Below are 576,716 nucleotides of genomic sequence, written 5' to 3'. Positions count from 1 at the left end.
GGGAAAATACAAAAATCCTAAAAGAGCATGTTCATGGTATGCCTCAATCATGTAGGGGAAGTAAAATGAAAGGCATTTGCCAATATTTAAAAGGTACTTGCAGTTTAATTACAGCTAAATAAATATGTCAAGGAATCTATATCTGCTGGGAAAAGGCCACTGAATTGAGAAGCAGCATGTACATACTCTCTCCCTAGCATTTCTTCTCCATTTTTCTTCTTTTCTCTTTATTCTTATATCTTTCTAGTTTGTTTTAGAGCATTTTTTTTTTTTTTTTGCCACAAGTTTACAGTCTAGAATTTCATTTTGTTCTGGGGACCCAAAAATCTGCTATCAATGTATCTAAAATATAATTTTGAGGGGAATATAACCAAAGCATTTATCAGGTTGAAGCAGACAGAGTCTAAGTAAATTGATACAGAATGAATCTTGTTGAGTATGCTGATGTGAGGTTTTTGAAATTTTTTTTAAATCCAGACTGGTTTCCTTCTTACCTCTTTTATTCCACATAAATCACACTCACTGTTGTGAGCCATTAAACCACACTATCCGAAGCACATACAGAAAGCTCTCTGGTCTGGGCAAGAAGAATCTTGTAAATTGGAACAGTAGGCTTTTCTCCATAAGCTGTTGGTTCCACTGGAATTGAACAAGGGCCTACAAACTATTAGTTTTGTATTGTTTTTTTGTTTCCATTTTGAATCTAAAACTATTGTGAATGATAATCACTACATTGTTGCAACAATTGAAAATCAAACTGCTATTTGGTAGAATATTTGAATCTAGTGGGATGAAGAGAAGGGGAGACTTTTTGTTCTAATTTAAGTTGTAGGGCCCCCAGAAGGACTCCTTAACACTAAAAATTTCCAACAAATTCAGAGTTAGCAAGTTTTTTTTTCCCTCTCTCTGTAGTCTGTTTTCTTTGGCATTCAGCCACTAGAAATTAAGACCCAGTTTCCCTGGCAACAATAACTGTGGTGCACAAGTCCTCACAAGAGCTCCCTCATCCAGATTGTTAGCTATACAAATAAAGTTCCACAAAGAGTTTGCTTCAGAATAAAAGAATAAAAGAAAGACCGTTCCCATCTATTGTGACAGCCTTTAAGGTATTATTCACAGTACCTCCAATTGGACAATGTGTTTTTGTGATGAACTGAATTACCTTAGATTGGTTTTCCACATCTTTTTGTGCTCAGGATAGCAGCCCAGGCTTTTATAGTCTATTTAGTTCCCTCCTCACTTCCATTAGCATCAATCCTTTTTCTCCCTAGTTTATTTTAGAGTAAATTTACTTGTTAAGTTGCCATATTACCTTTAAGGAGGCACTCCCAACTGAAACTGAAGTATAGCTCAAAGCTTTCAAAATTAAGTTGCATTTTTTATTTTTCCTACCTTAGAAGGAAATGCAGTATTTTAACCTGTTTTTTGACTTATGAAATAAATGTATTGAGGTTGGACTGTTTCAAATTCTATTCAAAATCTGGAGGGTGGTTTTTTTTAATTTTTTTTTTTTTTTTAAGTTTTCCGCAGTGCATTTACTCATCCTTTTACACATGAGAGTAATAGAGGTGATTGGTTTTAAATTTTATTAGGGACAGATTGTTAAATACCTTTTAGACTTTTAATTAACTGTGCCCTCTATAATTTTACCTAAAAAGAAATCCAGATAAAATATCAACACACGTCTAAAATTGATAAATCTGGGGTGGATAACTGACTCTTCTCAGACGAAAGAATTAGATATTAGGTATGATGAATGATAAAATTAATAATAGCAACCATTCCTTGTGTGTTTACTCTGTACGGCTATAGTGTTAAGTGTTGTTTCGGTTTGCTAATGCTGCCGGAATGCAAAATACCAGAAATGGATTGGCTTTTATAAAGGGGGTTTATTTGGTTACAAAGTTATAGCCTAAAGGCCATGAAGTGTCCAAGGTAATGCATTGACAATCCAGTACCTTCACTGAATGATTGCCAATGGCTTCTGGAAAACCTCTGTTAGCTGAGAAGGCATGTGGCTGGCATTTGCTTGCTCCCAGGTTGTGTTTCAAAAAGGCGTTCTCCAAAATGTCTGCATCAGCTTCCAACAGCTGTCTTCAAAATGTCTGTCTCAGCTACAGGTAGCTGTGAGCTCCTTCTGTCTGAGCTTATATAGTGCTCCAGTAAACTAATCAAGGCACATGCTGAATGGGTGGGGCCACGCCTCCATGGAAGTTATCCAGTCAGAGTTATCAGCTACAGTTGGGTGGGTCACATCTCCATGGACACTGAACCAATAGGTTGCAACCCAATCCACACTAATACATCTGCCCCCACCAGATTACACAAAAGAACATGGCTTTTTCTGGGGGACATAATATATATATACAAAGCATCACAAGTGTTTTACTTAAATACCCTTATTTAATCATCGCAACATCCCTGAACATTATATACCATTGTACCCATTTTTAAGGTGAAGAAATTGAGGCTTAAATTATGTGAACCTGCCCAGAGTTCGGTATCTATTAAGTATTAAAGCTATGGTTTAATCCCAGGCAGTTTGGTTCTACAGCACAAGATTCTACCTAGTTCACTATGACTAAAAATTACATTTTGAGGTGATTTTCCAGTAAAAGGTAAGATTGTTTTAATGAACCTATCCAAATTCCTTTTAGTTTCCCTTGCAAGAGTTAAGCCGGCTAGTGATTGTAGCTTATGGATGCAGAGACTCTTAATATGAAACAACTCGCATGGAGTTTGAATCCCTAACCCCAGACTTTTAAACATGGATCTCTAATTCTCTGATCCAATAGCACAAGACCTCATTTCCCACAGACAACTGCTAAAGCTTACATGCTGGATTTCGAAGATATCTCCAGATAGACCTGCTGATAATGAATTGGTAACTGTGACTTGATCATGTAGGATTTTTTCAGTTAATCCTTTGCATTCATTCCAAAGGAATACAACTCACTCAGTTTTAGGAATACAATTTGCTTATTCAGTAAATTATTACCAATTGAATAAGTATACAAAGGCTTAGGCTAATTGGCATACCAAGATGATCCAAATATTGTCCTTGCTTTCAAAGAGTTGATTTAGAGCTTTTGAGTGGCATAGAATATAAGCAGAATAGGACTGGACTGGAAATAAGGATCTCTGGATACTAAATCTGTCTCTGCTACAATTATTTGAGTGATCTTATGTTATAATTATTGTGTTTCGTCGTTCTCATATATAAACTGAGGTTATCTGATATCTTTATCTTCCCAAACCACTAATTCTAGCTTTCTAAGATTCAGAATTTTCTGGGTTGGGTGCCTTCACAAGGTGACTGGACTCAGTGGTTGCTATCCTTGGTACTGATATACTTTGCGTCAGCTGTAGTTCCTTTTCAAGATTCCAATGTGTTCTTCCGTTATCACAGGCTCAAAGAAGTGAGCCTCTTTTAAACAAACAAACAAACAAACAAAAAAACTAGAACTTTTTTTTTTTTACTTTATTCCCAAGGATAAAATGTTTTAACTAACATTTTCTTGTAACCAGGCTGGTGAAGAGTCAGGGACTAAGGGCAAATTGTACAATTAATTTCAAAACTCTTGCCATAAATATGTAACATCAAGTTCTATAGAAGATTTCTTATCATTCAGAATTATTCACCTTGTACTATTAAGTAGAAGAGAGCTCTTTTGCCATTAATGTCCCAGACTTCATTGCTGTATTACTCATGGCATAGACCATTTTCTATCTTGCAATATATTTATCGTATAATAATCTTTTCTCCTTTACTAAATGTATACTCCATACATTAGTAAGGTACTTGCATGATACATTTTAGTAAATCTCTAAAACAATTAGTTTAAGTGATTATCAATTATGCAGTGTACAGTTAATTTTTAATAGTGATATTGAATGTACATACGCCTGTATATGTATACCGCAGTTAGACTGTACCCATATTCTGTTCATCTGTGAAGATCACATATCAGTTACTAAAACTTCCAAAACACACAGTGAACCATCTTTTTATCATGCCCACTCTCCAGCTTTCAAATTCCCTGTGTCAATGTATCTTCCACTTGTCACCCCAAAACTAGATAGCTCATTGAATGTTATTGCACTGTTAGAAGAACTGCCTTGTCCTTATTAAACTAACATTATACTTATAAATTAATTTTGATGAAGAAACATCATTATAGTTTCTAAAAATCTAGAGAGAACTTGATATTTTATTTTGTATGTATTATCTGCCTTCCAAGTAGGTTGAAATCAATCTAAATAAAATCAGCTATTCATTTAGAGAAGTAAGACATGCAATATTTTCCTATTACTCCTCCAAATTCAATCTATACTCCTGTACTCTCTGTCCTCTTTCATGCTTCATGTCTTAATTCTTGCTGTTCCCAATTCTTGTTACCATTATACTTGTCACCTTGGTCTTATTAATAAATACTTAATTGTCCTCTAAAACATGGCTTAAATATCAACTTCATATATCATGATTTTTCCAGAAATCATTTATCTTTTACTTCTATGTACCCTAAAGCCCCTTGTATATCTCTATTGCAGCTTTATTTCCTATTTTTAATAAAGGAAGGTAACTATATTTTATTGAACAATTAATACAGGTTAAACTTTTAACATGCTATTTTATTAAATTATGTTGATTACATTTCAATTACTTTTTTTTCATTCGCCCTCTTCCTAGTAGATTTTAATCTCCATAAAGAAAAGGGTAGTAAATATTTGTTGACTGAATAAATGAATATTGGGATAACAATTACCTTGAGCTAGCTATATTCATTCTGATTATTCCCTTCCTAAACTATGATTATAGGTTAATGAGACAGCTGGCCAGAGTTAAAATTTCCCTAGCGCCATTTTCTGCGTGTAATCCCAATAAATTCATACAAGGATAAATACTTGATCTCTGCCTTTTTTTTTTTTTGCTTTTCATTTTTTTAAAGCATTAAGTAGAAGACAAAGCAAAGGCTTAACTCTCAGATAGAGCTGGGACAGCTATCAGGCTGATCCACATGTGTGAACTTCAGCACATTGCTTTACCTCTCTGAGACTCAGTTTTCTCATCTGAAAAATCTGGGTAACATACTTATCTCACAGAGGTGACTATTAAATGGGAATATCTAATAGCATGCTCAGAGTGGTACTTGACATGTAAGTGCTCAATACCTGTTAGTTCTCATCCTTTGGGACTCTTATTGCCAGGAACTAATAGGCACAGATGGAGTCTATACTACTGCCTTTTTATTCCTAATAAACCTAACAGGATAAGTAATGTGGGCAATGCTAAGATGCCATTTGCTCAGAAGCTTACACTCTTGAATGAGATTCTAATGCTACTTACTCTTCCCTTTATTCTTGATGGGCTTGATGTGTCTCGCAGACCTAAGTAAGATGAAGCTGCCATGGAGTGAGTATAAAAGATCAACAGCTATTGTAAGGAGGGGAATTTTCCACTGCAGCCTCCTGACATGGAAGTGTACCAGAGCATTAAATCACTGCATCAGGTGTGACATGCTGTTTAATAGTTCTAGCACACTTGGCTGCCTGAAGACTCTTCAAAGGTAATTTTATCTGAGAAGAGAGAGTTAGCTTGCACCCCTTTCCCCTGGTCTTTTCATAAGGGAAACAACCTAATTACAACTTTAAAGAGACCTCAGAGTCTGTTCCCTTTCAAAGATGGTATTTGGTATTGAGTCAGTGGATATTGTAGCTGTGAGAGAGCTTTCAGAATCAAGTGAAAAAAAAGGGAAGCCTCTTTCAGGGAGAGCTATAAGGCCTACATCTACACCCATTTGAACAAGGTTCTGGCAGTGCCACTGGCTTTTATCACATTTGTCTCTGAGCATCAATGAACTCACACTGCTGTTATTCTCCTATCTGTGTTCCCTTTAGAAAAGTTCATATAGACTACACTTTAGGCCCTACAAATATGTCCAGAAACATGACGTGGGTCTCTGAAATGATTGCCTTTTTCTTAGAAGGAGTAGGTGTTGACTTGGTTTTAGTAGCTCTGAATTTTAGATGTTGATGGCTTGTCTGTTTTCAAGAATGACCAGGCATATGGAGTGCTTTATATCTAAAAAAAAAAAAAAAAAAAAAAAAGCACACACTTCCCCTAGAAATGAAGCATGAATGAGCTCAGAGGTTTAAATCAGCAGTTGTGCTGGGGAATTGGCACTGATCCTCCTTGCTTCTTCCTCTAAGTGGCTTGAAAAAGGTTTAGCTTAATATGGTTTTCAAATTATAATTAAGAAACACTCTGTCCTATAACTTTTGGGAGAAAATAAGCAACTATTGGGAATAAGCAGCAAGAATTATTGAAACAAATAGGTGGGATGTGGTGGCTCAGAAATCTGCAAGTAGAGGGATTCACGGATATTTTTAGAAGAAGGAGAAACTAGAGATTTTCTAACCCAACTACATGATTTACAGATGAAGAATTTGAAATACAAGGCTAAGTAACTTTCCTCAGGTCAGAATATATTCCAAAATATGAAATTTGAAATATGTAATACTGAAGAAAAGTGTTTAAAATGAAGTTTAAAAAAAATACTTGCAAGTATATTTATACTTTTAAATGCTAAGCACTGTGGCAGATGCTGGGGATGTATAATTGAACAAAACAAATATTTTTTCCTGCCTTCATAGAGGTCTGACTCCTGAGGGGAATATACCAAACAATCATAAAAATAAATGTAAAGACACGACTGTGTTACTTGCTACGCATGTGAAGTGTATGGCACTGTGAAAACATATATTAGAGGAAGTACTGAGTTGAGAAGACAGAGAAAGATGGCTAGGGGAGGTGCACTGAAAAACAACAAAGAAGGTGAAAAATTAACCAGGATGAAAAGTTAAGAAATGGATAGGTAGGATGGGGCAGGGGGAGTGCATGTAGCATTTCTGATAAAGAAACACCATGGGAAAACCCAAGAAGCAGCTCATAACCTTTTGCATGGTCAGTGAGTAGTGGCATAAGCTTCAGAAATAGGTCTAAGGTGAGGAAGGAAATATGAAGTTAAACAATATTCCTTTACCATGGGCAAGGCTCTTTCATTTGTTATTTTGTTTAATCCTTCAACAACCCTGTGATATAGCTCTTCTTATATCCAATTTGCACATAAGTAAGCCAAGGTTTCTTAATGAAAAAGGTTTAAGTAATTAAACTAAGCTAATGTTCCGAACTGCTGGATTTCAGGATACATTTGGTCTTTTGGGGGTGGGGGGCAGAGAGAGTAAAAGGGGAGGGAAGAAGAAGCAGTTTAGAGAGCAGGGAGAGGAGGGAGAGGGGTAGAAGGAGAGGCAGGGATGCCAGGAGGGAGTAAGGGAAGAAGAGAAGGGCTGAGAAGATACCTGAGGAAGACACAGATAAAACTAGTGCAATGAATTGGAAATGTGTACATCACTCTACAGCCATGTAGCTGCTATAGTAAATTTCTAGGTGAGGAGTGAGATGAAATAAGGAGTTTTCCTCCCCCTAAGACTTTTGTTTTCTTGTGGTATGCACTGGGGAGGAAATGGCAATTGAAAATTTTTCAACTTATAGTAAAAACAGCTGTCAGCCTTGAATAATTCCTGAGTTTGTGTCCAACTTGAATGAAAACAAAGCAAATTTTCCAAAGATTCTTTTAAATGTCATGTGGGGTTTCCCCACTTCATTTTCTCCTGCATTAGTAACTCCATTGAATTCTCTGGGTAGCAGTAATCACTAGTTCGTATTTTTCTTATTCATTTATTTATCTCTTTGGTTATTACTATTATTATTTATCTCCCCCGACTAGAACGTAAGCTTCATTAGAGGACCACTTTGTCTTGTTCATCATGACACTCCTGGTACAGATGGGATATCAGAGAATATTTGCTGAATAAAGAGAAGAGCTTATATTCTATGAGAGCTTCACTGGGAAGCACATTTTCTGAGTACTTCCTCCTAATCTCACTTCTCATTAACACAAGAAAAACTACCCCCTGATGTTTCAGAACACTTCTTGAGAGGGAAAACAGAAGTGGATTATTTTTGTCTTCAGCTGTTCATGCATATTCCTCCCTTCTCTGCAGACATCCATCACTGCATACCCAGAGAGTAAAGCGTGCCAATCTGATTTCCTAACTCTAATTGCAATCAGGTTGGAATGATGACTGACTCTAGATTGCCATGCTTCAGAGGATGTGCATATGGCAGGTTGATCAAAGCCTAAATGGAAACATTTTCTATTATTTAGTGAGCCCCATATTTTAATCTGTAATTCACACATTTATTTTGGGGGGAGGAAGGGAGAGGATTCTACCTTTTGTTGTCACTATACTGCATTTTGCCTTCTAATTATGAAAAATATATTCTAAAATGAAAATTGAAAAACATTTCTTTCATTTCTTTTGAATGGGATATTTTGATTAGACTGCCATTACCAAAGAAAGAAGAGGATCGAGGTTAACTAGGATGAATCAGAGGAGTGAAATTATGGTAAATTCGGGAAGAAATGTATAAGTCTTCCTGGGAAAAGGTAGAGTGAAAACTATAGAATGATTTACATTATTTGGAACATAAGGGTGGGGAAGCTAGGGTAACATGTAATAATACACACACACACACACACACACACAAACACAAACATAAAATGGTCGTTAGAGATAGTACCCTGAGTACCTGAGTATGCTTGGCATTGGGAGAAGGTCTGGGGAAGGTATTTGAATGAAATATGTGCTTCTTACCAAAAATGAGGATATAAGGGAAAGAATTTGAGTTATGCATAAAAGAGTTGATTTGATCTGCCTGCTTGAGGGTAGCTCTCAGAAATGCAGAACGATTGCTTCTCTACAGTCAAGCTAGGATAGTTAATAATGGTTACATTTGCACATCTGTCTCATCTGTCATCGTTGCTTGAGGGGAAATCCTTGGATTGGAAGAAAGCAAAAACTCACTCTTCCCTTGCAGTTTAGGCAACTTTGATCTTGGCTTGCTCTTGCTGCCCTTATTATAATCCAGGAGGGACAAAGAGGGTTATGGGACAGAGAGACAATGCTTTCCTTGCTTTTTTGCATACAATATATGCAGCATGCTCCTTGTACTCAGCAGAATTGTTTTCAGAGGAGTTTTTTTTTGTCCCCCTTTTGTGAAAGTGGGTAATGGAAAAAGGGATTAAGACTAAGTATAAGTAGTAAGGACATTTCTTTGATAAAAACCTGGAATCAAAGGAAAAGTAGTTCAAGTTAACCAAAATGAGTGCCACCTGTCAATATTCATTTTTCCCAGAGCAAGGAAAAATATCATTTTAATTTTAAGTCACCTCTCTGGGTGTACAGACGAGGTAAAAGAGCAGTTCTAAGTGCAGTATGGCAGTGGTAGCCTTGTCGTAGTCTTTATCAATGTCTACATATGTGAGTTATCTTTCACTGTAAATTACAGCAAGCCACTCCACAAATTTGTGACTTAAAACAACCATTATTTATTAGGTTCATGAGTCTTGGGTCAGCAATCTTGGTTAAGCTCAGCTGAATGATTCTTCTGCTGGGCTTAGTTGGACTTGCCCATGTATCTGAGGTCAGCTGCTGATTAGTTAGGCAGTCCTGCTTCTGGGAGTTGCTAGATGTAGGCCATGTGTGCAATGAGAGCAACTAGGCCAAGCATCTCTCAACATCCAGCAAACAACTACGAGCTTGTTCCAAAAGAGCAAATAGAAGCATGCAAAGCTTCGTGGGGCCCATGTTTGGGACTTGCAAGTCTCATTTCCATCACATTCCATTGGCCAAAGCACATCAAGGGCCAACCCAATTCAAGGGAGGGAGAAATAGACCACCTGTTGGTGGGAGAAACTGCAAAAATTGACCATTTTTGCGGTCTACCACAGTACATATAAAAAAATGCACATGCAACTTTTCATAAAGTTTCAGGATTCTTAAGTTATACTTTGATAGGTCACATACCTTCACCTTCAGGAACTTCAAATTAAAAGAAGTGTGTGCCAATAAAGCTTCCTGAGTTCAGGGCTATTATAACTTTGGAAGGTGCTAATGTACTATACATAGGCATTTTTTACCTTGAACTTGGTAGGAAATTTAGTGAGGCAAACCAAAGAGTATCTTGAATTCTCTCTGGATCCTCCAGGGTTAACACACCAACTTGTGTCCCGAGCAGAGATCCTCAGAATAATCACCCTGAAATAAGCTGCTTCTGAAGTTCTCCAGTTTCTAAAGCTTAGCTCTTTGGTAAATGCTGGGCTGCCACGCTTCAGTGGAACGATATCTGGCCACATAATTTCTCTGATGTCCCATTTTTTAAGTAACCATAGTATGTACAAGCTATTGTGAATACATGCTTGGAAAGCAAACTAGTGAACATTTTCAATGCTCATGAGTGATAAGATGGGATCAAAATTATATACCTCTTTATAGTCTGGGATGCCCGATTTATCACTGATGCTGTGGTTCTTAAGCTCCCGTCATATCTGAATTGAGCTTATTTTTAAGCTGCTCAATTAAAAAAAAAAACTCCTTTGCCTTCCCAGCTGCAATCTCTCACACTAATCCTTGTTTTGAAACTAATTAAACACATACAGCATATTTAAAATAAAATTACTGATCTGTTTGCCCTCTTTTCCCATCTGTAATATCTTGCAAATGCTCTCTTGCTTAAGGCAAGTTTGGGTTTTAAAAAATAAAGATCTCTTAAATGAATTCATATTTTGCCTCATTCCTGGCAGCTAGGGATCCCCTTCTCTAGTTCATGTTTTTCAATCAGAATGACTACTCGAATTTAAAAATATTATTGTAATTTCCACCATAGCCTTCCAAGCTACCAGCTTCCCACAATGCTGTTTTGATCTCTCATTCAAGAATGTATACTGTTAAAATTGAAAGCTATCTTTTCCCTTAATCCCACCAGAAATATTTTATAGAAAAAAATGCAACCTTTCCTAGGGCTTCTTCTAAGCTGATTTTAATTGACTGCTCCAGTCCAGGGACAGACCAGAAACAGCTGTGATTCCAGCATGGTCTCTGTGGCAGCACACTAAAGCATTCAAAATACTCAGTGGGAGGGATCAAGATAAATTGGAGGCAAAGCTGATGGGAAATTGGAAGGCAGAGGCTTAGATTTGTCATGCCAATCAGCGGTGGCATGTTCACTTGGGTTTGTATTCCTGGGGCATACTCCTAAATGTCAAAATAAATGATCCCAGGGAAAATGAGTGAGTTATCAACGTTGAGTGTTTTGACTTCCTGACTTTTCACAAACTTTTTCTCTTCCAAAACTGAATTTATCATTAGTTCAGTTCTGATTCGGGGTAATGTAACCTGCACTTGGCTTTTAGCATTGTGGGCTGATAAGGTGCCATTGCTGAGAGATTTGGCATGTACAAGAGGAATCAAAACAAACTCCTATTGAAATTGTTTAATTCTCCCAGATAAAAATATTCCCTTGTCAGTGGGCATTCTTGAATCCACTACCCAGGAGATTTAATTGAAAAGCTTAAAACACTTAGAAGCAGTGGGGAAATTTTCCAGAAATTTAAGAATGATGAAAAAGTTTAATCTTTGTCAGTGAAAAGTTGTTTTAATTTACTGTTCACACTGTGAGGTATTATGCTGTGCAGCATTTACAATAGCAAGCAGTTAGAAGTTTTTCTCTCCCCTTAGCAATAGCCTTGAATTGACCTAGTTAATCATGTTTACAGTTTGTTTTGAAGTGCTGTCTTACTTTAATGTTGTAGACTAACATTTAGTTGCTCCGTTAGTAGTAGAAGTATATAGCCTTCAGCAAATTCATGACTTATCAATCAAAAGTTGAAAACTATAGCTCTATGCTCAATATTTCTTTCTAGTATGGGCACTCTGTTCATGGCATAGTCAAGGTCTTACAATAGACAAGAATGGCCTGAGATGGGGAGAGGAAGCAGAACTGGTATTGACTGGAGAGGAATAGAGTATGTGTCAAAAACAGCATCATTTTCCTGCTTTCCTTCTTTCAAGGTATTTGTTCCATAATACCTTCTGTAACTTCTTTTTATCCTTTCTAAAAAAAGATGATGTAAATGTATTACCCCCTCCAAAACTGACCAAATGGTGTAATTGTAGAAGGCATTCATGGGAGACAGTTGCTCCCCCAGGTTTCACTTACCTTCATCCCAACTACATCTCTTCACTCATTCCTATATTGACTGATGCAATGACACTATCAAACATGTTGTCAAAATGTATTTTTAGGGTATGGAAAAAGAAAGCAAACCCAAAAACTGAACAAAATTAAAAGCAAAGCTCAAGTCCAAAGAAATCATCAATCCTAAAAAGTTGGGTATTGAAGGTTATAGAATGGAAGTTGAATCAACTCAATGGAGACACAACAGGTCTTAGTGGAGGTTGGGAGATGATGGCTGGTGATATGCCCTAAGATGAAGAGGATGGCTATAGCCTCATTTTCCATGGGGTCCTATTTCTTTACTCTATATTAGATAGGAGCCATTAATGGCCATAAATCAGCCTGGTCAGCAGTGTTGGCCAACTAGACTTGTCCTCTGCTCAGCACTATGTTAATTTTCTTTTACAGATTCAAATGTGATTACATTTTATATCAATACAAAAGAATGAGCTTTTAGTTCCTTATTCAGCATAGGTTCATTTCTCTGTGCTCAACATTGTTCAAATCTCTGTGGTAGCATTTACTACATTATACTGTGGTTTATCTGTCTGTTCACCACTTAGCTAGGAGTTAACTATTTGAAAACGGAGACCATCACATATATCTTTGTTTATCCAGCCTAGCACACAGTAAGAGCCCATAGTAAGAGGCTTTTGTTTCTGTTGACAGGGTAGTTCAGCTGGACACACTACGAGAGGGGCTCTCTTTAGGCACCTTTAATTGATTTTATCCATTCCTTCATTCATCAAATAATTTTTAAACTCCTAATGTGTTTTCTGTACAGTGCTAGATATAAGACATATAACAGTGAACACCATAGTCCCTGTCCTCAAGAGTGCATAGTCTAATAGAAAAGCAGATTTGAAACAAGTACTTCCACAAATATTTTGGATTTGTGTTAAATGCTAAAAGGAGAAATACAAAGAGCTATGAGATCAAGGGACACATGTTAGATTCTGGAGACAAGGACACATTATTTGTAGATGTGATAATGTCACACTTGAAGAATGTGTAGCAGTTGACCAAGGAAGGAAAGAAGGAAATAGCACTCCGAACAGTGGGAGAAGCATGAGGAAACAGTCTCAGACAAGAGAATAAGAGCAGCTGAAGCTTCTTAGGAGGAGAGTGGTGGAGGATGAAGTCAGAAACATGGGTTTGATAGAACAAGATCATTCCTGCATTTCATCAATATGACTCAATATCCCAAGAGCAATAGTTAGGGTTTTTACAGTGTTAAAGAAGATATGAATATGATTATATTTGCATTTTAAGATCATTCTGGTTGCTTTATGGAGAGTGGAACAAAAATATGTGTGACATGATAATTAGGAGGGCATTGTGGTAATCCAGATAAGATGTGGTGTTGGCTTGGGCCATGGTGGTGGCAGTCAAGATGGAGAGAATAGATAATATCTATATATACTGAGAGGCTAAATCAGCAAGTCTTGTTCATCAGTTATATGTAGGGAATAAAGGAGAGGATGAAGCCTACCTTTCTATTATCCCCATGGCATTTAAGCCTCTGTCATGCTAAAATAAAACAAACAATCAAAAAAGAAAGGTCAGCTAAATTAGAGAAATGTTTTTCAAAATAAAATTTTTCTGTTACCGAAATCACCTAAACAGATCTTACAGAATCTTTGGGTACTCTGAGAATTTAATCACTAATCCTGTTATTATCGGTATTGCTCTACTTAGTACGTATGGTCTTTCTATGGTTTGAGCATGATGTTTTCAATTCAAAGTCAATATAACTTGCAGTTCCTAGCACTTGTTTTTAACTTGTTAGTGCCCACCATCACTGTTGCAGCATGGAATACAATGTTTTAAAGTCAGCCTGAAGGAATAACTTCACCTGAGCTTTATGTATGTTAGCCACTCCCTCCCATCCATAATACAAATATTTTTACTATTCTCTCTCATTTCAGCACCATCCCCTTATCAAAATATTCTATATCCCAAATAAGCTAAGGGCCATATCAAGATTGGTGCAAGCTTTGGCTGTTCTTGGTGTGTCTCATCTAATATTTTTGCCTTCTTATAGTTTTTGGCATAAGGTAATTCATAACACCTACCAGTTGGTATGCTAAACATCTCCATACAGAACCAGGAATTTCTGATTCTCTTGGCCCATATGTGCCTTTGCCAGTGACTAGCATCCCTATATACAAATGCTAAAAGAAAATGGAAAACATCTGCTATACCTAGGAAAGAAGAAGGATTCCAGCTCTAAAGCTATAACTACATTGTCTGAAGAAGGGCTAAGTGCTTTGCAAAAGTATGTAATCCAATACAGAGGCATAATCCAGGATGACAAAAGTGAACAATTGCCTGACAAACCAGTAGAGAGGTTTAGGAGAAACACAGTGAGAAGAAAATGTCATATATAATAATTAAAAAAAATACATTTTAAGGAAAAATCAAGGGAAGAAGGGAAAAGAAGCATTTACCAAGGTCTGTTCATGGACATTCCTTCTTTAAACTAAGTGCTCAGCATATCTCACCCACTTCTTGTCAAATCCCCCCATTTTTAAGTCCTTATTTTCCATCATTCACCACCTGCTTGTGTTGGAAAAACAGCCTAGGTGCTAAGGTTGCTGGTAGTTCAGAAAAAAAAACAAGAACAAAAACATTTTACCTAATGCTACTTGGGTTTTAATGAGAGCAGAGAATTTCCCTGGTTGTGACCCTGCTGGGGGTTGGATGTATTCTTATGGTAATGATATTTATTTCTCTTTGATGGATTTTGTAAGTCGCAGTGAGGTGCTACCCTGTCTTTAAGGAGAAATAAAATATTTAATTTCTTTCAAAAATCTGAATGGAAAATTGAGTTTAGACATGGTGTAAATGTTAACATTTAATTGAGGAATTCTAATTAGATTGTTATTGAATTTTTTAAATGTGATGTTGTTGGTTTAGATATGTCTAATGGCCTCCTAATGACCTCTGAAATGGATTTTATGCAATTAGTGTCCACCTATGTCCTGTCTACTATCCCTGCCAAGAAGCTACCTGGAGTGCATTATGCTTCTAAACAACCTTAACTTAAAAAGGATTTCTGCTATTGCTTCCTTCTAAGAACTTCACCATTAATTTTGAAAGCCTGATAGTAGGGGAAGGAGTAAGTTACAGGGAAGTCCCACTTTTCAGCACAGATTCAACTAAATGTTATTAATGAAAAGCATGAAAATTGAGCATTAGTTCTAATTTGTAGCCTAATTAAGTGTATTAAGTTGATTGCAATGAAAAGAAATTCAATATCCACCTTCAGCACACATGGGACCCTTTGCATAACTTATCAAATGCAGAGTCATTCTCATATTGCCAGAGCAGAAATTCCTAGGCTAAACATATAAATAAAATGAAATATTTATTCTTTTTTTCTCACTTTATTGCTGCATCATGCAAAGTATGGCTTGACAGATTTCTACCAAATTTAGAGGGTATGTTCAAGATAGTCTGGCTTAAAATATAAGCTGTGACGTAACACTGAATTCACTTTGGGTGATTCTGGTTTTGAGGGGGTTGGGAAAGTACCTCACAGAGATGTAGAGGAACTACTTGTTACTTCCTGTTGCTTGATAAGAGGGGAGCAGCAGCAGGATTATATTCATCTGGGCAATAGAAACATTCTCTCAAGCATCTCATCTAGGTGGTCTTTTAATTAAGTTACTCTCTCTCCATTGGCAGTCAATTTATGCATCTCACAGCTATTTCCTTCCCCAAATAGGTCACACCCATTGTTTTAGTTTGCTAAGCTGCTCAAAGCAGATACCACGAAATGTGTTGGCTTTAACTCTGGGAATTTATTAGCTTACACACTGAGTTTTGAAGCCATGAAAATGTCCAAATCAAGGCGTCATCAAGGCTATGTTTTCTTCCTAAAGACTGGCTGCAAGTGATCCTGGACTCCTCTGTCACATGGCAAGGCACATGGTGACGTCAGCTGTTCTCTCCATTCTCTTCCGAGCTTCCCTGCTTTCAGCTTCTTGCTTTATGTGGCTTTTTTTTTTTGTCTTTGCCTGGATTTCATTCTCTTATAAAGGACTCCATTAAGAGGAGTCACTGTGAATGAGATGGGTCACACCTTAAGTAGCATCACCAAAAGATCCTGCTTACAATGGGTCCACACCCACAGGAATGGATTAACTTTAAGAACATACTTTTCTGGGATACATACAGCTTCAAACCACCACACCCTTTATACTAGATTTTCTGCCAGGTGAGGGGGGGGTGGAGGGGCGGTTCTTGGGAGATATTTCATACTGATTACACACAACACTTGCCCGTTGGCCTTTGCAAAGAGTTCCTTGTTCAAATCACACTTATTGCATGTCTTCTGTTGAGCACCAGATCGAAGACTAATTGGAGGATTCTGAATTTTGAATAAATGTAACAAGTGGCATAGTAGTTACCTTCCTCAAGCACGTGCCTTCATTGCAAACTCCTAAAAAGTGGCTCTTGCTGGATCTCCAAAGCTATGCATGGTTGTAGATGGTTGAATAAAAAATGTTTAGCTTCTGGGAAAGGCAAATAACCTTCAAGATCTTCCCAGAACACAGTTAGCAGCTCTTGCTTTCTCAAGGCTCAGTGTGCCAACAGTAATGCTTTCGGTTGAGATTGTAACAGCACTGCTCTAATGGCAAGGGATTATTTAGGCTAGCAGCATCCTACTTGTTCAGGTTAGAAGCCGGGGCTTTTAAAATGCCACTTTCCCTGAAGAAAAGGTTTGCTCGCATGTTGAAAAAATGTCATAATGTGACTGACATTAGTATTAATGGGGGAATTTTATTAAAAGTTTTTATAAAAGTGACAGTTGAAGGAAACTGATGTTTAATGAGTACCTACTGTGTGCTAATTACTGCCCTGGATACAGTTTGTGAGTTCCATCTTTCAAATCTCACAATGACCCTAAGATGTTAGTATGCTGAAAGCAAGTTTCATTGCAGTGTCATAGCCTGCTTCGCCCAAGTGCCCATCTTTGTCATTATCAGAACAAAGAAACCTTTGCTTCTTGTCAGAGATTGCCACTAATGCTCCTGGTAATGACCAGGGAGTTTTTTCAAAGAGGTCTCTGCAGCTCTGTGACAAGGAAATGAGTCCTTTCATTCTGCAGGAAAATGTGCTGTATAAATTGTTTCTTACATTCCAAGCTCTTAAGCGGCAGAGCCTTAGAACTAGTCTCAGAATTCGAGTAAACGTAGTGTCCTGTCATCATGGCACACTGCAGCTAGGGTAACTAGCAGGGAGAGAAAGAGTATGTGCTTGGCGGTTTGGCTACCTGGGTTTCAATCTTGCCTCTACCCCTTACTAACTTTGTGACCCTAGGCAAGTTACCTAGCCTCTCTTAGTATCACTTATCCCTGCAATAAAATGAAAATGGTGATAGCACTTAGCTCATAAGGTTGTGATAAGAATTAAAAGCCACAATGCATGTAAAGCATTTAGTCCAATATCTGGAAGTTGATAAGGCTCTATAAATGGTAACTATATTTATGATTCTATGCTATAGAATGTTTACTGGCCTTAAAGGATGTGATATTCCTATTATTGCTCACACAAATAAGGAAAGAAGCTGGGGTGGTAAAAACTGCCTTTCGATTTTTTAAAGTCTGGTCTTAAATGTACACCGAGGGCTTTATTTCTGAGGTTATCCCTATGTCACACACTACATGTTTGTGTCATTTTTCAGGGAACTTAGACTGGGATATGGCAGGACATCATCCAAAAGCCCCAAGGTCAGGGTGAGGGTAGGAAGAAGCCAGAACAAGATGGAATACTGATCACAATGGTGCTTATAAAAATAGAACTTGGTTTTAAAATCGTTATCCTATCAGGGCAGCTTGTGATGAAGGCTGGAATTAAAAGGGCGTAGCAGTCCCATCCAGGGTCTGAACATGCTTCCTAGGTTTCATATGTTGCCTGAAGCATCTGAACTCCAGGCAGCATCACTGTTGCCATTTATTTAGCCCTTAGGTGTAATATATATATATATATATATATCCCTCTACATCCCCAAACACAGAAACCCTATGCAAGAGGCATCATTAACCCCATTTTACAGAAAAATGGTATTCAGATTAATCTGTTACCCAAAGCTAGTAAATGACAAGGGACTTGCACTGCAAAGTCTGTTCTCTTTAATTGCTTTTCTGTGCACCCTGGCAGGGTAAACTGGCAATGCACAGGGTAGATGTCAAGACAGGTGCCTAGTATTTTGGACCAAATCATAATATTAGTTGGGGATGTTGCAACCAAAAGATTCCTTCAACTAGTGTTGAAGTGTTGTCCTTGCTAACAATTGAGGGAACATAGGAATGGAGCATTTTAAAGCTAGCAGTTGTGGATGAGCTACTCATGTCACAGGTCTGGAAGTGGGAACCTAAATTCTAGCTGCAGTGAGATGATATTTCAAATGAGATTGTCTCAGAAACTAGGTAAGGGCCCTCAGTATACTTGGCACAGAGAGGCTGGTGAAGGTGCAAGGGATAAAACTGAGATGCGTGTTGGATACTCTTGGCATGTGCCTGTGCCTAAGTGCATATTGGGATCCATTCCATGGTTATTCCAGGAAAAGATCTCCCAGAATGGATGAAGATTGAATGTGGAGTGGAAGAGTCTTACCCTAATTCATGGTTAAGCCCTCAAACTTAGGGTACCTAAAAGAAAAATAATTTTCTCATAAATGTATTCTACTTAAATTTCTGTTTAGAGATGCTATTTTTAACTTCAGTAGAAATGTTCATAAATAGTGATGATTAGAAGATACACTAGTAAAACACAGAGTTTTAGAAGTGTTTTATTTGCTTCCTATTTGAGTTATCTTTTGCCACAATAATCCTACATAACAAACCATTCCCGACTAAGTGACTTAAAACAGCAGTCAGTTATTATTGTTCATGAGCCCATAGGGCAGCAAGGCAATTCCAGTGATCTGGCCTGGGCTCAGGTGATCTCAACTTATCTCATCTGAGCTTTCTGAAGCATCTGCAGCCACCTTACTGGTGGGCTGGATGCTTCTGATCTGTGTGAAAATAAAATATTAGATAAGATATTATTTATGGGAGTTTGTACGGTTTTTGTGTGATTCATGAATCAGGCTAGTATCCAAGCCTCATGTGGAAAGGCGCTCCACTAAGAGAGTGGAAAGGGGAATCAGATCTAGGGCAAATGCAGGAGCAAGTGGGAAATTGTCTGAATGGTGGACGTTAAGTTGCCATCTTACGTAGGGGGTGGTTTACAAAGTGGGGAGCAGATATATGTTAATGCTTATCCATTCTGATAAGCTATTTCTACTAGACCAAAACTGGTTTATTATCAGGTGTTGCTTATCTGCAATTCTCTAGGGTGAATTTCATTATTTCATTTTCTTGAAGGCCCCTGCAGGTCAATTGATTTTTGGCTTCTGGAAAATCCTTTCTTGGAAAGGGGTCCCTCCCAGTACTTCCCAGTGCAGGCCACCGTTTCATTTTACTTAGCATCTGGGATGGCCTTGTCTTGAACCATTTGACTCTCCTGCAGATGTTCTATTGTTCTCTAGAAGCCTAGCCCAGATTTATTCTTGTGACAGAGGCACAAAAGAGAGTGAACAGAAACATGCAAGGCTTCATTAGACCTATGCTTGGAACTGGCATGTTGCCATTTCACTACATTCTGTTTGCCAGATCAAGTCACAAAGCCAGCCCAGATCCAGGAGTTGGGGAAATAGACTCTGTATCTTAATAGAAGGAGCTTCAAAGTCATATTGCTAGGTCCATGGATACAACGACAGGAAGAATTGGGGCCATTTATATAATCAAGCTAGCACTCTTGTTACTTAAATTTTCCCTGTAATTTCTCCTTCTGTACAATTATAGCCTTGAGGTAGAGAAATGAAAACTGAATAGTGTCTCCAGTCAAGTCTCCTAGGTATGCGGCCAAGTTGGTTCTAAGAACTCAGATATTTGGTCTCCTCTCATCCAGGGTTTGCTGCACTCTGCGTGATACCATTCTAGATATATATTTTTTCTATAAAAAATTACCACTAAGCTCAAATTGTGGCATATATAAATTCAGAGTTTTCAACTTTGAGATAAAATGTACCTGAACTAGCAATAAAGTCTCTTTCCCTTTTATTAGGTAGGAGAAATGAGACTGGGACCTCATGAAGCTCAACATACACATATAGGAATGTCCAGAAATGTATTCTTTGCTTCAAATGAGAAAAGGAAATGAAGGTGTTTGGGGAGGAAAACTGCATTTTTAAAATTAGTTTTATATTGGCTGCCTATCTTGTAAAGCCTGCATCTCAGTACTCATGGCTTTGAGTGGAGAGCAATGAAACATGGGCTTCCTCTGCTGTTTCTTGTCTATGAATTTTATCCACTTTGTTGAATCTGAACCAGCATAATCTTGTCATTCTGGGAAGTAACATAGCATTTCTCCAGAGTTTTTATTTTTTCAGCTCAGAAACATGTGCACACGTATGCACACAGATGTTTTCTTTTATTATTAAAATATATTTTCAGTTAAGATAATATATGCTTGTGATATGACAAAAGGTTGTTCAGTGAAAAGTAAGTTTCCCTCCCATTGCTATTCTGCAGCTCCTTGTCCAGATGCAGACAGGATGCATCCTTTCCGGGTTGCCCTAAGTATATATAAGCAGATATGAATATGTTTGCATAGTTTTTTGTTTCTCATATTTTAATATAAATGCAAACACACTAAACATGCACATTTTTTTACCTTACTTATTCCACCTAATAATTAATCTCAGAGATTTCCTCATATAAGTACATAGAGAGTTGTCTCTACAAATGCATTCCTTTTTGTGTCCTGCTGCATGGTAAATTACCTCCCTTACTTTGCCTTTCTTTGCCTGTTGGCCATATGCTATTCTTGGGGATTTCCGTTTCTGTGTTGGGGACTTTATGTGTCCCAAATGTATCCTGAGATCTTGATTGCTCTCACAAGGTAAGGATATGTCCATCCTTCTTTCCATGTCCTACTTCCAACAGTACTTTCCTGGATACGGTGATGTTCTGCCGCAGCTCTATCAATGAGGTCTGAGATTGACCAGCAGTGATTCCAAGAAGGCAGGAATCAAGGATCAATTGACTTGATCCATCTTGCTTCCCAATTACTGACAGAAATTTTTTGTTCCTAGATATTTTATTGTATGATATATCAGAAATACATTCCATCAGTGCTAGACAATTAATTGTATTTTGCCTACTTAGGTTAATACCAGACTGTTATAACTCTAGTGCCTCAGAGACCCTCAGGAAAAAAAAAAAACTATCTGTAGTGCAGACCCAGTAAAGATTAATGTGTCAAAGTCACATCAAGTCCATACTTGTATATCCCAAAGATTTTGAAGACATTAGGAAATGGTTCAGTTAAAAAATGCCTGTCTCTCCTTATTGCTTTCCTGGTCTGGGAATTGCAGATCAAACAAGACTTTCCAGACATAATTTATATATCTCAATTCAAAAAAATTTATGTTTGTGAGCATTTTATATTGTAGAATACAGTATTATATTTAATTGTAAAGTGCACTGTAATGTTCATGAACATGAACTTCAGGTCAGCTAGATCTGTGTAACATTGACCAAGCTATTTGACCTTTCTGAGTCTCTGAGTCCTGAACTGTAAAATGAGATTAGTAATAATTCATAGCTCAAGGGGCTGTTTTTAAGATTAAATTAGATATCGTGTATAACATGCTCACAGGGTGCCTGATATATGTTTACTCAGTCAATGGTAGCTGTACCCTTGAATCCAAGGCCAGTGTGCCAACTCCTACAAAAGATGCTCTCAGACCTTCGTTTGCCAGAGACTCTCAGCCATTCTAAGTCTCCAATGCCTGGTTTTCTCCATTTGTAGGGGAATTATTTATGAAGATTCTCTAGTCTGTAGAACTCAGCAATGCCCGGGAATACTGGATGAAGCATCTACATATGCAAGGCCACATCCTTTTTTAATTACATGACTAATTATAAGGGTTTCATTTTGTTTTGTCTTGTTGGATGCAAAAATGCTGTAGTATAAATTAAGAGTGTTTGGATTCTAGCTCTTTCATCTACTGGTGTGTAACCTTGGGCAAAATGAGCCTTAGTTTCCTCATGGGTTAAATGGTAATAAGAATACCCACCTCATAGGTTTTCAGTACGATATCATGGTTAATTTGAGGAATTAAATAAAGTAATATTAAATACCTGGAACACACTAGGCATCTATTACCTGGTAATTTCCTTCCCTTACTTAAGCATGTGTGATAGATATTTCTTTAGCTGTTTCTTTGGGGTACAGATATATCCTGTGGGTTTTATTACAAACATTTTACTTACTTTCCATCCTTCCCATTGCCATATGAGGGCTGAGCACCTGGAGGTGTTTAATAAATTCTGAGTGAATGACATTTATAAATTCTTTTAGAAAGTCAAAGAAAACAAAGCATTTAATTAGAATGACTCTGTTACCAACAAAGATTCCCTTTTAAAAATAACAACACAGCCCAAACCAAGCTATAACAAATTCTTTAAGACAGTATTCTGTGAAGGCTGCATGTATAGTCACTTTCCTCCATACCCCTGCTTTTCAGAAAGCACTATTTCTCTTTTAATTAATATTTCATCAGATTTTGCTCTAAGGTCCAGAAAGGCCTAGGAAGAGATATACAACACAGTAAAAAAGGCATCATAGTCATTATCAGTTAATTAAAAACTGGATCCTAATCTTGATGTGGCACACAATGTACTAGTACTCTTATTATATGAATTTCCCAACACATGTATCATCTTTATTGCTCTTTATTCTTTCCTCACTTTGACTTGTACTAGGTCAATTCCAGGTTTTGCTGTTACTATAATAGTTAATATATCTCAAGAAAAAGTCATCTCTATTGACTAATGAATATATCTGATGACCCTCTCACGGTTAGAAAATCATTGGATTTGGTGTGTATGTTCCTTAAGATGACGTCAGTAGCCATGGTTGAAAAAGAGAGAGGGGAAAAAGCCACCTCTTACTGATTAAATACTTACCCTATGGCAGGCAACATGCCTGGCATTTCATAGGTGGTATCTCATTTAATGTTCACAGTGGTCAACTCTAACGTAGAACGGTAACGAGAAGAAGGGGATTCTGGAAGAGTAATTCTGGCCTTCCCTCTGTGATACAAAGGAGATTTTTAGCAGGGGTGACATTTATGCCAAGTTGATAACAGACAAGGTATAACAGTCAACCTCTTAGGAGGAAGTGGCGCATTTTTCACAACCTGACCACATAGGAGAGCCTTTTCATAATTAAAAGCACCTTGTGGAAGAGTTTCTCACTATCACCCACTGCACAGCTCAGGCAGGCTCTCCAGAGTCAAAAGGGAACCAGGGCCAAGGCCAGAGATCACAGAGACCCACGGGGCTTTCCTAGAGCAAGTGCTCAGACTGCCTGCCTAAAGGAAAGAGATGTCCTTGTGCTCACCAAAGATGTGTCCCATTTGAGAATCTTGTTCACAGACATGATGTTTAGCAAAGCATGTGAGCCTCAGACTGTAATCCTAATCTTGAAGGTAGTATTCAGAAGCGCTTTCAGTTTAGTGGGGAGCAGGCAAGGAAGGAAGCAGTTACAGTATCATGGATCAGTGCTAAGACAGAGGTGAGCCCGGGTGCTAAAGTAACACAGAGGAGGAAGCACCAAAATATATCTGGAGATGGGCAATAAGTACTGTGAGCCATTAGGATGATGCCAGACTGGATCCTGAAACCTAGAAATACAAACTTTATAGAGCTATACAATTGCTGAAAAGGGTTCTTGGATTTTGCCTCTGTTTTTCTTAAAGAAAGGGTAATGAGATGGGTAGGACAATTCAGGCAAATAAACTGTAAGAGTCAGAGAAATTGAGAGTAAGAAAAAGAGTGAGAGAAGGAGGAGGAGAGTGTTTTCTGTTTTAATTGGGGTTTCTGTATTCCCCATTATGAAGGGGAGAATAGACTGTACTTTAAAGAATTTAAATAATAAAACTCAGTTAAGAGAAACTAAATAATAGAGGCTTTGAAAGCCCAATTTAAAGCTTTCAAAAGCTCTATTTTTTTCTCCATTTATCTGCTGCCATTTTCAAGATATTTCATTGCAAATCCTATCCAAATGTTATACCCATGATTTATAGCTAGCAGCCATAGTCATAGCTTTGTAAGAATGTAAAAAGTTTTGTTAAGATGTGACTCATTTCCATGCTAAGATATCTCTAGATATTTGAAGCTTAATCAGAAATCAAGTTGTTTTTGTTTTTTTAATCTGATACTTGGTAATCATAATGAAGGTTTGGTACTTAGTTTGGGTGCAGACTGGTTATCATATTTTACTGATATGCTTTAGTTGTTTTTTGTTTTTGTTTTTGTTTTTGTTTACTACTTTGAGATGAGGTGTTTTGTAGCCAATAATAGAAGCTATGATCCCTAAAGTTTCAACTACTTTAATAAGGTTTCAGAAGGTGGTTTTCTATTTTATTTGTCTTTGTTATGTCTCAAAAACCAAGATGACATAGGATCATTCCCACTTACTTCAGGCAGGAAAGCATACCTCAACAACGTAAGTTCAACAATGAAATTAATAAATCAGGAGTTGAGAGTGTGACAGTATGTGTCGAGCATAAAGATCAGATCTAATTAAGAAGGCTTCTGCGATCAAGAACTCCAATGTATAATCTGAAAGAAGTACCTTAATTGATACTTGACTCCTGTCAAATTCTATTTGCATGGAAATAATAAAAACATTCCCTTAGGGTTTTTCACTGTATATTGACTCTATCATTTTTTAAATTTTCATTATTTGCTTTTGCACAGCACTGAGAGAGAAAGCCCAATTAATGTAGCAAAAAAAAATTGCCACCATTCAAGGATGGTCTATCCTATGCTAGACATTCAGCCAGGTCATTTTCATGCATTACTTCATTTAATCTTTACAATAATTTTAAAATATAGGTATTGCATTTCCCATTGTACAGATGAGGAAACTGATGTTCATTTCTATTAAATAACACATACAGGGTCACACAGCTAATAAGTAGCAGAGCTGAGATTCAAAACAGCCCTCTTCATCTAGATACCTCCCCCTGTCAGGATTGTCACATGCCTCTCTGGGTTTTGTATTAGAAGATACCATGAATTGTAACTGAATAAAATACCCTTCTTTTTCAATGCTGAAAATTTACAATTAGGTATAAACATTCCCATTATGTACGACCATAAAAGTCAGAGCCAATTGTAAAATTCAGTCACATTTTTTCTCTTTTATTTCATTTTTGGTGGGATTTTTCAATAGTTCATCATGAAAGGTGATTTCTCCCGAATAAATTTGTATATTGGCCAAAGGGAAATAAAATATGAATGTGAAAAAAAATTCATTTGCAGTAGTGAAACTCAGCCAGGGATGACTTTGCCTTCTTCCCTTCTAGGGACATTTTGCTTTGTCAAAACTAGGAAGGTGCTACTGGTATCTAGTGGGTAAAGGCCAGGAATGCTGCTACATACTCTAAAAGGTTCAGGACAGTTCCCCAAAACAACAAAAAGTTATCCAACCCCATATATCAGCAGTGCTGAATTAGAGAAACCCTACTTTATAGTGTTGTTCTCAATTGAAGAATCCCCTAGGAAGGAAGCTTTGGACACAAAATAATGAATATACAATAACAGACAGTGTCGTCCAAACATGCTGCTTTTTCATTTCAGATATCCAAAGCTTTCTTGTTCTCTTCGTGACCTTTCATTAAAGCTGATAAGTATCTGCTATCAGTCATTTATATTTGTTGCTTTAATTATACTACATTCTCATCAAAAGTTAAGTACCTGCATTTTAAACCTTACTTGACTAATTCCAGAATCCATTCATTCAACAAATATTTATTGAGTGTCTACTATATGCTATCCTCTGTTCTAGACATTAGGGATATAGTGCAAGCAATTATAGGCAGTATCCTGTTTCCTATGTTTACACTTGTGAGGGGAAGACAGGCAATAAATAAACAAAGTAACTATCATATATTGATGCTTGTTTTGAAGATGCTCTAATAGTGACTGGAGGTGACACTAATTTAGATTGGGTGGTAGGAAGAGTCCTCATTGAGAAAGTAACATTTGAACTGAGACAAAAATGAACAGAAGAAAAAAAAGCCATTTTCAAATGAGACCATAGATTTACAAGAAAAGGGATCAGAAAAATCCATAGTCTTCAAAGCAGGAATGAGCTTGGAATGTTCAAAGAACAGAAAAAAAGCTAGTGCAGTTTGTTTTTAGTGGACAAAGAGGCTAAAGAAATTACACCAGGCCGGATAATGTAGGAGCTCATGGGTCATGGTAAAAACTTAGATATTCTTTTTACTGCAATGGAAAGCCATTAGAGGACTTTATGTAGGTACATGAGAAAAATCTAATGTTTATTTTGAAAGGATAACTTTGGCTACTATTTGGAGAATGTCCTATGAGAAGCACAGATGGAATTGGAAAATCAAATAAAAGGTTTTTGAAATGAATAGAGATGCTGTTAGCTTAGACTAGGACATCAGAGTAGAGATGAAGAGATTTTGTTATAATCGGGAGTTATTTTGGAGGTAGAGCTGACATATTTGAAAATGAGTGGGGTTGTAAGGAGAAGACATCAAGAATGATACCATTATATAAGCAACTATATAATGGAAGATGCTGTTTCCCGATATCTAGCATACTTGTAGATAATAGGCCAAAAGGAAATATCACACACTCTGTTTGGAGCAGTATTGTGTTTGATATGACATCCAAATGAAGATGTCAAAGGATGCAGGATGCAGAATATGTGAATCTGAATATCTGCAAGGCAATGAGATGGAGATATAAATTTGGGGGTATTTATTATGCAGATAATACTTAATACCTTGGAACTGAATGAGATCACATGGAGAATATGTATTTATAAAGAAAAGAAAGGGACAATGAGGAAACTTGGGGCAAACTGAAAGCCAGGAGTTGAATTTTATCCATGATAAAAAGAATGTCAGATATCAGCAAATACATGAGAGGTATTACGTGGAGCAGAAGAGGTCTGAAAGATTATTATGCTTTGCTCTAAACCAAACGAAAACTACATGTGTGTATCTATATGTTTATGAGTGTGTGTGTAGAGAGAGGGAGAGAGTGAGAGCAAGAGAGTGAGATATAAAATCATGAAGTAGTAGAAGAAATGTAAGGTGGCATTGTTAATAAATATATATAAATGGCCTACAGTGTCTTTGGAGAGGTTGGCTTGTGCCAAACGAGTCCTTTCTGGGGTCCCTTTGGTGTGTGCACTTTATCATCAGTTTTTCACATCAAATACATCTTCCTAAAGCCTGAGTATGTTTTACATGTAAGTTTTTAAATTTTACTCAATAAACCATGCTTATGTTCACATGTTAGACCTTCCAATTATCTCAATTAAATTTCATCTTTCTAGGCTGTTGAGATTTTTTCTGACACCTGATTCAAATATAAAACATTTTAGTGTTCTTTCCAGCTTCTTGTCATCTGCAAATTTAATGAATATGTCTTCACCTAAGTCTTAACAAAAATGTTAATGAGATGAAGACCAAAGACCTGAGAAGCTTCCTCATTTCACCACGGATCACCCTCCTATTAGACATCACAACTCTCTGGGTACTGTCAGTTATGCATTCACCAAACTTTCAAAGCATGATATTCACATCCTAATAAGAACCATTATAATTTGCATGAAATAATTATTGGGATTCTATTTCTGGCTATATAACTGACTAGATAGCCCACCATGTTAGACGGTTAAGTGTCCTATAAAGTAAGACTTATTTTTGAGGCCAAAACCAAAATGTGAATAAGAGTTCAGAGAAGTAAGTGCTAAAACTAATAGCTACCCCAAGGGCATCTGCCAGTCCATGATGACATAGAACATTGGTTTTACTGAACATTCATGGGCTATAGGAAGGGAAGCCCAAGATTCTCACAGTTTGGAAAGAGGAATGACATAAATTATGAAAAATTCATCTCCCAAGGGAAATTACAAGAAAACTTTCCTTTCTAGGCCTAGGGTCTGGATTAGAGGAAACTGCCTTCTGAATATTCTAAATCTCTGTGTAGTTCCAAACTCTATATAGTCCCAATTTCTATGTAGTTGAGAATTTAAAGGGGCCTAATGTTGGCTGTGACCCACAGTGCATGCCAAAAACACACAAATTTTCTATGCAGTAACCACCATTAACTCAGTCCTCAAAGGTTTCATGAATATGAACCCACAAAATAAAAAGCATAAAATCTATGAAGGTCAAGAAAACTAGATTTTGGAAGTGACCCACCTTTCTGGATTGATCCCAACTGGCTCCCTGGGGCAGGATACCTTAATGGGAAGGCAGGAAAACCTCACAGAGAGAATCCCCCCCAAAACAAACAAACAAACAAACAAAAAATGAGAGTGGGGTTGGATTTAAACTGAACTGTTGTAAGATAAGACAGGTCCCAGAACAGAAAGGTATGGAGAAGACAGGACAATGAGTGAGGGAGAGAATTTAAACAAATAATAGGAGCTAGGGAGAAAAGTCTGTACAAAAACAAACAGAACAGAGAAAGATACCCAGAGAAGGAACAGAGAAAAGGAAGCTCTCTCCAGGAGGTGAAACAATTGCATGAAACAGACAATCTTAAAAATTGCACCACATATCCAGGGAGGAATCAGATGAAGAGGAGCTGAGAAAATCTGAGGAGTTAAACACAGGCTATTCGAAAGGTCTAGAATAAGTTAGACCAAGCATCAAAGAAGAGCCTTCACATGAAGCCAATCAACAATAAAACTCTAGAAAGAAGGAGAAACAGACCTTCAGAGTTAAATCATGAAGAGAATCAGATACCTAGACATCAGGAAAAGAAAAATCACAACCAATACTAAGCAATAGGAAGATAGGCTCAGTCAAAGAAACTTCAGAGGTGACTAAGAAATAGGAACAACTAATCAGAGATGTTCAAACAAATCTAAATCAATTCAAGGGGATGAAGGAAAATATGCAAAAGGAGATAACAGATATCAAGAAGACAATTTGTGAACATAATGAAGGATTTGAAAGTATAAAAAGAAATATAACAAATTATGAGGATGAAGTGCACAATGGTAGAGATTAGAAATATACTAGAAGCGTTCAACAGCAGGCTTGAACAGGCAAAAGGAAGAATCAGTGAGCTAGGAGACAAGACAATTGGAATCATTGTCAGAAGAACAGATAGAGAAAGTCATAGAAAAAAATTGATCAGTGTCTCAGGGATTTTAGGGACAGCACAAAGCACACAAACATATATGTCATGGGCATCCCAGAAGAAGAGAAGGGAAAAGTGGCAGAAAGCATGTTTGAGGAAATAATGGCTGAAAACTTTTTGATTCTTATGAACAACATAAATATATGTCAAAGAAGTACAACATACTCCAAACAGAATAAATCCTAAAAGACTTACTATGTGACCCATAATAACCAGAATATAAATGCCAAAGACAGAGAGTTCTGAAAGCAACAAGAGGAAAGCAATTTGTCACTTGTATACAAAGGATCATCAATAAGACTCATTTCCAATTTCTCATAAAAAGCTATGGAGGCAAGAAGGCAATGGTGTGATATACTTAAGGTACTGAAAGAGAAAAACCACCAGCCTAAAATTCTTCATCCAGAAACACTGTCCTTCAAAAATGAGGGGTGTTTAAAGTATTCACAGATAAATAGAAACAGAGAGAGTTTGTCAACAAGAGACCAGACCTACAAGAATTATTAAACGGATTTCTGCAGGTTGAAAAGGACAGGAGAGAGTGGCTTGGAGTAGTGTGATAAAATGAAGATAATCAGTCAGGGTAACTAAAAGGGTAAATTCAAAACACAATAGTACTGTATTTTTAATATGTATCTCTACTCTTTAATTCATATAAGAATCAGAATACAATCAAACAAGTAAAAGGCATATTTCCTGAAACAAGCATGCAAAATCTAAAGTAGTAAAATGGGACAAAAACAACATAAAGAGAAGCAACACAGGGATATGGGAGCAGAGAGTGTATATACTATTGAAGCTAGGTTGGTATCTTTTTTACTGGTAAATTATAGTTGTAGGTTTTGTGATATAAACCCCAGGGTAATCACAAAGAAAGTATTTTAAAAATATTCAGAAACAGAAATGAGAAAGGGATCAGTCAGATACATCACAAAAGATCAGCTGTACAGAAAAGGAGTTTACAATAAAGAAAGAGTCAAAAAAAAAAAAAAAGATATGGCATATAAAAACCAAAGGACAAAATGGCTGAAGTACGAACTGCCTTTATGGTAATAACACTGAATGTCCAATAGATTAAACTCCCCAATCAAATACACAGCTTGGCAGAATCTGTTAAAAAACCACAATCCAGTTATATGTTGTTTACAAGAGACTCTCCATAGACCCAAAGACACAAACAGGTTGACATTGAAAAAAATGAAAAAAGATATTCCATGCAAATAGTAACCAAATAAAGAGCTGGGGTAGCTTATACTGTTATCAGACAAAAAAAGACTTTTAGTCGAAAGCTATTTTAAGTGACAAGGACACTATATATAAATAAAAGGGGTATTTCATCAAGAAAAAAATAATAGATATTTATGCAACTAAATGTGGTGCCCAAAATCAATTCAAACACTGACAAAACTGAAGAGAGAAATAGACACCTCTACAATAATAATTGGAGATTTAAATACACCACTTTCAACAACAGATAGAACATCTAAACAGAAGACCAATGAGGAAACAGGTTTTGCATAATATGATAAATTAATTAGACCTAACAGATATATACAGTACATTGCACACCAGAACAGCAGGAAATATACTCTTCTCAAGTGCACATGACTCATTCTCCAGGACAGACCATGTGTTGAATCACAAAACAAGTCTCAATAAATTTAGAAAGATTTAAATCATATACAAAGTATCTTCTCTGACCATAATGGAATGAAGCTGTAAATCAAAAACAGGCAGATAACTGGAAAATCCAAAAATATATGGAAGTTAAATAACATTCTCTTTAACAATCAATAGGTCAAAGAAGAAATTGTGAGGGAAATCAGTAAATATCTTCACATGAATGAAAATGAGAACACAACATATCAAAACTTTGGGGATACAGTGAAGGCAAAGCTGAGAAGAAAATTTGTAACCCTAAATGATTACATTAAGCAAAGAGCTAAAATCAAGATCATATTGCAGACTGGAGGAACTACAAAAATAAGAGCAAACCAAAGCAAGCAGAAAAAAGGGAATAATAAAGATTAGAGTTGGGATAAATGAAATAGAGAAAAAGAGAATAAACAAAACCAAAAGTTGGTTCTTTGAAATAATCAATAAAATTGACAAACCCTTAGCTAGCCTGGCAAAGAAAAAAGAGAGAAGAGGCAAATAAAATCAGAAATGAGAGAGGGGACATTCTCCTGACCCCACAGAAATAAAAAGGATCATAAGAGGTTGCTATGAACAACTAACTGTATGCCAACAAATCAGATAACCTAGATGAAATGGGCAAATTTCTAGAAACACACGAACAACCTACATTGACTCTACAAGAAATAAAATACTTCAGCAGACCAATTACAAGCAAGAGATTGAATCAGTTGTCAAAAACCTTCCAGCAAAGAAAAGCTCAGGACCAGATGGCTTCACAGGTGAATTCTACCAGTCGTTCCAAGAAGAATTAATACTAATCCTGCTCAAACACTTACAAAAAATTGAAGGGGAGGGAACACTACCTAACTTATTCTATGAGACCAACATCACCCTAATACCAAAGCCAGATAAAGATACTATGAGGAAAGAAAATTACAGACCAATTTCTATTTGAATATAGATGCAAAAATCCTCAAAAAATACTTGCACAAGTCCAACAGCACATTAAAAGATTTGTATACCAAAATCAAGCGATCAAGTGGATTTTATCCCAGACATGGAAAGGTGGTTCAATATAAGAAAACCAATTAATGTAATACATCACATAAACAAAATGAAGGGGAAAAACCATATGATCATCTCAATTGATGCAGAAAAGCATTTGACAAAATTCAGCATCCTTTCTTGATAAAAACACTTCAAAAAATAGGAAAAGAAGGAAACTTTCTCGATATGTAAAAAAGGTATATATGAAAAATCAAAAGCTAACATCATACTCAGTGGTGAAAGACTGAAAGCTTTCCCCCTAAAATTAGAACAAGAAAAGAATGTCCACTGCCTCCGCTGTTATTCAACATTCTGCTGAAAGTTCTAGCCAGAGCAATTAGGAAAGAAGAAATAAAAGGTATCCAAATTGGAAGGGAAGGAGTAAAACTTGCATTATTTGCAGATGACATGGTACTCTATATAGAAAGTCCTAAAGAATCTACAATGGAGCTAGTAGAGCTAACAAGCAAATTCAGCAAAGTGGCGGATACAAGATTGACATGCAAAAATCAGTAGAGTTTCTGTACTGTAGTAATGAGTAGGCTGAGGAGGAAATCAATAAAAAAATTCCATTTATAATACCAACTAAAAGAATCAAATATCTAGAAATAGATTTAACCAAGGATGCAAAGGACTTGGACACAGAAAACTATAAAGCATTGCTAAAAAAAATCACAGAAGATCAAATAAATTGAAGGACATTTCTTGTTCATGGATTGGAAGACTAAATACCATTAAGATGTCAATTCTCCCAAAATGATTTACAGATTCAACACAGTCCCAAACAAAATACTAATAGCCTACTTTTCAGAAATGGAAAAGCAATTATCAAATTTATTTTGAAGATAAGGGGCCCTGAATAACCAAAAACATCTTGAAAAAGAACGAAGTTGGAGGACTCACACTTTCTGACTTTAAAGCATATTACAAAGCTACAGTGGTCAATACAGCATGGTTATAACACAAGGATAGATGTATTGACCAATGGAATCAAATTGAGAGTTCAGAAACAGACCCTCACACCTATGGCCAACTGATATTTGACAGTGCTGCCAAGTCCACAGAATTGGGAAAGAATAGTCTCTTTAACAGATGGTATGGGGAGAACTGGCTATCCATATGCAAAATAGTGAAAAAGGACCCCTATATCTCATTTTATACAACAATTATCTCAAAAGGGATCAAAGACCTCAATATAAGAGACAGTATCATAGAACTCCTAGAAGAAAATGTAGGGAAGCATCTTCAGGATCTTGTGTTAGGCCATGGTTTCTTAGACTCTACACCCAAAGCACAAGCAAGAAAATAAATAGATAAATCGGACTGCCTCAAAATTAAAACCTTTTGTGTATCAACGGACTTTGTCATGCAAGTGAAGAGACCATCTACTTAATGGGAGAAAATATTTGGAAACCACATGCCCAATAAGAGTTTAATATCCAGAATATATAAAGAAATCCTACAACTCAACAACAAAAGGACAACCCAGTGTTTAAAATGGGCAAAAGATTTGAACATTTCTCCAAAGAGGATATACAGATGGCTAAAAAGTACATGAAAATATGCTCAACATCACTGTGTATTAGGGAAAAGCAAATCAAAGCCACAAAGAAATATCATTTCACACCTACTAGAATGACCATGATTTAAAAAACCAAAAACCTACAAGTTTGTAAGAGGATGTGGAGAAGTATGAAAACTCATTTATTGCTGAGGAGATAATAAAATGGTGCAGCCACTGTGGAAGACATTTTGGTAGTTCCTCAGGAAGCTAAATGTGGAATTACCATATTGCTACTAGGTATATACCCAGAAGAATTGAAAGCAGGGGCTCAAAAAGATATTTGTACACCAATGTTCACAGTGACTTATTTACAATTGCCAAAAGACGAAAGCAACCCAAGTGTCTATCAAATGATGAATAAACAAATCATGGTATACACATATGATGGAATATTATTCAGCTTTAAAAAAGAATGAAGTCCTGATGTGTATGACCACATGGATGTACATTGAGGATATTATACAGAGTGAAATAAGCCAGGCACAAAAGAACAAATACTGTATGACCTCCCTGATATGAAATAATTATAATAAGCAAACACGTTTAGAAAGAATCTAGAATATAGCTTACCAGGGGATAGATTGGGATAAAGACTGGGGAACTGATGTTTACTTGGTACAGAATTTCTGTTTAGGTTGATTGTAAAGGACTGGAAATGGATGGCGATGATGGTAGTACATTATTTTGAATGTAATTAATAGCACTAAACTATGTATGTGAATATGGTTGAAAGGGGAAGTTTTGGGTCATGTATGTTACTAGAATGAAAGTTAAAAGATAAGACATGGGGCTGTATAATACAGTGAACCCTGTTGTGGTCTATAGACTGGGATTAATAGTATAAGAATGTTCTTACATGAATTATAACAAATATATGACTTGTTATAAGGTGTTAACAATTGAGAGGTATATGGGGACAATACACCTAATATAAACTATGGACTATACTTAACAGTACTATTGCAATATTTATTCATCACTTGTAATAAAGGTACCACACTAATGCAATGTGTCCACAATAGAGGGGTATATGGAAATGTATTTTTTACATGATTCTTCTGTAAACTTACAACTTCTCTAAATAAAAAAATAATAATTTTTTCATTATGCTAAATGAAAGAAACCAGACACAAAGTACTACTTATTGTATGATTCTATGTATATAGAATGTAAATTATAAATAAGTCTATAGAGACAGAAATAGATTAGTGGTTATTTAGGGCTGGGGAAGGATAGAGAGATTGAGAGGTGACTGTTAAGGGGTAAGTTTTCTTTGCTTTTTTGAGTAATGAAAATGTTCTAAAATTGGTTGTGATGAATGCACAAATCAGTGATTATATAAATGCCACTGATTGTACACTTTGGATGGATTATGTGGTATGTGAATATATCTCAATAAAATAGCTTTAAAACATCTAAAATCATCAGATGTAATTACTGTAAATTTTTAAAATAATAATGTTTAAATAGGTTTAAGAACTAAAAGACGGTATTAAAATTATGAGGATGAATTTTTAAATGACCAAAATGATTTCATAAAGAATTAGTAAAACTTATAGAAATAGCAGTAGAATAATTGAGACTTAAAAATTAAATGGTACTTTAGGCAAATGATTAGATATGGAAGGAAATAGAATGAGTTATCTGGAAGATAGATATAAAGAAATTACCCAAAATTTACACAGGAGGCAGAGATGGAAAATATGATAATTTGAGAGAAAGGCGATGGAATGAGAAGCTATAGCATAAATCTAATCAGAGTTCTCAGGAAGATCTAATAGGAAGAATGAAGTAGAGGAACTGTCTAAAGAGATAATGGCTGAGGAACATCCAGAATTAATGGAAAGCATGAATTATCTGACTGAATAAGCACAATGAAATCTCAAAAGGCTTGACTAAAAATAAACTCACATCTGGAAATATCATATTGAAATGAAAGAATGACCAAAAAAGATCTTAAAAGACAGAAATGATGTCTCACCTACAAAGCTTCAACAATGAGTTTGACAGGTGACTTTTCAACAGCAACTGTGGAATCCAGGTGAGAGTGGAATGAGTCTTTAATTTGCTACAAAAGATAGTTGTCGAATAACAAAAAATTGAAACTAATGGAACTATTTTTTCAAGAACCAGGCTGAAATGAAATAAAAACCAGTAAATTTTTTAAAAACTGAAGTTTACCAAGAAAAGACCTTCACCTACAAAGAATATAAAAAATTGAACCAAGAAGAAAATCTGACATGACAAAAGGTAAGTGAGCAAAGAGAAAGGCATGTATGTTGGTAGATTTGAACTTTGTCTGAAAAAAAATTAAACCACAAAAAAACCATAATGCTTTCTAAATTGTAGGGCTGAAAAAGAAAATTAAAAAGCTTGAGATAAAATATTTAAACAGTATAATGTAAGCCACATGATAGTCAGAATTAAAGTGTTCTAAGATCTTTTTTGCTCTTTGGGAGAAAGCTGATGATACTAACTTTAGACTTTATTAAATGCACATGTTTACACTCCAAGGGAATCAACTAATAAATTGGAACTGGTGTATATAAATAACAAACCAGTAGACAAAAAATTGGAATGAGAAAATATCTAATTAATAAAATGCATTTCCAATTTAAATCCCAAAATAATTCTAAAATGAATACAGAAAAGCAGAAGACTGTAAAGAATCAATTCATGAAGAAGAAAATGAGAGATAGTTGTGGTACCAGATAACAAGTTTGATTAAAAAACAATAGTAATTAAGACATGACACACTGGTTCAGGAATAGACAAATAGACTAGAGAATAATACAACAGACATGATATTGCAGATCATTAGAGAAAAAATTAGCCATTCAATAGAAAGTACTAGAACAATAGTTTCTCCATATGAAAAAAAATAAATAAATCTAGATAGTTCATTCAAACTACCACACACACACATGTGTGCAAGAGAAACACAAAAAGCAGATATCAAAAAGGAAAAACGGGGAAATTTTGCTACTTTAAAATTGTCATCTGTTCACCAGAAGACATTTAAAAATGAGAAGAGCAGCTACAAAATAGAAGATATTTGCAACATATAAAACCAAATCTTTTAGTTTATTAAAGTCAACGGTGTTCATCTTTTTCACTAAAATAGGTACCTGAAAAATTCCAGAAAAATAATCAGCATACAAGACATTAGCTATTAGCACACGTCTCTGGTCTTTGTTAAGGCACTAATCTCTCCAGACCTCAGTTTCTTCATCTGTCAGTCAAGATACTCAGATCAAATGATTTCTAAGAATTTTTCCAGCAGCAAGTCTCTACTACACTGGTATATAATTTGACTGTCCTCTTTACCATTGAATAATATTTGTTACAAGCTGTGGTGTCCTTGAAAGCAGGAGCCATGTCTTCTCCATCAAATGCTGGTAATACGTCAGAGAAACCCAGTGGGTAGTCAGGAGGTGTATTGGAGCCATTGGAGATGGGCTCTGCTGTACACATTCTAGTTGGTGTCTGCTGAAGTCCCAGTTAGCTAAGTCCAGGATCATGAATCAGGAGACAGATGTGAACTAAGGGGTCAAACCAAAAATGAAGGGAGCTGAAGTAAATACCAAACCAGTCCATGATCAGCAGAGATCAGGAAACAGGTCTGGACAGAATTCAGAAGTGGGCTAGGAGGAATCCCCAGGTGGCATTTTGTGTGAGCAGTGTGCTTTAAAGCCCTGAAAGCACTGTTAGTTTCTCAAACCCTGTTGCCTTTTCTGTTCTTTTAATGGCCTATCCTCACATGTATTGTGAAACAGAGCAGGTCTTAACAGCAACCTGACCCCTCAGCAATAAAATTTGAGGGATGCGCCAGGGTATTTTGTACTGGTGAAGATACAGATGAAATTAAAAGAAGCTATTTGCTGTGTTCCTACCTCACTTCCTAGGAAAGAAAAAAAAAAGAAAGAAAGAAATCCAGAGGGAGAGTTTCTGCTTCATTTACCAAGTGCTTATTGTTTAAAAGCTCAAGTCAGAAACTGGAATATTTTGAATTCCTACTGGAAAGGCATATATGATTCTTCACTCCAAAGAAATTGCACTAAACCTTTTGGCCTGACAGGTGTAGTCTAGGTGAAGTATTACTTTGTGTTGTCAAGATTCATTTCTTTACTGAGCAGTCACTTCACTAAGTAACCTACGTGATTTGGATTTTAAGACTGGTTTCTACTGAATCTGAGAGATGGGAAATATTCTGAGGCAAACAAGTGCCAACTCTTCTTAATATTCCCCTGCATGGCCAGCTCATGGGAACACCCCTGAAGCACAGGATTAAAAGGTGGACCTTCAGCTGTTTTATCAGGGAGGATGGGTCTTAGAATGCAGAACAGAGAAGTAGTGTGTCCAGACTGTGTTCCCAGTGTGTGCAAGATATCAATTGTGCCAATAAATACAAATGTTATAATAGCCCTCCTCTCAAAAAGGGCACAAATAGGGAAATTGAGTCAGCATTACTTACTAATCATCTGGAATAAATCACAGTTTTTGTTGGGTGAATAGAAAAGATGGTATTTATAGATAAGTACTGATGTAGGAGAAGGATAAAGATGGGATTGGTATTTCTTGTCCCAACAAAATCTGTGCTTCACCTAGACCATGCTATATACATTATCTGAGGACTTTTATAGCATATACAAGGATACAAATACATTGAGAGCTGAATGGTTCAAACTTGTATAGGAATTTTATTAATAGCCTGCCTGTGACCCTCTTTTTGTATCCCTAAATATATTTTATATCTATCGATCTGTCCATCTATCTATCCTTCTGTCATTCATTCATATCTGCATTTGTATTTATTCCCTGAGTGAAGGGAATACAGAACAGAAAGAGCTCAAGCTTTATACTCAGATAGAATTGGATGAGTTTTCATCACTGACTTATTGGCTGATTTGGATCAAGGTACACAAAATCCCTGAGTCTTAATTTCCTTATCTATCAAATGGAGATGCAGATATTCATCTTATAGTATTTTTGGGTGATCAAATAAGCCTGTATATGCGTGTGAGTGTATATATATTTACGTATATATATTGGGTGTATATATATGATATATATGTGTATATGTATATATATTCTATCACGGTGTACTGGACACAAATATATATTTGAAAAAGGTTAGTTTGTATGATTATAAATGTATAAAAATGTTCAGAGAGTGATGAACACTAGAGAAATCTGTACAGAAAATGTAATGATCAGCTAGGATAGAAAAAATCAGTATAAAGAATAGCAAAAAGATTGAGAAGGTATCAAACAGTTTTAAAGTATAAAGATTGAATTGTAGCAGTTTCCATATTAAAAGGTTATAAAGAAAAATGAGAAAGAATACAGCCTACTCCATATCATGTTATATGGATGTCATAAATATGACTGGAAACATGATTGACAATAGTTGTTGAGCTTGAAATTTACAGCCCAAGGACGGTATATTCTCCTCCTTCAAACCCAAAGTGTTAATAACAGTAGGGTTTCAAAGAAGCCTGAAAAATGCACAGAGTATCTACCCTTAAAATTTCTAAATGTCTCCCATAAATACATACAATGTGGCATCAAACTTAGATGACTCCATAAGATAACTGTGTTGGCACTTAGTTTATAAATGGTGATTCTGATCCCACTGTGGCTTTATCTTTGACTCTCTTTACCTGAGTTTGGACATTTTCAGATGGATGGGCTTTTCTTGGAACCTCCTGAAAGTATCCTACTGAGAGTCAAGAACTTCTATAGCAAAAGATGCCTCAGGACATAGTAAAAGGGGGCTGGCTGGACATGGAAACCACCCCAGCTTCTTTGATCTATTTTTGAAACAGTAGTTCTGGTCCATTGTCATAGAAAACCAAGTATGTAACTTGTAAAGTTTCTCAGAATAATTTGTGATTTCTAATGGTCAAAGTACTAAAGTACAAAGTCATTTACTATTTTGTATAAATTGGAGTGGAATCAAGGCTATCTGTGTATGTCAATGTCACATCCTACCATTTGCTTATGTTTATTGAGTTAATAGGATTAGATAGCATATATTTTGGGGACTATGAATGTCACTTATTAAATGTGTGGAGGTGTGAGAAGGGTGCTCTAGAGGATTTTGAATAATCTGCCCCTAAATTTTCCCACAGAGACCAATCTGGATTGGTCCTGGGAAAGTTACACAAATTGGTCCAGCCTCCATAGAACCTTCATTGTTCGAGGAGAAGAAGGATTTCTGGGACTCATTTTTTTTATTAGAGGCACCTTTTAAGCTCTGCCTATAGTAGCATGGTAGATGGATGATTTATCTTGAGTTTTAAGACAATAGTGTAGGACAATTAAAGAAGCTTAAATGGTCACCAGGTTTTTTTCAGTTTAGTTTGTTTTTGTTTGTTGGTTTATAGGTCATGTGGCCATGTGTCAGTTTTAAATTTATATAAATTTGATAATCAAAAGAAACAAAGCCCTTTTGATTGAAGAAGCAGCCCAGCTTGCTACAACCACATTTAACAGGCTAACTCCAGCTGATGCCCGGGGAAATTTAGCTTTCCCAGTGACTCAATTTCTGGTAAAGTCATACACTGGATTTGAATAAGTGATGCATTTATGCAGCTGTGCTTACAAAATGGCCATTAGTAATAGGTCCTTAAACCTCTTAAGAGGAGTGATCCTTATTTTGTTGGTGGAGGCTGGGTACCTCCCCAGGTTCAAATGAACTAACCCAGAGCTGGTTGGAGCTCTGGGACATGTAAGAGAGCACACAGAAGAGATAAGCCTATTTATTTTGAGTGTGTATACTGCCTTGCCCAATCCATCTGCTTCTGCCACTATGCCTGAGCCAGCTTCATCAGTGTCCCTTCTCTGTTGCATATCTTTGCAGTGTACTGCCACACTCACCAGCAATTGCTAGAAGAACTTTCTCTTTCTGTCTGGCCATTTGACAGTTAAAACAATTACGCTGCCTCCACTGGTAACCACTGCTGATGGGACTCCCCCTGGGAGCCAACATATGCAGAAATGAAGATACCTTATAACTTGGATGTCTCTGGCCCTCTCCACCAGCTCTACATCAGACTCCTGTGGCACTAAGGGGTGGCTACTCTTTTGTATGCTCCTCATTGTGTAGAAAATAGATTCTCTCACCAGAAAATCTAGTGGGATTAAAGGGCCAAAAACTCTGGGTACTAAAATTCCATTTTGGAGTGATATGAAAAAGGTACCCAGAAAGAATATGAAAACGTGAGCCATGGGATGAAATACAAAACAGCCACTAGGATAAGTCCTTCTGAAATATAAGAAAGCAGAGGTATTTTTGAGACCCCTTCGATATAGGAATAGTTCTCTTTTTGGTTTTCAGGTTAAGCATTTTTCAACCTGCTCTTCCCATAATCTTTCCCGTAGACACATCTGGAGCTTTATTTCCTTGCCTTCAGGATCTCATTCATAGTATTACTGTGCTTGGAATTATCTATTGCTAATTCAGTAAATATGGAGCACTGACTATGTGCCAGGCACTGTTTCAAGCCCTGGGATGTCATTAATAACACAGGAAAAAAAAAAAAAAAAAAAAACCTTGGGGAACTGACAGTCTAGTGGTCCTTCTATTTACTTTTTTCTTGCTTTCTTACACATTCATTCTACCCATTCTACAAATTCCATCTCAAGCCCTTCTCCCTCTATGAAGATTTTTCCCGATTTGTTTCTACCAAAAACAGCTTACATATCCATTGAAAACTTGTAGCATTTTCCTGCCTCTGCTCCACAGATGGCTTTTAATCCTGTTCTTCCCTGTACTATAGATTTTGTGTACATGTCCTTCTAAATTTTATGTTTCTGGAGAGTAAAATGTCTGGAATATAAGCTTCACAAGTATAGTGATTCCATGTATTTTTGTCTTTGCTGTGTTCCCGGTAACTGTACTAGGCATATAGCAGGCTCTTTATAAATATTTTACATGGATGAATGAACAAATGATTGAATGAATGTTTTTGTATCCCTCACTGTACCTTGTTGTGTTGTATATGGAGTAATGGATTTGCCAATTTGTCAGAAGTCCTGGATTGAAGATCAAGCTTGCAAGATGACTTTCCCTTTCTGAGAATCGTCTTTCTTATATGTCAGACAGAAATTAGAATTTCTGCTTTACTTATTTTACAGAACTGTTTTGAAAATCAATTAAATTAGGTGTATATGGAAAAGAATTTCTTTGGTTCACTGCTAAAAAAGTAGAAGTTATTAGGACTAAACATATATTACTATTGAATAGATGAATGCATGCATGAATGAATGAATGAACGAGAAGGAAGGAATACGATTTCATGAAATTTGAGCAATTTGGGGATCCAATTAAGAGTTAAGCAAAGACACTCAGAGTGCAGAGGCCTCAGTTATTCCCAAGGAATTGAAGCTTGAAAGCACTGTGCTGCAACTTTACTGAGCATATGTCCTAAGAACAGCTTTACTTCTAAGTCAAGACATAATGGAAAGAATTAAACTTTGTATTAAAAGAATGAGTTCTCAGTGGGGGGCAATGGGCAAGTCACTTTAGCTTTCTGATCCTCTGTTGGCTTATCTATAAAATAAAGTTTAGAATGCCCAAAATATCTACCTCCCAGGATTGTGATGATCAGAGAAGTTCATGTGTTGATAGATGGTTTGTAAATTAGTAAAGTCCAATAAAATCTGAGATATTATCTTTAGTAGCATGCCATTAAAGACTCATGGCCTGTGCTACATCCTTTGTTTCTGAAAATTAACTTCCCCACCCAAGATTCACTTACGACCTAGAAATACCTAGCATTCTGGAATTTCTTGAGAGCATTAACTTATTTAGTCCACACAAATAGCCTGGGAGCTATGTTTTACAGGGAAGAAACTGAGGCCCACAGAAGCAAAGTGAGTTGTCCAGGGTCATACAGCTTGTCAGTGGAAGAACTGGAGTCTCAGCACATGTTTAATAACTCCATAGATGGAACTCTTTCCATTAGAGCACAATGTTCTGAGCTCACAGGTTCTCAAACAATCATTTTTATTTTCAATAAGGCCTAATTTCCCTCATTATTATGTTCAATCCAATGAAGGTAATATCTGAATATTCTGAGATTTCCTACTACTTTTAATTTTAAGTTTTGGTGAATGTGTAATATGCTTATTGAAAATATATTTTCAAGGTGAAATTAAACAATGTACACCTAAAGATCAATCTGCCAGGATATCTGAATTGTTGGTATTTAATCTTTCACCAAGATTTTTCAGTGGCCTATGTGTTACTGTAAAAATGTTTTACATTTATAAATATCAAAAAACAGGTGTATGATCTTGTATATGTTGAAACTTTGAATGCTGGCATAAATTAAGACTGAAGTTCATATTACACATCTACAGGCACTGCTTATTAGGCAAAGAACAAGATGGGTATAGAGGTCTAGATTGTATTTAAATCTCTGGAGGAAGGGTGGTGATGAGGTGTAGAATTTAAAAATAGACTTTTGAATATATCCTGCAAATAGGCACCTGGCAGAAGTTAAGGAGAAATTGCTTCATTGAACACCATTATGTTGAAGAATAGTAAAACTAGCAAACAAAGACAAGATATTGATGACCTAAGAGAAAGCTGAATAACACGTTATAGCTCAAGATTATATGGACTGCGTTGCCTGGCTCCCAGGAATTTAAAGCAAAGTTGGTATTCAGAGGCCAGATGGGTTTATTAAAGACTGCTTCTGTATTTTAAAGATCTTGTTAAGTCAGTCTTGGGGAAAGAAGAGGGTATTTCATTTTAGAGTGAACTTTATTTCTTCTCCTGTTATCATTCAATGGCAGTTCGATAAGGGAAGACAAAGCCCCATACTCTTCAAGCTACTGTGGAATGGGTCCTAGCTCAATTCTCAGGAGCTTTCCCATTCTCCTAGCTAAGGTTTCTGCCTAGAAGGCCTCAAAGGGGCTGAAGTCATGATACAATTTCAGGACGAGAAAGAGCCTAGATGAGAAGCTTTTCTGCTAAGCATGAGATCATAGCCTCTTACCGTGATCGCTCTGGTGCCACCCCTCTACATAGACGGTAAATAATCATGCTAAGCAAGCAAATAAAAGCCAGGATGGATCCCTTTGTCCAAAAGAAACATAGGCCAAACACTGATACTTTCCAAACTTTTTTCTCTCCTGATCAAAAATAAATAGGTAGTATGGTATGTGCCAGCTGATCAGATATTTGAAATCATGGAGTAAATACAGGCTGTTCCTTTTGTATCAACTCAGCAAGTTTCATTTGCTTAAAGATAAAATAATGTGATAGGGTGGGTCCTGGGTCAGACACACTGAAGATTTTTAGAACAGATCAGACTACTGTATCCTTGATAGGATACCCTCTGGTGTGCTGATTTCAACATAGTAGGCACCACAAAAAGGACCTCTTTGGTTAGATTTTATTTTTGGTATGTTGTCAAGATATGTATCTAGAATATGATTTGTATTATGTATGTGTGTTTGTGTGCACACATACTACTGAGTCAGAGTTCCTTCCTGTACCTCTGAACAATTGACTGTTTATTTTGTGAACTGCCACCAAAATTTTCTTTATCATCAGAATCAATTGTTTATCATCATCATCAATCATCATCATTATTATCATTGCTAACAATTACTGAGCCCTTTTCATAGAGGTAATGGTAGGTGGTATTAACTCCATTTTATAGGTGAGGAAACTATGGCTTAGACAGATTAAATATGTTTGTGAAATGACGTAAAAAATTGGCAAAGTCAAAGTTCCAACCCAGGGTCTATGGCTGCAGAATAGTATGTTTTACCATCACCCCATAATGCATCCAACTCATTCCCCCTCACTAACCCAACCAAAAAATATTTAAAAATCTGGGGATTAATAGAGGAGTTTTGCTTATTTAGTTACCAGCCTCTTGAATCTGCCTATCTTAGATTTTAGAAGATATATATTCAACCACAATGTATCAAATGTACATCATTGCCCTTTTACCATAAAACTCTTAAATATGGGTTTTTGGATGATTGCTGCCTTCCTTCCCCCAATTCACAGTGGCTTCTTTTCAGGTTATTTATCCATTTATTCTATCAGTATCTGGGTAGGCAGCATCTTTGTACTAGATAATGTTCCAAAGGATGGGAATCCAGCAATGAATACAGCAACCACAAACCTCATCAAAATATAAAATATAAAATCACAAATATGATTATCTCAAAACAGTGGTTTGTTTCTTTTTTATTTGGAGGCCATAAGAACCAACAGTTTCGTTATTCCCAATCCTGCTCCAAAGCAAATCACACCCCCAATTTAGCATGTGCACCTCCTATACATAGGGCTGTGTGCTAGGCTCTGAGGAGCCATCAAGATAGAAGAAAACATTTCTTGCCCTCATGTAGTAATGACAGGAATGCTGTGCTTCCAAGAATTTGAATTTTTCTAAGACTTTCTAGGACTCATTCTCCATAATATATCTATGAATATCTTAGCAAATTGTTATTTAATATGTTCATTGAACCCTGCATGTTTTCAAGGTGCTCTGTGTTGTAAGTCTTCAGGGATTAGTCATTTCCACTTGCCAGTGCCATGCCTAGGACAATATGATGCAAAAAAACTATTTCTCCAACCTACCAATTGGCAAAGGCACCAGGTTAGGTTTTGTTCAGGCAAACAGATTAGCCCTCTAAGGGTTAATTAGGAAGCGAGCCCCTTTCAGGGCCTGGAATTGTTTACTTGAATGTTTTCATGCAAACTGCCATGTTTCACTTGGGTACTAATTGTGCCTGATGGACCCATTATTTTGTAATCAGAGCAGTTCCTTGGCTAGCTCTCTGGGGGTTAATTAAATGGATGAGGTAGTGCCCCGGATATTATCAGCAGAGAGGACCACTTGAATTTCTCACCAACCTATTGGAGAAAGTCCCGTTACTATGAACAGTCGGGTTTCTCAGCACCAGTGGAGCCGTTCACAGTTGCAGTTTATTAGGTTACTGTACCAAGACAAGCCTGGCTGATTCTTCAAAGCTGTCCTGCCTGGGCTGGCCTCGCTTCTGCTCGTAGAGGACTTGTGCGGGTAGACTCTGGAAACCCGACCTGCGTGTAGGCAGCCCTATTTACTGCAGAAGATGATTCCTGCCCCGGGTTAAATGTGTACACCCTATGGAAATCTCTGTGCCTCCAACCCGAAGGCACTTAAAAGCTAGCAAAGCTGCAGTCTAGCCTGAAACACTAACCTAACACAGCAAGAGACCACAATGATTGGTAAGGTGATTAGACATTTCTCTGCTGTTATGCCACTGGTGCTGATGATGGGGGTTGACCTTGTAATCAGCCGGTTCATTTCTCAGTGTTTTTTTTTTCCCCTACTGAATTTCTTGCCCAGGATTCTTTGTGTAAAATGATTGTGCATTATTTTTTTTAATCTTTTTTTTTTTTTTTGCAACAACCCCACTGGGATTTAATAACCAGGAGAGAGTATTGTGTATTGTGGCATGAATTGGGAAAATGGTAAAATCTCGAATTCAAATATCTAAGCCTTCTCCATTTGGGACAATCAGGGAAAGCAGCAAATCAGGAAAGAGGGATTTTAAGTGAAATTTGCACTTACATCTACAATACCAAATTGTGATGCATATCTGAACTATAATAATAGGAAACTTAGGGCAATGGTCTTTGAATAGTATGAATTGTTTTAACGCAATTAGCTTTTGCATAGTCTGTATAAAAGAAGGACTGTGGTTGTTTGAAGTTAGACAGTGTAACATGATGAAAAGTGCATATAATGGAGTGAAAAGACCTGAATTTAATTCTTATTTCTTCCATGTATGAGTTGTGTGATTTTGGGGAACTCACTTTACCTCTCTGTGTCTCCTTTCCTTCTTTCAAAAATGGACATAATAATACTGTCCTACTTTCTGTCATGGGATTGTTAAAATCAAGCACATTGCCTGGCAAATATTACATGGCTATGGCGTTATTAATATTATGTGAATAAATGACTGGATTAAAAATAGTAATAATGTTCCAGAAAAATCTTGGTGAGGTATTAAGCATTTACAAGCACATGTAAGGCTTTAAAACAAACAAAAAATATCTAGTGATAGATGATATTTTGTTACATTCGTCCTTTCTGTATACACAACCATAAAGGTATAAATTGCCCTCACTGTGTTCTGCAACTTCTAGATTATCCTAGAAACTAGTCTTCTGCTGAGCTCTATACTTTCAATGTGTCCAAGCAAGAAAAATGCCAAAGGGTTATCACATCCTTCTGAAGCCAGGTAGAATTTTGCCTTGTAGGGTAAGGAATAAATGTAGTAAAGAAAATATATTAGGGATACAAAATGTCCAGAATAGGCAAATCTATGGAGACAGAAAGTAGATTCATGGTTGACTAGGGTTGAGGATGGGGAGAAATTACTGCTAATGAGTACAGGATATTTTGGAAGGATTGATGAAAATGTTCTAAAATTGATTGTGGTGTTAATTGCACAACTCGATGAATATCCTAAAATCCATTGACTTCTACACGTTAAATATGTGAATTATGTCTCTATAAAAGTTATTCCAAAAAAAAAACACATTTAGAAATCATTAGATATAGATATATAGCTATAGCTAAAGATATAGATACAGATATAGATATGAGGACATGCAGTGCTAGAACCCGATGTTTGGCTCTGAAGTGGAAAATGCTGACTCCTCAAAGAAGTGTTCTGATGGGAAGACAGGAGAGCATATACACTTCCAAGCAGAAAAGCAGTCACCAATCCTGTGGTGACATGGAGTGATGCTGATGAGGACTGCGTTACATTCCAAGGTGCTCTGGCAACGTATATCAGTTTCAGTTATGAATCCCTTTGCAGACACACTCTTCCCTTCTCCAGTCTCGGGTGCTTTTCTCCATATGTGCTGTAATGCTTAAATATCTGGGCTCTATCTAGCCTGATCCTCTGGAAGATCAGACAAAGCATTGGTCCTAAAAGTCTTCTAGCAATTAGGTAGAATACCTTCCATATCCCAGAACCAGTCAGTTTATTCCCACTGCTTCAGGAATGTGTGTGTGTGTGTGTGTGTGTTTGTAACTAGTACCTAGTTATCAGTAGTAATATTTCTAGGCACTGTGAAAAATATTTTGTATAGATCTTTTCATTTCTTTTCAATTATCATAACAAACCTTATAAAGTAAATTAGTTTATTATACCCAATTTACAGATGTGAAAACTGAGGTTTGGAGAGGTTAGGGAGAGCCAGGATTTGACTCCAAAGTTCATGCTGTTGGTCAGTTTACTATACTATTTGTTTTTTGTTTGTTTGTTTTATTATGGAATATAACATTTATATAGAAGTAGATAACTTTCCGTGTGCAATTTAACAAGTAGCTAGGGAGCAAATTTCAAAGAATGTTATGAGTTACAGTTCCATAGTTTCAGTTACTTCTTTATTGTGAAATATAACTTATGTACAAAAAGGTGATAACTTTCATACTACAAATTAACAATTAGCTATATAGCAAATTTATGTCAACACCCCTTTACAACACGAACAAGTTAGGGTGGTCACTGCCCAGACATCCCTGAAGATCAGGAAAGTGATGAAACTAGAGGAAGGGGTAGCAACAGACAAGATAGAATTTAACAAAGCATTATGAGTACTGAATCTCTGTATCATTTTCTTTTTCTTAGTTGCTAGGGTATTAGAATACAAGGAAAGAACGACATGGTGGAACTGTATTGTCATTGGTTTTATTATGTTCTTAGAAAGCTTGAGAGAAGGTTTCTCTAGAGAGGGTCTAATGGTGGAGAGATGGGATTCTAGGTTACCGGGATTAGCAGCTACAAAGGAGACTCTGTGGGAAGGGTCTACTGTTAGGTTCTCAGATCCTAGGACGTTGGACACCCTGGTCATTATTTCCATCATCCATTGGGAGCCTCACTACCAGTATGGTTGCCCTTACTCATACCAGTCAGGCCTTGGCAATCTTTTATTCATTCATTTTGAGAACCTCCTAGATGCCAGGTTCCATGTTAGGCACATGATATATAACAGATAACCAGAAAAATGAGCTTATCCTCTAGAAGGAAAGAATTGAAAAGATAACCATAACAAATAAATTTAAGTATGTTAGTTGTTCCAAGAATGATAAGGTGTTATGTAACTGTGATTCCTTTCCTAGCATGGGGAAAGGAGGGAGAAAAACCTCCCTAAGGAGGTAGCATTGAAGTTAACACCTGAAGGAAGCTGTAGATGGTGTTCTGGAGTGTTCCAGACAGAGGAACAGCATGTCTGTAAGTCCCACAGAGGAACAAGCATGGTATTTCCAAGAACAGATTAAAAGGACAGTAAGTATATTTCAGCTCAGACTGGTTTTCCCCCCAGACAGAAAACTCCATTTAGCATTTCCTTTTGGAATTACATCTTAATTTTGCCTAACCTTAACCTGACAATTTGCTATCAATATTTAATCTCCTTTCAGGTGTTGGTGTAGTTTAAGTTCTATTGAAGTTCTTCAGAACATACATACTCAAAGGCTTAACATCTCTACATATTGAGCTCAGAGAGGGAGGGGAAGGGTAGCATTTCCTAGAGGCAGGGATGCATAGAGGTAATTAGCTCAGGCTCTGGAGTCAGACTTCTTGAGTTCAAATCTCAGATCTGCAACTTCCTAGCTTTGCAAACGTGGCCTCTCACTTAATCTCTCTGTGCCCATTTTCTTCATCTGTAAAAATGGGGATAATAAAATTGTTTAGTTTATGGTAGATTAAATGTGTAAGTAACATGCAAGACACTGGGAAGAGTGCCTAGCACATAGTAAAACAAGTTTTAGCTATTACCATTTATTTTATGTGTAGTTCAATGAAGGGCTAAATAAATGTTTTCTGATGAGTAGTTAGTTGATAATAAATTTAGCCCTGATGGAATGTCACCTGACCAGGAAAGTTTGAAGATATTCTTTGTACTTGAATTTGAAATACCACTGTTTAGTTCTAATTCCTAGGAGAAGCTAATGTGATTTTGTTGCTTTTATTATTGGTAAAACATACATATAATCTTTTGTTCAAGTGGTGATAATGGAATTTTTCATTTTGACTGGTTCTTACAATATAGCATACTATATATTTTAATTTTGTAATAATAGTAATTATCATTAAATCTTCCCTGAGTGTTTTTAATTCCATTTTGTAAGTGAAGAAACCGACAGTGAAAGGGATCAGTGAATCTTCCATAGTCACAAATAGTAAGAAGCAGATCTATGATTTGAAGCCACCTCTTTTAAATACAAACCTTCCCCTTCCCATCTCACACAATCTTACATTTGTTTATAGTCAGGACATTGAAATTGGCTCTGGCCAATGCATTGCTTAGAATATTCAATCCAATCTCCTTCCATTAAAGTAATTTCTCTGTAATGGCATTGTTAGGCATATAATTTTAGTGAGCTGAATTTAAGATGAAGTCAACCTGATGGGTACAGGGCCTTTCCAATGCACTGTTCATAATTGAGTTTGTTTATACCATTGTGTTCTATAATTGCATATCCCCACAAAAGTTGTTCTCTATCAGAAAAAAAAATTTTCCCAAAAGTCTATGGTTGAGTTCCCATAAGTCTGGTAGTTCTTTCATCATCAGTTCTCTGCTCGCATTTAAGAATAATATCAACAGTTATATGACATTTCCTGGTTGTTGTAACCTTATGTCAATAGAAAGCAGAGTTCTGCCTAACTGCGTTGCCTGATTACTGGCAGACATTTCTATTAGCCAATAATATATTTGGAACCATTGAAGTCAACTCTGATGTTTTTTTTGATGTGCACTCATTAAAAAAAGGAATTGTGAGCATGCGCAACAATTTATGTATAATTATTTATTATAATTCATGTAAATGTATAATTATTGAATACATAAGAGAAAATATTAATTTTAAATATGTTAGACTAATATGGAATAAACAATGTGTTTTCAGTGTCTTCAAAATTATAATGTCTATTCCATCATCAGCTGATCCCAGCTAATTCATTTTTTACTTACAAGAGTAGATTTATGCCCATATCTCATACTTTCTTCGTAAGTAGGGGATTTTATGGCTTTCTTCTGATTAGACTGTTATGGTATTTGCCTTATCAATTGACTGAAAGTTTATACTAGGAATTGGAGGAAAGTTAGTTCTGAGATTTTCTTGCTCATTTGTGCTTATATAATTTGCAGTTTTACTTTATCTTCAAACTGTGTTGCTTGCAGGGAATTTTTTAAAAGCTATTTGTCTACTTTGCACTGTTTGCTTAGTTTGAGCCCAGTAATTAAAACTATAAATTTACTTAAGCAACTATGGTATGTTATTAAACAAGGAATGATTTAGGTCACCATTTTTATACCTATATATTATATCTCTCCTTCACATTTCTAAAAATGCCTTGGGCACCTTATGTAATATGGACAGTGTATGGGTGATAATAACAATATATCCATAAAGCTTAAAGTTTCCCTCAATCAGAAAAAAAAAAAACAGGTATAAATAGAAGTTCTAGTTTCTTATAGCATGCAGTGATTGCATTACACTGCCCCCACTTGCCAGGGAGAACATCCTGTTTTGAAGACTACTAGAATACATTGTAGTGATGGTGACATCAAATATTTTTGACCCATTGATCCTTTTACTATAAACTGTCAGTTGGAGTTATTTATCATCTATCATAAGCAGATAAGGGGGTAACATTCCACCTGGCACAACCACTTATTGAGAACTTAGTAAATGTCAGGCTCTGTGTTTGTCTCCAGAGATTAAAAATGATCAAAACTTTCTTTTTTGGCTTTAAAGGAGCTCAGATTTTAACAGGGTATACCAATAAATAAAAGGAAAGTTATGGTGCAATGTAGCATGTGCTATGATGTAAAAATGCATAGGAGCAAAGAGGACATTAGGGAAGGTGGCAATGCTTGAGCTGATTGTTGAAGAATAAGTTGGAGTTAACTATTCATAGAAGGGTAGCCAGGCATAGAGAAGATCCTGTTTGATTCTCACTGAAAACCTATGAGGTAACAAACTTAAGGAATAGTAAATAAGCTGGTATTCCCATTCGTGTGGTATTTCTCCTCCACCCTACTACTTTGTAAAATGGATAAAGAAAAGAGACCTTTACTTGAACAGTTAAGAAGGCGCTGAGAATTTCTGCAATAAAAAAAAAGAAATTCTTGAAGTTTGCTTGGCTTGGTGGTTTCCAAATGAGTTAAGCATAAAATATATTTCAGCCCTACACCCATAGATACCTCAGAAAATATTAGTGTAACCAACACTTTATCTGGGCAGATATGAACAACTCACTTGAAATTAGTTTGGGTTTTTAAAATAGGGAATTACCAGTTATCCCATCCATACTTATAATAGTTGAAACTTCGGAATTAGAATAAAAAGCATTATAACATCATTCAGATTTTTATTTTATTTCATGGTGCTCTTCAATAATTTCACATAGGGTCATAGAAAGTGCTTCTGAGATGAATATAAATCAAGGTATTTTCTTAAATCCGATATAATATTTCTGTAAAAATTGTATAGCATGTTTAACCTAAGGTCATATCACTTTCTGTCCTTTCTATAAAAATAGCCTGGGCCAAGTGAGTTTGGCCAAGGAGACCATGACACTTCATTATAAAAGAGTGCCAGCACTTCAGCTTTTCTCTGTATAGGACAGGATACTTGGCAGTTACAGGAAATAGAAATACAACTCAAATAAGCTTAAACCATAAAGGGAATTTATTGGTTGGTTATAAATTCATGGACTGTGGGATGCTGGTGTCCAAGTGATGTTAATAGGCCTCTAGCTCTCTGTCTCTTAGCCCTTAGTGTTCTGCTCCATATGCCAGCAGAATAACTGGTAGCAGCTCCAAGGTCATTCTTAGTACTTCAGATCTCAAAGGGCATTTTCCTTGAGGCTGACTGTCTTGGGCCAGTCACTGTGCTATGGCGAAGTACTCCAGTCAGGCTTAGTTGTATGCAAATTCCTGGGGCAACCCTGTGATGTGAACCACACAAACTGGACATATTTATTAAAGAATGCAGGAAGGGTAATTTCCCCATAGAAAGGATGCTGAGACAGGTCAAAAGCATAGGCTTTTCCATTGGCCATTTACCTACTTTGAAACCAATACAAGTTGGGGCCAAATAGAATAAGCAAGAGAACTTAGTCTTCTTTTAAATCAATTATATCAATAGACTTCAAACAAAGATACAGATACCTATTTAAACTTTAAAGAGAAACTGAATTTTGAGGACATATCTTTAAGAAAAGATAATTAAAAATTTTAAGTACCATAGGAGATGGTGTTGACAAAGGAGGATTTCTTTAGTTTTATTCCTTCTTGGAAACCTATCTTAAGCTCAAAAGCAAACCTACTATGTAAGTCTATGGTGGAGATTAAAAATTATGAGAAAACAGTTGAAATCCTGGCCTTCCAATGAGGCATCCAATTCAGTGTGGAAATCCCAAGGCCAGCCTACAAAAGTACTTTGCAACTTACTAAAGTTGGACCATTCTCTGCAGAAAGTAGACTTTCTGCAAATACTATTACTACAAAAGAGAGGCAATCTTAATATAACAGAAGTGGACAATGCCTAAAATGGCCTGGCCATTCAGAGTGCATGGCAGGAACTTGTTACTAGCTCATCAGAGCAGCCCTTCCCCCCACCACCTATGCCTAAGCTGTTTGAAAGCACAACAGAAGACAATAGTAACTACTGGCAAAAGGAGAAGAGTTCAGGGCCTCCACATCATTCACAGGGAAATTAGTCTGCAGGAATATAAGAAATTAAACCAATCCATGCATGAAGACAAATGTAAAGGAAAAACTCTTTCAACATTTTGCTTTGCAATGCTTTTTCTAGGTAATACATACCAAGATTCCAGAAGTTCTTGATTAAAATATAGTTTCACTCTAGGAGGCTATATAATTTATTGTAGGTTTGTGTGTTTGGTTTTGTTTTAATCAGATAGCAAATTGAATTTTGGTAAATCCCATATGAGGAAAAGTCACATTTTATGGGAAAAGAGAGGTCACTTTAAATTACAGTATATTGGTGAAAATATTGAAAATTAAAAATCCTGGAAAATATAACCTGGAATATGGTCATCTCTCTATATAACTTGGTATTCTTAGATATTATTAATATGATTTTTGTTTTGTAAACCTTACTACAATTTACAATGACTCTGGAGGGGCCCTTGTTCGCTAAAAAGAAAAACCCAACATAAGCCCAGTTCCTTGTTTTGTTTATTTTATTTGGCGAAAAAGAGAATAATACAAAACTTTCAAATTTTTTGCTTCTAAAAATACAGATCATGGAACTTCAAACTTCATTCAATAAAAATAACATCGCAGTGCTAAGGGGGAAATTTATAGCACTAAACGCATATATTAAAAAGGAAGAAAGAGCCAAAATCAAAGAACTAATGGATCAACTGAAGAAGCTAGAAACTGAACAGCAAACCAATCCTAAACCAAGTACAAGAAAAGAAATAACAAGGATTAAAGCAGAAATAAATGACATAGAGAACAAAAAAACAATAGAAAGGATAAATATCACCAAAAGTTGGTTCTTTGAGAAGATCAACAAGATTGACAAGCCCCTAGCTAGACTGACAAAATCAAAAAGAGAGAAGACCCATATAAACAAAATAATGAATGAAAAAGGTAACATAACTGCAGATCCTGAAGAAATTAAAAAAATTATAAGAGGATATTATGAACAACTGTATGGCAACAAACTGGATAATGTAGAAGAAATGGACAATTTCCTGGAAACATATGAACAACCTAGACTGACCAGAGAAGAAATAGAAGACCTCAACCAACCCATCACAAGCAAAGAGATCCAATCAGTCATCAAAAATCTTCCCACAAATAAATGCCCAGGGCCAGATGGCTTCAAAGGGGAATTCTACCAAACTTTCCAGAAAGAACTGACACCAATCTTACTCAAACTCTTTCAAAACATTGAAAAAAATGGAACACTACCTAACTCATTTTATGAAGCTAACATCAATCTAATACCAAAACCAGGCAAAGATGCTACAAAAAAGGAAAACTACCGGCCAATCTCCCTAATGAATATAGATGCAAAAATCCTCAACAAAATACTTGCAAATCGAATCCAAAGACACATTAAAAAAATCATACACCATGACCAAGTGGGGTTCATTCCAGGCATGCAAGGATGGTTCAACATAAGAAAAACAATCAATGTATTACAACACATTAAAAACTCGAAAGGGAAAAATCAATTGATCATCTCAATAGATGCTGAAAAAGCATTTGACAAAATCCAACATCCCTTTTTGATAAAAACACTTCAAAAGGTAGGAATTGAAGGAAACTTCCTCAACATGATAAAGAGCATATATGAAAAACCCACAGCCAGCATAGTACTCAATTGTGAGAGACTGAAAGCCTTCCCTCTAAGATCAGGAACAAGACAAGGATGCCCGCTGTCACCACTGTTATTCAACATTGTGCTGGAAGTGCTAGCCAGGGCAATCCGGCAAGACAAAGAAATAAAAGGCATCCAAATTGGAAAAGAAGAAGTAAAACTGTCATTGTTTGCAGATGATATGATCTTATATCTAGAAAACCCTGAGAAATCGACGATACACCTACTAGAGCTAATAAACAAATTTAGCAAAGTAGCAGGATACAAGATTAATGCACATAAGTCAGTAATGTTTCTATATGCTAGAAATGAACAAACTGAAGAGACACTCAAGAAAAAGATACCATTTTCAATAGCAACTAAAAAAATCAAGTACCTAGGAATAAACTTAACCAAAGATGTAAAAGACCTATACAAAGAAAACTACATAACTCTACTAAAAGAAATAGAAGGGGACCTTAAAAGATGGAAAAATATTCCATGTTCATGGATAGGAAGGCTAAATGTCATTAAGATGTCAATTCTACCCAAACTCATCTACAGATTCAATGCAATCCCAATCAAAATTCCAACAACCTACTTTGCAGACTTGGAAAAGCTAGTTATCAAATTTATTTGGAAAGGGAAGATGCCTCGAATTGCTAAAGACACTCTAAAAAAGAAAAACGAAGTGGGAGGACTTACACTCCCTGACTTTGAAGCTTATTATAAAGCCACAGTTGCCAAAACAGCATGGTACTGGCACAAAGATAGACATATAGATCAATGGAATCGAATTGAGAATTCAGAGATAGACCCTCAGATCTATGGCCGACTGATCTTTGATAAGGCCCCCAAAGTCACCGAACTGAGCCATAATGGTCTTTTCAACAAATGGGGCTGGGAGAGTTGGATATCCATATCCAAAAGAATGAAAGAGGACCCCTACCTCACCCCCTACACAAAAATTAACTCAAAATGGACCAAAGATCTCAATATAAAAGAAAGTACCATAAAACTCCTAGAAGATAACGTAGGAAAACATCTTCAAGACCTTGTATTAGGAGGCCACTTCCTAGACTTTACACCCAAAGCACAAGCAACAAAGGAGAAAATAGATAAATGGGAACTCCTCAAGCTTAGAAGTTTCTGCACCTCAAAGGAATTTCTCAAAAAGGTAAAGAGGCAGCCAACTCAATGGGAAAAAATTTTTGGAAACCATGTATCTGACAAAAGACTGATATCTTGCATATACAAAGAAATCCTACAACTCAATGACAATAGTACAGACAGCCCAATTATAAAATGGGCAAAAGATATGAAAAGACAGTTCTCTGAAGAGGAAATACAAATGGCCAAGAAACATATGAAAAAATGTTCAGCTTCACTAGCTATTAGAGAGATGCAAATTAAGACCACAATGAGATACCATCTAACACCGGTTAGAATGGCTGCCATTAAACAAACAGGAAACTACAAATGCTGGAGGGGATGTGGAGAAATTGGAACTCTTATTCATTGTTGGTGGGACTGTATAATGGTTCAGCCACTCTGGAAGTCAGTCTGGCAGTTCCTTAGAAAACTAGATATAGAGCTACCATTCGATCCAGCGATTGCACTTCTCGGTATATACCCGGAAGATCGGAAAGCAGTGACACGAACAGATATCTGCACGCCAATGTTCATAGCAGCATTATTCACAATTGCCAAGAGATGGAAACAACCCAAATGTCCTTCAACAGATGAGTGGATAAATAAAATGTGGTATATACACACGATGGAATACTACGCGGCAGTAAGAAGGAACGATCTGGTGAAACATATGACAACATGGATGAACCTTGAAGACATAATGCTGAGCGAAATAAGCCAGGCACAAAAAGAGAAATATTATATGCTACCACTAATGTGAACTTTGAAAAATGTAAAACAAATGGTTTATAATGTAGAATGTAGGGGAACTAGCAGTAGAGAGCAATTAAGGAAGGGGGAACAATAATCCAAGAAGAACAGATAAGCTATTTAACGTTCTGGGGATGCCCAGAAATGACTATGGTCTGTTAATTTCTGATGGATGTAGTAGGAACAAGTTCACTGAAATGTTGCTATATTATGTAACTTTCTTGGGGTAAAGTAGGAACATGTTGGAAGTTAAGCAGTTATCTTAGGTTAGTTGTCTTTTTCTTACTCCCTTGTTATGGTCTCTTTGAAATGTTCTTTTATTGTATGTTTGTTTTCTTTTTAACTTTTTTTTTCATACAGTTGATTTAAAAAAGAAGGGAAAGTTAAAAAAAAAAAAAAAAAAAAGACAAACAAGGAAAAAAAAAAAAAAAAGATGTGGTGCCCCCTTGAGGGGCCTGTGGAGAGTGCGGGGGTGTTTGCCTGCCCCACCTCCATGGTTGCTGGCATGGCCGCGGACATGGGGGACTGGTGGTTTGATGGGTTGAGCCCTCTACCATAAGTTTTACCCTTGGGAAGACGGTTGCTGCAAAGGAGAGGCTAGGCCTCCCTGTATTTGTGCCTAAGAGTCTCCTCCTGAATGCCTCTTTGTTGCTCAGATGTGGCCCTCTCTCTCTGGCTAAGCCAACTTGAAAGGTGAAATCACTGCCCTCCCCTCTACGTGGGATCAGACACCCAGGGAAGTGAATCTCCCTGGCAACGTGGAATATGACTCCCGGGGAGGAATGTAGACCCGGCATCGTGGGATGGAGAACATCTTCTTGACCAAAAGGGGGATGTGAAAGGAAATGAAATAAGCTTCAGTGGCAGAGAGATTCCAAAACGAGCCGAGAGATCACTCTGGTGGGCACTCTTACGCACACTTTAGACAACCTTTTTTAGGTTCTAAAGAATTGGGGTAGCTGGTGGTGGATACCTGAAACTATTAAACTACAACCCAGAACCCATGAATCTCGAAGACAGTTGTATAAAAATGTAGCTTATGAGGGGTGACAGTGGGATTGGGAATGCCATAAGGACCAAACTCCACTTTGTCTAGTTTATGGATGGATGTGTAGAAAAGTAGGGGAAGCAAACAAACAGACAAAGGTACCCAGTGTTCTTTTTTACTTCAATTGCTCTTTTTCACTCTAATTATTATTCTTGTTATTTTTGTGTGTGTGCTAATGAAGGTGTCAGGGATTGATTTAGGTGATGAATGTACAACTATGTAATGGTACTGTAAACAACCGAAAGTACAATTTGTTTTGTATGACTGCGTGGTATGTGAATATATCTCAATAAAATGATGATTAAAAAAAAAAAAAAAAAAATAACATCTATTTTAATTCCCTAAAATCCATAATCCATACTATATTGTTTAAGGTATAGATTGGAAGAAAGCTGTGTGTATGTATGTGTGTGTAGCAATAACATGATGTGGAGACCAAGGCAGGTTTTATCAAATACAGTATCTCATTTATCAGCTACTACTAAATCAGAATCTTATTGTGAGGCCTGGACATAATTTTAAAACTCTCCAGATGCCAGCAAGCACCTAAAAAGCATCCCCTCTGTAACCCCTAAATGAAAGCATTAAAAATGGTCAAACAAAAATGTAGTCACAAGGAAAGATTGAGGTACAACCACAGTCCCTTCTAGTTCAATAAGTGAGAGAAAGGGAAAGGATGAAAGAAGGCTATAGTTCCTCTCTGCATCTGTCTTTCTGGCACTCTTTCTTTTATTGTGTTTAACATCTCTCTCTTACTTCCCTGCTGTTCAGTTCATGAAGGGCCAAGATCTCCAATGGCCCTTTAACACTGGGTACCTTCTCCCCATTTCCCATCACAGAAACCCACCCCACCCCACAACCCCATTCCATCAACAAATCCATTTCTAGTACTTTGCTTCTTTCAGCTGGTTTCCACCTGCTTCCCTTCTGCAGTATGTGCTGAGTCAGTGGGGAAAATGGGCTAAGGCTACCCTGGTGTAAGAGGATCTGACTTACTTTCAGAAATGTCTGTATTGATTACACATTTTTGAGTAATAGACTTGGGTAGTGGCGAGGACAAATTTTTCAACAAACTAAAAGGTAGCTCAGACATTTTCCATAGCTCCTACAGGCAAGGCATCTTTGAGAGCTGTTGTCAACAGATTAGACAAATATCATGAACACTTGTAGCAGCACATATGCTGGAAAGAGTTAGCCTTTTGAATGTGATCTGCCTGGTCTTTAATCACATAACTCTGTGACCGTAGATAAGAAACTTTGCCTCTTTGAGTTTCATTTTCCTTATCTCTAAAAAGGAGACTAACTCACTCACTGAGCATATATTTATTAAGTTCCAACAATGTGACACATATTGCGTTAAGTGCTGGGAATATAAAAGTGCATATAGAGGATTCTGGGAAGATGGCGGCATAGAAAGAAGTGGAAGACTTAGTCTCTCCCAGAACAATTCATAAATGAACAAAAAACCAGTAAATAAGCTGGAATAACAGCGGGGAGACAAACGTGACTGTACACTCAACACCCACCGACATGAATTGGGAGGAATGCCCGAGATCACAGCATAAAATCTGTAAGTAAAACTGCGGACCCGCACTGAGAGCCGAGAATCTAGAGCCGAGAGCCCCTCCCTCATGGAAGCCACACCGTGCACTTTCTCAGCCCAGCTCCAAGTGAGGTTTTAATATTGACTGCTCAATACAGACAGCGAATCCTCAACAAGCAGACAGAGGCTTTTGATGACAACTGACCTTGGGAGAATCGGGGGACATATCTATCTCAGGATAGGGAGCCCAGAGGATCGGGTGCTATATCTGGCTGAGGGTGAACCTGGGAGTTTTTCTGTCCCTCACTCTCTCTCTGTGGAGAAAACCTCAGCTGTTCTCAGCCCGCAAGGCATTGCAGTAAAGACAGCCTCAGACATTCTGCATTCTGAAACAAGCTGAGAACCCCGTGGCACAGCCCAGCAGCCCAGGGCTTCCCTTGGGGAACGGCGCTCACTGGTGACATAGCACGGCATCCCCCTCGGCTGAGGGAGGATCGCGGCTGGGAGGGGGGATCTGCTTGGAGAACCAGGGGCGCTACGCCAAGTCCGGTGGTTGGTGGGACAGCGAGAGAGAAGGTCTGGGGCTGAACTGAAATGAAGGCTTAGACTCTTGTGGCTGCCTTGAATCTCCTGGAACCTGGGAGATTTGAACAGTAGAACTGCCCTTCCTCCCTGGCCACATTCAGGGTCGGCGGCTCCAACAACACACCCAAACAGAGTTCTCCAACTGAACACACAAGAATCATTTCCCCACACACCATGGGAAAAATGTTGAGAATTGACTTGAGGGATATAGGTGATTCACAGACGCCATCTGCTGGTTAGTTAGAGAAAGTGTACATCACCAAACTGTGTCTCTGAAAAATTAGATCGATATCCTTTTTTTTTTTGATACAACTTGAAAGAACCCTATCAAGGAAAACGAATGCCAAGAGGCCAAAAACAACAGAAAATCTTAATGCATATGATAAAACCAGATGATATGGAGAATCCAACTCCAAACACACAAATCAAGATTTCGGAAGAAACATTGTACCTCACACAATTAATCAAAAAACTACAATCGAAGAACGAAAACATGGCAAAGGATTTAAAGGACATCAAGAAGACCATGGCCCAGGATATAAGTGCCATAAAGAAGACCCTAGAAGAGCATAAAGAAGACGTTGCAAGAGTAAATAAAAAAATAGAAGATCTTATGGAAATAAAAGAAATTGTTGGCCAAATTAAAAAGACTCTGGATATTCACAATACAAGACTAGAGGAAGCTGAACAACATCTCAGTGTCCTAGAAATCCACAGAACAGAAGATGAAAGAACAAAAGAAAGAATGGAGAAAAAAGTTGAAAAAATCGCAATGGATCTCAGGGATACGATAGATAAAATAAAACGTCCAAACTTAAGACTCATTGGTGTTCCAGAAGGGGCAGAGAAAGGTAAAGGTCTAGTAAGAGTATTCAAAGAAATTGTTGGGGAAAACTTCCCCAACCTTCTACACAATATAGACACACAAAGCATAAATGCCCAGCGAACTCCAAATAGAATAAATCCAAATAAACCCACCCCAAGACATATTCTGATCAGACTGTCAAATACCGAAGAGAGGGAGCAAGTTCTGAAAGCAGCAAGAGAAAAGCAATTCACCACATACAAAGGAAACAACATAAGACTAAGTAGTGACTACTCAGCGGCCAGTATGGAGGCGAGAAGGCAGTGGCATGACATATTGAAAATTCTGAGAGAGAAAAATTTCCAGCCAAGAATACTTTATCCAGCAAAACTCTCCTTCAAATTTGAGGGAGAGCTTAAATTTTTCACAGACAAACAAATGCTGAGAGACTTTGCCAATAAAAGACCTGCCCTACTTCAGATTCTAAAGGAAGCCCTACCAACAAAGAAACAAAGAAAGGAGAAAGAGATATAGAGAATTTTAACAGACATATATAGTACCTTACATCCCAAATCACCAGGACACTCATTTTTCTCTAGTGATCACAGATCTTTCTCCAGAAGGGACCATAAGCTGGGACATAAAACAAGCCTCAAGAAATTAAAAAAAAGAAAAAAAATTGAATATACTCAAAGAACATTCTCCAAACACAATGGAATACAAATAGAAGTCAATAATTTTTGAACTGTAACTCCACTATTATTTACTTCCTACGTGATAAAAAATACACAAACTCTAAGGACAAATCAGTGGTTTTGAACTCAATGTAAAATATGTAATTTTAGACAACTATATAAAGATGGGAGAATGGAGGAGTATAGGAACATAGTTTATGTGCCCTATTGAAGTGAAGGTAGTATCAAAGAAAAACAAGATTGATAGGGATTTAAGAGGTTAATTTTAAGCCCCACAGTAAACACAAAGAAATTACCAGAGAATATAACCATAGAGATGAAAAGTAGAGTTTGGGTTAAGAGAAATGGGGAAAGGGGCAATGGGGAGTTAAGAAAGGAGTGTAGGGTTGCTGTTTGAGGTGATGGGAAATTTCTAGTAATGGATGGTGGGAAAGAGCATAACATCATTCTAAATGTGATTAATCCCACTATGTTTCCACAATTGAAAAAAGAAAAAAAAAGAAAAAGACAGTCTAACTAGATGACAATTGAATGCTAAGGATGAACTTGGATGGGATTGGAGGGTGGAGGACAGGTCGCTCGAAGGGACACAGTTGAGACATAAGGAAAAGGAAATATAGAATGTAAGCTTCATATAATTGTTGAATCTCTTGTACTTCTTAGCTGCGCTTAATGGAATTACATAAAAGAATGTTCTTGTTCATGGGAAGTACATATGTGAATTATAGTGTGTGTTCAAGGATGTGTGCAGCTACTTCTCATATGTTCAGAAGACAGAGCAATAGATGATGGATGATAGGGAGGGAGGGAGGGAGGGAAAGAAATAGCGATGTGACAGCATGTTAAAGTTGGTGGATTGAGCTATCGGGGGAGGGGGGTCAGGGTATGATGGAATTCTGTGTATGGGGCTAGTATTGTTTTTGCAACTATTCATGGAACTTTGAATTTATTTCAAAATTAAAAAAAATGTATGACTTAAAAAAAAGTTCATATAGTAGACCCTCTACAAATGCTAACTGATATTGAACACTGATAAGATAATACTTGGTCTTCCTTTCTCATGTATGGCTATTATCATTCAATAGTTGTTTTTGTTTTATTGAGTATGTGCTCTGTGGCTAGTTGTGGAGAAAAAAAAAAATCAGGAGTCATAGTCCCCAATTGCAAACATTTATGGTCCAGCTGAGAAGACATAATCAGCCCTCAGAATGAAGAGTAGCTTAGATTCTTTCCTACCTTTAGTACTTGCATCCCTGTTTTTAAAGACTACCAACATCCAATCTAAATAAAAACCCATTAAACTAGAATCGCACAGCGAGACCTGGACATCATTTTATTTGAAAACTCCCCAGATACCAAGAAGTACATGAAAAGATGCTCAACATCATTAGTCACCAGGTAAATACAAATCAAAACCACAATGAGATAGCACTTCACATCTACTAGGGTGGCTAAAATAAAAAAGTTAGATAGCAACAAGCATTCATGGGGATGTGGAGAAATCAAAACTGTTACATGCTGCAGGTGGGAATGTTAAATGGTTCAGCCACTTTGGAAAATAGTCTGACAATTCCTCAAAAGATTAAAAATAGAATTACCATGTGACCCAGCAATTCCACTCCTAGGTATATACCAAGAGAAATGAAACCATATGTCCACAAAAAAATGTGCAGAAATATTTATAGCAGTATTATTCATAATTAGCCAAATGGTAGAAATAATCCAATGTCTATCAACAGAAAAATGGCTAAAGAAAATGTGGTATGTCCATATAGGGAATATTATTGAGCCATAAAAAGGAATGAAGTACTGATACATGCCACAACATGGGTGAAACTTGAAAACATTATGCTTGTGTGAAAGAAACTAGTCATGAAAAACCACATACATAATTACATTCATATGACCTATCTAGAACAGGGAAATCTACAGAGACACACAGTAGTTTAGTTCATGTTTAAAGCTGGGAGTGGGTGCATAGGGAAGTAATAGCTAAATTATGTATTATATATATTTTTTTTTTTGAGGTGATAAAAATGTTCTAAAATTGACTATGGTGGCAGTTGCACAAAGCTATGAATATATTACAATCCATTGAATTTCTTGCTTTGAATGGGTGAATTGTAGGATACATGAATTATATCTCAGTAAAGCTATGCATTAGGCTGCCAGGGCAGCTGTAACAAAGTACCACAGACTGATTGGATTAAACAATAGGAATTTATTGTCTCACAGTTTTGGAGTCTAGCAGTCCAAAATCAAGGTGTCAGTAGGAATGTGCTTTCTCTGAAGTCTGTAGCATTCTGGTGGTAGCTTGCCCAGGCTCAGCTTTGTCACACGGCCATCCCTCTCCCTGTCTGTCTCCTCCTGACCCTCCAAATTTCCTTTGCTTTTAAAGACTCCAGTCATACTGGATGAAGGCCCACCCTGATTCAGCCTGGCCTCACCTTCACTTATAACATCTTCAAAGATCCTATTTATAAATGGGTTCATGTCCACAGGACTGGGTGTTAGGACTTGAACTTGACTTTGTGGGGTCCATGACAAGCTGTTTTTTTAAAAAAACAAAAAAAATCCTCCCCAGGTGATTTTAATTTTCTGGCAGAGTTGAGAACCAATGGTCTAAAAGTTTGCAATCCCTAAGACTTAAGACTAGCCACAATCCCTTGACTGGAAGTGCTACCTGAATCACAGCAAGCTATGATATTCCAGGAAAGAACTTAGCACCATCAGTTATGGCTTTAGACTTTTTAAAGTTGGAAGTAACAATTCTTTAAAAGTTTTACCAAATTCAGTTTCTATGCTATTAAATTTTGTTAAAATACAGATAAACACCATCGTGGTGTTTATCTGTATTGTAATGTATTATCATATCTTAAGATATGATAATTACATGATAATACATGTCTTAACTAAGCCTTAAGTCTCTCTCCCTTGCCCCCTAAGATCCAGTCATACTAAACTACTAGCAGTTCCTCAGTTTGCCATATTTTCTCTCCATCCCTTTGCCCATATTGTTCCTTCTGCCTGTACCACTCCCTCCACCTTTCCATCGTCTAATTTCCTCTCCATTCTCCAAGACTCAGTCTAGATGTCATTTGCTCTGCTAAATCTTTATTGATCCAAAGTCGAGTTAGGGAGCCTTCCTGTGACTTGAATTACACCTCATGTTTCCCTCTCATAAGGCTTATCACACACTCTTGCCTATTTTCAGGTCTGTATCCATCCCTAGTCTATAAGCTTCATGAGGAAAAGAAACATATCTGTTATTAGTCACCATTTTATCCCTACTCTCTGGAATAGTATAACAAGCACAGAGTAGATGCTCAATAAATATCTGTTGAATTGAACTTATTTGAACATATATTTTTATTTGTATACATATACAATAATATCAATGAGATATTATATATCAAAATAACATCAATTATATATTGCACACCAAAAAACTTTTCATGTAAAATATCTAAATAATTGATAACTTCCCTGTCGGGAAACCCTTTCATGGTAAATTTCATGCATTTGATAATTAATGGATATTCCTTCTCTCCCAATTAGTAGACTTGATTCCTTAAGAGTGTCCTTTAACCTCCTTGGGCTTCAGTTCATCCTCTATAAAATCACAAGTTCACACCTGCCAGAAAGCTTGGGTATAAAGAGTACAGGTTGTTTCCAGCTCTAAGACTTATGATTTCCTGGTCCCATACTTGAGGGCCCTTGCCACAAGTGGACATGAGAGATACATGCTATAAAAGTAGATGTTTCTGCTGCTTCCAGTGGTAAAGGACGGCCTGGACAGCATTCTGCCTCCTCTGGCAAATGATGCTGGAGCCAGCCCCTGTCATATCTCTGGGAAATAAGCGTGTTCAGTGGTGAGGGCCAGAAGTCCCAGAATTGTGCCCTTTAGCTTCTTTGAAGCCCCCAAATTCCCCACAGTGGATACTGCCTCCTATGCATGAGGTGTGAGCAATGTGCTTTGTGTTGAAGCGGAAATAAGGATGTTCAAATGATAGCCTAATAAACTAGTCATTACTTCTAATTGCTGGTATTAGCACTTTAGATTTCCATTCTCCGAGATTATTCTTGTTTTCATTATTAAGCAGCTCTCAGACTTGCTGCACTTTCTTACTTTGTCAAAGAACAAGTTGCCACAGGAATATATTTGGGTTATCTTTTCAAAATTCATAGTTTTGTTGTTGAATTCACTACAGAGAACTATATTTCTTTAATGAATTAAAATTTAAATCTGGAACACTAGCTGGGCCCAATTCACCCACTGCTGTTTCAAAGCTCCTTAGCATATCAGAGTGATAAGAACTCTGAGAGCACAGTGCAAGAGACAATAGAAACTGTATAATGAGAGATAGGATTCATGGAATTGAGGCAATGCTTATAGGGCCCAAGACAATTGTGATTTTGAATATTCTCTTCCTGTTTTTATTGTTAGGTACAAGAAACTCCAACATTTTACTCTGCAAACTCTGGGTCCCAGACTCTCTTACATATTCATGGGCAGTGTATCCTGTTTTTGTTTTTTGTTTTTTGTTTTTTATTTTGATTCTATAAAGTGTTCCTTTGTTCTTGATCAAATTCCTTTTTAACCACATCACCTCAAGAGTTCTGCAAATTCCAGTGATGCTCAGTCATTGAAAAGAGGCAGGGTGATTTAGGAGAAAGATGTGTGCTTCAGAACTTGAAAGTGTGCGATTGGAACCCAGCTATAGCTCTAAGCAAGGTTAGAAATCTCATGGAACTGCCTTTTCAGGGTTATTGTGAAGATTGAATGAGATCACAAATGACGTTTGAATGAGATCGTTAGCTTATAATAAGCTCCAAGAGGCAGGGATTTGTATCTGTTTTGTTTCCTAGAATAGTGACTAGTACATAGTATTCATTTAATAAATATTTGGGGGAATAAATGATAGTCATATATGCAAAATATAAGCCATAATATTGGCACAGAGGAGTATTCAATAAATGGAAGTTGCTAGGATTATTTCCAGAATAAATGGGGGATGGGGAAATCTACTCAGAAGACAAGATGTAAGAATATAGGATGCTTGTGGAGAGACACTGAAAATTGATAAACTTTTCAGCAGGATACTGAGGATTTGTCACATGTCTTATGAACTTGTCCCAATAATGTGTCTAAATGTATCCTTTTTCATGGATTCAGTCTTCCAATTGGAGGAAACTGTCTTTACTGGCTGATTGTGCTGTAGTTATGACATCAATGCTGTCTGTTTCTAAAATATAATGGAATGTGGCTCAGCTAAACATTGCAGCCAAACTCTTCAGAAATGGTGGTTTTCACTCATTATGTGTGGGAAAATGAGCAGATATTTTTGTAAAGGTTAGCTAAGAATAGAAATTAAATTCATCACCTTATATCCAGAATCTTTGAAATCTGGTTTGTGCAGTTCAGGAATTTCCCTCTTTGTTGAGAGTAACCTGTGACCTCTTACATAAATTAAATGAGGCTCTCAAGTTTCTTTTCCTTATCCAGGCCCTTACTTAACTTTTATGTCTAATGAAAGTGGATAGACATTACTTGAAAATAAACCTATTAGTATCATGCATCTTCATGAAGCTGGGCTCCGACGTTTGCCTCAGTATCGATTGTTGGAAGAGTTATTGGTATGATAGAAAGTTGAACCCACCTCCATCATACTATGTACCACACTGTATTTTGCCAACATAGTATTCTGAAAAAATTCAGATCTGTGTTCTCCCTGTATATCTAGAGTAGAGCCAGAATAACAACTCAAAAACATTTTCTGGGTGAGTGCATGGATGATGATGGACCACAGAGCACTTTATGCTGCCTTATTTTGTATTGCTGACTTTGAATAAGGACATTGCATACACTTATCAAATTTTTAAACACAAAGACAAAAGTGATGACAAAGTTATGGACCAGAATTGGAATTCAAAATTCTTTAATTTATGCTGGAAAGAAAATATGAAACTCTAAAATACTAATTCTTAAATAATGATTTAAAAATCAATGGTATTTCTACCTCTAATATTGCTGTTTATATCTTTTGCATTTTATATTTTATAAGATGAAGCATTTTACTTTGTTATGCTTAGGATGGAACACATCCTTTGTGCACATAAAATTTAAATGCAAAATTTATATGTTGCTATTTTCATTAATTATATCTCAAATATTTCTATTAATATTCATGATTATTATTTTATTGAGCATGTCATATTTCAGTGAGTTGATTTTATAAAATCTATTCCTCCAGTGTTAGACATTTATGCTTTTTCTGGTTCTTTGGAGTCATAGATAGCATTGCTGTAATCATTCCTGTGCATACATTTTTGTTTCCATTAGATTATTTATTAGGAGAAATTTGAGAGAATAGAATTACTGGGTCCAAGAATATGTACTTCTTTTTTATTCATGTATTGCTTTCCAAAAGTGGCATGTCAATTTAAATCACCAGAAATAAATGAAAATAACAGATTCTCTAAACTTTAACCAGCAATGGATACTATGTTTTTTAATTTATTAGCTTCTTTAATAGGTGATTAAAGGTATCTCCAGGTTCCTTGGAAGATGATCTTTTCCCTGTGTTTCTTTACTATTGGTATTCCTCTATGTAATTTTTGTGTTCATATCATTTGCTCATTCATTATTTTAGATCCTTGAGGTTTTGCATCTAAGTATGATTGAAATGTTTATATATTACAAATGTTAATTGCATCTAACACTTTTAGTACCAACATTTTTCTCAGTTAGTTCTCTTATAAAAATTTTAATCATATTATTTTCCACTTATTAGAGACTTACAATTCCATATGCTCATTTGTAATAATGTGTTCTATGAATTTCTTCAGTGGACTTTATTATGTTGTGTGAAGTGTGGCCCTAACACTTTTTTCCCCACTAAATTGCTATGTTTTATTCTAATACCACTTATAAAATAAGCCTTCCTTACCCCATTTCTTGGGAAACCTGACAACTTTTCACATATATTTTCTACTCTTTCCTGTTGATATGTGCTTTTGTTTTTGCATCAATAATACCCAATTTTAAATTCAAATACTTTATTATAATAATGTATTATATAACTTTATTATAATGATAAACTTTAAAGTTATAACTTTATTATAATCTAATATGGCTAGAATTCCTTTCCTTTTCTTGTTCTGTTCCAAATGTGTTTTAAAGTCTCACCCATTCTCACATTTTTATGCAGATTTGTTGATTTTTTAAAAATTATGTTGGCAGTGTTGTTGAAATTGTGGTATAGTTTGTTGTTATCACCATAATGCCTCAGACAAAACTGAGATTTAGGTAGGTAAAATAAGTTGTCCAGGGCCACATGACTGTTAAGCAGTAGAGCTATGATTTGCACCGAGGACTTTCTGACTTCAAAGACTATACTCTAAACAACCATCCTATACTTATTAATTAAAGTGTTGAGCTACTAGAATAATGAAATTTAGCCAGCATAAGAGCAAATTCTTGTGTTAAGGTCAATCTCTCACTTAGATAAAAAGAGGAAGGGCAATATCAGTTTAGAACATGAAAAAGACCTGCCTTGTTTGTAGAGCTTTTCTACAGTATGAACCAATAAAGTGACCTTATTGCTTTAAACAAAAGTAATAAAAATTCAGGTCTACATTAATAGATATATGGTGTCAGTTTTGGGACAGAGATAGTCCCAGTGGATCAACATCTAGGATGCTGTGTTCTCAGCTCCCCATTTCAAGAGTAGCTTTTATGGTCAAGAGTTTCTTTAGGAGATGATAACATGGTAGATAAGAGGAGTTACATGGAAAAAAACGGTTGAGGGATGAGAATTTTTAGCTTGGTTAAAAGAAGACAGCTGAAGCTGTTATGAACAGGCGGGAATAGCCTATGATGAACAGAAGTTTCAAGGAGACAGATTTTGGCTCCAGTGAAATCTTTAAGAATTAAGCTGCCCAACAGTGCAACTGGCTTCCTTGCAATTTAGTAAGCTCATCATCCTTTGAAGTGTTTGGACAGAGATCAGAGGTTACAGAGAAGGGACTGCTAAATTGCAAAGGAAGTTGACCTAGTATAGTGGTTCTTAAAGTGCAGGTCCAGGATCAGTAGCATTAGCATCACCTGGAAACTTGTTAGAAATTCAAATTTGTGGATCCCATCCCAGCCTACTAAATTGAAACTGGGTGTGTTCCAGCAATCAGTGCTTTCTCAAGTCATCCAGGTGATTGTGATGTACACTAAAATTTGAGAACTGCTGAGCTAGATAAATTCTAAGGTCCTTGCAACTCTAAAACTTAAACCTTCTTTCTATTTGCCATGCAGTATACATTTATATCAGTACAGTCATCTTTTACTGCATTTAAGGGAAATTTATTGTTGAAATAACAAAGAGACCTTGTTGTAAAATGGCTTTGTCCAATAAATGGCTTCATGATGTGAACCCTGAAATTGATGTACTGAACTTCAGGAATCCCAACAAATGATTGGTCACAAAGCTGTGTCCACTAGTGAAAGTATGGTTGACTCTCTATTCTATTATATGACTACATATTTTTCCCCCAATTATAGGTGGGTAAATGAAGGAAAACCTGAGTTATCATCCTCGTTTTACTCTCTCCTTTTTTTTCAAACTGTATGGAAATCCTCCAGAAGTGGGTTGGCATAGATGGGAAGAACTTTAAACTTAATTTCTAAGAGCTAGGACACAGATATTGTTTTTCCCTCACCCTTACTCATCTGTTTCTCCCACCATGATGTGAATTCCTTTGGCCTAGGGGCCATGTCTCATCTATCTTTGTATCTTCCACAGTGCATAAGGCAATGCCTATGAAATATTAGTGCTCAATCATTGCTTATTAAAGACAATGTATTTAATTTGGTAAAGTCTCCAGGTTTAAAAATATTTTTCATTATGAAATCAAAATATTATGATTAAATAGAACAGAGAGGAGAAGTCAGCCCCTTAGGCGCCCCAAACCAAACACAGCTGCTATTTATATTTTAGAGGAACAACTCTAGACCTTTTCTCCCATTTGATATAACTTTGTTTATACATGGTTGTAATCACAGCTTGCATAAAAGTATGAATTCTGCATTTTTCTATAATCATTGTGCATTGGAAAATAAAATCACATGGTACACTTATATGTGAAAATAGAAGATAGTTTTTCAAACTGTTAGAGCTAATCTGATGTTTATCATGAGTCTTCAACCTATTAAGTAGTGGGAAAACTTAAACAATTAAGGATATCTTAGTCTCTTCCAGTTTAAACAATCTCTCTGTTAAATATTAACCTAAACTTCAACTCTTTCAAGATTGAGTTAAATAATTCCTATGACTGAATGCCCATTACATAAATGTTCAGTGTTTTAGATGTCCGTCCCTCCCTCTGCTTTTTTTACAAGATGGAATTTGGGTGTTTTTTTTGGGGGGAAGGGGGTCTATTGGGGATGGGCAGGTGTCTTATAAGATATTGGATATATCTGCTTTTGGTTTTGTTTTTTCTGCTTGTTCACTGTCTTCAGAGTCCTTACATCCCCTCTCCTGAGCCACCATGACATTGGGGCCCCTGCATATACATGCTGGGTTTGAAGGAAGTCAGGGAACTGTTTTCTGCTCATCTATCTGGCCATCTCCATCAACTAGCTTTGCACCATCACTCCCTCCCACACTACTTTGGATATGATTCTCAGTGGAATGTGGGATTCTTCCAAAGGGAGAACAGGAAACAGCCCTGGTGTTTTCAGTTTTCTCTTCAACCTGCAAAAATAGTCTCTTCCCCCCTAAAATAGCTGATTGAGAGGAGAGATCAAGACACATGTGCTTCCCACCTACTTCCCCGAATTCTTCTTGCTTCTTGTTTGCCTTCTCTCCTGGACCAGCATGGAGAGAATGGCCCTCTTTTCTTCCTGTGTGGTTGAATTACCACACTGCATTTCCTGTGTTTTCTGTGCATTTAGAAGAAATGAAACCAGACAAAAATTAATTTCATAAGACCTAGTTCTTGATATGAACAAAGAAGAACTTTGAAATTTAGAACCCCTGGCTGTTTTTCCACAGATGGGACTTGCAGATTTGTCTCTGTATGTTCTTAAGAAAGTTAGTTTTGAGACTTAAAGTTTATCCATGATATCTGAGGCAGTGCCCACCGTCTCCTTCCCTGGGATAGTGAACCTGATTGTTCAGCTGCAATAAAACATGATTTGAGGGGGAAATAAAAGATGTCCATTTAAATTTGTAAAATATTTTACATGTTAGAATGATATGTAAAAGACCATTGCATGCTGTGGTGTTATTTGCTGAGAACTATGAAAGGAGATTTATCACACTGTGATTTATTTAATCTTTAGAGTATTGTTCCCATTTTACGAATGATAAACTGAAGCTCAAGAATAACTTTCTGTATGTTTCACAGAGAGGGACTTCTGTTGATGCCTTCGGGCATAATATTTAACCAAATGCATGTACCCACCTGTTGTTCATTTAACCATTCCTCTATATTTGGATATTTAAGCTGCCTCAGTTTGTTTCAAAGGCAGATTTACAGTTCCTAGCACAAAGGCCTGGAGCTTAGAATTCACAGGCTACATCAAACCAAATGGACAAAACTTACAGGTTAAAAGAAAACTAAAAGATATATCAACAACCAATTTCGATGTAATTACCATAGATGGATGTTGATTCAAATACAATATTTTTATAAAAGAGTCAATTGGGGAAATTTGAACTGACTGGATATTTAATGATAAAGAATTATTTTTGTAGGTATCATAGCTTTTTTAAAGATATATACAGAAATATTAGAAATGAAATCATGTCAGGATTACTTCAATCTAATACAGGGGAGGAGGTTTGGGCAGGGGGAGGGGGACATTGGATGAAACAAAATTGGCCATAATTTGATCATTGTTGAAGCTGGATGATGGGTAAATGGGAGTTCATTAACTCATTCTTTTGTATATGTTTAAAAGTTTCCTTAAAGAAAAGTTTTTAAAAATTAGGTAAAACTAAAACATCACCCCCAGTGCTTTCTGAGTTCTGAGCAAGGATGTGTTATTTTCCTAATGTTATTATATAAACATACATTTGAATGGTTTGGGTTCCAATCCCCAATCTCCTAACCCCTCACCTTTAACCGCTACATTTCCTTTATATCCTATATATTACTTGACAGATTTCTTTTGGGAGCCTTGGCAGACGATAATTCTTCTTTAATGCAGAGTAAAGATAGATTCAGTTTTCTTGAATGATGTGTGTGCTTGTGTTCAGGGCACATAGTCAGTGCAGCTAGGGAGTACAATGGTTCTCTGAAATAAGCCTTGCCAAAGCCTTGTTATCCCACTTTGTGCTGCAGTTTTATCATGCATCTGGGGAAGTGTTTCCCCTGCCAGGCAGGGAGGAAATTTGAAAATAAGTGCCAGCTTCAAATGCCCAGGAGGCACAATTGACATCTTCTACCTGTCTCATTGGTGAAGCCAGGCTGTCCCGCAGAGTGTCTCATTAACACTAGGGGTTCGGGCAGGCAGGGTGCCCCAGTTTGAGTGTGCATGCTATCTGGGCACAGTTTTTGTTCAATCTCTGAAATGTACTAAAGTCACATTGCATTAGACCCTCAAGATGTATTTGTTTTCTGTAGAAATGTTTGCATTCTTTTCTTTTCCTTCTCCATTCTACTGAACCATGCATCTGGCAAAACCAGCTCCTCAGAAATGAGAGAGGCAACATTTTATTCATTACTCTTCCCCTCTCAATGTTTTTCCAAATTTCATTCATGTAATTATTAACATGTGTTAAAGGGGAGAGAGAAGAAAAGGGGCAAAGATAATTTACATGGAGTAGAAGAAGAGGGAAAGCAAAGTGTATAAGATTATTTAATGTAGAACATGAGGGAAGCAAGTACATTATCATCTTGAGATTCCAATGGGATTCAGAAGTGGACACATTCTGTAAAGTAGATTAAAATTGTGAATGTTTCTATAAAGCACACGATAAAATATAAAAATTCCCTTCATTTTAGTGTTTGCTTTCATACCCTGTGCAAGCTAATGCCAAGACTCAGGATGAAAGATGGTGGACTTTGCTTATATCACTTTCTCTGCTACAGCTTCTCTGTAACATTAAAGAAAACAGGACAATGTCATTAAAAATATTCACATTACTGTCAAAGACATAATTCATAATTAAAATCCCAGTGTATAGTAATGACTTTTTCATAAGTTCTCCCAAAACCCTATCATTGAACATTTACAAATTTGGCAATTCAATAAGGGCAGACTGATTTATACAGGGTAGAAAGAAAGATGATAAAGGGCAGGTGGAACCGGTAGTGATGGAGAGTAAAAGGAGTTAATATGAATTTCCCACTCTGGTTCTTTCATAAATAGTCATTATCAGGAAATGCTTCAGAGTTTTGAAGTTGAAAGCAAATGAAAGAAATGAAAGTAGGGAGTTCCCAGAAACTAACTCATTGTAACCCTTTCTTCTTACAGGATTTGGATAGGAACTAACATTTGTACCAGTACTAAATTGGGTGTTTCATGCAATTTATTTAATTAAATCCTTAGAACCATGTAGAGAATTAGAGTTTATTATCCCTGTTTTGCAGATGAGGAAAGTGAAATTTTAGAGAAGTTCAGTAGCTTACCTAAAGTCATAGAGCTAGGAAGCCACAGACCTGAGCTTCAAAACCAGCTCTGACTGTGCTCAACATCTATTCTCTTTCTGCTGCATCTCACTGACGGTGTTACTGCATAGGAGACGGTGCTAAAGTGGTTCATAGGTTTTGGGAGAAAACTTTACTTGTTGCTGATGCCTTATGTCAATTCTACTTGTAGTAGGCATTAGGAAGTTGTAAAATGTTCCAAATTGCACTAATTATAGCTAGAAACTTGTATCTTGTAGGGTAAAGTGCCATGGAAAAGGAAAAAATATATAAATTATAATCTGACAGTAACTACCTGTGTGGCCCTAAGCAAATGTCTTATTCTCTAGGCCCCAGTCATCTCTGCCAAATATAAAATGATTATATTTGATCAAATCTAAATCATCTCCTTCTGTGATTCTCTTCTCATTGATAGATGGAAAATTTTGCTAGTCAGAACCGAGATTTTTTTTTAAATCTGGATCTTCCATTGCATTGGATAAAAAAGTAAATCCTCTTTTTATATTTTCCTTGTACTTTATTCAATTCCTCTCACTCCTCTCTCCTTCTTTCTCTCTCCCTCTATCTTTCTTCCTCTCACAGACCCATACACCTAGCCTTTTTAGTTTTTCTTGAGGAAGGATAATTCAGGGTAAACTTCATACACAAAGAACACAGATAAGAAGTATTTTCAGGCAAGTTCAGTTATTCAGTTTGAACATTAAGATAACAGCCCATCCATCCTTCCACTGTCTTCTGCTGCCCCTTTGCCCTTATGAACGCATGGAGGGCTCTCAGTCTGAACCAAAGTTCAGAATCTTGGCTGCTTTTTTGTGAGCCTGCACTGGCCTCCTCCACCTCTGAACTCTGAGGAAACAGAGTCAATGAGGTGCAGTAGAAAGAAGATAGACATTAGGTTCAGACAGAGCTGGCTTGGAATATATTGGGGGGAACCGTTTTTAAGCCTACCCCAGTGGTACCTATTTGTTAACCTCACTGTATATAGACTCTGAGTTTTATGGAGGAAATGCTGACAGCATTGGTGAAGTCATCCCTGTCATAGATACTGTCAGCATGTGACTGCCTTTTCTGCCAAATAGGGCAGAATCTGCAGTGTAGACATCCCAGTACCTACCTCAGTGCCTGGTGTGTTGTGGGCAGTACATCAAGAAAGTAGCAGAGTATATTTTGTAGTGAAAAAGCATGAATTTAGGAGCCAAATCCACCTCGATTCAAGGTCTAGCTCCTGTAACAAGTCTGCATGTCTTGAGAAAATTCGGTTAAAGTCTCTGGTCTTCAGTTTGCTTATCATTAAATTGGGAATAATAAAACTTCTTTGGAATGTCATTTAAGGTCCGGAGACAGTATAGGCAAAGCAGCTATTGAAGAGTAGGCATACAATGTTATAGCCAACGACAGCAGTATTTGAGGTAGGCAGCATTCAATAAATATTGAAAGAATAGAATTATCATAAGTACCTGGTTTATTTACTATGTCATAATAGGGAGAGAAACTGTCATGAACTTATCAAGAAGAAAGGAAGATTTTCCCAACTATGAGAAAAGAATTTTAATAATTAAGAATGATCTGTGCTGTGAGGTAGTGAGATACCTGTCAAAAAACAAAACAAACAAACAAAAACTTCAGACAGTCTTTGAACAATCATTTAAAGTTGGGAAGAAAGTTGCATTGGATGATTGCTTGGTACCTTCCAATTCAGCAATTTTTGAAATCTGTGTTCATTTTTGGTAGTGAAGGCTTCCCAGTCAAACCCCAAGCCACACTGTTCAAGACAAATTTTTATTTATTTGCCTTTGCTGCAATTGCATAAATTCTTTGGGGGAATTGAAGAGACAATAGCTAACTTTTAATGAGTCAATCCATTTTGCTAATATCATCATCAACAACAACAACAACAAAGAAAACCAAGAAGGCAGAATGTAGTTTGTAAGGATGGGAGTGGTAATCATTCAGCATTTGATTTATACCCTAAATGCACCAAGTAAAGCAAAATGGTTTTGAAAAATCTTCCAGGACCAAAATAAAATAGCTTAACTTATCTTGTGCTGATTAGCACTTGGGCTCGGGCTTGGCATGCATTTTAATAAAGTGCCTGCTTTTAGGGAGAAGGAGAGCAAGTTCAGCTCATTTGGACCACACGTTGCTGATGCTCTAACAGAAGGCACAGGGGGTGGTTCAGAGAAGCACTCTCCAAGAGGAAGGTCAGCAGAAGTGGATCTTCTCATGAGCTCCAACACAGATAAGTGGGGTGCTGGCATTTATGTCTATTAAGGATCTGAAGAATTTTAATTGGGTGATGATTTAAAGACTATTTGTTGTCTGGTCAAATGACATCAGGAATTGAGACTTGGCATGACTGAGTTAGCCTTTACTCAAAATGTAAACCACATAAAGCTGCAAAAATCCTCATTCCTTCCTCCTCTAAGGTCAAACTCTGGACCACCCACATGTGAAACTGTTTACTTGCACAATTATGAAGACTGAAATGAACTCAATGCGATCTTAAGAGATCCCATTTTATTGTGCCCTACTCATCATTTTACACACACATACACCCCTCCTACATTCATCCTTCAAGACAGCCTAGATGGCATTTTCTCCGATTGGTTTTATTTTATTTCCCCACCCCATCTCATCTTCAACTGTGCCTCTCTTATAAGTTAGAATGAGTGTGCAAAAATGTTTTCTTGTGTTTTGCCCAAATGAAAATCAACCACTCATATTGCATTTAATCCTTTAATGTACTCATAGGAAAAATCCAGGTAGTCTGTAAAATGACTTAGCAAAGTTTCATTGGGGTTTGATGAACTCTTGATATGGTCAGTGATAGCATGGCCACTTTACCTGATTACAGTACCACTAAGGGATTGATCTTCAACAAAATTACCACCTTCCATACATAAATGAAGGATATCTTTAGAGACAACTATAACAGGAAGAAATCTAATGTGCCATACCAAAAGTGTTGTTTCCTTCAACACATCAGGATGTGGGGTTTATATTAGGTCAAAAAGAGCCATATCATTTGCTTTCAAATTCCACCTTTTTTATAGAGATAGAAAGGGCAGGCATGGATGTAAGTGATGTGAAAATACACATAGTCTATATCAAGACATTTGTTATTTTAAAAACACATGAAAACGTACACTTTCTCTTGTTATAAAAGCCATGTGAATTGCACCTTGTTTTTGAAAGGGCATCTCCAACTGCAATAGGTTTGTTGGATAAGCCAGAAAAAGATTTCAACACTGATTTGTGACAGGGAGATAACTACAGAATTAGTTTTTATAACTTGAGTTCATTCATCCATTTATTCATTCAGCACATAGTCCTTATGCAACATGTGGCAGGCCCTCTGTTACTACAAAGATATTTAGAGGAATGAGATATTATCTCCACCCTCAAGGAACTTAAAGCTTCCAGTGGGAGAATCTTAACATGCCATGTATGATTGGCACTGTTTCAGTTGATCTACTTCTATCACCCATGCATAGATTTAGCTTTAGCCAATGACCATTCAATTGGATGTTTGGTTTAAATTTTTCTCTATTATAAGTAACACCCTGAGGAACATCTTTGTACTTAATTTGTTGTTAATATCTCTAATTATTTCCTTAAAATAAGTTCCTAAAATAGGACCTTTGGGGTAAAGAGTATGAACATTTTAGGACTCTATAAATTGCAGATTGTTTTTCAGGAAGTATGTATAAATTTGCACTTTGATAAGTAGTATTTCTCCCCATTTACCATGTTGGAAATTCTCTTATTTTAAAATCTCGAATAATAGTAAGTTAGTAAGTTAAATATAATCATATTTTTCACAAGTGATGTTGAATAATTTTTTATGGTTGTCAATCATTTGAAGTTCTTATTTTCTGGATTTTTTATTATGGGCTTTAGTTTAGGTTGTTTTATTTTTAATTTGTTCAATACAGACTATGAATAATTTTTTATATTTGTATCCTATATTTTCAGATTATTTTGGACATAACTTTTATATGTAGAAATTTAAAAACTTTTTTTAAAGTGCATAGTCAAATCTAGTGAAATTTTCCCTTGTCTAATTTCTTGAACTTGAGGACACAACATTATCCCTTTGAGAAAGACTTTGTAGAAAATTATGGTTTATGAATATCCAGTTTGAGGAGCTCCAGAGGCAGCTTACACTTGTTTTGCAATTTTGTGAGGTGAATGAACAATATTTATGTCCTCTTCCCCTTGTCTACTAAAAGGATTCTGACTTTACCCTAAATTTCTTTCCCTTCCTTGCCCTCTCAGAATGTCCTTTCATGTCAAGCTCCTTCTTTAGAATTTCATAGCACAGATTCAAGAAGAAAAGTGGCCCAGGAAAAGGAAATTCAGAAGGGTCATTGAGAAGAAATTTGGAGAGAAATGCAAGGGAGCAAGCAACTGTAGTGTCTAAAGGAAGTGACTATGGAAAACAAGTAGGATTTTAAGAAAATCATTGTGGTTTGTGAATATCCTTAATGGTGTTAGAAAATGCAAGAAAAGACTTTCATTTTAAAAAATACCTTTTTCATTGTTGGGGTATTTTTCTTTGACCTCAGTCCTGCTTTGGTCTGCTACATGTTACATGTGTTATAATGTTATAAGAAATACTTTTTAAATATATGATTATGAGCATGAGCACATCTCTATAATTTTCTATAATATACATCCCCAATACCTCAAATTCTTGGTTTCCTGCATCTTTTTTTTTTTTTTTTCCTCCCTTAGAGACACCTTCTGGTCTTATAGTGGCTTCCTTTTCCCTAGCCACTTAATGAATAGTTACTTAAATGAACCATGATAAATGTCTGTCCTGGCATGGTCCCAAATTAAATCCATTATAAATGTTGGATTGCTCAGCTAAAATGTCTCTTATTATCCCAGAAAATGAAATTACGGGTCATTTTTCAGCATTAGATAAGAGAGCCTACGCACATAAATCTCATTGCAAGATAGTATAGTCTGGTGAGTAAGAGTTCAACTCTGAAACTCACTACTGTGGTTTGAATGCTAGTTTAACTGTTTACTGACTATGTAATCTTGAGAAAGTTACCTAACCTCTCTATGCCTCAGTTTCCTAATCTAAAAGGAAATATTAATGCCAACCTCACAGGATTGCTATGAAACTGTAAATTAATTAATTCATGTAAAGGACCCACAGCAGTGCCTGGCACCTGACATAGTAACTGCACCAAAAAAGGAGGAGGTATATTAGAGGTTGCCCTACAAATATGGCATTAAAAGTTGTTAGAATTGTAGGTGACCATTGTGATGAGCATTTGAGTTTCTAGGTTCTGATTCATCCATTCACTGACTCGATGGTGATTCATTGAGCCCCTGCCATGGCAAGATCGGCTTTTGCCAGCAACTGTGGCACAAAGATGAATAAGACACAGATTTCACCCTCAAAGAGTTCACAGTTTTCAGAGGAAATAGGCATTTCCAAGCAAATAAAAATAAAGTGAGAAAAGATGGTGCAAAGGAAGGAATAATTAAGGCTATTCAGGAGCTTGGGGAAGACTTCCTAGAGGAGTTGAAAGCTAAGCTGAGTTGTTGAAGGATGAATAGAAACTAACCAGGCAAATAGAAGAAAGCAGTTCTAAGTAAAACAAATAGTGTGCATACTCATAAAGAGCAAGCAACTTAGTCTGCTGGAATATAAAGTTTAGGTAGAAGATTAGCAAGAGATGTTGCTGTAGAGGTGGGCGGGGGCCATGAGGATATTGTGGGCCCTGCTAAAAAGATAGATTTAAGTCAGAAATGGCTGTTTGTTGCAAAACTAGTGTTTTTGTAACTAGGGATCCAATTCACAGTTGCCTTCATACCCTGAGCAGACACCAGTTGTTACTAGGCTGTCATGTGGTTCCACCCACACTCATATGTCCTGTGTTAACACCATTTGCATGGAGTGCTTGAGCTTGGAATCCTGGAAACAGGAATTCATCCAGATAAGCAAAGCAGCAGCATGAACAGTGACACAAGATATATCAAGATGTTTGCATAGGTCCTTATATAATTAATTTCAATAAGCATTATACCTCTCTCATTTAAAACAAGTACTTCATTTGTAAAGATTAATAGTGTTCTATTTTCCTGGTCCAAGTTTTCTTTAGGTCTCCTTGTCCAGACTGAGCTAGTCATTATTTTCTATGTCTTGAAATATTTTGGCTTCTCACACTTCTGAATTTTCTTCAGTTAAGGTGCTAAGAAGACCTACCTGAAGAAAATTCAGCAAAGTTTGCTTACTTTTTATCTTATACAGGTCAATTTGCATTTTTCTCATTCATGACATTGAAAGAGGATCACTTGCCTCCATCCAGTTATGTCATTTGGATTTTGGATTAGTTTGGGTTGTACCAATCTTTGGGCTAAAGTCTTCTGTCTTCACTGTCATTCTTTGCAGCTTTCCCAAAGAAGCACTTTTTCTTTGGATGCCTTTCTAATGAAAACCATTTTTTTCCCAAAAGATTATTGCCCCCATTGAATACAGACTCTACCATCTGGAATGACTAATACCTTTGGCCGTATGTCTACTAGAACTAGATTGATAACTTCAATATTTCTAGTTTTCCTGGCCACCATGATTTTACTAACCAGGAGCCACTAAAAATCTCGCTATTTAGCTAAAGCTAACCCTACTCTTGATGTACACATCTCCAATCGGTTCCAGTGACCCCTGAGTTGGGGAGGAGGGGGCAGGGCTCAACCATCCTTTTACTTTAGGTAAGAAGGAATTAGCTAATTAGTTAATCGCTAATAAGATTATCTGCCTGGGAGCAGCACATCATTTCTACATGGTCTTTGTTTTCTCTTCCAAAAATTGCCCTCTTTCCCTACAAATGGTGAGGACGAGATGAAGTAGCCTTGCTTAATGTGTAATGCTTTGGCTTGTAATATAATTTTTGTCCCACCAAGAGAAACCCCTTTTGGGGCTCATTTAAAGCCTTTAACTTTTTCCTGACATTCTTTAGGGAAGTTTCCTAAGTTTTGAAGCACTTTACTAAATAAGTAAATGATTTTCCTGTCTTTGTTTTGGTATTGTTCCGACAATGACCAATTTTCAAATTTGACAGGTATTGAATAATAACATCAATTCAACTACGTGATAAGTCAGTATTAAATTATTATTGTGTGTATATGTGTGTGTTATTTAGGTTTTGTTTTTGCTTCTTATTTAATAATACAAAATTCAAAGCAAGAGGATATACAAAAGTTAATAGGGATAAGCTTTTAAATCCATATAATACCTTCCAACTAATAATTAAAAATGCATTTTCAATATACAGACCCCTACTGTGATGTCAGTTCTGTATGCTTGAAAGATGATTTCACTTCAAATCTATTGGCCTAAGAAATCATTAGAATTTTTAAAATAATATTACCCATGAAACAGACTTAGTTTTAAAGGGGAAAGTTAATAATATATTAAAATAAATGCTTCCATTATGTCTTCCTGTATAATATTTATCAATTAAATGAATCTGTAATAAGCAATAAAAAGTTTGCCTAATTTCAAGTTATGTTGCATTTAACAGAAATTCCACTATTCCAGTTCATAGTCACCCCCTAACATTCAATTGTATTGCATATGGTAGCACACCAGAAACACTATTATAATTGTCATTAGGTCGTCATATTAACTGTGAAAGGTCTTCATAAATTAGACACTGACTCTGAAATATTTATTGGATTGTTTTGAGAAAGACAATGATATCCACATTGAGAACACAGGTTCTGAATTCAGAGTAATGCCATTTAAAATATGTCTTATAAGGAAATATATGGCTTTTTCAATTTTGCCTATACAAATCCCTCTGAAGCATAAATCATGAAACAGAAAGAACACGTATCACCTGAGTGGCAGTGTGCTGACAGGAACCAGGAAAATAAAAGCAATTCCACACCATTGTACCAAAAGACCCTGAGGGTTGAATTTTCTAGAGTACGGATGCTGCAAGCTAATACATAATTTTTGCTTTATTAAGAAAGAATTTGAATATCAAAACGGACACATTGGTTAAGGAGTTGCATTGACATTGTTTACTCTGCGGTTTGCCATAGCTGCGGAACAGGGAGGCACTGCAGTGATGGGTTCGGCTGACCTACACTCATACAATTCTCGTAGCCAGCCACAGTTGCTTTATACACTGGAAATCTGCAATGAATACTTATTAGCAACTCCTAACTGATCCACCCAAGACGGTAGTTTAGTTCTGCTTCAGAAGACTGAAACCAAACAAGTGAGAGCAAATCGAGGATCCCATAGGAAGGGATAATAGCAATTGATTTAAATATAGTTTTGAACCCATAAGTGAAAAATAGCAGGACACTAGTTGTCATCTCTGAGAACTTGTTTCCCAGGATAAATCCTTGGTCTCCAAGCCAGGATGGAGTGAGGTTTCATAGTTTATTCTACAGCCAAGAGATACTATCATTGTTTTCTGCTCTGATTGCAGAGTCCTATCCTCCAAGTATCACACATAAGTGTGCTTGAGTTCTTTGAGAGTTGCTAAAATTCTGAGCTTTTGGGATACAAAGAAAAGTGAGGCTGAGCTTTCCTAGCTAGGATATTTGCAAAAGCTTTGGCTAACTAACTGCTTGGAATACGTACATTTTGGAAAATTGACAGGAAATACTCCCTAGCAAGAGAGCTAAATGGAATAGACTTCTGGGGAAACATTCTAAGTAGGAACAGAATCCCAAAGCAGAATTTCCAAAAGAAAAAAAAATGAATAATCAGCTTTCTTCTGCCTTTCACAGCTGCCCCTCTCCCTGTTCAACAACCAGCGAAGGAGCTGTGTTGTTACAACATGCGCACCGGGGAGCAGAGCAGCTGGCAGACAGGCAGCTGAACACCCCGGCAAGCCCCGGCCCCAGGAAACAAACACCTGAGAGGTTCAAGGTAGAACAAAAGGGGAAACAAGGCTGATGCACTTAGGAGGAGCCTCCTGCACTAGGGAGGAGAGCCTGAGACCTCCAGAGCAAATGAAGCTTCATTTAGGCATCTCTTAGGAGAAAGACCTACAGAAACTCATAAAAATGAACTGCCCCTGCCTACAGAAAGTGCTCTTTGGAGTTATTTTTACAAGAATAGAACCCACAAGGGCCTGGAGGAAAGCAATGAACTGGGGCTATGGTGAAATCATTATCTGCGAAACGAATGCCCTTCACGGAGACTAAGCACATGACTTGGGCCGAATTCATGCCAAGCTCTAACTAACTGAACTCAGCAAAGTCTTCTATTGTCTTCCTTATAAATTTAGCAGGTGATCCTGTTTGTTTTCTAACACTGCTTAATAGTTCATAGACAACATAAGCTCAGTAAGAACAGTATTAATCCCAGGTGGAATGGCCAATAAGGAAAAATGGAGACGCTTCAAAAATTTTAAGTAATTGTTTTTTTGTTTTTTTGTTTTCCTTTATCAAAGTAGTAGTAATCCATCATCCAAATATTAAAAATCTAGGAGAAAAAGAAATCAGTCCATGATGAAATTACCTAATGATATGTTGGTGCATTTATTTTCCAGGAGCTTTTTAAAACTAGAACATGGCAATCTATACCCCTACTGCTGTGCTTCTCCCTACAAACAACTGAAGCTGCCAGGCAAGGTCCCTCCTGTACAGGCTTCAGTGCGGGAGACCAGGGAGACAGTGCGGGTGGGCACGAACCTCTTCATGGCTGCTAATGAGAGACCTCTGCTCCTGGCTCCTAGAATTGCCACAGTGTCTCTCCCAGGGTACTGACTCTTGCCCCATCCCCAACTTTCCTTCATCACTGAAATTCTTTCAATTACAAGAATTTAATGAGCATAGTCCAGAGCGTGTACAAGGCTTTCAGTGAGAATTTGTTGAAAGCATTAGTGAAGTTCTATTCGGTATAACTGGGCCCAGCGGATGTGTGCAAAGGGAACAGATGACATATCTGTCCTCACGTAGACAGCTGACACAATTTAAACTACTAAAGAGATCATGATGTCAGCAAATGCAGAATGGCGCAGGTTTTGTATGATTAATCTCAATGTAACTATCTTCTGGCTATGCTGTCTTTTCTAGTTTACTGATGTATTCCTCGTCTCAATTGCAAGCTGTGGGAGTTTCATTTGGATAAATAATCAAAGAAAGGATGAGATCAATTAAGATGCTCTCTCCTAAAACTTTCGGGCTGAATCTCTTTCTCAGACAGGAGACGGAAGCCTGGTGGAAGACCTCATTTTAAAATTGCATCCCTTTTGCTATACACTGTTAGCCGTGTGGCAGCACTGAAGGGATCTGCTATGACTCAGCTAATCCAACAGAACTTTTGGATGGCTCAGTGTTCTCTGTTGAGCCATAGCAAGGTGGATAGTGTTTCTGGCAGGATTTGTCCATGTCAGTGTATATCCTATAGAGGGTTATGGGCTCTCATCCAGGGAGATGACTAACTAGTCATCTCACTAACTTATTTCTGTGACCTTGGGTAGATTACTTGACCACTATGTATCTCACCATTTTCATCTGCTAAAGAGACTAAGGAAATCCCTTCTGCCTGCCTCATCAAGCGGCTTTCAGGACTGAATGGGAGTGCCCAAAGGCGTTGAGATGGAAAGTATTTCTGCTACCTGGCTCTCCATAAGTTATAACTAGATACACAAAGAGTTGAATGCCTGGAACCGTGAGACATGAGCAGTTAGTTATGTGAATCATATTTAATTGTTGACAAAGGGTTGTGTAGCAAGGGAGAGAGGGCAGTGTGTGCCCTCAAATGAAGTACCAAGAAAAACAGCCTACACCTGGACCAGGGGTTTAGCTCCTTTTTTTTTTTTTTTTCCAGAATTGGATTAGGCCCTATGTGGAATTGTGAATGCCCACACACCTACAACATGACAGGACAGCAGAGCAATCTGTTTTCAAAGGCCAAAGCTGTTTTATTTTCCCCCAACTCTGCGGTTTTTCTCTCCTTTCTTCATCTTAGGCTTTTTTTTTTTCCCTCATCATTTTGAGTCAGCAGCCTGCTGGTAACAAAGGTACCCAGCTGTTCTCTGAGCCCTAATCTCCAAACAACTTTTAATAGGTACTGCCTGCCTTCCACGCAGTTGGCTGCCACAATAACATGGCAGATTGCAGGTATTTTAAAGAGGATCCGGAGGATTATGGTGAAGTGTGTTTTGCCCAACAGTTTAAGAATAGAATCGCTAATATCTCTCTGTAATGATTTGTTTTCCTTTGATGGATGAGTGTGTGTTCTGGAGAGATTGCTGCTGTTCAATAATGAAAGGGAGCTGGCAGAGTTCTCCCCAATACCCCCATCAGCCCTGGACAAACAACATTCCTCACTCACCCCACAGAGCAGGCCCTAATTATCTCAACTCATCCCTTACCCAACAACACCACCGTGTGGCAGAGACCTAACTGTCCCCACTTTACAGATGAGGAAACCCAGTTTTTGGGAGGGTAAGTAATTAAGGTCACACATAGCAAGAAAGTGGCAGAGCTCAGGTTCAAACAGAAGTGATCTGACTGCACCAAACTCCACCAGGCACCACATTGTTCTGTGAAAGTGGGCAGAAGCGTAAACAGACTGCTCAGTTTATAAAGACTGGAGCTCTATCCAGAAACAAAGAAGAACATGCTGGGATAGTTCCATTTTATTCAGTATCTCTAGAACCTAACACAAGCCCACCACTGATTAAGAATACAAGGAAATTACATACTCTATAGGGTCTCAGTTTCCAGGAATATTGCTTCTTCCATTTTAAAGACTCATTTATGACCAAGAAGAAGCTTGGGTTTGGGGAAAACTTGGCCTAATATTACGCAGCCTCATTAAACCAAATTCCGTTAGTACTATTATAGAATCAAATCTCAGAATTTAAAAGGTATGGAAGTTGTTCTCTCTCTCATCTCCCTAATCTCACTCATCTCTCTTATCTCTCTTCTCTGCCTCACATGAACAGTGCACTGTAGTCTTAGGTAGCTCAGCCAGTTTGTCAAAGGTATACAAGTAAATACAAGGTTTTGTGCTGATCAGGGCGGGAGGGTGGGCTAAAGTTTACCATTGTACCAGCTAAGAAGGTAGTGTTTGCAAAGCAAATTAGTAGGATAAACATGATTACAATGGAATATGTAAGCTCCTTAATAGAATAAAATATTTTCAAGCACCCATTCACATGCAAATGATTAATTTTCCAATTAGGAGTCATTCTTATCTCTTCATTAAATACTGCTTCCTAAGGACCTCTATTATGTACAACTTTATTAAGTTACTGTTCCTGAAAATACAGTGCAACCTCTCAATCCTATGTAAACAAATGATTTTACTCAAATCATTCAGATTAAATATTTTACCAAGAAACGTTTGTAGAGTGCATCCTACATGACAGGCGCTGTGCTAGATAGGCTTTGGCAATGCAAAGGTGGGTAAGATGTGGTCTCTGTTTAGAAAAGGCCCACAAGGTTTCATTCTATTCTGTTCTTCTCAAAAGGTCACAAGTTTTCCATTCAAGAATGTTTAAGCGAAGGCTGGAAACCACTTGGGCAGCACTGAAGTGGGGAGAGAGGATTAAAGCATCATCAGATAATATCTTATGTCCTTCTGAACAAAATGGCAGATTAATCTATACTGTGTAGAATAAGTGAGTTTGTAAACAAATTAAGAAATTGATTTTTAATTTCCATGATTAGCATTGTAATTCAATACCATGTGGAAAGACCCATTAACTCTTAAAGGGAAAGAAAGGTCCTGATTTTGAACAACAGTATATCTCTTCTGGTCAACATGTGTTTAGAAATTGAGAGAGTGACAGTTTTTATTGGTCTGAATTAATAGCCCTTTAGGAACCAAACTTTGTTTCGTGATATCCATTCTGAATGGAAATATGTTTCAATGGATAAAAAAGTCCTTCCCTGCATTGTCAAAAAGCATATACTGACTTCTATCCTTTGGGTAGCTCAGCCAAAACCATTGTCATCAAACTGCGTATCAGTTCTCCCTCAGCATATATTCCAGAATCTGACCACTTCTGGCCACCTTCACTGCCACACCTTGGTGCAAGCCACAGTCTCTTTCACCCAGATTATTCTAATAGCCTTCTGAAACTCCATTTCTTCCATTGCCTCCTGACAATCTCATGTGACTTAAAAAATGTAATACAAGCCAAACTCTCTGTCCTAGTTTGCCAGAGCTGCTATCACAAACACCACATAGTGGAAGGCTTGAACAATGGGAATTTATTGGCTCACGGTTTTAAGGCAGGAAGAAATCCCAAATCAGGATATCAGCAAAGCTTGCTTTTTCCTGAAAGACTGTAGCATTCTGGTGCTGGCTGCCGACAAACCTTGGGTTCCTTGGCTTTTATTTCTGCCTCCCATCACATGGTGATGCCCTCTCCTTTCTGGCTTCTGGAATTTCTGGTCCTCTTCAGAAAGCCTCTGGTAATCTGGCTTAAAACCCCAATCATTCAGTTGGGCCACACCTTAACTAAAATAACTTCTTCAAGAGGTCCTGTTTACAATGGGTTCACACTCACAGGAATGTGGATTAAGATTAAGAACATGTCTAAACTGGGGTATGTCATTCAACCTACCACATGCTCCAATGAGTTCCTGTCTAAGGCCAAAACAGATGGCCTGCATAGGTCAATAGGATTTGGGATCCTCCCTCTAACCTTATTTCCTGTTGCTCTCTTGCTCATGCTGCCTCTTTGCTGAGTCTCAAACATGTCAGGAAACTCCATCTTGGACTCCATCTTGGACTCCTCCATCTTGGAAACTTTGCATCTGCTGTTCCTCCTATCAGGAACATTCTTCCTCAGATATCATAGCTGCCTCCTCACGTCCTTTAGGTCTCTCTTCAGGATCTTCTTACAGTGAATCAGCATGCGTGTTAATCCTTTTACTGGAGTCCTTTGTAAGCAGAATGAAATTCAGACACAGAGAGAGAAAGTCACAGAAGGAGCAACCAGAACCTGGAAGTCAACAGGACCCAGAATAGAAGCGAGGAGAGGCTTCCCTATGTATTGCCATATGACAGAAAAGGACCCATCCTAACGACCAAGAATCCCAGGCACCAGCGCCAGATCACCAAGGTCTTCTGGGAGAAAGCATAGCCTTGATGATGCCTTGATTTTGAACTTCTCCTAGACTCAAAACTGTGAAACAATAAATTTCCAGTGTTTAAACCAACCCATTGCATGTTATTTGATTTAGCAGCTATGAAACTAAAACACTGCCCTTTTAAAATTGCAGCTTCTCCATCTGATACTCAACTTTCCTCCTTCTCTGCTTTATTTTTTTTCTCCCATGGTATTTATCACCATCTGTCAGTCTGTATTTGCTAATTTAGTTTTTCATTGTCTTCCTCCCCCCACTAGAATGTAAGCTCCATGAGCTCAGGAATTTTTGTCTTTTGTTCCCAGACTTCAGACTCCTTAAAAGTGTGTTTAATTAATCTATGAATTGAGGGCTATTATTACTAACCTTTAGCTGAGTCCCTACTAGCCAAGATACAAGAATCAGAAACTCTGAGGTTGCTCAGAAAGTATGTGTCATTTGTAAACAAGGCAATGCTATGGCCCATTGTTTTGATTTGTTTTAGCATTTATAAAAGGAAAACATAAGTTTACAACATTTCAGAAATTGTAACCTAACTGACTTTGCAGTGTCATTTTTAATCCGTGTATAACTTTGACAGTTTTTCTATTTCCTCCATCATTATTGAACTAGTATTTCTTGCTGGCCTTCTAAAACTGCATCCTAATCTTTTGCTTATAACGTATGTTAGGGTCAGAACCTGTTAGAATTGTGTCTCAAATAATATTGATTAGCTTCTGAGAACATGTCTGAGGGGTGCACCTTATGACTGAAGTGAAGGTGCATCCATCACTGCAGGATCTCTGTGGTACCAGGAGCCAGTGCAGCTACTCACTGTCTGCTATGATACTTCAGGCATGTTGACTATCAACGTTTTCTTTGCTTCCCAGCTCCAATCCATTTTGTATATTTGTTATGACCAAATAGTTATCCCATCGGTGAATGACATATCTCTAGACCCTTTTGTTTCATCTTGGTGGTGGGATAGCAAACTTTTTGTATTTCTTAGTTTTATAAGACTTTATGAGCTAGTTACTTCAATACCAGGGAGTCTAGGAGTTTAGAATGTTATAGCTTTTAGTCAGTTTATAAATATCGACTTAATTAAAATTCAACATTGTGTGATAAAGGGAAATTAAAATAAAAGTAAATATCCACTTGGTTTTATGCATTTTTATCTCAGAATTTCAGAAATTTTTTAATCCAAGGAAGGTATTTTCTCATGTCCGAGTTTGTGCTGAACATGAGCCATTTTTGCTCAAGTTCAAACCTACCACCATTTATGGATTCACCTGCAACCTCAGTGACAGCCAGTTATGGCCTGAAGTATTCAGAGGAGCTGACAGGTCAGAATATCTGTTTCTTGGGGATAATGTTTACCTTTTTCTTCTGATCTCTGGTGGCCTTGCATCATCCTCTCTGATTTCTGAGATTCCAGATTCATTTTCCTGTTCTCATCACTTGAGATTTGTTCTCTGCCTCAACCCAAACCTTACTACTTCTCTATAGACTATGGAAAATATTGTGCCTTTAACTTTGCTTAATGACCTGCAACCTTGATCCAACCACAAGGAAATACATTCATGTAGTTGCACATTAATAATAATAAATGCAATTTTTGAACCATTTTCACATGCCAGGAAATGTACTAAGAGCTTCTTTCACATTATTGTATTTAATCCTCACAGCACCTGATGAAATGTATCCTTAATCTCTAAAACAGCTAATAATTTCCATTACCCAGTGATGAAATTGATGTGAAACCTATATAAGCATGTATTTGTGTATATGTGTATGTGTGTAAAGAAAAAGCTTATTTAGACAACAGTAAAAATATATTTCTACTGATACATGTGAAATTAACCCTTCAGAGAAGGTTTAATAGGAACAAAAATCTAACAATCTTGTACCTATTTCCTAATCATTATTAGCTTTGACTATCTCAGTACATGCTCTTTAAATTTATCTCATATTATTATTATCTCCATCTTATTTTTTACTGTTCTTTGCATTATAAGTGTGGTTCCTTTCCTAGCTCTTCCTGCTGCACTTGGAGTGCTAAATTTCCCCACTTTCTTGTCAATTTCGAAGTTGCTTATAGTCTCTTCTGCCAAAGAGATCAACAAACCTTGCATCTGCTTTCTCTTTTCTGTCTTCTGAGTAGCTCTGAGCAGTACCCTGACTGGTTTTAATTTACACTTTAGTGTTCCTCAGTGTGTTGGCCACAGATCAAAGACAGCAGAACTGTTGGGATGCTTGTTAAAATTCAGATTCCTGGATCCCACCTCCAAGAAATGATGATCCAGCGGGTCTGACCTTACATTTTTACAAGAATCCCTAGTGATAGCAATATGCACTAAAGTTTGAAAATCTCAGTTCTAGATGAAAAATTGTATTATCACTTGACTTCTTAAAAAGGCCTTGTTTTTTGGACATTTTAAAACCATCAAACAAAATATGAATTCAACAGATTTCTTCTTAGGGACAAAGACAGCGTGCTGCAGCTTCTCTACATAGAGGGCCTTTTATATGCTACTCTCATGTAGGCCTGCCGGTCCTATTTTTGAAAGTTTCTGTGAACCTTTGTGGTAAGCACCTAATAAGTACTTGTCTGTGCAGTGTTTGATGGTTGCCTTGGGGCCTGCTGCATCAGGATTAAATTGGTCCCATAGGCCCAGAAGAGATAAATTTTGGATGATTACAAATGTGTGGATTTGAGTATATGTGTGTATGTGTATGCATATTTACATACATATGTGCATATATATGTATATGCAGATGTTACATTCAATGATTATCTGTACAGATATGGACTTCTGTGTGTGTTATATGTATACATTTTCTATGAGCAGATATATTATATAGAGAAGAAATATCCATACCATCCTAACAACTCTTCATGATACAACTCTATTGCTATAGCAGACAGAATAGCTTGAAAAGCTGAGAACGGATGAAGTGTAGAGTCAACAACACTAGTTGTTGAAAGGCTGTGTCAGAAGCTTGCCCACTCAAGTCTTCCAGATCTGTTCAAATGTGAGCTCTTTGGTTTGAATATTTTTATAACTTCTAAGTTTGAGTTCCTTTTTAGTTGTTACTCATTCCTTCTATATAGCTTTTTGGGCCTGCCCTGGACATAAATAGTATCTCATTTTGGATATATTGAGACAACTGTTCATAGTAGCTAAATTCCCAATCTTGGAGTATCACTATCAACTCCTCTCTCCTTCACTATATAGAAAGCTTCTCAAGGGCAGGGGCAAGATGACAGTTTCGTCTATTAAAGATGCGCTATGTGTGTTTGTCACTGTGCTAAGTGCTTGATATCCACCCTCATCACAATTAATCCTGGCAGAAATTTTATGAAAAAGATTTTCTTTTCTCCCATTTTTTAGATGAGGAACAGAGCACAGAAATGTTGAGTAACTTGCCCAAGGTTACAAAGCTAAGGAAACAATGGAACCTTGGTTCTCTGACTTCACACTGTCAATAATACTGGACAGCCTCCCTCCCATAATGCTATAGCCCAATAATGCTCGCTTCCCCAATATTAGTAATGGCTCCCTCTACATAACAGGTGCTCAACAAATTATTTGTTGTGATAATTTGCAGCACCAGTATCTGGTACAGACACAGTAGATTCTTAGTGCTCTAAGTCAGTAGGTGTCAATTGGGCCACTCTTCAGTTGGCATAGCATGGTAGGTCCAACTCCTAAGCCAAATCACTGGGTGTGAATACTTGCATTGCCACTTCTGAGACCTTGGACAAGTTACTTAACCTCTGTGTGCCTCAATTGCCTTATCTGTAGAATGGGATGCTTATAGTAAGGATTAAATAAAGCAAGATGTATAATGTATATAGTAAGCCCACTTCAAGTGTTTGCTAGGATTACTATTATTATTGTGCAGAAGGGAAAATCTAGAGTGTCCAGTGACTTTCATCCACTCAGTAATGTTATATTTTGCAACAGCAACGGGGCAAGTTTATGTTAGGCAGAAAAGACAGACATGGTGCCTGTGTCTGTGCAGCTAACAGCCCATCAGGAGCTGTTAGGTAGGTGTGATAAGCTATGAGGAGTCTCATGCTGAATTGGAGGTAGGTTGGCAGGACACATAGCAAGAGGTCCAGGCTATAAAAAGCCTTGAATCTTATTATCTCCAGCAAGATTTTAAATAAGGATATGGCATGGTCATAATGGTCTCTGAGGCACTTAAAACTGGCAATTAAGTAAAAGAGGGATTCAAGGGGGCAGAGAATGGGGACTAAGAGAATGACTAGGATGTGATTGTAGTAATCTAAATGTAAGTATAATATCCCCACCTAGAAACATGATCGAGGATAAGGAACAGAGAGATACAGAGTATCTCTCAAAAGAATAATCATCAGGAATTATTGCTGAACAGGGAAGAAAAAAAACAACAAACAAACAAACAAAAACCTTGCCTAAGGACTCCCAGCAGGTTAATTGAAAAAATGGATACACAGCAAAGCCTCCTGAATTGTAGTTCCCATGGTCTGAATGTAATAGTGGGAGGGCTTCCCTTTATTCTGTGGTCCTTGAAATGTATTGCTAGGGCCATCTAGTAACTCGTTAGAACTGTAGAGTCTCAGGCCCTACCCCACTGAATCAGAAATTCTTAGGATGGAGTCCCGCAATCTGTGGTTGAACAAGTCATCCAGGTGTCTCAGATGACCCAAGAATTTGAAAGCCAAAAGTTTGAAAGCCATTTCTCTTAATTCATTCATTCATTTAATATCCATTTTAAAGAGCTTATTATGCACTAAGAGTATACATCTGTCTGGTGGGATGATACAGTCTAATGGGAAGACCCATACATCAAAAATTGCACGAATAATATCACAGTAGCAAAAAAAAAAAAAAAAAAAAATGTTATAAGTACATTTAGCAGGGGGGCTTATCCCCAATGTAGTGGCATATAAGATGGGTCCTGAAGCATGAGCAAGTTTCCAGGAGGAATATGCTATTCTGGAGAAGCGAAGGAAGGACTTCCTTAGTGGCTGGAGCACAATGAGGAAGGATAATTGGAGGCTTCGTTAGGATGAAGTTTAAGTAGAAATTTGATCATACATCCCCCTTGGCTGTTAACTCCTTTGAAATGGACTCATTGAAGTATTTTGAGGAGAGGAGCAGCTTGATCAGATTTGCACTTTTTAAAACTACTTTGTCTCTACTTGTGTAGATTATACTTAATACCATTGTGTCTACATGGATATAAATTCAGCCATCTTCAGCCATGGCCTAATACAGAAGCTTCCAGTCTGTTAGGCCCTCTGCCCCCTGGGTCGGAAGCCCAGCTCTGAGGCCCCTCTTCAAATCTGCATGTGTCCTGACCCTATAATTCTCCTGGCTAGTTCAAAAGCAATTATTAGAGTTTGAGTTTTAAACTGGCCTCCAACTATGAAACCACCAAGAGTTTCAATTTAATTTCCCTTTCATGGCCATTCACATCTTGACTCCTTTTGAGAAAAACCAACTATTGATACTGATAAGTTCATTTTATGCTTTGGAGGGAAAAAAAATGCTCAGCTGAATTCACCATTAAATACACTCTCATGATGGAGTCTCCATTTAAGTCAGGCTCCTATTAGCTGAGAAAAGAGTGTCCACTGAGGTATGAAATGTTTATTGTAACTAGTTCCTGCAAGCACTGCCAAAACAGAGATAGTATTTTCAGTGGCCAAAAGCCGCAATGCACAGGACATGAATTATGTATGACTGTCTCTTTAAAACAAATCAGCATAAATTATCCCATAGGGCAGACTGCAGGAATTAGGGACCCTTGAAAGAAATATTTTATTTTGGTCTTCTCAGCATCAGAAACTTTGGGATGTGAAAATGATGACTGAATGAGATTCCAAATCACAGCCCTCAGTGTTTACAGGGACAAAGGGGAAAGAAAGAGAAGTGACCTGCATTTTTGAGCATCATCTGTCAAGGTACCAGTAATCAACACGTGATTATTATCCTCATCAGCCCAAAGCATGAAAGTAATTGAGTGAAAAGAATCCTCACATTCTGTGAAATGATTACTGCCTTTGAGCCATAATAAACAATGATCTCACTGTGGTGTGCGGCAGCAAAACAAATGAGCACTGCCTGCTGCTGGTGCAGTGCCAGAATCATTACCAGATTCTATAACCACCAACTCCTCCCCTCTAGGAAGGACATGATCTAATTATCAAGGCTGGAGAGATGCTTCTGATATCCCCCTTGTAGATGCACCCTTTGGCTCCACACTGGGGATGGTGGCTGCCTTGCATGAGCCTCTACTCCAGAACTCAAGTTCACATTCACCCCTTTGCTCAACAGAACTATCAGGGTGTCCATTGCAAGGCAGTGATTGTGGAACATGGGGACACACTTGTTGCTTTCAAGTGTCAGCGGTCAAAGTAGGTAGGCAGGTGGCAGAGTAAAGGCGGAACTGCCAAGGGAGGCTCTGGCCTTCCCAGAGAGTGAGGCTGGAGATGATTACAACATCTGAAAGGGTTCTCTGCTGATGAGCCAGGTCAGTCAAGGCCTCAACAGGGTGAAGGAATTCTGGGGGCATGTCTAGATGTACCTCATTAACCAGATGGGCAGAACTACTGGATAGCTTCAAAGGAGGATGTAGTTGACGAGACCAGGCTTAGGTCTCCCTTGTTCCACTTGTAAAGCAGATCCAGCTGTTGGCTGAGGTCACAAGGCAAACTGTCACCCCAAAACCTGGAAAGACAATTGCATCCAGAGAATCACAGTCAGGATCTGCTTAGCTGGAGCAGAAAGCTTCTGGAGCCATAAACTGATAGGAAAACTTAAATGGTAATTTTGATGAAATGTTGGAGGTTGTGTGTGTACTAACTGGAGAGTAAGAAACTCAGAGGGGCCACAGTCTTAGGAGAATTCCTGCACTTCTGTGGGTTTTACCTCCAGGAGACCCACCAGTTTCTCCCAGTGAAGAGCCAAGAGAGATCCTCTCATGGCTTTGGCACAGGGAAAGGAACAATAACTTTTGTGAAATATTCCCAGAACATTCTCCATAACAAAGGTCTACCCACAAGGGAAAAAGACTTTACCAGAGCTTTATCCCCTGGGGGGCAGTACATTTCTATATCTCCAACACCCTCTCACCTTCCTGTCACCCTGGGTTATATCCCAGGGACACAGGCCCCCTAAAAGACTGAGATTTAATTCTAAAATTGTAGAATACTTCCCCCTCCCCAACAGCTTATCACCACACCAGCAGGGCTCCAGTATAATTACGGTGGATTACAATCGAGACTGCTGCAAGGTGCAAACTATTTAAGGAGAAGGCAAAAATAAAGATAGTAGAGGAATTTGAAGCTTCTGGCACCTGTAGTTACAGCAAACATTAAACAGGGCCTGTCTCTTAGCCAGATTGAAATGAGGAGTCTGATTCCATTTTTTTGTGTTTGATAATGTGATAGCCTCACTCTTCCCTCTTCCCTTTGTTCCCCATATCTGGTCAAGCTGATGAGAAAGCTTGGGTGCTCCCTCATTTGGTGCTGGTGGGAGATTTAAACTATGCAAGCCCTTGTCCACATGCGGAACTCTCACCCCAGCCCCATCCCCTAACCACAATAAAAATGCAAGCCAGTTCTCCTTTCCTTGCTCTCTCCAGCCATTTCAGATCTACTTGAGAGAGGACTCCCCTCCTTTTCCCAGATACCTCAATTACTTTAGTAATAAACCCTTTCATACCTTCTGTGTGTGTGTGTATGTGTGTGTGTATGTGTATGTGTTGTCATCAGTCTCCACATCCAGGCAAAATTTTGAATGGGGATCCATCTAGATGCCTCTGCAGGTGACCATAACACAGAAAAACATAAAACCAATAGGTAAAGCCCTATTTACCTCAGTTTCTATTAACCTGATAACATCATGTGCACCTTTCACCAGAAAAACTTATAAGGCATGCTAAACGGCAAGTAAAAGGAGAGTCTGAAGAGACAAAGCAATCATCAGAACCAGCTGAGATAGAGCACAGGTTTTGGAACTATCAGAATTTAAAATCACTGCTTCATATGTTAAAGGCTTTAATGGAAAAAGTAGAAACCGTGCAAGAACAGATGGGCAGTATGAGCAGAGAGATGGAAACTCTAAGAAAGAATCAAGTGGAAATGTTAGAAATGAAAAACACTATTAAAAAATGAAGAATTCCTTTGATGGGCTTATCAGCAGACTGGACCTGACCAAGGAAAGAATCAGTAAGCTGGAAGATAGGTCAATATGAACTTCCCAAACTTAAATGCAAAGAGAAAAAGGAATTGGGGAAAAAAAGGAACTGTATATCCAAGAATTGTGGATAATTTCCAAAGATATAACAAGCACATGGTTGGAATACCAGCAGGATCAGAAAGAACAGAGCAGAAGAAATATTAGAAGAAATAATGATAGAGAATTTTCCAAAATTAATAGCAGACACCAAACCACATATACAGGAAACTCAGAGTACACAAAGCAGGATAAGTATTAGAAAATATACATGTAGACATATCATATTCAAGCTGCAGACGAACAAAGACAAAGTGGAAATCTTGAAAGAAGCCAGTGGGAAAAAATATCTTACCTATAGAGGAACAAGGATAAGCATTACTTAGAACTTCTCATCAGAAACCATGTAAGCAAGAGAGGGGAGTGAAATACTTAAAATGTTGAAAGAAAAAACATCAACCTAGAATAATATATCCAATGAAATTATCCTTCAAAAATGAAGGAGAAATAAGGACTTTCTCAGACAAACAAAAACTGAAGGAATTCATCACCAGCAGGCCTGTCCTGCAAGGAACCTGAAGAGAAGTTCTTCAGGGAAAAGGAAAGTGAGATAAGTCAAAAACATGGATCTATATCATGAAAGCAAGACCATAGGAGAAGGAATAAAGGAAGATAAAATTATTTTTCTTATTCTTAATTGATCTAAAAGTTAACTGTTTAAAGTAACAATTGTAACAATGTAATGGTAGATTATAGCACACTGGTAAGTGAAATAAATGACAGTCATGTCATAAGGGGCAGGTGGGAGGAATTGGGGATAGTCTTTTACAAATACCTGCACTACATGTGAAGCTATATACTGTTTTTTGAAGGTGGACTTAGATTCATTAAAAAACTGTATTGCAGCATATCTTTGAGACACCTGAAACTCAGAGCTAGAGCTCGGCAGGTATGAATGTCAGTATTAGTGCATATAGCCACTGTCAAAAAAAAAAAAAAAAAACCTGAAAAAGAGCCCAGACTTCAATTCGTCATATGAATGAAGCAGGTCTGGTTAAGACCAGGGCAACCCAGGCCAAAGGGTAAAGGTTGAAACTGATTGTGTTTTAAAACTTCAACTTCCATATGAGACCAAGGGAATAGATATCTATTTGGTACAGGATCTAAATTTTCTAAACGGTACAACTCTACAGTCGATTTGTTCAAACACCACAATTGCATGGAACTTTGAATAGGAAGTGAGATACGGTAGGTTAGTATAGGCTGGAGTGAAATAGTCACACATCCCAGAGTAATTTGGGCAGATAATAAAAAATATATTTACAGCCTCCCCCTCCCCAGCCCCGAGGATCTGGAGGAAGGTGCGAATGTGTTGGACATCCTCACCTGGACTGGTGTTGATGTTGTCACAAACATTGGGACTGGCGGTTTGATGTGCTGAGCCCTCGAGCATGGAACTTGCCTTATGAAGCTCATTATCACAAAGGAGAGTCTAAACTTGCATGTAATGGTGCCTAAGAGTCTCCCCCTGAGTACCTCTTTGTTGCTCAGATGTGGCCCTCTCTCGCTCTAACTGAGCCATCTCGACAGGTGAACTTGCTGCCCTCCCCCCTACATGGGACCCAACTCCCAGGAGTGTAAATCTCCCTGGCAATGCAGAGTATGACTCCCAGGGATGAATGTGGACCTGGCATCGTGGGACTGAGAGTATCTTCTTGACCAAAAGGGGGATGCAAAATGAGACGAAATAGTTTCAGTGGCTGAGAGATTTCAAATGGAGTCGAGAGGTCACTCTGGTGGACATTCTTATGCACTATATAGATAACACCTCTTAGGTTTTAATGTATTGGAATAGCTAGAAGTAAATACCTGAAACTACCAAACTCCAACCCAGCAGTCTGGACTCCTGAAGACAATTATATAATAATGTAGATTACAAGGGGTGACAGTGTGATTGTGAAGACCTTGTGGATCACACCCCCTTTATCTAGTGTATGGATGAGTGGAGGAATGGGGATAAAAGCTAAAGGACAAATGGGGTGGGATGGGGGGATGATTTGGGTATTCTTTTTTCACTTTTATTTTTTATTCTTGTTCTGGTTCTTTCTGATGTAAGGAAAATGTTCAGAGAGAGATTGTGGTGATGAACACATAACTATGTTATCATACTGTGGACAATGGATTGTATACCATGGATGATTGTATGGTGTGTGAATGTATTTCAATAAAACTGAATTTAATAAAAAAAACTGTATTGCAAACTTTAGCACAACATTAAAAATTTTTGATAAAGTTTAATTATATCTTAAGAGAGCAGATAAAAGGAATCATATAAAATGCTCAATTAAATCTAAAGAAGGCAAAAAAGGAAGGGACAAAAAAGAAACCAAAAACAAATGCAACAAATAAAAAACAGAAGCATGGTAGTTATTAGTCCAACTAAATTATTATTCACATTATATGTCAATGACCTAAATATGCCAATTGTAAGGCAGAGGTTATTAAAATGGATTAAAAAAAAAAGAGACCCAACTATATGTTGTCTACAAGAAACCCACTTTAAATAAAAAGACTGAGATAGGTTAAATGTAAAGGGATGGAGAAAGATATACCCTGCTAACTAACACTAAAGAATGTAGGTACCCTAAATTGTAAAATAGTATTTCTCAATATGAGTTTCTGCTTCTAATTGGGGGTGTCCTGTTGTCTGATAACAGTTGTGTTTTCTTTCCTATTCCTGGATGATGCATCTAAGATTTGCACTATAAAGAGAATCAGAGTAGTCTTAAGCGTTTAGAAGGACTGAAACTCATGTTGTACTGGTCCTAATGTTTGGGAGCAATGGGAACTTTATCAGAAATATTGAGGATAATGCCAGGCTTCTGCTCAGAGTCCCACCTCAGATCCTTGCCATTGTATCTATTCCAGGTATTAATGCAATTTTAGGTCCCATTTGGAACCTAAAGCATTTACCCTGAGGTTATTACTCATGTATATTAGCCAGAGTGAGGAGGAAATTGGAACCAGGAAATACAGGTCATTTGTCACAAAATTAAAATCAAAAAGCCACTTCTCCAAGGAAGAGTTCTTTGAATTTCAGAATAAATACCATCCCCAAATATATCCCTGATATATCTTTTTTTAATTCCTTTTACTTTTCCGTTACAATGGTTACAACAGTTTCTAATGAATTATGTTTTGTTATTTTGCCTCCTCTTTTATAAGTTCAGAGTTCAAGTCTCTTTCGCCCTTCACTGAATCCCAAACTTCCATCACAGTTCATGATGCGTATTTGCAATCAATATGTGTTTATTAAATGACTAAATGAATGACAATGAATACCTAAGACTTCTTACGACGTCTTCACATCTCCTCTCTCAACCCATCATTAGCCTAAGCTAAGCTGGAGCCATCACCTGAGTGAAGCTCTCTCTGGACAACACAGAAGAGACACAGAAGCTCCAGTTTTTATGATTGTTGCTATTTCCCAAAATGCATATTCTGGCTTATTCTGTTTGGCATCCCTGCCCTTTCATGGACATAATCTCAGATTCTTACTAAGACATGGGTTCTTAATATAACGAAAGCTTTGGAAATTGTCCAAATTACAAGTAACACCTAAGGATAAATTTGCCAGACAATATGACATACTTAGAATTTTAGAGATAGAAGAAAAGATTAGTGGTCCACTCCTTTTATTCAAACTTGGAACCTTAAAATTCTTTCATCAATGCTTTGCTACTTAAGGGCATGGGAGAAAAAAATTCTGATTTAATTAAAAATTTTCAACACTTTATTGCCCACTAGGTGCTTGTCCTATGCATTCTATAATTAAAATTTTTAATAATTCTCCATTGGAATGTGTAGAAGTGAATCCTTTTCTCAGTTCTATCAGAAACTCTTAATGTGAGAAATGCTTTGACTAAATCTTGGGGGAAGAATGAGAAAATGAAATAACATCACGTTCAAGTAAGAGGGACTTCTTATCCTATGTCTCATCCTAGCACTACTCACAGTGATCATTTCTATTTTGTTAAAGGGCCTTGACTAGGATAGCATGCAAGGACTCTGTTGTATATTAGGTAAAAAAAAAAAAAAAAAAACTTCCCTTACCTGTAATTTATACATAACTTTACACATTGGACATTATTACTCATTTCAGGAACTTTTTTGTTCACTGTATATATTTTTTTAACTTTTGTTTTTGAAATATTAAAGTCACCATAATGTTCTGTGCAATAATTTTAATCAAATGAATGCAACTTATGAAACTGCTGCATATCATCTGGAGGATTTGTCAAATTGTCATATTCTCATTTTTTTTAATTTATATACAGTGATATTCACTTTTGGGGGAATATAATTCCATGTGCAGTAACATAAACCTAGATTCTTATAATCACCATCAAAGACAAAATTACATTTTGTGAACTCTTTGAATTCAGACCCTCCCAGCATATAATTACCACATGATCCAAAAAGCCAATTCTAAACCTAGAGAAATGAAAACTTGTGTTCACATTAAAACCAGACCATAAATGCTCATTGAAGCACTATTCATAATCATCAGGATTAAAAATTAAAATATTACCATAAACTGTTACAGTTGTATATTTGGCTTCTTTTTTTATCCCAGGATAAAACCAGTATCTAGTATAGCACTTGGAAGCTGCTTGTCATTTCTCAGACTCTCAGCATTTGTTAAAAGGAAAATGGTTCAGAGTGCCATTGAATTGAACTACTTCAAGGCACTTAAGTACAGTTAGATAATATTCTGATATTCTTCCTTGCTCTAGTCAAGGTGTTTTCACATGTATGGAGGGTCCTAATGGATCAGTGGCAGGAATTGTCAAAACCATGAGTATCACTTATATCAAGAGACTGTTATGCAATTATAATTAAAAATCATTAGTCATTGGAATTTGCACTGCTTTTCTTCCCCTTTTGGTGAGTGTTCTTTATTTTCTTCCAGCTCAGTAGGCTAATTCTAAAGAATAATTTAATTTTCCAAATGCTCAAGCACACCAACTGTGCTCAAGCACATTTCTAAAAATGGCTTAATAGGGCCTGTAGATTAACTTGTTAAAATTTCTGGGTGATAACAACATCTTATGCAGTAGTGGTGAGAAGGTTGCACATGCTAGAAATTATGATTGACATGGACTTCACTTCAGAAATACCAGAGCAGAATACTAGAGCATGTTCCTCTTCACCTTAGCAATGTAACTAGTTTCAGTTCTTTCCAGGGATTGAAGAAAGAATTGAAAAGGAAATGAGGGCAGTGATTGTCCCATTCTTCAGCTAAAATTCTTTCACCTAACAATCAGAAGGCTAGGTATGACCCTATCATCTCCCAATTTTCTGTGCTAAGAGGACAAAGGTAATAAATGACCATGAACATATTGATTTCCAACACTAAATGGAAAGTCTGAGAAAAGCATAATCAGAAAACACTTTTTTTGTGGGATGCCTCTACTTCTTATTTGTGAGTTTGGGCCCTACCATAGAGCAATGTTCAGCCTTCAAAATGGAAAGCTAGCGTAGACATTGAGAAACTGAAGGTACGGCTACTGTCAGCCCCTTCTCATCTTCTACCATCTTCTACACATTCCTCTGGACAGGTAGACTTGACACTTCTTGAAAATGCTGATAAAAGGATGAAGCTAAATGTTTGCAGGATGTTTGAATGATTGATTGATTGATTGATCCCTGTGGGTAGGCTAGAGGAAGGAATGAGGACAGCAGATGAGCAGATTAGCTTTTCCTTGGTGCTTCTTTCTCACACCACTCCTATTTTACATTCCAGTCATCTGGTATATGGGGAGCCCTTCTCTTGACTCAGGCTTGGGGTAGGAAGAAAGAAAGAATAAAATTGAGGAGTCAGAAAGGAAGAAAGAAAGAAGAGGCAAGAAGGAAGGAAACAAGGAAGGAAAGGAAGGAAGGAAGGAGGGAGGGAGGAAGAAAGGAAAGAAGGAGGGAGGGAAGGAAGGAAGGATCAGAAATGGAAGGCGGACATAAGGAAAACTGTATGTCAACTATCTTACCTGTCACCACCACTAAAAAAATATTTGGAACTATAGACCAGGGCTCAGAAAGGAATCTGAGGTATTTTATGCTAAAATATAATTGTAAGATTTACCGATCTAAAATTTGCAAAGTAGTAATACTCAGTGTGCTCACCCCAGACCAATGACATCAGCATTACCTAGGCGTTTATTAGAAATGCAAATCCTCAGGCAGGCCCTACCTCACACTACTGGGGATGGAGCCCAGGAAGCTGGGATTTATAAAGCCTCCAGGATATTCTTCTCATTTTTTTTTTAAACAGTTTTATTCACATACCATGCAATCCATCCAAAGTGTACAATCAGTGGCTGTTGGTATAATCACAAAGTTATGCATTCACTACCACAATCAATTTGAGAGCATTATCATTGCTCCAAGAAAAAAAAATCCCATATTCCTTAGACCCCTCTATTATTGACCCTTAACTTTGGTATTGTACCTTTGTTACAATTGATGATAGACTATTACAATGTTAACTGTAGTCCTTAGATTGCATGAACTATATTTTTCGCATATACTACCCTATTACTAACACTTTGTAATAGTGACATACAATTGTTCTAGTTCATGTAGGAACTTTCTTATTGTTGTATAATTAACCATAGTCATTGTCTACAACAGGTTTCACTGTGTTATACAGTACCATGTTTTATCCTCTAGCTTACATACCTGACATACATGACCCTAGACTTCCCCTTTCACCCATACTCACACTCAGCACTGTTAACTACACTTACAGCATTGTGCTACCATCACCCCTATCCATTTCCAAGCATTTGCATCAACCTTATTAAAAATTCTGTACATCTTAAGCATCACCTGCCCATTCTTTACCCTTTTTCTATCTCCTGGTAACCTATACTCTAGATTTTAACTCCCAGAGTTTACTCATTACAATTAGCTCATATTAATGAGATCATATAATATTGTTCTTTTGTGTCTGGCTTATTTTACTCCACATAATGTCCTCAAGTTTCATCCATGTTGTTGCATGCATCAAGACTTGATTCCTACTTACAGCTGGATAATATTCCATCATATGTATATACCACAGTTTGCTAAACCACTCCTCAGTCGATAGACATTTGGGTTGTTTCCACCTTTTGAAAATTGTGGATAATGCCGCTATGAACATCAGTGTGCAAATGTCTGTTCTCATCCCTGCTTTCAGTTCTCCTGAGTATATACCTAGTCACAGGATTGCCAGATTATATGACAGTTCTGTACTTAGTTTCCTGAGGAACGCCTAACTGCCTTCCACAGCAGCTGCAGCATTCTACATTCCCACCAGTAGTGAATAAGTGTTCCTGTTTCTCCACATCCTCTCCAGCACTGGTAGTTTTCTGCATTTGTTTGTTTGTTTGTTTGATAAGGGCCATTATAGAAGGTATGAAATATCTCATTGTGGTTTGATTTGCATTTCCATAATAGCTAAAGAAGCTGAGCATCTTTTCATGTGCTTTTTAGCCATTTGTATTTCATCTTTAGAAAAAAGTCTATTTATGTATTTTGCCCATTTTTTAATTCAGTTGTCTGTTTATTGTTGAATTATAGGATTTCTTTATATAGTCTGGGATTAAACCCTTATTGAATATGTAATTTTCAAATATTTTCTCCTATTCAGTAGGCTGCCTTTTAACTTTCTTGACAAAAGCCTTTGAAGCACAAAAGTATTCAATTTTTAGTATATCCCATTTATCTATTTCTTCTGCCAAAGGCTGAGAACTGAAGGAAAGCAACAGGAACTTAGAGAAGATGGTATCTCTTTTAATGGTCAATTACAGATTGGCAGTGTTTCGATGAAGGAAAAGAAAGTAGGCTCCTTGGGAATATTATTGCATTGCCCAGGCAGGTAGAAGCTATGAGCAAAAGGTCACATTGGAAAAGATGTGAAGCCGAACTAAAATAACTCTGTTCTGGTTGTTGAGTAATGGCCTGTGGAATAAAGTGACTTGTATAAGCAGTATGGAGGTGACAGCAAGAGAGTGGGGTGACAACAAGGAGAGGCTGGTGCTTCAAAGGGTTTCTTCTGTGAACACAGGGACTGGCTGAGTAAGTCACATAAGAGTATATGACTCAGCATCTCACGCCTCTCACTGCCCTTGAATGGACTTTGGTGAAGGTAGTACACAGGGCTAGAACCTAGAAACCCCAAATTTGATTATCAAATACTCCATTTTTATTTTTTATTTTTTATTTTTTTTACTCTTTGGTGGTAAATCATAAAGAACCTATAACCCTTCTGGTCTCAGCTAAATAGCAAGGACAGCCAACTTTTCTAAAATTCTCCTTTCCCTCAGGAGCGGAAGGTCAGTCAACATGAGACCAACTCGTCCCCACCTTCATATCCTACTCATGTATGAACTAACATAAGTGTGAACTCACATAAATTGCCCTTTTCCTCCACTCCTCCCCCACTACTACCCTATAGTAGGCAAAAAAAAAAAAAAGAAGGAGGAGGAATTGTGCTTTATTTTGCACTGTAATAAGCTTATTCCAATTTCCTTTTATGAGATTCTGACACAACTCACACAAAAAAAGCGTGGTAGGGAGGGTTGTATTGACACTAAGCTGGCCTAAAAGAAAATGGTCACCAAGTTCTACTGGACCCTAGAAAAAGAAATACATTTCATAATCCTTTGATCATAAGAGTCATGATCACATGGTGTGACTATCCTTAAGAAGTTAAAGGCTTGGAGTTGCCAGATGAGACATGAGACCTGTATTGGTTGGAGTTCTCCAGAGAAAGAGAACTGATGGGAAATTTATATATATATAAATATATATATATATATTATATATATAAAAATCTTTTAATATTTACACATAGGAATTGGCTCACATGACTGTGGGGATTGGCAAGTCCTAATTCCATAGAGCAAGCCACGAGTTGGGAATTCTGATGAAAGTTTCAATGAATTCCCCAGGAGAATCTGGCTGGCTGAAGTAGAGACAGAAATTCTCTCTGACTGCTGAAATCATCAGTTCTCCCTTTAAGGCCTTCAACTGATTGGGTGAGGAGACATCTCTCATTGCTGAAGGCAATCTCCTTTTTTGATTGTAGATATAATCAGCTATAGAAACAATCAACTGACTGATTATTTAAACCCATGAAATATTCTCACAGGTCAATCAGGCTAATGCTTATTTGACCAAACAACTGGACACCATAGCCTAGCCAGGTTGACACATGAACTTAGTTATTATCAGAAGACCCAGGTTCCCCTGAACATACAGACATTGTTGGTACAGACAAGCTGCCCTGGATCTGAGTTCATGCCATGTCTATGTCTTCTTGGTAGTCTACTACAGGAGGCATCCCCCTTATCAGACCACATCTCTTGCAGAGAATGACATTAAAAATGCTTAAGTTGAGGATTCCTCACAGTTTCTGAGTACAAGTGGGTTTAAGCTCTCTAGCAAGATGACAATTCACAGATGTTAGCAAGTCCTACGGTCTTGATGTTTCTAACCACCCTATATATGAGGTAAAATTCCATCATTTCTAATGCAAAAGAATGTAAAAGTGGCCTATATAACCTCACCTATCTGCCTGACCTTCTACTGGTAAAGTACCTATGCAGCAAAATTAAATCAAGAATTGGGGAGACTGGAGAGGGGTTTGTAACACAGAAATACAAACTTCTTCCTCTTCTTAAAAGCTTTTCTGCTATTCATCCGTGTTCCTAAGTCAGGCTTTCTTACTCCTTTCTCTGCATCTATGTACTCCCAAATTCCTGATCTTCTCTCATACAGAATAGTTTATTAACTATATGATTCCTTTCCTCCAGATCCTTGTGGTTTCAGGGCTTCACTTTCCATTCCCAAAGGACCTATAAGGAGTTTTCCTAATTAAATTAATTTTCCTCCCTAAGAGGAGTTCTGGTGCCAGTAGTTGATTTTGTTTTTCATGCCACAAAAATTGTCTTTGTTCCTCATTGCCGATCTAAAATTCAATTTGACATAACTCCTTACTTTTCACTTTATTTCTTATTCTTTTGTGCCCCTCTATACTCATGCCCACTCCCCAGACAAATTGGCTCCTTTTGCATCCCTGATCTTCACCCAGCTCTTCTCTCAGAGTAGGTTGCACCTTCTTGAGCACCTGACCTCAAACAGAATCACAGTTAGGTGTTAGCTACTATAATATTAAGTTTGGCAGGAACCTTTGAGCCCATTCAGGTTGGTTTTTAAATAGTGTTCTGTGGAGCGCACAGTGTTTTGTGGTTACTTGGGGATGATGTAGGGACCAACACAGAATATGAACCTGAATAGGTGGGATCCAGAACCTCCACCCCCATTTCAGCTGGGCTTTCCTCTACTTTATACGTTGAGCTTCCATGTGAGAATTTATGTGATTTTTTTTTAAGGTTACTGGGTTACTCTTCTTGAAACCATTCACCTGGTATAATATTAGTGAAGAAACAGACCCAGAGGATTGAGGTAATGTGTCCAGGTTACAAACTCTATTAAGGCAGAGTCTTATTGACTTGGTGCTCTTATAACCCTGGCAAACTACCTCCCTAGAAAATCAGTTCTGCTTTTTAATTAGAACAATTTTATTGCCAAGGTTTTTTTTTTATTATTAGAGAAGTTGTAGATCTACAGAAAAATCATGCATAGATTTCCCATATACTACCCTATTATTAACACCTTGTATAGTACATTTGCTGCAATTGATGAAAGAACATTCCTATAATTATACTATTAACTACTGTACATGGTTCACTCTAGGGGTCACTGTGTTGTACAGTGCAATGGATTTTTAAAAATTTCATTCTAATAACATATATAATCTAAAATTTTCCCTTTTAACCATATTCACATCTATAATTTCACTGTTGTTAATTTTGATATATATATTTTTAAAGTGAACAATTCACTGATTTTTTGTATATTGACAGATGTACAATCATCACCGCAATCAATTTTAGAACATTTTTATTAACCCTAAAAGAAACCCTGTACCCTTTAGCTATCACTTCCCTGCTTCCCAACATCCCACGCTTTGGCAAACACTAATGTACTTTCTGCCTCTGTGGATTTTCCCATGCTGGATAGTTCATATAAATGGAATCATGCAATATGTGGTCTTTTGTGAATGGTTTCTTTCAGTTGGCATAATATTTTCAAGGTTCACCCATGTTGTAACCTGTATCAGTACTTCATTCCTTTTTACTGTCTCCCCAGTCTCTGCCTTCTCCATCTTTACATGTTGCTCTCCCCTGTGTGTGTCTGATTCTGTGTCCACATTTCCCTCTTCTTATATGGATACCAATCATATTAGATTGGGACCCATCCTCATCCAGGTTAGCCTTATCTTAAATGTTCATATCTTCAAAGACCCTTTTTCCAAATAAGGTCACATTCATGGAGCTGGGGGGTTAGGACTTGATGGTCTCAATTCAACCCGTAACATTCAGCAAACATGCATTGAGCATCTGCTCCATCCAGGCACTGTGAAGGATGCTGCACGAATTTTAGGAGCAGAGAAAGAGAACATCTGATGAACTTCCTGGATATTAGGTGCTTTGTGAGTGGTACCTTGATAAAAAGGAAAGAAGACCAACCCAGGAGCCAAAAAACCTGGTTTACAATCTTGATTTGTGACTTTGACCAAGTCACTTAAGTGTTTCTCATCAGTACATTAGAAGTTGATGTGGTTGCCCATCCAACTCTCAAGTGTTCTTATAAAAATAAAGTTTCATAATACTTAGGAAGCCATGGATTTCTCTATAGCGCTTAGGGTTGACCAGTTTCAGTTGTATGGGCACTTAACAGGTGTGAGTTAAATTGTTGGAAGTTAGCTGTAAAAATGATAGAAATCATTTCCTTCCCATTTTCTCAGCGTTTTGTTCCATTCGTATGACATCGAGTAACTAAGAGAGGATGCACCAGAGGCATTTCATTTTCACTTTCAATAGAACAATTTCGGCATTCCAAAAATCAAAATAGAAGGGGTTATCTTTGTGTAAAGAAAATAATTAAAAGGTTAGTTTCATAGTCAGGTTTACTGCTCATTTTTGGAGTAGTAATCTAAAGACTGTATTTGGTACTGGACAATTTTTCTGCTTTTGTCATGCATGGCTCTGTTTCACAACCCCACCCCCACCCATGCAATTATTTTCAATTCTTCTAAAAAGGAGTCTCTTAGGTTTCAGTTAGTATTGTATGTATTACCGTTTCCTGAGTTTTAGGCTTTGTTGTAAAAAAGACTGTGAAGCTCTCATTCCAGCCCAGCTCTTGAAGGGCTTGGGTAGGAACAGCCTTAAGACCAAAGAAACCTCCAGGAACAGAGTGAGACACGGGTTTGTTAGGACTGATGAACAGAAGATTCTTTTTGGTGGCGGCCAGTCAAGGAAAATGGAATTAGTGCTCCACAAAAGGTGGGGCATGCAAAGGGGAGCTTATAAGAGTTTAGGACAAAGATATTCCATAGGGTATGAGAGTGGAGTTTCATCAGTCTCATGACACAGGGGATCTGGAGGTTTGTTATCAACAGTGATCAGGGGAGAGAAGTTTCAGTGTTTTGCTTACAGTACCATCTATATATACTTTCTTCCTTGCAGAGGTCTGATGGCTTTCGACTTCTGTCCTGGCCTTGCAGGCTGCTTTGTGCTGTGGGGCCCAATTCCCAGTTAGGGAGGAGGAGCCCAGGCCCTGGGTCCCCACTGTCCAGGACAAGTTCTAGGTTTTACTTTCTTTCTTCCTAAAGTTTAGGAGTTGTGATAGATGACCTACCTCTGAGCTCCTTTCTATCTGTGTAAGCTCTTTTCTATCTAAACAAGTCCTTTACTCTACGCTTCGTAAGTGATTTTGTTTGAAAAAGTTCTTTGGCTTTAAAAAGAGTTTAAATACAAACTAGCAGACTAGTGCAATGCAAACCCACTATACTTTAAGAGGAGGGGGGTCTTCCTTTTGATTGTTACTTCACTTCATTATCCCCAGTACTTAGTCTAGGGCCTAACACGTATTAGGTATTCAAGAAGTAATTTTTGCATGAACGAATTAGTGACTGAATGAATGAGACTAGCTTAGTACATGTGGATTTGTTCAATCATAAATGTGTTGGGCATTGCTGTTCAGATTTAGAGAAAGACATTTATGAGACATGGAACCATGGAGACTGATGTATGATAAATCATTTTAATGTTCTTTTGTCTGCTAATTAGCTCCTGAGCTGGTTGATTCATTGAAATTTTCATTTCCGGTAGGATGCCCATAAAAAAGAACACATAGTAGGAAGTGTTCCCTGACACAGTTTATATCTGTCCTTGAGAAACAATTGTAGATCTATTGAGGCAAAAGATACAGTGGTTAAAATGGTTTGTTTGTAATTAATATGCATCAGCATCAACTTCATAATTAAAATTGCATCCCAAGGACAATTTGGATTTCTTAATAAAAAAATCTTGCTGTTTCCCTGGAGTTGAGCTTATGTTCTATTTTTCATGATTCTGACCTAATGCAAGCCATTTTTATACAGTTCTATAAATTTTCCAGCTTGCTCTCAATAGCTGAATACAAACTATATAAATTATCTCAATCCCAAATCATTTGTAAAAGCAATTTCTGAACTATTCCTTCCTCTCAGCCCCTGTCTATTATGATCTTTGGTTGGAAAACTTTTTTTTTTAAATCTTAGATAAGGATTTCTTCTTTTTAATCCTCAGAAGGTCCATGTTTTCTGTGACTTTTCCCTCTCATTTAAAATTGACTTTGCGATTGTTCTTCAATTTTGCATTCAGAGTTTCTTGTTTTGATTGGTAAATGTCTGAAAGAAATATAATCTCCCCTTATGCTTTTCTTTTTCTCTTCCTTTTTTCCTCCCAGAAGGAGCTTTGTATGGGTTGCAAAGCTCTCCTGATAACACTGGAAATAAATCTTAATGTCTTTGCCCTGTGATAGGCCTAGACCTTATCTCTCTTCTTTTTACCCCAGTGGTAATTGCTTATCAGTACATACAGGCCTATTCCTATGATTCTGATGCCACCAGGGTTTACATCTCTTGGAAGATAGAAAGGAAGTGCAGTCCTCTGAATTCATTCTTAATGGTTTTAATAGAAATCAGACAAAGAAGGCATACTGGGCCAGTTTGACTATCTCAAAATGATAAGGCCGTCTGTGCATTTTTGGATGCTTTCTCCTGAAGCTTTTTTCCCTCTGCTCTCAGTTGGCTGCCTTCCATAGGTGAGGATTTGAAAAATGCATTCCTGTCAAAGCTACATTCAAAATAAAAGATTAGATATTAAAAATATATCCACCTACATATGTGTGTGTGTGTATATACAAACCTATTGCCATTTTTTACTTCTCTTGGCATCTGAAAGAAATTTGAGACAGAAATCACCTAAACATAACACACTCAAAATAAACAGGCCTGCAGCTCAACTGGGAACAGCCAAATTCTTTGAACAAAAGCTTTAAAAAGTCAAAAATATTGAACTATCTACATGCAAAATAACTATAACAATTTGGGACACTGGACACCAAATGTCCTAGATTGTGTGGAGAATTATATATAAACTATAGGAAACTGGCAAGATAAAGGGGAGGGGAAGAAGGGAAAGAAGGAGACATGAAGAAAAATTTTTATTGCTATCTCATTTATTTTCACATCATCTCAGAGAAGTTGGGAAGTACAGAAAGGACAGTTCCTGTAACAGCCAAGGATAAGAAACATAGTTACCAAATTGCCCAAGGTAAAATAGCTATATATGATTGAAACTTCTAAAATGTCCCTGTTGAATACAGAACATTTTAGAATATTGGGAAATAGTTAAAATGACTACTCTATTAAGGACATACCTTTCTGGACTGCAAAATGTTTGCCCAATTTAAAATCACGTGCTACTGGGAAACCTGGGTAGATTTTTTCCTTTTTTCCAGGGTAAGGGAACAGTAGTAACCTGCCATTTTTAGAAATACTGTCTAATAATGTGCATCATGGAAATTTTTCTTCTGGCATCATGAAGGCAGCCCAGGTCTCTGAGTATCTAAAAAAGAGCTTCCCATATCTGTGACTATTCACCATATCTGTGACTATTCAGTAGTACTAGGCTTCTTTATATTATTTGAAAATCACATCAGAGAAAAACACAAGCCCATTTCTGGAAGGAACTCCTGCAGCATGCAAACTGCTACCAAGGCACGAGGACCCAGCTATGTTAAGTATAATCCCTTAGGGATTTTTGCTAGTTTCTACCTCTACCATCCTTCCATTTCATCACCCTCTTTGATGTATTTTTCTCATTCTGCTAGGTCAGATCTCTCACCTGTCTTCAAAGCCCAGCTCAGTACCTGCTTTCTCTTGGACTTCATTAATTTGTTCAGCTGCCTCTTGGTATCCACTCCAGACCAGTAACTGTGCCAAACTCTGGTGATAAAATAGTACACAAAGAGATGTGATCCCTGCTCTCATGGTCTTTACAGGCACTGAGGGAGATGCACATTAATCAGATACCCACACAAATTGATCATTACAGACTGGGGTAAGTGTTCTGAGGGAAGGAGACTTTTGAGAGGAAATAACAGGCAGAACTCACCTCATCTGGAATTCTTTCCTGATGTAGATATTATGAAACCCATGCTCTTCATACCGTAAACGAATATGCACAAACTCACATCAAATTCCAGCAAAATGATTTAATAGAAAAGCCATGTGGTCTAAATCCTCCTAAGTCAGAAACTAACAAAGTTCAATTCAATAAAATGAACTTTTATTGAGCATATACTATTTGTGCAATATTGTGCTATAAATTGTGAAGAAAACAAAAATGAATCAGACAAAACTCCCTGTGTTTATTAACAAATATGTTAAATTTAAATAATATACTTTAATTTATCCTGCCTGGGATTTTATTTTTATAAGAGAAATACAAATAGACAGTGAAAGAACACATTGTGCTAAGTGATTAATTCCTTTTAGAGAATACTTCCTTTTAAAATGACAAAGCACTGTGTCAAAAAACTAGAATAAGGAGCTAATTATTCAGATGTTCCAAGATATCATATAAGTTGCAGTTCTTATACTGAAGGCTAATTCAGAGTTTTTCCATTGATTTAAAAAGGAAACATGTTACCTTTGAGTTAAATTATCCATTCACTGTGCTCAAATCTCATTTTTACTCAGATGGCTAATTAAAAAAATACTTTGGAAACATCAATGTTTGCATTTCCTCAGTGTTTGTATGTAGTGGTGCTCAAAAGAGAGAAAAACTTGGTCCCAGTCAATATGACTAGAATTCAGGTACTTACATCTCTCCTTACACATTGTGTTTTTAAAGACCCCAGGCAAAGGAAATGTAGCGACATAGACAAAAGCTTATAATATGCAAAGCAATCAAAACAGATCACAGAATTATATGGCACATAATAATTTCAATTATTTAAAAATATGTAAGCATATAAGCACAGACTGGATGAGAACATGGACAAACAGAAATAGTTGTTTAATGATAGAAAGGTGAGGATGAATCTGATTATTTTTCCTTTTTGGAAAAAGTACCATAGTTTTCCAGGCTGCTACAACAAATATCACGTAATTGGTTCTCATGCACAACAGGAATTCATTGGCTCACGGTTTCAGAGGCCAGAAGTCCAAATCAGGGTATTAGCCAGAAAGTTTGCTTCCTCCTGGGTTGGTAGCTTTCTGACTGGCCGGCAGTCTTTGGGTTCCTTCTCTTTCCTATCACATGGCAGGGCCATCTCTTTCTTCTTAGGGGTTCGGTTGACTTCTGGTTTCCAGCTCCTCCACCTGGATTTCTCTCCTCTGGCTTCCAGGGTGTTCTCTTTCTAAGACCTCCAGTAATAGGATAATGGCACATCCTGATTCAGTTAGCCACACTTTAACACAAAATAGCATGTCCAAAAGGTCCTAGTTAAAATGGATTCACACCCGCAGGAAAGGGATTAAAAAAATAAGTTTTTCTAGAGTACATAATTTAACCTGCCACAAAAAGTTTTTTTAATATCATTATAGTGGCTTTAAACAGTAGAAATATAAAGGAGCTGCCATAATTAGAAAAGTCTGTTTCTGGTTTCCCACTTCTAGTGCTTCCTACTTTAGAACCTCTTGCTAATAGATGACATTTATAGAAATGGGTACACTGTTGTCTTATGTGTCAGTAGATATTTGAATGCAAGCTACTGTTAAAGATTAAGAAAAAATAGTGGTTTTCTATTGAGTTAATTAATATATATAAATATATGTGTATGTGTATGTATACATACATGTACATACATTAATGTATCTATACACATATGCATGTATATATATCTATAACTATACATATATACATACATATACATGTATAGATACATAAATTATACATGTACATTTATGTATGTATACATATATACATGTGCATATATGTGTATGCATATATATACATATATATACACATACATATATATATATATATATATCTATGAACAAGTTAAAGGTTGAAAGAGAAGGAAAAGGGAAAGAAGGAGTTAATTTATATCTATTGACCACTGATTATGTGAGTTCAGGATAGATAAAAGCCATTCTGGTATGAAAAATTGCCTTTACTGTGTGTTCTCAGGACTCATTTATCTGTGTTCATGGTTCATATTTGTGGTGCTCAGATTATAAGATTCAGTTTGATCGATGGGGTTTGTTGTGCCTTGACTCAGCTCTATGGCTTGTGAAGCAATAAATGTCCCCTCTCAAAGTATATGAAACTTTTGCTATCTGGCAGCTTCTATAAACTTGATTGTCAGATTATGATTTAAGCTCTAATTTTTAACCCCTTATGATTAGTAAAGAGCAAATTTTCCTCAGAGAACTGTGTAACTTCCAAATTCTTTATCAAGAATTTGATGCTTTTTTTTTCATCACTTGGAATTGGTTTCTTAGAACATCACAGAAGTGGCAAACATTCCTTTTGCACTTCACTCTCTTTTTTTCCTAACCCTAACTAAATTATAAGCCTCTTATAGTCAGTGATTCAGCGCCTACTCTTTTTGAACTTGGATGGAACCAGTAACAGTTAAATTCCACTTGTCCATTCCTTTTTTCTTCCTTTCTCCTACTTTGTCTTCTCTGCGGGATACTTTCTCTGCTTTAAATAATTCCTTCTCCACATGTTTATACCATTTCCCCTGTGCATACCTCCAAGAGTCTTGTAATAAGGTAGGAAAAAGCATTGGACTGTGACAAAGGAGCCCTTGTGTTTGGTCATGGGTCTAAGTAGCAATAAAGGGATGTAGGGGTGGGGAGGGAGATACTTGGCAACTTTTCTGTGTACCCTTTTCCTGTCTGTGAAATGAGAGGGGCAAACTAGTTGAGATCTAAGGTCTTTCCTGCTCTGATATTCTGTAATTTGTGATTGTCTGTAAGATATCTTCTGAATAGAAATTCCATGAGTCTATGATCCTGTTGGATCAGTGGCTGTTCGAGTACTCTGTGGAGCCCTGGAGTTGTGTGGAGGTGACTTGGGGGCTACTGGGGCCTGGGAAAGAAGGTCAAGGGGAGCCAAGCAAACTACTTCAATCGAAACAGCTCTTCTCTGATCTATTTTAGATATTGGTCTTCCTGGGTAAGCTTTTGTTTGAAGAAGGGATTCCTGTGGCTTAAAAAAAAATAGTTTTCTAAAACCTCCGTACTGGATTAAGAAAACTTCCTTTTAAAAATGTATACAATTTTGTTGGTGATTATGGATCCCACACAGATAAGCCTGGAAACAAGAAAGATAGAATTGGTACTTAACAATCAGTTACTCTAAAACTTTTCGTAAAAGTAATTTGGAATTGCCTTAAGAGGAATATCACCTTCAGTTATTGTTCAATATGTCATGAGAAGGAGACCTGGGAATATGTTTTTTATTAACTTTGGGTACTACACAATTCAGTGGTTCCCAACTGGGAGTCTGAATAAAGTTTATACCAGGCTAAAGAATAATTATGAGAAAAGATGGAAGTTATTTTATGAATGTTTTCTTGGCAAATATAAAATAATTGTCAACTTTATGATAGTACCACTACTTTAAAAAAAATTTTTTTTGGTACCACTACTTTCTAAAATTGGTCAAGCCTATGAAATCCAAAAATCTCAGAACTATTGCTCTACAGTACTTAGCACAGTGTTAGGCATTCAGGTGGTGCTCAATATATGCTTGTCTGAATGCATAAAGTGTCAAGAATTCAGAGGTTGTATTAGAGTAAATAAAGTTACCCATTTGCCAGGCACAGAACCACGTAAAAGCCTTGTGTTTAAAGAAAGGATCTTCCACAGCAGTTTTGTTAAAGAATTCAGTCAAGCACCATTGACTCAGATTTTTAAAATTCATATTGAAGGAGTCAGAAGGAAAAGCAACCCTCAGCCCCCTTCTTTCTTTCTTCCTCCTTTTCCACTTCCTTCTTTTAGACTTATTAATACCCCAGTTGGCTCCGTAAGTGAAATATGTTTTCTGAAGTCTGCCCTATAAAGTTATCCATCCTCTATAATGTCATTTCAGTGGGAAAACATTGGAAATTACAAAAAATAACTTATCAGTGGATTTTGGAATAGTGCCATGCTGTAAATGAGGACTGCCCCTATGTCTCATATTTTAATAGGAAGCCTTTATAGAACTTCTTCAGTTAAAATGCGGAATGCAGGTTCTCATTCATTCATATCTGGTCTTCTCATTGAGTGTATCCTGTTAAGTAGCTAAAATAAATATCATATAATTGTTTCATATCCGAAATAGAGGTTTTGGGAAACAATCAAAAACTCACTTCAAGTATCATAACAACAATTATTTGGCATCATTTATAGAGGAACTGATACTAGGTGAAAGAAGAATTCTCACTTAAAATCCATTTTCCCCTCCCACTATTTATGTACCATTTCCATTATAACTGTTAAACAACCTGAGAGTTCTCAAGTCCTAGAGATCAGCATATACCTCCCTCTCAAGGTATAATATTCCTTTGGACAGTCTGCCTTTTATTCAACTTAGAGATATACATCATCGTGTACACTGACTTCTCTGATATGAGAACCCTAGAAACCTGGGTGGCAGCTTTGCCAGGGAAATATCATCCATCATAAGTTGTTCCCTCCAGGGTAGAAAGCCATTGAGTATCCTGCATGTAAGGTCTGTCACACCCCTAAATAGGTACTCATGCCTAGACATGTGCATGCACATATACACACACACGAGCTCTCACAATTACACACTGTGGTTAAGTTGTAGGTTAAGTTGATTTGTCAGTCAGCTGGCAGGTTTCACCTGTACACAAAGCAAATTACTTTCCCTTTCCCATCTTCATCCAGATATCCTCCATTATGGTTTATATAGCTTATACTTTCAGATTATGGCCTTACTAAACAATTTTGGCTTCTCTTGTCCTTGGTTTTTGTTTTTCTTATTTGTTCTAATTTTTTGGTCAGCTGCACTAACCTGGGGACTGAGGTCCAGGGGACCTGCTGGGTCTTTCTTCTTCTAGGACATCTGAGTTTGGGCTCCATTGACATTTTGCCTCATAATTATGTGTACTTTGGTGGCACCCAAGTTCTCTACTCTGCCAGGATTTTAACCAGCACAAAAAGTGAGAGGAAATGCTGGTCTGACTCTCCAACCTGTACCTTCTAGTGGAATCTGAGGTACTTAGGCATTTGAGAAATAAAGTTCTACATACCATGACCTCCTGACCTTAGTGGATTTTTATTTCTCTAGTGTGACATAACCTACCATTCCAAAACACAGTGGCTTAAAGCACTAGTTTATTTTTATCTGTCATGGCTCCAATAGTTGTGGGGCTTAGCTGGGCTGTCCTTGGGTCTCTCATACGCTTGCAGTCAGATGGTGGCTGAAACTAGAGACATCTGAAGGCTTCTTCACTGGTGCCTGGACTGGGATGGCTGGAAGAGCTGGGGGCTGGTCATGCATCTCTCCATGAAACTTCTTCACGTGGTTCACGTCTACTTCCTGGCAGCATGGTGGTCTCAGGGCTGTTGGACTTCTGGCGAGGTAGCCAGCCTTCCCTTAAAGTGAGCATTAAAAAAGACCTAGGTGGAAGCCGAAAGGCTTTGTGCGACCTATAGCCTCACAAGTCACACAGAGTCACTTTCTTTGTATTCCATTGGTCAGAGTAGTTATAGACCAGTGCAAATTCAAGTGGGTAGAGGAATAGACCTTACTTCTCAAAGGCAGAATGGCCTGTGCATACAGAGAAGAAAGACTGGCATCTTAGAGACAAATTACCACAGTGGGTGTCTAGTGAAGTTTATTAGAGAAAGCTAACACATTATAATTTTCAACATAGCAACTGAATCATAAACTGACCTCTGCTTCAGGAAAAATGCTTGTGTAAGCTCCTTTTCTGAAACACACATGGAATATATATATCTTGGAAGTGATAAAATTAAAACTTATAATGTAATTTAGGATGCCACAGCTCTATTGAGCATTTCAAGAATCAAGCAGCATCGCATTCAGAAAGAAGAAGGGAGCTCCACCAAGGAAGTGGAAAGAGGAAGCTCAAATAGGGCAAATGCGGAAGCAAGTAAGGAGATGTTCTGATTGGTGGACATTAAGTCTCCATTTTGCATAAGGGGGTCTTACAAAGTGGGGAGCAGATATACATTGAATAGTATGGTATGACTGATCATTGTGATAAGCTATTTCTACTGGACCCACATTGGTTTTACCACCAGGTGTTGCTTATCTGCAGTTCTAGGGTATGTTTCATTTTCTCAGAAAACCCCTGCGGTTCGATTGTTTTTGTCTTCTGGGAAAGCCCTTCTCTGAAAGGGGTCTTCTCCTGGCAACACCCAACGCAGATGGCCATTTTATTTTACTTAACAGAAGCCTATATTTTGAAAGGTGTATCAGCTGCTCCATTGACCGTGATTTGGAAATGAATGCCTTGCTCAGTGACTGAAAAATGACTAAACTGAAGTAGTATCCAATTTGCTTTAGAACCATTAGATCTTAGAGAGATAACAAACTACTATCTTATCAACAGTTTTCAGAAAAGGTGAAAAGATATCTCCATTGTGGTGGAACCCAAACTGACTTAATGTCTGTTTGGTTTACAGTGCAAACTCATAAAAGCCTATGACCTGGCACATAGTAAGGGCACAATAAAAATTAGCTCCGAGTAGTCAAATAAATTATACAGCATCATAATCTGAACAGAAAAAGTATTTACTTTCATTAGTAAAACCCACCTTAAGTTCAAGACAGGAGTCTGAGGCTCAGCATGGTAAAGGGATCCACCCAAGGGTCACCAGCTTTTAGGAGCAGAGCTAGGATTGGAGCTCACCTGTACTCAAATTCTCTCCTTTAGGACAGAAAGAATCCCATCTCAAAGTTTTCAATGATTGGGAATTTTACCTCAAAAAGAATGCCATTATATTTCAGGTGGAGTTTTGCTGAATTCTGCAGAGAACAGCTTGACCATGCATTAACAAGTATATGCATATCTTAAGTTTTTCACCTCTGCCAGGTGGGTGCAAATGTGGGTAGTTAGGCTGGACCTTGGGTACATTTGGGCCAATTACAGATGTTGCAGAAAGTTATCCTGGGCTTTGATTGAATTTGGTATAAAAGCAGCAAGAACCATTACATGTCAGATGTAACTACGATTTTGTGGCGAATCTTGCTGAATGTGTGTATACAAATATTAAATTCCTCTTTGGGAGATTAAAAATTCAGTTTGGCATGTCACTGCACAAAAGGTTCTTTGAAACCCAAGTCAACTAAAACTGAAAATAATAGATATACATGTGTGCGTATGTGAAAATATAAATCACAATCTTTAAAAAACTAAGCATTTATTGAGCTCCTTATATGTTTGTGGTCCTACTCAAGATGCTAGGACTAAGTGGTAAAAGGTAAGATTACCTCCCCTTAAGGAATTTACAAGTAAGGAATGTAGTGAAGACTGGTACTCATAAATATTTAGACCCTAATAAATTATCAGTTTTCAACCTGTGCTTAAAAAAAGCAGGAGTTATGAAAAGGAGAAAATAATCTGTATTTCGGCTTTGTTGTTGCCAGGAAAGATTTTGTGGAAAAGGGACAGGTTGAGCTAGACCTCTACGGATACACAGAATTTAAATAGGTAGAAATCAGAGTTAATTAATATTTTTGTTCATAAGGAACCAAGGATAATACTAAAATTATCCACAATCCAGCCTCAAAATGCTACTGCCACCTAAAAAGAAAAGAAAAGCTATTTCTAAACCTAGGATACATGTGAAATGACAAAGGATTAAGATGTAAAGGGAAAGAAGAAAAAAATCACCCAAAATAATGTTAATAAAGCATTAAATGAGCTCTAAATTCAACTGTAATTCAAACCCTAACTGTACCTACCTATGGAAAATTGTGCAAATGTTAGCATTATCCATAAATTTAACAGATTAGTCAATAAATCTTTTGCATTAGCCATGGTCAAGTTATTAATGCACTGCATCCAGAGAAATTATTGATTCTACAGTTGGCTTCCTGTCTAAAGACAACATATTCCAGTTAATATGAGGGAAAGATAGCTCCCATAGTTCTCACATGAGACCTTTTCTGTGATGTTGAGATTGGTCCACACATCAGTTTCATGTGCATATGTAAAGGAAGCTGTCAGTTTGCTTTTCTGCTACCTCTTATTTAGTCAAGATCCATTAGGAAGTGATGCTTTACACAAGTTTCTGTTTACCTAGCTAATGTTCCCTCACCAAATTTCACTTATTACAAAAAAAAATAAAGAGAAAGGAAAACAACAAAAATCAATCACATATTGTTTCCATGGAGATGTGACTAGTAACACCTTTGGTTAGGGTGCAACCTGTTGATGGGATTGTTTCCATGGAAATGTGGCCCCACCCATTCAGTGTGGGTCTTGAATAGTTCACTGGAGTCTTATAAAAGAGCTCACAAACAGAGGGACCTCACAGCTGCAACTTAGAGGGACATTTTGAAGATGGCTGTTGAAAGCTGAAGCTCACACTTTGGAGAACGCCATTTTGAAACGCAACCTGGGAGCAAGCAGACACCAGCCACGTGCCTTCCCAGCTAACAGAGGCTTTCCGGACACCATTGGCCATCCTCCAGTGACGGTACCCGATTGTTGATGCCTTACCTTGGACATTTAATGTCCTTGAGAATGTAAATTATAACCAAATAAACCCCCTTTATAAAAGCCAAAAAGAAAAAAAAAAAAATCAATCACATATCCACCACCTTAACATATCAACTTCATTTTCCCTTTATGCCTTCTAATACTTATCCACGTGTATACACAATTCTACATAGTTGTGTTCATGGTATTAAAACAATTTTATTTATTTTTCACTTTACATTATATCATTAGACTCTTTTCTAGTAGCTACACAATCTTTTGTAATTACTAGTTTATATCTGCATTGATCACTCCCTTTATTCTCTCATAGCATACTATTCCCCTCTCTATTATAACATTCATGGCATTTTATAATTACTTTTTAATTTTTTCTTTGCTTCTTTTCCCTATCTACTAGACTATTTCTAGCAATAGCTAGTTTCCTTTGTGTCTGCTCTAACAACTTGGGCAAGGCACATAGACTCAACAAATAATTTTTTAATAAATTAGTGAAAATGCATACATTACACTGAGCCAATATACCTCAATTTAGGTAGCCATACTTTCTGTGGCTGAGATTTAAATAATTTCTTTTTTTTTCACCTATCTATAGCCCCCTTTGGACTGAGTGTTCAAATGTTAGAAAATATAAATATTTAATAGAGTACAAATGTAAGAGCATTGTCAATAATAGGTTAGGGCAGAGGACTGGATGGGTGTTTTTAGTAGAAAGTCATAAATTGTGACTTACTTGGGGCTACAGCCTACTGTGTTATTATTATCACTTTTGCCAGTAACTTGACAGAAGCCAAAACATCATAGAAAGCAATCTGAATACCCAGGGTGGGAATTTCCCATGGTCATGATGTGGGTTTCACTGGTGATAGCAGCAAAAATGAATGTTCGATCCTGGTGACAATAGAATCTTGTGGAAATTGACAGGAAGGTTGAAGAGGACTTGGGGACCAAAGACAAATATAAAAAAAATGGCACACAGGTCAGCAGGCATTGAAACACCTAATATTTTAATGTGAATGCCCTTTCCCCCACAAAATAATGTAAATACCCATTGGTACTTTCTTTGACTTAAAGAAAATACAATGTATTCCTTGATTTTTGTCTTGTAAATGCTCTGTTATCCTTAGGAGTCCTGTGAGGTGGGAGAGACACCTACTGGCAATGTCTACTAAACATGAAGTTATATGGTTCCTTTATTTGCAAAAGCAGTTTTTTAGTTCTGTTCCTATGTGTTCAAAGTTGCCTTTCACTTTGTCTGCTCCTCTCTTACTGTCTATGTCCTTTGCAGGGGCAACTAAAATGTTCTAAAAATAAAGATGCCTCAGCACCTGGCATCTCCTGGGCCTTGAGAGGACTGTTCTAATTATGGTTGTGGGGAAGAAGAGCATATGTGAAGCTCTGAAACATCATTTTTGTTGATTTATCACCTGAGCACAGATTTTGAGGGCTTTGGAGTAACCTTGGGAGGTCACCTTGTCCATTTGCTTGCTCTGAGGTACAAGAACCAAAACCACAAGTGAATCATGCTAGAGAAAAGAAAAAAAAAATTACCCTCTCTCTAAGATCTTCAGAGAAAGCTGTAGACACCCTCAAAACTCACCTTGATGTTGAGGAACTTTTTATTTTGTCAAATCAAATTCTTTATGTGGTAGTGTGAGTACCTGAATATAAGTATCTTGGGAAAGAAAAACAGAGCTTAGAATAATCAGATAGGTTTGCATTGTTTTTCCTTGGTTTTTTATGTTGTCATTTTCAGCATACCTGCCTCCTCTTTGTAGTATGAGGTGTAACTGTGATGACCTTGACTTATCTGATAGTGTTGATGAGAAGTAGGCTGAGAGAAGCTGCCTCCTGTGTGGAAAGTGGTTCTTTACACCATATGTCCTAAACCCTTTGGTGGTTCAACTCCCTGCTTTTAGACATAGTAGGGAAAATGGACTCCAGAAAGCAGAGTTAGTGTGTGATGCTCATTTCCATGACATCCTAAATGTCTTGACCCTAGAATGAGCAAAGCACTTAATGCCTTTTGGCAGAGATAATGTAGTGGTCAGAGTTGTTGAGCATGCAGACTTATTGTCATACAGATCTGGTTCTAATTCTGGCTCTTTCACCTCTTAGCCTTGTAACTTTGGTCAACTCCATCAAATGCTGAATGTCTTAATTTCATCTATGAATTGGGGATATTATTACTCCTTCTTATAGGATTGTTATAAAGACTCATTGTGATAATATATTTAAAGTGATTAGCACAGTGCCTGGCATACATAGTCAATGGTACACATTGGGAGTCTTTCTTTTTATAAATGTCTTAACTTCCAACTTTTTAAAATATATATATTTTACTGAGATTGTTCACATACCATCAACTATCCAAAGATCCAAAGTGTACAATCAATTGCCCATGGTACCATCATACAGCTGTGCATCCATCACCACAATTAATTTTTTTTCAATTTTTAGAACATTTTCATTACTCCAGAAAAAAAGACAAAAAAAGGAAGCTCAAATCCTCCCATACCCTTAACCATGCCCCCCATCCATTATTGATTCATAGTTTTGGTGTAGTACATTTGTTACTGTTGATGAAAGAATGTTAAAATACTACTAACTGTAGTATATAGTTTGCAATAGGTATATATTTTTTCCTTATATGCCTCTCTATTATTAACTTCTAGTTATAGTGGTATACTTTTGTTCTAGTTAGTGAGAGGGAGTTCTAATATTTGTATAGTTAATCACAGACATTGTTCACCACAAGATTCACTGTTTTATACATTCCCATCTTTTAACCCCCAGCTTTCCTTCTGGTGACATGTGTGACTCTGAACTTACCCTTTCCACCACCTTTACACACCTTTCAGCACTGTTAGTTATTCTCACAACATGCTACCATCACTTCTGTCCATTCCCAAACGTTTAAGTTCACCCTATTTGAACATTTTGCTCATAATAAGCAACCACTCCCCATTCTTTAGTCTCATTCTATATCCTGGTAACTTGTATTTCATGTCTATGAGTTTACATATTATAATTAGTTCACATCAGTGAGACCCTGCAATATTTGTCTTTATGTATCTGTCTTATTTCACTCAATATAGTGCCCTCGGGGTTTCTTCATCAACCCATTTCTTTTAAGATGGTTTTGTTCACACACCATAAGTAAACAATTGTTGGTTCTACAGTCACATATTTATGTATTCAGCACTGTTCTAGTTTGCTAATGCTGCCAGAATGCAAAACACCAGAAATGGACTGGCTTTTATAAAGGGATTTATTTGGTTACAAAGTTACAGTCTTAAGGACATAAAGTGTCCAAGGTAAGTCATCAACAATCAGGTACCTTCACTTGAGGATGGCCAATGGTGTCCGGAAAACCTCTGTTAGCTGGGAAGGCACATGGCTGGTGTCTGCTCCAGAGTTCTGGTTTCAAAATGGCTTTCTCCCAGGATGTTCCTCTCCAGGCTTCAGTTCTCTACAAAATGTCACTCTCAGTTGCTCTTGGGGCGTTTGTCCTCTCTTATTTCTCCAGAGCAAAAGTCTGCTTTCAAAGGCCATCTCCAAAATGTCTCTGTAAACTGCAGTTCCCCTCTCTGCTCCTGTGCATTCTTCAAAGTGTCCCTCTTGGCTGTAGCAAGCTTGCTCCTTCTGTCTGAGCTTATATTGTGCTCCAGTGAACTAATTCAGACCCACCCTGAATGGGTGGGGTCACACCTCCATGGAAACTATCCAATCAGAGTCATCACCCACAGTTGGGTGGGGTGCATCTCCATGGAAACACTCAAAGAATTACAGTCTAATCAACACTGATACATCTGCCCACACAAGATTACATCAAAGATAATGGCATTTTGGGGGACATAATACATTCAAACTGGCACAAGCACCATCACCACTATCTATATAAGGACATCTCCATTTCTTCCACAAAGAAAGAGGAAAAGTCAAAGAAGGCAAAAAGATAAAAGAAAAAGAAAAGAGAGAGAGAAACAAAGCAAGACAAAACAAAATGACAGCTAGAAAGCAACAAAAGGAAAGATAGCATTAACCTAAAGTAGAATAAAGAGTCAGATAACATCACCAATGCCAGTTGTCCCATACCCTTCCCCTATTCCCCACCCCCATCTGCATTTAGCTTTGGTATATTGACTTTGTTATATTAAAGGACACATAATACAATGTTTCCATTAATTATAGTCTCTAGTTTGCATTGACTGTATTTTCCCCCCAATCCCACCCTATTTTTAACACCTTGCAATATTGACATTCATTTGTTCTACCTCATGTAAAAATATATTGGTACCTTTTTTTTTACAATTGTTGAGCACCTTAGGTTTCCCTGAGTTACACAGTCCCGGTCTTTATCCTTCATCTTTTGTTCCAGTGTCCCACATGGTCCCAACCTTCCTCTTTCAACCATACTCACAGTCATCTTTGTTCAGTGTACTCACATTGCTGTGCTATTATCTCCCAAAACTGTGTTCCAAACCTCTCACTCCTGTCTTTTCCTTTCTGTCTTCAGTGCTTTCTTTAGTGTTTCCTGTAGAGTAGGTATCTTGTTCACAAACTCTGTCATTGTCTGTTTGAGGATATTTTAAGCTCTCCCTCATATTTGAAGGACAGTTTTGCCAGATATAGGATTCTTGGTTGGTGGTTTTTCTCTTTCAGTATCCTAAATATATCACCCCAATTCCTTCTTGCCTCCATGGTTTCTATTGAGAAATCCGCATATAATCTTATCAAGCTTCCTTTGTATGTTGATGGATTGCTTTTCTCTTTCTGCTTTCAGGATTCTCTGTCTTTGATGTTTGATAATCTGACTACTAAGTGTCTTGCCGTAGGTCTATTCAGATCTATTCTGTTTGGGGTATGCTGCGCTTCTTGGATCCGTGATTTTATGTCTTTCATAAGAGATAAGAAATTTTTATTGATTATTTCCTCTATTATTCCTTCTGCCCCTTTTCCCTTCTCTTCTCCTTCTGGGACACCCATGACACATACATTTCTGCTTTTCATTTTGTCCTTAAGTTCCCAGAGATGTTGCTCATATTTTTCCACTCTTTTCTCTATCTGTTGTATTGTGTGTAGGCTTTCAGGTGCCTTGTTCTCTAGTTCCTGAGTGTTTTCTTCTGCCTTTTGAGATCTGCTGTTGTATGTTTCCATTGTGTCTTTCATCTCTTGTGTTGTGCCTTTCATTTCCACAGATTCTGCCAGTTGGTTTTTTGAAGTTTCAATTTCAACCTATGTACACCCAGTGTTTTCATTATACGGTTCAGCTCTTTTGCCATATCTTCCCTAAACTTTTTGAATTGACTTATTATTAGTTGTTTAAATTCCTGTATCTCAGCTGAAGTGTAAGTTTGTTCCTTTGACTGGGCCACAACTTCATTTTTCTTAGTGTAGGTTGTAGTTTTCTGTTGTTTAGGCATGGTTTCCTTGGTTACCCCAATCAAGTTTTCCCAGACCAACACAGGCTCTGGTCCCAGAAGGAAGAACTATTCAGTATCTGGTTTCCCTGAGAGTGTGTCTTAGAAAATAGGTACACCCTGTGAGGCCTCAGGTCACTATGCTTTTCTGCCCAGCAGGTAGTGCCTGTCAGCCTGTAACTCCAGAATGGTGTAAGGAGATGTAGCCTGTGGCTGTTTTCCCCCAGGCTCTGGGGTCTGGTTCTGAATGGAAGGTGGATAGTAGAGCTGGGCCCCACCTCGTTCCTCTTAGGGAAGATAGATCCCCTAGAGAGGGGTCATTAGCATTTGAATACTCTTTCTCTCTGCCTGTGCTACCTCCACCCTTGTCTGGGTCAGAGCATTGGGAACTGAAAATGGCTTAGGCTTTCTCCACTGAGCCAAAACAGGGACAGAAAGCCCCCTTCAGGGCCAGTCCACAGTCACCCTCTGGCTCTCCAAGGTCAGTCTTCACCCAAAGCTTCTGTCTGCTTGTTGGAGATGCATAGCTTGTACTGAGCGGCCCACGCTTGTTAATTAAAACCCAGTTGGAGCTCAGCTGAGCTGTATTCACTTGTTTGGAGAGTGTTGCTCTCTGGCACCACAAGGCTTTGCAGCTCAGGCTATGGGGAGAGGGGTCTCCAGGGTTGAATCCACAGTTTTTACTTACAGATTTTATGCTGCAATCTTGGGCATTCCTCCCAATTCAGGTTGGTGTATGATGAGTGAATGGTCACGTTTATCCCCCTGCAGTTATTCTGGATTATTTACTAGTTGTTCCTGGTTGTTTTTTAGCTATTCCAGGTGGCTAACTAGCTTCCACTCCTCTCTATGCCTCTATCTTAGATGAGTCTGCCCTCTCACTTCCAACTTTTTAAATTAACTACTTCATATATACATTGTCAGGAAACTGCAGGAGGTGAAGTTCTCTACTGAAGGAACAGAAATTAGGGGGATTGAGGCAGCTGATGTGGTACTTTGCAGAGATGAAGTCTGGTAACATTTATAAAGTATACTTAATATGCTGAGAAACATAGGTGACTGTGCCTGTCTTTCATATATGTACATGAGGGACAATGTCATATCCATGATCATCAGTCACGAACAAATACTGATCAGTCAGGAACTAGTAGAGGCAAAGGGACATAGATGTGATTCTTGTCTTCAAGGAATTCTCATTCTATTAGGTTGAACCACGTTGAGTTACTATTTTTGTAAGTCAAAAATAATAAAATACTGGCAATTTCATCTGATTCAACGAATAGTTGGAGAAACAGAATGTATATAAATAAAGATCAATAAGAGTGGAAGAAAGCACGTGCTATTAGCTAAATGAGAAGTGCTGGCAATTGATTCAAAGAAAAGACCACTTAACACAGGCTGGAGCAATAAGGGAGGATTTGTGTAAGAGTAGGCTTGATTGAGGCCTCTAAAACTGGCACTGCTTCTCACTCATCCTCTCTTCTCTGTCGAACTTCCCTAACACTGATAACAACATATAAGGAACAAGTTTATGGAAAAAAACAGTAGACTTGAAGTCATAAAATCAAATTCAAATCCTGGCTCTACCACTTGTTGAAGGAACTTGGTCAAATGATTTATCCTTTCCAGATTTTCATAGCCTCAACTGGAATAAATAAGAAAAATATCCATCTTGTTGGGTTGACAACTAAATGAGACTATATATGAAATTGTGCAGCACAGTGTATGGTCCATAGTTGTCTGTGTTCTTGTTTACTGGTCATAGGTCTTTGGTTCCAGCTACACATGATGATGATGGCCTCCCGGAATGACCTTATGTTTTCCCACAGCATTTCATCCCCCAGTGTCTGCCAGAGTCTTCCATTCATGGTGTAGTTCCTTCTGTAGTTCCTGTTACAAAGTGCCTGCATGTACACACACCCAGTTTGTTCCTTCATTCATTCAACAAATACTTATTGGGAACTAACTGTATGCTAGGCACTGTGTATGCCTTGAGGATGAGGCAATGATTAGGATAAGGTCCATGTCTGAATGCAGCTTATACTCTTATTGGGAAACTAGGCAATCAATAAATAGGCATATAATAAAGTTAAAGGTAGTGATAGAGGTGCTGAAGAACAATAAAGCAGGATGAGAGTGGGACGTGAGGGACTGTCTCTCGATGGGAGTCCTGAACTTAGTGAGGCAGCAAGCCATGCAACGATCTGGGAAAGAACTTTCAAGGAAGAGGGAAGAGGGACTGCAAATGCTTCAAAGGGGAGAATATGTTGGCAGGTTTCAAAAATAGCAATAAAGTTGGTGTCTCTACAGAAGAGAGGACAAAGGGAGAGAACAGGAAAATGGCGAAATAAACCTTGTAAACCTGGCAAAAATTTAAGAGTTTCTTATGGGGGTGAGGAATGAGGGAAAGGTAATCATATTGTTCTGAATTCTGTATGGAAAATAGAAGAGCCAGGTTTGTGAGCCAACTGTGGAGTCAGGAAACAAATTAGGAGGCTACTGCAGGTGCTATACAAGAGGTGATTGTGGCTTGGATTAAGGTGGTAGCGGTGGAAGTGATGAGAAGTAGAGTCTCAGTATATATATTTTTAAGATAGAGCCATTGTCAGTCAGAAGAAGAGACACTTAAAGTGATGTCAACCCACTCCAATACGGGTGTCAAAGTCGCAGCAAAAGCACAACTCACACAGGCTCAGGTGGAGAGGCATTTTACTCACATGGAGAAGAGACAGAGGAAAGTCAGCTTCACTAGTGGACATGGGTTTCCCAGAGCCAGTGGGTGTAAATCTGTGGCTGACTCAGGGAGAAGCTCTGTGCACAGCACTCCTCTCTAGTGTTCCTGTGCTGCTGCAGTGGAGGAACCCCACTCTCTCCCTGCCAGGGACGTATATACCACTTGGTGTGAGCTAGATGTGGAGCCAGACTGTCTCCAGTGAATGTTTACATATGCTTGGGATGATAGGGGAAGGAATGCACTGGCAGTCTCTATATCTAATAAGGGTTGTTTTAGCACTGCCAGTCTGACACACCTGGTCCTGAGCACAGGATGTATTTGTGGGTGCTAAGGAAAGTGACAGGTGGACTAGGGCTGTCCGTACCACAGCAGTTAATCCAGTTACTGACAAACCGGATGAAGGAGCTATGAGAAACAGAGGAATGGAGGATAGCTCCTGGATTTTTGCCTGAGTGATTGAATGAAGGGTGGTGCCACTTACAGAAATAGGAAGAGTTGAGGAGAGATCGGTTGGGTTTTGTTTTGTTTTGTATTTTATTAAAAGAGTCATGAATGGATCTGAGCACCTCATTCCATTGTAAGCAGGATTTTATGGAATCCTTCTGAGGCTGTAGTCTGGGCAATAGATGATTCATTCATGTATGAAGCCAGGGAGTTGCCAGCGGATAGAACCCCACTTCTCTCATGGCTGAATGATTGGCTTTGGCAGGCATTCAAAGCAAATATCCTGTTTATTTGGTATAACAGTGATCCAGAGCTAGTAGCTCAGCTGTTTGGATCATGGTACTTACAAAGTAAGTGAAGAAGTGGTGAAGTAAGTAAGTAAGTGGTGAAGATCTAATCCATCCTTAAACCAGTTCATTTTTTGAAGAACAGAACTTTCCCCTCAACATAGACCTACTCAGCCACCTTGCAAATTTTTATTACTCTGATTCAAAACTAACGGCTACTTATGAAGAAGGTTTGTATGACAGAAATTACATTCATTTTTAAAGTCCTCTCATTTTATCCTTATGAGAGAATCTTTGGAGGTGGTTTATGACCCCCATTTTATTGAGTGGGAGACCAAAATGTAGAAAGGTTAGTAATTGTCCCAAGCACATAACTCAAGCCGATCATAAATGCTATTGAGAGAAAAAGTGGAAATTACTCCCCACTCTCACCAAAAACAGCCCAAAGAGCAGCCAGTCTTCCTGAAACTGAAATAGGGAAATGATGGCGGAGGAACGTCTCCAAAAAGCTGCCTATTTTCTACCTTTCTAACTATCTCACCCTCCTCTAGTTCCTAAAAATCATCATGATACATGGTACCTTTTAAAATGTGGATGCTTCTAAATCATTTGGAAAAAAGGTTCAAACCTCTTTTGGAGAAATGCTCAAGGAGGAAGCTTTCCTCACTGCCCCATCCACGTGTCTGCTTCCACTCCATTCTACCCTCCTGTCAAAGTCAGAGCTGGGCTTGAATTATTGAGTGGGAGACCAAAATGTAGAAAGGTTAGTAATTGTCCTTTGCATTTCTCCACTCCTAAACACTGGTTAACTTTGCCCAAATCCCCAATCTATAGACTGAACGTATTAAACTACCTCCCAGTAACAGCTGTGAGGCTCACTTACTTCCTCAGACCTCCTCATGCCTCCCCACCTGCCTCCTTGAGTGCTGGCTTCAAGATTACTCAGCCTTCCTTGTCCCACCTCATCAACCTCTTGGTGTTTTTTTTCCCTTTTCTTTATTTGAATTTTTGGAGGACATACTGAAGGTAGTGTATGTGTGTGTGTGTGTTTGGGAGGGTGTGTGCCATTAGAAGATGTCACACCAGGCCATGGGCCACCTTCTATTGTCTTCTCCCTCCATCTGCTTTGGCTGTTTCCTTGCTTCCTCACCCTCTCCCTCTCTTTTTCCAGAAGACCACTGCACTCCAAAGCTTGTACATAACAATTCTGCCCAAGCCTGCTTCCTCAGCCTCACACTATCTATCAACAAACAAAATATTTTTCCCAACCATGCAGTTTTCCCTTTCTAAGAGGGATCCTGGATCATAAAATTGTCTCTCCTCTTTTATGAAGTTTCTCTAACTAGAGAGGGAATTCTAAAAATACTCAGTTTTGTCAGTCGGAATGACTAGGGAACCTGTTAAGTTTGATTTTATCATCATCTTGTCACCAATACAATCTATGTGCGCTTGATACACTATCTACTTTTCTTCCACTCTGTTTACTGGAATATTCCAGATGGCTTGAGAGGTGCTGGGAAGCGGCAAGGATGTTTTGCATATGCAGACTACAGCTTCCTTTCAGGCAATATAATCATAACAGAAATGATAATAATAATAGCTAACACTAATAGAGAGCCATAAACATTTAAAACCTACTATATGTTTACATTGTTCTAAACTTTCTCTCACATTTTGTCAATACCATAATTTTGTTAACTAATACTCATAATACATCTGAAGTTTAGGTATTATCCTCAATTTACAAATGAAGAAATAAAGAATCAGGAAATTGATATCCTTATTTTACCTAAAGAGGCACAGCTACCTCTGGCCAGGATTCGAGTCAAGGGCTTTCTGAATCCAATTAGTGTCTTTCTGAATAGAAGTACAAGAGGGAAAAATTGGAGGGGATCTTAACTTTTTATGTTGGATGAATACTGTGAACTTCATGTCTAATGCATTGCTGTGGAGCTGCTAAATTTTGAAATAGTATTTTGGCTGACTAAAATTATCACATTTTCACATCAAAGCAGATTCAGAACCAAAAGGAAGTGGAAGAAAAAATAAATAAATACATGTTGTATATACATGACGCACATGGCTGATGTGTTATGACACTCATCTTGAGCAGTGAGAAGCTACTGGTTAGAACGCCCTCTCTCCTCATTCAGAATAGAATCATGTCATAACAATCCTGTTGTCTCATTTCCATGTATTTATATCACACCTAAGCTGTCGAACTAAAATAATCCAGAGTCAGAAGAGACATGTGTCTAGTTTAGATTTTTTAAGCAGAAGTGCTTATTCCAGTTCAACCTCTCCATCCTCTTCTCTTGCCCAACATCAATCAGGACAATTGAGGCTTAATGATTTTAGGCAAGTCAGTTAAATGTTCTAAGTCTTTACTCATCTGTAAAATTGGAGTTATAGCAATACCACCACATGGAGTTACTGTAAGGATTTAAAACAATAGATAATGAATGTAGAGCTTTTGGCACATAGTAGATTTCAGTAAATAGCAATCTCCTCCTAGAATGCAAAATTCTAAAGGTAAGAGCTAGGTGTGTCTGCTACTTCAGAGCTAGAACCTAGAAAGTCAATTAAATGTTATGCGGATTTTCTCAGAGTCTAGAGTAGAATTTCATCTCCTTAGCCCAGAAAAGAGCAATGTTCTTTCCATATTCCTTTCAAATCCTGCTCCGAAGCTCATAACACAGGCCTGTCGATTGCTAGTTTCAATCACCAACGGCTATGATAGTGGAATGATAGGCAGCAGTGTGCTTCCTTTCTAACCCAGGGCTTTGAAAGAAGTTTTGAAGTAAGTAATTGTACTTAAGTGTTGGGAAGACTTGCCTCCATTTGCTGCAGCACTTCCCCTGGAAGATTTCAGCTAGTCATGCTGCAGCTTAGTGCTCACCTGTTAAAGCTTGTTTGGTTCTCATATTCAGAAGGCATTTGGAAAGTCCATGTGCAGCCTTCCACTGCAAATAGGGTGAAGCCACCTGTTGTTGTAAGCCTTATAAACCTGTGACCCTCAGTTTCAGAGCAGTATTGTGCTTAAAAGATCATAGTCGAAGCAACCAAGAATAATTTCAAAACAACCCAAACTAGCATTACTCAGTATTAGGAAGGGGACAGGAAATCCCCCAGCAATAAATCTTAAAATCCTCTTTTGGATTTTTTCCAATCCACTGCCCTACATGCTACATCTGTCCTCAATCCCCTGAAAATTCTTGCAGCCCTTGTTTTTGCTTTCTCCTTGTTGCCCTCTATCCTGCCTGCTTTTATGTTATTCCTCTGTTGCACAGCCCAAGAACTACGCAAGACTAGACCAATCTTGGAGGGCAGGGAGGGGAAGACTCTGATGTTGACCTCTCCAGAATTCCCTAGTGGGTAATGAAGAGAAAAAGCTGAGAACATATTAAAAATCATAACTAGAATCACTTACATCTTGTCATATTGTAGCCAAACTCAAAACAAATGAAACAAACTGTGCCGCAAATGGCAGAAGTAATCATGAGATCTAGTAAGGGAGAGCACTGAATTGAAAGGCTGAAGTTTTCATTCTAATCCTTGTTGTGCCACCAATTGGCTGTGTGAGCTTTAAAAATTGATTTGACTTCTCTGATTCTCCATTTGCTCCCTTTTATTGATATGAAAGTCAGGGTTTTTCTTAGTAAGATGGAATAACTTAAGGTCACACATGGTAAGTGGACAGGTGAGCTCTAGGGAGGAAAGGACCTTGTCTTTATGTACTTTTGTATCTCTGCTGCCTACCTGGTGGATGGCTTGGACATAGAGGCATTCAATGACTTTTGATGGATGGATGACTGGCACCTGGTTTTTCTGACTCCAGAACCAATGCCCTGCGGCCTATCCCACTCTGGATCTACTTCGTCACTGTGCCTCTTTTCTGTTAAGGCCCTACCTGCTTCAAAGTCTGTGCACTTATGGTACAAAAACTAGTCTCATTGTTTTGGTGATGCTAATATCTACTATTAACTACTACTTTTTGAGTGAGCCTTAGAATTACAGAGCCTCTAAACTGCATGTTTTCCCATTACTAGATGGCAAACTTTTTGCCCATTGCTCTGAAATTATTATAGCCCCATTTTCTCTGAGACACAAAATGTTGTTTTCAAACAATTGTTAGTTTGCATCATGATTTGTAAAAATATTTCAAGGACCGCTTCCATATATTTAATCGTAAATTGTCATTTTTAAGTGTTGTGGGTTCTTACGTTTCAGTCCATTGTGTGGAGGTGAGGGGAAGGGCAGCAGGGGAGAACAAAGTGAGAAGGACTTTGTATATCGTGTGCTACATCTACAACTGATTCGTGACATTTATATAGCACTTTACTTGCATTTTCTCATCGATTCCTCTCAGCCATCAGACGAGGTTGATATTGTAATCAACTACAGTTTACAGACAGTGAGCCAGAGGTTAAGCTTCATTTAAGGGACTTGTCCAAGATCACAAAGTTGAAGCTGGGATTCATACCAGGTCCTCTGCTCTCACAACAGATCTTGAGCCAGAATAGCAGAGTGGTTGAGAGTACATCCTCTTCAATTAGATTGCTCAGGATTACTATCTCAATGTTGCTATTTATTAGCTGTATGACCTACATAAGGCAATTTAGTTAACTTCTGTGTGTCTCAGCTTCCCATTAGCAAAATGGGATAATGATAGAACTGACCACATACGACTGTTAGGGGGATTAAGTTAATGTACACAAAGTCCTTAGACAGTACCTGGTAGGTAGCAAGCACTTTTAAGTGATAGTTCTTTTGTGTGTGCAGGTGCATGCCTGTGTGTGTTTTCACTACCCTGAACTGCTTCTTACTTTTCTGGAAACCTCTCACATATTAGGTCCTGAAGTAAATTTTATTTCCTCTTTTACAAAAAAATCTGATTCCTGGCAAATGCCTGATCATGAATTATAAGTAGTGTATTTATGAGGTGACTGTGAGCCTGCCTCTGACCATCCATTTGGCAACAGGATTTCAACATGTAGAAGAGGAATAGAGACAAACCTCTGACCTCTAATGCAATCTTCATTAAAATGTTTCTCTGATAAAATCACTATGCTTCAGGAGTGGGTTGCCACATAAACCCTGCAGTCCACTGACCACAATGCCAGCTGTAATTTAAAATTTCATGCAGGAAGGGAAAGTTACAGTTTTCACAAAGGGTCTGTAGATCAAATACAAGATGAGAACTAAGTGCTGCCCAGTACATGATGAATGGAAGTAGGCAGTGTGACTTTTGAGTTCTTTCCTAGTCAATTTTATTGATTAAACCTCAAACTCTCTAACATGGTACATAGTGCTTGTATGTCTACAACCTGCCTTTGATCTAAATGTGGAGACTCAATCCAAACAGCCAGGGAGTAGAAAATTTCAAAATACTGTTGTATTCACTTTATAGCTGCTAAAAACCAGTGTACCAAGCTGTTTCTCAAAAACAGCTCACACATGCTAAATTCTATCACTTGACTTGGAGAGACCATGTTTGACTGGCTGGTGCTCCCCTAATCTTGATGGCCAGGCAGCTCTGCTCTCTGAATAAGGCAGGAGCAGCAGCCTCAGGGGCCTCCTGGGTGGAGTAAGAGTGCTTGGCAGCTAGTCCAGGTGCATGCCCTTGTCATCCTCTTCATCCATCCTTTCTCATCAGCTTCATTCAAACAAGGCCATGCTACACAACTAGTCTGATTCTGCCTCCAGGAGACAGTATGGGGCTGCAGAAGTAACATAAACTTCCAGGTCAGAGAGACCAGGTCTGTTTGATTATATACTTTGCTTTAATGACCTGTGTGATAATGGGCAATTTACTTAGCTGCTGTCTGCCTCAATTTCATTATCTGTAAATGGAGATAATAATATTGCCTTACAATTTTGTTGTGAGGATTAAATGAGATAATTATGGGAAAGTGGCCCATATCAGATGCTTAAATGTTAGTTCTTTTCTCAAAAGAGAACAGAGAAATAGAAGACAGAAGGATTAACTGGCTTTTAGACAGAGAGAGGAATTTCTGGAAAAATACAGATGGGTATCTGAGTTGTTAATGAAATTTTAATTTGACTAAGATCGATGAAAGCCCCATGTGTTCACTGCAAATACATACTCATCAGCAATCCCAAGGAAAATCTATCAGGTTATTTCCTTTCATTAAACAGTAACATAAATATTGATCAACTCTCATAATTGACCTGTTTGCTTTCATACAGTAAACTTCTGTTCCATACAGAGGACACAAATCTTCCAATTACCTTTAGTTCATAATTCATTATGTCATATTAGAAGCTAAACGTGAACATGGGCTCCTCATCAAGAAAATATACAACATAAGGAGCATTTTGATTGCCTTCATATCCCAACAGCTGCTTGAGCCTCCTCAATGATGACCTGTACAAAGGCTGAGGGAATATCTTCACTTATCCCAGACATGCCAACCTCTTATCCTGAATTCAAAACAACTGCTTGGCAGGCCCAAGAAGCAGCCCCTTCACTGAGGACCACAAAAGAACAGTACACCAACTAATGAAAAAGGCATGTTAGGCTTGACGACACAAGAAGGGCTGGAAAAATGCCAAAGCAAACATCTGTTGTTTCATAAAGATGGCTGAAGGCATGCTAATCATTTTTTCGTGGTCAAAACATTGAAGTTATTTCCTTTAAAGACAATGGCAATATATTCTGCCTCTTGTACCTGGAAGCCAAACAAAACAAATCAAAAATGTGTAATATCATATGCCCAGAATCCTGCATGGTGTGCCTCCAATTGCTATCTCTTGCTATGTTTCTCTGATAAGGCAGTTACCCTCTGAGTGCTGCATATTTAACCTGCAAAATATATGATTAATAAATGATTATCTGGCTAGTTCATTGCCAGGAGCTGAATGAATACCTAGCATAGAATGGCAAATGGCACCCTGCAAGGTTGAGGGCCTTATGACTGGAGCCGGGCCTTTCTTGACCTCTGTTTCAGATTGGCTTCATTAATAAACATTATTTTTTTCCTCCTGACTAAACAGTAACCCTTCCTTTGCACCTTTGCCTCACAATATCAAGGCAAAAGTCCCACCACCTAGTGGAATGCAAGCTAAAGCATTCTGAATGTTGAAGTATTGGAGACAGGCACTGTGCAGCTCGAGACGTGTCCACTTCATATGTCAAAATAGGGGGGCACTGGACTCTCGCCTCCCTAATAAAGTGAGAGATGGTGACTACCTATATGAGAATTGATTCCTCCTTTAAGAAACCACAGTTTTATGGACATAAAATAATTCTGGTTTTCATTGGTTCTCATTTACATTAATGGATTGATTTGCTTAAATCTGAGCAACAGTTGGTTTGAATTTTCTTCATTGTAAGCCTTTGTCCTTTAATATATGACAAAAAAGGCTTTCCGTTTCTTGAAAAAATTTTTTTGATTTATTATTACCATTTAAATCAAAGTATCAGAGTGCAACATTTGGTGGCATTGTGGAGGTGAGCTACAGGGGAAGTAAAGAGAGGATTCTGCTTTACATAAAGATCATATATTTTATTGTACCCTATTTTACTTTCCTCTTAATTTAGGTAGAATACCAGGAAGGTCTACAATACAATATAAAACAAAAATCAAAAGATATTTTTAAAATAATATACTTTATGTATAAAGAATTTTGTATTTAAATTCTTTAATCCTGAAGGCCACCCAATTTAATTCCTTCGGGTTATATGTATAAAACAGAGAGAGGAAGTGACTAGACCAAGATCAGCTAATATAACTGATCACTCTAGTGATCAAGAGTTATTACTAAGTCCTAGGTTTTTCCACTTTACTGAATTGCCTTCCCCACAAATTAAACTCCTAGGAAAACACAATAGGAGATAGAGATTAGTGAGTGAGGGACAGTTGAATGGAAGTAAGGCTACCATTTCCTGGCACGAGAGCTGCCTCTACCCCTCCACTGCTAATTGATCAGGCACAACTTCCTGGTCAGTTTATATACTCAGCCTTGGAAGCCATCTCAGCCTAGTTCTTCAGTTGGCCATTCTCACTGATTAGGGATGGTATACAAGATAAAGCATATTCCCTATCTATGCTAGCTCCCTATTAGTAATGAAGTTCACCGCGTTTAGAATCTGATAGACCTAAGTTCAAATTCCAATTCCACCAGTTATTTCCTAGCTGTATAACCTAGGAAAGGTGACTTAACTTCTCTGAGCCACAGGTTCTTCTATAAACTATAGATAGTACTATTTTCCTCTTAGAGTTGTTAGCTAAGTACTTAGCACAGTGCATGCATGGCACATAGTAAGCTCTCGTTCAGTGCTATCTATTATTAGTCTAAAAGAATCAACAACTTTTCTGTATAGTTTTCCATTTTACAACTTTGCAGAATTAGGTTTAGTGAAATGTGGTGGTGATGATGGGGGTGGTTTACAGAGCTACCTGATGGTAACTTAGTCCTTGGTGCTAGATTGTATATTGGAGATCATTGTAAATTGGTCTAGGCGAGACCACCTTTAGAAATAAGACCTAGCTGTTTAAAACCAGTTTGGTCCATTTTCAGTCACATGTTTAATGTCCCTCCAAGGAATCTCTTGCAGTGAATTGCAGTTCTGCTAAAGCTGGCTCATTTAGAGTCTAAAGATGCCTGAAAACTTTTTAGAATTCAAAATGGAATCAATATCCAAACTGAATCTGTGGAGGAAGTGCTTTTACATTCCATCCTAGGAGCAAAGAGTGCAATGGATGAACAACCCATGGAGTGTATCCAGGTCTGAGACACTCTGTTATGAGATATCCTTTCCAGGAACATCATCAAGGAAGAGTGAGCTAAAAGAAGTTAAGCAGATTTGACTAAACCAAAAATGATGTTTTCATTGAAACCTCCTGGGGCTTGTTTGCAGTGCCTGAATCTGGGGCAAACAGCTTGCTGCATCTCAATGCCTACTCTCAGCAATTATTTAATTTGAGGTCTATTTCTTTCCTATTAAAAATAAAAACAGTTGCAGTCACTCGTTGACATGAATGGTTTTCTGGAAAGCATTGTGCCAACGTGAGACTGTCAGATGGTTGTATTGGATAGTGACATATTCAGGCTCCCATGTGAAGAGAGAAGGAGTTCAGATAATTGTTTTAAATATTTCACTAACACAGTAGTAAAATATTTAAAAAGTGTATGGTGATAGTGCTGCTGTTTGTCATACATTTCTTTATTCCTAATAAAGCTTGTCTTCAGAGGATAGGCAGTCAAGAGCTCTCCCTAGAATATTATCATTTGTGATAGATGCTCCTAAATAGTTTATTTTTATTTATACTAGTAGCCAGGGAGACATGGTAACCTGGCAAAGTGCAAAAGCAAAAAATAATTTTCTGTTGAGGAGATAAGGATAAGCTGCAATATATATATTGGGGGGGGGGGGTGGCGGTGAGGGTGCCTTCCAAAGTTCTCTGTCTCTGAAAGTAATGAATTAGTCATCCAGAAGAGTATGAATATTCCCAGCAGCTGAAGCCTCCCTGCTTGTTTAGGAGGCTTAATTCTCAGAAATTTACCATTAGAAGTGACTGGAGGATGCCTCTCCCTCTCTTTGTCTCTATCGTCTGTGATTTTGAGCATCTTTTCTCCCTTCCAGTCTTCTACTTTTTGAAAGAGAAAAAAATGTAGACAACGTCCAATTTTTTAGCATAATGCCTAGAGTCTATTTCTATGAATATTGCATAATTGTTGAAAGAGATTATCTTATGAATTTTCAGGTATTTGCTTCAGATTCTTTTTTTTTTTTTTCACTCCATTTACATAAAAAGTTGATTGGAACAGGAGTCTTTGTGGCTGCCTTAGTAAAATCTTCTCACGGGATTCCACACACAGCTTTATGTGCTTGGGACCAAACTTAGATAAGAAAGATATACAGAAGGTTTTGCAAAATATTGGGGGAGTGGCCCAGCTCATAGTATATTCCTGTCACACGAATAATTTCTTTCCAGCTAGGATGACTCCTGGCCATCCACAGCCAGTCGCCTGAGAACTAACTGTATAAAGGGGGTATAATTTGTACGTCCCTGCGATTAATCATCTTCCTACAGCCTAATCCATTAAAAAAATGAGGATGATATTTTTGAATAACCCACTTTTAGAAAGATCAGGCCATATGGTGTAGTGAATAAAAGTACAGGAGCTGGAGCAAGACCTTTAACAGCATGTGACATCGAACACATTTCTTAAGGCCTCTGAGAATCAGTTTCCTCATCTGTAAAAAAAGGATAATAGTGGTATCTCCTCCACCAAGTTGTGAGGAGTAAATGTGATGATGCACAGCAAGTACCTGGCTTGCACCTAATATGCAGTCAATACATTTTAGCTGTTCTTTTATTATGAAGGGGTTTTCTTAATTCAGGCCATTTGGTCTGAAAAACTATCTTATGGAAAAGCAAACTCGGGAACTGCCTGAGGAGAAAGAAGTCATTTAAATGGCAAGGCAACAATTCTATTGCAAAGAAAAGAGGGTCTCTGCTTCAAAACTGGAGAAGTGCTTAATGTCTTGAGAGGAGTTCATTTTCCTTTCCAGTAGGCAGACTTCAAGCAGAGGTGATGAGGACAGCAGTCAGAGTGGCAAGGCCAAGCAGCTTCTCCATGAATCACTCAAACCCAGGTGCCAGCTTCATCTGCTGTAACAAAAGGACAGTGAGGCAAGCTGTGTGGGAGGAAGGAATAGCACCTTCCCTGGATTGCTAAATTCATCACTCGAACCATCATTTCACTGACTTTCCCCCTTGTATTGGGGCAGGTTCACGTGTGGCAGTTTTATAGCCTGTGGGGAGCTAATTAATAATTCAGATAAAGCGGATGCTTTTCTGGAGGGGAGGACATTGTAGATCAATTTAAGTTGATTGTGTCTAATTCTGTTGGGATAATAAACTTTTTCCCTCTGGACATGGTGGGAGTATTTACACCACAGAAATTGGCAAAAGCTAGAAAACAGGGCTGTTTGTTTGCAGAGCTGGTTGTTAAGCAATTACCAGCATACTCACTGTTCCAGTAGGTTTTAAATCCCAAACCAAATATCCACCTTCTCCTTAGTAGGGAATTTTTAAAAGAAAGGTATTTTAAAGTTCGTTACTAAGGATGGCACATTAAATGGAATGTTAATTACAGTATTGGCTTTTTAACTTTAATCACTGATTTCTTGCCAGCAATCAAAAATGTGGATTAGACATAGAATTTTTCTCTCATGTCTTTGCTGTTAAGAGCCTAAATAATTGTTCCTGCAGTGAGCATCCCTAAAGCTAAACACATTATGAGGAAAAAATGCCCCCAAGTCCTCACTCTGATAATCCTAGAATGCAAATCAGAAGTCTAGATTTTTAATTACTCCTCTGGCAACAGAATGAACAGCTTGGAGTGTGTCTGGGGCAGGTGTGATAAGTTAGTGTAATGCTTCTAAACTTTCTAGCTTTGACTTTTGTAACAAATGTTTCCTAAAACCAAACAGCATTTTGGAATTTTCTAACAAAAGAGACCTGGCATTCCACCAAACAATTAGATTGAGATTGTTTAGACATCTGTCCTATTGACCCTTACTTTAGCTAAAGTGATACGAAAGGAATTTGCCCTTTACTCACTTTAGTGATGGCTGTAGTTTATTTCAACTTTGGAGCAAATTAAATGTCTTTTATGCTGTTTCAGTTACCTACTCATTGTAAAATTCAACTATTGATGATTGAAAATCCCATTCAGTAATCAGAAAAAATACTGTTTTAACCCTTGGAACTCTTTTTTTTTTAAGCAGTTTTAAATAAGAGATAAATTCACATACCATATATTCCATCTAAAGTGTACAATCAGTGTTTTCTGGTAAATTCACTGAGTTGTGCATTAATCACCACAATCAATTCTAGAACATTTTCAGCCTGAAGAGGTTTCCCTATGTAATATAGTCCCATGTTTCATCTGGCTTTCCCTCTAGTGACATACATAACCTTAAATTTTACCTTTCAACCACAGTTGCACCCATATCATCACTACTAGTTACACTCATTGTAATGTATTCCCATCACCTCCATCCATTTCCAAACATTTCCAATCTTATTACATATTCTGCAAAAATGAAGCATCAGCTCCCCATTCTCTGCCCTCATTCTATCTTCTGGTGACCTATGTTCTAGATATTACTACCATGTGTTTACTAGTTATATTTTGTTCATATTTGTGAGGCCATAAAATATTCGTCCTGTTGTGTAGGATTTATTTCACTCAACATAATATCCTCAAGTTTCATCCATGTAGTCACATTCATCATGACTTCATTTCTTCTTACAGCTGCATAATATTCCATCGTATGTTTACATCACATTTTGTTTATCCATTCACGGGTTGATGGACACTTGGGTTGTTTCCATCTTGTCACAATTGTGAATAATGGCACTATGAAGAGTGGTGTGCAAATGTCTGCTCACATCCCTGCTTTCAGTTCTTCTGCGTATGTACCTAGTGGTGGGACTGTGGAATCATATAGCAGTTCTATACTTAGCTTCCTGAGGAACTGTCAAACTGTCTTCCATAGTGCTGCACTATTCTACATTCCCACCAACAGTGACTAAGTGTTCCTATTGCTCACATCCTCTCCAATGCTTGTCGTTTCCTGTTTGTTTAATAGTGGTCATTCTAGTAAGTGTGAAATGATATTTCATTGTGGTTTTGATTTGCATTTCCGTAATAGGTAATGATGTTGGGCATCTTTTCATGTGCTTTTTAGCTATTTGTATTTCCTCTTTGGAAAAGTCTATTTGTGTCTTTTGCCCATTTTTAAATTGGGTTGTTTGTTTTTTTATTGTTGAGTTGTAAGATCTCTTTATACATTCTGAATATTAAACCCTTATTGGATATGTGTTTTCCAAATATTTTCTCCCATTGAGTAGGCTGCCTTTTCACCCTCTTGACAAAAGCCTTTGAAGCAAAAAAAGTGTTCAATTTTAAGGAGATCCCGTTTATCTATTTTTTCTTTTGTTGCATGTGCTTTGGGTGTAAGGTCTATGAAACCATTGCCTACCAAAAGATCTTGAAGATGCTTCCCTGTATTTTCTTCTAGGAGTTTCATGGTTCTGGCTGTTATATTTAGGTCTTTGATCCATTTTGAGTTAGTTTTTGTATAACATGTAAGATAAGACTCCCCTTTCATTCTTTTGGATATGGATATCCAGTTCTCCCAGCACGATTTGTTGAAAAGACTGCTTTGCCCCAGTAGGGTGGACTTGGCAGCAATGACATACCTTTTTTATTTTTATTTTTTATTCTTTTCCTGATTTTTTTTAATTCTGATTCTTTCTGGTGTAAGGAAAATGTTCAAAAATAGATTGGGGTGATGAATGCACAGCTATGTGATGGTGCTGTGAACAGTTGATTATACACCATGGATGATGGTATGGTATGTGAATATATCGCAATAAAACTGAATTTAAAAAAAAAGTTAATTGACATAGAGGTGAGGGCTTATTTCTGAACTCTCAGTTGAATTCCATTGGTCAGTATGTCTATCTTATCCCAATACCAAGGTATTTGTATCAATGTAGCTTTGTAATATGCTTTAAAGTCAGGAAGTGAGAGTCCTCCCACTTCATTTTTCTTTTTCATGATGTTTTTGGCTATTCAGACCCCTTACCCTTCCAAATAAATTTGGTAATTAGATTTTCAAATTCTGCAAAGTAAGCTGTTGGAGTTTTGATTGGGATTGCATTGAATCTTTATATCAATTTGGGTAGAACTGACATCTTAACAATATTTAGTCTTCCAATTCAACGTCCTTCCATATATTTAGGTCTTCTTGATTTCTTTTAGCACTGCTTTGTGGTTTTCTGAATAATGGTCCTTCACATCCTTGGTTAAGTTTATTATTAGGTATTTGATTTGTTTAGTTGCTATTGTAAATGGAATTTTTTTGCCTGATTTCTTCCTCTGATTGTTCATTACCAATGTATAGAAACACTATTGATTTTTGTGTGTTAATCTTGTGTGGTGGTGTGAGGCTGTTGTGTACCCCAGAGAAGCCCATGTTCTTTTCATCCATTCCTGTGGGTGCAGACATGTTGTGGATGGGACCTTCTCTTTAAGTTATTTAAATTGAGATGTGACCCAGCACATTCAAGATTGGTCTTAATCCTTTCACCTGAGTCCTTTCTGAGTGGATAAAGGACTGGAAAAGCCAAGAGAGCTTAGAGAGAAAAGACCCAGAAAAGTTAAGAAAGGGCACACAGAACTCAAAGAGGAAGCCACTGGAACCATAAGCTGAAGGCAACAAACCTGAGAGTGAAGGACCAGCAGAGGCCAGCCACTTGCCTTCCCATGTGACAGAGGTGTCCCGGATGCTGGCAGCCTTTCTTCAGAGTCCAGGTATCATCTTGTTGATGCCTTAATTTGATATTTTCATGGCCTAAGGACTGTAAATTGTAAGTTAATAAATCCTCATTGTAAAAGCCAACCCATTTCTGGTATATTGCACACGGGCAGCTTTAGCAAACTGAAACATCTTGTATTCTTCCACTTTGCTGAACTCATTTATTAGGTCTAGTAGCTTTGTTGTAGATTTTTGGGACTTTCTAGTTATAAGATCATATCATCTGCAAATAGTGAAAGTTTTACTTCTTCCTTTCCAATTTGGATGCCGTTTGTTTCTTTTTCTTGCCTAATTGCTCTACCTAGAACTTCTAGTACAATGTTGAATAACAGTGGTGACATTGGGCATCCTTTTCTTGTTCCTGATCTCAGTGAGATAGATTTCAGCCTTTCACCATTGAGTTCAATGTTAGCTGTGGGTTTTTCATATATGTCTGTTATCATGTTGAGAAAGTTTCCTTCTATTCCTATCTTTGGAAGTGTTTTTGTCAAAAAGGGATGCTGAATTTTATCAAATGCCTTTTCCGCATCAATCAAGATGATCCTATGGTTCTTCTCTTTCAATTTTTAATGTGTTGCATTACATTGATTGATTTTTTTGTGTGCTGAACCATCCTTCCATACCTGGGATAAAACCCACTTGATCATGGTGCATTCTTTTTATGTGCAGTTGGACTCAATTTGCAAGTGTTTTGTTCAGAATTTTGCATCTATATTCATTAGAGAGATTGAGCTGTAATTTTCCTTTCCTTTAGTATCTTCAGCTGGTTTTTGTATTAGGGTGATGTTGGCTTCATAGAATGAAATAGGTAATATTCCCTCCTCTTCAGTTTTCTGGAAGAGTTTGAGCAGGATTCATATTAATTCTTTTTGGAATGATGGTAGAATTTACCTGTGAGGCCATCTGGTCTTGGGCTTTTTTGGGGGGAGTTTTTTGGTGACTGATCCATCTCTTGTGACTGGTTTTGTGCTGGTTTGAAACTGTTATGTACCCCAGGAAAGACTATGTTCTTTAATGCAGTCTTGTGGGGGCAGACTTACTCTGGGTGGGATCTTTTTTTTTTTAATTAAGATTTATTCACACACCATACAGTCTCCAAAGTATGCAATCAATTGTTCACATTACCATCGCATAGCTGTTCATTCATCACCCTGATTTATTTTTTGAACATTTTTCTTGTACTAGAAAAAGTAAAAAGAAGAATTTAAAAAAAGAGTAAAAAAAAGAACACACAAATCGTAAATCATCCCCCCCTCCTGCCCTATTTTTCCTTTAGTTTTTTGCCCCCATTTTTCTACTCATCCATCCATACACTGGATAAAAGGACTGTGATCCACAAGGCTTTCACAATCACATTGTCACCCCTTATAAGCTACATTGTTACACAGTCGTTTTCAAGACTTGAGGCTATTGGGTTGTAGTTTGATAGTTTCAGGTATTTACTGCTAGATATTCCAATTCATTAAAACTAAAAAGAGTTATCTATATGCTATGTAAGAGTGCCCACCAGAGTGTCCTCTCAACTCCATTTGGAATCTCTCAACCACTGAAACTTTATTTCATTTCCTTTCTACATCCCTCTTTTAGTCAAGATAATGTTCTCCATCCCATGATGCCAGGTCCCAATTCCTCCCCAGGAGTCATATCCTGTGTTGCCAGGGAGATTTACACCCCTGGGTGTCAGATCCCACATAGAGTGGAGGGCAGTGATTTCACCTGCCCAGTTGGCTTAGTTAGAGAGGGCCACATCTGAGCAACAGAGGGATTCAGGGGGGAGACTCTTGGGCACAATTATAAGCAGGCCTAGCCTCTCCTTTGCAGTAACAGGCTTCTTAAGGGCAAGTCCCATGATAGAGGGTTCAACACATCAAACCGCCAGTCCTCAATGTTTGTGAGAACATCAGCAACCATCCAGGTAAGGAAACCCAATACCTCTGCATTTTCCCCCAGCTCCTCAGAGGGGCTCTGCATATTTTTTTTATTGTTTTTTTTTTTAATGAACTTTATCAAAAAACTTAAAAAAACAGACAATAAAAAAACATTTCAAACAAAACCAAAACAAAGAAATAAGAAAAAACAAATAACCTAAAATAACTACATTACTTCCAACATGTTTCTACTCTACCCCAAGAAAATACACAGACTATAACCCAGCAAAGAAACAAGAAAAACAGATAACCTAAGGTAACTACATTTCTGTGAACCTGTTCCTACCATACCCACCAGAAATTAACAAACCATACTCATTCCTGAGCATTCCCAGAACGTTAAGTTTACTCACGATAACTTATCTGTTCTTATTAGGTTATCATTCCCCCTTCACTAATTGCTATCTATTGCTAGGTCTCCTATAGTCTACATTATAAACCATTTATTTTACATTTTTCGATGTTCACATTAGTGGCAACATACAATCTCTCTCTTTGTGCCTGGCTTATTTTGCTCAGCATTATGTTTTCAAGGTTCATCCATGTTGTCATATGTTTCACAACATTGTTCCTTCTTACTGCTGCATAGTATTCCATTGTGGATTATACCACATTTTATTTATCCGCTCATCTGTTGAAGGACATTTGGGTTGTTTCCATCTCTTGGCAATTGTGAACAATGCTACTATGAACATTGGCGTGCAGATATCTGTTCATGTCACTGTTTTCAGATCTTCTGGGTATATACTGAGAAGTGTGATTGCTGGATTGAAGGATAACTCTATATATAGTTTTCTAAGGAACCACGAGACTGTCATCCAGAATGGCTAAACCATATACAGTCCCACCAACAATGAATAAGAGTTCCAATTTCTCCACATCCTCTCCAGCATTTGTAATTTCCTGTTTGTTAATGGCAGCCATTCTAATTGGTATGAGATGGTATCTCATTGTGGTCTTAATTTGCATCTCTCTAATAGCTAGTGAAGCTGAACATTTTTTCACGTGTTTCTTGGCCATTCGTATTTCCTCTTCAGAGAACTGTCTTTTCATATCTTTTGCCCATTTTATAATTGGACTGTCTGTACTATTGTCATTGAGTTGTAGGATTTCTTTGTATATGCAATGTATCAGTCTTTTGTCAGATATATGGTTTCCAAATATTTTTTCCCATTGAATTGGCCGCCTCTTTACCTTTTTGACAAATTCCTTTGAGGTACAGAAAACTCTAAGTTTGAGGAGTTCCCATTTATCTATTTTTTCTTTTCTTGCTTGTGCTTTGGGTGTAAGATCTAAGAAGTGACTGCCTAATACAAGGTACACAATATCATATGGTAATGACACAAACGTGACTGCTAATATTGTAGGAACTTTGTTGCAGGTTGTTCAAGGATTTTCACACCTGAAAACCTTTGGTGACTGAATAGGAAGGTGACTATGCTCTGTTTTTTCACGCAGTCCTATTATCTTTCAAATCTACACCAACTGCCTGATATTCAAACATCGCCCCAAAGCTTTCTCTAAAGATTTGTTCTGTTTCCTAATAAAAGACTGCAGGGAAATCAAAGGTCTTCAAAAGCTGTTTTCCTAATTCCCAGAGAAGGGTGGTAAGGAAGCCAGATGGGAGCATCCTTGAGGCTGCAGCTCTTCGCAGCCTCTCTACTGACTCCTCCCCATAAAGCATATTGCCCTGATTCTTTCAATCCCAGGAAGTACAAAGTCAACTCTCTCATCACAATTCCCAACTGTTTCTTCACAAACCAGTTGTGAAGGTTGTAGTGAGTCAATTCTTACCAGTGAAAACCAGGGTGTGGAAGTCTGTGTATGACTAACCATATTAACAAGGAGAATAAATCAATGACTCTCCATATAACGGCATCATTTTTACTTACTCATGAGTCCACCTGCACTACCGAGTAGAAGTGGGAGTTAATTCAGTCTACCTTATCTGTGCCATAGGAATGAGTGTACATGTAAATGTCATTGGTCACACATATTGAGAACTGCCAATCTATCTAGCTCTGGATAAATTACCAACACTAATGAATATCCCAGGAGACTGATAATGTGAACCAGGATGTTATTTGCTCATTCGTGGTCGAACATTCCATTCCAACAACAATACTAAGATCTTTCTCCAAAGATACCCAGTGTCCCTTTCCAGTATCACAGGACTTCAGAAGTTACATCGGAAAACTTCTGGGTGTAGTGAGTAGTGACTGTCCACACCCACATTTTAAAAATTGTTTTTTTGTTTTATTAGAGAAGTTGTGGGTTTACAGAACAATCATGTATAAAATAAAGACTTCCCATATATCACACTATTATTAACACTTTGCATTGGTGTGGTACATTTGTTGCAATTGATGAAAGCACATTTTTATAATTGTAGCAGTAACTATAGTCCATGGTTTAACTAGGGTTCACTGTTTCTATATTGCAGTTCCATGGATTTTTTAAAATTTGTATTCTGTTACCATATATAAAACCAAACATTTCCCCTTTTAACTACATTCATATATTTTATTTATATATCATATATATTTATATATATATTTCAGTGCTGTTACTTACATTCACAGTGTTGTACTACTACCATTGTTACAATCTATTACCAAAACATTTCCATCAATTCAAATAGAGACTCTGTATGTGTTAAGCATTAACTACCTATTCCATATCCCCACCCCATCCCCTAATTACCTATGTTCCAGAGTTCTGAATCTATTAGTTTATTCTGATTATTTATTATCAGTGAGGTCATGAAATATCTGTCCTTTTGTATCTGGCTTATTTCACTCAACATGATGTCTCCAAGGTTCATCTATATTGGTTGCATGTATAAAATCTTCATTCCTTTTTATAGCTAAATATTATTCCATTGTATGGAAATACCACAATTTGTTATCAGTTCTTCTGTTGAAGGACACTCAATAAAGGTTAAATATCCAGAATATATCAAGCGATCCTTCAACTTAACAAAAAGACAAACAACCTATTTAAAAACAGGCAAAAGATCAGACATCTCTCCAAAGAAGATAAATATTCAAAAAGCACATGAAAGGATGCTCAATATCACTAGTCATCAGGAAAATGCAAATCAAAACCACAATGAGATACCTTTTCACACCTTCTATGATGGCTACATTTAGAAAAACAGAAAATTACAAGTATTGGAGCAAAATTACAAAATTTTGGCAATTGTGAATAATACCACTGTGAACATCAGTATGCAAGTATCTGCTCAAGTCCCTGCTTTTAATTCAGAAGTGGGATTGCCAGGTTATATGGTGATTCCATACTTAACTTTCCGAGGAACTGCCAAACTGTTTTCCACAGTGGCTGCACCATTTTACATTCTCACCAGCAACGAAAGAATTTTTTTTTCCTCATCTCTCCAATACTTGTAATTTTCTGTTTTTCTAAATGTAGCCGTCATAGAAGGTGTGAAAAGGTATCTCATTGTGGTTTTGATTTGCATTTTCCTGATGACTAGTGATGTTGAACATCCTTTCATGTGCTTTTTGAATATTTGTTTATCTTCTTTGGAGAGATTTCTATTCAGATCTTTTGCCTGTTTTTAAATAGGTTGTTTATCTTTTTGTTAAGTTGAAGGATCGCTTGATATATTCTGGATATTTAACCTTTATTGAATATGTGGTTTCCAAATATTTTTTTCCCATTGTGTAGGTTGTTGTCTTACTTTAATGATGAAGTCCTTTGAGGCACAAAAGTTTTTTATTTTGATGAGGTACCACCTATCTAGTTTTTCATTTGTTGCTTTTGCTTTGGGTGTAAAATCTAAGAAACCATTGCCTAACACAGGTCCTGATGATGCCTCCCTGCACCTTATTTCTAAGAGTTTGATAGTTCCAGCTCTTTTATTTAGGTCTTGGATACACTTGGTGTTGACTTGTGTGTAAGGCATGAGGTAGGGATCCTCCTTCATTCTTTTGCAAATAGAGATCCAGTTTTCCCAGCACAATTTTTTGAAGAGATTTTCTTTCCAAGAGGGTTGATTTCTGAACTCTCACATCAATTCCATTGGTTTATTTGTCCTTGTGCCAGTACTATGCTGTTTTGATTATTATGGTTTGTAATAAGTTTTAAGATCAGGAAGTGTGAGTCTGCCAACTTCAATCTTCTTTTTCAAGAAGATTTTGGCTATTCAGGGTCTGTTGAGTAATGCACTTGCTAAGTCTGCCTCTGTACCTTTCTTGTTGATGCACTTCCTTCCTTAAATGCTTTAGAATGACAATCTTACAACCCTACTCAAAAATCAGAAAGATAATTCTGCCTGCTCCGATGCAGTGTGAATTCCTTAGATCATCTGAAAGTGCTTATTAATAATGAAGATTCATGGGCACCTCCCTGTACCTAAGGAAGCTAAATAAATACCTTTCCCTCTGCCTTCTGCTCTCACCAAATTATTCCTTGGTGCACTAAAATTCAAGAACCCAGTGCTTTAAACCAACACGCATAATTCTGTAGGTGTGCCTTATGTAAGTGCTGATGGAAATGGGGGGATTAGCCATATGGATATACTATGAAAGCATGCCAGGTGGAAGAAAAACTGTTTTGACACCTGCCATAAGCCTGGAAGCCTCTCTGTCTGGAATACCAAGAAATTTACATTTTCATGAAAAAGACATTGAAACCTTGATTTCTTTAAATTGGTCTCACTGATAAATAGATCTAGGATTGGTGGTGGTGGTGAACAAAGTACAAATCACAAGGTTCCCATCACTGTACAGGTCAGTGTTATTCAATATGCTGCACTATGGAGCAGGGACTTGATGGATAGAAATTGTTAGAGGATTAGGAGGTGGGGACTGAAGTGGGACAGGAGGATTGGGTAAGTTAAATAAACAGAAAGTCTGGCTTTCATTTACCATAGGTATCCAAAATGTTACTGTTCTCCTTAGACAATTTTATCTAGTTAACATCTATTTTTCACTTTACACAGTAATCAGCATTCAATTACAAGAACCCAGCTGCTGATGCTAAAAAGTATTGAAAAATCAAATGCATAAAATAAATCTTCAGATGTCCTTAGCATATCTAAAACCAAGGCAAAGAAATGTAATTCTTCAACTTCTCCCTCTTTCTTTTACCTTCATATCTTTCATTCCCTTTTCATAAATGCTTTTGCTACTTTGGTTCCATTCCAGGAAACATACCGAATACCATAGGAAAAGGATCAAAGAAAATAAACCTGAACATTAACACAGAAGTTTCCACTTTATAATGATAGTCCTTAGTAAGGCCCTCAAATATTTACATATACCAATATTTTTTGTTTTAAGTAAAGCAATTAATTTTGAAGAGAGTTCTATCCAAAATTAATAGAAAGACTGTTCATTTGTCCACTTGCTACAGAGAAACTTATCCTCCAGAGGAAAAATGTTAGTCATTACACATCCTTGAAGTGTTGATTTTATAGATGTGCTCATTGAAATTCTTCCCCAAAGGCCTTATAAACAAACTTGACTTATGCTTAATTAAATGGCTAATTATTTTGGTGGTAATGATTAATTTTAAAAAGGTCAGATTTCTTATTCAGTCAAATTAGTTGTCATGTGGTCATGCCCATTATGTACATTTTGTAATAGTTTAGCCATCTTAAGTCTTTGAATAAGAGGGCAAGAAGGGAAAGGAGGGTGAGAGGAAGGGAGAGAATGAGGACCAGCAGAAGGAAGAATAAGAAAGAAAGACAAGGGAAGATGGAGTGAGGAGGGACAAAAGACAGACAGAAGGAAAATGGAGGAAGGGAATGAAAGGAGAAGAAAGAAAGATTGCGACTTACGCAACTGATGTGAAAAATACAGTTTACAGTATAGTAGAACTCAGAGTACAGTTTACAGTATAGTAGAACTCAGAGTATAACTTTTCTATTTTAAGTAAAATAGAGGAGAAAACTACCATTTGCTAAGAGCTTTCTATATGTCAGCTACAGTATTACTTTTTTAACCATCACACAAATAGTTGGAAGATAAAGGTATTACCCTGGACCTAGGAAACTGAGTTTCCATGAGTTTATGTAGCATGATTAGCATAGTTATTACTAGTTGCAAGACCAAGAATTGAATTCAGATACGGCTGTCCAAAAAGTTTCTATTACATTTTCTTTATACCATACTATCTTTGTTCATGATTACATCCTATTTCTGTGGCATAGCCATTATGTCTGTGATGTCTTGATTATTAATTACTGATTCCAAGTCTTTGATCAGGAACTCAGTCCTAATTATATCACTGATATGAAAATAGCACAGTCCGCTGTAAAGCAAGTTCTCACATTGGAATTGAGAACAAAGATTGCGAGTCAAAGGCAAAGTATTTCCTCAGGTGTTAACAGAATTCATAAGCATCACTCTTCACAGAGCAGAAGTGGAATACAAAAATCAATATTGTTTCTCAGGGTGAAAATGTAGACTCCTTAATGTTACAGTTTTCTTGCTGCAGAAATACAAAGCTCCCAAAGGCAGGAGAGTCTGCTCAATTCTAGCCCCACGTGTATTACTTTATCTTGGATAGTTTTTTCCTAAAACTAGATTAATCAATTTGGATCAAAGAAATATATTCTACCAATTTATGTTAAAAGCATTTAATTGACTTTGAGAGCAGCATCCAGGATAAGAATATTTATAACAGAACCCCTGAGCTCAAGGAAAACAGCAGCCTATGACTATCAGGAGAGAGGGTCTGTATGCCCCAGAGATGGCACCATATATCCTGGTTTGCCTGGAGTCCTTATTTTTCACCTGCTGCCCAGGATTATTATGAACAGCACCACTCCTTTACAAAGGTGGGTGAATTATATATTCTGTGATCACTCTACCTGTAGAAAACCTAGATCACCAAAGTAAATACAAATGTACTTTCTTCCCTCTTTGGGTTTTGCCATGGTGAGAACATGCAGTATTCATACAACACTATAAGACCTTGATAAAGCTACATCCAATAAGTTATGTTATAAATAATGCTTAAGTGATTTTTAAAATGTGTTGAAATCACTTCCTTATTCCTCTGCTATGACAGATCTTCATTTTGGCAAAGATGTCTAGAGAGAGCTCAGTCAGACCACGGAGTCGATGACAGACCTGGGTTGGAATCCTGGTTCTACAACTTATTAGCCGAGTGACCTTGATCGGTTGTTCAGATCTCCCTAAACCTGTTTTATGATCTGTTACAGGAATAGGAATAATACCACCTACCATCCAGGGTTGGTTTATCAGAGTAACTAGGGCTTTAGAACCAGAGAGCTCTGAGTTTTAATCCCATTTCCACCACTTCTTAACTGCATGATCTTGTACAAGTTAATTTGGAGACTTAGTTTTCTCATCTATAAAATGACAACAAGAACAGTTCCTATCTCAGGGTGGGGTACTTTGAGGACAGAGTAAGATAATGAATATAAAGTAAGCACAACAAATATTTTAACATCATTTTGAAATATAGGAAATACTTAATATGATCTATAAATAATTTGTAACAGAAATCATTAGTTAACATTGCCTTTTTTCTGGCTACACATAGTTAGGCACCAATGGACCTAGTTTAAATTCACAGTTTTCTTATCTGAAAGCCAAACTAGGACTTCAAATACTTGAGTAAGGTTTCATATAAGCATAACCTATGAGTTATACCACTGAAGTGGCTGAGTTACAGCCTTGAATGACATTGTTTTCCATCAAATGAAGTTAGAATTGCCAGGATTCATTTCTTTATGGGAACTGTTTCATACTCTCTCAAAGCTCATACTTTAAATTCATACTTTATCTGTTTTTCACCCTCAGTTTTATTCGTGAATATCTCAGTTTGCTAAGACATTTAATGGTTTTCTTTCAAGACAATTTATCCAGATGAGGATAATTAGCATGTATATTGCATGAAAGTAAACATAATAGTTAAGAAAATGTGATTTCCTCTGACTCTAGGAATGTTTACCAAAATACAAATATACTGCAAATATATGTGAGCTCCATATACAGATGTGTGTGTGTGTGTATCCAAGGAGATACATAAGTGCCAAACCAAATTTAAACATACATATATATGTATACATAAATTAAAATTTTCAGTCATATTTATATACATTTTTTAACTTTTTATTTTGAAATACTTTCAAACTTACAGGACAGTTACAAAAGTAATACAAACCCCATATAGAAAATTCCAGCTTATTCCAACCCCTCCCCCCCCAAGATACCCAGATCTACCACATTTTGCAACATTTGCTGTGTCTCTCTCTCTCTCCCCCTCCATTTTCTGAACACTTGAGTGTATACGCTCCTTGAACACTTTGTACTGCCATGTAGATTTCCTAAGAACAACAATGTGCACTTATGTAGTTACCTCAGCTGCAGTTATTCAGTTCAATAAATTTAACGCTGATATGGAACTTTACAGCCTATATTCCAATTTCTTCATATGTCTCAATAATGTCCTCCAGAGTCTTTTCTCCTCCTTTGTTAGATCTCATATTGCATGTAATTGTCAGTCTCTTTAGTTGCTCCCCCCTTTTTTTTAAATTGTGGGAACACATATAAAACCTAAACTTTCCCATCTTAACCACTCCCAAGCATACCATTCAATAGGATTAATCACACTTACAATATCTCAGTACCTTCACCAATTTCCATTCCTAAAATTTTCCATTTCCCCAAACGGAAACCCTAAACCCATTATGTATAAATTCCCCATTCCCCCGACCCCTGCCAACCTGTACTCTAACTTTTCCTTCTATGAGCTTTCCTATCCTGATATTTTCTTTGTAGTTACTGTGGGACTTACCTTTAACGTCCTAAATCTGTAACAATCTCATTTGCATTGGTATACCAATTTATGTTCTATACCCCTCTGTCCCCGCACATGTATCACAAATTACGTGTTTATACGCTTGAATCCAAAACCACTGATTTATAATTACATTCTATGTATTTACCTTTTAGATACTGTAGGAAGGAAAAGTAGAGTTACAAACCAATTATACAATAGTACTGGCATTTACATTTACCCATGTTGTTATCCTCACCGAACATCTTTATTTCTTCATGCAACTTCAATCTGTAGTCTCTTGTCCTTTCCTTTCAGCCTGCAGAACTCTCTTTAGCATCTCTTGTAGGGCCAGTCTAGTGGTGACGAACTCCTTCAGCTTTTGTTTCTCTGGGAATATCTTAATGTCGCCCTCATTTTTGAGACAGCTTTTGCTGGATATAGAATTCTTTGCTGGCTTTTGTTGTTTGTTTTTGCTTCCAGCACTTTATGTCATCCCCTTGCTCTCTTGCCTCTATGGTTTCAGTGAGAAATCAGCACTTAATTTTAGCAAGGCTCCCCTGTATGTGACACATTGCTTCTCTCTTTCAGCTTTCAGAATTCTCTCTCTAGCTTTAGCATACAACAATAGGATGTGGCATGGATCTATTTGGGTTTATCCTATTTGAAGTTCGTTGGCATCTTGGATGTATATATTCATGTCTTTCATTAAATTTCAGAAGTTTACAGTCATTATTTATTTGAATATTCTCCCTGCCACTTTCTCTCCTCCTCTTCATCTGGAATTCCTGCAATGCATATATTGGTGTGCTTGATAAAATTCCACAGATTCCTGAGGCTCTGTGCACTTTTCTTCATTCTTTCTTCTTCTCAGATTGAATGACTTAAATTATCTTATGTTAAAGTTCACTTATTCTTTCTTCTGTCAGCTCCAATCTGCTGTTGAGCCCCTCTAGAGAATTTTTAATTTCTATTACTGTGGTCTTCAGCGATTTTTGTTTCCTTTAGATCTTTTGAGCATAATTCAGACCTTTTTTTTTTTTTTTTTTTAAGTCTTCGAAGTCTTTGGTATGTCCTGGGTCTGTTCCTCCTTGTTGATGGTTTCTAATGCTTTAACCTTCTCGTCTGCCATGGTCATTGCTTCTGTTTCTTTGGATGTTTTGTAATTTTTTATTGAAATTGAAGCATTTTGATATTTTAACATGATATCACTGGAGTTTAGACTATGAGGAGTCTGTTCCTTAAGCTTGTATCCAACTAGTGTTAGGGCAGAGCTTTCCTTGAATGCTAAGAATCAAATATATATATATATATATATATATATATATATGAAGGTAAAAAGAAAACACAATTCCCAATCTTGCAAATTGACTTGTATGAGTGCTCTTTTTCAGGGCTTACCCATACAATGAGTTTAGAGAATAGCTTGAGAAAAAATTGTAGGGGCCTCCATGATCCCTTCTGTACATGCAACTTGTTGCCCTAGGAATTCCCCCATTTACATCAATGTCCCCTCTTCCATAGAAAACAGTTTCTTCATGGTCCCAGGCGCTGCACTGTATGTCTTAACAACCAGCAGTCGTAACCCCAGACGGTCATGACTTGGTTGCTCTTCCACAACATTCTGTAGGAGAGCCCTTGTGTGCTTCCCTCTACACACAGAGCAAGTTCTGGAATGTTGAGCCTGTGACAAATGTCTTGGTTCAATCCCTCTGGCTACTACCAGACCAGAGAGAATGGGCCGGACATAAATGCTCCTCATATGTGCACAGCATTGGAGGTTACTCGGCTCCCTCTGAAACTGAGATGAGGGACCTGCACTGGAAGCACAGACCAGCTCTGTGCTGAGCTAGTAAGGGGATGGGGAAGGTGCCAACTGGGACATGATACCCGACGGCCTTTTTTTTTTTTTTTTTATTATCAACAGTGTCTTTATTTATACCTACAAAAGAAAACAAGAGGGTATCAAAAGGAGAATTTATAAACTAAGAATAGTAACATATCTACAAATCTTTCAAGTCTCATCACAACATGAATATTTTCAGAGACCAACAAGGACATTAATAGAGAGCACTGATCCCAAGCAAAAGCCACACAACGAATTGTTAGGGAGTGATTGGGAAGAAACAGCCTATAACTTAAAATTGAAACCCTTTCCCTAAATGAGTTTCAACATGAATGCAATAACTAGCATCAAATGAGGGTTTTCCTCATGTTCCAAAGCAATAGAACCTGAATTGAGTGATATACACAGTGGCAGAAGAGTTCAACTCTGCTAGATTTCAGCTATGCTCAGGCCACAATTGCTTTTTTTTTTTTTTTTTTTTTTCATTTTTAGAGATTGTTCAGATACCATACAATTATCCAAAGATCCAAAGTGTACAATCACTTGCCCCTGGGTACCCTCATACAGCTGTGCATCCATCACACTTAATTTTTGTTCAATTTTTAGAAACTTTTCATTACTCCAGACAAGAAATAAAGTGAAAGATGAAAAAAGAAAAAAAGGAAACTCTAAACCTCCCCTATCCCTAACCAAACCCCCTCAATTGTTGACTCCTAGTATTGATATAGTACGTTTGTTACTGTTTATGAAAAAATGTTGAAATACTACTAACTGTAGTATATAGTTTGTAGTAGGTATATAGTTCTTCCCTATATGCCCCTTTATTATTAACTTCTAATTGTATTGTCATACATTTGTTCTGGTTCATGGAAGCGATTCCTAGTATTTGTATAGTTGATCATGGACATTGCCCACCATAGGATTCAGTTTTATACATTCCCATCTTTTGACCTCCAACTTTCCTTCTGGTGACATATATGACTCTGAGCTTCCCCTTTCCACCTCATTCACACACCATTCGGCACTGTTAGTTATTCTCACATCTTGCTACCAACACCCCTGTTCATTTCCAAACATTTAAGTTCATCCTAATTGAACATTCTGCTCATACTAAGCAAGAGCATCTACATTTCTTCCACAAGGCAGGAGGGAGAGTCAAAGAAGGTAGAGAGGCAAAAGAAAGAGGAAACAAAAAAATGACAGCTAGGAAGCAGCAAAAGGAAAAATAACCTTAAATCAAAGTAGAATAAAGAATCAGACAACACCACCAATGTCAAGTGTCTAACATGCCTCCCCTATCCCCCCCTCTTATCTGCATTCACCTTGGTATATCACCTTTGTTACATTAAAGGAAGCATAATACAATGATTCTATTAGTTACAGTCTCTAGTTTATGCTGATAGCATCCCTCCCCCAATGCCTCCCCATTTTTAACACCTTGCAAGGTTGACATTTGCTTGTTCTCCCTCATAAAAGAACATATTTGTACATTTTATCACAATTGTAGAATACTCTAGATTTCACCAAGTTACACAGTCCCAGTTGTTATCTTTCCTCCTTTCTTGTGGTGTCCCACATGCTCCCCATCTTCCTCTCTCAGCCGTATTCATAGTTACCTTTGTTCAGTGTACTTACATTGTTGTGCTACCATCTCCCAAAATTGTGTTCCAAACCACACACTCCTGTCTTCTATCACCCTGTAGTGCTCCCTTTAGTATTTCCTGTAGGGCAGGTGTCTTGTTCACAAAGTCTCTCATTGTCCATTTGTCAGAAAATATTTTGAGCTCTCCCTCATATTTGAAGGACAGCTTTGCTGGATACAGGATTCTTGGTTGGTGGTTTTTCTCTTTCAGTATCTTAAATATATCACACCACTTCCTTCTTGCCTCCATGGTTTCTGCTGAGAGATCCGCACAAAGTCTTATTAAGCTTCCTTTGTATGTAATGGATCGCTTTTCTCTTGCTGCTTTCAGGATTCTTTGTCTTTGACATTTGATAATCTGATTATTAAGTGTCTTGGCGTAGGCCTGTTCAGATCTCTTCTGTTTGGAGTACGCTGCGCTTCTTGGATCTGTAATTTTATGTCTTTCATAAGAGATGGGAAATTTTCATTAATTATTTCCTCTGTTATTGCTTCTGCCCCCTTTCTCTTCTCTTCTCCTTCTGGGACACCAATGATACGTACATTATTGTACTTTGTTTCATCCTTGATTTCCCGGAGATGTTGCTCATATTTTTTCATTCTTTTCTCCATCTGCTCCTTTGCGTGTATTTTTCATTCTTTTCTCCATCTGCTCCTTTGCGTGTAGGCTTTCAGGTATTTTGTTCTCCAGTTCCTGAGTGTTTTCTTCTGCCTCTTGAGATCTGCTGTTGTATGTTTCCATTGTGTCTTTCATCTCTTGTGTTGTGCCTTTCATTTCCATAGATTCTACTAGTAGGTTTTTTGAACTTTTGATTTCTGCCGTATACATGTCCAGTGCTTCCTTTACAGCCTCTATCTCTTTTGCAATATCTTCTCTAAACTTTTTGAATTGATTTAGCATTAGTTGTTTAAATTCCTGTATCTCTGTTGAAGTGTACGTTTGTTCCTTTGACTGGGCCATAACTTTGTTTTTCTTAGTGTAGGTTGTAATTTTCTGTTGTCTAGGCATGGTTTCCTTGGTTATCCAAATCAGGTTTTCCCAGACCAGAACAGGCTCAGGTCCCAGAGGGAAGAAATATTCAGTATCTGGTTTCCCTGTGGGTGTGTCTTAGAAAATTGCTCCACCCTTTGATGCCTCCGGTCACTGTGCTTTTCTGCCCAGCAGGTGGTGCCGGTTAGCCTATAATTCTTGACTGGTGTGAGGAGGTGTGGCCGTGTTCCCCCAGGCTCTGGGGTCTGGTTCTGAATGGAAAGGGCCCCACCCCTTTCCTCCTAGAGAAGACAGACCCCTCAGGTGGAGGTCATTAGCATTTCAATGGTCTCACTCTCTGCTTGTGGTGTCTCCACCCTTCCCAGAGTCACAGCCCTGGAAACTGAAAATGGCTGGGGCTTTCTCCACTGAGCCAAAAAAGAAACAGATAGTCCCCTTCAGACCCAGTCCAAGGCAACCCTCCGGCTCTCCCAGGTCAGTCATCACCCAAAGCCTCTGTCTGTTATTTGGGGCTGCGTACCTGTAGTGAGCAGTTCACACTGGCTACTTAAAACCCCAGTTGGAGCTCAGCTGAGCTATATTCACTTGCTGGGAGAGAGCTTCTCTGTGGCACCACGCGGCTCTGCAGCTCGGGCTATGGGGGAGGGGGTCTCCCGACCTGGTTCCGCAGGTTTTACTTACAGATTTTATGCTGTGTTCTTGGGCATTCCTCCCAATTCAGGTTGGTGTATGATGAATGGATGGTCTCATTTGTCCCCCCGCAGTTATTCTGAATTATTTACTAGTTGTTTCTAGTTTTTTGTAGTTGTTCCAGGGGGACTACTTAGCTTCCACTCCTCTCTATGCCGCCATCTTGCCCGAGTCTCTGTTAATGCCCACAATTGCTTTTTGTATTTGAAATCTATTATTTTAAGTTTTAAGATTACGTCCCTGTTGGAAAAAGGGAAGCAAGCATCAGACCAAATACTGCTTGCTTGCCCAGAGATGTTTCTCCCAGAGATCCTATGGCTTTTGAGTTGCCTTTTTCTTGGCTTGATGTTCTGCCTCTCTTGTTACTGCACTCCTTTAATTGTTTTCTGGAGTTTGAGAGAAATGTTTCTTCCAGTTCTTTCTGATTGTTCAAAGTTTCTGTAGGGGAATGGAGCTCTGAAGCTTCTCACTCCACCATCTTGATCAGGATGAGGCTCATATGTATATATTTTCTTAACTCTAAGAAATAAACCAACAAATAAATTAAGATGTGATTTATCTTAACCCTCTTTAGAAATAACACAATTGAGAAGCAGAGGAACATTCATTAATGCTCTTTCTGTAGTGATTTATGCCAAGCAATAAGATGAACAAAAGATGCAGAAAGTGCATTGAAAAGAGAAAGTGTTAGAGGAAGGAGATTGAAATGGTAGAGGGTTGAGAGTGTAGACAGAAATCTTCAGTTTAAGTCCCCATTCTAGCATTTGTTAACTATTTGACTCTAAAAAGTTATTCTTTCTGTATTATTGTTTTCACATAGTTCTGTTAATTAAACTATTAAATACCAAAAAAAGAAAGAGAAGGAAACCTTATAGAACATCTATGACCTGAACAGTTAACATTTTGGTGTATTTCCATCAAATCTTTTGTTTTTTTGTATAAGGACTTTTTTTTTTCTTTAACTATATTCATGATATACATAAGAATTTATATCCTGCTTTTTTACTTAACTTTTTTTCATATAAACCCTTTCCAAGTTATTAAATATACCCTACAGCGATCATTTTAATTCTTGTATAAATGTCAAAGAGAAAATCATAGATAATTTAATTATTTTCACTATATTAAATATTGTAACAATACACATCTTTGCTGTTTGTAGTTACAGTTGGATTCCAACTTGGGCAATTCAAATTAATATCATTGACTTGAATACTGGACAGAGCTTCCCTACTAGACTATAAGCTGTTTGAACACAAGAATTATATTCACTCAGCTCTATGTCACCAGCTCTGCCTTGCATACAGAAGGGGCCCAATAGTGTTTACTGAATTGAATTAATATATTTCCTTCTTTGATAGTTTTCCACATTTTTGGAGGAAATTTAAGTAGTTAGCTGGCAGCCATCAGTTGCTAAAATAAAGCAAATTTCCCAAGTATATGCTAACATTACATGCAAACATCCAATATGATTCTCTGGAGAAGTAAAGGATTATATGTTTTTGCTTACCTTGATTGCTGTATAGCTAATACATATTTTTATAAGGCTCTTTATATATATGTTTATATATGTATAGATATGTATATATATGTGTATGTATATATATGTATGTGTGTGTGTGTGTGTATATATATATATATATATATATGAAGTATCTATATCTCTCTATATATATATCATCCAGAAAGTGAATAGAAAAATAAGAAAATTCCTACCAATCACTCTAATAATGATTTAGTATGAATTAAGAAGCAGCATATAAATAGAAAACTGCATTAAAAAAATTCCTATCTGGCAAAGATGGTTTCATCAAAAATAAAAGCTAACCTTTTCCCAAAGTAGAACCTTATTTTTGGCAAGGTATGAGTATGTTTTAGTTATCTCTCCAATATGCTTAAAGAAAAACTGCTAAATACAAAATTGCATCAGGAATAACATAAACAAAAATAGAAACTTAAATATATACATACACATTAGATTCGTACTTAATATCAATTTATATTTTTTTTGGCAGAGAATGGCTAGCTCCTCACCAACCCCCCTTATCCTTCCTCTTGGACACGTGGCTAAGCTTCCCAGCCTCCCTTGCCATTATATGTGCCAACATGATGAATTCTGGCTAAAGAAATGTGAGCATAAATGATGGTGCTACTGTCAGGTCTGATTCATGAAAACCTCCTAAAAATGATCCTCTTTGGCTCTCTGCATTTGGAATGAAAAGTACTTCAAAGGGTAGAGCCACAAAATAGAACCCAAGTCTCTCAATGTCTTCATGGAGTAGAAATAATGAACTTCTACTGTCTTAAGCCATTGAGATTTCAGGATTTATCTGTTACAGAAGCTGGCAGAAATCTTTATTTGTTCATTTCTATAGTGTTCCAGACAGGATTTAAGGCAGTTGTCTTTTTGGCACAGATTTAAACAAGAAAAAAGCAAAAGTATCTAGGCGCCTTCATCACCAACTGATTAAAGCCAGGTAATCAGCAGAGATTCCCCTTTATATGTGAATACCCACACTTCAAAGAAAGAGGAAAGCATCCCAGTTTTTCATGGAGCAATTGATAAAATTCAGGAACCTGAAAGGGAAACCACTCAGTAGAATTTATTTTCCCAAATAAAATTTAATAACCTCATGCAGGAGGAGTACCTGTCCACTGCGGCACACATTTCATGCAGATTATCCTGGGTGTATCTTGAGGACTGAGCCATTCCATGGAAAGGCAGCCAGCACTTTCTTCACTCCAGTCAAAGGCAGGCACATATTTCATAGCTTTTCCTGAACCTGTCATCAGGGGGATTTAAGTAAACGTTAGCAGGAATTTTTGCCCTCAGTATGATTACCTCAGTTTTTTTCATCTGTAATACACGATACTTAACAGGCCTTAATACCTGCATTAAAAGACCAATCCGATGCCTCCAGACTGCCTATCTCCTGAGGTGACTACATCAAAAGGTTTTTAGTACTCCCCTCAGTTGAGAGATTTTATATGCATAACATTATTTGCAACATATCCCTACTATGGATGGAGCTCTGACTTTTTAATATGTTATCTCATTTCACTCTCATGATAATCCTGTAGCGTAATTTTTTTTTTCTATTTTGGAGGTGAGAAGACTGAGGATCAGTGCGGGTTAAGATATGAACAGAGTTCTGTTGCATATCTGTGCTCTCAGCCCTTAGCCTATAGTGTCTTACAGGTTTGGGACATTGTACACTACATTTGTGAGGCCATCAGGCATTTTAAGCCAACTACCCTTTAATTAGTAATATTAATTTCAAAGAAACCTAAAAGCTAGACAAAAATCACTTTCATCTTTAAAAGGTTTAAATGGAATAGGCACATACTATATGTCCAAGAATTTCTATGAAGGCCAAAAGGAGACTTAGAACTGTAGGAGAGGAGCAAATAATTTGCATTTCAAAGAGATCAAAATAAACATAAGAACAGAAGCTCTCCAGTTTCAAGAAAGATTAAACAGAAACTATTAATTAATGACTTAGGACAAGCTTTGCTAATTGTTCACTAGTCACTTGATTACCAAGTGAACTCATGTTTTGAGAGTGGGAAGATGATTCAGAACCATTGAAAAAGATACCAAAGCATAGCCCAGAGAGAAAATGAGGAAAAATTATGTTTTTCTCTATTTTTAAAAGGAAGAGTTCTTCATAAAACAAAACAAAACACAAAACTATTTTTAAAAGATATTTATGGTTGCTATCCATTTGAAATGAGGTGTATTCAGTGATCAGGTATGAAGAAGGATGGAGGATGTACATGGTAAAGGCTAAGAACACTGCCTTTGGAGTCAGAAAATCCTGGTGGAAATATTGGTTCCATTACTAAGCATTTACCTTAGGAAAATGATGCAGTTTAAGCAACAAAGGTGCGTCCCCTTTCTCCTGAAGTCAGAGAAGTGCTTCAACAGGATTATATGGAATCCTTAATAGTCTTCTCCTGTTGTTAGATGCACACCATGGACTTCTGACTCCTTCCTGGGAAGTCTAGAGGACCTACATTAAGGTGATAGCCTTTTTGGTGTCAGAACAAAGGAACTTGCTTCTGTATTAGGATTGGTCTGCATTTCCAGGTTTTTTTCTGGTCAAACAATGAGAGCCACAAGTGTAGAGAGCCAGCATGGGGGTTGCCTGAGGTTTTCTATAATAAAGCCACCTGGAAGGGCAACAGGGCCTCAGCAAATAGAAGCTGGAGGTGGACTTCTATATTCCTAGGGACTGTGAAAAGACTACCCAACAAACCAGAATAGAGAATCACTCAAACAGATGAGAACAACCACATGTGAGATATCCCTTCATTGTGCATCACCAAAGAGCCTTAGAAATTGATCTACAAAAGGAGTCAGTTTAAAAATCTGCCAGTCCCAGAGAACATCTGTGACAAAGCCAGTCAAACAAGAACCTTCCCCCTTAAGTCTACTGAATAAATTATAAAGGGACATGCAAGAGAAAAATAAAGGTGTCCTCTTGACTACATCCATGAGTCCTGCGTCTTCAATTTACTAGTTTTGTGCCCATTTTATACAATATACATTTTCAATACATTAGATCATATTAATAGCTACTTTTCATACTAACAGTATCTCACATTATCTTCAAACCAAATAACTGCCAAGCATCTAAAGGTCTCTAGCCAAATAAGTAGAGATCAACATACTATCTTTAGTTGATTCAGAGAGTTGATAATCTGTCTATTGAGAGGTATCTACAATGGCATGTAATGTCTACCCACCTGCCTAAACCATTAAGTAATTTTATCATTAAACTTGTAATTTTTGGTTAAAAACCAATTATTTTACAGTATAAAACATGTTGGATGCTCTCCAAGTCTGGCCTTAATATTGGAAATTTCCATCTGCCCCTTGAATGCTCTCCAAGTTCAGCCTCAGTATTGAGGTTCCAGTTCTTCCTTACCAAAAAAAAATGACTACTAAGAAAAGGGTACAAATGCAATGTTTTGGAGGATAATAAGAGAACACATAGAAGGAAAAATTTTATGTCTCTAGAAAGAGTTCAAATCCAATGTTTCCTGCCAGGTTTGGGACTCTGGGGTTAAATCTCAACTCAGGTAACCCTGGTGCGTTTCAAGACTGGCTCACACTAAAACTGATTTCTCTTAGTTTTTGAATATTTTAATCAGTTCTCACAACTCTTCAGGTATCTGATTTTGTCACAGACCAGTGTTTCTAAATCTACAGTTTTAGACAACTGGAAATTATAATTCCGGATGTATTTTGGATGCCTTTATTCATTAAATCCTTTGCTTTATTTTCTTTCCTACCTCACACCCCTCCACCACCCATTCCTCCCCATCTGGGAAATAGCTTTACTGAAAAAAATCTTATTTCTAGTGTGAAGGTTTAAAGAGATTTCTGAGCTATCCATTTATTGTTTTGTGCCCTTGTTCAGTCACCAGCCAGAGAACTATATTAATCATAGATTTCCCTAGCTAAGCAATTTATCATTACCTTATCATCCATCAAAGCATCCATTCCCTTCTAAACTTTCTTTTTAAACAACATAAAATAGCCATCACTTGTTTCCTTTCTTGTGTTTTAAAAATGATGGTTGGTTTGAAACTCTCTCGTTCTCTTCCATTTTACCAATCTCTCCAATTCTCCTTATTGTATCTCTTGAAGGACCTCCTTCTCCAGTTTTCTCTGAATCTGTATTCAGAGGAAATTCATGTCACCTTGGGGTATGCTGTCTTGTTCTCGACGATAATGTTTCAACAAACCAAACCATTACCCCATAAACATGATAGTATTGATAGCTATTATTTATGAGCTAAGCACTTTACATAAACTATCTCTAATCCTATTTAGTCTGTTTTATTGTCACAAATTAACAGAGGAGATGATGAGAATCATAGGCATTATCAGCCTACCCACATCTAACAAGTGTCAAATTCAGAATTTGAGCCAGGTATGTCTGAGCCCAAATTTTCACTATTTCTGTTCTTCCATGTTGCTTCCCTAAAAGTCTACTCCCTGATTTGTTGTTTGTGTTTCTTACATTTATAGAATGAACAGAGAATAAATATCCAGCATACAAGTGTAAGAATGAAAATACCAACTTCACACAGTAGGTTTAAAAAGGTACTAATCATGACACCTGAGAGGCCCTTTGATCAGAATTAATGGAAAGGTCTTATTCAGCTGCCTATAGATTTTAGTTTCATGCTTTATTCTTAATGAAAAGAAGTTCATCTTGTCAAACCTTGGTCACAGTTGGACATTACAGGCCAAGCTTTGATTGTAAGATTTCTGCTGACTGTGGAAGCTAAATGGAGCCAGCAGTTTGCCCTTCTGAACTAAAACTGAGAAGAAGTATTTGTGATGAGAATAATAAAGCACAACTCAGAGAATTATGGTGAGATAGATATGGCCCCAAATTATCTACTTCTGTCTAGCTGAAAGGAGAATAGGAGCGGTGGTCCGGATCTGAAGGGAGCATGCCTGTAGCCCACTTGCTGAGTGCTTGCCCGTCTTCCTTTTTGACAGTCCTTTACTTTGGAGACAAAATAACAAACTTTTAAAGAAAAAACAAAACAAAACAGAAACTAGATATCATCCACCCTTAGTTGAGCTCCTTCATGGTTTAGGTGTACTCAGGATTAAATTGGATACTGTCAGATCCATGGTTGACACACACACAGTCAGGTAAAGGGAGTCAAACAATAAAGAAGACCCTTCCCTAAATCACTATTGAAATAAATCAGAAATAGGATACCAATTATCTTCTTACTGAACTGGTGAGATATACGTTGGGCAAACTTTGTCAAAGACTACTCTCAGTGGAATTTTTAAAAAATAACTCATTCCTTCCCATCAATTCAAAATAAGCTACCAAATAAGCTAAAAATGTATAGAGCATGTAATAAAACTTTATCTTGAATATAAAGAGCCATATAATTGTAACAGAAAATCCATTTTTCATGCCTTGCTGAATAAATACTGAAATGTATTTTGAATACTGTTATTTTCAAGGAATGACACATTATTAATCTGCCCATGGAATCAACACATCTTGATCCAGTGCTGGACATACTTGAAGGGATCAGGAATTCCTCACCTGGAAACTGCTCCTAAACTCCCCATCTGAGTGAATGACAACAGGTCCCACCCAGTTGCCAAAAGCCCGAAAAGCATCTTTTTCTCCTCCACCCCTGCATTCCCCACAGTAAATCTATAGCAAAAGGATTTCTTTTTTTGCCTCAGAATTCCCCTTAAGTCTGTCCATCTACCCTGATCCAGACCACTATAATCACTGGTTTGAAACAACACACCAGCCTTATAACTGAATTTCCAGCTGCAAGTCTTTCCCCCGCTGCAGTCAGATTAATCTTTCCAAAATGTAAAGTGTTTTATGTAAAAGAGGGATATGATCAGATTTAATGGCTTACCATTGCCCCGAGGATAAAGTGAGAATAGCTTTACCCTAAGTTTACAAGTTCCTCCTCTTCTGCCTCTCTTGTCCACTTTTCTCCTCAGTTTTTGCACCAGCAGTGCTGAACTACTTTTAGTACCCCCAAAGAGTGTTCATTGTTTCCATACTTTGTAGACACACACACTTTTCGAGTGGGACTCAGTATGCAAATCCCCACCAAAGATGCAAATGAAAATATACTGTTGCAAGGCTCCTGTATTTTACCTGACATAATTCAATATTAATTCTAAATAACTGACAAGTTAAAGATGCATAATGTAATCCCTAGAGCAACAAATTAAAATAATGTAAAGGAATATAGGTGGAATGTCAACAGAGAAATTAAAATGCAATACTCAAAAATAAATTAAAAAGTATGCAATTTTTATGTTTTGCTGTAAAATATATCCATGGCTTCTTAATAGCTTTATTTTTATGTAAAAATAATAGTGGCATACTGTAGAAAAAATTTGGAACACATATTAAGTTTATAAGTAGGAAATGAAAATAACCTTTAATCCACACTTGCAAAATAAGTACTATCAACATTTTCATGTATACCCTTCCAGTTTTATCCTTGCATACGTATATTTATTTATAGATATGTATATATATTCATACATGTTAGTACAGACACAATGGCAGTATATATCATGATTTCATCTTTTCATGTTTATAAATATAGAGCTAAGTCTTAGAATTTTAATGGCTACATAGGATTTTATTATATGGCTATATCATAATTTATAAACCAAGCACCTATTAAAATAATGTAACATTTATGAACATTTATGTATTTCATTTATTTCCCTTATGATAAATTTATAGAAATAGAAAATCTGGACCAAAGGGATAAACATATTGAACATTTTTATATCAATTAGCCTCCTGAAATGATGTTCCAGTTTATATCAGTATATAGATGTTCTTTTCCTTGTGCCCTTTTTATCTTTGCATAAAAGTAAGTACTGAACTTTGTTATTCTGCCAGGAAAAATTGAAAAATCACTATTGTTTAACTTGCATTTCTTTGATTATCTTTTCATATATGTTTTGGCTATTTTTATTACATTCCATTGCCTACTTTTCTATTGTCATGTGCCTATTTTCCTTACTGATTAATAAGAGCTGTTTAATATCTTCAATCCCTTTTCTATGATGTGAGTTTAAAATATATTTTCCAGTTTAGCAATTGCCTTTCTGCATGCATGTTATTTTTTTATACCAATATTTTAAAAATGCATACAATCAAATTGGTCATTCTTTTACTTCATGGTTTCTAGCTTTATTCATAGAAAGGCTTCACAACTCTAAACTTATTTTATTGAATTTTATTCAAATACACTTTTTCTTTTTGTATTTTAATCTTTAGTTCACCTGGATTTTATTTTATTGGAAGGAATGAAATTGATATATACCTTTTTTCCCCCTAAATATCTAGCCAATCATTTATACTTTTCTCACTGAGTTCAAATGCCACCATGCACATATACTCACTTTTCAAATATATTTAGAGATAATTCTTTAGTCATTATTATTATAGTTTTGCATCTTATACTTAACAGCAATGAGAACAGACCATAAATATATTTATTTTTTAATGTTTCTGACTATTCTCATGGATAGTCTTCCAAATGAACTTTAGAACTGACTTTAGGTTCAAAAATTTTATTTCTTTAGATGTATTGAGAAATAATATCTTTGTAATATTGAATCTTTCTTAGTACATGATATATTTCTTTTCTTAGTTTTATTTTGTTTCCTCAGTGGAGTTTAATAATAGTTTTGCACATTTCTTAAGTTTTTCTAAGGCATTTGATATTTTTCAGTGATGTGACTGGAATAACTTTTACAATAACATTTTCTAGATGGTTTGTTTTTAGTATATAAGAAAATTATTTAGTTTTGTAACATACTAATTCTCCTATTCATTGTAAGAGTTTTTCAGTTAATTTTCTTTGGTTTCCATGGCAGATATCAATTTCACTAATTCTCCTATTCATTATAAGAGTTTTTCAGTTAATTTTCTTTGGTTTCCATGGCAGATATCAATTTGATCTGTAAATAATGATAGTTTTACCTTATCCTTTCCAATAGATAGGAACATTAAAATAGGAGTTATAATTAATTTGGCAAGCACCTTCTTTGTCTTTGCTTTGTTTCTACATTTTAGGGGAATATTTCTAGTGATTCAACAGTTAAGTTCGATCCTAGTCGCTGTTAATTTTTATGAATAGATTTGTTTATATATAGACATAGCTATAGACATAGGCAAACATACCTGTAAACCCTAGATTGAGAAATATTATTTCTGGTAAAATAACTAGCAAAATAAGTGTTGAAGACTATCAAAGACCTTTTATCTAAAAATATTGTTTTCATATAGTATTTGAGCATTAACTGTCCCCTGGGAACCTCAGATTGAGAAGCATAGCTCCACCACAAACCTCTTGCTATTCATTTGAGCAGTGAGTTCAGTGTCTGCTTTTCTCTCTGCATTTAGAATGCACTCATTTCCAATCTCATTTGGTGCCATTTAATTTCACTTTAACAGTTCTACTCTGTTTGAATTTGAATATGAGAATGATAGTTCACGTTTCACAAAAATTTTTTTCTTAAACTCTGTCTCTCCCACTCAATATTTAACCCCAAATCTTAAAGAAAGCATTTTCATCATAGTCATCATGGTACCTTGAGTCTCCATCATCCAGAAAACACAAAGACAAATTCTGAGGGTTTTTGTTTGCTCCAAAGTAACTTCACTGAATCCTGAAAAAGGACCTTAAAATGAAAGGTTCTACCTTTTTTTAATAGGATATTTTTTTTCCTTCACATATGAATTTTCTAACATCTCACATTGAAGGTAACTTTCTTTTGTACTTGGAAACTAAGGGCCTGGTGTTGGATGAGGCTTCGTTAGCTTCATTTTGAAGAGAGGATGATATCCCAAATATTAGAGATGCAGACACTGATTCAGAGTGACAGGTTTCCTCTCAGACGTTGACCTCTGTTTCTCTCATTTGAATCCAAATAGACTTTTGTGAAATGTGTGCTATTTTGCCTCACAGTCTGTGCCAGCCACTGTACTAGGCTCTCTATAGTTGTCACATATTGAAATTGTCATGACAGCTCTAGGAAGTTATTACTATGATCCCTGTTATTTCCATTTTTGCCAAGAAAACTGAAGTGCAGAGCGTGACGTAGCTTGTCCAAGATCATACTGCCAATAATGGTAGCCCTCGGTTTCAGGCCCAGATCTGATTCCAAATCCATCATCCTTCCTGTAAGACTTGCCTCCTTATTTTTGTCTCTTCATCTATCTTTATCCTAATGCAACTTCTCTTCCTCCCTCCTTTCGCCCTTTCTCCTGCAGGCCCGTGACCAAGGTGTAGACAAAGAGGTGGAGTCATGCTTCACGCGGCCGTATCATGCTGGCAGCCGTTCCTGGGTCTGGCTGTGGTGTTACTCTTCATGGGATCCACGATCGGCTGTCCTGCTCGCTGCGAGTGCTCCGCCCAGAACAAATCTGTTAGCTGCCACAGAAGACGGCTGATCGCCATCCCAGAGGGCATTCCCATCGAGACCAAAATCTTGGACCTCAGCAAGAACAGACTGAAAAGTGTCAACCCTGAAGAGTTTATATCATATCCTCTGCTGGAAGAGATAGACTTAAGTGACAACATCATCGCCAATGTGGAGCCAGGAGCATTTAACAGTCTCTTTAACCTGCGTTCCCTCCGCCTGAAAGGCAATCGCCTCAAGTTGGTCCCTTTGGGAGTATTCACGGGGCTGTCCAACCTCACCAAGCTCGATATTAGTGAGAATAAGATTGTCATTTTACTAGACTACATGTTCCAGGACTTGCATAATCTGAAGTCCCTAGAAGTGGGGGACAACGATTTGGTTTATATTTCACACAGGGCCTTCAGCGGGCTGCTTAGCTTGGAGCAGCTCACCCTGGAGAAATGCAACCTCACAGCAGTACCAACAGAAGCTCTCTCCCACCTCCGCAGCCTCATCAGCCTGCACCTGAAGCATCTCACTATCAACCATATGCCTGTGTATGCCTTTAAGAGACTGTTCCACCTGAAACACCTCGAGATTGACTATTGGCCTTTACTGGATATGATGCCTGCCAATAGCCTCTACGGTCTCAACCTTACATCCCTCTCCATCACAAACACCAACCTGTCCACTGTTCCCTTCCTTGCCTTTAAGCACTTGGTATACCTGACCCACCTTAACCTCTCCTACAATCCCATCAGCACTATTGAAGCAGGCATGTTCTCTGACCTGATTCGCCTTCAGGAGCTCCATATAGTAGGGGCCCAGCTCCGTACCATTGAGCCTCACTCCTTCCAAGGGCTCCACTTTCTTCGCGTGCTCAATGTGTCTCAGAACCTACTGGAAACTTTGGAAGAGAATGTCTTCTCCTCTCCTAGGGCTTTGGAGGTCCTGAGCATTAATAACAACCCACTAGCCTGTGACTGCCGTCTCCTCTGGATTCTGCAGCGGCAGCCCATCCTGCAGTTTGGCGGCCACCAACCCATGTGTGCTGGCCCAGACACTATCCGCGAGAAGTCATTCAAAGATTTCCATAGCACTGCCCTTTCTTTTTACTTTACCTGCAAAAAACCCAAAATCCGTGAAAAGAAGTTGCAGCATCTGCTAGTAGATGAAGGGCAGACAATCCAGCTAGAATGCAATGCAGATGGGGACCCACAGCCAGTGATTTCCTGGGTGACACCCCGAAGGCGTTTTATCACCACCAAATCCAATGGGAGAGCCACGGTGTTGGGTGATGGCACCTTGGAAATCCGCTTTGCCCAGGATCAAGACAGTGGGATGTATGTTTGCATTGCTAGCAACGCTGCTGGGAACGACACCTTCACAGCCTCCTTGACTGTGAAGGGTTTCGCTTCAGACCGCTTCCTTTACACGAACAGGACCCCTATGTACATGACCGACTCCAATGACACCATTTCCAATGGCACCAATGCCAACACTTTTTCCCTGGACCTTAAAACAATACTGGTGTCTACAGCCATGGGCTGTTTCACATTTCTGGGAGTGGTTTTATTTTGCTTTCTCCTCCTTTTTGTGTGGAGCCGAGGGAAAGGCAAGCACAAAAACAGCATTGACCTTGAGTATGTGCCCCGAAAAAACAATGGTGCTGTTGTGGAAGGAGAAGTGGCCGGACCCAGGAGGTTCAACATGAAAATGATTTGAGGGTCCACCACTCACACTATTGTTTCTGTGTCATTGTTGGTAACCAGTGACACAGTCTGGCACTGCAAATTACTAGGTCAAGAGGCAGCTTTGTGCAGCTGCCCCTGTGTGAAAGCAGGGTGCATGGAATCCGGAGGACCTCTTATGGAGACTCTCCACTCTCCACCTAGAGGCAGGCGGGCCTGTGTCAGAGCCCTTCACACAGTGGGATTCTAATTGTTTGCATTGCAAATACTGGCATTATGGGGATCTCAGTAATGAACCTGAACCGTTGGCTCATGCTCATGGACAGATACTCAGCATTTTCTACCACTGCAAAAACAAAAGAAAAACAACAAAAAAGAACAACCTACAGTGTAGGATTTACATATTAAAAAGATGCATTTGCCTAAAACATACTCTACAGAAAAATTTGTACCTATGATTATCATTTGTTAAAGCCTTGCATCATACCATATTGTTGGTTCAGTACCACAAAGAAATCAATATATTCTTTACTTTTTTTGAAACATATGCTGTATATGTTTTAAAGCAATATGAATGAGAGGTTGTGCTTTTAGTTACTTACCATTATAGATCCAAGTGTGATTTCACCTTTCTTTGCATACAGATAATTCTGAGATTAGATCCCTGGAGTCATGAGCGGAGATATGTATTTGTCTGAAGTAGGATGCCGAGAAATGGGACCCATGGCAAAACTGCTCAACTCTGTTAACTTCTGTTCCTATAAATAAAGGCATGTGCCTAGTTTTGATACAGAATGGAATATTTTTTATACTTGTGATATCTCACTGGACCAATTTACTGTAACAAAAGCCCTTGGTTTCTCCAGAAGGTGGTGTGCCACTAGATATAGTTGACCTGTAAAATGCAAGGTAGGTGTTAATAATGAAAACAGTCCATTTAACCACATCTTGATTTTGCTTTCATCAGCCCCGGCTACTGTGTTAATAGAAAATGCAAGCAGAGGTGATGGTTATAATCATAGGGTAATCAAGTCACCTCATAGCTAAGAATTAAGATGTCAAAAGCTCTCTGGAAAAGAAGTTCTTCTCAGATGCCAACATAAACCAGGGTGATCCATGCATAACGTGACGTTAATGCAACTAAGGATCTATTTAAAATGTGATGGTGGCCTGAAGTCTAGACTGCTGCCAAAGGAACATCCAGCTACTGCCACTCTCTGATGTCGTCTTTTCAATTACTGTACACACAGTTTACCTTGAATGGGCAACTTCAGGGCTTCTTCCTACTTCCTTACTAAGTAGATATTGGTTTTTATCATGAAAAATTGTCCTGTGTAGACAAGAAGAAACTCTTTAAAAAGCACTGATTTTTTTTCCACTGACTTTTTTTCCACTGACTTTTTTTCCACTGAGAAAAAAGCTATAGCCCCATAAATTTGTTAAACTATGCTGACACTTTTAGCCCTTTGACTCAAAGATATTTTCTCAATTCAGTTTGTATTAATGATTATTACTCAAAACGTTCCAGATTTTTTCCTAAATGGCATCGTACCATTACCACCAATGATCTTGTTCCAATGGCGGATTATTTCATTTAGCTAAATATTAATCATTTTCAAAACACATATTTGAATCATCTGAGAAAGCATTGAATTTGGAGTATATTCATGAAATGGGATATATATATATATGATCAGCATAGAACAGATAGGAAATTTCTATACTTCTCACATTTTTGAGAGGGGTCTAAAAATAAGTTCCCTTTTGGGTAGCATGCAAACCGAAATATAAATTCCCTGGTTTTGCTATTTGACATATCAGATGGGAAGTTTGACTTTCAAACTTTGAGGAACTTGAACAAAATTAAATTGAACCCAGTAATAAAGTGACAGGCCCAGAAATTGTTTTTGCCAATTGAGAGCAGCACAGTTAAACCCTTTCCTCCCTTAATAAAGGGTGGAAAATGAGATAGAAAGATTGAAGAATTGCCTGCTTCAGTCATTTGCATTTGACTTTCCTGGTTGTTATCATAGATCTTTTAGAAATGCATTTCCTACCTGTGGCAATTATCTAATTTATATCTAACAATACAAATGAAGCCCTGCTATAAATTCTATCATAATTCCAACTTACATGCAGATGGAATGGGACCTTTCAAAATTTAAAACGAACAAAGTTAAAATGGAGAGTCTTCTAAAAGTAATAGAAAATAGTTCATCTTAATTTTACAGCATATTATGGAACAAGTATTTAACCAATGTAAAAAATAATAAGTGAAACACTGAGCAATTAATAAAAGGACTTTGTGATTCCAACTGCTATTTTCTTCCAAAATAAAAGTTGACAGATGAGTGAAATGCAATTGGATTGAAGTTAAGCCATCTATGAAAAGATTTAGTTAAAAGATTTAGTTATTACTCCATCATCTGGAAGAAAAGAGAATGGACTCTCTCGGGTTTCCATACTCTGATCCATGGAACACCAATTCTAAAAGATATTAATAAGTGATCTTCCAAAATAGAGTTTCATAGACTAATACATTGGGAAAATGTTGCATTCTATAGCCACCTCTTGGCAGTTCAAAATGCATATGAACCTAATCTTCTGAAAAGTCCTGTAGATAATAATCCTATTTAACATTGTTTATCTTGGGCTCCTTTAACTTATTTGTGCATGAAGCACTTGTCTTCATGATGTAGCTATTAACATCTTGAAAAGCTAGAGTTCCAGAGAACCCAGTTTGAACTAGAGGACGCTTCTGACGTATTTTTAAACCTTGGGCTCCAAGAGATGATAAAAAATATACCACCTGCATAAATGTTCAGATCACAGAAGTGGTTTTGGCCTGATATTTCTAGGCAAATAAACTACTTCCTGCCTGAAGCATCATAGTAACAGTTTCATAAGAATTAAATGGACATTTAATTTTCTACATTCTCATTACTGGTGCAGATCTTGGGTTTCTTTTTATATCTGCAAAGTTCTGGCATTCCATTGACTGTAGCTCCAGGGTCTACCATCCAGTTTCATAAAAGAATTCACCAGGATGAATTTCCCTTATGGCTTCACATTACCTCTCTTTAGATCAAACTAGACCATGATAGAAAATAACAGACCAGACCAGTACATGGACCAACTTTCCCCCTAGTAGTCATCGCTGGGTTATTAAATGTTTAGAAGAAATAATTCCCTGACTAGAATCCTCATGGGCTGAGAGAAATTACTCATGTCCCCAAATCTCTGTGTAAAGACATCTGTTTTTAACTTCAGGGATTATGCTCAGAAGCCGTTCAACAATACAGAATATGTCTTGAGGCTTTCTTGGAAAGAAAAAAAAAGATACATCATTTTCACTTTAGAAGGTTAAGACTTGATTAAAAAAAATATATACCAAGAGTTTAAGGGGGAGGGGTGGGGAAACCACTTGTATCCATTTTAAACCTACTTCTTTTATTGCTATTTTTTATAGTTATCTTCTAACTGAAGAAGAATCAGAAATTATGCTTTTCTTTAATTCTCATCAGTATCTTTTTTATCCCTCGCTTCTCTGTCCTGTTCATGTTTACATACCTCGCATGAACTATTCCAAATAGATTTTATGGCACATAGGGAACAGACTTTTTGGGGCAATGGCATTCATTCTACTCGGTACTGAGGTAAAGATGTATTATCTTCATTACTGGGATTAAGGTCCTAGAAATATTCCCAGTTAGGCAAATATATCATGTGCCTGGTCATTTCCAGTAACTTTGAAGCTCCATTCCAATTACTTTTTTTTTTTTTTTTTCCTGCTAACCCCCTTGATATTTTCTGATTGAAATTCAGAGCTATTTAGAGCTATTTTGCCTTTGTGTGAAAAGCCTTGAAGAATGAAATGTTATTTGACTTCTTAACATTCGAGTAGCATGTTTTGGTTAGGCAACAGAAGTTGCTTCCTGGTACTTTAGCAAGCACTTGACATGAATCTCTCAGTGACTCTCCCCCTTGTCTCTTCAAAAGCCATTCACAAAAGAACATGCTCATCCTCACTCCAGCAAGATATGACCATAAAAGACAGCTTCACGACATCAGTTTACAAGGTCAAAACGATGGCTGATTTGCCATGATATTTAGCCAAGTTTGCCTAATAAAAACTGGGTCCAGGGACCAGAAGTCTAGGCTTAGAAGGCTTAGTCAAGTAAATCATGTTTTAAATCAACAATTAATGACAGGTTTTCAAATCTGAAGTTGGTTTGTCTGTTTGGGGGCCAGTGTTTGTAGCTGCACACGTTCTCAACAAACAATGGAGACTGGAGACTCCTTATCTTGTGTCCGCTTTTCAAAAGAATGCCTATGATAAAATGTTTGCCAAAAACAGATGTGATTAAGAATTTTACAAAAGGTTTATTTTTGAAAACAGGCCTGGAGCTGGGATCTTCCTCTTTCAAAATACGGGAAACTGATCAACACAAGCTTGCCTGTTCCCCAGACGGCCCTTCTCCAGTTTGCCAAGGTCTTTAATCTGCCTACCCCTCCTGTCATTCCCCGATTTCCCTGGGGAACACCCTGGACAAGGAGGAGGAAGAGAGCAAGGACCACTAACTCCCCTGGGATGGCCCACAGAGAGGAAAGCTTTGGTGATCCCCCACACTCCTGTCTCCTTTCCTGATGCCACAGTTGAAACGACCCCTCATTTTCCAGTTCTGCCTTTCCCACCAATGTCACCTCGGAGCTGCTGTCAGGCCTCATCAATGAATGCTTTCTCCAGGGACAAGTCTTCTTTCATTGGTACTCAAAAATTCCTGGGTAACTGCTAAACTGGAAATTGCTTTTTAAAAAAAAAAAAAAAAAAAAAACCTCCACATAACACTTTAAAAGTTAAAACTTACCATTCACATAATCACAAGCTGACAGCAATCTCCAGGTTGAGTGATTCTGAATTTTTTTCTCTCTTCTATGAGCAGGTGGGTTGCTATAATGCCAGCCTTAAATAGAAAGCTTTATTTATAGCCTTAGCAGAATGAGAAAAGAGCCGGCATAATCAAGAAAGTACTTCACATTTTAAGAAAGGCTGTACTTTTAATATGCAAAATAGCCACTAGAAGACAACAAAAATGCAAATTTATATTCTACTGAATTGGTTAACTATATTAATTCTAATAAAGATCAAAAGTAACTGTCCATACTGAAATAGGTCAGAATCAATGATTTTGTATCTATTCTAAAAAGACCAAAAAATGCAGAAAATTTTTTTGCCATGTTTACTTTCTTCATTTTGTTGCACACCTCCTATTCTGAATTGTTTAATATCTTGATACACTACAATATAATCACCACATAACGATTAAGTAGGAGACAAATTCAAACTTGCAAAAAAAAATTCTCCCAATCTTTACAACGTATGTCAGAACCATACTGACTCATATACATATCATCTGTGTTACAGCAAGGGATAAGAAACAAATCATGAACAAACTTTGTATAGAGGCTATCTGGAAGAAAAACATGTTCTTTTCCTCCCCAGTTATAAAATTAGGTATATCACACACATGGGGTGCTTGATTTGTAAGTCAGTTGTGTTCTCATGCTTTTTCCATATGGCTGAATGCCCCAAATCATAATTACTTTTAAAAACTATTGTTTATATATACATATATAAATATGTGGGGGGATGGTATTTGTTTATTTTTTTTAAGTGTTTAAAATGTAACTGTTTTAAAAGTTGATAAGCTTAAGCAGGAGGGGAAAAAAAGAAACAGAATGTGTGTGTCGTGTTTTCCCTTGTGTTTTATCACAACTGTACTCTGGGAACAGCCGTGATTGAAAGCTAATCAACAGCCTACAAAACATTTTTATTTTTTAATGCCTGATAGCTTGTTTTTGTTCTCAAAAAAATTAGTGCTAATGACAAAGTATCTTGATTTTGGTTTGTGTCTCATTGACTGTTGTTATTGATTTATTGTTGTGGGCATGTTGGTTTCTTATAACAGGTAAAAACAAGTTAACTTATTTTATTAACATATAAAATAAGTTAAAATAATTTTTTGTTTTGTTTTTACTGATGAAAAGGGCTTAAGCATCCGACATCTCAGTTAATTTCATTGGTGTATTATTAAGAAAGGAAATGTAATATGAGACAATTAGAGTCATGTAGAAAATATTTCCAGATTGAGAAAGGTAGGTCATATGAGCCTCACAAAGAATATGACATTGTTTAAATCATTGCACTGCATTAGATCAAATAATTTATAAAACAGTTCACTGTCAGGGAGGAAGCAGTTCCACTGGAATCTGATTCTGAAGCTGGGGTAAGCGGCGACTACTCAGATGTCAGAGGCCAGGCTATCAGGTTCTCCATATGTAAAATTATGCAGCAATCATGTTTTTTCCTGAATATCCAAATCTGTGTAATATCAACCACACTAAAGATATTCTGTTAGTGAAGATAAATCCTGTTATGACTTGCAAAATTCTCTCAAGTTCACCTGATTTGGTTACATAAGCAAGTAATGGGCAAGACCTTAGATATGAAGTATATGTGAACAAGAATCTAAGGGCTTAGTAAGCCAAACAATGTCATCTAGCTTTTTTCTCTTGAATTATCTTGCACTTGGAAAACTTTTAATGATTCGAGACATCATATAAGATAGAAAGGCACAAAAAATTAAAAAATGACAAATATCCCTTATTTTCAGGCAAATTGGTATCAAGGGCAAGAAAAGAGTTTTTTTTAGCATTAAAGAGAAAAAAAATAGAACATGAAAAATCTGCCCTTGCTCAATCTTTCTGCTGAGAGTGAAAATACTCTATCCTTACCTTTAGTAGTTAAGGAACTGGGCTTTAGGGAGATGTGCTCAAATAGCTGCCAACCTCAAAGTAGTTAAGGAACTGGGCTTTAGGGAGATGTGCTCAAATAGCTGCCAACCTCAAAGGTATCATCTTCAGCCCTGTATCTCTTTTGATGCCTTCCAGTGAAGATGGAGTAGGTAGAGGAAGAAACAGAAAGCCGAGACAGCATTGGTACCTGGAAACCATATTGTTAAATGGCAAGGAAGCCCATCATTCACTTCCAAGCAGCAACAAAAATACAAATTCTAAGGCTGCTAGTACGAAATTCAGAAAAGGATCCTTTGTTAGTCTTTAACTGCAAAGCAAAGAGCTTGCCACCAGAGAAGGATTTCCTTTTCCTTGAATATTTTCTGGTAATGCCAGAGCTGCTTGAGTAAGACCCACATTTCTGACAGTGGGTTTTCATTTCATAACACTAAACCAGTGCAGATAAAACAAACAGGTTTTCCATAGACAGTTCTGAACGTGTAGGGTATATATCACTGCCAACTAATATCACAAATTAGGTTGTCCAATAATCTCACTGATCAGGGGGAAGATGGGCCCAACCCTTCAGGCCTTGTTCTTCATAAATAGGAAGAACATATTATAATGGAGACAAATTTTTAAAGGAAAGCAGAACACAGTTTCAACTCAATGGACTGGCTTCTGGCTCTGCACTTATAAAGATATTCTGATCATGCATTAACTTCATAAATTTGGAAGATCATCAAAGTTTTGTGTTTCCATTTTTGTTTTGTTTCTTCTCTCTCTCTTTTTCTCAGACATGAGCATACTGTTCCAGCTGACTGGCGAGCTAATGTGTCTGTATCATTTGATATAGCTGAAATAAAAATTATGATTTCCCACCTACTCCCTTTAAGGCAGATAAGCTTATTGTGGAAATATTTTTCCCTAATTATCTCATTGCAAGACCACAAATACAGGCCATGGAGATTAAATGTGGAATAAAGACAAGTAAAGGAAAAAGTAGGGTTCCTGAAGGGAAATTCGTGTGGTATTTCTGCCTCTGATTGCCACTAGGGCTTGTCACTTGGTGCCTTTCATCAACTCTTATAAAGAATTTAAATTGGGAAGGAAATCCCACATTATAGCTATGCAGGCATTATTGAGTTCCATAATACTCTGAACTCAGTATATCAAAATGTTGGAATGTGTCATTAAATCTAAATATTTTAATGCTATATATATGATACCAAGAAACATCTGGAGAAAGGCAAGGAAACAGGAAAGACTCATGGGAAGTATGATTTATCTGAGAATAAATTAAGAAAACTAAGAACACAACTCTACCACTGAAGAGTCAGGGTCTGAGAGAAGAAAATTCAAGGAGAGCTTCCCCCAACCACCCACCCCCCAAAAAAACCTACTACTAGACAGGTTACCTTCTTGTTTGAAAGACCTAAATCTTGTATATGTGATTGCAAAAGTTAGATCCATAAGGAAAAAATTCAGAATTTTTATTGGCACATTGGAAGATTAATCTATTTACCAGATCCCACTCTAAAACAGAGGTAGCATTTATATGCACATTTTGTAACCACAGAATCACTAGTCATATTATTTCTAACACAAGAGAGCAAGCATGCTAGTACCGTAGCACAGATGCAATTCTATTACATTTAATTGATTCCTTTAGCCATGGGCTATTAGCTGAACATGCAAAAAACTAATAGGTTATGTCCATTATATACATTTAGGTCTCTCATAAAAGCTAAATCAACACTCCTTTAAACACACATGCGCGTGCGCACACACACACACACACCTTGGCAGCATGAGTTTAAGCCTCACAGTTTATCAATTCAGATATCCTACTGGGAATTAATTCACTGAGGACAGAACAAATGCGTAATGCAAAGAGACTACCAAGTCAACTCTACCACTCTACCACCTTGATTTATAGAAACGCCTCTATTTCAAGAACACCTGGAGAATCCAGTTGCCTTTACTTCAGTGGTATCAAGAGCCTGATACCAAGGCACTGCTCTAAGAAACTTGCAAGTATTATTACAGGACTGGGTTCAATTCAGGGCAGCTGTTTCCTGCTGTAAGTCTCCTGGTGTGCAAAGTGGGTTCACAGAAATGGGAAATAATTGAAAAATGTAGCCTGGCTGGTGAATCCAGAGAATGTAGTTCAATGTATTTTCAAAATAGCATTTGATAAGAACTGGAGAAAACAAGTTTTTCAAATGAATGGCAATGAGTGAATAGGTATATAGAGGAAATTTTCATTTTAAAGGAAAATGGACGGTGTTTAGGTATGTGGCACTGCCTTTAATGTTGATCTTCATGGTCTGGGTTCCAAACCAATAAGTAAACAAATACTGTATTAAAAAATATTTTAAATGTCTGTGTATTTATATCCTTATCAGTGCTGCCAACATTAACCCAAACACCTACCCAGAGAAAATTCAGGAATCTACTTAATTCTTTCCTTCTCATCCTTGATTTAGCCATTGGAAATCAGAGTTTTCAAGCTTTTGTCTTGAAAAGATATAGAAAATTTAATTTTCCCCTTATCCAAGCACAATCTCCTTTCATTCATTCACACATTCATTTAATCATGCAACATCTACTGAGTATTCATTATCGTAGTAACTTAATTCACCAGTAAATAAAGTAGTTATCAAATTGTGGTTCAAATTCTAATCCTGTGTTTCTTCAACATTAACTCCTTCAACATCTGTGTTGATCACAACCTGGTTTGCATTCTACCATCCAAATCACGTAGTTTAGAGATGGGCCTTAGCGTCCAACTGGCCAGACACACATCTGGCCTGAAGGACCTACCTGCTTTAATGATCCACTCTCAGGGAGTCAGAATAGTTAAGTACTAAAAGGACAAGGATCTGGATTAAGAGTCCCCTGGGCTCTGTCACTGGATTCATGTTTCTTTTTGGGCAAACTGCTTAACATCTCTGCATCCCCATCTCTCAAAAAGACCATAACACTACCTACCTCACAAGGGTGCTGTGAGGCTTACCATGAAAAGGATGAGGGAACGGTACATAGAACTGGGGACCTACCACAAAGTTACTGCAGGATTTAGAGTGGCTGGAAAGAGTTACTGATTATGAGCTCCTCTCCTCCTGCAAGCCTCAGGTCTGCCAGGACATGTCTGCTCCCTTCACAGCTAGAAACGAAAATGGCATTGGCCATCAAATGACTTGGTTCATCCTTAATATCACTGACCTCTACAAAACTCCTAACAAATCCCCCCTCTCTTTGAGAGATGCTGGCTGCAGAAAAACTATTAAATTAATTTCAGCAGAGGACAATAGAAATGATTCACTTTCAGGTGTTGGGGGGGCAGATATTTCAATGTGAAAAAGAGCGTCTAAATGGATATCTTCAAGGGGATGCATTTTATTGGAGTAATTTATTGCCTAGGGCTTTCTGTTGTTTTCAGTCTGACTCCCCAGCTTTCTGTGCCATTGTTTTAACACACATCCCCTTTTTTCTTTTATTGGAAGGGAAGCTGTAATTCTCCTCATTTCATGATGATTCATTCAGTCTGTTTTGCTCAAAGGACAAATTCTTTTCAATAACTATTGTAATTATTTCCTTAGAGGGCCATTTTAATTGCCATATTGTTTAGCTAAGCCCTATTGTCTTGGTGTCCTTCAAAACTGTCAGTTGCTTTAAAATAAGGGGTGGGAGGGGGGAGCTGATAAGCACATTGTTGTAATTGATTTGTATGTTTGAATTGTCTTATCAGAAAACAAGGTTATGAATTTCATCTGTTGACACACAAAATAAAATACTTTCCTAAAAAACTGCACTTGCTTTTTTAATGTTCTAAAACTTCATTTATTTTTCTCTTCATCTTTTTAATATTTCATTAATAGTGTTGCATTATTAATCATACATAATAATAGAAACCTAGCTGTTTCCTACATTTATTGGTGTAGCACAAGTCTTTATTATATATACTTAGGAAACAGTAAAAAGAAATTATTCAAGACTAAGAATGGAAAGAAATCTAGAAGATCCCTTTCTGAGGGGTCTGCTTTCAGGACTGACCACAGAATTACAAAATACACATGAGTGTGAAGAAATAGGCTTTCCAGGGTGTTGATACCATTACCTCTTCCCCGCCCCCCTCCTCAGTAGAAAATATCACTGCAAATGAAGGGAAAAGGCCAGGAGATATTACTTCCATCAGTCAGGAAACATTTAAGAAATGAATTGAAAATAATGGAGCTGGATTAAAAAATTTATCTGGCCCAAGATTCAGCCACAGAAATTTAGAGAAACTTAAATTTAAAAACATTATTGGTTTCTGCACATTAATCAGAGTGATACATCATCTTTATTTACTATGAGCATTAGCGACAATATATAATGTTAGGAAAGAAAGTTAGGGAAGTCAGTGTAAACAAGGAAAAATGGAATGAAAAAGATTATCTAAAACTAGTAACTATTCCTTATCTTGTTTAGCTTACCCGACTACCGCTTGCTACTTTGAGACTCTAGCCTGGTTGTCACTAATTTCTTCCGATTACATATGCCTTTTTGTTCATATCACTAATGTCCTTAAAAAACTCTTCTGATTTCTCACAACACATCCCCAGAAATATGTAATCATTTCTCAAAAATAATTACCTCTTAAATTTCTCTTTTATTCACTATCCTTTTGTCAACTTACTTCTTTCTGGAATAGCTCCTCTCAAACACTTCCTCAAGTTTCCTCTTAGCTGTCCCCACCTATCAGAGAAAGCATTCTACAGATTCCATCTCAAGGGAAAAGAGCCCTCTCAGGCTCAAAAATTTACTCAAATTCCAGGCCTGTTGTAACATTTTCAGCATATAGATTGGCTCACCCCTGTAAGCCCAGTGATTTGACCATTTCCCATAGTCATTTTGGTGTGGAAACAATAAAAATCAAAGTGTGCTTGTTTAGAGCACCACAGAATTTACTGATCCCATTTCTTTGCCTGGAAGAGTCCTCATAAATGAAATGCAGAGTCCCAAACTGTCTGTTTAAAGAAGATAACTGCCTAAATTAAACATTGTTCAGGTGCACACAAGTTCTCCTTTGGCTGTTTTCTTGGGTTTTCCAATAGTGCAGAACCTCAGTGTGATAACCCACATTTATCAAAGTTCCTTAGGCCTACTAAGGTCCCAGAGAACTTAAAATGCTACATCAGAGGCTAGGTGTTCCGGTTTGCTAAAGCTGCCATTATGCAAAATACCAGAAATGGATTGGCTTTTATAAAGAGGATTTATTAGGTTACAAATTTATAGTTCCAGGGCCATAAAAGTATCCAAAGTAAGGTATCAACAAGAGGATACCTTCACTGAAGAAAGGCCAATGGCATCCAGAACACTCTGTCACCTGGGAAGGCATGTGGCTGGTGTCTGCTAGTCCTTTGCTCCTAGGTTCTGGTTTCAAAATGGCTTTCTCCAAAATGTCTCTGGGCTTCTCTCTCTCTCCTAGCTTCTCTCCCTCTCAGCTTCTGTGCATTCTTGCTTGTTCTCCCAGGGCATTTCTCTCTAAGCATCTGGGGGTCCTCTTTTACCTTCTCTGGGGCAAACTGTGGGCTTCATCTCTTAGCTTAGCATTTCCAAATATCCTTCTGTCTGCATCATCTCAGCATCTCCAAGTATCTGGGTCTGTTCAGCTCTTAGCTTCTCCCAGGGGCAAACTCTGGATTACATATCTTAGCTTCTCTCCAAACTGTCTCTCTCAGCTTCTCTGAGCTCCTTCTCTCCATGAGCTCTCTTAAAGGACTCCAGTGATCTAATTAATACCCCCACACACCCCAGAATGGGCAGGGTCACACCTCCATGGAAATGATTAAATCAAAAGGTCTCAACCAAAGTTGGCTGGGTCACATCAACATGGAACCATTCAATCAAAAGGTTCCACCCAAAAAGATTGGATTAAAAGATCCTGGCTCTTCTGGGGTCCATAACAGTTTCAAACTGACACATTAGGCCACAAGAACTTTGTCACCCACACAGAATAAATGATCCAGAAACTGGGGAGAGGTCAGGGAGAACAGAGTCAGAGTCCTCATGTAAAATAACTTTACTTTTTCCAGGAAGATTAGGTTTGTATTTGCTAAACTAGACTCCTACCTTTGCCTTGGCTGAGGTGACTTCTAAGGCTAGAACTTAAAATTCTAAATCCCCCCCATCCTATTTATGTACAGCTGACCTTCAATTAAGTTCCTCAAATACTACTCTTTCAAAGGTACAGAACCAGACATGTGGCACTGAAGTATGTATGTGAAGTATCGCTTTTCCCTTGCTGCTTTCAGGATTCTCTCTCTGTCTTTGATGTTTGATAACCTGATTATTAAGTGTCTTGGCAAAGGTCTATTTAGATCTATTCTGTTTGGGGTATGCTGCACTTCTTGGATTTGTAATTTTATGTCTTCATAAGAGATGGAAAATTTTCATTGATTATTTCCTCTATTATTGCTTCTGCCCCTTTTCCCTTCTCTTCTCCTTCTGGAACCCCCCCCCCCATGACATATACATTCATGTACTTCATGTTGTCATTCAATTCCCTGAGAGGTTGCTCATATTTTTCCATTATTTTCCCTATCTGTTCTTTTGTGTATAGGATTTCAGGTGTCTTGTTCTCCAGTTCCTGAATGTTTTCTTCCGCCTCTTGAAATCTGCTATTGTATGTCTCCATTGTGTTCCTCATCCCTTGTGTTGTGTCTTTCATTTCCATAGTTCTGCCAGTTGTTTTTTCAAACTTTCAATTTCTTCCTTATGTTTGCCCAGTGTTTTCCTTATATCCTTCCTCTCTTTTACCATATTGTCCCTAAACCTGTTGAATTGATTTAGCATTAGTTGTTTAAATTCCTGTATCTCAGTTGAAGTGTAAGTTTGTTCCTTTGACTGGGCCCTATATTTAGTTTTTCCTAGTGTGATTTGTGGTTCTCTGTTGTCTAGGCATCTGGTTTCCTTGATTGCCCCAATCAGATTTTCCCAGACCAGAATGGGCTCAGGTCTCAAAATGGGGCTATATTCAGTTTGAGGTCTCCCTGAGGGTGTGTCTTAGATGATTGACAGACTTTCCTGTGAGGCCTCTAGCTGCTGTGCTTTTGCTAACCTGCACAGCAGGTGGCACCTGTCAGCGTGTCACACCCCACTGGTGTAAAGAGGTGTTGTCCCTTTAGTTCTCAGCTTAGGTTGTTATTCATTTATTTCCCCCAGGACCTGGGGTCTGAGTTCTCAAGGGAGGGTAGGCACTTAAGCTGGGCCCCATCTCCCTCCTCTTAGGGAAGATACATTCCCTAGGGAGTTATTTTCTGTATTTGAATTACTCTTTTGTCTCTCTGACTCTATTAACTCCACCCCTGTCTAGGTAAGGGCACTGCAAACTGAAAATGGCCGAGGCTTTCTCCACCAAGCCATTCAGATTGAGAGGGGGAAAAAGGGGAAAAAAGCCCCTTTTCAGAGCCAATCCACAGCCCCCTAGTTTCACCCATCAGCCAGAGAGAGCAACCAGTTTCTTGAGCTCCCTTTCCTGGACACAGTGCCCTCCAGTTCTCTAAGGTCAATGGTCTCCAAAAGTCTTTATTTTTTTTCCGTCAGCCCCACCTCCTCTTCACTGGGAGCAACCTCAGGGTACTTTGCTGCTTGTTACGGGTTTGTCTATGTTTGTAGCTTGTATTCAGCAATCTACTTTTGTTAATTAAAACCCTAGTTGGAGCTAGGCTGGGCTATAATTGCTTGCTCCAGGAATGCTGCATTCTCCCACAGCGAGGTCTTGCAACTCATCCTGAAATGAGGGGAAGGGGCCTCGGCACGTTTCCAGTTTTTACTTGAAGATTTTATGCTGTGATCTCAGTCATTCCATGCATTCCAGGCTAGTGTATGATGTGTGGACAGTCGTGGTTGTCCCCAGCAGTTGTTCCAGATTATTTACTAGTTGTTCCTGGTTGTTTATTAGTTGCTCTAGAGGACTAACTAAATTCCACACCTCTCTCTGTCACCATCTTGCCTCTTTTCTCAAGAATCACAGTTTTTATGGTGTAATTCTTTTCAGTCTTTTTAAAATAAGAAACTAATTTTTAATAGAGATTTAAAATGTTTAACCACTACTACCACCACCGTGACTTATTCTTCCTCCTGCTTTTTTCCCCCCTTTCCCTCCTTTTCCTCCTCCTCCTCTTATTTCAATTCCTTCTCTCCATTAAACACTCCAGGGCCTCTTATGAGGTACCAACAAAACTTCTGCTCCCAAAGCAGAAATAACCTGCCTACTCTCCTATCCAGAACCACATAAAATGTTTATCTGTAGTAATCATAATGCAAATTGTATCCTTAAAAGTTTCATATTCTTTTTTTTTAATTTATATTCTTTAAAAAATTAACTCTGACTAACAAAGTCCTTATGTGCTAACCTCTGACATAGCATTTTGTTTCCTGGGAACCTTAGTGAACATAATTAACTTTGATAAATGCAGATTATTACACTTCCTCTTTGAAGTTTACAGACCCAAGCTAGAGACAATGAGGCTACTAATTGCCCAGGTGTCTACCATGACTACTTAGTTCTTTACAGAGGCAGTTTCATTAATCTTCCTAGAAGCCCTAAAGATTGGCACTATCTTTTTCCATTTTATAGAATTTTTACCTGGAGCTGTAGAATTCCAAAATCCATCTTTTTTCCATACTGCTTCTCCACTATGAATCTTTCCTAAGTAGAACAAAACCTTAAATCATTTCAAGGAGGGCTCTGATTTTTGGTGCCATACATGTACTGCTCTGCTTCCAGAGCTCCCTTAGCTATTACTGAGATGCAATGCTTTCTTGTGCACTCCCCTGACAGCAGTCCTGGATATCTTATTCATTCCCCTGGTGTTCTTCGCAAAAACATCCATCCATGTGAACTTTCTTACTGCTAATGTGGATATAATGAGGGATGCTCTCAAAATGCAATTGCAATTTGGTATTAATTAAAAACTAAATGATGGTTTAGTTTGGTTGCCTGCTTGTAAAACCCCATTGACTGTCTTCAAGGGCAAAGGGCCACTTTTCTTCCACTGATGTTATCCATCTCATGATTGCCATCATAGCCACCACAGGAAGAAAAGTTGTCATTCCTCATCACCTTCAAGATCTCCTAGTCCTCACGTTAATAAAGCCACTTTTCATTAGCGAGCTTGGAAAATTGATTATGTAACACAAACATAACAGAGTAGCCTGTTTTTCTTCTGATATATTTTATTGACGAGAATAAGATTTTCCTGGAATGGAAGATTCCAAAAGATAAAACTGGATCATGCCACCTATGAATGGAGGAAAACCACATCTGCTTTTTCTAGAAAATCACCTATGTCCACTCTCTAGAACATCTATGTTATATAGAAGGGAATAAGTCTTGGGCTAAGTGAGATACAGAAGTGTATTTGCATAATTTGGGGACACCAGGTATTCAGGAAAAAGTCTGGAAATTTCCCTTAATTGGGAAAGGAGAGAGGTAGAGACTGCTCTCTTTCTTCTCAGAGGTTATTGATGCAGATGGACAGGGTATGGCAACTCGGGCAAGCATCACAACCACCTCCACCACCGAATAAAACTCCTCTCCCAGGAGAGCAAGATCATTAACAGTGGTTACCAGCTGTACTTGGATAAAGCAATCTGAGTACACACTGGAAACTCACCTCATTCAGGGACAGACAAGCAGAATGGCAGAGAGTGATTCCAACACAGAAAGTTTAATGTATTATTTAGGTCTTCAATTAAATGCTTGCATGTTAAGCAAAGACAAAGTCAATTGTGCGTGTTCTTGCAATCTTTACAATGCAGCATGGATTATTTATGTTCCTTCTCATGTGTGTCATTTTGTCACAGCATGTTTTCATTTGTCAGGGTTATTTATTACATCCACAGTACCCTTTCCAAATTCCTTAGGTTTTCACATGTCCCACCTTAGTTTGGAATGTGGAGAAATCCAGAGAAAGGAGCCTCCTCTCCGGTGCTTTCAGTGAGATTAGGAACAAGTGAGCTGATATCTGGCCTCCTTATACATCATTCATTCTAGTCTTTTTTGAATGCCTCCTCTGAAACAAGTATCAGGCTTGACTCGGGATTCCCACATTAAAGACACCTGGTAAAGAAGTCATCAAGCCTCTGCCTGCTCTTTAGCTGCTGCTCTGTCTGGGAGTCATCAAGCAGGCTGGCTTTTATTCCAGCTTTCTGCCAGCCTTGTAAGGTGGAAAAAAAGGTGGGCACATCAGCCCTGCCATGGAAAGCTCAGTGACACAGGGAAGAGAAGACCTCAAAAATAAACAGTTGTAGACCAAAGGTTTGGTTTTGCTACCAAGGAGCAGTTTTCCCGGGTCAAAAAATCTCTACAGAGTGGGACTGTCCAAAATGAAAAGCCTGAGATTGGGATAATACAGACACTTCCATTTTATAAATGCTTACAATAATGGTGAAGGATTGTGCAAAGTCAACATCCCTGTGGTGGAAGGATGCCTCATATAGAGCTTGACATACAGCAGGTGCTCAAAACCTGCATGTCAGATAAATAGCTATGCAACCTATAAAGGCAGGACACATCAGGAGGACGTATATTCACAGACAAGAAACAGGAACTTACCTACATGAAACTAATACATCATCCATTTTTGTGGGGTTTATTTTTGTGCATTTTCAACTCGATGAAAAATAAATGTTCATTGTGGAACCATAAGAAAAAAAGAAAATAGAAAAAAATTAAAATTTCTAGTAATTCTAACATCAAGAGATAACTACAGTTATCATTTAAGTGGTAAATCTACATAATCATAGACTATTATATATATACATATATATTATTTTTATGATGTGTATTAGGGCTCTCTAGAGGAACAGAACCAATAGGATATATAATATTATATAAAGATATTTATTATAAGGAATTGGCTCATGTGACCTCAAGGGCTGGCAAGTCCAAACTCCTTAGGGTAGGCTACAAGTTGGAAACTCTGATGCTGAAGTCCTTTATCTGAATTTCCCAGGGGAAGCTGCCTGGTTAGAAATTCTAGCAGGAGCTAATGCTCAAGTTGAGGCAGAACATCTCCTTCTGACTCCTGAAATCCTCAGTTCTAGCTGGTATGAACTCCAACTGATTGGATGAGGAGACACCCCACATTGCTGAGGGCAATCTCCTTTGCTAATTTTAGATGCAATCAACTGATAATAGGTGCAAATTCCATCTACGAAATGCCCTCATAGCAACAAACAGGCCAGTGCTTGACCAAACTAGATGCCATAACCTACCCAAGTTGACACATGAAATTAACCGTCACAATATTGTTTTGTAAACTTATTCATTCAGAATTTTATTATGAATCTTAAATGGCTGTACAGAATTCCATTTTCTGATTGTACTGTACTTTATCTAACCAATGCCCTACTGTTGGATATTTAGGTTGTTTTCAATTTTTTTTTTTTTTTTCCTTACAAATGACCATGTACTGGATATCTTTGGAGCTCAATCTTTACTCACATTCATAGTTATTTCCTTAAATTAAATTACTGGAAGTTGAATTGCTGGATCTAAATGAATGCAACATTTTGAGACTTCTGGGAAGTAATGATATATTACCCACTGGAGAGTTACCGATTTACAGATTGACCAATAGGGTATGAGAGGGCTCTTTTCCCTGAACCCCCATGAACTAATCTAGGTTTTGATGAAAACGTGTATAAAAAAATTGTCACCCTGTCTCTTAATTGAAGTATACTTAGCTCCCACCTGATCTTACATCACCGTCCTGTAAAAATACCAGATGTATTTCATCATCCTGTATAATTTCCTCTCCCAGTGCTTGCATTGAAGGGCATGTATCTAACATGTCCTTTTGAATTAGTTCAATAAATGATAAAATCCAAAAACCAGAACTCACTTGACTGTAAGCCAGAAGCTTCATTCATTCATTCATTCAATAAATACATATTGAAAACCTCCAATGCCCCAGGCACTGTTGTAGACTCTGCTATAAAACACTGAGCCAGATAGACAAAACTCCCAACCACAAGAAAATTATATTTTTTGTAGAGGAAAGAAGCAATATACAAATAAACTACATATCAGGTAGTCATAAGTGCTACCTTATATTGCAGATAGGGCAAGTCAGAAAAGCACCCTCTGAGGAGACACATGACATGGATGACATGAGTGAGCAAACCAGGTTTACATCTTGGGCAAGATATTTCCAGGAAGAAGGAAGACCATGTGCAAAAGTCTTGAGTAGAAAATGAATTTGACACATTCAAGGAATAGCAAGAATGCCAGTGTGACTGGCGCAAAGTAGGAAAGGAGCATATTGGTAAGAAATGAAGTCGAAGAAGGGGCCAAATCAAGTAAGACTGGTAGGACATTTTGAGGACTTTGGATTTCCTTCTAAGTGATAGGAAGCATTTGATGGTTTTGAGGAGGGGAGCAAAGTAATTTGATTTTTATTTTTCAGCTCCCTTGGACTAGTTGTGGTGAATAGTCTGGGGACAAGTGTGGAAGCTGAGAAACCAGTTCCAAGGCTCTTGCAATAGATGAGGCAAATCAGCATTTCAAACCCTTGCATCCTATTTTGGAAAGCAGGACATTAAATGATATGGATACTCATAATTAAAAACAGAAACCAATCATTACATTACCTGACTCAGGGCATAAAGGATTCTTGGTCATCTCTGCAGTTATCACTTCTACTGTCCATCTGGTTGGTTTCCATGTAGAGGTGTCTGCAAAGCAAGTTATAAGAATTGCTAATGCATAAGAGAACTGTCAGCACAGATGGTACATGACCCAGTATTGCTAAACCTAGACTGTTACAGAAAGCCTGAACCAATATATCCTCCTTTGGAAGGACTGAGTGGGAAATGAGCAGAATTATGAGCTGCCCTTCCCCGCATCACTAAGCCTGTCTTGCCACTGATCAGCCTGGGCTCTAGAATAAGAACTGTGCTGAAAGCAACAGCAGGTCTAACATGAGAAACTAATTATTGAGCTATTTATAATCAGATGCCTATTAGGAAATATCATGGAAGAGCTAAATTAACAGTTTGTTTCTATTTCTAGAATCCTGTTGGCTGCATATTATTTAAGACTTTTTTGGAGGGAAGGGGATGAGATTAACTTTGTCAGCTTAAGACACTGGATTTTTGAAGTACATAAAAATGGGGCAAACTATTTTTCTTCTAAAATCACACATGAAAATTAAAGGAACAACTGAATCCACAAGGAAATACACTCAGCAAAAGTCTTGGGAAAACCAGAGTCTGGGTCTCTGTATGTATGCCTTTTATTTTAAGTTTTTCCTTTTAATTCCTTCTGACATGAATGTGTAATGCTGAGAATCTATGCTAATGAAGAATGTGTCCAGAAGACGTATAATGGATGCCTTTAATTATTTCTGCTGCTGTAATTGATTAACATTTTGCTTGTGCAGTACTATCACAAAGGATCAGCAGTGAAACACTGTAGTATCTAGTCCCCATAGGGTGGGGGGAAAAAAAACACTGAACATTGCCATTGTATAACATCTGCACTGCCAAAGCGAGCCTCTGTATTCTCATTGAAAGTCTGTTGGGAGGCACTTTAAGCAGCCTGGAAAGAAACAGCAGAAATAAAAGACAAAATGAAAGGGCAAAAGGCCCAAAGGGGTGAGTATGGGGAATGTTACAAGGGGAGGGAAGGAGATCAAGACAAACATGAAGAATGTGAAAACAACCATAAGTCCATAAGGAATCTGGGCAGATGGAGCAGACGGAAGTAAAAGCAGAGAAACAGAGGATGCAAATTGTATCAACATATGTATGTGTATAGGCATATATATCCATGGATGTGTACATGTACATGCATATATATATGTGTGTGTGTAAGATAATAAGGATAATGACAGAAATTAACTACAGAAATATGAGGTTCCAGCACCAGCACAGAGAGTTTGCTGATTCAGTGACCTCACACAGGACCAAATCCACCTGATTCAGCCTTTCTAGCAATTCCTTCCTTCCTGCACTAAGTCAAAGAAAGGACCATTCACCATTCACTTCCCAGCCACTTACCGAGTATCTATTATGTCAACTGTGTACTAAAGAAGGTGCATTTCCTTGCTTCAGGTTGCTTATAGTTCAAAGGGAACATGGCAAGCAAACAGGGAGTTTCGGTGCTGTGAGCAAAGAGTAAGAAAACAGATTGATCAGATATAGATGATATAGATACAGATATAGATACATGACTCATACACAGTTTGGGTGATTCCTGGCATAGATGATTTCTATCCTTAGATAGTCAAGTGAAAAGTAGGTAGGGAGAAGGATGTTCCAGGCTAAGAGAACACCTTGTGCAAAGAACTTAAGGAAAGAAGAGATGGGGCACTGTTAAAAAAATGTAAAAGTCCAATACGACTAGTCCAGAGGAGAGTGTAGGCTGGAAGACTGGCAAGTAGAGAGGTTGGCAGGCAAAGGCCAGATCATGACAACATCTCATAAGAGAATTGGTTTAAATAAAGTTTACCAAGTTTACTTATTTTAATAATTCTCAAAGATCACAATGAAGGGCATCATGAATTTCCAAGTGAGGCAAACAGTAGGCAGAATTCCTCAGGTTTGCTTTGTTTCCCCTCCCATGCTATTCTTTTAGCAAAATATCTATTTACATCTTAAGTATTTAACAAAAGACCTGATAGATGGTGTTTTAGTTTCCTTGGCTGCTCAAGCAAATACCATGCAATGGATTGCTTAAACAATGGGAATTTAATGACTCATGATTTTGAGGCTAGGAAAAAGTCTAATCAAGGCCTCATCAAGGCAATGCTTTCTTCCAAACACTGGCGTTCTGGGGCTGGCTGCCAGGCAATCTCGGTCCTGTGCTCCTCTGTCACGTGGCAAGACACACGGCAGCCTCTCCTGGCCTCTCACTTCTCTTGCATGTTCCGTTGACCTTCAGCTTCTTGCTTCCCATGGCTTTCTCTTGCTCTAAATTTTATTCTGCTTATAATTGGCTCCACTAACTGGATTTAAGACCTATCCTGACTGAATTGGGCCACATTTTAACTGAAGCAATCTCATCAAAAGGTCCTATGTACAATGGGTTCACACCCACAGGAATGGATTAAGTTTAAGAACATGTTTTTCTGGGGGGCACAGTTCCAAATCACCACAGTTTGAGAATCTTCGGCCTACATAAATGCATTTGAACTTAGCCCTGAATCCTCCATAATCTACCCATTAGTTTATCTGTTCAACGTTTTTTTTTTATCTGTCCCTTTCATAAATGCCACATATTATTTAAATGTTCCTTATCTCTTGGGAAGAGCTTTAACTAACCAAGAAAGGAAGAAATGAATTCAAAGACCATTTTAAAAAGCAAAAGCAAATATATAAATAAAAGCCCAAAGATATTTCATTTCTTCTATTTAACTCTAGAGAGAAGACTGATTTTCCAACAGAATCTTGTACATAGTATGCTCTCAGTCAACATTCATCAAACAAAGAGTAAAATAATCTAATGAACACCATCTGTCTTCTGTGTTGCTATAACAACATAATATACTTCTCTAAAACTGACACTACTAGAACACCAATCTGACACAGAACTTCCTTGCCTCTTTATTTATGCACCCATCTGGCCAAACCTTAGCCCTAGATGAACACACCTGTCTGCACCAAACAGCTGAGGGTGACTGGAAAAAGCAGCAAACAGATTGGATAACTGCCAAAAATATTTAACATGGTCTACAAGGCCCTCTATGCTCTAGCCCCTGCCTGTATCTCCACCTTCATTGTATTTTCCTCTTCCCCTCACTCTCTGTGCTTTACTCTACTATTCACTTTTAGGTTTCTCAAATATATTATCCTCTCCCACATAAGTTATTTTCATATCCTGTTCTTTCTGCCTCAAAAACTCTTGTCCCTACTTTTCCTTCATCTAGCAAATGCTTCTCATGACAGCTAACTCTCAGCTCAATTGTAAATTCTTTAGGGACGACTTCTGTGAAAACCATCTGTCTATGCTGAACCCTGCTTAAAGCCAGAGGTATTCTCAGGTCTTATTATGTTCCTCATCATCCAAAAGTAGGCGGTATTTAAGAATATTAAAATAGACCATTGAAAATTGATCTAGCCCCAGCTTGGAGAAAATATCTTGTAGAGTTTGAGTGGGGTCTCATAGCATATGGATATGCCTTGAAACAATGGTCAACACACCTGGGAACAACACACCTGGGAACCCAACAGTGAAGGTGTTGGTGGTACCTCCCAATATTCCATTTAATGGTTCACTCTCAAAATATTTGCCTCTTGATCTCATACTCCATGCTCGGCTACTCCATACATTTTGTATGCATAGAGGAGAATGTCTACTAGGGCACAGATATTTCCTTTCAATGATAGCTGAGTTGCACTATAGACATTTGCCTTATGCCTTATGCATAGAAGGGGGTCATGAGACTGGCTGGATGATTGACCTTGACAGTAACAGGGAAATGTTATTGCTGCTAAACAATGGAGGTCATAGGTATTTGAACTCAGGGGATACCCTAGACCACCTTCTGTATTATGAATATAATACAGCCAGACTCTATCAAACTTTGCACAGATAGGACCACCACAGAGTTTGGACTCTTGGAAATAAATATTTAGGATACCATACCAGGCAAAGAACCATGACTACCTCAGGTGCTAGTTGGAGAAAAGGGGAATGAAGAAGAGTTAATAATATGGCAGAAAAGAATAAATACCAATTACGGCCTCAAGATTAACTGTAGAAACAAATTGTTGCATCTACCTGTATGTCTTGGCTTGCTTCTCTTCCTTTTTATTTTCACTCACTACATATATGAGATGTGTTGTTGGCGGTTAACTTTCTCATTTAGTCCATGTGTTGCAGAGTACTGAGATGGATTCATGACAGAAGAGGAAAGAGACATAATCTAGAGATAATGGACTCAAATAAGAGAGATTCCATGACATTACCTCTGGATGAGTTCTTGAAATGGACACTTGTAGCCCTTAGTTCATTTATTCATTGATTCAAAAACAGACACCTAAAATAAATGCAAAGCTATTTATGGCAGTTCACAAAGTGCTAAGTCAGGAGGGGTGACTTTTTAGGCTTGATTCTTGAGATCTCTCCAACAAGTCATAGCAACACTTTGTATTCTCCAGGGTTTGGGAACTTTATGTTTACTGTGGCCTTGAGTAAGTGAGGACAAGAACTTCAGTGGCATATAATTACATTTCCTGTCTCTTAAATCACTACCATCTTTATATGAGTGCCATATACTCTGTTTCAATCCTTGCATGTTTTATAGTTTGTGATTATTTCTATAAAGGAGGGCAAGCTGGAAAACCCATTATAAATTCTGGCAAAATTTTTAATAGCAGAATCCAGACTGCAGATGCAGACATGGGAAGGATGGACACGCTGCTATGATCTCCATGTGTCTAGAGACAATGGTATTTGGATAACAGGATTTTCTGCATAAAAGTTTTATCATTGCAAACCAAATGTGGGTAGTTTTGGTGCTGTTGTTGCATCTGATGTCCTGAGGTTATAAAGGAAAAAGCATATGTCCTGGCAGAGCTAGATTCCAGTGTCTCTAAATTTTCTAAGGTTGGAAATAGGAGCTGAGGAGAAAATTCCTTGTAAAGCATAAATATTATTTGTAGACCTTGTTCATAACCAAGGGAGAATGAGGGATTTTTAAGTAACTCGGCCCATAAAGGCACTCAAAAATGTTTGGGGACAAAATCAATGGCATTCATTTATTGAGCACCTGCATCAGACAGGATCTTGGGAATTTATCCTTAGAATATAAAAAAAAAACAAAAAGCCACACATTTGAAAATATTAAATCTAACATTGTAATGAGAAACAAAATAATCTTTATGCCCAACAATAAGGGAATGGGACAGTAATTATGGCCTATCAGAAAGCTATAAAATTATGCAACCACTAAAACTGATAATTTTGAAGATTATATCGATACATGGACTTATTCATAATGACATGTGTGACAGAAAAGTCAAAGAGTCCCAAGGATTGCCAGCAAGCCAACACCATGCTAGTCTTCAGGGAGAAAGCAAGCTTGCCAATATCTTGATTTTGGACTTCTCCTAAACCTCAAAACCATAAGCTAATAAATTCCCCTTGTTTAAGCAAACCCACTGTGTGGTATTTGTGATAGCAGCCAGGGAATACAGGTAACTTTTGGTGCTGGAAAATGGGATGCTATTACAAATACCTAAAAATGTGAAAACAGCTTTGGAATTGGGTACTGAGTAGATGTCAGAAGAATTATGAAGCACTTGATAGAAAATGCCTAGATTACTTTGAAAAGATTGTTGCTAGAAATTTGGGCCTCAAAAGCACTTCTGGTGAGGCCTTCGAGGAAATAATGAATGTGTTTTTAGAAACTGTTGGAAAGGCAATCCTTGTTATAAAGAGACAGAGAATTTGGTGAAAGTGTGTTCTGATGTTGGATGGAAGACAGAATTTCTATGTGATGACATGGATATACAACTGAGGAAATCTCCAAGCTATGCATGGAAGGTGCAGCCCGGTCTCTCTTTACTGCTTATATTGAAATGAGAGAGAAAAGGAATCAACAGAGGACTGGACTCAAGCACAAAAGAACCAGCAATTGATGATTTGGAATATTTTCAGCCTATCCAGATAGTGTGTTATGAGATTAGGGCCAGAAGCAGCTCTAACAGGGTTCTTCTTGAGCTCCTGGAAGTGAGCCCGCAGAGAGCATGGCTCCAAGAGAAGGTGTAACTGAACCACCACTGGCTAAGGATATGGACCTATGACTCACGGATATGGTAAGCCATCTCAGGGGAAGTCAGGATTAGAAATGCATTTGTCCAGGAATGATTTATGGAAGACCCTTTTTTCTTGATGGTTTGGGCTTCCTTGAACTACACACAAAGACAACAAGTTTTTTGCAAAATTTGTATGAAGAGAAGCACTGCCAAGCTGGACTGAAAGAGACAGAAAGGAGACAAATTGAGGAAAGAATGACTTCAAAGGAAGAACCCTGGAAGCAGAGATCTGGACCAAAGAGACCTCCTCGGGACAAGAGAGGAGCCATGCATATGGAAAGAGTGGGTCTGCCCCATGCTTGGAGAGAGTGAGCTTCCACTTCATTGGCAGTGTTCAACCACTACTCCAAACTCAGAGAAAATGGGTGTTGTGGAAGAGTTCAGGCACCACTCCAGTGCTCAGAGAGGGTAGGACCCAGATCCCAGTGTTCAGAGAGAGCATGGTCATTGTGCAAGTGCTTGGAAAGGGTATAGCTGCAACTCCAGCAGGCCCAGATGACAAACCATCAATCAAGGGATAACTTTCAGAACTTGCTATCAGTTTGCCTGCTGGTTTTTTGGATTGTTTGGGACCCATTACCCCTGTTTTCCTTCTAATTTCTCCCTCCTGGAGTGGGGATGTCCACCCTTGTATATTGGAAGCAGATAATTCGTTTTCTAGGTTTCATAGAACCACAGAGAGAGGAATTTTGCCCTAAGACAGACCAAACCCATAACTGATTTTGATAAGTATTTGTATTTAGAGTTGTTACTGAAATGACTTAAGGCCTTGGGGATACTGGAATGGGTGAATGCAGTTTTCAAGTGGGAAGAACATGTCTTTTGGGGGTCCACAGTGTGGACTGTGATAGATTCAGTTATGTACCCCAGAAAAATACATGCTCTTAATCTGCTTTCATGTGTGCTTGAACCCATTGTAAATAGGACCTCTTAGAGATGTTATTTTTAGTTATGGTGTAGCCCAGCGGAATGAGGGTGGTTGTTAATATGGATTACTGAGGCCTAACAAAGAGAAAACCACAAGATGGAGTCAGAAGCTGGAAGTCAGAAGAAATCGTAGGTGCAGGAGGAAAGGAGACAACATTGCCATGTGATGGGAAAGTCAAGGAACTTCAAGGACTGCCAACAAGCCAGCATCAGAAAGCTAGTCTTCAGGAGAAAGCAAGCCTTGCTGATATCTTGATTTTGGACTTCTCTAGTCTCAAAACCAATAAATTTCTATTATTGAAGCCAACCCACTGTATTGTATTTGTCATAGCATCCTGGCAAACTGAGACAACACACTAAGGGGGATATGTAGAGATCTGAATGGCACATGCAAATGACTGCAATGAAATTGGGAGCCAGAGAATGACAGGTAACACAGTATGTGAAAATGAAGACAGCTCTTGGCGAGAACAAATGGGTTTAGGAATTTCATTCTTCTTTTCAAATATTAATTAAATGTCATTGAGTCATCAGTTCAATTACAAAGTTATAAAAAAATATAATAAACATAGAGTAGTTTTAGAGCTATAGAGCACTGTGATTTGTTCTGAGTGTAGAAGGAAGATAAGATGCACAAGGTAAAATCCTGCCACCAAGGAGTTTTGGGCCTATAATAAATTAAAGCGAATGCACTGGAAACAATAGTAGACAATATAAAACCCTTTGTTATAAAGTTCTGAACAAAAAGAACAAGTGTGAATAATCAAGAATGGCTTCAAGGAGGAAGTCAGATATCACCTGGGCCTTGAAGAGCATGGGAGGTATGGATAGATACAGGTGGGAGAAGATGACAGTTCAGTGAACACACAGCAAAGGCAGTGATGCAGAATTATGGAAGCATTGACTTATTTTTATTTGCTCTGACAAGGCATAGGCATAGTTAATGGGAGAAGGACTGCCCTGAGCAGGAAGATGATGAAGGATTTTGAAGTGGGCTCCTTTTCTGGCTCCACCTCAAAATTGAACTAGAGTTTCTGGTGTGAGTTAACTTTCCAACCAAGATCACTGAATTCTTATCCAACAGCCCTTCAAGATCACTATCATCCAGATAGGTGCTCAATTGATGTTAGTTGTAAGAATCAACTTTTATTACAAAGATATCCCTCTTGTAAAGAACTAGTTTTCTAGAGTGTTGTAGATATGGAGGTGTATGTGCTTGCAGGGGCTAGCATGTTTGCTGAGGCCCACATCTTTGCTAATATCCACAAGTTCTTGTAAAAGGCTGGTGTGGCCTATATAAAAGCAACCATTACCCTTTGGACAAATCTGCCACAAGCTGGTTGACCTTACCAAAGCCAAAATACCATGTGAAATAAAAGGCTTAAAGCCTCTCTCTTCCAGTTGCAACAGTTAAAAACAGGGCAGAACTCTAAAAAAAGAGTACTCAATATAAGGTCACATCAATCTGCCAAAGTAAAAACATAGATGGTTCCTTTTTCACCTGAATTTCCATTCTTTTCCTATTTTTCAAGGCAATAAATAATACCCTTTATGCGGCATCCTAGTTCTCAACCAAATAAAAGATAGAAAAGAAAGACTAAGGCATACAGAGGCCAAAATGTCACTTTTATTGCTATAAAGCTGATATTGGAGAATTTGGCTTAAATCTGTCTGCAACGAGCTTCCTAATAATTCAACTCAGAAGCAGACAGCTTACCCACCTAGTAATGGAATTTTCCCACACATACACACATATGCAAAACACACACATAAAACATTAGAGCACGGAGAGGCACAGTAAAATGTCTGCTCACTGCAAGCAGGCAGCTTTCAACAGAAGAGAGAGATGAGGGACTGGGCTACACATGCCTGTTTCTCTTTCCAAGTTCACAAATCAGGTTTGTCACCTCATCTCCACTGGGAAGGAATCAATGGGGCGGGGCGGTGGGGGTGGGGGGTGTTGGCCAGAGTCTTACCAAAATACATGCCTTGGCAAACTTTTGCAAGCATATCTACAGAGTAAATTCCTAGCAAAGGGACTGCTGGCTGCTGGGTGATTTTTAATTTTCATCCATAATTGCTAAATTTCCCTTAAGAAAAACTGTACCAGTTATTCTCCCAGGACCACAGTATGAGAGTGCCCATTACCTGCCTTCTTGCCAAACATTTTTATTTTTTTCAATTTGATGGGGAGGAGGGAGAAGAGAACCTTATCTCATTGTTGCTTTGATTTGCATTTCCTTAATTAGGAACAAAGTTAAGCTTCATTTTATGTTTTTTGTTTTGTTTTATTTTTACTATTTGCATTGCTTTTTTCCTATAAACTGCCTTTTATGTGCTTTGCCCTGTTTTTCCTTTAAGTGTGTATGTCTTTTATTTTTGATTTGTATGAGCAGTTACTAAACTAAGGAATTAGTTATTGGCCTTATGAAAATCTGTTTTCCTAGTTTGTTATCTATTAACACTTTCCTGCCATACATAATTCAATTTTTTTATTAGAGAAATTGTAGGCTTACAGAAAAATCATGCAGAAAATACAGAGTTCCCATTTACCACTCTGCTATTAACTTGCATGAATGTGGTGCATTTGCTATAATTTGGGAAGGAACATTTTTATAATTGTACTATTAACTCCAGGCCATTGTTTAAGGTAATGTTCACTGTGTGTTAGGCAGTCCTATGTTTGTTTCTTAAATTTTTATTCTAGTAACATATACAACCTAAAATTTGCCATTTAACCACATTCAAATATATAATTCAGTACTGTTAATTATATTCACTATGTGCTACCATCACCACCATCCCTTTCTAGAACTTTTCCATCAGTCTAAATAGAAACTCTACAATTTAACCATTACTTTCCCATTCCCCATCCCCACTCCATCCTCTGGTAACCTGTATTCTACTTTCTGACTCTATGAATTTGCTTATTCTAATTAATTCATATAGATGAGCTCATACTATATTTGTTTTTTTGTGAATGGCTTTTTTCAATCAAAATATGTGTTTAAGGTTCATACATGTTCTTGCATGTATCAGAACTTCACTCCTTTTTTGACTGAATAATATTCCATTGTATATAAATACCATGGTTTGTTAATGCAATTCACTGGTTGATTGACACTTGGGTTGCTTCCATCTTTTGGCATTTGTCAATAATGCCACTATGAACATTGGTGTGTAGTATCTGTCCGACTCCTTGTTTTCCATTCTTTGGGGTATATACCAAGAAGTGGGACTGCCAGGTCATACGGTAATTCTAAACTTAACTTTCTGAGGAACCACCAAACTATCTTCCACAGTGCTGCACCATTTCACATTGCCAGCAAAAAAAAATGAATGATTGCTCCTATTTCTTCACATCTCCAATATTTTTAATTTTCCATTTTTTAATAGTAGTCATTCTAGTGGATATGAAATGGTATCTTGTGGTTTGGATTTGCATTTCTCTAATAGCTAATGATGCTGAGCATCTTTTCATGTATTTTTGGCCATTTGTATACATTCACAGGATAAATATATATTTGAGTCTTTTGCCCACTTTTTAATTGGGTCTTTTAATGTTGAGTTGTAGGTTTTCTTTATATATTCTGGATATTAAACCCTTATCAGATATGTAGATTCCAAATATATTTTCCCAATGCATAGGTTATCTTTTTACTTTCATGATAAAGTCACTTGATACACAAATGTTCTTAATTTTTATGAGGTCCCATTTATCAATGTTTTTTCCCTTTTGTGGCTTGTTCTTTAAATGTAAAGTTTCAGAGACCACTGCCATCACAAAGCTCTGAATATGCCTCCCTATGTTTTCTTATATAGGCATATTTATCATTTTTTGATAAATCAACTTATTTTCTATTATGTTTCTGAGGATATAAGACTTGATCATGACTCAGCTAGCTCAGTGAACACAGCAGAATATAGACGTAACTGGATTTATTTCTCAACCTTGTCAAGAAATATTATTTTCTATCTTTTTAGATTGTGTTCAAGACTGCCACAGTGGATAAAGAAGACAGCAGAGAGATCAGAGCACCTCTTACAGATGTTTACAGAGCAGGTCAAATTTTATCTAACACTGTTCTGTATAAAATTTAATTTGAAAAAAAATTAATGCTGTTAAATTAGAAAATAGATTTGTAACTCACTTCTCCGTAAAGTTATGATTTAGAAAACCAAACAATCCACTCTAAAGCAAAATTGACTTGTAAGGTTGTTTCCCCATTTGCCTTCACCTTGTTTTGCCTTTAGCCTTCCATTTCCAGGCCCACCTAATATTCACTCCCCTAAAGGCACATTAACCTAAGCCTACTCTTTACACATTCATATATATACTTTGTCTCACCTATTATTTGATGAAATTGTAGAGAACATAGGGAACAGGGCTAGAACAGTGACAGAGCCAAATGGTCATCTTTTAGCACCCACCATTGGAGAATATACACTGTCGGGAAAAAAATGGCTACAGGTACTTGTAAAAACCAGACGCCTGGACTGGAAATCTCCCATGGCAAGATGACCAGCTGCTGAGGGCACAATTCTTAACCTGTTGTTGACACTGACAGAAAAGTGCCTCCTGAATTGGCTATGTTCACAAGACTCCTAAAAGGAACTTGCAGGTTATAATTACTTGTACAATGCTTAATAGTTAACAGCATTTCCATAAGCAAATATCATAATTGTACACTGGCAGTATCACTCAACTTGCAATCAGAAGATATGCCTTCTCCTCTAATATCTGTGTGTCATTTGGGGGTAAGCAAAGGTTTTTCCAACAGACACAGGAAACAATAACTATAAAAGAAAAAATTATGTATTAGACTTCATCAAAATAGAACCTTCAGCTCATTAACATGGATGTTTTTCCTCTTCTTTACATTATGCATGACAGTTTAAAGTAAAATTCATAGTATTGTGTCATGGTGTAAACATGGGTTTCTTGTAGAACTCATATATATTTCGGTCTTGCTTTTTCTATCCTGTCTGAAAATCTCTGTCTTCTAATTGGAATGTTTGACTGTTTATATTTAATATTATTATCAATATGGCTGGGTTTAAATATACCACCTTTCTATTGGTTTTCTATTTCTGCCACCTGTTTTTTGTTCTGTTTTTCTGACTTCTTAATATTTCTTAAGAGTATACTTTTTCTCCACAATCAGTCGGCTAGCTATACCTCTTTGTTTTATGCTTTTAGGAGTTGTGCTTTACAATATGTGTCTTTAATATATGTCAATCTTCCTCAAAAAAAAAAAAAATGACATATAAAATGTAAAACTTCTACAAAATAAAATTCTATCTACTTCAAGCTATTGTTATTATTCATTTTTAATTCTACATGCTATATAATCACCATGATACATTGTTTTTTTTTTTTTTTGTTTAACCATTCTATTATCTTTTAAAGGAATTTTTCAAATGAACAAAATAATTTATATTTATGGACATAAAAATCCTCAACAAAATATTTGTAAATCAAATTCAGCAAAACATAAAAATGGTATTACATCATCACCAAGGAGGATTTATCCAAGGAATGCAAGGTAGGTTTTAATACTGAAAAGTAAATCAGTGTAAATCACCATAATAATAGAATAAGGAAGAAAATCCATATAATCTTCTAAACGGATACAGGGAAAGCAATTGACAAATTTTAATATTCATTCATAATAGGATATTATTAGTTGGTAGAAATAGAAGGGAACTTCCTGAATCTAATAAAAGGTGTCTATGAAAAACCTGGGACTCAAATCATATATTCATATATACTGGTGAAATATTTAAGGTTTTCTCATTGAAACTTGGAATAAAGTAAGGATTTCCACTCTCAACAACACTTCTATTTAACATTTTATTGGGGATCTTACCAATAAGGCAAGAAAAACAAAAGAAGAAGTACAGCTGTCTCTATTCACAGACGACACTACTGTTTGTGTGGAAAATACTGAAGAATCTACAAAACAACTACTAGAATTAATACCTAAATTTAACAAAGCTGAAGGATTTAAAGTCAATATTCGAAGCCAATTGTATTTCTATATACTAGTAGCACTAATTGGAAAATTAAATTAAAAGAAGAGTTTCATATACCAAAGCATCAAAAATATAACATACTTAATATTGAAGTTAACAAAAGATAGGCAAAATGTCTGAATTGAAAACTACAAAATACTGCTGAAGGCAATTAAAGAAAACCTTAATAAATGGAAAGATACAGCATGTTTATGGATTAGAAGACTTGATATTACTTAAAGGTAATTCTCCCCAAAATAACCTGTAGAGTTACTTTAATCCCAATAATTCCAGTAGACTATTTTTAGAAATTGACAAGCCAATTTTAAATATACTTGGAAATGAAAGTGATAGAATAGTCAAAACAATCTTGAAAAAGAAGAAGAATGTTGAAAGAAAAGCACTGCCTGATAACTTTCTATAGTTATAGCACAGTGTGGTAAAGCATAAGGATAAAAAAATTAAATCAATGGAACAAAACAGACAGCCATAAATAGACCCACAATTATATGATCATTTGACTTTTTATAACAGTACTAAAGCAATACACAAGGAAAATAAAGTATTTTAAACAAATGGCTCTAGAACATGGAATATTGATACGAAAAAACTGAACCATGACCCTTACCTCCTAACACCATACACATAATTTATCTGAGGTAGATTATAGTACTAATGTGAATGCTAACATTATACATTTCTAGAAGGAACTAGGACTACCACTTAGAGTTAGGAAAATATTTCTTCAACAAGACACAGGGAGCAATAACCATAAAAGAAAAAAAATGACATATTAGACTATGTCAAATTAGAAACTTCTGCTCATCAAAAGATACCATTAAGATGACAAATACGTCAGCCACAGACAGGAAGAAAATTTCACAACACACCTATCTTACAAGGGATTGGTATTGAGGAGATATGAGGAATTCCTATAACTTGATAACAAAAAGACAAATAACCCAAATACAAATTGGATGAAAGCCTTGAACAGAAACTTTTAAAAAAATGGCTAATAAGCATGTAAATAGTGTTAGCATAAATAGTCTTCAGGGATATATATATAAAACCACAATGAGATACACCACTACATACCCACCAGAATGGATACAAATAAAATGACTAACAACTCCAATTGTTGGAGCGGATGTGCAGCACCTGGAATTCTCATAAATTACAGGTATTTACCAAAAAGACAAGAAGACACCTGCTTACAAAAAGTCTTAAAGAAGAAAGTTCATAAAAGATTTATTCATACTAGCCCACAACTAGACACAGCCAAGGTGTCTGCCAACAGGAGAATGTATTTTTTTAAAATTGTCATATATTAATTTAATTAAATACTACTCAGTGATAAAAAAAGAATAAATTTCAAAACTACTATGCTAAATGAAAAAATTCTTTCTAAAAAGGTTACATATTATATGGTTCCATTACATGAAGTTTTACAACAAACAAAATTTATGATGAAAAAAGTCAGGACTGGCATTATCTCTGGGATATTCTCACAACTGGGGAGGGGCTAAGGGAACTTTCTGAGGAGATGGCAATATTCTATATCTTGATTGTGGTTTAGGTTGCACTGGTGGGTGTACATAATTTCTCAAAAGTTATACAGGGAGGAGCTAAGATGGCAGCATAGAGAGGAGTAGAAGAGTGTTAGTCCCCCCGGAACAATTCATAAATGACCAAAAAACTAGTAAATAACCTGGAATAACTGTGGAGAGACAAACGTGACTGTCCACTCATCATCCACCAACCTGAATTGGGAGGAATGCCCAAGATCGCAGCATAAAATCTGTAAGTAAAAACTGCGGACCCATGCTGAGAGCTGAGAGCCCCTCCCTCACGGAAGCCTTGCGGTGCTAGAAAGCAGAACTCTCCAAAGAAGCTAGTGGACCTCAGCCCAGCTCCACCTGGGGTTTTAACATTAACTGCTCAATACAGACAGCAAATCCCCAACAAGCAGACAGAGGCTTTCAGTGACAATTGACCTTGGCAGAGTCAGGGGATATATCTGTCTCAGGACGGGGAACCCAGAGGATCGGGTGCTATCTCTGGCTGACACGTGAAACTGGGAGCTTTCTGTCCCTTTCTCTCTCTGTGGAGAAAGCCTCAGCCATTTTCAGCCTGCAGCGCTTTGCAGTAAAGAAAGCCTCAACCATTTTTAAATCACAGGACTTTGACCAGCAGAGTCAGAGAAACAAAGAAGTTACTGATATGCAGATGTCCTCTCTGGAGGGGGCATAGCTTCCCAAGAGGAAAGGAAGGGGCCCAGAGCTACTGCCTGCCTTACTGGAACCAGACCCCAAAGCCTCGGGGAGGAGAACCACAGGCCACACCCTCTTACAACAGCCGGTGACAGGCTGACAGGTGCACCTGCCAGGCAGTAAAGCACAGGATGTGTCAATCCTCTAAGAAAAACCATCAGGGAAACCAGATACTGAATATTTCCTCCTTCTGTGACCTGAGCCTGTTCTTATCTGGGAAAACCTGATCGGGATGGCCTAGGAGGTCAGATGCCTAGACAACACAAAATTACAACCTGCACTGAGAAAAATGAAGTTATGGCCCAATCAAAGGAACAAATGTACACTTCAACTGAGATACAGGAATTTAAACAACTAATGCTAAATCAATTCAAAAAGTTTAGAGAAGATTTGGTAAAAGAGATAAAGGCTATAAAGAAAACACTGGGCATATACAAGGCAGAAATTGAAAGTTCAAAAAAAACAACTAGCAGAATCTATGGAAATGAAAGGTACAACACAAGAGATGAAAGACACAATGGAAACATACAACAGCAGATCTCAAGAGGCAGAAGAAAACACTCAGGAACTGGAGAACAAAATACCTGAAAGCCTACACACAAAAGAACAGATAGAGAAAAGAATGGAAAGATATGAGCAAAGTCTCCAGGAACTTAAGGACAAAACAAAATACAGGAATGTATGTATCATTGGTGTCCCAGAAGGAGAAGAGAAGGGAAAAGGCGCAGAAGCACTAATAGATGAAATAATCAATGAAAATTTCCCATCTCTTATGAAAGACATAAAATTAAAGATCCAAGGAGCTCAGTATACTCCAAACAGAATAGATCTGAATAGGCCTATGCCAAGACACTTAATAATCAGATTATCTAATGTCAAAGACAAAGAGAATCCTGAAAGCAGCAAGAGAAAAGCAATCCATCATATACAAAGGAAGCTTAATAAGACTATGTGCAGATCTCTCAGCAGAAACCCTGGAGGCAAGAAGGAAGTGGTGTGATATATTTAAGATACTGAAAGAGAAAAACCGCCAACCAAGAATCCTATATCCAGCAAAGCTGTCCTTCAAATATGAGAGAAAGCTCAAAATATTTTCCAACAAACAGACAATGAAGGACTTTGTGAACAAGACACCTGCCCTACAGGAAATACTAAAGGGAGCACTACAGAGTGATAGGAGAAGACAGGAGTGTGTGGTTTGGAACACAATTTTGGGAGATGGTAGCACAGCAATGTAAGTACACTGAACAAAGATAACTATGAATATAGTTGAGAGAGGAAGGTTGGGAGCATGTGAGACACCAGAAGAAAGGAGGAAAGATAAAGACTGGGACTGTGTAACTCAGTGAAATCTAGAATTATGATAAAATGTACAAATATGTTCTTTTACAAGGGAGAACAAGCAAATGTCGACTTTGCAAGGTGTTAAAAATGGGGAGGCATTGGGAGAGGGATGCAATCAACATAAACTAGAGACTGTCACTAAAAGAATCATTGTATTATGCTTCCTTTAATGTAACAAAGGTGATATACCAAGGTAAATGCAGATAATAGGGGGGGATAGGGGAAGCGTGTTAGACACTTGACATTGGTGGTGTTGTCTGACTCTTTACTTTGATTTAAGGTTATCTTTCCTTTTGCTGCTTCCTAGCTGTCATTTTTTTTCCTCTTTCTTTTGCCTCTCTACCTTCTTTGACTCTCCCTCCTGCCTTGTGGAAGAAATGTAAATGCCTGTATATAGATAGTGGTGAAGGTGGTGAACACATAAATACGTGACCATACAGAGAACCATCAATTGTTCACTTAGGAAGGAATGTATGACATGTGAACAAAATCATTAAAAAAAAAATGGGTTGATGAAGAAACCTCAAGGGCAATATACTGAGTGAAATAAGCCAGACACATAAGGACAATTATTGCAGGGTCTCACTGATAGGAACTAATTATAATATGAAAACTCATAGACATGAAATATAAGGTACCAAGATATAGGACGATGCTAAAGAATGGGGAGCGGTTGCTTAGTATGAGCAGAATGTTCGACTGGGATGAACTTCAATGTTTGGAAATGAACAGAGGTGTTGGTAGCAAGATGTGAGAATAACTAAGTGATGAATGGTACATTAATGAGGTAGAAAGGGGAAGCTCAGAGTCATGTATGTCACAAGAAGGAAAGTTGGAGGTCAGAAGACGGGAATGTATAAAACTGAATCCTATGGTGGGCAATGTCCATGATTAACTACAAATATTAGAAATTTCTTCCATGAACCAGAACAAATGTATGACAATACAATTAGAAGTTAATAATAGAGGGGCATATAGGGAAAAAATATATACCTATTGCAAACTATATACTACAGTTAGTAGTATTTCAACGTTGTTTCATAAACCGTAACAAATGTACTATACCAATACTACGAGTCAACAATTGAGGGGGGTTAGTTAGGGATATGGGAGTATTCGAGTTTCCTTTTCTTTTCTTTCTTTTTTTTTTTTTCTTTCTTCGTCTTTCACTTTATTTCTTATCTGGAGTAATGAAAAAGTTCTAAAAATTGAACAAAAATCAAATATGGTGATGGATGCACAGCTGCATGAGGGTACCAGGGGCAACTGATTGGATAATCTTATGGTATGTGAACAATCTCAATAAAAATTTAAAAAAGTTATAGAACAGTACACAAAATGTTTGTACATTCCACTGCATGTACATCTATCTAAAGAAAAGTACTGTAAACAAATACTGAATTCTAATGATATGTGTGCTGAGATAGGGTAATGTGTACCAATATCTGAAACTTACTTTGAAATACAACAAAAATTGATTGATGGACAAGGCCATGAGACCTGAGGCAGGGACACAAGCCAATGAACCTGAAGAACTGCTGGAAGCCAGCCCAAGAACTTTACAGATTTTGGGGAGAAAGCATCACCTTGCTGACACCTTGATTTTGTACTTCTCCTAGACTCAAAACCCATAAGCCCAAAGTCCCTTGCTCATCTCTGCTGAGTACCACTCATATCACTGCTGTATCTAACTTAAGATCATCTAGAAAACAGATGTTCAAAGACTGTCTTAAATTGTTATCAGGTCTAGAGGGAAGATGAACATTTCTCTAGACATGCCTAGAAAAGCACAGAAAAAAAATCAACAGACTCAGCAGCTAATTAAAAGTATGAGACTGCAGTGATGTCCTCAACATGGTGGTGTAAGTCATCCTCTGAAAATAAACCACCCCAATGATGCAGCAAATAAAAGAACAAATCCCACTTGCTCAGAACTCTAAGGATGGTAGAGACTGGAGAAGGACTCCACAAATGTTGACTCAAAGAAAGAGAAAAATGTCAGGTAGGAAATTTCTGTCCTGGACTAGCCAGTCCTCATCCATCTTCCTCAATCAGTCCCACACAGCTTTGGAATTGCTCAGAGGTAGCAGCCCAGATACCTCCCACCTCCTACCAGGAACACAGACAATAAAGCCACTCACAGCAGTGAATTAGAACTCCTGGCATATCCAAACACAGGGATCCAAGGCCACAGAGACCCAGGGCAGAACACAAGCTGCTGAGGAATGCCGCATACAAAAGGGCACCCAGGAGGAGCTTCCAAAATCAAAGAAAAGGGAAGGAGCAGCAAGAACCTACTTCTCTCCCCAAAGCAGTGAGTAGTTAGGCAGAAACTGTCTGAATCAATTGGGGGATCCAGAGACCAGAGGAATTCAGTATAACATCTAGGGAAGTACAGAGTAAAGACACTGAGAAGCCACAGTGAAAGACTGTGAGTAATTCTGTCCAAGCCTCCTTGCATCCATCCCCCACCCTTGAGGGAAATGGTAGCAAGTGGCCTGATCCTTGCCTGGGGGTTCAGGGCAGCTGAGAACTAGGACAGATGCAGGAGTCCTGCACCCCTAAGTAGAGAGGGAGACCGAGGCCAGCACTGAGCCAGATTTTGGCAAGTAAAGTGAGAACACAGGATCCCTTAGTTTCAGCCCATCCCAGTCAGGCACCACCAGACACTATTGTTTTGACCATATCAGAATTGAAACTGGTAAAGAGCCATAACAGCCTGCCTTCTATAGAGCCGAGGGGAATAGGTAACCAAAAAGTGCTTTCTGCTGGGCAGAATGGGAAGTATAGCCTGGTGATGTGAAAGTTAAAATAAAAAGGAGGGGGGTGGTTGGAGTCTCCAACTCTCTTCCAGAGCATGGGGTACATGCTCTGTTTGGGCTGGGAAATACTGATGAACCAACAGTCAAAGAAGAGCCTTAATACAAACCCAATCAATAACAAAATCCTAAACAATAGAGAAACCAAACTTCAGAATAAGCCCATCAAGGTAGTTAGATACCTAGATATCAGCAAAAATTCACCAGCCATACTAAAAGGAAGGAAGATACGACCCAGTCAAAGAAACAAACAGTCGGAGGAGATACAGAATTTAGAACTAATCAAACAAGTTAAAAAAAAATGTCCTAAATCAAATTGAGAAATGGCTGAAGAGATAAAGAATATTAATAAGACACTAGGTGAGCATAAAGAACAATGTGAAAGCATACAAAGAAAAACAACAGATCTTATGAAAATGAAAGACACAATAGATAAAATTAAAAATATCCTGGAGACACACAACAGCTGATTTGAAGAAGCAGAAGAAAGGATCAGTGAGCTAGAAATTAGACCAACAGAATCTGAACATAAAAAAGAATAGAGAAAAGAATAGAAAAATTTGAGCAGGGAAATGATTGACAACATGAAGCACACAAACATACACACTGCAGGTGTCCCAGAAGGAGAAGAGAAGGGAAAGGGACAGAAAGAATATTTGAGGAAATAATTGCCAAAAATTTACCAGCTCTTTTGAAAGACAAATATGTAAACCAAGAATCTCAACATACTCCAAACAGAATAAATGTGAATAGAACCTCTAAGACACATACTAATGAGACTTTCAAGCGCCAAAGAGAAAGGGACAATTCTGAAAGCAGCAAGAGAAAAATGATACACCAAATTCAAGGGAAGTGAAATAAGACTAAGTGCTGATTTCTCATCAGACACCATGGAGGCGAGAAGGCAGAAGTATGATATATTTAAGACACTGAAAGAGAAAAATTTCCAGCTAAGCATTATCTATCCAGCAGAATTGTCCTTCAAAAATGAGGGTGAGTTTAAAATATTCACAGATAACTGAAGCTGAGAAAGTTTATTAACAAGAGGTATGCTCTACAAGAAATACTAAAGATAGTTCTGCTGGCTGAAAATAAAAGGAGGGAGAGGACAGGAAGAAGAAATTGAAACAAAGACTATCAGTAAGGATAACTAAAAGGTAAAAAAGAGAGAAACAAATAGATCCAACAAATAAAAGCCAAAGAATAAAATGGTTGAAGTAAGTACTTTGAATGTTAATGGATTAAATTCCCTAATCAAAAGATATATATTGGTAGAATGAGAAAAAAGAAAATGGATCCATCTAAATAATGTCTGTAAGAGATTCACTTGAGATCCAAAGAAACAAATAGCCTGAACGTGAAAGGCTGGAAAAAGATATTCTGTGTAAACAGTAACAAAAACAAAAAAAAAAGGAATCTGGGTAGCTGTACAAAATAGACTTTAAATGGAAAAATGTTATAAGAGATAAAGAAGGACATAATATATTAATAAAAGGAGTAATTCACCAAGAAGAAATTATAATCATAAATATTTATGCACCTAATCAAGGTTCCCCAAAGTACATGAGGCAAACACTGGCAAAACTAAAGGGAGTAACAGACATCTCTACAATAATACTGGGAGACTTCAACACATAACTCTTTTCAATAAGATAGAACATCAAAACAGGATAAATAAGGAAACAGAGAACCTAAATAATATGATAAATGAACTGGATTTTACATACATATATATGACATTGCACCACAAACCAGTAAGACATACAGTCTTCTCAAGTGCTCATGGAACATTCTCTAGGATAGACCACATGCTAGGACGAAAAAAAAAAAAAAAAAAAAAAAACTGGCCTTAATTTTAAAAAGATTGAAATGATACAAAGCACTTTCTCTGATCACAATGTAACTAAGCTGGAAATCAGCCAGGGAACTGGAAAATTCAAAAATATATGGAGGTTAAACTACACAATCTTAAACAATCAAAGAAGAAATTGCATGAGAAAACAGAAAATATCTTGAGACAAATGAAAATGAGAACACAAAATACCAAAACTTATGGGATGAGGCAAAGGTAGTGCTGAGAGGGAAATTTACAACCATAAACAACTACATTATAAAGAAGGAAAGAGCTAAAATCAAAGACCTAACTGAATTCCTGGAAAAAATAGAGAAAGAACAGCAAACTAATCCCAAAGCAAGCAGAAATAAATAAACAAAAAAGATTAAAACAGAAATAAATGGAGAAAAAAAGATAAAATAGAATCAATAAAACCAAAAGTTGGCTCTTTGAGAAGATCAATAAAATGAGCAAACCCTTAGCTAGAATGACAAAGGCAAAAAGAGAGAAGATGCAAATAAATAAAATCAAAATGTGAGGCAGTCATTAGCACTGACCCCATAGAAGTAAAAACGATCTTAAGAAGATACTATGAACAACTGTATGCCAACAAAATAGACAACTTAGATGATATAGAAAATTACCTAGAAACACACAAATAACCTACACTGACTTGAGATGACATAGAAGACATCAACAAACCAATCACAAGTAGAGAGTGAATCAATCATCAAAAAACTTCCAACAAAGAAAAGCCCAGGGCCAGATGCCTTCACAGGTGAATTTTACCAATATTCCAAGAAGATTTAATACCAATCCTCATCAAACTCTTCCAAAAAATTGAAGAGGAGGGAACACTACCTAACTCATTCTATAAAGCCATCATCATCCTAATACCAAAGCCTGATAAAGATACTACAAGAAAAGAAAATTACAGATGAATCTCTTTAATGAATATAAATGCAAAAATCTCACAATATATTTGCAAATTGTATAATCAAAAGAATTATACACCATGACCAAGTCGGTTTTATTTCAGGTATGCAAGAGTGGTGGTTCAACACAATAAAATCAACTAATGTAATGCACCATATTAACAATTCAAAAGGAAAAAAAACACATGACTATCTCAATTGATAGAGAAAAGGTATTTGAAAAAATCCAGCATCCTTTCTTGGTAAAAACACTTTGAAAGGAAGGAATTGAAGGAAACTTCCTCAACATGATAAAAGAAATGCGTGAAAAACACACAGCTGACATTGTACTAAACAATGAGAAACAAAAAGCTTTCCCTCTAAGATAGGGAACAAGACAAGGATGCCCACTGTCACCACCATTACTCAACATTGTGCTAGAAGTTCTAGCTAGAGCAATTTATACAAGAAAAAGAAATAAAAGGCACCCAGATTGGAAAGGAAGAAGTAAAACTTTCACTATTTGCAGATGACATGATACTACATTTAGAAAGTCCCAAGAAATCTATGACAAATCTACTAGAGCTAATAAACAAGTTCAACAAGGTGAGAGGATAAAAGATCAACATGCAAAAATCAGTAGTGGTTCTTTATACTAGTAATGAACTAACTGAGGAGGAAATCAAGGGAAAAAATCCATTTACAATAGAACTAAAATAATCAAATATCTAGGATAAGCTTAACCAGGAAGTAAAGGACCTTTATTCAGAAAACTACAAAGCATTGCTAAAAGAAATCAGAGAAGACTTAAATAAAGAGAGTGAATCAATCATCAAAACATTCCATGTTCATGAATTGGAAGGCTAAACATTAAGATATCAATTCTACCCAAACTGATCTACATATTCAATGTAATACCAATCAAAATTCCAACTGCCTACTTTGCACTAATGGAAAAGCTAATTATCATATTTATTTGGAAAGGTAAGTAGTCTCAAATAGTCAAAAATGTCTTGAAAAAGAATGAAGTTGGAAGACTTAGGCCTCCAGACTTTAAAGCATATTATAAAACTACAGTGTAAAAAACAGCTTGGTATTGACATAAAGATAGACATATTGACCAAGGGAATCAAATTGAGGGTTCAGAAATTGACCCTCAAATCTATGGTCAATTAATTTTTGACATGGCTGCCAACTCCATTCAACTGGGACAGAACAGTCTCTTTAAAAACAGTGCTGGGAGAAATGGATATCTATATCCAAAACAACGAAAGAGGATGCCTATCTTACACCCTATATAAAATTTAATTCGAAATGGATCAAAGACCTAAATTTAAGAGACATTATCATAAAACTCATAGAAGAAAATGTAGGGGATCATCTTTAAGATCTAGTGATAAGCAGTGGTTTCTTAGATCTCACACCCAAAGCACAAGCAACAAAAGAAAAACAGATAAATAGGATCTATGCTTCAAAGGGTTTCATCAAAAAGGTAAAAAGGTGGCCAACTCAATAGGTCAAAATATTTGGAAAACATGTATCTGATAAGGGTTTGATATCCAGCAAATAAAAAGAAATTCTATAACTCAACAATAAAAAGACAAACAACCCAATTTAAAAATAGGTAAAATTCCTCCAAAGAGGAAATACAAATGGCTAAAAAGCACATCACTAGCTGTTAGGGAAATACAAATCAAAAACCATGAGATATCATTTCACATGCACTAGATGACCACTATTCAATAAATAGGAAACTACAAGTGTTGGAGAGGAGGTGGAGAAATAGGAACACTTATCACTGCTAGTGAGAATGTAAAATGGTGCAGACATTTTGGAAGATGGTTTCATGGTTCCTCAGGAAGGTAAGTATAGAGCTGCCATATGAACCACCAATCTTGCTATTAGGTATATACTCAGAAGAACTGAAAGCAAGGATGTGAACAGACATTTGCACACCAATATTCATAGCGGTATTATTCACAATTGCCAAAAGACAGAAACAAATCAAGTGTCCATCAACCGATGAATGGACAAACGACATGTTTATACATACAATGGAATGTTATTCAACAGTAAGAAGGAATGAAGTCCTGAAGCACATGACAACATGGATGAACCTTGAGGATATTATTGTGAGTGAAATAAGTCAGATGCAAAGGACAAATATTGTATGATCTCACTAATATGAACCCATTATAATATGTAAAATCTTAGACATAAAATCTAGAATATTGGTTACCAGGAGATAGAATTAGGCAACAGAATCAAGAGTGGATGCTCAGTGTGTGCAGAAATTTTTACTAGGTTGAATTCAAATGTTTGAAAATGGATAGAGATGATGGTAGCACATAATGGTGAGTGTAAATTAACAACAGTGAATTAGGTGTGTGATTGTGGTTGAAAGGGAAAGTCATGTATGTCACTAGAAGGAAAGCTAAAGGTTAAAACATGGAACTGTGTAACACAGTGAACCCTGTGGTAAATGACGATTGTGGTTAACAGTACCAATATTAATAAGTTATTTTATGAACTAGAACAAATGTATGTCACTATTACAAGGAGTTAATAATAGAGTGGTATATGGGATAAATGCACCTATTGCAAACTATGGACTAAAGTTAACAGTAATATTTTACTATTCTTTCAACAATAATAAATATACCAAACCAATGCTAGGGGTCAATAAAAGAGGGGATAAAGGGTATAGGACATTTTTATGTTTTGTTTTGGAGTAATGAAAACATTTTTAAAATAATTGTGGTGATGAATTCACAAATATGTGATGATACTGTAAGCCATTGATTGTATACTTTGGATGGATTGGATGTTGTGTGAATATATCTCAATAAAATGGCATTAAAAATAAAATTAATTTAAAAAATTGATTGATGGATAGATAGAAATGTGATGAAGCAAGTATACTAAAATGTTAATGGCAGAATTTGAGTTGTGGATATATGGGTGTTCACATTAAAATTCTTTCAATTTTCTACATTTTAAATCTGTCAACATAAAATACTGGGTTAAAAAACAAAGCATGTGAGAACCTTCTGCAACTCCAAAGTGCTAGACAAATAAAATATATTCTTAGGATCTCACTTAATTCTTGACACTTTCTGACTTTGAGGTTTAGGTGGCCAACTCCTACAAAAAAAAAAAAGGTCCTTATTAGCCAAGTAATTACAAGTACTACCATGGGTTCCTAAAGGAAATTCTTGAGATAGGATGATGAAAGTAAATAAAGAAAGAAAATTCTTTCCTAGAAAAACAGTAGAATGCCACAGTAAGATGACATCCTTCAAGCCACTTAAACCAGACTCCTATTAGAATCCTTCTATAAAATCTGTATTAAGTGGTCCTAACAATTACAGTTTAAGTTCCTACTATGTACTACTTCACAAGGATCTTTATTTACACATTATTTACTACCAACAATTACCTTGTAAGATAGGTATTACTGTTATCTCTTTTTAAAAAATGAGGGAATTGCATTTCCTGAACAACTAGACCTTTTTACACATGGACATCCCAGGAGAAAACCTTCACGAGAAAGACAAGGGAGAGGGCAAGGGACAGGGAGAGGGAGAGGGGGGAGAGGAGGGAGAGGAGGGAGAGGGGGAGAGGGGGGGAGGGGGGAGAGGGGAAGGGGGAGGGGGGAGGGGGGAGAGGGAGAGGGAGAGAGGGGGAGAGGGGGGGAGGGAGAGAGTGATGTGGTTCTAATGTTGGTAGAAAGCAGGTGTCTTAACTGTTGGCCAAATGTTAAAGTACTAGAGCAATTCAGTTTCCCAATTTGCCATGATGCCAGCTACCCAGAATTAACAAAGACCTGCATATATCAGCAAACAGCTGAAGATAATTTTCAGTAACACTGTGCGCCCAAAGCAAAGAAAGGCATTCTAAAGATCTCATTAAACCTTTGGAGCCTGAATGTTCAACTGATTTTACTGTAAGCTACAGACTTTGCCTCCTGCACTCTCCAAAGTATCTCTCAAATCAACATTTTTCTGGGAAAATTATACGTCACAGTGAGAAAGCTTACTTGTCAGGTCTTACAAAACGGATCTGCCTCAGAGACTTACAAAACATTTCCTTTTGTTGGTCCTGTTTGAGGTTTGGTGTTGTGAGTTTTAGGGTATGCACTTATAAAGAGGATCAAAATATAAAAGATGGTTCTTCTTTGGTCATTAGATGAAGATTTGGTGCATGTCATCTCTGAAATAAATGAAGTCTCTGATTTGGCTTATCCATCAAGGCAATCAAAGACAAAGAAGGTACCATACTCTTGGCACATCAATTTTCCCACCTTTTTAATTAGGCATATCAATACCTATTCACAGTGTTTTAAGAAAAAGTTAGAGAACTGGCTTGAACTTCCTGTAGAAAAAAGAAATTAATTGCTTATGATCGTTAGGCTGGCTGGGTACCATTCAGCAAATGATTAGCTTTTAAGCTGTATTTTAAGAGGCTTGGTGATGTCCTCTCCCCTCAACCCACCCAAATTCCCTTACTCCACTTTATAAAACACAAACACACACACACACACACACACACACACACACACCATTCAGCCATTCTTAATTCCTGCCCAAGCAATGTTGATTGAATTGTGTACCTCAATTTGGACATTTCTTGGTCTTCGTTCGCATCCCATTGTAAATAAGACTCATCATATATATCACTTCAGTTAAGGTGTGGCCCAACTAAATCAGGTCGGACTTTAATCCAGATTACTGGAGTCCTTTATGAGCAGAGTGAAAGTCATATGGAGAGAGAAGCCATGGTGAGCAAATGGAATCTAGAAGTCAACAGAACCAGAAGAAAGGGGAGAGGATGCTGCCATGTATATTGCCATGTGACAGAAAAGCCAAGGAACCCCAACGATTGCCAAACAGCCAGAAGATACTGATCCCAGGAGTAAGCAAACCTTCTAGCCTCTAAAACCATGAATCAATAATTCCTATTGTTAAGCTAACTCCTTGTATGAATTTGTTTTAGCAGCTAGGAAACAAAAACACAAGTACCTGGGCTCAGTGAGCTGAGGTATTCCTCAGAGAAAGCAGTGACTCCACTCCTGAAGCACCAATTTCCATGATTCCCCAGACCCTAAAATTGATGGAATCATTTCTCCATCAACATATGGCTACCTTTACTCTCTCACTCTGAATAGTTCAAATGGGACCCAGATCAATCTTAAAGTTACTATACTTCCATTCCAAATATGCCTTGGAAGATGTAGGAATGCAGAAACAGGAGTGCAAAGAAAGTTCATTTGAGGGACTGAGTTTTATCTGTGAAGTGAAAGTATAGTAGCATTAGACACCGTGTCCTCCTAGGTTGCAGCTCTTCTGGTCTATTGGCATTCCTGATCTCAGTTCAACAAACTACTACATCTGGACTGTGGCTAGGGCTGACTCTGCTCAACCAATGGCTGTAACTTGGAAGAATTCAAATGTCAGATTAATTCCTCCTTCCCCAGTTAACTGTTACCAGCCAACTGCCAGCTTCCAAAAGTCACATCCAACTTAGAAGTTGAGATTTATATATTACTTCAAAAAGAAAGAAACCACTTCTATAAAAGTGAAATGCCATCTGAATGTAGAACCACCTCAGGTCTGTCTAAAAAACTTTGATTAGAAAACCAAACATCAGTCTCCAAAAGAATTTAAATGGTGTTTGACAAATAGCAAAAGCTTTTATTCACAAAAGTATAAGGGAAATCATTACAATGAAAGTCATTCCTTAACCTTCCATCAACCATACATGGGATGGAAAATAGCAGTTCTGGATTAAAATCAGAATTTTTGTTTTTGCTTTTGTTTAGTATGTTTATTTGCTTTTTGTAGTTTGGTTTTCATGCTTGGAGCACTCTTGCTGCATTCACAGGCAATTGACTCCTTTCACACTGGTGCCATCTTGGTACCTCCTTGAAGACTATGATGCTATAAAGGCAAAATGGTAGCAGGAAATGCCATAATTGCATTTGCCTTTGGTGTTAGTTGAGAAAGTGCCTTTTACAGACACTATAAAAGACAAATTCATTTTAATACTCACAGTGCTCCCCACCCCCAAGTGTCCTGATGGATCAGAAATGTAGCAACAAGTGTCTTCAGCAAAACTGATCTCTAAGTCATGACAATTTTTTAGAGTACCACCCATCTGATGCTTTTCTTCTTGGTTTGGCCTGATGAGAGACTGAAGCTATTAAATCAATATTCACATAAACACATGGCCATGCTGGGAAACCAAAGACTTATTTGAATTAAGCTTCATATGCCTTTTACCTTGAGGGTAGTACCTTGTGTTTACTTAAAATCAGAATTAAAACACTAAACTTAGTGGTCAGATTCTCATCAAAATTATCCCATTGTTTTGGAATCTATAAAGAAGTTTTAAAAGTCTTCATATTAGAAGAAATATTAAACATTTGATTTTTAAAGTTCCTTTAAGTAGGAGCAAGCATGCTATTTCCAGATTTATAATATCTGCCATACACTTGGCAGAGTGACTGTTCTGCATGTTTCTCCCAAGAATTATTTGCAAGGTATTCTATCAAAGCCCACCCATATTTATTTCTGACAAGACAAACATCCAGAAATAAAGGACATTTTTTTATTCCTTCTGAATCTGTCAATTCTATTGCCTTCTGTGTCAGGCACTTGAATAATTGGGAACCTCATTATATGTGTGACATAAGTAGGTTGGTACAGTCAGTGAATGCAAAGTGAACAGAGCAAGATGGAAACTTGCCAGCTCCAGAAATTGGGAAGTCAGAGTCCCCTTCTAAAGAGGAAGTGTGTGAACTGCAAAGAGCTCTGAATTTGAGGTATTGAGGTTTATGTTCTGATTCAGGGGATTTGAATCTGAAGCATTTTCTGGGTCTTAGTATCTTTGTGTATACAATAAAGTAGAACAGTTAGGAATATTTGGGCTGCAGGTAATAGAAACAACACAAAATAGTTTCAATGAAAAATTTGAATTGATTAATTTACATAATCAAATTTCCAAGTTCTAGATTTCAGAAAAGGCTGGGTCTAGGTGCTTCAGTGGTAGAACAGAAAATTCTGTGTTTCTTCCTTTTGACTTTATTCTCAAAGAGACCTTCCTTAACAAAAGACAAAGAAAGACTTTGCAGTCTTCAGGCTTATCTTCTATCAGCTTGGCCACAAGAGTGGAAAGAGAGAACCTGTTTCCCAGTAGTTTAAGCAAATGTCCTGGAGCTGGTGTTCATAAACTTTAATTGACCTGGCTTGAGCCTCACATCAATTTCTGAACCAATAACTGTAACTAAGTTGATATAGTATACATGTTGACTTGAGTCTGAATCACATTCTTACCAGAGGTAATTCTCTAAAGGAAACTCATGGTGATATTAAAAGAAGAAATGGAAACAGATAGTGGTAGGAAAAAAGCAGTAGATACCAACCACATGAAAGAAATGGATTAGAAGATATTAAAGTTCTCTTCACACTCTAATAATCTAAGAATTCCTCATTGTAGAATTCTAATTTTGAAATACTCAAAAATAATGGAGAAACAAAAAGGTTAAATTCCTTATTTGCCAAAATCAGTTTTAACTTCTCTATGTAATATCTATTCATAAACCAAATCATTACAAAAACAAAACATTGTCCCCAAAATGGGATAGTTGTTGTTGCACGATAATGAAAAACAAAAACAAGAACAATGATCTGGTAAAATATGTCAGAATTTTTCTTCCAAGAAGCTCCCCACCCTCCCAACCCCAAGAAACATAACAACTAAATGTCAATTGTGTACCAAATGAGTAGCTCATTTGACTCATAACGATAAAAAGTTGGAAGTAGAATTGAAAGTATGAGTATAAGAAAATCATTCTTCTTCAAATATATTAAGTAAAACTTAGAAATACTCTGGGAATGACAAGCATAATTCTTAGAAATTGTGGAAAAATTAATTGGACTCTATGACACATGTTGAAGGGAATTAACTGAGACTGCAAGTACCTAAAGATCTAACTCCTGGGTCTTAGGAGGCAACAGAAGTACACCAATGATGATATAAAGAGAAAAAAAAAAATGGCAACCCCAAAGGAATGGATCAGATGATTAGGATTTTAAGCAATGGTGTTCACATTTCACTAACTTTCAATTTGTGGTTGCATAAATGAAGGTTCCAAAGACTCATTTTGATGACAAACCGTTCTATGAAATTATACGAAGTGGTCAGCATTTGCCCTTTCTTCCTTGGTTTACTTATTATAATCTCTTTTCTCTGATTATCGGTGAATATTCCTAACTCTTTTAAGTATTCATTGCACCCTTGGTCCTTCCCTATCAACTTCATACTTTTTGGAAAGCCTCAGGTCTAACTATAGAATACAAGACTTTTTCCCACCCAAAATAGGCTTACTAACCTCATGCCAACAGTTAGGGGTAGGTATATTTTCAACAGAAGCAGTCATACCAGTTCCTTAATAGTTTCACCATTAGATATGTAACTGATGCATTTGGTTATTTTCCAGTGCTTTGGGGATGTCTAAAGAGACAGAAATACAGTTTGATAGGGGACAATTGCTAGACTGTGCAGAAGCAAGGAAAATTGGATGGCCTTGAAATTTCTTTCAATGCTGTTTACACTATGTTATATGTGTGTGTGTGTGTGTGTGTGTGTGTGTGTGTGTATACATATATAATCCTCTTTCTTGTTGTTACAAGATAGCCACAACCAGTGGCTATAGCCAAGGTTGATTTATTAGTATGAAACACAGAATAACAGTAGATGAAAGGGTTCCCAAGGAACACGTGAGTCTTCAAAAAACACTCAGCCCAAACATTTTTCTTTTCTCACCTACATATCATCAGGGTCTATGAAGCCTATGCAACCAAAGCTATGGGATTTGGCAGAGGGTTTTGTTTTAGAGGGCAGTGTGTGGCCTCATGCATATTGCTAGCATTTCTTGCATTTGTACACAATTGTACAACGACAAATAGTATTTCAAATCCATGAGCAATAAAATTCACTTAGTAGGTTTTTATGTAGTCTGAGCCAAAAGGTTCTGGAATTTAAAGACTGAACTTGAACTAAGAGCAGCAGAGACGGAGAGTAATTTATAATTAGTAAATATATGTGACTGTTTTTTTTTTTTTTTTTTTTTAATCATCATTTTATTGAGATACATTCACATACCACGCAGTCATACAAAACAAATTGTACTTTCGATTGTTTACAGTACCATTACATAGTTGTACATTCATCACCTAAATCAATCCCTGACACCTTCATTAGCACACACACAAAAATAACAAGAATAATAATTAGAGTGAAAAAGAGCAATTGAAGTAAAAAAGAACACTAGGTACCTTTGTCTGTTTGTTTGCTTCCCCTACTTTTCTACACATCGATCCATAAACTAGACAAAGTGGAGTTTGGTCCTTATGGCATTCCCAATCCCACTGTCACCCCTCATAAGCTACATTTTTATACAACTGTCTTCGAGATTCATGGGTTCTGGGTTGTAATTTAATAGTTTCAGGTATCCACCACCAGCTACCCCAATTCTTTAGAACCTAAAAAAGGTTGTCTAAAGTGTGCGTAAGAGTGCCCACCAGAGTGATCTCTCGGCTCATTTTGGAATCTCTCTGCCACTGAAGCTTATTTCATTTCCTTTCACATCCCCCTTTTGGTCAAGAAGATGTTCTCCATCCCACGATGCCGGGTCTACATTCCTCCCCGGGAGTCATATTCCACGTTGCCAGGGAGATTCACTTCCCTGGGTGTCTGATCCCACGTAGGGGGGAGGGCAGTGATTTCACCTTTCAAGTTGGCTTAGCCAGAGAGAGAGGGCCACATCTGAGCAACAAAGAGGCATTCAGGAGGAGACTCTTAGGCACAAATACAGGGAGGCCTAGCCTCTCCTTTGCAGCAACCGTCTTCCCAAGGGTAAAACTTATGGTAGAGGGCTCAACCCATCAAACCACCAGTCCCCTATGTCTGTGGTCATGTTAGCAACCATGGAGGTGGGGTAGGCGAATACCCCTGCATTCTCCACAGGCTCCTCAAGGGGGCACTAACTCTTTTTTTTTTTTTTTTTTTTTTTTTCCTTGTTTGTCTTTTTTCTTTTTTTTTTTTTTTTAACTTTCCCTTCTTTTTTCAAATCAACTGTATGAAAAAAAAAGTTAAAAAGAAAACAAACATACAATAAAAGAACATTTCAAAGAGACCATAGCAAGGGAGTAAGAAAAAGACAACTAACCTAAGATAACTGCTTAACTTCCAACATGTTCCTACTTTACCCCAAGAAAGTTACATACTATAGCAACATTTCAGTGAACTTGTTCCTACTACATCCATCAGAAATTAACAGACCATAGTCATTTCTGGGCATCCCCAGAACGTTAAATAGCTTATCTGTTCTTCTTGGATTATTGTTCCCCCTTCCTTAATTGCTCTCTACTGCTAGTTCCCCTACATTCTACATTATAAACCATTTGTTTTACATTTTTCAAAGTTCACATTAGTGGTAGCATATAATATTTCTCTTTTTGTGCCTGGCTTATTTCGCTCAGCATTATGTCTTCAAGGTTCATCCATGTTGTCATATGTTTCACCAGATCGTTCCTTCTTACTGCCGCGTAGTATTCCATCGTGTGTATATACCACATTTTATTTGTCCACTCATCTGTTGATGGACATTTGGGTTGTTTCCATCTCTTGGCAATTGTGAATAATGCTGCTATGAACATTGGCGTGCAGATATCTGTTCGTGTCACTGCTTTCCGATCTTCCGGGTATATCCCGAGAAGTGCAATCGCTGGATCGAATGGTAGCTCTATCTCTAGTTTTCTAAGGAACTGCCAGACTGACTTCCAGAGTGGCTGAACCATTATACAGTCCCACCAACAATGAATAAGAGTTCCAATTTCTCCACATCCCCTCCAGCATTTGTAGTTTCCTGTTTGTTTAATGGCAGCCATTCTAACCGGTGTTAGATGGTATCTCATTGTGGTCTTAATTTGCATCTCTCTAATAGCTAGTGAAGCTGAACATTTTTTCATGTGTTTCTTGGCCATTTGTATTTCCTCTTCAGAGAACTGTCTTTTCATATCTTTTGCCCATTTTATAATTGGGCTGTCTGTACTATTGTCATTGAGTTGTAGGATTTCTTTGTATATGCAAGATATCAGTCTTTTGTCAGATACATGGTTTCCAAAAATTTTTTCCCATTGAGTTGGCTGCCTCTTTACCTTTTTGAGAAATTCCTTTGAGGTGCAGAAACTTCTAAGCTTGAGGAGTTCCCATTTATCTATTTTCTCTTTTGTTGCTTGTGCTTTGGGTGTAAAGTCTAGGAAGTGGCCTCCTAATACAAGGTCTTGAAGATGTTTTCCTACATTATCTTCTAGGAGTTTAATGGTACTTACTTTTATATTGAGATCTTTGGTCCATTTTGAGTTAATTTTTGTGTAGGGGGTGAGGTAGGGGTCCTCTTTCATTCTTTTGGATATGGATATCCAACTCTCCCAGCCCCATTTGTTGAAAAGACCATTATGGCTCAGTTCGGTGACTTTGGGGGCCTTATCAAAGATCAGTCGGCCATAGATCTGAGGGTCTATCTCTGAATTCTCAATTCGATTCCATTGATCTATATGTCTATCTTTGTGCCAGTACCATGCTGTTTTGGCAACTGTGGCTTTATAATAAGCTTCAAAGTCAGGGAGTGTAAGTCCTCCCACTTCGTTTTTCTTTTTTAGAGTGTCTTTAGCAATTCGAGGCATCTTCCCTTTCCAAATAAATTTGATAACTAGCTTTTCCAAGTCTGCAAAGTAGGTTGTTGGAATTTTGATTGGGATTGCATTGAATCTGTAGATGAGTTTGGGTAGAATTGACATCTTAATGACATTTAGCCTTCCTATCCATGAACATGGAATATTTTTCCATCTTTTAAGGTCCCCTTCTATTTCTTTTAGTAGAGTTATGTAGTTTTCTTTGTATAGGTCTTTTACATCTTTGGTTAAGTTTATTCCTAGGTACTTGATTTTTTTAGTTGCTATTGAAAATGGTATCTTTTTCTTGAGTGTCTCTTCATTTTGTTCATTTCTAGCATATAGAAACATTACTGACTTATGTGCATTAATCTTGTATCCCGCTACTTTGCTAAATTTGTTTATTAGCTCTAGTAGGTGTATCGTTGATTTCTCAGGGTTTTCTAGATATAAGATCATATCATCTGCAAACAATGACAGTTTTACTTCTTCTTTTCCAATTTGGATGCCTTTTATTTCTTTGTCTTGCCGGATTGCCCTGGCTAGCACTTCCAGCACAATGTTGAATAACAGTGGTGATAGCGGGCATCCTTGTCTTGTTCCTGATCTTAGAGGGAAGGCTTTCAGTCTCTCACCATTGAGTACTATGCTGGCTGTGGGTTTTTCATATATGCTCTTTATCATGTTGAGGAAGTTTCCTTCAATTCCTACCTTTTGAAGTGTTTTTATCAAAAACGGATGTTGGATTTTGTCAAATGCTTTTTCAGCATCTATTGAGATGATCAATTGATTTTTCCCTTTCGAGTTTTTAATGTGTTGTAATACATTGATTGTTTTTCTTATGTTGAACCATCCTTGCATGCCTGGAATGAACCCCACTTGGTCATGGTGTATGATTTTTTTAATGTGTCTTTGGATTCGATTTGCAAGTATTTTGTTGAGGATTTTTGCATCTATATTCATTAGGGAGATTGGCCGGTAGTTTTCCTTTTTGTAGCATCTTTGCCTGGTTTTGGTATTAGATTGATGTTAGCTTCATAAAATGAGTTAGGTAGTGTTCCATTTTTTTCAATGTTTTGAAAGAGTTTGAGTAAGATTGGTGTCAGTTCTTTCTGGAAAGTTTGGTAGAATTCCCCTGTGAAGCCATCTGGCCCTGGGCATTTATTTGTGGGAAGATTTTGATGACTGATTGGATCTCTTTGCTTGTGATGGGTTGGTTGAGGTCTTCTATTTCTTCTCTGGTCAGTCTAGGTTGTTCATATGTTTCCAGGAAATTGTCCATTTCTTCTACATTATCCAGTTTGTTGCCATACAGTTGTTCATAATATCCTCTTATAATTTTTTTAATTTCTTCAGGATCTGCAGTTATGTCACCTTTTTCATTCATTATTTTGTTTATATGGGTCTTCTCTCTTTTTGATTTTGTCAGTCTAGCTAGGGGCTTGTCAATCTTGTTGATCTTCTCAAAGAACCAACTTTTGGTGATATTTATCCTTTCTATTGTTTTTTTGTTCTCTATGTCATTTATTTCTGCTTTAATCCTTGTTATTTCTTTTCTTGTACTTGGTTTAGGATTGGTTTGCTGTTCATTTTCTAGCTTCTTCAGTTGATCCATTAGTTCTTTGATTTTGGCTCTTTCTTCCTTTTTAATATATGCGTTTAGTGCTATAAATTTCCCCCTTAGCACTGCTTTTGCTGCATCCCATAGGTTTTGGTATGTTGTGTTCTCATTTTCATTCGTCTCTATATATTTAGCAATTTCTCTTGCTATTTCTTCTTTAACCCACTGATTGTTTAGGAGTGTGTTGTTTAACCTCCAAGTATTTGTGAATTTTCTAAGTCTCTGATGGTTATTGACTTCTAATTGTATTCCATTGTGGTCAGAGAATGTGCTTTGAATAATTTCAATCTTTTTAAATTTATTGAGGCTTGTTTTATGTCCCAGCATATGATCTATTCTGGAGAAAGTTCCGTGAGCACTAGAAAAGTATGTGTATCCTGTTGATTTGGGATGTAATGTCCTGTAGATGTCTGTTAAATCTAATTCATTTATCAGATTGTTTAGGTTTTCAATTTCCTTATTGGTCTTCTGTCTGGTTGATCTATCTATAGGAGAGAGTGATGTGTTGAAGTCTCCCACAATTATTGTGGAAACATCAATTGCTTCCTTTAGTTTTGCCAATGTTTCTCTCATGTATTTTGTGGCACCTTGATTGGGTGCATAGACATTTACGATTGTTATTTCTTCTTGCTGAATTGCCCCTTTTATTAGTATGTAGTGGCCTTCTTTGTCTCTCAAAATATCCCTGCATTTGAAGTCTATTTTATCTGAGATTAATATTGCTACACCTGCTTTCTTTTGGCTGTAGCTTGCATGAAATATTTTTTTCCATCCTTTCACTTTCAGTTTCTTTGTGTCCCTGTGTCTAAGATGAGTCTCTTGTATGCAACATATTGATGGTTCATTTTTTTTGATCCATTCTGCGAATCTATATCTTTTAATTGGGGAGTTTAATCCATTTACATTCAACGTTAAAACCGTGAAGGCATTTCTTGAATCGGCCATCTTATCCTTTGGATTATGTTTGCCATATTTTTCCCTCTCTCTATTAATATCCTTTATTGTACCCATACCGAATCTCTTTAGTACTGAACCTTTCTCCAAGTCTCTCTGTCCTGTCTTTGTTTCTCTGTCTGTAGGGCTCCCTTTAGTATCTCCAGTAGGGCAGGTCTCTTGTTAGCAAATTCTCTCAGCATTTCTTTGTCTGTGAACAATTTAAGCTCTCCCTCAAATTTGAAGGAGAGCTTTGCTGGATAAAGTATTCTTGGCTGGAAATTCCTCTCACTCAGAATTTTAAATATATCGTGCCACTGCCTTCTTGCCTCCATGGTGGCTGCTGAGTAGTCACTACTTAGTCTTATGCTGTTTCCTTTGTATGTGGTGAATTGCTTTTCTCTTGCTGCTTTCAGAACTTGCTCCTTCTCTTCTATGTTTGACAGTGTGATCAGTATATGTCTCGGAGTGGGTTTTTTTGGATTTATTCTATTTGGAGTTCGCTGAGCATTTATGATTTGTGTATTTATGTTGTTTAGAAGATTTGGGAAGTTTTCCCCAACAATTTCTTTGAATACTCTTCCTAGACCTTTACCCTTTCCTTCCCCTTCTGGGACACCAATGAGTCTTATATTCGGACGTTTCATATTATCTATCATATCCCTGAGGTCCATTTCGAGTTTTCAATTTTTTTCCCCATTCTTTCTTTTATGTTTTCATTTTCCATTCTGTCATCTTCCAGGTCACTGATTCGTTGTTCAACTTCCTCTAGTCTTGTACTATGAGTGTCCAGAATCTTTTTAATTTGGTCAACAGTTTCTTTAATTTCCATAAGATCATCCATTTTTTTATTTAGTCTTGCAATGTCTTCTTTATGCTCTTCTAGGGTCTTCTTGATTTCCTTCATATCCCGTACTAGGGTCTCATTGTTCATCTTTAGTTCTTTGAGTAGCTGCTCTAGGTGTGTCTCTTCTGGTCTTTTGATTTGGGTGCTTGGGCTTGGGTTATCCATATCGTCTGGTTTTTTCATATGCTTTATAATTTTCTGTTGTTTTTGGCCTCGTGGCATTTGCTGACCTTGATAGGGTTCTTTTAGGGTTTGTAGACCAGTTGAAGTCCTTATCTCTAATTTATCAGATCTACAGCTTCGTGGAGTACACTTTCTCTAACTAACCAGCAGGTGGCGTCCACGAGACACCTGTTCTCCACAAGCCAGATCTCCCCTGCTTAGCCTTTTTGGTGAGTGGGGGAGTGAGTCTTGTGGGGCCCAATTGGTGTCCCAAGCTTGCGTGTGTAGTTGGTGTTGCCTGCCCTGTATGTGGGGCGTGTTTCTGGGCAGTCGGGGAGGGGGGGGTGGCCCTAACAATCAAATCTCCCTGATGATCCTAGAGTTTTAAAGCTACTGCAATAGTCTAATCCTTCAGTTCAGTCCTGCCACAGTTTGTCTCTGCCACTGACCCACAAGTCTTTGGTATTGGCGTATGGCTCCTGAGACTTGCAAGTGGGCCCCTCTTCCAGGCTGTGCACCCCGGGTCCTCTGTTGAGGGATGACTGTGCTATGTCGCAGGTGAGTGCCGTCCCCCCAGGGCAGTTCTGGGCTGCTGGGCTGTGTTGGGAGGCTCCCAGTCTGCTCAAATGATGGCTGAATGGGGCTCTGTTAATTCACACTGCTCCCCCTTCCCAGCTCTGGGACATTCAGCTGAGGTTGCAGGGAAGGCTGATGTCGACGCCCAGTTTTGTGGTGTGTGCCTGTTATTTGAAGCACTTCCGTCACACTGGGTTGTCTGGGGCAGCTCTGGGCTATGGGGCTGGCGATGGGCAGGAGTGTTTCCTGTCCACCAGGATGGTGGCTGTGAGCGGACACCCCCCTTTTCTTGGGAAGTTGTGTTGTTTAGTGAATTTTCTCAGCCACTGGATTATTGCCTTTTGTCTCAGAGCTCTCTTAGTTCTGCTCTTGACTTGACGTGCCCAAATTTCAATTCTTTGAAGCTTTCTGTATTGAGCTTCTTAGAGTAATTGTTTTAGAAAAAGCAAAAAGGATTTAAAAAAAAAAAAAAAAAAAAAAAAAAACGGCCCTCCTCAGAGATCTAATGGGTTATTGAAATGCTAATAGACAAAGCAACCAGGGCCATTAAGGAAAAGTGCCCAGGGCAGAGAAATCAGCCTTGCTTCGGGATTTGCATATGCGCCTCAAGGCCTGATCTCCGCCCTTCCCCTTTCTGTGTTCACCAGAACTCCAAAAATCCTCTGCTTTTATTTTGGAGTTTTTCGTGTTGTTTTTTTTCTATGCCTGTCTCCTCTCTGCTGGGCTGGCTGCTCTCAGAGTCTCTGGTGTCTGGCCTCAGTCTATCTATGGTTGGAGTTTGAATCAGTAGAATGAGTTTCCGGTAAGAGCAGCCACTGCAATTCTCCCTTCTCCTTCCTGGAGCTGACAGCCCCTCCTCCCCCGGGACTGAGCCTGGCAGGGAGGGGCGCGGGTCCCCTGGCCGCAAAAACTTACAGATTTCGCTGATCTCAGCAGTTCCACGTTTTCATGAGTGTTGTATGAAGTATGCCCAAAGACAGATTGCTCTGTGGTGTCCAGTCCACGCAGTTCCTGGCTTTTTACCTACTTTCCTGGAGGAGTAACTAAAACATACAGCTCACCAGTCTGCCATCTTGCCCCGCCCACATGTGACTGTTTGACAAGAAATGATGTATAGCAGTGTGAGATGTAACACTGCATGGATGTTAGTCCAGAAAAACTAGATTATGCTACTATAAAAATCTCCCAAATATTAGTAATTTAAACAACAAATATTTATTTCTTGCATAAATATCCATCGTGGGTCTGCAGGGAGACTTTTCCAATACAGTTACCCAGGGACCCAGTCCGATGGAGAAGACACCATCTTGAGTGTTGCCAATGGCCATCATAAAGGATATAGAACATTCTGTAGAATTCCCCACAGGTAATTAGATGCTCCTCCTAGAAGTGACACATCACTTCTGTTCAAAGCTCCTTCTTCAGAATTAGTCATATAGTCCCACAGAGTCACAGAGAAACCAAACAGTACAATTCTATCATGTGTCTGGAAGGCGGAAAGCTGTAAATATTCTGTAAGAAGCACTGATGACTACCACAGAATGGGACTGCAATGTAGAATAAGACCAGAATAGTGACCGTACTATACCTTACATAAGAATAGGGGATCACCTAAATTCTGGTGAGAAGGAACTGGTAGTGAACAGCAGACCATACTGCAGTTTTAACTGCATTATGAAATCTTTATTAACTGTTTAAAATGTACTATTCAGTTTATTCTGTGGCTTCTATGCCTCTCACATTATTTTTCTGTCTTTACAAAGTCCTGAGCAGAAACAAAAAATTCCTTTGGGCATATTGAGGAAAAGCATCTGAATTTCTGAACTAGTCAAAATCCTTTTGCATGAGGAGATTAGAGAAGGTTATTAACATGATACCAAATATCACATAGTCCTACCTGAATTGACCATCTTTAAACCAGAAACACACGAAGTATGCTATTCCTTCCCTTCTTGGTATGCAAATTATGAAACTAAGTTAGTGTCAAATATGTTTTAAGCGTGTATTGCAGGAATGTATTATGGGAACTCCTTGGAACCGAAATATCAGACTTAAACCTAACTAACTAAATTTAAAGAAACACAAGAGCTACTCATTGAATCAGCATTCTGAAAAAATAAACCTATTTCTCTTTTGCATATTATATTAATTAGCATTAATTTCACAGGAAATGTTAAGCTGAGTAACTTCAGTTTAATCTCTCTCTGAATTATTATGTATCAGTGAAGGTCAGATCAGTAAAACTTCACTGGATCTCAAAGCCAGTTGTGTTGGACAAGTTTAAAACAGAAGAAAAAGCAGTGATAATAAGTATAATACTGATCATGATTTACTGAGCATTTACTATGAACTAAGTCCTTTTGATGTACTACCTTGTTGATCTTCACAACGGGCCAGTAAGAAAGGCATTATTATCGCTTCCATTTTGCAAATAAAGAAACTGAAGCTCAGTGAGTTTAACCGGTCCGAGTTACCAAGTTGGAAAGTGGTAGAGCTGGAGATTCAGCCCTATATCTGACTCTAATGCCTGCACTCATCATTATGCTCCCCTGCATTCCCAATGCTTTCTCTCTCTCTCCCTCCCTCCCTCCCTCATGATCTTAGCTCCTCTCTTGTGTAGAACTTCACCTTCTATCTCTCCTCTTTTCCTTTTCTCCTTCCTTTCACTTGGAAAAAAAAAGCTGTGTGCTGGTGAAGGGAGCAACTCATTTGATCTTTCTTTCATGCTTCCAGCTCATCATAAAATCTATATACAAGGCAACTGTATAAAAGACCAAGTCTTGATTGTCAACATAATGTATTTGGTTCTATGAAGTTTGAATCTGTTTTAAGTACTTCCAGCAATAAGCACCTTGGTTTTGCTCAAGAGGCTCTGGAGAACCAAAGGAAGAAGCTATAGCAAATGGAGCAGAAAACACCATTTGATCTAGTCTTATTTTCCTATGCTCATAGATAAATACAACCTGAATCAAAATAAAAGTCCAGATACAACAAAGGATCCTACAGGGGAAGAAATCCTTTGATCAGCTTTACAAGTACAGAAACACAGCTACTATTGGCAGGCTTATAAATCTATGTCATCTATTTCAAGTGCATGCTCTATGATCAAATAGCAAGACAGATTTAGCTCCATTAAAAATTTGGGCAGTGCATGTCCTAGATCATAAAAGTCTTGATTTTGGTGGCATAATTGAACTTCTCAATCTTGATTTTATTGACTTATACCAATTTGAATGACCTTAACAGTTACAGATACTACAGTGGTACTGTGACTCATCAAAATAGACAGTGTCCTGTAAATCTATCTTCCCCCATCTGAGTACCTGAATTTTCAGGCTTTAATTCTTTTTCATTCATCTCTGTTTAGGTCCACCTTGCTATACATCAACAAGGGGCATTCTTCAAAACTTAGTGCAATGGGGCATGATGGGATAAGCACCATGTCATGGCATGTTGCTATTTACTGATAGAGAGATTTGGTCCAGTACCTTAAAAGTTCCTGAACATCAGTTTCCACATCTTTAAAATAAGTGGTTGAATTAGTTGGCCTTTAGTTACTCTCCAACTCTGAAAAATATGGGGTAAATACCTGATATTAGCAAGTTTTTTTTTTCTCGAATCAGTACAATTTACCTCTTCTTTGTATAGAACTGCAATGACCCATGATGTTTTAATCTAACTCAGGAAAACATGTATCAATTGAGAAATGTTTGTGTAACTGCCATCTTAGCACTTCCTATTAAGTACAATTTTTACAATATTTAAAATCACAGATGTAACCATTATTTCTATGCAACCTTTAAAAGAACTGTCTTCTGATATCCAATAGGATTTCTAAGAAAGTCGGGTATTGACACAAAGCTACAGTACTGGACCAGGGGAACAGAAAAACAGGGTTCCAGAACCAGAAACAGACCCACACATGCATAGATACTTGAATTAATGAGAAACATGGCAAGGCAGAGACATGGAGGTAAATATCGTCTTCACAAACGCTGCTGGTTCAATTTGATGTCTATATAGAAAATAAAAATGAAACACAAACCCTACCTCATACCAGACACACACACAAAATGAATTCTGGGTGGATATAGATCCAGCAATAAAAAGTAAAATAATTAAAAAAAAAAAAAGAACTTTGGGAATTTTTTGTGTTTATTTGCTATTTCGTTAACTTTTGTACTTTGTCTATTCATTTTTAAAATTTAATTTAAAATTTTCTGTTAATGTTCTTTTTCTAACTTGTTTTGATAGATGCTAAGAGCACACAATTTTTCTTCTAAGAACAGCTTTAGTTACATCTACTGATGTACTGTTTTTCTCATCATTCAGCCAAAGTATTTTCTATTTTCCATTATAATTCCGCTTTGCCACAAAAGATATTTAAAAGTATGTTGTTTAATTTCAAAAAGAGATGGAGATTTCATATTTAAGTTTTTGTTACTAGCTTCTTTCTTAAGTGGGCTGATGCTTTTTATGATTTTAACACTTTAAATTTTTTGAGACCTCTAGAGAGAAATCACTGTTTTCAGTGATTTGCCCTGGTGAGGCTTTTAAAATGGAAAGGAAGGAGCAGCTCCCCAAGACCCCAGCCATGCCTTGAGCAAAACAACACTTCCTATGCTTGCTCAGCCTCCCCTTGTGGCCTCTGACCTCACCAACATGGCAAATATGAGAGATCCAGTGCCCAGGGTCAGTGTCTGCCAAAGACTGAACCAGAATTCGTACTCACCTGGAAGAGCTGAGATGACTGATCCTTACGATCTCCGGGCAGAGGGGAGGGAGGGGAACATCTGTTCCCACAAGGCAAGAACCATCACTGCCCCCTGCTCTGCTTGCCCTTTGAGAACAGGTGCTTCTGAGCACAGAAGTCAATCTTGCTGATAGACCAGGGCTGAAGGAATAAACTTGGAAGCTGAGTGAAGGACTCTGGCCTGACTGTTAGCCGGTGATAAACAACAGACTTGGACTATTCCTGTATCTGCAGGTTACCTTTGCTACAAAAAGGTGACCCTGTCTCCTTATGAAGCTTATACTCCGGAAAAAGGGCAAGGAATCCCTAATTAATTGGGCATAGACACATCCAACCTGGAAATCAATTTTAAGGTGGTGTAGGAGAAAAACAAACCACATCTCTTTCTTCCAAGCCAACCTCCCTACAGAAGGCAGTCAGGACAGCACCATGCAATCTGGCCCAGCTCACTTCCCTTGATTTCCTACCTGCTAAGTGATACAGCTGGTGTATTCCCAAGCTCTCCGCAGAAAACTGTGAAGGCAGAATTGTTTAAAACTTTTGGAAGAAAATAAAGGAATATATCATCATGACATAAATGTGGGGAACGTTATCTGCAAGTGCTAACTATAGAAAAAATCTTGATAAATTTGATGACATTAAAATTAAGAGTGTCTGTTCATCAAATAATCCCCTTGGACAAGCTACCAATTATGAAAAGATATTTGCAGGCTGTGTAATTGATAACTGTATACAGAATATATAAAGAATTCTGAGAAAACAATGTGGAAAATGGGCAAAAGAACAAGACTTTCACAGAAGAGTAAACAAAACTTGGCAATAAGTGTGTGAAATGATGCTGAACCTTTTTAGTAATTAGGTTAATGTAAATTAGTACCAAGATGAGATAGCATTACACACCCGTGGGTTTGGCAAAATTTAAGAAATCTGACAGTACCAGGGCAAGTATGCAGTCAATGGGGACTCATACACAGATGCTAGAAGTATAAATTGGTAATTCCTCTTGTAAGACAATGTAGCATTTTCCTATAAAGTTGAAATCCACACACCCTTTACCAGCATAGTACACATCTTAGAAAACCTACTGCACATGGGAACTAGGACATGTGTACCAGTAGACATGTGTAAGGCTATTCATAGTAATCTTATTCATAAACACACAAAAAAATGGAACAGAAAAAATGTGGCATATAAACAGCAGTACCTTACACAGCAATGAATATGAATTAACTTCAGAAAAGGAGAATAACAGGGAGAAGCACATAGGTATAATATAATGGTACAGGTAATGTTCCAGTTCTAAAATTTGATGGTAGATTCAATAAGGCTCATTTTGCTATTTTGTGAAATAGCATACATATTTGTGAAATGTATAATTTTTATATGAAATATTACATGAATTTTAAAAAGACAAAACTTTAAGATATACAAATGTTTCTCTGCTTTAACAGATCTTTCATGATGGCAGGTTTACCTGATCCCAGAACTGACCCACATTCACTTTCCCAACAATGATTCTTTGGTTTTTCTGAGCACCAGAAGCTGTGGAACCTTTTTAAGCGGTAGAAAGGAGTATGTAGTGTGCAGAAGGACTGACGACCTATTGGGGGTTCTGCTGTAATGTTTTATTCTATAAATTTTACTGGCAAACAGAATAAAGCAAGAGATAAAGGTTCCAAAAGGAAAGTGGGAGGTTAAAAAAGAGAAATTTAGATTTCTCTACAATTATGTTTAGGACTTTAATCACAAACTACATAAAAATGAAATGTTGTCTTAGGTTTTCCATGTGTAAGTTGATACCAGAATTTATTGAAAAACCTGAATACTTCAGCATCCCCAAATTCAACTCCGTTTCTCTAGTCTGGTTAGGCTTTCTTCCAATTCAGTCCCCAACGTAAGAGAAAGAAGAAAGGAAAGATGAGGAATATTCAGCCCCCTTCTTCTTCCCTTCTCTATAAACAACAACAACAAAACACAATAGGATTGGAAAGATTTTCCCTAAATGCCAAATATTTGTCATACTTTCTTTAGATAATTTTCTCACTGCCATCAGCGTTTTCTTTGTAGAGCATTTTCTGAGATCAACTCTAATGTCCTTACTCTTGTTCAGGTGCAAACCTGCCATGCCTACATTTCCCCATTAAAAGAATTATCTCTGCTGCATCAGAATTTTCCCCTCAATGTATTTCTGTATTAAATTATGTTTTCTGGATCTCTCACACCTAGAGTTTTACTTTCTTTAGGGAAGAATCATAATGCTTATAATTCAGTACTGCAAAATATGAAGCAACATGTCTGTAGATTTCAAAAAGGAGAAACTAGAAAGGACTCAGAGGAAATTAACAACTCATTGGAAAACAGGTCCTATGGGGAATTATTTAAGTAATTAAATCTAGACAAGATAAAGAAAAAGGCCAACAATTGTTGATCAATTGTTTCATATTTCCTTGTATCTGAACAAGAAAAAAATAGACTAAAGATCATTATTTTGACATTTAGAGTTTCTTCATGTGTCTATTTTTGCAAGTTCTCAAGAGAATTGTTATTTTAAAGCTTTAAGCATTCATATATATATGTCCAAGGAGGTGGCTAAGATGAAGATTTTAAGTTTCTTTAAGATCTGTGGCTTTTTCAGTACTTGTAGTTCACCTAAATCTTTGATTAAGCTGCAGTCATAACATATAAGGATTTACAATGTGAATCAAATGTAAGGCATTGTGAATATCTTGTAGGAAGTATTAAAAAGTACATGTATTTCTTATATTAAGAGGAGAAAATACTCTGTGATTGTCATGGGTCATAAGCAAGCCAAATAATAAAACAGTCTATGATATTTGACATCCCCAGCCCAGCTCCTAATTTTTATATGCACTACTACAAACACTGAAGTATCGCATAATATCATGCCCAAAACTTTAGGATTGATAAGTTTTGCTGAGTTGAAAGGAGGAAGACATTCTGATGCCAGGTAATAAGAACAGTTATGAAGGCAATATCTCATTAGGTAGCCTGAGTAACAAAAGACTCTAAAGAGACACTAAATTTGACTATACAAGAGAGCATCACAAAATCTGCCTCAACAGATATGCTGAAGTGTGCATTTTATGCATTAGTTATTTTTTATTTATGTATCTAATTATGCTCCAAGTCATACCAGAGGCAACTTACAACATATTGCACTAAAATTCCATATTTCATTGATTCTAAGATATGCATTTTTCACATTTTAAATCTTTGAAATCAGAATGCATCTTGGAATCAATGGCATTTTACTATCTCTTGTTTCGGAACCAATCATTGCTGCACATGCACAAATTTTGAGATTATTCTGATGGCACAATGGTTCAGCTATTACTGCTCTAAATTATAAGCATTAAACCATTAAAGGTCTATTTTTAGAAGAAAAGTGAGTTCTGGTGGTTGTTTGAAAATCTACCATTGACATTGTCTTGTGAAATCAAGTTACACATCAAAACTTGTACAATGAGTGTCGGAAGCTTGTAAAAAGAAATCCCAAAGATACTCTTTTAAGAAATAGTGCATCAACTATCTTGATTGCACAGAGTATAGTAGTGTGTGGGAAAATATGGTACTAACAATTTTGAGTCCAAATTATGAAGAGAGGGAAACCTTAACCTAGTAAAGGGAATCTACAATAAGCCTAAAGCAAGCATCCACAATTAATGGCAAAACTTTGAAGCATTCATATGATAGGTAAAAGACATGGATACCCATCCTCACTTCTACTTTTCAGTTTGGTACTGCAAAGTGCTGGACAATGTTCTAAAACAAGAAAAATAAATAAGAGTTGTAAGAACTGGAAGAGGAAAATAAATGCCAATTTTTATAGGCAACTACTGCCTAAAATAGAAAATCCTAGATAATCAACAGACAGGTACTAGAATTAATAAAACAAGCCAGAAGATTGCCAGATTTAATTTCAACATACCAAAAACAATGGTGTACCTACACATCAGCAATAATAATTTAGTTCATGCAAAAGACAAAATATCCATTTACAAAAGCAACAAAAGATAGACAATACTCTCAACTTGGTCTCATACATGATTTATAAAATATTCATTGAGGAAATCTGAATGACATAAATGAAAACCTAAATCAATGTAGGACTGTACCATGCCCATAATGAAAATATCCAATACCTTAAATGTGTCAATTTCCCCAAATTAATCTATAAACTCAATGCACTTTTGAACAACATAAAAACATTACTTTTTACAAAGGAACTAGACAAATGGATTTTAAAATTCATATAGAAGGAAAAAGATACATTAACAGAAAAGATGATTCCGAAAAATTAGAAATAATGGGGAGAGAGGGCTTACCCCACTCGAAGTCATGGCTCATTATAAAGCTTTAGAATAAGCACAACAAATAGGTATCTATATAGAGTGTAATAGAGAACAACAACAACAAAAAGACTAAGAATAAATGAGAACTTTGTATATGATAAGCATAGCATTATCAGTCAGAAGAAAAACGAGAGACTATTCAATAAAAGGTGTTCAAGTATCCAGGATATTTGGCTTTCCTTATGGAAAAAAATTAAATTATATTATTATATTGTACTTATATACCCAAAAATAAAGACCTAGCCATGAAAAAGAAAATTTTAAAATTAGAAGAAAATTTAGATGAATATTTCTTGGACGTTTCATTAAATAAGACAAAATAATACCACCACCACCACACTGAGAAAGGAAAAAAAGACTCCTACATTTGACCATATTAAAACTAAAAATTCTGTCCTAAGAAAAGCACCATAAACCAAATCAAAAGGCAAACAACTGACGGGGAGAGTATATTTGCAACATGTTCAAAAGATAAAGGACTGTAATCCAAATATACATTATATAATTCTTTAAAACAATAAGGAAAAGTGACTTTTTAAAGGCCAGGATATGAAAGGCAAATCACAGAAGATTAAATCTAATGGAAAACAATTAAATAAAAAGATTTTCAGTCCCACTAGGAATTCAAATTGAAATAAGGAATGCCATTTTTTACACATCACATTGATAATAACCAAAAAAAAAATCTGATAATTTCAATTGCTGCGGGAGAGTAGAGAAACAGGAATTTTCCTACCCAACTGTGGAAGTGTAAATTAGTGTATCAACTTTGAAAAGCAATTTGGATATGTGTAAAATTGAAAATGTGCATACACTGTGACCCAGTAAATGCACTTTATGGAATCCTGTTGAGGATTAAATAACGTCCCCCAAAAAGGACATATTCAAATCTTAATCTGCATTACTGTGGGTGTGAATCCATTGTAAATAGAACCTTTGAGGACATTATCATGAATTAGGTGTAGACTTTGAAGATGCTACTCAGATGAGGCCAAACTGAATCAGGGTGGGCCTTAAGCCATATGACTGGAGGCCTTACAACGGGAGGAAATCCAGAAAGAGACACAGATGACTGAGCAGAAGTAGAAACCTTGTACATAGGCACAAGGAATTGTGGATTCCATTTTAATAAACCAATGTTTTAAATAAGAAAATAACAAAACAACCCAAATGCCAAAATGGAATGAACAATAATGTATGGTGAATTCATATGATGGAGGCTCTTCTCTGCTGAGAAGCGTTAGGCCCTGGCTTGGGGTCCTTCACTCCTGAGGGGCAGGAAAGTGAGGAGTGGGAGGCTGAGCAGGGGCTGTGGGAGAGTATCCAGGAGCGAGGAAGGGAGCGGGCTGAGGCCCTGCCCTCCTGGCGGGACTGGTGATCCCTGGTAGAGTTGGGTGACGAGGGGCTCCCGAGGGCACCCGTGGGCTCAGGATGAGAGGGAGCATCCCGGGCCTGGGCAGGGGTCGCTCTTCAATGTGCGCCCAGCACGGGGTGAGACCCCTGGAGACTCTGAGCCACTCCCGGGCCCTGCAGCTTTGTTCAGAAGGACTTGCCCTCCCTTACCCTCCTTGCCCCCAACCCCTACCCAGTCCAGCACCTCTTTCTTATGACCCTTTATGGGAAAACTGATGGCTGCTTCTGCCCTCCCAAGCTTTAAGCAATCTGTTAGGAAGGAGGAGGACCTCAACGACAAGAAAGTTACATCATTTTCGATTGTTTATTTGGGAGTGATCCAGGTTGCCCAGCTGAAGAGTGAGCACTCTCCAATTAGAAAAAAGTATGGTAGATTCTTGGCATTTTGGAGCTGGTACTTCAGAGGTGGTTTTATCCAGGATGAACCTGAAACCAAAATGCTACCAGATTTGATTCTTGCAAATCAAGAGTGAACATCAACCACAAAAAGCCAAAGAACCCAACTGAAAAATGGGCAAAGGACTTGAGTATCTGATTGATTGTGTATCAGATACACAATTAACTAAAAAAAGCACATGACAAGTTGCTCAACATCATTAGCCATTAGAGACATGCAAATCAAAACCACAATGAGACACCACTTCAAACCCACTAGGATGGTTTAAGGAAAAAAAAAAAAAAAAAAAAAAAAACAAAGTGACAAGTGTTGGCAAGGATGTGGAGAAATTGGAACCCTCCTCAATTCTGGTGGGAATGCAAAATGGTGCAGCCCCTATGGAAAACAGTTTGACAGTTTCTCAAAAAGTTAAACATAGAATAACCACAAGACCAGGTATACACTGCTAGGTATGCACTCAACAAAATTGAAAACAGGGACTCAAACAGATACTTGTACACTGATATTCATAGCAGCAGTATTCACAATTGCCAAAAGGTAGAAACAACCCAAGTATCCAACAGCAGATAAATGGATAAACATAAAACGTGATATATATATATATATATATATATATATACACTCAATGGAACATTATTCAGCCCTAAAAAGGAATAAAGTTCTTACATGCTATAACATGGATGAACCTTGAAAACATTTCGCTAAGTGAAATAAGTCAGACACAAAAAGACAAATATTGTATGATTCCACTTACATGAAATATCTAGAATAAACACATTCACAGAGACAGAAAGTAGGTCAGAGGTTAGCAGGGGCTGAGGTTAGGAGGGATTGGGGAGTTACTACTTAGTGGGGACAGAGTTCCTGTTTGAGGTGATGGAAAAGTTTTGGCAATGGATGGTGGTCATGGTAGCACAACATTGCAAATATAATTAATGCCACTGAATTGTACACTTAAAATGGTTAATTTTATGTTATATACATATTATGTTACCACAATAAAAAAAAAAAAGTGTTGACACGTGGCCTTCATCAGGTGCCTCTAACAGTCGCAGCTGCCTGAGCCCTGGCCCAGACCAGCCAAGTTTCTCTCTGTAGAGGGGCATAAAAAGCTGAATTTTCAACAAGTTGAGCCAGCAAGCCTACTGCACCTTAAAATTTGAGAACCGCTGTTTCTGAGAGTGATAGCATTTGGAAGCAAATTGCTGTGGAAAGGGCAGGTTTGGTTTCGAGTCTTGGACCTGAGATGACCAGCCTCTGGTGCAGTCCTGTCACAAGCAGCCAGGCAGTTCCAGGAGGTTGGCATCAGGAGACTGCATCTGGGTGAACTGTGGTGATGGAGCAGGGACTTGGAAGCCACCCACCACCTGCGTAACCCTTGAACACATTTCTTATCCAAGCTGTCCTTATAAAATGAGGATGTGGATGCTTTTCACGGCTGTTAAAACACCAAACGCAGTGCCTGACACCTCACCATTCAGTAAATGGCAGGAGCTGGCATCAGGGCCCCCCTTTCCCTAGGGAGCCAGGCACAGGAGGTGTAAGGAGTGTTGAGATTCTTCAAAGGAAGGAAAGGCTAGCAAGTGATAGTCTTGTACTAAAAAGGTTGATTCTGTGCTCTAAGAGTGATAGTGTTTAAGGACATGCTTGTCAGGACTGGGTGGTAGGATTTTATCCCAATGAGAGAGATGTTAACAGCAGCTCTTTGCAAGTTACATCACCTCTGTAGGCCTCAGTTCCTTCAGTGTATCTGAACTTCACTGCTGCCAGGGCTTTTTGAGCCAATCCCTACGCATAGGAGGTGATGGAAGCCCAGCCCCAGTGGTAACCCCTGCCGGTAGACGCTTCCCTGGCCCGTGACTCTCTTGGTCGGACTGCATGTCCCCGGGTCCCTTGTCCTTGTCTAGGTTGCTGTGTTTTACTTTCCCTTCCTGACAACATGGGCACTCTTGGTCCCGTCTGTTTCACTGAGCCTTGGTGAGCTGCCACCTCCAGTGGCCTTGCTGCAGCTACACAGTGGGGACAGAGGAGACATCGTTGTAAAGACGTCTATGCTGGTTTCCTCGGGTGTTTTCTGTTGAACATGGTACCCTTCATCTGTCCCCGCTTGCGTGCCCCTCCTTGAAGTTCAGTCTAGAGTTTATGGTGACAGTCACTTGCAAGCCTTTTACTTATGACTTCTACTTTCCATTTAGTATATTCATTACTCTTAATTTTTTCAAGTTTTAAGTCGAGTTTTCAAATATATTATTTTCTAAGTGCAATGTGGTATCCAGCCTTGGATCCTTGGGACAGAAAAAGGGCATTAGTGGAAAATCTGGTGAATTTCAAGTAAGGTCTGTAATTTAGTTAATAGTATTGTACCAGTATTAATTTCTCAGTTTTGACAGGGCACGACAGTTGTAGCACTAACAGATGAAGCTCAGAGAAGAGCATATTGGCACTCTCGGTACTCTTTTTGCAAATTCTCTGTAAACCTATTTTTCCAAAATAAAGTTCATTTGAAATTTAAAAAAAAACATATGATGGAATAGTATTCAGAAATTATAAGGAAAAAAAACACAGCAATGCAGATCGGTTTCAAAAACAAAGTGAAAGAACTAGATTTCAGAAAAGCAGGCTATATATGATACTTTTATATTAATTTTAACTATCACATACAAAAGCACTATTATATATTCTTACATACATATATAATTATACAAAAATACTTTTATGTAGCCTAGAAAAATACTTATAAAATTCATGATGGTAGTTGCCTTAGGGAGGAGGTAGAAGAATAATAGAACTAGGAATTTTAGCCAAACAATATTTTTATAATATTTTATTTTGTATATTTAAAAATAAAATAAAAATAAGGCAATGTTAACGCATTAATTTGTGTTAGGATCATGGGTGTTATGTTGTTTCCATAAAAGTACTGGGAATATTCATTTTAAGAATGACAAAGAATAATAAGGAATGGCTTTCATTACTACCAGTACTAAAACATATTACAAAACCTTAATATTTAAAACATTGTCTAACTAGTTCACGAGTAGAAAAATCAATGAAAATTAATTAAAAGTCCACATATATTTATTTTTAGAAAAATTCATATAAAAGTGGTAATTTAAATAAGTGAGGAAAATTTGAGTGAATTTATCTTGGCAGCTGTGCCTTGCTCCTCTTTTAAACAAGTCCTTGCCCTGTTGTATTCCCAAGTAGTTGTGGGCAAGAGAAGTTATCACCAGTATTCACTGTGGTAAAACCACTTGAGGCTGACCTCACTCAATAATGCAGCATAATATTACAGGAGTTCAGCAGGAAGGAACCCACACCACTGCTCTGGTATGTGTGGCACAGACTGTGGCTGAAGAGACAAAGAGAGGCAGATCTGGTGTTGATGATCCCAGAGGAATCATCTCTCCGTAAAGGGGGAGTATGGTTGATGTTACGGGGGCATCCTGCAGGTAGAGGGCTCTGTTACGAGAGCAATCTTTTATCCAGAGATGGCAAGTCACATTAAGCCATAATCCATGCAGGATACAGATGGACTGTGGGACTTTCGAATATTGGGGTTCAGTATCACATTACATTCAAGGATTTTTCTTACATTTTAATAAACTAACTGTCTTATACTTTAGGAGCTATGTGGTTCTGAGGCACAGCATTAGTGTGGGTTTATTAGACTCTCTTTCGAGAGATTTTTCTCAGGTTTCAGGGTGGAAATTTGAGCCAAGAGAAGTATGACAACTCTTCAAAAAAAAAAAAACTCTAGCTTTTCAGAATATCAACATTTCCCACACAGGTTAACTCCTACCTGGCTTCTGAGGTAAACGGATTGAAAGAGCCGAGTTACAATTTCCCTAAGAACGTGGTCCAATTTATAACTAAATTAAGACCTGATATTTTTTCTCAGCAAAAGCTTAAAACTGACTGTTCCTCTTTTCCATTTTTATAATGAGGAAGATAATAAACTTTGCCATGCTCACACCTTCAACTCACCTTGAAAGTGAAAAGGTACTTTCTCACCCATCATTATGTCCATCTCCCCGCCTAGGTGAGGTGCCCCTCCTCAGAGCTCCCACAGCACCCTGTACATCCCCAATCAGCGCCATTTTAATACCATTTCCTAATTGGCTTACTGTCACCCCCTCACTAGATGATAAATCCCTTAAGGGAGATTTGTCTGGTTTCAGGCTCTATTCTCCAGAACTACGACAGTGCCAGCAGAGTGTTTACCTAGTAAATATTTACTGAATGTTGACTAGCTAACAAGGTCGGCTCTTACACATTCTGTAGTCTTGCATATGGTGTAATTACCCATTTAAATTACCATTTAAAGGACAGAGGCCATGATGATAAAGTTACATGGCACAGGCACTAGGCAAAAGGCTGTGCTTATTTTCCCTCAGTTGCATCTGTTTGGTGTCTAGGGCAGGAGAAATTTTATATGGAGAAGAGTAAGAGGGACAGAGGAAATAGGAGGGATTAGAAGATAAATTTTGTACTGGTTTTGCCAATACTGAACTGTCTACACTTATTTGAGGTTCAGGTAGGTGAATATGTGCTAATGACCCCTTGCATTAATCTCTCTCTTCCAGAAAGCTTTTTGTCTCTCCCTAGAAGTGGCTATTCCTCCCAAGTCATTTTTCAATGTCTTCGGTGGTCATAATAGCAATCAGTCAGCCGGTAAAACCTTTACCAAGCATGTGGAATAAAAAGCTGGGGAAATTCATTTAGCCAACCATAGATGTTTAACTCATAGCAGTTAGGACCCAGTTTGACCCTGCACAGTCTTATACCAGCATTGTTTTGACAGAGGAATAAAATACAAATGCATTTTTTAATGTGGCATATCTCCCCTACCCCAGCCCCATAGTGTTTAGCACAGTGCTTTTCTTCCAAAGAATGCAGGTACTTTTTCAAGTTTTGTTGGCTCTCAATATTCTAAATGCTAATAAAGAAAATCATTCCTATGCAAACCTTTTAAATATGCAATGTATTTTAAACAATGCTTATGATTACCAGTTTTTAAACCATGTTAATGGTTAAAATTAAACCATTCATTGCTAATTCAAAAATTATACAGATAATAATCCCTTCTTCTACTTGTCTTTTAGCTGCTTCATAGTTTTCAACTTTCTTTACTTACTGCCTGAAATAATCTAGGAAAGATAGGGAACAAAATAAATCCATTAATAATAACAGCCACAGTTATACACAATATGTGTCTGTTTACAAATCCCTATCACCTATATGTTCTCATTTATTATAACCCTTTTAATAAAGCTATGAAGTATTACATCCTATTGTAGAGAAAGAAAAACTGAGTAAGACTATTGAAGGATTTTCTGGGATGTTACAACCATTAAGTGGCAGACCTAGGGTTTAATCAAATGCTTCTAATCCCTAACCAGTTTTCTTCTACTCTACAGGGAAATCTTTAGGTGTCTTTATGGCTCTAAGATCTTCCTATCTCTTATTTAAGGGCATATCAGTGATAATCATTGAGCAGTTTGTACACTCTTTGGATTGAGAGCTGATAGGGATAAAAAGATTTTGGCATCGGCCCTGGAACTCAGACAATAATTAAGGATGTTCTTATATTTCACTGGACCTCAATCCCCACTAGGATTAGAATCAATCCCGAGCAAAACAAGTGTTCATTAGGAAGTTGATCACTATCAACAGAATTAGTCTTATTGCTATAGGCCTTATTGCTTTGTCTGGCAAGGCAAAGGAAAAGTCTGAATGCTAACTCATTGCATTCACTAAAATGTTTGTATCTACAGATAAACCCAATTCTGGCCTCAAATCCCTGCTCAATTCACCATTCCAGGAAGCCCCTACCAACATACAGAATTGGCAGCAAAGACAATGGTCATTTACCTTCCCTACTCTAGGGTCTGTACCCTTGTCTGTGTGTGCATGTGTACATGCTCATGTCGGTGTAGAGAGAGAATGAAACCTTGCTTTGCAGCACCCTATGCAGCCATCCTTTAAGCCCCGACACTATATTGGTCCTAGCTCTAAAACTGAATTTCTGGCTCAGTTTGCTCCCCTGTCCTGTCTTTGCTGGAAACTAAGAGTTGTTCTAAACCCAAGCTCAAATTTGAGGAGCACTGACACCCAACCTGCCTTTTTCCAATCTCCTCCCCAAAGAGACTGGATGTTGCCGAAGGATGAAATTCTATTCAAAATGTGAAGTAACCCAAAAGCTTGACAGTAGGTACTTCCTATCATCTCTTTTTGGTCATGTCTTTCAAAATCCCAAAGCCATGTCCACTCCACTTAGATAAGTTTGTGCACCTCATAAGAAAAAAGTTCATCATATACAAAGCTACCATTTATTGAATGATTCTTATCATCACTGTGATAGATGTATAACTCATTTAAATCTTGCAATAATCATAAGAGATAGGTACATTACAATTCACCATTTTACAGAGAAAGAAACTAAAGCTCAAAGGAGTTGGTAAAGTCTTGCCTCTCACCTATCTCTAATATTACTGTATTTCATTGCTCCAGTTATAACAGTCTCTGTGGCATCAAGCAAAGATATGATCTAAATATTGCTGTTAAAGATTGAGAAAATGAAAGACTCTAATGACTGCATTAAAAAAAATCCTTTTGCAACACGGGGTTTCCAATTCAACAAGACTGACTGATGGACTTACCAATTGACAGCTGATCATCAAAGTATTTTTGAAGATAAATCATTTTGTGATTTTTGTCATGTAGCTCAGAAGGATTTTTTTTTTATTTTGAAATAAATTCAAAGTTATAGGAACAGTTGCAAAAACAATACTAACCCCATACACAGAATTCCATCATACCCTGACCCCCCTCCCCCGATAGCTCAATCCACCAACTTTAACGTGCTGTCACATCGCTATTTCTTTCCCTCCCTATCATCCATCATCTATTGCTCTGTCTTCTGAACATATGAGAGCTAGCTGCACACATCCTTGAACATACACTTTAATTCACGTATACACTTCCCATGAACAAGAACATTCTTTCATACAATCCCATTAAGTGCAGCTAAGAAGTACAAGAGATTCAACAATGATACAAAGCTTACATTCTGTATTTCCTTTTCCTTATGTCTCAACTGTGTCCCTTTGAGCCTCCTGTCCTCTATCTTCCAATCCCATCCAAGTTCATCCTTGGCATTCATTTGCCATCTATTTTGTTGTTTTTTTTTTTTTTTTCCAATTATGGAGACATATATACAGCCTAAATCTTCCCATTCCACCCCCTCCCTAGCCTTCCATTAGCGGGATTAATCACATTTAGAATGTTGTAATGCTCTTTCCCATCATCCATTACTAGAAATTTCCCTTCACCTCAAACAGCAACCCTACACTCCTTTCTTAACTCCCCATTGCCCCTTCCCCCATTTCTCTTAACCCAATCTCTACTTTTCATCTCTATGGTTATGTTCTCTGATAATTTCTCTGTGTTTACTGTGGGACTTAAAATTAGCCTCTTAAATCCATATCAATCTTGTTTTTCTTTGACACCACCTTCACTTCAATAGGACACATAAACTATGTTCCTATACTCCTTCATTCCCCCACCTTTATATAGTTGTCTAAACTTACATATTTTACATTGAGTTCAAAACCACTGATTTGTCATTAGAGTTTGTGTATTTTATATCATGTAGGAAGTAAATAGTGGAGTTACAGTTCAAAAATTATTGACTTCTATTTGTATTCCATTGTGGTTGCAGAATGTGCTTTGAGCATATTCAATTTTTTTTTTTTTAATTTCTTGAGGCTTGTTTTATGTCCCAGTTTATGGTCCCTTCTGGAGAAAGATCCGTGATCACTGGAGAAAAATGAGTGTCCTGGTGATTTGGGGTGTAAGGTACTATATATGTCTGTTAAAATTCTCTATATCTCTTTCTCCTTTCTTTGCCTCTCTGCTGGTAGGGCTTCCTTTAGAATCTGAAGTAGGGCAGGTCTTTTATTGGCAAAATCTCTCAGCATTTATTTGTGAAAAATTTAAGCTCTCCCTCAAATTTGAAGGAAAGTTTTGCTGGATAAAGTATTCTTGGTTGGAAATTTTTCTCTCTCAGAATTTTAAATATGTCATGCCACTGCCTTCTAGCCTCCATGGTGGCTACTGATTTGTCACTACTCAGTCTTATGTTGCTTCCTTTGTATGTGGTGAATTGCTTTTCTCTTGCTGCTTTCAGAACTTGCTCCTTCTCTTCAGTATTTGGCAGTCTGATGAGAATATGTCTCGGAGTGGATTTATTTGAATTTATTCTATTTGGAGTTCGCTGAGCATTTATGCTTTGTGTATTTATATTGTGTAGAAGGTTGGGGAAGTTTTCCCCAACAATTTCTTTGAATACTCTTTCTAGACCTTTACCCTTCTCTTCCCCTTCTGGGACACCAATGAGTCTTAAGTTTGGACGTTTTATTTTATCTATCGTATCCCTGAGATCCATTTCGATTTTTTTGATATTTTTCTCCATTCTTTCTTTTGTTCTTTCATTTTCTGTTCTCTGGACTTCTAGGACACTGAGACATTGTTCAGCTTCCTCTAGTCTTGCATTGTGAATATCCAGAGTCTTTTTAATTTGGCCAACAGTTTCTTTTATTTCCATAAGACCTTCTGTTTTTTTTAAATTTACACTTGTAATGTCTTCTTTATGCTCTTCTAGGGTCTTCTTTATGTCACTTATATCCTGGGCAGTGGTCTTCTTGATGTCCTTTAAATCCTTTGCCATGTTTTCGTTTCTCGATTGTAGTTCTTTGATTAATTGTGAGAGGTACTCTGTCTCTTCTGATATCTTGATTTGTGTGTTTGGAGTTGGATTCTCCAAATCATCTGGTTTTATCATATGTATTAAGATTTTCTGTTGTTTTTGGGCTCTTGGCATTTGCTTTGCTTGATAGGGTTCTTTCAAGTTGTAAAAAAAATACCTATCTAATTTTTCAGAAACACAGTTTGGTGGCGTACACTTTCTCTAACTACCCAGCAGATGGCATCTGTGAGTCACCTATACCCCTCAAGTCAGTTCTCCACCTTGTCCCCACAGTGTGTGGAGAAATGATTCTTGTGGGGTTCAGTTGGAGAACTCAGTTTGGGTGTGTTGCTGGAGCCGTCCACCCTGAATGTGGGGCACGTATACAGGTGGCCAGGGAGGAAGGACAGTTTTAATATTCAAATCCCCCAGGTTCCCGGGGATTCAAGGCCGCCACAAGAGTCTAAGCCTTCATTTTATTTCAGCCCCAGACCCTCTCTCTCACTGTCCTACAAACCACCGGACTTGGCGTAGTGTCCCTGGGTTCTCCAAGTGGGTCCCCTGCCCAGCCGTGATCCTCCAGGACCTCTGCCGAGGGAATGTCGTGCTACATCACCAGTGCGCGCCATCCCTCAAGGAAAGCCCCGGGCTGCCGGGCCATGCTGGGGCGCTTTCAGCCGGATGCAAAGATGGCCGAATGGGGAGTCTCCACACCCCCGTCTTCGCACAGTTCCTCCTTCCCAGCTCCAGGACAACTGGCGGGGCTCTGGGCTGTGGGCACGGCCCTGGGCAGGAGTTTACCCAGCCCTTCAGGGAGCCAGCTGCTAGCCGTGGGGTTTCTTTCTGCTTCTGGCTCTCCCCTCTGTTCCCCAGCCCCAAGGGTATCTGCAGCAGGCTACCTTCCAGGCCAGACACAGAGAGGCCGGCCCAGCCCCCTCTTGCTGTTTTACTGCATGGTTCCCACTATCGCAGCTGCAGCTGCTCCTGGGTTTTTCCTTTTTTTTTTTTTCTAAAGAGCCCGTTAGTTTCCAAATGCCAAACCCTGGCTTTTTCAGACTGCCATGTGGCTGCAGGTCTTCCAGCCAGTTTACTCACTTGTTTCAGAATGCAGACTCCCGGTTTCACCAAGCATACGGCCTCTGTGGAACTAGAAGACCTCATCCAGCTGGCGCATTGCTGTAACTGGTATTCTGGTCACTTCCTAGGTTTTATCTAGTGTTTTTCATGGAGGTGTATTTTTGCCCTGTCTCATCTAGCCACCATCTTAGTTTCACCCCTCTCCTCAGAAGGATTTTAAAGTGAGTGACACTGCTATTACAAAACCTCTCCTATTTCTATCTACTTCTATTTCTCAAACACCTATGAAAATGAAAAATGTGAAGAGAATTGATGCTGATCCTTTTCTCATTTAGCAATAACATGAATACATGAACTAATTAGAAACCACAAAAAAGGTTCCATCCATCTCACTGAAAGGTGCATCACCAAAAAATAGTGACCCTCATACAGATGCTGATCAAGAGACCCAAAGAGCCAGACTAATTCTCATTTGCCAACAGGATCATTTTGGGTGATTCAAATACCAGGCTTGGAAACAGATGTGGAAATACTGAATTGAGCAGACCACATCTTCCATGTAACTCCACAGAGAACAGCCATCCAAACAAAAAATGGTAAGCATTTGATCAAATATGAATAATAACAGCCTGTGAGATAAATTGGATTATTTCCATCTATAATTTGGGAAGTTTTAAATGGTCAACAATTATCATTATCTTTCTCCAACCAAAATTCAACAGGCACCAGCTGGTGGAGAATTATTTGATGGATCCATGATATGAGTTAAAATTGTCCACTCAAATGCAGAATCACAGATACACCAATACAATGATACTCTGCAATTTTCTACTCAAGAGACCATCTTAAAAATCAAAATTGGGAGACTTCTGGGGAGGATGGCAGAGTAGAGAGCTCCAGGACTCAGTCCTTCCACCAAAACAACTATTAAAAGGCAGGAACTGTCTAAAACAACTATTTTGAAACTCCAGAGGCTGGAAGAACACTGCACAGCATCAAAGGAAGAGCAGGAGGAAGAGGCTGATAAATTATGGTAAAGAACTATATATTGCTGGTTCCATGCAGTGGCTACTGGTGCACACCCCCCACCCACAGGGCAATGAAATAAAATATCTGGAAACCACATATCTGATAAGGGTTTTATATCCAGAATATATAATGATATTCTTCAGCTTACCAACCAAAAGATAAACAACCCAATTTTAAAAATGGGCAAAACGCATGAATGGACATTTTTCCAAAAAGGAAATACAGATGGCTAAAAAGCACATGAAAAGATGCTCAGCTTCATTAGCTATAAGGAAATGTGAATCAAAAACCACAATGAGATTCATTACACACCTACTAGAATGGCCACTATTACACAGACAGGAAGCTAAAAGTGTTGGAGAGGATGTGGAGAAATTGGAACACTTATTCACCGCTGGTGGAAATGTAAAATTATACAGCCACTGTGGAGCATGGTTTGGTAGTTCCTCAAGAAGCTAAGCATAGAGTTGCCTTATGACCCAGCAATCTCACTACTTGGGATATACCCAGAAGATCTGAAAACGGGGAAACAAACAGACATTTGCACACTGATGTTCATAGTGGCATTATTCACAATAGACAAAAGCTGGAATCAGCCCAATTGTCCATCAATGAATGAATGGATAAATAAAATGTATGTATATAAAGATATACACACACACACGTGCGCGCGCGCACACACACACACACATACAATGGAATATTATCAGCTGTAAAAAGGAATGAAGTCCTGATACATGCAAAAACATACATGAACACTGAAGTCATCATATTAAGTGAAATAAGCCAGACACAAAAGACAAACATTGTATGATTTCACTGATTTAAAATATTAGAATAAGTGAACTCATAAAATCAGAATATACAATATTGATTACCAGTTGATGGGGTGGGGATAGGGAATGGGAAGTTAAGGCTTAAAATGTATAGGGTTCCCATTCGGAATGATGGAAATGTTTTTGTGATGGATGGTGGTGATGGTAGCACAACATTGTGACCACAATTAACAGCACTGAAATATATATTGGAAGAAGATTAAAACAGGAAATGTCAGATTGTATATATGGTAACAATAAAAATTTTTAAAATAATCCATGTAACTAAACTACACAGTGAACTCTAAGTTAAACCATGGACTTTAATTAATGGAACAATTATAAAAATGTGCTATCATCAATTGTAACAAATGTTCCATACCTAAGCAGGGTGTTGGTGGTGGGGTGGTATATGGGAATCCTGTATTCTGTCCATGATTGTTCGGTAAACCCACAACTTCTCTAATAAAGGGAAAAAAATCAACGTTGGGACCAGCAATTTAATCTCTTGAGAGTTTTCTTTTCAATATCTGTGTAATGGGCTACATTACAAGTTTGCTATGAAAATTAAATTACATAAGACATGGTATGGAAAGCATTTAATTTGTCAGAGAATAAAAGTGCAGGTAAGTCAGTATAGATCGAGGCTTAATTTTAATAGCAGAGCAAGCAGAATCTTGGTCTTGTTTTCTCTCACTATAATCCTTCTATCTTTGGTGAGGGATTTATTAACACTGAAACAATTTGCATTGATTGTGAACAGCATGAAGAAGATAAAAGATTTAAACTCTCCCTTTTCACTTGAGCATTAGAGATGCCCGTTAAATATCCCTAGGGGCTAGAAACGTGAAAATCATGCTTGTAATTCTGTTCTTTCATTAACAGACATTTATTAAGCATCTGATATGTGCCAGGAACTAGGGGTATAAAGTTAAAGAAAAAAACTAACCTTTACGTACTCTTGAATAAGTATAATATTCACAATGTGGTGTGAATATGCTTTAATAAGGGTATATTCGATAACAAAAGGGAGGACTAAAGTGGATGAGTAGGAACGCAAAAGAGGTGATATTAGAGGTAACATTTATAAGATACCCTGGATTTTGTCAGACAGAGGGGTGAAGAAAGAGACCACAGCTGTTTTGTTCACCACTAAGTTGGCACATAGTTGTCACTCAATAATCATCTTTCGGTCAATGAATTATTTATTGAATAATTATTTGTTGTCAACAAATTAATGAATGGATGCACAAAAAGGGAACGCTTGCGTGCTTAGATTTTAATATGTATGTCCGCTGACTACAGAGTTGCTGCAAAAGTATTTGGGTTCCTTTCGCACAGGACTATTTGGGTTGTGTTAAACTGTTTAAATTTTACCATGAAGGCAAGGTTAGAGGGCATACCCTCTGGGAGCACACAGAACAAACTCTTCTTTCCTAGGAAAATTCTTCCAGAATTTACATAATGAGTCCCAGTTTTTACTTTTCTGATTTAATACACCTAATGTTTTCAAACATTTTTCCATGATGTGAATTCTAGCCATTTCACTATAGTTGTTTTTAATGTCCACAGTTAAATGGGATGTCCAACACTCAAACACACTGTTACAAATACAGAAGACATAGGACAAAGGAAAGTAGCTTCATTTACACAGATGTCAAAACAGCCTATTAGGGGAAGATCTTTGTCAGGGTTTGCCAAGGATGGTACCCTTTCTTTCAGTTAAGTCTGCCTGCTTTTCTGTTGCTAGGAAGTAAACAAACCATATTCTATCAAGGAACTACATTTTTAGCTTGGTATAACCCATTCATTGGCAAGAAAGTATCTTCAAATGTCAGACTATTCCTTAGCCTTCATCCAGGAGCCCAGCAACCTTCTCACCCAAGTTTCTGCCTGGATAAGACCCAGAAGAAAGATAACCTCAAATCCCCAATACCAGTGTCATTATCATCCAGATGTCCCATCTCCACAGTCTCTCAATCCTGTTCTTAAGGAGTTACAGTCCTACACAGGGACACTCTTAGACCCCTTACACCCTCATCCTGGTTTGCTCCTCTTTCTTCTCTTTGGGCATTCTAGAAGCCCAAAGAGTTTTCTCCCTAAGATGCTAAAGGATTCCTCTCTTTTTGGTTTTGGCTTTTGGAAATAGCACAGCCAAAGTACTACAACTTCTCACTCTGTCTCACTCATAATCAAGGGCTGATATGAGTAACACAGGGAGATACCACAGTCTTTGAAACAATGAATTTCCTGTTGATGCCTATGAATGATGGATCATTGTACTGTTTTCTAATACTGCACGTAGGTATGATCACCCCTGGAGACTATCGTCAATAATTGAGGAAGACATGAGGGCTTTTATTGTCCAGGTCTCCACCTCTTGCTTCTGAAATTCAGATGACCTGCCATGTGCTCATAGTAGCCATTAATCTCTTATAAACCATGGTTGTGTGTTATTTCTCTTTTGTTATTACCAGTATCCTAGTTTTCCAGGCTGCTATGACAAATACCACACAATGCGTTGGCTTTAACAATGGGACCTTGTTATTTGAAGTTAGAGAAGTCCAAAATCTAGATATCTGCAAAGATTTCTTTCTCTGAGGAGACTGTAGTGTTCTGGTGCTGGCTTGCTGGCAATCCTTGGGATTCCTTGGCTTGCCTCGTACCTCCCACTACATGACAATGTCCTCTTCTTTCTTTCCCAAGTTCCTACTGACTTCCTGCTTCTCCCTGTGGCCTTCTCTGACACTGGCTCCTGTTTGTGTGTGTGTGTGTGTGTGTGTGTGTGTGTGTGTGTGTGTGTTTTCACTCTTCGTAAGACTTCCAATAATCCAGATTAAGACCCAGCCTCATTCAGTTAGGCCACACCTTTACTAAAAATAACATCTTCAAGAGTCATATTTACAATGGGTTCACACCCACAGCAGCAGGGATGAAGATCAAGAACAGGCATCTTCTGGGATACACAACTCAATCTACCACACCCAGCTTTCAAGAAATTCTTATATAAAATGTAAATATCCTGATTTTGGCTTAACTGTTCCAAGAAGGATAGATTTTCTGTTAAGACAAGAAAGTTTCACAGCAAAGCATTTGTGGCAACCCATGGCCTGAGCAAAACAGGCCTGCAGATCTTTGGTGCACAGCAGTCTGCATGACCTAGGCAGCTAAATGTTTAACCTATTGTCTTTCTAAGCCAGTAAAGAGAAAAAGGGTAAAATTGACCTTAAAATGTAACTTGCTGGGAAGCAGGCAGGAAGTGAGAGGCTCTTAGTCTCACAAAAAGAGCAAAATGTAATTGTTCAAGTGTTATTCTAGTCCTTCCTACACCACCCCCCAGGTCAGAGTGACCTGTTCCTGCATCTATGCTCCCCCCACTCTTAGGAAGGCCTTTGTCTTAAACCCTTATAAAAGGCTTTCTGCCCTTTTTGCATCGCTAGGTCGTCTTTCCTGCGGACGCGGTTCCTTCCTGGCCTGAGAGAGCTGTCATGGTCTCTCCACGACTTCTCACCCTATAAGTAAGCCCTGAATAAAAGTTCATGTATCAGAAAATGCTTGTTGTCTTCTTGGCCTTTGGACTGGCATGGCCCTCATGGGCTGCGACAGCATTGCTGTTTACAGGTGCCATGATCTTTAAGGTGGTAACAATGAAAATTTGCAAGAAATACTTTGGGGAAAGGAAAACAAAGTCTGGTGATAGAGCCTAGTTAATCTTCTCCCTTATAGTAAGTTCCCTTTCCTGCCTACTCTAAAGAATTTGATGTGATTAAAAGAAAGGGGCAATGTACATATATACCTTTTCTCTGAGACTCCAATCAACCCTAAGCCTGTGGGATCTGTGGTCTGACATGAGTGCCAAACACTAAGAACTCTAGCTGAGCTTCTAGGCTCATCTCTTTAGGAGGAGCCCTACACTCCTCGAGATTCCTCAGCATCCTACTATCCTCAAGCTTCAAGAGCTGTGAGAGAGCTAAATAAAAAGGTGGAATCCCCTGGCTGGCAACCGAAGAAATTCCTCATTCACATCCTCGGAAATCCCCAATCACATCGCTGAAAGGCTGCATCTCATGACAGCTCAATATAGAGGCAAATACACAACCCACTTAAAGGCCTATGTGAGAAGGAAGGCCCCAGTTTGTCACTGTTTGTTTACTGCAGTTGCTGGAACCAGAGGCCTGGCTTCCTGCCCCCCTCTCTCCCTGTGGGTGCTCAGGGCTGACTACCAGGATGAAGATTCCTATTACACTGAGACAGCAGAAAAGACTGAAATTTAACAACAAATGTTTCCCTGTTCCATTCAGGTTTAGATAACAGAATCTCAAGTGTTCTCTCAAGAATGAACCATCCAGGGTAGAAAACTGCTGTGTAACAAGGAAACAGAGAGACTCCCCTCACAAAGCCATGCATAGCTCCTGGAAAAATCTCCTGGCAAATTCCACGTATGTTCAAAGAACTACTTAACTACACAGGTTTCTAAATACCTCATGCTATTCTCCCAGATTGTGCAAATCCCATGAAGGAGGATTTGCTCCATCATCCTCCTACTCACCAGAAAAATATCAGTGTCTGAGCCAGAGTTGGTCCCCACACAATCCAGTCACTTGCTGTGTGAGCTTTTGCAGGAACCCCCCACAAGATTTGCATGTCTTTAGTCTGTTCAGGGTAACACCATTCTTGAATTACTACCCTCCCACCTCTTTCCTTGCCATTTATAATGGGAAGTACATTTTAGATTTCCATGTCCTTTTGGAGACTTTGAAAATAATCACAAATACTGGCTGAACTCCAAGAGAGGCTTTGCTGAGACTCATTGTTTGGTGTGCTTCAGACAAGCTCTCATCAGAAGAGCCACAGTAGGGGAAAAAAAAATACTTTCTACTCAATAAACATATTACTTGCTACAACTCTCTGGGACTGTTCTATCTTTGAAAAAATTGGGGGAGGAGGGTGGGGGGAGACTGGGAGGTACCCAAACTACAATAACAGCTCTAATTCCATGGTTTACTCCCCTGGTGATGACATGCAGTGGATCAAATATGGGAAGTGGCATGAAAAAATAAATGGCTCTAAGAAGTTTTACAAGCACAATTCTGAATGGCACTAGGAGACTTTAGAAGAGAATCACTTAAAGGGCAGACACTAGGACATCTGCTGTAGACCTTGGAAGAAAAGGATATCAATAATTCCTTTAACCTCCTCCATCTCTTTCAAGTACCCAGTACATCCAGAACTCTACCATTTCTGTCCCAGCATTCACCTGTAAGCTCCGGGGCAGCTTCTCTAATAATCGCTCTTCACAGATGTTTCCCTTTTGATTCTGCTTCCAGGTCAGAGATCCATCTGGCTCCAGAATGCTCTTAAAACTTGAGTCTACTTTTACCTGGACCTATCGTGTTTCTCAAAGCTTGAACAAGTGGTTGCAATTTGCCATCTGCATGTGTGTTATAAGAGTAAACTATGTGAGAATTCACTGTTATCAAACTGAGCAGCAAACATCAGAATTCATTTATTTGAAATACTGTTTTAGCTAAATGTTCATCAGAATTTTCACTGACCACCTGGGGATGTGAGCACATCTCTGCAAATCTGGATTAACCTCAACCAGACCACAGAGGATTCTCAGTCCCATTATTTCAGGCATTTAACACAGTATAGCTGCATATCAGGTAAGAAAGAATTACTCTTCATTTCTCAAAGGTCCTCCCAGTATCTGACCCTAGACTATAAATCAACAGGGAAAAACAACCAAAGAGAGTAATTGCCCCTATGCATTCTAAACACCGAGATAAATCAGGAATCAAATGGCATTTGTTTATTTTTCCTGTCAAGAATTTCAGGAATGTTTTCAATAATGTTTTATAATAATACAATTTAATAGACATTTTCTAAATTAAAAAAAGGTAGCCACAATCCCAACCTTCTAATAAATAATCCTTTAATTTCTTTCAAAAATGTGTGTAACCTTATCCTATGGACAAATATGTTTATGTTGCCTGAGTGCCTGGAAAGGTTGTTTTTTTTTTTTTTATCTAGCAGCTCAGGACAAGGGGTTCAGAATCCCTACAGGTCTCTCCAACTCTGTTGCCGTGAAGATCTGGGCCCATCCCAGTCCCCCGACCAAAGCAGGAGCTGCAAGACCACAGACCCCTCAGCAAGGTCCATGGGGGCTTCTGAGAAAAAAAGCAGGCAGGGGTTGCTCTTGGAGCAAAAACTTTACTTTGGGGCATCTGAGTGGGTCTGGGATACAGACCTGCACATAAAGTGTTCAGCACAGGCTTTTTTCAGCATCTATTTTAAAAACTCATCATTAATGTTCCAACTAGTAGGAATTATTTTGCTTTTTTTTTCAAAACACATTGAATTCAATCTCAAAGTACTTGATTCTCAATCTGGGTAATAATTTTTTTCCATTTGACAGGGGGAATTGATACAGAATTTTGAACAGTTTTAAAGACTTAGGAGCAGATTTCCAGAAAGAATTTCTGAATATCAAGAGAGGTTTTCCCCCCAGAGAATCTGATGATCAGTTTCAAGATACTTCTTCATTAAGAAGACAGTGAGGGGTTCTCATTTTTCACCCATGGTGACAATGTCCAGATTTGTTAACAACTCCAGCTTCAAAAGAAGATACTTCATCTCACTGTTAGCCAATTAAAAGCACGGGTAAATTTTCAAAAGCACACCACTGTTCTCCCAGATATTTGAAGCTCTTTTGTATGTACAGATACAATTTCTGAGGTAAAATGACCACTTCAGTTTGTATGTTATCCTTTTTAATATAAATTTTTTATATTGAAAGACACGTTTTTTTTTTCAAAGAACTTTAGCATTGCATTAAGATGCTGAAATATGTTATTTAAGATAGCTAGCTTATAAGTAATTGTCAAATATTTCTTAGCTTAAAAAGCAATTGGGGAGATAAAAGGAAGAAGAAAAGTGTGTCATGACACACGCTGAAGTAAGGAGAATACTCAAGAAGGCTTCTTGGTTGGAACCCCCTGGGCTGGCAGACTGAAGATGAAGGTAAACTCGGGTAAGGAAATCATGTGTAAATGCAGAAGCAGTCTTGCTGCCCTGTCAAAATTTAAATATTTATAAGAAACAAAGAACAGCTAAAAATTAAGAGATAAGTGTCCAACTTAAGATATCAGAAGAGGAAAAAATAATGAAAGTGAAGGAAGGAGATAAGTACTCTAAAGAACAGAAGTTAATGAAATAAAATATAAAGAATTAAGATGATCCAAAAGCAAAGTTTATTATTTGAAAAAAACCAATAAAATAGACAAATTCTTAGGGAAATTGGACAAGAAAAAAGTAAAGCTGGAAATAATATTAGAATGCAAAAGGAAGAAAATTGTAGCATAAGCTGAGATTAAACAGAAAATGAGAAAATATAATAATTTGATGCCAATAAATTTGAAAACTTAAAATGAAATGAATTCCTAGAAAAATATAAATCTCAAAACTGATTCAAAAGAAATACAATATTTGATATTATAATAACCATTAAAGTATTTGAATGAGGAAAGTCATTCCCATGAAAATAAACAAGGCCACAATGGTCTGACAGGCCAGTTCTACTAAACTTTCAAAAATATCTATCCAATTTAATGCCAAATTTTTCAGTGATGAAAAACAAGGAACAGTTCCCCCCACCTATTTTATTAGTCAACTATAACACTGATACAAATGCCAGACAAAAACTTCATGAATATTTGTGAAAAAATTCTTAATGCTACTTGGCTAAGCCATATTATTATATTATCATATATCATATTGTCATAGGAACAAGCCTTGTACCAAGAAAAACCAGAAAAGTTAGGTAAGTTTGAAAGCAGCAGAGCAATAACAATGCAGGCAAGATTTGACATTTAAGAAAAAATACACATTCTGTCTCATGAATATGGGAACATAAAATATTAGCAAATTATATTTGTCAAATATATAAAAAAATATATAAAAAAGATGTTTCAGCAAGAGCAGGTTGGTTTTATTCCAGGTGTGCAAGATTGGTTTAACATTCAAAAACTAATAGTTGTATTTCACTTAGATAAAATTAATGAGAAAATCATGTGCTCATCCCGATACCAAAAAAAAAAAAAAAAAAAAAAAAAAATCCATTATAGAAGTCAACACCCATTCATTATAAAAAGGAAAAAAGAATAGAAGTGAAGTTCCTTAATATGATGGGGGTATGCAAAAAAAGAAAACCTACAGCAAACATCATATTGAATAGTGGAATACTAGAAGTTTTCCCTTTAGATCAGGAATACAAAGATGCCTGCCAAAAGCATATCAATTCATCGATGTTCTGGTACTCCTTGTCAGAGTGATAAGACAAACAAACAAACAAACAAACAAAAAAAAGCAAGAAAAGGTATAGAGATTGGAAAGGAAGACAAAATTTTCTGTATTTGTAGACACCATGATTTTGTAAGTAGAAAATCTAAAAGAATTTATGGATGAACTTTTAGAAATAACAATAGTGTTTTCCTAATTAATGCATTTAGTAAAATTGCTGGACAAGAGATCAATGCATTAAAATCAACTGTATTTCTATAAACTGGAAAAAGTAATTTTAAAATATTTTAATGAAAAGATACCATTTCAGTAACATAAAAAATTTAAAGAAAACTTGAGGTAAAGTCTATGAAAGACACATAAGCTGTCTGCAAATAAAACCACAAAGTATTATTGAGAAAAAATTAAGAAGATATAAATAAATTTAAGGATGTATACCTTGTTCATGGGTTGGAAAATTAGGATTCAAAAAAACATCAGTTCTCTCCCAAATCAATGTACAAATTCAATGGGATCCCAATAAAAAATGGCACTTTAAAAAAACAGAGAACTACAAAGGCCCAAGAATAGCCAAGAAGCTCTTGAGAAAGAACAAAATTTAAGATCTTATAGTACTACATATCAAACTTAGTATAAAGCTATAGTATGCTTGTGGTACAAGGATATAGAAATATATCAATGGAGCAGAATAGAGATCAGAAACAAACCCATACATAAGTCTTGATTTCTGATAAAGGTGGCACTACAGAGATGTGAGGAAATTATAGCCTTTTAAATTAATTATAGAGGGTCAATTGAATATCCTTAAAAAGTGCTCAACCTGATTAGTAATCAAGGAAATGCAAATTAGAACCCCAATAAAGTACTACTACATAGACTCCAGAAAGGCTAAAAAGGAAATGACAAAAATTATCAACGTTTGGCAAGAATGTGATGCAACTAGAACTTTCATACAATGATACATTATAAACAGTTAAGAAAATGTTGGAATTATACAGGAAAGTTGAGGATATACATCTCTTTTGACCTTGTAATACCACTCTCATTTATATCTACAACAGAAATGTATACATATGTGCCTCAAAATACACGTACAAATAGTGACATTATTTGAGATATTCCCCAAATGGAAACAACCTAAATATGCATGAACAATAGAACTGATAAGTAAATTGTGGTACATTCATACAGTAGAATGCTACACAGCAATGAAAGTGAAAGAACTACTACTACTTACAATAGGGTGAATGAATCTAACAAACATAATCTAACAAACAATGATGACTGACCCTCAAAACAAGCAAAACTTTTTTATGTGTTAGAAATCAGGATAGTTGTTGGTTACCTTTGGGGTGGAGAGGAATAGTGTACCAATACTCACACTTGACCAAAAACTGAAAAACAAACCAAATTGCAGCAAACTAGGAATACAGAGGAACTTCCATAAGCTTATATGGAGGATTTAGCAACATACTGAATGATAAAATATTACAAGTTCTGTATTCAAAATCAGTAACACACCTAGTGTTCCGATTTGAATGTATTATGTCCCCCAAAATACCACATTCTTTTATGCAATCTTGTGAGGGCAGATGTTTTAGTGTTCATTAGGCTGGAATCTTTGGATCAGGTTGTTTCCATGGAGATGTGACCCACCCAACTGTGGGTATACCTTTGATTAGATTATTTCCATGGAGGTGTGGCCCTGCCTATTCAGTGTGGGTCTTGATTTAATCATTGGAGTCCTATACAAGAGCTCAGACAGAAGGACCTCACTGCTGCAGCTTAGAGAGACATTTTGAAGATGGCCATTGAAAGCTGATGCTGACATTTTGGAGAACACCATTTTGAAACACAACCCAGGAGCAAGCAGACACCAGCCACGTGCTTTCCCAGCTAACAGTTTTCTGGACACCACTAGCCATTCTTTAGTGAAGGTACCCTGTTCTTGGTGCCTTAGTTTGGACACTTTTATGACCTTCAGACTATAAATCTGTAACCAAATAAACTCCCTTTATAAAAGCCAATCCATTTCTAGTATTTTGCATAATGGCAGCATTGGCAAACCGGAACAGATTTTGGTACCAGAAAAATAGGGTGCTGCTGAGCTTGCAAATACCAAACATACTGGAATGGCTTTTTAAATGGATAAGGGGAAGATTCTGGAAGCATTGTGAGGAGCTTGAAAGAAAAGGCCTGAATGGCTCTGAAGAGACTGCTGGTAGAAATGTGGACTCTAAAGATGGCTCTGATGAGGCCTTGAACACAAAAGTTGAATATGTCATTGCAAACTGGAAGGAAGGTGATCCTTGTTTTAAAGTGGCAGAGAATTTGGCAAAATTGTGTCCTGATGTCAGAAGGAAGGCAGAATTTGTAAGTGATGAGCTGGGATACTTAGCTGAGATCTCCAGACTATGTATGGAAGATGCAGCCTGGCTCTTCTTACAGCTTATAGTAAAATGTGACAGGACAGAGATAAGCTAAGAAATAAACTCTTGGGTACAAAGAAACCAGAAACTGATAGCTCGGGAAATTCTGGGCTTCCAGAAAGTGAGACCCCAGAGGCTACAGCCCCACATGAGGATTTAACCAAACATGAAACCTGACTGCCCTTTCACTACAAGCCAGGATTGGAGATGGTTTTGTCCAGAAAGGATCTGTGGAAAGTCCTATTATCTGTTGGTTTTGACCCCTGTAAACTGCACACCAACCCTACAAAAATTTGGGAGATCTGTACAGACAGAATCACTGCCAGTCTGGACTGGACGGGAGCAAATTGAAGGAAATATTTCTTCAAAGACAGAGCCATGGAGGTTGAGATCTAGAGTCAAGAGGTCTCAGGCAGGGAGAGTGCAGTGGCCCGTGCATGTGGAAAGGGTGCGTTTGCCCTAGAGGCAGAGTGCCTGCCTTCCACCTTCAGGAAGAGTGCTGCTACCCGAGGCCTCAGACAGGGTGGAGCACATCCCCCAGGGACTGGGGAGAGCTTGGCTACCACCACACTGTTCTGAAGGGGTTGAGCATGTGCCCCAGAGATGGAAGACTCTGGGTGCTGATCCAATGTTTGAGGAGGGTGGGGGCGAGAAGGTGGTCTCCCCAATGCATGGATATGTTGGAGTGCTCACCCCAGGGAATGGAGAGAAAAAGGCTGCCGCGAAGGCCCTTGGAAAGGGTTGGACTCCTATTCTCTCAATTTCCAAGGATTAAATATTGTTCTATAATTGACTCTCAGACTTTGAAATCCAATGAAGTGTGCCCTGCGGGATTTAGGAATTGTTTTGATCTTGTGAACCCTGTTTTCCTTTCAGTTTCTCCCTATGACGATGGAAATGTTTATCCTATGACTGTCCCTCCTTTGTAAATTGGCAGCAGATAATTTGTTCTAAGTTTTACAGGTCCACAGTCAGAGGAGAATTTTGCCTTAGGACAGACCACACCTGTAACTGATTTGGATAGGATCTTGTAATTACCTATTGTTACTGAATGATTTAAGTTTTTGTGATATTCTGATGGAAGAATGTATTTTGTACATGGAAAGATCATGTCATTTTGGGGTCCAGGAGGTGGAATGTGCCAGTTTGGATGTATTATGTCCCCCAAAATGCCATGTTCTTTATTGTACTCTCGTGGGGGCAGATGTATTAGTGTTCATTAGGTTGGAATCCTTGGATTAATTTGTTTCCATGGAGATGTGACCCACCCAACTGTGGGTAATACCTTTGATTAGATTATTTCCATGGAGGTGTGGCCCTGCCCATTCAGCATGGGTCTTTACTTAATCATTGGAGTCCTATATAAGAGCTCAGACAGAAGGACCTCACTGCTGCAGCTTAAAGAGACATTTTGAAGATGGCCATTGAAAACTGATGCTGACATTCTGGAGAACATAATTTTGAAACACAACTTGGGAACAAGCAGACACCAGCCACATGCTTTCCCAGCTAACAGAGGTTTTCTGGACACCATGGGCTGTTCTTCAGTGAATGTACCCTGTTGTTGATGCCTTAAGTTTGGACACTTTTATGACCTTCAGACTATAAATCTGTAACCAAATAAACTCCCTTTATAAAAGCCAATCCATTTCTGGTATTTTGCATAATGGCAGCATTAGCAAACCAGAACACCTAGGATACACACTGAAAGCATTTCTAGTCATCATCGTACTAATTCTAACTAATGCAGAAAAAAAAGGAAGGAAGGAAGGAAGGAAGGAAGGCAGGCAGACAGGTAGGCTCAATATGCTAAGTGTCATAAAAGAGAGAATTTAGAGACAAGATCCCTATTTGTTCACTTTAAACTGATGTTTGTGGATATTGCTTCCTTTTAAGTTGGTCTAAAACAACTTCTATAAAGAATCAATATTAAATTTTTTCTTAGAGGCTCCATCACTGTTACTGATTCATATTCCAGCATCTCCTATATTTCATGTTCAGAAAATCAGGACTAGATGGTCCCATCTTTACATCTGACTCCTCTCCTATATTTCATATATCCTCAAGATCCACAGCGATGTTCAGGAATCTCACCTACCAGTTCTGTCAGTGTTCTTAGATTATTTAATATTTATTAGGATATTTGAACAAACCAGAAGCCAAGTTCTAATCTGTACAGCTGTCTTGATGGAAAAAATTAATGAAAGAAATTTAGGATTTGAGTGATATGTCCATTCATAGGTTGACATGACACCATTAGCTATTGATTACAGACACCTGGCACCTAACTCATAGCCTTCCTATTCACCTCAAGGCCCACTACCATCTTATCCAAGTCCTAGTCCCTAAGGACAGTCCAAATATGCTAGCCTCACAAAATCAAAGATAAACTCATAAAGGCAGGCCAAGATGGCACTGTAGGGTGATGTGGAATTTAGTTAGTGCTCTAGAGCAGCTAGTAAATAGCCAGGAACTGTCTGAAACAACTGCTTGGGGGACATCTGTGACCGGATATACATCATACATCAGTCTGCAATGTGTGGAACAGCTGAGACCACAGCAGAGAACTGTAAGTAAAGCCCTCAAACTGCAGAGCCCGGTACCCCTCCCCCACTGGCATGACAGGCTTAGTTGGAACACTTCCCTGGGAAAAAGAAGCAGTCCCTACTAGGAGCAAGGGTAAGTAATTCAACCAAGCTCCAACTGAGATTTTAATTAACAAATTTGGACAACTGAATACAAGCTGTGAGTACAGATAAACCCAGAGCAAGCAGGAGAGGGCTCTTCTGGCAGAAGGAAGGCAGGGCTGACAGGAAAAATAATAAATAAGTAAATAAATAAATAAATAAATAAATAAATAAATAAATAAATAAGGCTTTTGGAGTTGGCAGAACTCAGAATACTGGAAAAGAGCTGTACCCCAAGAAAAGGGGAACACAGATCTGGGTACCAACTGTGGCTCTTGGTTGGTGAAACTTGGGGGCTGGGACTGGCTCTGAAAGGGGAATTATTTTTTCTTTCTTTTTTCTTTTTTTAAACTATTATAAGTAGCTCATTAGAGAAAACCTCAGGTGTTTTCAGTTGTCAGCAGTGACCCAAGCAAGGATGGAGTTAAGATAGGTCTAACAGATAAAGTAAGGAGTCAAGTGAAGAAGATAATTCCCTAAAGGGCTTATCTTCTCCAAGAAAATGGAGGTCAGGGCCCAGCTCAAGTGGTTGGGCCTCCCTCAGATAATTCAGACCCCAGGGACAGGGGAGGAGAGACAGATACAGCTTAAACTTGCCTTCTACCACCAATGGAAGGGAGAGGTCTGGTGAGAACAAAAGGCACCACACTTCTTTATTCCTGTGGGAAGCTGTGAGCTGACAAGCACCACCTGCTGGGCAGGATGGGAAAAGCACAGAGTCTAGATGCCTCACAGGAAAGTCTGACCACCTGCTAGGTTTCATTTTCAGGGAAACTTGATAGTGATTACATCATCCTCCTGAGTCCTGCGCCAGTCTGCTCTGGAAAAATCTGACTGGGGTGATCATATCAGGGTAGACCCACCTCAAAAAAAAAAAAAAAAAAAAAAAAAAAGTTTCCATATAGGCAGGGCAAGAACCAGAAAAACAAGAGCTGAAAATTCTGATAGGTTAAAAAGAAGCTATGTCAGAAGTCTAGAATAAGGTGAACTGAACACCAAAAACAAAGAGAACAAAGTCAATCAACAAGAAAATCCTAGGGAAAGTGTGACAATAACCTCTGGAATAAACTAATCAAAGAAACCAGATGCCTAGACACCAAAAAAAAAAAAAAAAAAAAAAAATTTACAAGTAACACTAGGGAAAATGAAGACATGGCTCAGTCAAAGACACAAAGTTACACTTCCCTCCAGATGGAGATAAAGGAGTTGAAAAAACTAATTAAAGATGCCCAAACAAATATGTTAAATCAATTTAAAAATCAAATCAATGATTTGAGGGAAGATATGCCAAAAGAGATGAAGGATATGAAGAAAACATTGGGTGAACATAAGGAAGAACTCAAAAGTTTGGGAAAAAAATGGCAGAACTTATAGGAATGAAAGGCACAACAGAAGAGATGAAAAACACAATGAAGACCTACAACAGCAAATTTAAAGAGGCAGAAGAAAGGATAAGTGAACTAGGTGACAGGACATCTGAAATCCTACACACAAAAGAATAGATAGGGAAAAGAGTGGAAAAAAATATGAACAGGGTCTCAGGGAATTGAATGAAAACATGAAGCATGTGAATATATATGTCATGGGTATCCCAGAAGGAGAAGAGAAGGGAAAAGGGGCAGAAAGAATAATGGAGGAAATAATCACTGAAAATTTCCCGTCTTTTATGGAAGACATAAAATTACAGATCCAAGGAGCATAGCAAACCCCAAAAAGAATAGATCTAAATAGATATACTCCAAGACACTTATTAATCAGATTTTCAAATGTAAAAGACAAAAAGAGAATCCTGAAAGCAGCAAGAGAAAAGCAATCAATCCCATACAAGGGAAGTTTAATAAAACTATGTGCAGATTTCTAAGCAGAAACCATGGAGGTGTGAAGCACAGGTATGATATACCTAAGATAGTGAAAAAGCAAAACTGTCAACCAAGAATTCCATATCCAGCAAAACTGTCCCTTAAAAATAAGGGAGAGTTTAAAATATTTTCAGACAAACAGACACAGAGAGTTTGTGACAAGATACCTGCTCTACAAAAATACTAAAGGGAGCACTACAAGCAGATTGGAAAAGACAGGATAGAGAGGTTTGAGAAGAGTCTAGAAATGAAGACTATGAGCAAGGGTAAAAAGAGAGAGAGAAAATCACTAATATGAACTGACATTAATAAGCAAACTTTGAGAGTTAAAGTTGAGAACAAGGTTATCAGAAGATAGAGGATAAGAGATTGGGCATTTGATGCTGAAGGAGGTGAAGGAGTAAAGAATGTTAAAGAGGCTTGATTTTAAAGACCCAGAAATGGGTAGCACAATACTACCTGATGGTAGCACAATATTATAAGCACACTGAACAAAGCTAAGTGTGAGTATGGTTGAAAGAGGAATACTAGTGGCATGTATGACACCAGAAGGAAAGACAGAGGATAAGTTCTGGAACAGTATAACTTAGCAAAACCTAGAATGGACAATAATGGTGATTAAATGTATAACTACAACAATGTTTTTACATGAAGGAGAACAAATGAATATCAACATTGCAAGGTATGGAAAATGGGATGGTATATGGAAAAATACAATCAATGCAAATTAGAGTCATTGTAATATACTTCCATGAAATGTAAACTAAGGCAATATAAAAAAGCTAAATGTCAGTAAGAGGGGAATATAAGGGATGGTTATGGGATTCTTGGTGCTATTGTTGTATCTCCTTTTTATTTTATTTTTTATTCTTTTTTATTCTTCATTGTTTTCCTCTTCTTCTTTCATTGTGGAAGAAATGGAAATGTCCTCATATAGATTGTGGCGGTGAATGCTTAACTATGTGATTATACCAGAAACTATTGATTGTACACTTAGGATGGATTGTATGGTGTGTGAATAAAATTGTTTAAAAAATAAACAGAGGAATACAAGTGCTGGAGAAAATGTGGAGAGAGGGATGTACCTAATCACTGTTGGTGGGGAAGTAGAATGGTGCAGCCCATCTGGAGGACAGTGTGGTGGTTCTACAGGAGGATAACTATAAAGCTGCCATTTGATCCTGCAATCCCATTATTATGTGTATACTTGGAGGAACTGAAGGCAGGGACATGAATGGACATTTGCACACTGGTATTTAAGGTGGGAGTATTCGTGATTTGCAATGGATGCAGGTGGCCTAAGGGTATACTGACTGAAGAACAGAAAGGTGAAACTGATAAAAGTTATGAGGCATAAAACTATGTGAATGAACCTTGAGGACAATATATTAAGTGAAATAAGCCAGAAACAAAAAGACAAATATTATAAGTCTCACTAATATAGACTAAATAAAATGTGCAAACTCTGAGAATTTATTTGAGAGAATAGGTTATCAGGGGAAGTCTTATGGTAAAGGTTCCTCGATTGTAAACTCTTACAGGTGACACATCTATTCCTCAGTTGCTATGGTTATTTCTAAATTCTGAGATGCTGAGCTCTTTGTGTATAACTTGGTTGGTCCCTGGAACTTTGGGTATCTGTGTGACACCTATGACTCAGAACTAGTTATGCAGCTATAAAAGTCAGCATTACACCATATCACAACTGTTAAAAAAGCTGGAAAAGAGATCAGACTTCAATAAGAGATATGAATGAAGCTGATCTTTTTAGAACTAAGGCAAATCAGACTAAAGGGTAAAGGATGATATTGACTGTGTTTTAAAACTTCAACTACTGTGTGAGACTAAAGAAAGAGATGTTTATTTGGTACAAAATTTATATTTTCTGTAGCACACTAATTTAACTCGTATGATCAGTTTATTCAAACACCATAATTACATGGGACCTTGAATAGGAAGTGAGATCTTGTTGGTTTGTACAGGTTAGTGTGATGCTCCAATACATCCCAAAGTAATTTGGGCAGAGAATAACAAAATTTGCAAATCCTCCTTGAGGGACTGGGGAAAAATGTGGAAATATTAAACTTTGCCACCTGGGGAATTCCTGATATTCTCACAAGCATTGGGGGACTGCCAATTTAGAAGGCCAAGCCCTCAATCTTGGGGCTTGCCCTTATGAAACCTATTCCTACAAAGGAGAAACTAGGTCTACTTCTAATCATGCCTAAGAGTCACTCCTAAAGAACCTCTTTGTTGCTCAGATGTGGCCTCTCTCTAAGCCAACTCAGCAGGTAGATTCGCTGCCCTCCCCACTACGTGGGACATGACTCCCAGGGGTGTAAATCTCCCTGTCAACATGGGACATGACTCCTGGGGATGAGCTTAGCCCTGGCATCTTTGGATTGAGAAAGCCTTCTTGACCAAAAGAGGGAAGAGAAAAGAAACAAAAAGTTGCAGTGGCCAAGAGATTTCAAATGGAGTTGAGAAGTAATTCTGGAGGTTGTTAATATGCAGTATATAGATACCCCTTTTTAGTTTTTAGTGTATTAGAATAGCTAGAAGGGAATACCTGAAACTGCTGAACTGTAATCCAGTAGCCTTGATTCTTGAAGATGACTGTATATGATATAGCTTTAACGGTATGACTGCGTAACACTGAAAACCTTGTGACTGACACTGCCTTTATCCAGTGTATGGGCAGATGAGTAAGAAAATAATGACAAAAAATGAATAAATAATAGGGGGTTATAAAGGGTGTGGGATGCTCTGGGTATTCTTTTTTATTTTTATTCTTATTTTTATTTTTTTTTTGGAGTAATGAAAATATTCAAAAATTGATTGTGGTGATGAATGCACAAGTTTATGATGATACTGTGAACCACTGATTGTATACTTTAGATGATTATCTGATAGGTGACTATATCTCATTAAAATTGCATTAAAAAAAGACAAACTCATCCCAACCCACTCACACTTTCATTTCAGTTCCTGACTTCATCCATAACTGTTCCACCTCTGAAATCTTATCAGCTTCCTACTCTAAATCAATGTCCATTTACTTCTCTCATTACATCATTCCTATTATATTTATCCTTTGAGCATTTTAAGAGCTCGTCCCTTGAACTCTTTATTCTCCCAAACTATGAGCCCCATAGTGAAATAATTTCTTCACACATTTAGCCTAGATTTTATCCATCATTTCAACTTGACTCCCACAGTTTCATTAGTGCATTACTCCCTTGCATGCAAACCTTATATCAACCTAATTACCTGGCTTCCCTGCCCTTCATCCAAGTCACAAAGCATTGCTGGATAAAAATGCCCAACTGAGTGTACTAATGTCACCATGAATTTATGGTCTTCAGCCTCAGATGGGCCCTTATTGCATGAGGCAATCTTTCTCTTCCCTTTCTGTTCCACTTATCATTTTCAAAAAGTCCCCAGTGGATGAATTCCCTTCTCAGCAAATGAATTCTCACTTAGAATTGTAAATTCACATTTAAAAGAGAGGCCAGCATGTCCTCTTTATTGCTTTTACTTCCATTTCCCTGCATTCTGTTTTTTTTTTTTTTTTGGTGGGGGGGGGAAGTAGGGGGACAGGTTATTTGAGTTTGACACTTTAAAGATACCATTCCATTGTCACATGGTTTGCATTGTTTCTAATGAGGAGTCATCAATATTTCTCATCTTTGCTCTCTTGTGTAAAAAGTGTTTCTCCCCTCTGGCTGTTTTTAATCCTTTCTCTTTATCACTGTTTCAGTGATTTGATCATACATGCACTGACATGGTGTATGTATGTGTGTTTGTCCTGCTTAGATTCTTTCATCTTCTCAGAGTTCAAGATATATAGTTTTAATTAATAAGACAAAGTTTGCTCATTATTTCTTTACGTATTTTCTGCCTCTCTCTTTTTAGGACAATTACATGAATGTTCGATTGTCCTTCAGATCACTGAGAAATATCTTCTATGTACGTTATTGTACTGTTCATGTTTTCCTTTAAATTTTTGAACATCTTTATAACACTGTTTTAAAGCCGTTATCTGATAATTGCCTCATCCCTGTCATTTATGGGTCTATTTCTATTATCCTGGTTATGTACCATAATTTGATGCTTCTAGGTACATCTAGTTATGTTGTATCATATGCTGGATATTGTATATTTTATATTATGGAATATCCGGTTTTTATTGTCTTTTTAAAGAGGGTTGAATTTTATTTTGTCAGACAGATTTCAACTTGACATTTTTGAGACTTATTTTTAAATTTTAAAGGCAGGCTTATAGTAGTCTTTCCTCTAGGACTAATTTAGCCCTACTATGAATAGGTGGCCCTTCTGGGGTCTCTACTGTGTGCCCAGGTTCAACAAGTTCTCTCCACTCTGGCTGGTCATAATTCAAATTTCTTCCAGCCCTGTTGAGAGTCCTAGGAATTATTCAACACACATCTACCTTGCAGTGGTTCTTTCTCTGATAATTATTCTTTGTTGAGTGCATTGCACTGCTTTCTTTACAGTTCTAAGTATGTGAAAATATGGCTCACTGGGAGGTAATGAAAAGAGGAGGAGATTGGGAGAACCAGCCCAAATAATATATTGAAGTTTAATACATGCAGTAGCAACAGTACTGATGAATTGTAGGCTTTTTATAATAAGACTTAAGATAACTCCATGCTGGCTCTTGCCAGATAAGAAGTTCCCTTTCATTTGGTCATTTGGGAGTCTTACTGATCAGGCTTGTGAAGGCTCCCAAGGTCCCAAGCAGAAGGTTTTATGGAGCATAGGAAAGTTTAAACTTGTTTTTTCCTAAAGCTTGTTCTTTTTTAGATAAATCCTCTGTAGATATTTGGCCTTAAGAAATCCATACCGTTAAGGAAGATTTGTTTTGTTTTGTTTTGATAGAGAATTGGCCAATAGACTTCTTGGGAGCTGAGACTCATTTATTTGAAGGAGACATTTGGGTGAGACCTTTGCTACTTTAATATGGTCCTTTTATCTCCCTGGCCTCTAAGAGACCTTAAGGTATTGTCCTGAGTGGCATTTAGGGACCCTATTGGCTAGTCCTGCATTTAGAAATATTTGCTCTCCAATTTTTACCAATGTCTGAGCCCTAATCCAGCAATTATGTTTCTCTTGAACAGCAGAAAGGCATGACCTGAGATAGATAGAAAAGACAATTTATTCTGACCAAAAAAATTAATGTTTGTTTCAGCTAATGTGATATAAATGAATAAAGAAGAATAACCAACTTTCTTTGAAAAGGAAAGACTCGACCATGAGCTTCCCTTGAAGGTGAAACCTCCCTTGAACTTCTTATTTCCTATGTGGTACCCTTTGGAAGCTTTTAAGAGATATATCACTGCCTTTAAAATCACAGACCTCATTAGGTATATACAAGGGCTCCTATAGCCTGAACTTACATACTGTTGATCAAACAGCTTCAAAGAGCTGTCTTTCTCAGTTCTTTGTAGATGTATCAAAACAGGTTTGGGCAGCAGAGAGCAGAGCAGCCAGAGATGAGCCCAGAGACCAAGCTAAGGGCCTTACTGTTGCCTGACACTGATGAATATAGATGACAATTACCATCATGGCAGGTCAAGGTCTCAAGGGCTGAAGGTATAACTTGTCATCATTCTGAGTAAAACTAGAAACATGCTCCAGGGTTTATGGAGAAGGGAGAAGTTCTGTAAGGAAAAATACCAGTAAATCTTATAGTGTAGGACTTTATTCCCAGATTCACATTCTTCTGCAGCAGTGGTTCTCAACTTTTTGAGGACATAGATCCCTTTGAAAATCTCATGAAAACTTTGGACTTTTTCTGAAAATAATCATTTGTATAATAAATATTTATACCTTGGATCCCTTCCCAACATACACACACATGCATCAAGGAGCCATAGGCTATAGGTAACAAACGAACCTAAGACTCTTGCTAATTAATGACCACCACTGCCATGAGGGCTGTAGGAAAAAGTGTGACATTGATTCTCCTTAAAATTATAGCCCAGCAGAGAACAAGTGATTCTCCGAATGCCTGAGACATAGCTGAAACCAAATAAGACTATGAATGCTAGTGGATACAAAAACAAAAATAATCACAGAGTAAGAGATAAATAAGGTAGTTAACAAGGCACGACTGTCTTCTAGAGACACTGAGTCACACCTCAGCTGTGGATACAATGAAGGGAAGTCCAAAGAAAAGAGATAATCAGAACTGTAAGCTGTTTTAAAGGGCAGGAAAAGGAGAGTATGCCCCTCTGCCTTTTGTTATCTTCTAGGTCTCTGGGAAGACTGTCCCTGAAAGATTTTCTTATATCATGACAAAATCTGAGGTGGCAAATAAATATGTACAAAAAGTTCATTCATTCTTTCTATATCAATAGTTGGGAGGCTAGATCATGAACTTGGAGAAGAGATGAATACAGGCTAGCAGATAGGAAGCCAGAGTGTAACTAAAACAGGGATTTGCCTTCACTTTGAGCTGACTTAGAAGACAAAATCTGCCATGAGATTTCTAACATTTAAAGGACCTCTTAGGGAATTTTCTGAAGGATCTATGACCAGCCTGGGGAAGGCTACTTTCTTTGCATTCAGTGGTTATCTATCTCCCCTTTGATTCTCACAGTGTAACAGAGATTTGATGGACATAAGAGAGCATAAGAAAAGGACATGGCTATCTCTGGTGTCAGGGACACATTTGTGGTTTTAAAGAGTACAAAAATTAATGGGTATTGACAACTAAGATGCCAAAAAGAACAAAGAAGCATATGTGGGAAGGAGATTTAGGAATCCCTTGCTTTATTTGATCCTTTTGCATCTACTTTAAGTTGTAGCAGATCCCAGGATACCATGGGAGAGTGAGTCACTTACAGCAGAAGGGAATATGCTAAAGGACTTTGGCTCTGATGTGCTTTTGTGACAACACCAGCCAAGAAGGAAAGGAATGAAGCTATACTTTGAAGAAAACTGAGCCAGTTCGATTCCTGAAGGCCATGAATGGAGGATGAGGGAGCCTGGAAGACTAGGGTAGAAGGGGCCTATGAACCTGCAAACGGGAGAATATTAAGATGAGACGACAGAGAACAAAGTCATTCTGAATAGGGATTAAAACTCTTGTATCAATATTATTTGGGCACAGGAAACATACTAAAGAATTAACACAGTGGAACAATTACCAGGAATGCATGAATTGAAGCAATCTGAATGGGGCCACCTGAGGAATCACTGGGTATATAGGAAGACAGAAGGTCCATAGCACTTGAGGTGACTTAGTACATTTAATGAGAACCAATGCTGAAGACAAAAAAAAAGAAAAGAAGATTACAAATGCAAGGGGAGTTCAAATAGTTGAAAGAGGAGAGTACTACAGCCTGCAGGCACTCACTGTGAAGAAAAACCCAGGGCTGACAAAAGCACCAGGGAGCCAGCTTAAAACACAAACATGTCAAGGTGACAGGGCCTGAATCTCACACTGTGAACTCTTTCAGAGAGACCAGCATGCGTAAAATCATATATTCTTTTACTTAGTGTTAAAACAGTACTTCAAATTCTTCATCTTTTGCAGCTAGAAAGAAAAGAAAACTTAAGGAATCATAGACTTAGGAGGACCCTTAGAGCTGATCTCGTCAAACCTTTATTTTACACTGGAATAAACTGAGTGAGGCCAGAGGAGATGATGTGCCCAAGGTCATATACAAGTTTGGTTCATGATAGATGTGGAATATTAATGCTGATGTCATCTCTTCTAGTCTAATATTATTTGTAAGACAATCTTATTTTGATCTGTGCTAAAAATCCTTCTAACAACTGTAAAAGTAAAAACTTGATAAACAGAAACAATACATTATCATAGATGACCTTATGTAGGTTGATCTGATCTCTTGAGCACCACAATATCTACCTAGCCTAAGAACTAATCAAATCAATTTGTGATAATGCATGTGATTGGACCATATCTATCATATGCAAATTTGTCAGTTTACCTGACAATAATTTGGTCAGCAAAATGTACATATTAAAGTGTTCCCAGTAAGGGATTTAACCACAGTAAAGATTTCCCAACATATATGGGACCTTAATAAACACTACTAGGATACCAACTTAATATTATAAGGAGATTTCTAACACAGTATATTTACCACGCTAATTTCCTCCTTGGAATTTATTCACAATAAGGGAAAAAAGACAAATTCAACAGAAGATAAATTTTGACTTCTCATGGTTCTTAAAGTACAGACATCACATACCTCATAAAACATCATGAACAGAATACAACAAGAGATTTACTAAAATTCATGCATAACAAGTGCTGTTAAAAGGACATTATAACAAAGCAGGAGAAATCTTTTAAAAATCTTCTTTTGGGGAAATTTTGAAAACTAGAACTTCTTTTAGTCACTCGAGTAAAAATTGACTGGGAAGGAGGGAAGTGACTACTTAATCTGGGGTTCACAAAATACTGTGATTCAGTGGAAGGAAATCATTCCATGAGAGTAATCAGAAGCATTATAAAGAAGGCAGAGTGGATCAAGCCACTGAACTCTATAAAACTCCCTACCACACATAACACATAAACACACACACACACTCTCACACACACAGAGCAAGGTATTCAGATTTGCACTAGGGGAACCAAATAATTAGGATGAAGACTATCAGGGCTCAGGAAGTTTATAAGAACTGCCACTCAAAATATGAACAACTGTTGCCAAACAGAAAACAGTTGCATTGGTTTGGTGAAGAATCAGAATGAAACTAAAATAGCCATCGCAGTGCAGTCCACCCTTGGTTCTTGGTCTCCTGTCAATTCCCTAGTATGTTTATTTAAATGGAGAAGTAAATGGGACATTCATGTGGCTATAGATATAATAGTAAAGGCAAAATAAATAGTACCTCATACTTGTTTTCAGTAAAAGAAGTTAAAATTCCTTTGTTTTATCACTCTTCTACCATCTCTCCTGTACCCCTGATGTGACTACTGAGGGTATCAGGTCATAGAAAGCTAGAGAGCAAGAAAGAGGAACATCTTCACATATGCACTGAATATCTGGGCTAATGCTGTGTAGCAAAGGCAGATTATCAGAGAGCAAGTTCACCTCCCATTCATTTTTTTAGTCTTCTTTGTGCTGCCATACCTTCATTGAAACTACTTTTCTGAGAGTCACTGATGGCTTCCAAATTATCAAATTTAATGGGTTCCTTTCAATAGGAACCTCCAAGCCTTCTTTGAAGCCATTTGTCTTACTGACTTCATACTTATTCTTGAAACCCTCTTGACTTGAATAACGGTAATGTGGCTCCCCAACTTTGACCTATCCCTCTCAGACTCTTACCAGTGACTCTTCCTGGGACCCTCTCCATATATGTTATTCCCAAAGAATCTTTTTTGTCTCTTTGCACTCACTTCTCCTTGGCAATCTCATTACCTGACCTCTCACAAATTCAATGACTCTCTCCATGTAATTATACCCTATATTTGTCTAGAAGCTTACAAAATTTACATAGCCTTTCCTTTAATTCTCCCCCAAACTTATTGGTCTTTATTTTATAGAGGAGGAAACTGAGAGACTTCAATAGCAGTGATTTGCCTAAAATATGAATGAAAGACAACAGCAGTATTGAAAATTAACTCCAGCACTTAAGTCCAGTGTTCTTTTCACCATACCATAAATACCTCCAAATGACTTTCAAATACATATTCTAATGTCCCATCTTCTCCATCATGTTCCAGACAAATAACATTTAACCCAGTTATTAGAAGACTTTATCTGAATATCCCCATGGCTTGCCATATTCCCCAAATTCTTCCTTCCTTGACCTCTATTTTTGATAATATGATCAGTATATCCCATTACATGTACCTAAATATTTGGAGTTATCTTTAATGTCTCTATTTGCCACCAATCAAAATCCTAGAAATTGTTGCTTTTGATGTCCCATGTCTCCCACCCAACGCTTTCTATCCATAATGCTTCTGCCTTTGTTCTTGTCTTTGGGTTCTCATCTCTAGAAATCTAGATTATTGCACTAAAAAACTATTGGTGTCTCTAGCTTCTGTTCTCCCCCAACTTAATTTACTTTACACTATGCTTCTGAATTAATCTTCCTATTTTTCCCTGTTCAAATGTTTTCAGGTGCTCATCACTGCCTTTACAATGAAGTACTGTTCAGGTTCCTCTATTGTTAGATCCCCATCTATACTGAGCCATATCCACTAATTTTCCCACTTCATATGCATTCTATACTAAGCCACACTGGACTATTTGTTTTTCTCATAAAGATGTTTTCTGACAGTAAGTGCTCAAAATTTGTTACATTATATCAAACCTGTCAAGAGTGAATTAGGAGTGGCAGGGCAAGATGGCGGCATAGAGGGGTGTGGAATTTAGTTAGTCCTCTAGAGCAACTAGTAAATAGCCAGGAACAGCTAGTAAATAGTCTGGAACAATTGTTGGGGGACATCCGTGACTGGACACACCTTGTACACCAGCCTGGAATGGGTGGAACAACTGAGATCACAGCATAGAACTGTTAAGTAAAGCTCCCCAGACTGCAGAGCTGGTGCCCCCTCCACAGCACAGCACAGCAGGCTGACTTACAAAACTATGCTGTGGGAAGCAGTCCCTGCCAGGAGCAAGGGACTGTAGCCCAATCAAGGTCCAACTGCAATTTTAATTAATAAATTTGGACTACTGAATACAAGCTACAAGCACAGATAAACCCAGAGCAAGCAGAAAAGGAAACCAAGGTTCCTCTAGACAGAGAGGAGGCAGGGCTGATGGAAAAAAATACATAAATAAATTAAAACAGAGGCTTTTGGAGATGGCTGAGCTCACAATACTGGAAAAAGCTGTGTCTGAGGAAAGGGGTACAGGGAACTGTGTACTAACACCAGTCGGCTGGGAAAACTGCGGGCCTGGGGACCAGCTCTGAAAAGGAGCTTTGTCTCTTTTTCCTTTTTTCTTTCTCTTATTCTAAATAGCTTATTAGAGAAAGCCTCAGACATTCTCAATTGTCAGCTTCTGGCCCAGGCAAGGGTGGAGTTAACAGAATCAGAGAGACAAAGGACCAATTCAAGTACAGAAGTTAACTGCCTAAAGGGTGTATCTTTCCTAAGAAAAGGGTGGTGGGGCCCAGCTCAAGTGACTGCCCTCTGTCAGAGAACTCAGACCCCCAGGGACTGGGGGGCAGGGGGAACCCAGAAACAACTTAAGCTTGGCTTCTAACACCCTCAGCTCCTGGCCAGGACAGGGTCTGCTGAGAATTAAAGGGACTACACCTCTTTACACCAGTGGGGAGCTGCAGGCTGACAAGCACCACCTGCTGGGCAGGACAGGAAAAGCACAGAGTCTAGAGGCCTCACAGGAAAGTCTGACAACCTGCTGGGTTTCATCCTCAGGGAAACATGATACTGATTACACCTTCCTCCTGAGGCCTGGGCCTGTTGATCTGGGAAAATCTGATTGGGGTAATCAAGGAAACCAGATGCTGAAACAGCAAAAAATTACAAGGCACATTAGGAAAAATGAAGATATGGCCCAGCTAAAGAAACAAACTTTCAGTTCCTGTATCTCAGTTGAAGTGTAACAACTAATGATTAATCAACAAAATCTCCTAAATCAATTCAAAAATCAAATCAATGAGTTGAGGGAAGATACGGCAAAAGAGATGAAGGATATAAAGAAGACATTGGGCAAACATAAGGAAGAACTCAAAAGTTTGAAAAAAATAATTGGCAGAACTTATGGGAATGAAAGGCACAACACAAGAGATGAAAGACACAATGAAGACTTACAACAGCAGATTTGAAGAAGCAGAAGAAAAGTCATGAACTGGAGGATAACACAGCTGAAACCCTACACACAAAACAACAGATAGGAAAAAGAATGGAAAATATGAACAGCGTCTCAGGAAATTGAATGACAACATGAAGCACATGAATGTAAGTGTCATGGGTGTCACAGAAGAAGAAAAGGGAAAGGGGGCAGAAACAATAATGGAGGAAATAATCACTGAAGATTTCTCTTCTCTTATTAAAGACATAAAATTACAGATCCAAGAAGTGCAGCATATCCCAAACAGAATAGATCCAAATAGACCTATGCCAAGATACTTAATCAGATTTCCAAATGTCAAAGAGAATTCTGAAAGCAGCAAGAGAAAAGCAATCCATCACGTTTGGATTAGGATGTTTCCATGGAAATGCGCCCCACCCAACTGTGGGTGATAACTCTGACTGGATAATTTCCATGGAGGTGTGGCCCCACCCATTCAGCATGGGCCTTGATTAGTTTACTAGAGCACTATATAAGCTTAGACAGAAGGAGCAAGCTTGCTACAGCCAAGAGGGACACTTTGAAGAACACACAGGAGCTGAGAGAGGAGCTTCAACTTACGGAGACATTTTAGAGATGGCCTTTGAAAGCAGACTTTTGCTCTGGAGAAACTAAGAGAGGACAAACACCCCAAGAGCAACTAAGAGTGACATTTTTGAGGAGCTGAAACCTAGGGAGGAATGTCCTGGGAGAAAGCCATTTTGAAACTAGAATTCTGGAGCAGACACCAGCCACGTGCCTTCCCAGCTAACAGAGGTTTTCTGGACACCATTGGCCATCCTCCAGTGAAGGTACCCGATTATTTATGTGTTACCTTGGACACTTTATGGCCTTAAGACTGTAAGTGTGTAACCAAATAAACCCCCTTTTATAAAAGTCAATCCGTTTCTGGTGTTTTGTTTCTGGCAGCATTAGCAAACCAGAACAATCACATACAAGGGAAGATCAATACAATTATGTGCAGATTTCTTAGTAGAAACCATGGAGGGAAGAAAGCAGTGATATGATGTATTTAAGATACTGAAAGAGAAAAACTTCCAACCAAGATTTCTATATCCAGCAAAACTGTTCTCCAAAAATAAGGGAGAGTTTAAAATATTCTCAGACAGACGCTGAGAGAGATTGTGAACTACATACCTGCTCTACAGGAAATGCTAAAGGGAGCACTAAAGACAGATAGGAAAAGACAGGAGAGAGAGGTCTGGAGCACAATATTGGGTGAGGGTAGCACAATAATGTAAGTAAACTGAACAAAGCTGACTGTGAGCATGGTTGAAAGATGAAGGTTAGGGGCATGTAGGACACCAGAAGGACAGATAGAAGATAAAGACTGGGACTGTATAACTTAGTGAAACCTAGAGTGGTCAATGATTGTGATTAAATGTACAAATATATTTTTACATGAAGGAGAACAAATGAATGTCAACTTTGCAAGGTGTTAAAAATGGGGTGGTATTGGGGAAAAAATACAATCAATGCAAACTAGAGTCTGTAGTTAAAAGTAACATTGTAATATGCTTCCACTAATTGTAACAAAGGCAATATACTAAAGCTAAATGTCTATAAGAGGGGAATATAAGGGAGGGGTATGGGATTATTGATGTTGGTGTTGTCTTTTTTATTGTATCTTATATTTTCTTTTGTTGCTTTTTAGTTTTCATTTTCTTTCTTTTTCTTTTTACTTATTTCTACTCTTCCTCTTTCTTTGTGAAAGAAATGGAAATGTCCTTATATAGACAGTGGTGGTGAATGCATTACCATGTGATTATACAGGGAGCCTTTGATTGTTTACTTAGGATGGAATGTATAGTGTGTGAATAAAACTGTTTAAAAACTAAACAGAGGGATATAAGTGCTGGAGAAAATGTGGAGAGAGGGAAGTAACTAATCACCATTGGTGGGGAAGTAGAACGATGCAGCCCATCTGGAGGGCAGTGTGGTGGTTCCACAGGAAGCTAAGCATGGGGTTGCCATATGGTCCTGCAAGTTCATTATTGGATATATACTTGGAAGAACTGAAGAGACACGGATGGACATTTGTACAGTTGGGTTTATGGTGGCAATATTCACAATCTGCAGTAGATGGAGATGACCTAAGGGTACATGGACAGATGAATGGAATAACAAACTGTGGTGTTTACATATAATGGAATATTGAGCTGCTACAAGAAGGAATGAAGTTGTGTGTTGAATGGACATTGAAGACAGTATGCTGAGTGAAATAAACAATAGAAGAAAATAAAAACTTTATAGTGCCTAATATGGACTAAATATAATATGCAAACTCTGAGAATAGAGTCTGAGAACATAAGTTATCAGGGGAAGGCTTGTTGTAAAGTTTCCTAAATTGTAAGCTCTTACAGCAGTCACATCTACCCTTGAGTTGTAATGGTTGTTTCTAAATTTTGAGATGCTGAACTCTTTATGTATAACCTGGTCAATCCCTGGAACTTTATGTATGTGTGTGACACCTGAGACTCAGAGCCAGAGTCTGGCAGTTATGAATGTCAGCATTACCCCAAATAGCAAATGTTAAGGAGTCTGAAAAAAGAGATCAGACTTCGATTAGAGATATGAACAAAATGGACTTGGTTAGGACGAAGGTAAATCAGACTAAAGAGTAAAGGGCACTATGGGTGGTGTTTTTAAAACTTCAACTTCTCTGTGAGGAAGAGATGTTTATTAGGTATAAAATATATATTTTTGTAACATACCATATACTTTAGCTTGTATGTTCAGTTAATTCAAACAACATAATTACATGGAATGTTGAATAAGGAGTGAAATCTGATTGGTTTGTACAGGTGAGTGTGAAGCCCCAGTACATCCCAGAATAATTTGAGCAGAGAATAAAGATGTATTTGCAAAGCCCCCTTGAGGGACTGGGAGAAAATGTGGAAATATTAAATTTCCCCTTCTGAGGAATTAATGATATTCTCACAAGTATTGGGGACTACCAATTTAGAAGGCTGAGCTCTAGATCTTGGGGCTTGCCCTTATGAAATTTTTTACTGCAAAGGAGAGGTTAAGCCTACTTAAAATTGTGCCTAAAGTCACCCTCAGAGCACCTCTTTTTTGCTCAGATATGGCCTCTCTCTCTAAGCCAACTGTACAGATAAACTCACTGCCCTTCCCCATACATGGGACATGACTCCCAGGGGTGTAAATCTCATCGGCAACGTGGGACATAACTCGCAGGGATGAGCATGGCCCTGGCATTGTGGGATTGAGAAAGCCTTCTTGGACCAAAAGGGGGAAGAGAAATGAAACAAAATAAAGTTTCAGTGGCTGAGAGATCTTAAATAGAGACAAGAGGTCATGCGTGATACAGATATTCCTTTTTAGTTTTTAGTGTAAAGTAATAGCTAGAAACTGAAACTGCTGAATTGCAAACCCAGTAGCCTTTATTCTTGAAGACGGCTATATAACTATGTAGCTTACACTGTGTGACTGGGTGATTGTGAAAACTTTATACAGTATATGGACAGATGAATAGAAAAAAGACAACAAAAAGTAAATGAATAATAGGGAGGGATGGGGGGAATGGGATGTTTTGGGTGTTCTTTTTTACTTTAACTTTTATTCTTATTCTTTCTTGTGTGTGGTAATGAAAATGTTCAAAAATTGATTGTGGTGATGAATGCACAACTATATTAATGGTACTGTGAACAACCGATTATACTCCATGTGAATACATCTCAATAAAATCTAATTTTAAAAAAGAGTGAATTAGCTTCATCTCACTCTTCGATTTCAAGAGACTAAAACCCCTTCCTCTTAATTCTCTGTCCTATTAGTTAACCTCCCTTTGGTTAAGTGTCCTAGAGCCTTTTTCTCACCTCTCCTTCAATGTCTGAATGGACATATTTTTTTCATTGCACAAATCAGTGACCCAAAAACTGTAGACATTTCTTCTGGTTCTTCAGACAACATACCATATTGTTTGCCCACCAAAATGATTATAAAATCATACTCAATTAGAAGGATACTCATTTTCCATGGAAAAGAAAAATACCATAAATATTGTAAATGCAACTAATTATCCTTTTTTGCAAAACACTTACAATACAGTTCAATAAAACTTTGATTTCAGATATTGGTAATTAAAACAACAAATAATTGGTTAATTTTCTCATACCATGTGTATTCCAATAATTACAAAATAGAAATGGAGAAGAATAAAGTCATTTTCTGTGTGAGATGCTGTCTTCACAGTCAATGGAACTGTTAACTAGATAAATGTGCTGAGGAATAAATACATGAAGAGAGATTAAAATATTAAGTTGTCAAAATAATATCTTCATTTATGCTGTGCTATACCCCAAAATGTTAGTCATAAAAAATAGCCAAATTATATCCCATAGCTTGTCTGCTGTGACTCACTTGACCCAACTTAAAGGTAGGAAGAGAAAAGTAAAGATAAAAACCTTAAGACAGATGTCCTTTTCTTTAACAACACACTGTAGTGGGCATTTTACCCTAACTAATTACTCTGAGAAAAACTGATATTACACAATCACAGTTTTGAGAGCATTTACCAAACAAAAATAAGAATTCACTTAAAGATACAAGATAGTATTTGTAGATGTGACACAACCCAGGACACCAACACTCTGAAAGGTTCCCACAAACTGCTACAGAATCACCCCTGAACATCTCTGCTGGCCTACTGACCGGCTCTTTAGGGAGAACTTCCTTGAGACTGACATACCCTTTGGGCCAAAACTGGTATCTGCAGACCCAAACTACCTATGGTCTTTCTATAATATGAAGCCAGCTAAGGAACAACCTGACTGTCCTTGGATCCACTTTTGCCTTTCTCTTGGCTTGCTCCAATTTCTTCTGCTTCCTTGTCCAGAGCCTCGGTGGCTTCTCAGGGAAAAAAACATCACTGTGCTGGTTTGAAACTGTTATGGACCCCAGAAGAGCCAGGATCTTTTAATCCAATCTTGTTGGGTGGAACCTTTTGAGTGAATGTTTTCTGGCGATGTGACTCACCCAACTGCGGGTGAGACCTTTTCATTAGATCATTTCCCTGGAGGTGTGACCCCACCCATTCCGGGTGGGTCTTAATTAGTTCACAGGCATCCTCTATGAGAGGATAAAAGGCAGAGACATTTTGAAGAGATGCTGAGACATTTTGGAGAGAAGCTAAGATATGTAATCCAGAGTTTGCCCCCAGGAGAAGCTAAGAGCAGACACAGACCCAGACGCCTGGAGATGCTAGGAGATGCAGACAGAAGGATGTCTGGAGATCTAAGCTAAGAGACAAAGCCCAGAGTTTGTCCCAGAGAAGCTAAGAGAAGACCCCCAGAAGCTTAGAGAGAAATGCCCCAGGAGAACCAAGCAGAGAGATGAGAGAAGCTAAGAGATACAAATACCCAGAGACATTTTGGAGAAAGCCATTTTGAAATGCAACCTGGGAGAAAAGGACCAGCAGACATCAGCCGTTTGCCTTCCCAGCTGACAGAGGTGTTCCAGATGCCATCAGCCTTTCTTCAGTGAAGGTATCCTTTTGTTGATGCTGTTGTTTGTATACTTTTATGGCCTTAGAACTGTAACTTTGTAACCTAATAAATCTCCTTTATAAAAGCCAATCCATTTCTGGTATTTTGTATAACGGCAGCTCTAGCAAACCAGAACAATTACACAGAACAATGAGTCTGTAAGTTAGAATCATAGACTTAGTTTTGCCACTACCTGAGTGATTTTAGGCAATTAACTACCTATCTTTGTCTCAGTTACCTCATATGTAAAATAGTTGGAATCATATTTCCCTAAATTGTTGTGAGAATCCATTGAGATGAGGTCCAGTAAAGCGTTTTGAAAAGAGAAGCAAGCTAAGCACAAGGACCAACATCTTTCACCATTGTATTTCATTCTTAAACAACCCCTATTGATAGATATTGGATGTCTTGACAGTGACCTGTTCCAAACTTTAATCAAAAGAGTATACAATCTGAAGCACAGAGGAAAAAAATAAAACTTTACAATTCCAATTTCCCCATTCTAAGTCTTACTTCTTTCCTAAAAGTTCATGAAAGGCTTCTTAATTCCTCTGCCACTGAATCCTTTCATAGAAAGTAGTATGGAGTTAGAAGTGGCTAGACTCTTTGACAAATAGGAGAGGAAGACATTCAGAAGGCAAGGAAATATGCCTTGGCTATTCATCACCTAAGGAGATAAAAGCAGATTCTTGGAATTTTTGTGAAGTAACAAAATTAGAGTTTAGGGCTTAAGGAAAAGAATTTGAGTTATAAAAGGAAGAGAATGGGCATGGAAAATTATTGAAAGCTAAAAAGTTTGCCTCATATTAAATCAACCGTTCTTTGGGGAAACAACTTCATTTCCTACAAAAGGCCACAATCTGGCCCATTTGTAACATCATTTCTTTGCACCTCTACTGAAGCTGCCTTAACATCCCATGGATCTAGCCCCTTCTCATTCTGCCCTTTAATACCTTTGCATGTCTTGTAACATCTGCCTGGAATTCCTTTCTTTGATTGCTGGCCTAATTGCTGGAAAAATTGTAAAGCCTTTGGTCAAACGACAGATTTGGACAAAAACAGTTGTCCCAAAGTTGCCTCCTATGAAATTGCAGCTGAGGACAATGAGTAACAAGTTCCCGTTCTCTAACAAAAGATGCTGACTATACCCATCAGACTTGCCAAGAGAAAGTGAAATCAGTTGTGGGACTCTTACAGGCACATCCATTGTAAACAGAGAAAGCAAGAGAATCTTCAGGGAGAATACTCAGGGTAGATTTATTTGAAGTGATTTTAGTTATTGGCCCAGGAGAGTGAGTCTGAGGCATTTCCCATCTCCTACTACTTCTCTACCTTAAGGTAAGAGAAAGGAGCATGAAAAGCAGTACTGTGTATGGGGGGACAGGAAGAATGGGAGAGAGGGTAGGAAGGTCCTTACCAGGGGCACACTGCTTTCTCACCACCCCTGGTTGGAGATTTGCTGAGCAGAGCACACACTCATTGGCCCAGCTATCAGAGCAGGGTGAAGAGTAGGTTCTTTGGAGCAGATTACCTTTCCCGAGTTTGGCAGAGCAAAGAAGCAAATATTTCCTGTAGCCCAAGTGACTTCACAGAAAGTCATCAAGTTTGAGTCACTTGAAAGCTTACTGCCCAAGAGAATGCCCATCGGAAAGACCTTCTAGGGCAGGGATGAATCTAGGTTTGGGGGGGTCTTTTTCTACGTATATAAAATCAGGCACAAAAGTAGATATGTTAGAATGTGGATATAAATCACAATAAATTATGATTTTTTAAAAGCTGACAAATGTCACAAACATCAAAAATCCAGAAAATACTATTTGTACTAATGAATCGCTTCACAACTCTATAATAGTGTTCTTCCCTACAATTCCTAGCTGCATATTTTTGATATCTGCTCCCAAAAAAACAAAAAAAAAAAACACAATGACAATACAGAGAACTGAAAGATCAATCATTCAGTCTTTCTTTAGGCATGGTTGAATTAAATTTATTTAAAATTTTGTATATTTCCGAAAGTTCCATTTGACTTTAAAACTTGCTTTGGCAATGTCATGTACATTTTTAAGATTGTTGTCAAATTTGGGAAACTCTCTAACCAATTTCTTTCATATCTGATCTGTAAGACCTAGAAGAATTTTTCACAGATTGGCTCCTAACTTCACACATTTCAAATCTTATTTCTCCTCCATTACACATGCTTCTTAGGCTAGGTGGCATGGGACACTGTGTTTGTCAAAGAAACCTCTGTTCCTGCAGCTTCTTGTCACAGGGAGTGATGGGACTATTTCTGGAAGCCATTTCCACACAGGATGGCTAGCAAGAACTTAAACATGCAAAGATGCGACTTACCAACTACAGAAATATATCCCGCTAAATCCTACTGAAATGGATTCTGAAAATGAACTTCCCCTTAACTGGATCTCCTAAATTCTCACAAGCACTCCAATTTCACCAGACATGAGGGGAACTATTTCATAGGGAGAATCAGAATGGAAAGAGACTTCAGTCTTAACCAATCCTGTTAAAATAGCTTACTCTTACAGATTTTACAAAAATGAATGACCACGTGAACATGGTTGCTAAGGGCCTTCCTGGGGCTTTGGTGGGAGCCTGTACAAGTGAGGGGTTCTTAAGCTTTAAGCAGCATTAGCTTCAGGGTAAATCTCCTTTGGTACATGTGTTATATAACTAGTGTAGGAGCTGAGGAGGAGTCAAAAGATGTCAGCTGGAGAATGCATAACTGCACATCAGGGAACTGTCAGTCTCTGAGGTCTGAAGAGTATTTGAATACCTGCTACCACAACGAAGAGCATTAATAGTCAAGAAAAACAAACACTTCTGCCTAAGTAAAAAGGGATGTGTGTCCCCTATGTCACTCCTCCTGCCTTTCCAACCCGGGAGCTCCCAGAAAAAACATAATGAATAGGAGAGGAGGGGAGTACAAGATGAATTCAATAGCCAGGATCAGGACTAGGGTGAAGCAAGTGAGGTACCTAGAAAGCAAAATGCAAGGGGGCACAACCCTAGCCCAGAGCCTGAGACCATGCCCCAACGCCGCCCACTTTGTACCCCAGGTCAGGTCTCAGCTGGGGAGAGGGGAAGATGCTTTCAATTGAATGAGATATTGGAGTTTTGACTTATAGTATACTGGACTTTCTAATGAGGTTCTGATCACTTATGAATGATAGTGACAAAAAGCTATGAAATCTTCCCCAACCTGGACAGAGAAACAGGGAAGATTTAGGGGGAAATAGTAGAGGGCAAGGGAAGGTAGAATCTAACTATTTCCTGATTGTGCCCTAAGGAGCACTGCCTGTTCAGTAAACTGGCTATATTTAAACAAGGAAACTGTTGTACTTGTTGCACACTGGATTGTGTTAGTTTCTCAGGGCTGCTGTAACAACATACTACAAAACTGGCTGGCTTAGAACAATAGAAATGCGTTGTCTCCCATTTCTGGAAGCCAAAAGTCTGAAACAAGGAGTCCTGGGGCGATGGTTTCTCTGAAGTCTGTGGGGAAGAATCTGTTCATGCCTCTCTCCTGGCTTCTGGTGAGAGCTTGCCAGTAATCCATGGTGTCCTCTGCCTCGGTTGTCACGCGGCATCCTTCCTGATGGCTGTGTCTGTGTCCAAATTCCCTCTTCTTAGAAAGGCATCAGTCACAGTAGATTAGGGCCCACCCTAATCCAGCTGGCCTCACCTTAACTAATAACCTCTTTAAAGACTATTTCCAAATAAAGCCACTGTGATGGTTGGGTTCATGTGTCAACTTGGCTAGGTGGCCTAGCTGTCTGGTCAAGTGGGCACTGGCCTGATGATTGCTGCGAGGATATTTGCAGCTGGTTAATAAACCAACGGGCTGGTTTGTCGGGTCATCAGTCAATTGATTGCAGCTGACTGATGATTCATCAAGGGGCGTGCTTCCACAGTGAGAGAATGCAATTGGCTGGATTTGGTCCGGGTGATCAGTTGGAGGCTTATAAGCTGGATGGTTAGAGAACCTTCACTTCTTCGGCTGCTCAGTGAAGCATTTCCTGGGGAGCTCGTCGAAGTTGTCGGTTCGTTTCCCGAGGAGTTCGTCGGACGTCTTCCTTGGAGTTGACAGCTTGTTGACGGCTCTGCAGAATTTGGACTCATGCGCTCCCGCAGTTGCGTGAGTCACTTTTACAATTTGATAATCAGAGACATCTCTCACTGATTCTGTTTCCAAGGAGAACCCTAACTAATACAACTTGGTACCGAGAGTGGTTCTTGAGAAACGGAATCTTAAAATGGGCTTTTACAATTTGTTTTCTACTCTGATTAGATTCAGAGGCACTAATGACTCTATTTCCAATAATCAAGAGGGTACTAACAGTCCATGGCAGCAGTTGGCAAAGGAAATACGCAAAATAACACCATTTGATTCTCCTAATTGTGCTCTAGCATGAAGCGAGGCTCTGGGTGACAGTGTTTTCGACACTTTCACGGAGTTTTGCAGTATTAAGAGGTATAATGATGTTGGCTGGCTGCTCTTAGATACTTTGGATACGGTTGTAAGAGAAAGGGATGAGCTAAAGGCTTCAAATTCAAAACTTGAACGCCATATGACAGATGTAAAGGGTTCCATCTGTGCCCTGAAAGAAAATCTTATTTCCTGTGCCCGTAGACTGGAGGTTTCTGAAAATCAGACGTAGTCTCTTATTGTGCGAGTAGCACATTTACAGCGTAAACTAAAATCTCAACCTCTCAGAGTGTCTGCTGTTAAAGTAAAGGCATTGATTGGAAAAGAATGGGATCCGGAAACTTGGGATGGGGACATATGGATTGATAATAGTGACAGTGAGGACATTGGAACTCTGGATTCTGCTGAGTCATTGTTAGATTTACCTGTAGTGGGCTGTCCTGGGGAAACAGCTTCTCTGCCTCCAGTCTGCCCTAAGGAGCCTGCCACCCAACCCCCCACCTAAGGAGATTAACCCTTCAATGACTGCTAATCTTGTAATCATCTCCCCTGAGGAAGCAGCCCTCACTCTTTTGTCTGGAGAGATTAATCCTGTTTTAAGAGATGAAAATGCAACAGAGTGTCCTGAGGTGAATGGCTTGAGAGATAATTCTAACTCTTTTCATGACCCACCCCCACCACCAGTTTTTGCTTCAAGACCTATAACTAGGCTCAAGTCCTAACAAGCCCCAAAGGGTGAGGTACAAAGTGTGACCCATGAGGAAGTACGCTATACTCCAAAAGAACTGTATGAGTTTTCCAACTTATACAGACAGAAACCAGGGGAATATGTGTGGGAATGGATATTGAGAGTGTGGGATAATGGTGGAAGGAATATAAGGTTGGATCAGGCTGAATTTACTGATATGGGCCCACTAAGCAGAGATTCTACATTCAATGTTGTAGCTCGAGGGGGTTAGAAAGGGTGTTAACAGTTTGTTTGGGTGGCTGGCTGAAACATGGATCAAAAGGCAGCTGGCATTACCAGAGGTTGAAATGCCAGAACTGCCCTGGTATAATGTGGAGGAGGGGATTCAAAGGCTTAGAGAGATTGGAATGTTAGAGTGGATTTATCATGGAAGACCTGCTCACACAGCCCTGGAATGTCCAGAGGACACACCTTTTACCAGGACTGTAAGGAATAAATTTGTGAAATTAGCTCCATCATCCCTGAAGAAGTCTGTAGTCGCCCTTCTCTGTAGGTCAGATATTACTGTAGGAACTGCTGTCACTGAACTGGAATCCTTAAACACAATGGGGATAATCGGGTCCCGAGTCAGCAGAAGCCAAGTGGCTGCAGTTAATCGCTACAGACAAGGTGGGCATGGCTACCATAATGGAAAACAGGCTCAAAGCAGCAATCAAAATAATATGACTCGCAGAGACTTATGGCGTTGGCTAGTGGATCATAGAGTACCAAGTAGTAAAATAGATGGGCAATCGACTAAATTCTTGTTTGAACTATATAAGCAGAAGAATTCTAGGCCAAGTGGATATGTTGGAGCACTCACCCAAAAGGGTGAGTTTGCCCCAGAGGTCGAGGGTGGGCATTCCACCTCGATGCTCTGGAAGAGTTTTGCCACCTCAGGTCCCAAAGAGGTTGGAGCACATTCCCAGGGAATTGGGGAGAGCCTGGCTGCCACTACACTGTTCTGAAGGGGTTGAGCGTGTGCCCCGGAGATGGAAGGGAATCCGGGAGCTGCCCCCATGTCTGAGGAGGGTGGGGCCGAGAAGGTGGTCTCCCCAATGTGTGGATATGTTGGAGCACTCACCCAAGCATTTGGAGAGGAAACAGCTGCCAAAAAGGCCCTTGGGAAGGGTTAGGCTCCCACTCTCTCAAGCCCCAAGGATGCAACATTGTTCAAGGATGCAACATTGTTCTGTAAATGACTCTCAGACTTTGAAATCTAATGGAGTTTGTCCTGCGTGTTTTAGGAACTGTTTTGCTCCTGTTAACCCTGTTTTCCTTACTGTTTCTCCTTATGGCAATGGAAATGTTTATCCTATGAATGTCTCTCCTTTGTATATTGGAAGCATATAACTTGTTCTAAGTTCACAAATCCACAGCTAGAGGGGAATTATGCCTTAGGATTGACCACGCCTAAATTGATTTTGATGGGATTTTGTACTTAACTTTTGTTAGTGAAATGATTTGAGTTTTTGTGGTATTGTGATGGAATGAATGTATTTTGTATTTGGAAAGACAATGTCATTTTGGGGTCCAGGGGGTGGAATGTGCCGGTTTGAGTGTATTGTGTCCCCCAAATGCCATTATCTTTGTGGTCTTGTGTGGGGCAGACGTTTTTTGGTGCTGGTTAGATTTGCTTGGAGTGTGCCCCACCCAGCTGTGGGTGATGACTCTGATGAGATATTCCCATGGAGGCGTGGCCCCGCCCATTCGGGGTGGGCCTTGATCAGTGGAGCTATATAGATGAGCTGACTCAAAGAGAGGGAAGTGAGTGCAGCTGTGAGTGGCGTTTTGAGGAGGCGCAAGCTTGCTAGAGAGGAACGTCCTGGGAGAAAGCCGTTTTGAGGCCAGAGCTTTGGAGCAGACACCAGCTGCCTTCCTAGCTAGCAGAGGTTTTCCGGACGCCATTGGCCATCCTCCGGTAAAGGTACCCAATTGCTAAAGTGTTAACCTTGGACGCTTTGTGGCCTTAAGACTGTAACTGTGTAGCGAAATAAACACCCGTTTTATAAAAGCCTATCCATCTCTGGTGTTTTGCATTCTGCAGCATGAGCAAACTAGAACAGCCACCTTCTCAGGAACCAGGGGGTAGCAGTTCAATATAACTTTTGGGGACACACAATTTGACTCATAACAGGCCTGAAGGCCAAACTCCTTAGCACAGTGGACAAGGGCCTCTATACTTGGTCGTACCCTCCACCATCATTGCTGTTCCAGCACCACTGCCACCACTGTTATCTCAAGCATCGGGCCTTTTGCACTGTCTGCATGGGCTGTGTTGTTCCCTCTGCCTTGAACAGTCTTCCCCTTTCTCTTCCTCCTCCTCCACCTTTAGGACCAGTTGAAATGCCAGCTCCTTAAGGAGAAACTTGCTTTATGACCACAGGCAGAACTAGTAGTTCCATCCTCTGAACTCCAAGACACTCTTTTTGGATTCCTTTATAAGGCCTTTACATATTGTAGTATATTTTATCTGTTTCTAATTCTGACTTCTACTCCTAGGCTGTGATAGCCTTCTATGTAAAAAGTGTGACAACCAAACTTGTACTACGGTTTTTTAGCACAGCTCCTGGCACAGCTGGCTTGTTTCGATAAATGCTATCTAAATGAGTGTACTCTTTCCATTCTTTCTCCATACAAAAGAACTCCATAATAAGGATACTAATCTTGTGTGAGGAGGTCCCCTTTGCTTAGTGAATGCACTCATTGATTTATTATTACCCTTAAAGATACCTGAGTCATCCATCCCATAAAATACCACACTTGGAGGAGAAAACTGAAATAACCTCTTCCATTTGTGATTTTTTAATTGTCAGACATTTCAGTCTAGAAATTTTCCCAATTAGGCAGAGAGAACCAGCAGTCTTCTCAGGCAAAATGCTAAATACTTAACTACCTTTACCAAACAACCTGGAGATTTCATCGGGGAAAAATGCTCCTGGATTCAAAAATTGGGGACTCTGGCAACTAATCAGTTATTGGCTAAACACAACGTTACGCAGGAAAACCTCCCTGAATGGGGTGCCTTCTCTCCTTCTTTCTTAAAGGCAGCCAACTCCGAGGTGCTAGGTCTTCATTTTGACTAATAACCCAATTAATTTTAATCAAAGTACCACAATCGTGCAAATCGAGAAACCATACTTGAAAATTCACTCGAGATGGAATTGTGGATTGTTAAAAGATACTCTGCTTGCTAAACTCTTCCATTGGTTTCAATCCCTTGAATTCTCCTTTCTCTCTTGAATCCTAGAAATTTGAACTCATACCCAGCATTAGAAAACCTCTGCCTTAATCAAAACTGAATAAATTTAGGTATAAGTCAGGAAGACTTGTTATTCATTGTATGAATTTGTCTTAAGAATGCGGCAATGTTCATGGGAAAGCTGCTGCACAGCACACCCATCCAGAAGAGCATTATAGAGCCTCTTTATTAGAGCTTTGAGAGTTCTCACATTTCAGACCCTTGAATTTGACATGTGTCAGTTGTCAAGATTATAGAACACAAACCAAATACAATGAAATATGGTAGGGCTTCAGTTAGGGTCTTTAATGATCAAAATGTGGAAAAATAAAGGTTGCCCTGGGATATATTCTTTTATATATATTTTATGCCTCCGTTACTATGTGAAATTATATTTAAGGTAGAGAGACTTTTCTTAAATCAGTGGACTACCTACCACCTTCCACTAAACATGGGACCTAGGTGAGGCCAGAGTCTTTCCCTGTCTACGGTCCTGGAGAAATATTGGAAAAGGAGGAGGAAGTGATAATTTTAGTGGTGTTTGCTTGAGGTGAAACAGCAACTCTACCTCTCAATGCTCCTAAGGCCTGGGATGCCTGGGGAAGAGAGTGGAGGATGGGGAGCAGAGGCAGGAGCTGAATATGATTGGTTCATGGCACATAAGACTCCTCCTCCCTCCTTTTAAAAACTTATAATAATAAAATTTAATGTTATTTTAGAGATATTTCAGATTTTTTTCCCACTGAGATAGCATGACTAAAAAAGGCAATACCCGCATGTATGTGCACTCCAACTGACTGCAGTTGTAATACCATTATTTTTCTTCCTTTTCCCAATCCCAGCCCCATTTTCTCACCATAGCCACTGCCACATTAATTGCCGGTTGTATGTCAAGATACAGGCATTCCCAGAAGCAGTCTCTGATTTTTCCAAACTGATCCAGATGTCTATCCACTGCTTCTGTACTAATCTGTGCGTACCTTTACTGTGGCACTTATTCTTACTGTAATAAACTTTGGATTTTCCTTACTGCCTCCCTCTCTTGACTGTGCACTCTTTAAGGTCAAGAACTATATCCTAGTCATCTCTTGGGTCTCCATGTTTCAGCATAGTACATGGCACTGTAAATGCTCAGTAAATGTTCACTGAATTCATAAGTAAAAGAATAAATGAATGAGATAGGTATAAAAATAAGCATAGGCATATTTGATTCTGCTGTTCCTTAAGCTTCTCTGTTAAACAGGTGATTCTATATCCTCATGTTTCCTTAGGGTCTATGAAATTTCTCAAAGATCCAGCTTATAATGTGCTGCCTGGACTAAACTCATTAACCTTTGAATGATAATGGGAAAGCATAAAGAAGAACTTTATGTGAACTCACTGGGTTTGGGTTTGCTTCATCTGGTGGTCCCTAAGATGTGTTACCTACTTGAGGCAAGAGAATACCTGAAGGGAACATTCTTCATGTCCATTCAAGCCTACTCGTCTTTTGAGGCCACTGTCGCAGGAGTGTGATCTAGAATGGGTAGGACCCAGAGGAGAGGAACCCAGTGAGGTCTATCCTAAGAAATAAAAGGTGAGAGAAGGAATTCAAGAGGGCTCCTGGGTATGCATGTCTACTGAGTGGAGGGAAGGCTAAGGGCTGTGCAAAATCTGTACATTTTCTTAAACCTCTGCAACTTCCCCAAGTGTATCGTCACAGCCCAAGGGGGCTTTTGCAGCTGAAGGACTAAAGAAGACACCAGGCATGTTCTGAGACATGAGCTTTTATCCAGGACTTACTTACTAAGGAAATGGAAGTCAGTCACATTGCCCTGGATTCAGTAGCTGCTCCGCAGGGGGTGCCAGGGAGTGGTTTGTAAGGGTTAGGACAAAGACATTCCAATGGGTATGAGAGCATAAGCATGGGAGCAGGGGTCTTGTAAACATAGGGAGGGATTGACTGTAGTCAAAGCGAAGTGGGGAAGATTATAGGTTATCTTGTAGATAATCGTATCTCAGGGAGTTTTGTGAAGGGAGGTAGTTTCAGGAGGGAAGTAAGCTATGGATTACTTTTAGTGCCAGAGGCCTGATTTGACAAGAAGAGTAGATCAAACCTTAACTGACCTAGGTCATGCAATCTGCTGTGTGCACAGTCTTCAAGGCCCTTGGGGAAGGCTCTGGGCCTGGGGCTCCCACATGTGTAATTTTTTGTTATTTTATGCCTTACTGCTATGTGAGGAAATCAATCACTTCAAGGAAAACAACACTCTGTGGAAGGAAGGGGGCTGAGGAGGCGCCACCCTGCGTGGTCAGCCCTCCTGCTCACTCTGGTTGAGAAGGAGCTCTGCTACCCTCAGTCTGCCACCAGGCCCGGTGGGCACGCTCCCAGGCTCCCCTGCCCTGCCCAGCTCCTGAGACAAAGCTCTGCATTGGCTCCCCCTTCCTCACCCCATAGTCCTCTGAACACATATTGGCCCTGGCACCAGATACATACACTCTATCTTTGAGTCCTGATAATCATTCATTTTATCTCAGAACTTGGGTACATAAATCATTTATCATCCAAATTGATGAACAACAGGAATAAACTGTACCCATCTTGGGCAAACCTGGAAGGATGCTCACCTATCTATAACTTCAAAACAGAATTAAAGTCAAGTCTGATAGAATAAAGGTGAGTGCAATCAAGGGAAAGGCAGGGTAACAAATTTAAAGAGGGAGAAAACCTCCTTTGCTTATCCTCCCAAGGTCAGGAACTTCATAATGTAAAGAATGTCTCCTAAGAAACCGTCTCCTATTGGGGCTCCACTTAAGTGGTGGCATTAACATTAAAATAGTTACAGCAACAGTGTTATTCACAGTAAGAAGTTCTTCTCCCTTTAGGGACACTTCCTAGAAGACTTTGAGCCGAGGAAGCCTCTTATGTCCCTCTCTAACAGAACCCTGGGGAGAGGGGCACGTGCTGGCCTGTCCTCCGCCCACTCACCTTTAATAATGTCCTCGAGGCTTCTTCTCAGCCAAAGGCCCAGGCACTTCTACTGGTAAACAGGCTCTGCTAGGCCAGTTTTCTCTCTGTATTCACATCTGCAAATGACAGTGCTCAGAGTAAAACTCAGGACCATGCAAACCAAATTAGGTATATTCACATGTTATTAAATATAAGCCAGTTATTCAAGAATCAGTCAGAAGTGACCATTAAAAATGGCATTAAATCAGAACCAGAGAAGGGCTTTTCATACACATTTTGATTCTTATATCTCATTTCTTTAATCTGAGGGATTCACCCGTTTTCTGTATATCATTTACATATTCTTATTTCAGAAAAGTGTTTGAGGCAGTTCACACTGAAATATGAGCATGCATTCACATGATAAATGAAAATACAGTTAAGAGAAATTAGAAAGTACACAGAGCAGCAAGATACTATTTGAGTAAAAAATACAAACAATAAAACATGAATTGGGCGAATTCTTTTTCCTGAATTTCTACTTTCGTCTTTAGTTAGTTGGGAGCCCTGAAAAAGGTGGCTTCTTGAAATTAAATTGTTTATCAGAAAATACATTTTTACTTAGAACTATAGGAAACCATACCTGTGATTAGTTGTTTTTAAAGTTACACTTTAAAGAAACATGAGACAATCCTTCTTTCCCTCACTTTGTTCCCCCAAGTACAAAATAGTCCTCTCTCCTACTCTTTCACTCCTCTTAATTTGGGAGGCACAGGAAAGATGTGATTTTCCAGAACACTCAGACAAGGCAATAGAAGATCATATTTTGGAAAATGAGAGACCAGTCACACTGAAGTCTGTCTCACAATCACTGTCTCAAGAGTAGGGTAATTATTAGGAACACTGAAATGGATCCTTGGAGAGGTAATGACTTGAGAGGCAGAAAATGAGAGGGCACAGGAAACATGAAATGTGTGCCTTTGAGCCAATACATTAGCAAATCTCCGGCCACAAAGGTTCTGCTGCTGCCAAGTTGGAGAGAGCTATGGGGGGAAGGAACAGCAGTCCCAATTACTGATTGACATAAGTTTCCAGGGCAGAGCAGTGGAATTATTTAAAGGCACCTCAAGTGGGATTTGATTGCATGTCCTCATGAAGTGCCAGTATGAATGATTCACATTTACTGGCAGCCAAAGTGGTTGCTGAGCTGACCAGTAATCTGTTGTCTCAGAGGTTTCAACATTCTGAATTTAAATCAGCACAGCCTGGTGAGTCTGAAGCTCCTATAGCTGATGAATCCTGTAATTAAAGACCCACATCAACTTTGAGCATCCACTTCAGGTGGCTTTTCACTTGAGGTGAAAAATCTAATTATCTGAATAACAAATAGTAAGTGTGTTTTTCCCCCTGTTGGCAAAAGCCCCACATTTATGTGTCACCAATTATTTAGCTAATCGTATCTCCACGCATGGCACTGCTAATCCCTTAACAGCATCATCTATTCTAGGTCAAGGAGTTCACTTTCCCTTGGCTGCTAATGAACTCATTTTCTTAGAGAAATCAGGTATGACCTCAGCAGCACGTCAAGGAGCTACTTTAACATTAAAATTGTCACCTGGATACACTATCCTCTGTGCAACGCAGAAACAAGAAAATTTCAAAGTAGGCAGTATTATTTCCAAATCTAGTATGTTCACTCATTTTTTAATTTAACAGATATTTACTGGGAGCCCACTAGGTTTTGAATGCCACCAATACTAATTATGTAGCATGGGAACAACTATTTAATCTTACAAGCTTTATTCTATTCAGATGCAAAACTGACATGATAGAATTTAAGGCACATGGTTGTTTTGTTAAAATCAAAGAAGATAATATGTGATCGTTACAAGCACTACAATGTATTTAGTGCTAACTGTGTGCTAAACACTATCTAGACATTCTATACACATTAACGTAATACCTGGTTCACCATAATTACTCAACAATGTCAATTTATTTCTTCCTCTTCCTACAAGCTTCCTGAAAAATCACAAGACATTGGCACATCTGTCTCCAGTTTTTAGAAAAGCTTATGCTGCTCTGTTTCTTGGAGGCAAAAATCCAAATCATTAGTAGCATGGGAGGTGAAAAGACCATTAGGAAAATATAAATATGTTCTAGTGCATGTATACCAGAGGAGTTGGATGACTTCAAAATAACATTTCTAACTCCTTCCTTTGCAAACTATTTATAAAATAAGCAAGCAATAGTGGTTTCCATTGGGAGCTTGAAATCCATCAAATAAAAGAAATAAAAGAAGGAATGAGAAAAAATATCTAACCCATTTTCCAGTTCATTTCCTTGCTAGTTCTTATTTTTTTTTTTTTTTTTACCAAGAATGTCCTCAGATTTACCTTTTCACATAATTAGGTTATTTTAGAGATCTTTTATACCTTAGCTTTCTCTTGTTTCCATATATTCCACAACTTGTCAAAGAACAACTCAGAAAAATTCTGCTAAAGCAAGGGTCTGGAAAATCCAGGTGTGAGCCAAATCTAGCCTGCTGCCTGTTTTTATAGGGTATATGAACTAAGAAAGTTTTAATAAATCAAAAGAAGAATATTTCATGATACATAAATACATGAAATTTAAATTTCAATATCCATAAAGTTTTACTAGAAAACTATTGTCTCTCATTTCATATAGTCAATGGCTGCTTTCAGCCAACAATGCAAGAATTTAGTAATTGCAACAGAGACTATATGATCTTTAAAACCTAAAATATTTACTATTTTGCCTTTACAGAACAAATTCGCCAGCTCCTGAATTAGAGTGCAGCTACGCTTCATTCATTCATGAGGGAGACCAAGCATGGGATTGTCTCACTGAATAAAGGCAAAGGCAAAATTTTAAAAGAAAAATTAAGAGGTTTTTGGTACAGCTGAGTGGCTAAAATCTATCAAGGAGCACAGTTTGCCCTTTTTGCAGGTTGACAGAGTTATTGAGGAGGGCAATTTCAGTTATTTGAGGGGTTTCTAAGAAATATTGCTATTTCAGAAGTAGAGGATACTATTTCAGGAGTAGGGGATATGTGATGAGTCTTTCTTATGTGATGGCTGCTGGTGACCTGTCCTTGGACACATAGTTAAGTCAGATCTGCACCATTTCCTCATGATTTCTCAGTCCCCCTTTCAGTCAACCTCAGCTCCCAGAGGAGTTGCCCATGGAGACTTGACTCTCTTTTTGATTCTGTGTCATCAATAGGATATCCACTTGGAGTACTGGGTTCATAGTAATATTTAAGCACCTGAGTATCAGATAGAGGAGGAAGTCAAGAGATCTAAGGGCAATCAAAAACATTAGAGACCCTGCTCCCTTCAAGGTGATGGAATGAGACACTTCAGGGCTCTTTACCGCCATTGAAGATTTAACAACCAGCAAGAACTAGCAGAAACATCTTTCTCAAAGCTCTAGAAAACAGTTAAAAGGCTGCAGTCACAGAGCAAGCACCAAATTAAAAAAAAAAAAAAAAAAAAAGAGCTACTTAAAAGTGGTAGGATCTCCTGGCACCTTAGTTGGTTCTTCTGCATGCCACACCACTTAGCACGGAACCAGCCATTGCTACTATTATGGATCCGTGGACCCAGTTCTGGAGGGAGCAGAGAAACCCTCATGCACATACGGGGAACATGCATGCCTGGCCCAATCTGTTTGGTGGTGACTTGAGGGACTTGCCATCTCAGAAATTGCCCTGCACATAGAAAGTAGTGCATGGAACTGCCCTATGGAACACTGTGGAAGAGCAGTCAAGTTATGTTGCCTGGGACAAGGGACTGCTGGCTGTAGGACACACAGTGCAGCACCCACAACCACAAGGAAACTATTTCCTGGTGTTTTCAAATACCACGCAATGGGCTGGCTTAAACAATGAGAATTTACTGGCTCATAGTTTTGAGGTAAGGAGAAGTCCTGAATCAAGGCATCATCAAAGCAATGCCTTCTCCCAGAAGAATATGGCATTCTGGGGCTGGCTGCCAAGGATTCTTGGTCCTTGGCTTTTCTGTCACATGGCAATGCACATGGCAGCCTCTCCTGGATTCTCGCTTCTCTTCTGGGTTCTGTTGACTTTCAGTTTCTGGCTGCTCCCTCTGTGGGTCTCTTTCTGTGTCTGAATTTCATCTCCTCATAAGGTAATTATCTGGTAATGGATTAAGACATACTCTGACTCATTTGGACAATGCCCTTACTGAAGTAACCTCATCCTATTTACAATGGGTGCTGTTTACAATGGGTTCATACACACAGGAATGGGTTAATATAAAGAACACGTTTTTCTGAGGTACACAGCCCCCAGACACACACCTAGAGAACAGGACATGTAAATGGGTAAATTCGAATGGCCACACATACATGCCCAATAAATTTGCATGTACATAAAGGATCAGGGAGGTCCCTATGTTTTAGCCTGGAACTATTCCCTAAACTCATTGTATGGTTAAACCATGAAGGAGAGCACTTGCTCAGGTCAATCTGTAAAACTGAGAAAGGTATTTTCTATTTTTTTTTATTAGCTCTTGGGAATCAAGTAAAGCTCTGTAATAATACTTAGCTGGATACAAGTTTAAGGAACAGATGTCTCTGAGCATAAATTCAAGTGATAATGCATTAAAATATCAAAATGTACAGATTCCAACAAAAGGTTACAAAACACACAAAAACAGAAAGCGATGGCCCAGGCAAAGGAGAAGGTTAAAGCATTAGAAACCAAAAATTAGGATAACCAAATCTGGGACACAACAGACAAAGACTTATTAAAAATGGCCTTAAATATTCTCAAACAACACAAGGAACATATGGACAAAGAACTAAAAGAAATCAGGAAAATTACAGATGAACACAAAGGAATTAGTGATAGAGAAATGGAAATTATGAAAGAGAACCAAACAGAGCTAATGACCACAGTAACAGAAATTCAAAATTCCCTGGAGGGTTTCAACAACAGATTGGAGCTAGCAGAAGAAATAAGCAGTAGAAGAAATAAGAAATGAACTTTAAAATTAGACAATGGAAATCATTCATTTTGAGGAACAGAATGAAGAAAAGTGAACAGAGCCTGAGGAGATGTGGGACACCATCAAGCACACCAGTATAGGCATCATGGGAGTCCCAGGAGGAGAAGAAAAAGAGAAAGTGGCAGAGTAAATAGTCAAAGAAATAATGACTGAAAATTCCCCAAATTTAATGAAAAACATAAATATACACATCCAAGATGCCTAATAAACTCCAAACAGGATAAACCCAAACAGAATCATGTCACGGCATATTATACTCAAACTGTTGAATGTCAAAGATAAAGAGAGAATTCTGAAAACCACAAGAGAGAAACAACATGTCACATACAAGGGAGCTTGAACAAGATTAAGTGCAGATTTCCCATCTGAAACCATGGAGGCAGGAGGGCAGTGGGATAACATATTTAAAGTGGCGAAAACAACAACAAAGAAATGTCAGCCAAAAATACTATATCTAACAAAACTGTCTTCCAAAAATGATGGAGAGATTAAGACCTTTCAAGATAAACAGAAGCTGAGGGAGTTTATCACAACTAGACCAGCCCTACAAGAGATGCTAAAGAGAGTTCTGCAGGTTTTGAAAGAAAAGGACAATAGACAACAGATCAAAGTTGAATAAGGAAATAAAGATCTCCAGAAAGGGTAGTGACATGGGTAAATATAAATGCCAGTATTATTGAACTTTTGGTTTATAACTCCACTTTTTTTTTACTTCCGACAGCATCTAAAAGGCAAATGCATAACATTTCAGAATAAATCAGTGGCTTCAGATTCGTAATGTATAAACACATAATTTCTGGCAAGAATTACTTAAAGGTAGGGGGATGGAGATGTGTAAGAACATAGTCTGTGTATACTATTGAAATTAATTTGGTATCAAAGCCAACATATTATTATAGATTTAGGATGTTAATTTAAGCCCCATGGTAATTACAAAGAAAATATTGGAGAGCACATAAGCTCATAGAGAGAGAACATAGAGTATAGGTTTCCAGTGGTCAGGGACAAGAGGAATTGGGAGTGAATGCATAATGGGCATAGGGTTTCTGTCTGGGGAGATGGGAAAGTTTTTGTAATGGAAGGTGGTAAGGGTACCACAACATTGTGGATGTGATTAGTCCCATTGAATGGTATACTCAGAAGGGTTTGAGATGAGCAAGTTTATGTTGTATATATGTTCCCACAATTTAAAAAAAAAAGAAAAAGACTGGGAAACTAACTAAACAGACAATGACAATTAAAAGCAATACATGATCCTGGATAGGATTTAGCAAGAGATGAGAAAAGGCTCAAAGGGACATCATTGGAACATGAAAAAAATTGGAATATAGACTGTAAAATTTATATCAATGTTAAATTTCTTGCACTTGATAAATGCACTTAAGATGGTTACATAAGTGAATATCCTCACTCTTAGGAAATGTACATGGCAGTATTAAGTGTTCAAGGAACATGATATACAAACTACATTCAAGTGTTCAGATAATGGATTAATAAATAGATGGGGGAAGGGGGAGGGGGGAGGGGAGAGGGGGAGGGGAGAGAGGGGGAGATGGAAAATGTGGAAAAATGTCAAAATAAGTGGATCTGGGTATCTGGGGTGGAGGAGAGGAGGGGTATGTTGGATTTTCTCTATTATTTTTGTAACTGTCCTGTATGTTTGAAAGTATTTCAAAATAAAAAGCTAAAAAATGTCACTAGAAACACTTGGAACCTAATTTGTATGTAGTTCTTAAGTCAGCTTAGACCCAACCAAAGAATAAGTTAATGATGTTTTCACCTTTTCTGAAAGTATTTACTCAGCTACAACAAGGTGTTTTAGTCATTTTACAGACTCTGAATGGCCTGTAAATAGTCTAGGAAAAAATGTATTTATTGTCCAGGACTATTTTTGTTGGTCATTTGGGTCTCTAAAGCTTGCACTGCTTCATTTGCTATCTGTGCCTTTGTCAGTCTTAATTTGTGGGTCACACATTCTGGTTTGTGAACTTCTAACCAGGGTAGAAATTCTCATACAAACTGGTGATGTTCAGTGTCTCAGATGCATCCTGGTAAATTATTGTCAGGCTTGGAATAAAACAGTACTAATTGGGAAGTTTGCTTTTGAACATATGGAAAGACAAGATAGCCACATCAATAATATAGGTCAAATTTTGATACGGTAACAACAGGAGGACCATTTGAACACACACACACACACACACACACACACACACACATACTGCTGGAAGTGCACTTTGAAGGGACACAAATCTGTTGTTTATTATAATGATTTGGTACCAACTATTCTTTGACTTTTATTGTATTTCACTTAAGTCAAACCCATTAACGGGGGAACTAAACAGATCATGCTATGATTTCTGCATAGCTTCATGAGAAATAATCGAACCATACCTTGCGTCATTAACCCATGTCCATTTCTATCCCTGTCATCTGAATTTCTTTGAGGATCTGGAAGGTGTTAATAACAGCAGTTAATTTTTGTGGTTAATTATATTCCCATAGTCTCTAAAAGGGAATGTTGTTATGTACATCACTACATGACCCTTATTAGAGGGTCTGGAGCCAGATGTCAAACCCAACAGTTGGAAAGATTGTCATTGTAATTGTTTGTAAAATGTAAAACTAGGGAGTTTGAAGAATTTAAGTGAAAGAAATCACTTGAAAGGCAAAAAAGTATGATAAATGGCCCCAAGACTTATATGGATAAGAATGTTCCTTTCAATCCCAAAACAAAATCAGTGAGAAGACAAATCTTCAAATAAGTCACAATGCTAAAATCCTTTCAGTGTTTTGTGTTTTCACAAGCTGGATATCATTTATTATATATAAGTGTTTAAAAGTCAAGTAGAGCCCACTTAGAAGTCATAACTCTCCTCTCTCCAAGTCAAATAAAAACTGATTTTGATTACTTGATTCTTTAAATCTTTGTATATATTACTTCTTCTTAAATGAAAGCTCTGTCTGAATTAAGGTCTGCCTGAAGTACACACAAATGACAGATAATTATGACTAATTTCCAAAAAGTGCCACCAGGTTGTGGGGAAGATCTGACCACAGGTCTAAAAGGGCTATAAATATGAATGAACCGTTGAACAAGGCTTCTCTGAGGAAAGAAAAAGGCTTTCTTTTTCACTTATAGACACAAGACACAGAGAGACAAAGAAAAGTGATAGGTTCAGTTTCACGGTTGTATAAAAAGCATATATAAAAACCTATAAATCCATTACTTTATTTTGCCTTTTGAAAATTTCATAGACTTTCCCCTATAAATAGCAGTATCACAGCAGGGACACCATATCTGGCTTCCAGAGTTCCTAGTGGGAGACACCAGACACGATTCACAACACACAGAATTCTGTCAACAGATGGAAAGACAAATGGTCAATAGTGTACGAAGTGACACAAGCAATATCTTGACCCCGTGACTGAGACCATTAGTCAATGGTTAGAATAAACTTAGTAATTTTAATGGCAAATAGATGAGTGTCTCAAATATCAGGAAACATCAGAATCATCAAGATAAACAGACATACAAGAATTGCAAGAATCAAAGAATTAAAAGACAGGCAGAATTCCTGACTCCTATCACTCAAGCAAGATCAGGTTCTCTGTCGCTGAGCCTCTCAATTAGAGGCCACATGATTGGAGCAAAACAGCAATGTTTTCCATATCGCTGCTCCTAACAGAGGCAATGGAATGACCATGCAAAAAAAAATCATAAGCAGGACAAGCTAGAAACCAGATTCAGTTCAAGCACATTGAAACTTGTCCACTGAATGAAGGGGTTCAAGCTACCTATTTGTGAAGTTCAGTCTCGAGCTCTACATTTTTCTTGGCTTCAGTGGATGGAAACAAATAGACAGATCACATTAAAACCTCCATGAGTACTATCAGTAAATAACTCAGACATTTAGTTATTGAACAGCTAAAGTTTGCTTGCATATACAATTTATATGTTGTCTCACTGAACAAAGGCAAAGGCAGAATTGGGACCACAGATTTTAAATTGCTCCTTCTCTGTTGTATTTACATTGACTGCCATTGTTTTGTCTAGGCATCCTTCAGAATAGAATGATCCATGTTTATTTTATGTTTAACATAAATCCTTTGATGTTAAAATTCACTTAAACTTAATTTCCCAGTATAATTCAAGGACTTTAAAATGCTCATACTTTTCAATAGTATTGTTTGTACTCCTTAAACTATTAATTTGACTTCTGTAAAGCCATCCTCTGGAAATAATCTGAAAGTAAAGCAAAATGTTTAATGCCTAAAGATTTTTAATGAATTATTACCCAAAATAATTTTAAATCAGAACTTGATTTCTATCAGTTTGAAAATGTTTATTTAAACTATGTTATAACTACCTGGGAACATTATACAGCAACTAAAATGCCTTATAAGTAGTTTCATATAATATAGGAACATGCATACTATTTTAAATAATTATAAAAAGCATCCTGTGATAATTGTATATAGAGTATGATCCCAACTGTATACATATAATTATTGTCTTAGATTTCTAGGCTGCCATGACAAATACCACACAATGGGTTGGCTCAAACAACAGAAATTTATTGGCTCATGGTTTCAGTGGCCAGAAGTCTAAATCAAGGCTTCAGCTAGAAGGCTTGCTTCCTTCCTAAGTCAGTATCATGGTGGCTGGCCAGTAATCTTAGGTTGCTTGGCTTTCTGGTTACATGGTAGTGTGCTCTCCTTTCTCTTCTGGTCCCACTGACTTCCAGCTTCTGGCTGCTACTTGTGGCTTCTCCTTCTGTGTCCAATTTCCTTTGCTTATAAAGGCTTCCACCATATTGGATTTAGGCCCACCCTCATTCAGTTTAGGCACACCTTAACTAATAATTCCACCTTCAATGTTCCTATTTACTAATGGGTTCACACCACAGGACCAGGGGTTAGGACCTAAACATGGCTTCTGTGGTTGACATGACTCAGTCCCCAACAACTATGTACAAAAAAATAATGCTGGACGATAACACACCAAAATAATAACAGTGGTTATCTTTAGGTGATGGGAAAGCTTTTCTCTTTTTCCAATTTATATTTTTCCAAATATTTCATGAAGATTAATTGCTTTTATGATAGAAAATTCATGGTATACTTCAAATTAAAAGATAAATAAACAACGCTAATAACCTCAGAGAAGTTCCCTTTAGTCCTATTGAACACCTCCAAGATGTCTTCATCTTTCTCTAATTTAATTTGCATTTCTTAATTTTATAGGTTTTTTTAAAACCAAAGAATAAGTATATTACATATGTGCATTCTTGCATCCATTCATCCTTCATCACCCATGTTCATGATTCCATCTTAGTCTAGTTTTGCTCTTGCTCTGAATGCAGGCATTGCAACCCCAAGAATTATACTTCTTTGAGTGCAGCAACACCCAGGGAAGCCTGTAATCTCACACAGAGTCCCTCAAAGAGAACTTCTCCTGGTATTTCTAAATTTAAAGGCAGAGTTACATGAGAACTCAGGCTAGGTGCAAGAAGAGGCACAAGGAGGAGAGCAGTCACCTGAAATGCTTGAAACCATACCTAGGAAATAAGGAAAGCCATATATCACTTATAGCAAATTATCCTGAGGGTTCCACCAGAAAGAAGGGTTGACAGGGAGTGGCATCCTCACAAATCTGTTCACTTTCAGTGTATTGGGTTTTCATTTAGTCTGTCTCATTAAATGGATTTGAAGATTATATTATCACAAAAGATACAATCAATAATATACATTGTAATAAATGGTGAATAAGAGTAAAAAATTTATATTATACAGATATTCAATGTTAATTACCTGGCCATGTTTTTTTTTAAAGTGGTGAATCTCAAAAGATTAATTTACACATTCTCATTTTCCAAAAGTAACAAAATAAAAACACACGTCCTAAATTAACTGGCTTTTTCTGGGAAAAGTGGTGGTCAGTGGTGTGCTACCTAGCAGCTACTGAAAACAAACAAAATAACAAAAAATGTTAACTGTCCTTTCAATATAAAAATGACATTTTAACATTGAATGAAAAAGTAACTGCTTTTAGAAAGAAATTTGTAAAGTAAATAACATCTGATTCTATAAGAAAAGCTGAAAAGCATCAGAAAATGTGGGAATTTACCAGCCAAGTTTCAACAAAAACTTTTGCATAATAGTTTGATGGACGTAAGTATGTTCCCTAGTGTCTCCTAATATCTGCCTGACACAAAGAAGATTTTTAATAAATGTCTGTTGAATAAATGAATGTGGGCGCACAAAGCTAGTTTTTCTACATTTCTTCTAATGTCTGTCCTGGCACTTTGTCCATTGCAGGTACTCAATAAATTGTTAGAGTCAGGCAGGCAAAAATGTTCAGAGTTGAATAAGTCATTATAACTAATTTTTTTTTCCCAGAAAAGGAAAGTGAGATCCAGAGAAATTAATGACTTTCCCAAATGTATAAATCTTTCATCTGATTCTCACAGAAGATCTGAGTTTAGGCGACTTCAAAATACATAAATATTTTTCTATTCTCTATTCCCCCAAGGAAAGACCATTTGATGTTCTGAAAGAGCACAAGGGTGGGCTTCAAATTTCTGCACTGTGACCCAGTCCTGACTCTCTCGGTTATCAGCTCTGCAAGCTTTGGCAGGTTGCTTACCTTTGTGCCTCAACTTCCCCAACTAAGGAATGGGAGAATTATTACTGACCTGATATATGCATGCAGTGTATACATTGAAAATAACACAGATTTAGGTTTTGGTTGTTACTCCTCCATCGCCCACTTCCTTCATGACTTGTGCTCTGAGAAAGTGGCAGCCCAAGATGGAAAAATACTAATTGAGTTCCCTGTAGGGGAGCTTCGACTTGCCCTCAGCACTGCAGCTTCTTTCTCTGTTACATTTCTCTTTCAGCTGTGTGTGGATTTTCTTCTCTTAATATTAGCTTGGCTATTTCACTGTGGACAAATCCCCCTGGCTATGTCTGTGTGTATAACCCAGTCTCTTTCGAAGGAGAGAGGATGCCTTTCACGAATTAGATAAAACATGCTTTGAGAGCGGCTCTAAACTCTCAGTGCTATCACCTTCTGTCTTGTTTGTTCTATGGCAAATTCTAGGGTGTCTCATTTTTATTTTTGTTCAGTTCTTCATCTTCCACCCTGATAGAACTCACCAACACTTCCAGCTTCATCGAAATTGCTTTCTGATTCTGAAAAAGCTTTTGCTCTGTGATACATCCCTTAGCCCTTCACATCTTTTCTGAACAGATAGTTCTCTTTGTTGCTTTTCATCTTTGGAGAAAAACTTCAATTAACCTCAGCAAGCTGTAAATCCTATCATTTGCAAATGTTTCTGTTTCAAGACATTGTAGAAGGCATTTATTGAGCATCTATCATATATTGACTGTCATACTTGGAATTTAGGGATGAACACAGCACAGTTCTTAACCTTTAAGGAGTTCACAGACTAGACTGACATGAAAATAATCACACGGCAGGGCAAAAAAATGCCACAATGTGGGGGGCTGTTCTACTTCTGGCCAGAGGCTTTTTTCTCAATTATTTCTATCTTGCCTTGTTTTCAGAAAAGACTTACACTTTTTCATGTCACTGATAACTTTGTGTATACATCTTCAGAATTTATAATTCTTTCTTAGTTGACTCATTGTATTTTAGAACATCCGTTGGATCATTTTAGCACACGTTCTACCTGGGCAGAGTGGACGTCGAGCCAGAGCTAGTAGAAATGCAGCCATTCCACAGCTCGTTTTAAGAGGGAACATTGGGGAAGTAAGATGAATCCATGGGTAATAAGAGAACCTGGCAATATGGTGACCAGACTGAAGCTGTTTAGACTAAAGAAGATAATACTATGAGGGTACACGATAGCTGTTGCCACGTAACAAATTTCCATACAATTAGCAGTTTAAAACAACACCCACACATTATCACACAGTTCCGTAGGTCAGAACTCCATGCTGGTTAAATTGGGTTTTTAACTCAGAGACACTCAAAGTGTTAGTAAGGTTGAGTTCTCTGGAGCCTCTGAAGAAGAGTCCACTTCAATCTCATCCATGTTATAGGAATAATTCATCTCCTCGAGGCTGTATGACTGGGGTCTTGTTTTCTGGCTGGCTGTTGGCAGGGGGCTGCTCTCAGTTCCCAGAGGCTGTTTTCAGTTCCTTAGCAAGTGGTTGCTTCCATGTTCAAAGCCAGGAACAGATAATCTCCTGCACGTGGAATCCATCCCATACTTTGAATCTCAGTCTTCGAGAAGAGCCCAGTACCTTCTAAGGGCTCACCTGATTAGGACAGGCCCATAAAGAACAGTCTCCCTTTTCCAAAGCCAACAGTATCATATAACAGATCCTAATCATGGGCATGAGTATCCCATCATATTCACAATTCATACCCTTGCTCAAGAGGAGAGGATGATACCAGGCATGTACCCCAGGAGGAAGAACTCTTGTGGCCATCTTAGCATGCCACTATCTTAGCTTGCCAGTCTGCTAGGACAAACACCACACACTGGTTGGCTTAAAAGCAGGGATTTATCATCTTATAGTTTTGGAGGCTAGAAGTTCAAAATCAGGGCATCAGAAAGATCATGCTTTCTCCCCAAAATCTGTAGTGTTCTGGCCCTAGCTTGCCATAATCCTCGGGGTTCCTTGGCTTGCATCTCTAACTCTCTTCATGTTGTGATCTCTCTCTCCTTCTGGCTGCTTTTGGGGTTTCTGCTGATTTCTGGCTCCTGCCTGTGGCTTTCTCTGACTTTCTTTATAAAGCCTCCAGTGCTATGGATTAAGGCCCACCCTGATTCACTTGGGCCATACCTTAACTAAAAATAGTATCTTCCAAAGGTCTTATTTACACATGAGTTCACATCCACAGGAATGTAGATTAAGATTAAGAACAGGTCTTTCATTGGGGTACATAATTCAATCCACAGCAGCCAGCCACAGCTGGTTTCCTGCTTGAGTGTTGAAAGTGCCATGAGTGTTAAGTGGAGGAAACGGTAGGTAGTCACAGACTGAGGACCAAGAGGACAAAAGGCTGTGAGAGACAGACAGACTAGAGAAGGATAATACGGGAAATTACTACATACTCCTCAGTCTCTCAGACCAGAGGTTATGCTCCTGTTAAAGAAAGCATGTTCCAAGAGACTGGGGCTCTCTTTGCAAGACAAAGGGAAGAAAGACTTTGAGATCCCCATCCTAACAATCCACCAAGCATCCTAACAGAATGTCCTAGCCAATTGGGAGTTGGAAGTACATGTATATCTGCCTTGACCTCTAACCAGAATTATACAAATTTTGCTCAAATGAAACAATTTAGAAAAAAAGTAAAAACTGTTCTTAGGATACACTTTTCCTTAACCTCCTGGATAGGAGAGGAGAATAAACAAAGGCTGTTCTGGAGCAATAAATCATTACACTAAATAATAATAAGAGTGGACAGTACCTGAGGCCTGACTATGTGCTTGGCCCTGTGCTACACATTTTGTAGGCATTATTTTGTTTAATTTCTGAAACATCTTAATGAAACAGGTAGTTTATCTTAGATGAGGACACATACACAGACAAACACATACAGCCTTTGCTCAGGATAAGAGAGGCCTAGTCAAAACCAACCCCCTAGGATCTTTCCCTACCTGGTATGACCTACATTTCTGAGGGGGGTGGAGGGAGGAACCATAAAAGTTTTTGAAAACTATAGTGGAGATGAAGCAGCAGCCCTGTTCTGCTTCGCTCCAGAGGCAGCAGTGTGCTGGTAAAAGGCTCCACAAAGGTTGGGGGCTGATTCCCTGATTAGTTGCCGTTGCAGATTTCCTTGATATAAATGGTCAATTTCGAGCTACCAACCTGACGGCACTGAATGTGCAATTAGGAAGAGAGGCAACCTCAGACTAGCAGAAATCTCATTCCAAATTTCTACTGATGTAACAAGAGAATTTTCAGAAAAGGAAAGCTGTGCAATGGAACTGACTCACCCAAAAACTAAAGTTCCCAGGATTCTAGGTAATTGAAGCATATCTTGATGCTGTCAGAGATAACTATAAAATGAAATCTTGCATTGGCAGTTAAGAAAGTAGAGTGTGAAAATGGAAGGGTTCAAGACATCTTGTAATTTCCTGTTCCTTGGACAGGATTTATGACACGATCTCTCTAATTTGCAGGAAAGATATTTTCCCATCAGCGACTATCTTCCTATCTTCAAGGCTCCCCTACTTAAAGATTTCAGAGCAAGGCCAAGGGACATCTCTGCCCTTTTCCACGCCTGAGACCTCTCTCTAGTCACTCTCACCTTTTTCTGTTTTAATTTTAGGCTGTGAATTTTCAAATGGTAGTTTGTGAAAAATCACATTCTTGGCAATTTTCTTCACCACTGTCTCCCAAAGATTAGAGCTATAAATAATAGGAGACCTTAATTACAAATTTCTCTTTTTCTAAAAACAGTGTTTAGAGAGGTAGTGTTTAAATCTCCATAAAATTACACCTTTGGAATTGCTTAATTGTGTTTTTCCTGTCAATTTAAATTGCTCATAAAAGGAAACTTTTAAAAATATATAGTTTCTAATTCTTTCCCCAAATCATCAGAGTAGCATTGCTATTGCTCCAGAAGATAGCAGAGCTTGTACAATAACTGCAAACATCAGCAACTTAAGGTTAGGCCCACAGTGGTGTGGGAAGAAGAGGGAGGAGACACTTCAATCTCCTGGTTTGCTTTAATTTATATCTAATGGATTAAAAAAAAAAAAAAAAACCACCCACTTAAAAATTCAGTTCTTACTCAAAACCTTGCAGTTAAGGCATGTAACAATAGTTACAAAAGGCTTTAATAAATTCTTTACCAAAATGATGCTCTCTAGACCAGAGAGACCCAGCTTTCTTTTTATTTGCAATTATTCCTGTACAAGACTCACTTATTTACACCGTAAAATAATTGTTTGCACTGATACAACTCATTTCTTCCTAGGAGCTCACAGGCTCATAAAGCATATCTCAACCTCAAAAAACCTGTCACTATGCAGATTTATGGGCTGGCAGTCTAGTAGATTGATACTACAGAGATACTATGGAAATGTTCACCGAACAGTCTTCTGCAAAATGGGCCAGCTTCAGGAGTACACCGAGGGCTGTTGCTTTGGTACAAAGGCCATCTTTGAAGGTACTATGATCTACCATAAGCAGCAAAGCAGTTGTACCACATGCAACTTTATATTCTAATAATGTATGAAAAGCAATGGAAAGTATAACTAAGAAGTACCAGGTGCTTTGAGAATGAAAACCCACTCACAAATGCTAACAAGGTTTCAAAACTTAGCCTTCTTCCCTCTGTACAGGAGGTAAACTCACAATTAGCTTCTTGCTTGCTTTTAGTATATTGTACATAGCCAGAAAGCTTATGCTAGTGGTGCTCAGACCTGGCTGCATTTTAGAATCCCCTGGTGAGTTTTACAATCCACAAGTGCCTGGAACCACAAACAAAGATTCTGAATCAATTTGTCAATCCTGATAGAAAAAAATGTATCAGCATTTTCCAGAATTCCCCAGGTATCTTTACTGAATACCTCAGTGTTGGGTATCACTGGTCTAGTGGAAAGAAAAGTGGATTGTTTCTGACTATGTGACCCTGAGAAAATCATAAATGCCCCTGGGGCACAGAATATTAGGCTGAAAAATTAGACACTTGGATTGGAAGAAATTCCCTTTCTCCTCTAAACTTACATGGTTCTAAACAATAAAAAATGACCAGTTCTATAACCATGAATTATAATTCTCTGCACACTTGTACTCAACATTTATAACATGGAGATAGTACAGGGGAAAATATATTACTGGGATTTTAATCTCAGAAAACATATAAACCATAAAAGCTACATGAAAAACCAAATTATATGCATAAAAAAAGAAAATCGCAATTCAAAGTAGTATTGCTAAGTATGTATAAAGGAATCTTTTAATGCTGGCCATTTCTCTGGGACTGGATTACCTGTTTACTGCTTAGATTCTTCCTTTTCATTAGACCTGAATTCCCATAGCTGTATGGTTTTCTCATCTTTTGGATATTTAGGCCAATGAACTATCATAGCTCATCTATTTTAATTTATACATGTTTTACATTTTAACTTTTCTTCTATTGGAATGTGTTTTATAATTGATCTGTTGGTCAGGTGGCAATGGGTGACATCTCAAATGGCATTCCACGTCATTCTTCAACAAGGCTACACTATGATTCGTTGTTAAAACAAAGTCATTTGTGGAAATGAGCCACTGCAATCTCTACAGTGTAAATTTGATACCAGTGAAGTAAATATTGACAAAAAAATAGATCCCCTATTTTCTTGCAAAGCAACAGCCATGTACTTACAAATGTAGATCAAGTTGTGTTCTGTTATTGAGACACACGCAAAAGACACATACTTCTCACATGCCAAGCAATAAAAACGAAGCCCGGAGAAACCACCAAATACATCAGAAAAGAGAAGATACATGCCAAAGCCGTAAGAGGCTGATATGGCATGTTACCAACATTTTTTTTTCTTTTTTAGTGATACATAAAATAATATGGTGTATCTTAGAATCGATGGTAGCTTTGCCTAGCTGTGACTGCTAAACCTAAGCCACATGTGCTGGTCATTATGTCAATCCCCCAAAAAGCGAGATTGGATTTCTATACACTTTTAACAAAAGATGCCTCAAACCAACAGAAGGGAAGGTACAATTTGGAGCAACATTCAGAGAAAGACATAACTGTTTTTGTGATTTCCATATATTATTAATCCCTTCTTAACCTAACCCCTCTTTTTGTTATTTTTCCTTTAAATAGATTCTGTACCTGTTTCTCAATGTCCAAAATGGAAAAGCCCCTGCCACTGCTTGTGAACACCGCCTTGATGCTAACTAATTATCAGAGCGAAAGAGCTTTCTGTGTATTCTTCAAAACTCAAGGCTTAAAAATGCCTATGCCATCTTTTCATGAAAAAGAACTACCTCCTGTGGGTTTATAGTCAGTAAAACTCATTGATTCAGCAAAGACACCAGCAGATAATGGGTTAGCGTCCTTAACTTAATCCCAAAGGAGAATGGTAAAAAGCAAGATGGATTTTCTTAAAAAATGCCTTGATTCAAGTCCAAGTGAAGCAATCTTTGAAGTTCCTAATGTGAGGGTCCCTAGGGGAATCATTAGCAGCTTGCAGTGGCTGCCTTAAATGGGTTATCATTGGAGGTTGTCGTTTTCAAATGGTGCGAGAAATCCCGGAAGGCCTCAAGAGGACATTCGACTCATGGCCTCTGGGGAATACTCGGGTGTGGAAGGTGGAGCAGGGACAGGTGACCAAGTCTAACTCTGTCCCCCCAACACTTTTCTCCCAGTCATTCAGTTGATAGCAACACTGGCTGTTGCAACCTTATCTCTGCTGTTAGGCAGTGGCATCCTCTTGCCTGCTCTTTGAAGTCCTGCTACTTCCTGGTAAATGGACGTAATTCAGAGGGCTCAGTGACAAACTGGTGAAAGAGTATTTTCTGTGTCCTAATAATCTTAGAACTCTGAAATGCTCACTCTTATCTTTATTTGTAAGCTTTGAAAACAAGGCACAATCAAAGTTTAGTGGTGAGACCTCTATTTGGGTATTTAGAGACCAAACATTTCAAGTCCTAGCTCTCTCACTAACCAGTTATCTGTACTTGGGCAAACTGTTTAACATGTCTGGGTATAATTTCACTAATTAAAACCTGGCAAAAGCTGGTAAGACAATCAAACATGAAAAGATGAGTGAAGTAATTTGCAAGCTGTAAAACGGTCTACCAATGTTAAATATTATACAATTGTGACAATAAATGTGACCATCCTCACTTTCTGATAAGCCATAATACTAGATATAAGCTTAACCGTGTGACTAAGAAAGAATGTTCTTTCCAATAGAAATGGCATCCTTTATTTTACAGTTAGTCTAATAATCCACACTACCTTCACTGGATTACTTTAGAAGATCTTTTAAAAATCCTTAGAAGATCTTTTAAGAATCCTTAGAAGATCCTAAGTCACTTGATCAAAGAATGGTAGCTGTAAAGGAATAAATGGACAACAATGAGAAGCTACTTCATAGAGTGGAGACATAAAGATGACTGACACTGTTGTGCTCCCACTGAGATTGTTAGAGTAACACGTGTTTACTCACCCAGCATACATCATGATTGAATGGTTTAAGGACAAGATTACTGAAAAATTAGACACTCAGATTGGAAGAAATTCCCTTTCACCTCTTAACTTATATGTCTAAACAATAAATGTCATGTTTTCAAACTCCTTAATGTAGCCTAATCTTTCAAATGTTTCTCTCCTTTCTTCCAGAGACATCACTAGCATTTTAAATACTGGCAAACTTCCAGTCTAAATAAGAGGATTCTTGAACATTCTTCAGGCCCTGGAAACCCAGACTGAATCTTGTCTCTCTCTCCTAATCCCTATTAATGCTAAGGAGGGTTCCACAGGATTTATTTATTTTCTCCAAATAGAATCATATTACCACTAGCAAAGGGGCAATACATTGTGGACTGAGTACTACAGGGGAGCACTGGTGATCAAATGGTATAGGGATGCCTACCAAAGAGTTGCAGTTTGCAGAGTGCTGGATTATCAATGGCCAACATTTGTTGTTTATACACTATGTGTCAGGCACTGTGTTAACATGCTTTACATGCCTTATGTCATTTAAGCCTCACATGGGGTATGTAGTATTATTCTAATTTGACAGAAAAGGCTGGTGAAAAACAGCTTCAGCATCTTGCCCAAAAGAACAGAGCTACTTTTGTTGAGGGAGGTAACTTAGCCCATGGCCTCATGCCCTATGTCCTAAGCATTAGGGGTTGTTTTTCATGATAACAATACTAATGAAATTGTCTCCTCCACTTGGACAATTCCTAATCACCCTTCAGATCTCAGCTGGAATATTCTTTAATTCTGGGAGCTTCCTCCATCCACCTGACCAATTCAAGTCCTTTCTGTTGTTGTTGTTTAACAAACTCATAGTGCCCTGTACTTTTTCTTCATAGAACTTACCACAATTGTATTTAAACAATTACTGGGAACTCTTCATTTCATTTCTATCTCCTCCCACATCTCACTCCCAGACTGCAAGCTCTGGGGGGGTTGTGTATTAAGCACATTTTCTTGCTTCTGTAAATTTATGCTCTACCATCTCTAGGCATCCCCAGGTGGCCAAGCCCCACCTATACATTTGTTACTTCTAGAGAATTCTGACCCCAGTTGCAGGGGTGCCGCATCCAGATATAGCCAGTCAATCCCACAGTGGCATGCCCCACCCCACCCTTCCACGCTCCCCACTGAAACCACAGTAAAGACATGTCTCAGTCCCACTTGCTATCTCTGCCTTGTGACCTGCCCCAGTATTTTCCCCTGGTGGTCCTGTGTGGTATGTGGCACTCTCTCCAGCAAACTGAGAATAGTCAATCTTTCAGACTCTTCCAGCCTCTCTCTCTCTCAATCTGCATCTCATCTTACTGTTCCTCACACAAGGATATGAACAAAACAGGTGGATGCTCGATCAGAATTAAGACAAAGAACAGAGACATTGAAAAGGTTCCTCATGCTTCAAAAACTCCCTTGATTGCCAATGAACCATGAAAACCAGAGAAACCATAAGGACCACAAGACTGTTGCCCTCCTACATACAGAACAGGGGTACCTCTTTCAGGGGGCTTGGGAGGCCTCACTTCTCCTGAGTCTGAATTTCCTTTGTCTGAAATACAAAAAAGCCCAATAATACAATCTGTGGATCCAGTCAGATTCAACTTTCTTTTTACAAATCTGTATGCTTGAGAACCTCTTTGCCATGTGAAAGAAAAAAGAATGAAAATTTCTCAGCTCTGGTGAAACCTTCTCTATTTAATTCATTTGTGGAAAAACTCATACCTGAATATAATAATAATATGTAGATATTCATGGTTTGCTGTAAGCCTGTAAGTACAGCTATCCCACGTACATGAAGAAGGAGTCTACAATAATCTTCTCAAAAGACGAAAGGGTTTGTGAGAAGGTGGTGGTACTAGGGTTCTGGGAAGATGACAGCAGGGCAGTGTACCTTTTGAACCTTTCTGAATACTCACATAAAAACACATAACAAACCAAATAGACAGTAAAACCAAAATCTGATTGGTCAACATTTACAGTAAATCGAGGTGACAATGTACTAGCCAACCCTAGTTGGCAGGTGAGGACAAACCCCAACAGCCGTAAGACCTGTCTGGTGTCTGTGTCCAGACAGAAGTCTGAGGGGAGCCACGAAGTGTCTGATCAATCAGGAGGACCCAGAATAACCAACAGGCACTAACTGGAAAGCAGACAGGCCAACTTGAGAACAACAGCTGAAAAAGGATAGGGATTTTTTACACTCTAATAGTTCATGAGAGCAAGATATCTGTAGTAAGAATTGAAGGGACTAAAGCAGTTTAGCTGCTAGAAACTCTCAGTGTTGACCCAGGAGAGCTCTTCCCAGACAGGGCCCAATACTGAGAAGAAATGGCTGAAAGTGGATTCAAAGTTGAGCTGGATAGGGGCAGTAGACATTTAAGAAAAGAGAAAGTATAAATAAAAGTAGGGGAGAAGAACAGACCCAGAAAATTTCAGAAAGCAAGCCACTATATTTTCAATACTACATGCAAACAACAGAAGAGGGACTTCTGAAGTTAGAAAAGGTATCCTAACCCACATCTCCTAAAAGTTCAGGAGAACTAATTGACATAAACATAAGCACAGTAAAGTATTGAGGTTAAATTCCACAGAAAGTTATAAGACCAAGAGACTATGGAACAGAGTAGTATCACTTGCAGATAATAAAAGCACAGCAGAAAGACATGCCCATAAATCAGATCAAAATTGCAATCCTCAATTTCACAACAAGCTGAAAGATGTTAAGAAATTAGAAGAAGATGAGTGGGGGGGGGGGGTGTAAGGAACCATAAAGTAGAATTTTCAAAAACTCATAAACGAATTGGAAATAATTAGAAATAAAAAGATCATTTCAGATTTAAAGACTAAACTAAAAGGAATAGAATAAATAAAAGATAAAAGGGAGAAAAAATCTTAAAATTCAAAAGAAATAGACAATAAAGGATAGAGAGAAAGTGATAAATATTGAAGTGTAGTAAAACTCACCTAACACAAAAATAGGAGTCCCTGAAGAAGAAAACCAGAGCAAGAATAGAATATTTAAAACTTTAATTTAAGAAAACTTCCCTGAATAATAAAAGAGGGATTTGAAACATTAAAAAAAGTACACCTGAGAATATCAACCCAGAACAACCAAGTCCAGTAATTTTATTAGAATAGGTCTTACTAAATAAATGTTTCACTTAAAAGAAAAGAAAAATTTGACATCTAGGCAAAAAGAGCATGTGACTTATAAGGGGAAGAAAATTGAATTTTTATCAGATCTTTCAATAGCAACGTTTAATGCTAGAAAGAATAAGAAAAAAAAAGTGAAACAAATTTAAGATACTCAACGAAAGAAAATGTATGTGACTTAAGGATTTTCATATCCAGCAAAATGACTTTTCAAATACAAAGGGTACAGGCCAACTGTCATCAACAAGCATGAATCCAAGATGCATTGGTCTCATGTGATTTCCCTAACAAATCAATTAAAGAATGAGCATCAAACAACCAAAATGAGTAGAGAAGAACTGACATAAGAACAGGTGGTGTGCATTAAAGTACTTGTAGAGCTAAAAATTATTGAATATTAAAAGGAAAACAGTATATGATGGCTATATGCTCAGAAAATATATCATATAGCTACTTAAAATGGACTTTAACTAATAGAACAATTACAAAAGTGTACTAACATCAATTATAGCAAGTGTTCCACATAAATGCTGTTATTGGTTGTTCCTTAATAGCTTTCTGCCAGGATTTGGGGTAAGACGGGACATGACACGAAGATGACTCTCCCACCCCTCCCCTGTGCAGTGTGCTGCTCTGTTCTTTACAGGCATCTGTAGTAACTGCCAGTGGTAACTGGCTTCTATTACCACTTTGGGCTCCCACAGGCTATGCAGCAGGCAGTTCCACAAATACAGCTTTCACATTTTTATTTAGATTTAACTTAACATATTTAAAAGCACACTTGAATGAGAATGTGTTTTCAACAGTCCCTTAGCCTGTAAATCTCCACATTTAATACATGAGCAAACTGACCCATAAAACTACAAACACAAAGACGAGGTTACTATATATGACAAGATAATGGGTTTAGTGGGAGGGTGGTTACGATTGGGACAGGGCACATGGACAGGGTTGGCAAAGTTCTAGTTCTTGAAATGTTTGGTACTTACAAGGATATTGCTTTATAATTAATCTGTAGAGCTAAGCTATATACTTTTGCTGTCTTCTGTATCTGTGGGTTTTAATTTTTTAATCATAAAAAGATTTTAGAAAAATAATTACTTCAGCTCAAAAGAAAAAGAAAAGGTAAGAGCAAAGTATGGGAACAGCTTTCCCCAGTAAGCTCACCAGGATGGCCTCTGGCCTGTGGAAGTATCTTTCTTATAGGTTGGACAGAGAGCTTAAGTGGCTAAAGGGCTTTCAGTCTCAAATCATTCTGGCTACTCAACCTGGTTCCAATCAGAATCTGCAGCCCTTAACAGTTAAGAACAAAATAACCTTTTGTTTTACCACAAGGGGTATGTGCCAAGAGAATAAACAGAGACTCGTTTTGAGTAAGAGAAACATAAATGAAATACAAATAACTATTCTATAGACAGCTCAGTATTAGGTGATTCTCAGTATTAGGTGCACATTAAAAAAAATCACCTGGAAAACTTTTTTAAAATGCCAATACCCCTAAACAAGTGTCTCTGGAGGAGAGTCCTGGGTATTGGTAATTTCTTAAACTTCCCAGATGATTCTGATACACGGTGAGATATGAAAACCATTCATTTTTATTATAAGTATGCTTATAGATCTAAATTGCATGCTCTATGTAGTGTAATCTTTCCATACAGTAAAAAGTGGCTTGCTGATATGAGGAAACCTAGAGCAGCCAGTTGAGGCTCTCTAGTGTAAAAAAAAAAAATCATGGAAAGAGTCTTATGAAGAATCTTCATAAGTGTTAATAGGGATAATATCAGCTTATTTTGGTTGCATTTTTTTTTAATTTAGGTAATCTTTTCCATCTTCCCCAAATCCTAATTCTTGTAGATTCATTAGTCTTGAACCAATGCTTTCTCATGTCTCAATTCTTTGTAGATGCATTCTTTCCAGACGTATTAAACAAACAAAAAACCCTTCACACAGACATACAAAAAAGTGGCTTGCTGAATACCAATCTGTAAGAGATGCTAAGACATTTATTGGAATAAATCAAAAATATGATCTCAGTTATCTCAGGTTCCCAAAAGCAACTCCTTACATAAATGGGAAAATGAAAGTTGGTCTTGCTTCTACCAAGCAAGTACTGCCCTTGGGTCGGAAAAAAAATAATTCTTCTCAGTGATGCTGATCTTTAACTCTTTTTGCAATTCACACTGCTTCTCACAATCCAAGCCATCAGCATTAATAGTACCAGTTCAAAGTAAAATAAAAGAAAAGAGAAATCTGAAACATTATTTTAAAAACACATGGTGTTGTGCATACTTTAGTGAAATGTGATTTTTTGATTATATAAACTGAAAACAGTTAACTGCATCCCAAGCCATTTTTCAGTATAACAAACAGCAATGGAAAACTAAAGGAAGAACTAAAACCACAGTAAAATTGGAAAAATTGAACCAACATGAAACCAGAAAGAAAAAAATACTTTTAAATCCAGTATTTGAACAAGCCTGTAGCTATATTCATGTAAGTTACTTTCATCCTTAGCGAATGCCTGAGAAACACTATTAAATTATGGATGACTGAATTGATAGCAAACACAATTCCAAAAAGTTAAAAATGTTATTTCATTTAATGCACATAAAAATTTACTATTTTGATTGTAAAGCAAGGAATACAGTTTTTACTAAAAGAAAAGCAGATACTCTCTTATACCATTAAATAAATTTGGAACAACTACTTAAAGAATATTGGCTTAAGGAAATGCCAAATCATCAGACTGCCACTCATGCCCTCAGGTCCAAATTCAGCCCACATGCATGCATACATCTTTATGTATACCCACAAGTGTATGTTTAAAAAAATTTTTTTTAATTGCTTTCTATCTTCTGTATTAATTTTTTTGAAGGAAAGTACCAACATAACCACTAAGTGTCTCCTCAGAGACATTCTGGCTTGATTGGAAATAAGGAGTGTCAAACCTTGGGAGTTAAGTTATTCTGCTGAAGCAGAATTTGGGATCAGATAAGCATCTCAATGTTCAAAGTCTCAAAGTCTATTTATCACACAGCCCCGTTTTTCATTCATGGTGGAGTGCTTTTTGAAGGCTCTAGAAATTCTCTGTGGTATGGGGCACAAGCATTACCTTTGAATTTTACTTAGAAAACAAAAATCCTTCCAAATAAAGTTACATATCATCCTTAAGAAGAGATACTTAAAATATTCAAATAAGCTGACTCGTGCCAATTCCTCAGCTATGGGAATGCTGCTGCATGAAGAATCATTTTTGTTGGCAGAACAAATTGTTAGAATTCAAGGAAATTTCAACTATTTTGCTACTTCTTGATTCCTTTATGGATGAATGAATGGAGGATGGATGGATAGGAAAGGAGTGAAGGGAGGAGGAAAAAAAGAAGGAATACAAAAGGAAGGAAATAAAAAAGGAAAGAGAAAAAGGGGGAGAGGAAAGAAGGAAGGAAGATACATGGATAAATATACAAATGGACTAAAGTCTATCCATTTGATCATAAAGTCTGGTAAAAACATGCTGGGTGAAAAAAAAGGAAACAATGATGTCTAGCCAACGTGATCGAACAGTTCTGGTGAAAAATTACATAGGTGTATTGCTTGTGAGTAGGCCTTATTTCGGTTATTATGGAAAATGGCATTTTGTAATTTGGACTGATTTGGTTCCTCAAAATTGAGAGTCAGGTTTTCAAAGGCTCAGAACAAGCCCCTATATATCTAGAATATGATGATATCACGTGTGTTTTATTCTTCCTAGTTTTCTATGTCACATGTTAGAACTCACTATGGATGAAACATTTTCCTTCCCTTCAAAGAGCTTGTACATTGGGAGTGGTGTAGCCCTGTGGTGAGAAGCACAGGTTTTGGAGTCAAATGAAATGATTCAAATGCTGGCCCTCTCTTGATTTACCTTTCTGTGCTTTAGTTTCCATTTTGATAATAAAGAATAGTAAGTTATCTTACATGTTTATTCCAATAATTAAATGATACAATGGATTTAAAGCTCTTAGCACCATGCCTGGCACACAATAAATGCTCAGTAAATGGCAACTTCTGTCAAAGAATAACTCAAAGGCTTATAGTCATTTACAAGCATGTTATTTACTTACATACAAAGAAACCAATAATAGATTGATTTCACTTAAAAAAAGTAAAACCAGGATTTTTAAAAGGTAAAGAAGAAGGGGGAGAAGGCAAAACAAGACAGTTTGAAAGCACTGAACTTTTGGTAAAGTGATGATTAGCTAGAAAAGAGGATTATCAAAGTGTTCTACCCTTGGGCAGCTGGTTGGGCATCAAAGAAAGCAACGTCAATTGTTTACAGTTTCTCTTCAACTGTTTGATTATGGAGTAGGGGATAGGATAGCTGAATGTTTGATGGCTGTTGGCATCTTTTGTTAGCACTTCCATGTAATTATGCCAGGTCTGCACCATTTCCCCTACCAAAATTTCTTTCTTCTCTACCCTGAAATCTAAATCCAGATTGTCTGACTGTCTATTGCAGTGGTTTGCAGTGCACTGTCCTTTCCCTTTGTGGGTACTCAACTCGTTTTGTAATTGCAAGTTTATGTTCTTGGTTATTTCATTACTGTTCATCTTTTGCCCTACTAGACTGTCACATCCATGAGTATGGACCCTTTCTGCTTTATACATCACTCCATGCCCAGCATGTAGCACAGCATATGACACACACAGTAGGTCTACACAAGGATTGAAGGAGGGAGGAAGGGGGAGAAAAAGAGGGTGGAAGGGAGGGAGGGAGGAGAGAGTAGTGGTTTGGAGCTATGTATCCCAGAAAAATGTTCTTAAACTTCTGCAGGTGTGAACATTCCTGTGTGAACACTTGTAAATAGGACCTTTTGATGAGGTTACTTCATTTAAGGTGTGGCCTAGCTGAATCAGGATGGGCCTTAATCCTATCACTGAAGGCCTTAGAGAGAAGGCCACAGAGAGAGAGAGCCATGAGGAGCAGCAAGAAGCTGGAAGTCAAAAAACAGAGGAGCCAGGAGAGGCCGCTTCTGCATTGCCATGTGACAGAAAAGCCAAGGGCCAAGGACCTCTGGAGCCAGCCCCACAACACCACAGTCTTCTGGGAGAAAGCACTGCCTTCATTTTGGACTTCTCCTAGTCTCAAAACCATGAGCCAATAAATCCCCACTGTTTAAGCCAATCCATTGCATGGTATTTGCTTCGGCAGCCAGGAAACTAAAACAGAAGGCAAGTAGGCACAATATATTAAGTGCTATAAAAAGATGTAAAATAAATTACTATGCTAGTTTGGAGACAGGAACCCTGGATTTGGTCACAAGAATTAGTGAAAGCTTCAAGGAAGATGGATATTTTATCTGAGTCTTGATGCATGGGTAGAATTTACTTCCACTGGGAACGCATGGGACATAGAGTACAATGTGTCTTGGTTTATGTGGAGCATAAGGTTTCTGAGGGGGCTAGAAAGGTGTGCCAGCCATATTAGACCAAGCAGTTTGGCGACTGGGAGCCCACACGGAGGAGGTGGGTCAGAGGTAAGACATGCTCAAATCTGTGCTCTAGAAACACAAGTTTGATAAGTAGTAAAGGCCAAATGCAAGAGGGGAGAAATCTGAGGCAAGGAGACAATTTAATCCGGCCTAAATTATTCTGTTATTTCTGCAACCATAGAGTAATTTTGTTTGCACTGGCAAACGGCCTACCAAACATTCTGAGTTTACTTGATTTAAATAAGTGATGATGATGCTCAATTCTCTGATGTATTTTTTTGTGAAACAAAATTACCAAGATGAATAATTAGAATATCTTGAAGAGTATTCAAGCCTCTTCTACACATGCATTTATCTATGTCTGGCTGGCATGCAAATTGAAGCTTATACTTAAAATCACAGGGAATTACATCCCGAAATTCACAGAGTACATAATATCCAAAAAAACCATGAAGGTTGTGAATATGTAGACTTCTTTATTTCAATTAGAAAGACAGGTGGAATCCCATTTTGATAAAAAAATACTCGTGTTTTCCAAGTTGATGTGATTATTAATAACAGCTAGCATTTAATGAGTAGTTCCAGTGTTCTAGGTACAGTGCAAGGGATCTATATACATTATTTCATTTAATTGCCATATAAGATAGGTAATGTTATTTCTGTCTTTCACGTGATTTAACTAGGGCTTAGGGAGATTACCCGGCCTGTAAGTGGCAGATCCAGGACTCCAAATTAGTTCTAACTTCCTCTGTACTAGCCTAGAGCTCTTTCCTTTGCCTATGAAATAGCTCCTTATAATATAAAGTTTTTGTTCCCAATCAGCTCACCACAAATTCTATTAAATGTAAACACACACACACACACACACCCCTCTGGCCCCACCTTGCCATCCCTGTTCCCACTCCCAGCCCTCACTGCCTGGGTCTGCTCCCCCACCTGCCCCCAACACACCCTCAGACCCATGTCCTCCCTCTGAAGGGCATTTTCTGTTCTGCAGAGCCAGAGGTGTCCTCAGCTAGCTCAGCTCCCTCATCCTGCTCATCCCCGATGGGGCCCTGTTTGGGGTCACCCCTGTCCTGTCCCCTCCCCTCATCTCCTCCCTCTTCTCCTCCACCTCCCTTTGGCTCCCCTATTGCACCCATCACCAGGCAGTCATGATGTTTATTACAGAGCCTGTCACCTCAGCCTTCCACTAACAAGGCTGCTGTGGAGGTGGCAGTGACAGATGTTGAAGGTCATGGAGGAGTGGGAGTGTGGGTAGCCAGGGGGCCAAGGGTGGGCAGGGACACATCGGCCGCCGGGTCAGCAGCAGCCAAGATGGGGTGGCCTGGGGAAACTGTGGCTGAGGTGAGGTCCTGTGATAACTGCTGAAAACACAGGGCAGAACAAAAAAAGACAGAAATCCCTGCCCCCATGGAGCTAACATCCTAGGGAACAAAAAACACAAGAGGTATTAGGTAAAATATATACAGCGGCATGGGAAGGTGTACCCTGCTTTGAGGGAACTTTCACCGGTTGTTATGGTTTGAAGCTGTATGTACCCCAGAAACGATCATGTCCTTAAAGCTAAACCATTCCCGTGGGTGTGGACCCATGGTGAGGAGGATCTTAAAATGAGATGTGATCCACCTCATTCAGGGTGGGTCTTAATCCTCTTACTAGAGTCCTTTATAAGAGGATAAAAGACAGAAGACACAGAAAAAAAGAGAAGCTGAGAGAGAAATGAACAGAAGCTAAGAGACACAGAAGACCAGGAAAAGCCAGAGAAGCTCAGAGAGAAAAGCCAGAGAAACTGAAAGAGAAGGACACAAACAGAAGCTCAGAAGGAAAGTCACAGATGGAGCGGCCAGAAGCTGAAAACAAAACCTGAGAGAGAAGGATCATCAGACATCTCCACGTGTCTTGCTATCTGACAGAGGAGCCCAAGTTTGCTGGTAGCCCGTCTTCAGGGAGAAAGCATGCCTGCTGATGCCTTGATTTGGACATTTTCACAGCCTCAGAATTGTAAACTTGTATGTTAATAAATTCCCATTGTAGAAGCCCACCCATTTCTGGCACGTTGCATTTCATCAGCTTTAGCCAACTAAGACGCTGGTCCTGCAGAGAAGGGGCCTCCTCCCACCGCAGGCGAGAGGTGCTTGGTGTGGCCCAGTACACCTGGCAATAATTAAGCCAAAATAAAGACTTTCAGACTGACAAAAAAACAGAATTCTTTGCCAGAAGACCTGCACCGTTAGAAATGTTAAATTCTTCAGGCAGCAGGAATATGATACCAGGCTGAAATTTGGGTCTGCACAAAGAAATACAGTTGCAGATGGAAATTTTTTAAAAGGTAAATATAAAATTCATTTGGGTATAGACTGCTGGATTAACAGGTTTTGTTTTTTTTTTTACTACTTTAAAGATATCATTGCACTGTCTTCCATTCTCATTGTTTCTCTCCCACTCCACCCCCAAAATACACACACACACAAATATAATAATAGCAATTATATAGCTATAGATATATCTCTCACTGGTCACTATCCAGTTCCTAGAACTTTTTGTTTGTTTATTTGATGGCTGGTGTGCCGGTTTGAATGTATTATGTCCCCCAGAAAAAGCCATATTCTTTGATGCAATCTTGTGGGGCAAGCATAATAGTGGGGATTAAGTTGGACGTTTGGATTAGGTTGTTTGCATGGAGATATGCCCCACCCAGCTGTGGGTGGTGACTCTGGTGGGATACTCCCATAGAGGCATGGCCCCACCCATTTAGGGTGGGCCTTGATCAGTGGAGCCATATATATGAGCTGACTTAAAGAGATGGAACTGAGTGCAGCTGTGAGTGACGTTTTGAAGAGGAACAAGCTTGCTAGAGAGGAACGTCCTGGGAGAAAGCCATTTTGAAACCAGAACTTTGGAGCAGACGCCAGCCACGTGCCTTCCCAGCTAACAGAGGTTTTCCGGACGCCATTTGCCATCCTCCAGTGAAGGTACCTGATTACTGATGTGTTACCTTGGACACTTTATGGCCTTAAGACTGTATAGCCAAATAAACCCCCTTTTTATAAAAGCCAATCCATCTCTGGTGTTTTGCATTCTGCAGCATTAGCAAACTAGAACAGCTGGTATAACTAAACTTGAAAATAATAATTTCAACTTAATAAAGAGGCAGAAATGTTGTAAATTGCTTCAGATGCAGCTATTGATAGAGATTTTGTGAAAACAGCTTTTACTGGGTACATTTTAGGTGCCTATGCAATCTATGTGCATTTTTTACTTATTCCTCACAAAACGTAGATACTGTTATCTCTGCTTTTCAGTTGAGGAAGCAGAGTCTTAGGTCAGAGGATCACTCATGACCTCATCTGCCCAGGCCTCAGCTGGGGCTAAAACTGTGCTCCATTTGGCTCCAGAGGCCAAGGTGGTAACTACCACTCAAATGCCTGTGAGATATGTTAGCATTTCCCAGGTCTGGGGTTTTGTTTGTTCCTTCAAATAAAGATTTCTTAGGGGTCTAAAAGGTTGATGGCTGCACTATATTTGACAAAGCCAGGGGAATAAGAAGTGAAATTGGAGGAGTTTACAGATTCTGTGACTATATCAAATGCAGGCCACATTAAGAAAATTTGATTAGATAAACTCCTTAAGGAGAGAAAATGCCTTCTGTCAAACAAATCACAAAACTTTGTGTGGCTAATATTTGGAGGCCACACTCATTTTACCTAATAAAGCCAACTCGTGAAAAATAGAAAGACCACATTTTAAAAAGTTATTTCTGATTGATTTATTTGAATCAGAGATTCTCAGACACTGTTTCTCTGTGTAATGTGATTTTTGCATGTCATAAGGGAATAGAGGAAAGTACAGTATGTCACAAGTCCCCATGATTGTCCTTTTTCCTCTCAAAATATTTTTTTCTTAGTTCCACTTCTGCACCTGAACACAGTTAAGCAAGCTCACTAACATCCCCCTAATTTTAGAAGGCTTTCATCTGATCTATATTACAGGCTAGGGGAGCCAAATTGCTCTTTATCTCACTGGCAGGACTTGTTCCCGAATCTACCTCTCCAATTCCTTCCTATGTCTTTCCTCTGGCCACATTATAATATATCTTTTTTGTTCTCCTCTTCACCCCACCCCTTGGCCTCTGCTGTGGGTTGAACTGTGTCCCTCTGAAGGATATGCTGAAGTCTGAATCCCCAGTAGCTCAGAATGTGAGCCTATTTGGAAATAGGGTCATTACAGATGGAATTGGGCAAATTAAAATGAGGTCACACTGGAGATGAGTGGGTGCTTGGTCCAATATGGCCGGTGTCATTGTGAGAAAGGGAGAGGAGGCACAGACAGACACACAGAGAGAAGAGGGCCCCAAGACGAATGGAGGTGGAGGCTGAGTTATACCACAAGCCAAGGAATGCCAGGGCTCCCACTGACACAACCCAGGGGTTAGGACCCAAACATGTCTTTTGGAGGATGAATCAAACACACTAGAAGTGGATTTGTTGCTCAAGTAATAACAGATTTTTAGGGAAACAGGTTGGTGGGGCAGGCCTTCTCTGTGTAGACATTTAAGGATGCCACAGAGGCTGAAAGAGGTTCTGCTACTTTCAATACCTATCTCCCAGAGTCTCCTGGGGAATCATCACCATGCCAGACAGCCAGAGGCAGAAGAGCACAGAGACACGGTTCACGGGAGGGTTTCCTAGGCGAGGCCTGCAAGTAGCACACATCACTTTCACTCACCTTCCTTTGACAAAAATTCAGTCACATGGCCACAGCTAATGGCAAGACGGTCTTGGAAATGTGGTCTCTGGATATTTCCCAGTGTTATTTGTGTGCTATAGAAGGTGAGCACAGATAACTAGTAGTCAGCCACCTCTGCTACAGCCCATAACCAAGCTTTGTCATCTAGTGGGTGGTGAGGTGAAAAGAAATCTGACAGAACAATTATGATAGCCATGATTTATTGAACATTTAGGTGTCAGGCACTGTGCTCAGCTCCAAATCTACAGTCCCCCAAAATGAGTTATAAAAAAATTAGAGAATGCTCTGGCAGGAGGGTGGGGCAGACAGCCATCTCGATTCCTGAACAGCCAGGGAAGCCTGCTGTTGTAAATCCATCAGGGCTCTTCTCAATCCGGAAGTCTGTGAGGTTTTCAAAGCACTTTCACATTTGTTATCTCATTTGAGCCTCACAGTAGCACAGAGAAGTAGGTAAGATGAGACTTAATTGCCATTTTGAGGAAAAGGAAAGCAAAGTACAGAGAGGTCAGGGGCTTTCCCTAAGGTCCCACTGCTAATAAGGACTAGACTAGGTTCCTGACCTGTGAGCTGTAATCAAGTACTGTTTCCAGTGTACCTCCCTGCTCTTCTGGTACTTTAGCTGGACTGCAATGGTCCAAAGGGCAATTAAATGAGACCTTTCCAAGAAATGGTATGTCTTGATCTTCAGTCAGTAATGCTGTGTGTTTTATTTGACTCCCACTGAAATTCATTAACATTAGAGGTAAACAAAACAAAATGAAACAAAACAAAAAAAAAACAAAACACACATTCCTGCCACTCTTTATCCTGACAGCTGAGTTACAAGAAAGACCTTAGAATTGGAGATAACAGAGGAGCTACGATCATTTGAACTACAGTGGGTTAGTTTACTGAATTCCTAAAAACAAACAGCATAAGCAGAAGGCTGGAGAGAATTTTTCAGTCTCCTAGCCAGTCAAAAAGACATTGGTATGCACCTTTTCAATGCCCTCTGTGACACGGAGGCTGTAGGGGATCACATGGCCATTGCACTGGCTGGTAAGAGACCCACAGGCCTGAAGCTGGAGGTCTGCTGGCCTGCGCTGTAGATGATGCAGCGGACCTCAAGGCCTTCCTGACCTTTCTGGAATTAGGACCATGGCGTTCTCTCATTCTATTCAGTCTTTGGTTGGAAGGGTAATGTTCCTCGGTGAACGGTTACTCTGCCACCCCAGCCTGAGCTTCAAGTCACCTGGCAACCCTTAAAAGTAATGTCCTCCATAAGTTTGAATGTAAATTAGAATCATCCTCACAGGGTCTTACAGACTTGTACGGACCTCATGATGAAAACGAGTACCATTGAGCAGCAAAGCTGCCTCTCAAGCATAGATCAAAGGATGACATTTTCCTAAAGCTAATATGATTTAGGGCTTTTTAAAAATATGAAAATGCCTCTTTCAACAAACAGTGATGAAACAATCAACTGTCCACAGGCAAAAACAAAGAATAAATCTCAACCTTAACCTCACACCTTATATAAAATTTACTCAAAATGGATGACAGACTTAAATGCACAATATAAATATATAGAAGTTTTAGGAAAAAATATAGGAAAAAATCTTTGTGACCTGGGACTATGGAAAGAATTCTTAGACTTGACACTAAAAGCACAATCCATAAAAGGAAAAATAGATAAATTGAACCTCATGAGAATTAAAAATCTTTTGCTCTGTGAAATCTCATGTGAAGAGGATGAAAAGACAAGGTACAGATGGGGAGAAAATATTTGCAAACCATTTCTCTAGCAAAGGACTAATGCCCAAAATATATAATGTACTCTCAAAACTCAACAATAAAAAAATATAAACAATCCAGTCAGGAAATAGGTAAAAGACATGAAGAGATATTTCACGAAAAAAGATATATAGATGACAAATAAGCACATGAAAAGATGTTCAACATCATTAGCCATTAGGTATATGCAAATCAAAAGATATCACTACACACCTATCAGAATGACTAAAATTTTAAATTACTGAAAAAAACAAATGCTGGTGAGGATGTGTTGGGAATGTAAAATGTTACAGCCAGTCTGGAAAATAGTTTGGTAGTTAATTGAAAACAAAACTATGACCTAGCAACTGCACTCCTGGGCATTTATCCTAGAGAAATAAAAATTTACATCCACACAAAAACCTGCACATAAATGTTCATAGCAGCTTTATTCGTAATATCCAAAGTCCACCCAGATGTCCTACACCAGGCAAATGGTTAAACAAACTGTGGTGTATCCATACCATGTAATATCACTCAGCAATGAAAAGGAATGAACTTATGCAACAACCTGGATGAATCTCCAAGGAATTATTCTGAGTGACAAAAGACAATCTCAAAAGGTTACATTCTGTATGATATCATTTATATGACATTTTTGAAGTGGCAAAATTTTAGAAATGGAAGGTAGAATAATGGTTTTCAAGGGTTAGGAACTGGAGTTGTTAGAATTGGGAAGGGGACGTGGAGAGGCTGGTGTGGTTATAAAGGGGCAACATGAGGGATTCTTGTGGTGTTGGAATTATTTGGTAGCTTGACTGTGGTGGTGGATACATGAATCTGCATAGGTGATAAAATTGTACAGAACTTAATACACATACACACACACACACAAACACAAACATAAGTACAGGTAAAACTGGGGGAATCTGAGCAAGAACAGTGGATTGTATCAATGTCAATATCCTGGTTGTGCATGTGAATCTACAATTATCACAATACAAACTTCAATTAAAAAAAAAATGTCCTTGCAATCCACACCTAATTTAGCTCCTCTCTCCTTATCTTGTAATTTAAAGAACCTAGCAACATATAGGAAGTCAGGAAAAGGAATACTTGATGTTTCTAAATGAAGGTCCTCTCATATTTCCAGCCTCTCCTGGGTTCATCAGATGATGTACAGCATCTGCCAATGAGCAATTTAAATGCTTCCAGATGGACCCAGGTGCTTCAGCTATCTCAGCACCAAGGCCATCATTTAAAGTTGAATGTGTCCTCCCCATTGCCCAGCATTCATACTTCAAAAGATGGGCTCCAGATTTACATACACCCCACACAGTAAACAGGTGATTATTTACAATTCAATCACAAAGACGTCTATAAAAATCCTGCAAGCCCAAAAGAATGCAGGATGACAGCAGATGGCCCTAACCTAAAACGAAGACTTAAAGATATTAAAGTGTTAACCACAAACAGGACAGTAAGCAGAATAACATAAAGGATTACAAAAGAAAACCAATCTTTCAGCCAGGTGAGTGCATGGCTCACCTCAATTCCATTTTAGTGTAGCAACTATGTAAATCATAGGACAGACTAATAATTGGCATAACATACCAGGCTGTTGATAGGGAATCACATATCACTCAGATCCCTACACCCAATAAATTGAAGATAGAGGCCACTTACAGTATTACCAGTACCCAAAAGCCCTGATTTTACATACAGAGCTGAGTTCACGGACAGATGTGTGGTAGTTTGTTAGACTCCTCCTCGAGCTTATTTGGCAATAGGATGAATAGTAGTATGGGGTGAGGAGAGCAGTTCAGCCGGGAGTGTTGATAAATGAAGCCTCAGTAACTCTAACCTTATCTCCATTAGCTGAGCCATGAATAGCATAAACTGCAATACCATCATATCTTAAAACCTTATCAGCTCTCCCTGAGGTGGTGAAGAGTGAAGGACCAAGGACCTTGGGTTCCAAATAAAATTTCAGAATTCCCTCCCCTCTAGGCCAAGGCACCTGGCCCAGCTAGCAGAGTTCCACATTCATCAAAACTGATATGAGTACCATCCATCTGAAATTATAAGGAGTGTGGAAATCAGAGAGTATGCTAAGCAAAGGGCTTAAAATAGAAAGCAAATCACAAGTCAGAGAAGAGAGCCCAAATTGGTCAAACACCATGGAGCTCCGAAGAACCAAGTCACAAAGTCAGAGACCAAAGTATCTGGGAAACAAGCAAGAAAGCAGAGGACTCAGTATAAATCAAGCGGGGCCTGGAGCACTTACCAGGAGTAGGCCTTGCGGACAGAGTGAAGCTTGTCTGTGCCTGCAGAAGCACTGTGGCTAGGAGGGCCAGCTTTTATGGAAGACTCAGGATAAGAAGGCAGATAGGAAAAACATGGGCATGATTAAAACCTACACAAAACACCTGGTTTCCTAGCTCAGCTAGTGACTGAGGAGTACTAGACTCGACAGTTTGAAATTCAGTCATTTAAAAACACCAACCACGGTCTCCCCCTAAGTTCCACTGGGAGTTCCTAGAAACAGCTAAGTCACAAGGGAACACAAAGAATTAAGAGGGTTTCAACAGTCACTTTCCAATTAAATGGCTTCTTGTTAAGAATCAGTGTGCTATCAAGTTTGAGTGTGAAAGCAAATTCCCAATAAATTCCATAAAAAAAGATGAGGACACTGTGACCTTACTATGTTGCAAGAGCAGATAAACACACAAAGGATTGAGATTTGACTGAACACAATTTGGGAATTAGAATAAGAAGGCTAGCAGTGAATAGGCTATGGGTGAAATGCTTGGGAATCACCAAATAACCAGGCCAGCAGAGAAGGCAGAGTTTAGCAGGTATCATGTCAGAAGTGTTTCTTCAAGGCAAATATAAGTAACTGAGGCAGTAGAAGGCAACTTTAAAAGGTTCCCATATTTCTCTCATTGGCTCTTGGGACAGATAAATACCTTCAGAGCAATGATGGGTGAGAAAATATTTCTATTCCCTGTGACAATAGATTGGATCAACTGCAGAGCAGATATTCCCTAAAGACAAGAAAGCTCATCAGAGAGAATTTCAAAGCAATGATATAATTGCATGGGCGATTGTGAGAAAAAGACTAGTAACCTTATTGTTTCTTTTGGGCAGTTTTGATTCCTTGAGGCAATGAGGAGATTCACAACTATTGCCATGGGAGCCAAGAGTAAGGACCAGATAACTCAGTTACAATGACTCAAAACAGATGAGTACCACATGAAAAAGATGTAAAAACAAAAAAAATGTCAAGGGTTACCATTGCAAGAGTGTAATCGCAGCAAGAGGAATACAGAAACTGAATCACATTAGGTGTGTTGCTGTTCAGTTTTAAAGCCATGTCGTTATCTAAGGAAAATTATTTAAGTGCATTATAAACATGCTGCTACTAGATGACTACTAATAAACTGTCAAAGTCCTCTATTATCCTACTCCCTTCTCTCCATTCCCCACCCACCACAACCCAGTATGCCACCCATTCTGTTAAGTATGTTTGAATAAGGAAAGCAAACAGAAATTCGTTTGGTAGTGCTTTCATATAAAAATGTTTTCTTATATTAAAAAGGCCACTCCCTTATGCAGAGTAAGACATCTGAGGTAGGACTAAGAGGAACACTGAAAGGTAAACAGCCAGCTACTGAAGCCTGGAAGAGATGGACCAATCATTGATCTCTGAATACATCAATCTTTTTTGATCCACAAATCGAATGGTTCAAGGGGGTACATCAGTGAGATATGGGAAGCTAGAGAGAAGTCCAATATGGAATATGGGTTTTCAAATGCCATAAGGCAGATGCCGATGTAGGCTATTAGCTCAGTATTTCCCAAAGCATATTGACTGGATTTAAACAAGGATCAGTGACAAAATAGTTAATGCTTGAGTAACTTTGAGAAATGTTGTATTAGACAAAAATAAGCATACTTCTTACTTCAAGACTTTTCAGAGTCATTAATTTCTGAATATAGACTCTGAATCTCCAAGGATTGAGGGGAGTGAGACAGCTCTAGTGTAGTAGTATGCCACATTTCCCATAGTATTTGACCATGAAAACTACTGGAAAATATCATATCATGGAAAACTGATAAAAAATCGGAGTCAGGGATAACGATGCTTGCAAAGACATCACATGATCACTGAGAAACCAGGCCAAACTCCACCCTGAACCTCAAAATCATGGTCAGATGGGCTGACCTCTAAAAAGGAGACCTGGTGAGGAGTGACGCTGAGGATAAATTAGAGCTGGAACAAAAGAACCAGGTCAGAGAAGAAGGCAAAGCCAAGAATCATGGGAAATTCCTAGATGGAACTATTAAGGTCAGAAGATAGTGACCTGGAAACAAGAGGAAGACTCTCAGAAATTCAGGCTTGTCTGGCTCTGGAGTTGTTAGACAAAATGATAGCCCATGAGTCCATAAATAACATGCTCTCAGGGCATCTTAATGTGACACATTTATTTGCAGAATAATGAAACTGTGAGTCATGAGGACTAGATTTCTCAGCCAGTGGTGTGCTAGAGTCACCTCACACAGGCTCAACAAGATTCAATGGTTTCCATCTCTTCTCAACTCCACATTGAGTCAAGTCAGGTAGGTAGCTTGGAAATATTTACATTACAAAAATTGGCAAACATTACAATTCAGGGCTTTTGTTTCCAAGAAGCAATTATTAATTGTCTTAATATGGTTGTATTAATTGTAATTATTGTCTCAGGATAATTATTAATAGCATCTCCTTCCACTCTAAGTATACCAGTTTGGAGGATAAATTGTAAGGCCACCCTAGCTATAAGGAATATTTTTCTAACAAATATATCTAAGATTACAAAGGACTGCTTTCTGTAGCAAGAGCTATTCAAGAAACAAAATAAATGAAAAGGGATGGCACCTGTTACAGTAGAGCTTTGCTTGATCAATTATTTTCAAACTTTAAGTGGTAGAAATTTTTTTCCCCAAATGAAACCTTACCTGGAATCATAATATATAAAACAGAATCAAATGTGGTTGAAAGGGGCCACTACTGTCCCGTCTGCACTTTGCCACCTGGGGTGGTGCCTGAGGCACCTCCAACAGAACCCTAGGAGTTGATAGTTTGAAAACCCTGCTGATCTGATGAGCATCTCTACAGGACCTTTCCAACAATAAGTTCTACAATTATTGGGTGACTCCACATTTTCAATGCAGTAATATGATGACAAGGGAAAGAAGAGTATTCACTAGGCTATTCCCAATTTTTCTACTTTAAAATATGTATAGATAACACATACAAAATTTATTATATTGTAGAGTACAGTAAAAAAAAATAGCAATATAACTAACGTCCAAGTAACCACTAACAAGTTAAAGGAAAAGAACATTTTGCATTCTATTTGAAATTTCCTGCTATTCTCCCTTCTCTCCCCCAATTCCCATTCCAAAAGCTAACAGCTATCTGGAATCTGTGTGTATCATTCCTTTCACAATTTAATGGGATAATTTAAGCAGGAATGTCTGAAGGAGGGGATGCAGCTTGCTGTCCTGCATGATCCACAATTGGCTGGTAAGTCCTTGAGGTTATTTTCCTAGGACTGTTTGAATTAATGGATAAATACCCCAGACTTAGTTATTTCCCAAGCTAATTTGATGTGGCCAAAAAAGAAATGTTAACTCTATCCAGCTGTGCTGAATGCCTAGTGTTTTGATGGAGGGAGCTGGTGAAACTGACACAGAAAACCTTCACAAACCACTGATTGCCACAGTGTTTTATTCCCAGAAATTGACTACAGCAGACTTTTCAAAGAAAAATAGGATCATTTAAATCAGAAAGCTAACTGAAAGCAGAAGTTAACAAGAGAAGAAAAGAACACAGATATTGGAGAGGGGTCTGGAGAGAATCTGAGGAATTTGAGGTCTGGCCTGTTCAGTCATTAAGCCAGAAAGTAATTCTGAGACTGTGTTTTGCCTCTTACAGTCCTTGCTCTCATGTTGCTTAAACTTCATCTGAGGAGAAGGCAAATGCAGGGAATAATTATTTTATGAACAAAGTGGTATGCTACTGGACATCTATATACTCAGGTACTAAATAGTGTACCACAGGCTATTACTAGCCTGCATGTAACAAGGTGGTAATTTTGAGAGAGGACTAGTAAGTGCAAAAGACATTTGAAAAAGGAGAGTTGTTTGACTAGCTTTAGAGAAATCTTCACAGAGGCAGCAATGAGTGAACCGGGCCTTGAAGAGAAGGGAGGGGAGGATATGAAGAAATGGAGAGTGATATCATATTTATATTAACAATGAAAAAAACTAACATTCTTTGAATGCCAGGCACTGTGGCAAGCACTTTATATGCATGATTTCATATAATCTTCCCAGCAACCCTCTGATTATTATCCCTATCTTATAGATGATAGAACTGAGATTCAGAGAGGTTAAGTAACTTGTCCAAAGTCACACAACTAGATAGTAGCAGGGTCAAGATTTGAACCCAGGATGTTTGACTGAGTAGCCAGGCTTCCCAGCACAATGCCACACTCCAGGTAGCAGAAATGCCTGGGAGGAAGCCCAGACATGGGAGGAAGCCTGCTGATTGTCAAGGAGTCGGCAAGGAGACTTGAGAGTGCTAAGGGGGCAGCAGGATGTAGGTGTTTGGTCAAGTCATTCCTCTGCTCAAAAGCCTTAAATATCTGCCCCCTCCCCTGTAATTTGCACATAGAGATGTTCAAGAATGCTTGTTAAATTTAATAGGCAGCGCAAGACAAGGTCCCAGCAGAAGAAGAGAAGAACCAAGAACATTAGCCATGTCCAGATGGGGCAAGTGGGATATGGGGTGTGCAAGAACCATGCCTATTCTAGTTGAATCCTCATGTTTTTTAAATTGGAAAACTTGGGTCCAGAGTGGTTTAGTGACATGCTATGATCACAGAGAAATTTAGTGGATAACAAAATTCAAAGGCAAATTTTTATTACCTCTAACCTAGACTGTTAAAAATTTGGCATATTAGTTGATCATCTTGTACTTCATTTCCAAAAGAAATTAAAGTGGCTTACAAAAATGCATATAATGCAGTGAAATAAATGAATAAGAAAATGAGACAAAAGGAACTCTATTACTTCATCATACTCGTTGTTGTCTAATTAATTTGACCAAAGCATAGTTCAGATCATATTACTACTCTTCTTAATGATTTCCTATTCAAAGTCCTTTAGTATCTAGCCCTAATTGCCCTTCCAAACTTGTATTCCAGTTATACTGTTCTACAGTCTCCCACTATAGTAGATACCCTGACTAGCACATAAGCCACCTCCTCTCATCCAAGAACTTCTCCAATATCTTCATTCTCTGGTAGATATGTTTATTTGTGACTTTGGCCTCCTGGCAGTAGTTTATAGAACTGACATAATATGGGGCAAGAAGATTCTCTTTGCTGCCCATCAATTCAAGAGCAGGGGATGGCCCTAGTCTACCGTGTGAATGGAGAAAGAGAAAGAAAGCCTGCAGAGAGAAAGGATAAAGCAGACGCCAGAAAAAAAGGTGGGTTCTCTGAATCCTGATAACTTCCCTATCCTGATTCCAATTTCTTCCAGAGGACTGGTTGCTTATCTGCCTTTGTGTTCCTCAAAACACCTCTAAATCCTTACAGTAGATTCCCCCTTCTCTTAAGCTTATTCTAGTTGGGTTACCAACCAGTCATGATTCATACACAAACTGCATCTTGGCCTTATCCTACACCTTGGCTTCAAGTCCCTGTTCAATGTTGCTTCCTCTAGAAAGTTCTTTCTGATTCACCCCAGGCAGACATAATATCTTCATCTTATGAACTCCTACAGTACTGTGTCTATGACATACCTGCCTTAGATCATACTTTTAGGATTAACATCTTGCTTTCATTATCATTTCTTGTGTGGAAGGATCCATGCCTTATTCATTATTGTAATCTTGACACACCAAGCACAGTACTGGTGGGCAATTGTCAACCTTTATTTGTTAAATGAGTGAATGAATGAAGCAACACCTTTTATTCCTTCTCTACTGCTGTGAAAATCCCTAAATCTTTCTTCTTCAGGCTGGTTCTGTAGAAATAAAGATTTGATCAGCCAATTTACCCAGTTAATATGAGCAATGTAGACAGACAAATAGGATAATTGTGACCCAGAAATCTTCGTCAGGGCCAGAATAACGTCAGTTGGTTGTCAATATTGATCACGTTTAACTAGAAAATCACCAGATCTCTGCTGTTCTCAATGCTGTGTGGGCATCACCTAAAAGCAAAGAGAAGACAAGCTGTTCTGAGCATCTGCAGTCTTTGTGTAATAAAAATGCTTTCATTCGAGAAAATTTGGGCCTGGTTCTGAGCAGGATCAGAGTCTTTTAGAACTTTACATTCTGTAACTTAACCCCATACAAGTTTTCTGTGGTGATTATGATGAGGGATCTATTAATGTATAATTCCTAGAGTTATTAAAATAATGCTAATCTATTTTAATTCAAACACTAAATGAATTAGACTTTGAAGAGTGGACTTAAAGTAGGGTTTAACAAATAATCACCTCAGGAAAAGAATGGAGTCATTTGAACCGCATTGTGGTTTTGTGAAGTGGGTTATTAACCTGTCAGTTACCTATGTTCCTCCCAAACACCTCCTCTATCTTTCATGACCCTATCAGAGCCCTTTCCAGATGAAAGCCTAGCTATAATCACTATGTGTTATTCCATACACACAGTTTCTCAAATAGCAGGTCATTGTAGTGTTATGACTTGCTATTTTAGCTGCCCATATCTATGTTGATCCATCTTCAGAGCTGGAAAAAATCTGTCACTCTTTAGTAATAGTTAACATAGGGTTAGAAGTGGAAACATGCAAGTGTGCATTTTGTCAGTATCCACAATATGAAATCACCATTTAGCAGTACCCAATTTGCTAATCTTGGTGTACACGTTTAAGTATGTTGCATTTGCATGTAGTCCCTGGTAAATAAAGCTCAAGTGTGAATCAATTCATGATAATTACCAAGAATAAACCAAGAGTTCAGACTCTTAATATCCATGGCATTTACTTATCTGTGCTTATTAACTGAGCATATGCTTACATTATGAACCTTCAAGAATTCACTCATGTTTTGAAAAATAGGGAAAGGCATTATTCAGTATCTCTAATGCAAATAGTTAATTGTCATATACTCTGTAATTTTAACATCTTTTACCTGAAAGGAACAAGTTTCATGAAGATTGGTGAGAGATATTTGAAAGGAAAATCCTTCTTTAACATGCTAAATTCCTTTTAGCCAGCTGGGATAGAGGAAGGAAAATGTAGAAAAACAAAAAGAAAATTTTTAGTACATAATACTCTTTATAGTATTGTCATGAGATAACCAAGTTTAAAATTTTGGTTTATATTCTTTAAGTCATTTTATGATATATAGATTTATAAATGAGTGTGATTATAAATTATGTTTAAAATTAAAATGGTACATCATTTATACTGTTTTATAATATGCATTTTTCACTTAAAAATGTAGCATGGATATTTATCTCATGAAGAGGTTGACAATTTTTTTCTGTAAAGGGGTCAGACAGCAATTATTTTAGGCTTTCTGAGCCATATGGTCTCTGTCATAACTACTCCACTCTGCCGTTATAGCTCAAAAGCAACCATAGACAATATATAAATGAATGGGCATGGCAGTGTTCCAATAAAACTTTATTTACAAAAAAGAGGTGGTAGATATATTGTGTTCATGATTTGAAAGACTCAATATAGTAACCTTCCCAAAGGTTTAACCCAACTCCTACAGAAATTACAAGATTTTTTTGCAGATATAGACAAAATTATTCTAAAATTTATATGGTGAGACAAAAGAACTAGAATAGCTAAACTGATTTAAAAAATAAAATAAAATGGAAGAAATCACTCTATCTGGTATTAAGACTTATTTGATAACAACAGTAATCAAGACTATGTGGTATTGATGGAGCGATAGACAAACAGATCAATGGAGCAGCATTGAAAACCCAGAAATAGACCCACACAAATATATACAAATGATTTTTGATGAAAATGTAATAGTAATTCAATAGGGAAGGATAGTCTTTTTAAGAAATGGTGCTGGAAAAATAGGGCATCCATAGATTAAAAAAAAAAAACTCAAAATGGATCATCGATTTAAATATAAACCATTAAATTATAAACTTTTAGGAGAAAATCTTTGGGACCTAGGGTTTGGTGAAGAGTGAAGAGTTCTTAGACATAACACACCAAATGCACAACCCATAAAAGAAAAAAATCAGTAAATTGGACCTCATCAAAATTAAAAACCTTTGCTCTGTGAAAGACCTTGTTAATGAAGGGATGAAAAGACAAGTTACTGACTGGGAGAAAACCATATATCTGACAAAGAACCCATAAGATGTGGCATCACTACAGATCTATTAGAACAATTAAAATAAAAAATAATGACAATAGTTGGTAAAGATGCAGAGAAACGGAATCTCTCATACATTGCTTGAGGTAATGTAAAATGGCACAGCCACTCTGGAAAATAGTTTGGCAATTTCTTAAAAAGCTAACCATACACTTACCAAAGGAATGAACCACTGGTAAATGCAACACCTGGGTGCATCTCAAGGCCATTATGCTGAATGAGAAAAAAAAATCTCAAAATATCATATACTACATTATTCCATTTACATAACATTCCCCAAATGAAAAAAATATGGAGATGGAGAACAGATGAGAGGTTGCCAAGATTTAGGGTTCATAAGGCAAAAGGGGATGGATATAATTATAAAAGGGTAGCACAAGGGAGAGCTTTGTTTGATGGACTAGTTCTATATCTTGATTGTGGTGGTGGTTACAGGAATCTACACTCTTATTGTACCAATATCAGTTCCCTGATTTGATACTGTGTTATAGTTGTGTAAAATGTAACCAGTGGGGTAAATTGTATGAAGGGTACATGGGACCTTTCTGAACTATCTCTGAAACTTCTGTGAACATATAGTTATTTCAATATAAAGTTGTAAAAAACAAACAAAACAGGTGATAGGCCGTTTTGCCATAGTTTGGCTGTAGTTTGCCAACCCCTGATATAGACCATTAGATATATTTTGACAATAATACCTTACTTGCTGTACAGTATGTCTTTCAGTAAATATATTATAATTTATTTAACCAATCTCTATTGCTTCCAACTTTTCTCTTTATAAAATCAAGACCTAGGTTATTTTTGTATCTTTTTATACTCTACAATTATTTCCTTAGAGTAAATACCTAAAATTCCATTGTCAAATGTATACACAATTTTAAATTTTTGACGTAATATTGCCAAATTACCTGTAGAGACACGGAAAGTTCCCTGGCTGGATAACTTATACAGGGAGGCCTCTCCCAAGCTCCGGATGCCTGAAGGCAGGCGCCAAGCTGGGAGAAGGCCAAAGCTTTGCGTGCCTGAAGGCAGGCAGCAATTTAGATAAAGGAATAGTCGCTGGGCTCCTTCTGTGCTCCTGTCTCCTGCCCCTGCTGTTTCCCATCTAGCCCCAAAGAAATTGTCACTTGAGATTAAAGACATGTAAACAGACTCGGCAAGATGGCGGCATAGAGAGGAGTGGAAGCTAAGTAGTCCCCCTGGAACAACTACAAAAAACCAGAAACAACTAGTAAATAATCCAGAACAACTGTGGGGGGACAAACGAGACCATCCACTCATCATACACCAACCTGAATTGGGAGGAATGCCCGAGAACACAGCATAAAGTCTGTAAGTAAAACCTGAGGAACCAAGTCATGAGACCCCCTCCCCCATAGCCTGAGCTGCAAAGCCTCGTGGTGCCAGAGAGAAGCTCTCTCCCAGCAAGCGAGTATAGCTCAGCTGAGCTCCAACTGGGGTTTTAAGTAGTGAGTGTGAACTGCTCACTACAGGTACGCATCCCCAGAAAACAGACAGAGGCTTTGGGTGACAACTGACCTGGGAGAGCCGGAGGGTCGCCTTGGACTGGGTCTGAAGGGGATTATCTGTTTCTTTTTTGGCTGAGTGGAGAAAGCCCCAGTCATTTTCAGTTTCCAGGGCTGTGACTCTGGGAAGGGTGGACACAGCACAAGCAGAGAGGGAGACCATTGAAATGTTAATGACCTCCACCTGGGGGCTCTGTCTTCTCTAGGAGGAAAGGGGTGGGGCCCTTTCCATTCAGAACCAGACCCTAGGACCTGGGGGAACACGGCCATACCTCCTCACACCAGTCAAGAATTATAGGCTAACAGGCATCACCTGCTGGGCAGAAAAGCACAGTGACCCGAGGCATCAAAGGGCGGAGCAATTTTCTAAGACACACCCACAGGGAAACCAGATACTGAATATTTCTTCCCTCTGGGACCTGAGCCTGTTCTGGTCTGGGAAAACCTGATTTGGATAACCAAGGAAACCATGCCTAGACAACAGAAAATTACAACCTACACTAAGAAAAACAAAGTTATGGCCCAGTCAAAAGAACAAACATACACTTCAACTGAGATACAGGAATTTAAACAACTAATGCTAAATCACTTCAAAAAGTTTAGAGAAGATATTGCAAAAAAGATAGAGGCTGTAAAGGAAGCACTGGACATGTATATGGCAGAAATCAAAAGTTCAAAAAAACAACTAGTAGAATCTATGGAAATGAAAGGCACAACACAAGAGATGAAAGATACAATGGAAACATACAACAGCAGATCTCAAGAGGCAGAAGAAAACACTCAGGAACTGGAGAACAAAACACCTGAAAGCCTACATGCAAAGGAGCAGATGGAGAAAAGAATGAAAAAATATGAGCAACGTCTCCAGGAACTCAAGGATGAAACAAAGTACAATAATGTACGTATCATTGGTGTCCCAGAAGGAGAAGAGAAGGGAAAGGGGGCAAAAGCAATAATAGAGGAAATAATTAATGAAAATTTCCCATCTCTTATGAAAGACATAAAATTACAGATCCAAGAAGCGCAGCATACTCCAAACAGAAGAGATATGAATAGGCCTACGCCAAGACACTTAATAATCAGATTATCAAATGTCAAAGACAAAGAGAGAATCCTGAAAGCAGCAAGAGAAAAGCAATCCATTACATACAAAGGAAGCTTAATAAGACTATGTGAGGATCTCTAAGCAGAAACCATGGAGGCAAGAAGGAAGTGGTGTGATATATTTAAGATACTGAAAGAGAAAAACCGCCAACCAAGAATCCTATATCCAGCAAGGCTGTCCTTCAAATATGAGGGAGAGCTCAAAATATTTTCTGACAAACAGACAATGAGAGACTTTGTGAACAAGACACCTGTCCTACAGGAAATACTAAAGGGAGCACTACAGGATGATAGAAGACAGGAGTGCGTGGTTTGGAACACAATTTTGGGAGATGGTAGCACAACAATGTAAGTACACTGAATAAAGGTAACTATGAATACGGTTGAGAGAGGAAGATGGGGAGCATGTGAGACACCACAAGAAAGGAGGAAAGATAACGAATGGGACTGTGTAGCTTGGTGAAATCTAGAGCATTCAACAATTGTGATAAAATGTACAAATATGTTCTTTTATGAGGGAGAACAAGCAAATGTCAACCTTGCAAGGTGTTAAAAATGGGGAGGCATTGGGGGAGGGATGCAATCAGCATAAACTAGAGACTGTAACTAATAGAATCATTGTATTATACTTCCTTTAATGTAACAAAGGTGATATACCAAGGTGAATGCAGATAAGAGGGGGGGATAGGGGAGGCATGTTAGACACTTGACATTGGTGGTATTGTCTGATTCTTTATTCTACTTTGATTTAAGGTTATTTTTCCTCTTGCTGCTTCCTAGCTGTCATTTTTTTTCCTCTTTCTTTTGCCTCTCTACCTTCTTTGACTCTCCCTCCTGACTTGTGGAAGAAATGGAGATGCTCTTATATAGATAGTGGTGAAGGTGGTGTACACATAAATGTATGACCATGAAGAAAACCATCAATTATTTACTTGGGATGGAATGTATGGTGAGTGAACAAAACCATATTAAAAAAAAATGGGTTGATGACAAAACCTCGAGGGCAATATACTGAGTGAAATAAGCCAGACACATTAGGACAATTATTGCAGGGTCTCACTGATAGGAACTAATTATAATATGTAAACTCATAGACATGAAATATAAGGTACCAAGATACAGAACGAGGCTTAAGAATGGGGAGTGGTTGCTTAGTATGAGCAGAATGTTCAATTAGGATGAACTTAAATGTTTGGAAATGAACAGGGGTGTTGGTAGGAAGATGTGAGAATAACTAACAGCGCTGAATGGTGTGTGAATGAGATGGAAAGGGGAAGCTCAAGTCATGTATGTCACCAGAAGGAAAGTTGGAGGTCAAAAGATGGGAATGTATAAAACTGAATCCTGTGGTGGGCAATGTCCATGATCAACTGTACAAATACTAGAAATCGCTTCCATGAACCAGAACAAATCTATGACAATACAATTAGAAGTTAATAATAGAGGGGCATATAGGGAAGAACTATATACCTATTACAAACTATATACTACAGTTAGCAGTAGTTCAACATTTTTTCATAAACAGTAACAAATGTACTATATCAATACTACGAGTCAACAATTGAGGGGGGTTGGTTAGGGATAGGGGAGGATTAGAGTTTCCTTTTCTTTTTGTCTTTTTTCATCTTTCACTTTATTTCTTGTCTGGAGTAATGAAAAGTTTCTAAAAATTGAACAAAAATTAAGTGTGATGGATGCACAGCTGTATGAGGGTACCCAGGGGCAAGTGATTGTACACTTTGGATCTTTGGATAATTGTATGGTATCTTAACAACCTCAATAAAAATGAAAAAAAAAAAAAAAAGACATGTAAACACACCTTATGACTTTAGAAAAAATGTGCCCTCCCTGAAATACCTGAAAACAGTCACGTAGGAAACTATCTTGTATGCTATAAAAACCTGTAGAAATGAGTAGAATAAAACTTTCTTTTGCAGGAACACAGAGGACGGAGTGGGCTCCCTTCTTTCACAATTACCTTCTAAAAACATCATACCAATTTACATTCCTATCAACAGCATATTCACCAACAATGTATATTATCTTTTAAAAACAATCTTTGCACACTTGTCAAGAAAGACTATCTCACTGTGTTTTTATTTGCTTGTTTTACATGTATTCTCTTTTTTATTTCTACATCTTTGCTCATCCTGGCCCTATGCCTAGGATATATTCTCCCCCTTACCTACTTAATTTGTACCCAACCTTCAAGTCCCACATAACACATTTCTTCCTACAGGAAGACTTCCCCCATTCCTCAATCTAAGTCAGGTGTCCCTCTTGCTTGCTTCCACAGCACACTCTACTTCCTCTACTGCATCATATGTGCTCTATGGTCACAGCTTGTCTAATTGTCTCATCAATCTCTAGACCTTAATATCTGTGTGGGCAAGGGCTATGTCTGTCTTGCTCTCTGTTTTTTTCCCAGCATTAGCACAATGCCTGATAAATAGTAGGTTTTCATTAAATATTTATGGACTCAATGGATGTAAAGAAATATTAGAATGGGGACATTCTGCTTGTTGAGTGTTCATGATATTGGTAGAGTGTTGCTAGCACCATGCAGGGAAAATGATCCCTTACCTCTGACTACAGAAACCAGGTTAGAATGGAGGCCTACTCTGGATGGGACAGACAGTTTCATCAGAGTGTCATAGCTTGATGACCCTGGCCATGCAGATTATCCAAACAATTTTTGTTGTGCTGACTGTACACTCTGCAAGCCACTTTTTAGTTATCATCTAGATTTTAGACACAGACTGCCCACAGTGACAACATGCACATGTCACGCAAGCTTAAATTTTCTAATCCCTATGACAATTATATGTTTCACTGAAAATTAATAAAGTGACATCTGATTTGTAGATTCATCACTTATGAATTTTTATTATCCTAGACACAGTGCCCAGAGCTCCATCACGTCCCTTGGAAGGTGGTGATCCCATCAGTGTACTGCCAACCTCCAGGGACTGCCTTGCTGTGGTGTCTCTTCAAACTGCAATGGGCATTATTTTTAAATCCTTGTGCTTTTTACACCAAAGTTATTTTTATTTCATTTGACTTTTCTAAATCTCAAATATCTTCTAAACCTCTTTTTGAAGTCATTACCAAGCCTCTGTGCTTATGCAAATTCCATTCCTAGATCATAATTGAATTAGATCTAAACATGGGGGGGGTATTTTAATGTTCTTACTCCTGGTCAAACTGCTACGCCCCTCACTGACAAGGGGTTTGATGTGTGATTCTACCCTTAATCAAAACTCCCTCTTCATTTCTGTGTGAATTTGCTCCTCATGTGCAAGGGGTTATTGTATTTAATACACCACTAATTTATGTAAAGTAGTTGGATTTATTATAAGTAAACTGGCTTTTAGAAAAGATGAGAAGATATGTTTAGTGGCTTAGATTTAAGCATATGTAAAACAAAAATTCTTATTTGAGAAACATAAAACATTACAACCAGTTACTAAGGGAAATTATTGGAATCTTATGCAATCTCAGCTGTGAATAAGAGGATAGTCTAGAGGAGGGGGAAATATGTCAGAGGGGAAAACATACCAGACTAATCCTGCTATCTACTTGCTGATAGACTGTGTGCCAGTCACTTAACCTCTCTGAGCCTCAGTTTCCTCATCTATAAACCAAGAGAGATGAGCCAGATATGGAATAATTCCCTTACAGCTCAGAAGTTCTGTTATTCTGTGATACAAATTGGTCTAACCTCTCAATATCCAATACCAAGTAATGAAATTTATCTTGGAAATGCCCCTACAATCTAATAAGGATCCCTTCCCTTGGATGCCTAGCTATGATGTTCCTTTTTTAGCCCAGATCCCTCTTACTGTCCTCCATACCCAGTTATCCAGGGAAACCATCACCCATCTTGATGTCAGTTGGTCCTCAAAGTGTTCCCATTAGCCCTCCTGCCCCTAGGCTTTCCTCTTCCCACCCCTTGCTTAACCTGAGCAGCTCCCATTTTTACCTTCTCTGGACCAGCTCTCTAACCCTATCTAAGCCTATCTTTGCACATGGAAGAAGTTCCAAGGCAGTACTCGGAAACTCATTCTCAGATGTCATCCCTACACCTTAACAATAGCCCTTCCTTTTTATTCCAACCTGAAGGAGGGACTTTAATTGAAGGAAGGGGGATAAAACTAACATTTGTTAAGCACCAACTGTGTGCCAGATTTACACTTACCACATTCAGTCCTTACAACTATCTCTTGAAATATACACTATTTCCCCTATTTTTTGAAGATAAGAAAATTGATGTTCAGAGCATTTAAGTAAATTACCCCATCACAGAGAGAAGATTCAGTCTCCCAGTCCATCTGGATTTAGAGTCTATTCTCTTTCCACCAGATCATGCAATCCTCTTACACTCTGGGATATTATCTCAGGGCCCTCCTAGATGGGAGAGCAGGAATTAGAACCCAGTGCAGCCCCTATTTCATCCAGAGAAGATCCAATTGTATCTGTTTCCTGATTGTTAGTAATATTTAATTTGGGGGGGGGAAAGGTCCCACTGATTTAAAAATGTTTGCATAGCTCTTGCAAAGACAGAAATAAACGAACAAACAAAAAACACCCTAATCTAGAATGTCAGCTTTTTCTACTCGTAAACTTTGCCTATTCCCATAGACATTTTAGGTGACAGTTTCAGATTCAACAAACACTCGCACCATTCATACACCTTCAGGTACAGTCAAAGAAATGATGAAGTGGTAGTAGATGCTCAACAGATGTTATCCTTTGTCATTCCTTCTAGCTCTAGCTAACCTCAGCTACAACAAAGATGTTCATCCAAAACACACATGGTTTGTGAAAATTCTTCAGCTGCTGTTAAGTGTATAATTTTAATTTCATGGTAAATATGCTCAGAACTATCAAGTCACATAAAAATCTTCTTCCACTTCTTTTTTTTTTATTCTCCTGCTACTGCATGTATCTCCTTCTTTTCTTTGAGCCAGTGGATCATAATCTGTGAAAATAAAGGTCTATGTTGAGAGAGAATGGATGTGCTGCAGGCTGCATGTGTGAACAAATGGCAGGTGATCAGATATACTCCTGGCCAATGTTTTTTGAAGCAGAGCATTTGGCAACTTTTCAGTCAGAGGATGGATAATAACATCTGAAAGTAGCTACAGAAAGGTCAATAAGTGATCAGCGGGTGAAGAAGGAAGCCTGAAGAAATGGCAGCAGGAGAAATAGATAAGGAGCAAAAATCACTGAACAGAACAGCCTCAGATTTGGCAGATGGCTTCCAGTGTTTGTTGGGCTGGGAATTTGCAGCACCGAGTTTGAGTATTTCTAACCCTTTTATAATTGTGTCATTCATCAAAGAAGCCACACTGGAAATGGAAAGCCAGACTGAATGATTTGCCACCTGACTACAAGATACTTACAATTTATCCAGGGATGGCAGAGGGACAGAGATGAAGGCTGCCCATTCCCTGCAAGAGCTTGTTCATGAAGCTGGAAGATAGCCAGTAGTCACAGTTGTGATCCATGTCTCCTCTGTAAAGGCAGGTGACCACTGAAGGGGCATTCCAAGATGCTTGACTGAGGCATTCTCTCACCCCATAAATATTTACTGCCAGGTCCAGTGTCCCTATAGGTGCATAACATGGTATCAGACACAGAGCTACATCAAATAAAATCATCTATCCAGTCATCCTTAGCACAGCATGGGATGCATAATAGGTATTAGCTAAAGGTTGGTAACCTTCTTCCCTAAATTGAATTCATTTTGAACACAGTAAGTTTGAGATGCCTAGGGGAATGCTACGTAGAAATGTCAGCATTCAGCAGGACACTACTGAAGACATGGCTAGAATTCAAAAAAGAGAGGCAGATTTGTCAGAGTGGGAAGAGGTAGAAGTGGAAACACTTAGTGGTCAGAATGTCTTCTGCAGCAAATATATTGAAGACTGGGAATATCCTTAACCTTATCATTTACATTTTGATATGGTCTATGTTTATTCTGTACATTCATGATAAAATAAGCAGAAAAAAACTTAAGTCACTGGACTCGGTTTTAGGAAAACGTAACTTCTTGAATGACTTCTTTGCCTGGTAAGTGCCAATGTGTGTTCCCTTACATCCCAGGCATGAAATCTCAGCTCTAGTCATTGCCTCAATGTCTGCCATTCTCCATCAACAGAAGCACTAGTGGTTTGGGTCATGGCCTCTTCTACTTCCCTTTGCTTGTAGAGAAGAAAAAACACACATTTTAGATTTCAATTATGAGCTCTCCTATTTGACCCTGCTGGCTTTGAAACCATAAAATGATGCCTCTCTTGTCTCATATTTCTCCTTTTAGAAAGTACAAGTGAGATTCCATTGGTAGGGACATGTGATGAAAAAATTGGAATGAAAACTGAAGTTCCTTTAAACACCAGATGCCAAAAGAACAAACCTGGTTAGTGATCTAACTTTTAAATATTTTGTTTGCTTTCCAGCAAAAAAATAACATCAGGGAAGCAAGCAACATAAATGTGTCAGAATGACCACTGACTTAGAAAAACAACAACAACATACAACGCATTCTAATGGGGCTGGGGTAGGAGGAATAAGAGAAATATTACTTGAGCTCCTACTATATGCCAAGTACTTTGATACACACTTTACAAATTACTGCATTTTCTCTAGCCATGATTTAATGTCTTAGCCTCCTCAGATAAATGTTTGCTGTTTGAATGGAGATTAAGTCTGTGTCAATTGAGCATAGGAACTATTACTTGCCCACTGCGAAAGCTTTTTAATCATTCCTTCAAAAATAAAATCATATTCTGTTTAAGATGGTGTGTCAGGGTACCCAAGACCAACCCCATGTTTGGAAACTCACTAGAAGGATTCACGAGTCTTCGATATAGTTTTATTCACGGTTATGATTCACCACAGCAATGCAGTAAGAGTACACAAATGGAACATGAAGGGAAGATATGCAGGCAGAGTCTGGAGGAATCCACATGCAGGTTTTCTTATGCTATCTGCCTCCCATGAGGGGTCACACAGAACATGCTCTTCCCCCAGCAACAATAATGCAGCAACATGTTCTGCAAGGGATCCCATTAGAGACTCAGAGCTCAATGTTTTTATCAGATGCTGACCACGTAGGCATCCTCTGCCTAGCACGCACCAAAATTCCAGACTCCCTGAAGAACACAGGTATTTAGCATGATCATATTGTTTGCACAGTCTGTGTTACTCCTTACTTTACCTTTTCAGGTTTCATGTATCATTGCTATGTGTTTGGAGGGAGGACTGGAGATGGAGACAGGTATTTGTAAAAGCATTAACTTACCACATCGTCTTGCAGAGAAGAACTAACATAGCATGTCTAAGACTACTCTCTTTAGAAAGGCCTGCTTGTAAGGTGGCCCTTGGTTGGCATCTTGGAACTTGGTTTTCGGAATGTCCCTAGTGGACAATGCATGCAATTTTATTCTTTTCTACAAGATGGTATAGCAAATGCAAAAGAAATAACTGGGCTTAAAAATAATTGTTCTAGTTTGCTAATGCTGCCGGAATGCAAAACACCAGAGATGGATTGGCTTTTATAAAAGGGGTTTATTTGGTTACACAGTTACAGTCTTAAGGCCATAAAGTGTCCAAGGTAACACATCAGCAATTGGGTACCTTCACTGGAGGATGGCCAATGGTATCCGGAAAACCTCTGTTAGCTGGGAAGGCACGTGGCTGGTGTCTGCTCTAAAGTTCTGGTTTCAAAATGGCTTTCTCCCAGGACAATCCTCTCTAGGCTGCAGTTCCTCAAAAATGTCACTCTTAGTCAGACTTGGGATATTTGTCCTCTCTCAGCTTCTCCAGAGCAAGAGTCTGCTTTCAATGGCTGTTTTCAAACTCTCATCTGCAGCCCTGTGCTTTCTTCAAAGTATCCCTCTTGGCTGTAGCCCCTCTTCAAAATGTCACTCACAGCTGCACTGAGTTCCCTCTGCCCATCAGCTCATTTATATAGCTCCACTGATCAAGGCCCACCCTGAATGGGTGGGGCCATGCCTCCATGGAAATATCTCATCAGAGTTATCACCTACAGTTGGGTGGGGCGCATTTCCATGCAAATCTAATCAGCACCAAAACGTCTGCCCCACAAGACTGCATCAAAGAATAATGGCTTTTTCTGGGGGACATAATACATTCAAACTGGCACAATAACCTATATGCACCTGAAACATGTAACAAGAATAAACCCAGAGGAATGCAACAGTATTTGACTAATCTAAAGCATAAATATTTGACTAAACTAAAGCATAATTGACTGAGCAACTGAATTTTTAATATTATTTCATTTTAGTTAATTTAAATTTATATTGTCATATGTAGCCAGTGACTTCAGTATTGGATAGTGCAGTTCCAATGAGTTCATGGTCTTTTTTACTTTTTCACAGAAACTTCTTTCAAAATGTATTGACAGATCTGTTGACTTTGAGAAGCTGTGTGTATGGGTGTGTGTACATGTGTGTCTGTGTGTGTCAGGGGTGATCTGTGTATGCCTTGGGCAGGGCCAATAGCCCCATTTACAAATATACAGACCTAGTTATCTGAAGGAGGGATTCCAGGACTACTTTTCATAACCCAAGCTTAGCTCACCTCTCATCTCTTCACATTTCTAGTTTGACTCTGAATATCTATAAACAAACTCATCCATTTAAGTGATGGGCCAAATTTAGTGCAAGTTCAACTACTTGAGCACCTCACTGAATAAATAATTTTTTCCAAAGAAGGAGGAGGAGGAGGAGGGGGAAGGAAATGAATGAAAGAAGGGAAGGGAGGGAGAGAGGGAGGAAAGAGGAGGGAGGGAAGGAAGGAAGGAAGGAAAGAAGGAAGAAGGGGACAAGAAGTATGTGAGCAGTGTTGTCCAGCAGAATCTATAACATATATGTATGATGAGTCAAGTCATAGTTCTTACTTACCGGATTTTTCTTTCCTAAAAAAACACAAATGGAATGAACTATTTTCCATTTTTCTGGAAGAATTTATATGGTTGTGAAACTTAATTCTTCAGGCCACCATATGAATTTTGAAAATAATATGGTGCCCATATGCTGAAACATTACTAGCTATGATGAGTAAACTTCAGAGAGTGGCACTTATTTGTTTATTAACTTCATAACATATACTGCCTGTCTCTCATGTATAAGGTACTGTTATCAATACAATGGATGGGATAAAGGTAAGTCTTGACCTCAAATAATTCTGATCAAGACCTGACACCTAGTATGGATAAATATTTAAAGAAATATGTCAGCTCAACATATTCCTAACTGAATTTTCCCAATCAGTTACATTTTATATTTGGTTTTGCTTATGACTATATCAAGAAGGATTATGGTCAGAAATTTTCAGTAACTGAGAGCTATTGTATTCATCCTTTCATCTTAGATATGGAATGAAAGCAATATGATACTCTGAGTTGAATCCTGGAACTGAAACAAGATATTAGTGCAAAAACTGGCAAAATCTGAATAAAGTTTGAAGTTTAGTAATATTAGTTAATTTCTAAGTTTTGGCAAAAGTCCATAGTGATGTTAATTATTAGAGGAAACTGAGTGAAGAGTACATAGGAACTCTGTATTATCTCAGGAAATTTTCTGAAAATCTAAAATTATTCAAAAATTTAAAATGTATTAAAAATAGACATGGAAGGATAAGCGGGATTACCTAAAGCCCTTTATAGCCCTCTCTGTGCTGTGTGGCAATGAGCTGGCTGGGCCTGCGGCTCCCCTTTCCCAGCAGGAGGGGCTGTGCATGACCTCATCTTCCCCCAAGGTCTGCAATAACTCCTATGAACAGCTGGCACTCAAGCCCAGACTACTTGGCATTCTGTCTCAAACTATGTATCCCCAATGGCAAGGCCACTCTCACATTTGCCCCATAAAAATGCACAGCAAAATGGGTGGAATCCAGCTCCCAGATCCCATCTCCAGTATGTGTCCATCTATGCCCAGAAATACCATCTTAAGAGCATAGAAGGCCCGTGCATCTTCTGACCCTTATTTCTGTGAATTCTGGTCTGTACCATGTTTGCACAAGCCCATTTCATGATTAATGCTATGGAAGCCATCATGCTTTGTTTTCTAATTTTCTTTTTTGAACAGCCCCATTTTGTTTTATTTTGCTTTGCTTTGTAACTAACAGAAAAATAAAACTTTGAATAGCCTACCTTTTCAAAGTTGAGAATCAAAGGAGAAGGGAGGGGAAAAGTTGAATCAAACATAGATTTGAATATGACAGCTAAATCTGAAAGCTTAAGTAAGGGTTTCAATTCCAAAACCCATCTTTAAATTGTCATTCTGAATTTTGATATGTGCAGAATTTGTGCAAACAAGTATTTTGAATATAAATATTTAGATTTTCTTATTCAAAAAGCATTAACTTACATAAATTGAAAAATTCAACTACTTCTCCACTAACTTTAAAGGCCTGGATGTATTTTTTTGTAAGCAGAAATAATAATCATGGATGGAAACGATCTATTAATTTGCATGCATAAACTTAAAGGTTAGGGTGAAGTCACTTTAAATATGAAACAATTCACGTTTTGAAAAATGTCTATAGAAAGTTTCTGCTTTCTACAGGCATTAGTCTATAAACTTAATGAGGAACATAACTTGTCTTCACAATTTCAAAGGCAGCTGGAGGTTTTTACACATTGGTATAGACAAGCCTATGCAAGACCTTCTCACTTTGTGAACAAGATTTTAAATAATGTGTGAAAATTCTGAGGTTGTAATATACTTAGTACTCTCACATGACAAAACATGAGGCAAAAAATCAATTCCCACCTTAGGAATGAAAGAGTGATCCTGCAGAGGAGCAATACACCAATTGAGTGCATAGTTTCAAATTTGGGCAACAGACTTTTTGGAAGAGCAGATGTATATCCCATGCAAAAATCTGGGATTCAGTTTCTTCAAATAGTTTCACAGGCAAAATCAGTAAATTTTATAGGAGCAGGAAAAGAAAGAGGGAAAAGCAGTTACAGGCAGAGTGCTACCTGTATCTTTTCTATCCTCCTGCTTCTCTGACCATTGTTTTCTCTATCCTCCCCCATGAAGGTTTCTCCATTTTCTCAATGATCCCATAACAAGAGAGTATTTTCTGCCTGCCTCAAATACTTTTCAAAAGGAAGCAGGGGTTCTTCTGGCATGGTGGAAGAACCCCAGTACAGCCTGTATTACCCTCCGATTACACGTAAAAACTACTTGACAAAATACAAAAAGCGACTACTTGAAGACTCTAAAAAGTAAACAAAAGGAGGCACATTGTGGAGAGAAGGAAACCTCGTTATTGGTTGTGAACATAACATGTAGGTGACTAAAACCTCAACATAAATACCTTATTTCTGGACAGAGAAATTGGATAAAGGTGCCCTGGCGGGGTTGGAGAATGAGGAAGGGATTCCAGAGAAGAGTTACCCAAAGTAGCAAATATTATTCTGCATATGAACCCATCCATACAAGTCTCAAGTTCACATGAGCTTGCGTATGTGGGAGAGATCCAAAGCAACACAACAGCAACTTTCAGAGTGGAGCTAAGATTTAAACCACAACTCAAATCACAGAATAATACCTAAGAGACTCATGCATAGGACAAACCCAAAGCAGCACCGCAAAAACACTGAAAACTGAACTGAGATTGGAACCACCACCCAGAGTGGATGAGACAAAATTTGTGGTTTGAAAGTAAACAGGTTGATAGCCTGCTAAAACAACAAAAACAAAAAGAATCACCATTCTCCAGAACAAGGAACATTACCAGGGATAAAGAGGTACATTACAAATGATAAAAGGGTAAATTATCCAAGAAGATATAACAATCCTAAATGTCTATGCACCTATCGAAACAGCTTCAAAACACATGAAACAAAAACTGACAAAATGGAAAAGAGAAACAGAAGATTCCACAATTATATCTGGAGGCTTCAGCACTCCTTTCTCAGCAATCAATAGAACAAGTTGGCAGAAAATCAGTAAGGATATAGAAGACCTGAACAACACTATCAACAAATTTGATGCAATTGGCATTTATAGAACACTCTCTCCAGCAACAGTGGACTATGCATTATTTTCAAGTTCACAAGGAACATTCACCAAGATAGATTATATTCTAGCTCATTAAACAAACCTTAAGATATTTAAAAGAACTGAAATCTTACATAGTAGGTTCTCTGATTATAATGGAATTAAACTAGAAAACAATAACACAAAAAAGATATCTGAAAAATCCCCAAGTCCTTGGAAATCACACAACACACTTCTAAATAACCCACAGGTCAGAAAGGAAGTCACAAAGGAAATTAGAAAATATTTTTAATTGAATGAAAACTAAAATACAACATCAAAATTTGTGGGGTGCAATTAAAACAGTGCTTCATGAGATACATCTTGCAGTTCACTAATCCAGTCTTCTGTTGTGTCCATTCTTTTGTTTATATTCTTTATTACTGAATTTTTAATTTCAATTTCTGTAGTTTTCAATTCTGGAATTTCTATTTGATTCTTTTTTATATATTCCAATTCTTTGGTGAGATTCTCCATCTCCTCAAATATTTTACCCATCTTTTCTTCTATTTGGGGGAGCATATTAGTTACATTAATATTAAAGTCTTTTTTACTAACTCCAATATCTGAATCACCTGTGAATCTCTATTGTCTTTTTTTTAATCTTAGTTTTCAGGCTATGGCCCTTTAACTTGGCATGCCTAGTAGCTTTTTATTGAACACCAGGTATTAGCTATAAGAAATTATAATTTCCATTCATTATCACGTTTTTTCTTCTAGTGACTGAACTGAAACAGAACTGGGCAGAAATTTTAGTAAGGTTCCACTTACCTCTAGTTCACCTCTGTTCCTAGAGTGTGAGCCTCCAGGGTTTCAAACCTTGAGATTAGTGCATTCACCAGGGACCTTACACCCAGTGGGTCCTCAACTATAATCTTTGTCACATTAGTATCTTAAGGCTACTGAAAAACTGTTTTTCAGAGACTTTCTGCTTGACTTCATGGCCTCCTGTTTCTTGCAGCTTCTTGTAGCAAATATCTTGAAGAGGAAAACAGCTTGTATCAGGTTCAGTCCTCAATGCCTCCTTCCTCACTGTGATCTTGACCCTCAAATTCTCAAATTGTGCCTCTCCTGTGCCACAAGACCTTCTCAACTCTGTTGGTTTCTTTATCCTTTAACCCAGCCCCTCTGCCTAGGAAAACTATGGATTCCCAACCTCTTGCCCTGTACCCACAATCAGAAGACACTCCCAGGAAAATTGTGACTGAAGAATGTCAGTTAACCTCTGCAGTTTCCCTTTTCCACAATCTTGGCCACTGTAGACCAGGTCACTTCAGCAGCTCTCTAATGTCATTAAACTAATTTTCTTTTAATTCAGCTTTTCTCATTGTTCTAGATGATAGCAATGATCTGCAATAAGCTACTCCATCAAAACTATAAACAGCAATATCTTGTGGGTTTTTATCACCATACCTTTAATTTGTTACAAAGACGAAAATGCATTTTCAAAAATTTTATAATGATAGATGGTGTATAATTTAATGAAAATTAACTTGTAAATGATATTTCTTCAATATATTTCCTGTATATTTTATTTGCATTTTTGGTGACTAAATTTTTATCAAGTATGTTCAGGGTATTTGCTGAAACTATTTGCAATTGTAATAATTACTCAGAACTACAAGGCCTCACGTAATTCATTTTCCTTCCCATTCTATCAGTCTTTGCTATTGAGAAGTATGAATTTTCATAATTCTCTACCTGTTGGATCAAGGAGAGTCTTTTATATGTTTTCTTGGCTTGCCTAGCTCTCTCTAAATTTGTGACACTTTATTCACTGATTTCATTACATCAATAATTTAGTTAGAATTTTGAATGATCTCCATGGAAATTGCATCTATGTTCTTTTTTCACTTTAAGAGTAAAAGAATAATGGAGTATTGAAACAATAAAATAATGAAATACCTCATGTACCACTGTGATTTCATAAAAAAAAAAATAGGTATTTTTTCAGGTGATTATTACATTAGTAGCTACTTATTTTGAAGCACATGGCATCATTCTGTTTACGTGGTTAACACTATACAATCAGTACAAGTGCGGTTGATTTAAATTCTTCAGTCACAATTTAATGTAGAAATTGAGCTTGGATAGAACTTTAGAAATAATAATAGTACTTTCTCTTCAGCTCTGGCTTTCAGAGAAAATAACAACTTTTGCTTTTAATCATTAGCAAACCAATAATAGATTAAACATTAAGAATTGATGTATACTGGTGGTTAATAATTAACTCCAAACTCATGCTATATTCTTCAGAATATAATTAGATTGATATTCTAAAAAATCTGTGTTCTCTCTATTCACATATAAGCTAATTATTTCTCATTATTTCCTATTTCATACACATCAGGTTAAAGAGGCATCTCTGGAAAACTTTCTTCAAGGAAATGAAGCAATAGCTCTTAGTCTTGTGTGACTGCTCATTTATAAACTGACTTTTACCAATTTTCCCCCTTAAAAACTTTCCAGGTGGGGCAAGATGGCAGCATAGGGAGGTGTAGAATTTAGTTAATCCCCTAGAACAACTAGCAAATAGCCAAGAACAACTAGAAAATAATCTGGAACCTGGAACAAATGTTAGGGGGATTTCTGTGACTGGACAACATTGTACACCAGTCTGGAATGGGTGGAAGGGCTGAGATCACAGCATAGAATTGTAAGTAAAGTTCCCCAAACTGCGGAGCTCGGACCCCCCCTCCCAGTGGCATGGCAGGCTGAGTTGCAAAACTTCCCTGTGGGAAAAAGCAGCAGTCCCTGCCGGGAGTACGGGAACGTAGCTCAACCAAGCTCCAATTGTGGTTTTAATTAACAAATTTGGACTACTGAATAAAAGCTATGAGCACAGATAAGCCTGGAGCAAGCAGGAAGGGAAATGGGAGATTTTTCTCAGTAGAGAAGAGGAAGGGCTGATGGAAAAATAAATACATAAATAAGCGGCTTTTGGAGGTGACTGAGCTCAGAATACTGGAAAAGGGCTGGGTCCCAATAAAAAGGGCACACAGAACCGGGTACAAACTCCAGTTCTTGCCTAGTGAACTGGAGGGCTGGGGACTGGCTCTGAAAAGGGGACTTTCTTTTTTCCTTTTTTTTTCTCTCATTCTAAGTAGCTCATTAGAGAAAGCTTCAAGCATTTTCAGTTGTCAGCACTGACCCAGGCAAAGGTGGAATAAAAACAGTCAGACAGTCAAAGGGGAAACTCAAGTGCAGGAGATAATTCCCTGAAGGGCATGGGGCAGGGATCAGCTCAAGTAGCAGCCCTCCCTCAGAGAACTCAGACCCCAGGGCCTTGGGAAAAAAAACCACAAAAACAGTTCAAGCTTAGCTTCTGAAACCCTCAGCCCCTGGCTGGGTCAGGATCAACTGAGAATTAAAGGTACTGCCCTTCTTTACACCAGTGGAGAGCTATGGGCTGACAAGCACCACCTTCTGGGAAGGATAGGAAAAGCACAGTCTAGAGGCCTCACAGGAAAGTCTGACAACCTTCTGGGTCTCATCCTCAAGAAAACCTGATACAGATTACACCCTCCTGAGACTAGGGCCTGTCTAGTCTGAGAAAATCTGATTGGGGTAATCAAGGAAATCAGAAGCCTGGACAACAAAAAATTAGGAATCACACAAGAAAAAATGAAGATATGGCCCAGTCAAGGAACAAACTTATACTTCAATTGAGATACAGGAGTTGCAACAACTAATTAAAGACGTCCAAACAAATATGCTAAATCAATTCAAAAATCAAATCAACAAGTTGAGGGAGATATGGCAAAAGAGATGAAGGATATAAAGAAGGAAATGGGAAAACATAAGGAAGAACTTGAAAGTTTGAAAAGACAATTGGCAGAACTTATGGAATGAAAGACACAATAGAAGAGATGAAAAACACAATGGAGACATACAACAGCAGAGTTAAAGAGGCAGAAGAGAGGATTCAGGAACTAGAAGACAGAACATCTGAAATCCTACACACAAAATAACAGAGAGGGAAAAGAATGGAAAAATATGAGCAGGGTCCCCAGGGAATTGAATGACTACATGAAGTGCATGAATATATTTCGTGGGTGTCCCAGAAGGGAAGAAGAAGGGGCAAGGGGGCAGAAACAATAATGGAGAAATAATCACTGAAAATTTCCATCTCTTATCAAAGACATAAAATTACAGATCCAAGAAACTCAGCATGGATCTGAATAGACCAAACAGAATAGATCTGAAGATACCAACTCCAAGACACTTAATTATCAGATTATCACTGTTAAGAGAAAGAGAGAATTCTGAAAAGCACCAAGAGAAAAAGCAATCCATCACATACAAAGAAGTTTGATAAGACTATGTGTGGATTTCTCAATAGAAACCATGGAGGTGAGAAGGCAGTGGTATAATACATTTAAGATAGTGAAAGAGAAAAACTGCTAACCAAGAATTCTATATCCAGTAAAACTATACTTCAAAAATGAGGAAGAATTTAAAATATTTTCAGACAAACAGCAACTGACAGAGTTTGTGAACAAGATACCTGCTCTATAATAAATACTAAAGGGAGCAATACAGGCAAATAGGAAAAGACAGGAGAAAGGGATTTGGAGAAGAATGTAGAAATGAAGAATATCATAAGGGCAAAAAGAGAGAGGAAAAAAATAAAAATAAGATATGACATATAAAATCCAAAAGACAAAATGGTAGACAGTAGCCATTATGCTGAGTGAAATCAGCCAGAAACAAAAGGATGAATACTGTGTAGTCTAACTAATATGAGCTAATATTGATCAGTGCAATCTGAGAGTTGAGATCACAGGTTACCAAGAGATAGAAAGAGGTTAGAGATCAGGCATTTGATGCTGAAGGAGTACAGAAGGTTCAACAGGGTTGACTGTATAGATCCAGAAATGGAATGGATAGCATAATAGTGTGTGATGGTAGCACAATACTGTAAGTACTCTGAACAAAGATGAGTGTAAGTACAGTTGAAAGAGGAAGGCTAAGGACATGTATGACACCAGAAGAAAAGATAGGAGATAAAGACCAGGATTGTATAACTTAGTGAAACCTAGAGTGGTCAATGATGGTGATTAAATGAACAAATATAAGAATGTTTTTAAATGAAGGAGAACAAATGAATGTCAACATTGCAAGGAATGTTTTTAAATGAAGGTGAACAAATGAATGTCAACATTGCAAGGTGTTGAAAATTGGATGTTATAGGGGAAAAATACAATCAATGCAAACTAGGGTCTATAGTTAATGGTAACATTGCAAGATGCTTCCATTAATTGTAACAAAGGCAATATACCAAAGCTAAATGTCTATAAGAGGAGACTATAAGGAAGTGAGAAGGGATTCTTGGTGATGCTGTTGCTGTCTGACTGCTGTTGCTGCTGTTGTTGTATTTTATTTTATTTTTATTTTTATTCTATCTTTTATAGTTGTGTTCTTCATTTGGTTTTCTCCTTCTCCTCTTTCTTTGCAGAAGAAATGGAAATGTCCTCATATAGATTGTGGTAGTGAATGCATAATTATGTAATTATACCAGGAATCATTGGTTGTTTACTTAGAATGGATTGTATGGTGTGTGAATAAAGCTGTTTAAAAAATGAAAAGTGCTGGAGAAAATGTGGAGAGAGGTATGTACCTATTCTTTGTTGGTAGGGAAGCAGAATGGCATAGCCCAGCTGGAGGGCAGTATGGTGGTTCCAAAGGAAGCTAACTATGGGGTTGCCATATGGTCTTGCAAGCCTGTTATTGGGTATATACTTGGAAGAATTGAGAACAAGGACATGAACAGGCACTGCACACTAGTGTTCATGGCAGCCATTTTCACAATTCATAATGGATGGAGGTGGCCTAAGGTACATGGACTGATAAACGGAATGGTGAACTGTGGTGTAAACATACAAAGGAATACTGAGTGGTGGCAAGAAGAAAAGTTGTGAGGTATGCACCTAGGTGAACGAACCTTGAGGACAGTAAGTTAAGTGAAATAAGCCAGAATCAAAAAGACAAACATTATAATGCCTCACTAATGTGGACTAATTATAATGTGTAAACTCTGAGAATTGAATCTAGAGCATAGGTTATCAGGGGAAGGCTTATGGTAAAGATTCCTAGATCGTAAGCTCTTATGGCAGTCACACCTATTCATGAGTTGTAATGGTTACCTCTAAATTCAGAGATGCTGAGTTGTTTGTGTATAACCTGGCTGGTCCCTGGAACTTCAGGTGTCAAAGTGACACCTGAGATTCAGAGCCAGAGTGTGGCAACTATGAATGTCACTATTACCCCATACAGCAAATGGTAAAGAAGCTGAAAAAGAGATCAGACTTCAATTAGAGATATGAACGAAATGGACATGATTAGAACTAAGGTAACCAGACTAAAGGGAAAAGGATGAAATTGACTGTGTTCTAAAACCTCAACTTCTGTGTGAGACCAAAGGAAGAGATGTTTATTTTATGCGAAATCTATATTTTCTCTACTACACTACGTAATTTAAATTGTATGATTAGTTTATTCAAACACTATAATTACATGGAACCTTGAATAGGGGGTGAGCTCTGGTTGGTTTTACAGGTTAATGTGAAACATCCCAGAGTAATTTGGGCAGAGAATAAAAAGTATTTGCAAAGCCCCCTTGAGGGACTGGGGAAAAATGTGGTAATATTAAACTTCCTCACCTGGGGAATTCCTGATATTCTCGCAAGCATTGCGGACTACCATTGTAGTAGGCCAAGCCTTCGATTCTTAGGCTTGCCCTTATGAAACTTGTTACTGCAAAGGAAAAGCCAAGCCTACTTATAATTGTGCCTAAGAGTCACCCCCAGAGAACCTCTTTTGTTGCTCAGATGTAGCCTGTCTCTCTCTAAGCTCACTCAGCAGGTAAACTCACTGTCCTCCCCTCTATGTTGGACATGACTCCCAGGGGTGTAAATTTCTCTGGCAACATGGGCCATGACTTCTGGGGATGAGCCTGGACCTGGCATCATGGGACTAAGAAACCCTTCCTGACCAAAAAAGGGATGAGAATGAAGCAAAATAAAGTTTCATCAGTGGCTGAGAGATCTCAAAATGGAGTCGAGAGGTTCATTCTGGAGGTTATTCTTATGTTATTATATAGATACTGCTTTTAGTTTTAGGGTATTAGAATAGCTAGAAGGAAATACCTGAAAACTGTTGAACTGAAATCCAGTATCCTTGATTCTTGAAGATGATCATGTAACTATATACTTTATATGGTTTGACTGTGTGGTTCTGAAAACTTTGTGGCTCACACTCTCTTTATCCAGTGTATGGACAGATGAGTAGAATAAAGAGGACAAAAAGGAAATGAATAATTGGGAGGAGGCGGGGAGGAGTATGAGATGTTTTGGGTGCTCCTTTTTACTTTTATTCTTATTCTTATTTTTATTTTTTGGAGTAATGAAAATGTTCAAAAAATTGATTGTGGTGATGAATGCACAACTATATAATGGTACTGTGAACAATTGATTGTACACTTTGGATGACTGTATGGTATGTGAATATATCTCAATAAAATTGCATTTAAAAAAAACTTTCCAACCCTTAAGACCATACATACCCCCATACTCCCCTTCCCCAATTTATATTAGAGCAGTACCAACTAAAAACTTATACTGAGCTGGCTAAAACTATGATAAACATTAAGTGTGTTCTTAAACTATTGAAAGAAATCAAGGAAAATTTATTGCCTTTTCCAAGTAATATATCTCCCTAGTTTTGCATTTACCTGAGTCTTTAGGGAGTCGGACCCAAAATTCCATCCAGAAAGGACATCGGAAGACTTCTAGTTTTAAAGGCCAGGTGCTTACACGGAAGTGGATTCTCATTCAGGGAATTGTTCATCCAACCTAAGAATTTGAGTTAGAATAGAACATACAAGTCATCTACTCCAATCATCCAACTGATACTGAAATGCTGTCCTCAGCTTGCTCAGCAGACTGTCCAGCCACTGCTTAAATATTTCCAGTGAATACAAACTCACTACATCCCAAAGCAGATTAGAATATCCTTGATCCTAAACTGAAATCCGTGTCCCAGGAACTTTCACTTATTGGCCCTCATTAAAACCCTTTGATCTACACAAAATAAATCTAATCTTTCTCCTACATGCAGTCTTTCAGATATTAAAGACCTCCATGCTGTTGGACCTGAGCTTTCCCTTCTGCAAGTATTCCCTATTTGGCATAGTTTTGAGTTTTTTCCCAAATAAATATTTATTAAGTGTTGCTAGAATGGAAAGTACTATGTTTAAGGGAGGAAGTTATATTAAAATAATTTTTTCAATATACCTCCTTAAAAGGAGCTTGAGGAAGCCTTTACAGAGGAATATAAGCCTTGTTGAGTGACTAGTAATTGTTCATTCATTCATATATTCAACAATAGAGACACATTTTGTGCAAGAATCTGTACCAGTACAAGGTACTAGGATTTCAGAAACAAGAATCATTTGTTAAATGACTAAATGAATGAATAAAGGGGTGGAAGAGACACAGCCATGCCCACAAAAAGCTCATAGTCTGTTAAATGTCAGTTTAATCTATTTCTTAATACCTTTTACATTCATGGTATTCTGAAGGGTCTAAAATATCTTTATATTTAAATCATTAGGCACATTTATGATTCATGATTTGGAAATATTTTCATAGTACAGGTAATGGAAAAAATGTGCTCAGATTGATTTAGTCTACTGGTAATCAGTTTGCTGATTTGTGCATCCCACTAATATATCTTCAGAAAGGACTGAAGTGCTACTTATTACATCTTATATGGAATATAATACAGAAGTTATTATATTACCTCCCAGAAGTTCCACCTCCTGTGAACAGCATCTGTTCCTGCTCTCTGTGCTTGGCATAAATGAGTTCCAGAAAAGGATTTTCCACAAATTAACTAGTAAATATTTTAATTTTTTCAATATAAAATATTGCATACAAGTTCAAACAATAATATGATAACCATTTTTAAAAGGAATGTGTCCTTTCACTACTTGCAATCTCACTATCCAGATGTATTCACGGTTGACAGTTTAGAATCTATTCTTTTATTTTTCCTGCCTTATTTTATTGCTAACACAAATATATATACAGTGTGCCACAGAAAAAATTTCCAAGTCATAACATAAATATGCCTAACAAGTTAGAACTTAGGGATGGAAACTAAATCTAAGACTCCTGATCCTTCATCCATCATTCAACTCATCATCATGCTCCAACTTTATCTTTTCTGCTAGTATCATCATAAGACTTGAAATTTGTATGGATTTTTTTGTATTTGAGGAAAATATGTAAGTAGTCAGTACCCTACCTTAGGGTTATTTGGAGTTCTGAAAAGTGAAATTTTGTCAACTAGCATGTTGGGCTAAATAATTCCTTGAGAAACAGTGTGCCAAGCAGTTAATATAAGGAATTTAATTTGTTTGCTTCTTCTGTGTTTTGGCATTGAGTTTTCTGTGGGAAAGCTCTCCCTAAAAACACACTTTATTGGCTCTAATTAAGAATGCATCCAGTAGTGTTCTCTCAGGCTTTGAATGCCTGCTGGCTTAATTTTTAAGATTCTCCATTCTCCATAAAAGTGCTAAATTGAATTTAAAAGTCTATTCCTACAGAATTACCCCTTAGTGTGCCCCCCACTCACACTTTCTGCAGAAAAGATTAAAATACTATTTACTACACATAGCAGACACTTTTAAAAAAGATGAATGGAAAATGAGTCTATATATAGTTTAGCAATGATTTGAAACAAAAGGTTGTTTCAAATGTATATTTTGTGTTTTCTGAGGTGTTTTTTTAAAAAAACCAAAACCAATTTAGAAGTCATCAGTGGGCTCACAGAATATAAGAAAATAGACGTTAAAAGCCATCACATTCATATCCTTCATTTTCAAAGGAGGGAAATATCGTAGCTATTTCTTTCTAACCTATGCGTATATGATTAACCTTGGGATTTTCTCATTAAGTGGGCCTAGTAAAATTAACTTGATTAGATACCACGGGTTCATTTTCCTTATCCATGCTTTAGATTCCGTTACTCAAGAGATGGCAACCTTTGCTGCTCTTAGCGACTGGTCCTAAACAGACATTTTTGTTTTTGCTTTTATTTTTAGAAAACTACCTCAAGCCATGCCAAGTGATTCTATTCTTCCAACATAAAGACAGAAATGTTGTATGTCAAATTGTTCATTTACTTATTAATCAAGCACATAGTGAGTCCTACTCTGTGTCAGTCACGGTACTGAGCTGCAGGGATAGAAGAAGCAAATAGTCTAAAGGGGAAAAAACTGCTGCATAAAAAGAATTTACAAAATAGCATGGCAGATGCCACCAAGGTATTAACCATGACAATAAAGTACAAGTGATTTAGCAACTAACTCTGCTTGAGATAATCTTGTAAGATTTGGAGGAGGAGGTGTTTCCTGATGGGGTCTGAACATTGAAGTAGGAATGATACAGGAAAAGGATGGGTAGGTTTGGTAGTGAGGTGTTCTAGGCTTCATGGAGAGCATGTGCATAGGTGCAAAAATATGAAAACAAAGAAATGATGAAAAGGCCAATGTAGGTTTTTATTATATTTAACATTTTTCTCTGGAAATATATATTTAGAGTGATTATAGTAATCCCCATCAGGGCATGAAGCGATCTGATTTCTACAAAATCACTGTCTGTCATGGAGAATAAAAGTAGTGGGAGTAAAAGTGATAAAAAGAAGACCATTGAGGAGAATATTGCAATAGTCTAGGAGAGAAACATAGTGGGAGTGGTAGCAGTGGTGATGGCTAGAAGAGCTCAGATTTAGGATATAATTTGAAGGTAGAACCATCAGGATTTACTGACAAAGTGTAGGTAGGTGGTTAGTGAAGAAAAGAGAAGAATCAAGCATGACTCCTAGGCTGGGCTACTGGGAGAACATGGTGCCATTTCCTGAATGGAAGAAGATTACAGGAGGTGCAGTGTGTGCATGCATGCATGTCAGGGCAGAAGGCGGCTTCATATAATTGTGGGAAGTCCACGATGGAGAGATATAAAGGTTATAAAGGTCATGAAACTAAGTTGGATCAACTAGGGAAACAGTCTAAAGAGAGAAATATAATGGCCAAGAACTGATCCCCAGAGAATGTCAGCATTAAAAGTTCAAAAAAAGGAGGAGGAGCCAGCAAGATGACTGAGCAGGAGGATCCAGTGAATATGGTGTCTCTGAACCTGAATGAAGGAAATATTTCAAATAAGGGAGTAGGGAACGGTGCCACATTTTTCTAAGAAGCTCAGTAAGATGAGGAAGGAGAAATTATCGTTGAATTTGACAGCATGGAGGTCCTCGGTAACCTTGATAAAATCAGTGTTAGTGAACTAGAGGGGATGAAAGCCTTAATGTAATGGGCTACAGAAAGAAAGGGAAATGAGGAAATAGAGACATAGATGGGCATTTTACTTTAAAGGGGAGCAGAGAAACTCAGAGATGGTGGGGGGGGAGGATGAGTCAAGACAGGAGTTTTATTTTTGAAGGAGAAATATTTATTTTAATATATATATCATTAAGATGAGAAATACAACAGCTGATAGGAATAATCCATTGGAAAGTGGACACATTTTGAAAGCAGAAAAGAGGATAAGAGTGATGTCCAGGAGAGTCGAGACGGTAAAGGAACCAGTTCCCAAGTGGAAAGGTTGGCCTTAACTAGCAACAGGAATAATTTATCCAACTGAGTAGCTGGAGTATTGGAGAAATTAGCTACATGAATGTTAAAGTTCCCAAAAATAATAACAGAAATAGTGGAAGAGGAAAATAGTGCTAAATCTTCCATGAGTGAGAAGAGTAATCAGGTGATTTGAGAGATGATTATAAAAATGAAGGAGAGTAGGAGCTATACTCTGATGGGTTCTTTAAAGGAGATGGTTTTTTGAGAAAGGAAAGTGGATAAATGTGCTGGGAGTAAGGATGAGGAGTAAGGATACTCCACTCACCCCATGCCCAGTGATATCCATATAAGACAAAACAACCACCACCACTTGAAAAAGGATTGAAGGGAAGCAGTGTCCTCATGGTGAGCCAGATTCAATTAGAACAACTACGTAAAGAACATTTTTAGAAGAGTCAAGGATGTAGGCAATTTTGTTCATGACAGTCTGAAAGTTCACGAGAGCAGGTGGAAAAGTTTGTGTGGATAGTCAGTGGTATGAGATGGAGTCTCATTAGAAGATTTAGAGGGACATGGTTGTTACACTTTGGACAACAGATGGCCTGGGAGTCTTGAAATTTGGATGATGAATGAGGCAAACAGGGATGTAAAGCAAGATAGGATCAGATCTGATGGTCTCTCAGGGGAAAGTGGGAAGTTTGTTCTAGTGATAGTGTCCTTCGTAGGATTAGTGTTTTAACAGTTGGTAGAAAAGTTGTAGATGGTGTCATGGTGTGGCAGAATAGGAGGGCACTGCTCAGATCTCCCTGCAAGAGACAACCTTCCGGTTAGCTGACAACCTCCAGCCACCTCACCTGAGCTATCCACTACAGTGTCCACTACCCAGGGCTATGCTCTTCCTGGACTACTCTTTGCTCTGTGCTTCCCCATTGGCCTAGTTAAAACTTTCTCAGGGCTGCCCTTTAGTCAAAGACTCTTCCTCCCCAGCCCTCCTTTTTTCCTTCCCCCTCTCCCTTCACAGATGTCAGAACCCTTTTAGTCTGAAGCTCTTCTCATCTATGTCTGCTCCTGTTCACTTTTATCTTTCACAGACATTTCCCACAATAAATCTCTTGCACTCTAAATCTATGTTTGCATTTGCTTCCAGGAGGACATGAATTGACACACTAGAGGAGAGATGGGGACCATGGAGCTAGAGTTAAAGTGTGGTAGATTTCACCAGGAACTCAAAGAGCTCTGAGGACCTTTTTTGAATTTTCTTTTAGACATATGATTAGGAACTGGTTTACCAGAATAACGAAATCCCAGGTACTTCCCTTAAATCCTGCTGTAGGTGGCATTGCCACCAGGATAATGAACAACATTATCCTCCTTGTATGCCAAATTAGGAATGCTATAAAATAGCAAGCAAAAAAGAGGAAATACGCATGGAGGCCTTAATTCGGTGCCAGGCATCAGCTTGGAGTCTTCCTCATTCATTCACAATATTATTACTGAGTCTCACAGTTCACAGGGCACTATCTTAAGACAAACTCAGAGACAACACTTGTTTTTAAAAATAATTTACATCCCTCCTTGCTTGTAGCATCACTTCGGCTGTCTTAGAGGAAACGTTCACAAACTGCCATCTAATATAAATTCTCCTGGCTATACTGCTGACTGGAAGCTTCCTGTTTCTCCCAGCTGCATCTCAATTTTCCTCCTTGAATGAAGCTAACAAAGGGTTTCTTTTTTGTATTGCATGTTGTGTATCTTTCAAAAAATGACAGCATACCTCTAGGATACTGGAATATGTGAAAATCGGTGCCTTTATAAAAGGAATATCTTGTGTTGTCCACTTTGGGGGTTTCTGCCTAACGGTTATTTCTGCTGCTTTCCCAGGAGATAGCCCAGCCTGAATGAAGGCAAAAAATGTTAGTCCCCAGCTCATGAGAAACAGAGCTGTGCACTCCAGGGTCCTCTGAACCCTCAGCTCACTTATTTGACTTGTCTCTGCACTTTTCTGGGATGGCGGTTGTTTCAAATCTCAAACCTCTACACCCTTTTATTCTTCCCCTTAGTGAAAGGCTTAATTAGGAGCAAAATGTGTCTTTGCTTCATAAACACATTTTAGAAGTTAACAGGAGTCCCTGGCCCCTGCTAAATGCTAACCAAATGTGTTAAAATCAGCAGTTTGATGTTGCCCATAGAGACAGCTGGAGGATGGGGGAGGGCGGTGGTTGAGGGAGTGTCTCACAGCTGGAGAACCAGCAGGAAATTACACTATTGGAGACTTGTGACTAAGAAAACAGCAAAATAGGAAAACAGAGAAAGAGACAGAGAGAATGAATGAAAATGAATATATGGGAAATCATCCCTGCCAGGGCACAGAACTGCTAGGAGATACAGTTCTAGGTAGAAAAAATTAAAAGTAATTACAAAGAATTGTGTAATTAGACAATTCCATTTACTAAAATTAAATATAAAACCCACTAAGTGCTTATTAGTCTAACTTCTATGCATGTGCAGAGTGATAATAACTCAAGTTTCATGGACTCACTTCTAAACACTTAACAGTCTATTTACAATGGGCTTTAGCCATAAAGTTACAAGAGCAGGAAAGTTGTTGATCTCTTTTCACCTAGACTTGCCACTCCTGTGACTAGAACACAAGAAAACAGCATATGAATGGAAGTAGGCATTTGTATCAGTAATAATTCTAATAACAAAAGATTGTCAAACAATGGAAATTGTTATAGAAATTATATAATACCAACACAAGGAATCTTACAAAGACTATTTGCATTTTAAGAAATAATTTTTATGTGTTCCATGATGTCAAATGAATCTTTTCCTGTTGTCTTCTGATTTACAATAGGTGGTAAGTAACACTAAAGAAGATTGCTAGATAGGTCCATGCCAAGAATAGCAGAATCAGCCCAGAGATTATTAACCCCCATCACCCACCTAAGAGCCTCAGTAAGGGAAAACAAGGAATCCAAAAGATGCCAAAAGAGAACTGACAGGAGGGTTTCCTGAAGTGGAAAGTGCAATGGCCTTTTCTCTCTCCAGAGAGGGTTGTTTCCACTCCCAAGCTGATCGAGAGGCGTCCAACAAATGCTTATAAAGTGGTATCTCTGCATGGAATCACCCACCTCACCTAGGTGTTTGCTGAGCTGAAAACATCTGTGGGCCCAAAGCAGGGCAGCCTCCTAGGTGAAGAGTGGTAAAAGAGTTCTTGGAAAAGTTTGATGTGTCCACTGAAATTTCACATACACAAACATAGAAACTGGATCTGCCTTGCACCTGTGCAGCCAGAGCAGCACATGATGGCAAGGCAAAAATTGACTGGCACAGCAAGGATGCATGAATTTCCTGAGGGCCAAGTGGATGCCTTGGAAAATAAGTAGGCTTGCATTGTCTTGAAAGTACCCTGCTCAGAAGACAGAGACTGTGGGTTCACCACCTGTGGTAGGAGTCCAGGGAGTAGGCACAGGAGATTAACTAAAGAGCACATGGCCCTTACTGGGTACAGTATGGCAGTCCTCTGCCACCTCCAAACAATCTGTCAGTGCACCAGACCAAAAAGCCAGCATTTAGACACCGTCAAGGGAAACATAAATAGCTACAAGAGAAATACAAATAGCATTACGTAATTAAACCTTTGTCTTTTTCCTCTAGCCTTCTTTCTCCCTCCTCCACCCCTGGGAGATATAGAATGATATGGAGGAGAAATAAAAGATGAAGTAAGAGTAAGGGAGACTATCATGCCACCTGCTCAAGTACAGATCTCCAAGCTAACACTGAGGCCTGCTAAGGGGAGATGGTTGAATTGGATATGAGATAGAATTTGTGATTTAGACTGTCCGGAAGAGGAGGAGCAGGAGCAGGAGGAGGAAGAAGAAGAAGAAACTGATAGTCTTAATTACCTTAAATGATACTATTTTCTAAGTGTAAGTGCCTGAAAAGCTATGGAGCATGCTCAAGACATATTTAGAGGTGGGCAAGTCAGCACTGCTCTTACCTTTTAAAAGCCATGATTAGAGGAGGAAAAGCTCTTTCATGTGTGCAATCCCATTAATTTCATCCAATTTATTAAATTAGTAACAGAAAACTTTGTGTATTTTAATAATTTTCAAGAAAGCACATGACTCAGTCCCTGCTTTCATTCCTTTTATGAGTTAATGTTCTTTCTTGCCCTCAAAAAGCCCAGGGTTTGAGCCCCAAACAAGGAGATTTAACTTTCAAATATCAAGAATATGGAACCCCAAGGGGCATGTGGAACGACAAGTGAAATATCCTAGAACAGTATTTCCCAAAATGTCCTGCACAGAACATTGCACCTATCAGATGCTCCATTAAAAAAAAAAAAAAAAAAAAAAAGCATATGCAACCATATATGTTTGAGGAACTTGTACTTGTTATCTTTCCTCCTGGAGAGTCTCAACACACATTAGCATGTTTAACAAGTTGAGAAATGCTTAATTTTTTTTTTTAAAAAAAGACCTTTTATATTTAACGCAGCACATTTGCTATATGCCTCCCAATATCTGATCCTAATTCCATGACAAGATCCAATGAGTATCCACTTACCCCCTGTAGAGTAAATCCTTGGTAGAAGTGTCTTTGCCTTCAAATTCTCTCTGGGAACAAAGGGAAGTGGGAAACATTCCTCCTGGTCTTTTTACTTGTAAGCAGTAGTTGAAGTGCATGGGAAAATAAGAAAGAAAAGAAAGAGGTTGAGTGAAAAGGATAGAACAGTAATTGGAAAGGATGAAAGATGGAGAGATACTGCAAGAGACTACAAGGGAGCAGGGAGGCAAGTGGGGCTGGTTCCTGATGGCTAACATAGCTCCTGGAAGGATAAATCTGGAAGTGAAACCATGACTTCAAAGGACAGACTGCAGGACCTGGTCCAACCTTCATGAGTCTTCATTCGCCAAAAAGTTTTCAGCTAAAAAGACAGTTGATTCAAAGGCTGGATCATGGGAGATGAATAGAAGGCATGGTGCAGGCAAGATGGGGATATAGTTTAGTTTGGATGTGGGGTGGGGAAGGAAGAGAGATCTCAGCTCTTTTCCCAAGAAAAAAACTCTTAGTTTTGTCTGTGGGGAAGATAATCACAGGCCTTGGTCACAAGTAGTATGTAAAGTAAGAACATAAAATAGAACCAAGGAAGGAAACAGAAAATGCTCTAGGGTGAGTTGAAAAGCTGCCATGCCAAGCTCCATAGAGCATCGGTATATCAAATGAGTCTTCAAGGTCCGTGTCTGTCAATTCCACTCCCTTCAGAAGCAATGGGTTCTTAAAAATGCATCTATGCTACATTTAAATGAGGAAAACCTATCAGCCTCTCCTCACAATTTACAAATCAAAAATAGCTGAGGGTTTATTTTGGTGAAAATGACAGCAGGGTTTATCATTTGCGATATGCCATTTTGTAAATGTGACTGAAAAGAGGTGATTTGCATCAATTAATTGACTATGTTTAAAGTCTATTCTAATTTTTCCCAAACCACAGGAACCTCTAGCATGCAATATTAGAAACTGGCTGCAAGCATAGAGGAAAGAGGAGGGTCTTCTATGTGGCTGTGTCCCTTTCTTTTCTCCTCCTGCAGACCTGGGGCAGACTTGTCTCAGATGAGGTGGGGCTGTGGTCACTAGACTGCTTAGGGAGGTGCAGGAGATTTTAACAATACAGCTGACTTTAACTGAGCACTTACCCTGTGCCAAAGACTGTCCTCAGAATTTGGTAGCCATCACTTCATTCCATCCTCATAACAATTGTACATGAAAGGGGTACTCATATTATCCCTAATTTATACATGAATAACTAAGCAAAGAGAATGAACAAAAGGGGTAGCAGGAAAAAAAGAATTGAGGAAGGGAAAACAAAGTGGCACATATGGAACCCTGGACAGCAAATTCTAGAAAGTATAGAAATCCTCTAGGCCAGTGATTCTCAACAAGGGGCCATTTTGCCCCCCGGGGAACATTTGCCAATGTCTGGGGACATTTTTTCCTGTCATAATTGGGAGAGGAGGGAGGTATGACTGGCATCAGGTGAGCAGAGGTCAGAAATATTGCTAAATATTCTACAGTGCACAGGAAAATCCCCCACTTCAAAGTATTATCCATCCAAAATGTCAACAGTGGTGAGGCTGAGAAACCTTAATTTAGATCAATCATTTTATTTTACATAGGAAGACACTGAGATCCAGAGAGGCTAAAGTATCATATAATGGTTTAGAGGTTGGGCTCAGGAGTCAGATTTGGGGTTTGTATCTGTACAACTTTGGCACATCCTTCAACTTTCCACATCTATAAAGTGGGGTTCATAATGGTAAGCACTTCATGGGGCTATTATGCTAATGGGAATGCTATTAAGTAAACCAGGTAGTGCCAAGGCTGGCACACTGTCAAACCTCAGTCAGTGGGTGACTTACCCACTAGTTTGTCATTAATCCCAGTCCAGTACTGAGCCCACTACATCTCTATAGGACTTGGGATAATGCCACCAATGCTTGTTACTCTGAGACACCCACACCTTCTTCGGCTTCAGTCGAATCTTATTTTTCTCCATCAGAAGACAAAAAAATAATACTAAGCCTGCTGAGCTAAACAACACTCACACAAAATATGAGTTCTAAACAAGACCCGTAGAATAAACAGACATGGTGGTAGAGGCAAAATAACAAAAGACAACTACAAGAAAAGTGAAAAAATGGGGAGCAGCAGACATCCCAGAGGAATTAGAGAGCAGTAGAGGCAAAGCCACCAGCTGGGTCTAATCCTGCAAGCACGGCTTTTTCCAATAGAAGGGCATGTCCAATCCAGCACTACAAAGGAGAAAATGTCTCTCAGTGGGAAGGTGATTTACTGCGAGTGCACAAGCAAGCAACTGGAGGAATCTTCCCCAAACCAGTTTAAGGCGAGGACAGTGAGTTAAGGTTTTTATAGGTAAAGGAAAAGGGGGTAGGGGTCAAAAACTAAGTCATGCCTACATGATTCATTCTTGTCAGGTCAGCGATGACACTGGATCTTTGTGAGGAGGGCATGGGCAAATATCTAAATCCTGTGTCTTGTTCCAGCTTCCGTGATTAGATTTGGATATTGATGTGCAAGCTCTTACGTGCAGAGTCTTCATGATTCTTTTCTTAGCTGACCACTCAGGAATGTTAAATGTTTGCCTTTTGAAGAGGAAGTTACCTATTCACTGGGCCAGAGTGTTCTTGATGCTATTCTGTTATCTCATTTCTGTAAGCAGAGCTGAGAAGGTCTTGTTAATGTCCTTCTGGGAAGTAACTATAAAGAGTAGACTGCTAAGATTGGATTAATAGAAAACTAGCTCAGCTTGGGTATTAGAAGATCTAGAGCTGCTTAAGTGAGGGAATTTTTAATAAGCATATATTCTAGCTATCCGGTCCAGTTGATGTTTGGTTCAGGGCAGGGTGTGGCCAGCACAAATCACCAGGTGAATCCTCCTGCTTCTTTTGGGGTTGGCGAGCAGACTGGAATGAAGGGATGCTCTGTTTAGAGACAAAGCTGGAGACCCACGTAAACACATAATCTCCTGATGGATCAAAGTGCTATTTACCATCCTTCCCAGAGAGAAGAAAAACCACTGAGGCCCCCTGGTGGGTGTGCTAAAGCAAATATCTGAGCAACTAACTATTCCAAAGAGCACACTTTAGCTTTGATCACTGGATGAGACTGGAAGCTGCATTTTGCTGATTACATTACATCTTATCCACTCCCTTGATACCAAAGAACATTTCTTCTCTGTTAAATTAGAAGCTATTTTTTATTCTAAGCAGCTTTTACAAAAGTTTGTGTTCTTTTTTTTTCTCCTTTTCCAAACCAGTATTCATTTTTAGTGGAAAGCTTTCTGATATAAGCTCTGAAAGTAATGTCAGGCTTTCTATAGCTGGTAACCCTGTGCATTCCCCCAAAGCAATGCTGAGCACAGCAATTTGAACCAATAGAGAACTCCTTCGGAATATTGATAGGTTGTTCAGAGGAGTCCACTCAGAGGACAGAATAAAACTCTCTAAACCAAATCTCTGCAGATATTTCATGTGACCCTTGTCACTAGGTTTATTATGGACTCAACAAATAGCTAATATGTTTATATTGCTTTTTCTCAGATTACCAACAGTTATTTAAAATGCCATTTTGTGCAGAAGGCAGGATAGGTGCTACAGTGAAAAACTGTTGGCCTAGCATTGCCAATAAATTGATTTTTTTTTTTAAGGAAAAAGCCAAGCTATAAGGCAAGAGGAGTACAAAATACCACCAGTTGAAATTTCTGTCCCTACATGCATAAGAGATGAAAAAAGATTAGTAAGTAATTCTACAAAGGTCTCATCCCTGAAGCATGGCAACTGTGGTATCTTCAGGAGTTTTGTTCCACAGGTAATGATATAAATAAGAAGACCCAAGCAAATAACTTGACTTTGGGTATTTACAATTAGCACCACTAACACTCAGATGGCACTAACAATGTGCTGGACGCTGTGTAGGCACTTCACATGTGTCATCACATGTAATCATCACACAGGTAAGTACTGTTGTGATCTTCGTTTTAAAGAAAAGGAAACTGACGCACAGAGATAAAGAACATGCCTAAAGTTACACTGCTAACAAGAGTCTGTGGAAGTCTGAAGGGTTATTCATAAATATTGCAGTTCTCTAACTTGGTTGCACATGATAAAATTGTACTTTCACCCCCTTTGAAACAGGTATGGCCTTGTGACTTGCTTTAGCTAAGGAAATAGGTGGATAAGTGATTGCACAACCTCTAGGTAGAGTCTTTAAGAGCCTGTGCTTGACTCACCATCCTCTTTTTCCTGACCTGGTGATCACTGAAGTGTGTATGTACTGGGAGGGGGCTTCCATCAGCCTGGGTTCCTGAGTAACTCTGATGATCATCGGCCTCCTGGCACCTGTATGAGACATTTAACATGAGCAAAAAACAAACCTTTGCCATGCTAAACCTCTACAAATTTGGGGGATTGTCTGTTAATGGAGCCTGTCTAGCCTATCCTTGCTGAGACAGTGGTAGAGCTGAGATTTGAACCCAGGCAGACTATATGCAGGGTTCACGCTCTAAATTACTGTTATACTACCACCCAATTATGAGACACGGCCTCTGTTCTAGTTTGCTAATGCTGCTGGAATGTAAAACACCAGAGATGGATTGGCTTTTATAAAAAGGGGTTTATTTGGTTACACAGTTACAGTCTTAAGGCCATCAAGCGTCCAAGGTAACACATCAGCAATCGGGTACCTTCACTGGAGGATGGCCAATGGTGTCTGGAAAACCTCTGTTAGCCGGGAAGGCACGTGGTTGGCGTCTGCTCCAGAGTTCTGGGTTCAAAATGGTTTCCTCCCAGGACATTCCTCTCTAGGCTGCAGTTTCTCAAAAATGTCACTCTCAGTTGCTCTTGGAGCGTTTGTCCTCTCTTAGCTTCTCCGGAGCAAAAGTCTGCTTTCAATGGCCATCTTCAAACTGCCTCTCATCTGCAGCTCCTCTCTCAGCTTCTGTGCATTCTTCAAAGCGTCCCTCTTGGCTGTGGCTCATCTTCAGAATGTCACTCTCAGCTGCACTGAGTTCCTTCTGTTTGTCAGCTCATTTATATGGCTCCAGTGATTTAATTCAGACCCACCCTGAATGGGCGGGGCCACACCTCCATGGAAATTATCCAAGCAAACTCATCACCCACAATTGGGTGGTGTGCCAGTTTGATGTATTACGTCCCCCAAAATGCCATTATCTTTAATGCAATCTTGTATGGGCAGACATATTAGTGTTGATTAGATTTTGGAATCTTTTGGGTGTTTCTGTGGCGATGCGCCCCACCCAACTGTGGGTGATGACTCTGATTGGATAATTTCCATGGAGGTGTTACCCCGCCCATTCAGGGTGGGTCTAAATTAAATCACTGGAGCCATATAAGTGAGTTGACAAACAGAAGGAACTCAGTGCAGCTGTGAGTGACATTTTGAAGAACAACTGAGAGTGACATTTTGAAGAGGAGCTACAGCCGAGAGGAACACCTTGAAGAATGTAAAGAAGCTGAGAGAGTAGCTGCAGATGAGAGACAGTTTGAAGATGACCATCGAAAGCACACTTTTGCTCTGGAGAAGCTAACAGAGGACAAACATCCCAAGAGCAACTGAGAGTGACATTTTTGAGGAACTGCAGCCTAGAGAGGAATGTCCCAGGAGAAAGCCATTTTGAAACCAGAACTTTGGAGGAGATGGCAGCCATGTGCCTTCCCAGCTAACAGAGGTTTTCCAGACACCACTGGCCATCCTCTAGTGAAGGTAACCAATTGCTGATGTTTTACCTTGGACACTTTATGGCCTCAAGACTGTAACTGTGTAACCAAATAAACCCCCTTTTATAAAAGCCAATCCATTTCTGGTGTTTTGCATTTTGGAAGCATTAGCAAACTAGAACAGATGAGGTGCATCTCCATGGAAACACCTAAAGAATTACAATCTAATCAACACTGATACATCTGCCCACACAAGATTACATCAAAGATAATGGCATTTGGGGGGACATAATACATTCAAACTGGCACAGCCTCTATCCTCAAAGACTTACAATTTGTTGGGAAAAATTGACACTCATTGTGAAAGCAGCCAAATAAGAGTGCTAAGCAGTACCTGCTGGACTGAGTAAATGAATGGCACAAAGTGAATAGAAGTGCAGAGAATAGGGAGATCAGTATAGCCAGTTGTTTCGATCCATGCCAATTGGGTTGGAAGGATGAGAAACCCATTCTATTTAGCTTGAGTGAAAAGAGGAACTTGCCGTTAGGTTATAAATCTCTTGTAAACTAAATCAAGAAAGTAAGAACAGATGAGTCTTCTGTGAACTAAGAGTCAGAATTTCAGTTCCTTTCTCAAAGTTTGCATGTACTCTCAGCTGTTTCTCTCCACTTCCTTTCTTCTCTTTCTTTGTTTCTTAACTGTCCTCTGCCTGGGCAAACATAATGACCAGTCTCACAAACCAGATCCTTTGAAAACCTCTGTGTCACTTAGGTCGGGTTATGGAGAGAGAATCTGCTTGACTCAACTCATTTCCCCTTGGTCAGGGTTAACCTCTGGTCTAATTAGCTGTGTCAGGAGAGGATCCCATGGATCACAGGGCTATCTAACCCTTCAGCAGGAGTGTGGTGAGAGTGCAAGTGCAAAGAAAAGATTATCTGATTAGCAGAGAAGTTAAGGATAATTTAATGAAAGAGGTGAGGAGAGGAGCATGAATTCGATGAACCAAAAGAAGGGTGGCCTGGAAATGTCAATGAGGCAATGAGGCACAAGGTCTGGAGGAAGGCTTTTGTAGCTCAGAGTTAGAAGGTTAGAAAAGTGAGATGAGTCATCAATAGGTAGTCATCTGTGACCTTCAACTTTACCTGAAGTTTGTTCCTCAAGTCTGCTCTTCTCAGTTTAGCAGCTGCTCTTCTGATTGTTTTCACAATCTCTGTTGAGTCTCCGAGTCAGAGTGGATATCCCTTCTCTGAACTATGGCATTTCTTTCATTTGAACATTTCTTAATCTCTTTTGGTTTTCTCTTATGTCTTACAGAAATTAATCTCATATTCTCTACAAAATTGTAAGCCATTTTAAGAGAAGAAACTGTATCTTATACTGAGTACTGGCATCCTCAGTTCCCTTTATATAACAAAGCTTCCTAAATGTTTGTTAAAAAGATAAATTAAAAAATAAATAAACCTTGCTTTAAGAAGAACAAAAAGCAACACTGACTTACGTGGCACAACACAAAGACATGGAATTCTTTGAAAAGCAAATAGCCTATATCCTGTCAGTAAAAAGAAGAGTTCTAAATCACTATCCAAAATCTGCAGTGTTCTTGGTTTGCTTATTGACTAGTCTGGTGATCTCTCAGCTCTACCTGATCTTAGGCAAGTTATTTTATTTCCTCGAGTCAAAAAGTAGATATAATCCATACTTACCTCATATGTTTGTTATGAAGATTATACACAGAAACACACAAAGTTCTTATCCCAGTGGCACATAGTGGGAGTCAAGAAATCTTTGGTCTCTTCCTATCCTGCTCTTCTTTCCTTGATGAGAACTGCCTTTGGCTAAGCTAGTGACGTCTTCTCTCTGTGGGCCATACTGCTCTTCAGACAGACAGATCAGCTGCAATTTGGACTGCTGAATAGAACCCCCAGTGCTAAATTGTACAGCTACTCTGGCTCCAGAGGCCTTTGATCTCTCCAGAGTGTTTCATCTTCTCTGATCAGCGACTGTGCCTCCCTCCTCACTCTAGAATAACAGAAGGTCAGAGCAGGGCCCCACACGATTGCAAGTGACAGACTAACTGAGGCATTGCAATTTGGCTCATTCCCTGTTATGACAATGATGGTAACAAGAACTGAAAATGGCACAACAGAAATCCATTCTTGAGATCAAAATTGTAATACAAATGGGAAATTTTACAGGAGCTGTTATTCCCAGAACCGACTTCCTACTGTAATTGTATGAGTTTTTATTTTCCTCCCTTCCTTCCTCCTCCTCTCCCCCCTCCCTCTTGCTCTTTTCTTTTCTTTTTTCTCTTCTCTTTTTATAATCTTATATTCAGATTCTAGTACTGACATTCAGTGAAAATTGTTTGGTCAGTCAGAAAGGCAGTAATTTTCACCTAGTAACAAGGTTGTAAAATTTGAATAGACCAAGGCAACTAATGTTGCAGAGATGTTTCTTTGCAGAATTAAAACTCTTACATTTCACTGTTGACGTATTAAGGAATAAAAACACTCAAACCAAGTCCCTAGTGAATTGTGCTTGCCTCTTGCGAGACATTCTGTTAAAGCCATGGTTCTAAAATGGTGGTGCCCCCCGCCCCCACACCCCCACTCCCAGGGGACATTTGGCAATGTCTGAAGACATTTTTGGTTGTCACAATTGGGGAGGAGGTGCCACTAGCAGCATCTCATGGGTAGAGGCCAGGAGCTGCTAAACATTCTTCAGTGCACAGGGCAGCCCCCCTCAATAAAGAATTACCCAGCCTGAAGTGCCAATAATGACAAGGTTGAGAAGCCTGTGTTAAAGGAATTCAAACTTACTTCTTTGCTTAAATCTAATATCTTAACATTTCATTATTAAATGTTTTGTATCTCATTTCCTTGGGGGCTTATTAGAGGGGAAAAAAAGAGAAAAACAGATAAACTGGAAACTTTAAAATAGGAACTAAAAATTTAAATCTCAAATTTTCACAACCACTTTCATAACTTCCCAAGTAAATGTTATACTGGTCATCTCTTTAATCAGTAGCATACTCATAATTCCTATCACTTACACTACACTTTAAATGGCATATTCAATTTAAATTATCTCATTTGATCTTCACAAAAGTCCTATGGGGTAGTATAAGTATCCACAATGTAAAAGGGACAAAGTAAGACTCAGAGAAGTTAAGTGTTTGTCCAAAGAAACATGGAACAATGAGAAAAGCAAATGTTTGAGATCAAGAGAGCTGAACTTCCTAAAGTCTAGTCATGGGTCATTGTTTTACCGTGCTAAACCTTGGCTTCCCCAGCTGTATAACGGGAGCAGTGATAGCCAGCCCAAAGGGTAACTATAAGAATTGGATCAGGCAATGGATTTCAAACAAATTAGCTTGCATGGTGTAAAACAGGTACAGGGGTGGCAGAATGCCAGGGCCTTAGCCAGATGTTCTGATTTCAAATCCAGTGAACTTTCCTCTACCCCACAAGTATTCCATCATGTGTTTATTACACTGCAGGCATCTGAGTTCACTGATATCAGTAGCAAATGTATCTAGCATGCCTGGGGGCAGGGTGGGGTAGGGAATAAAGAAATAAACATCTTAAAATCACTTAGAACTCCTTTACTTCCAACCATATTATTCAAAATCGCCAGGAGATTACTTTCTCAGCCAGACAAGATACGCAGAAACTTTCCATTTTCTATTATTGAATAGTGTACCATTTGTGTGTGTTTTGGGAGGGAGGGGCAATGAAAACCTCTCTAAACAGTCCAAAGCAAAAAGGGACTTAATCATCTTTCCTGAAATGAAAAGAACATGCTTTTATTTGTTCCGAAGAATCTTAGATCAAAGGGCTGTGTTTTTCTTAAGCGTCCTGCAAATATTTTTGGGCCTGCATCAAAAAGAAGAGAAAATTAAAAAGAAACATTGACCCAGTAATTCCACTTCTGGGAATTAATCTGAAGGAAAAAAAAATACACATATATAATATAACATCTATACACAAATCACAGTATCATCAATACCATTCTATAAATTATGGAATCTTTTATAAATATGAAAAATGGAAACCAAACTAAATATCCAGCAAAAAGAGAATGGCTAAGCTGTCATTTTAAATTATGCTAAAGCAGTAATTAAAACAACATGATTAATACCTGCTGTAATAATAGTTAGGAAAAAAGCAAAAACAAAATTATAGATACAATTGAAACTCAATTTTGTTTTTTCAAAAAGCCTAAATAAACTGGTGGGAGATTCTCTCAGTCTAAACTGTTATATTGGTAGGATTATGAATAATGTTTCATCTTTCTAATTTTGTTTTCCAGCTTCATGAAATAAGAAATATATACATATTATAATAAAAGAGAAACACAATGATGGAGTTATGAGCATTTGAAAAAAAGCATTTGGAAGCATACAATAAAATCCTTATGTGGAGAACCTGCTACTGCAAATAAAATAGTTCAGTAAGGTGGGGGAAAGAATAACTTGATTGTTACACCATTGTAAAGCCCTTAAGACCAAATTCCTCTCAGCCCATCAATTTCACATTGATTTCATCTTGACATATAACATTCCCCTCAGCTCTACAATAACAGAAACCATGAAATAGCAATGGCAACTTCCAGAGGACACATATACAGAAGGAGAGTAATGTTGATTGAAGATTAATTTCTTAGCAGGGTGGTTCATCGTTGATATCTACCTTTTGTGTGACAGAGGTCATGTGACCTTAATGATTATTAAAGGAATCTGCTTTGAGTTGGCTCTGAGCTTCTGAAGAATATGAGTTATTCTGAAGTAAAGGGATAGAGGATGCTCTGGTTTGACCATTCAGTTTATTATGGAGTATCGCAGTCAGAGTGAAAGATTATTTGATGGTTTGAAATGCCACTGTAGTTTCCAGTTTTACGAAACTTGTTGATATCAGATTCTAAATATAGGAAAATCTTGCTGGGTGACTGTGGCTTGGGCTTCATTCCATGAAATATCTACTTTCCCTGCTTTTCCTTTTCGTTCTTAAACAATTGTCAGGCAAAATTTCAATAGCACATAGCCTTAATGGCAATTAAAGAGATTAATCAAGTGATTCTTAAAGGCTCCATCTAGAGTAGACATGTAAACATCTGTGGGATGAAGATTCAGTTAAAAAAAAGAGTGAAGATTCATAGCCATAGAAACCTGAGGACCACCATAACAAGCTTTGCTGGTTTGGATGTATTATGTCCCCCAAAATGCCATGTTCTTTAATACAATCTTGTGGGGGCAGATGTGTTAGTGTTGATTAGGTTGAGATCCTTTGATTGTTTCCATGGAGATGTGACTCAATCAACTGTGGGTGGGACCTTTGATTGGATAATTTCTGTGGCGTTGTTACCCCTCCAATTCAGGGTGGGTATTGATTAAATCGCTGGAGTCCTATAAAGAGTTCATAGACAGAAGGAGCTCAGAGCGACTAAGAGCGACATTTTGGAGGAGCTGCAGCTGAGAGACACATTTTGAAGACGGCCGTTGGAAGCTGACACTGACATTTTGGAGAACGCCATTTTGAAATGCAACCAGGGAGCAAGCAGACAGCAGCCACAAGTCTTCCCAGCTAACAGAGGTTTTCAGACACCATCGGCCATCCTTCAGTGAAGATATCCTTTGTTGATGCTTTACCTTTGGACACTTTATGGCCTTAAGACTGGAACTTTGTAACCAAATAAACCCCCTTTATAAAAGCCAATCAATTTCTGGTATTTTGCATAACAGCAGCATTAGCAAACCAGAATACAAACACAGACTTAAAGCCACTTTGTAATCAATTTGATAAAAAGCAATTATTTGGTCGAAAATACCCAACGCCTGCTATGGTTGTATAGAAGACTGCTTTGTCATATCAGTCACAACTACCTCACTTTCTGACAACCACTTCTCACCTAGAAAGATCATTTCTATAATATATGAACTTAAAATATATGAACTTCCACAAGTTCTGCACAGTTCATTGAGTCAAAGTTTATTGACTCAAGCAAAGTTGAGTCAATCAAATACTCTAGCCTAATTTGGAAATGAGATTTAAGAGAACCAGTCAGTTGCTACAAATGGATAGAAATGAAGAGTGGATATCATCATCCTCCACTGTGTGCAGGAAGAATATCAAAAAACTGATCTGAAGTAAACACAGAGAAGAAATGTGCTGGGGCTTGAGAAAACCCAATAAGAAAAGCCTCTTCCATGCCCCAATTCTAACCAATTGAGAGACACATACACACTGAGATCAAAATACCCCCTTTATTTTTTTATAAAGTTGGAGATTACATTTTTGTTGCACGGCAAAGTCTTCTTCCTAGAACACCCCTCCAGATTAGACAGATCCAACCCCTACCCTCCAACTCAACTGCAGTCAGACTTTCCCAGCAGGCACCTTCCTCTTTAAACCATGGGTAAAAAGAACACAGTAGGATGTTTGTTCTCTGCAAACATACAGATCCCCAAAAGAAGGAAGCGCAAAACCAAAGCTCACCCAAACATGGCAAGCTTGTTCTTCCAAACCCACCAATTAGCTAAGTTACCTCTACCCCAAGAAGGAACAAGAGAGTGAAAAGTAGCCAGGAGTCTACACTAATAGAGGTCTTTCCATATGAGAACATGCTGGGTGGGGTGGGGGTGGGGGGGTTCTCTCTGACACACTGATGGTTGGAATAAGAGCAATGCACAGGGTTCCAGCTGGGCTGCCCTTGGATTCATGGAGTTTATCTCTAGTATTCTTCTCATAAATATCCCTTTAGCTTAGATTAGTTTGAGTCAATTTCTATTACCTATAATCAAAATCATCCAAAAAAATCAGTGTGCCTGTGATTAACATACCACATTGGAATACTGAAGAACAGTATCAATGCTAGCAGAGTTACTCTCTCCATCTTTGGTTTTCATTTTAAAGGTGAAAAATATAAGACCCACATAAGTGACATATATGGCTCCAAGAGCACTCACTTTGGGCCTTCATTAGCACCATCGTTTGAAAGATAGAAGTAATGTAGAGTCTCAGAAAAATTCCCTCACTTATAGCCCATTAGTTGTATTACATTGGACAGGGGCAGAGCAGGAAAGAGTTGATAAGGCAGAAGCTCAGAATGCAAGAGGTCCTCAGTGTGAGAGCACATCAGAGCTCCAGTGGGGCTAGGCAGGGGACACTGATACACCACCCCAATCATCCGTTCAAAATGGACATATTTATTCCTTAGCTGCTAGGAAAATTGACAGCTGACAGTTCACAGATGAATCCCTTCCCTGAGATTTTTCTTTGAAAGAAAACTGCTACCCCTACATTATGCCCATTCTTCTGAGCAGGGTGTAGCAGTCAATATCCAATGACAGTTGTACAAATGCTTGGCCCTTTGCCTCATTCAGGGTATATCTTAAGGGCCATTTCAGCTTCAGAGCTCCCTGCAGGATATACCAAGACCACTTCGTGACTGCATCACAATTCAACCTCTCCCTTTGCCTCATCCTATGTCCCTCACTTGCTACAGATTTGTTCTCAAGACCACTCTCCAATAAATCTCTGAATGCATATCTCTGCCTCAGAGTCTGTTTCCTGGGGGGCTTGATCTGTGACAGTTCAGATGTCAAAAATAAACAACCCATAGAGAAGGCCAATAGAACTTTCTACAACGATGGAAGTGTTTTATAGCTGTGCTATCCAATAAGGTAGCCACTAACCACGGGACTACTGAGCACATGAAGCGTGTCTAATGTGACTGAGGAACTGAATTTTTAATTTTATTTAATTGAAATGTAAATAGCCACTTCTGGCTAGCAGCTACCATATTGGATAGTACAGACTCAGAAAGTCAGGACAAGAACTAAAAATTCAATGGAACATAAATCATGGAAGGTAGAAAAGGTATGAGGACAAAAGAGCACAAAGATCCAAGGTTTTGTGGACAGATAATAAGCATAACAATAACTACTGAGTACCTATGGTGAGTAATATTATCCCCATTTTTCAGATGAGGAAAATGAGTCTCAGAATTTGCCCACGTTCATACAGGCAAAAAATAGGACAGTCAAAAACTGAAACTGACTCTAAAGTTTATATTCTTTCTAAAGTACTCAAAATTGGGTATATGAAAGCAAAAGCATCCAACCAAGCTCAAAAGTGAGTGGTAAATATCTGCCTTCTAATCTCTTACAATTCTGACTGTGGATAATTAAGTAAGAGGTATGGAGGAGGCAACTATGGTCATTTAGTGACTCCTACAGCCACCATCTGTTGACTACTACCATGTGCTGGGTACTTGATGCCACAGATACTAGGACGAATAAGAGATTGAGATATAATTGTAAGTGATGATAAAATGTGGCTGGGATTGAACCTTTCCTGCTAACTGTCCCCACTGTGAAGTCGTGAGGCATAGTCATTGCTGAAAGTATGTAACCATGCAAACATGGTTAAGGCTGTGGTTCCAAATTCCCATACTATGGCTTACCCTGGAGAACTGGCTGCCTCGTTGCACAGGTGTCACCACTGAGGAGACAGGAGCCAGGTATCCACAGGAGCAACTCCAGGGGACACCATTCACATTATATTCTATGTGAATGGCACCCCCTGATGTTGTGCAATGGGTGGCTTTGCCTGAAGCCAATGTATTCCTGCACCTCTCTTCTTGCATGATTTCCACAGGACCTACTCTGGTTCCTGTTTGGCATTTTAAAGGAGTGGGGGAGGAAGAATTCCTAGCCTTATCTCAACAAATTAGCAGCAGAGAAGATGTGATTGAAATAGAAATGTCCTTTGAACTTGGCTCAACGCAAAAAAGAGAAAGTCACATCAGTGGTTTAATCTGCTTTATTTCTCCTAAAGAAAGCTTCACCTCATAGCACTGTGGCTCTGAGCTCCCCCTGCAGGTGATTCTAAGTCACTGTATTAGTCAGGGTGCTCCAGAGGAACTGAATGGACAAGGTATGTAGGTGTACACATGTGTGAATGTATATGTATATGCATATGTATATGTATGCATATGTGTATGTATGTGTATACATATATATGTATTAAGAGATTTATTATAAGAATGGCAACCATGGGGATCAACAAGTCCAAATTCTGTAGGACAGGCCACAAGTTGGGAAATCTGATGAAGTTTTCATTGAATTCCCCAGGATAAGTTGGCCGGCTGAAGTATAGATAGAAATTCCTCTTTCTGAATGCTGAAATCATCAGTTCTCCCTTTAAGGTCTTCAACTGATTGGATGATTCTCTCACTGCAGAAGGCCACCTTTGTTGTTGTAGATGTAATCAGCAGTAGATGTGAACAACTGACTACTGATTTAAAGCCACAAAATACTCTCACATCACAATTAGGCCAGTGACTTCTTGACCAAACTGGACACCATAACCTGGTCAAGTTGACACATGAACTTAACCATCACAGTCACCTACACTAACCTCGTCTGGACCATCAAGAAACTCACAGACAAGTGGAGGAACACAACAATAAATTATTGCTCTACAATGATAGCTTCTACAGTAGAAGGATGAACAGACATTAGCTGGAACATGAGTGAGGAACTAGTCAGAGTTCCCTAGGTGCCTTCTGTTATAGCTGTGTTTTCAGAAAGGTGACAGAGAGTTAGAAGTGAGCACCATTGAACAATGGTTTAGTCTGCATGCACAACCCGTGGTATATTTGTTAGGTGCCCCAGCAGTCAATCCCAATGCAGGAACCCCGAGAGGGACCCATTTGATTGATGAATGTTTTGTTCTAACCCAAGCTAAGTCATCTGTTATGAATTGCATTGTGTCTCCCAAAAAGATAATTGAAGTCCTAACCCTCTGTACCTGTGAATATGACCTCATTTGGAAATAGGGTCATTGCAGAAGGAATTAGTTAAGATAAAATCAACTCATAATGGAGTAGAGTGGGCTCTTAATCCAATATGACTGGCATCCTTATAAGAAGGGAGAAGAGCCACGGAAAGACAAGGGGGAGTGCCATGTGACATCAGAGACAGAGATTGAAGTGCTGCAGCTGCAAATCCAGGAATGCCAAGTATTGACAGCAAACCACCAGAAGCTAAAGAGGCAAGGAAGGACTCTCCCCTTCAGGTTTCAGAGGGAGGATGGTCCTGCTGACACCTTGATTTCAGACTTCAAGCCTCCAGAACTGTGAAATAATAAATTTCTGTTGTTTTAAGCCACTTAGTTTGTGGTACTTTGTTATGAAAGTCTTCAGAAAGTAAGATACTGTTCTGGTTTGCTAATGCTGCCAGAATGCAAAATATCAGAAATGGATTGGCTTTTTATAAAGAGGGTTTATTTGGTTATACCATTACAGTCTTAAGGCCATAAAGTGTCCAAGGTAAGCCATCAACAATAGGGTACCTTCACTAGAGAAAGGCCATTTGGCATATGGAAAATCTCTGTTAGCTGGAAGGCACGTGGTTGGTGTCTGCTTGCTCCCAGGTTGTGTTTCAAAATGGCATTCTCCAAAGTGTCCCTGTGTCAGCTTCTCAGGGAAAACTCTGGGCTAGTACCTCCAAAGCATCAGCAAAACTCTGCTTTCAATGGCTGTCTTCAAAATGTCTCTGTAAGTTGCAGCTCTGAGACCCTTCTGTTTGTGAACTCTTTTTATAGGGCTCCAGTGATTAAATCAAAGTCCCATGCTGAATGGGTGGGGCTGCATTTCCACGGAAACATTCAATCAAGAGGCCACACCTTAATCAAAGATGTCACTTGCAGTTGGGTGGGTCATATCTCCATGGAAACATTTAATCAAAAGGTTCCAACCTAATCAACACTAATCCATCTGCCCCCACAAGACTGTATCAAAGAACACGGCATTTTGGGGGACATAATACATCCAAACTGTCACAGATACCATCTATCAACCACAGGAAGGAAAATCATGAGATGTAGGCTTGAGTCCTGTTTCTTGTCAATTATGTAACAGTAGGAAAATTGCTTCACCTCAGGGCTTCAGATCCCCTAACTATCAAGAAAAAGTAGAGGTTAGATGCTCTGAAAATCCCCACCCCTAGCTTGGCACTCCACCATGACATGATTTTCAGGATCTGGACTCAGGTTTCCATGCCACATCCAGTCTATGCAGGGGGCCTGTACTCCTCTTTTTTTCCAGCAGGATTAAGGATACACGCAGAGGAAGGATGGCTGGAAAGGTGCTGCACACCCCCCACCCAAAGCCACTAATCACAACCATAAGTAATTCTGAAGACGTCCTATGCATCTGAAGCTACTGATAAATTTTCCACTTCACCTTTGCATCTATGATCCATGAGAAAAGTCAAGTATGGGATCCTAAGGTTAGAGGTTGTTCCATTCATCACCGTATTCTCAGTGCTGAGCATGCCTGGTATCCAGAAAATGCTCGTACATATTAGTGCTCTCTCCCCATGTAGTAGTTCATGGGGAAGGAGTGCCTATTATGTGCCAGATATACTTCTAGGGGATGAGAATAAAGAGATAAATAAGACATGGCTGATCCTTTGCTCTCTGTTAAGTTACAAACAGGGGACACCCAATAAACTTTCACTGAGTTGAACTGCTGACTGAGTCTTTCAGCAGGATCAGATTCAGGACGACAGACAAGTTCTGAACAGAAGCATCCAGTCAAATGAACCCAAAAACCTTATTTGAGATATTTCCAAATGTTTGTTTCCTAAGCTGCTTAAAGCAAATACCATGAAGTGGTTTGTCTTGAACAATGGGAATTTATTAGCTTACGGTTTTGAGGCTGAGAAAATGTCCAAATCAAGGCATTAACAAGGTGATGCTTTCTTCCCAAAGACCAGCTGCTGGTGATCTTCGGCTCCTCTACAGCATGATCACATGATGGCATCTGCTGGTCTCTCCCTTCTTTTCCAGATTTCACTGATTTCAGCTTCTTGCTTCCATAGTTTCTCTCTCTCTCTATATATATATAGAGAGAGAGATTTATATATATATATATATATATATATATATATATATTCCATTTACTAAGGACTCCAGTAAGAGGATTAAACCCCATCCTGAATGAGATGGGTCATACCTTAACTGAAGTAGCCTCCTCTAAAGGTCCTACTTATAATGTGTTATATCCACAGGAATGAGTTAAATTTAAGAACATGTTTTTCTGGGTTACATACAGCTTTTAACCACCACACCACAGGATAGTGATCAGGCATATAGCTTACACTTCTTATCCACACCTGTGTGCACTGATTTAATACACCAGTTGTTTCATGCTCACTTATTTCTTCCTATCCCTACACCCAGCTTGACTTTTTTCTGAGCAACAAAGTCCAGGATGAAACCTGTTCTCTGGCCATGGAACACACAGAAACATACAGGTTTACATGGGACTTGAACTGATGTCCTTCATGAGCATCCTGCTTTCACCAGCTGGGTCCACCCACTACAGATATGTCAAAATGGATTTGCTATCCATTGTTGACACAGCTTTATAGTATGTTCTTCAATATAACCTAGAATTGTCATTCCAAAATGTAGACAACAGCATTGAAATAAACAACTTATGTATTTCCTGACTTTGTGAGTGTATGTCTAGATTAACATGGAGGTTATAGAGTTCTGTTGTTTGGTTTTTTCCTTTAGCACTTTGGTCCATAAATCATGCTATTCATATTTATTTGCCCCTAATTGTCCAAAGGAGACTGTCCTTGTCACTGGAAAATAAGGATGAGTGGTTATACAATGGCAGAACACAGGTAATCACAACTGGTCAGGGAAACAAAATCAAGCAACACGATGAATGTACTGGAAGCAAGCGTAACAGAGAGGTGGCAGTGAACACGCACCATTGCTTTAGCGATGCAGCCAGTGCCTCTGTGCATAAATGCTCAGCAGGATTCCACAGGGGGAGCTGGAAATCAGTTTATACCTGAGGCAAAATAGACTGTCAAGTCAACTAGAGGCCCCGCAGAAGAGCAAGAGATCGGAGGTGGATGTGATTGGCTGGGGCTACTTGGCATTTGCTGCATCACATCCCAGCCTGTCTGGTCCCCTCAAAGAACACAGATCTCCTGACCAAGAGCCAGTGAGAAGACTTTTTTGGTTTGCCAATGCCTGGTGCCTCCCATGCCTTAATGAAAGGGCATTTCACCCTAAATGAAAGGATCCCTTATAAAAGAGAAGTGCTAAGATTCAGGGTTTAGTGGTTCATGTGACACACAAAGGCAGCGGTCCTTCTTCTCTTGTCTTTAGTTTACCTACCAGAGAAGTGAACAGAAGCCCCCAAACTACCCCCAAATTGCAGCTGCCAAAATTAAACTTGTTCTGAAGCTGGAACAACTTTGATGTTTTCTTAACACATGCAGGCGCTTCATTAAAGCACTATGGAGTGTACCAGCTATGTTTTCCCTGGGGTGAGCTGGACGAGATCCAAGCTAGTATACCAGACACACACAGGCAAAATTATACAGGCAGGGAAATAAAACTCATTATCTTCCTAAGACAAAATTTTACCTGCTTTAGTTAATTGTTATGTCTGTGCAGGGAGAGGAGCCGTTTCATTAAAGACAAGTTTTTGAGAGAATTGTGTTAGGTCAGGAGTCTGTGGGCTACTGCCTATATCAGAGGCTTATAGTCTGACAGGAGGTTCAAGAGCAATACTTAGAAATAGTGCTTCCTCACCACAGGTGTAGGCGATGGAGTGAATTCTGAGTCAATGCAGGGAAAACCTCTGTTCCTACCAAATAGGTCACTGGTCTACAATTTGATCTACAATTTGCTCTATCAGAATTAGGATCAATATGACCTCAAGCTTCTTTAAATTGAGGGACAGCAGTCAGGGGAGGGCAGGAGAAATGCTTCAAAGGCATTGACATGCTTCCCAGGCTTTAAGCAGTACAGAATCTGTATGAAAAGTTCAGTCCCTTCAAAAACATTTGATTTCACACAATAATTCCAGATTCATCTGTCTATACATCCATTTATTTCTTTTCTATACGTCAATCCCTATGCTAGGCCATAGGGATAAATAAGTCAAGTGTGGTTCCTCTTCTTTTATAGTTATTAAACAAGTAATAAAGTGGTTTTTTTTTTTTTTGGTTTTTTGTTCTGTTTTGTTTTTGTTTTCTTTTGTCTTTTCATGAAAGAGTGTAAATATTAGGGAGCAGTGCACACACATAGGGATGAGAGACCTAATCTGTCCAGAGGATCATGGAGACCTTCCCAAGGATGGGTTCAATCAGGATAAGCTGTGATAACTAATAACCCCAAATCTCAGGGACTTAAAACAACAAAAGTTTGTTTCTTGCTAACCCTACCAGTCAATTGCAGGTTAGCAAGGACCTCTGCTAATCATGGTTACTCAAGGACCTGGGCTGAAGGAACAGCTCTCAACTGCAGTGCTACAAAATCTAAGCCAGAGGGATAAAGGAGAGGCCCTGGCATTCAAACACTCCACCGGAAAGTGCACACATCAGTCTGCTCACATTTCACGGGCCAGAACTAACCATACATTCTGGTCTCTCTAACACATTGTTTTCTTTCCTCTTCTATTTGCTTAGACCCTGATTTTCAGCCAGAAGCCAGCCCAGTGATAACCACAGGAGCATCCACCTTCCATTTGTATAACACCTGAACTTCATAAAATGATTTCACATCTCTTATCCTACCATCCAGAAAAGCAACTTCTGTGATGTCCACCTATAAATAATGATTTGCTATCAGTATCAATCAGAGGAAGAGAGAAAACGGTGGGCTGTTTTTCACCTCTCTTTCAGGTTTGATCTTGCAGAATAGCTGAGCTGCTGTTCAACGTGCTCTCTTTCCCAGCTCTATTGGCCTCAGTAACTGCTTGAAACAGCAGGGCTTCAGGCAAATATTGAGGCATATGGCCACAGAAATCAGAACAGAATGTCAGTCTTATGCATTCAAGGTAAACCAGGCTGTTCTAATTCTCAGGTCTTGTATGTTCTGACAGGAGGCCTGCCCCATGGCAGCAGAAGCTGTCTGTTATGGTTGCTTAAGGGAGGGCTTGTGAGCTGCAATTTTTCACACCATTAATGCATTGCTTACACAAAGGAACACAGCTGGCAACCCTGGGATTGCATTAGAAGTCTGGACAAAAAGCCTGGAGACCTGACTATCAAGGAGGAAGTTAAAGGGGATCACTAGGATCCTACTAGCTAACTCTGTGGGATCCCACCAGCATTTATGCAATTAACAGAGCTATGCTTCTAATTGTAAAGGAGCCCCTGACAAAGTGAGGGATTTTTGCATTGCTGCACCTAAGTGAGACTAATAACGTTGTCAGTATCAACTTTCAATGCCTCTCCTGATGACTCATGCATAATAGCTTCCTCTGCATGGGCCCCAAGCATCCATGACTTACTCTGTAACTGATACTTGCAAGTTTCATCATTATAGTCATTGAGAATCCTAAGCACCTTCAATTTCTATGGCATAGTTAATGGTTAAGAGCATTTAATTTACAATTATACTGCCTGGGTTCAAATCTTAGTTCCTCCACTTTCTAGTTGTAAGACTTCAGACAAGTTATCCTCTCAAAGCCTCAGTTTCCTAGTCTTTAAAATAGGGATAACAGCAACTACCTATAGTGAAGATTAAATAAGAAAATGATTGTACAATGCCAGGCACAGTACATTATAACTATTTTTATTAATTGTCTTTTATAAGCCCCAAGCTAGGGTTTCATGAAAAGGTAGAAAGATTATTAGGTAGAAATTACAGAAAGAGAGATGGTGCTACAATTTCAGTAAGGCATCTCTTATCAAGTGCTAAGCACTGCCCTGGAAGAAAGTGCATGCTTTCAACAAATATTTAATGAGGACCCACTATGTATCAGGTACTCAGGATGCAGGTAGTTAAGTTGTCTGTCACTGGATCCTTTTGAGTGAGGGCCAGGCAACCACTTGGTGAGAGCAGGAACCAGCCCAGAAAAGCTGGTTTTTCCACCCCAAAAAAGCTAACAGAGCCTAGTGGTCTATTCTAGGTAGTTTTAATCACGTTTCGAGGCTGAATAATCAACTTGCCCAATTGAATCAATCCAAAATTGTGTGTCGGCCAATCTCATAAGTATCTATATTAATAAAGAAGGACAAAAGAGAAGGGGTAGGGGTCAAAAATTATATAAACCTTACATAATTGCTAGTTCCAAATCACTTGAAAGTCTCACATGAAGAAAATACATCATAATTCAGGCTTCCGGGTTCCAATTTTAAAATGCTAGAACAGTTCAATTGCTTTGCTCCCCCGTACTCTTAGATTTTTTTCTTGTTGTTGCCATTAAATGAAAAGTGTTAATCATTATTGTAGGCTCTTTGGTATCACAATATGGAAGGTGAAATCACCTCGGCACCTGCAGCTTCCTTTTCCATTTATATTGACACTTGAAAAGAGAAGTGGATGCAGAAAAGGGAGTGGGTAGGCAGGGGTGTTGTGTAAATACACAAGTCACTGACATGTACTCAGCACTGCTTCAAGCCGGCCAAACCCCTTCCATCTGGCAAGTTCCCAAGGCCCTCCCTTAAGGACACAGAGAACCCAGGGAATGAGCAGCTGCTAGGCTGAGGAGGTGGCAAGGCAAGCTGACAGCCGAAGCAGAGCATGCGGTTAGTGGGTGAAAATGTACCAGGCGAAGAAAACTGGCAAAGGAAGGAGAGACTGAAAAAGGCCCACAAGTTACATTCTGAGACGGCAGCCCACCAAGTAAGCACGAAACAATATACTCCCAGATGTCTCCTTTGTGTTATTCGTCTGCAGCCATGCTTCTCAAACTCGCATATGCATATGAATCACCTGGAAATCTTGTTAACGTGTACATCCTGATTCAGTAGGTCTGGAGTAGAGCCAGAAATTCTGCATTTCTAACAAGCTCCCAGGGAATACAGATACCGAGGGTATGCAGACTACACATTAAGTAGTTAAGTACTAGATCAGGGGTCAGCAAACTACAGTCTGCAGGAAAAATCTGCCTAGACACCTATTTTTGTAAATAAAGTGTTATTGGAACATAACCATTCCCATTTGCTTACACATTGCCTATGGCTACTTTCCCTACAGAGGTGGAGTTGAATAGTCGTAACTGAGAATTTATGGCCCGGAATGTCTAAAACATTTACTAGCTGGTCCTTTTCAGAAAAAAAGTTTTGCTGAACCCTGTACTAAGAAAAAAAAAGAGGAAATGGCATTCTGTCAGGCTGAAGGAACTTGTACAATAGATTTCAAAGCACAGGAGGGAAGTTCTTGCTTTGACAAGAAACGAAGAATATTTTTATTTGGAGGCTTAGAGGAGATACATGGTCTGTCTATAAATGGTTCAAGGATGAAGAAATCCCTGGTTCTTGAGGAGAGACCCTGGCGCCTTATAAATATTCTATAACACTGAAAAGAAGAACCAGCCAAAGCTAGTGTGTTCTCCATGTTGATTATGAGTTAGCTTCAGAACCACAAAAGTTTATGAAGTCATCTTAGAACAGATGGAAGAAGCATGCATCTATTCTTCACTACTTCATCATGGTTCCTTTAGGTGCTAGAGAGTTCTTTATCTTCAATGAGGAACCTATGGCAATAATAATCTGACCTTAACTTTTCATGACACAGCATCTTTTCCAAATTGCTTTTCACATGCATTATAACACTTGATCTTCACATTAATCCTCCCATATAGGTAAAGTAGTTCAATTTGGTGTAAACAAGTAGTGATTTAAAATATCTCAAGGAGTTCACACTCAAGTCAGAGAGGCAATCTTAGAAATAAATATCAACATGGTGCAATAAATGCTAAGAGAAAGGTAGATTGGGCACAGGTGCAGCTCACAGAAAGGTGTGGACTGTGGTGGGGTATCATTTCAGAATTTTCTTACGGTCCTTTAATAGGGGAAAGAACTGAAAAAAAAAACATAAAATGTTAATGATAACGTTTTACAAAGTATGTTCTTATGAGGAAGAAATACTTCTCACATAGGAAATAGGAAAATTGAGACTCAGAATTAATAAAGATAAATTAATTAGTGAAAGCAGGACTTAAACTGAAGTCTTCTATCTCCAAACACTGGCTCTTTCTACTCTAATATATTAGCTTTTCAAGGATGTTAATTTTTTTTCAGTGATGAAGATACAATATTATCATGATAGTAATGATGATAATGATGACTGACAATCATAGAGTGTGTTTTCTATGTGCCAAACCCTGTCTTTCAAAGGGCTAGAAACAGTGGATGGATAGTACATGGTAGATGATTTCAGTTCAATGTCATTAAACTCTCAAATCTTTGGAGCTGTCCATCAACAGAGTAGGATACATAGGAGATAAGGAGCTTTCTCTTAAGGAAGTGCCTACAAAATATTTTGCAGCAGAGATTGCTTTGTATCGCCTCAGAGGCCAGATTGGATGACTTCTAGAATCCCCTCCAACTCTATGTCCCTTCCAAAAAGAGCCAATAAATTTTCTGAGACCTCACAGTTCATTACTCAAGGGCTCAGATAAAGCTAGAACCTAGATCTCCTGGTTCTCTTTCCTCTACCTCTTTCTCTGATTAGGACTATTAATGTCAGGTGGAAGTGATAGGATGTTCATGAGGGACATGGTATTCTTGGCAGTGAACTGGAGCCCAACATAGACAGTAATATGTAAATTGCCATGATTCTCAAGTGGAACCCTGTAAAGCATCAAATGAGCCTAAGGAGAGCAAGGGAGATTTCCTCATTCTCTCAGGGCTTACTTAGGACATCATTCTCCGATCCCTTTTTTTTTGGTGTATCATTTAGAATTGTTCTTCGATTTTATTTCAGGTGCCACCCAAGTGGTCTACATCCTAATTGAATGCTACTTTTTTTCTTCTTAATTCTGGTACTATGAAACATAGTTGCCTATATCACAGTAATTTAGCCATGAAATATGTATGAGGAAGCTGTGTGTGTACAAAACAAGAATATGGTGACACCCCAGGGAATGATGTGGTCTTTTCTTTTATGACATATTTCAATACTTTTTCATACCATGGATTCAGTCACATGTTTTCTTTATGGCATGACCTATCAGCCCAATCTTCTTTCCAATGTAATTCAAAAAGTACTTGCTGCATATCTCAACTCCAAGCCTAGTTCCCCACCAGGAACATGAGTAAATGAAAAGAATTCTATAATGAGCTTGGCACTGCAGTCTCAAGGGGTTTCATACTCATTGAGGAAGAAGAGATTTGCAAGTATGCAACCAACTGCTAGAGAAAAACGTAACACCTTCTAAAACAGAGGACTAAAAGGAGTGGAATAGACAAGTACTACAGAGAGAGCTTCAATATTGAATGGGAATTTTAATAACTTTAATTTTCATATTTCAGCCACATGACAGGTTGACTAAAATATCCCTGATAATTGATTAATATATTCTCTCTTGACAGCAGCCAATTTGTACATCAGTTTTCATGCCACATAATCAGAACACAAGAACCACATCCCATTTGAGTGGGATTAGCCAGCCTACTGTGGCTACGTTATGATTTCAACCTTTGTTCCTCGAAGTGCTTCTATAATGCAAAACCCAATGATTTTTTTTCTTTAACCTGCGTAGTCTCCAGAGGTGGTGCATCTGATTTAGTCTCTAAAGTAATGTAAACAGTGTGGTTTGGAGGTCAGCACAGCAGGTGAGAAAGCAATAGAAACAGGTGCACAGCCAAAGAAAGTGCTTAAGATTCTTTTGAAACTGACTTGGTTTTTAGTGCCAGAAAAAGGAAATCAAAGGTTCTAGTATGCCTCATCCTTATTCTAAATATAGATTTTCATAAATTAGTCAAACACAGCTCTAAGAACTGGTTTACCTTGAGGTTAATCTCAGATGAGAAATTAATGTTTAATTAATTTTAGTCAAGTTAAGAAGTGTCAGATGTGCTTCTTTTATTTTGTTTAATTGGAATCTAATTACAAAGCGGTTATTCCCTCATTCACTTATTCATTCAGCAAACATTTAACTATTTAAAGCCTTATTTTTACTAAAGCAAAATGTACTAGAAAGTTCTGTATTCCTTTTCTTAATTTCAGACATTGGCCTGTATCCCTAGTGATACCACCCTTGTCTTGAGTGAATATTTGAGGAAATTAATATTTTAAAAATTTGCCACCTGTAACCACTCTCAAATTAGCAAAAATGCCAAATCTGTGCTTTGCGAATTCTAAATGACTTTGACACAATCAAGCAGCATTACAGTTCAGTTTAAGAAATCTTTAGCCTAGAAAACTTTCACCAACTAACAAATGGACTTCATCTCTATATTGGTAATTTGACACTCAGCATGTCATACTATTATGTATCAAGATCAGTGGTTTTCAACTGTGCCTGTGCTTTGGAATCACCTTGAGAACTTTTTAAAATAAGAGGCGTGGTTTTCACTCCCAGAGTGACTGATTTAATTAACCTGGGGTCAAACCCAGGTTTTGTTCAAGCATCATAAGTGTTTCCAACGGGCAGCCAGGATTGAGAACCACCACACTAAACTGTGAGACCCCAACATCTGATGGTGTCCCTTCTCTGCTAAGAACCCTTCAATGACTCCTCACGACTGCTGGATAAAATCTGGAATCCCCATGTCATTTTCCTGCCCTGTGAGATCTGGCCCCTATCAACCCCTCCCGCTCTTCTCAGCCCTCGGCAGTGCATCCCTGGGCTGCAGGTCTTTGCACCTGCCATTCTCCATCGGACTCTAGTCCTTGGCTCAAGCTGGTCCCTGTGCCAGAAATACTCTTCCCCCACCTCTAGTGTGAAGACCTCCCCCCAATCTGGCCAATTTTATTGATTTTTAATTGAAGAGTCACTTCCTTCGAATTTTTTTGACCCTACCCCATGAACCCTCATCCTAAAACAGATGTCCTGACATACCTAATACCTTATCTGTTCATTACATGTGTAGGGCCTTGGGGACGGGAACTTTGTCTATCTTCTTTACTGCTATATCTCCAGTACCGAACACAGTGTCTAGGGCATAAGAGGAGTAAAATAACTATTTGTTATTGAGTTAGTAAGGGTTCAGTCAGAAGAAAAGAAAAAACACTACAGAGAAACTTTAATATTAAAAAAAAATACTAACTAGTAAAAGGTGATTGACTACTAAATGGGTAAAAGACATAGCAAACTGTGGTAGCAGTTTCTAATCTAGGGCGAAGAAGAATACACCAGGAAAGAAGTAAAAATGTGGGATTGCACCCCCTCACCATCAAGGCTGAGATTAAGACCTTAGAAAGGGTTTGGCCTCAACCTGCTGAAGAGCCGAGAATTTCACCGGCTGCTGTGGGCCACAGCTGGTCTGCGGGAAGTCACATGCTGGGGTGCCACTGATGTCTGCTGGGGTGCCAAGGGGTTTTGCTGGGGGTTGCTAGGGTCCACAGGCAGCTGCTCAGTGGACTGTAGTTGGTCTGCAGGAAGCCTCCTACTGAGGCGCTGGAGAATCTCACTGGAGATTGAGCGCCCCTGGGCCTCGCACTCACTGCTGGCCTCCTGGCCTTGCGGCCGAAGGAGAACAAGTATATAGGAAAAGCATCCCTTTCTTTGCTATGCCTGGTGCCCCTCTAGCTCCCTCTCTTGATAAAACCTAATATTGGAACAAAACCCAACTCGTAAAGGTGAAATGCTTACAGGGTCCAGTCCCACCCCACCCCTCCACGGGGCATAAAGCCAGCCTCTTCAACCTCATAAGTGAAGTAAGGGCGGGCCAAGTTGGCATTTTGAGGGCATGGAGGATTCAGCTTCCTGTTAAAGTTGCTGGTTTGATGTTTATTTTATTTAATTTTATTGCTAGAAGTTAAATAAGGCAATTAAAATAAACACTCTGTTAAGAGATCTTGTTAGGAGGGGAGAGGAGTCAAGGCCAATCCCAGCCACATCTGTGATGTGAAGTACCTGCGGCAGGTGCTGCATCCTGGTGCTACACCCAGATGTCATCACAGCCACACCATGGCCACTCATCAGTGGCAACCAAAGGGTGCCACTAAGCCCCATTCTGCCATCTGGAGCCTGTGCGCACCATCCCTGGAGGCCACGCAAGTCACAGGCTGATGCAAACTCTTCCTGTCACTCTGGTTATGACTCTGAGCGTCTAGATTTTTCTGTGCCTCAATCTTCTACTCTGTAAAATGGAGCTAGAGAGGCCTAAAAACAACAAAGATCTACTGAATGCAAGGCACAGAGCCCTGGAAAAAATGTGTTGCCTCCCCTCCATGCCAAGGAATGTACCTGGGCTTGGTTGGAATCTGCTTGCAAAGCAATGGTGTAGCCTGGCTAAATGACAAATTCATCGCTGTCCCTAATGCTGGAAGAGGTAACTGCTTGATTTGAGTTCTCTCACACTACTCCCTTCCCTTTAAAATGAACAAAATAAAAGCCCTTTTTTTTAATTTTAGTAAAACAGAGACTCTTCATCACTATTTGGTGTGTCCTCATTGAGACCCAAACGTATAGATTTCCTTGAGCTCCTTAATTGCAGAAACAATTTTAAACTCGGTCAACATTGGCCTTATTAACCCAGATGGTGTTAATTTAGTTCTCTTCTCTGCTTAGCATCAATGTTTCCCTTGCATTAAACAGGAGTTGATGCCTTATTCCAAATCGTACCGTCCAACAACCTACATGGTATGGAGATGAGCTCATGGAGATGAATTGAAATCCCTCAGGAGGTAGAAAAATGAAGTTTAAAGAAGCCCATATCCCACACATCTCCCTGTATCCAGAGGGCTGCAGCCATTAAGAAACAATGCATTTCACACTGTGTTTCAATATTGCTGTGTTTCTAGATCACTTCCCAGTAAATACTACTCCTGACAGTCACCTGTAATTGATTACCCTGCTTTGTCCAGCAGCTGCTGTTGCTTTTATTTGTAATGAAACTGAGAATTCGAATCTCAGCAACCTCCGAAGGTCTCGTAGAGGCTATTTCATAAAATTAAAGTTTTTTTCCTATAAAAAACTTTTTCTTCCAAAGTACAGGGGTTTGAATCAAGCTCTGCTTGATAACTGACTGGAAAGCATTAGGCTACATGCACTGTGACTGCTTAATGAGGCAGCAGAAATCAACAAACATTTCTTGAACACTTATTATGCACCAGGCTCTACGATGGGCTTTAAACATGTTATATTACTCATTTTTATTCTCACAAGCAACCTCAGAGATAGGTGCTACTGTCAGCATCTTGTACCCCAATGAAATGTCAGAGAGATTCTCTAGCATTGACCTAATTAGAAAGAACACAAGTTTAGGGGCAGGTTTAAATCTTGGCTTTGTCTCTTACTAGCTACTTGACCTAGGACTAAAAATCAGTTTCCTCAAGCCTAAAACAGAAAAATGGAATACTTTTTCCATTGTTGGGGACTCTTTGACCCCAAAGCATCTTTGAGATGCTTCACAGCAGAGCCTGACATCCATGGATATCATGACACCCACAAGCAGTTCTTGGACCTTGAGGAAGGCTGAGCCACAACTGCATTTGTAGAATTTATTTTCAAAATCCTTGGTAGCATTTTTTTTCATTGAAGCAAGCATAGTATTTTCTGAATAAGCATATTATACACATGCTTCATTATGTGTGAATAATAGTCCATTTAAAAATGGACCCCACTGATTCGTATGAAGGTACCATATCTACACCATCCCACTCAGCCTATTCAAAGACCATAGAGGCAAGGCCTGCGCTGATGATGCCCTGAGGGCAGCCGCTAATCACACCCATGACTTCTTCCAGTTCCACTCAATTACTGCAAACGCCTTGTTCTCTGAGTATTGACATATGATTTTCCATGCCTGTTTTCCTTTCCTGGTCTTTGTCTACTTATTGGCTGGAAAATCGATGTATGCACTCTACTCTTGCACCTTACGAATCTGAGGAAATTAACACTTCTGTGGCACAATTGCCTTAAATGCTGAAAGGTCTAGTTACCATCAAAGCTCATTGTTTACCATGGCCTTGTTTTCCATTTCAACCCAAATCCAACGGCAATAATGGTGGGATATTTTCTGCATGTTAGGGACTGTAGTAAGCCATTTCTACCACAATCTTGCACAGTTGAGAATATCCTCATTCTATACATGAAAAACCTAAGGTTAAGTAACCTTTTCAAGAGCAAATATAAATTCAAAGGAAATGAAATATCTTCCAAGGATCAGATACATGAGCTATTGCAGTAGAAAGACAATGGGCATCACACCAGATAATCCTGAGCTTAAGTCCCAGGTACTCACCTGCTGAGTACCCAAGGAAAGTTGTTTCATCTTATGAAAACTGTTTTCTTGACTCTAAAATGGGAATAATAATTCCTATCACACAGGGATCATTGGTGGAGTCATTGTGGGAGGAAGTAAACTAATACGTAGAAAATAATCTAGACAAAAGTAAACCCTCTGCAAATGTTAATCACCTTCCTCCCCTTATGATCACAACAAGCACACATAGAGAATATGGGAGGCTCTCTATATTGTCAGGAATTTTGGCTATGTCATCACACAACCCAGCCAGCTGGCCTTTCAGAGTAATGCCCATCTCAATATTTTGAAAATATGTGTTTATTACCCAAATACCCTTTGGGGCCATCATAATCTCACAGAGATCTATCTCAGTTCACAGATCATTGGCCCAAATAATCATTAAAAGCTAATAAGAGTGTGTTTTGTCAATTCAGTTGTCATGCATAAGCACTAAGTCTTTACACCATAAATCTCCTTGCAACATTTTTTTTTTAACTCATTACATATTTCTGTGGTGGATTTTTAACTTACTTCTGTTGCCTTTCTGTTAGACTGTTGATTTTAAGAGTACCTGTTTGTCCTGCTGTGATTACGGTGGTCCATGTGAGCCCACCAGGCACACACTAAGGTGCTGCCTGGCTCAATCTGTATGTCTCAGGCAAACTAACAACCCTGAAAATAATGGCTTAAAATAGGAAAGCTGACACTATCTTAACTCACACAGCACAAATGCAGGGCTGTAATTTTCTATGCTACTTAATCTCCTTGTGCAAAAACCTCTGTTGCTCAAGGGAATTCTTCATCCAGTCCAGGGGATAATATATATATATATATATATATATTACATATATATATATATGTAATATATATATATATATATATTCTCTCAAGGATGTAATATGTTAACAAACCAAATTTGTCGGTAGTAGGGTTTTGTGGCACTTATCATCCACATTAACCTCAGGGCTCTCCTGGGCTAATATCTTTAGTTGTGCCGTTTTCTGCTTGCTGTCTCCAGACCACTAACCTTATTTCCCTATGGGGAAATTGAAAGCTCTGCTATTTGCAAATCTCCCTCTGGTTTTCATCCTTTTTGGTGGAGTTAAGCCTTCAGTTTCCAAGGTCAAATGAGCTAACCCCTTCTAAGAGGAGCTTTCTTCTGACTGACACAATAAGGGGCTACTCTTTGCATCGGCATCGTTAAAACACTTTGCCGCCATTTGAAAAGCAACTTGCTTCCCTAGGCACACTTAAATGGCCTCAGAAGAGACATGTGGAGCGGCAGCGCCACCTGCTGGTTCTCTCTTAATTGCAGAGTAATTTTTGCAGTGGTGCTGTCTTTGGGTTTCTGCTTTTGCATTAGAGAATGAAATCTGTTCACATTGGGAATGTGTTAACCACATGAGGGTCAAAGGCTGGATCAACTTTAATATGTTTTCCTTTCAGTCCCCTGTTTAATAAGGAAATAGGAAAGCCAAAATTGGAAATACACAAAACACTGGCAGTCAATGTCTGATATCCTTGCTCTGGGCCCCTGTGGGTGTTTCTGTTCAACCTGGTATGTGTCATGTTGGCTGACTGGGGGCGGATTTGCATAGTTGACACTACAGCATATGGTCAGCTTTTGCCTCTGTATCAGAAAGGGAAAACAATGAATTTTTACCTTGTGCAGAAAAGTCTGCTTTCCTTTAAGTTGCAAGAAAGTTGCCTCATTACTATAACATAATGACAAAAGTCTCAAGGCAGGAATTGCATGGGACATTATGGATGACTTAGTAATTGGCTGGACCTGTTGGTTGGAACTGTTGCCAAGGAGGCCAAGGTCATGAATTCAACTCCAAGGAGAAGTTTAGAAATTCTCTGTTTCATAACAAAAGAAAATTGGCCTTTATGTATGCAAGGTGGTTTCGTGTATGCTGCCTCTTTTAATTCTACCAATTAACCCATGAGGTAAGCATCATTATCCCCATTTGCAGACAAAGAATCCAAGGTTGCAGAGATGAAACCCCTTGCCCAAATTGACAAGCCAGCAAATGGTATTCCTGAAATTTAGATCCATATCTGTTTGAATTCAAACCTTGTGTTCTCAACACCACAAACTTACCCTTATCCCTAGATGGCTGTCTCGAAAATGGGCCCTCTGGTCATAAGAGGAGCCAAATGAAAAGCATTAAAGCAGGTTTCAAAAGCCAATTCCAGTTATGGTCCTAGGCGATAAATAGCATCACCTTTCATCGATGGCAGAAAAAAATACATTAAATATCAGCTACAGCAAAGGAAGTCATAAACTGCCTTTCCCTGAGGAAAAAATTTCAATTCATTCTAAACTCACAATGAACCCATTCTTCCCTATCTGCCTCTCATTCAGTGAGTCACATCATGACTCTCATATCCAGAAAAATAAAGAAAAGGTGTTCCACATTCTCAAGGTTATGAAGTGACCTATCCATCCAGAAGATGTTGAATCACCTGTTTCTTAAAGACATGATATATAAACCCACTTACAAATAAGACTTGTCCCAACCACTGCACTGAAACAGCTCTTTCAAAGTCATCAACAACCTCCACCTGTACAAATCCAATGGTCAATTCTCTGTCCCCATTTTACTTGATTTCTTAGCAATATTTGACCCACTTTATCACCTCCTCCTTTTGTAAACGCCATCTTCTCTTAGTTGTCATGACAGCACACAGTCCTGTTTTCCTCCTCACTGGCCACTCTTCATCTGGTTCCTTTGCTAATTTCTCCTCTTCTTTGTGACCTTTAAATGCAAGAGTGTCCTGGCCTATTCCTTGGCCCATTTTCTTCCCTTTCTACACTTGCCATCTAGGGACTCTCATCTAGATGCAAGACTTTAAACTACCTATCAGCTCATGACTCCTAGATTTCCATTATGGATTAAATATATTATATAGCTTTTCATATTACAAAAATCATCCATATGTGTAAGAATTACAGGAAAGGATGACAATGAACAAAACACTAATAATCCCACTACTCACAGATGACCATTGGTAACATTGTGGTGTATTTCTTTTGGGTGTGCATGAGAGAAAGTGGAGGGAGGAATGGGGGGGGAGGATCTTTTCTGTTTTTCTATTTAATATTCCATATGTCTGCATGTGTATACTGTTAAGTGATGTACACATATACTTATTTATATATGATTATCATATGTATCAAGGTAGAGAAAATGTTTTAATCTTAACAGCTACCACAATTCAGGTCAAGGACAAAAGAGAATTGAAAAATAAAAGTTCATTAAATGCTTATAGGAAGAAGTAAGCTCCCTGAGGTTTAGTGGGGACCGAGGCTTAGAGGAAGGGGGGAAATTGTAAAGGTAGGATAGGAACTTCTGAAGGCAATTCAAGGACTAGATGGGCAGGCAGAAGAGAGGAACTCATTGTGAGGGCCAAAATATACCTTGCACCAAGAGCAACCAAAACTTTCCCTCCAAGTCTAATAATAAACCCATTGGCCCCTGATCAAGTTTTGGGGCTGAAACTGGAGAAAGGTGGGAGGTTCCCACGTAGCGTAGGACAGAGGCAGCAAGCAAAGAAACCAGAACCTCAAAAACTGAGATCAGGGAACAGGAACACTTGAGGCTTAGCAGAAATTCAGACGAGGGCTTTGGACACCCCACCTACCTCCAACAGTCTATGGAATTTGGAGAGTTAAGGCAATTAAATCTGGATCTCAAAAATTGCAGGAACCCCAACTACAGCTGAGGTATACATGATTGAGATTATGCAGTTTGTACAGTTTTTTATGTGCTCGTCTCACCTGCCCCTCCCCTCCTCACCCTTCTGTGGTTGATTGCTGCTTTACTTAAACCTGCCCTCTCCAGCCTTCCTAGGAGATTCTAATGACCATCCTATGTGTGGACCTCCTGCATCAGAATCCCTGGAATGCTCATTAAAAATTAGGATTCATGCGCATTGCAGACATCATTCTATGTTTTCAACAAGCAACCCAGGGGATCCCTTTGCACATTCAAGTTTGAGAAACCTCATGTGAAGGAGTCCTGACCTTCTAGAGACTTTGAGCACCAGATATTTGAAGGGAACTCTAATTTTCCCTAGTTGCTTAGTTCAAAATAGCATAATAAACATTAGCTACTCTACAAAGTCAACAGGAAAGAGAAGGGCAATAGGTTATTTCTCAGGACTAGACAAAATTTCAAAATTTTGTAATCCTTATGTTTGTCAAGGTAACCCTATTATGGGATGGTCCCTGCCAATGACAGTTTAGAAATAACTGATATTATATACATTAAACACACACACATGGAAAAAGATACTAGAGTGGGAAGTTTCCTAAATGATGATGATGGCTGTGTGTATGTGTTTTCATTGCTATACTTAATAAAAAGTCCACATTCATAATTTTATTTTTATAACATTTACTAGAAAATTTTGAATAAGGGATAGGGGATAAAAGGAAGGTGGATTAGCAGCTAAGCCAAAAATCCATCATTATTAGATATTTTCTACCCTCTATAGGAACAAACAGTCCAAGGCAGTTCTCTTACTTCCTCCCCCAGCTACACATACTAGGTAGATCTCCAGAGAACTGTTTCTATTAATTTACAAAGTTAAAATGCTGAGAGGCTTTTTTTTTTCTTTTTTTTACTTAAACCAAGACTTTTTCCAAATAAGTCACTTTTCACAAAGCCGTTTCCCCTCCTACATCTATGATCCCAGTGTCAGCAAGTTGGAGAGGCTGCTATTTTCCTGAACCATCATTGTATTCTGCAACAAAGTACTCTTCCCTTTAGCTGAACTGAACACTAAAAGTGCCTTCAAACTAAAATTCTCAAAGAATCTGTGTGGGACCTAACATAAGCTGTGGGTTTAACTTAAGCAATTTTCCTTCTCCTCTTGATTGAAGCTCATTTTTCGCTCAAAGAACTCAAAATGTAATAACTGTAAACACAATTCTCTTTCAAGGATTCTGGAAATGATAAAAACAGCATCACTTGATTCTTGAGGATTAAGCCATTACGTCTCAGGACATCAGCAGATGAAGAGGCAACTGAGAGCCAAGAAAAAGCCAGGGACCATACAGCAAACAGTAAACTGGGTCAACAGTAGAATCCATAAGGTCTACCACCAAAGCGTTGTGCAGACGATTGTGTACAGGACGCTTCAGAAATTGTAGTAATTTGCCTCTGGAAATTTGAGTCTCTTAACCCAGGGACAATAATGTGGACCAAAATGTCATAGCGGTGTCATCATCTTTTTCTTTTCTCCTAAACCTTACCCTGTGATAGTTCCTCAAACTCAAAACGCTTTAGAAAATCTCTAAGACTTTGCTCATGCAGATTAGTTTGGATGTATACTCAATTCTATTTAACAAAACCTATTACCTATGATGAACCAGGCCCTGTGTTACACATCAGGGATTTAAATAAAAGAGATGTGAATAATGCATCATCAAATAGCTCACAAGTTAGTGGGGAAACTAGAAATCTCTGCATCATCCTCCAGTACATCACCTCCTCTGAGACGTCTTCCTTGATCTATACCCCTAGAGCTAGCAGAACTCTAAGATGACCCCCAAGATTCCAGTCCCTTGGTGTATACAGACCATATAATCCCCTCTGCTTAAGAGTGGGCAGGATCTGTGAATATGATGGGCTGGCCTTCCTGAATTTAGGTTATATTATTTGGCAAAGGTGTGGGGATTTTCCAGATGTAATTAAGGTTACAAATCAGTTGACTTTGAATTAATCAAAGGGAGATTATCCTGGGTGGGCCTGACTTAATCAAGTGAACACCCTTCAAAGCTGGACTGGGGACCTTCCTGAAGGAAGAGATTCTGCTGCTGGCCTTCAGCTACCCTGCAGACTGCCACATTGTGAGAGGGCCACATAAGGAACTGTGAACAGCCACTAGGCACTGAGAGCAGCCCCCAGTTGACAACCAGCAAGAAAACAGAAACATTGTACTGCAGCCACAAGGAAGTGAATTCTGCCAACAACCGCAAGAGCTAGAAAAAGGATCCTGAGGTCTGGAAAGGAACACAGTCCAGCTGACATCTTGAGTGCAGCTCTGTGACACCTTGCACAGAGGATCTAGCTAAACTGTGTTGAGACTCTTGACATACAAAAACTGAGATAACAAATGCATGTTGTTTTAAGGCACTATGTTTGGGTAATTCATTACACAACTATAGGAAACTAATACAACCTGAAACTACACTTTGTACAAGAACAAAGATAAAGGAAGAAAAGGCTATTGTGCAGGAAAAGCAGGACATACAATGGAAAATATTCTCACTAGCTATTGGGGACCTCAATTTGGGTCCTGCCTCTCCACTGTTTCACAGTGTAAACACTGGACAAGTCACTTTACCTCTCTGGGTCTTTCCCAGTTTACTCACACATAACTGAAGGAGTTAAACTAGATAAGCTCTGAGACCCCTCCAATCTCTCAAATCTTCAAGCTTATGAAGCTGTGTCCTCTGTAGCATGGGCCACTCAACTTCCATCAATGCCACACCAAATGGCTGTTCACCATCAGCTTCCCTAAGCCCCAGTGATAAAGGAATTCATGAGGGATGAGGTTTTGGAAGAGTAGACAGAATTCTGCTTTCTTTCCTCTTCAAAATATCTTCACAGAGTATGAAGAGCAAACTCAGAGATGTACCCAAGTCTACGTAGCCTAGAAAGTCTCAGGTCACAAAACTACACTAGACTTCAAGGGAGAGTCCCTGGTCTCACAGGATGGTATACCTCTTTAGGGATCATAAGTAGCTGATAATAACCTTTTTGTGGTTAGGATTTTAAGTTCAAATCATACACTGATAGCTACTGTTTATTGAGCACCTGATACTGAAGTACTTTCTAATGTGCTTTATACACCTCTATCTCTCAGGGAGGATGAGTAACTTATAGAAGGTCACATAGTAAGTGGAAGTCAGAATTCTAAGCCAGGTCCATCTCAGGTAAAGCCTGTGCTTTTCCGTCTGCATGATACCCACTCTAGTATCACAGTAGCTACTCATGCCCGCATCCATTAGATAAACCTTGCATTGACCACTCAGTCATATATCACATGATAGGGTGCCCAGCATTGAGGGGACTTAGAGTGCTAAAACTGGGAAAGTCCCAGGGAAACTGGGACAAGTCCTAGCACCTGGGTTCAGGGCTGTGGGTGCAGAACTGCAGCCCAGGGGATATGTAGGGATGTAAAGTGAAATCCCAAATGCAAAGCTTTCTCAGAGAAGAGTCAGACACTCTATACCACTACTTGGGCACAATTCCATGGGAGGGACCCCAAGTACAGCATGTCCACACAACTGCTTAAAGAGCCATGCTTGAGACTTTAAATTACAGACCCACCTGAGTGCTGAGAGGTCTCCCAAAACCTGAGTGTGAGGTCTTCTCAGTCATCTGCAGACCTACAACATTTGGTCTAATACTCAGCCTGAGATACAAAAAAAAGTTTTAAGCATAAGTGTTCTCCCCTTAGGTACTGTTGCTCTTTGATCCACCTAAATTCCCTGAGAACAACTTAAGACTTTACATAGAGTCGTTGTTGCTCTGCTATCAGCCTCTAATTCCAAGCCCACTGAATCTTTTATTGATCTACTAGCAGTATCTCAGCTCTGATACATGGCTCTTGGAGTTCAGAAATTCGTAATCCCATATAACAGGGACAATAAAAATAGGCAAGGAAGGCTATTGTTTGAGGAAATACTTAATATAAAATTTATACTCTTAATCATGTGAACCATGATCCAGGTCTCTCTGGAATTAACCAGAGGGGCCCAGTGTTCAATGGGCTGGATCTTGGGGCTTTCAGCCATAGTGAACTGGAAAGCCAGCTCCTCCATCTGATCCAGGCCCATGTGGGTTCCAGGTGTGGCCTCCCCAAGCAGTTGTACCTCTTGGGCTCTTTCTATCAGAAGGAAGACATCCATGGTCACAGTGCAAAACCAAGACACCTCTTTTTGGCCTGGATTTTTTGAGCATCGAAAAGGATGATACCCACAAGCCCTGTTTAACAGTTAATCCATCTGGGATATGAGGAACCGTTGCGAGTGGTCTCATCCTGGGTATATTCAAAATAAAACAAAACACAGCAGCTACAGAGAGGCATTGCTCTGCATAGTAGGTGCTGGCTGCCTCCTTTTTCTCCTCACCGATGCTAAGGCCAGTCACATCTTAGTTTCAGGGGCCCAGACAAACATCACTCCTTCTCCTCATTTGAATTTTGAATAAAAATAAAACAAAGGAAAGGCAGACTGTCCAAAATATCACTTTCATTATTCATAAAGGCCAAGAAAAAAGCAGTTTAGTGAAAGAGCAACATCTGCCTGCTAAGTGAACCACAGTATTAAGCAGATTTGCTCCTCCCCCCACTCCAATGGAACTGGGGCAGACTTTCCCCTAGAGGAATAGAGAAGAAATAATATTCTCTGCAGCCAGGCCTCCAAAGAGAGAAAAAGAAAGAGCTGGGCTGTTTGCACCCAGTTTATTCTTCCTGAATTTATCAGTCAGATAAATCAACCTCCCCACCATCCCCATGAGTAAAGAGGCAGAAGAGTGGGTGGAGTGAGTTAGTGTTAATTTCCCCCCACTTGAAGAAAACATCGTGTATGAGATTATGTGTTCCTCCAACATACACATCTGAGCATTTTAACAGATCCAGATGCAGCAAAGCCACTAAATCCAGCTCTATGTAAGAAGTGGCTCTTGCTCCATGAGTCAAGAACACTAAGAAAGATTTTTAATATGTGCCAAGAAAAACTGTGTGGTAAAATCTATAAGGGCTCTAGGAAGACAGAGAAGAAAGGGGAAGGTACGGTAAGATGGGGAGAAACCTCAGGTAGAATGAGAGGGATTAGAAAATTTGGATAACAAAAGAAGGAAAGGATGATATTCTTGATAGAGAGAAAAGCCAAAAGAATGGAAAAGAAGTGCAGTGTAAAGGAGGGAGGGAAGAATCCCAAGCGGTGAGAAGCAGAGGGGTATTGAGGATCCACCCATCAGAGCAGTTAAGGCTTAAACTCTAAGGGCAACAGGAAGCCATGAGTGGTTCTTTAGCAGGAAGTAATAGGCTTAAACTAGTGAGAATAATTTTGAAAACCAAATTTTAAACTACTTAAAAATGGGTTAAAATTGGTTAACTACATAATCATACGTTTTATTATGTGTGGTTTTCACAGCTACATGGTTCAAATTGTGACTATTTTCTGTAAAGAACAAAAGTCATTATGAAAAACATTTGTTATGAGATATTTTTATTTTCCAAGAAAATTAAACTTTCTGGCAGGATGCAGCTTTTAGACTTCCTTTGGTGGATAGTAGGAAGCTACCGCTGGTGCTTGCCGGACGCTCCTTGCCCACCGAAGGATGACCCTGAGGAGTGTCCCTTGGCAGTGACAGACAGGGTCAGACAGACAAGGAGAGGCAGGAGCAGAGAGAGCCACTGCCGACAGCATCAAAGGTGCCTTCCAAGTACAGGACTCTTGAGAGTCCTTCAGGAGATGCATGAGGAGTGGCCAAAATCTCCCAGGCACAGTTTACTGAGCCAACATTTGAGAAGAATTCCTGAGGTACAAAGCATTTATTTAAGTTCTGCTTTCTCTTTTCAGACCTCTGGGGCCTTTTTCAAATTAGAGTATTGCCACTTTCTCCCTCTAGCTAAGAAAAACTGTGAGGGGAAAAAACTGAGTCCTCAGAAGCTTTGCTGGCTCCTATCATCCTGCAGCCTTTTCCTCTTACAGCCCCTCCTGTCAGGGGTGCAGAATCTCCCCACTGTTTCCCCACTGCTCCCATTCATAACCTACCTCAGGGAGGTTTAACATCACACCAGTGTAGATGATGATCAAGAATCATTTGCATTTGAAACTTTGAGCTCTCCCTGTATAGTGAAAGTCTTTTATCTTCCATGGAAGGAATTTCATCCCCTTGATATCTTGGTGTGGGCGGAAGAGGGGTGGATTTCTGGAAAGAATTTTCCAGAAACTCAGACATAACTCCAAGGACAATAAAGCCACCTCTTGATCCAACATCCAGCCCCACCTCTTCCTGCCATGCACACAGTTTCCCTATATTTTTCCCTTCTGGGCGCCAGTCTCACTGTGTCATCCAGAAGCTGCACTTCTCTTTCACCCCAGGGCAGGAAACACCAGTGCAAGGCTCTTTCCTAGCCCTTTTGCTTTGATCTTCTCCTGACAGTCTGCCTTAATGCCTGAGGACACCTCCGCCTGCAGGCCCACATGGCCACATTGAGCAATACAGACTCAGCCTTGACTGCTAGAAGTGAGACACAGAAGGTAGGGGGAGGATGAAGGGAATGTGGTCTACACACATACTCCCAGTTACCACAGAGATTACAATCAACAAATGTAGTAAAGCACTTAGCTAGATGGGATATAAAAAATGATATTCACCTTCAAGAGCTTCAGATACTGGAATGTTAATATTAGGAGGGACCCTGGAAGCCATCTACCCAAATTTTTACCAATGCAGAAATCATCTTTTCAATGTGCCTGACAGGTGTTGGAACAGAGGCAGCCCACGTCCCCCCATGGACAACTCCAGTTCTTAGAAACTATTTTTCTACACTGAACCACATGTCAGTCTATTTCTAATACATGGAGACAAGCTCCTACCCTACATGAAAAGTTCTTCAAATATTTACATGATTTCTTCTTGACTGTTCCCAGATGCAGAAACAACACCTGCTGGCGGATTCGCTCATTCCTTACTTAAAACTATTTCTGGGCTCTTTAACCATCCCAATTGCCATGTTGTGACATACCCCAGTGTCTCAAGGTTCCCTGAGAAACATGGTGCCCAGGCCTGTGGCTGAGGACAACACATCGTTCCACAGATGACTCTCAGACCTGGAAATCTAAAGGAGTATGCCCTTCAGGGTTTCAGAATTGCTCCGGACGGTGACCTCTTTGTTCTTTCTAATTTCTCCCTTTGGGAATGGAAATGTTTATACTATGCCTGTCCCTCCTTTGTATATTTGGAAGCAGATAACTTGTTCTCTAGGTTTCACAGGTCCACAGACAGAGGGGAATTGAGCCCTAGGACAGACCACATCTGTAACTCATTTTGATGGGACTTTGTACTTAGCATTGTTACTGAAATGACTTAAGACTTTTGAGATATTGTGATGGAATGAATGTATTTTGCATATGGAAAGAACATGTCTTTTGGGGGTCCAGAGGATGGAGTGTGGTAGTTGGAGGCAGTATGTACCCCAGGAAAACATGTTCTTAAATCAAATCCATTCCTGTGGGTGTAAACTCATTGTAAGTAGGATATTTTAACGAAGCTACTTCATTTAAGGTGTGACCCACCTCATTCAGGATGGGTCTTAATCCTCTTACTGGAGTCCCTTATAAATGGAATGAAAAAGAAAAAGAAAGCCACAGAAGCAAGAAGCTGAAATCAATGAAACCCAGAAGAGAAGAGACAGACCAGCAGATGCCACCATGTGCCTTGCCATGTGGCAGAGGAACCAAGGATCTCTGGCAGCTGGTCTTTGGGAAATAAGCATTACCTTGATGATGCCTTGATTTGGACATTTTTTCGACCTTAAAACTGTACGCTAATAAATTCCCATTGCTCAAGCCAAACCATTTCATGGTATATGCTTTCAGCAGCCTAGGAAACTAAAACATACCTGAACTGTCTGCATTTCCTGAACGCATGACGCTTTTTCCTGCTGTCAAAATTGGCTTCCCAGAGCCTGCCACTCCATGGTGCCAAGAGCCATCTCAGTCATGCATGAGCTAAAAGAACCCTTGCCTTTGGCTTCCTTCCACTTCCCTGGGTTTTCTGGGGCTCTCTTCCAGCCTGTGGCCCACATTTTCATGATCTGATCCAAACCTGACTCAGGACGTGAAAATACAGCCATGCATGGCCCATGTTTCCTGACTCTACATTTCCCACAGACGGTCCACTCCTCTTCCTGCATTCACTCTGGCCTCCTGCCTACCATTGATCTTGCTTCCATTTGTGATTGTTTCCTTTAGAAGAAAAATGGGATGAGGCTACAAATTAAAAGAAGAAGAAGGATGAGGAGGGGGAGGGGGAGGTAGGGGTGGGGAGAAAAGAGAGAGACTCTCTTAAAGGAGACCAGATCCAATTTCTGAAATGTTTCCCATTTTAAAGACCAGTGTTACGGGCTGTGTTGTGTCCACCTAAAAGATATGTTGAAATTCTAAACCTGTGAATGTGACTTTATTTGTAAGTAGGGAATTTGCAGATGTAATCAAGTTAAGATGAGACCATAATGAATTAGCATGGGCCCTAATCCAATATGACCAGTGTCCTTATAAGAAGGGAGACACAGACATATACACAGGAAAGAAGGATATGTGAAGATGGAGAAAGAGATTACAGTGATGCACCTACAAGCCAAGAAACAGCAAGGACTGTCAGAGCCTCCAGAAGCAAGGAAAAGGCAAGGAAGGATTCTCCCTACAGACATGGCCCTGCAGACACTTCGATCTCAGATTTTTAGCCTTCAGAACTGTGAGACAATAAATTCCTGTTGTTTTAAGCCACCCAGTTTTGAGTACTTGGTTACAGCATTCCTAGGAAACAAATACAATCAGTATACATTACCTGGAGTCAGAAAGGAATCCCAGGCCCCAGGACCTCACACCAAAGGAGACAATCTATGGAATCATAAGCCAGACTGCCTGGCCACCACCATCTTGTCCCACCATGTGATAGGGAGATATTTATTATTTCCACTTCTATTTTTCATGCCACTGACCGATCAGCATTTCAAAGTGTTTTTTGCTCCCAGCAGAAGCCATGGCTCCTTGAAATCCTCTCCCTCTCTCCCCAAACCCTCAGTTCCTATCTCACCCTTTCTCCCAGGGCCCCTTGGCTCCTTCATATGCCTTGATAATGCTTCCTCCTGGAATAATGCAGATCTCTACCACCTCATTCTGCCCCAACCCTGGTCAAATTGTTTCCAGTACACTAAACCTCTGTCAGTCCTCCCTAAGTCATATTTTTAATCAGAAAGCACAGCAGAGATGCCAGTCCCTGCTGGTGACTGTCAGGCTGGCACCAAAGCCTGGCCAGAGGCAAGCAGCCACTGAGCCAGGAGTTGGGGGTTGGCTTGCCTCAGACCAGCAGAACAAGAGAGAACTGACTTTTGCTTTTTTTTCCATCAGAAAGGTTTTCGCTTTCTGAACTTCACTCTTTTAAAAAAATGAAACTGTATAACTAGATGGCTTCTAATTACCTGTTCTCTTTGTTCCCCTAGTGGGCACACACAGTGAACTACAAAAAAGGTGAAGGAAGCCACTGAAATAAAAGTGCAGCTCTCTTTCTGATGTAAGCAGACTGTGCATGGTACAGACCTCTAACATGGTCACCCTGGAGGAGCAGCTTGCATACCCTGGACTCTCTGTAGCTTCTGTGCTGTCTCAAGCATATTCTGAGCCTTCAGAAATGCGGTAACTGCAACAGCCCCTATCACCATGCCCTCCCACTCCCCATGCATGCTTCTGTTTACCCCACATAGGGGCATGGAATTCTTATCCCATCCCTCTTTCTAAAAATTGGGTAACTCACATCTACTTAAGTGAGGGAGACAAGTGCTGACCTCCAACCTCCAGTGCAGCTCTCTCACCTGCTCTCCTTCCAGTTGCTTCCACTTTTGACAGCACTTCCTGGGTTGACTGGGAACCAGCTTTTCTGAGGCACGTTCCTTAAGACCTAGTCTTCTTGTCCATGAGCAAGTGTATTCTATAAACTCAAGAGATTTGTTTGACTATGACCTTTCACTAACTAGGTTAACTAGAATTTGCAAAATCTCTAGAAGACTCTCCACCTACATCAAACCAGTGGCAGCCCTCTGTACATTCCTGAGGGTATTCCAGGTTCAAACACTCCACCTTCATCCATGACACTCAAGTCTTCCCTGTCTCCAGATAAAGTCCACACCCAGCAGACCCAATGTTCTTAGCATCATCTCCAAGGACAATAAAGATTTTTTTCCCACAAGAAAATCTCTCCTTGACCCATATTCAGTGTCTTTTTACAGCAATTGTTTTTAAATACAAATACCTTTTTGCCTTTCCAAGAGATTTTGTTTTTAACTCTCTAGAAGTCTCCCAATAACTGATCCCAACCTCCTACAAAAGAAAAGAGGAAAGAGTTACTGAACAGAGTAAATAAAATCTCAATTAGGTCACCCTGAACAGGGGATAAGAATCACTAGGAGTCTTTATTCATGAATCCAGTCACCATTTTCTCCTTAGCATTGTCAAAAACATTCTCTAGTTGTTGTCATAGTAAAGAACATTAAAAAGAATTTTAAAAATCACCTATATTCCCATCACCTTCACAATGTTTCTGTTTTCATTTTTCTAACCCTTGCCTATACATGAAAATAGATGTTATTTAGTTGGATATAGCTTTGATACAATATTTGTAAGTTTTCTTTCATTTTATGTCATAAACATTTTCCACTATTACCACAAAGTCTTCCATTATAATTCCTAATGATGACAGAACAGTCCATTGATTTGATGAGCTTATATCACACTTTCCTAATGTTTCACTTTAAGGCAATTTTCAGATTTTCTCCAAAACAGAAAATGCTGCAACAAATATCACGGTGCATAAAGCTTTGTCTCTTTATTAGATTATTTCTTTAAGAGCACTTCCCATGAGGGAAATCCCTGCATCAAAGTATAAACCCTTATGGTTCTTTAAACATTTTGTCCTATCTCTTTCCAATGGGCAACATTCTTATCCTCTGCCAACTGCAGCTTATAAGCACAGAGTTGAGACAACACCTGCGTGTGAACTCTTATTAAAAAGATGGGAAAAAAAAAAGAAAAAAAAAAACACATTTCTTTCTTCAGAATAGTAACCAAGGGTTCAAACTCCACAACCCAAGCTCTGTACCCTGACAGGTTCAGTAACTTTCTCTCATCTTCCTCCTTTGCCTCACTGATACCAAACAATGCTTTTCTAGCCTTGTACTTCATGGATCATTTCAATAGCCCAGGCCCCCAACCTCCCCACCATGACCAAACATCAGGAAGGCAGCACCCATTTCCTCCCTCTAAATTGTCACAGGGTGGGTAACTCTGACCTTCACCCTAAAGACACTCCTCACTGGATCTGGGATCTTTTTGCCCTGACTTTTCACTCTCTTTTTCTACCATGACAAGTTCCCTCTCCTTGTTGGTCCAGACCAAGCTTCTCTTTCCAATTACCCTTAAAACTCCATCACCTCTCCCAGCCTCAATCTCCTAAAATGGAACTGCTCTATTTCAGACTTCTCTTGTTTCTTCAAGTCCAGTGCCTCCCCCCATCATCATTATTTCATAGCTTACCCACTGCACAAAGCTGAACCCCTGCCAAATAAACAGAGGAAGAGACTGGAAGTAATAATCAACCCCTTCCAAATAAACAGAGGAAGAGACTGGAAGTTATTTATGTTTAGCAATAAAAACAAAAAGCAGGAAAGACCTGGGAGGAACAAGAACAACAAAGTTAATAACCTCCCAGACTCTCAGCCAGGAAAAAGAAATGTTGCCATCCTTTAGCAAAATTGGTAAGAAAAGACCAAGTTTCTGTTTATATAAATATAAGTTTAAGTACAGCTGGTGCAGCCATTAGTTGGTGATGCTTGCCAGATGCCAGAAGCCCAGAAAACTGGACAACTCTGGAGAATTTGCTGAAAGCATTAAAGATACCTGACAGAAGACTCTCCACAAATAATCCACCATTATAGCCTAGCTGACAAACACTCAAACGATCTGAAGTTTTATAACGTGGGAGAAAATGTTTGGCAACTAAAACCACAAGCCAGTGCTTAGACAGTATCTGTGCCAGTTTGGATATATTACGTCCCCCCAAAAGCCATATCCTTTAATGCAATTTTGTGGGGACAGATGCATCAGTACTGATGACGTTGGAATCTTTTGATTGTTTCCATGGAGATGTGACTCAATCAACTGTGGGTGAAACATTTTATTAAATTATTTCCCTGGAGATATGGACCCTGCCCATTCAGGGTGGGTCTTGATTTAATCACTGGAGACCTTTCATAAACAGAAAGACCTCAGAGCACCTGAGAGATTTTGGAGACGGCCATTGAAAGCAGACTTTTGCTGATGCTTTGGAGATATTAGCCCAGAGTTTGCTCTGGGGAAGCTAAGAGAGGACAAAATGACCCAAGAGCAACATTTTGAAGAATGCACAGGAGCTGAGAGAGGAGCTGGAACACAACCTGGGATCAGCAGACACCAGCCAAGTGCTTTCCCAGCTAACAGAGGTTTTCCAGATGCCATTAGCCTTCCTTAGTTGAAGGTATACTCATGTTGAGCCTTAATTTGGACATTTTCATGGCCTTCAGACAGTAAATATGTAACCAAATAAACCCCCTTTATAAAAGTCAATCCATTTCTGGTATTTTGCATAATGGCAGCATTAGCAAACTAGAACAATATCCTTGATGAGACAAAAGTCAAAGTATGCCTCTAGATGATTCCATATTATGTAAAACACAAGACCCATCCTTCAAACTTCTGGATTGCTGCTCCCAGGCCGATTTAATTTTTAAAAAAAAAGAAAGAAAAAAATCCTGTTGGTTACCTTTATGTTTCGTTTTTCTTTTCAACCGCTCCAAATTAAAAATAATCTCTTGTCTTCTTCAGTAGGACTTGACTAGAGAGGATATGGGCAAAATGTACACAAGTGCATGTACTAGGATTTGGGAGTAAAATAAGAGGATGCAAACATGATCTTACTAAAGAAGGCAATGCCCCATTTAAGCATCTAATCCTCTCCTCTAGCACCTAGCTTACAATCATTACTCATTGGACAAAGATACAAGGTGAAAGTTAAATCCCTGCCTTCTCTGAGCATGAGGTTCAGTTCCCCTGATTTTATAGACAGACATTGATTCCTTTAATGAGTCCTTCAAATCCTAGGGACTTGCAGTGCTATTTGAGGAATTTCAGAAATTTAGAAATAAGTATTGGTAGAGAAAAGGAAGTGAAAGAGTAAAGGAGGAAGGAAGGAATGGGAGGGGGAAAGCAATATTACTCCCTACTATTTGTCACGTATTTTCACCTTTATTATTCCCCTACATGGAATTTTTATAATAACCACCTGGGGAAGGTATTATTTGCACCATCAGGAAATAAGGAAACCAAAACACAGAGAGGATACATGAATTGTCTAAAACCAAGCAGGAATGAGCAGGCAGAGCTACATTTGCACTTGGGCCCAGTGCGCCTCTCCTCCCACACAGCTGGGCTCATGTGCCAGAAGTCTACTAAAGTTAACTTGTGAAATAACTGCAGAAAGTCTAGAACATGAATCCAGAGAAGAATGTAAGCTCCATAAGAGTAGGGACCACAAACGTGCTAAATAAATGTTAGCTATTATTATGTGCTTAATACATTGATTCAGTGAATGAGTAAATTCTGACTTACAAATAATTTCATCCCAATAACAACAGCTACTGTTTATTGAGTGTTTACTCTGTGCCAAGCACCATGGTAAGAGCTTTAAAATGATTCCTCTCATTTAACTTCCACAACAATTCTCTGAACAGCAAAATTTATTATACCCATTTTACAAATGAGGAAGCTCAGAAAGGGAGAAAGTTGCCCAAATTTGGACAACTACTATGTGACAGAACTAGGCTTCAAGCACTTTGCCTCAAAGGTCTGGGCTTATAATCATCCCATTGTCCTGCCTCCCTCCAATGAATGATCATTTAAATCCATAGATCAGAACAGGTGGTATAGTTTAAAAGAGACAGAGATGGGGCAAACTTCCTCATATAAAGTGATTCTCAAAATGAAGTTGCTCAGTAGAGAAACTTAGGGATGGAGGGAGAAGAGGGAGAGACTTTCAAGGCAGGAAGCCTGACTGGCACAGCTTGGGGGAAGGAGGGGTCGGTCATGTCATTATTGATTACAGTACAAATCTGAGTTTCTCTGGGATCCTCTTGTGTACTTCAAAGTCAATGTGTGCTTGGAAAGCTTGCAGCACATGTGGTCAGAGATGGACAGGAATTTGCCACATCTGAAGGAAGGAGCCATGTGATTTCAAAAGCATAATGCTCCCATGGAAGCATTCTAATCCAGGTAGAAGAGGAACACTTACTCTAAAAGGAATGAAGTCTGAGTCCCATTGGCCAGACAGTTTCAACTATGTTTAAAGCAAAGAAGACTAAATTCCCAGCAAGGCAGCCTTGAAGTGAGAAATGCTTCCATTCAGAGAAGAAGACAGAAGGGAAGGACTGGAGGAAATGGGTTCTGCTTTCTTAGCGAGCAAGGGAAAAGCTTTACCTGTTCCACAGCCTGCACATAGAATACAAATACTTTCCTCTCCACCAGCGCCTAAACAAACAGAATGGGAAGAAGATTTCAAGAGGGACAAGATGCAAATGAAATATGCAGTGCAACTAGTGCATCACTGAAGGGTTTGCTGGAATCACTGCAAAAGGGGCAGCCCAAAGCCAGCCCAGCCAGGGCGAGAAAACTGGGCCGGGGGAGAGATGACAGCAATATCACTACCATCTGGCAAGGACAGGGAACTGGAAAAGCAGTACTAGCAAAAACACAGAAAACAGTGTCACAGAATTACCTCTGACAGGTGGTGCCCTTGAGGACGATGGACAGACCAAAGTATAAAGGAGGAAATGTTACAGCTTAATGCCACTTGCCCTCCAATCCACAGGTCCCACTGCCACACCAGAGAAGAATATAGAAGCATAAAGTTTAGTACCGTTGTTACTCTGCCTCAAAGTGAGCTCAGGCATGTGACTAACATATATAGATATATGCTAAAAAAAAATGTAGCTCACCATGACATTTAAATTTATTAGCTGACAAACATTGTGTTGTACCATCTGCTACCCTGCACTAAACTTTCTGTAACTAAAGATGCACAGACCCAGGAGAATAAGCATTAGGTAAAATAGATTCATTTGATATAATTGAACATAATTGTGCATGTAATGTTTTAACGTAATATTACTCAACAGCTGGGCAAATAATAGAAGGGTTATTCACCATAGACCATATGCTGGCAATGAGATATGAAGGCGGCACTCTAACCAACCAGTGAACACACAAGCTCGCTGGGATGGTGTGATGGCTTACTTTATAAAAAAACTTCAGGTTAGCAACAGAAACTGAAGCAGATCTCAAAAAGAAAGGGGCAGCGTCATCCCCTCATCTCCACTGCAGAGAGAGTGCAACGCTCCTGCATTTTTGTCAGTCTTCTCACGTGCCACCCTCGTTAGTTGTTGTTGTTTTGCATGTTCTCTCTCCCTCCTTCCCCCTAACTTCATGATGCCTTCAGTATTATTCTTTTACAACCAAATATTGACTAACCCACAAGTGGATACACCTTCCCTTCCCTTACATTCTTTTTTAATATAATATAGTGAGTGAGCTCTAGAATCAGAAATCTAAATCTCTGAATGACTGTTGTTTTCCTTCTCATTAACTTTCTCATGTATCTTCATAAATCACAACTTTAAAAATTGTCCTTGTTATATGAATAGACTTTATTATTTCAATTTTAGAGATGAGAAAACTGAGGCTCAGTGTATTAGTCTATCAAATGTTTACTGAGTACCTAGTATGGTCCAAGCTCTGACTAGTGTTTGCCAATAGTAGTGCAAATATTTAATGGTAAGAGCTGAGAATTAGGACACAGTGCACTGTTCTTTCCATTAGTACCTTTAGTAAGTCACTGCTGAATGACCTTGGACAAGCTGCTTAATATGTCTATGACTCATATCCAACATTTGCAAAAGAGGAACAAAAAATTAACTAATTGGAATGTATCCACACATACCACTTTGATCAGATGTAAAGATTTTTAACATAGGACCAAAATCAGTCCATAAACATCAAGTAAATGTATTCCATTTTAGCCTTTGATTCTATTAATTCTATTCCACCCTTCCCTTTAAAGCTTAGAACCATTTTTTTTAACCTTCTCAGCTATCGTGGCCATTTCAAGTCTGTGAAAGTAAGATGAGACATATTTTTTCCTGATGTATTATGATAAGAACTGTCTTACCTGCAGGCAAACTATTGTAAATTGCCTCAACATCCACTATACTATACTTTTATATTGTTCTGCCTATAATATTAAAGCTTGGCCTCTTGGAAAATATTATAAGGGACTTTAACTATACATAAATATTAATAGGTGCAATAAAATAAGAACAGCATAAAAGTATTTCAGTACTAAAAGTTAAATGTGCTGTGGCCTAAGGTAGATCTTTTACTCTTTTTCTTTCTGTAAATGACTTTAAACTCCCATAAGATGATGAAATGATAAAAATGAAAATAAAAAATACAAAAATCTTTATTAGACTATATTAAGGAGAGGAGTTAGTGACTTACAAAGCCCTGAGATGACAAAGAAAATCATAATCTAGAATTGAAAAAAGTCACCACTATTTCTCAAATACTGCTCTCTACCACAATGCAGTGGCACATTTTTACTAACTCTCAGACAAATACAGTAATCTCAAACTAGTTTAAGGTTGAGAGAAGGTTATGAGGAAAAGTTACTGAAGCCAATAAATATCAAACTTAGGGCTGACATTTGGTCCCAAATCCCCAGTGTTTGCAAGAATTTCAGCACAGGTGGTAAGTACAATCACCGTATGTTCCAACTAGAGACATCTGCAGAATCAGAACGAAGAGATTGTCAACTTAAATGTATGTTCTTTTTGGTAGAGAAAGTAGTTATTTTAAGATACAGTGAGAGTAATTTAGCTTAATCCAAAATCAAAGAAAAAGCTGAAGATTAACCCAATCTGTCAAGTAGAGTTCTGATCACTGATGTTTTTTTTCTCTAAATCCATTCAAAGGATCTATGCAATTTGGATGTGATACTATGGTCAAAATATAATTACACTAAAAAGAGAGTTAATAAGCCCCTAATGTCTCTGTTCATCAGTTTCCTTTTCCATGAATTGAGGAAGTGGAAGGTGGGTTATATCTCTATAGAAACACTGTAAGTATCGGAAAATCACAAAAGGTCAGATGGAATGTAACGCTTCCAAGGCAGTCTTCAGTTCCAGTTGGAAATGAATTCATTGGCTTAAAAAGTAAAATTTCAGTCCCACCGGTCAGTCAGTTTCAGGAGATTCTCTGCTACAAAAGCAAGCAGCAAAGTCTGTCAAATCAACGTTCATAAATATCCACAATCTGACTACCTCTCTTCATCTCTAGCACTACTGCACTGGCCCTAATGACCAAAAGGGGCAGGTGCAATAGGCTCCTAACTGCTTTCTCTACTCTCTCATTCATTCTTTGTATTTTGGAGGTGGCTACCCACCCATGACTTCCATCCTGATTCTAATTCCTCCCTAGTCACAGATGATTGGACACTTGATCAAAGTTAGGTCAATGAGATTCTGAATCCCTAGGATTCATAGACCCAAGTCATTCTCTGCTGAGAATAGCTACATCTGTAGCTATAGAAGTGTCCACCTTTTACCATGTGTACAAAGAAGGGAAAAAAGTCAACCTTTAGAAAGAGAAGATGCAGCAGATGCTCAGAGAGAATTAGAGACAAGAGACCATGCTGAGAGGAGGAAAGGAGAGAACAAGCCTTGGTTCCTAATGACTTACCACTTGATGATTTTATGCATTCATTGGGGCCCAAAGTTTCACAAGCTACTTCTGTATCTTTATAACAATTTCCCTCAACAGCAACTTCAAGTCCACCACAGAAGAAACAACCTTCCTTAGACTTCTTTACCAGCTCCCACAATTGAAAATGATCTAATCTCTATAATAAATTCCTTAGTCCATATCATTTATATTATTCTGCTACCTTGATAGAATACCAACTGATAAATGAAGAATCTACAATTAGATAACCTGTTTCCTGAAATTACTAGCTATGTGACCTTAGGGAAGTCACTTCTCTAAGCCTCAGTCTTGTCATCTGAGGATAACAATTCCCACTTTAAAGTCCATTTAAGAAGTCAATATATGTAAAATACTTAGCTTGTAACATTGTAAGAAATGTTATCATCATTATTATGTTTCAACAATCATTTATTAAAATTCTATGTGTTACAAGTTGAACTTAATAATGAGAAGTTTTAACAGTTGATATGTTCTTCTGGAGGAAAAAATTTAAAAACATAATGTAAGTGCTATTGTTTTTGCTTTGTTCTAATTCTGAGTCAACAACATCATAGCTAGAAATGATACAACTCCCAACACAACATCTTTCTAATCCTTGCAAAGTCCTCCTTCTGGAGGGTTAATATCCTACTGGTTATCATGCCATGCTATGACTTCCAGCCTGCATTTTATCTTTCTGCTTTTCCTCCCTAATTTTTCACTCATCAAGATTGCATGGTGGCATGTGAACCAAAAGAGGCCAATGCAATAACTACAAAAAGTGCTGATATGACACTCTTGATTCTAAATTAACAGCAGCAAGCACAGTGTTTGGAGAGTTCAGCCAAAAGGTAACGTGAAGAAGCCCAGGAAATGTGCTAATGGGTGGTTGAGACTTCTGTGCCAGTGCCAGCTGGACAAGTAGTCATGGGTATGACCTCTGGGAAAGTCAGCAACACATTCTGTGTTGCACCAATCAGCTCAGCAGCTTTTGTGTAGTCACTATTGAAAATATAACTTGGGCATGGCTGCAGCTCCACTGAGGATGTCCTCTATTTTTAAGCTCATGAATTTCACTTTTCTAACCTGACAAAAGGTTCTGTGTTGGATGACACATGGCTGTGGGTTGATTACACAGGGACCATCAGAGAGAAAAGACTGTCTGCTCTTACTAGATCTGATGGCTAGGCAAGACATATGCTGCTGAGCTATAAAAGCTATGAGAACAAGAATGCTTTAAATTGGGTTAAGGTGACTTAAGGCAGAATTTGAGTTCCCATTTGCTTCAGAAATCAAACCCTGACAACGTTCTCTTCAAAGTCTCCTCAAGGGAAAGAAGGAGGACAGGTTCCTAAACCACAAAGACACCCACAGGCTTATATCTGAAGATCATGAAGTAAACCAAAATCCAAGAAGAGAAGGATCAGGAGCACATAGTGAGAGAAAGGTGAGCAAAAAGTGAAACCTGTACTTCCCTGAGATCAAGGGAGTCCTTTAGAGCAAGGCAGTATCCCTGCCCATGGTAAAGCCACCAAGCCAGTTCAGACACATTCTGGATAGAAGACCATAATATGCTGCTGCTAAAAAGATAGCAAGAAAGAAATTAAAGTAGCTTTCAGAACTCTTTCCTTGTCCAGGGCATTCAACAGTTTGACTACTATGTGTCTGGGCAGGGTTCTGTTTGGGGATCACTGGGATTCTAGAATGTGCACATTCATGTATTTCTTTACATTCAGGAAGTTTTCTGCCATTATTTCTTTGAATATTCCTTCTGCCCCTTTCTCTCTTTCTTCTCCTTGTGAGACTACCATAATGTATACATTGATACTCTTGATGGTGTCTCACAAGTCTCTTAAGCTCTGTTAACTTTTTATTATTCTTTTTCCTTTCTGCTCCTCAGATAGAATCATTTTGATTGTCTTGTCTTCAAGTTCACGGATTCATTCTTCTGTCAGCTCCAATTTACTGCTGAATTTCTCTAGGGAATTTTTCACTTCAGTTATTGTGGCCTTCAACTTCACCATTTTTGTTGTTTCCTTTTAAAAATTTCTCTAAGATTTTCATATTGTTCATTCATTGTTTTCCTGAAGTTCTTCTTCTGTGTTTTCCTTTATCTCCTTGAGCACATTGAGGATCATTTTTTAAAAGTCTTTTTCCAGTATATCCAAAGTCTTGTCTTTTTCATTGATGGTTTCTGGATTTTTATCTTGTTCCTTTGGATGGGCCATCATTTCCTGTTTCTTGTCTTGTAATCTTTTTTGCACACTGTACGTTTTAATATTTTAAAGTATTAATTATGGAGTTTAGTCACTGAACTGTCTGTTCCTTAAGTTTATATCCAACTAGTGAAATGAAAGAGATTTCTCTGAATGCCAGGAGCTAACAAAAACAAACAAACAATGCAAATATTGCCTTTCACAGTCTTTGCAAATTGACTCTTTTAGCTTATGCTCTCCTTCAGAGTTTAGCTCTCTTATCAATATCAGCTCAAACTGAATGTAAAGTGCAAGGCTCTCTCTGTCTTTTCTGAGCCAGCATTTGTCCTGGGTTTTTGCTTGCTTGTGGCCTTAGGAATACTCCCATTTACAGGAATTAATATGCCCACTTACTAACTATGAAACGGACTTTATCCCCCTCCCAGGTGCTCTATTGTATGACTTAAAACAGGTAGACCTTTACTCTAGGTGACTTTGACTTAATTGTTTCTTGCACTGCTTTAGCTGTCTGCAAGCTGTTTCTGCTTGCAGGGGAAGTTCAAGGAGGGCAAGCTGGAGACAAATTTCCTTTTTCAGTCTTTCATACTGCCACCTGCTAGATCGGTACCAACATACACGTGCCCCAGTATATGAATAGGGGTTACTCTGTTCCTTCCAGAACAGAGCCAGGAACCAACAATGGGGATGCAGGCTGGCACCACACCACATGAGGGATCAGGTGGGAGAGGGGCCAGCAAGCCACCACAGTCTTCTCCTACACTCTTTAAAGCTGCATTTTCTTAATTCAGCCCTTGCTCAGTTACTGCAACCCTTTAACTGTTTTACAAAGTTTTGAGGAAGACAGCTCTGCCAGTTTTTGCTAATTGTTCAAAATTCTGTGGGGAACTTTGCCTCTGGAGTGTCTTATGCCACAATCAAAGCTTCTACTGGAAAATCTAGGTGTGCATGTTTTAATATGGTTGTTATTGTTTTTGATATCTAGTTTTAGAATCAAGCTTTATTTCACTTAACATTAAATTAGAAGTAATTGTCCCTCTTATCACATAATCTTCATTCTGAATCCTGCATAACATTCTATTACAGTTTTCTAGTTAGAGAATTATAGAAGTCACTGTACAGAGGCTTTATGGGAATATGTTTCTGAATTGGTTCATTTTCTAGTTATATTCATCTAGCTTCCTTCTGTTCCTCATTATTTTACTGTTCTTTGGGGCATTATCATCTCTCTCTCTCTCTCTCTCTCTCTCTCTCTCTCACTCACTCACTCTCTCACTCTCTCATAAAAATTCACATTATTCAGTGGAAAAACTAACTACCACTGTGAGTATATGGGACAGCCCTGCTGATGCTCAGACTCAAGTAAGGGGTTTTGTGATTGATCACTTTCCAACTTTTCAAACTGTATTTGTTCATGATGACTTTGGGGAAACAAACATGGGAAAGCCTCTGATCCTTATGTTTTCTTCAGTCCTGGTGTCATGGTAAGGTGATAGATCTGATTTTCACTCAGGTCCAGAGCTCAACAGTTAATAACATGCTTTGTGGAGATGCAGAGATAATCCTGTCCATCAAATTTATCATTATTACTTCCAGAAAGAATTAATCTTTCCATCCTTTGTGTTTTAACTAATCCAGCAAGCATTCACCTTATTCAACTTGGTCCTACAATTATTTGGTTTCTTCATAGATAATAATGACCTTGAGTACAACCATTCAGTCATCCATAAAAGTATCAAGCACTTGCTATACCTAAAAAATGGCATCTGGTACATAGTAGTATTTATTGAAATAAATTATGAATAAAAGCATGTTTATTGGGTGCCTACTAAATACCAGGTACTGGGTTAGATACTAGAATTAAATCACATTTTGATCTTTCTCAGATAAATATAGATGTTTGCTTTTACCAAAGGCAAGGCAACAAACTTGAACTTAAAAATCTGTAAGATTTGGTCTGACATGTCTACTTCATGCAGTAAGAAAACATGCACTTCAATGCTTTCTTTAACTCTGTATCACTGTCTAACAGAGCCAGTGAATTAAGCCTTGTTGATAAGATAAAATATTTCGAGCAAAATTCAGACTGGGGGAGTGGGGGCACTTAAACAGTAAGTCATAAAATAACTATAAACCTATTTATGAACTACCTTGAAAGTAATTTCAGGATAGTAGAGAGGAAACCGATTATCAAGAACAATAGATGCCAGAATCTTTCACACTAGTGTCTTATAAATGGGAGTCACCTTAGCAATCTTCACTGTCCTCCCATGGAAAAGAAAAGCAACTCACATTTAAAAATTTATAATGTCCATTTAAAGGTGACCTGGGGTGGAATTTGCTACTTTTAACATTCAATTTCTCTAAGTCCATAGTCATTATGATACAGTGAATTCTACCAGCTAATATTAAATTGCTTTTCAGGCTGTGTCAAGCAAATGGCCCTTCAATTCTCAAGCGTATTCCACTCAATATCCTATTGGCAGCCTACACTTGACTAAAAGAAATTTTAGCGGGCTTTTAATAGAGAGATACCCACATATCCCAAGGATTTAGTCATTTTGGAGTTCAGAAAAAGGTGGCTCAAATGTAGATAAGTCAATGCAGTGGCCCTGACATCCAATAAACAGCCATGATGTTCCTCAGGAAGAAGAGGGCAGCAGAAGTCACCACAATTCTACTATGCAGGTGACTTCTCCATAGGGGTAGCAGTTGACCAAAGAATCAGTGACTCCTTCACAATCTCCCTAACTATAGGAAAGGATAAGGGCAAAGTCTTTTGGTGCCATCCATATCCAGCATTCCTAAGACCTCTTCTGGTGGAAAAATACCCTCTAATATTCAGATGGCTTAGCGTTAACAGTCCTGTACAGCAAAAGGACTCAGGGTTTAACAAGATATGCCACTCAATAAGACATAATATTTATTGGGTTTTCTCTGTTTATAATTATGGTGTAAAACTGAAAATGCCTGTTTTGACAAGTATCTAAGATAAATACACCACGATCATACTCTGATGTATAGTAAAATGTTACAGCTTCCATCATCTTTTCAGCCTCCTCTGTTAAAGCAGACACAGGACAATTTTCTGGGTAAGATTCTGGTCCTGACCATAGATGCTCAGAAGACCACCTCTAAGCCTACAGGATTTGAGCACCCATTCAGGAATATTTCTTCATTAGATTGCTTATTTTTTTTTTTAAAGGACCTTGACTCTCTCTGCTGCCCCACTGATTGTCAAAGCACATGTATTTGTCCTGTGTAGACTCACCTTACGCAAGGGGCTTGGCAGCACTGGTCACCTTGAACTCTCTGCTCTTCAATTATTCCCAAAAGTTCAATTGCCCAAAATCATGTATGTGAAAGAACCTGAAGGACATTCATGTATCCATTGTTCCAAAGAGCCTAAAATTTGGTGCAAAGTCAATAGTTCCCTACATTATTAAAATGCATTTCAGTGCTGTGTCTGAAAAACATAAAAGGGAAAGGAATATTGAATGGTGGCCTGTCACAACTAATTATGGACATCTGGTGCATTTAATCTCCAGTTTTCACTTCAGGCTACTCTGGCATGGCCCTAGATAGATAAGCAGTAAATAAGTACAGTGGTTATCTCCATATATAGAGTTTATAATAACTTTTGGATTTTTTTCTATTGTGTTTACTTTCTCTTTTCATAGAACCATCAAGGATTATGCATGTATGTAAATTTTTAAATTTAAATAAAAGTCACCTGTTAATTTTAATTTTAAAACTTTTCAAATGAACACAAGTTAAAATGCATTTGAAATCATAAAATATTCCTTTGTCAAAACATATGCCTTTTAAAACATTCATTTGGAAAATAAGGCTAATACAACCATATTGCCTTGGGGTTATCACTCTTTATTTCTTCTACCCGGTTCTCGGGATACTTCTTAAAAAACAAAATAAATTAATTAAAAATTCCATTTCAGAAACATTTGATAGATCCCCTGTATACATGAGAAAAAAGTTCTTATTCCCTTGGATCTCAAGATTACATGAATGACTTTGTGTGACTGTTTTATATAACAGCTCAAGTCAATTGTAGTCAGCTAGGCTGGCAAAAAAAACTGTGAGGAGGATTATCTGACTCACTTGGGACAACATTCATACCACATACACAAGTCCAGGGCCCCCATCTCAACCACACCATCCATCTCAAATGTATTAGAAGTCTAATGTAAAAGTAATATCAAGGCTTCTGGAGAAGTACTCAGCATATTAACTAGAGATAACTACTTTGTAGTAGCAGTTGTAGTCTCAGTAGTAGTAATAGGTATGTGGGAGTAGTAGTAGTATTGGCAGATAACTTTTTATTACCTACTTATTTATCTGCCAGAAATGTGAATCAGCTCATTTAATTCACACAAAAATCCCTGTTTGATAGATATAATTATTATCCCCATTTACAGATAAGAAAACTGAGATCCAGAAAAGAAAGTGACCTGCCCAATGTTAACAGTTAGTGGTTGAACCAGGATTAGAACACAAGGGGCTGATGCCACAACTTGCACTGTTAACTACCACTCTCCACTGCCTCCCAGCTTTACTAAAACCAACTTCCCTGAAAATAACAAACGAAGCCATAACACAGACTAGATTACCTATGAAAGATTTCTTCCCGAAGTTTCTATACACCACTGAAGTTTTTGTTTGTTTGTTTGGAAACGAGTGCATTTTATACCCTCATCACAATTATTTCAATTGGACAATATTATGAAATCTTAACCTGTGAGTACTTTCCCTGGGTTTTCCCTCTTTCTCTTTCACATAGGTAGCAGCTCTACTTCATTGTTTCTGGGAAGACAAGGGTGTGAGTTTTCCAAATCCTAAACCCTTGGGGAGGGCTGCCATGTAAAATGCCAGATGCCTAGTTAAATTTGAATTTTAGATAAACAACAAATATTTTTTATTACAAGTATTTCCCATGAAACATTTGGAACATACACCAAAAATTTATTTGCTGTTTATCTGAAATTCAAATTTAGCTGGGCATCCCATATTTTTACCTGCTAAACCTAGTAAGCCTATCCTCAGGAAAGCTTAGATAGTTTATGGAGAGAGTAAAAGGAAAAGAAATTATCACAACAGGCAGAGTATCTTAGAAAAAGCAGGAGGGAGAAGGCCTAGGAAGATGAAACTATAGGCACAGCAAAAGATTCTAGCCTCCAAAGGTGTGAGGGAAGGAGCAGAGGGCTGCCAGCCCTAAAGGGCTGTGTGGACAGATGACCATTGATTAGTCATTTCCCTGCTCTCCTACGTGATACCAGCACCATGCTACAACTCCAAGTTATAAAACCAAGAACCAGGACGTCCAATTCACAAGGCTTGGCCAATATGAAGGTATTGTGAACAAGAGGAGAGCTATCATATGGGAAAAATATGGCTACTCAGTGATATTTATTGAGGAAAATTACTACCAAACTTCAACATATGGGGGTGGGAATAGCTTAAGAATCCCCCTCTTCATCATGACTGTTCTAGAAGCTGAAGCAGAGCTACACCTGCAGGTAGAGGCCATTATTAGACCAAATTCTGAGCAATAAATTTGAAGTGCAAATTGAGCTCCATGTGCCTAGCCCTGTACAATAAGCCAGGGATACTGAGGGGAGAAAAGCACAACCTCTGCCTTCCAGGGATTCCCTGTCTGGTGGGAGAAAACAACACATAAACAACCAACTTCAATACTAGAGCTCTCCATAAGGAATAGAAGTCATCAGAGGGCAGGATTAACTGCCTAGGGAATGACAGAGACAACTTCACAAAGGAAGTTGCTTTGAAGAAAGTTTTATAAAGAACAAGCTGGTATTTGCAAAGAGAACAATGTTGAGAAGTATAGTTCCTCTGAGGTGTTTGGAATTTCCAGAACACACCATGGCCAGGGAACAGAAGATGAGAAGTAGGCTGAGTCCAGATCATAAGAGGTCTCTGTTACACAAATCCTTTCAAACTTCAATGTGCATACAAAAAATCTCGGGATCTTGCTAAAATACAGGTTCTGCTGCAGTTGTTTTGAGGTTGGGTCTCTGCAATTCTCCAGCAAGCTGCCAGATAATGCAAGCGTTGCTGCTCCAAGAGTCATACTTTGAGTAGTAAGGCTGTATGCCACTCTTCGGATCTTAAACCTTTTCCAGCAGGCAGTGGGGAGCCGCCTTGGGGCTTTCCCAGCCTGAGAGTGACCAGCATTCAGTAAAGCTAGAAGCAGGGACAAGATTATTTCTGTGGTCTAGGAGAGAACTGGCAGGTGCTGATATTGAAGAAATTGAAGATGAAAAGAAGGGGATGAAATTAGTAATACTGAAAAGGTAAAACTGACATGATTTGGTAGGGAAAACAAGGAAGGAGATGGCAGTCTGTTATGCAGCTAAACTAATTTTCTTTTTCACAATGATATGATATGATTTGTGAGATGTAACACTTAAATTTAGCACATGATTAACTGTGACACACCACAAGGTATGTATTTAAAACAAGTTGAGTTTTAAATATATTTTTTGGATTCAATCACATTACTTCAAGGTCACGCCTGTCTTTCCAGAGAGAGTGTAAATACCTGTCAGGCAGAAAAAGGCCCCTTTGTCCCACAGCACTGGGCACATGTCCCATAGATGGTAGGTATTTATCGAAACCAGGTGGCATTTCTAGGCCAAATCTCCTAAGACTTCCTCTCTGATTGCACTTCTATTAATATATAGACATCCCATTCTTGATCAAACACTTTGCTCTATGAATACAAAAGCATGGAAAAAATCGAAAGCATCAGTCCCAACAGAGTTTCATCATTTCTCTTCTCATTTTGAAAATCTGAAATAATATGAGAGTTCAATGCTGATACTGTCTGTAACTGAGAGCTCAATCATTTCTCAAGTTCTGAATAACATTCTGAGTTACAGATCTCAGTGGTTGTACTTAACGACTGATTAGGGTTCTTTTCTTTACCTCCTACTGATGATTACTTGTTTGATATCACCAACTGTGCGTTGACTTAGCACCTGTGCTAATTGCTTTATCCTGTTAGGATCTAATTTCCAATGTGTTGAAATGTTAACTTAAGCCCCTGCTTCTCAGCCCTGGCTACACATTAGAATCATCCAGGATGCTTTTTTAAAAAAAGAACACACAGGCTCCACCCTCCAGGGATTCTAATTTAATTGCACTGAGCTGGGTCCTAGGTATCGGTATGGTTTAAAAGCTCCCAAATGCTCCTACTGTACGGCCAAGCCTAAGAACCACTGACTTAAGCAAGCTTACATGGGGATTTTGTTTCCCTGATGTCAGCATTCAAAGCTGCCTCAACCACACCACAATCCACCCAAGAAAAAGGAAGGTAAAACTTTAAAAACATTCTTCTAAGTCTACCTAAAGTAATCTCCCCCATTTGATTAAGTATTAAGAAGGAATCCAAACCACCAAACAAGGTTGCATAAAGTCTATACTAAAATGTGCTAAAGTGGAAAGAGCATAGATTCAATGGTCATACAGATCTGGGTACAAAACCCAGCTCTATTATTTTACTAGTTACATGATATTAGAGAAGTTGTTCTCTGAATTTCAGTTCTCTCAAGTGTGCATCTTCTCATGAAGTTGTTTAATGGATTTAATGGACACCCTGCATTAATTTGCTTCGGCAATAGCTTGCTCATATTTCAACTCCTTTTGAGATTTTTTACAACACTCCAAGCATGCTATTTTTCCTTTTGCCACATTCTTGGCATTTAAAAAATTATTTAACCACTTAACCTAACAGCATTTGAAACTTTTTTTTTTCTAATGAGCATTTATCAAATGTGCAGCAGAGTATGATTGATGGCATTATTCTGTGTCTATGTGAGTATCTTAATCTCATATGAATACTTTAAATACTCTTTTATTGAAGATTGCAACAAGGAAGTCAACAAGGAAGTGCTAACCAACAAAAGAAGCTGACACACCCAACATTATTGTCCAATATTATAAGCCACTGAATACAAACATGTTATTGAGCAGGTTGATCACTGAACAAAGTGGCTTGATCCCATTTTATCCCTGATGCAGCTATACCTGGCTGGAGACCAACACACCACAGTAAGCCAGGGCCTAATGGAAGTACTTGAGCTACAGAGGCTGGACATGTAAGGGCAGATGTAAGGGCAGCTGGGTAGGGACAGACAAATGGTAATGTCCAGATCTAGGTTCTCAAGAGGTCTGGCAGTGTCCTAATTGGGTAAGGGAATGCAATAATCGCTCAGCAACCACAGCTGTGAATAGCGTAGCTTTATGTCTCTATATGAAATCATTAGAGCCCCATTCTTTTAAAATTCCATTCAGTTACAGTCCTTTTACAAAAGTATGAGGTGCATGATTTTCATACCCACAAACTCAGGTCTGCAAAGGTATAGCTTTTTCTTTATAACTAATCTTAATTTCTATCTGAAGCTCCCCATTCTCCCTGACAGAAAATTGAATTCAGTCACTTCCAAGTAAAGACAACCACTTCAGTAATTTCTTAGTTATTTCAGTATTAAACTAAACAAATTAAGGATTTCCTTTCTCTCTTCTCTTTGGAGTGTTTACACAGTGGTGAAGCATCCGTAAGGAAATATCTCAGTGGTTGCAAAGAGCCGATATCCACTTGGTCTCTCCTCTCTGTCTTCCTTCCTTCATTAAAGATGCTCCCAACCGAAGAGAAGAAAAAAAGATGAAAATCAAATAAAAAGAAAAACATACTTGTTTCAGAGCCAAGTCCTCATTTTGGGCCAAGTCCCAAGCATGAGCAAGTAATAGGCAAAGACACAATAAAACCTCCAGATAAGTGTAAAGGTAGAAGGAAGAAGCGTTGTGGATGTCATTCTTCAGTGCACTAATATCCAGGCTCTTAACTATAAAAGCCAGGAATTTGATATCTGTTTTCTCTGTCCTCTTGACAACTCCTACTCCTCCATGAGCTTCCTTCCCAGTGGAATGGCAGCCTCACATGTCTTCTGGCATAACGGGGCAGGGTCATAGGATTGAAAGTCAGCAAAGTTAGATGAATATCAATTAATACTTCACATACTGTCTTTCTACTAACCCAACAATCAGGTACTGTTCTCCCAAGTTGGAGACCATGTAAGTAGGCCTATGGAGTCTGGACAGAAAAAAATAAGATATTTTAACTTATCAATATATGGATAGGAGAACAGGTCTGGACAAATGTGTCCTTAAGTGGTACGATAATTTGTGAAGAGACCCAGCAGTTACCCAAACATTTTTTTTGCCACTTGCTAGAAATGAATGGAGAGAATATGGAAGTAAAAAGACATTAAATTTCAGACCCAAAAGCCTGGTTCAAAATGTTTAAAAGTGGTACATCCAGAATAGCATAACACTTTATGAGGCTCTGCCTTAGCAAATCACCATGCCACAGCCACTTCTCCTTACCACTGAAAGTGATTCAAAAGATGGGTTACTCACCAAAGGAGACTTTTCATGCCAAAGAATCTGTGCATTTTTAAATATATCTAATATCATTTCAGTATTGCTTCTCTAAATCTGTTAGTTATGAAACTTCAGTTTTACTTATCATGATAATTTTCAGGATCATTATCTCTGAGACTACTGTTCTTGAAGGCCAGGTACTCAGATGGTCCTTGTTTTGGTTGGCTAAAGTTGCCGAGATACAATATACCATAAATGGATTGACTTTCACAATGGGGATTTATTAACTTACAAGCTTAGAATTCTGAGGCTGTGGAAATGTCCAAATCAAGGCATCACAGGCGATGCTTTCTCCCTGAAGACCAGAACATAGTGTTTCTTTCCTTTTCCCTTGGGTTTCTTTGCTTTCAGCTTCAGGCTTCATGGCTTCCTCTCTCAGTTTCTCTGGCTTTCCTCTCAGTTTCTCTGGCTTTTCTCTCTCAGCTTCTCTGTATTTCATCTCTTATAAAGAAATCCAGTAAGAGGATTAAGACCCACCTGGGGCACACCTCAACTGAAATAACCTAATCAAAAGGTCTCACCTACAATAGTTTTTATTTACACCCATAGAGATTGATTAGCTTTAAGAACATTATCTTTTCTGGGGTGCACACATCATCTAAACCAACAAAGTCCTGACATGTAGTGTTATCTGTTTTCTACTGCTGAAATCACAATGCATAACAAACAAAACAATCACAAAGCTTCAGTGCCAGAAAATTATAAAAATTTTTGTAACATTTTGGGAGCTACCTGCACTTCAGCTAGGAGGCTCTGCTGATCCTGGCAGGGGTTGCTTAGGTGCTTATTGACTGATCTGGGTTGGCCTCTACTGGGGTGACTGGATTACACCACTCTGGTCCATATGTCCTTCAACCTCCTCCTGGGACTAGCAGTCTAGCATGGACATGTTCAAGAGTCAATAATAAAGACAAAGGAGAGAGAGAGGAAGCCCAGTCAAGGCTCTGCTTCCATCACATCTGCTAATGTCTCATGAGCCAAAGGAAGTCATAGAGTCAAACCCAGAGTCAAAGCAAGGAATGGATGCAAGGAGAGGTGAAGAACTGAGGCCAAGTTATGCCATTTACCACATCTAGGATTCTGTCCACCAAGAGGACCAGGTAGGGCTGAAGCACTGTTTGGCCTGGGTACTAACACAATGCTGAATGAAACTTAGAGTAGGGACCACCTCTGGAGAACTGAGGGAGAAAGAGTCTGAGAAAGGGAAATGCAACATGACACTGACACTTAGGAGAGGAAATGGGAATTCAAAATGTTTTAATTACAAGGGCATGGCCACCCTGCCTCTGTCCCCCAAACCCCTTGGTTTTGTATTTTATTTACAATTTTACAGAAAATAAAAAAGCAAAACACCTTTCCTATCAAAAAAAAAAAAAGCTTTAAGTCCAGAAACTAAAAGAAGTGTGTTAAGAATGAATAAGAGATTGAGGAGCTAAGATGGCAGCATAGAGAGGAGTGGAAGACTATTAGTCCCCCCTGGAACAATTCATAAATGACCAAAAAACTAGTAAATAACCTAGAATAACTGTGGGGAGACAAACGTGACTGTCCACTCATCATCCACCAACCTGAATGGAGAGGAATGCCCAAGATGGCAGCATAAAATCTGTAAGTAAAACTGCGGACCTGAGCTGGGAGCCGAGAGCTGAGAGCCCCTCCCTCATGGAAGCCTCGCAGTGCTAGAGAGCAGCACTCTCTCAGCCCAGCTCCAACTGGCGTTTTAATGTTAACTGCTCAATACAGACAGAGAATCCTCAACAAGCAAACAGAGGCTTTTGGTGACAGCTGACCTTGGGAGAGTCAGGGCACATATCTGTCTCAGGACGGGGAGCCCAGAGGATCGGGTGCTACCTCTGGCTGACGGGTGAACCTGGGAGCTTTTCTGTCCCTTTTTCTCTCTGTGGAGAAAACCTCAGCCGTTTTCAACCCACAGCACTTTGCAGTAAAGACAGCCTCAGCCATTTTAAAATCAAAATGTACAAATATGTTCTTTTACAAGGGAGAACAAGCAAATGTCAATCTTGCAAGGTGTTAAAAATGGGGAGGCATTGGGGGAGGGATGCAATCAGCATAAACTAGAGACTGTAACTAATAGAATCATTGTATTATGCTTCCTTTAATGTAACAAAGGTGATATACCAAGGTAAATCCAGATAAGAGGGGGGGGATAGGGGAGGCATGTTAGACACTTGACATTGGTGGTATTGTCTGATTCTTCATTCTACTCTGATTTAAGGTTATTTTTCCTTTTGCTGCTTCCTAGCTGTCATTTTTTTTTTCCTCTTTCTTTTGCCTCTCTACCTTCTTTGACTCTCCCTCCTGCCTTGTGAAAAAAATGTAGATGCCCTTATATAGATAGTGGTGAAGGTGGTGAACACATAAATGTATGACCATGCAGAGAACCATCGATTATCTACTTGGGATGGAATATATAGTGAGTGAACAAAACCATATTAAAAAAAAAAAAATGGGTTGATGACAAAACCTCAAGGGCAATATACTGAGTGAAATAAGCCAGACACATAAGGACAATTATTGCAGGGTCTCATTGATAGGAACTAATTATAATATGTAAACTCATAGACATGAAATATAAGGTACCAAGATATAGGACGAGGCTTAAGAATGGGGAGTGGTTGCTTAGTATGAGCAGAATGTTCAATTAGGATGAACTTAAATGTTTGGAAATGAACAGGGGTGTTGGTGGCAAGATGTGAGAATAACTAACAGCGCCAAATGGTGTGTGAATGAGGTGGAAAGGGGAAGCTCAGAATCATATGTGTCACCAGAAGGAAAGTTGGAGGTCAAAATATGGGAATCTACAAAACTGAATCCTATGGTGGGCAATGTCCATGATCAACTGTACAAATACTAGAAATCGCTTCCATGAACCAGAACAAATGTATGACAATACAATTAGAAGTTAACAATAGAGGGGCATATAGGAAAGAACTATATACCTATTACAAACTATATACTACAATTAGTAGTATTTCAACATTTTTTTCATAAACAGTAACAAATGTACTACATCAATACTACGAGTCAACAATTGAGGGGGGTTGGTTAGGGATAGGGGAGGATTAGAGTTTCCTTTTTTTTTTTCTTTTTTCATCTTTCACTTCATTTCTTGTCTGGAGTAATGAAAAGTTTCTAAAAATTGAACAAAAATTGAGTGTGATGGATGCACAGCTGTATGAGGGTACCCAGGGGCAAGTGATTGTACACTTTGGATCTTTGGATAATTGTATGGTATCTGAACAATCTCAATAAAAATGAAAAAAAAAACCCCTTTGATCAGCAGAGTCAGAGAAACAAAGAACTTATTGATATGCAGTGACCTCTCTGGAGTGGGCATAGCTTCCCAAGAGGAAAGGGAGGGGCCCAGCTCTATTGCCCACCTTTCCGGAACCAGACCCCAAAGCCTGGGGGAGGAGAGCCACAGGCCACACCCTCTTATAAGAGCCGGTGACAGGGTGACAGCTGCATGTGCCAGGCAGAAAAGCACAGGTGTATCAATCCTCTAAGAGAAACCATCAGGGAAACCAGATACTGAATATTTCCTCCTTCTGTGACCTGAGCCTGTTCTCATCTGGGAAAACCTGATTAGGGTGGCCCAGGAGGTCAGATGCATAGAAAACAGAAAACTACAACCTACACTATACTAAGAAAAACGAAGCTATGGCCCACTCAAAGGAACAAACATACACTTCAACTGAGATACAGGAATTTAAACAACTAATGCTAAATCAATTCAAAAAGTTTAGAGAATATTTCACAAAAGAGATAGAGGCTGTAAAGAAAACACTGGGCATACATAAGGCAGAAATCGAAAGTTCAAAAAAACAGCTAGTAGAATCTATGGAAATGAAAGGCACAACACAAGAGACGAAAGACACAATGGAAACATACAACAGCAAATCTCAAGAGGCAGAAGAAAACACTCAAGAACTGGAGAACAAAACACCTGAAAGCCTACACGCAAAGGAGCACATGGAGAAAAGAATGAAAAAATATGCGCAACGTCTCCGGGAACATAAAGATGAAACAAAGTACGATAATGTAGGTATCACTGGTGTCCCAGAAGGCGAAGAGAAGGGAAAAGGGGCAGAGGCAATAATAGAGGAAATAATCAATGAAAATTTCCCATCTCTTAGGAAAAACATAAAATTACAGATCCAAGAAGCGCAGCATACTCCAAACAGAAAAGATCTGAATAGGCCTATGCCAAGACACTTAATAATCAGATTATCAAATGTCAAAGACAGAGAGAATCCTGAAAGCAGCAAGAGAAAAGCAATCCATCACATACAAAGGAAGCTTAATAAGACTATGTGCGAATCTCTCAGCAGAAACCATGGAGGTAAGATGGAAGTGGTGTGATATATTTAAGATACTGAAAGAGAAAAACCGCCAACCAAGAATCGTATATCCAGCAAAGCTGTCCTTCAAATGCGAGGGAGAGCTCAAAATATTTTCTGACAAACAGACAATGAGAGACTTTGTGAACAAGACACCTGCCCTACAGGAAATACTAAAGGGAGCACTACAGAGTGATAGGAGAAGACAGGAATGCGTGGTTTGGAACACAATCTTGGGAGATGGTAGCACAGCAATGTAAGTACACTGAACAAAGGTAATTATGAATACGGTTGAGAGAGGAAGATTGGGAGCACGTGAGACACCAGACGAAAGGAGGAAGATAAAGACTGGGACTGTGCAACTCGATGAAATCTAGAGTGCTCAACAATTGTGATAAAATGTACAAATATGTTCTTTTACAAGGGAGAGCAAGCAAATGTCAACCTTGCAAGGTGTTAAAAATGGGAAGGCATTGGGGGAGGGATGCAATTAACATTAACTAGAGACTATAACTAACAGAATCATTGTATTATGCTTCCTTTAATGTAACAAAGGCGATATACCAAGGTAAATGCAGATAAGAGGGGGGGATAGGGGAGGCATGTTAGACACTTGTCATTGGTGGTGTTATCTGACTCTTTACTTTGATTTAAGGTTACTTTTCCTTCTGCTACTTCCTAGCTGTCATTTTTTTTCCTCTTTCTTTTGCCTCTCTACCTTCTTTGACTCTCCCTCCTGCCTTGTGAAAGAAATGTAGGTGCTCTTATATAGATAGTGGTGAAGGTGGTGAACACATAAATATGTGACCATACAGAGAACCATCGATTATTTACTTAGGATGGAATGTATGGTGTGTGAACAAAACCATATTAAAAAAAAAAATGGGTTGATGACAAAACCTCAAGGGCAATATACTGAGTGAAATAAGCCAGACACATAAGGACAAATATTGCAGGGTCTCACTGATAAGAACTAATTATAATATGTAAACTCACAGACATGAAATATAAGGCACTAAGATATAGGACGAGGCTTAAGAATGGGGAGCAGTTGCTTACTATGAGCAGAATGTGCAACTAGGATGAACTTAAATGTTTGGAAATGAACAGAGGTGTCAGTAGCAAGATGTGAGAATAACTAAGTGCCAAATGGCATGTGAATGAGGTAGAAAGGGGAAGCTCAGAGTCATATATGTCACCAGAAGGAAAGTTGGAGGTCAAAAGATGGGAATGTATAAAACTGAATCCTATGGTGGGCAATGTCCATGATTAACTGTACAAACATTAGAAAACTCTTCCATGAACCAGAACAAATGTATGACAATACAATTAGATGTTAATAATAGAGGGGCATATAGGGAAGAAATATATACCTATTGCAAACTATATACTACAGTTAGTAGTATTTCAACATTCTTTCATAAACAGTAACAAACGTATATACCAACAATTGAGGGGGGTTGGTTAGCGATATGGGAGGATTCGAGTTTCCTTTTCTTTTTTTTTTTTTTTTTTTCCTTTTGTCATCTTTCACTCTATTTCTTGTCTGGAGTAATGAAAAGGTTCTAAAAATTGAACAAAAATTAAGTGCAGTGATGGATATACAGCTGTATCAGGGTACCAGGGGCAACTGATTGTACACTTTGGATCTTTGGATAATTGTAGGGTATCTGAACAATCCCAATAAAATTAAAAAAAAAAAAATTAACTTACAGAGGAATCAGGAAAAAAAAAAAGAATGAATAAGAATAACTGGAGAACAAAATTTTTTACCTTCATTTCCTCTGAATGCAGGGTACCTTGGATTTTAAGGAGTTCTGTGTGATTTACAAAGTGTTTTCACAAAGTTTATCTTGTTGTTTCCTAACAATACTCTCTGTGCAGTAAGGAAGACATTATTACTCTTTTTTAAATTGGATATTGAGGATTGCAAAAGTAAAGTGACTTGCCTAAGGTCACAAAGCCAGCAAGTGATCTAGCTGAGAATCACACCCAAGCTTAGTGCCTTTTTCCACTATATAATGAAAAGTTTGAAAAACAGGTTTAGAAACCCTAATATTTAAAACACCTTCCCTATAATTCTCCAGCATAAAGGCCAAGGTGCCAAGTGTCATCCAAGTTAGAAAAGGATAAGCAAATTGGTGATTGTTACAGCGTCACTTTAGCACTTCCTTGCTTGTGAAATTGGGGTTGACATTGAAAGCTATTAAAAGTTAAAGGGAATCGTTTGCCAACACATATTTTCTAAGTAATGACAAAAACATGACATGATTCTCATGGAAATGGAAAATAACTGGTTCAAAAGGCTGTTAGAGAAGGTCAGACAAGGAGGATTCAATGGGGGAATCAGAATCAATCAGCAGATGGAGTCTTTGATAGGAAAAGATCATTTTTAAGGATGGGGTAAAATAAAAGCTATAAATTGTGAATATAGGGGAAAAATTCCACTTGTTGCCAACAAGGAAGATCAGAGATGTCAAAACATAGATAGGAGACCTAAGCGACCAAAAATAATGCAAAGATGGAGATTATTATCGATGGCAAGGGAGGAGAAAAGAACCTGTTTAGATCTTGCCAAAAAATCTAAAATCAGTGATAAATTGATTTTCTACAGAAATTGAAAATATATATACTTGAAGGGATCTCCTAATATCACTAGATGCAGCCCATATTGCAAATTTGTTGGAAAATAAGCTAGAAGACTTGAATCTGTTCTCCACAATACCAGAGTTCTGTTTGCTTTTGAAATGACCTGAAGACTAGGAACAAATTAATTGGGGTAGGTCTCATTTCTGTGACCTGATAGCAGACATGGGCCTGTTTTCTCAGAAAGCACTGGAAGGTTGGAGGGGGGATGGGATGTGCTTCAAAAGAGTTACAAGAACACAACTCCCAATTAACTAGGAAGACTTTAACAGAAGTACCTACTGGACTATAATGAACTAAAAAAAGGAAATTCCAGAATGCCAAGGGTAAATGCCATATCAAGACAAAAAACTCCATGTTAAAGAGAGCATGAAGAGTGAACTCTCAGGAATCTGGAATCAGAGATGCAGCAAGGCTGTTGCTGGTTGAGAACAGCAGATGAAAACATTTAGCATTACCTCTGTCCACTCCAGAGAGAAAACCCGCACAACCTGAGGAGAAAAATAAATACAAAGAAGACACAAGCCTTGCAAATTGTTGTCTCTCCTGGGTCAGCCCTCACTTTCAGCAATGATTTAGGTAAAGATGAGGAGAAAATGCTGGTCAAAATATTTGAATAACTGGCAAATGTATCAAATAACAGGGTGCAATGAAAAGAAACAGCCATGAAACTGATGAAACTAGTAAGATGAAATTCAGGAGGCATAAATATACTAGGTTAAAGGTAGGTTCAGAAAAACAGTTACGTAAAATGAGGGAAGACATTTAAAAGCAGGATAGAGGAAAAACTCAGGGTTTGATTTCGGCTACAAGTTCAATGTCAGTCTATGTACAAGACAGTGATTAACCTCTTTGGAATCATGGATTCTTTTAAAAACATGATAAAAATTGAGGACTTTCACGTGAGAAAAATAAATTTTTATATCACCTTTGCACTTAGTTTCAGGCCCTCTGTTGCTTCCATCCATGCATAGTTTGGTGGTTTAGAACATGTCATTTGCAAATCTAAGCTCCCTTATTATGACTTCGAAAAAGTAATGTCACCTCTCTTCACTCTGAGTTTCCTGAAAAGGAGAAATAATAACAGCAGTACCTACCCCTCTTTCCAGTGTTATTGGAAGAAATTCATAAGATAAAGTGCAGAAAAAAAGCTTTTCTTTTTCATTTTTATTATACATATATTTTTATTACATTTTAAATATATCAATATTTTTATTATATGTATTATATTACCCCTCATATATGATAATCTGCCTACCAAAGTCAATTGCTGCCTTACATTGTTTCTCTGAGGTGTAATTTGCAGAGCAGAAAAGGTGATTTCCCACTGGACTGCTTGCCACTTAGAATAAAAACTGGACCCTTGAGTTCTAATCTGAGTCTCTCATTTTAAGAGGGACAGGTGTCAACAGAAACATGAGCAAAGGAGGTTACCAGGATGGTGAGGGGATGCACAATCTAGGCACAAGGACGTGGGTGGAAAAACTGAGGATATTTAACCTAAAGAACAAAAAATTTACCAGAATTCAAATACTTACAAGATTGCATTCAGGCAGAAGAAGACGGATTATTCTGAATGACTCCAGAAGTCAGAATATGGGCCAACAGGGAAGGAAATTTCAGCTGAATGTAAGGAAGAACGTCTTAATTAGAAACCTACATTTCTCTTTCACCAAAGGATCAACATTCATTCATTAAAAAAATACTTATTGAACATTATGTGCTAGAGACCATGGAAGGTACTGGGAATACAAAGATGAGTAAGACCTTGCTTCCTTAACAGGCTCCCAGGCTAGCAAGAAAAACAGATAAAACAGGTAATATCCACATGCACTGAGACAACAGTAGTATCTGAAGAACAAGGCAGAGCACTAATTCAGCCTGAGGGAACTGGCCTAAGAAGGCCACACAGAAGTTGAGACACAGTGGACGAAGAGGAACTAGCCAGGTGGCCAGACACGCTAAGCAGAGGGCAAAGTCACAGAGGTGAGAAACAGCATGGTGTACTCAGGGAATGCTGGCACAAAAGACAAGGCAAGGAGGAGAGGGAGAGGGAGCGTAGACGTTACCCTATAGGCTTGGTGGAGCTATTAAAGGATTTTAAGCAGAGAGTGACCTGGTCAGATGTGTTTTAGATACAGACACATCATTACTAGCACATCTGAGGTGAGAGCTGGTGGCACAGATCCCACACTTGCGATACTTCTGTATTTCCCCATTAAAAGTAATTAACTGATTGAGTAAGAAGCTTCAACGGGTTATTTAGTTTCTGCTAATGCAAGAATGTTTGAAATAGACTACTTGTTTTCAGTGTGGGGGACAAGACTGGAAAACAAAGAAAAACTAAGAGACTGAGGTAAGAATCCAAGCCAGAAATGTGAGGGCCTGGACTCAGTCCATGGAGCTGTGGAGGGAATGGAAGATGCATTCGATCCTCTCTAAGGTCCTTTCTAAAGCTTGGGCTTTTTGGTTGGCCTTGAAATCATCATAAATTCTAGGGATTTAAAGGACGTTGGAGACCATTTCATTTAACTCTACCAAGGTAGAAACTAAACCCTAGGAAGGGAAAGTGGCTTTCTCACTTTCCCACACAGCAAGTTGATAAACAGGTTCAGACCAGGACACAAGACCCTGAAAACGACCACCTTTTAACCTTGATCCAGGGCGTGGCCTTTTGTTCTACTACATGGCTCAAATTTTCTTTTCTTTTCTTTCTTTTTTAGCGACTATACTTTCTTAATTAAGCCTACCAAGATAGGGTTCAAGGACCTAAGTTTTGGTAATGGATCGTGGTGATGGTAGCACAACATTGTGAACACAATTAATGCACTAAATTATATATTTGAATGTGATTGAAAGGGGAAAGCTTAGGTTGCATATATGCTACTAGAATAAAAATTTAAAAAAATATATAAATAGGGCTATGCAACACAGTGAACCCTATTGTAAGTGATGGAAAATAGTTAATAGTGCAATTATAAAAATGTTTTTTCATGAATTGTAACAAATGTACCACACTAATGCAAGGAGTTAATAATAGGTGGACTATGTGGGAACTCGGATTTTCTGCATTATTTTTCTATAAACATACAACTTCTCCAATGAAAAAAAAGGAAATCAACTTAAAATTTACATGCTGCCATGGATCACAGATTATCTTCTGGAAAGGAAGGTTCTCTTATTTAAACCCTTCAGGGTGACAGAAAGAGCACAGGCTGACTTAAATCTGAGTTCTATATTTGCTAAAAGAGTGACATTGAGAAGGTCACTTATCCTCTAAAGTTCAGTTTTTTCATTTGTAAAATGAATAAACAATTCTTACCTTAAGGAGTTTTAGACCTATAAAGTGCCTGCACAGTGCTTGGTGCTCAACAAATGTTAAGTAGGTCCTTTCTCTTTCTGTTCTCTCCCTTCCCTTCTCCATCAGGGCCTATAAGAAGTTGTCCCCCATGTTCTCCAGCCTACCAGAGACAGTACAGCAAAGTGATCACAGTTTGGCCTCTGGTGTCAGACAAACTAAATTATGACCCTTGGCCCTTGTGAACTTGAACACATTCTTTAATCTCTCTGAGACTATATATATTTATATATTTATTATATATATAAAATAATCTGAAGATAACTATTCCTACCTCAGAGAGTTGCTGTGAGGATTAAATGAGCTAAATACATGAAAGGTGTTTAGTGCAGCACCTGACATACAGTAATTACTTGACCTATTGCTGTGATTTTGTTGATTTTACCGGCAAAGAACCAGAACCCTTGCCTCATATCCTCATAATGATCTACTCTTTCATGCAAACTTCATCTTTTCCAAAACATAGTTGCAAGTATGGAAGAAACCAAAAAGCTTCCTCTCAAAAGTAGTTAAGGTAAATGGGATCAATAGCTCCAATGGACTGCCAGAAATGGGGTAGTGGAACCCTTAATATTACCAATTCAAAATATCGGACAACCACCCATTGATTTGTTCCCTGCCTTTGATTAGAAGTCAATAGCTCCTAGTTCCTCATTTGACAGGCCAAAGGGCTCTTCGAAGTACTTTCCATGGATCTAGTGGTTTGATTTGCCTTTGGGAAGACAGTCATGTTTAGGGCTACAATTGGCCTTTGCATCATACTCAATGCCAAGTACAATACAGGTACTCAGAAAACATTCACTGAATGAACCAATTGCGGGACACTGTTATCGAGTTCCGACTTGGCGGGCCTGGGCCAGGGGAACTGATCAGCCCCTAGGAAAGGTAGTGGGGCACGGGTGGTAGCGCCCTCCACGGCCCCCCGGGCCTGAGAAAGTGGAGCCGAATGCAGGCCCCATTTCCTCACCCCAAAGTACAACCGTTGGGGAGGGCTTGCCAGAGAAAACCCCCCCCCCATGCCTTACCCGCACCCTCCACCCTCTTCGTTACCGGAGCAACTCCCGCCCCTCTTCAATCAACCTCCGCGCCCTCTCAGAACCAATCCAAGCCTTTAACCCCTACAGCTACCCCGCCCTCTAAACCGCCCGATATAAGCTTGTACTCTCCCCTAATAAACTCTCTTGGCTTCTTCACCCTAAAAGAAACGTGTCCCGCCTGTTCCTTCTCGCCGCCCTCCACACCTTGCACGCCTCCGCCGGGGACCGGGCCCAGTCCCCCGCCTCGCCCTCGCCTCCGGGAAAGAGCCCCCGCCGCCGGTACCCTCCGAGCAATCCCGAGAGCCTAGGATTTAGCAACTGGCCGCCACCCCCCCCAGACGAGTCAACTGCGACCGCAACCAATCAAGGAAACCTTCACTGTGTGCCTTGGTACAATATGATTAACTCTAGGGGCCACCTTACACTGCACTTGAGAACTTAGGACTAAAGTGGATGACAAAAAGTAGTGAATAATACATTGGGCTCTGGGGTGAGACTGTTTGAATCCTGGCTACATCATCTTTCCATCTTTAAGCATGTCACTTAACCTCTCTAAATTTCAATTTCCTCATCTATTAAATGAGTAGCATAATAGTTGTACCAAACTAGTAAGGGAATCATGAGACTGAGATAATGCTAATAAAGAGCTTAGCACCACGCAAGTACTCAATAAATGCTATTATTATTGTTATTATCATTTCAATATAAAAATGACAACATACTATACAAAGCTATAATGCTTTAAAATGCACAAATAAGAATTCATAAAAAGAAGGAGATCATTATGGGCACTAGGCAGAGTCCATATCTTTTTTTTTTTTTTTTTTTTTTTTTGGTCTGGTTGTATTTTATTGTGGTAGTAAAGCTACAGTGAATCAAACAAAAAATTGATATATATTTCCTTCCAAATTCAACCAATATGTAAAAATATTAATTCATTTAAACAAATATTAAATACCATCTCTGTGGCAGTACTATGCCAAAGCACTTGGTAAACAGTGTTGAAAACATACATGGTTCCTGTAGTTAGTGGCTCTGTACTGTAGTGGACTCCTGACCAATCCTTATTTAGTATGAGGTTAAATGGTTTCCCTTTTGTCAGACATGAAAGGCTTTATTTAGTTAGCCCATAATTCACGCAGCTGTGCGTTCTACTGATGGTAAAAACTCCAATCTAGGATACAAAACCTTCATAAATGTGTTTATTTCCATTTCAGGCTCAAGTGTGGGATAGTATAACAGAGAGAGACCAAACTAGGACTGCTGGCTATGTTACTAATATGAACAGTTTATTCTTAAAAAGGAAGGAAGTACTGTGTCCTTTTTTATTCTAAATGTGAGACATCAGAAGATAATTGAGTAATACTATTAAATTACTAACCTGACACTGAAAATCTAAAAAGAATGCAGCCAGAAACTTCAAAATAAACTTAGAATACTATAAAAAAAATTCCACATAAAACCTCAACTGCTCTTTGCCTTAGGGAGGCACTGTTTTCACAAGGAGTAAATATTGAGGTTATTTCATTTTCCATAAAACCATCCCAGGAAGGTCTCCAACTGGAAAAGCAACTAAATGTGAAAAGTTATCCAAGAGAAAAAAATAGAACTTACATTGACCCAGAAAGTAAAATTTTTCACTCAACTATACATTACTTTGTTCTCTAGTCCCTTTAAGAAACCAATAAAAGGTTTTAATTTGATTTTTATATTTTGCTTTTAAAAGTAACACACCTTTTGTTTATAGAAAGAAAAACATTTGTTTTAATTTGGCTTATTGGTCCCATACCATCTTTCTATCTATAAATTTACTTCTGTTTACAAATACAAATGCTCTGTATTAACAGTTCAGTATCTTTGCAATCCCTAGGATTAAATTTTATCCTCTATTTTAGTTCTATGTATTAATCTGAATAATATGCATACTTTAATATTTAAGGCAGATGGTAAACTTTCCTGTAGTCTTGTAAGTGGGGCAAACACTTCACAAAGTAATGATGCTTTTTAGGACGAGGTAACAAGAACTTGAGCACTTGAAAAGCAAAGCTGCATGGACACGAGAGATATGGCCTAAGGTGCTCTGATATGTTCTCTTCCTTTCTTTTACGCTACGATGGAAAATTGGAACTGCTAGAGTCTAAAAACATAATGTTCCAAATCCAAATTCTAAAGCCTTTTAGTAAGCATCTTTAAAGCATTTTAAGAAAAACACTCATTGCCTACCTACCCTTTCAAAACAGCTCCAAAGAAAAGCTCTGCTTCCTCATAAGACTTTCTTCAATTCCATCACATTAACATTCACACCTTTTGTTAAGCAGGGTGCAGTTAGGCACTATTTTTCTCTCAAAGCCAGTTCTCCATGCAGCCCTTTCCAACATCATCTTCATTCTTTGCATTACCAAGGGGTTCCTCTTTCTCAATCTTGTTCTGAATGATGATCAAAGGCCTGAATAGTACGTTTCAGAAGATAAACGGCAGCATGAAGACCCCCTATATTCACCAAGACAGTATGCACCTTTCGCCATACATGTCCCATTCCGGATAATGCCTTGGTGAAGCATTTCTTGTCCTGAGTAAGTAGTACAGCTCGACCTGTGCCAGGTCTACAGACACAGCTCATTTCCCATAGGCAAGCTGGATAAAGGTTCCAGTTTCTTTTCCTGGAGCCCATCCTTTTTCCAAATGGCATATCTGTTACAATAATATCTACAGAGCCAGTTCTCAATGGCAGATTGCAGATATCCCATTGAACAGCATCTATAGGCAAGCCCCAGGATGGTTTGCTTTCTTTAACTTGGTTCTTGGTCAATAAAGATGAGATGTTATTTGCTGCTCTATTCACAGCCAATGGATTATTATCACCAGCAATATGATAATAGTTAGACCATTCAGTAGCCCCCTCTATTGGTATGGCCCCTGTTCCACACATCGGATCAACTATTATGTCAGTAGGCTGAGGAGCACAGAGCCTGAGCATCCCATAGGCAAGAGTAGATCTAAGAGTTGTAGGTCCAAAATGCGTGATATTTCTTCGGTGGAGACTCTCTTCCATCAGTGCAATGCCCACAACTATTTCATTATCATGGATATTCAAAAGAACCTCCACATCAAAGTTGGTCATGTCAGCCTTCAATTTAAAATAATCTTGAACAGCACCCCCAAAATCTCTTGCAGCCTCATTTGAGGTAAAGCAATGTTTCTCTCCTGCCCTGTTGCATGTGACTCGAAACTTCAGCACTTGAGGCTCAGTTTCTTCTCTTGAGCTTTCATCAGTCTCATCTTCTTTGGAAGATGCCAAATCATCACCTACTAACGTTGATATCTCCTCTTTGATGGCTGCATTTTCGTAATAGTCTAAGATATGTGCATCTAAGGTGTTCTTAGTGAACTCTTTTTTAACATCTCTCTCATCTATTTTGTCTCCTTGTCCAGTATCAATCTTCCCTTTATTTGAATTATGATTTATTTTTCTACGCTTTGTTTTTTTTTTCTTGAAATTGGTGTTGATTTTCCATACTTTCAAAGGGTCTGACCATGGAAGCTTCCCAGCCAAGTCTTCAAAATCCTTTAAAACTTCTTCCTTTTTTTGTCTTTGAACTGGTAATCTTTAAACTCTTCAACAACCACAAATAAGTTATCAACTGATCTCAGACAATGGACCTGAGCCAGACTTTCCACTGAAATGTCGAAATATATCTTGCCCCAGTCTTTGCTGATTTTGCATGATGATCCTAATTTCTCTCTCACTTCATCTGCGGCTGTTTGCTCAAAACCAGTAGGTACGGTGGCTCCAATGGTGACTCGGAGATACTCAGACTCACTTCTGAGGCCACTTTCTGTCACCTGTATAGACCTCTGGTTCTCATGAAGGTTCACATCTAAGAGTTGGTTAGTGGCTTCTTCAATGTCAGACATATTGGCAGTGCCTCGAAGACCCCTAATAAAGTCCATTCAAAGTTGAATGATCTAAAGCAAGTTAATTCTCCTAAACCTCAATTTCCTCATCTAAAAAATGGGAATTAAATAATATATCCCTCATTGAGCTGTTGGGAGATTTAAATTAGATTGGCACATTGCCAGGCACCTGATTAAAACTTGCTAATATATCGATATTCCTGTGAAGTACATAGTGATTAAAAAAATGATTAACTACACACGTTCTATTCAGTAACTACAAAAATCTGAATCCTTACTACATGCCAGGCTCTGGTATTCACGGATGAGTTTCAGGGGAGGTATGTGAAATATCTGAAACCATAAGCCAAATTTCATGAATCTGAGTAGGGGGCTGGGGGTATGTTAGGAGGTGGGGATCAATAGCTTTCATCAGATTTTCAAACCATTTGTGAACAACTTAAGTTGGCAGAGTACCTACGCTGTGCCTTGTTCTGTGCTAGGAACAGGCGACAGTGTTTAACACTAACAAAATTCAGCACTTGCCCTTAAAGGAGCTCACAATCACTGGGAACATAATTCGATATTCTAAATAAGGCAGCGGAAGCCCCACAAAGTACGCATCCCGCCCGAGGTCACAGAGCCAATCAGTGGCGCAGGCTGGCACAGAACCCGTATCTTTCCACTCCCACCGCAGGGCAAGCGGGGAAGAGAATCTCGGAGAGAAGCTAAAGACCCAGTAAAGGCAGCGAGAAAGGCTCCGCCATCTGACCAGACTCTGGTCCGGAACCGTCGCCCATCCGCCGTAACTACACTGTGGTTCGCGGGTGGGCCGCGGCCATAAGCTGAAGGTCGACCCTCCTCGGGCGCCCGGATAGGCCCCACCTCCCCCCAGTTTGAAGGGCCATAGGCCGCCACACCCGGCCACTCCCACCCGCCGCCCGGTTACCGGCAGCGAGCTCAGACCCTTCCCCAGAGTCCATGTCTTAACCACCAGGTGGATGTTTCTTGATGAAGATGGGTTCTGAACTAGACCTAGGAAAACGGACAGGTTTATATCTGCAAAGGACTCTTTCCATGGGCAAAAGAGCCAGGAGGATATGAGCCTGAAAATGCAGGAAGCACAGGAGTGAGTAAATGAACAGCCATAAATTTGAACTAATGCCCAAGGGACTGGAAAAAAGGTATTTTGAAGTCTAGTGAGGACATGGTTGAGCATTTTCAGAAAATACTGTTTACCTGGTAATAACAATTAGCCAAACAAAACCCACAGCATGGTAGGTTAGCACAGGCTTTGGTAATGGACAGGCCTAGGTTTGATTCTTCAGACAAATTACCTCACATTTCTAAGGCTGACTTTCTCATCTTTACTCTGGGGATATGCATACCTACCTGGAAGAATTTGGGAGAGGATTAAATGAGTTATTGAAAGTTAAACAGTCACCTCAGTGTCTGACTCACAGACAAGAAATAGTAAACACTAAAGCAAACACTAAAATTTGCCTTCAATTAGACAAGTTGCCTAACTGAAGGCAAATCAGGAAAAGTTAATCTTCATTCAGTGTCCTAACTCCTATTACTGTTTCCATAGGTATCCTGCCATGAAAACATTTGGAAACGGTAAACTCTCATGACTTTGCAGAAGATATATTTATGTAAGACTTTAAACTTTTCTTGGTTTGTTTACCCATCATTTGATTCATTTATATTTATTTCAAAAACAGAATTACAACAAAAGCAGTTCTTCAAATGATTGGTTTAAAACATATTTACTCATTTTATAATTTTCATTTTACAAAAATCTTGATTCCATTAAAAAACTACCATTATGAAGACTATAGAGACACATGATAATAATTAATATTCAGAGAGATATGAAATTGTTTTAGTTTTGAAATTTGTATTCATGACAAATACAGGAAAATAATTTGCAAAAATAAAAATCATTGTCATATAATTATATAATGCTTTTTAAATATTAAAAATAATAGTCTTTATAGCAATTAAAAATTGAAATAACTTTTCTTATATTAGCCCACTAGTTTTACATAACATAATATTACATGTAATATAATATTAGCCCAATGGTTGTTGAATATATACGTATTTATTCTCCCTGTTTTAGAATTATTTAGATTTCTATTTTGCCTGGCCTAATGTCAATTTGTTCACAACACTGAGGACTCAATTAAAAGAGTGTACAACTTAAGAGATTAAAAAAGAAAGCAAAAAGGCCATACATTTTTCTGTATTTTTAATTTTTCCTTACAAATTGCCCAGTGAGTTCAAATCAGTGAACTTCGAAGATATTTTTCTATTCCCACATACTACTAGAGAAAAACCTTTGGAATACCTTGTGTCTGAATAAAATTAAATTTATTTCACACTTCTTTAGAATGAGGGCCTGTGAAATAACGGGTCGGCCAGATTACATGAGTATAAATTAGTCCATTCATGTCAAGTGCTTGCAACAGCACTTGGCACAGGGTAAGTGCTTAATAAAGGTTAGCTTGTCTAAGAGTCTCCTCCTGAATGCCTCTTTGTTGCTCAGATGTGGCCCTCTCTCTCTGGCTAAGCCAACTTGAAAGGTGAAATCACTGCCCTCCCCCCTACGTGGGATCAGACACCCAGGGGAGTGAATCTCCCTGGCAACGTGGAATATGACTCCCGGGGAGGAGTGTAGACCCGGCATCGTGGGACGGAGAACATCTTCTTGACCAAAAGGGGGATGTGAAAGGAAATGAAATAAGCTTCAGTGGCAGAGAGATTCCAAAACGAGCCGAGAGGTCACTCTGGTGGGCACTCTTACGCACACTTTAGACAACCCTTTTTAGGTTCTAAAGAATTGGGGTAGCTGGTGGTGGATACCTGAAACTATCAAACTACAACCCAGAACCCATGAATCTCGAAGACAGATGTATAAAAATGTAGCTTATGAGGGGTGACAATGGGATTGGGAAAGCCATAAGGACCACACTCCACTTTGTCTAGTTTATGGATGGATGAGTAGAAAAATAGGGGAAGGAAACAAACAGACAAAGGTACCCAGTGTTCTTTTTTACTTCAATTGCTCTTTTTCACTCTAATTATTATTCTTGTTATTTTTGTGTGTGTGCTAATGAAGGTGTCAGGGATTGATTTAGGTGATGAATGTACAACTATGTAATGGTACTGTAAACAATCGAAAGTACGATTTGTTTTGTATGACTGCATGGTATGTGAATATATCTCAATAAAATGATGATTAAAAAAAAAAAAGGTTAGCTTGTAGTAATAGTAATAGTATTGTGTTGTTTCTGCTGCTGCTGCTGCTGATTTGAGTATGGGTGGATGTAGCATAGAAGTGAAGAATGCAGGCTCAGTCATCAAAATGCTAAGATTCTCCCCCAAAATGAAAGCCTATATCCATACAGAGACTTGTTCATGAATGTTCATAGCTGCATTTTCACAGCAGGCAAAAAGTGGAAATGAATCAAATGTGGTATAGCCAACCGAGTAGAATACTATTCAGCTATAACAAGGAACACAGTACTGATACACACCATATACTCTGTACACAGATGAACTTTATAAACATGCTAAGTCAAAGAAGGAAAACACAAAAGTCTATTATTGTAGGATTCAATTCATATGAAATATCCAGAAAAGGCAAATCTATACATGCAGAAAGTAGATTAATGATTGCCTGAGGCTGGGGGTAAAAAGGAGGATTCACTGTAAATGGGCATGAGGGATCTTTTGGCAATGATGGATATGTTCTAAAGATGGATTTGGTGAAGGCTGCACAACTGTACTAAAAATCACTGAATTTTACATTTAAAACGAGTGAATTTAAGGCATATAAATGACATGTCAATAAAGGTGTGTTTATAAAAATTCAAGGTTTTATACATCAGCCCTGTTACTTGCTGGCTCTATGACCTTGGGCAAGTTTCTTAACATCTCTAAGCTTCAGTTTCCTTAACTATAAAATGGTGATTATTTGCTCATTGGAATCAAACCAGAATCAGTTTTTAACACATAGTAAGAGTTTAATAAATGTTAGGTATTTTCATTATCATGGGTTATGTTTGAGCTAAGCATTATCTCATTTAATCCTCACATGACCCTGGGATGAAGATTATTTGCCCTGTTTTACAGATAAAAAAAGAGGCTCAGAGAGGTTAAACATTTTTCTAAGCTCACACAGTTAGTAAGTGGGGGGGGGGGACCAAGATTTGAACGAGGGAAGTCTGGTTCCAAAGCGCGTGTTATCTGTGTATCTCTATCTATAGACTGCCAGGAGACAACTCTAAGGGCTTAGGACAGGTTCCTGCTGGCCTGGACCTTCAATGAAGCATGGGCTCACTACCTGGTTAGGTATGGGGCTTATTAGAGAGTAGATGGATAGAATCAGCTCCTGCAATTTTCATTTCAATCCTTCTCTATAATTTAATTCACATTTTAATTCATAGAGAGCAAGCCCTTACCCTTAAATGTACCTCATATTTGGCCTCCGCTGCAGGGAGAAGTGCTTGTTAGAACTATTCCCATGTAATGACAGAGAGATGGAAAACCTCCAAAAAAATTAGAATCCAGAAGAAATAGGTCTGGTTGATCCAAGTGACATTAATTGCACAATCCAGACCAGCACTATCAATTGCAATCTTATCTGTAAGAAGCAAAGTTTGCCCCATGGATACCACACAGAAACTATTTACCTTGTATCTTAGGCCAGAAGTGACTGAAAATTAAATTTGAGAATGTTATGGGAAATCTAAGGAGGATTCAGTGAAGAGGGGGAAAAAAGATTAAAATATTAAACTATTGGTTCTCAATTTTGTTTTCTTCTGAATTTCCCCATACCTTCTCCCCAGGTATCTGGCAGCCAATCTAACCTTCTGGTTCCTAATTTCTCAAAAGGAGTGAACAGAGAGGGAGTGAGTGAGAAAGAGATGAAAGAAGAAGGGGAAAGAAAGAAGGGCATAGAGGTGGGTATCAAAGGATTTGAGGTCTTTGTGAGGTCAAAGAACAGACATAGCCGGGATGAGGGACTGAGAGAGCAAGAAATACAGAAAGTTCTCAGGATTGTACCAGAGGAGAATCCTGGTATACTGGCAGGGCTGGAGGATGTAGGTTTCAAGCAGGTTACAAATGGAAGTAATAGAAACAAAGAAATTGAGAAAATGTGTCAGTGAAATCACCCAAGCTGTTAGAAGCTAAACCTTCACAAAGCCTTGTTGGACCTCTGCAGGCACACTTTTGTGATTCATCATCTGAGCTTCTAGGGCGTTTGCAGTAGTGACAGGTAAGATAAAGACAGGCCTCTTATCACAGTACTTATCACAGTGAAGTGTATATTTACTTAGATGCTGAACTGAGAGCCTTTGGAACAGAGATTATAGTCTATTATAGTCTATCCATATGTGCACATAGTTGGTGCTTACTAAAGGTCTGCTAGAATGAAGGGCAGGAGGAAGACAGGGGAGGGAAGAAGGAAAGACACACAGGCAGACATTCAGGAAAGAACTCCTCCTTGTCTTAATCAGCATGAGTCAGATGGTAATTTTGATCTCATAGCTATTTCATCTTTTCAAATCTATGTTTGCCTTCACAATTAAGAAAGAGAAAAAATGCAAAGTGATTCACTATATCTTTTAATTAGAAAGTTTGAAAATTAGCAGTGGCCAATATTGTGAATAACTAAATCCAAGAAAGGATATTACGAACTTAAACCATTAACTCTAAAATAACTGTTCTCAGCAAGCTTTTAAAAATGGTTTTATGCTGTTTATGTCCCCAACTGTCCGGTGCTAAAATACCCTCAACTCTTAACATTTTGCCTCTGAAATCTTAATTAAGATATTCAGATCAATTCTTGGTAATTTTCCAACTTCCTAAGAAATAGAAAATGCAGTAGTAACAATACCTTATTTTCAGTCATTTTTTTTTTCAAAGTAGTTTCTTATCTTGTTCACCTTTGAACTTCACAATAAGGCTGAGGCTGGTAGAACAAGCACTACTATCTCCAGTCCACAGATGTGGAAACTGAGGAAGGGAAAATAAGAACACACAGTAGGATGATGACTGAGTGAAAATGAAAACATAGGACTCTGAGTCTCAGTCAGCTGTCACCCTGCAGCAATGCTTAGAGTCAGCCATTCTACAATGTTCTTTAGGTATGTCTTTTGAAGCAGAGAAAGGAGCAAAACTTTTCCCAATTTTTTACCTATCAGTCAAGCTTTTATATACACTCAGGGTTTCATTTGATAAGACGGATTTTTATTTTTCTCAAGCAGCCAGGGTTTTCAAACTTCCATTAGCTGCAGAACCTTTTTATCAAAATTTCATGCTGAAGCCTTCTATTTAAAATAGAAAAAAGTGGAGCTGCACTGGTTGGAGCAGGGCTGAAAGCCCTGGAAGAGCTTTGGTGATAAGGGGTGGTTGGCCTCAGTCTCAACACCAAACAGGTGAAGAACACCAGGACACCACCAAGCACAGAGAGTGCCATAGAGAATGTCTGGCTTTTGGTGAAGTGAAAAGATCAAGGACTTCACCATCCAACAGATTCCAATTTCAAGTGCACCAACCTTTCTGAGCCTCCATCTCCGCATCTGTGAAAAAGGCACAGTGACACCTGTCAGGTGAGTCAGCCGTGAGGATTAACTCAGACACCCTAAGTGAATCATGGGTCACAGTGCTCAGCAAGCAGCAGTTGCCTGGGCAGTTTCCTTCTGGAAGGCCCTTGGCAAATGTACATGCTTTTCTGACAAAACACAAGTGCTCTTTTTCCCTCAGAGGACACAAATTCCACTTGTTTTCTTAAGTCCAGCATGTTATTCTCAGCTTGTTTATTGTAGTCGAATTTCCTCGATTTTCAACGCAAAGGCTTTTAGCACTTGAGAGCTTTCCACTACTTCCTCAAACATGTTGCATTTTTCTATTGAGTTAGCACAGCATCAAGATTTAAAAACAGCTTGAAAATAAACTTTATTCCAAATATGATGCATAACGTCCTAAGCAACAGCTCATTTACCCAAGAGAGTTCCATCAGTTATTGACAGATGTCAGCTCTGAGAAGAAATAGCATTAAGACCAGGGGAGTGAGAGAAAAGCATGCCTCAACCCCCTGAGCCAATTATCCAAAGTGATTTTGAGCATTAAATCTTTAAATATGTTTAATATTCTGTCCTTGCCTGTAAGCACAGAAAGAAGTGAGAGGAGGGGAAGAAAAACACTAAGCAATTTAGGACTATTTCTAAAAACAAAGGAAAGGAATAGCATAGAGGAGAAAAACATAGAGGAGGCAGTATTTGAATGCTACACATATGGGTTTATAGACTGAGCATCCCCAGCCCTCACTCACCTTGGCCTCTCCTTGCAGAGCCAGCTATTTCCCACCTGTCTTTGTTCAGTACAGAAATAATTGCACTTGCCTCAGACCTAATAATTACAACTGTGCCTGATTTTATTCTTAGCATGTTTATTATGGTTGAATTTCCTCAGTTTTCAGTGCAAAGGTCTTTCTAAGGATGCATTATTTGCTTTAACATAAAACTAGTGACAAGGCTATGTAAGGTACTGCAAAAAGCCAAGAGGTCACTGTGAATCCAGCCCAAGGGGCTTGTAATCTTTGTTTGACATGCAGATATTAGAAAATCTTGGCAAGACTACAAGGTTCACATGGGAGAGAAGAAAGGGAACGCATGAGGCCAATAAATTTAAGAATGCTAATATATTTCCCCATAGGCTTCTCAAAAGGAAAAAAATAAGAGAGAGAGGTTTTTCCTAAAACCCAAATTATAAGGCAAAAGATGACCAATTAAGCCAGTTTAGCTTTAATCTGTATGCACTGAGGAGTAATAATTGTGTGTGTGTGTGTGTGTGTGTACGTACATGCACATGGGTATGTGCATTGCACATGTGCTGTAGAAGAGCATGGATAGACAGAAGTAAAGAAGCTTGGGGGAATGGGTGAGAAGTCTAATCTATATAAAAATTTTGGTGTGATGAGTTGAACATTTCTATATTGAGAAAATAAGTTCTGCCATAAAAGACTGAAAAATTATTACACTAACTAAATCCAATATATGGTTTAAGCACCATTATAGAATATTCTCAAATTACTTGCTTACACCTGATGACCTGGCAGAACAATTATAGGCTAGATTCTTTAATCTTTTTAATACTTTTGTTATTGTGGATTAACAGATTCACTGCCTGACCTCTTGTAGCATGCATTTTATCCCAATATTATACTGTGTACATAAATACAGTAGGCCTTGACTTTTATAGCTTTAACTTCTGAATTTTAGATTCAAAATTAACATTTGAGTACAACTGGGTGCCAGACACTATGCAAATGCTTTTAAAGACCCTGTCTGATTTGATCAATACCAGTCTTCTGATTTCCAATCTAATGTGCATCCCACCACATCACAACCTTCTATCATCACCATCAAGTCTTTCAGAAATTTTAGAAATGGGCTGGAAGTAGAGGTACAGTGGTGGCCTCACTGGTAATGCAGAATGGTGTACTGGAAGATGAAATCAACAAATCTAGGTCCATTTCTAGTACTTTACAGGCTTTCTGTTAGAGGCATATTCCTGTAATCTTTGGGGACAACCATTTCTTTAAATGTGACATTGAAGCAAGAATAAATGATCCTTAATCAACTCACAAAAATATTGTGAAGGATGTTAAGAACTTTGCACCCCTTTGAGAATTCCTCTATGGTCAAGGTGTGACGCTAAGCTAAACAAACCATGAAATGAATAGTGTATACCTGGAAGGAGATGAGCTTAAGAAGACTAGACAGTTGTTTTAACAGAGCCACATTGCTTAAAATTTTGTGTTGGGGGAGAGCAGCAGTCAGGGGTTTCAGTAAGGGAGTCCTCTTTTGGAATTACCAAAATCCTGGAAACACATTCTTAACATCCTCAAATTTTCATCCTTTGAGAGATGAAAAATTTTTATACTTTACAAACATATTTGAAATAGCCAAATGTCTTTCAGAATCAAGGGTGAGAAAGTGAGTGACTCAACTGGATAATATGTATCAACAAATAGGACATGACAAGAAAATAAAATAATTTATTATCTTGAGTCATTTGTAAGTTGGTTTGAAGACAATTGCAAAAGAGAATCCCAAGATATTTGGGGTAATTGCACTCATGAATATACACACACCCTGCAAAAGGTTCCTTCCTTCCTCCAAAAGTGAGAGTAATTTTTAAGAACACATTTTACCATTAACTAGCTAAGGAAATTGATTTGAAACTTGTATATAGGTGTGAACTTGTATATAGGTGTCGTGCTTCCCTGGAGCAGGTTTATATCTTCGCCTTCTGAGAAGGATATTTTTCCTAACAACGACAACAACAAACTAAAGGGATTATGTGACAACCCCAGCTTTTTTATTGGAATACAGTTTCCAAAGCATCGATGCATTGATTACATATACAATAAATTATGCATTAAATACAATGCTTCTGATTAATGCTTACTAAAAAAGGAAAATATATTTGAAGTTCTTTGGAAACAGGATGAAGAAAGCAAAGCACCTTCCAGTTTGTGTATGGGAATACTTTTTACAAAGGTTTTTCTCCCCTTGAAAAAAAGTAAAAAACCATAATAATAATGATCACCATTCAGATAGTATGATTTGGCACAAAATATATCATGAATAAATGAATTGTGAACTAATACTGTCATCTGGTTAGTAAATTTGTTTCTCATAAGAGTGTAGGTTATTGATTTTGAAACCACCCTCTGTTTGTACTAGGGTTGGAAAAATAAGTAAATCTATTGTAGATAATGAAAAGCAGATTTCTCACTTTCAGGAAAGAAATTGCAAATAAGAGAGAAAGAGGGAAAGCTGGAATTAATCCTGTGGTGTTAGATCAGAATCACGGGTATCCGTATGAACTCAAGTTTTTAAAATATGTATACAGATATATAGATACAGAAATACACACAGATCTATGTTTATGCTTGTGTTAGTATCCATATTTATAATTCCCTAGCTCTGTCTTCTGGGTGGGCTTAAAAGTTATGGCTTTCTAGTAGCAATGAGCACAACTATTGCCTAAATCTTGATTTCTAAAAGCCATTCTCCAATAAAAGGAACCAAGGTTTTGTTTTGTTTTGTGTGTGTGTGTGTGTGTGTGTGTGTGTGTGTGTGTGTGTGTGTGTGTGTGTGTTGGTTTGTTTTTGAGAAGTGGTTAATTACAAGGCTGGGGCAGGGAAATTACAAGAATCATATGATTCTGGAAAGTAAAGAAGTACTCACAAAAGGACAGTAGAATATAAAAAAAGTATAGGAACCAACCTGAAAAAGTTTACATTGGCCAAAAGTGAAACAATTTGAGCAACCAAATAAATAATGATGGTATTGGATTAAAATTCATAGAATAGAGTAAATAAATATCCATGAGTCTATACATATATAAATAAATAAATACGTGAATGGAGGAGAAGTGACAGCTCTTACTTCAGGTGAATTCCTATTAATAAACTTAGAATGAAGGAAATAGAAAATCACTCTTAAAACACCATAAATTGTTGCAGGTAAGATCCACTGAGGAATGCGAAAATTAGCGGACAAAAGTTTGAAAATAAACAAGCCATTTGCATAGTCTCGAAATATGTCCTCACCGAGATCTTTACTTATTATAAAAGGGAAAATATTAACATTGGAGATACCTGGCAGGCACCACCTTAGCCAAGTAATCAAGGTTTGCATCATCGTGATATATACTGGCATCATGTACACCCTGATATCATGTTCTGAGAAGGGCACATCACCTCTCTGTTAGTCTCCCCAATAATGGATACCCTCAATCTAATCATGAGAAAACATGAGACAAAAGCAAATTTAGGGGCATTCTACAAAATAGCAACTGACCAGTATACTTCAAAAGTAGCAAGGCCATGAAAGACAAGGAAAAACTGAAGACTGACCAGTATACTTCAAAAGTAGCAAGGCCATGAAAGACAAGGAAAAACTGAAGAAGTATTATAGATTGGAGGAGACTGAGAAAACCTGACAACTAAATGCAGTGTGGAATCTTGGATAGGGTCATGGAACGGGAAAGGGATATTAGTGGAAAAACTGGAGAAAGCCAAATAAAATCTGTACTTTCATTAATAGTACTGTACCAATGTAGATTTCTTCATTTTGATCATTTTGCTATGATTATGTAAGATGTTAACATTGGGAGAAGCTGGGTGAAAAATATATGAGAACTATTTGTACTAATTTCACAACTTTTCTGAAGTCCAAAATAAGAAGTTAAAAAAATCATGAACTGATCAACACAATCTAATCAGAAGAATATGCTTTATTAAACTTTATTTCCACATTACATAATAGTGACATAATTATAATTAGAACCTCCTGGGTCTTAGGGAAAACCAACAAAAAAACAGATCATCCCCCTGCTTCTGAAACAACAGCACAGAGAGAAGGACCAGGGGAAGATGGTTTTGATCTGATAAACAGGAGCACTCTAAGTAGTCTGAATCCTGGTCTTATGCCAAGGCTACTGTGTTTAGCATTGAAGTGACTTTCTGAGAATCTATCCTACTCCTCTTACTCTCCCCATGTGGGAAACACTGGAAGCTCTGACCCTGTTTATAAGAAATGATGATGATGATAACATTTACCAACAGCTTACTACGTGCTAGGCACTGTTCCAAACTCTTTACATATATGGTCTCATCTCTCATAAAACCCTATAAAGCATTATTGTTATTCCATTTTACACTTATGGAAATTGAGGTGTGGAGACGAGAAACGAGACACAGAAAAGGTACCTTGCTGGGAAAGCAGTGGAGAAAGTCATGGCACCTCTCTCCCTTTCTGATCTCTTATTTAACCAATTCTGTACTGGTGTACATTTTACCTCCCTAACCCAGATATAGCCTGTTTTAATTACTTGCCCAGACTAAAATGTCTTTTAACACTGAAAACAGCACAAATAGACGGAAGAGTCATATGCAGGAAGACATTTCCTCTGTCTGACTCCTGGGTCCCAGAGTTCAAACCATCTGCCTCCTTCATTGAAAGTATTAGCTTCATGTTCTTTATCACCAGGATTATATTCAGCTTATGGCAGAAACCGTGTTGAGAAATAATACTTCCCCTTTGCATAGTAAAGCTCCTCTTTCCTGGAATGGTCACTCTGACTTAGATTCCACACACTCAAAAAATGAGTAATTACTTGCTATCAAGCTGCATATTCATTTTTTCCAGGAGAAAGAAAGCTGGCATATATTTCCCATGTTCTTCCATGCCTGTTCTGGTCATGAAAATAAAGATGCTTCACATTTGTATGTTTTTGGATTATAAACCTCATTCACATACTGTACTTGAACTAACCCTTAAAACCACCCTTCAAGGTTAGATCATGTATCAGTCAACAAATACTAAGAACCTCCTATGTGTCAGGCCCTGTGTAAGCGCTAGGAATGAAACTGTAAACAAGACCAATGCGATCCTTGCCCTCCGAGAGGTGACACGACAGTGGGGAATGTAAACAAAAAAAGTAAACAAATACATAAAATAAGTATAACATATGGATTAGAAAGAAAAATAAATAAAATACTATAAAGTAAAAAATAATAATCTGGTATAACATGGGGAGTCCTATTTTAGAGAGGGGCTAGTCAGGACCTCTCGGATCAGGCGACATTTAATGAGAAGCAGGAAGCCCTACAAAGTGTGGGTACCTCCCATTTAGAGGAATCAGCAAGAGGAGGGCAGGGTAGTAGGAAAAGAGCTTGGCACGTCCTGAAAAACTGTCCAAAGTCAAATTCCTCTGAAGAACTGAGAAGGAGGAGGAAGGAGGCCTGAAATGAGGTCTCAGAGGAAAGCAGGACTGGTGCCAACAGGCTATGAACAAAGGGATTTATTCGATTGCAACAGGTATGGCTAATATCACTTACAATTCTTACAGCTGACAAGAGTACAGCTCCACCCAGGTCTTTTCATTCCTTCCTCCTTTCTGCAAATATATATTAAGTGCATGCTAGGTACCTAGCATATTTCTACTTGCTAGATAAAATACAGTCTTAATCTCAATTAGATTAAGTCTGGAGGTGGAAATGATCATGTAAATAAGGCAATAAAACATGATGGGTGCTGTGGCCAGAGGTCTCTACAGAATATGTGGGAGACCTGAAGGAGGGGAAGTCAGTTCTATGTTGGGGAAGAGGGAGTCAGAGAGTTAGTATTGAGTTCAGACAAGAAGACAAATGTTTATAAGGCAAATGGAGATGGGGAGGATAATCAAAGCAGATCGAGCAAACAGAAAATTAAATGGGCTGGGGTATTCTGGGAACAGCAGGCTATTTCTGGTATGGGGTGGGGGTGGGAGGCTCAATGGTAGGGTTGAAAAAACAGAAATGGCCACAGGCCAGATCATGAAGCAACTAGTAAAGCAAAACAAGAAGTTTGGACTTCATTCTCTAAGCAATGGACGCCAGTGACAGTTTTCAAGCTGGGAAGCAACCTAATCAGATGTATTTCAGATAGATTACATCATCGGAATTATGGAAGATGAATTGTGGTGGGAATGGGTGAGAGGGAGCACTGTTGGAAACAGGGAGACCAGTCAGAAGACTTCCAACTTCTAGCAAGAGGAAATGGAGGCCTTCAGCAAGACAATGGCTCTCGAGTTGGAGAGTTGAGGGTAGACAGAATAGAGGGTAAGGAAGAAGAAGGTGAAGAATTAATGACACTGGATGTTTTGGGTGAGGCAGATAAGGACTTTAGGGTGAATTCTGGATTTCTATGACTTTAGACTCTAAGTTCAATATTTTTGAGATGGAAAGTTTTTCTACTATATATGAAAGAAAGTCTTCTATTTGTTGCAAACAGCTTAACATGACTTCTCTGTAAGTTAAGAAAATCTCACCTAAGATTATTCACATTTTAAATTATTTTTAAAGAGAAAATAATATGCTTTTCTCTGACAAACTATTATTTAGATGAAAATAAAACTCTTTTTTAAAAAATGATCAGCATAATGTCCTCTACTGAAGTGAAGAGAAAATTTCCACATTGCTGCCGGCAGGACTGATATCTAAGAGAAAGAAGGCACATTTTAACAAAATGAATTTTTCCTGCATTTAAGTTTCCATCAAAGGGAAAATATCAGTACTCTATTTAAGAAGATAGTTCTCTCTCTGGGATCTTTGAAAAATGCAAATAATAATTCTCTTTATGTTAAGTCCTGTCTTGACATGCCCTGATACCATCATAAACACAGCACACAGGGGTTCAATTTTTATTCTCAGATGCTCAAGAAACACCTTCAGATTCAAGTCTGAGATTTGACTTGAAAGATATTTTAACATATCATAGATGCTGCCTGAAAAACACAACATTTAAAAATTACATTTAAAGACTTTTCAAAGTAATTTGGCTGCAGAAGACAAACGTCAGTGACAATTATACACTAACTGTTCCAAGGCTAATACAGGACAACTTCCATATACATCACTGTTCTCATCTTAATTTTCTCCCCTATGTCTCCTCTCTCTTGCTTATTTTGTTTTGTGGTTTTTTAATATTTTTTAAGAGGTACAGAAAACCTTTAATCATGCTTAGGGGCAAAAACGATCTGAGATTCCACTTAGCTTAATGCTTCACATTGAATCTTTTATGTGACGAGAACTATTGAAAAGTAGTTCAGACCAGGAATTGTCTTGGTGAAAGCATCACCACTGATGGTCATTCAAGAAAACTGTGCCAGATACTTTCGAGATTCAAGGTATATGTTGTTGTTTCCATAGTAAACATGAGCAAACAGAATGTTAGAGACGTTAAATAACTCACCCAACATTACACAGCCAGTGAGTGATGGAATTGGGATTCAAACCCAGATCTGCCACTCCAAGTCTGAGGAAACACATAGCCACCAAATTGCGGCAAACTGCCTAACACTAACCTTATTTTGGAAATTTTACAAATGTTCTCTAAATCTTTATTTTTTTTCTCAAGCACAAATGTGGAAAATAATTTTGATTTCTATGCATGTTTCCTTAATTGGATGCCCTGCTTATTTATTTCAGAATGCAGAATGCAAAAGCACATTCGCTTATTAAACCTTCGGGTGTTTTCACAAATTGGCAAAGGAAACAGAAACAACAGACGTTAACATGCTTCTTGCAATAGCCAGCAATTAATGAAAAGGGCTCTCAGAGCCATAGTTAATTCAGCTGTAAACTCAATTCATCCCATCTAACTCCAGAAGCAAATTTCTGAGTAAAGAAATGAGTTAATTTGCTCTTTGAGCTAACGTGGTCCAAGGAGAGGCTATTCTCTATTGAGAAGTAGTGCTGGGATTTGTTAATGACAACCTAGGAGTAGCCTAACATTACAGACTCTCATGATAAACTCCAGTATTCTAAAATCCAGCTTGCAGACTACTAAAAGTCAATAGATAAAGAAAGAGTATGAAGGTTGAGAGGAGATAGCATATTTTTTACACAGATTTTCACATAGTTCAGTCATTTCCAGAGATACAGGTTACTTGGATCAGACAAGTGATTTCCCAGCAATGCTTCTGACATCTGTACACTAACTTTATGTATATCATGGAATACTGTGGGATGTTACAGGAATCTTGTATATATCATAGAGGTTATAAGGTGTTAGTGGATGTTATAGTAAATTATAGAATGTTAAAAGAAGTCACAGGATGGGCCAAGAGTAAGACAAATCCAATTTCAAAGGTCAGAAATATAAGACCATGGAGGATAATGGAATCTGACCAATGAAAATAGCAGAGCTCCACCTGAGATCTCTCAGGGATGGGGACTGTACTAAATTTTTATTGCTACTATAACAAATTACTGCAAACTTAGTGGTTTAAACAACACAAATGTATTATCTCACAGTTCTATAGCTCAAATGTCCAGGTAGGCTCAGCTGGTCCTCTGCTTAGGGTCTCACGATGCCAAAATCAAGGTATGTGTAGGACTATGTTCCATCCTTCAGGATCTGGGGAAGAAGCCATTTTCGAGCACTTTAAGGTTGTGGTTCCTTGTGGTTATAGGACTGAAGTCCGTTTCCTTGTGTGTTAAAAGCTAAAGGACAACTTTGCTCCTAGCTGCTGTCCACGTTCTTTCTCATGCTTTCCATGTTGCTCACTCCAGCAACAATAGTAAAATCCTTTTCATGCTTTCAATCTCTCTGACTTCTACCATATCTCTCTGTCTCCAGCAAGTTCTTCAGAAAGTTCTTTGCTTTTAAGGGCTCATTTGATTAGACTAGGCCAACCTGGATAACCCAGGAAAACTTCCTATGTTAAGATCCTAACCTTAACTACATCTACAAAGTCCCTTTTGCCAAATAATGTAACATAACCACAACATGACATCAGAGGGCAAAGTTAATGAGGGCCCAAATTCTGCCTACCACAGATGCCATTATTTCCCAGGGTAACAGGTACACAAATGTTCTGTAAAAGAATGTGGCTGCCCAGACCACCAAGCTATCTTCCAAAACTTGTGAGTGTGAGGAGAGCACTATGTAGTGCCTCTCTTTTTCACAGCTAATCAAATCAACTTGATTTATGCCAAACTGTTTTGCACTCTGAAAGACACAGAACACTTGAAGTAGTATGAGAAAGATTACAAGTTAATGGAAAATGAATCTATCTTATTAGGAAAATGTCATCAAAAAACACTGGTAAGTATAACAATAATAATAGCTATCCCTTTCTTACTTTGTGCCAGATATTTAAGAAAGATGGCGGTAAACTTTCAGCCCCTTGAAAGCGTCAAAAATGGGATACAACTGTTCCTTCTAGAAAATGGAGACATACATTTCAATGCCCATTGGTGCTGTATTGAGACATGCTGTACCAAAACTGTAATCCCAGCCAATATTTCCATATATGACTTTGTAAACTGAACTTACTTGTGCACAATATGGTGGAGTACGATTGTGCATTATACGGTTTGTTGCTACCACAGGAGAATTGTTGAGTAGTGCAATCACAACCATTGTCACAAACTTCAAATCTGCTTTGACACTGCAATCTGCAAATTATAGTCTATCAGCAGACACAGCTCACTGGTCTCTGCTCATTCATTTTCTTATGCAATAAAATCATTTCCCAGCAAGAATACAATTGCATGAGAGTCACTTCACAGTAAGAACCATCCAGCACAGTAGTTAAACTCCAGGGGGTTGTACAAATACAAATAAAGTCAGAATTTTAAAAATTCTTTGAATTGATATTTAAAGGACCTGGGTGTTTAATATCTGGACAATTAAAATAGTAACAACAAGTACAGAAGTTATTTCTAGGGGTATTTAACATTGATCTTAGTGACAATGATTTGTATTTTAGATATATCCTGATGGCAATGATTCAAATCATTAACAAATATATTTAGTCCCTTCCTGGAAATAACTGCACAGCATGTTGAATTAAAGCCAGTTGTTAACTAAAAATGTTCAGGTGGTATGGCCAGACACCTACGATCTATTTTGAGTCTGCCACTTAATTTTGTACAGACACCACCCCCAAAGTAATTTTCCACCTTCTTTTTAACTGCACTATTAGAGCATGGAAAATGGTAGCCATAATAATTCATGCTGTATTTTCTAGGTTTTCTATTCTGGTCCTAGTGATTGACAACTACTATTGGAGACTAATAACCACTGAACTTTAGAACAAATTTTGAATCCCCATAATTTTTATTAACATCCTTCAAAACATTTCCCTGTGCTATACTGTTCCTTTAAAAAGAAATAATTGATTAGAAGATTTAGGAAATCAAATTTTAATGCAGCTTTCACTCATTAAAATTAGAACAAATTAGAGTTTTCATGATTTTTAGCATGTCACACTCCAGATATAAATTCAAATCAGCACATTTACTTATAAACCTGAGTTAAATAGTGGATAAAGTATATCATCTTTATATTAAAAAAACAAAAGAGTTGCAATCAGTTTGCATTTAAGTCACCTCATTATCTGACCAGAAAATGGATTCAGGAAGAATACTATCAACTTTTATATAAAATTTGCCTAATAGAAGCTCTCTAGTAGAAAACTGTAACTTTTAACGTAGTTTAACAACCTAAAATAAAATCTTATTTTCATTCTCTGTCATAGATATTTCCTCAAGCATTATTAGCTCCAGAATATTTTCAGGGACAATAATTTCATCAGAAGTTTCTTAATATAGCTTATAGTCAAATTCATCAAAAGTCATGTATCACGTATATAGCCTCTTGATACTATTTTCAAAATCTTGCTTGCATGCCATCCTTCATTTTTACACATACTCAACTTCATACTATGGCTGTTACAGAAATAGCTAATTTGCATATAGATTAAAAATTACCTTGAAGACCATTTACACCCTGATGAGTTAAAGACAAAGCAACTCTAAGCTGATAGCTGGCTTCCATTAAATTCAAGTATAATGACATATTAGACTAGTCAAAAAACAGGCTTGGATCCTAAAATATCAGATAGGGTGATGGCAGCTAAGCAGAAAGAGCCAAATTAAGATATACTTTCCAGTGCAAGGGCAAATCTTGGCATACTGTCCCTTAAATTGACTCACTTCTTTGCTTATTCTTTATGTCTCACCCAACAAGCATTAACAGTTGTTTTCAGTAAAAAATCAGTTAGAAGGCCTTTAGCAATCTAGCCAATTTTAGTTAGACTTGAAGAAAGAATGTTTCTTCAAAATGACTAAGAAGTTTGAAGTTTGACTAGTTGCCCAATTTGATAACCCTAGTCTATCTTCCTGCCAACCTGTCTGATCTATTGAACTTCAGGAAAGCATTAGATGATTGCTGTCTAACAGAATAGGTTTTTCCTAACACTTCCAGTACACAGAAGTTCTTTCATAGTGGACATGTCATTCAATTTGTCTGCCATGCCCAACTTTCCCTTAAACTCCTTTACCCCTGGCCCCTACTTAAAGGAGATGGACTAGGTGGCCAGATTATAACTATGTGACCCTACCTCTATCCTTGCCACACTTATTGGACAAAAGATGGAACATTTTCCTTATACCTGTCAATCTATTGGACTATTCATTACCAACCTCTGGAGAATTTTTAATTCTAACCTACAGACTGACATCTGGCGAAGCTGAAAGACCATGTAGAGTTTAAGTCAGACAGAAGAATGAAGACAACTTGCAGAGAGCAGCAGAGTTGAAAGAACACATTGTATAAGAGACATAGTGAAGGAGAAAGAGAAAGAGTGAGGTAGAGGAAGATCCAGAGAAAGATTCAGAGAATGGTAGAGTCAGAAATATTGAATTCCTTGGTCCTCAATGGCTTTTCATTTCCTAGTCCAGTTCCCATTAAGTTTGGCCATATTCCCTATTCTCAGTTTATTGACAAAGCTAACATCATCTCAGTGATTTTTTTTTTTTACCTGGACTGGTTTGAGTAACTGTGTGTTCCTTTTAAGCAGGAAAGAAGGCTCCAAAGGATATTATTGGGACATAAGAAAAAACTTAGAAAACATACAAAGAAACAGGAAGTGAAGGCCCAGGTAAAGGAGAAAATTAAAGCATTAGAAATCATCTATGGAGGGATGGGGCAAGATGGAAGCATAGTTAGTCCTCTAGAGCAACTAGTCAATAGTCAGGAAAAATTAGTAAATAATCTGGGACAGCTGTCAGGGGACATCCATGACCGAACACACATTGTACACCAGCCTTGAATAGGTGGAACAACTGAGATCACAGCACAGAACTGTAAGTAAAGCTCCCCAAACTGCAGAGCTGACACTCCTCCTCCACTGGCATGGTAGGCGGAGTTGGAACACTCCCCTGTGGGAAAAAGAAGCAGACTACTAGGTGCAAGAGAAATTAACTCCAGCAAGCTCCAATCATAGTTTTAATAAACAAATCTGGACTATGGAATACAAGCTATGAGCACAGATAAACCCAAAGCAAGCAGGAAGGAACCCTGAAGTCCTCCCCACAGAGAGGAGGCGGGACTCAAGGAGAAAAATAACAATAATAAATAAATAAAACAGAGGCTTTGGGAGATGGCTGAGCTGAGAATACCATAAAACAGCTGTGTCCCAAGAAAAGTGGCACATAGAACCAGGTACAAACTCCAGTCAACCAACAAAACTGGGGGACTGGGGACTGGCTCTGAAAAGGGGATTTCTTTCTTTTTTCTGTTTTTTTTTTTTTTTTCCTCTCATTCTAAGTAGCTCACTAGCGAAAGCCTCAGGCATTTTCAGTTATCAGCACTGACCCAGGCAAGCATGGAGTTAAGATAGTTAGTGAGACAAAGGAAGAAGTCAAGTGAAGGAGATATAATTCCCTGAAGGGCACATCTTTCCTAAGAGGGGGGAACAGCTAAAGTGGTGGCCCTCCCTCAGAGAATTCAGACCCCAGGGCCTGTGAGCAAAAAATAAAATAGAAAGAAACTTAAGCTTGGCTTCTGACACCCCCAGCCCTTGGCCAGGATATGGTCCACTGAGAATTAAAGGCACCGCATCTCTTTATACCAGTGAGGAGATGCAGGCTGACAAGCACCACCTACTGGGCAGGATAGGAAAAGCAGAGTCTAGAGGCATCACAGGAAAGTCTGCCAACATCCTGGGTCTCATCCTCAGGGAAACTTGATACTGATTACAACCTCCTCCTGAGACCTGGGCCCATTTGGTCTGGGAAAATCTAATTGGGGTAATCAATGAAAACAGATGCCTAGACAACAACAAATTATGAGTCACACTAGGAAAATGAAGAAATGGCCCAGTCAAGGGAAAAAACTTATACTCCAAATGAGATACAGGAGTTCAAACAACCAATTAAAGATGCTCAAACAAATCTTCTAAATCAAATCAACAAGCTGAAAGAAAATGTGGTGAAAGGGATAAAGGATATAAAAAAGGAACTGGTGAACATAAAGAAGAATTTGCAAGCTTAAAAAAACAAATGGCAGAACTTATGGGAATGAAAGGCACAATGGAAGATATGAAAAACACAATGGAGACATACGACAGCATATTTGAAGAGGCAGAAGAAAGGATTCATGAACTGGAGGACAGGACATCTGAAATCCTACACACTAAAGAATAAATAGGCAAAAGAATGGAAAATATAAGCAGGGGCTCAGGGAATTGAATAATGACATGAACTGTAGGAACATACATGTCATGGGTGTCCCAGAAGAAGAGGAGGGAAAAGGGGCAGAAACAACAATGGAGGAAATAATCACTGAAAATTTCCTATCAGTTATGAAAGACACAAAATTACAGATCCAAGGAGCGCAGGGTACACCAAACAGAATACATCCAAATAGACCTACTCCAAGATACTTAATGATAAGATTATCAAATGTCAAAGACAAAGAGAGAAGTCTGAAAGCAGCAAGAGAAAAGTGAACCATCACATATAAGGGAAGCTCAGTAAGACTATGTGTGGATTTATCAGTAGAAACTATGGAGGCCAGAAAGCAGTGGTATGATATATTTAAGATACTGAAAAAGAAAAACTGCCAACCAAGAATTCTATATCTGGCAAAACTGTCCTTCAAAAATAAGGGAGAATTTAAAATATTTTCAAACAGACAGACACTAAGACAGCTTGTGAACAACATACCTGCTCTACAAGAGACACTAAAGGGAGCACTACAGGAAGATAGGAAAAGACAGGAGAAAGAGGTTCAGTGAAGAGTGTAGAAATGAAGACTATTGTGATGCTTAGGTTCATGTATCAACCTGATCATGTGATGATACCCAGGTCAAGCAAACACTGGATAAGCTATTGCATCTGGCCCCTCCTATGACCAAAAAAGAGACACAATGCTTAGTTGGCCTCTTTGGATTTTGGAGACAACATATTCCTCATTTGGGTGTGCTAATCTGGCCCATTTACCGAGTGACCAGAAAAGCTTCTAGTTTTGAGTAGGGACCAGGACAAGATGAGGCTCTGCAACAGGTCCAGGCTGCTGTGCAAGCTGCTCTGCCACTTGGACCATATGACCCACCTGATCCAATGGTGCTGGAAGTCTCAGTGGCAAATAGAAATGCTGCTTGGAACCTTTGGGCAAGCTCCTATAGGAGAATCACAATGCAGGCCCTTAGGATTTTGGAGTAAAGCTTTACCATCCTCTACAGATAATTACTCTCCATCTGAGAAACAGCTGTTGGCCTGCTACTGGGCCTTAGCAGAGACAGAATGCTTAACCATGGGACAACAAGTTTCCATGAGACCTGAGTTACCAATCATGAGCTGGGTGTTGTCTGACCCACCAAGCCATAAAGTTTGGCGTGCACAGCAGCACTCCATCATAAAATGGAAATGGTATAAACAAGATAGAGAGCAAGCAGGTCCTGAAGCCACAAGTAAGTTACATGAAGAAGTGGCCCAAATGCCCATGGCCCCCACTCCTGCCACCTTACCTTCTCTTTCCCAGCCCACATCTATGGCATCTTGGGGAGTTCCTAACAATCAGTTGACTGAGGAAGAGAAAACTCGGGCCTGGTTTACAGATGGTTCTGTATGATATGCAGGCACTACCCAAAAGTGGATAGCTGCAGCACTGCAGCCCCTTTCTGGGATGTCCCTGAAGGATGGTGGTGAGGGGAAATCCTCCCAGTGGGCAGAACTTCGAGCAGTGCACCTGGTTGTTCACTTTGCTTGGAAGGAGAACTGGCCTAAGGTGCATTTGTATACTGATTCATGGGCTGTTGCTAATGGTTTGGCTGGATGGTCAGCGACTTGGAAGGAACATGATTGAAAGACTGGTGACAAAGAAATCTGGGGAAGAGGTATGTGGATATACCTTTCTGAGTGGGCAAACAACAAGAAGATAATTGTGTCCCATGTGAATGCTCACCAGAGGGTGACTTCAGCAGAAGATTTTAATAACCAAGTGGATAAAATGACTTGTTTGGTGGATACCAATCAGCCTCTTTCCCCAGCCACTCCTGTCATTGCACAATGGGCTCATGAACAAAGTGGTCATGGTGGTAGGGATGGAGGTTATGCATGGGCTCAGCAACATGGACTTCCACTCACCAAGGCTGACCTGGCCACAGCCACTGCTGAGTGCCCAATCTGCCAGCAGCAGAGACCCACACTCAGTCTCCTATATGGCACCATTCCCCAAGGTGATCAGCCTGCTACCTGGTGGCAGGTTAATTACATTGGACCACTTCCATCATGGAAGGGGCAGCAATTTGTTTTTACTGGAATAGACACATACACCAGTTATGGGTTTGCCTTCCCTGCATGAAATGCTTCTGCCAAAACTACCATCTGTGGACTTACAGAATGCCTTATCCACCATCATGGTATTCCACACAGCATTGCTTCTGACCAAGAAACCCACTTCACAGCAAATGAAGTGAGGGAATGGGAACATGCTCATGGAATTCTCTGGTCTTACCATGTTCCCCATCATCCAGAGGCAGCTGGGTTGATAGAACGGTGGAATGGCCTGTTGAAGACTCAACTATGGCACCAACTAGGTTGCAATACCTTCCAAGTGGGGCAGTGTTCTCTAGGAGGCTGCGTATGCTCTGAATTAGTGTCCACTCTATGGTGCTGTTTCTTCCATAGCCAGGATTCATGGGTCCAGGAATCAAGGGGTGGAAACAGGAGTGGCACCACTCACTATCACTCCTAGTGATCCACTAGGAAAATTTTTGCTTCCTGTCCCTGCAAGCTTAAGCTCTGCTGGCCTACAAGTCATTGTTCCAAAAGGAGGAGTGTTTTCACCAGGAAATACAACAATAATTCCACTGAACTAGAAGTTAAGACTGCCATCTGGCCACTTTGGGCTTCTTATGCCTCTGAATCAACAGGCAAGGAAGGGGATTATTGTACTGGCTGGGGTGATTGATCCTGACTATCAAGAGGAAATAGCGGAGGCGGGGCAAGATGGCAGACTGGTGAGCTGTATGTTTTAGTTACTCCTCCAGGAAAGTAGGTAAAAAGCCAGGAACTGCGTGGACTGGACACCACAGAGCAATCTGTCTTTGGGCATACTTCATACAACACTCATGAAAACGTGGAACTGCTGAGATCAGCGAAATCTGTAAGTTTTTGCGGCCAGGGGACCCGCGCCCCTCCCTGCCAGGCTCAGTCCCGGGGGGAGGAGGGGCTGTCAGCTCCAGGAAGGAGAAGGGAGAATTGCAGTGGCTGCTCTTACCGGAAACTCATTCTACTGATTCAAACTCCAACCATAGATAGACTGAGGCCAGACACCAGAGACTCTGAGAGCAGCCAGCCCAGCAGAGAGGAGACAGGCATAGAAAAAAATCAACACGAAAAACTCCAAAATAAAAGCAGAGGATTTTTGGAGTTCTGGTGAACACAGAAAGGGGAAGGGCGGAGATCAGGCCTTGAGGCGCATATGCAAATCCCGAAGCAAGGCTGATCTCTCTGCCTTGGGCACCTTTCCTTAATGGCCCTGGTTGCTTTGTCTATTAGCATTTCAATAACCCATTAGATCTCTGAGGAGGGCCGTTTTTTTTTTTTTTTTTCTTTTTTCTTTTTTTTTTTTTTTTTTAAAATCCTTTTTGCTTTTTCTAAAACAATTACTCTAAGAAGCTCAATACAGAAAGCTTCAAAGAATTGAAATTTGGGCACGTCAAGTCAAGAGCAGAACTAAGAGAGCTCTGAGTCAAAAGGCAATAATCCAGTGGCTGAGAAAATTCACTAAACAACACAACTTCCCAAGAAAAGGGGGGTGTCCGCTCACAGCCACCATCCTGGTGGACAGGAAACACTCCTGCCCATCGCCAGCCCCATAGCCCAGAGCTGCCCCAGACAACCCAGTGTGACGGAAGTGCTTCAAATAACAGGCACACACCACAAAACTGGGCGTGGACATTAGCCTTCCCTGCAACCTCAGCTGAATGTCCCAGAGCTGGGAAGGGGGAGCAGTGTGAATTAACAGAGCCCCATTCAGCCATCATTTGAGCAGACTGGGAGCCTCCCAACACAGCCCAGCAGCCCAGAACTGCCCTGGGGGGACGGCACTCACCTGTGACATAGCACAGTCATCCCTCAACAGAGGACCCGGGGTGCACAGCCTGGAAGAGGGGCCCACTTGCAAGTCTCAGGAGCCATACGCCAATACCAAAGACTTGTGGGTCAGTGGCAGAGACAAACTGTGGCAGGACTGAACTGAAGGACTAGACTATTGCAGTAGCTTTAAAACTCTAGGATCATCAGGGAGATTTGATTGTTAGGGCCACCCCCCTCCCCGACTGCCCAGAAACACGCCCCACATACAGGGCAGGCAACACCAACTACACACGCAAGCTTGGGACACCAATTGGGCCCCACAAGACTCACTCCCCCCACTCACCAAAAAGGCTAAGCAGGGGAGATCTGGCTTGTGGAGAACAGGTGGCTCGTGGACGCCACCTGCTGGTTAGTTAGAGAAAGTGTACTCCACGAAGCTGTAGATCTGATAAATTAGAGATAAGGACTTCAACTGGTCTACAAACCCTAAAAGAACCCTATCAAGTTCAGCAAATGCCACGAGGCCAAAAACAACAGAAAATTATAAAGCATATGAAAAAACCAGACGATATGGATAACCCAAGCCCAAGCACCCAAATCAAAAGACCAGAAGAGACACACCTAGAGCAGCTACTCAAAGAACTAAAGATGAACAATGAGACCCTAGTACGGGATATGAAGGAAATCAAGAAGACCCTAGAAGAGCATAAAGAAGACATTGCAAGACTAAATAAAAAAATGGATGATCTTATGGAAATTAAAGAAACTGTTGACCAAATTAAAAAGATTCTGGACACTCATAGTACAAGACTAGAGGAAGTTGAACAACGAATCAGTGACCTGGAAGATGACAGAATGGAAAATGAAAGCATAAAAGAAAGAATGGGGAAAAAAATTGAAAAACTCGAAATGGACCTCAGGGATATGATAGATAATAGGAAACGTCCGAATATAAGACTCATTGGTGTCCCAGAAGGGGAAGAAAAGGGTAAAGGTCTAGGAAGAGTATTCAAAGAAATTGTTGGGGAAAACTTCCCAAATCTTCTAAACAACATAAATACACAAATCATAAATGCTCAGCGAACCCCAAATAGAATAAATCAAAAAAAAACCCACTCCGAGACATATACTGATCACACTGTCAAACATAGAAGAGAAGGAGCAAGTTCTGAAAGCAGCAAGAGAAAAGCAATTCACCACATACAAAGGAAACAGCATAAGACTAAGTAGTGACTACTCAGCAGCCACCATGGAGGCGAGAAGGCAGTGGCACGATACATTTAAAATTCTGAGTGAGAGGAATTTCCAGCCAAGAATACTTTATCAAGCAAAGCTCTCCTTCAAATTTGAGGGAGAGCTTAAATTTTTCACAGACAAAGAAATGCTGAGAGAATTTGCTAACAAGAGACCTGCCCTACTGGAGATACTAAAGGGAGCCCTACAGACAGAGAAACAAAGACAGGACAGAGAGACTTGGAGAAAGGTTCAGTACTAAAGAGATTCGGTATAGGTACAATAAAGGATATTAATAGAGAGAGGGAAAAATATGGCAAACATAAACCAAAGGATAAGATGGCCGATTCAAGAAATGCCTTCACGGTTTTAACGTTGAATGTAAATGGATTAAACTCCCCAATTAAAAGATATAGATTCGCAGAATGGATCAAAAAAAATGAACCATCAATATGTTGCATACAAGAGACTCATCTTAGACACAGGGACACAAAGAAACTGAAAGTGAAAGGATGGAAAAAAATATTTCATGCAAGCTACAGCCAAAAGAAAGCAGGTGTAGCAATATTAATCTCAGATAAAATAGACTTCAAATGCAGGGATGTTTTGAGAGACAAAGAAGGCCACTACATACTAATAAAAGGGGCAATTCAGCAAGAAGAAATAACAATCGTAAATGTCTATGCACCCAATCAAGGTGCCACAAAATACATGAGAGAAACATTGACAAAACTAAAGGAAGCAATTGATGTTTCCACAATAATTGTGGGAGACTTCAACACATCACTCTCTCCTATAGATAGATCAACCAGACAGAAGACCAATAAGGAAATTGAAAACCTAAACAATCTGATAAATGAATTAGATTTAACAGACATCTACAGGACATTACATCCCAAATCAACAGGATACACATACTTTTCTAGTGCTCACGGAACTTTCTCCAGAATAGATCATATGCTGGGACATAAAACAAGCCTCAATAAATTTAAAAAGATTGAAATTATTCAAAGCACATTCTCTGACCACAATGGAATACAATTAGAAGTCAATAACCATCAGAGACTTAGAAAATTCACAAATACCTGGAGGTTAAACAACACACTCCTAAACAATCAGTGGGTTAAAGAAGAAATAGCAAGAGAAATTGCTAAATATATAGAGACGAATGAAAATGAGAACACAACATACCAAAACCTATGGGATGCAACAAAAGCAGTGCTAAGGGGGAAATTTATAGCACTAAACGCATATATTAAAAAGGAAGAAAGAGCCAAAATCAAAGAACTAATGGATCAACTGAAGAAGCTAGAAAATGAACAGCAAACCAATCCTAAACCAAGTACAAGAAAAGAAATAACAAGGATTAAAGCAGAAATAAATGACATAGAGAACAAAAAAACAATAGAAAGGATAAATATCACCAAAAGTTGGTTCTTTGAGAAGATCAACAAGATTGACAAGCCCCTAGCTAGACTGACAAAATCAAAAAGAGAGAAGACCCATATAAACAAAATAATGAATGAAAAAGGTGACATAACTGCAGATCCTGAAGGAATTAAAAAAATTATAAGAGGATATTATGAACAACTGTATGGCAACAAACTGGATAATGTAGAAGAAATGGACAATTTCCTGGAAACATATGAACAACCTAGACTGACCAGAGAAGAAATAGAAGACCTCAACCAACCCATCACAAGCAAAGAGATCCAATCAGTCATCAAAAATCTTCCCACAAATAAATGCCCAGGGCCAGATGGCTTCACAGGGGAATTCTACCAAACTTTCCAGAAAGAACTGACACCAATCTTACTCAAACTCTTTAAAAACATTGAAAAAAATGGAACACTACCTAACTCATTTTATGAAGCTAACATCAATCTAATACCAAAACCAGGCAAAGATGCTACAAAAAAGGAAAACTACCGGCCAATCTCCCTAATGAATATAGATGCAAAAATCCTCAACAAAATACTTGCAAATCGAATCCAAAGACACATTAAAAAAATCATACACCATGACCAAGTGGGGTTCATTCCAGGCATGCAAGGATGGTTCAACATAAGAAAAACAATCAATGTATTACAACACATTAAAAACTCGAAAGGGAAAAATCAATTGATCATCTCAATAGATGCTGAAAAAGCATTTGACAAAATCCAACATCCGTTTTTGATAAAAACACTTCAAAAGGTAGGAATTGAAGGAAACTTCCTCAACATGATAAAGAGCATATATGAAAAACCCACAGCCAGCATAGTACTCAATGGTGAGAGACTGAAAGCCTTCCCTCTAAGATCAGGAACAAGACAAGGATGCCCGCTGTCACCACTGTTATTCAACATTGTGCTAGAAGTGCTAGCCAGGGCAATCCGGCAAGACAAAGAAATAAAAGGCATCCAAATTGGAAAAGAAGAAGTAAAACTGTCATTGTTTGCAGATGATATGATCTTATATCTAGAAAACCCTGAGAAATCAACGATACACCTACTAGAGCTAATAAACAAATTTAGCAAAGTAGCGGGATACAAGATTAATGCACATAAGTCAGTAATGTTTCTATATGCTAGAAATGAACAAACTGAAGAGACACTCAAGAAAAAGATACCATTTTCAATAGCAACTAAAAAAAAAATCAAGTACCTAGGAATAAACTTAACCAAAGATGTAAAAGACCTATACAAAGAAAACTACATAACTCTACTAAAAGAAATAGAAGGGGACCTTAAAAGATGGAAAAATATTCCATGTTCATGGATAGGAAGGCTAAATGTCATTAAGATGTCAATTCTACCCAAACTCATCTACAGATTCAATGCAATCCCAATCAAAATTCCAACAACCTACTTTGCAGACTTGGAAAAGCTAGTTATCAAATTTATTTGGAAAGGGAAGATGCCTCGAATTGCTAAAGACACTCTAAAAAAGAAAAACGAAGTGGGAGGACTTACACTCCCTGACTTTGAAGCCTATTATAAAGCCACAGTTGCCAAAAATAGCATGGTACTGGCACAAAGATAGACATATAGATCAATGGAATCGAATTGAGAATTCAGAGATAGACCCTCAGATCTATGGCCAACTGATCTTTGATAAGGCCCCCAAAGTCACCGAACTGAGCCATAATGGTCTTTTCAACAAATGGGGCTGGGAGAGTTGGATATCCATATCCAAAAGAATGAAAGAGGACCCCTACCTCACCCCCTACACAAAAATTAACTCAAAATGGACCAAAGATCTCAATATAAAAGAAAGTACCATAAAACTCCTAGAAGATAATGTAGGAAAACATCTTCAAGACCTTGTATTAGGAGGCCACTTCCTAGACTTTACACCCAAAGCACAAGCAACAAAAGAGAAAATAGATAAATGGGAACTCCTCAAGCTTAGAAGTTTCTGCACCTCAAAGGAATTTCTCAAAAAGGTAAAGAGGCAGCCAACTCAATGGGAAAAAATTTTTGGAAACCATGTATCTGACAAAAGACTGATATCTTGCATATACAAAGAAATCCTACAACTCAATGACAATAGTACAGACAGCCCAATTATAAAATGGGCAAAAGATATGAAAAGACAGTTCTCTGAAGAGGAAATACAAATGGCCAAGAAACACATGAAAAAATGTTCAGCTTCACTAGCTATTAGAGAGATGCAAATTAAGACCACAATGAGATACCATCTAACACCGGTTAGAATGGCTGCCATTAAACAAACAGGAAACTACAAATGCTGGAGGGGATGTGGAGAAATTGGAACTCTTATTCATTGTTGGTGGGACTGTATAATGGTTCAGCCACTCTGGAAGTCAGTCTGGCAGTTCCTTAGAAAACTAGAGATAGAGCTACCATTCGATCCAGCGATTGCACTTCTCGGGATATACCCGGAAGATCGGAAAGCAGTGACACGAACAGATATCTGCACGCCAATGTTCATAGCAGCATTATTCACAATTGCCAAGAGATGGAAACAACCCAAATGTCCTTCAACAGATGAGTGGATAAATAAAATGTGGTATATACACACGATGGAATACTACGGCGGCAGTAAGAAGGAACGATCTCGTGAAACATATGACAACATGGATGAACCTTGAAGACATAATGCTGAGCGAAATAAGCCAGGCACAAAAAGAGAAATATTATATGCTACCACTAATGTGAACTTTGAAAAATGTAAAACAAATGGTTTATAATGTAGAATGTAGGGGAACTAGCAGTAGAGAGCAATTAAGGAAGGGGGAACAATAATCCAAGAAGAACAGATAAGCTATTTAACGTTCTGGGGATGCCCAGAAATGACTATGGTCTGTTAATTTCTGATGGATGTAGTAGGAACAAGTTCACTGAAATGTTGCTATAGTATGTAACTTTCTTGGGGTAAAGTAGGAACATGTTAGAAGTTAAGCAGTTATCTTAGGTTAGTTGTCTTTTTCTTACTCCCTTGCTATGGTCTCTTTGAAATGTTCTTTTATTGTATGTTTGTTTTCTTTTTAACTTTTTTTTTCATACAGTTGACTTGAAAAAAGAAGGGAAAGTTAAAAAAAAAAAAAAAGAAAAAGAAAAAAGACAAACAAGGAAAAAAAAAAAAAAAAAGATGTAGTGCCCCCTTGAGGAGCCTGTGGAGAATGCAGGGGTATTCGCCTACCCCACCTCCATGGTTGCTAACATGACCACAGACATAGGGGACTGGTGGTTTGATGGGTTGAGCCCTCTACCATAAGTTTTACCCTTGGGAAGACGGTTGCTGCAAAGGAGAGGCTAGGCCTCCCTGTATTTGTGCCTAAGAGTCTCCTCCTGAATGCCTCTTTGTTGCTCAGATGTGGCCCTCTCTCTCTAGCTAAGCCAACTTGAAAGGTGAAATCACTGCCCTCCCCCCTACGTGGGATCAGACACCCAGGGAAGTGAATCTCCCTGGCAACGTGGAATATGACTCCCGGGGAGGAATGTAGACCCGGCATCGTGGGATGGAGAACATCTTCTTGACCAAAAGGGGGATGTGAAAGGAAATGAAATAAGCTTCAGTGGCAGAGAGATTCCAAAACGAGCCGAGAGATCACTCTGGTGGGCACTCTTACGCACACTTTAGACAACCTTTTTTAGGTTCTAAAGAATTGGGGCAGCTGGTGGTGGATACCTGAAACTATTAAACTACAACCCAGAACCCATGAATCTCGAAGACAGTTGTATAAAAATGTAGCTTATGAGGGGTGACAGTGGGATTGGGAATGCCATAAGGACCAAACTCCACTTTGTCTAGATTATGGATCGATGTGTAGAAAAGTAGGGGAAGCAAACAAACAGACAAAGGTACCTAGTGTTCTTTTTTACTTCAATTGCTCTTTTTCACTCTAATTATTATTCTTGTTATTTTTGTGTGTGTGCTAATGAAGGTGTCAGGGATTGATTTAGGTGATGAATGTACAACTATGTAATGGTACTGTAAACAATCGAAAGTACAATTTGTTTTGTATGACTGCGTGGTATGTGAATGTATCTCAATAAAATGATGATTAAAAAAAAAAAAAAAAAGAGGAAATAGCAATGCAACTACACAATGGAGGTAAAGAAGAGTTTTCCTGGAATACAGTAGATTCCCTAGAGCATCTCTTAGCACAACCATGCCCTGTGATAAAAGTCAATGGAAAACTGCAACAACCCAATCCAGGCAGGACTACCAATGGCCAAGAAACTTCAGGAAGGAATGTTTGAGTCACCCCCCAGGCAAAGAACCATGGCCAGCTGAAGTGCTTGCTGAGGGTAAAGGGAACATGGAATGGGTAGTGGAAAAAGGTAGTGATAAATATGAACTACGGCCATGTGACCAGTTACAGAAACAAGGACTATGATGGCATGAATATTTCCTCCTTGTTTTGTTATGAGTATGTCTATATTTGTCTGTAAAGCAAATTACTTTCTTCTCTGACTTATTCCATTATCATATGACATAAGCTCTACTGTTCATTTTGCAGTATTTAAGTTAAAGGAAATCAATTTTAGGAGTTAATGTCACCCAAGGACTTGCACCCTATTCTGGAGAGATTTAGTACGTTTCAGGTTGCACTGAGGACAGCGGAATATTGTTAGGCGAAATATATGTCTGTTATTGTGCTCTACTTAGAGATAAAGTATTGTTTAAGGTGTTGTGTATAACTGCCAAGTTGACAAGGGGTGGACTGTGATGATTTGGTTCATATGTCAACTTGGGCAGGTGATGGTACCCATGTGTCTGCTCAAGCAAGCCCTGGCCTAACCATTACTACAAGGACATTTGTGGCTGGTTAATAAACCAGAAGGCTAGTTTATTAAATCAGTCAATTGGCTGCAGCTGTGACTGATTACATCAATGAAAGGCATGTCTTCCACAATGAGAGAATGCAATCAGCTGCATTTAATCCAATCAGTTGAAGACTTGTAAGCGAGGCAGATAGAGAACATTCACTTCTTCTTTGGCTGACCAGCAAAGCATTTTCTGAGGAGTTCACCGAAGTTGCCAGTTCATTGCCTGAGGAGCTCATCGAACAAGTTCATCAGAGATGCCAATTTTCTGTCTGAGGAGTTCATCAAACACATTCATCAGAGTTGCCAGTTTGCTGCCAGAGGAGTTCAACAAATATCTTCACTGGAGTAGCCAGTCTGCTGCCTGCCCTACGGAATTTGGACTTGTGCATACCCACAGTTGCGTAAGACACTTTTATAAATCTTATATTTGTAGATATCTCGTGTTGATTGTTTCCCTAGAGAACCCTAACTAATAAAACTATCAGTGAGGGTAAAAAGAGAGAAAGAGAAAAAAATAAGATATGACATATGAAATCCGAAAGACAAAATGGTAGACAGTAGACATTATGTTGAGTGAAATTAGCCAGAAACAAAGGGACAAATACTGAATGGTCTCACTAATATGAACTAACATTAATGAGTGAACCTTGAAAGTTAAAGTTGAGAACACAGGTTATTAGGAGATAGAAAGAGGGTAGAGATCAGACATCTGATGCTGAAGGAGTACAGAATGTGCAACAAGATTAATTGTATAGACCCAGAAATAGATAGCACAATACTGTATGACGGTAGCACAATATTGTAAGTACTCTGAACAAAGATAAGTGTGAGTATGGGTGAAAGAGGAAGGCTAGGGGCATGTATGATACCAGAAAGAAAGATAGAGGATAAAGACTGGGACTGTATAACTTAGTGAAACCTAGAGTGGTCAATAATGGTGATTAAGTGTACTAATATAAGAATGTTTTTACATGAGGGAGAAAAAATGCATGTCAGCATTTCAAGGTGTTGAAAACTGGATGGTATAGGGGAAAAATACAATCAATGCAAACTAGAATCTATAGTTAGCAGTAACATTGTAATATTCTTCCATTAATCATAACAAAGGCAATATACCAAAGCTAAATGTTAAAAAGAGGAGGATATAAGGGAGTAGTATGGGATTCGTGGTGTTATTATTGTATGAACTTTTCATTGTATTTTATTTTACTTTTTCTTCTCTTTTTATTCTTCATTTTTTTTTCTCTTCTTCCTCTTTCAATGCAGAAGAAATGGAAATCTCATATAGATTGTGGTGGTAAACATATGACTATATGATTATACTGGGAATCATTGATTATTTACTTAGGATGGATTGTATGGCATGTGAATAAAACTGATTAAAAAGTAAACACAGTGATTCAAGTGCTAGAGAAAATGTGGAGAGAGGGATGTAGCTCTTCACTGTTGGCAGGGAAGAATAGTACAGCCCATCTGGAGGGCAATGTGGTAGTCCCACAGGAAGTTAAGTATAGGGTTGCCATATGGTCCTGCAACCCTATCATTGGTTGTATACTTGGAGGAACTGAGAGCGGGGACATTAGTGGACATTTGCACACCAGTGTTTGTGGTGGCAGTATTTACAATTTGCAATGGATAGAGGTGGCCTAAGGGTACAGCGACTGATAAAACTAATGGTGAACTGTGGTGTATGCATACAATGAAATACTGAATGGCAGCAAGAAGGAATGAATTTGTGATGCATGCAACTAGGTGAATGGACCTTGAGGACAGTAGGTTGAGTGAAATAAACCAGAAATGAAAAGACAAACATTATAACACCTCACTAACATGGACTAACAATAATGTGCAAACTCTGAGAATTGAATCTGGTAGCATGGGTTATCAGGGGAAGGCTTATGTAAAGGTTCCTAGATTGTAAGCTCTTATAGCAATCACATCTATTCATGAGTTGTAACAGTTATTTCTAAATTCTGAAATGCTGAGCTGTTTGTGTGTGACCTGGTCAGCCCCTGAAGGTTTGGGGATCTGTGTGGTGCCTGGGAAGCGGAGCCAGAGTTCGGCCGCTCTGAGTGTCGGCATTGCTCCATGCAGCAACTGTTAAAAGAGGCTGGAAAAGAGATAGACTTCAATTGGATATATGAACGAAATGGACTTGGCTGAGACTGGGGGAAATCAGACTAAACGGTAGAGGATGATATTAACTGTGTTTTAAGACTTCAGCTTCTGTGTGGGACCAAAGGAAGAGATGTTTATTTAGTGCAAAATCTATTATTTTCTGTAGCATACTATATAATTTAACTTGTATGGTCAGTTTATTCATACACCATAATTACATGGAACCTTGAATAGGGAGTGAGAGCTGGTTGGTTTGTACAGGCTTGCACAAAGCCCCAGTACATCCCAGACTAATTTGGGCAGAGAATAAAAAGTATTTGCAAAGCCCCCTTGAGGGACTGGGGGGAAATGTGGAAATATTAAATTTTCCCACCTGGGGAATTCCTGATAGTCTCGTAAGCATTGGGGGTTAGTAGGCCGAGCCCTCAATCTTGGGGCTTGTCCTTATGAAGTCTGTTACTGCAAAGGAGAGGCTAAGCCTACTTATAATTCTGCCTTAGAGTCACCCCCAGGGAACCTCTTTTGTTTCTCAGACGTGGCCTCTCTCTACAAGGCCACTTGGCTGGTAAACTCACTGCCCTTCCCCCTACATGGGACATGATTCCCAGGGTTGTAAATCGACCTGGCAACATGGGACAGGGATGAGCCTGGACTTGGCATCATAGGATTGAGAAAGCCTTCTGGACCAAAATGGGGAAGAGAAATGAAACAAAATAAAGTTTCAGTGGCTGAGAGTTTTCAAATGGAGCCAAGAGCTCATTCTAGAGGTAACTCTTATGCATTATATAGATACCCCTTTTTAGTTTTTAGTTTATTAAACTAGATAGAAGGAAATACCTGAAACTGTTGAACTGCAATCCAGTATCCTTGATTCTTGGAGATGATTGAATAACTATATAGTTAATATGGTGTGACCATGTAATTGTGAAAACCTTATGGCTCACATTCCCTTTACCCAATGTATTGAAAAATGAGTAGTAAAGTGGGGACAAAAAGTAAACGAATAATAGGGGGGAGGAGGGATATGGGATGTTTGTGTGTTTTTTACTTTTATTTTTATTCTTATTTTTATTTTTAATTTTTGGAGCAAAGAAGATGTTCAAAAACTGATTGTAGTGATGCATGTACAACTATATGATGGTACTGTGAACAACTGTTGTATAGTTTGGATGATTGATTGGTATATGAATATATTTCAATAACACTGCATTAAAAATTAAAAAAACATCCATGAGGAGGACCAGATCTGGGACATACCAGACAAAAAACTTTAAAAGAAACATGGTCCTAAATATGTTCAAAGATCTAAAGGAAATATGGGCAAATAACTAAAGAAAATCAGGAAAATGGTAGATGAACCCAAAGAGAATATCAATAAAGAGATGGAAATTATGAAAAGGAACCAAACAGAGCTGAGGACAACAGTAACAGAAATTTAAAATTTCCTTCAGGGAAACAGAAGATTGGAATCAGATTAAAGTCATCCAGTTTAAGGAGAAGAGAGAATGAAAAAAAGTGAACAGAGCCTGAGGAACCTGTGGAATATCATCAAGTGTACCAATATATATGCTATAGGAGTCCCCAGAAGGAGAAGAGAGAAAAGAACAAAGATAATATTCAAAGAAATGACTGACAACTTCCCAAATTTACAAAAGATATGAATATACACACAAGATGCTCAATGAACTCCAAACAGGATAAACCCAAATAGGCCCAAGCCATGGCATTTATAATCAAACTTTCAAATGCCATAGAGAGAGAGAATTCTGAAAGCCACAAGAGAGAAGCAACATGTCATGTACAAGGAAGCCTCAATAAGAGTACGTGCCAATTTCTCATCAGAGACCATAGAGGCAAGAAGGCAGTGGAATGATATATTTAAAGTGATAAAAGCAAAAAATGATCAACCAAGAATTCTATATCTGGCAAAACTGTCCTTCAAAAATGAAGAAGGGGTTAAGACATTCCCAGATAAACAAAAGCTGAGGGAGTTTGTCACTACTGGACTGACCCTACAAGAGATGCTAAAGAGAGTTCTGTAAGTTGAAAAGAAAGGACAATAGACAACAGATCAAAGCCACATGAATAAATAAAGATCTCCAGTAAGGGTAACAACTGCAACAAATATAAATATCAGTACTACTGTATTTTGGAATAAATATAAATGTCAATACTATCGTATTTTTGGTTTGTAACTCCACTTTTCACTACCTACAGGATCTAAAAGGCAAACGCATAAATGAGAAATCACTGGTTTGGGATGCATAATGAATAAACATGTAATTTGTGACAAGAACTACATAAAAGTAAGGGGGTGGAAGGGAACATAGTCAGTGTATACTATGCAGTTAAGTTCATATCAAAGCAATCAAGATTGTTACAGATTCAGGATGTTAAATTTAAGCCATGGTAACCAGAAGAAAATACTGGAGAATGTGTACGCTCATAGAGACAGAAATTAGAGCACAGGTTGTCAGGAGTAGGGGCGGGGGCACATGGAGTTAATGAAAAATGGGTGTAGGGTTCCTATTCAGGAAGATGGGGAAGTTTTAGTAATGGAAGGTGGTGAGGTTACCATTAACAGAGTGAATGTGATTAATCCCACTGAATGCTATGCTTGAGAGAGTCTGAGATGGGAAAATTTATGTTATATCTATGTTCCCATAATAAAAAAGAAAGAAAGAGAAACTAAAGAGACAATGACAATTAAAGACAATACATTATCCTGGACAAGATCTAACAAGGCAAGAGAGAAGGTTCCAAAGGGCATTACTGGGACATATGAAAAATAAAATAAATTCACAAAATGTACAAAAATGATTCATATGCAAAAACAATCTAAAAGTAGTACAGAAAAGGTCGAGGTAGTTCTAATGAAAAAGGACCTAGGGGGAAAGTTGCAAATCAAAAAGCTACATTATTCTAAACTCAAAAGCTCTGGAGTTGGTTTTCTTTTCTGACACAGATTTTCTGCCCTACTCATGCTCTCTTAAAGCACAGAGATTTATTTTTTACAAGCATAACATTATGAGTATATTAGTCATTATCCCCAGGTAGTTCAATTTTTAAGCTGATGTATGATGTTTATAAAATGCTTCAGGAACACAGTATAATTATTGAATATTGCTGGCTGGTTATGAGTTTGTGTGTGCCACCTGCAGTCAGGACACTGCTGGCTTCTGATTGGCTGAATTCATCTGTGGGACAGGTGATCAGAATGTCAGTCACTGATGCACATCCACAAGAGTCAAAGTTTGATAAAACCTTTTCCACTGAAATGGGGTTGCCCACAATTTATAGAGAAACTGAGTTTTTATTGTCCCAGGTGAATGACTAATAAAACATATGGATCAATGAGTGATGTTTCTCCAGCACAATGACATTCTTAAAATAGATGGAAACATATACCTGTGTACATAAAATATGAAGCCTAAATATTCCCTGTCTTAATAGTCCTGGCCAGTATAATTAGACTAGGAATTCAGTCTTCTCCTAAAGCTATGCCATTATTATTTCTAAGAGTCTCCAAAGTGGTCCCTCCAACGTACCCCAAATAAGGACCATCCAGACACAGAGCCCAGGCTCTCTTTTTCCTGTTTACATTCCCATTGCCCATATAACTTTTCCAGAATCAGCTGGAAAAACTTCACACCTTCATCAGTCTTTCTGAGAACATCAATGTCTACATCAAGAATGAGATCTCTGAACACCCCCAGATTTTCCAAGCTAAGGCAGCCAAAATATAGAGAAAAAGGCATTCTTCCTCATGTGTTATACACTTTGTCACTGGGCTCTGAAGGACTTGTTGTGCAGAGGGTCTTATAAAGTGAGCTTCTGATTCTACCTCATTCTTTCTATGGGGCTTCAAGACCAGTTCAAGGAGCCTGGTCATGGCAAGGTGCATTCATCCACACCATCCTCCTATCCCCCACTTCATCTCACCTCCACCCAGGTGATGTCTGAATGGTGCTAGGGATAAGGGAGTAGGTACACTAACAACAAGCCCTGTTATACTAACATTTATGTGAATGGAGACAGAATCAAGTGAGAGATGCAAACAGCTTTTCTCAGTGTACGGTTCCCTGACCACCTGCACAGAATGCTTAGGGCGGGGCTTGTGAAATACATATTATTCTTCTAGCTTCCACTCTCAACTACTAAATCAATAACCTGGAGAGGTGAACAGATTCTGAAGTTTTTACAAAATGAAATAATTTTTGTACAGCGTGAAGTCTGAGAACCATTGCTAGGTAGTCTGAGTGAGATAAACACTGGCACAATTCAAATTTGTTCAAGTAAGCAAAAGGTGGGTATTCTCACATACTCTCAGAGGTCCTACTTCAGCAAATTGAATGCCCCTAATCAGTATTCTTGATGTTTGGCTGAAATGGGGTTGTTCAAAAGATGAAGGCCCTAAAACAATGGAGTCTGTGAGGAATGACCTCTAGATATACACAGCCTTCACATGGGTATTTCCTAATGAAAGAAGTAAAAAGCATTGGAAAATTATTAAATGATGATGAATACTGGGTATTTACCTTTTGCCTCTAAGGGAAAAATAAAGAAATATCTAAAAAATGGATATGTATTTAATCCTAATTTTTTAATCACTGCAGATGTAAAGAGATAGTTTTGGAAAGTAAAGAATATATTTTGTTAATTTGCTTTGCTCTTGGAATTATCTTATTTGATGTGCTAAATTTAAGAGTATAGTTTATGTGAGGAATAATTACCAATTTACTCACCAAATTTATTTTTAGATGTTTTATTTAATTTTATAAAAGTATACCTACAAGCTTCTGAACTCTACAGCTCTAGAAACACCAGAATCTGCATTTCTTTCAGTTTAATGAGAAGCAGGCAAATATCTGAGGGGTGAGAAAAGAGGAACTCATATTTAATGAGTAGTTGCTACATACCAGGTCATATATTAAGCAGTATATAGGCTCTGTCTGAGAAGAGAAGAAAGTATAAAAAAGAATCTTAAGAAATAAACTAGAAAAAGTTATGTTTTCAGAACTTAGTAACCCCCACATTTTAAAAAGCTACAGAAAGTATTTATATTCAGAAGTGCAAAAGAGGGAAAAAAGATAATTTATTAAATCTAACATTTGCCAATAATGCAGGCCCTGAATCAGTGGGTCCATGGAACACTGCTGGTCTGGGGACCACAATTTGAGAACCACTGGTAGTTTCATTTCCTCAGCTGCACCTGAGCCTATATCCCTGTCCCAGTGATGCTGGAGCTATACCACTGAAATAAGCCAGATGCATCCTGGAACTGATACCCCAAGGTCTTTCCAGTTCTGCAATTGTTTTTATCTGTTTTTGACAAAAAAGGGGAAGGATTCTGATTTCAAAGGTAAATTCTGTGCAAGTTAGAGAATTTGGAGAAAAACAGAAAAGTTTTCTTGTAACAATTAAAAGTACTTTTCCAACACCAAATCTTAAATTTGTACCTGATTCTGTAGCCCAGTCAAACACAGAGCTTGCTTTGCTTACATTTCAGCCTTTGATACATGGCTGCAAGAGATTAGCAGAAGCATAAAATTGTTAATGAGAAAGTTACCTTGTTTCTTAATTTGTTTCTTTCTTTTGTGCTTTTAAAGAAAGGACAGACTTTGAATCTTGAACTTATTTTTCCCTAGACTAGTTGGTAAAAATTATCTTATTCAGCTGAAATGTCTCTTGAAGAAATTGGCTTCATAGGTCACAAGGAGTTCTACAGGATTCATCACCATCAAATATTACAATCCTTACTGTTCTAGTTTGCTAATGCTACTGGAATGCAAAACACCAGAGATGGATTGGCTTTTATAAAAGGGGGTTTATTTGGTTACACAGTTACAGTCTTAAGGTCATAAAGTGTCCAAGGCAACACATCAGTAATCAGGTACCTTCACTGGAGGATGGCCAATGGTGACCGGAAAACCTCTGTTAGCTGGGAAGGCACATGGCTGGTATGTGCCTCTAAAGTTCTGGTTTCAAAATGGCTTTTTCCCAGGACGTTCCTCTCTAGGCTGCAGTTCCTCAAAAATGTCACTCTTAGTTGCACTTGGGATATTTTTCCTCCCTCAGCTTCTCCAGAGCAAGAGTCCGCCTTCAACAGCCATCTCCAAACTGTCTCTCATCTGCAGTTCCCTGTGCTTTCTTCAAAGTGTCCCTCTTGGCTATAGCAGCTTGCTCCTTCTGTCTGATCTTATACAGTGCTCCAGTAATTTAATTCAGACCCACCCTGAATGGGCGGGCCAACACCTCCATGGAAATTATCCAATCAGAGTCATCACCTGCAGTTGGGTGGGGCACATCTCCATGGAAACACTCAAAGAATTACAATCTAATTAACGCTGATAGGTCTGCCCACACACAAGATTACATCAAAGATAATGGTGTTTGGGGGGACATAATACATTCAAACTGGCACACTTACACTTCCAGATATTTTAAGATACCCAATTATTAATTTTCTTAAAGAACATCATTGTTTTCTAGTACAAGTGTATTACCATCTCACAAACAGATTTCAAACCAAACTTCACATCAGTCTATTGTTTCTTGCATTCTTTCCTTCTTGAAGGCTGTTGCTATAAGAGGATTCTCTTTATCTTTTGCAATATTTATTCTCTTCTCCAGATGTTTTCAAGAGTGGTTAGTGCCATAGGATGTCAAGAAGCAAATCTGAGCCACAGAATGCAAATCTTATTAGAGTCCTGGGATAGTTATCTATCATGATTTTTCTTGTGGCTTTCATTTTATTTACACTGTTAATCAACAAACAAAAACAGCAGATCTTTAATATTCAAGGGATGTTATAATAAAACTGGTGGCTCTTTCAGGAAAGAAAAATATTGTTTCACTTTTTGTTACAGCTTGATTAGAAAACAAGCAAAAGCCTGGTTGGAGGTGTCAAGAGTCCAAGCAAAGCAGGAAGATTGACACAGGGGTGTGGCACAGATCGGACTGTTGAAACACAAGTTGAAAAAGAAGCCAGTGGCTGGGGAAGAAGGCTGGTGGCAGGAGCCCAGTGTGGGATGCTGGAGCCTGTGCGAGTAAGGAGGGTATCCTCATAGGGAAGACTGCAGCAGCAATGGGAGCATCATCACATACAGGGTGACTGATAAAATGCTACATAAGGCTATTGGGAGCCAGGTTTCTCACTGATAGAGAAAGGAGGTAAAAACATGGAAAGGGGGAAAACTAGAATGAACTTTGTGGTATTGGATTGAAATTGAAGATACTGTTATGAACTAATGGATTTCAATAGAGATAGATATGAAAATATAGATGTAAATGTGAGTTTAGATTGATGATAGATAGACATAGATAGAAAGATAGAAGAATAGATAGACAGATAAATATTCCATAGTTGTATCCGATAAGAGGGCCTTGGAGAGAGTGGGGCAAGATGGCAGATTGGTGAGGTGTATGTTTTGGTTACTCCTCTAAGAAAGTAGGTAGAAAGCCAGGAACTGCATGGCCTGGACACCGCAGAGCAATTTGACTTTAGGCATACTTCATACAACACTCATGAAAACATGGAACTGCTGAGATCAGCGAAATCTGTGAGCTTTTGCGGCCAGGGGACCCGCGCCCCTCCCTGCCAGGCTCAGTCTCGTGGGAGGAGGGGCCGTCAGTGCTGGGAACGAGAAGGGAGAACTGCAGTGGCGGCTCTTATCAGGAACTCATTCTACCGATCCAAACTCCAATCATAGATAGACTGAGACCAGACACCAGAGAATCTGACAGCAGCCAGCCAGCAGAGAGGAGATAGGCATAGCAAAAAACAGCAAGAAAAGCCCAAAAAGAAAAGCAGAGGCTTTTTGGAGTTCTGGTGAACATAGAAAGGGGAAGGGCAGCGCTCAGGCCCTGAGGCTCATACGCAAATCCCGAAGAAAAACTGATCTCTCTGCCCCCTGGACCTTTCATTAATGGCCCTAATTGCTTTGCCTCTTAGCAATTCAATAACCCATTAGATCTGCAAGAAGGGCCCTTTTTTTTTTTTAATCTTTTTTTTTCTTTTCGAAAACAATTACTCTAAGAAGCCCAATACAGAAAGCCTCAAAGACTTGCAATTTGGGCAGGTCAAGACAAGAGCAGAACTAAGAGAGCTCTGAGACAAAAGGCAATAATCCAGTGGCTGAGAAAATTCACTAAACACCACAACTTCCCAAGAAAAGGGGAGCATCCACTCAGCAGACTGGGAGCCTCCCTACACAGCCCTGCAGCCCAGAACCACCCTGGGGAGACGGCACTCACCGGTGACATAGCACAATCATCCCTCAATAGAGGACCAGGGGGTGCACGGCCTGGAAGATGGACCTACACGCAAGTCTCAGGGGCCATATGCCAATACCAAGGACTTGTGGGTCAGTGGCAGAGACAAGCTGTGGCAGGACTGAACTGAAGGATTAGACTACTGCAGCAGCTTTAGAACTCCAGGAACACCAGGGAGATTTGATTGTTAGAGCCACCCCCCCTCCCTGACCGCCCAGACACACGCCCCATATACAGGGTGGGAAACACCAACTACACACGCAAGCTTGGTACACCAATTGGACCCCACAAGACTCACTCCCCCACTCACCACAAAGGCAAAGCGGGGGAGAACTGGCATGACGGGAACAGGTGGCTCGTGGACGCCACCTGCTGGTTAGTTAGAGAAAGTGTACTCCACGAAGCTGTAGATTGGACAAATTAGAGATAGGATTTCAATTGGTCTACAAATCCTAAAAGAACCCTATCAAGTTAATCAAATGCCAAGAGGCCAAAAACAACAGAAAAATTTAAAGCATATGAAAAAAAACAGATGATATGGATAACCCAAGCCCAAACACACAAATCAAAAGATCAGAGGAGACACAGTACCTAGAGCAACTAATCAAAGAAATAATGATGAAAGATGAGACCATGGCATGGGATATAAAGGACATGACGAAGAGCATGCCACAGGATACAAAGGACATCAAGAAGACCCTAGAAGAGCATAAAGAAGACACTGCAAGACTAAATTAAAAAATAGATGATCTTATGGAAATTAAAGAAACTGCTGACCAAATTAAAAAGATTCTGGATACTCATAGTACAAGACTAGAGGAAGTTGAACAATGAATCAGTGACCTGGAAGATGACAGAATGGAAAATGAAAGCACAAAAGAAAGAATGGGGAAACAAATCGAAAAAATCGAAATGGACCTCAGGGATATGATAGATAATATAAAATATCCAAATATAAGACTCACTGGTGTTCCAGAAGGGGAAGAAAAGGGTAAAGGTCTAGGAAGAGTGAAACTGTTAGGGAAAACTTCCCAAATCTTCTAAACACCATAAATACACAAATAATAAATGCCCAGAGAACTCCAAATAGAATAAATCCAAATAAACCCCCTCCAAGACATATTCTGATCACACTGTCAAATACAGAAGAGAAGGAGCAAGTTCTGAAAGCAACAAGAAAAAAGTAATTCACCACATACAAAGGAAACAGCATAAGACTAAGTAGTGACTACTCAGCGGCCACCATGGAGGCGAGAAGGCAGTGGCATCACATATTTAAAATTCTAAGTGAGAAAAGTTTCCAACCAAGAATACTTTATCCAGCAAAGCTCTCCTTCAAATTTGAGGGAGAGCTTACATTTTCACAGGCAAACAAATGCTGAGAGAATCTGCTAACAAGAGACCTGCCCTACTTCAGATACTAAAGGGAGCCCTACAGACAGAGAAACAAAGAAAGGAGAGAGAGACATGGAGAAAGGTTGAGTACTAAAGAGTTTCAGTATGGGTACATTAAAGGATATTAATAGAGAGAGGGAAAAATATATATGACAAACATAAACCAAAGGATAAGATGGCTGATTCAAGAAATACCTTCATGGTTATAACGTTGAATGTAAATGGATTAATCTCCCCAATTAAAAGATATAGATTTGCAGAATGGATCAAAAAAAAATGAACCATCAATATGTTGCATACAAGAGACTCATCTTAGACACAGGGACACAAAGAAATTGAAAGTGAAAGGATGGAAAAAAATATTTCATGCCAGCTACAGCCAAAAGAAAGCAGGAGTAGCAATATTAATCTCAGATAAAATAGACTTTCAATGCAGGGATATTTTGAGAGACAAAGAAGGCCACTACATACTAATAAAAGGGGCAATTCAACAAGAAGAAATAACAATCATAAATGTGTATGCACCCAATCAAGGTGCCATAAAATACATGAGAGAAACACTGGCAAAACTAAAGGAAGCAATTGATGTTTCCACAATAATTGTGGGAGACTTCAACACATCACTCTCTCCTATAGATAGATCAACCAGACAGAAGGCCAATAAGGAAACTGAAAACCTAAACAATCTGATAAATGAATTAGATTTAACAGACATGTACAGGACATTACATCCCAAATCACCAGGATACACATACTTTTCTAGTGCTCACGGAACTTTCTCCAGAATAGATCATATGCTGGGACATAAAACAAGGATCAATAAATTTAAAAAGACTGAAATTATTCAAAGCACATTCTCTGACCACAATGGAATACAATTAGAAGTCAATAACCATCAGAGACTTAGAAAATTCACAAATACCTGGAGGTTAAACAACACACTCCTAAACAATCAGTAGGTTAAAGAAGAAATAGGAAGAGAAATTGTTAAATATATATAGATGAATGAAAATAAGAACACAACATACCAAAACCTATGGGATGCAGCAAAAGCGGTACTTAGGGGGAAATTTATAGCACTAAATGCATATATTAAAAAGGAAGAAAGAGCCAAAATCAAAGAACTAATGGATCCACTGAAGAAGCTAGAAAATGAACAGCAAACCAATCCTAAACCAAGTAGAAGAAAAGAAATAATGAGGATTAAAGCAGAAATAAATGACATAGAGAACAAAAAAACAATAGAGAGGATAAATAACACCAAAAGTTGGTTCTTTGAGAAGAGCAACAAGATTGACAAGCCCCGAGCTAGACAGACAAAATCAAAAAGAGAGAACACCCATATAAACAAAATAATGAATGAGAAAGGTGACATTACTGCAGATCCTGAAGAAATTTAAAAAATTATAAGAGGATACTATGAACAACTGTATGCCAACAAACTGGATAATGTAGAGGAAATGGACAATTTCCTGGAAACATATGAACAACCTAGACTGACCAGAGAAGAAATAGAAGACCTCAACCAACCCATCACAAGCAAAGAGATCCAATGAGTCATCAAAAAGTTTCCCACAAATAAGTGCCCTAGGCCAGATGGCTTCATAGGGGAATTCTACCAAACTTTCCAAAAAGAACTGACACCAATCTTACTCAAACTCTTTCAAAACATCGAAGAAAATGGAACACTACCTAACTCATTTTATGAAGCTAACATCAATCTAATACCAAAACGAGGCAAAGATGCTACAAAAAAGGAAACCTACAGGCCAATCTCCCTAATGAATATAGATGGAAAATCCTCAACAAAATACTTGCAAATCGAATCCAAAGACACATTAAAAAAATCATACACCATGACCAAGTGGGGTTCATTCCAGGCATGCAAGGATGGTTCAACATAAGAAAATCAATCAATGTATTACAACACATTAAAAATTCGAAAGGGAAAAATCAAATTATCATCTCAATAGATACTGAAAAAGCATTTGACAAAATCCAGCATCCTTTTTTGATAAAAACACTTCAAAAGGTAGGAATTGAAGGAAACTTCTTCAATATGATAAAGAGCATATATGAAAAACCCACAGCCAGCATAGTACTCAATGGAGAGAGACTGAAAGCCTTCCATCTAAGATCAGGAACAAGACAAGGATGCCCACTATCACCACTGTTATTCAACATTGTGCTGGAAGAGCTAGCCAGGGCAATCCGGCAAGACAAAGAAATAAAAGGCATCCAAATTGGAAAGGAAGAAGTAAAACTGTCATTGTTTGCAGATGATATGATCTTATTTCTGGAAAACCCTGAGAAATCAACGATACAGCTACTAGAGCTAATAAACAAATTTAGCAAAGTAGCGGGATACAAGATTAATGAACGTAAGTCAGTAATGTTTCTATATGCTAGAAATGAACAAACTGAAGAGACACTCAAGGAAAAGATACCATTTTCAATAGCAACTAAAAAAATCAAGTACCTAGGAATAAACTTAACCAAAGATGTAAAAGACCTATACAAAGAAAACTGCATAACTCTACTAAAAGAAATAGAAGGGGACCTTAAAAGATGGAAAAATATTCCATGTTCATGGATAGGAAGGCTAAATGTCATTAAGATGTCAATTCTACCCAAACTCATCTACAGATTCAATGCAATCCCAATCAAAATTCCAACAAAGTACTTTGCAGATTTGGAAAAGCTAGTTATCAAATTTATTTGGAAAGGGAAGATGCCTCGAATTGCTAAAGACACTCTAAAAAAGAAAAACGAAGTGGGAGGACTTATACTCCCTGACTTTGAAGCTTATTATAAAGCCACAGTTGTCAAAACAGCATGGTAATGGCACAAAGATAGACATATAGATCAATGGAATCTAATTGAGAATTCAGAGATAGACCCCCAGACCTATGGCTGACTGATCTTTGATAAGGCGCCCAGTCACTGAACTGGGTCATAATGGTCTTTTCAACAAATGGGGCTGGGAGAGTTGGATATCCATATCCAAAAGAATGAAAGAGGACCCCTACCTCACACCCTACATAAAAATTAACTCAAAATGGACCAAAGATCTCAATATAAAAGAAAGTACCATAAAACTCCTAAGAGATAATGTAGGAAAACATCTTCAAGACATTGTATTAGGTGGCCACTTCCTAGACTTTACACCCAAAGCACAAGCAACAAAAGAAAAAAGAGATAAATGGGAACTCCTCAAGCTTAGAAGTTTCTGTACCTCAAAGGAATTTGTCAAAAAGGTACAGAGGCAGCCAACTCAATGGGAAAAAAATTTTGGAAACCATGTATCTGACAAAAGACTGATATCTTGCATATATAAAGAAATCCTACAACTCAATGACATAGTACAGACAGCCCAATTATAAAATGGGCAGAAGATATGAAAAGACAGTTCTCTCAAGAGGAAATACAAATGGCCAAGAAACACATGAAAAAATGTTCAGCTTCACTAGCTATTAGAGAGATGCAAATTAAGACCACAATGAGATACCATCTCACACCGATTAGAATGGCTCCCATTAAACAAACAGGAAACTACAAATGCTAGAGGGGATGTGGAGAAATTGGAACTCTTATTCATTGTTGGTGGGACTGTATAATGGTTCAGCCACTCTGGAAGTCAGTCTGGCAGTTCCTTAGAAAATTAGATATAGAGTTACCGTTCGATCCAGCGATTGCACTTCTCAGAATATACCTGGAAGATCGGAAAGCAGTGACATGAACAGACATCTACATGCCAATGTTCATAGCAGCATTATTCACAACTGCCAAGAGATGGAAACAACCCAAATGTCCTTCAACAGATGAGTGGATAAATAAAATGTGGTATACACACACAATGGAATACTACACGGCAGTAAGAAGGAACAATGTCATGAAACATATGACAACATGGATGAACCTTGTAGACGTAATGCTGAGCGAAATAAGCCAGGCACAAAAAGAGAAATATTACATGCTACCACTACTGTCAACACTGAAAAATTTAAAACAACTGGTTTATAATGTAGAATGTAGGGGAACTAGCAATAGAGAGCAATTAAGGAAAGGGGACAATAATCTGATAAGAACAGATAAGCTATCATGGGTAAATTTAACGTTCTGGTAATGCCCAGGAATGACTATGGTCTATTAATTTCTGACGGGTATAGTAGGAACAAGTTCACAGAAATGGTGCTATATTAGGTTACTTTCTTGGGGTAGAGTAGGAACATGTTGGAAGTAAAGTAGTTATCTTAGGTTAGTTGTCTTTGTCTTACTCCCTTGTTATGGTCTCTTTGAAATGTTCTTTTATTGTATGTTTTTTTAAATTTTTTTTTTTACTTTTTTTTATTTTTCATACAGTTGATTAAAAAAAAAAAAAAAAAAAAAAAAACAAGGAAAAAAATACATAGAGCCCCCTTGAGGAGCTGGTGGAGAATGCAGGGGTATTGGCCTGCCCCACCGCAATGGTTGCTAACATGCCCACAGACATAGGGGACTGGTGGTTTGATGGGTTGAGCCCTTGGGAAGACTGTTGCTGCAAAGGAGAAGCTAGGCCTCCCTATAATTGTGCCTAAGTGCCTCCTCCTGAATGCCTCTTTGTTGCTCAGATGTGGCCCTCTCTCTCTAGCTAAGCCAACTTGAAAGGTGAAATCACTGCCTTCCCCCCTACGTGGGATCAGACACCCAGGGGAGTGAATCTCCCTGGCAACATGGAATATGACTCCTGGGGAGGAATGCAGAAATGGCATCGTGGGATGGAGAACATCTTCTTGACCAAAAGGGGGATGTGAATGGAAATGAAATAAACTTCAGTGGCAGAGAGATTCCAAAAGTAGCCGAGAGGTCACTCTGGTGGGCACTCTTACGCACAATGTAGACGACCCTTTTTAGGTTCTAATGAATTGGGGTAGCTAGTAGCAGATACCTGAAACTATCAAACTACAACCCAGAACCCATGAATCTTGAAGACCACTGTATAAAAATGTAGCTTATAAGGGGAGACAATGGGATTGGGAAAGCCATAAGGACCACAACCCCTTTGTCTAGTTTATGGATGGATGAGTATAAAAATAGGGGAAGGAAACAAACAAACAGACAAAGGCACCCAGTGTTCTTTTTTACTTTAATTGCTCTTTTTCGCCTTAATTTTTATTCTTGTTATTTGTGTGTGTGTGGTAATGAAGATGTCAGGGATTGATTTTGGTGATGAATGTACAACCATGTAATGGTACGATTTGTTTTGTATGACTGCGTGGTATGTGAATATATCTCAATAAAATGAATAAAAAAAAAAGAGGGCCTCTGAGAGGCAACACCCCAAAAGCAATGAAAACAACTGGTGTCAAGCCACTGGTCTAGGGCTTCTTAGAGTCCTGATTTCAGCATTAGGGTGAGGAAAGTACACAAGAGCCTGAACAACAAAAAGTAAAGATGTGCTCAGAGAGTGATGGAGACATGTCAAAATAACACAGAAGCCAGCTGAAGAGACTTCCACTAAATAAATCCAGGACAATTTGAGCATCAAAATAAATAATTACAGTAATGGATTATAACCCATTGAATTATATAGTAAACTAAAAGACTATAATGATTATTTCCCCCCATTGGTTTTTTTGTTTGGTTTTGTTTTGTTAGAGTAAACAGGTAGAAAATTTATTAGGTACACATGTGAGAGGAACACGCGGGCACTCTTGCAAAGAAAAGTAAGGTCAGAGATGAGAAGCCAAGACTATAATGATTAAAGAAATAGATGATTGAAAGTGTGAGGAGGAATAGGATGTTACATAATTTTCAAAGTACTTCTCCTCAAAAACTTAATAATTACATAAGGAAAAAGAATAACTCCATAACAGTGAAACCCTAGCAGATACCACTTAATAAATGATCAAAGTGACATTGATAATGGGGCAAACTGAAATAACAAACCACCAGATTTGATGCAATGAGAATTCAACATCATTTTATGCTATTCTGGAAAGATATTTTTAACCTGGTTATAATCAGACAAACCCAAATGAGGAACATTCTACAAAAACCCAAACTGAGGAAGGTTCTACAAAGTAAACCACAAAGGTGTTAAGGGCATTGTGGCTGGCAGACACTAAGGTGACCTCCGCTGATCCCTCCTCTTGCTGTTCACACCTTTGTGTAATCGTCTTACCTTTAGTTTGGGCAGGACCTGTAACTTGCTTTTAACCAGTAGAATATTGCAAAATTGATGGGGTGTCACTCCCATGATTACATTACAGTATATATAAGACTCTATCTTGCTAGCAAAAGTGCTGGAGAGACTCCCCCTCACTGTCCTTGAAGAAGTAAGATGCCATGAAGCCATGTTGGAGAAGACCATGTGTCAAGGAGCTGAGAATTGTCTCTTGCAAGAAACTGAAACTCAGTCCTGAGCAGCAAGGAAATCAATTGTGCTAACAACCTGAGGGAGTTTGGAAATGGATCTTTCCCCGGTCAAACCTCTGATGCAACCACAGCACTGGCTGACACATGGGTTACAATCTAGTAATATCCTGAGGAAGAGAATCCAGTTAAGCCATACCTGGGACTCCTGATCCACAGAAACGGTGAGATAATAAGTGTGTGTTATTTTAAGCTTCTACGTTTGTGGTAATTGTTACACAACATAGAAAACTAATACCATCATGAAAGTAAATGAAAGACTGAGAAACTGTTCCAGAGTAAATGAGGCTAAAAAAAAAATGACAATTAAATGTAATACATGGTACCGAACTGGATCCTTTTAGACATTATTGAGAAAATTGGAAAACCTTGAATGGGGTCTGAGAATTAGGTGGTATCAATATATAAATGTTATTTTCCTGATTTTGATGGTTGTTTTGCAGTTACATGTGAGATTATCTTTGTTTGTAGGAAATAAACACTAAAGTATTCATGGGTGACGGGGCATCATGTTGGCCACTTGGTTTGCAAGAAAAAAAAATTGCATTTGTGATGGTCAATTTCATGTGTTAACTTGGCTAGGTTATGATGTCCAGTTGTTTGGTCAAGCAGGCACTGGCCTGATTGTTACTGTGAGAGTATTTTGTAGATAGTTTTGCATCTATAATCAGTTGGCTGTGTCTACGACTGATTGCATCTATGGCTAATTGCATCTACAATAAACAAAGGAGCTTGCCCTCAGCATAGTGGGGAGTCTCTTCATCCAATCAGTTGGGGGTCTTTAAAGTCAGAACTGAGGATTTCAGAGTCATAAAGAATAATTTCTGCCTCTACTTCAGCCAGCCAGCTTCCCCTAGAGAATTCAACTTCACCTTTTTCAGAGATTTCACCTTGCAGCCAGCCCTACAGAATTCAGAATTGCCAGCACCCAAAGTCACCTGAACCAATTCTTAATATATATATATCCTGTCAGTTCTGTTTCTCAGGAGAACTCAGTCTAATACAATATTACACTCAACTGTTTCTAAGTTTGAGACAGTTTCAAAACATTTAAAAAGAAAAAAAACAAAGAGACAGCTTTTATCCTACTATTCCATATCTCAATAGCTGGCATCCCTATTTATCCAGTTGCTTGGGTCGAACCCTAGACACCATCCTTGATTTTTCTTTTTCTTGGCACTATTCATCCAGAAACCATATAATCCAAGCATTTATCACCACTTCCACTATTATCATTTTAGCTCAAGCCAACATCTTCTTTTTCCTGTCATAGTTCAAGAGACTCCTAACTAGTCTCCTGCTTCACTCTTGCCCCACAACTCTCCCTCCCCACCCCCAGTCAACTGTCTACACAGTAGCCAGAGTGCTATTTTAACATTTAATTCAGATCCTATCATGCCCCTGCTCAAATCTCCAATGGCTACTCCAGATGTGTGTTGTCAGATAAAACATAGGATGCCTAATTAAATTTGAATTTCAGATAAATAATTATGTTTAGTATAAGTATGTGCCATGCAATATTTGGAACATACTTATACTAAAAGATATTATTTATCTGAAATCCAAATCTAACTGGGTCCCCTATTTTTTTATTTGCTAAAGCTGGCAACTTCGTTCCGATCAGGGCCCAGAACAGAGAAAGGGTGGATTTTGGCTTTTCTGGTGCCCTAGGTAAGGGTTCAGAACAATTAGAAGTCCCATTGCTTGCACATTCTTCTTGCTATCTTCACCATGTCAGAGGGCTGGATCCTCCCAGCAGCAGGTATTATACCAAAGTGTATGTATCCTTCGGTATTCATATTTACCCATCTATCTCTAAGCCTGCAAGGACCTGTGAGTCATTTGGTTTTCTTCATTGAGTCTTTTCTTATTCTGGCTTACTCTGATTCTAAAGCTGGATGCTCAAAGGAGGTCTCTTGGATAGTGACATGATTGCCTTGTTCATTTTTAAGTTTCCTGCTAGCATGCATTTTCATTACTGATAATCATGTTGCAGAAGAATTTTTCTTTCAAATGTTGGCCAATTTTCCCCTAAATTCTAGTGACCTTTTATCAATAAATGAAGCCACTGAGAGATTTTTTTTGCCACTAGTTATTCAAAAATGTTAATGATATGAACATAAAACAAAAAGAAAAAACAAAGAATCAGAATGAAAATTCCAGGAATGAAAACTCTGTAAAGAGGAAGAGTGAGCAACAAGAAGTCTGAGAGGTGACAATATCTGTGCCCCAACAGATGGACAGAGCACAGTAATGGGCAACTTGGAGCAATAATTCTTCAGGTGTCCAGGCAGGCAAGAAGGCAGTCAGCCCATGGATATCTGTCATTCTTCCAATAAACATTAGTGTTTGGGGACAGGGAGTTGTAGGAATTGAGGTTTATGAATTAGACAAGAATCCAGGTATCACACCTGGAATACGCTATTAGAATCTCAGCATCAACTCAAGGGTAATTTGACACAGAGCCTTGGTGTTATTCTAATCAGAGTTTCTGAACTATAGCATTACTATTGTTTGTCAGATACTCTTTTTTGTGGAAGGCTGTCCTGGGCACTGTTTAACACAGCTCTGGCCTCCCCATCCTAGACACCTTTAGCACCCTCCCAGCTGTGACAATCACAAATGTCTCCAGACAGTATCAACTGTCCCTTGGTGGACAAAATCATCCTCAGTTGAAAGCAACTGATCGAGATTATAACAGTGGTGTTTAACCCTGGTGGAATATTATTAGAAGAACCTAGGAATTTTTAAAAATACCCATTCCCAGGCCCATCCCAAAAGATTCTGATTTCATTAGTGTGGAGTGAAGTACAGGCATTGGTATTTTGTAAAACCTCCTTACTTGTTTTTCATATGTAGTCAGGGTTGAGAACCAATGGTCTAGACATTTTTAAAGTCCAGTCTTTAAAAGGATAATCCTGGGATACTGAGGGCAGGTCTGAGTCCACAGGTATGGGTCAAATGGCCTCAGCTGTTGAAGAGACAAGGAGGCTAGGCTTGCTAAGGCCTGGGCCCAGCAGATCACTTACCACAGTTTTACTTGTTTCAACTGCAATCTTTTTTTAACGATCCTAGAATTTTAGGCTGAGGTTGTATTAATAAAGTTGAAAGAATAATAATAATAAAGGATACAGATAATAAAGGAACAGAAATAAAGAACTGATGGTTTGCTGAACCCTGATTTTTTAAAAAAACTTTTTTTTGTTGTTTAGAAAATAAAAGAGAAGCGTTCATTTATTGGTTCCTTTTCATTTCTTAAAGCTTTCCACACCACTTATCTCATGAGATTGCCAGCTATAATTTGAGAAATTTAGTTGTCATTAGCATATACCTTTTTGATGCTCTTCAAATATTTGAAGACAGCTATCATATGTGCTGTTTCCTAAATCCTACACAGAGTGGGCAGCTGTCTTTTCAGCTTAGAAGGTCCAAGGCAAGCATGCTTTTCCTGCAGCACTCTTCTAAGGGAGACAACCTAGAAGTATTCTAGAGAAATAATTTATGTTTGGTTTGCTAAAACTGCTGAAATGCAGTATACCAGTAATGGGTTGGCTTTTTCAATGGGGATTTAGCAGGTTACAAATTTACAGTTCTAAGGCCATGAAAATGTCCAAGTTAAGGCATTTTCTTCTCTGAGAAAAGGCTGCTGGCATCTGGGGTCCTTCTGTCACAAGCGAAGGCACATGGCAATGTCTGCTGATCTTTCTCTCCTGGGTTCTGGTTTCAATGACTGTCTCTCTCAGCTCCTGTGGGTCCTTCTTGTTTCTCTGTTTCTCATCTCTCTGGCTGGGCTTTTACTGTCTTTTATCCTCTTCACAAAGGACTCCAGTAAAGGATTCACCCACCTTGAATGGGCTGGGTCACATCTCAGTTGAAACAACCTAACCAAAAGGTCCCACCCACAATAGGTCTGCACCCACAAGAATGGATTAAATGACCATAGCCTAAGTCTGCAGGTAAACTCACTGCCTTCCCCTCTACATGGGATACGACTCCCAGGGGTGTAAGCCTCCCTGGCAACATGGTACATGATTCCTGGGGATGAGCCTGGCCCTGGCATTGCTGGATTAAGAAAGCCTTCTTGGACCAAAGTGGGGAGAGAAATGAAACAAAACAGAGTTTCAGTGGCTGAGAGATTTCAAATAGTCAAGAGGTCATTATAGAAGTTATTCTTATGCATTATATAGACATTCCTTTGTAGTTTTTAGTGTATTAGAATAGCTAGGAGGAAATACTTGAAACTGTTGAGCTGTAATCCAGTAGCCTTGATTCTTGAAGATGACTGTATAATAACTATGTAGCTCCTAAAATATGACTGTGTAATTGTGAAACCCTTGCAACTGACACTCCCTTTGTCCAGTGTATGGACAGATAAGTAAGAAAACAAAGACAAAAAATAAATAAATGATAGGGGAGGATAAGAGCTATAGGATGCTTTGGGTGTTCTTTTTTTATTTTTATTTTTATTTTTATTTTTATTAACATTTGGAGTAATTAAAATGTTCAAAAATTGATTTTGGAGATGAATGCACAACTATATGAAGGTACTGTGAACCACTGGTTGTACACTTTGGAAGATTATCCAGTATGTGAATATATCTCAATAAAATTGCATTTAAAAAAAAAAAAAAAACATGGCCTTTTCTAGGGCATAACAGCTCCAAACCAGCACAGTATATATTGCTTAACAGGGAATGGCCTTCCAAGAAACATTCTGTGAAGTATAAAACATCCCCTTACTGTGTAGAGGGGACCTGTGACCAAAGTAAACAAATTTAGTGCTGAGACAGGTGACACCAAAAGGGTCTTTAAAATTAATGATGCTTACTAGTGGCTCAGCAGGAGTCTCACTGCTATCTAACCTACAATATTTAAACAACCCTCATATTTTATTTTTATCATGTCACTAAGCCCTATTTAAGTACGTGCTAGATAACAAAGAATGGTTTTATAATGAGTAATTGGTATTATGCTCATTGTTCTTTGGAGAGTAGAGTTAGTCGTTTTGTCTTGCTTGTTCATTTACACTAAGACTCTCAGATGGACCTGGATGCCAAAACAAATACCATATAATGGGTTGGCTTAAACAATAGGAATTTATTGGTTTATAGTTTTGAGGCTAGGAGAAGTCCAAAATCAAGGTGTCATCAAGGCAGTGCTTTCTCCCAGAAGACTGTGGCATTCTGGGCCTAACTGCTGGTGATCCTTGGTCCTTGACTTTTCTGCTACATGGCAATGCACAAGGTGGCCTCTCTTGGCTTCTCTTTTCTCTTCCAGGTTCTGTTGACTTGCAACTTCTGCCTTCTCCCTTCCCCCTGTGTTTTTTTCTCTCTCCTTCTGTGACCTTCCCTATAAGGCATTCAATAATAGGATTAAGACCCATACTAATTCAGCTGGGCCACACCTTAACTGAAGCAGCCTCATCAAAATGTTCTATTTACAAGAGTTCACACCCACATAAATGGATTAAGTTTAAGAACATGTTCTACTGGTGTACACAGATCTAAGCCACCACAGACTACAATCTTCTTGCATTTAGATACTCCTTTACTTTCTCTTCTACTATAGAAACCTTTAACATTCACTTAAATTCCACCATTGGGAAAGAATTCTAGAATGAAAATTTAGATCTCAAGGACCTTCTTGGGACACCCTTGCTTCTCAAATCAATGAAAGTAAGTATAATAAGGAAGTAAATCCAGTAGGGTGTGTGCCACCTGACAAGGAGTGAGGTCAGCCAGGGCATAGGGAGAAGTCTTGGGGAAAGCTAAAGCAACATAGATGCAGCAGCAGCACAGACCAGTGCAAATACCAATGTGCAGCTTCACGAGAATATGGAGGAGAGAGAAATCAGGAAAGAGAAAGAAAAGGTACATTACAAAAGTCAAAGGGGAACAGAAGTTAGATTGTAAGAATTTGGAGCCAACATCACAAAGCCCTGGTAAAGTGGATCACACTCACTGATATGAGGGAATGGCTATTCTTAAATGCTTCTTCTCACCCTTTCTGGAGCCTGGCATCTCTGACACTAAGGTAATTCAATGGAAGCCATTTGAAATATACCTCAGTCCTGATGGAAACATTCTCTTCCATCACAATAAGCTAGAGATTGCTCTTCACGACCTGAAAGATCTGACGGTGTTTTGGACATTTCAAACCAGTACTGCCCTGAAACTCAGGCAAGAGGCTATATGTCCTGTGCTTTAGAGGGCCTGGCATATCACAGACTCATATAAATATTTCTGAAAGAGCACAAGGGTGCCTCTGTCACTCAGGATCTGACATGCAGCACTGGCACAGCACAACCCACAACCATTAACATCTGTTTTCACGACCAACATTGTTCAGGCCCCAGACAAATGCTCCTTCACATCTCTTACCCCATGCCTTCAAAACAAAAGGCAACTGTGTCTGTATCCTGTGAAGGTTTGTGGGTTGTGCCACTGCTGAAATCAGAAACAGACATTGCTTTAGATAGTGGGGAGTACTGGAGTGGCAGAAGTGCTTAGGTAAGAGAAAAGACAAATTAATTAACTTGTCAAATCCTTCTTCTCAGACAACATGAATGCAATAGATTCTTGCATAATGAAGTATAGCTTCCCAGGAGTGCCATGCATCTATTTTCTTGCTTCTCTTCACGTTTCAATTCATCGTGCTGGAGGTATCCATGAATTAGATCAGGTTTAGAAAATTAAACGTTGTTGAAGAACATTTTGCAATATTGAACACTTCATATTAGCCTTAAATTTGTTTATTAGTAGGCTCAGATGTAATATGATTGAAGTATTGGCAATTAGATTAACAATGAACACAAGAATATTTTATTATCCTGAAAATATTTACTGGGATCTAATTAAATTTCCAAAATACTAAACTAAAAGTTCAGTTTTATTTAAATAACTTTCTTTTAAATTTTGATATTTATTTTAATTTGCATGTTTTGCTTTAATAGTGATTGAAAAACTTGATAATATTATCTATAGTTGATAGCAAAAATTTAGAAGAAAAATTTTTTAAAAAGTAGATGAAAATAATTTCATTTAACAATTTTAAATATTTTTATTTAAATTTTGATTAAATATATCTAAATTTTATACACTGAATATAATTATGTTTCATTATTTAATCCTTTAGTATTAGTTTTCTATTGCTTCCATAACAAATTATCACAAAGTTAGTGGCTTAAAGCAACACAAATTTATTATCTTACCTTCTATAGGTAGAAGTCTAACATAGTTCTCATTAGGAGACTAAGGGAACATCCATTCCTCAGCTTTTCCAGCTTCGAGAGAGTGCCCACATTCCTTGGCTCATGACTCCTTTCCTCCATCACAAAAGCCAGCAACAGCGGACGGAGTGCTTATGTCACATCTCTCTACTCTTCTTCCACAGTCCTATCCCCATACCACCCCCACTGCAGCTGGGAAAGGTTCTCTAATTTTCAGGATGCATACCATTAGTTTGGACCCACCAGGATAATCTCCCCCATCTTGAGGTCCTTAACCTTAACCACATCTGCAAAGTCTTTTTTTTTTTTTTTTTTTTTTTTGGCCACATTCAATGGTTCAGAATTTAAGATATGGACATCTTTAGGGGACCAATGAGTACAAACCAATATTGTAATAGCAGAATATATGAATGGGAGCTCAAAAAGAAAAAAGCTTGAGAGAAAAAAGAAACTGAAAATCTTCAAAGAAGCTGTCCACTTATATTTTTTAAAATGGGAAACAAAGGAAGTGAACACACTTCTGTTGAGCATGACACATAAAATTTGTGAACAGGACATTATGAATTCTTTACATAATGAAGATTTAATTATTAAACAAAATAATAAAAGTTAGCAGGAAATGCTAAGATTATACCTTAAACTTCCTACCCTACCAAACACAGGGAAAGTAGAAAACTAAGCAAAAAAGAGGAGCTGAGACTCTTATCTAGTTGTCCCTGCCTACAGAATGTTTGCTAACTCCTTGTCACAGAGGGAATGACAAAACTAGCTCACACTTTGTATGGGATGTTTTTAATTAGTTATACTTTAAAATGTGTTTATGAAACTCAGCTAATCATTCACCTGTAGCACAAAATGAGCATTCTAAGAAAATCATTTTTTATTACAAATTCCAGATAAGAACTGTAAAAGAGCTTTTATTTATTACAGCAAAAATAGCCACATCTGGATGGATTGTAATCACCATCTATTTACTAAATCAATGTCCAAAGAAGGACAGTTCATCTTTTATTTCTGTCATCAGTAAAAGAAGCAGTTGAAGTGCTTCAAATCTTTTGATCATTTTCTGTTCAGTTGTTTTCTCTTTATCCAGTTCTTTCAAAGGTTCTTTATTTATTCTGGGTACAAAGCCTTTACCACATAGGCAATTTGAAAATATTTTCCCCCAACCTATGGTTTGCCTTTTCATTTTCTTGATAGTGTCTTTCAAAGAGCAGAAGTTTGTAATTTTTATGGAGTCCAACCTATCCAATTTCTTTCTTTTACAATTTGTATTTGTCTACTAAGAATTCTTCATGAAATTTAAGGTTAAAATATTTGTTCCTATATTTTCTTCTAGAAGTTTTAGTTTTTGAATTTAGGTCTCTGATCCATTTCAGATGAAAAATAAGCATGTAAAAAAATGTTCACCATCATTAGTCATTAGGAAAATGCATATTAAAACCGCAATGAGATACACTACACTGGTATTAGAAAGGTTAAAAAAAATGATCATACCAAGTGTTGACAAGAATAAAGAGCAACTGGAACTCTCATTCACTGCCTGTGGAAACACAAAATGGCACAAGCAATTTAGAAAAAAGTTTGGAAGCAGCTGTACCAAAACAGAATTCTGAGCTGGAAGAATCTTGGAAAATATCTCACCCCATCTTCAGTTTCCCCTACCCTGAGGAACTTTCAAATAAGGAAAATGTGGCTCAGGAAGGAATTTGTCTGTATTTGCCACAGCAATTTTTTTCTTGATAGTATCATAACATTGTCCCTTATTGTCTGCTGTCTAGAGTGGATGTTTTCCCCTCTGGTTTCTGCATTTCCTTATTACACGATTAATACATGTATATAGTCTCACTATAAAGATATAAACAATATGAAGACCATGGAATGAATCATGAAAGTTCCCTCATCCTTACGTTACCCAACTCCCATCTGCCTGCTAAAATGATTCACTACTTATAGTTTGATAAATGTTCTTCCAGCTCTTTTTCAATGTTTTTACTTATATGTATACATGTGTATACATACATGTCTATATATACATATCTAGACGTGTGATTTTATAATATAAATGGAATTGTCCTACAGAGATTGTTCTATGGCTTGTTTTTTCAACCAAATTACATATCTTGGAGAATTTATATTATAAATGTAGATATATGTATACAAATGGATATATCCCAGGGAGGAACTTGCCTGCGACCTCTAGTATACTGTCCTCTCTCACTTGCTCACTCTCTGTCTCTGTTTCTCTCTCTCTTTCTATAGATAAAGACATATAGATAGATATAGATACAGATAGATAAACATATAACTTATTCTATTTAAAAGTTGCTGAATATTGCAAAATATGGATGGGCCATAATTTTTATTCACTACCATACTGGTAGGCATTTAAGTTTTTTCTAATTTTTTATAATTAAAAATTGTGCTGCAATTAACGTACATAAATTTTGTGCATCTTTGTGCAATACATTGAGTATTTCTTAGGTATGGGTTTTGAGAAGTGGAATGATGGGTCAAAAAGTATGAATATTTTTAATTCAACAAGTAGTTATAATTTAATAACCTACCAAAAGACTGTAATAATTTATGTTCACATCAACAGTGTAAGAACATGTCTGTTTAGCTTATCCTTACCCTTACTGATTATAGTCAGTATTTCTAGTTTATGCTAATCTGATGGATAAAAGATAATATCTCATTGTTGCTTTAATTTGCATTTTCTCAATTACTGAAGAGGCTGAACATCCTCACATCCTTATTTTGTTTTATGGGGCACTGATTTTTCTTCTTCTATGTTCATATCTTCTGTTTTTCTGGCTACTGTGCTGGTTGTGTTTTCCTTATTGATTTATATGAGCTTTTTATATATTCAACACAATAAGCACATTTGTGTTTGATATATGTGGCAAATATTTATTCCCAGAACAACACTTGTCTTTTTATCTTTCTTTATGGTATCTTTGGATATTATTTTAACCTTCATATGGCTTTACTCTTTAATCATGTATATCTTAATCATACTAAATATCTTTAATATCCTTAAAGCCAAGTTTCACACATATATATCATTTTATTCCCAACAGCTTCCTAAGAAGTATGAGGAACTTTTTTTTTTTAAAGCAACTCTAAAAGTTGTTTAATCTTTTTTTGGGTTATTATCAATCATTGGAGGACTTCAAATAATTATTTTAAAGGAATTCTCCAGGCTAATAACTGGTTAAAAGGTGTTTCTTAGGTCAGAGCATGTGCTGGTGAACAGTGAGGAGCAGCAGGCTGAGTGGGCAGGCACTGAGTAGACAAAGAGCCACTGGTACCAGAAGAGAGTCCATTTGGGATTCAAAAATAGTTTCCCAGGATTATCAAGACAGACAACTAAAGGCAAACCAGAAGAAACTCCAGCTTTGGACTATCTGATAAGAGATGACAAAGTATCTTAACAGTTGAGTTCCACACAGTAATGCCAGCCTGGGAGCAGGCAGTACTGACAGACAAGCTGGTGACCGGCAGCAGGCAGCCACCCCCAGGGAGGTGTGCACACCAGGGATGAGTCTGCGGATACAGGTAGTCACTAGGAAAGGAGGAAGTAGAACTGTTTTCTATACAAGGGCTTCTCAAATGTTAACATGCACAGGAATGCCCAGGGACTCATCAAAATGTAGATTCCGATGCAGTAAATCTGAGGTGAGGCTTAAAATTCTACATTCCTAACAAGATCCCAGATAACACTGAACAAAACACTTTGAATAACAGGGTTCTAGAAAGCTTGTGTCAATAGGCACAAAGAAGGCCCATTTATCAGGTCCCTGGCACAACAGGATAAGAGGTTTTTTGCAGACCCCAAGGTGTGTGGCAACCGCTTATGTCCCTCCTGCCTGCAGTCCAGATGGCTTCCTAAGATGAGGGTAGGTCTGATCCTGTGTGTAGGGGTCCAGGAGGTTTGGGCTCTGGAAAGGGGAGGACCACAGAGGGCAGGGATAGGCAGACTGACCAGTGACATCTTGCTGCTTTTGAATTTTCACATTCCACAGAATAATAATAGCAATAAACTACTACAAAATGTCTGTGTTCACATATTGCTACTTCCATTAATAGGGCCCTTTCCTGCTATTTTTATTTTTCCCCCCAGCTACCCACATTTTCGTTTTTCACACCTCCATCCAAAGGTGGCTAGAGGAAATAAACTATGCTGGAATGAAAATCTGCTCATTTGTCTACTTGTTGCCAAAACTGAACAGAGAGGAAATTGAATGTATTTTTAAGGCAGAGACTTTCAAAAAATTTTTTCTCTTTGGCTCATTTAGATGACACCCATCTAGAACTTGGGCTCCTGCTTTTCAACAGAGACAGAACTTGGTGCTTTAAAAAAAAGGCACAAAATAATGAAGATGGTGCCAAATTTTAGTATCCTTTAATAACACAAGTAATAGATCACTATTAAGCAGCTTTTAATGACATACAGGGAGGATTACAACCTACAGAAATCTGCATTATTTTCTTACGAAAATGATCATTTCACAGCCCATCAAGAGGAAGCCCGTAGCCCACTGGAACTTATGGATCACATACATTGGGGATCATTAGTCTCAAGTAGAGGCTTTAAGACCTTTGTTCTGAGAAGTCCTTGAGGTTTCTGGGAGGTTCCATGGAGCCTGAAGCAGCAGGAGCTTAACAGAGCTAACTTGTGCTACATCAAAAGATAACTCCTAAAAGCTGAGAACAGTGTAATTGGAAATAAAAAATACACACTAATGAAGCATCTTGAAAGGGAAGAGCCTCAGGTATCCTGAGATTAGGCATTCAAGGGTAACTTTCCTGACTTTGAGTTGTTTCTAAATATTATTTCATTGCACTACATCTATAAATCAGTGTCCAAGAGCATGAAGTGGTTCTATAATAACAACGAGATGCTACAGATAATGAAGCTAAATGAGACACTATAGGTAATGACATGGACATTCATGTCTTATTGTTCTGGGAAGAGGTCAATAATGGATGGCATAATATACTAGAGCAATGAGAATTATTGAATGTTTTCCAGATTTACTTATGTAATCAGCCACAATGTCAAACAAAGGATAGGTTCTAATAGTAAAACGATCAAGGTGAACCTTGAGAGCTTTTATTTTTCTTTTTATTGCAGAACAGCCTTAACACTAACTTTCATCAGAATGCTAGTGTTAGAGGTTTTCTTACGATCCCATTTATCAACTAAAACTTATTTCACAAAAGACCTACATCCTTGCCAGTCTTCAGGAAGACAGTCCATTCTTCCCCTGCTCCAATGGCAACACAGCTAAGTGAAGTTCCCACTCTCAGAATCACCCAAGTATTCCTGAGATGTTTTATGAAAGTGATGCCAACTTTATTATTAAGCTACTGAGTCCACTTCTTGTATTCAATGGGCTCTTAAGTCCTAACTCTGTCTAGGGTGAAGGCAAAGATCCAAAGAATAATATTTTCTGTCGACTGCTAAAAACTGAGAGAGCTGGCACTGTCTCAGGAGTTCCATGTGACTACAGGTTGCAAGTACTGTGATTGCATCTTCAAATGATAACCAGTCCCAGGTGACACATCCCAGGGGGGTCTCCAGGACCATGGTCCTCATGTCTCCAATTGGGGGAATGTCTGAATGGGCTTCAGGACTACTTTTTGAAGGAATAGGAAGCTTCTGCACTCCTTTCCTGGATGTCTTCTAGTGATACAGCCAAAGTTCTTGTGGAATGGAAAAAGCAGATTCTTTTTTTAGGGGTCAGCTTATATGTCAGTTCCTCAGAGAGGACTTTCTATTGCCCCGAATCTAAATTGTCTCCACACTACTTTTATCCATCTAATCCTGCTCTATTCCTTCAAAAGAAAATGTATGATAATTTTTACTTTACCATGTAATTGTTCCCTATCTCCCCAACAGAGTACAAGCTTGAAGAGAACTGAATCAAGTCTGTCTTCACCACTGTTTATGCATGACCTAACACATGGTTGTTGAAAAATATTTGTTGAGAGCATGAATGTACTTAGACAGAGAACATTTGACCTATGAGGCCAAGTTTACCATTCTGATTCACTCTAGCTGCAGGGCATCCTTCTCTTGGCAGGCTTCTATTACATACTTCCTTGGTCCATGTTATTTGTGCCTCGTCTCCACCCCAAGTTTGTTTGATCACTGAGCAGAGGACCCTTTTTTTGTGTGTGTCTGTATAAGTTTCAAAGTACCTAAGATGATACTTTGCACATACTAGATTCTCAATAAATATTTATTAAATAAACAAATTTATGAGACGACCAGGTTTTCTAAGATGTCACATAGATGCAGCTGGAGTAAGGATATTTAAAACATTCTTTGGTACTAAAACTAAAGTTAATTATAGAGTCCTGTGTAGAAATGATTGTGGTTTTATTATTTTTTTAATATAAGCATGTAGATGTATTGTCAGTACATACAGTTTGTGGTTTGAGTTTGTTTTTCCTCCCTGCATATATTGTGGAAATCCTGAGAAACAAACCCACTCCAGACCTAGTACCAAACAACCATTTTTAATCCTTGAGGTTTTTCTATTGCAAAGCAATGTTTTTCAAATGTAATAACACTGATATGCAGACATATTTATTGTCCACTCGCAAAGCCATTCCTCAATATGATTACAATATGTCTCCCTGGATGTCATTAAAAACCAGGGTCTCATTTTTCTAGGATGAGTTAGCTGAAGTTCTGCATGAAAGCAGGTAATGGAAAATATGATTTCTTAAGCCCCCTTCTGTCTCTTGATTCTGTACTACAACCTTGTCAATCGACCTCCAACATCAAGGTATGCTTCTTGCAAAACCACTACATCTTTTGAGCAACTTGTTTTGTTCTTAACACATGTTCCCAGGAGCTTTATAAATATTATTTTTGCAACTTGTTTAGTGGCAAAAGAATGAGCCCTTGGTGTATGCTTACCCTCTGTTTTGCTACTATAGAAGATATATTCAGACCATTTTTTAACCAAAACTCAATTCAAGGGCAGGGAGCCATCCTTTAAAACTGTTAAAATTCAAATATTTGGTAACTGTATCTGCAGTATGTGTGTTCAGAAAGGGCTATTATTTTAAAAGATAAATTGTACCTTGTGGAGGAATTTCAAATATCATGTGAATGTCTTAATAAATGAAATGCTTCCAAGTTTACAAAGAGTTCTCAATGAAATTGTGACCTTGTAGAGACAAACACCTATGGAGGAACAATTTAAAACCACCTCTTTTTTATTTCCTCATGGGATCTATGACAATGCAAAGCTCATTAAAGCTGAAGAATGGATTGTATGGCAGTACTTCCTGTTTCCCTTGTCTTTCATTTGTCCATATTTCAAGCTTCATCGAAATGACAGATTTTATGCTTTACCTCATTGTCCTCTGATTGTTTCCCTCAGTTCCTCTTTTTCCTGGTCAATCTTTTCTTTCTTGGTGGGAAATTCCACATCTTTTCATTTCACATTGTATCATAGACTTTATTTCAATTTGCCATAAAGTTTTCAATTATCAATTTTAACATTTACATTATAATCTATCATTAGGTTACATCATGAATTATTTAGCTATTCTTCTTGTACTGGATATTAGGTTGTTTAAAATTTGTTGCTGTTTTAATCATATGGTTCAATGAACAATTTTGTACATTTTTTTCTTCTGAGTTATTTCCTAAGGATACATCCTAAGAGTATAATTACTCAGAAAGATAATTACTTAGAAGGGTAATTAGTCAGAACATGATTCCTAATAAAAGAAAAACATTGTAAGTGGCCAAACTTCTTAACCCAATAAAAAGCATGTATTTATATTTGGATTTAGAGATCATTTGGTGTTTATATCTTCATCTAACTTTTATAGTTACTATTTTAAACTAGCTGAGTGATTGCGTAAATCAGCTAACTTCTTTGAGCTTTAAATTCCTTTCTTTTGGATGAGCCTGTATTCTGTGTTCCAGCTCCTCAGACTTAGGTACCAACTACTACACTAGAAAAGTGAATTCACATGAGACCTATTATTATTACGTCTGAAAGGTCAATCTTCCTTCAAATGTCCTCATGTATGCAATGATCAGACATCAACATTGATTAATGAAAGAAGTATAAAACATGTTGGAAGTGCCATTCAGGGATCAGGATCATCTAGTGCAAGATAGGATTATTAATGGACAAAAAGTTTAGTGAAAGAGTATACTGAAACACCAAATTATCTGATGTCTGCTCAATAAGGAATTAGTGGGATAGGTCATTTAGCAGTGAAGATTAGTAAAAAAGATGATGGACTTGGGAGGGGCTACTACATCGCATATCATATAGCCTAAACCAAATGGGCTGAAGCCAGAACACTTCAATAGGATGCAGCTAGAATCCAAATTTTTGATCCAATTAACAACTCATAGGAATAATGAAGAATAAAAATTGGGAGGCATTAGTGAAAATTAATATTACATAATTCTAAGGAAAATTCAAATCAAAGAAGCCTTATAGAAGCCTAATGTTGATAGAAATTTAAGGGCATCATGCTAAAGGGCAGAATACTCTGGTTTTCCCCTTCCCCTCCTTCCTCTTTTCTGGTTCTTGGGGGTTTTCAACATTCATGGATAGTCTTATAATTTGGGGTACATGGAAAATTAAAATAAGTGAAGGTATTCAAACCCTAATGAATACACATGAATACACTGGCAGTATTGTATATCATGGCACATAACATAAAAACAAGTATCTCTCCCCTTTCCCAGCCAAATTTTCTTGACGACTTTATCATAAGAGATATGACATGACGGTGATGGGAAAGGATTGACTTTTGAGGATATTGGGGAAGACACTGTGTGATATCACCTGAAAAATCTTTGTGTAAGTTATTTTTGGTCAGGCTTAAGATAAGATCTAGCTGGCTCCTACAATGTCAGTAAGCCAACAGATTTCTGTCTATGTTATCCTGGGATACTAAAATCTTGACGTTTACTACATATAATTCCTACACCTTTCTTACAACTTAACCATATAAAATTTTATACTTGATATTTCAAATTTGGATGACTCATCTCTCCCAAAGATACTGCAAAACTGATGAGTTCAGGTTTGGGAATTTATTTTTTACGTATTTAGTCAGACTTCGGAGAGGCAGACTCCCTAATATCTCTAACAATACTACTTGCTCTTTTGTACATTAAGGAATCTTTCCCTATTAAAGATAGTATGAGGCAGACCAGAAGAAAGAAAACTTGACAAAATATCTGGAATGTAGAATGACCATAGCAGCATTTGGAGACCCTTAGGGCTGGCCTAAATATACATATTTTTGGAGGTACTGGTAATATAATTCATAAGACAAAAATCAAGTGACCTCCTTTACTATGCTCTCTTTAGAATGACGAAGTAGGAGCAGAACATTCTTTGCAAATACCTTCATAGAATGTTCTGAAAATGAGCTTGTGCTTGCATAAAATGTGTATCACTCAACACACCAGTGTATGGTAATAATACTTAAAAGATTATCAAAGGCTACAATTTACTTTTCTGTGGCAGAGACAACACTATTTATTCACCAAACCACTTCCTTTCCTTCCTGGATACTCAGAAAGATCTCATTTCCCAGCTTCTTTCCATCTGACTGAGGAGATATGACCAGTTCTAGACAGGAAAAGTAAGCAAAAGTGATGTATACCACTTCTAGGCCTGTCCTAAAAGATCCCTCAAGCATGATCTTCCTCTTTCTTCCCTTTCATGGGAGATCTGGAGGACATGTAGTAAGGATGGCAAGGTAATAAATAAGATGAAAGTAGACGGATTTCTGAATCACTCTTTTGAGAATTGTTCACCAAGAAAATACCCTGACCAGGAAATCTGCATTGGATCAGTAAGCAAAAAATAAACTTCTATTATATTGAGCTGTTGAGATTTGAGGATTATTTGCTATAGACTCTAGCACTAATTACTCTGACTAGTGCAACCACTTTTTAACCACTTTTTATATGGTAATATACTGAACTGGAGTACTGAATAAATGTTTGAGTTGATTACATTTCTCATATTCAAATAGTTGCTAATTCTACCTTACCTGATTTCAAGGAGTAACCAAGGACTAAAATAGTGCTACCTAATCCAAGCCAGGCATCAAAATTATCCAAAACCTTCTGAAAATATAGCTTCAAAGACGCCACTCACAGAAATGTTGATTCAGTGGGTTTTCAGGTGGAGCCCAGGAATCTGCACTTTTTATAAAGGTTCCTGTGCTGGTTTGAAGCTGTTATGTACCCCAGAAAAGGCCATGTTCTTTTAATCCATTTCTGTGGGTGCCGATCTCTTGTGGATGGGACCTTTTGATTAGGTTTTTTGCAATTGAAATCTGATCCACCAAATTCAAGGTGGGTCTTAATCCTTTTATTGGAGTCCTTTATGAGAGGATAAAGGACACAGAAAAAGCTCAGAGAGTTCAGAGAGAAACACCTAGAGAAGTTTGGAGAGAACTCAGAGAGAAAAAAACCCTAGAGGAGTTAAGACAGTCACTTAGGCCAGAAAGTGAAAGCAACAAAACCCAGGAGGAGAAGAAGCAGCTGACACCAGCCATGTGCTAAGCTATCTGACAGAAAACCTGATGCCAGCAGCCTTTCTTCAAAGACAGTATCATCCAGTTGATGCCTTAATTGGTACATTTTCATGGCCTTAAAATTATAAATTGTAAACTAATAAATCCCCATTGTAAAAGCCCACCCATTTCTGGTATATTGTATTCCAGCAGCTTTAGCAAACTGTAACAGTTCCCAAGTGATTCTGACATACAGCTGCCAAGTTTGGGAACCAGTAGACTAAAACTTTAACAAGAGGAGAATAAAGACTATCCCAATCCCTTTCAGCACTAAGGACAATGCCTTAAACATAATACATTCAACGAAAGTTTGTAGAATTATGGATTGATTAATAGGTTCAGGGGCTAGTCTTGGGCAAAACAGTGAGGTTATCAATGCTTTTTTGTTGAAGCAATTATTTGTTCTCTTTTCTTCTTTCTGGTGTCCAGGGCTCTGTGTGTCCTATCTCCTGTCAAAATCTAAACCCAGGGTAAAAATCCCTTGCCTACTCGGTATACCAAGGCATAACATTAGTGCTTCTCAAACTATTTACAGTAAAGGACCCATTAAAGATCAACACTTTCATAAAATGCAAGAAAAATGAATAGATAAAACAAATTAAAAAAGCAAAGACACACGAAACACAAGCCCCACTTTTTAATTATCAGTTTTAAGAGACTTAAAATTGCATTTCAACAAATAAAATCAAAACAAACAACATAGGAAAAATAATAATCTAGAACAGGACCATTCTGCAGACTACATTTTGCCAAGTACTGGCATAAGTTACTAAGAAGCATACTTCTACCTGTGGGCATTTCCATTTCTGTTGACAAAATATGTAAGCAAAAGGAGAGATGCCTCTGTTTTCAAATGCCAAGCACCAGCTGGCGTGTGGTAAATACAAGTTGAGACGGGGGGTTTTCCCAGGCCCCTCAGAAGTCAGCATGCACATGTGCAGGCATGTGTTCGGGAGAAGGGAATTGGACAGGGTAGACAGGGCCTGAGCAGCATACACTGATACTAAAAGAAAAAAAAATGTCACAGCAGATGTTAGGTAAGATTTTCACATCTGTATCACGTAAATTCTCAAGTTCCTCCCTTGAAGTAATGTAGGTCCTGACTGGTACATTTTTGCTCTCACTGAATTGGTTGTAATATTAAGAACTAGTTGTCAAAATTCCACTAGCACATGAAGTCACTAAAGTCTTAAAACATAGGAATTTTAAAATAAAAAAATTAAGCCTAGATGAACAATTCTCTACAGCAGCAGATATATTTGCTTTCATATACAAGGGGTAAGGGACATGTTAACAGGGAAATAAGATTTATACTGTCAATAGGAAACAGAATGAAGACTAAAATTAAATAAATAGATCATTTAGGAATCAACTGACAGATTCTTAATAAAGATTGCAAGATGTGTTAAACATTAGTCTGTATATAGATAATGTTCAGACCTTTAATACTGACAATTTTATTTGATGGGAAAAATCATGAACTTTGACTCGTTAGTTGGCACTTTTCTAGAATTACAATTTCAGCATTCTGTTTTGGGACCTTTGAAATCAAACTGATGAGAGGACAAAAAATATTACACATCAAAAAATCATTCATAAAATTGTGGAATATTCTCTTCCTGCTTCCGCCCCATTTTAGCAGCCCTGAGAGTCTAATACCACTTCATCTTGTCCTCTACTTCAGGTACTCTCTGCCTCTGTCCTCCCTAGGGTCTCTGCCCTTCCCTAAAACCTTCTCTCCCTGCACTTTTACAAGCCAGTCCTATACCAATGATTTGGTTTCAGCTTATAAAACTGTGTCTCTACCATTCTCTCATATTGGAGAGCCTCTGCTTTATGGTTGGGTCTCATGACCATTTGAGACTCTTGTGAGATTTTAGCCAGGTCTCTGTGAGGAAAGTGAAAAGAATAATAGAGGCAATTATTCCATTGATTTCAGCTATAAATCCTATTTTGCCTGAGGTGTCTGAATGATGAGTATTCTGTGAAAATGCTGCTCTCTAGTGCAAAAGAACTGCATATAAGGCGCATCTATTTCTTATCATTTCATCCAACATTTCCCTAAAAGTGCAAGCCTATCAAAACAGAGGTAATGTGGTAAGTGAATCATAATATAAAAATGGGGAAGAGGAGGGAAATTTCAAACATGAAAACATTGTAACAGGAGTAAGTATGCTGTGTCTAAGGGGTCACAGATAAGAATATCAATAGGCCTTTACCAACAGCTTACCACACACTTTATAAGAATGAAGTATGGAGACAGAGGAAGTTTAAAACATGGTCTTCAGTCCCAAGGAGTTGTTTGTAATTTGGTCCTGGCATAAAGATATACAACAAGAAAGTGTATGTTTGAGAGCTGGATTACGTGGTAGAGACTCTAAATCTACACTGATTAATATGGTAGTTACTAGCTGAAGTGAGTGCTTGAAATACGCTAGTCCAAACTGGAATGAGCTGTAAATATAAAATGCAAACCAGATTTTGAAGACTTAGGGAGAAAAAAAAATGTAAAATATCTCTTTAATAATTTTTTACATTAATTACATGTAGCAATGATACTATTTTGGTTATATTAGGTTAAATAAAGTATATTATTAAAATCATTTTACCTGTTGTAGAAAATGTAAAATTACATATGTGGTTCACATTTTATTTCTACTGGAAAACTGTGCTTTAAAAACTAGATTTCAGAGGAAGGAGAGCTTAGTAGAGAATGGAGTAATTTGGATTCCCTGGGAGAAATGGGCCTTGAATGAGTTTTGAGACATTGGAGAGGCAAAGGGAAAAAAGGGAATGTCAAATCTGAGGAATGGGTTGAAGGAATAAAGGTGGGGGGAGAATAGGGGCAAGCACAGGGTAGAGAAGATGCTGTTTAGGGAGAGTACAGGAAACAACCTGACCAGGAAGGAGATAGAGGGAAACTGAGCCTTTAAAGCTAGGCAAAGGTTTCTAGATCCTTCTGCAGCCAGAAGTGAGGCAGCCCCATTTTGAGTAAAGGAGTTATTGGATGAAAGCTGATGTTAAGGAAGGAAAGTCTAGTAGTAGTGAATCACTTAAACCTCTCATCATATTAGAAGGTCCTTATATAATTGCTAAATTCAGATTCCCAAATAATACCACAGGAATTGTACAGCTCAGCCACCCAAACCAATGACAAGAAATAACAGCACAAACTTACACACATCTAATTGACTATAGCCTTAGTCAACATTTAGTCTTTTGTCATTTTCAAATGCACAGAGGTGCTATGATTTCTAAGTGGAGGAAGTGAAAAAACAGAAAATAAAGTAAGTAGGAGGTATGGAAAGCTTTTGGATGATGCCATTTGATTAATAATCCCCTTTAGTTATCTACAAAAGAAGATACCTTTTGTTGAAAGCCCTACGAAATGATGAAGTGCTTGTCGATAAACATCAAGTCCCTTTAAATCATAATGTTTGCCAGTTTGTCTTCTTCTATCTCACCCTTTAATTTGATCCAGAATGTGACTGTCACAAATATCTGGGTAAGCAAGATTATGAAATTCGGTCATAAAATAAGTGATTATTTCTAAACTCATCTTTGTCACATTGTGATGCTTCACAAAGCACCTTTCCCTGGGCTATGATTCATTTTAATTGGTCCCATCAAGCACAATATCTGTATCCTGAGTGACTTCACAATATTCTCTGTTTCAAGAGAAGCCAATCAGGTTATGGGATTGTTATAAAAATTACCAAGAAGCAGTTTATGGATGATAAGAGCAATGCAAATTCTAAAGAGAAGTAATAAGAAAAACAATGAACATCCTCCTTACTTCTTGAACATGAACAATATCAAGCTCCCTGAAGCTACACTTAACCTATTGCATTAAACAGTAATGGACACATATTAGAAATGCTGACGTCAGCTTTTAGAATCTGTTGGCATTAAAACATTATTTAAAAGTTAAGCTCTCCAGGTTGTATACAAGTAACTAGAATCATTAAAAAAAAAAAACAAAAAAAAACAGGATTGTACAACACCATGAACTCTAATGTAAACTATAGACTATAATTAATAGTACAATTATATTAATAGTTTCATCGATTGTAACAAAGGTATCACACTAATGAAAAGTGTTAAAAATAGGGAAAACTTTGTGTACGAGGAGGGTATATGGGAACTCTGTATTTTCTGCATGATTTTTCTGTAAACCTACAATTTCTCCAATTGAAAAAAAAAACTATATCAAGGGTAGATCATACTCTCTGTTGGGACTGTGATGGTTAGATTCATGTGTCAACTTGGCCAGGTGATGGTATCCAGGTGTCTGATTAAGCAAGCACTGGCCTAACGGTTACTGCAAGGACATTTGTGGCTGGTTAATAAACCAGAAGGCTGGTTTATTAAATCCTCAGTCAACTGATTGCATCTGTGGCTGACCACATCAATGAAAGGGTGTGCCTTCCGCAATGGGAGAATTCAGTCAGCTGAATTTAATCAATAAATTGAAGACTTTTAAGGAAAAAGAGAGAATTTTCACTTCTTCTTCAGCCAGCCAGCCTCTCCTAGAGAGTTCACTGAAGACCTTCATTGGAACTGACACCAATGTGCCTTGCCTTATGGTATTTGGGCTCGTGTATCCTGCCCTAGGGATGCTTGTGCATCCCCACAGTTGCATGAAACATTTTTACAAAATCTCATATTTACAGATGCTTCTGTTGGTTCAGTTTCCCTAAAGAACCCTAACACAATACAGGAATTAAATCATGTATCCCACAAAAGACATGTTCAAAACTTAATCCATGCTCCTGTGGGTGTGAACTCACTTGTAAATAGGACCTTTGAAATAGTATTATTAAAGTGTGATCTCATAGGATCTTTGAAAATCCTATCTAGATGGGCCAAAATTGAATCAGAGTGGACCTTAATTCATGTGACTGAAATCCTTACAAGCAGAGGAAATTCAGTGGAAACTAGAAGTCAGTAGAAGTCAGAAGAGGAAACCAGAGAATGATGCAGATCATCATGTGATGGAAGCAGAGATGCAAATAAAGGAATGCCAAGGATTATAGGTAAGCCACCACCAGGATGCTACAGACTCTGGGAGAAAATATAGCTTGCCCATAAACTGATGTTGAAATTTTAATCTCCAAAACTGTAAGCCAATAGATTCCTGGTGTTTAAGCCAAAAAAAAAAAAAGAAAAGAAAAGAAAAAAAGAAAGAGAGACAAAGAGAAAGAAAATTAAGTTCTCCAAAGCATTCTTTATCAAGTTTCCTTCTACAGTATTCTTTTCCTACTTAGGACAGAGCCTTAAATCCCAGAAGAATAATTTTTCTCTAGCGTTGTAATGATTTTTTTTCTCTAGTGTTGTAATGATTTGTTCATTCCAGATTGTGAGCTGGGAAAAAGTATCATAAACGGTCTTTATGTCTCATGAGTTTCCTCTATGTCACTATTGGTAGCACTTCCCATTGCCAAAACTATTTGCAGATAATTTGATTAGATGTACTAATGCTAGTAAAATAGCACTCAGCAATCTGCAATGGAGACTTCAACACTAACTAAAGCACATGCCTTACACATTTTTCCTTCACCCCTCCTTTGGAGGGTACCTGCTAAACTTTTATGGCATATAATAGAGGGAGGAAAGTGATAGAACAGTCCCATTTACACACGCAACTTTTTCTTTCCTTCTTTCTCTAAACAGGAAGAATTAGTTCAAGTGGAAGCTACATTCTTTTGGGGGAGTGAGAAAGAGGTGATAGAATCAGAAGAGCCAGAAATGACTTCATTTTAGGAGAGTGTTTTAGGGTGAAAAAAAGATGAGTTTGATTTATTTGAGGCAACTTTGGGGGGCTCTCTTAGGGTGGCAGTACATGCTGTACTAGAGGTGCCTTCAGAGATGCAGATTCTGGAAAGTTAAGAGAGCTTGGTAAAGAGGACCAGGAATTAAGTGGTGTCAAATATATAGTACCAGCATACCTCTCTTACATGGTTTGAGCAGACATCATTAATCAATAAAAACATTGTTGTCATAACCCTTCTCAATAAAGAAGTCCAGGCACCACTACCACTGAGTGGGCATTTGCACTTGAGCTGAACCCCATTTGCCGTACCTGCCTGAACTTTAGACTTAAAAGTAAGAGGAACCGTCCAGTTTTCTCTGGAGCTTTATTTATTCATTGCCCCCTTGGAGAAAAAAAGAAGGCAAAAATTCAGAGAAGAACAAAGATGAACCAAGAATTGACACATTAATACTAAGGATATAATCACAAAGCATAGCTTTCAATTCCTGAGTCTCTAAATTTACAACGTGCCAGGTACTATAAATAGCATATTTAATCCTCATGATAAGCCTTTGCAGTCAGCATTATTATTATCTATTATTGATGAGGAGACTGGAACTCAGAGAAGTGGCTGTCCGAAAACCAGATGAGAACTCTGATCCCAAATCCATTCTTCTAAGCCGGTGTTTCCCAAAGTGGGAAATGGTTTTAGGTGATACACAAAGATATTTACATTTTAAAAGTTATGCACTTATTTTATAGGTAACTTTTATTTATGGAAAGTGAGAGAGGTTTTCTATTTAAAGAAGTGATATAAAATCTTCCTTTAAATAAATTAAATTTCAAAAACTAAGATTGATTTAAGGAAAAATATTAAACAAATAGCTCAGTTATTTAGAAGGATATGGCATGTGACACTGCATTAAATACATCCATTTACTAATAAGTCAAAGTGAAACAGCTTGAAGTAAGTGATATTTACCGAGCACTCCTTAAAGTTCACACAAAAGAGGTAGGACTTAAACTTAGAGCCACAGAAGGTACAAAAATAGCTTAGGTGGCCTTTGGCCTTCCTCTTCCACTCTTGGGAAACTCCCTCTATGCTAATCAAGCATTCACAGGTCTATGAGGGAGTTATCTCTTCTCAGTAAACTGAGATTACATAGGAAAATTAAAAGGTATCTGTCCTGCACTTCATTCCCTCAAGTTCAAGATCTACGCTTTTTAATAGTGACAATTAGCAAGTACAATTAAGCCATGCAAATGAACTAAGAGAAAGCTAGAGGAAAAATCCAGGAGCCAGTTTCCTTTCCCAGACATCTTGCCCAAACATTACTCAAAGGACTGACTCAAAAGAAAGGATTCTTAAGGTGGCAGGAAGGAGGGATAGACAATAGGACAAATGTTTGAGTGCAAGTGGAATTATTGTAAAACTCCTGATATGACATGATGCACAAATGTCCCCATTACTTCTAAAGGGTAGCTCTTTCCTCCAGTGACTGCAGATAGACATCAATGTTAGTTTCCAAAGTAACTTCCCAAATTTTTTTAATTTTTCACCTTTTTTATTTTCAGGAGAAACTCTACCAACATCAAGCTACCTCTGATGAATATCTGCTAATATCATCAGCAAATGGTGCTAGTATGATTCCTGAATTCCACGGTACACTTTCCCCCTACATTTCCACATTTCTGAAACTGGACTGTACTTTATACCTGATTGTACATTCAGTGAGGTCTTTTTCCTTCCTCGTTGCATCTTACAACTGATGATACCTTGGAATTGAGTAAATATGTTTACATATGTCAATGGGAATTGGGGTCAGTCACAATTTTAGATGTACACTATCAAATATAAACTTCTCTACATATTATTGGCTTTGAAGTGTCTTGGCTTTTTTTTTTTTTTTTTTGCCATTAAGTACTAAAATATTCTGTTTGGGAAAATGCATTCAAACAAGGGTCCAAGCAGGTAAAAAAATAAAAAAATCAAGAGAACACCATGTTCCAAAGGTTAGATTAATATCAAGAGAGAAAGAACAGCGCAAGGAGAAACAGGTAATTCACAAACTGAAAATTCCACTGCTCATTTATCTTTTTTTTATTAATTACATTTGTGTTTGTGTGTAAGATCACAGTCATAACATTACTTTTCATGGTGACTTCTCATGTAAATTACAAATAAGTTTTTATGACAATGATTTACAGGGTTAGCTATTCATCTTCCTGACAGAGTTACCTACAATGAAATAATTCTTCTACCTCTGAGATTGGATATCATGAAAGGAACAGTTTCTAGGTGCTTTGATTAAAAAGGCTTAAAGAATATATGCAACATAAAATTCTAAAACAGTCCAGATAGTGGCAACTTTTGGTGAGAAGGGAGCAGGGAGTGATTGAGTGGGGGTGCAAGGGCCCCTTTGGGGAGGGAAGAGGCTGGCAGCATTATTTTTCTTAATTTGGATGGTGGTTACACAGGTGTGCTTACTTTGTGATAACTCAGTGATGATAACTGATTTCTGACTTGTGAAAGGAACTTAATTGTTACTAGCAGTTACCAAGTAATGCCCTTGAACTCAATTTCACTGAAAACATTCCTAATTACCAGGAATTGTGATTTGTGATATATCCTTTTTGCCTCTCCTGCATCAGCACCATTCTTCCCACTTATCTCAGGCAACACCTCTAGTCTGTTCCCCATTCCTTTACTCACTGGGGTCATTCTGCTCCTGGTCATTTATAGAAACCTCTGAATCTTCCTCTCTCCCTGCTCACCTGAGCCCATGGCGCTTCCACCCCTTCTTCAACATTGGCTGTGTCCCACTAATTTTCCATATTCCCAGTCCACAACAGAGAATCTTTACAAAACAAATATGAAGTATTTCAAATATACAGACAAGTTAGAGAATAATGCAACCACCTATCCAGATTTAAAGCTCCACTCCCACCTTCCCCACCCTCCTCTCTCCCCACCACCCCTCCCCAGAGGTAATCCAATTCCTGAAGTTGGTGTGTATCTGGGTCAAGCATTTTCTTCTCTTTTTTCTATCCTTGTATATACCCCCAAACAATATCTAGTATTATCCTGAATAAATCTCAAACACACAGTGTCAGGGAGAAGAAAAGCAAGCTGCAAAAGGATACTGTTGAGGGCGGGGCAAGATGGCAGACTGGTGAGCTGTATGTTTTAGTTACTCCTCCAGGAAAGTAGGTAGAAAGCCAGGAACTGCGTGGACTGGACACCACAGAGCAATCTGTTGTTGGGCATACTTCATACAACACTCATGAAAATGTCGAACTGCTGAGATCAGCGAAATCTGTAAGTTTTTGCGGCCAGGGGACCCGCGCCCCTCCCTGCCAGGCTCAGTCCCGTGGGAGGAGGGGCTGTCAGCTCCAGGAAGGAGAAGGGAGAACTGCAGTGGCTGCTCTTATCGGAAACTCATTCTACTGATCCAGACTCCAACCATAGATAGACTGAGACCAGACACCAGAGAATCTGAGAGCAGCCAGCCCAGCAGAGAGGAGACAGGCATAGAAAAAAAAAAAACAACACGAAAAACTCCAAAATAAAAGCAGAGGATTTTTGGAGTTCTGGTGGACACAGAAAGGGGAAGGGCGGAGCTCAGGCCCTAAGGCGCATATGCAAATCCCGAAGAAAAGCTGATCTCTCTGCCCTGTGGACCTTTCCTTAATGGCCCTGGTTGCTTTGTCTCTTACCATTTCAATAACCCATTAGATCTCTGAGGAGGGCCCTTTTTTTTTTTTTTTTTTTTTTTTTTTATTTAATCCTTTTTTGTTTTTCTAAAACAATTACTCTAAGAAGCCCAATACAGAAGGCTTCAAAGACTTTCAATTTGGGCACGTCAAGTCAAGAGCAGAACTAAGAGAGCTCTGAGACAAAAGGCAATAATTCAGTGGCTGAGAAAATTCACTAAACACCACAACTTCCCAAGAAAAGGGTGGTGTCCGCTCACAGCCACCATCCTGGTGGACAGGAAACACTCCTGCCCATCGCCAGCCCCATAGCCCAGAACTGCCCCAGACAACCCAGTGTGACAGAAGTGCTTCAAATAACAGGCACACACCACAAAACTGGGCATGGACATTAGCCTTCCCTGCAACCTCAGCTGATTGTCCCAGAGTTGGGAAGGTGGAGCAGTGTGAATTAACAAAGCCCCATTCAGCCATCATTTGAGCAGACTGGGAGCCTCCCTACACAGCCCAGCAGCCCAGAACTGCCCTGGGGGGATGGCACTCACCTGTGACATAGCACAGTCATCCCTCAACAGAGGACCCGGGGTGCACAGCCTGGAAGAGGGGCCCACTTGCAAGTCTCAGGAGCCATATGCCAATACCAAGGACTTGTGGGTCAGTGGCAGAGACAAACTGTGGCAGGACTGAACTGAAGGATTACACTATTGCAGCACCTTTAAAACTCTAGGATCACCAGGGAGATTTGATTGTTAGGGCCACCCCCCCTCCCCGACTGCCCAGAAACATGCCCCACATACAGGGCAGGCAACACCAACTACACACGCAAGCTTGGTACACCAATTGGGCCCCACAAGACTCACTCCCCCACTCACCAAAAAGGCTAAGCAGGGGAGAACTGGCTTGTGGAGAACAGGTGGCTCGTGGACGCCACCTGCTGGTTAGTTAGAGAAAGTGTACTCCACGAAGCTGTAGATCTGATAAATTAGAGATAAGGACTTCAATAGGTCTACAAACCCTAAAAGAACCCTATCAAGTTCAGAAAATGCCACGAGGCCAAAAACAACAGAAAATTATAAAGCATATGAAAAAACGAGACGATATGGATAACCCAAGCCCAAGCACCCAAATCAAAAGACCAGAAGAGACACAGCACCTAGAGCAGCTACTCAAAGAACTAAAGATGAACAATGAGACCATAGTACGGGATATAAAGGAAATCAAGAAGACTCTAGAAGAGCATAAAGAAGACATTGCAAGACTAAATAAAAGAATGGATGATCTTATGGAAATTAAAGAAACTGTGGACCAAATTAAAAAAATTCTGGATACTCATAGTACAAGACTACAGGAAGTTGAACAACAAATCAGTGACCTGGAAGATGACAGAATGGAAAATGAAAGCATAAAAGAAAGAATGGGGAAAAAAATTGAAAAAATCGAAATGGACCTCAGGGATATGATAGATAATATGAAACGTCCAAATATAAGACTCATTGGTGTCCCAGAAGGGGAAGAAAAGGGTAAAGGTCTAGGAAGAGTATTCAAAGAAATTGTTGGGGAAAACTTCCCAAATCTTCTAAACAACATAAATACACAAATCATAAATGCTCAGCGAACTCCAAATAGAATAAATCCAAATAAACCCACTCCAAGACATATACTGATCACACTGTCAAACACAGAAGAGAAGGAGCAAGTTCTGAAAGCAGCAAGAGAAAAACAATTCACCACATACAAAGGAAACAGCATAAGACTAAGTAGTGACTACTCAGCAGCCACCATGGAGGCAAGAAGGCAGTGGCACGATATATTTAAAATTCTGAGTGAGAAAAATTTCCAGCCAAGAATACTTTATCCAGCAAAGCTCTCCTTCAAATTTGAGGGAGAGCTTAAATTTTTCACAGACAAACAAATGCTGAGAGAATTTGCTAACAAGAGACCTGCCCTACTGGAGATACTCAAGGGAGCCCTACAGACAGAGAAACAAAGACAGGACAGAGAGACTTGGAGAAAGGTTCAGTACTAAAGAGATTCGGTATGGGTACAATAAAGGATATTAATAGAGAGAGGGGAAAAATATGGCAAACATAAACCAAAGGATAAGATGGCCGATTCAAGAAATGCCTTCACGGTTATAACGTTGAATGTAAATGGATTAAACTCCCCAATTAAAAGATATAGATTCGCAGAATGGATCAAAAAAAATGAACCATCAATATGTTGCATACAAGAGACTCATCTTAGACATAGGGACACAAAGAAACTGAAAGTGAAAGGATGGAAAAAAATATTTCATGCAAGCTACAGCCAAAAGAAAGCAGGTGTAGCAATATTAATCTCAGATAAAATAGACTTCAAATGCAGGGATGTTTTGAGAGACAAAGAAGGCCACTACATACTAATAAAAGGGGCAATTCAGCAAGAAGAAATAACAATCGTAAATGTCTATGCACCCAATCAAGGTGCCACAAAATACATGAGAGAAACACTGGCAAAACTAAAGGAAGCAATTGATGTTTCCACAATAATTGTGGGAGACTTCAACACATCACTCTCTCCTATAGATAGATCAACCAGACAGAAGACCAATAAGGAAATTGAAAACCTAAACAATCTGATAAATGAATTAGATTTAACAGACATATACAGGACATTACATCCCAAATCACCAGGATACACATACTTTTCTAGTGCTCACGGAACTTTCTCCAGAATAGATCATATGCTGGGACATAAAACAAGCCTCAATAAATTTAAAAAGTTTGAAATTATTCAAAGCACATTCTCTGACCACAATGGAATACAATTAGAAGTCAATAACCATCAGAGACTTAGAAAATTCACAAATACCTGGAGGTTAAACAACACACTCCTAAACAATCAGTGGGTTAAAGAAGAAATAGCAAGAGAAATTGCTAAATATATAGAGACGAATGAAAATGAGAACACAACACACCAAAACCTATGGGATGCAGCAAAAGCAGTGCTGAGGGGGAAATTTATAGCACTAAACGCATATATTAAAAAGGAAGAAAGAGCCAAAATCAAAGAACTAATGGATCAACTGAAGAAGCTAGAAAATGAACAGCAAACCAATCCTAAACCAAGTAGAAGAAAAGAAATAACAAGGATTAAAGCAGAAATAAATGACATAGAGAACAAAAAAACAATAGAGAGGATAAATATCACCAAAAGTTGGTTCTTTGAGAACATCAACAAGATTGACAAGCCCCTAGCTAGACTGACAAAATCAAAAAGAGAGAAGACCCATATAAACAAAATAATGAATGAAAAAGGTGACATAACTGCAGATCCTGAAGAAATTAAAAAAATTATAAGAGGATATTATGAACAACTGTATGGCAACAAACTGGACAATGTAGAAGAAATGGACAATTTCCTGGAAACATATGAACAACCTAGACTGACCAGAGAAGAAATAGAAGACCTCAACCAACCCATCACAAGCAAAGAGATCCAATCAGTCATCAAAAATCTTCCCACAAATAAATGCCCAGGGCCAGATGGCTTCAAAGGGGAATTCTACCAAACTTTCCAGAAAGAACTGACACCAATCTTACTCAAACTCTTTCAAAACATTGAAGAAAATGGAACACTACCTAACTCATTTTATGAAGCTAACATCAAGCTAATACCAAAACCAGGCAAAGATGCTACAAAAAAGGAAAACTACCGGCCAATCTCCCTAATGAATATAGATGCAAAAATCCTCAACAAAATACTTGCAATTCGAATCCAAAGACACATTAAAAAAATCATACACCATGACCAAGTGGGGTTCATTCCAGGCATGCAAGGATGGTTCAACATAAGAAAAACAATCAATGTATTACAACACATTAAAAACTCGAAAGGGAAAAATCAATTGATCATCTCAATAGATGCTGAAAAAGCATTTGACAAAATCCAACATCCGTTTTTGATAAAAACACTTCAAAAGGTAGGAATTGAAGGAAACTTCCTCAACATGATAAAGAGCATATATGAAAAACCCACAGCCAGCATAGTACTCAATGGTGAGAGACTGAAAGCCTTCCCTCTAAGATCAGGAACAAGACAAGGATGCCCGCTGTCACCACTGTTATTCAACATTGTGCTGGAAGTGCTAGCCAGGGCAATCCGGCAAGACAAAGAAATAAAAGGCATCCAAATTGGAAAAGAAGAAGTAAAACTGTCATTGTTTGCAGACGATATGATCTTATATCTAGAAAACCCTGAGAAATCGACGATACAGCTACTAGAGCTAATAAACAAATTTAGCAAAGTAGCGGGATACAAGATTAATGCACATAAGTCAGTAATGTTTCTATATGCTAGAAATGAACAAACTGAAGAGACACTCAAGAAAAAGATACCATTTTCAATAGCAACTAAAAAAATCAAGTACCTAGGAATCAACTTAACCAAAGATGTAAAGGACCTATACAAAGAAAACTACATAACTCTACTAAAAGAAATAGAAGGGGACCTTAAAAGATGGAAAAATATTCCATGTTCATGGATAGGAAGGCTAAATGTCATTAAGATGTCAATTCTACCCAAACTCATCTACAGATTCAATGCAATCCCAATCAAAATTCCAACAACCTACTTTGCAGACTTGGAAAAGCTAGTTATCAAATTTATTTGGAAAGGGAAGATGCCTCGAATTGCTAAAGACACTCTAAAAAAGAAAAACGAAGTGGGAGGACTTACACTCCCTGACTTTGAAGCTTATTATAAAGCCACAGTTGCCAAAACAGCATGGTACTGGCACAAAGATAGACATATAGATCAATGGAATCGAATTGAGAATTCAGAGATAGACCCTCAGATCTATGGCCGACTGATCTTTGATAAGGCCCCCAAAGTCACTGAACTGAGCCATAATGGTCTTTTCAACAAATGGGGCTGGGAGAGTTGGATATCCATATCCAAAAGAATGAAAGAGGACCCCTACCTCACCCCCTACACAAAAATTAACTCAAAATGGACCAAAGATCTCAATATAAAAGAAAGTACCATAAAACTCCTAGAAGATAATGTAGGAAAACATCTTCAAGACCTTGTATTAGGCGGCCACTTCCTAGACTTTACACCCAAAGCACAAGCAACAAAAGAGAAAATAGATAAATGGGAACTCCTCAAGCTTAGAAGTTTCTGCACCTCAAAGGAATTTCTCAAAAAGATAAAGAGGCAGCCAACTCAATGGGAAAAAATTTTTGGAAACCATGTATCTGACAAAAGACTGATATCTTGCATATACAAAGAAATCCTACAACTCAATGACAATAGTACAGACAGCCCAATTATGAAATGGGCAAAAGATATGAAAAGACAGTTCTCTGAAGAGGAAATACAAATGGCCAAGAAACACATGAAAAAATGTTCAGCTTCACTAGCTATTAGAGAGATGCAAATTAAAACCACAATGAGATACCATCTAACACCGGTTAGAATGGCTGCCATTAAACAAACAGGAAACTACAAATGCTGGAGGGGATGTGGAGAAATTGGAACTCTTATTCACTGTTGGTGGGACTGTATAATGGTTCAGCCACTCTGGAAGTCAGTCTGGCAGTTCCTTAGAAAACTAGATATAGAGCTACCATTCGATCCAGCGATTGCACTTCTCGGTATATACCCGGAAGATCGGAAAGCAGTGACACGAACAGATATCTGCACGCCAATGTTCATAGCAGCATTATTCACAATTGCCAAGAGATGGAAACAACCCAAATGTCCTTCAACAGATGAGTGGATAAATAAAATGTGATATATACACACGATGGAATACTACGCGTCAGTAAGAAGGAACGATCTCGTGAAACATATGACAACATGGATGAACCTTGAAGACATAATGCTGAGTGAAATAAGCCAGGCACAAAAAGAGAAATATTATATGCTACCACTAATGTGAACTTTCAAAAATGTAAAACAAATGGTTTATAATGTAGAATGTAGGGGAACTAGCAATAGAGAGCAATTAAGGAAGGGGGAACAATAATCCAAGAAGAACAGATAAGCTTTTTAACGTTCTGGGGATGCCCAGAAATGACTATGGTCTGTTAATTTCTGATGGATATAGTAGGAACAAGTTCACAGAAAGGTTGCTATATTATGTAACTTTCTTGGGGTAAAGTAGGAACATGTTGGAAGTTAAGCAGTTATCTTAGGTTAGTTGTCTTTTTCTTACTCCCTTGTTATGGTCTCTTTGAAATGTTCTTTTATTGTATGTTTGTTTTCTTTTTAACTTTTTTTTTCATACAGTTGATTTAAAAAAGAAGGGAAAGTTAAAAAAAAAAAAGAAAGAAAGAAAGAAAGAAAAACAAGGAAAAAAAATGATGTAGTGCCCCCTTGAGGAGCCTGTGGAGAATGCAGGGGTATTCGCCTACCCCACCTCCATGGTTGCTAACATGACCACAGACATAGGGGACTGGTGGTTTGATGGGTTGAGCCCTCTACCATAAGTTTTACCCTTGGGAAGACGGTTGCTGCAAAGGAGAGGCTAGGCCTCCCTGTATTTGTGCCTAAGAGTCTCCTCCTGAATGCCTCTTTGTTGCTCAGATGTGGCCCTCTCTCTCTGGCTAAGCCAACTTGAAAGGTGAAATCACTGCCCTCCCCCCTACGTGGGATCAGACACCCAGGGGAGTGAATCTCCCTGGCAACGTGGAATATGACTCCCGGGGAGGAATGTAGACCCGGCATCATGGGACGGAGATCATCTTCTTGACCAAAAGGGGGATGTGAAAGGAAATGAAATAAGCTTCAGTGGCAGAGAGATTCCAAAACGAGCCGAGAGGTCACTCTGGTGGGCACTCTTACGCACACTTTAGACAAGCCTTTTTAGGTTCTAAAGAATTGGGGTAGCTGGTGGTGGATACCTGTAACTATCAAACTACAACCCAGAACCCATGAATCTCGAAGACAGATGTATAAAAATGTAGCTTATGAGGGGTGACAATGGGATTGGGAAGGCCATAGGGACCACACTCCACTTTGTCTAGTTTATGGATGGATGAGTAGAAAAATAGGGGAAGGAAACAAACAGACAAAGGTACCCAGTGTTCTTTTTTACTTCAATTGCTCTTTTTCACTCTAATTATTATTCTTGTTATTTTTGTGTGTGTGCTAATGAAGGTGTCAGGGATTGATTTAGGTGATGAATGTACAACTATGTAATGGAACTGTAAACAATCGAAAGTACAATTTGTTTTGTATGACTGCGTGGTATGTGAATATATCTCAATAAAATGATGATAAAAAAAAAAAAAGGATACTGTTAATCTAAATTTTAAAAGCACACAAACAATCCCACATCAACTTCAAGCAGAAGTGACTCTGCATCAGTAGACTAGATTGCAATAGTATGCCCAGATTCAACACCCTAAAACATCTGAAACAACCAACTCATTCTGTACCTCACTCAAGTTCCTATTTTTGTCCTTTTGGATACTTGGTTGTGTTGCTCACAACCCGCTGGGCCTGGCTAAGACCTCAGTCCTTCTCCCAACATGGAGACACCTCTTGCCCTGGGCAACACCGTCACAGACAGCTTATGGTAGAGTTGATACAGAGCCCAGGGTCAGGATCCCCTGCCTGTGTTCACCACCACAGGCCCCCACTCCCCTCCTGCCATAACCTTGTGAGTGGGCCCCAGATATCCTTTCCTTCATAATGTCATTTACGGACTTAGGGTACTAACGGATAACTTTTTAAATACGCACTTTTATTTTAGCCTTACACTAAAACATAGCTTTATGCATTTTGTAAATACATGAACAATTCAACCATCAAAGAAAGACTAAAATAGAGCACTGATACTGATAGACAAAGCTGAGAATTTGGGTCTGTTTTATGTCCAAACTTGAACTCTACATTACAAATCCAACAAATACCTTTCTTTGAACTTAAATTCTGAAAACTGGATTATATATAATACGAATTTTACATATAATTCCCTTTGTGTTCCTTTCTATTTCAGGTATAATAAAGCAAGTTATCTCACCAGTATCATTATTTCACTTTTTGTATTCATTCTTGTGGTGGATTGAGGCGCGTACCCAGTTTGGACATGTTCTTGGTCCCCATTGAAAGTTAAGATTTCTTCAAGATGTTACTTCAGTTAAGATGTGGCTCAAATCCAAATTACTAGAGTCCTTTATAAACAAAGTGAAAGCCAGATGAAGAGAGAAGCCAGGGGGAACAGCCATGAGCTGCTTCTGGAACCCAGAAGAGAAAGGAGAATATGTCATGATGTATATTGCCATAATAATGGAAAAGCCAAGGAACCCCCAAATTTGCCAGCCAGCCAAAAGATACTGAACCTGGGAGTAAGCAAGACTTCTTGCCTCTGAAACTATGAGCCAATAATTTCCTGTTGTTAAGTCAACCGATTGCATGATATTTTTTTCAGCACCTGAGAAACTAAAACAACTCTCAAATCAGGCAGTGAGTTGACATGTATTGCCCACTTATGGTGATGTAAAAATTATTTCACTTTTACATAAATGAGAATCTTCAGTTTTAATGAAGACATCACAGTCAAATAATACAGGTCTATAAAACTGAGCAGAAAGCCCAAAAGAGATGTGACAAACTTAAACGCTTTTGGCCCTTCCTTTTCTATATAAGGGAAATTAATTTTTTTGAGGGATTGTAGTGTCCTCAGCATATGGACATTTTTTGTTTCATAATCTAATAGCATGGTAAAGGATGGTAACCCAAAGTAAGGCTGATTTTGGTTTTGCACGTATCTAACAAATACATCATTTTTCTTTCAGATGTCCTTATTTCCTTTGCATATATCCCAGACAATGTAGCTCATTGTCTTCTGAAACTATAAAGACCTTGGACTTTGTAACTCTCTACATAGTTTCAATCCCTGCGCCAATACTTTCAAGCTATGAGTCCTAAGTAAATCACCTCAACTTCTCTGAGGCTGTTTCCTCATTGGTATGATAAGGTTAATAACACCCACTTGGACAAGGAATTGATTATAGATAACATATATGAAGCCCCTAGCACAGTGCCAGGCATACCATAGTTAATGACGTAGTTTTAAGAAAACTCTTCAACTCATTTCATGAAGATCAAATAGGGGTTAAAAATAAACTCAAAGGACCTGTTGATTTTGGTTTTTGTTGGTTGGTTTGTTTGTTTCCGTTTTTGTTGATGTGATCAGTTGTTTCCCTGAACTGACCAAGTCAATCTACTGGTTTGGGCATTACTGTGATCACAGATTATTATAATCAATCCATTTTTATTGGTTACTACTGGGTAACCCTCTGGGGGAAAAAAAAGATGAAGTTGATGCCTATTTCATACCACATACCAGAATAAACTCCAAATGGTTCAAAAACCTACTTTTTAAAAAACGAAACATAAAAGAACAAGGAGAAAATCTGGTTGATTTTTTTATTAACTTGGAGTAAGGAAGACCTGTTCAACTCTGCCTTATAATTCAGATGTCATAAAACTAAAAAGACTAACCAACTCAACTAAATAAAAATACTACTAAAAAATGACATGACAAATAAAATCAAAAGACAAAAAACAAAAAGCTGGAAAAATATTTACAACTCATTTTATCGACAAAAGGCTAATCGCTATCATATGTAGCAAGGTGCTAGAAATAAACAAGACAAAGACCAACAACCCAATAGAAAAAAAAAGAGCAAAGTATAAAACAGAAAAAAAGGAAATACAAATTATCTTAAAATGTATGAAAATATTTAAACTGCAGACACAATAAAGGCAATGGAAAAAAAGTACCACACTGAGATACAATTTCTCATCTATCAAATTTTCAGAAATCCGAAAGACTGATTAAACATTTGGTTGACAAATCTTGAGGGAATTATGGACTATATACACTAATGGTGAGTGTGAAAATGATACAACCCCTTTGGAGGGTAATTTGGGACTATCTATTAAAATTATAAATGAATTTATCCTTAGCAATCCCAATTCTGGGGATTTATCTTAGGGATACACCTGTGTACTTAGGAAATCATGCACACAGTTATTCATTACAGAATTGCTTATAACAGCGACAACATGGAAGCAACCCATGTGTCCTTCAAAAGGGAACTGGTTACATAACTATGACTCAGCCACAGTATGGAATACCCTGCAGCCCTTAAAAAGAATGAGGATGCTCTCTATGCACTGATATGGAAAGATTACAGAAAAATGAATGAAAAGAAGTTCAGAACTGGGCACAGAGATGAGACCTCTGTCTAAGAAAGGCAGATGATACAATAAATATTTATATTTGTTTGCATTTACATAAAGAAATAATGGAGATGCACAGCACATGAATAAAAGTAAGTGATCTCCTACAGAGAGTAGGAGGAATAGGGTAGATGAGGGTAGGAGCCAGACTTCTCAGTGTATTCATTTTCATATCATTTTTATTTTTTAACATGTGAATGTATTATCTACTCATAAAATTAAATTAAACTTATGGTATACCTATTGATTACCTGCTATGTAGAAAGCCCTATGTTCAGTATTATAGTGACACTTTCAAACCACCTACAAGCGCTATTTATGAGCTCCTACATGTTAGGCATCATGTTCTGCATTGGTTGGTAGAGGCTGAGGGGTTTATACACGGTTTATAAGTTACATAGGACTAGAAGTCACAACTTTGACTTTGTACCTCCTTTCCTCAGGGCATAATATGAATACTATCTTAGGGGGACAGAATGCACATTAGTAAAACTATAATCATCTATAGTGCAGGATAGTAGCTAAATAAATACTGAAGGAAAAATGTTTTAGATCAGAGGAGGGAAAAGTTCAATTGACTGAACTAAACCGGAGAAGTGTCAAAGCAAGCAAAACTTTAAATGGGTCTTGGGTATCACATAAATTAAAATTTTTTCACTAAAACCTTTCCTACAATTAGTACTGCCCTGATTGTATTGATTTTCTAAAGGTAGGGTGGGGGAGGATAAGGAAGGGGGAGATGCAGGGAAGAACAGGACACATTTCTACCCAATTATTGAAAAGTGAATAATCTTGCAAAATTAGATCTTCTGGTCATCTTTGTCCTTTAAAACAAAAGGAGTACACAGAAATAAGAGATGGCTTGAAACTCACAATTTAAGTTCACTTTTATTCCTTTATTTTATTCCTTTCTAATTTAATGTTTTATATAATCTTAGGAATCTTTCCCTTTTGACAGATTTCATAGACATTTTCTCTGCATGGGTTGAGGTTGACCTGAATCAGGACAGGAAACGTACATTTCTGTTCCCAAATTACACATACAAAGTGGCTCTACCTGGTAAATCCTCCTTAGTCTGCAGGGATCCAAGAGGTGATGATGAAGAAACTCACCCTTAAAGGATTGGAACTGCCCATCTAATGTCTGAATGGCCTCTTTGACACAGCTAGTCCATCCTTGAACATCTCACATGACAGAGAACTTAACTACTATAGTCATTTTGATGCAGCTCTTACTGTTGTAAAGTTCCCACATGGAGATGGAAAACATCTCATATCTTCAACCCACTGGCTCTACTGCTAGCCTCAGGTCCCTGCAGATAAGATAAGTTCATCTCACACAACTTAACCAGTTACTCCAGAAGAATCACCCTGCCTTTTATGGATTTGGAGTCAGGGAGTCGGGGCTGGTGGCTTTCCCCACCAAAGGAAAGTGAATAATGTGTCATTTTTGTTAGCTTGATTGTAAACAAAGTTTTATCAATTTGTGGATTTAAAAAAAAATTAATTAGGTAACATTGATTAATTGCAAAATAGTATATTACAGCATATTTTATTATATGTACTATTTAATCACCTAGTTCATCAAATACATTTGAAAACTAACATTTTCAGAAGTCCACTAAACATGTAAAATGCCATGTGGAATAATAGTTTCTTCTAAACCCCCTCTCTGAAGCATTTCAGTAGCCCCCGTTATTAAAGGACTAAGTGCTCAAAGAAACAAAATTTAAGTGTGATTAACAGAGACAAGTCAATTTCTCTTCTACCAGAGGAATAGTCATGGAGAAATAAGGTGTTGGGATGCTTTTCCTGGAGAGTAAGAGTTATATCGAATAAAATACTGTCATCTAAGTTAGTAATACACCAAGCAAATTTTGGGGTTCCTGATAGAATTAGCCTGCTCATTTAGGAATTTAGTGGTGTTTGGAATGCAGAGTTACAATGAGGTTGGAAAGGGACTGGCTTTGGGGTTTGTTCTGCTTTATAAATAATAATGAACCTTTTCCAACATGAAGTAATGTGAAATGGAAAAAAAAAAAAAAATCTGTCCCTAGAGTACAAAATTATCTCATAACTCAATTTGCATTTCTCTACTCCAAGCACATTTTCCAGAGTTCTACTTAGAGAAAGCTGCTGTTACAATTAATTTTAACAAGTGCTTGGCAAACAGCTGGACAGTGTACATGCTGCACTAGACCAAGAATGAATTTGAATTGTACTTTTTATGGTGTTTTTTTCACAATGATATTATTTAGCCCATTTAAATTCTCTGAACTGGAACTTTACTTTGTTCTTAATTCTTTTGTTTTTCTCCATTTTTTTTAATTCCTCTTGAATACACAGGTAATTTGTAAAACTGTTAAAAAATGTGAGAGATAATTGGATCTTTGTGTAGCCAAACTAGAAAGATGTTAGATATTTGTTATTCATCAAACAGACCACTTGTTTTCCTTTCCTTTTCTCCCCATGTGTTCAGAAAAGTAATGTGCACATCTCCTGACTTATAATGTATACTTTATTAGTGGAAAAAGTGCTTTAGCATTAGGTCCTTATGACATTTTCCATGTAGTACAATCTTGTTTTCTCAAAGCACTATTTGGCAACAGCAAGTGATAGTCTTGAGATGTGATCAGCAATGTTCAAGCACTATTTCTCTATTACACCCCTGCACATGAATGTGGGCAAGCAAAACAAGGAGTCCTTTCTGAGTAAGAAAATAAATTTTGAAAGAACTAATACTATGATTTGAAAGTAATAACTTACCTCCTATCTATTTAGGAGTTTGTTGTTCTGTACTAGATTATTTATACAGGTCTCTGTAATTACAATTTATGTGAAAATTCATAAAATCTTAATTATAGAAAATAGACATCTGTAATTTCCCAGCCAAGCTAATAAAATGATGACTATCACTCAACATATTATGAGATAAAAAAACAATGATATGGCAAACCATCCCTTCTAATGTTTTTGAAAACAAATTTACTGCCTGTGACTCAGTTGCTTGCTCTCACACAGAGTACTAATTAATCCTTCATGATAATTACTAGTCACATTCCATTACTTCTATAAAGGCTGTCTTTTATTAACTTCCATAATCATATTTTAAACTGATGATATATGCCATAGGTATAATGGCAGATTAAAAATAAATGTCTGAATTTCTTATCAGAAATTGGCAGTGTATGAAATGTCTACTCTATCTAGAAATCTATCTAGAAATCTTGATCACTGCTTAAGTGGTCTGTTGTTTTTGTCACCTAAAAATACAATAATGTTCAACTTAAGCTTTTCCTTATTAACATCACTTGATCATGTGTCATATTTAGAGCTTAGTAAAATTTTACAGGGTCAAACCTATGCCTGATTATAGGGATTTTCTTAATTCATTCTTGTTTCTGACAGGAACTGTCTTTAGTTAAATTACATTCAACACTTACTGAGGATCTAACATAATCAAGGCCCTGTACTTAGAGGCAAGGGACAACAAAGGTGATTCAAACAAGGTCCCTGCCCTTAGGAAGCTTTCAGTCTTGAGTAGAGAGAATTATACATACCTTATATTAATAAAGCAGAAGGAGGTCTCCCCTTGTTGCTAGTGCACAAGTTACAGACCTGCTCTAAACTAAAGGTGTGACCTTGAACAAGTCCCTTTTTCTCCCTGCCCTCTTAGTCTCTTCATCTTTGAATTAAGGTTTGGGACTAGATTTATTCAACATCAACTGAGAGTTACATCATCAACATGGTGACATAAGGCATACCCTGGAAAAGTCTCCCCAAAGATTTAGCAAATAAAAGGACAAATTCCACTTGCTTAGAATTCTGATGAATGGTAGGGACTGGAGAAGGACTCCACAAACACTGAATTGAAGGAACAGAAAAATCTCAGGTAGGAGAATTCCGTCCCAGACCCCCAGTCAATTCCCCGTTCTCCTTCCCTCCTCCCCCTCATTCAGTTCCACACAGCTTGGAAGCCACACAGAGGCAGCCTTGCCCGGGGCCCTCACATTGCAGAAAGAGACTGTAGAGTGACTGACAGCAGTGAGTTAGAATGAGAAACTGAGGCTTAATTTGTACAGAATTTCTATTTAGGTTGATTGCAAAGATTTGGAAATGGATGGTGGTGTTGGTAGCACATTATTGTGAGTGTAATCACCAGTGCTGAACTATGTATGTGAATGTGGTTGAAAGGGGAAGTTTTGAGTTATATATGTAAATAGAACGGAAATTGGAAGATAAAACATGGGACTGTATTACACAGCAAATCCTGTTGTAGACAATGGACTGGGGTTAATAATACAAGTCTAAGACAATGGACTGGGATTAATAGTACAAGTCTAAGAATGTTCTTTCATGAACTATAACAAAAGTATGACACTAAAACAAAGTGTTAATAATAGGATGGTATACGGGGAAAAATACACCTAATGTAAACTATGAACTATAGTGAATAGTACTATTTCAATATTCTTTCATCAATTTTAGCAAAGGTACCATACTAATGCCAAGTGTCACTAACAGGGAGATATATGGGAACGTTGTACGTTTTACATGATTTTCTGTAAATCTACAACTTCTCTAATTAAAAATAATTTTTAAAAACCATTATACTAAGTGAAAGAAACCAGACAAAAAGTACTACATATTGTATGATAACATTTATATAAAATGTAAATATAAATAAATCTATAGAGACAAATAGAAACTGGTTGTGTAAGGATGAGGAAGGATAGAGAGATTGAGAGGTGACTGCTAAGGGGTATGGGATTTTTCTTTTTGGAGTTAACGAAAATGTTCTAAAAATTGACTGGTGGTTGCACAACTCTGTGAATATGTTAAAAGCTACTGATTGTACATTTTGGAGGGACTGTATGGTATGTGACTATATCACAATAAAACTGCTTTGAAAAAATTCAAAAAAAAAGAAAAAACAAACAAACAAAACATCAATTGACATCTACCATGTGATAATAGTGGCTAATATGCATTGGAGCAATTACCATGTGCCAAGTAGCAGGGTAAACACCCTACACAGATAATTTTATTTAATCCTCAAAGCAATCCCATTTTGAAGAGGAGAAAACCAAGGCTCAGAAATATTAAGTAACTCGCCCAAGGTTACACAGTGGTTGAGCCAGGATTCAAGCCTATCAACGATTGGCCTGATCCAAAGTTCACCCCTTCAAACCCTATACTCTGTTGCTGGAACCATCTCCAACAGCTTCTAACTCTGATATATGACCTTTATTTGCCCTGAAATTTTAAAATGTAAATATGAAGAGTCTGGGTTAAAAGTGCACAAAAGAATGGCACTTTGATTCCAACTGGGGAAATCCAGGAAAATTTCATGGAGGCCTGTGACTACAGTTACTAAGATTTCCTCCCACAGAAATGGAGAGAAAACTATGTGAATGGCTACAGAGCTTATAAACACTCATGGATCTGCAAAGACCAAGGGGGAAAGTGCAGTGAAAAGCAAGCTTTGAAAAATCAACTGGAGCCAGACTGTGAAGAGATCTTAGTGTTATGCTAAGGAGCCTGGACTTCACTCTGTAGGAAAAAGGCAGCTATTGAAAGTCAAAAAATATGAGAGTGAAATGATTAGAGTAGCTTTTTGGTTTGGTGCTTATTTGTTTTGCTTGTTGTTGCTTTTATTTACAACCAACAAGAACTTTTAGCAAAGCTAAATAAAAAATGAATACACAAAAAGAACGTTGCTAAACACTAGCAACAAACAATTAGGCAACATAATTTTTAGAAGAAACAATTTTCAAAAGCAACACAATTATAATATAACCTGGGAAAATCTCACAGAAGAATGTGAAGGGCCTTTTCAGAGAAAATTACATACCTAATTAAAGAATATAAGAGAAGCTGTAAATAAGTGGAGAGATATATCATGTTCACAAAGGAAAGACAACAAATTGATCTATAAATTCAATACACTTCTAATAAAAATCTCTCAAGTTGTGGAACTTGGCAAGCCAGTCAGCCTTTACATTCATATGGACGAGAAAAGTGCCAGGTTTTCATGATAATCATGACAATGTCAAAACCCAATTTAACAAGAAGTCACTTTAGATTGCCCAGAGACATTGGTTGTGATTTTATATTTAGCTGTTGTGTTAAAGAATTAGTGGAGAGAGGGAGATAGGAAAAGATCCAAGCTGATGCCAAAGGAGATATGAAGTTCTCCTGAGGTTCTCCCCTGCTCCTTTCCCACTTTAAAGCAGAGTAACTCTAACCCTTAAACAGAGTTATGTGACTCTCAAATAGAGACAAAAGCTATTTGCAAAAGAAGCAATTGCATTTCAGGAGCCTGGGCCTTAGGATAATAATTCTGAGTAGTTGCCTTTAAGTTTCAGTCAGCCACCTGGCATTTGCTAATCACCTAATGTGTGCTAAAAATAAAGGAGTCACAAATGAAAATTGTGAGCACACAGGCCGGGGTCTCAAAGAGCTTGTGATAAAGCTGTGTCACTCACACACATGATACAACTAAAGAACCTACTTACAAAGCAACATATCAAAAAGAATGCAAATTTTAAATATGAATGCAAAGAAATGCTGAGAGTTCAAGCTGGAGGATGAGTATATGCAGATGTGCTCAGGGAGGCATTCTGAGGTGGATTTGGGAAGAGTACGGCCAGGCGGGGAGTCACTGCTGCTGACAGCATTGTGGCTCATTTGCTACCAGCCCTCTGTGACTCAAGCATACAGTAGAACAGCACCAAAAACACCAGTGCACAATATTCTTTCCATCTAACTTCTATCAAATTTTGACCAACTGTTTTAGTTTCCCAGCTGCTAAAACAAATGACTTACAACAGGTTGGTTTAAACAAAGGGAATTAAGTGACTCACGGTTTTGAATCAGGGCATCAGCAAGGCGGTGCTTTCTCTCAAAACACTGGGTGTTCTGGGGCTGGCTGCCATGGATCCTTGGTCTTTGGCCTTTCTGTCATATGATGATTCACATGGCGATGCACATGGCAGCATCTTCTCCTGTCTCCAGGTTCCATTAACTTCCAGCTTCTGGCTGCTTCCCATGGCTTCTCACCATCTGACTTTCTCTCTACTTATAAAGGGACTTCAGTACTCTGGATTAAAGCCCAACCTGACTCACTTGAACTACACTTTAACTGTAGTAACATCTTGAAGAGATCTTTTTTACGAGTCCACACCCACCAGAATGTGAACCAAGTCCAAGAACATGTCTAAATTGAGGTACACAATTCAATCCACATCATCAACCTATCAAGGTACTAATTTAAATTCTCTCTTTCTGTATTAGAAATTAGCTAGTGATTTTGGCTAACATTTAGGAAGATGGTATTGTCTCCCTACTCCTTGTTCTCTTTCTTACTGAATATTTTATGACTATGCACTAAACCAGGAGCTTCCTCCCCTCCTAGCACGTAAGCACACTCTTTATTCCAGGGTCTTAAGTGACTCACAATTGTGTTTGGCAAGGTGCAGAGGACCAATATGAAAGGAACAGGGGATAATACCTGGTCAAGGATATGATTCCTCTCACTGACAAGCTTATTGGCTCATTGTTTACAGAATTATGAGTCTTGGGAGAAGCTAAAAGGAAATACATATTGAAGCCTAATGTTATCTCTTTTAGGGATATTATCTACATTGCGTATCTACAGAACTATAGACTGTTGGCTCCAAAGACTCAGTAGGGCTTTCCAAACCATTTTTATCATACTTGCTTGTTTCTTATATTCAGTAACCAAGATTCCAACTGGAAGTACCTAGTTGAGTGTTGGCTCATTCATATTCCAACCAAAAGGAAAAGTACCACAAAGTGCATGTTGATAAGACTGCAATGATTAAGGCAACCACATAAAATCTCATTACTTAAAAGAAATTAAATGTGCTGTGGTTTATATAGCAATATTCCTCATCCATGTCCAACGTCAGATTGTTCACATGCCAGTCACAGTTAAATCTAATTTGCTGTAATCTTGGTAAATGGGAACTAATCAACAAGTTCTCAGCTCCAGTTCTGAAACAGTACATATTATCTTTCTGATATACATTAATAGAGAGTTGGAAAAGAGCCTTCCTGACAAACTGGCATTTGTGATGGAGCAGTAAGGTTCCCTGGGTTCTGACACTGTATTTATTAGAAATATGAATATGTACATACATCAGGAGGTTTATAAGTCATTTGCTATTGCTTCTACTATCCCTGAGTAATTACTGAAATTAAGATTAGTGCCACCCTTTCTTGAACGTACTGTTCTAAACTCTTAGCTTCCTTGAATCACATGAGCCTTGCAACAACCCTGTGAAGTGTTACTCTGAATGTCATTTTGCAGTTGAGGAAACTGAGGCATCAAGAAAGCTAAGTACTTTGTCCAAAGTTTCATAATTAATCAAAGGCAAACACAATACTTAGACCAGTTGTGATTCCAGAGCCCAAGCTCTTAACTATATGCTTTACCGCTCCCCTAAAGTACTCCTTTTTGCATGGTTGCTCATTAACTATATGTGTACAAGAGGATAACTCAAAAATTTCTATAGAGGGTATTAGAGGTGTCATTCTGACTAGAAATAGGGAACTAGTGTTCTGGCATGAAGATAGACTTCTAGAGCAAAAACTAATTTCACTTAGATGGTACAATTACTTGGAGTGGTCTATTTGCAGAGGTTAACAGAAGTTAGAGGTGATAAAGGTTAAAGCCCTCCCAAGTCATCTTTTATTGCTGCTAATGTGGATCACATTACTACACACTTAATATCATGTTCTTTTTGTTTCCGTAAGAAGGAGATGTGTGCTAGGATATTTTTCTTCCTATTTTACACCTTTAAGTACTAGTAGTACTATGGACCATGGTACTAATTCATAATTACTTTTGCTTTCCTGATATTTTTGGCTCTGGGCCAATGCCTAGATAATTGGTCAATTCACTGTAGGGAAAAATTCACACACACTGGCTGTAGAACATCATGTATACAGAGACATTTCATTATAGCCATGTATGATCAAGGTCATTTGCCATGATCATGCAGAATCTAGGCCTTCATAGTTAATGTTTCCTCTTTCAGGAAATGTATTTGCTCTAGGGTTGACAGTGTACAAAACCAGAAACCTATTAGAGGCATGGGAAATTATTTGCTTACTAAGCAAAATTTTGAAGTAGGAAAAACTGTTCTTGGCCCTATGTTACTCTCCCAGGCACTTAATCTGTGTACCATCCTTACTCTAAATTGGGTTGTTATTATTAACCCCCCATAAGGTATTACCTAAGAAGTAAAGTTGTCACCAACTCTGTACCAGCCTAGTGGACTCAGGACTCAGTGGGCTCTGGAGTCAGCAATCAAGGTAATTCTGGGTAAATAATTTAACCTCTTTGAACCCCAGTTATCTCCTCTGTAAAACAGGGATGACAGTATCTATATCCTAGAGATGTGGGAAGAGAATGAAGTATAGTTCTTTATATAGGCTGAGTAGCATAGTACCAGACACATGGTAGGAATTTGATAAACGGTAGCTATTTGGTTTTATGATACCAGTACACAGCAGTGGGTGACGGTCTATGACTGCACAAGGTGGAGACTTGGGGTCATTTTGTGTGTCTGCATCTCGAGTTCTTCCGTGAATAATAAAAGATGTGTTGCATGATTTTTTTAACGTGAAAAATGTTAGGTATGAATCTGAATACACACTCGCAGACCAAAAGGTTGCTATAACTCAAGTTTAAAAACTATGTATCTTAAAGGACCTTAAACTGAATGGTAACATTTATTTTCAAAGGTTAAAGAAAAACCCAACTCATCCACATTGAGCAACTACATATAACGTGTAGAAAGTCTGGAAATCATGTTTGAGAAAATGCTTTACACGTAAAATGAAAAAGACGAAATTATGGTAACTGAGCATAGTGAAGAAAAAATTTAACTGGGGTTTGGGTGCAATCGTAGGGTTCTTAATTGTGTTATAAAGAAAAATTAAATTCACTCATCCATTAGTATTTGTTGAGCGCTCACTGCCTGCCGAGCACAAACAAAACCACTCACAACTCTGTTTCGCTTTCTCGGGGCCCAGCAGACTTCCCCAATAAGGACGCAGAGCCACTCCCTGTATCTAGGGAAAACCCTATGCTAACATAAAGCTGTGCGTCACCCATTAAGAGTAAACAGCCAGCCTACTCATTATCGCTCCTTGCACAGACAGATTGCGTCAACATAGCCGCAAATCGAAAACGCCAACGACGTAACCTACGGTGCCCCACTAGGAAATGGAGGCGTGTCAAGCAGTGACATGTTCCGCCCACGTATAAGATGGCGCTTAGCGCGACAGCAATCCCCGCTGCCCGGTTCTTCCCCTCTAGGGGTGGAATTAGACAAAGTAAGTGTGTGTTTAGATGTGTTTTTGTTTTTGCTGCCTTTTTCCCTGTCCCCTCGCTCTCAGTATTCTCTGAAGGTGAGCAAGTTAGGAACAGATGAAGTTTAACCACAAGAAAATAAGGCGCGTTCGGGAACCCTACGGGCGCACGCAAGGGGGCGGGCCTGCCGGGGGTGGAGGGTGACGGGAGACGAGCGGAGGGGCGGGGCCGGGGACGGGAGACGAGCGGAGGGGCGGGGCTGGGGCCGGGGCTGCGATTGCGGTTTCTACGCCCGCGAGTGCTGAAGATCTGGCGTGGCGAGTAGGCGAGTGAGGATCCCGCCCGCAAGCTGCTGTTTGGGGTAAGGCTGCCAGGATGGCGCGGGGGTGGCGGCAGGGGCTCTCTAAGATTCAATCTGTCCTTTCTTTTTTCCCTCTCCTTCCTGACTGCAACCCAGCGTCGGGTTTTCCAACCTGAGAACTAAGAGTCTTCTGCATCCGGGCCCCGGGCTTCCCGGCGGCGGCGGCGCAGAATCCAGGCGATGGGAGTCTGGCGTCTTCCCGGTTTCCCCGGCCGCAGTCTCCGGGCAGGCCCCCTCCCCTGACCCATCGTGAGACCCCGAGGGCCTCGCAGTGCGCTGCCGCCGCGGTCTCGAGAAGAAAAAGGCCCCGGTGAAAGGCCGCGGGGCGGACGGCGCGGGGTACCCCCGGTCCAAGTTCCAAGAGGAACCGGAGATAGACCCTGTCCGCTAGGAGATAATGCGCCGTGGGGAAGTGGGTGTGGAAATAATGCACGCCTACAGGATTTCGTAGAAGTTTCTCAAGTGTGCTGATGTCTTGTAAATTTGGGCAACCATTCTAGACGGGGTTGTGTTCCCATTCTGTGAGACTTGGCCTGGTTGCTTCACAGCCCTGAGGTTGCACAGACTTCTTCCTTAAAGGGAGTGACCATTCTGACTTGGACTTCCCTTACCGATGTTATCATTTGCAGAAAGAAATGCACTGATTACCCTTCTGCTGTGTACTCCGCCAGACTTCTGTATTCAAGAGGAGGGAGGTCATGCACTTGCCCAAAAGGGTTGGTCCTTTCAGAAGCAGTGGAGAGTTAAACTGTGGTCCTAACACTCTAGTTGTGGCCGGTGGATAATTGCTATTCGGATTGTTCCCATTCATTACCGGTGGTGCAAAGCAAGGATACACAATTATGTCTGGCATTACTTTTACTTTGAACAAAATGTTCAAAATAGGACTAGAAAATACTGTTCGATGCGATTTTTCCCAGACTTTGGGAAACTTTTGGCATTGTCTAGGAACATCACAGAAACAAGTATGTAATATAAGGGAAATTAGTAATATGGAGATAGAATACTTGAAATGTGATGGTGTTACGCAACACAGGCACTGTTATCAGCACATTACCAAGCACTGCCACACTAGGAAAACCCTGAATCAGTTGGAAACGACATCTTAATGACTGCTTTTCATGCACGTGAAACAAAAAGGAGAGAACTTACAGACTATGTTGCAGATTGTGCACTAAGTGTGTCCTAACCTGCTCCAGGAAACAGTTGCAAAAGAGCTAAAGTTTTGTATGTATTTTCACTGTGAAGTTGCCTAAATTGACAATCCAAAATTCGTTTTCACAGAAAGAAGTGAAAAGCCTATAAAGAATACTCCTGTCTTTCAAGCCTGCCTTGGGCTCTATGTTAATTAAGAAGTCCTTCTGAGTAGTAAGTTTGCCTTCCTGTTAGGGTTACCTGAGAGAGAGGTATCATGAACTTCATGTCTGAGTTGTGCTTCATGTGAAAAAGTAAGGAAGTATTGCAAACAATTTCATGTTACATGCTGTTCACTACCATTGAAGTGGACCTGTGCAGTTCCTGTATGGAAAGTGGTCTGGGTTAGGGACCTGCTTCTCTCCGGACTAGCAGGAAAAACCTCAACAAAAAACCAAAAAGCATGATTACAAGTTTGGATCTTAATAATGGTAGAATTCTGATATACAAAAGCAGAGGACCAACCAACTTTTTAAATACTAATCAGAGAAATTACTGTTAGCAAAGTTTTAAGAAAAAGCAAAGCCTCAGACCTACCATTCTGTTGGTGGTTTTACCATCTGCTAATTAATATAATCATTATATCTATATATGTGGACTGTTTTCTAAAAGTGTATTGGGTAAACCCTCATGAACTCAGTGCTTTGTTTACAGAGTGGCAAGCCATGGTCTCACCCAATTTGGATTCTGGTTTTCCTCAAAAGACTTAACAGCTAATGTTTGATAGCCACCTGAAGTAGCCAATACTACTACATAAAGTATGTAGATAAAAGACTACTGGTTTTGAACCAGTTTTTTTCAGACAGACTTGTATATTTGGAGTTTCCGCACCAAAACGAGGACTTCAGATGTTAGTAAAATTGTTTTACCACTCTCCTAATTATACATCCCTGTGACATTCAGTTTCTCAGCTTATTTCTTTAGGCAGGATACAAAACTAAAGAATTCAACATCCCTTTTCTTTCTAATTATACCAGCAGTGAGACTGAATATAGTTGTGGTATATAACAGTTTAATTTTCAGGTAAAAAGTTTTCCTGAAAATCAGATTTTGCTCTAGGGCTCAATTCCTTTTTAGGAAATGCTTTTATTTTCAAGGTAATGTTGAAATGTGTGACCTATATTGTTATCTTTATGATTTCTCACCTTTTTTTTATCAAACAGGAATGAAAAAAATGTGCAGTATAATTTTCTGACTGTGTTAACTGAATTCATGTCCTTAGCCTCCAGTTTGCCAGTATTAATGACAGCAATACTATTACTACAGTTTCAAATTGCGTTCCTGTATTTTATATTATTGTAAACTGTTTAAATTGTATCCAAAACGTGGATATTTTAAACAAGCTGTACTACTGAATTTACAGTGTGGTCTCTAAGGTGTATTACATAGATATATTAGAAAATAAATATTACCTAAATGAATTTATGAAGTAAAAAATGCACACATTAAAAACTTGTCTTTGTGTTACACCATTTCTGCACATACTTACAATTAGTGTTTTGCCAAGCTCTGTGTGCCTCTTCTTGATGTTATGATAAAAGTGCTCATCTAATGCTCTAAAAAGTGAAGGCACTGCTTTTCCTCAGTCTCTGAACTCTCTTGACAGGATGTAGATAAAAATATTTATTTTAAATAAAATGGTTCACTTTGACTTGAATTTATAGGTTAAATAATATCTCAAAATAATTATACAGACAAAGATAGGTATAACGTAGTTCATCTATTAACTGCTCTCCATTATGATTATGATAAATAGATTCCTCAATTTTAGGTATGCTTAAATGAAATTGTAATTTTTTTCATTTTGGGTCATTGTATACAGGTATTCAGTTTTAGTGTTTGGCAGGGATGATTAGTTTTACACTGATAGCACACAGAATGTATACTTTTAGAGTGAGATATTAAGTGGATTAAGATATAAAGTTGAACAAGCAGACCAGGAATCCAAGAACTGGATTCCAGCCTGACTCTGTGACCTTGGGCAGTTCACTCTGCTCTGTTTTCTCAGATTGAAAGGCTCAAACAGTGGGACTTCTGGGCCTCGCCCAGCCCTTTCATTCTCTACATGTTCTAAATAACTGAAGTAGTTATTTAGAATAGAACTCTTCTTACAAAGATAAAATGCTATACTGCTTTCTTGAATGGCACAATAAATATTTATCTTTGTCTTGATGTTTCGATGTCATTTTAAACACCAGTATTGGGCTTTAGTACTCTCTGGTAGCCAAACAGTTCATTGAGGAAAACAGGACTGTATGCTCATTTTTTGTTATAACTCCAGACTGTGGTGTTTTTTGATCTTTTGTCTGTTTTATTTGTCCTTTTATCAGGGTTAAAGTATTTTTGCAGTCAGATGTCATGACCTCTGTCTGAGCCCTCCCCATCCCAATGTGCTTCTTTTTAATTTCTATGGTTTAGGAACCAAATATCCAATCATTAGAATTGCACGTAATGTTAAACTGGATATTTAGGAACAGTGATGATCTATTCTTTGAGCTTTAGTATATAACAATTTATCTCTATGTTCAGAGGCCCTTTTTTTTAGTTCATTATTATTTTGGATTTCTAAATGTATGTCCTGAATATAAGTGACAAGTTAGTATGTGTTGTGAAATTATCATTGTATCAACAAGTATTTAATGTGCACCTACCGTGCTAGTTGAATGTCATTATGTTGGTAGGAGGCATACTTCCAAATCTGTTTTGAATGGAGAGGAGAAAAACACGTAAGTCTAAATCATTTGGGTTTTTGATGGATGTCTTTAAAAATGCTGAATCTAATCACTGGTTTTGAATGTCATTGTTTAGGTATCTCTGGAGCATTTGGATAATGAAACAGTTGGTATGCAGTGATGTCCACACTCTGTCCACCACCATCTCCAGCAGTTGCCAAGACAGAGATTGCTTTAAGTGGTGAATCGCCTTTATTAGCCGCTACCTTTGCTTACTGGGACAACATTCTTGGTCCTAGAGTGAGGCACATTTGGGCTCCAAAAACAGAACAGGTCCTACTCAGCGATGGAGAAATAACTTTTCTTGCTAACCACACCTTAAATGGGGAAATCCTTCGAAATGCAGAGAGCGGGGCTATAGATGTAAAGTTTTTTGTCTTGTCAGAAAAAGGAGTAATTATTGTTTCACTAATCTTCGATGGAAACTGGAATGGTGATAGGAGTACATATGGACTATCAATTATACTTCCACAGACAGAACTTAGCTTCTACCTCCCACTTCACAGAGTGTGTGTTGACAGATTAACACACATTATCCGGAAAGGAAGGATATGGATGCATAAGGTGAGTGGTTTTTGAGTTTTCTAATCATGTTCTAGCCATTGAAAATTTATCTTCTGATAGATTTTTGTCTAATTTTTAGAAGTTATACACCATTAACTTCAAAAAATTGCTATCATTTATTTTGCATCTGCCCTGTTAAAAACAAATAGTTCTGGTCTGGTGTCTGATCTTAATAACCCTGCAAGGTGGGAAGTGGTAGTTCCACATTACAAAAGAAAAGCTAAAGCTAAAGCTTAGAGAAATTAAGAAATCTAGTAAGTTTTAGAGTCTGGATTTGTCTTGGGAGCCTCTGAGTCTAACACCTGTGTTTTCTTGTGTTTCACAGCCTTTATTCTTTCACTTAATACTGTATGTGGGTATAAGCAGTTAAAAACAATTGTTTTATTTCACAAGTGGTTGGCCATGTTGCCTTTGGTTCCTTTAACTTCTTTGGCAAGTTCTAAAATCTGAGGAAGTTGGACCAAATGATTTCTAAGAGATAATTCCTTAGAGTTTTGCAGATTAAGCTTAGAGAAATAATTTTTAGCCCCTAAATCCTATAGTTTAATATATAATGATATTTACATTTCCGTATACTTTTAAAAGAATAGGTTTTTTTGTTTGTTTCGTTTGTTTTACTGTTTTCAGGCTTATTTTTCACATGTTAATGAAAAATCATTTAAAATCAGGAATCCCTGTCTTCAGATTCAACTTGGTCTTATTTAATTTCAAAAGTTTAGGTCATTATTTTCCTTTGTGAAATTAAACATGTTACAGTGGTTGTTTTCTGCTAAATTATCTGTTTTTGACTGCAGAAGGAAGAGTTTTTATTATATTTTGTACTGTGCATGTGAGCATGGATTTGCTGGGTTAATACCCTATTCTCCTTTTTGGGGGAGGATTGGAGGGGAATGAAGTAGAAAGTACTTTTCTAATGAGCTAAATTACTGAAGATCATGAGCCTCCATTTAACTTTATTGTGAAAAATAAACAAGTAGCAACATGACTTTTTTTAATATTCTTATTGAGTAAATTTTCTCTTGCCCAGGAAAGGCAAGAAAATGTCCAGAAGATTGTTTTAGAAGGCACAGAGAGAATGGAAGATCAGGTAAGTGGCATATTGCATACTATCAAACACCTTTATTCCCACTGTGTATGACTGTAAAAGGCTGATGGCTGCCTTTGTTAAGCCCTAAAAGACATACTAGTTTCACAGAGTAAGCTTGAAAATGAATAGAGGCTTTATGGAAATGTATGGGAAAAAAATAGATGAATATTTCCATATCTTAGACTTGAAAAGTTAAATAAGTAAACAAAGGATAATAGCAATTGCACCTACAAATTAATATTTTGCTATCTTTTTCCTGTTTGCACAGAATAAATCTCGGATGACTTGTCCATGGTGAAAACAACAATGTTTATATGAGACTTTCTTTAAAGTATTTCTTCTCAAATTTTTCTGTAGAAGTAGGTGTAACCAGCGGAGAGTGAGTGTACCCCTGAGGAGTCTGGAGATGCAGGCATGACTCCATAAACACAATATTTCTTTGATCTCATATCTTTAAAACTCATACAATTTACATTTTACTCCATAATAATGTGTTTGTTTTAATATTAAAATTTGCCGGTTATATTCCACCCTAATCCCCTTATGCCCATGCTAGTGGCAATACTGACTCTCTAGGAAAATATACCATGTTTACCTCATGGCTTTGAATATCTTTCTTCACTTCACCAGTACCCTTGGGGAGTAGGCACCACAGTTTGAGAAGCGTGATTGTAAAGGGTATGGCTTCCCTTGAGGAAATTAAATGCAAACCCTCAGTGTAAGGCAGAGAAGTTCTCCTAAAGGGAACTTCTCCAATGAAGAAAGAGTTCTTTACTTTTATTCCCATTGCTGCTGGCATGCCACCCTCATTGCTCCTCCTTGTCAAATGCCAACATAAACATGGCTGGATTGCCTTTTCTCTGGCTATCCTTTGCATGGCTGAAACAGAATAATATTTTAAAAAAGTAGCTTCTCTGAAAACTTTTGAAATACAGGGACATAAACAAGGATAATATATAACCCCCTAAAATAATCTCCTCTGCAATACTGATATGTTTTCACTTTTGTAAATAGCTTTCCAAACCAGAGGAGGTAGATCTGGGGAGAGGTCTGAGATTTATAACAGGAGGTTTTCATTTGCCAAGAGAAGCCCAACCTTCACTTGTAGTAGTTAATAAGCAGAGTTTCTGGCAGAGAGGTGAGTCTCGCCAACCTCTGTATGTCCCTAGTAGTTATGGACTAATAGAATAAAATTATTTCAAGATAAATTTAGGAGCCAATGAAATTCTGCTTTTACTGGTGTTTTTATTTTTCTCAATCCAGAAACCTATACTTACAAAGTTGACCACTTTTAGAGAATTTCTGTAGTTACCTTTCTTTTAAGGGTTTCTCTTGAAATGTCCTACTCAGTATCAGGAAGAAAGTTGTCCTGCTGAGAAATTCAAGATAGAGAAGTCCAAGAAGTAAAAGAAACGTCGGGGATTTCTTTTACAGTCTCCTCTTCTCTCTTCAGCCTTGTAGTTTTTTTTTGTTGAGTTCCAGTAAGGAAATCCATTTGCTTATAATGCTAAATGTTTGAGATATCATGTATGAAGTACTGCTAAACATAAGGGAATTTTCCCAGAAGGATCCTTTCTGAAAAATAGGAGTTGCCTTATAATTGAGTCCTTGCAAATCTCTCATTACGTGCATTCAGCGACTATTTTGAACAATAAATACTATTTGAGGATGACATACTAGTCTGAAACCTCAGTGCTAGTTGTGGATGCTTATAGCTATCATCTTATGCTATCAATTTACAAGGAAGCAAATTTAACAGACTCAGGCATTATTCTTGTTGGATTGAATATGTTAAATATAATTGAAAACAAGCAAGCATTTTAACAATTACTTTGAAAAGCAGAATATGAATGGTTATGTTGGGGAGATTACTAAAGAATGAGGTTTTTTAAGTAATGAAACTGTCTACATTATGCAAATGGATCTGTGGCTTAGGATAAAATTTCCAGATACAATGTCACATTTAAATTCTAAAGCAACTTAAGTGATAAGTACTCTGAAAAACTGGGTTAGGTCACTCAAAAATTGGCTCTAGGGATGACAGAAGTTCTGATGTTGAAGATGTATGTGAAGAGTTTGAATAAAATAGTTTCATGAAATATGAGTTAGGAAAAAAAAAACTATTGTTAAACTGATCTTAAACAATATGTGATTTTTTAAAATAATCTAAAAATCGATAAACATTTGACAATTTCATCTACATCCTTAAAAGTTTACATATTCATATTGGTCAAGCAACTATTGGGGAGGATGTTGAGTAAATGAGAGATCATGCATAATTGAGGTACCTTACACTTGTGCTGGTTTTTATTCAGTTTTCAGTTTGATTCTAGAAATTAAAAATTTCAAAATTATATTTTTGAGATGTAATAAGTAGGAGTATTATTTTTAAAAAACTCTAAAGGAAACCTTTCTGTTTCATTGGCTCTAAAAATAAAATTATGTAATGTTGATTTTCATTTGGGTAGATTATACCCTATCATGAATGTGGAGGTTAAATGTAGAGGTTCAAGTGAAGTGATTCAGACTTTGTTACTGAGTTATTTACTAAGGATTTCAAAGCTTTTCTATGCTTTGCTTTCCTCATTTTTAAGTATGAAATACATCAATGACCATTAATTAATAAGAGGTTTTATACTTCAAATAAATTTCAAAGGAGATCCTTTTTAAATGTAGCATGACAATTTAGTTATCACATGTACCAGAAAATGATAAACCAGTGATTCCATGCAGAATAAAGAAAATTATTCCTAGAAGAAGGAAAATGAGCTTTAAATAGCATATGAATTCTTTCAAATATTTTGGAGTAGTAGACTAGTTGGGACTGTGTTTGAACAAGTTACCAAATATTTCCATCAAAGAGTGTTATTCTCTGCCTTCATTTTTAATTGATTTATTGCCCAGCTTATCTCATATTGTGTGATTTTCTTTACCTCGTTATACTTTATTTCACAGGGTCAGAGCATTATTCCGATGCTTACTGGTGAAGTAATTCCTGTAATGGAACTGCTTTCATCTATGAAATCACACAGTGTTCCTGAAGAAATAGATGTAAGTTCTTACTTGTATTATTAAATAGGAGCAATTGTACCCTTTAGCAATTACCTTTAGTTATATTACCATTCTGTGTATTGGTAATATTCTAATTGTAGTATTATGTATTTTTGTTATGTATACTATTCTTACGAAGTGCTATCCACTTTAACCAACAAGCACGCATAAACTCTTGACTATTGTAGCCAGAGGTTTTTTTGATTAGTAATAACTATGATAAAATGAAATTGATTTCATTTATTTCATCACTTTGTATTTCCTAGAAGTGGGAGAATTCCAGACCGTATAGAAGCAATCAGTTTTTAATGCAGTACTTTTTGTAACAAAGCAGTGTACAAAGCAGTAGCTCTTAATGGAAGTTTATTTATATCCTCTAATTTGGTTCCCGTAATCATTTATTGAGGACATTTTGAATCAGGCAGTATGCATGTACAAAGATATCCTTAGGAAACTATTGTTGTTGCTCTCTGTCTTTGTCCTAAGACTTGTCTCCTGGTTCTGACAGCCCAGAAGAGGAAGTTATTCTTGTAAAAATTGTTGTTTAACCTGCCTGACCAGCTTTCACATTTGTTCTGGAAGTTTATGGTAGCGCACAGAGATTGTTTTATAGGGATTCCTGATGCTCAGAAATGAGGGCAAAATACACTTTAGAAAACTGGTATTGAAAGTATTATTTCAATGTTATGTTATAGCCAGACTAATTTTTTTTATGCCTTTTAGATAACTGATACAGTACTCAATGATGATGATATTGGTGACAGTTGTCATGAAGGCTTCCTTCTCAAGTAAGAGTTTTGTTTCTTTTCATAAAAGCTGGATGAAGCAAATACAAGTTTTATGTTCACCTAGAACAAGATTTGGAAGGAGGAAAATATAACAGAATACCTACCTAGATTATACTGGGAGCAGCACTGCATATCTGAACTGTTGTTTAGCTTTGTGTTTCTTTTTCACTCATTACATATCTGTGACATATTTGATGTTACTCCCATTTAAAGAGGCTAAGTTTCCATAGTGCCCAGACAGGAAATCTTGGTCCCTTGTTCAGTTCTGATTTCTGTATACAGTATTTCTTTACTTTTTGCAGTAGAGCTTGGTACTTAAGAGTGAAGGCTCTAAAACAGACTGCCTGGGTTATTGCTGTGTAACCCTGGGCAAGTTACTTGAACTGTTTGTACCTCCATTTCTTCATCTGTAACAATATTTCACAGGGTTATTGTAGGCTTGAATGAGATAAATCATATAAGAACTTAGAACAGTTCCTGGCATGTAATAAACACTTAAGGATAGCTAATAGCTAGCAGTTTCTATTTCTATTTCTTCTAAGAAATATTATGACACTAATAACCAATATTTATTGCGTGCCTGTGTGTTAGTCATTGTGCTAAGTTCTCTGCCTGTATTATCTTCTATTTTGATGTTTCTTTACAGTTTCTCATTATCGTGAAATTTCATTTCTACAAATGAGTAGTAAAGGATAATATATTCACTTTTATGTCCACAGTCTTTCCTTTAAGCTCTTGATGGAGTATTAGAAGTGTTAGTACCATTAGCCTAGCTAATGGATTGAGTCAGAAGCACCCTAGTCTTAATTCTGCTCATTGTCAGCCACTCATACTTGAAAAAAAAAAAAAAATCCCATTTGGCTTTAAATAAATAATTTAACCTCTTTACATTTCACTTTCTTCAGCTATTGAACAGTGATATTTTGCTAACTAACTGGGTTGTCTTAAGGTTCAAATGAAAGAATCTCTATGAAAGGCCTCTGGAAGAAGTTAAGTACTATACAAATAAAAGATGGCATTATACTTACAGCTTTGTATCATGTAAAGGTATTCTAAGTTATTTGAAGGTTACTTGGGTTTATATTTTTACCTTGTGAAATTGTTTTACAGCCAATGTTTTTAATCTTTTTTTATTTAATTTACAGTGCCATTAGCTCACACCTGCAAACCTGTGGCTGTTCTGTAGTAGTAGGTAGCAGTGCAGAGAAAGTAAATAAGGTAATTTATTTTATAATTCAGCAAATCATTTGAATTTTTAAGCTAACATACGGTAAATTGTAATTTAAAAATTAGGCAGCAGTTTAGATGATCTAATAATATAGGGAAGCAAGATAATCTGACCAGATTGCTATGACACCATGTGGCAAAAATGAGTTTGAAGTAAACTATTTGAATGTGAAATCATTTATCAGTTTCATTTTTATAACTCATAAATACAAGTCTCATTTGTATCTAAGTAGTTTTGAGAATATTTTAAAATTAGGTATTTTTAAATGTAATTGTCTTATATTTCCTAGTGTTATCTTAAATAAATGTGAAGATTGCCATGTACTTTTGGTACTAGTGCCAAAGAAATGTTATTTAGTCATTCATCCTGACTCCATTATCTTGGTTTTCCCCTAGATAACCAAGGGGAAGCTTTTAAGGAACTATTACTTTTGAGTGGTCAGTAGAGTTAAACTCTATTCAATAATGTTTGTGACCATTTCTTTCAGTATTACATGAGTTAATAAATAGCTGAGTAGGTATGTTTCCAAGCATTAGTCATTAGATCATTAATTAGAAAGGGTCCAGAGATAAGTGTGTGTGTATCCATCAATTTGAGTAAAACTAATATTTTTTAAAGAGTTTTATCAGGATATATATATTGAGGATGATTATTTGCTTTACAAAGATATTTGTAATTTATTTTTTTCTTTAAAAAGCTAGCCTGTGCACTTGACAAAGCCTTGATTTACCGAAATTGTATTGCTCATCAACCATTTAGAAACATGTACTATGTAAAGAGATTAGTATATCACTATTGTTTATATTGCATCTAGTGACTAGTGATGTTGTTTATTATTTCTATTACCCAAAGAAGAAAGCTTTCCATCTGTGTCCCCCAAAGCTCTAGAGTTCCACAAAGGATCTTCTCAGTCTCCTTTATGGGGGAGATAGGCTCTGTGGTTGAGGCTCTGTGTTTTCCACATTCTTCTCATCCTCCACCCGCTTCAGGCAGAGTAGGTTCTCTTTCATCTTTTCAATTTGGGAAAAAACTTTGCACAGCTCCAGGATTAAAGAACTGCTTTAACATGATAACTCTCTAGATATTTTCTAGATTCCAATGTAGTTCCATGGCTTTCTGTTTTTTTGTAATAGATTTATAGGTCAAATTCTATTAGAATCAGAGGTTTCTAAACTCCAACCAATGGCTTTCTAAATCAAATTTGGTAGAATTAATTCTCATTCTAATGAAGGATTTAGACAGTCCTCAATAACCATTATAATGGGATTCCTTATGTAGAACTATTAAACAGAAGCCATAATTCTGCCTAATTTAACTGCATTCAGTTTTTTGGTCCATAATTGCTCACTTGTCTAAAAATCATTTGCTACTGGTGGAGATACAATAAAGGATGGTATAAGATCGTTATTTCCCACTGAAGTAAGGGTTCCATGGTCAAATAAGTTTGAGAAAGTCTCGGTAGCATCTCACTCACCTGGGGAGTCCCAATACATATTCAAATGTTAAAGGTTTTGAGATATCATACACCAAACATACCAAGCATTCTCCAGACTTATTCGGCTGCAGAATCTCTGTTTTAAGCAACAGTGTTATTTCCTATGGATATAGTAGGTGACTGAGGAAAACTTGTTTCTCGGGGGGTATTTTATTGATGATAACAATTTCTATTCAGATTTATTTCATAATAAACCAGTGGCCTTTTTACTTTATATTTTAATGTTAAAATCCTTTCTTTTATAGATAGTGAAAACGTTATGCCTTTTTCTGACTCCAGCAGAGAGAAAATGCTCCAGATTATGTGAAGCTGAATCTTCATTTAAATATGAGTCAGGACTCTTTGTACAAGGTCTACTAAAGGTATAGTTTCCATTTATCACCAGTGAAACAAATTTTTAAAATCATTTTTGAGACTCTTGAAATATATATTTTAAATATTAATATTTAATATATCCTATGTTTACCCAGGGACTGACTTCCTTTACCATCACAGAGCATCAAGTATATATGTTTTATGGATTTATAGTTATTATCATCAGTGAAACACTGTGGAATATTCTCTTGTATTTCAGTTTGGTTGCCTGTAGTGGCATGTCTGGCCTTAAGACTTTTTTTTCTATTTTTAAGTATGTATTTGAATCAAAGTGTACATCTGAAATGGGAACAGTCCTTTTTAAATGAGCAGATTTGAATTTTGGTGGTACTGTTTTGCATTTATGCATCACATTCATATATTGAGAAAAAGTTTTAATCTGTTTCCTATCTTGAAAAAGTGTATAGGATTTGAGCAGTTTGCATATGTGTATGTGCATGTGCATTCATATTTTTCTTTCATTTAGTTGAGTCTGCTTTTCAAGGACCAAAACAGATAAACTGTACTTTAGCAATTATTTTCAGTAATGAAAGGGAAGAAAATTGTTTCCTTTATTGAAACTATTATTGGTATTTCAATTATAGACAAAGGCATGAAGAAGCAGTTTTCCTAATGGTTATGTAACTGTCCCTTTAATGAATGTTTTCTTGAGGTTGTAGCCATGGCAGAAAAAAAAAATATTACAAATTGATGCAATTAAAAATTAACCTACTTTATATCCATTTTCAATAATGTGTCTACTACAAACTCAGAATAATAGTATTTACTTACAGTAACTAGTTAAAGGAAACATTCTGATTTGAATTGTACAAATCTGAAAATTAGAATTTCTTCCTTTTAAAGCCATAATAAAGTGCTTAATACTTTTATTTCCTCAGCAGCATTTCATTTTATTATGTAACTTTAGTATTGAAAGGGTCCTGTACCAGCTGCATAGAGAAAAATTTGACACTGTAATTTAATGAAAAATATTTGTTAAAATACTCTCTGTGCAAGTATAAATTGTATAGCCTTCCAGAAAATACTCTGACATTATACATCAAGAGCCTTAAAAATGTTCAAAGACTAACCATTTCTATTTCTAGAAATTCATTCTAAGGGAAAACTTACATATGGAGTGAGATTTATTTACAAAGATGATTATCACTGCATTATTTTTAAGAGTGAAAAATCTGGAATAGCCTTCTGTCATCTGTTCTAGCCATAGAATATAGATAGCACAATACTTCATACTCAGTAGGTGCTTGATACATGGTAACTGGCTAACTGACTATACCTGGGAAGAAGTACATTTCATCTTATTACAAAAATACTTATTGATTGACGCTTAAAAGAATATATGAATAATCAAGAATATCTTTCTGGCCTTTTTTCCCCTTCTTTATTATTATTTTTTTTTTCATAACTCTCCCCCATTGGATTATCCTCTACTTATTCTAACCTGCTTCATTCTCACAATTTATTGTGAACATCTTTCAATACCAATACATAAACTTTGGTGATTTCATTTTTAGCAGCTAAATAATAAACCATTTTTATTTATTTAATCACTTCTCTTTTGGATGCTTAGATTATTTCTGATTTTTGCTGTTAAGGGGTATATGGGAACTCTACTTTCTGTAGGATTTTTCTGGAGTGGGGGCAGTGCTGCAGTGAGTACTCCTGTCATTAACATTATGCACACAATCATGATTAATTTCTTAGGATAAATTTCTAAAGATGGATTTACTAAATCAAAGCCAATTTTAACTAGGAAAAATTTCCATGTATGTTGGCAAGTATAAAAAAAGTAAGTTTTCCTTTCATTACGACAGGATTCAACTGGAAGCTTTGTGCTGCCCTTCCGACAAGTCATGTATGCTCCTTATCCCACCACACACATAGATGTGGATGTCAATACTGTCAAGCAGATGCCCCCCTGTCATGAACATATTTATAATCAGCGTAGATACATGAGATCAGAACTGACAGCCTTCTGGAGGGCCACTTCAGAAGAAGACATGGCTCAGGATACAATCATCTACACAGATGAAAGTTTCACTCCTGATTTGTATGTAATACTCTTCTTTTTGATACTGTCTTTAAGCAGTAAAATGAATTGATACCTTTTATGAGTAAAAACAAAACACACAAGCCTGTGTTTTAGAGTCATACTTGAAAAAGCATTTGGTTACTTTTTTCTCTCAAGTGTCCATTCTTCTTAATGTAATTGTGTTTCCTTAATTTAATTGTGTTTCCCCTAAGATAGGTTAGATTATCCCTTAAAATAAGTATTTATTTAACTTACATATTAAGCTTCTAGGTACTTACATTGGTTATAATCTGGTATATGGTAGTTGTTGAACAGGCATATTAATTAAACCAAAGGAGTATTTCTAAGACATTTGTTTTTGTTGATATAGAAATATAAAATACAGTAAAATTGTCAAAATAGGTTAATCAGGCATTCTTTTACTTTGTATTTTATGTTGTACTGTTCATTTCCTGCCACAAAGTCTGGCCAGTAAATCAAACAGCGAAAAAATAATGATAATAAAATGTTGAATGCAGACATACCCAATTTTAAAAATAGGATGATGATAAATCTGTAATCATAAAACCCAAGAAAACACTGTAATGATGTTCTGAAATTAGGCAAAGAATTGTAGTGTACTATTATGGTTCTCTTTAGTCAATTAAAAGTTCTTAGAATAGTGCCTGGCACATACAATGTGTGCATTAAGTGTGATAGATGTTAATAATCCAGGTGAAAAGCAGCAATAAAGTTGGAGCAAGAAACCTTGTCCTTATTTCTATGAAAAGGTTTGAACTGAGGCTATCGATACTGAGGCGTACCAGTAGCTATATAGAAAGTGTCGACCAAACATGTAGAATAGGAGCACTGTGTCCAGTGCTGGGCGATACCCAGCCCCATGTGTCTCTAGATGCAGAAAGATGATTTAAATGGTACCAATATTTTCCCACTTCTCCAGTGCTCCTTGTTCTTTCCTTAGAAAGTTTTAGGGGAATTGATTTAGAAAATGAAATGCTTAAAATTGGAATTCCCCATCACTACGTTTTCAAATATCGGTCATTTTGATACAAAATTGGAATTCTCAAAAACTTGTGGCTAAACATTTTCTTCATTTTTTTGTATTTTTCCCCTTCTTTGGTTGATTGCTTGGGAACTATTTTTGGGGAACATTGTCAACTTTAAAATGTGTTTATAACCATTTAGTATTTTTGTTTATTTTTTAGAAGTGATATATGTGTGTGCTTTTGATATCTTGTTCATTTTGGCCAGCTATGCTTGCTTGTTTTACTGATTAGACAATAGTGTCATGAATTTTTAAATTTTGCTTCCAGCTCTAAATAAATTTTCAGAACATAAAATGCTCCAAAAATAGTGTTTCAATTCTTAGATTGTGTTGTTAACTTGTACATAAATGGATTTATTTGACTTTTTAATATATTTTAAACAATATCACTTATTGTTTGGTTATTTTTAATTTTAACTTTTTAGAATAATTTCAGTCACTACTAATACATGAAAAAATCAGTCGCTGAAAATACTTTTTTTTTTAATAAGTTTGTTTCGTCCAGTTCATTTGCGACCAAGACATTCAGTGCAACAGGTATATTCAGAACACTAAACTTAGCCTCGTTTTCTTTCTAAGGCCAGAGAAAGGGTGCTGTCTGTGTCCACATTAGCCACCAGTTGGACAGCCAGTCATTGTGAAATACTGATTTTTTTTTCCCCTTTGAGTTTCCTTCTTTGGTAGTTTGGCACAGCCATCTGGTAAAACTGGGAAATTGGAGGTACTTGCCTGTTTACTTCACACACATCCAGCCTCTTTCCCTGCCACTCCTTTTCCATTAAAAATCACTTACTTTATTAAGTGTTATATTATCCCTTTGACCTGAGCATAGCCTAGCATTTCAGTAAATTCCTTAGGGAAGTAGAAAGTAAAGAAGAGGAAAAAGATGAAGGGATGGGCTGGGAAGTTTGGGAAGAGAGTGATCACTTTTGTTTGTTTTAGCACATATTATATCCTAGGTATTGTGTATTATGTCTTGACTTCTCACTCTGAAATTGCCAAGGTAGGTCATACTTTCTTGGGTAGCTGGTTCATGTTACCTGCAAGGTGGTGGGCCTATTGATGCAAACCCAGTGGTTGTGATATTGCAGATATTTGTCTGGTATGTTCCTTAATCCCATTCTAATGCTTCTGATGCATTTGTCCGTTTATCTTTCCTCTTCCTAAACTGCTTATTAGAAGTTACTAGTACATAAAGTTAACATTTTATGAGTTTTTTTGGTGGTAATGGTGGTGTGTTTGTTTTTGTTGTTTTATTCTCAGTAAAGATGGCAAGAATTGGTAATTCAATGTTTTGATTGCTGAAGGCTCTTAATATTTTTAGTAAGGTGAGAGTACTAAAATAGATACATACATGTCTTTCTGGGGACTACTTACACTCTTTAGAAAAAATTATTATATAGTGGTCTGAAAAACTCTAGTATATACAAATGTATCCTTGGCTTAAAATAAATATATATTTTATATCTCCAAATATATACATCTATATTCATTCAGATGTGTTTATACATAATATGCATTTCTAAGAATTTAATCAATTGGCTGGAGTGGGGGGTTTGTGGAAAGTAGCATTGTATAGCCATTTCAGTGGTTTTACTTTTTTTCTTCTTCACAGGAATGTTTTTCAAGATGTCTTGCACAGAGACACTCTAGTAAAAGCCTTTCTGGATCAGGTAAATGTTGAACCTGAGATTGTCAGAGTGAATGACATGATGCTTTTTCTTGTTTAGTATATCCTACAAGACGTGCAATATATATATGTATAGCATCATAAAATTAAGTCATCTTTTTGTGGTGTCTTTGATCTTTTTAAAGTACTTTAAGTGATTTTTCCTTTGAGTTACTAATGGAGAGCCTGTGTATTAACAATTAAAGATGCAGCATTCCCCAGTACAAATGATAAATTTCATTTCAGACACTAACTTATACCTCAGTGTTTTGGGTTTTTGGTGTGTGTATGTTTTTTTGTTTGGTTGGTTTTTTTTGTAGGGGTGGAGTGGTATTGTATATTAGCCTTACTTGAACCAAAAATGTCTCATAAAACTTAGTACTCTCTTTAAATGATAGCTTTTTTTTTTTTTTGTCTTATTCTTTGGGGGGAAAAATACTTTATACATTTGAAGAACACTGTAGATTACATGGGAATTAAATCTTAATGTTTAACGGAGCCTTGCCATAGTACCTTTCTGGGGATCAGGCCAGGAAACTGTGTTATAAATGCAACTTTAAAATAATGAAATCCTTGTGTTTACTAGAGATTTTTGTTCCAGATCTGTATGGTTTCTGACATGTTTGCAGAGTTCAAGGAGAATTCTTAGTCATGTAATTCCGTGCTTCTCAAGCTGAAATAAAATCTCTCCCACCCTCCACTCATATGCTCGCACTCCCCAAAAGTATAGAGATATGAGTTTCAAAACCATAGTATTAACAAGGCTCAACTTCTGGGAGCTTCAATTTTATTTGAACATTTGGGCAGAAAAAGTTAAGTAACACAACTAGGTAGAAGTAATGTATATCTTGATTTTTAATATTAAAATAAATACATTCTGAGGTAGAATTAAAAATTTAAATGTATTTTAAAGGTAAATAGAGAACTTAAAAGGTCAGATTGCTTCCATCCTCGCTGCTTCCGTCACCTCCTGTCTGTCTGTTAGGGGCGTCAGTGGAAATGATTGAGGAGAACTGCTGTAATGTATATTATCTGCCAGACACTGGCCATCACTGTGATGGGAACTTGCTGTATAAGCAGAATAGAAGTAAATTACTTATTAAAATGGTTCATTTTTCTGCAGGTCTTTCATTTGAAACCAGGTTTATCTCTCAGGAGTACTTTTCTTGCACAGTTTCTGCTTGTCCTTCACAGAAAAGCCTTGACACTAATAAAATATATAGAAGATGATACGTAAGTAAAAATCCTATACGGAAGAAAAACCTTTGCACATTGTTTTGTTCCCTTTGGATGTTTTCCATGTTATAATTTCTTTTTTTCTTTTTTAATCATTTACAGGCAGAAGGGTAAAAAGCCCTTTAAATCTCTTCGGAACCTGAAAACAGACCTTGATTTAGCAGCAGAGGGCGATCTTAACATAATAATGGCTCTAGCTGAAAAAATTAAACCAGGCCTACACTCATTTATCTTTGGAAGGCCTTTCTACACTAGTGTACAAGAAAGAGATGTTCTAATGACCTTTTAAATGTGTAACTTATGTGTAGTTCATCACAATCATAATTGCTACCAAAGCAGTTCAGTGGTGTGAGAAACATTCTCTCTGGTCATGCCTCAGAGTCCTACTCAGCAATTGTAGTTAAGATTAATTTCACTACAGTTGTCACAAGACTGTAAGGGAATGTCAGGGGCATCATTAAAATGATTGCCTCTTTTCCTAGATGTACTCTCTCGGGATACAGACATGTTTACAATTATAATAAATGTTACTGCTATATTTTAAAGATAGAATGACAATAGGATATAAACTTGACCACAACTACTGTTTTTTTGAAACTTATGATTCATGGTTTACATATGAAAGTGACATCTTGAGTTAGGTTTCACAGATATAATACTAGCTGACTTTCCATCTTTTAGTGTTCTTTTTTGTCTGATAGTTTTGCAATCAACTGAAAATTAGAGCATCTGAATCATTTTCAGTTCCACAGAAAGGAAGTTAGCATGAAATTGGGTTAAACTTTAGAAAGAAAGTAGTGATCAAGCAGAGGTTTACTCAAAATTAATTATTAGATCTTACTTTGTAGACTTAGTCCTAAGGATTCAGTCCATGTAGAAATGTCAGTCAGTATGGACAGTCCCCTGATGATGGTGAACATCATTCAGAGTGTTTTTTTTTATAGTTGTTGTTGTTAATTATCTTATATAGTTGAACTCTGTCCAAGAAGATATAGGAAATTGGACTTTGTGTTTTAGTTGTTGCCTACTTTTTAAATTAAATTAATTTTTATTACTTTTGAGCCAAATTGAAATGTTTACCTCCTGTGCCTTTTTTTCCCTTGGAAAATGTAATTACTTAGAAGAAGTTCAGCTTTCACTGGTCAGGTATTTTCATCTAAAACAAGAGGAAAACACCTCTTTCATAATCTTACCCTGTAACTGATTTGGCATTTGTTCTAAATCCAATATTATAAAATATAAAATGTAATACAGAATACAATAACTAGTAAGATCTTTTTTCAGAAACAGAGAACAGTTTCTTGTCATCTTCCTTAAGTTTCTGCCCATATTTTTGAAGTTGTTTGCATGTCTCTTTGCCCACATCATGAGGAATAGCAGGAGAAGCTTTGCTGAAGTGGTACTTTACTAGGTGCCACTTTGGCAGAACTAAGTACTCTGCTTCTTTTGTTTCCTTAATATGTTTGGACCATTTTGCTAGCTATAAAATAACTGATGAACATAATTCTGTGCTAGAACAGTAATGATGTACTGTACACAAACACAGATTAATATTTTTATTTGAAATTGTGGAAGTAATAGAGGGAAAAAATGTAAGAAATGGATAAAAGTTATAGAGTTGCGTGTCGTTGCCCACCAAATTTAACCAAAAAGAACACATTCTATCCTGAGAGGTCATAGTAACTTTCCCATCGCTAGTAACAAAGGTGTAGATGTCTTGATGTTTAGACATATACTGAAGTAGATAACTGATGCGCAATAGCTCAAAGTCATGAAAAAATTATAGAGACCATCTTGCAGGGTATCAATTTACTCAAGACTTTATATACAATAGATTGTTATTTAAGTGCTGACTAAATCATTTTCTTTTGTTGGTTTTATTCTACTGTTCACAGAATGCAAATTGTACAGTGAAATAAGTTATTAAAGCATGTGTAAACATTCTTATATATCATTTCTCCTACATGGGAAATTTTAAATAAACTAAATTTGAAATTTTGTCTCTTTCAGTTATTTGTTAGGAAAAGCAATACTGTGATATTGGAAGACTGATTAATTTCCAGTTTAGCTGATACTTATGTTGCATCTAAACTATTTCTTTAATTACTTTTCTCTTCTGAAAAAAAATATATTTAAGGGTTCTCTATGATGCTGGAATCCTGTTTCAGAAAAAAAAAAAAAAAAACTTTATGCTTAACTCTTAGAATTGCATTTTGAGCTTTAAAATGATACATTAATATTTCAAATGTCAAATAATACTCAAATAAATTCTTTTAAAAAAAATTCCTGATATAATAACTTTAATATAACCAAAACTGAAGTTATTTGTTCCATGTATCCAGTACAGATATTCAAGATGAAAGTTTATTTACCTAATAACAACTTTAAAATACATGAAACAAAAACTGATAGACTGGCAAAAAGAAAGACAAATCCACAATTATAGTTGAAAGTTTTAAGCCCTTCTCAATGTTTGATAGAAAAAGAAACAGAAAATCAGGACGTGTCCAATATAGAAGACTTGAACAACACTGTCAACCAATTTGACATAGTTGACATTTATAGAACACTACCTAACAGCAGTAAATTGCATACTCTTTTCAAGAGCACGTAGAACGTTCACCAAAATAGACCATATTCTGAGTCATAAAACAAGTCTTAAAAATTAAAAGATTTAAAAAAAAAATTAAAAGGGATTCAAGTCATAAAAGTATGTTCTCTGATCAAAATGGAATTAAATTAGAAACAACAGATAACTAGGAAAACCTCAAATACTTGGAAACTAAATAGCACCTTTAAAAGATTAGTTAATTTTTAAATTGTGTTTGGGGGACAAAAAGGAATGGGTTGGGGAAGAAGAAAGGGAAGTAACAGAATTGTGGAATGATTTTTCTGAAGAATGGAACTCATCCTGCCTTTGATGTCTTCCCACTGCAATCCATTTTTCACATTGTTATCAGCATGATCCTTCTAAAACTAAATCTGATTATCATTGCTGCTTAATGTCTCTCAATCTCTTAAAGAATTAAGTCCAAAATCATTGTAACACTGTGTTCTCTGTTGATCCCTCGAATCTTACTCCCCACTGGTCTAACTAGTACTTATTTCTTTTGTTGCATTTACTAAACTATTCTTTTGCTTGTCCATCTCCCCTACTAGGCCAGAGAACAAGATCTAGGTCTTTTATTTTTGTGTTCCAGTGCCTAGCATGGTTCTGGGCACAGGGCATGCATCCAGTAAAATGTTAGTGACATGAATATAATGAATGCATTGAACATTTTATTTCATCATCCTCTCTAAAAAGAATCATCATTTCCTTCAAATTGTGGAAATTGCTTCTTTATGTAATCAAAACCTTTTTTTCTGTGAGTCCTTCATTAATACTGAGCCAAGTACAACCTAGCTCTAACATTTCAAAGACCTTAAGCTGTGATTTTCAGTCTTTTTGAAGTAGTGATACTCTCATTTTCTCTTACTGTGTGCCTCATGGTCTCTTCTCTTGCTGAAATGTTCTATTTAAATTGCTTGCTTGCTAAATTGCTAAGCAGTTTTCATCAGACTGTTTAGGGCAATGGTAAATATCCATCTGTGGAGTATGACCATTCAAGAAATCTGATACAGTATTTAGAAAATCATTCCTGAGCTCAGAGCTGCCTCAAACTAGCACCCTCTGGCATTTGCTTGTGGGTGGGGAATGTGGAATGCTTTGAGAGCTGAATGGGACTGTCAAGTTTTAAAACTCCCATATGGCTGAAAGAAAACAGCATTTATTGCTTAAAAACACCATTGTTTTGTTTTCTCTACTCTTCTGTTCTTTGGAACTTGAAACTGCAAAAACACTTACACCCCGCATTTTGTTTCATGTATCTCTCCTAAGACATTTCTGGAGATATAAGTGATGTGGAAATCTTTTTATTGTGATTTTTCAGAACGTTCAGAACAAATGCAAAAAGTCAGCTTTATTGTTCATACTGGATTTTATGGAGAAGGACTATATTTCTCTTTGCTATTGTAGGCATGTAGTAGAGTTGTTAGGAGCATGTGTCCTGGAGCCAGATTGCCAGGGTTCAAGTCCTTGTTTTTCCACTTCCCAGCTGGGTGACTTTTGACAAGGTATTTAACCTCTTTGTGCTCCCTAGGTATATTCATTTATTCAACAGGAATAAGAATAGAACCTATATCATAGAGTTGTTTGGAGATTAAGTGGGTAAACATTCAGAATGCTTGGAAGGGAGGATCCAAGATGGCGGATTAGGAGAGACAAAGCAAAGTACTTCTCCGTGAAAAACACTAGATAAAAGATAGTGCTCCAGAATACCAGTTGCAGGGTTGTACTGGCTGGACAAGGTGTGCTACATCCACAGTGACTGTGCACTTGGTGAAACCAAGAGCCTGTATTCGGAATCTAGTGAGTGAGTGAGGCTGCTGGGGAAATGGCACTGCACCACAGTGGGGAGAAACCTGGGGTTGGTGTTTGAAAGTGGGTTAGTTTAAAAACCCCAAAAGTGGCTGCAGGTCTGGCAGCAAGAGCCACACGGTCAAGCACAGGGCGGAGTGCCTACCATGCCCCAGGCATCTGCGTCAGTATCTGGCATGATGATAGTCTTTTGCACACCCACAGCTAATTGTCCCAGAGCTAGGATCGGCCCGCAGCAGCAGGTGGAGGTCTGCAGAAGTGGGAAGTTTCCATGCCCTGTATGGTCATATTTTCAGCAGGCTGGAAGACACGCCTTCGCAACACCACAGCAGAGAGCTAACCTTGGAGATTCCGCTCACCTGTGATGTTGCACAGTCTTCCTCCACAGAGGCCCGCAGAGTTCACAGCTTAGTGGCAGGGTCCTACATGGAAGTCCCAAGGGCCCTACACCAATCCCAGGGACTTGTGGGTCCACGACAGAGAGAGACTGGGGAATCTGAGCTAAAGGGTTGGATTTGTGCAACAGTTTTAAGACTCCAGGAATGGCTGCGGGATCTGAGTCTTAAAGAGACTCAGAGTCTTAAAAGAGTCCCCTGCCTAACTGCATAGGGCATACCTCCCACCCTCAGGGCTGGTGGCCCCAACTGCATACGGAAAGTTGGTGCACTGATTGGAATTCCACAAGGTTTGGACCCCCACTCACCGCATAGAAAAAGTTGGGGAGAACTGGCTTGAGGGTAATAGGTGGCTCAGGTGTGCCATCTGCTGGTAAGTCAGGGAAAGTGCACTCCATCAAGCTGTACCTCTGACAAATTATAGATAATTGTTCAAACAAGTCTGCATATCCTAAAAGAACCCTATCGAGATAAGCAAATGCCAAGAGGCCAAAAATAACAGAAAATTTTAAAACATATGAAGAAACCAGAAGATACGGATAACCCAAACACCCAAATCAAAAAAATCAGAGGAGAATGCTTGGAAGGGTAACTGGCACAAGGTAAATACGTGGCAAAATTTAGTTACTGCTGTTATGACTGTTGGCATCATCATTAAGCAAATCAATGAATGTTGAGTTCTTGTGTCTATTCAATAATTCTGCAGCCATGAATCCATCATCAGTGTGCACGATTATTTTACTAGCTCGAACTTAGCCCATCTCATTACACAGAAAACATGGCCTTAAGAGAAAGTCTCATTCTGAGAAATGGGGGAGAGCACATATGAGGTGCTATCCAGAGGCCCTGTTTTCAAATCTGTCCACATCAGTACATCTCTACTGCCATTATTAGGATCCTCGTCTCTCACCCAGATCCAGCTTCCTATCTTCTGGGCACCATGATTTTATCCACTAGCCATCCTTCTTCCCCCATCCAATTTATTTCCACAAAGGAGGAAGTGATCTAATACGAAATTGATTTTTTCACTCCCTTTCTTTTAAAAAACCTTCATTGACAAACTTTGTCTCAAGATAAAGCCCACAATCTATGATGAAGCACGAGTTTTTAAGCTCTCTCCCCTGCAAACCTTCCACTCTCATCACTGGGCCTTTGCACATGCTGTTCCTACTGTCTGGAAATTCTCACCCTCTTCTTCACATTTATGAACTTTACTTGTCAATCAGGATTCACATTAGGTGTGTTTTTCCAGACTCCTCCCAACTTTGGATTTAGAGCATTTGGTTTAAGCTCATGAGGGCAGAAACCATGTCTGCACCAGCATATACCTAATTGCCTGGTACATAATAAATCTGTGTTGAATTAAGTACTCAAAACTCAGAGTTCTCTTAGGCTTCTGTGCTTACAGTTCTAGCTTAGCTCATTTGTATGTGTCATTATGGGTTTATTTGTGTCTCCCATTAGATTTACTTCCCCAGCATCCAGCATAGTGCCTGCCAAGAAGCAGGAGCTCAGTAAGTACTGAAAGAGTGAGTACTCTATATACCATTCATCTCAAGGCTAAAGTTTCCCCAAATTCTAAAGCAAGAGGATTTATGGCCACCTGGCAATTCTTGGATATCATTCTATTGACAACAGTGAAATTTTAAGCAAAATTTTGCACGTATGTACATTTTTCTGGGTGAATCCATAGCCTTCATCAGATTCTCAAAGTGATCTGTGATCCCCTAAAAGATAAGAATCTATGTCCTAAAGAGTTATTTTTAAAGGTCAATTGCAGATTTTTAAAATTGATGATCGATGAATCCCTGTAGGCCACTTGACCTGGTTGAGGCAGAGGGTTTGTGCTTCCTCTGCCTGACCCTCCAGCAGCCCCTGCTGCTGGATTGTAGTGATTACAATTGACTGCAGTGGATGTTTCTTCTGGATGAATATCCAGTTGACTGTCTCCACTCCCATGCATACTGATAGGAGCACTTTGAGACTCATACAGCCTTCATGGTTCTAGAAGCATGAAGGATTTAAGTCCCTGGAACCAGTGCCATATTTTTAACTCAGCATTCAGAAATTAGATGCCTTTTCTTCAAAGCTGAGAACTTTCCTTGGTCCAGTATGGTGAGACATTTTCTCTGGCTTCCACCAATAGACTTGGCAATTATCTCTGGCCTAGACAACAAAACAAGAGGAGACTGGAGCTTTTCTAAGGAGCTAAGAAAAAGCAAATTTTAAAAATAACGAGCAAATTAATCAATCTGGCAAAAGCAACCCAGCTACGTAAAATAAACTTCTTTAAGGTTTTGCAATAGCAGTTTCTGAAAATATAAACAACCCCATGGTCCATATGAGCTGAGTCACTTGCTGAGCAGAAAGAGTCTGGCCCAAATCCTGTGGCAATAAGGAACAGCTTGTAGAATTTAAGAGCCAAGACTTCCATGTGGGACAAAGAGTGGGGGCAACCCAACCCAAAGACAATGAAAAATGCCATCACCAGATGCTCAAAATACTGGCTTTCCAAACCAAAATCCAGAATGGAGTAGGAGTTCAGGGGAGGGTATAGCCTATGCCTCAGGCTCTTGCTCAGACCCCACCAGGTCCCTGTCTTCCCTAGAGAAAGCCAAAGTCTAATGGCTCTCGTGACGTCAGAGGAAGTCCCTACAGGTTTAACCAGGTATTCTCTTGGCAGGATAATGTTTCCATTAAAACTATAACAACACGCTTGGCCAACAAAGCCCATACTATTATAAGTTGGAACTCAATCCTAATTTTTCAAGAATAATATTACATACTTTCTGTTGAGGCCTATGGTGCTATAAAAATTTATGCTGAGTTAGATATCTGAGTACGAGAATAATTCTTATTCATAATAAATAAAATTATTATTTTAGATTTGCATAGCTGTCCTTTAAAAAAATGAAAGAACTTTCTCATTCCTTAGCAATAGTTAGGTCCTTTCTCTATAAAGTCTAGAAAATGAAACCTATAGAAAAGAGATAAAGAACTTACTATTATTTATTTCAAAGATGTGAAAAGATTGGGGTAGACCTTAGGGGTAGACCTTAATATTTCAGGTATACAAAAGATCATGGTAAAATTAGCTACCATTTATTGAGTGTCAGATTCTGTAGGCAGTTTCCCATTTAACCCTCAACACAAACTTGTAAAGTGGATATCTTTACCATACATGATGAGGACACTGAAGCTTAAGTTAAATGACTGTCCAAGTGTAGTAGACATTTTTCACAATTTTCTTTTTCTCTCCTTTCCCACCTGGAGGTAGGATTACACTTTTCCTTTCGGTCAAGCACAGGGGATACCACATGACTCACTTTGGCTAATGAAATGTAAGCAAAGGACATATCACTTTCAAATGGTAGTTTAGGGAAGGCTGTGTGAGCTTTGCCTCTTTCACTTTGCCACAGTAATATCCCAATAGCAGCTGCTCCCACAATCTAGGTCCTGCAGTGGGGGCTACTGGAGCAGAGCCCCTCTCTCCATCCCTGTCAAGCCAAGATGTGCCTGTTGACATGAGCAAGACATTAATCTTTATAGTTTTAAGCCACTGAGTTTGCGGGTTGTTTTTTCTGTGGCAAAACCTAGTCT

The 576,716-nt window shown here is 38.2% G+C and overlaps 3 protein-coding genes and 4 long non-coding RNA genes across 18 annotated transcripts in view; 2 read left to right on the top strand and 5 right to left on the bottom strand.

The window, feature by feature from the left end:
* Positions 1-173,558, top strand: part of LINGO2 (leucine rich repeat and Ig domain containing 2) — a 1,372,285-nt gene extending 1,198,727 nt beyond the window's left edge. For 7 of the 8 annotated variants that reach the window (XM_037797548.1, XM_037797541.1, XM_037797545.1 and 4 more), the window contains 2 exons: positions 76,361-76,506; positions 170,670-173,558. In XM_037797548.1, the coding sequence (XP_037653476.1) occupies positions 170,705-172,525 (1,821 nt within the window). In that variant the 5' untranslated portion in view covers positions 76,361-76,506; positions 170,670-170,704 and the 3' untranslated portion in view covers positions 172,526-173,558. The remainder of the gene's footprint in view (positions 1-76,360; positions 76,507-170,669) is intronic. The other variant, XM_037797547.1, reaches the window with a different exon arrangement.
* Positions 171,490-179,475, bottom strand: LOC119504920. The gene is made up of 5 exons (XR_005210654.1): positions 179,396-179,475; positions 179,287-179,340; positions 177,360-177,455; positions 173,094-173,249; positions 171,490-171,921 (listed from the first exon to the last, which is right to left on the bottom strand). It is a non-coding gene; the product is annotated as an uncharacterized LOC119504920 (long non-coding RNA).
* A 12,471-nt stretch (positions 179,476-191,946) lies between these two features.
* On the bottom strand, positions 191,947-357,055 carry LOC119505399. The gene is made up of 3 exons (XR_005210732.1): positions 356,964-357,055; positions 296,706-296,803; positions 191,947-192,018 (listed from the first exon to the last, which is right to left on the bottom strand). It is a non-coding gene; the product is annotated as an uncharacterized LOC119505399 (long non-coding RNA).
* LOC119505400 lies at positions 339,306-349,599 on the bottom strand. Its single transcript, XR_005210733.1, has 3 exons — positions 349,515-349,599; positions 340,259-340,343; positions 339,306-339,316 (listed from the first exon to the last, which is right to left on the bottom strand). It is a non-coding gene; the product is annotated as an uncharacterized LOC119505400 (long non-coding RNA).
* A 33-nt stretch (positions 357,056-357,088) lies between the features above and the next one.
* On the bottom strand, positions 357,089-546,008 carry LOC119505398. 2 transcript variants are annotated; one of them, XR_005210730.1, is made up of 5 exons: positions 545,969-546,008; positions 376,664-376,754; positions 372,403-372,496; positions 363,925-364,045; positions 357,089-357,170 (listed from the first exon to the last, which is right to left on the bottom strand). It is a non-coding gene; the product is annotated as an uncharacterized LOC119505398 (long non-coding RNA). The 2 variants fall into 2 exon arrangements; XR_005210731.1 differs by lacking the exons at positions 376,664-376,754; positions 545,969-546,008 and adding an exon at positions 376,646-376,659.
* LOC119505397 (THUMP domain-containing protein 3-like) lies at positions 448,257-451,105 on the bottom strand. Its single transcript, XM_037798171.1, is given in 2 exon segments — positions 448,257-450,592; positions 450,595-451,105. Coding segments are annotated over 2 exon segments (1,533 nt in total). The 5' UTR covers positions 450,955-451,105; the 3' UTR covers positions 448,257-449,419.
* Positions 546,009-549,416: 3,408 nt separating the features above from the next.
* C9orf72 (C9orf72-SMCR8 complex subunit) lies at positions 549,417-570,267 on the top strand. Of its 4 annotated transcripts, none has more exons than XM_037797643.1 (11): positions 549,417-549,470; positions 553,811-554,298; positions 555,326-555,385; positions 558,341-558,436; positions 559,160-559,224; positions 560,370-560,442; positions 562,193-562,309; positions 564,137-564,372; positions 567,015-567,072; positions 568,192-568,301; positions 568,407-570,267. In XM_037797643.1, the coding sequence occupies exons 2-11, from the start codon at positions 553,855-553,857 to the stop codon at positions 568,591-568,593; spliced, it is 1,446 nt and encodes a 481-aa protein (XP_037653571.1). In that variant the 5' UTR covers positions 549,417-549,470; positions 553,811-553,854; the 3' UTR covers positions 568,594-570,267. The 4 variants fall into 4 exon arrangements, 3 of the variants coding, with proteins under 3 accessions (XP_037653571.1, XP_037653569.1, XP_037653570.1); XM_037797641.1 differs by lacking the exon at positions 549,417-549,470 and adding an exon at positions 549,706-549,808; XM_037797642.1 differs by lacking the exon at positions 549,417-549,470 and having other exon boundaries at positions 549,823-554,298.
* Positions 570,268-576,716: the final 6,449 nt, after the last annotated feature.

Source organism: Choloepus didactylus, chromosome 10 (genome assembly GCF_015220235.1).
Source record: "Choloepus didactylus isolate mChoDid1 chromosome 10, mChoDid1.pri, whole genome shotgun sequence".
NCBI lineage: Eukaryota > Metazoa > Chordata > Mammalia > Pilosa > Megalonychidae > Choloepus > Choloepus didactylus.
Note: the sequence above shows the minus strand (reverse complement) of the source record. Positions and strands in the feature narration are given on the sequence as shown.

Excerpts from the sequence above, each read along its gene's own strand:
- C9orf72 (XM_037797643.1), top strand. The coding sequence starts at position 553,855 with ATGTCCACACTCTGTCCACCACCATCTCCAGCAGTTGCCAAGACAGAG. Across the intron at positions 558,437-559,159 it reads GTGTTCCTGAAGAAATAGAT|ATAACTGATACAGTACTCAA; the intron begins GTAAGTTCTTAC and ends TATGCCTTTTAG. Across the intron at positions 564,373-567,014 it reads GAAAGTTTCACTCCTGATTT|GAATGTTTTTCAAGATGTCT; the intron begins GTATGTAATACT and ends TCTTCTTCACAG.